This window comes from Mesocricetus auratus, unplaced genomic scaffold (assembly GCF_017639785.1).
Source record: "Mesocricetus auratus isolate SY011 unplaced genomic scaffold, BCM_Maur_2.0 Super-Scaffold_100676, whole genome shotgun sequence".
NCBI lineage: Eukaryota > Metazoa > Chordata > Mammalia > Rodentia > Cricetidae > Mesocricetus > Mesocricetus auratus.
This window is the reverse complement of record NW_024429266.1, coordinates 303,039-879,754: the sequence shown is the minus strand read 5'-3', so window position 1 is coordinate 879,754 and position 576,716 is coordinate 303,039. Positions and strand designations below refer to the sequence as shown.

General features: G+C 43.7%; 1 protein-coding gene, 4 long non-coding RNA genes and 1 pseudogene across 6 annotated transcripts; 3 read left to right on the top strand and 3 right to left on the bottom strand.

Annotated features, from left to right (window-relative positions):
• Positions 1-151,893: 151,893 nt before the first annotated feature.
• Positions 151,894-229,413, bottom strand: LOC121137121. The gene is made up of 4 exons (XR_005874348.1): positions 229,328-229,413; positions 166,463-166,542; positions 161,015-161,111; positions 151,894-151,985 (listed from the first exon to the last, which is right to left on the bottom strand). It is a non-coding gene; the product is annotated as an uncharacterized LOC121137121 (long non-coding RNA).
• Positions 229,414-301,723: 72,310 nt separating this feature from the next.
• On the top strand, positions 301,724-491,845 carry Plxna2 (plexin A2). Of its 2 annotated transcripts, none has more exons than XM_005082844.4 (32): positions 301,724-301,856; positions 325,993-327,255; positions 331,739-331,921; positions 395,772-395,906; positions 428,176-428,276; positions 431,313-431,436; positions 432,925-433,078; positions 433,601-433,697; positions 435,899-436,013; positions 442,590-442,790; positions 445,064-445,160; positions 448,082-448,272; positions 460,217-460,368; positions 466,500-466,617; positions 468,511-468,647; positions 469,411-469,578; positions 469,803-469,896; positions 473,764-474,003; positions 474,444-474,587; positions 474,885-475,119; positions 476,810-476,952; positions 477,407-477,675; positions 479,538-479,604; positions 479,812-479,958; positions 480,555-480,714; positions 481,063-481,166; positions 484,736-484,835; positions 485,769-485,959; positions 486,987-487,156; positions 489,361-489,573; positions 490,145-490,295; positions 491,337-491,845. In XM_005082844.4, the coding sequence occupies exons 2-32, from the start codon at positions 326,068-326,070 to the stop codon at positions 491,430-491,432; spliced, it is 5,685 nt and encodes a 1,894-aa protein (XP_005082901.1). In that variant the 5' UTR covers positions 301,724-301,856; positions 325,993-326,067; the 3' UTR covers positions 491,433-491,845. The 2 variants fall into 2 exon arrangements, with proteins under 2 accessions (XP_005082901.1, XP_040594947.1); XM_040739013.1 differs by lacking the exon at positions 301,724-301,856 and adding an exon at positions 315,315-315,329.
• LOC121137122 lies at positions 379,871-385,559 on the bottom strand. Its single transcript, XR_005874349.1, has 3 exons — positions 385,294-385,559; positions 382,035-382,095; positions 379,871-380,232 (listed from the first exon to the last, which is right to left on the bottom strand). It is a non-coding gene; the product is annotated as an uncharacterized LOC121137122 (long non-coding RNA).
• Positions 482,765-540,593, bottom strand: LOC121137120. The gene is made up of 3 exons (XR_005874347.1): positions 540,418-540,593; positions 483,301-483,463; positions 482,765-482,962 (listed from the first exon to the last, which is right to left on the bottom strand). It is a non-coding gene; the product is annotated as an uncharacterized LOC121137120 (long non-coding RNA).
• LOC121137392 lies at positions 527,643-527,758 on the top strand (annotated as a pseudogene).
• Positions 540,594-540,596: 3 nt separating the features above from the next.
• On the top strand, positions 540,597-542,206 carry LOC121137119. The gene is made up of 3 exons (XR_005874346.1): positions 540,597-540,707; positions 541,070-541,197; positions 541,338-542,206. It is a non-coding gene; the product is annotated as an uncharacterized LOC121137119 (long non-coding RNA).
• The last annotated feature ends 34,510 nt before the right edge of the window (positions 542,207-576,716 follow it).

The window sequence follows — 576,716 nt, the reverse complement described above, 5'->3', positions numbered from 1 at the left end:
GTTTATAGATAGGTGTTGTCTATATAAAGCCTATTGTCTTCTTTCTCATTTCCCTCCAATGAATATGAAGCAACCCAGTACAACAAACTTTTTAAAAACCACTTCTTGGTCTAGTATAACACTTTAAGAACAGAAGATGCACAAAGTCCTTGCTTGTTGGAAAATAGCTAGCTATGTGAGTTTCTTTAAGTGTCCCAGGGTTGGGTTGGAGGGTAACTGGGTAGTAATTGGTTCTCTCTCAGAAAGGCAAACAGAGCCCAAAACCACACACTTGCCCACCCCAGACTCTACTCTTTGTATAGTTACTGGCTTTGCCTCTGTGAATGGCATTGGCAACTCTAGACTCCCAGAAAGGGAAGTCAAGTTCTTTATGATGCTTACCTGAAACTAATTTTTGCTGAATTCATGTGGGTCACATTTATCATAGGCTCTGAAGTGGGGGACTGTGCTGGTCATCATATTTCTAGGTGAGTTCACCATCAGGCAAAACTACTTAGTGCTTGGATCAGCCAGGCAGCCAGGGTCAGTAACCCACAGTTGGAGCCTCCATACCCCAAACGGGAACCAAACACAAGGAAGGGGGTTTCCAAGTAAATCATGGTTTTATTTTAAAGGAATTATATTCTGTATGTAAAGCAACAACTCCCCACAGCAGAAGGTTATCCCTACCTGCCACAGTCTAGAAAGAAAAAGTGGGTTCAAGGTCAGACAACTAGAGGTGAGAGGTGGAACACTGATTAGGATGTAGGGTTATCCCTCCCAAGCAATGAAAGAAGATACTGACTCTGGGCTGAATTACATTCTCTGCGCCTCCCTTAGTCTGCCTTCATTCATTCTCCACGGTAAAGAGACTCTGATTCGGTTCAAAATAAGATGTAGCCAGATTTGTTGTAACCTCAGAACTAGAGAGAAAACACAAAATATATTGAAAGCTAAGTCATGCTATAGGATTTCCTAGAAAAAGAAAAATGGCCCTTCTTTTGCAGACTTAAAGGATATCTGTAAAATGAAATGAGACTAGCCTTAATATGTAATTAATATTTATCAAGTTTTTAAAACAACAGACATCTCTGAGGTGAAAGGCTGATTATTGGTTCAAATTTCCTTGCATAAAACTCGACCTTTCCCTGCTGGGAACCTTTCCAGCTCTCTGAACAAAAGATGGTGCAATGCAATCCTCATGCCTATGAGGTGAAGAAATTGGTTTTGATAGAAAGAAACCCAAACTATGCCTTTCCCTTCCCTCCTTAATAGAATGAGCAAATGCATTGATCTATTCGTCCTGCTCTGTTTCTGTATCATACAAATTTGCTAAAGCTTGGCAGGAGGCGAAATGTCTGGGCTCCCAATTGGGTCACCAAATTGCCCCATTAACCACATTGCAGCCTTTGTCTCTCCAGTTGTTGGTGGCCTCCGCTCTCTAAGTGAAAACTAATATCTTTCCTTCACATGGGGCTCCTTAATGACACTGGGAAACAGACTGGTGACTTCTCATATTAGAGCAATTTGTTCAAAGCCCGAAGGAACTCCAGCAACTTCATCAAGCTGTTCTTCCTTTCCTGGCCTAACAGCGTGGGCAAGGAGATCAGGTCTAGCTGTTCACATTAACCATGTATTTAACCTACCTTGAAACACTGGCGATTAAAGAATAACAAGGAAATCACATTCCTGAGGGCCCAATGGGAGAGAAAGCCTTGGTGAAAACATGAAAAATAAGAGTAGGGTTTGTTCTTAATTTTGCCAGATTATCCCCCAAATAAAACAGAAGAGCATTCAGCCACACAGCAAAGGTTCTTGGGTAGAGAGAGATGCTCCATTTGGAGCTCATCCAAGAAGAACCCCCTTATGGTGGGCAATGTTTCCACCCCCAGAGGTGTGTAGGTGACGTTTTTCTCCCTGCCAGCATCTGCCAGGTGGCTGACGGCTCTGACTAAGGTGAACGGTCTCCCAAAAGGACAGACCGACACTTTCAGATGAGACATTTCTCTGCTTAGTCTACCTGTTGTTTCACTGGGGACTCTTACTCTAGGTACTAGCAAAGCCTCTCTTCACCATCAGTTTCTGTTGTATGCTCCCTCCATGCCCTCTCTCTTCTCATCAGGACACTCTTACACAGTCAGGGTGTAGCCTCAAACAAAAATGAGCTCTGGAACTCCTGTGATAAAGAAGACACAAACACTAACACTTCCCTCCCACCCACCCCACCATGAGTGCCCTACCTCATAGGGACTAGAAGGAACACTAAATGCATAGACTAGCCCATCCCCCAAAGTGAATTCATAGCATCAATCTGTGATGGTTGTGGTTTGGTCTCCATTGTTTACCCAACCCAAGTTCTCCTGGATGCTCAGACACAAATTAAGTGAACCAAATTTGTTTTTCAAAAAAAAAGGTTTTTTTTTACAGGACAGATTTCAACACTTACAGAAAGGCATCATGACAGGCCAACTGGCAAAGGGAACTCTGTGGATTTTTCTCAGCCAAAAATGTCCCTATCACATTCTGCTTGATTTGGGGATATAGGTTGTTTTTCATTGAGAATCAAGTTTGTTTTCACAACTAGATACACCTAAAAATCTTCCTCTCTCTTCTCCCTTCCAATAATTCAATCCCAGCTAACACCGGAGAATAAAAGATTACATGGCACGTGCCTCCCTGGTGCTACCCCTGAGAAAAAGAGGCATAAGTGGAGCCACCTTTAATTGACAACCTGCTTATCACTCACCTGCTAAGCTTTCCAGCAAGGGCTGGAATGACAATAGACATCTTTACCCATCCTTTTTGAGTTTTCTCTCCACTAACCCTCCCTCTCCACCTTGCCTTCTATAAGCTAACACCCTCCTCAAAAAAATACGTGGTGGCATTTTCTTTCTGTATGAAATCAATACCATGACTCACACACAAAAGCTAAGCAAAACCCGCCATGCAATTGTGTAATTTTTGTGAGAGCCAGGCTCCTAAGCGCCCGACAGCAAGCTGCATTATCTTCTCGTTAAGTGTTATATATCCTTTCTTTCCTCTTCCTTCCCATGTACTTCCTAATATTGATATGCTTCTGCTAGCTGAAGAGCACATTAGCATTTTCAGCAGTGTAGCAAGCACATCAAAGTGCCTATGCCCTGTCTCTGCACGTCTCTTCATCTCGTCTCAGCACCTCAACTCTGTCCGCCCAGGTTTCCACTGGACCAGGAGGAGAGGGAAGAAAAAGGTGATGCTTAAGAATTTGAGTTTTGAACCTATGCCAAAAATCACGTGATGGCTGGGTTTAACCTTTTACAATTCAGTCTATTAATCAATTAACCAATAGCACTCAGCAGGTATCACAGTCTTCCTGTCTTCTAAGAAGGACTTTGACAGCTATGAGACTAAAAGTATTTTTTAAGGAAACTGTACTGGTAACAGATAGAGTAAAAGTGATTTGTGGACTGTGGCGTAACTGGATGTAATGTGTTTTTTTGTTTGTTTTTTGTTTTTTGTCTTGTGGGACAGAAGGGCTGCAGCTAAAAATGAGGAATGCATCTGCAATGGTTAATTTTCATTGTCGACTTGATGAAATTCAGAATCACCATGGAAACAAATCCACAGGTATGTCTGTGAGGGATTATGGATTTTAGGTTAACTGATGTGAGAAAACTCCTCCTAAATGTGGGTGTCACCGTCCCATAGGCTGGAATCCTGGGTCCGATGAGTAGGAGGGAGAGGACTGATAGAATGTGAATAGCCAGCCACATGCTCTTGTCATGCTTTCCCTGCTGTGGTGGCGTGTACTTCCTGGAACCGTGAACCCTTCCCTTTTGTCTGTTAGGATAAATGGCTTCTGTTAGGTATTTTGTGGTAGCAGTATGACAAATAATGATACAATGTAATAGGGCCCAACAAAGTAAGATTATCAGTTCACAGAGGAGGAGGGATAGATATGGGCCTGGAAGCTGGGTAAAATTTACATGGGATTAGGCAAGGAAAATAATTCTCAGTTTCAGGAGGCCCCATTTATTAATTGTCGATCTCGGTGATGTGCTACTGGTGTTACGTTCAGGAAGCATTCTCCTGTACCAATTCATTCAAGGGTACCTCCCACTTTCTCTTCTAGGAGGTTCAGTGTGGCTGGATTTATGTTGAGGTCTTTGATCCATTTGGACTTAAGTTTTGTGCATGCCGATAGATATGGATCTATCTACAGTCTTCCAAACACCAGCATCTAGTTATGCCAGAACCATTTGTTGAAGATGCTTTCTTTTTTCCATTGTATAATTTTAGCTTCTTCATTAAAAATCAGGCGTTCATAGGTGTGTGAGTCCATATCAGGGTTTTCAATTCGATTCCATTGGTCTACCTGTCTATTTTTGTGCTGATACCAAGCTGTTTTCAGGACTATTGCTCTATAATAGAGCTTGAAGTCAGGGATGGTGATATCTCCAGAAGTTCCTTTATTGTACAGGGTTGTTTTGGCTATCCTGGGTCTTTTGTTTTTCCATATAAAGTTGAGAATTGTTTTTTCAAGGTCTGTGTAGAATTGTGCTGGGATTTTGATGGGGATTTCATTGAATCTGTAGATTGCTTTTGGCACGATTGCCATTTTTACTATGTTGATCCTACCTGTTCAAGAACATGGGAGATCTTTCCATTTTCTGGTATCTTCTTTAATTTCTTTCTTTAAAGATTCAAAGTTCTTGCTATACAGGTCTTTCACTTGTTTGGTTAGCATTACCCCAAGGTATTTTATGTTGTTTGTGACAATTGCAAATGGTGATGTTTCTCTGATTTCTTGCTTAGTCCATTTATCTTCTGTATGTAGTAGGGCTACTGACATGGGAGAGTTGGAAGATCAAGTCAAAGGAAGAATAAAGGAGAACAAGAAAAGAGATGCCATTATAGATTTAAAGAGAAATGTCCAGAGATCTACAAGGTTGACCCCCAACTAACAATCTAAGCAATAGTTGAGATGCTACCTTAAACTCCTTTCCCCAATAACGAGATTGATGACTACCTTATATGCTATCCTAGAGCCTTCATCCAGTAGCTGATGGAAGCTGAGACAGACACCCACAACTAAACACTGAGCTGAATTCCTGGAATCCAATTACAGAGAAGGAGGAGTGATGAGTAAAGGGGTCAAGACCAGACTGGAGAAACCTACAGAAACAGCTGAACTGAACAAGTGGGAGCTCATGACCCCAGAGTGATAGCTGGGAAACCAGCATAGGAGTGTTCCAGAACCCCATGAATGAGGATGTCAGTTTGGAGGTCTGGTTAACCTATGGAACTTCTGGTAGTGGATCAGTATTTATCCCTAGTACACAAATGGACTTTGGGAGCCCACATAGAGGGATACTCTCTCAGCCTAGATATACAGGGAGGGTCTAGTCCCTTCTCAAATAATATGACAGACTTTGAAGATCCCCCATGGAAGACCTCACCCTCCCTGTGGAGCAGAAAGGGGATGGAATAGGGGGTCAGTGGGGAACAGGGGAGGAGGGGAGGGAGAGGTAACTAGGGTTGATATGTTAAACAAGCTTGTTTCTAATTTAAATTAAAAATTAAATTAAATTAAAAAATAATTCTTTGCAGGAAGAAGGTTTGTTCATTAATAATGATTGCTGTAATTAGATACTTGGTTTCTAATGGTCTTGGCTCTTTCTTGTATGCACAGCCTTCATGTAACTCCCTGAGACTTCATACTTCCAATCTGAGTAAGCCAGGGACAGCTAGGGAAAGTAACACCAGGGAGTAACAGAAGGAAAAACTGAGGCTAGATCTTCTCCAAATTGAAACACTCCTTCACAGAGGGAGTCAGGAAGCTTAAAAGACTTAGGAAGTTCATGAAACTTCTGATACCCATGATGCCCTCCTCAAGGTTCTAGAACTTTGTAAACTGTGCTAGACTTTTCCTGCAGGTTATAGAGCTTCAGAAATGCAGTTTTCATGAGTCATCACCCATGCCCAGGTGGATCTTTTTGGTGATGCAACTGCCATTCAGTTATTATCCACCTTCACTCCTGTAAGTGGTCCCAATAAATCTGTTGTTCACCAAGCTGGCAGTGTGTGGAATCATTTCTTTGGTCTGTCTTTGAAGTCCTACCAATGTTGAATAGATATTTGTTCATGGCTCTCAGAGGAAAGTCATGATGTAACAAGGTAAGAGAAGATGGTGTTTTTTGGATGGTAACACTGTATAATATAAACTCAACAAGTACACACTCAAAGGAATACATGCTTAAGAGTACTTGGACTGGCCACATGCATTCAGCCTTCTAGACCCATTTTCTTTGTGAACTATGAGGTGACTTTTAGGGGGTTCGGAAAGGCTACTTAGATAAATAAACATGATTTTAAAACAAATTTAATGCTTGAAAGATCTATCAATTGTTTTTTTCACACTGTACTTAAACAGTTTCTATTACTTAGCCTATTTATATAGTTTCCAATTTTTCTCCCCTATAAACACTACTGTGATAAATATCCTTGACTATTAATCTGTAATAACATTCTATTAATTTTAAGACATAATTCTAGAAACAGAATTAAAGAGTAACAAAGTTTTAACACTTTAAGACTTTGTATAAACAGTTCTAAATTACTTTCCAGAAATACTACATCCATTCTTATTCACAGAAGTAGTAAAAAAAAAAGAAGTCAGTCTCACTAAAACCACTCAAATATTCAATGTTATATGCACTTTCATTTATATTCTACATTTTAAATTATTTAATGTTTTAAAATACTATACTATTATTTCCAGGTATCAGACATGTATACAGCCTGACAATAACTTATTAAAAATGTAAAGCATGAAGAAGCATGTCAAAACACATTGTACAAGCTATAGAGCATGTTAGAACACAGACCATGAATGAAGCTATGCATGAAGATTTCTGAGACCTTGAGAGAAAACTCCAAGTAAATAAGACAAGACTCTTGCGACCTTTGCTCCTCTATAACATGGGTTGTTCTTGGAATGTGCTTTCCAGCCCCTCCCAGGAGTAGCAGATAGGAGTGAGTTTACCTCGGCTGTTGTTATACCTATACTTTTATGGAAAAATATGTTTGTGCCATGTGTAGCTTGACCTTGCAATTTTAAACTTTACTCAGGTGACTTTTCTTAACCTTTAGAGTATAAATTGTCTGAGGCGTTGAGTAAAATTGCCTATTGCATGAGAATTTAGTCCTTGTTGTTAGGCCCTGTTCTCCCAGGTTCACTCCGCCAACTAGAGCAGGTAAACAGAAGAGAATCTAAAGGGCTAAATAACTTGGAAGCTTCTGCCCCAAGTACACAAGGAAGGCCCAGGTCTCCATTCTTACTTCTTCCAGAAATAAACTCAACATTGAGATTTTGTGAGCCATTCCTTTTATAAATTTACTTACACGACTGAATAATTTTATGTATGATCAAGCCAATCTACAATTTCAGTAGGTTGATGATTTTCAAATTTATAAATGTGTTATCAAACTATGTTTTTATGGCAACTTGGAGTTTTTTAATATTCATTTCACTGCTATGTAATATGTTATCATATGAATGCAATTAGGCTTACCCACTCTCTCTCTGAAGGGTATGTGAGTTATTTCTAAACTAGTGTTCACAGGGAAGGCTCTGTTTGTCTCCTGATATCCTTGAGTGAGAGTGACTTACTGTGTTTAGTGCTGGAGAGACACAAGCTTTCCAGTGGCTTGCAGGGAACTGTCAGGGTCCAAGGACAGGTTTACAAGGCATTAATTTCTCTACATGCACTTCCCAATGTGAGTCCTTCTAGCCTCTCAGGCATCTTTATTCCTACACCTCTAGCACTATGAATCTAGAATGTTAAAAACCAAGGACAGCCATCAAAGGGACGCTTCAAACCTTATGGTGCTGGTGAGGAAGCAAATGGCCTTAATGGGTGGAGAACAGATCATTTTGCAAGTCAGATACTCAACAGTCATTGGTGAGTAACACAACCAAACTTTCAGTGGTCAGATTATTAAAAATAATTTCTGACAATGAAACCATCAATAGTAAATCACTAGGTGAGATTTGGCATATAACTGAGAAAGCATTTAAAGAATTAAGGGCCCTTGCTAAAGTAAGCTACTTTTGTCCTCTATATACTAAGACAAATAAGGTCTTTTAGCACATACATTTACAAAAACAATAAATGGAAATTAAATGATGCTATCTTCTGTCTACTTCTAGCCTTAGGTAATATTTAGCCATAGGTATTTAAACAAATTGAGAATAACTAGTCACTTCAGCAAGGTATATATTTCTCAATAAAACTTCAGTTTTCCAAGTTAGTAATTAGCTAACAAAATATATAATTTTCTCACACTGTTTTGGTCAGTTACATATGATTAACAGATATAATGAGATATAATGGTAACTCAATCTAGAAGAATTTTATAACTAGCTTATTAGGAGTCAAATATGAGCAACCATGACCCTGGAACATGGATTTAAAGTAAGCTGAGTGACACATTCCCCAAGGAAGAAATTGTTCATCTTTAAAACCAAAAGGTCATACAGAAAGTCTTTGAAGAATTGGATTTATGCACATAATTTTTCTCTAAAGATGTATGATAGAGCAACCAATTAAAGATTTGAAACTTCTACTGTTGAAATTACCTATGAAGTTAAAACTGTAGGTTTGAAGAGTAAAAGGGTAACTAAAACCTTAAATTGTTAAAGAAGAGCTTGAGTGTGGGTTTGCTTTGTTTTTTTTTTTTCAAATCAATCCACTGGTAAGGATATTCAGATATTCATTACTTATAGTAGAATCTCCAATGAAAAGTTTATACGACAATTTTAAATTGTGTGAATAGTGAAAAGATCTTTGGAGTTGGGGTACACATGGGTGAAAAATACTTGTCAACCACTCTTCCTGGAGAACACACACATAGGAAGGACTTTGTATTAAAAGGTGTGCCTGCGATTCTTATTTCCAGATAATATTTGTCTGGCAACTGTCAACCCTAGCAGAACCACAAACCCCAATTGTTGTGTATCCCCTCAAATACTTGGGATTGCTGGAGTTTCCAATTGTTGCCAAGCTAGTGGGTGTTAAATGGCTTTTCATTGTAGGTTTAATTTGCATTTTCCTGAATTAATGAGGTTGGGCATATTTTCATGTGTTTATTGGCATTCAGCATTACCACTGTTTATTTTTAAGCTTTACTAATTTGATTTACAGAAAGTGATGCTTAGTTTACATTTCTTTGATAACTAACAGGGTTAATACCTTTCATATGCTTATTAGCCTTTTTTTTTAATGTGACTTGTCCATTCATGTGCTGCCTACTTCCTATTGGGATATTAGGACTTTCTTATGAATTCAGATGAGCTCTGGAAAGGCCTATCCCCCCACTTGTCACATTTATTGTATGTCCATCTCCTATGAACTGTGCTTGGCTATGTGATACCACAGTTCTTTTAATATAGGTCTGAATGGGATTTTCAGGCTTTTCCTTTAGATTTTCTCATCAAAATTTACAAGTCAGATGTCACTAGGGTTCTGCTCTGCTGTTTTGTTTTGTTTAGTTGGGGTGATGTTCTGTCAAACCTAGGTATCCCAGTAATGCCCATTCTTAGGAACCCAGATTTTTTCTTCTTTCTTTTTTTTTCTGGGAACACCACTAATCAATTACACACTGTGGAAACTGAACAATTTGGCTGAAAACAACAGCAGAATAACTTATAACTGAATTTGGAAGAGAGAGTAATCCTTACAGCTAGTTATTGGGTTTTCTTTCTTTCCTTTTCTTTTTGATCCAAATTTGGTATACATACTTAATGCAGTAAGTCAACCGAGACCCCAAAACTCTTTACCACAGGTGTGAATAGTTTGAATTTTAAGACTTTCTGTGTACTGACTGGCTTGACATCCTTTTTCTTATTCCAGACTTTGGGTAATTTTACTTTGTTCCTATTTTGAGATTCCAAATGTTTTTAAAGTCTATCTTTCTCGAGGAAATTATTGGGTATATTAATGAATTTACTTTTTATTTATGGCCTATTTGTCTTTTTTTTCCTCCTGGGTTTATTTCTCTATTATTGAATCAATGACGTTAAGTGTTCTTTGCCTTTGATTTTCTATTTAAGGTAACTTTTGATATCTTCATCACTTTAGTCAGGGAGAAACAAAAATAGCCAATTAGTTACTGTCCATGTCATCCTCCTGGGATTATGTCCCCAAGAAGCAATGCTCATTTTTCTCCTCCAGATATGTCCTTGAATGGTTCTTCACTGGGCAGTGCAGTAAGTCTCCACTTCTTTCTTCAACACAAGGCCCAGTGCTCTGGCCGTAACAGACATTTCTAGTCAACTCTTACTATTTGCTGTGTGTTCAGAGGAAAACTGGAGACTATCTTTCCCAGATTATTTGACTCCCAAATACTTGCCATGTCTCATAGCTATGAGAAATACTGACAAAATGATGACAAGGTCTGTGACAAAAGCAAATAAGGAAGGGTTTATTTGCCTCACATTAAGAATGTATAGCCAAATGTGACTGGGAAGTCGAGGCAATAGGAACTTGAGGCATCTGGTCACACTGCATCCTCATTCAGAAAGCAGAGAAAGGCAAATGCTCATAGTTATCTAACTTTCTCTTTTTTATGCAGTCTGAGACCCAAACCCATAATGGCACATCACCCATATTTAGGGTTGAACTCTTCAACTCTTAACTCAGTCTGGAAACCCTTGCATAGACACATCCAGAAGTTTGTCTCCTCATTGAGTCTAGATTCTGTCAGGTTAACAATTGTTTCTGCATCACAATATTGTATAATACACTGAAACAAGGGGTAAGTCTATGTCAACCTAGGTATCTCACCTAGAATTTTTCATGAGTTTTGTGATTAATTCACTAAGTGTCGGCTACTATCAATATCAGGTATCAGGAGCCCTTGTCCTACCAGCGACCTCTGAGGATTCAAGTTTAGTGGAGACAGAGACACATCTGGTTCAAGTCATCCTAGGGTATTATGCTGACCTCATAATGTCTGAGATGGATCACGGTAGAAAGCAATGTAATGTCCAAAAGTCCTCACAGTAACACACTGTCACAAAGATTTTATAGCTCCCAGTGCTACAGTATTTTCTCAAGTCTTCCTGTAGTTCCACTCCCTCTCTGATCATCACCATGACAACACACATTTCATTAATAATGGAAAGATGGGGGTAGACCCCTCCCAGGACTCACCTCCTGCTTTGCCATTCCACCAAGTAATTCTGACTCCAGACACTATGCTTTGAGTCTTCCAAGTCATCCTAATTTTGCATATCAGAGTGTAGGCTGATTAGACACTGTAGATGGTGAAAATGCATGATTGAGACGGAATTTCCTAACGCAACAAGCTGGCCCAACCCATTTAAGAAATGAAAGCCACTATAAAAATGCTAAAACCACTCAGATGTGAAGATTTATGTCTGGATCCTATCTCTGACACAGAGGAAATGGGAAAGTCAGACAGAAAAGTTTTTAGATTGTTTTCACATATCTTTAAATATTGGTAGTCAGGAACAAGGTGAACAATACATGTGGTCACAGCAACTTCACTAAATTTACATCCTGGGGGCCTTAGGACTCTAGTGTGGGGTAGGCCAATTTTAAAAATAAAATTGTAATGTGATTTTAAAAATTTATTGGATTAATTTATCTGACTACAGAACCACAGCTCCAGAGCCTATCAGTTGTGAAACCTTGGGTGAAATATATGTTCTCTAAATCACTATTTCCTTCAATAAAGTAGAGAACTACATTTATACTGAAAACAGAAAGTAATGCATGAAATATGTTCTCAAGAAAAAGTTGCAAGAGCAAGACTAAATATTCGTCATTAATGTGATCACCAGCTCCAGAGATGGGCTTTGTGAATCACAAATGGATGGAGAGTCCTCAGGTCACATATATACTGCCACCACCACTCCTGCCATGGTGCTGGGTCAGAAACATCAGACCCACTACTGTGAGAGAAATCAGAAGTGTAACAGACCAAAATTAACCAAAGGTCAGGAATATATTGAGTTAAAGTCACCAACCACAATTTAAAAAAAAATGAATTTCAACATTTGTCCTAGAAGAATGGACAGACAGATCACAGCAGGGATGTGTGTGTGTGTGTGTGTGCGTGTGTACGTGTGTGTGTGTGTGTGTACGTGTGTGTGTGTGTGTATGTGTGTGTGTGTACGTGTGTGTGCATGCACCTTCTCTGGGAGGATTTCCTCCTAGGACCTCACACTAGATTCATAGCCATCCCACTTTCTCCTTCATGAGATCCTGGGACCATAACATGAATAGAGTCCATACAGCAATAGGCTACATCTTCCTGTTAGCTTCCGGAACCCTGATCTTTTCCACTTGGTGCATGTCCATGGAGCTGGCTTAAAGTTTGTTTTTGTTTTTTCTTTCATTTCATATTACCCAGTATGGACTTTACACACGGAATATTCTCTTCTGCTAAGATGTTTCTTTTGCCTTTCTTTTCTATTCTGGTCCCACTACCGCCACCATCCCTCAGACCTGTCAGCCACACCTGATTTAATTCGGCACATTTCACACAGAAGCCCCATCTCCAGAGCAGCAGAACTTCAGGAAAACCTTCAGAAGGCAGAATTTCTATCCTCGCACCCCTATCCCAAGTGGCTGTAGAATTTCTCACTTCCACATTCCCACACTCCTTGTTTTTTCTCAAGCTACCTAACTCTGTACCAAGCTCTGCGGACTCCCCTGATATGAAAACTCCCCCTTATTCTGCTCACTCAAGCTTTTGATTGCTTTTCAAATGTTATCTTAAGGGGGCAGCTTTCTATATACCTCTACTGGAGCAGAACTTACTGGTGCCTAGCCTGGACATGTATGGGATAAACCATGAGCCTCAAACCCTTTCATAGTGCCCAAGAATTAGTAGCTGGGTTTGGTCTTGATCTTTACCTGGTGCCAACTGAGGGACACAACTTCACAGCACAATAATTCTCTCTTGGTTATATGTTAGTTTATAAATGTTGTGACTTCATTTCAGTCTCTCTGTCTCTCTCAAACTAGATGGCAATTCCCTGAGGCAGTAACTCTGGTTCCTATTTGTAACTCCCATGATCACATATGCATAACAACACACAGAGCCAGCATTTGTAGAGCATGGGCTGCCCAAGTCCACCGCTCACATGGCCCCAGGAAAACTGACCTTTCTATCAGAAAAATAAATTAGAAATGACCTCCATACTCAACTTTATAAATACATTATGGAATATCCTTATTGCATATAAGGATATTGAGGTTGTGAACATTTTTGAATGATTGTCAAATGATATGAGAAAAAAATCTTACTAAAAAAACTAGATTTATATAAAATTTGACACAAATATAATTTAAACATACAGTGGGAATAGAAACAAGAATGCAGGAAGGTGGCAATTGGGGAGAAACTACAGGGGAAATGAAGGAACAGAGGAAAGCGGGAGGGGGGAGAGAAAGGGACAAAGGACAAAGGAAGCAAGGCAAGAAAGGAAGAAAGGAGGAAAGGAAGCAGGAATGTAAGGAGAAAGAGAGAGAGGTAGGCTCCTGGATCTAACATAAGATTGCAGGAACATAATAAACATGTTGGTCTCTGAGAAGCTCCTTGTTATTTTGTTTGTTCTCTTTCTTTTTAAAGATTTCCCATCTTCAGATTTTCTAAAATAATCTCGCATTGCTCATGAGCAGCAAGCACAACCCGTATTAAGACTAGATGCTCAGTGGGTACAGCGCTTACTGTGTGTAATGACTTGAGTTTGATCCTCAGCAACCAGGTACAAAGCAGAGCACAGCTGAGCATGCTGTGCTGCAACCCCAAGATCTGGAGCTTGCTGGCATCCTAGCCTAATCAGCAAACCTATTATGCAGTGAGAGACCCTGCCACAAGACTGTAAAGCATATCACAATAGAGAAAGACACCTGGCATCATCCCCTGGCTGCCACATGCTTGCACATGGGTATTCCCGAACCCCACCCCTGAGCACAAAGTCATACACCACGCACACAGTGTGATATTGCTTGCTAAAAGACATATTTTCAAAGACTGTTTCTTAAATTAGCATCTTAGAACAAACAGTAGATAAGTTGTAGGGTTGAGAAACCATTGACTGAAAACAAACATCCTTGCCATTCAGGAAATCTCTAGCAGATAGAGAAATGGTTAGTGGTAATACCTTACCACCTATTGGTAGTGGATATTGTCCCACCCATGACCTTGGGTTATATGGTTCAATAGAGATGGAGCTTCTTGTCTGCCACCGTTACCCCTTTGAAGGAAAGAGGGGGGCAGTCATGCTCTCTCTTGTGTGGTTGTCAGAGATAGAATCGCTGATTCTATTCATCCCCCCCCCCCCCCCCCCCGGGAAGAAGGAAGACTATGGCGGCTGTCTACCTTGTTGTGTATCCATGAGTGCTTTCTAATAAATTCTTGATACCCACTTGAACGGGCTTTCGTGGATTCTTCTACAAACACCATCATCTCTACCCCAATGCCACTGGCAACTCTATCCCAGGCACTATCAACTGTACCTCTCTTCTAATTCCATTTATGTGGCTGTGAAAGATTTCCTGACCATAAGCGGCTTTATAAGAGAATGGGTTTGTTTGGCTTACACTCCCAGTTTGCACTCCATCATTGAGGGAGCTTGAAGACTGGCCTGTTATCTGGTCCACGTAGTGTCACCTCCAACTAAGGAACTCAATTCACAGCCATTGTGGCAGGAACCATGGAGATGCTGCTATCTGACTGACTAACAGGCTACTAATCAGCTAGCTTTCTTACAAAGCCCAGGACCACCACCTACCTACCTCTATGAGGAATCCTCCAGCTCACAACAACCTGGGCCTTCCTGTGTCAATTAACAAGACAGCCCTCCACAGATATACCCACAGGTCAATCTGCTCTAGGCAGTTTCTCAACTGAGGGTCTCTTCTTAGATGACTCAAGACTGTGTCAAGTTGACAGTCCAAGCTAGCCAGGACAATCCCCAATGCTATCACCACAAACTCCCTTTCTGTCTCTGCCTCCACCCTCCCCACTGCCTGTCACCTCCACAGCAGCAACCTAAGAGCATAGATAAGGCCTTGGGGCAGTGGTTCTCAACCTGTGGGTCAAAACCCCTTTGGGGTCAAATGGCCCTTTTACAGGGGTCATTTTAGATATTATATTACAATTCATAACAGTCACAAAATTACAGCTATTAAATAGCAACAAAATTAATTTATGGTTGGGGTGTTACCACAAGATGAGGACCTGTATTAAAGGATTACAACATTATGAAGATTGAGAACCACTACCTGAGGGTAAACTGGATGAGGGATGAGAATACAGGAAATTATTATATACTCCCCAGAATGTTAAAAATAAGCAGAGCTTTTGAAGCATGTCCATACCATTAGCTCATAGTCACAGGGGGTGGGAAATACATAGTAGGATGGAGAGGAACCCTCTATGCTTTCCAAGCTCAAGAGAGAACCTTGACCTTGGTGTGAATTTTGCCCTAGATGTTAGGCGTTCATATACAATCTTTAAGAACCATAATATGCCTGCATTCAGCATTATGTCACTCAGTGTTTGCTTTAAATATATGAGTGTTCAGTGTCAGGAAGTGAAACCATGTGGAACCTAGGAGAGGCATAAGGACAGCAGAGGTGAGAGATCAGAGTGAGCATGCTTGTGTTCCTGTGTAAGAACCACAGTTGCAGAATGCCAGTAGTGACATTTGGTTATGCTTAGACCGTTACTTATTTTCAAACACAAATTGAATAATAGTCACTTTTGCCCAGCAGCATGAATGGCTGTAGCGTTGTAAATTACCCTTGCCTCTAAAGGAAAACACATCTGAATGGCTTACCAAGGAGAGGGGCTTCTATCCATGGCTCCTATTACAATCCAAGAAAACTGTGCAGGTAGAATGGGTCTTCCAGAACACAGATAGTCAGAGAAGATTTGGGCAGGGCAGGGGCTAGGGTAGGTGGGAGAGGATGCAGAATAAGTATCTACAAGAGGGCTGCCCAGCAGGGCCAGGAGAGCACAGTCAGCCTTCCACTTGTATAGACAGGAAGGGGGATGCAGAAGTAACAGGTGGTAGATGGTAGGACTACTCATTCATGTTACAAATATTAATTGGGCATTTACTGTGTATTCCCCATATGTTGCTGTAGAAATGTTTAAATAAAACCATGAGCAACACAGGCAAAGTCTTTCCTGGAGGCTGTACTAAAGAAAGAGATATGGAAAATGTACAAATGTTATCGATTATATAAAGTCAGGAATGGCATGGTATCCAAGCTTAGTAAGAAAACAGTGTACCCATGGTTCTGGAGCACACTCTACTTTAAGTAGTGTAGTCCTGGAAAACCTTTTTAAAGATCTACTATTTGGACAGAGGTTTGAATAAAAGTTATGGGGAGGGAAGCCATGCAGTATCAGAGGAAAGAATGTCCTAAGTAGAGACAACAGACTACGCAAGCAGCCTACATCCAATGAGCCTCTGTGTACTTCCAGTTTAGAGTACGGACAGTCATATGTGGTATAACTGAAGTAATAAGAATGAAAGAGTAAAAGACTAGAATCAAGAACATTAATTGGTTAAAAGATCATAAGCAGGGACCACGACTTTGACTCTAACTTGATAGTAATGATGGGAGGGTTTCAATGATGTGATTGTTGTATGCTTGATGTAACTTAGCCTTTTACAAACATAAATTCAGGAAACTCAGTAAAATAGATATGTGTCCCTCTTCTTCTGTCACTCTGCAGGGTCAGTCCTTAGAGGCTTTCAATTGTCTTTCTCAGACAGGGCCCATGGGCACTCCTCTTGTCCTCATCATGTGCTTCTCACTCCTAGTCTCAGAGCTTCTCTGACTCCCACTTTGTTATATGCACATCCTGATTCTTGGTGGGAGTCTCCCTTGACCAATGGGTAGCAGAAGATAATGGATAAAAACTTTCCATTTGTATTCCTTAACGTTCTTTGTGAACCTGGTGGAATGTGAATGAAACTTGCACAAAGACTAGATTCATTCATGTCTTTGCCTTGTGTCCTTCTTCAGTGAATTCATGCTATATTTATTAGGCACATCATCAAGTGGACATGGGCTATGATGATGTGATTGCTTATCCCATTTCCACACAATAGAAAGAAGTCGAATAGTATATATATATATATATATATATATATATATGGTCATATTAGAGTCAGAAATAAACCTAAACTCAGATGTTTCCATCCATCATGATGTTAATCACTCTACTGTACTGCTTCACACTCAGAACTGAGTAGGTAAGAGCATCTTAGGTATGAATGGCCCTTCTACATTCCCAGTGGAACTATAGCAAATTGGCAGGAAGAAATAAGGCACAGTGTACATGCCATCCCGTGTCTGACAGTGATTCAGGGGAGCATCTTCCTGCTGAAGAAAGGACCATTGCCCATCAATAACCAAAGAAGTCTGAAGCAGGCTAGCTCTCCCTCAGTGGTACTGGATACCATTCCTATGTCTACAGACGGACTTTAGAGGCCATGCTGCAGGAAGTAATTGACGAGTACTACTTGCTAAAAATGTAGGGTAACTACTGTCAAATGGCTCTTTAGGAATAGATATAGTTGGATTTATGTTATCCCCTATCTCAGAGTCACCTGGACAGGGCCTGGGCTGTATTCTTGCATCTGTTATCTTCCCACCCATGGTTAGATGTAGCTGCAATGAATGTCCATATCTTAATGGTATTTAGAATGGATAGTTCAGCCAATGCCATGCAGTTAATGAATTCTGGAACCAGGGCTCAAATCAGGTCTGTGTGACACCAAAGGGTTTCATCTTAAGTTAGTTTCCTCTAATGTCTGGGCGAAGACTGTTTCAGGAGGTAATGAAAATCCAGTGGGAATCTTGTGGCAGGCAAGTATATGTCGAACATATACATAGAAGTTTCCAGGGCTAGTACAAGTGTTGCAGATATTCCAGGAGGAGAGTATTAGGACAGAATTTCTATGATGAGAAAGAATATGACATGGAATGAAACCCATGGGGTGAGGAGCAAGGCACTGTATGAATGCCATCCCATCATGGCATTATGAGTAGAAAGGGTGAGCTGGATTGTGACTTTGACTCAAGTAAGGCTCCATGGAAAGAACCTGCAAGGCCAGAAAAGCAATTGCAACAGACCGCTAATTGCAGAGCAAGGGAGACTGAAGACTGATTCTGATTGAAGAATGGCATGCCAATAATAGAAACAGGGAGGGCAGCAGGAGCCAGAGAAAGTGACTGGGTCTACGTAGGTGACAATGATCTTTTATAAAAAGCACATCCCCAAAGGCTAATTAAAATCTGGTTCAGATGAGATCAAATCAGAATCAGCTTTCCATCATTGTAACAAAATAGCTGAGATGATCAATGTATATGGATGAAAGATATATTTTAGCTCGTGGTGTCAGTCCAGGGTCACTTGGCCCTGTCACTTGGGCTGTGGTGAGACAATGTATCATGGCAGTCAGTGCTTGATGGACCAAGTGGGATCACCTCATAGCAGACAGGATACAGGGAAAGAGAGAGAAAAGGCAAGGGAACAGACAATGTATTCTCTCCCAAACTTGTTTCTTGTGCCTCCTGCAAGAGTTCCTTTGCTGCTGTTAGGAACAGCTGAGAAAACAACTTGAAGAGCTGATTATTTTAGCTCATGGTTCCAGAGATTTAAGTCCTTGGTCGTGTTCACTCTAAATGGCACAAAGAATCATAGTGGCCGAAACACACAGCAGAGGCTACACTTTGGGTGGGGAGAGAAGAGGAGGGGCGTGGTATAAGATCCAACTTCCAAGGACATACTGGGTGTCATACTTCTATCTATGCCCCCGCTTAACGTTTCTTATAGGTGTCTTCAGGAAAGGGAGATACATGGAAGGGCTTGGAGGCTGGGGGTGGGGAATGGAATGGAGAAATGATGAAATTATATTATGATCTCAAAAGATAATATATGTGCTAATGTATATATACATACATATCTACACATACACATACACATACACATACATATACATATACAATGTGCCACCAGCCTTCAGTAACAAGCCCTGTGTGGGAACATTGCATGTTCAAACCATAGCAGGACTCCATAAAAGCTCCAGCCTTCCCAGTACTGCCACAGAGCGATGAGAGTCTCAATACAACAGTGAATTCAGCAGGAGGAAGCGGTTCAGCACTGCAGCCCACTCGCAAACGCCCTCTTTTCTCTTGTTCTTTGCTTTTTCTCAGTCCAGAGGTCAATAAGGGCTTTGACTTCACACCGTCATTGGACAGAAGAGATTCACACATAATCTGTCTAGCTGGTGGTAGTAAGAAACTGTGTCTTAGGCTCATTTTTCCTTTGTGCCAAATGATATTCTAGTTGGTTGTGGGCACAATATCCGACTGGGTTTTACTTTTGTAGGGACAAGTCCCAGAATGTAAAACAGATAATCACTCTGCTTGAATTTAAGGCCATTCAAAGCAGAAATGCCAGATACAAAGCACTCACTTTCCGATACCCTTGTCAGCAGCCTTCTATCCACAGATGGTGGCAGGCCTCCCTGCACCCTCAGCCCTCAGTGTCTGCTCTTAATCAGCATTGACTCCCTATCTTCCCACTCCAATTGCTAGCCTCAGGCAGTTGAGACATAGGAACCTTGCAATTAAATTCTCCCCTCCGGCCAAACTGACCCCAAACTGTAGTTATGAAATTGCTCCAGTTTATTGATTGCCTTGTTTTTGTTTCTCTGTTTGCTGTGGTCACACAGGACCCTCTCACGCAGGTTGCTTTGCTGAGCTCCGAAAGGTATTTACCTTGGGGCATCGAAGCCTTGCTGGTCTGAAAGTAACTTAGCCTTTTGTCTTGCCAGATCCACAGGTCACTTTGACCACTCTAGCAGGTCTATTGATGCCTGTGGGTGGGTCAGGCCCCTGCTAACAAGAACAGCCAAGATAGACCTCCATCCCCATTGCCACCACACCCCCACAGATGAAACTGTGCTGAAACAGCTTTTCTTGCTATGCCCCGTAGCTGCAAGACTAGCTTCCACTAGCTCCTCTCACCTCTGTCACACCCCAGTGGGAACCTGTTCCAGGCTGTCTGTAGGTTAGACCCTTGAGTCTTTATGTGAAATTCCACAGTGGACAAAGCAAAGTTCTTTCTTCCAAGAAGCACTCAGGTTAGTGGGGGACAGGTAGGTAAACAGATAACTACAAGGCAGGGGAGCAGTATTAGAAAGACTATGGAACATAAGGAATAAGAAAGGTCTCAGGTGCTGTCAAGGCAGGGAAAGCCTCTAAGATGCAGGGAAGACTTGTCTGGGTCTGATGACCTAGGAACCCAGCATTCAGGCCAAGGAAAGGTAGTTTTAGGAGCCCATGAAAATTAAATTTCTTTCAGAAGAATAGATGAATATCATACAAGTAAATACCAAGCAATGAATTTAGTCTGCATTCCATGAGTCTTTTACAGGCACAGTTGTAAAACCTGCTTTTTTGTTTGTTTGTTTGCTTGAAGAAAGCATCATAAAAGCAATATCACTGAGGCCAATGAAGTTAGAACAGCTTCAGGTCAGATTAGATCTCTGGGCCATGCAAATGTTGAGTAGTCTTCTTCTGTAAAGACCAGCACAATACATGTCTGAAACCCAACAACTCAGCGATTCAAGGGAAGAACTCATCAGAGTCCAGGAGCCGTTGAGTGTTGGGGGAGGGAGTGTGTAGACTGTGAGGGAGTTGTGTCTGCATTGTAGCAAACATGGAATTCATCCCTATGATCCCGTTGCACCCTCATAGTCAAAGATTTCCTTCACATAAAGTATTTCCCTGGTCAAGAGCACCACTGTGTACTGAGTAAACTGGTACACTAGCTCCCATATAGAAGTAGCTGTGTCATAAGCAAGGCAATATCCTTCCAGTTGCTGGTGAGCTGGGAGGTTTGGAGCAGGAGGGCTTCAGCTGCCTCAGCTCCAAAATCTTGGAAAAGCTTGATAGCCCATCCTACTCTCTCCTGTTTACACAGAGCCCAGGGGTCGGTCTTCTCCCTCAGTGACCATTTGCAAGCATAAAATAAAGACAGGATAAAGGAAGAGGGGAAAATTCATTATGCAGGATTATAAGAGCCCTTCCCCCCCCCATGCATGTGTCACTTAAATTCACTGTGAGGGTATTCATTATTTCCCCCATTATTTAGAAATGTGCTTCAAAAGCCCCTCAAGCAGCAGTATGCCATCACATTGTTTAAACATATGATTTGTTAAATCACCACCCTCAGGGCTCTGGAGCTCTGGGGTTATTGCCTAGAAGCAGACACAACTCAGGGGTCACCCTGCTGTGAGACTGCCTCAGCTACTCTACACCCAGCCTTCATGACTAAGAAGGACCTGTTTATGAAAGGCAAGGTCAAAAGGAGGACTAAGTGGTTCCTGAAGCGAACAGGGGGCCTATGAATTTTTTTGTTGGCAGACACTGGTAAGGAGAAAGCTCATTGTTTTCAAGGAGCTAAGAAGACAAAGCCTGGCCTATCCTAGACTTCCACAAGGATCCAGCCCTCCAACCCCCACCCCCTCCACTCCACTCCCAACCTCCCTCCCCACTCTTAGGAGAAGCCCTCTTTATTGGGATAGGTGTTCAGCTGAGCAGTTGAATCCTACACAGAAATGCATTAAGTGCCAGCAATGAACTGTATACCAAAGATGCTTTTAGACACCTGCCCCCTGGGTAAGCTAATGGGTTTATTTACAATTCCTTAAATTGTAGAAAAGGAATGCTTATGGCAAGACACTGATTATAGAAAATCAAACTCCCATGCATTCAATTGATTTGAGAGGAAAATAAGAATAATGGGGAGAAAGGTTTCAAACTTTAAGAAATTCATTTATGTAAATTAAGCAAGATCTTCTACACGAGAGGCCAGTTCTCTTTGTCCTGTGCTTTACACAGCAACCGTTAACCCTTGGCTGTTCCTGCCCTCTCATCTCACCCCTGCAACACACACACACACACCACACCACACCACACCACACACACACGCACACACGCACACACACACATACACACTGCACATCAGTTTACATTCTCTGTGTGGATTGTTTCTAGGAAATCAAAGATGAACCCATAGAAAAATGCATAAAGACCCCACAGTACTAAGTGGTTGGATAGATGCCTCCTTCTTGAGCTTGTGATGTACACTAGGTGGTCCAGAGGTGGTGGATGCTCTGGTTGGAAGGAAGGCTGGACCAGCTCTGAGAGCAGAACCAGCCTTAGATGACTCCCTTCTCAGAACTCCCCTTTCTGCTTTTGCTACAGATCCACTGTGAGCAGGCTGGGGCTCTTGGACATAGCAATTATTTACCTTCATTAATCCCCTAGATGTTATCAGCCGCTAAATCCACCCTCTTCTCCCCTGGTAATCATGACTCAAATTAAGTCCAGCTCATGCAGACCTGAGCTGCAGCAGCCTTTATCTCTTCTTCCTACTACCCTTCATCATCAGTGCTTCCTAAAGTTGATTTTGTTCATTTTCTCTTCATGCCACCATGGACAAAGCACAGGACTGTTGAGGCTGAGCTCTTCCCACTGCAATCATTTCCTTCTTGTGATTCTTCTCCAGCCTGAAGCTGTCTCAGAGGCCCCAGCCATCCATCTCCAGTAAGGAACATCATTGCAGACTAGAAAGAAAAACCCCCAGTAGAGCAAGCTCTGGCCCGGTTTAGTCTAAATTCAGATTTCAAAAAGAAACCAGCCCTGAAGGAAATGTATGAGGAGTTGGGGTCTGCTAACTGCACAGAGAGTCTACTCTAGGTCATGGAGCACAGGTCAGCTCTTTCAAAAACACCTTCTGTGACATCTCCAGGAGAGCCTGGTATTGTAGTCTGAACTTTCTGTGGCCTTCTAGTGGATTTCCTGGGTCAAAGGAAGTCTCTATATCAAAAGTATGTCTACATCTTTACCACAGCATGTGGAAAGTCAAATCCAGCTTTATGCCAATGTTCATCTGAGGTGTTCCAGCTCTATTTTTTAAAATAAAAGTCTAAAGGCCTTTGGACCAATTTAATGCAGATACCAGGTTCAAAGAAAAAACTCTGGGGTCTCCTCAGAAGATAAGTTGTAGCTGGTGTTTTCTTGTATCTCCTATATTAATTGTAAAACTGTTGGCCAATGGCTAGGGCTTCTTACTGACTAGCTCTGTCTTAATTTTTAATCCATTTCTATAAATCTGTGTATTTCCACGTGGTCTTGGCTTACTGGAGAATGCCTGGACCTGTTACTCCTTTGGTGGCTACCTGGCGTCTCCTCGAGGTCTCTCTCTGCCTACCTTTCCCAGAACTCTTCTTGTCTCCTAATCCCACCTATCTTCCTGCCTCTATTAGCTAAACAGTATTTTATTCATCAACCAGTAAGAGGAACATATATGCAGAAGGAATTCCCCCATCAGTAAATGACAAATATAACCATTGTCCTTCCCCAATGTGAGGTCTGCTAGCCATCTGAGGTACCAGGAAAAGTTTCAGGTCTTCACATCAAATGTGGGAAAACCACCCTCTACCTCCTTCTGCTAGGAAAGAAAGTCTTTCACTCCTTTTACAGTCTTACTCTGCTTTCCTGAAAACTCACTGAACTACACCTGAGCTGGACTCCCAGTATCCTGCCAAGTAATCCTTGGCTGGTCATTTCTCTCCTCTAGCCAGTATTTGTGTCCACAGTCAAACAAGGAAGTTAATGCCAGCTCCTCTGCTAGTGTGGATTCCATAGTGCGGTGACCTTGGCTACTAGGATGCTCTTTGAAATGCTTGGCTGTTGGGGAGCTCTGAGACCAGCGAAAGAAAGCATCTCCAGAAGGTCCCTGGATTAGCCCACAATGGTGCTTACACTACACCGATGGATTACTGATTTCTAATTTTAGATCCCATGAGGGACTAGCAGAAGTGCAGTATTTTCTCTGCTAATAAAAGAAGAAAAGATTTGCTCCCCAGCCACTCGTCAATCCTAGCATGTTTTATATAAATGCCCTAGAAAGAACATACTTTCTCTTCTTGCCAAGACTGGCTGTGCTCCTGGCTGGGGCCGGGGAACAGAGGAAGAATTACGAGTGTGGCTGTGAGCTCTGGCATGCATGGAGCCAGAGCTGCTCTGTGCATCAGTAACGTGTAATGACAGCCTCCCATCTGTTCTCTAGAACTCTCAGGCACAGCCTTCATCAGAATAGAAATCTGGAAGGAGATGAATACAGAGGGATCGTCAGAAGCCGTAGGTGAACTTCCAAGTACCTGCAAAAGGGATCCAGTGCAGGCTGTTGGTGGGAGGCAGCTGGCTGCTGAGCCCAGAGGAATAGCATCAGGGGCCTAGGAAATAAAGGGAGGGCTGCTGATGAAAGGGTCTCTTTCATAGTATATGGTCTGCAGGTCTCAAGCATGGCATGCTAAGGAATGTCAGCTCCAAAAGAAGAGTGTTTCCTAAGCCCCATCACCACCAATGAGATGCTGGGTTTTCCCAGTATTCATTGCAGTAGAGAATGTTACCAAAGTTGAAGGGGAAAGTCTGACCAGAGGGCACAAAGTCCCATATTCCTGCAGATGTGCAATCCTTACCAAGAGCTAGGCAAAGGGAAGCCATGAGATCTGAGCAGCATACTCCCTGAACTGATTGTGTCTGAAGATTAAAGAAATGGAGGAAGTCTGGGTTTCTTTAAGGTTCAGAGCTTGGCATGTGTATAAGCTCCCAGGAGTCCCAGAGAAACAACAGCGAGGGCCAGAGCATGCGTGCAATGTTGCCACTTGCATTCTGGGCACTGCCTTGCAAAGCTCCCAGGTTCCAGCATCATTCACTGCCTGTTCCATGCAAGCAAACCCAGAGTTGCTGGTGTTTGCCTCAGGCAACTGATTAGCCAGCAAGAAAACTTATTAGCTCTCCCCATCCCCTAGTGAAACCTCTCCTGCAGGGGACAGAAGGGGGATATTTCCACGGATTTGATAAATGCTATTGAGAATCTGAGATCACAGGCTTGGAGTAAAAGAGGTGTGGCAGCAGCCCATTACTGAAGTTGCCAAGTTTGACACATGATCTGTTTCGAGAAGCTGAGGGAGGGGCAGCCACAGCCAAGGAATCCTTCCTAGCTACAAGTTTCAGAGTGCTGCTGCTACTCCTCAAGTTAATTCATGGGTCTCCCCGGCTTTTCCCTCCACCTCAGAAACGTGGTCCAGCCAGCCCTTCCTTACCACATTCTTTCCCCAAAATTTTGCCCACTGGAGTTGACTGCTGAGCTAAGAAGTAAACGTAAAATATTTACCTAACACTTGAAGCCATTGCCAAACATCCGTCTAAAGGAGTCTCCACAGAAGTAAACATGTGGAGGAGGTCTCGTGTCACTCAGGATTTCATTTGTAACTTTGGAGTACACTCTGCATCACATGTACTCTCTAGGGATGAGTAAGATAGAGAGCAAGGGGCTCCTGATTTTTCATGGGGGAGGCCAGGCATGTGTTCATGAGGCTCTTGAAGAATAAACCTAATGTGAGCTCAATCAGGGAATTGGCAGTGAGAGACAAATTGCAAAGTGTTGCTATAGAAATAGATGCTTAGGGGCCTGACCTTGTCCAGAGGGCTGGGGAAGAGAGTGTCTTTGGCAATCTTGCAGGATACCAGGACCTTGCCTTTAGGCTTTAGCAAAAAAGGGGTGGGGTTGGCAAAGGAAATAAGCAACATAAATGCTGGTGGCTCTAATCATTCCCCTGCCTCTTACCCTCTGGGATTCCACTGCAGTCATGGGGCAGCAGAGGAGACCTCTGAGGAGCACCCCATTGATCTATGGAAGAAAAGGCTCAAGACCAAAAGGGTAGAATCCTAGGAGACCTAGTAAATGTGGTCTCATCACCTGGCCTCAGGGCATCATCTGCCAGCTCATTAGAAATGCCTGGCCCAGACCCATGGCATCAGAACAGGCATTTAAAAGAGCCCCAATATTTGCACACGTGTTCAGTCTGAACATGGAGCAGGTCTACAGACTGTCTCCCCCACTCCCAGGGAGTTCTTGTCTCATCTGAGAGTGGACGGCTGTTTTCAGTCGGATCTAAATTGGCATTCTAAGAAGTCAGCAGCACACATACCCTGCAGGGCCTCCAGGTGTCCTCCTCCTCGTGGCTGCCATCTCACTGGCACTAAAGGTGTGGAGTTCAACTCTGAAAGGTTAGTCTGGGCCTCAACTGCCATTCAGCACAACCTCTCTCTTCTATACTGGACTGGCCAGAAGGTCAGAGCAGACCCTTGGAAAGGAGAAACAGACCTAGGTTTAAATGTATGATTCTCTGTCTTCCCTTCCTGCTGTGTGACATGGGCAAGTCACCACTTCTCTGAACCCTGATTTTCCCACCATGATAATACTCCTGCTGTGTGACTGATGTAATGCCCAAAGCATAGTGTGTGAAATAAGACAGGTCTGGGTTATTGGCAGCAACACTGGAGCCCCGACAGTCCCTAGTGAGAGCCAACAAGTTTCTTTGCCCTTCTGTGCCTCAGCATCGATCTACAAAAATGGAAACAGTATTGGTAACTTTTGCACTGGAGAGGCTCGAGCTAATATTTGAAGAGTATATAGCATAAATTTCTAGCATTTTGTGAGCATGACATTGTTTGGCGTACAAATAAAAACAAAGCACCCAGCAAAGCAACGAGTCAAAAGCAAATAACCAGTAAATGTTTGTAGCTTTTAGACTTGAAAGTCGGTAAGATAAAAGCAAATTGAAGAAGAGAGGAGGAGGCAGAGCAGGGAGCCAGAGTACAGAGACTCATGCCTGCCTGGCCCTCTCCCTTGGTAGCTGAAGTACAAGGAGGAAGAGCTGAGTTGGAAAAGCTGAGCTGCAGTCTTCCAAGTGGGCACATGAGTAGTGAGATAGGGAGGTGAGGTCCTAGGAGGTGTGGGGGGGGGCAGGACAAGACACACAACCTTGCCTGCACTTTAGAATCCATGAACCACCCACCCATTGTGCCCCTGACTTGACTTGCTGACATCTGTGAGACAGCACCAGTTTTGACAGAATCACAATACAGTTCCTGGAGTATGCGACTCCTCACACCAGAGGAGAAGGAACCACGATTCCTGGGCTGTCACATGGCACAATTGCTGTCTAGAGGCAGAGGCCGAGAGGTAATTGTGCCTTGGTCCTTGACTTCCTCCTGCCTCATCTCTGGAAAGTCAGGTATGTAGGCTTAAGGGATCCTGCAGCCTCTATTGATAGCGTCTCTCTGTGCCTTAAGCATCACCCTGTCCTCCAGGTGGTCTACCTCGCTTCCCCCACCAGACATGCGTCAGCAGCAGCTTTCACTGTATTAAGACGTCAGAGGCTTCCATTCCCCACCAGTTCAACTTGAAGCCAGAGTCCAGAGCTTCTGGAAGTACTTGGGTGGGGGTGGGGGAGCAGCTGCTTCCTGTACAGAACTAGCGTTCGGGGTCTAGGCTACTGATGTAGTACATCTTATCTTGCTTTGTTCTCTCTTGTCACACCAGTTCTAATGGGTGGCTCAAAGGGGGTCAAGTAATTTGATTTAAACATTGTCATCGCCTAATCAGCTACTGGTTGGAAACAACTGATCTGAGTTTACAATTTAAGATTTGGGCTGTGAGACACAGAATACTATTGCCAAGTTTGGGTAATAGATACTGCAAAAAAGTAGAAGTGGTGTGTGTGTGTGTGTGTGTGTCTGTGTGTGTGTGTGTGTGTGTGTGTATAGTGTGGGGGCTGCAAGGGAGATGGCTAATTGGTAAAATGCTTGTCACATAAGCATGAGGACCACAGTTTGATCCCAAAACCCCACCAAAAAATACTTGGCGTGGTAACCCATGCTTATAATTCCATCTCTGGGGACAGATAGAAGGGACGCTAGAGCTTTCTGGTGTTGGCCAGCCAATCTAGGCTGGTTGGCAAGCTCTAGGCCAATGAGAGACCCAGTCTCAGGGGACATAGAAGTCCAAAGGAATGACACCTAAGGTTAAACCTGCTTTATAGACAGGATGACCTTGAACTTCCTGCATCTACTCTAGGTGCTAGGATTACAGGCCTGTGGTACTATGCATGGTTTATGCAGTGCTGGGATGGAACTCAGAGCTCACACATAGCAGGCTCACTAAAATACTCATACACATTAAAAAGCAAACAACAACAGTGAAACATCTTGAGGAAGGAGAAAATCAACACACGAGCTTCAGAAATTCTATATTAAGTGAAAGGGTAACGTGACTTTTTAAAGAGTCTCAGAGTCCTAACATGTTGATGGAAATTATATACACTTCTCCTTTCCCTCCATCGCTGGTCACCCCTTCGTGACCGAAGTCAAACGTTGGCCAATTACAAAGCGTCTCTTGCACACTGCGGGCCTCTCTGTGGTCTGCTTCTCTCTAATCCCATCTTACTTGAGATCTTACTCAAGTGTTAGGTGATAAGATGGCATCATTGCTCATTGCTTCACTGACTGTGGCCTTGTAGTCCCAAATGAGCCATGAAATTCTATTACAATAAGAAGCCTGTGGCATGCCTCTGATCCTTCACGGGATTCTTACACCAAATAGGACACACAGTTGGCCCTTGATGTTTGTGGGGAATAGGTTCTGGGATCTGGAATAACAATAAAAAAAACCTGTAGGTACTCAAGTCCCTGGTATGAAATAGCACAATTGTTTGCCTGCAGCTTCCACACAGCCTCCCACACACTTAAATCGTCTCTACTTTACCATTAATTCCTAATACCACATAAATGCCATGAAATAGTTGTCACACTGTATTGTTCAGGAAATAATGACAAGAAAAGCACCTATAAACGTGCACTGAAAATGCGGCTGCTTTTGTTCAACACTGCCAAGCTATGTTTTGTGGGATCCTTGGATATGGAACCCCACAGATACAAGGCAAATGAAAACTTGCTTGTGAGACACAAATTGGGGCATCCCTTTCGTGTGCCTAGCTGTCAGTTCCAAGAATGCAAGGTAGATGGTCCTAGTTCTCATTTTGGGATTGCCTCTGCCTTGGGTTAGAGAATCCTGTCTCAGCTAGTATCTTCAGGCACATCTGGCTTGGGATCCTTTTGGAATTTGTGCATGTATGTGTGTGCTAGCTCATGTATAGTGTGTGTGTATATGCATGCGCACACATGTCCATGCCCAAGGAGATCAGAAATCAACCTCAGGTGTCATCTCTTTGTCATCTATTTTATTTTTTGAGATAGGGTATATCACTGGTCTGGAACTCCCTGATTCAGCAAGGTCAGCCAGTGATCCCCAGGAGTCTTCCTGTGTCTGTGTCCCTAGGACTGGGATCTCAAATGTTGATCAAACTTAACATTTTGTGTGTTCCCAGGGGATGGAATTCATGCTTCTTGCAAGACAAGGGTTTAGTGACTGACCTTCCATGTTTGGGAAGGCTGCAATGACTCTACTGTTTTATAAAAGGAAGCCTTACATGGACATGAGTCTAGTAGCATCCAACCTTGTTTCTTACCCTCACCTCCGATGACAGGGGAAGGGACACACTGGGCTGCCAACTCCTCAGTGCAAATATCTGCAGCTTCTGGGATGGCTGGCCACTTGTACTTGTTTTATATTCTCAAGCTTCAACTATTTTGGAGGTCTCACTGTGTCTGTAACTTCCTGTCAATTTTCCTGTCTCAAAAAATAAAAAACTGAATAAAACTCAGAGTGGCTGTCTCCATTTCCTATGTGAGACTAGAGAATACAAACCTTAAATCCCAGCAGTCAGGAGGCAGAGGCAGGCCTGGTCTATAAGGGGAGTTCCAGAATGGGCCAGGGCTACACAGAGAAACCCTGTCTCAGCAAAACAAAACAAGCAAACAAAAACAACCACATGTCAGATACACATTTTCGGATTTTATTTTTTGTCAGCAATATCCCCCCTCCCCCCCATAACTGCTAGAGAAACCCCACTCATCTCTTGGCATGTAGCGTCAGACCTCATGCTGACCTGCCTCCAGCTGTGAACCTCTCCCTGGTTTGGGCTGCCTTAGGCACATCCAGAACCCAGAGACAAGCAAGGACACGTGTCCTGTTGCTAGGTGTGTATCCTCTTTCCCAGTCTCTGTTTTTTTCCCATCCACCCCCAGTGGCCCACGGTGTGTTGGAAGTCAAGCAGGGTAATGGGTAGCTGTCTCTTGGGAAGGAGCAGCTCCGCCAAGAAAGGGGTGAGCAGCTCTGGGGCAGATTCCTAACCATGTGGCAAGCTGGCCTCTAGGAAGCTGTCCTCAGACGAGGCTTCAGTGGTGGTTTCAGAGATGCTAGATTCTGAGCAGGCCAGGAGAAAAAGCAAAGGTCTGTCACTGAGTCCGGTGCCAGTGTCTGCTCTGCACCTGCCCAGCTGGTGGGTCTTGGCCGCAAACAAAGCCAAGGAGGCCTCTCATCATCAAGCTGTGTGTAAGCTGACAGGATGGCTTGCTATGACAGGCAGAGACCCTGGCACCCAGGGAGGAACCTTACAAGAATATCGGGCATTTACAGGGTGGCTCTCGCAGCAGCTGTGAGCTCGCGCAGTGGTTCACAGGGACTTTTCTAAAAGCCTTTGTATGGGCTTTTTTATTAAACAGAGGCTGGCTGGACGTGTAATAGCTCTGACCCTACCATCCCTGGAAGGATTTTGCTGCAGGCGACTCAAGCTGCCCAAATCCACAGAGCATGAGTTACACATTCCACAAAATTATTCCATAAATCCTGAAATGGGCTTTGAGGAAGAAGAAAAAAAAAGCGAGAAAAACAAAGCAAATCAAGATGAATAAATATTAATGAATCTCCTCTGTGGCGAGAGGAATGTGAGGCAGAGCTAATGACTGTCAACAGATACCATCGCCTTGAATATTTCATGGAGCTGTGGTGGTAGACCTCAGGGCCAGGGTCACTCACCTCTGTGAGCAGGGGCAGCACCTGAAAATATGCTAGGCGGTGGGGGAGGAGCATTCTTTGACCAGGAGGCCCGGTTTGCTAGCAAACCAGTGAGCCGGCATGTTGTGTGTAGTGACAGCACTGCATTTCCTGAGCAATGTCACGTGGCATCTGTGTCATCTCCACCAAGCAACGATTAGGACATGCACTCCCACCGACAACCCCCCCTCCCGAACTGAAGACAAAGAAAATAATAATAGAAAGAAGGGAGGGTCAAAGGAGTAGGAAAGGGACAAGAGAGGGTAATGGGGTGAATATGATCAAACTGTATACATGTATGAGCATGTCATGCTGAAAACTGTTACCGTGTGTAATTAGCACGTGGTAATGAAAAGTTTCCAAAACGAAAGTAAGCGAGGTACCCACAGTGTATGAGGTAAGTTGAAGAGCTGGGATTCAAACCCTCAACTCTTGATTCAAAGCCTGACACTACCTCCTTTCCTTCCTCCCATGTTATTTTCTGAGGGTCAGGACACATTTATTTTCAGGGCTGGCATGTAGACCCTCCATTGTCTTGGCACAGGGCTCCCTGCCTCACACATAGTAGGTGTTCAATAAGCCAATAAATAAGTTGTTGATTCAGACTGAGTTTCCTGCTAGAAAGAGAAAATAACTTGGGCCTCTCTTGGGTAGGTGGGAATCCATGAGGTGAATCATCCCCCCCCCCCCCCCGGAACAGAAAGCCGCACAGTCCAACCTCCTGGGAAGACACAGAAGCTGCAGCGGTAGCAATAGCAGAGCCCTCCCCATTATCACTGCCGTCATCACCAGGATGCCCAGAGCTAGAGTGTCTGATACAGAATGAAAGGCCTGTGGGCGGTAAGTGGCTCTTCAGTGACAGCCCCCACTTCTTTTTTGAGGGGAGTCCCCCAGGGGCTGCCAATCACATACCCTTCCCTCCAACCACAAAATTCACTTAAAACATTTTCTTTAGATTAACAAATGGAAGAACAGGCACAGACTTTCGTCAGCCCTCTGCCGTGTCCCCACCCAGACAGCTAAAATGTTCTACCTGTCAGTCAACGAAAATACCAGGCTTAAGCTTTGTAGGCAACCCCACAGAATAGTCACCGTTAATGGCACTGGCAGGACTGATTTCTGAGCTGTTTGAGACAAAGGAAAGGCTGGGACTGGGGTAGCAGGAGGGAGGTGTGAGGTGCATGGTGGTGAAGGTACTCCTCTGATTAGCCTCCCTCCCTCCCTCCCTCCCTTCCTCCCTCCCTCCCTCCCTCCCTCCTCCCCCCCTCTCTCTTTCTCCTGTGTGTATCCACGTATGTATCTATCTCTGTGTGTGTCTACATGTATCTATATGTGTGTGTCTGTGTATGTATATATCTGTGTCTCTGTGTGTGTCTGTTTGCGTATGTATGCGTGTGTGTATCTGTGACTCCCACTTCCTGAACACTTTCCCCCAAATCAAAACTCATCACTAAAATGCATTAATGCATTCCTCTTCCACATTATTGACTTACTCTGGTCTAATCTCAACCCATAATACCCACATCTCTTCTTGAGCAATATTAATTAGTTATACATCTTGTGAGTACATGTTTGTATACAAAGATACATGTGTGTGCATAAACACCGAGGCCAGAGGTCATCCTTGGCTGTTGTTCTCAGGCACTATCTGCTTTGGGGTTTGTGTGTGTGTGTGTGTGTGTGTGTGTGTGTGTGTGTGTGTGTGTGTGTGTGTGTGTGTTAAGACAGGGCTTCACTGGTCTGCCTGAGCTTGATGAAGAGGCTGGTTGGCCAGGCAGTCCCAGGGATACTACTGTCTCCCTATCACCAGTGCTCGTCAGACACTACCATCGGCTTTTTAAACATGTGTTCTGGACATTGAACTCAGGCTTACCAGGCAAGTGTTTTATCCACAGCTATCACCCAGCCCTGGTTGCATGTTTATTGAGGCATACTGGTTTCATTTGCTCGCTAAGTGAATTATTGTTAAACATAGTCATTAAAGTATCTTACTATATAGGTGATAAAACTAAGGGTCACCACTGCTCACTGGCTTTTCCTTATTGGTCTCAACCCATGTGTCCCATTGCAAAGTGAACCTTTTGGCTTTATTCTCTCCTTGAACCTGCTGTGGTTCTCATTCTGACCCTTCTTGATGACAAACATTGGCCCTGTTCTCTCGAGGAAATGAAACACTATCAGCTCTCTGGCTTCTGAATGCTGCTGGTTGAACTTGAACGTGACAGATGAGGATACTCTGTACCCCCAGATTTCTCCCTCTGCTTCTGTAGGTAACCATAAAGGGGATTGTCATAAACAGCTTGGTAGAAGATTCCTCAAGACCAAAGTGGTTGTCTACCAAACCATGTTGGGTGGCACTGTCAACTCATTTGGTGGTATTTCATGACTTCTAATGTGACTATACTTTAGGAATTCCCAATGTCCTAGGAAAGGGTAGCAGGTTTCCCAGCCTCCTGATGTGGGAGCCCTACAGAGCATTGATTATGCATATGGCTCACAAAGTCTTTCTCTTTAAGGACAATAAAATCTGGGGTTTCTAAGCCTTGATCATAAACCCTCATTTGACTTTACACTCTCTAGAGGCCTGGACCCCCATTCTCTCCAGAACATCAACTTTAATTTAAAGGCCTGTCAAAGCCTTTCGGAGCTTAAATCTTTCCCTTCCAACTGGTCAGGGATATTGGCATATTAATCTATTTCGTAATTATGTGAACAAGCTCTGGCCATGTGTTATTGAAAATTAAACTATCAAAATGTGTCCAATCAAATCATTCAATTTCTCAATCCCTTCATGTATTTAGATGCAACACCAAGATTAATTGTGAAGCAATGGGCCAGGTTCACCAGATGTTTTGCTGACCCCAGTCAAGGCACACCTGTCTCCCAGCCTCTGTTCCTGGTCTGGGTCAGGGTCACCTTATTTTAAACACCCTCCTTGGTCTCCTGTTCTTTGCAAGACTGTATAACACCACTGTTAGCTGATGATATGTTTGAATAGAATGACTAGAGAAGGAGAAACACTCACTGACTTTGAGACAAGATGGAGACTATTGCTTTGGGGACAATAGATATTGTAGGGATATTGAGCCCTAGTACCATACAGAAAAATATAAACTATGGGGATTGGAAGCCACAGGTCTGGATTCCATCCCAGAGTCACTGGCCTTCCTTGTCATGGCACAATTTTGTGGTCAGTTGTCCTGTCCCACCCCTGCTATGCAGTATCACCACCAACTGTATAAATGCTAGCCAACCAGAATGCCCAGGGCTTACAAAAAGAGCAAAACCTTACCAATAACACAACATGGGTCTTTTCCTGGCTCCCTTCCATTGACTGGATATGTAACCAGAGAAAACCAGATTTACCATCTCTGAGCTTTCTCAGTTATCCAATTAGGAGCCAAAATATCAACCTTTTAAGGTTGTGAGAATTGGGGCAGATATGTCAAGAAAGCCTGATTCTGTGTGCCATGAAGAACATTAAACTTCTTGATTTAGACTGACCTGCCCTGTGTGTCCTGCTAATTATGAACTGAACACCTTTGAGGAAGTAATGGGGCCTTTCTAAGTCTTGGTTTCCTTGGCTATAATGTTAAATGTGTAATAGAATCTGTCTCACAGGTAATATTCATGAGCCATATAATTCACGGAACTATGTGGTAGTTTTCATGGAAAACAACAAGCATTAAATGAATATTCTGGAATATTTTTTAACCTGGAATGTAACAAAACAATTGGTCAAATATCTATTTCACTCTCAACTTTATTTTCTTGACCCATTCTATGTGCCTATATAGTCCCCAGAAGTAAAAGACTATTAAAAGTCAGTATCAGTTGGGAACAGAACTGAGAATACAGCTCAACAGTAGAGTATCTCAGTAACATACATTAGGTCCTGAGTTGAAGCTCAGGTATTGCCAAACCAACCAACCAATAAAACAAAAAAGTTCATGTGATATAATCCCTAGTGTAATCAGATATCTATCCCTTTTGTAATATGACAAGAGAAAGGAAAACATATTGCAACAATAAATGTAGGTGATTCCTTAGAGTGCAGGTACTGATATGTGAAAGGTGGTTTTTATCAAACACCTTAGGATGACTGTCTTAGAATAGAATTGTATTCCTCAGGACAGAAGTCTTCATAGTCTTTGAGAGTGATGGAGCCTCTCTTACCTCTGGTGGACTTAACCCAAGGGTCTACAATGCTGGACAGTCAATGATCTTCAAAGTTGCCCAGCATTCTTTGCCAGTCATTTGCCATAGTTAGGTGTGCTAGCCCTCAACCTTGTGGGTCTACTAGATGCTAGCCTTGGAAGGGTAGGGAAATGATTAAATAAACCATGTTCCCTTTGTTCTCACTTAGGTGACAGTGATATGCTAGAATCCCACCATGGGCACCTGTCTTTACTGTCTATGCGGAGGTGGTTACATATGGCACCTAGTGTTGATTGCATGAATTTCCACATATAAGGACAAAAGCTTAAAAGGTACTTTTAGAAACAAAATAACAAAAACAAGCACGGCTTCTTGGTAGCATCATTTTCTCAGATGGGTTCTGTTTTGCTAGAGACAACCAGAGAGTTCCACAGCCAGTGTTGGCGATAAACTTATGCCAACCATCTTGGAAAGACAACAGTTAAAACAGCCATGGATCTTAGCAGATAAAACACACGTGGCCACAAAAATATAAAGATTTACAGTAAAGTCCGATTCAGATTTTAGAAGTAAAGCCTCTAAAAGTTTTATAGTGTGTTTAAAAATATACATAGGCTTGGGAGAGTAAAAGAAACAGGATAATGGCTGGGTGGTGGTGGCACACCTGCCTTTAATCCCAACACTCCAGAGACAGAGGCAGGCAGATTTCCACAGACAAACCCTGTCTCAGAGAAAAAATAAATAAAGAAAAGTAAGAGAGATAGAGTAATAAAAAAGCAATCTAAAGATGGAAAATACATAGAGAGTCTGGATACTGTATGCTATTGTGTTGTCATTTGGTTGTTCAATTGCTAAAAATGGAATGACAACTGCTAAAATATACTTGATTATAAACGCTGCTAAATTAATCCATTGTTGCAGGATCCCGCCTGGGTCCCTTAGCGGCTTGCAGCCCCCCACAAACACACAAGACACTGTATTAATTATGAAGCTGTTGGCCCTTTGCTTAGTTTCTTACTGGCTAGCTCTGACTTAAGTATTTAATCCGTAATTGTTAATCTAAGTATTTCTCTTACTGGAGAAAAAGGTATGGACCTCTTACTCCTCTGGTGGCCTACATTGTATCTGTCTTTGTCTCTCTTTCCCAGAATCCTCCTCAACTCCTAGTCCCACCTATCTTTCTTTCATATTGGCCAACAGTGCTTTATTCAAACGAATAAGACACACATATTTACAGAATGCCATCTCCCAATAAATACACCTTATATATTTTAAAAATTAGTTGACTTCTAAATTTAAATATAAGGACAGGTTACTTGGGAAAAGAGTTTTTACTTGTATTTCCACAGAAAATAAAAAAAGCTGTGGATTCCTTCCATGCTTCTATGGTTTGATGAAGCAAGACTCCCTGAAGCAATGACCCAAGTGTTCCAACATATAAAACAGCTGAGATGATAAAGACTTACAGACTACAAAAACAAGGACTTGACCAGGTTTCTGTGTGAAAGGGGTAAACTGAACTCAAGGGCTTCACTTCTAATAATTTAGAAATAAAGGGACAAGAACTTCACTCAGCCCCCTGCTTTAGCAGCCATGACAGGCTATAGGAAAGACACATAGGTCTCTGACACAAGGAAACTCCAGATCCTCTGGCCTGCCAGAGTCTAGGGCCAAAACTGAACACAAAAAAACTACCCTGGCCTCCTAAAAACTTGGTTCCTGGGAACTGTTTAGCCACCAAAGACCTCCAGGGGCAGACAAAAACCTCCCCTGTAGTCTGCAGGATATAGTTCTGAAAGCTAATGGTATCTATGTACAACAGAGCACCTGCAAGTGACAAGACAATGCCATAGAAACTACAGAATGTTCCTTCTCAGCACTGACCAATGAAAATAACTGGTACACAGGTATTTCATGCCAAAATACGACTTTGAGAAATTCTACTAATTGTTTCCAAATATCAATCAATCAGAAACCAACCCTTACCTACTGATATAATCCTGTAACTTTTGTCTATAAAACCTGACAGTAGACAGGGAACTTCACTCCCTCTGGGGGTTCCTTCGACAACTAGCCAGACAGTGTCCCTGTCATGGGTGGATGAACAATCATTAAGCCTTGCTTTTGTAGTTTAGTGGGTCTGTCTTCCTGGTGGTCTCCGGGGACTTTGCAACTTAGGCACAACACTGTGTTTTGCCATGATCCCCATGGTATGGACAGCGCCCCCAACCAGAAAGAAGCAGTTTGAAATGAACAATGCCCAAATTCCAAAATATTAGTAATAAAATTTTGTTTTCATTTAAATGGGGTTGCTTATAAATGGTAATAATCACAGTTAATCTCTTTCTAAAGGGAAAAAGGGAATATGATATATAAATGAATACTTTGTATTGGTATGTATTTTCATTTATTGATACAAATTTAAGATCAATTTTGTGATATATATGTATATATTTCTGCTCTTGTTTAGATATTGTGTTTATACAGCTCTTTTAAAATGTAATGTATAATTAAATATAGATTATAGATGGTTACCTATAACAGTCAAAACTTATAATCAGGTTAGTTAGGTTAGTTAGGTTTTCTAGATATACAGAGATATATTTGAGATGGATAGACAGTCTTCAAACCTTTCAAAGACCTTCAGAAAATTACATTTAAATGGTTTAGGGTTTTTCATGGCAGACACAACTACTCCTGGCACACCAATTACATCTGAGAGGAAGATGGGCATTGAAAAAACTCTTTATGGAGTTTGCTTTCAATATGGCAAGATTAGCCATTTGGGCAAGAAACTGCTCTTGCCAGGTCTTTTTGATAAACTGGACATACAAGACCAAGCAGCAGCTTTCCTGGTTATAGCATTATCTAGATCACTGTCTATGAGGCAGTTAGGGTGATCGCCTTTTAAGAATAGGTGGTGGACTTTCAGAAGCTATCTCTACCCACAATTTAATATTGTAATTAAAAGGAAGAATATGTAAAAAGTCAATAGTGTTTTTTTCCTTAAGTGGTGGGGAGCTCCTGGGAGCTAGCCAGAATGTGCCAAGACAGGCCCTCTTGTCATTCTCAAAGCATTGTTCCTATCTGGACAGCTTGGCTATCTCAGGCCCAGGTGCAAGCTCTCTTATTCACTTTTCTAAGTGTTCGCAACACTGGCATTTTAACTCTATAATTCTGTTTAACACTGGAGTCTATCTGTTTTCACTGTAACAATGGAAACTAAGAATTGAGAGTCAAAAGAATAGTAAGAGTATTTTAAGAGCGTAGCCTACCAGGGTGAAGGAACAGAGACCGGAGCAAAGGGAAGGGTGGTGAAGAACTAAAAGAGACAAGCTTTCCTAACAGGACTTTCTTTCCCTAAAAATCCCTTAAAGCATTAGTGAAGTTCTGTTGTTTAGCTGTTGACTCTTAACCTGAGACACTTCCTACCGGTGCTAGGGGAGGGATTCAAGAGACCCAGGATGCTAACGGAATGTGCACGAATCACTAGAAGTACAGGACCCTTCCTGAAGTTGTAAACACGGGAACAATAGCTAGGATGAGGAGACTGTGCAGTGGAGCTGACCAACAGTTAGGCGGAAAGTACGAGGAATTCACCTTTTGTGAGTCAACACCCATACTTGGGCTGCTTAGTAAAAATCTACCTCTGAGTCATGCATGATAGTTTAAGCACCAATGAGCTCACTGGTCACTAAGCTAGATGTAAGTAGACTTGTTTCTTAGGACTATCATTGGTGCCCTATCAGGGAAATGGATGTTGGTTCATGTCACCTCAGGCAAAGTCACACAGTAAGTCCCAATGAACATTTGGTATGAGTTTGTCTTTCATATAACTACTGTTGTTAAAAATGTAGAGAAGGGAGCAGATTCATAGATAAAGGTGATAAAGGGTAGGAGAGCAAAAAAAAATGTAAATTCCCAATCAATGGGTCTAAACTTTTTATATGATGTTGTTATTAAGATAGTCAGAGGCTTGATGCAACAAGCGTTGACTTCAGCTTCTTTGTAAAGTGCAGAAAATCACGATGGTGGCTATACTCTTACAGCAGAACAAAACGACCCATCAAAGAGTCAAACATGCACAAAGAGAACTAAAACTCAAATCCAGAAAGAGACAGACCACTGCAAATAAGGGGAGTGAGGTTGGCAGCACACACATGTGTAAGGAGAAACAGCCCAAATCTCAGTGACACTTTAAAAGGTCAACACTCAGGTTTGACTTATGATCCAGACTCGATGGAAGCACTAGAAAGGACAGAGATGCTGAATTGACTTACTCTTTTGCCTCTGGCCTTCATCAGGTACGCATGCAGAATACTGTATGAAATGTCAGAGTTGCTGTGAGAATCTTCCTGCAGTGTAGACCTTTGGAATCAATTGAAACCTGAAGAACAGGAGGCTTGAAAGAAGCCCTCCAGGTACTCAGACCACCAAACCCTGATATAGTCCCTTCAAGCAGCAGAGTCCTGATCCATCCCAGCAACAGACTGGGTTGGCTCAATCTCCCTACCAGAAGCCTGATTGAAAAGAGAAACATAATGCTCAACTTTGTGAGTCAACTTGACTGGACCACCCACACATCTGGCCAAACTTTATTATGGGTATGTATTTGATGGTGTTTCTAGATGAGGTGAGAAAAGTATTTTAATCAGGAGGCTAAGTAAGGCAGATTGTCCTCTCTAACCTGAAGTCCCTTATCCAGTTGATTAAAGACCTGAACAGACTCACATCACTGACTAAAGGGAACTGCTCCTTTTGAGCCTTTGGAGTAAGACAAAAAATATCTGCTGCCTCTTTACTCCTTTACTGAGATCAGAACCCAGATTCTGTGAATTTCCAAGTGGACCGAAGACTAGAAGCTATCTAAAAGTCCTCTAGGCCTTCAGTTCAACATTGGGACTACTGAGGCATCCAGGTGTCTATCAGCATAAGCCAATCAAATAAATCCCCTTTTAATATGTATTCTATTGGTTCTGTTCCTGTAGCAAACCCTGACAAACACAGTGGCATAATATTATTTTAAGCAACCACTCATTAAAAAGTAATTTAAAAACAGTCATACCTGAAAAATTAGGAGTGGCAGTACAATGGAAATGCAATAGATAGTCAATTCAAAATAAGGCAGAGAAAAGAGAATAAAGATAACAAATGCCAGAATGGCAAACAGAAAGTGACCAGCAAGACTATGCATTTAAATATACCGTGTCAATATTTATACAGAATATGAAAGGTCTTGTATCTTGCCTAGAAGGTAGATTGTTCTGTTGGGTAGAGAGAAAGGCCCTGCTACATGCTACTTGCCAAGAGCTCATATCCAATTCAAAGATAAAGACAAAAGCAAAGGGAAGAAGCAGGTACACAAAGAAACCAGCCAAAAGAAGCCCGAGAGTACAGGGGTGATGAGCGTTTGATAAATGCTGACTGTGGAGCAGGCATGAGGACGGGCTTCACAAGGAGGAAAACTGCTTACAGTTGCTGAGGAAGAAAGCAACCTGGTGGGTGGACCCCAGACATCTCAGCGAGCACACCTGTAAACTTGCGGTCAGCCCTACTCTCCAGCAAAGCCCTTGTGTCTTATTACACCACCTGGGTAGCAGCTGTGTTTCTTGCTCACCACTATCCTGTTGTGTTGCTGCTTAACAAAGCTAAATCTGTGTACAAGTCTGTCGTCTTACATGTGAAACATAGGCATGTGTTAGTTATTTTGTCTTTTCATAGTCAGAATTCTCATGACCCAAAGACAAATTTGCAAAGTAAAAAAAAAGAATGTGTGGTTAGACTATTCATAAATTTTGGTTCTACAGTTCTTGAACTATGGGACCTTGAACAAATTACCCAGTCTCCCCTGCAAGCCCACATGCTCCCCTATGAACGGATGAGAAATCACTACCCACAGGACTATGGAGAGTATTAAACGAGCTCATTTGTAGAAAGTGTGGTATGTAGCATTGGGCATGTGCTCAGGACAGCCCATGTTGCTCCAATCTCCCACAAGATAGTGAGCATTTCTTGGACATATATTGACAGTGTATATGGGGTAGGGGAGACTGCAGATATCCATTATGAGGCTGCAGTGTGGTCTGAGTGGCTAGCTGAGCAGCAAGTCCACCCTCTCAAGCTGGAGCATAACTGGGAAACACATCCTTATGTGTTTCAAAAGCTCAACCTGGTAGGTGAACAGGAGTGACAACAAATGTTAGAAGCAATCACTAGGAATGTCACAAAGGGATCAGCAATGGACTTCCAGGGCCCTTCGACAGAGCCAGGGAGAGTTGGCATTAACAGAAAGCCCAAGTCAGACATGTGAACTCAAGTGAACCCAAAATAACATGGGGACATCTGACCTTTTGGCATGACTTTGTCATCCACAAAGTTAGCACTAGACAGCAACTCAATCATGCTGCCAAAAAAAAATCACAAGACCTTTCATGATTCCTTAAATGACTTTATATTTGTGCTTGGGCATAGTCCACCCAGGATTCACTTACTGGACACATATGGAATCAGCTACGTGCCAGGTAATCACAAAATCCGTGACACCGACACTCTTTCCTGTGTCTTGGGAACACATTTTTATTTAAAGCAGCAGATACGCAGCAAGTCTCTCACAGGTGGCCAGCTAAGGTCCTTGCTCCTGATCACAGGACACATAATGGGAAATTCTTACATGGGCTGGAGAGAAGGCCCAGCCTCCATCCCTCACCTTCAAAACATGGAGCACACCTGAAGGATGACCGAGTGTTGGCTGTGTTTTTCGGCAGGTCATCTGCTTGACTCATTAGGGGAACTAGCTGCCTCCTTAGCCAATATGCCTGGTTCAGTGGCTGATACTCTTGATTGAGCAGGGAAAGCATCATTCCTATTTAAAGATGGAGTCCTGCCACCCAGCCCCACAGTAGTGAGAGATGCAACTCCTCGGAGAAACTTCTAGTTTATTAAAAATGATCTTCCTTTCCCATTACCACCCACCAGTGTATCCTGTGAGAGAGCACACACACACACAGGTGTATGATATGAACTGTGCTGACACAGGCACAAATTGGGATTGGGCTATTTCAGTAAATCACTGTCATCTAGAGTGGCTCTGAGTTCTGTCAAAAAATAGCAAAAAAGGGGGGTTCTTGATTTGTTGTAGACAGAAAGGGGCTGTTTTTAGCTAAAATTCCTGAGATGGAAGCTTTGTTTTCAAAACAAACTTCTTTTTAAGGACACTGAGTGTTAGGACCAAAATACCAGGTCACTTGTTCCCCATGGTCTCCTCCTTCCATGTAGAGGAGTAGCAGGAGCTGAGATCCCCAGAGGTGGAGCCTCATTTCCTTGGTAATATTTATGTCAGAACCTGGTACAAAATCCCAGGAAGCATGCAGGCTCAGTCTCATGAAATGGGCACAGACCTGAAATGAAGATGCTTCCAGTTCTGAAGAGGAACACTGGAAGCCATCAGATCACCTGGAGGGTTGGTGAGGTCACAGATTTATGGCCAGATAGGGTCCCTCTAATTTTTCAACAATTGTCTTCTTTGGGAGTATATGACCTGATTCACATATTCAAATTTCAGTGATGTAAATATTTCCACATCAGCCAGTCTTGAGCCACCAGTGTGATTTCAGTGATCACGGAATCCAGGAAATTTGGGCACTGTCTGTTCTTAAGAGCTAACACCTGTCCATTCTAGCCCCACCACCCAGGTTTCACCCCAAATTCCCAAGCAGATGAGGCTTGAGAATCATCACCTCCAAGTTCCCAGACAACATAGATGTCACTCACCTAATACTATAAATGATGGAGTGTGGCTAAAAAATCCCTTCCCTTGGGGACATAAACAATGTCTACCTCTTCCTGTGGTCCCAACTACAAAGATACACTGACATCAGACTTCACAGTAGGGAACCAATGAGCTCATTAGGCTTACTTACAGGGCAATGGGTGAAGGGTTACAGGAAGGGGCATAGATGACTTTAAAGCAGCCATACTGAAAGATCTGTGCCAAGCAGAGTTAATGACTCCCTCATGGCTATGTTGATGAGGTCTCCTCTTTGCAACTGTCCATACCTAAATACTCTAGTCCCTACCAAGGCCCCCAAGGCCATGTGTAATTGGGGCAGAAGTGGTGGGGAGGAGCAGCTGAACACTCAGGTGAGGAACCCATGACTCTCCCTAAGCTCGTCTTCCAAGAGAGAATGTCAAGAGTCATCAAGACTAGCTATGATGAACTTTGGGGAGTAGGCGCCAGCTGGATTCCTGAAGATGATGGCAGTTTGGCTCAGAAGATAATCCGTACATCTCGGTTTATTATGAATGCTATGGGACTTTCCTCTGGCCACGAATGCCACAGCACCTTCATTGTCATTTCAAAGGACCATCCTTCTTTTCCCTTTATTATCTGAAGTGGCCCAAAGGAACCCACTGGAAAAACTGACCATGAAAAACACTGAGTTACAACACTGGTAAAAATAAACATTAATTTTACACAAGTGTCATATGTTCCTACCTTTTCTCTGCACCTCCTTCAGTTATAAGCAGTACCAGTAAAAACTCACTGAACTGGAATGAGTGTAGTACATTGGCTAGGGTCCCCAGAACACACATCTTATTTCTACCACTCACTCTTTTAAGCAAACCACCTATTCTTGACTGTATTAGCCTGTTCATTTGTGTAACAGATGTTTCAATCAATCCCTATTATGGTCCAATCCCTGGTATTTAGAGTATAGTGATGAAAGAATCAGGCGCTAGATTTCACTCATGGAACTTACAATATAGTATAGAAGGCAAGTATTAAATAATAAGTGCTTCAAGTAAAATCCCCAGGATGTGCACGGTAAAGTACAATGTAAGGAGGCAGGAGAGAACTCCTTAGGGAAGACAAGAATAAACTGAGACCTACAGGATGGGTAAGAGATTTCTTAAGGGGTGACTGGGGAAGTAGGATGGTGGGTATGGTAATTTGAATAAGAAATGTTCCTATAGGCTCAAGTAATGTGAACACTCATCCATCTAGTGGCACTGTTTTGGGGAGGTTGTGGAACCTCCAGGAGGTGGAGCCTTGCTGGAAGAAGTTTGGGGGGGAGGGTCTATGAGAAATGATAGCCTTACCCTATTCCAGTTAGCCTTCTCTGCTTCTTGCACGTAGATGGAACCATTTTCAGTCAGTTTCCAGCTCTGGTTGCCTGCTGCCATGCCTCCTCTACCATTGTGGACTCTCCTCTTCTGGAACCATAAGCCAAGACAAACTCTTCCTTTTATGAGTTGTTTCTAGTTATGGTATTTTATCACTGTAACAGAAAGTGAGTGCATGTCAGGTAAGAGATCTGCTGAGGGGTGAGTGAGGAGGGAAAGAATGCATAAACAGGTGAAAGAGTCCCTGGGAGGCGATGGGGAATAGAAAGATGCATGATGGGTAAGAGTTTCTCTGAGAGGTGACTAGAGAGGGAAGAGGTCACGGCAGGGAACAAGTGTTCTAGGGAAGAGAAACTGTAGGGACAGCGAGAAGAGAGGGGCTGCATGAGATGAACCCAACAGGAAAGGTGAGTTTGGACTTTCCCTGTGAGCAGGGGAGACTATGGGAGAATCAGAAAATCTTCCTTCAATCGCATCAGCCTGAGGAGATGCTGCCTGGGAAGGTTAGCACAGCCTAGGTGGCTTCTGAATCACAAACACATCTCCCCACACAGCTTTCTTGTTCATGGGTCAGCCAGACCATTCCACAGTGATCTCTGATTGATTTCCTCTTGAAGTTCTTTCCCTGCAGGTGCTCAGGTTTTGACAAAGCCATGGGATACCAGAGAATGCTGACCTTTATCAAAGAAGGCCAGGGTCCAGTCCACGTGCCATAACTAACCAGATATATATACAGGTGTCCACATTTACCTTATGATGGGAAATGTCCTTCTGTATATATGTTTCTCTTATTGGTTGATGAATAAAACACTGCTTGGCCAATAGAGGCAGGAAGATAAACAGGGCTAGGGGATGAGAATTCTAGGAAAGGTAGGCAGAAAGGCGCCATGTAGAGATGGAGAAGATAGGTGTTCTCTGGTAAGAAAAGGCCATATAGAAATACAAAGATTAGTAGTTATGGGTTAATGATTAAGAGAGAGATAGCCAGTTAGAAGCCCTAGCCATCAGCCAACAGTTTAATAATTAATATAAGCCTCTGTGTGCTTATTTGGGGCTGAAAGGATGGTGGAACCTGGCAGGACAAGAAATTCCAGAAGCAACTTTAGGTAATTGTGTGTTACTATAACGAACAGTTATGTATGGCTAGGCACCTTGTAAAGAAAGGAGGCTTGTTCAGCTCACAGTTCTGAGGATCCAATGGCATATTTCCAGCATCAGTGTGTAACTTCTCACAGGGATCAGGTGGCAGTGAACCTCAGAGTGGAAAAGTGGACACAGGAAGGGAGTACACATTAAAAAAATCATTCTCCAGAGATGGAATGGAGGTTCGGGACTCATTTTATAACAAATCTTTTTTAAAGTGTCCAATCCAGTCTACACGAGTGAGCATTGACTACCGGGAGAGAAAAGTAGAAACCACTCTTAAAGCCCCAAACATCGCTCAACACTGTTACCTAAAGGCCAAACCTCAACACCAAATAAAAGTCATGGTGGAGATAAATTGATCTTCAAAACATAGCAGGGTTCACCCTCTTGGGACATTTCTTGTCTAAAATATTCAGAAATCCTCCACATTTTATGAAGTGGCTGGGAAGGAGATGCATACATTAACTGCAGTTAGGAATTTTAGAACTCTGCAAATGCATGCAATGATGTCATTAACAAAGGTTGGTTTGGTGGGCCAGGCTTCACCTAATACGACCTTCCTGCTCAGAAGACTTATCCAGCCACAAAGCTACCTGGGGCCTGACCTTGCAATTTTAGACAAGGAGTGTAGCCACCTAGGGCTGAGGCCAGCCTCTGAAAAACCAGGAGTCACACATGTCTTGATGTTCCTCACAGAACTTAATTTTTGATCAAAATGCTCTATAAGCCACAATACCTTCCCTCATAAGGGCAAGTTGAATTGATACTTCTCAAGCACAAGGATTAGTTAATACTTTTTCAAAACAGAGCCACTTACAATATAAATGATCCAGCTACTTATCAAACCCATAAATGTGTGGGTCCCACTCCTGACCCACTAAATCAGAACCTTACCAGTACTTAAGTCCCCCAACTTTGCCGGGTACATGGAATCCCATGCTTTGACCTTAATCTCAGAGAGATGAAGACACGGGTTCTACCAAGCAGATTTAGGTTCCACATCTGGACCTCTGGTCACAGATACTACTTATCTCTACCTTTGGTAGGAGCTGTGAGGGTTAAATGTGTTAAAGCGTGTACAGTGTTTAAAACAGCACTTGGCACTTGGGAAGTGTTTGATAAATGGCCCCATTTGTATGTCACCCTGGTCTCTTAGTGGCCCTGTGTGTGGGCAGATGGGGAACTAATGTCTAGAAAAGCAAAGTGAGTTACCAGAGGTCACACAGCTAATTAGCAGCTGAGCAAGACTCAGGCCAACGCATCCAACTCCCTATCCAGCTGTGTCCACCACACTAGGCTGCTACCTTCATGCTCTGCTCCTTCTTAAACACTCCTCTCCTCTGCACAGGGCTCTGGGTAGCCAAGTGGAGCTCTGCATGCCTCCCTTTCATTAGCAATTTATCTCCACATTCCTTTGTATCTTGCAAACAGATAACCAGCCTGAGCCCGGCTGACCTCCAGAATCCCTTCAGACATAATTGAGTTTGCATTATCTGACAGGTAGCCCATCTTCTAACATTTAGGTAAATTGTAGAGCTGCTGCCCTTGACCTGTATAACCTGCCCCAGGGCACTGAACCCTTTGTTTTTCTTGCTGCAAACTCCTCCCTGTGTCCCCTCCTAGCCACCTCTCCTTTTCTTATAGCCCCACCACTTGTGCTCACTCTTGTGGATACTGTCTTGTTGCCAAGCAAGGGGGGAAAAAATGAAAAGCCCAAACCACTCCCATTGCAGAGCCCAGCCCTGCCTTTTTGAGACAGGGAGATTTAATTTAGATAGAGATGGTTTTTATAGATACAGATGTCCCAGCCTACCCTTGAGGAACCAACAAACAAGGCAAGAGCCTCTTAGAGCCAGAGGCTGGAGAAGAATAGTAGTAGCTTCCCTCCTCCCAGGCCGGACTCCTGCTCCTGCCCTTCTCCCTCTCCTATGCAGATTTTCAGTTCTTTGTGTGTTTGACATCTTAGCCCTCCTGGAACACTTCATCCATGCCCTCTGCCCACTTGGGCTAGTGTGTGACTTTGTGAATCTGAGTTTCGTTAGTGATTTGTTTTCTCTTATTCCTGCCTCTCCGCGTATACCTGCCTTTCCCTGTTCCTCACTCTTGCAACCCAGACACAGTAGGATTGGATATCATTTCGAGGACTTAGAATGTGTGCTTATAACGTGAGAAGGCCAACCTAGATCATTTAAAACAACTCTTCTGTGTCTGAAACACCGTGGTCCTCTGGCTAGCTCATACTTCCCTTGCAGGCACAAGGCCAGTGACACTATCAGTGAAGGTGTTTTGCAGCTTCTGTGCAACTTGATGGCAGAGGTTCACAGACTCTTTCCATTCCTCACATCATTAATGTTTTAATAGTTTTTTAAAAATAGTCCCATGAGCCAAATGAGAATACCTAACAGTTCTACTTATTAAGTAGGTAGGTGCAAAGGACTTAATGAGTATTTATGCATATTTTGAAAATACATATAAATTGTAAGGGAAATACTATTTCAATTTTCTTCTTGAATAATAATTACTAGCTAATAGCACTGCAAGTTTTCTCAAATGGGAATCAGACCACATACTCCACCCCCCTATCCCACCCCCCTGTTTCTTGCTATGCCTTGACTTTTATTTGGAGAAGTTTCTAGAGAGTCTGGATTGAGAAACTGGAAGAACTGTGCACATTTTCTTTTATTTCAGGCTCAGGCTGGAGACAAGCTAGAAAATAACTTATACTTAGGCAACGCAGACCTGTTTGACACGGTTTGCTAAATATGTATACACAGATACATTCAGGCCCAAAGGCCAAAGGAGACATTGATTAACCAGGGGGGCTATATGGATCTGCATTCCCTGTGTAATTTTTCAGCTTTATGTTGAATGTATTTGAATAAATAGTCAGGATCCAACAATTAGGTATTAGAAAATATTTTTAAATAGCTGATGAGCTTGGTAAATTATTGTTTAGAGACATAAATCCTATGGATACCTCAGCCCTACAAGTGAAGATGTCTGAGCTCCAATGAGGCTCAGCATGTAAGAACAAAGCAAAGATTTTGTTCTGCATCTTTCTGACTCAAAGGACTAAAGTTTTCCCACTCACATGGCCTCTTGTAAAGTGTGAGTCTTTCCTCCAAGGATGTCAAATGTGTTACTCTGCAGGAATACCCAAGTATAGTATTGCCCCTCAGAGCCCATGAAAAAACAGTGATGGGCTGTCCTTCTGTAGCCAAGCCTACCTTTGTGTCTAGCTCCAAGGACAGGACATTTTGTCTTTGGCCGACCTCTGAAGACCCCAGCTTCCAAAAAGCTGCACCCTTCTCAGGGGCTAGAAATATGTTTGCTTTGTGTGGTTCATTTCATCATCAACAATACAAACACCTCTCTTCCTGCTTTCCCCTTCCTCTGCAACTAAAGGGAAGGATATGCAGAGTCCTTTAAACAGAAGAGTTAAAAGCTATAAAGGAAGTGGCATTTGTCTCACATGGAGAATGGGTAAGTAAGAGGCAATACCTTTAAGTTATAGAAAAATCCATCAGACTAAATATCCCATGGGCATTTATAGTTCCCTCTGGCCAAATGGGTCTTGAAAACCCAATTCTACCTATAAAGCAAATATCAGGAGGCACTGTGACTCTCTCTCCAAGACCAGAATTAATGGAGGAGTTGAGGTCTCAAGGCTTGGAATTAGTGGGCAGCTCCTGTTCTTTATCCTTTATTGATATGTTAAGACTATGGCTGTGAGATAAACAAAAGCATTGCCTCGGACTTCGAAGGTATGTAGGCTCAGCTATCACCAAGACAGTCCCCAACTACTCTTAACTGGCAACAGCAGCCTCTTCTGTACAGAGAGTGCTTTGCTTGGCATCATGCCCAGGCACAGTCATTGTGTTCCTCCTCCTCCTTGGTTCAAACAAAATCTTCCAACTTATGCAAAACAGGTTTTGTTTTTTCTTATTGCTATCAAAGCCTGCCATGACCCAATGTTCCTTAGATCTCCTCCACTTTGTAAAACTTTTACACACATCTTTTAATCACCCTGCCTAGTGAAAATTTTGTTTGTAGGAAGACCCTGCTGTCGTTTAGGAATTTGACGACCCAGAGCAGCTGACCTCCTGTCCCCTTTTCTTCATTTCCTCTGTACCAATTATGAATTAGCCAATTAGCTCATATTATGAGGTTGACCTCCCACCAATCGGATGTGATACAGTCAGCATCTATGTTAGACTTGAATAAAAAAAAATGTGAACTTCCTTCTGGCCCCAGTGTGCTTCCTAGGGCACCCTTTTTACAAAAAGAAATTCCTGAGACTTTCATTTTGGTTGTTTATGTCTTTGTGTGATATCAAGATTATTCTTTTCAATACACATGTTTATTACTGAACCAACCACATGGAATGCAAAGGCTGGAGATAAAAGGAAAGTTGTTTCCCCAGAGAAACACATCCAGTTGTGCTGAGAACAGTGACCTTGACTATGTCCTCTCAGATATAACCCTTCTTAGACCCACCTAGGTCCTTCCCTGATGCCTCTGCTCTTGGATCAGACTGTACCACACACCCTCACATAAACCCACAGGGAAGCAGGGCCTTTTGACTAAGAATCATTTAACCCCTGAAAGTCCTGTGAGAAAATATGGAAGAAATACAAAAAGTACATTCCACAAGGGAAGTGCAAAGGAAAGGGACTTCATCCTTCTCCTTGTTTTCATGGAGAAATATTTTTTCTTTTGCTCTACAGGTCTGTAGTTTCACTGAGGCACAGGGTCATATCCATCTGCTTCTATAGTGATGACACAGAAACCTTACAAGAAAGAATTTTGATAATTCCTTTGCAGTCCATTCCTACCCTCATCTAGGCCTATAAATCTGCTGTAGCTTCATAAACTATTATTTATGGCTTACGTGAACTAATATTTTTATAATTAGAATTGGAAAGTATTTATGCTGGATTCTTTCTCTTAGCACAATACACTTGAAATTCATCAATTCTGCTACCCATATTACTGATCTGTTCCTCTTCACTGCTAAACAGTACTCTTTTATATGCATGTGCCAGTTATGTCTACTCTTCTGTCAAAACATAGTCTGTGGCTTCAAGTTTGGGGTGTCAGTGAGTATAGATGCAATGAACATTTGCACACAAGTTTTTCTGCTACGATAGACTTCCATTTTTCTTAGGTAAGTATCCAAGAATGGAGTTGCCGGGTCATGTAGGACATACATGCTTAATGTTATCAGAATTATAAAGCTGCTTTTAAAAATAGCTTTACCAGAAATGTGTGCCAGCACCAGGTGCCAGCTAGGTGCCCTGCCTCCTGCATACACTGTTAGGTACTCTGGTTTGCTTCCTTTTTTGTAAACTCAAATTGTTACAATAGTTTTCTGGTGAGATCTTAGTTGTGGTTTTGAACTGGCATTTATCCTAATGTCTTTAAAAATATTTATCCATTGTTTATTGAGTAGTTTGTCTTGTTATTTTGAGTTCCAAGGGCTTTATCCATTCTGGATAAAATCCTTTGTGTTTTACAAATATTTTCTCTGCTTTGCGGCTTGTCTTTTCATCCTGTTGACAGTGTCTCTTGAACAGTGTTCAATTTTTTTTTGAATTCTAGTTTGTCAATGTTTTCTTTCATAGGTCATGCTTTTGATGTTGTATCTAAGGAATCTTTGCTTAGCCCAAGGTTACAAAGATTTTTCTTCTGTTTTCTCTAAAAGTTTCTTAGTTTGAAATTTTAGTCTCTTGTTAGCTCCATGCTTGCTTTTTTTTTCCATTGGTGATCTTTGGAGAACTGAGGCAGAAGTAAGTGAAAGTCAGCTTGGCACCCTTGAGTCAGTCTTGTGATGGTAAAGTCAGAACCTCATGAGGGGTCTCATGCAGGAGAATCCATGTTGGGCTCTGATATCAAATGTCCAGAGTTTGAATCTGTTTCCCATACCCTGTGTGGTAACAGGAGGAGATTACCTAGATTCCCTCGGCTCCAACAAAATGAACTGACAGCAAAGTGAAGACTGATGCCAGTACCTTAGTCTGCACTTCAAAGCAGAGTTCAAACATGGCTCTTAACTAGGGAGCCATAGTAGATTATACTCCATACTAGGACAGCAGCAGGATCATGTGACTAGCCTGTATTGTCTTGAACAGGGTGGTTGAGCCTCCAGCATAGTCTCTCCCTAAGTTCACAGACCGTAAGACCCTCCAGGTATTGCTCTCTGGTACTACTTTCTGCTTTGGCAGTCACTGTTTTTACCGCTTTCCTATCCCCAATCTCTACATTGTTCTGATTTTGGTTTTCAAAAAGCTTCTGTCAGCTTTTTAATGGACCCTTTCCTCCAACAAAACCACAAAGACCCTCATACCCCAGGCCAAAAAAAAAAAAAAAAAAAAAAAAAGGCTTAAAAGCCACAGCTGCATATGATCAAAGATTTGTCCTACATTCCCTCAGCTTCAAAATGGACCTCCCTAACATCTAGGTGTGGAGCAATGGGACATGGAGTTTGAGAACATACTGTTTGGGGACTCAGAAAATTTCAGTTCTGGCACTTTTGTTTCTCCCTTGGGAAAAACACTTACTTTTGATTTCCCATCTCAGAATATAAAACATATTAAAATCTATACTTGGCAGTGTGAGTACCAGGATGAAATAATCACTGTATGTGAAATAGCCGGTACTTTGTGGAAACTTTCATAATTACAAGGACAGAGTTGGCTCAGCCTTCCAACACACTCCTCTCCAGGATCCACAGAGCTCTCCTTCAGATGAGCTGCCTTCCATCTAATCAAGATGCCCCCTGCTGCTATCCCGGCTCAACTCTGATGATCCTATCCAGTCAATGGCCCTCAGACTATCAGACGTGAGTCGAGAACATCCTAATGGCTTTTGAATTCTTTGAAAAGTACATGTGTATGGATAGTGCATTGCACTTGTGAGGAACTTGTCTCAGATCAATTACTGTAAATGCCCTAAACAGCCTCAATTGATTGCTATGTGTGATCTGAACTTCTGATTAATAGAGGCTTTGTTTGAAAGGGGCTGCTTTTCTGGAAGAGAAGGGGGAAATCGGTACCTATTCTTGCCAATATCCTGAATTATGAGGCTGCACAACTGTCTCCATTAGCAAGTGTCTGTGTTCACTGATTAGATGCCCTCTGGGCAAGTCTGACCTGGGTAGATAGGACTTCTGTGTGTGGGATGTGTGGGAAGAATCATCTGGAATGATCTTATTTCAGCATAAATTTTCACCATATTGCCTGTGCTAAACATGCTGTTTTACCATTCTGGGGGAAGGGAAAAAAGGGCAGGCTGTCTTGGGTCTTGTGTGGCTCTGACTCCTCACAGCCCTTTGGGGTTTAGTCTTGAAATCCCTTGACTTTGAGGTTGCAACATCAATCTTCTTCCTTCTGCTACCTCCATTCCTGGAGGACACGTGTAAAGATATAATTCCTGTGTGCACATGAGTTTTCTTTGGCCTTGAAGTCTTAAAATGCTAATGTGAAGCTGGGTGAGACTTCTACAGGCCAGAATCTGGCCTGAAATCACATGTGGATAACAGAGAGGAGTGTTGGACATTGTGTAGAGGAGGGGGGAAACTCCCCTCGAAGCACAGTAAAGCAAATGAATCAAAATCAAACTCCCACTTTAAAACATTTCACTCTCTGGCAGGCTATTCATTTTTCTCTGGTGTACATCTTGCTTTAGATCAGACAGAAGCAGTGATCTGATCAACTTTTTGATTGAACAAGAAAGAAAACAAAACACAGTCAATTCACATCATGCTTGTGGTTTTGTGCTGAGATTTCCCTCCTTGAATCTCATGCCTGTTTATTATGATTTCAAAGATGCTTTCCTTGTCTCCCTCATTTCTTCTCTTTTCCCACAACTCTTCTCCCTGCCCATCTGATACTTTCTGTTGGGGAGTTATTCGAAACTCAGAAAAATTCAGTGGTCTGGAGAGCTGAGTCTTCATGCTGAGCAGTCTTGGAAGAGCCTGTCTAGAGTCACCTCCTCTCTCAAGCCATGTTGCACCTGAACCAGGCTGGGTGAAGTCAGTCTTAGTTTGGGAACAACACAATGTGTTCACTCTACCCAGGGTTAGTGTAAGAGTGCACACTGTCTACCTGACAGCTGGCCTTTGTCTATTTATTAAGCCCCTTCATTATGCCAAGTCCAGACTGAGCCATATACTTCGACTTGGTATAGTAGATCTCCATTCCAAAAAGTGTTATATGATTTAAGTAATAGTTCCATCTACTCTCCTTTTTTTTTTTATTTTGGAATAGGGTCTTGCATGTAGCCCAAGTTGATCTGAAATTCTCATCCCTTCTTAGCCTCCCAAGTTCACCATTGAGTCTAGCTTTTACTCTCCTCATTTTAACTATAGAGTGTTCACAGTACCTTCCCATTGTTGCTTAAACTGAGTACTGCTTTAATTCTGACATTCTTTTCATTAATATAATTTATTCTTTCAGAAAATACCAATAAAATAAAACAAGAAGGTAGTCACACTGACATGCCAAGTAGAAATCTGAACTTTTCTTTGGAATTTATTTAGATTTGTGTTAAACATGCCTGCTGTAATTTATTACAGTCTCATTTTTATCTCAGATGACCTGGTATAGTATTTTTTTTAATCTCAAAGCAGTGTGAGATGACAGCAGGAATACAGCATTCCTGGACCTTGCTAAGCCCTCTGCTACCTAAACATGAAGAGGAGGCATGTACGTTGGAGGAAATCTTTCCTTCTCTTCCATAATGTTACTTTTGAGAACAAAGCTGCTAACAAATTAAGTTATAGACAAGCAAATTGGATGACTTCTGTTCAGGAGGTCTCCATGACCATCCTGGTAATTTATCTCTTCACAAAATCTGTCCCCTGAGGCTATTTCATGGGTTTGTAACCAGACCACATTTTCACAATGTGGCTCTCTGGAGAAGGAAGAGGAGCAACCCAGGTGTGCTGACCTCTTACCTGACTCTATGCATCTGCCTTTATGTGGGATCTAACCCAAATGCCTATGAGTGCCATGGAAGCTTGAGTTCAAGGACTTTATAACCACCAGCTCTGACCTTTGATCCACTACTAGGTCAGTGGCACCCAGCTGAGTGATAACATGTGAACCACAGTATCTGTTCACGGATCCATTCAACAAATGGGAAGCTCCACTCTATTAGGTGTTAAGGATATAATGGGGGCGGGGATCAATAAACGTCCCTGTTTTATTAGATAAATAGATATGAGAAGCACCACGATGAAAGATAATGACAGAAGGTCCATAATGACAACAGCAGATGAAGCCAGTCACCTCTAGGCCTGCCAGTCAGCTCTTCCCCCTCCTCCCTCCATTGACCGTTCTGGCATTCTTCATTGCCTTAATCAGCTTCCTCTCAACCCTGGGACTCAATCTCTGGAGGACCTGATGAACTCATTGGTGTCTACATTCCTGGGTCAATGTCTGTGGTGCTCCTCTCCTAGCGGGCTCATCCCCATGGTCCTCCATGACTTCTCGCTCTGATCCAACCTTTAAGCATCCCTGCATTGTTCTCTCCCAAGAAGAATTTCCCTTCAAGGTTGCCTGTGTTCCACACGCCAGTCTTAGGAAACCCAGGGTCACCTTTGGTGTCTGCGTGACACTTACTCAAGCATCTGTTTCCAAGACATGAATGGAAAGGAAACTTATCTCCAAATGCCTTAAATCAAGCTATGGTCATTTCCAGTGTATGTTCATATGAGCAGTCCTTATATTAAGCCTTCATCTGCATGAACACAGCTGGCTGTGAGTACAGGCCCACAATGTTCTGTGGCCCCTAGACTGACATTTATTTGCAGAACAATACTGCCGTGGAGACAGGCTGCTCTGTTTATTCAACCATATGCCTAATGTGCTCTGAATCCCTTTTAGTTCTTCTCTCCGTGATATCTTACTGCCGCCAGGGTCCTGGGGTTAATTATATACCTTCCTACATTTAAAATAATTTCCCTTCTTAATCCACTTAAAACGTGTGTCCCTCGGAATAGAATGCTGGTCTCCCTCATCTGCAGATGTCATTTAACCAGACGCCTAAGTGGATTTTCAGATGGACTGATTACAGTCCAGCTCTCTGCAGAGCTGCCCCTCCCGCCATGTCAACAGCTGCTGTTCTCCATGGCCTGCTGGCCTGCTGGCCCTGTGGCGCTTGCTCATTTTGTCTGTAGGGCTGTCCTTCTTAGACAAGCTGTCTACCTGACTCCTGCTCGCCACAGACTCTGAAGCCACCAGCCTTGGGGGTTTTGCAGTGGACAACTATGTCCAACCAGTTAGGAAATCCACTGTTCGACTTCATGGTGCCCTACAGAAGCTTCAAATTTGCCTAGACTTGTCTTCTAACAAACAAAAAACAACAAAACAAGGGCTGGAATGTAGCTCAGTGGTACAGCTCTAGACTCAATATACAGAATTTCAAAACCAAATTAAAAAAAAAAAACACCATTACATTTTACAGGAAAGTTAAATTGGACAATGCCCCATTACACAATCTGTCCTGAACACACACTGATTCAGTTACCTACCTTCATTTCAAAAGCAAGCTTACCGTGGTCTGAATGTTTGTTCTGCCTTCTGTGCTGACCACATCCCCACGGCACTGCCTATTCCGTGTTTAAACAGTGGCTTTGAAATAAACAAGGCTAGCACAGTGGTGGAGAAAGCAAAGAAAGAGAATTTGAGTTTTTTCACTTTTGTTATCCGATGTGACCACTTGAGTATTTATTTGTGTTTAATATTTAAAACAGTGAAATGGAGTGTAAACTGTGAAGTCTAGCTTTATTAGAAGTGCAAATTTTAGTTCTTACATGAAATCTCTTGCTGAATTTGAAAGACATCCTTGCCAGTCAAAATGCATTCATTGTACTTGCTAGCCATGTATGTAGTTGCAGCATGCCTGTGTGCTCACGTGTGCACCAGTGCACGCGAATGCTGGTGTGTGTTCACACGAATGCGCATACACACGTAGACAAGAAATCAGCCTCCTGTTTGGAAGCTCTCCATCCTGTTCTTTGAGGCAGGGTCTTTCACTGAGAAAGTTTACCAACAATTTGCCCAGGGAGGTCACCAGTAAACCACGGAGGTCTGCATTTCTCTGCACTCCCAGCACTAGAATAATTATGTGCCCTGATATTTGCCTTTCTGTGGGTTCTGGGACAGAATTAGATCCTCATGTTTGTGCAGATGGCATTTTACCAACCGAGCTGTCTTCCCATCTAATTGTTAATTTTCAAACTAAACCGTGAATTAAGAAAAAGTAGGGTTCTATCAAAATCCATTTGTTACTTTAATAGTCATATAAATTAAATGTTTGGACATTATACCATCATCAGAGGGTCAAAGTTGAAGCTATTATTTAAGTAGACATAAGATCTGAGTAAATAGCTGTGCTGTCCCACAGTTCTAAAAGGACTATGGTTCATAAGTATTCTGAGTTTTGTAAGAAACTTTGAAGTGGGCAATCAACAGTAAATGACACTGGCCCAGGGAAGCTCAAGATAACTTAAAACACATACTATAGTGTGCCCTCAATAGCATATACAGCTTTCCTCATGTTTGTCACTGAACATTGTTTTGTTGTAGAGGAGGAAATGCTAAACTGTCATTACCCCAGGTGTCAGGTATCCTAGATGCTCCCTGAATTGCAGTTGTGTTAATTAGCATTGCCCTGTTCACTGAGACATGGAGAGACTTTTCCTGAAAATTTCTTCTTTGACTATGCACTAATTAACAAGGCTGTTCTGTGCTAGGTTTTATGACAGATTTGTGCAAGTTCTCTCATAGTCTTTACAATAATCATTGCATCATCACACAAGTTCTTATATCATGTGTTAGTATTTTGTGAGATTCAGTACAGACATGCATTTTTAGTATTTTTTGCCCATGATTTTAAACTTTTACTTAGTTTGACAAAAAAAAATCAGAGGCTAGCATGACTTTTGACATCTACACTTGATATTTTTGGGAAAATAACTTCTTTGATTTTATGCTTGTTTCTATTAGTTTTTCGATTTATTTCTTTAAAAGATTTGTTTATTTTACATACCTATCACAGTTTCCTATCCCTCCCCTCCTCCTGCACCCTGTCCCCACCTTCCCCCAGGTTAACTGCTCATCCATTCCTCAGTAATAGTAATAGTAAGGCCTCCCATGGAGTGTCAACTAAGTATGGCATATCAAGTTGAGGCAGAGCCACTCCCCTACCCCATCTAGGCTGAGAAAGGGATCTCTCCATAGGGAATGGCACTAAAAAGTCAGTTCATTAACTAGGAATAAATCCTGGTCCCACTGCCGGTTGCTTCACATGCTGCCCAAGTCATGCAACTGTCACCCACATTCACCCACATTCAGAGGCCCTAGTTCGGTTCTATGCAGGTTCCCCAGCTATCAGTCCTGAGTCAGTGAACTACCCCTAGCTTGGGTCAGCTGTCTCTGTGGGTTTCCCCATCATGATCTTGGCCCCTTTGCTCATATAATTCCTCCTCCCTCTCTTCGACTAGACTCCAGGAGCTTAGCTGTGAATCTCTGCAACTGCTTCCATCAGTTACTGGATGAAGGTTCTATGATGGCAGTTACGGTGGTCATATCAGTCTAATTACAGGGGAGGGCCAGTTCAGGCACCCTCTCCACGATTGCTAGGAGTCTAAGCTGGGGTCATCCTTGTGGATTCCTGGGAGTTTCCCTAGCACCAGATTGCTCCCTAACATAATAATGGCTCCTTCTATGAAGATTTCTCTTTCCTTCCTCTATAACATTTTTTAAAAATTAAATCCCATTTTTAAAATTAAACAAGTATGACACCAATAGACATGCCAAAGTAGATGGGGGGAAAGTTCATGAAGTCTCAGTCCTACACAAAGAACTACAGGCAACTGAAGAATGTTGAGAGTGGGAGAAGTAAAGCTCTTCACCAAGGAAGAGCTCACCAAGAGGGAAATTGTTCGCCCTGAAGATATACATACAAGCAACATTGTACCGACAGAGTAAATTTACAGGTTATATTTAGGAATGTATACATATATGCACATAAATACATATGTGTGTGTGTGTATGTGAAAACAATGAAAAAAGGGAATCATGAATTTGAAGGAGAGCATGGAAGGGTGTGTGTGTGTGTGTGTGTGTGTGTGTGTGTGTGTGTGTGTGTGTAATGACAATTAATGAAAAGGGGAATCATGAATTTGAAGGAGAGCATGGAAGGGTATGTGGAAATGTTTGGAGGAAGGAAAGGAGAGAGAGAGGAATTATGTAATTATGTTTCAACCTCAAAAATTAAAAAAGGAATTTTTGAAATTAGTATTATTACATAAGGATTTCTGCTTCTAATCAAGAAAGGATAACAATGGTTAGGTTTATCTTCTTCCGTAGAAGATGAACAAAAGTATTTAACAATGCCCAAACCAGTAAACAACCAGTAATAAAGAACAGCAGCCTCAGAGAGACTGGAAACAGTCAGGTGGCAGCTGGTTGAGCTCTCTGCTCAGGATTTTCTGGGATATGAGCAGAGGTAGAGCTTTGAAGTCTGGTAGAACTACAAGTCAACAGAGAACAAGGTGCCTGGTACCTATAGTGCAAGGGACAGACCACTGATACAGAAGGAACTACACAGAGAACTCTGGAACTCTGGGAACTCCCGTGTCTGTCAAACATTGTTAAAATTTCTCCCAAGAAAAGAAGAGAAGGAAGAAAGGAATGAGGCAAAGAAAAGGAATCAAAATTAAGGGAAAACGAATGGTTCAAGCTTTTATGACTTTATGGGTAAATTCCATTAAACACTTAAAAGAAGAAATAAGACAAAACTTTTGCAGGAAAGTGAAGAAATGGAAATATTCTCCACTTGAATTCCATGAAGGCAAGCATACATGTAAAAATTCTAAAAATTTCATTAGATATAACCAATAAAAAATAAGGATGTTAATACATCATGACCCCATATATGTTGTTCCAGTAATGTAAGATTGAATTAACAATTGAAAATCAGTGTAATTTGTGATGTATCAGGACACTTAAAAATTTTAAATAATCTAACCACTAGACAGAAAAAAAATCTGACAAAATCCACACACTGTTCAAAAAGTAATTCTCATCAAAGTAGAAAGAAAAGATATTTTTCTCAACACAAGAAAAGTCACCTACAGAAACTGAATATACCACATGTACTACAAAAAGATTAGAGACAAAAAGCAAGGATTTGAGTTCTCACTGAAAAAAATATAAAACTATACTGAACATTACAATTAAGGTTCCTGTCAGCAGATGAGAAAAAATGTACACAAACATATACATACATGCATGCATTTGCACACATGAACACACACACTTGCACACATATAAAATATACATGTGCACTCACACAAAACAAACACATATGTACACAAAACATATACACACAAATATACACATGCACATACACAAACCATAAACACACACACACACACACACAGGAGAGTCAGATGCCATGGACAAGACAAAGCACAATTTTAAAGACATGTTCCCAAGGACGTAGGTCTTCCAGATAAGCCCTACCTACCTCCATCACCTCCCAATAGCCTTGGGGACATGTGTCAAGTTGACAGTTAAAACTTACTACAACAATTTATAGGACCAGTAATGAGTGTGTCTTTTGCAAATAAATGCTTTATGCAGTTCTCCGGTAGATAAGTGGCATTTCTTATACAATCTGGCTATCAGTGCTATTTAAACTTTTTTACCCCCTGCTATCTAGCAACTTTGCACATTGTCCTCCTCTTTAGGTGGAATTTTTAAATTCTTGGTAGTGTTTCTTTTTATGTTATAAGGTTTGTTTGTAAAATTTGAGTCTTTAATAACTGGATCATAAAGAGGATTGTATTCAATTTAATGGATTTGCATACTAGCAAACTTTTAATCAACCTATTGTTAATTACTGTGTGTTTTTGGTAGTGGTCCAATCAGATTTTCCTTCATTCATGAGCCAGATCTGCCAATAGTTACTCAGAGCCTCCATGATGGCCTGCCAACCATTTACATCCCTGGCTCTCAGAAGCTCTCTGTTCTGCCATCTGACTTTTTTTTTTTTTTTTTTGCAGTGTGCCATACTGTTTGCACTTATGTAGCTTTGCATGGTTCTTATATCTCCTCTCTACTGGCATTACAAGCTAGCTCATCTATTTGCGAAATAAATCCATATGAAATCCAAATAAGTTAGCCTAGTTCCTTTTTGGCGGTGATTTTTATTAGACTTGAGACAGATGTGTGAATAAACAGAATCAGTATTTCTATAATATTTTTGCAACATCTCCCTCAAAAATGCAGAAAATCTCTTTCAGATATCCTTTATGTCCTGCAACATACTTTTATCATCCCCACAAAGGCCTTTGTTCTCATTGCCCATTGATAACTTATTATTATTTTCGTGAACGGTGTCTTCTTTAGATACTTTATACAAATTTTAAGAGTTCTGACCACCCTTATCACAACATGTCACCTATCATTTGTGTGACTTTTCTGTATCGGCAATTGCCTCACATCTGAATAATGACAATGGAACCCTCTCTTCCCAGTTCCTTACACCGTTTCTTTCCTCTTTACACCACACAACCAGGACTGCTGGAACAGAAATTGTTTGAGAATCCTAGATCTTGAAGGAAGCACAGAGCAGATTCTTCTCAACCCATGTTGGGTTAAGGAAGTCCCCTCAGTTTGGCACAGTTTTTTTTTTCACGCATGTGCAATATTCTGCCAGTAACTGATTAGCATTTTGGAACTATACTTTTATTGTATCTCAGTTGCTTCTGCGGCTGACACAGTACCACCGTCCTGCTGCTCTTCAAGAGTCCGTAACTGATCTGATTTTTCTTTTATGCTGGTTTTAAAAGTTTTTCACTGGGATTCTAAAATTCACCCAGAAAGTGTCTGGATGTGGAGCCGTTGTATTATCTCCTATGAATGCAGTCTTCTTTGTTATCTACAGGCTTTCATGTTTTTGTTTTCTGGTCTGGATATTTCTCTTTGATTATTATAGCACTATTAGTTTTTCTCCTGAAATTTTTCTTCCACTACTTTGAATTGTCTAGATAAGCCCTCTGTTTCATATTCATTCTTTTTATCTCTTTAACAACCAGAGAGTTACTATGCCAACTTCCTTAGCTGTAACTTCAAGCCAGTTACCTAATATTACTATAATGTAAAAATATTGATCTCTAAAATCGACATTTGTACCTTCCACTGCAGTCTTACTGGTGCTTCCTTTTCAATGTCTGTTCATGGACACAGGGAGCTGTGGGAAGCTGGCTCATCTGTGAACACACAGGGGACCTGCTACATCCAGAAAAGGTTTAAGGAGAAATCAAAAATCAATCAAAGGAACACCACAGTGGAAGAGAGCTTTATGTTAAAAGAATGTTAAGTTTCCCCTAATTTTTGACAAGTAGAACACAAATAACTCCATTAAAATGTACTAGAGAGACAATTCAGCTTTAGGAATTTATAGACTTGCTTCTAAGTCTATCACAAAACATTGGCTTGAAAAAATTTTACTGTTTTTTTTTTTTCGTTTTCTCTAGTTTAAAGCAGCCAGTGTTCAGCAGACCTCATGCTACAGATGATTTATACTTTTCATCTGGATGCATTTGATAAACAGTTCAAGTAGTCCAGGACATAGGAATGGTATGAAGTCCTCGCTGTAAGTTCCCTCCAGGATGTTTCACACAGTATGGCAAAATACATGTCTGGAAACAAGGACTATGTAAAAACCTGGAAGCAATCATATTCATATTCTTCCTTCAAAATGATAGGGTGATGAAAACCACTCTTCACTGATAAAATAGTCATATACATTTTGTTTTATCTAAACTTGGAAAATCTTATTTTGGGGGAAAATGGGGAAGAAGTTCTTTAGAAAACCTGATTAAAGACTTCATTTCAAAGCTAAAGTCAACATAAACACTATTCACAAGGAGTTAGACCCAGCCTACTACTCATTCAATGAAACAATTACAATGCCTACTTACCAAAAATTCAAAACTAAGTAAGAATGAGCAGAAAATATAGTTCTAAACTGGGAGACTTTGGACAGAGGTGAACACATGGTTTTTTTTGATGGGGGGGTTGTCCTTCTGAATATATGTTTCTTTTATTGGTTGATGAATAAAACACTGCTTGGCCGATAGAGGCAGGAAGATAGTTAGGACTAGGAGATGAGGAGAATTCTGGGAAAGGTAGGCAGAGAGAGGCACTGCAAGGAGACACCTTGTAGAGACTGGGAATATAGGATGCACCAGGCATTCTCTGGTAATATTTAAGACAGAGCTGGCCAATTAGAAGCCCTAGCCATCGACCATCAGTTTTTATAATCAATATAAGTCTTTGTGCGCTTATTTGGGGGCTGAAGTGGCAGCAGGACCCGGCAGGACAAGAAACTCTGGCTATAGCTCTCCTGTCTCCCTTGACACCAAAAGAGGTGTCATTAGTGAGATGATGGAGAACAGTGATGTGACAAACAATCTTGATGGGCTGGCAAATCATCTACCCTGATACCAGACTCTCAGATGGTGTCACAGCCAATGGGTTATGCCAAGGAAGGGCACTTGGGGAAACCTCAGTGAACTTTTTATTGGCAAAGTAGCTCTGTGTGATTGAGACAAGGTAGAAGGCGAAGTTCCCACTGAAAAGGGAGTAGTCTGAGTCAGGGACACTTCCTGAGTTGGAGAACACATCCCTATTTGTATGCCTACAACAGCTGTAGTAACTCTAAAAACAGCGTCCTCAATGCTGTAGACCTGGTATGGAGTTTCTAACAAGTGCTCTTTTCTCCAGCTCCTTTCGTTTCTCCTTACCTGTCTTCACTCCTGTCTGGTTGTGGTGCACCTACAGCACCCAACCTTGCCTATCTTGCAGCACATGCCTATGGAAAGGCCGTTTGCTCAGTTCTGTGTATCCCTCACTAAAGACTGAACTTCTGGAGTACAGAGACCTCTACCTTCCATCCTGTGTTCCCAGCACTTACCCCAGGGTCCAGCAGGAATAATATGGAATGAATGGAAGACACAAAGAATAGTTGGGTATATAGCTCTCCCGCTCACTTTTGCACATTCTCTCTCTCTTTTCTCTCCCCCTCTCTCTATCTCATGCATGTGCTTATCGATTCCCTCAGCAACCCCTGAGGCTGGCTGCCAGGCTGCGCCTCCCTGTGTTGTTGAATGTAATCCTAGGAGATGTGGCCTCCTGCTTCCATCTTCTGTCCTCAGCTGTCAACAGTCTCAGCTCATCGTCACTCAGGCTGTCATATTTAATATCGGCCGTGTGGATCTAGACCTTTGTTGAGGCTCCAGCCCCACCTTGGGCATCTGTCTCTGTCCTCCAGCCTCTCCTCCCTGGTTGTTATGCAGCATTTTCTCTCTGTTAAGAGGAGGGCAGCTGCAATTGCTTTCTTGCTGTGTTTACTATATGTCTTTGCCCCAAACCCATTTGTCATTTTTATTGTATTTCTCTCTGAGTTTATCTTTGGGTGAGGCCTTGTCCTTAGCATTTGATTTCAGAAAGAAGAACAGCATGCTTGGCGAAACCAAGAATTTATGTGACTGGTTTGAACCCAGAACCTTCTCGCACCCTTCAAGCACTGCAGGAACTTAGACTTCAGAGGGGCTTTCAAAGCATCACTCCCTCTGAAGCTCAGACAGTTGTGTAAAATAAACATCATGACCTTTAATTACAATTCTTGAAGAGTCCTGGAAATCTGGTTTACAGGTGAACGCTTCCTATCTACTAGAGTGGTCTTGAACAGGTCATTTTTTACCCAAAAATCTCTTTCTTTCCATTCCTTAAACAGTAACAAACGACACCTCTTACCACCTCACCTATAGGATTGGAAAGATTGTGAGACAATGCAACCCTAACCATCTCAGATGGCTATAAGGTCTACACAAGACAGTATAACAATGCAGTATTATAAAATAAAGAATGGTCAGGACCAATTTCAAAGGACTGTTACTGTTCTATTATAAAATAGTAGAATGAAGAGAGAGAGGGAGGGAGAGGGAGGGAAGGAAAGAATAAGTTTAAATGTCATCACTCACAGATATGGTTGAGGCGTTACTTACAAGAGCATGAACAATTTGCAGTAAAGAAAATGTGTCTCCCCCAGTAGAGGAGCAATTCTTCAGAACTCATACCTCCTACCTGTCATCCCTCCCCATCATGTAACCTGTATTTGACAGACTCCCAAATACCTTATCATGTCAAGAGATAGGGAGGAAACATTTACACACACACACACACACCTCACACATCACATGAATGCCAAGTTGTATACACAACACACAATGTCATGTGTATATTCCACAAACCACATTCATACCACATTAATACACAACACACAAAACACAATACACATAACACATGACACACACCACATGCAGGCATACACCATACATACAACCCACATACACAGCACACATACATGTCACACACAGTGTACCCAAATATATACTACATTCTTAAATTCCTATAAAACACACACAGATGCAACACAACACACAAACTCACACAACATACATCCCTATATCACATACATACATATATATCACATACAGTCACACATCACATACATCACACACATTATACTTGTGCATTACATATACTCACACATGTCATACAACACACAGATCCTGTACATACATGCTATACACATAATACACACCTCCCTCAACACACCCCACAATACTCACATACAACATATACTTATATGTCATTTAAACATACATATCACACATATATACATACATTCACATTACATACACTCACATATATATACACAGAAATACACTAAAACATCACATACCACATACACTAGCATATCACATACACATATACACACACTCACTTATCACACATATATACACACACATGTCACATACACTTACATATATACATGGAATAAGTGGTTCATTTCAACCAGAGAGAAGAAAGCACACACACTTCTGGGTACTTGTGTCATACCCTGTCTCTTGGTGGCCAGCCTTAGGATCTGTTGGAGAGATTGCAAATCACACTTACTTGCTGTCTTTTGTTTTCCGTCAGGGTTTCTACTGTCTAAGATTGGGAACTTCCTAACTCAATGAATGGTTTGACTTTCTTGGCAGCATGGTCACTCACCAACAGACATTTTTCCTGGGAAAACATGCTAGTCTCCACCCAGGATCACTTTTTAACCCTACATTAGTAACTTTGTCACTGGGACTGAATGGCTTCTAAAAACACTTGTGTCCAAAGTTGCCACATGAAGGGCCTTCACTAAGAAAGCAAGCTGTAGACCTAAATAGGAGAGTGACCCCATGAGCGTGTCACCAAGGCTAGGCACCATTCTTCACAGTCTAGATGCTTCAAAAGTAACAGGCTACAAACATCTTAGCTTCAATCCAATTGCTTTTACCAGGATAGCGATGAAACCAGCTCTGTTGATGAAAGCTTCCGAGTTTCCCTCCCTAATTGCATCAGCTTGACCCTCTCTTCTGATTAAACGCTTATAATTTTTCTCCCAGCATGTAATTTTTTAATTATAATATGTTTGAAGAACATCAAAATTATTTGGCTGTTTTCAGGGTGGCTGTTGACAGCTGAGTCAATTCCTTTCTTCTCTGATGTGCCAGGCACCCAGTGGGTCCCTGAGAAATAATAATTCATGACAGTGACAGAGATGCCCCCATGTGTGGGTGCTGGGCTCATAGGAGCAGCAGTAGGAAGAAGTCCCCAGATTCATTGGAGCTGTATTCCTGCCCCCATGCACTCTGAATGGTGTGAAAGAGAAGAGAACAATGCTGAATTATAAAGCCCATGGTCTTATTTACCACAGCAAAGAGTCTGCTCAGAGGCCTCCAATTAGTTGAATTAGTTTTCCCAGGGGCTGGGACTGGATACAGCAATCTTGTAAGAGTGGATTCTGGTTAGAGAATATTTACTAGTCAAGGTTATAATCTCAAAACAAAACGTTTACACACACACACACACACCACAATGTGTCTTTCCCTAATGTCCGCACACCTGTGGGTGATGCTCACATGAAGTAACACTGGTCACAGAACCCAATCCTGTGCTCCTTAGAAGGAAAGTGCTTGGGGAATCTTAGTAATAGCATCAAGGGACATCGAGCATCTTTAGCTTCCTAGCAGGATGGACCCCTCTGAATCTATCCTTTTGGGAAGTTGATAGCCAGGTTAGACAACCTCTGGGAGATCTGAAGGAGCCATCTGTCTGCCCCTCCGAAGTCATGGCCCTTGCCTCATTTCCTGCTTGTCTGGTCTGTGTGTTTTTATTTGTGTATTTTTGTTTTTCCTGGAGTCAGCTGCCTGACCCTCAGACCTGAAAAGGATACTGAATTGCCAATTCAATTTACCTAAAACTGGTGGAGCCTGAAAGCCTGGCCCACACTGACATACAGCTAATCTAATACAAATTGATTTTGGTTTTAAATCCAAGCAAGTCAAGAAATTGCTGTGGGTCTCTCCCTCCTGCCCCCAGCACAAAGGACATTGCTCTGCTACTGAAAAAAGCATGTGACCTGAGCCTGTTGGACCCTCATCTCTGCAGCATCTGTATGATCCTCCACACACATAGGGCTTCTGCCTCTGCTCTACTCCTCCATTCCATCTATATGCTGGCCTTAACAGAGATTAGAAGTTCCAGGCCAGGTGCAGTAGCTTCTGAGTCAGTCTCTCCTGATGCTCTCTCCTAGACCCTGAGCTCAGGCCACTCTGATTCTAACCTCTAATGTCACATTCCCACTGCTCCTCTGGTTTAGTCCAAATGACCTATAACTGGCTCCAGTCCTCCAGACTAGTCATTTGTAGGGTTTCAGTCATTCCCAAATTCAGTGACCAGTTCCATGAATTCTTGTGTAACGTTCAGAGCCCTTTAACCCAGGACCTTCTCTGGAGCTAGCTATCTCCCTCTAAATATTAATGCCTGAATTTTCTAGACACATTGACTTTAGGCTTCCTCATTAGTACAAAGTACATTTCAAATTACACAGACGCCAATCTCTTGCCCAGACAAACTCTAGATATCTATCTATAAAGAATTTTCCAAAGCATTTCTTTTTCATGGACCTGTCCAGAAAACAAATTTAAGATGAATATTTTAATGTGATTGCATGGACAGGACTCATATGTGACCATTTGGAAGATATGTTTCCAAGGAAGATTCTATGTCATGTGCTGTGACAAATAAGCCATATTTAGCTCTTCTGAAATTATGCCTAAACATAGCAAGATAGCAATGTCTACTTAGTTAGAATCATTAAATGGGACAATGCTATACCTACCATTTATCACATATAACTGTAGCCTCAGGCTTTCTTAGAATTCTGAATCTGCAGAATGAGACACATACCTCTATTCCCAGTTCTCAGGAGACTGAAGCAAGAGAATCTCAAGTTGTAGGCCAGTCTGAGCTATATAGAAAGACCCTCTCAAAACTAACAAAAACAGGAAATGAAAGAAAGGGGAGAAGTAAGTACAGGAAGAAGGAAAATAAATCTCTGAATCCATAGTATCCGATGAAATGGGCCAGAGCCTTGGAGAACCTACTAACTTGAGTGAAGAGTCCATTGTGGAACTGTACATCGAGCTACAGGTTTCAACGAGCACCACACTCAAGTATACAGATTTCTACCTGGAAATCATTGCAACATATGTCAATATCATTCTGTATATGGAGAGCTAAATAAGTAGATTGGTAGACAGAAAGTCAGCAAGGGGATAATCAATCATAAGGTCTTGGATCTGAGTTGGTGTCAGTATTTCAATTCTCATTTGTGGTTGACTATAAGCTAATCATTGAGTCTGGGAGAGAGCATTTTTAGTAAGTCCTTTAGGTGATTCTGATATGGATGGCTTGATAGATACTGTTGGGAAAACTCAAATGCAGAAACATATAAAAGTAAGAGCGAACACAGGACTAGAGAAACTATGCCACTCAGAAATTAATCAGAGAAGAATCAGGCCCAAGGATTCAGTCTCTATTATTATAAGGCCTTGGAAAACGGGAATAAAAGTCCCTTTATCCTTTGACCACCAAGGTATTTAACCCTCTTTGAGGGTGGTCATTGTGGCTTAAAAATTAGCCAAATTTATAGATTTTTCTAAACTCTAGAAAAATAATGATTAGTTTGCCCTAAAATCAGATGCCTTTGGCCTCTTGCTCTCATCCACTCATTGAAGCAGGCATTTTTGCATTCTTTTATTCATCAATTACATCATGACTGCTTCTTCTGTTGCTTCACCTATGATCTCACTCCTCAATCCAATAACCACACTTAAAAATCCTCTAAAAACATGATACATATAAAGTCTGATTTATCTTATTTCTTTTCATCTCCAAATTAACTTTTTCTCCTAAACTCATAATCTCCAAAGATCAAGAAAGAATATGAAATCATTTCCTATATATGCATGCCCCAGACTAGATTACTCAGAACTTTAGGTAAGAAAACATTTGTTTTTCTCAATAACTGAGGGAGAGACAAGAGCCTCCTAGTCATCTTACTTATCTTGGAACAAGGCTTAGATTCTAACCCTTCTAAGATGACATGTTGTTAGTACCTGGAGGCAGAGAGATACACCCTGCAATTCTCATACCAGCTCAGGATCCTTTCATTTGTTTTTTTCAGGAACTCAGTTTTCCTGATATGGTTTGGAAATGGGAAGCAGAAATTGACATAAAAGGGCCCAAACTATCTAATGTATAATTTGACCCAAGAAACCTAAGGAATATCCTCACTCAAAATAATCAGTCATCATAGTCACTCAATGGCATCATCATCCAATACCATCACTCAGTCTATCATTCAACTACATTACTCTACATCATTACTGAGTGGTGGCACTATACTGTCTCACTCAGTGTCTGCCATGGTGCCATTCATTATTGCCATTTTCAATCATCACGCAACATCATCAGTCAGTAGAACCATTCAACAATGTCACTCAAAGGTGTTACTAAACATGAACATTTGATAGCAGCGCTCAAAGGCATCACTTAACATTATTTCACTCAAGAGTATCACTCAACAGCATCACTCAGTGGTCTAACCCAGCATCTTCACTAAATGTTACCACTCAGTCACTCAGTGCAGCCTTTGACAGTGTCACTCAATGATATAACTCAACAGGACAGAATAATGGCATCACCCAACATCCTCACCTGACATCATTATTCAATGATAAGACTCAGTGGCAACATTCAATGACATCATTCACCGGGGCCCCTACAAGCATCATAGCATCACCCAATATCATCACTAAATTTATTTGGTCAGTAGCATTACTATATGAAACCACTAAACACTGTCATTCAATGCAATCACTCAATCATACCACTTCAGGACCATACTATACCATCACCCAACATCATCATTCAATGGCTTTGCTTATGGCCCAATGATACCACCAAGCAAGAACACACACAGTAAAATCATGCAGCATCACCACTTGACATCATTAAATGATGTCATGTAATGGCATCACTCAGTGCTACTCAATGACATTAATCAATTTCATCACTGAAACATCATTTTTACAAATGGCTTGATGCAGTTTCTCAAAGTTTTCCATTAGCAGTTTGCTCCCTGTAAACCTTATTTAAAACACAATGAAATACCATTGTCAAAGAAGATAAGTATAGTAATTATTTCATAACAAGTTCCCCAGACTCCCAGTGACTTCCCCAAACATTTTCCTAAAGCCCACTAGGTGCTGATAACTTGCCAATGCATCTAACCCACAGGCATCACTCGGCTTAGGGAAGATTTTTTTTGTTTTTTTGTTTTGTTTTTAGTGCTGGGGATGAACCCAGAGCCTTGTACATATTAGGTCAAGAGCTCTGCCACCAAGCTATACCACAGCCCAATCATGAACTTTAAAGATAGGAATGTCTCTCTCCCTTAGCTAAGGAGCCTCCATGAAAAAACAATTACAGAAAATATTCTGTACTCTTAGAATGCTAAAAAAATTGTCAGGATAGATAAAACTAGAAATAGCCTAAATGTCCACCTTATTCAATTACAGCGCTTCTGCACAGAGAGATGACAAGGAAACTGCTAAGGAGGAGAGATACATCTGAATGTTTCTATATGCAAACTCATTCAAATGCATCATTAAAAGAAAAAGTCAGGGAAAAAGAGCGTATATCTATGGAATGGCTCTAAGTGTGTTTACAATGCACAGGTATGTGCTTTCTTATGCACAAACTAGATTAGGGAAGTTATACAAATCTTGGCTGGGAAATTTGGATTTGGAGAATTGGGGTGCATATATATGAAATGCATCGTATCTTATTTTTGTAGCATTTTAGTTTTTTTTCTTGACATAGGTATGTGTTGACTTATAAAATGAAAACTAGGTTGAAATGTATGAACATTGTTCAGGTATCATCAGCTATTAGTAACATATTAAGAGATGTTAGTTATTACTTCTTTATGGCAGCCATTCAGAAGAGAGAAAGCAATGTGCAGGTAAACTTGGGTATGAACCAGTAAGAGAAGGAAAGAACTGATATATGGGCTGTTGCCTGGCAGCAAGGTAGAAAGAGGTGGAGAGTGTCTGACCTATTTGAGACATTGACATTTGGCAGGGACATACCACTTGGTAGGGAGAAAGTAAATCGGAAAAGCTGAGAGAGAAGCCTCCATTTAGAATTTTACTTGGCCCTTTTATGCATGTGTTCTGAAGGGCTCCCAGCAGGGAAACTAGGCTCAGAGGGCAAACAAACAAGCAGGAGCCAGGGAATAAAGGAGAATGGTGCTCTTTGAGGGACTGGAAAGCTGTTATTTGGGTTGGAGGATAATTTGGGGAAATCAACCACATTGTTGCTCAACTCTGCACTTCCTGAGTCTGGGCAGGAGGCATGGTACTTAAGAGTCTAAAGGTGCTGGAGTCAGGAATCTTGACTTTGGATTCTTAGTCAATGTATAACGTAACCACTATACAAATGGAGAATCAGATTAGAGTTTCTCCAAGGTCTCTTCAAAGTTCAAGCCCTGGCATCAGTATTTCCAAAAGCTCCCCCTACTTTCTTCTTCTAAAATACACCCTCGGAATAAGCTCTCTGCATCACCATCCCATGTCCCATCTCATTTCTGGCTTCTGTAGGCAGACACCTAATTGCTGAGGGAGAGCCCAGGATCTTGTGTGTGTGCCCTTCATGGGAGATGAGTCCTCAACTCATGCGCCAGCACCCTTCAGAGCTCAAGCACAAACCACCCTGCTCACTGGGAACACAATATTCCCCTAGGGAACACCCTAGCCAGTTAATATGCAAGGCCAATGTTTTCTTAGCTTTCACTTGGGAATAATCTCACCAGGCAGCCTCTTGACTTACTAATCACCCTCATCTTCTGTTTTATCCTACAGGTGAATTCCTGTACTCCCCTTTTCTGGTCTGCATGGAAAGGTGGGTGCTGGCTGGAGCTAACCTCAGAATGATGAGGGAACTAAGGTCAGATGTGGTGACATCTTAGATCATATCCAGGACAAAGCTGCAGCTTACAGGGCTCTCTCCTGGGTCATCTTTCTTAAACCAGGATTTGGAGAGTGTCAAGGAGCTCCTTAGCTTAAACAGGACTTTCCAACAAGCAGAGGCAGTGCACAGGAGAGAAGGGTGGAGCTCCTGGCTTGTTCCTCTGCTTTGCTTACTCACGAAAATAAGTCTCTTCTCACAGGCAGGTCAGCTTATTCCTTATCAATCCATTCACAGGTCTCCAAAGTTCTGAAGGGACTGATGGTTACCCTTGACTTCTCCTTTACCTTCTATCCAATCAGTCTCAGATCCTCTTTAAAAAACTTCTTATAGTTTCCTCAACTTTGTCCATTTCTCTCCTCTCTTTCTATCTCCCAGTCCTTATAGTCTCTTTCAGAAAGACTAACACAGTTTTCAAAGGCCTCCTTCCTCTATCTGTCTGTCTTTTAACGATCCATTCTAGGCGTTGTTTCCCCGCTATCCAAATAGACAAATACAATCAGGAAACTCATACAAAAGCATTCACATCTGCACACACATATATCCAAGTGGCCTTTTGCAAACTGATTCTATGTTTGCCCCACCACATCTACTTCAATAAGAGCCTCTACTGGGAATCAATAAGTACCTCCCATGTACAAACTTGGCATTTTGCACATGAAAAATGCCAAACGTTGGGTGCAAAAAATGTCTTGCTGCTCCCCTTTGCCTCTCCCATGAAGCCCATTGCTTCTGTCATGGGTATTCCTGCTGCAGAGCTCTCTCTTTAGGCATGGCTAGTCGCTCCTCACTCAGTCCTCATGTGATGTTGTAAGGCATAGTATGTTCAGTGCTCTGCTGGAGCTCTTCAAAATGCATGGAGAGCATTTCACTCACTCCTTTGTTGTACCTTCAGCAGGATCCGGTTTTCAGCAAGCGAATGGGATCTGGGCACTCTGGCTGAAAGAGCAGGTAGGGTCTTTCCTAGGGGCTCAGGTTTATCCAGTAGAAGGCTGACTTCTTTTCTTCCTATCCACCATGGGCATGACAGGTCTGAGTAGGGAACGCAAGGCCATGGCTACTGAAAGCAGCAGCAACACTGATGAAACTGTCACTCTGAAAGTACCAAGTGTTACCGCGGAAAGGCACACTGTTTGTAACTATAAGGTCTTCTCTCCGCTCCTAGGTTAGAAATGAGGGTAAACCAGGCCCTACTGGACAGGATATAAAGAATCTGTCATTGCAGTGTGTTGGAAATCCAGCCATTTCCCTGGCCCAAGCATGCTGCCTCACAACCCATTCACTGGAGTCTCCTTCGGTTCCAATTGTTTCCCACCATCCCTTTCTAGTGCGTCTATCCCACCCAGTGTTCAGGTAGACAAACCTTCCTGGTGACAGTCATGTTGACAGTTCCTAGCCTCCTCGAAGATCACTGAGACATGATTAAAGAGTTCTCTAACCCCCTCTTCTTTTTCTATTCAGAATCTCATTCCAGATTTCCCCTTGGAGAATCCTAGCAATGTGCACTTGGGAAAGGTTCTTCTACTCAGAGCTTCAGTTTCCTCGTCTGCACAGTGGGAATAATGTTATGAATCAGAAAGGTGAATTAATTAATAGTCACAAATGACTATCTAGAATGTAATGCAAGCAGTTGCTAGATACCAATAACCACCTGGACATCCACAGCTCTGACCAGGGGCAAGGGTGCCGCAAATCCCTGTGAACTGTGACAGTGAAATGTGTCTCTATCCCTACACTGTTTCTCTCATTTAGTTGCTGTCTCAGCATTTCATTTATAGCCGATTACTCTGCTCCAGAATATATTTCTCAGCTGGCCTCCTCTCATTTTCCTATGGACTTCCTGGAAGAGGTATCAGAGAAGCATGGAGTTCCAGATCTCTGTCTCTTCTGTGTACAACCCACACACAGTTGGCAGGCATTCTGCAATAGGCATGATGGTGAAGCTTACCTGAGAGGGTTCTCTCTCTCTCTCTCTCTCTCTCTCTCTCTCTCTCAACTGAAATAGACAACTTCTCCCAACTATCACCAAGGAAGTCGAGTCTCCCAAAGTAAAGGTGGAAGAGAAAAATAGATTCAAGGGGGCCGAAGAGCTGAGCCTAGTCAGGAAGGTGATGGGGCTTCTGGAAGGAACTCCCACAGCACATCTAAGAATTTCTGCATTAGAGACAGGGTCCCAACACAGAAAGCATTAGGGAAAAGAAAATCTCCAGAAATCTAGGGAGCCTTTGACTGCAATCTCGAAACTGTGGGCCTGTGCTGATGCCCCAGCCTTCCCACTGGAATCCCCTCTGCTGACCCTCTGAGGACCGTGTTTTCTCTGAGGAGTCCCTTTTCTTCCATCTTGGTGAGACATGCTTCCCCAAGCAGGGAAGGGCAACTCTGCAGAAGATCTCTGGTGGGTCAGGATGGTCAGTCTCTCACGGGGGGGGGGGGGGGAGACTGGGGCTTTATAAGCCTAGAGAGCATGGCAGGTGCTGTCACAGTTAGTTTTATTGTCAGCTTACCACAATCTAGACTCACCTGGGAAGACAGTCTCAAAGAAAGAATATCTAGATCAGTTTGGCCTGTTGACATGCCTGTAAGGGATTTTCATTAGTTGATACGAGAAGACTCAGTCTAAGAGTGGACATCACCATTCTCCTAGTTTGTATCAGAGTAGAGAAAGCCATCTGTGCACTTAGCATACATGCATTCAGTTATCTCTGCTCTGGACTGTGGATGTGATGTGACCTCCTTGCTATGATGGACTGTAACTTGGAGTTGTGGATGGGGGGGGCAGAAAAGAAAAGAAAATTCTTCTCTTCTAAATTGCTTTTGTCGGGATATTTTACCTCAGCAACAGAAATGAAACTAGGGCAGGAGGTTCCTATATAATGTAAGACATAAGAACATTTATTTTAGGTTAAGGAACATTTATTATAGGTTAAGGGAAAATCTCCCTGATCTCTTCAAGGAACCTTCTTGGAAATTCTGTTCTCTTTCATAACCTCCCTATACCCCATGACCAGCCCTTCTAACTATCCCAGCATTCATACTCACCTGTTCCCACCTCAGGGTACCGGCCAGGGTCTCTGTTTTCCCTGGGACACTATGCCCTACAAGGTCCTGCCCTTCATCAAAGCAAATGTTGTAACTTTCTTGCATGTGAAACCTCTACAAAGTTCTTCAAGCCTCTGCCCCAAGAATGGTGATTTCAGGTTGCTACCAGGGAGCTCCAAGGCTGAGGAAAGAGCTAAGAGATGGGAAAGCATCATCTGTCATTCCCCACAGTAGCAAGACCTGAAACAAGTGTCTGAGAAGAGAGGCTGTCAGAGAAGGCCCTAAAGGAATCAGCATTTCTATAGGACCCTTAGTGCAGAACGCAGCAGGGAAAAGAGGAAATGAAGGCCAGGCATGGGAGACAGTCTGAGCACAGCAGATGACTGTGGAAACAGATAGAAAATTACAAGTTGCTTTACGAAGTAGCTGGGCTGTAAGGCAGAGTTCCTGCTTAAAAGTGAGCCACTGGGTTGATGCCTATCAGTTGGTTCCTATGACTCTTGGTTTTTCTCCACCCCTCTTATTAGAAACTAGAAACTATATATCATTTTTTGGTCATGGTACTGCTATTTTTGTTAGTGGTTTTTTTGTTTTGTTTTGTTTTCACTGCTGACTACTGAACCCAGGGCATTGTGCTTGTGAGGTAAGTACACTGACGCTGAGCTAAATATCCAACCCTACTTCTCCATGGATTATGTAGAACACAAACCCGTTCTTCAGACCATTTCCCATGTGTTCCTAAAGTTCTTTCTCATTATAAAACATTTGGGTTGTAAGAGTCAATGGACCAGGATGTCTGACACTACTAGATAGTGTGTGTTATCCATGACAGGGAGCTGCACCCATGAAATCTCCACAGTGTGGCTGCCTAAACAAGACCACACAATGACAGTATGCCAATGCAGATGGTGGGAATGTCACAAGAGCTCACCCCTAGATTAAGAAATGTAGGCAACTACTGGCTGTTTAGAGAGGGGAGAATAAGTCTTCTCCAGGAATGAACCCCTAATAAGTTATCCAATTCTGAGTCAGCCCTAAATACATATCGGCAACAATTTGTATATATATATCGAAGAGAGAGTCATGTAGTTGAAAGGAATGGGGTATGGGGGAGAGTATGGAGTGGTAAGGATTTAATATAGTATCCGTGCATGAAATTCTAAAAATAATAGTAATACATTTTAATAAGTTATATTGAAGAAATTTTGTAAAATAAGGATATTAAGTAAAATTGAAAAGTTAGATATAAAGCTACTACATGGAAGTAACCTCAATTTGTCTTCAGTCTTTCCACAGTTATCCACACCTGTGTGAGTGTTTTTCTTAGAACACTAAAGCAAAACTATCCACTTAGCAGGGAAGTAAGCATATCCACCCAGATTGCTGGAGCTTTCTTGAAACTATGATTGTTCATGTGGCATGTTACTAATACCCGTATGTCCTATGGGGTCTACAGAGGGTGCAAGAGCTGTGAATTTAGTTCAGTGACAGGGTTCTTTCCTTACCGACACAAGACTCAAGGTTCAGTTCTAATCACCAAAACATATTTTTCTAAATTTTCTTTTGAAGATAAGAGGTATCTTCATTATAAGCAGTGTTGATGTCTATGCAACAGTCTAACGTGTACATATTTCATTTCCATTTAATGCTGTGCTTAGATAGTAATGCCTGTTAACAGATTAAACTACTTTTCCTTCTGGATTTTCTGAGTCCTAGGAGTTCTGATGTGGATTTTTAAGCTTCAAAATGGGGCCATAGCAGGTGGCAGCTTCTAAATGTACTTTTTTATTTTTTGGTAAAATGAGCCTCTCAAGAGACTCATTTTCTACAAAATTTTGGGAAATGGTAGTTTAACCTCTCTCTCAGTGCATGGCATTTAGAATCTTTCCAGTTTCTCGCTGTTATAAATACCACTTTGATAAAGATCTTTGTAAATAAACTCAAACCACAGTTCTCATTTTTTTGAGGGTAGATTCTAGGAAGTGAGCTGTGTAGAGCCAGAGAGTGTGGCTTTTTAAAGGGGTACTACTGGAAATCTGGTAAGTGAACCAAAGGATGGGAGTAGAGAGGTTAGGAGAAGGGTGGATATTATCGGAGTTCATCATATACATGTATGGGAATACCATGATGCAATTCCTCGCTTTATACAAATCATTAACATATACTAATTAAAATTATAGGGATTTTAAAAAGTAAAACATAGTGTTGCTCCTCCCCCTGCCTTACAGTCCCTTCAGATGCATGTCTATGCTCTTCATTTCTTGCATGGTCCTCCTGTGTAGTCTGTTCCCTTTATTTGGAAAGCCCTTGGCGAATTTTCATGATAGTGAAAACAATGATTATGAACTATCAGGTGCAAAGTAGCTTCCAATCAGAAATCAGTGGTCTCATTCAGTGACACTTGAACTATTAAAAAAAAAGGCCTGAACTGCAAATAAGTTTTCACTAGGCAGAGAAAGCTCTTAGTGGTTCCACTTCCCCTGCTGGTATCATCTGTTAGACAGCAACTCTGGTGATTCTTAAACCCATAGGATGGTAGCAACCACCAACTGAGAAGAGGTGGACTTACAATACAAGTGCGACATATGTACACACTACCGTGAATGGGGCTGCTAATATCATTGCCACCAATCAGCATATGTTCGGAGCCCAAGCAGGGCAATTTCTTCGAGAAATTTGAAGTGTATGCCACGTAGGATCTGGGCTGATGTGAGCCAAGCTTGCACAGAAGGGGTGTTCAGAAACCACAACTGGGAAACTGGCTACAGTGGAAGAAAGGAGGTCACTGGGAAGGAGGGGACGTCACCAAGACAACCAGGGACTGCATCAAGGACAAATATCCAAATCCTGTTTGGCACTAGAAACTAGGATTATCTTCATAAACTCCTCACCCACTAGATGAAATTAACCCCTTCCTGGTTTCTGTTGAGGAAGTCATCATCATCTTCCCTGCATCTAAAGTGTGTAGTCTTCAGCCTGCAGCTAACCTATCAGCAGCTCTGGTCACTGCCAACGAACAGCAGACCCTCCAAGTTGGCCTTCCCTGAAAAGATGCTGCAGACAGCAACTCTTAACCACGGTGTCACTTTTATCCTCACTTATCTTTCAAAGCATCCTTTCTGATATATAGAGATCATCCCTAACATTTCCAACTTATCTTTCAAAGAGAGACCATTCCTGACTTCTTCTGAATTCTCCAACCCACAGCCACAAGCTCAATGATTTGGCTATATCAAAAATACCCCAGTATTTACAGGTGATATGAACACAGAACATGGCAGATGCCAGGATGGGCCCCAATCCCCTTCAGGTCTTTCTTTCCTCCCACCTTCCCCATTATTCTGGAAGCCGCTTTGAGTTAACAAGTGCTAAAGACCCTCAGATCTATTTAAAGGGAAGGCCAATTTTCTGTGATTAAATGCAAGGTAGTATTCAATTAGTGGAGGATAAACACAACATATCAGCCCACTATGATAATTTTTAAATCAAAAGTTAGAGCACACATAGGCTGTTGTGATCATCATTTACTAATTTAATGGTGACGAAGCTCTTTAAAATTTCGCTATTCTCTCTGAGTGTGTATGAAGGACGCCCCTAATGTTAATTAGAGTTGCTTCATTAACAACTTAACCAAAAGACCACACTTTATGAACTTCTTTGGTTGCCTATGAGGGTTGATCGAAGCAAATTACTGCCAGTAGCTTTCCCATCAGTTAATGAAGGGTATGATGTATAAATCATTAGTAAGGTCCATATGGTGACAGTCAGTGAAAGAAAGGAGGGCTTACAGTGATGTAGGGGAGCAGGGCAGATGGCTATGAATAATGTGTGTAGGCACATGGACCCTCATACATGTGCCTCTTGTGGCCATAAACATGCTCTACCATACAAAGTTGGGGAGTTCTGTTTGGCAGACAGCTGTTGCTCACACCCCTGGGCTCTGCCTGACACACTCCAGCTGAGTGTGCTGAGTTGGCAGGCAGTCTGCTTGGGAACTGATGAAGAATTCAAAGTCCTGAACTCTAGTGGACAGATGGCTCTCAGGCCCTGCCTGATTTTTACCCCCTTGATAGCTGGCTCCTTGAAAGATGTGTGCCCAGTGCTACAGGGCTCTGAGCTGATTGATGCCTGGGGTGTAGATCTCAAAAGCATGTTCGCTGAAGTCACCAGGGTTTTTAAAGACAACTGTGCTCATTTCTTGCTCTCACTCCCAGACATTTAACCAGTGTGACTCTAGATATGAGCACTGGGACTTTGTGAAGCATCCTCCATCCAATTGATTGTGACCGGCAGCAAAGTGTGAGGGCCTCTGGTATTAGAAGGATGAAAGGTGGTGAGCCCTGTGTGTTTGGCCTGGGCATGGCCTCTTTCCAGCAGGATTCCAGTCACTGAGTGACAGGGTAGCCAAGCAAGGCCTTCACCATCAGCAGTCATGACTCTGAGTTCCATTGCCGCTTTACGTCATTACTATTTCTGCTCTGTGAAATATAGGTGATATACTTTCTCTGATGTTGTAAGAGAATTAAATAAAATAAATGGGTAAACAGTTGAACCTTGTGCTGGCTACTTTTACGTCAACTTGACACAAGCTAGAGTTATCTGAAAGGAGGGAACCTCAGCTGAGAAAAATGCCTCCATGAGATAAGGCTGTAGGACTTTTTCTTAATTAGTGATTGATGGGGGAGGATCCAACCCATTTTGGGTGGTGTCATACTTGATCTGGTAGTCCTGGGCTCTACAAGAAAGCAGAATGAAGAAACCACGGGGAACAAGCCAGTAAGAAGCACCTTACAGGTTCCTGCCCTGTTTGAGTTCCCGTCCTGACTTCCTTCCATGATGGACTACAATGTCAAAGTGTAAGCCAAATAAACCCCGTCCTTTCCAGCTTGTTTTTGGTCATAGTGTTTCATCACATAAACAGGACAGTGATAAAGACAAGCCTGGAATGCAGTAAGTAGAATGGTTTAATGCAACAATCTAAGAATAACCAATGAAACCAGAGAGATGGAAACGGCCAGGCAGACACACAGAGAGGGGAGAAGCATGACTGACTTTGTCTCTCTGAAGTACTTTATGGAAGTGGCTAAAGGAACTATATTTTGTGCTAGTGCCAATCCTGTACTGGATGGAATAAAAATACTCTAAAGAGACACCCTTTGACTATGTACACGATGGACCCCAGAAATCAGAATTTCCTCCAGGAGATCTATATTGAGGGAAGGAAAAGGTTGAAACCTGGTGCCAGCCAGAGAGAGAACTTGTCTCCCAGAATGAGATGTCATGTGGTCTGACAATTTGTCAGACAAAATTAAAGGAAAGATTCAAGCTAGGCAATGATGGACATGACTACACCTTGACCAAAAGAGTTTAGTTACGGATATTTCTTGCCTTCTATTTAATCTTAAACCCCATCTCATGGCCGTGAAGATGGATTTCATTGGACTTCTTTGTCCCTCTTTGCAATATGACCACATTGAATAAATCTCCTGTTTCTATTTTTCATTTGTATTTTGTCTTTTCAATTAGTTTACTGGGGGCAAATGGCATAGCCTGGCTTATTAGGCCTCCATGGCCCAAGCACCAACTCTAACAACCACAGCAACATGCCTTCTGTAAACCCATTATGCTTCTGGTAACCATAGTGTTTTTCTCTGGTCTGCTATCAGCAAGGCTGCTCTATACCCTTTGCAAGCTCATCCTGGGCTTCTGGCTACTAGAGATACCACATTCATAGGGATGTTCCAGACAGTTTTGCAGTGGCAGTGGCTGCTCATGAAAAATTCCACCAATAAATGGCAAATACTTCTCATGCTGAGAGGACACCCGCCTAGTTCCCAGGTGGTCCACATGATCTGAAGAAAGAAAATCTGGCCAGTAAAGACCTGCTTACAAGATTCGGGTCTGACTTCAAAGCTGGCTCAGAACAGGAACATCTCTGAATTGTTCATTCAAATACCAGTCTCTGTTGAATGAGGTCTATACAAACGTGTAAGGCGGGCAAAGCTCCCTCACCAGGTGTAAGGCATGGTGTGAGATGATGAGCGTAATAGCGCAGACCCTGGCATTGGGTAGACAGTAAGAACTCGTGGAACAGTTTGCTGAAAACAGTTTGCTGTTTGCACTCATGGCAGAGGAAAGCAATCCGTCCTATAGGGTTCTTGGCAGTAGGGCTTCTAAGAATACACAGAGAATCCACCAGGTACTCTGCCCCATTTCAAAGCAAACAGCAAGTCTAGTGAACCTTAGCGCTGTCCCCTTCCCTCCCCAGAGCACATTTCACACACCTGTGGTCACTGTGTTCCAGCCATCCTTGGAATTGAAGCCTATCCGGCCAACAGAGCCTCATGGCACCAGTATGGTGTCATTCCACAATACGGGCCAGCACCTCCAGCAGAGTCACTCCTCCTCGCTTGGATCCTCTTTACCCCAACACCACCCCTCTAACTAAGAGAACACTGGACTTTGCTACGTTCCATTATCTAAACAGCTATGTGATGTCTCCTGAAACAGGAAGAGCTTCGAACAAAAAGGTCAGAGCTGATTCAAAGCTGGGCTTTGTAGCAGCAACTGCTTTTAGAGACTCAATTCTCCTAACTATAAGCCCCTGATGATATATATATATATATATATAAATGTACAAATGACTTTCTGACTTTGATTATACTACTTCTGAGAAATATCCATATGAGCTGTTGAGGAAGACTAAAGATATTGTGATAAAGAGACCTCTTTGAAAATGTGCTTTAAGAAAAAAAAATTATGTCGTGAGATATGAATGTAGCCAAATCCCTGATAAAAGTCATGTCATCCTTTTTGCCATGGAAGCTGCTGAGGCATGAAAGGGACCATAGGTCTGGAGATCTCTGTGCCTTTCAAGTCTGGCTTATTAACATGCATTAGAGCCTTTTGGAAGATGGTTCTGGTCAAAGGTTATCAACAGAAACTTAATTTAATGAGCCCAGAAGAGGGAATGAGGAGCCCTGGGAAGCTGGCACGGGCGGGTATCTGGGACAAGGATGTCTCATTCTCTGAAGAGGAGAAATAAAGATAAACTTACTAAAGCAGAAGGCACTACATTGTTGTTTTAATGCTCAGAGCAACACTCTACTGGTGTGGGGGCCCCTCTAACTCTCATTGTAGAGACTAAAACATCACCCTACCCATATTAGAACCTGTATAATAAAGGCCTTTGAGCCAGAGGAGAACCAGCACCCTTGCTGAGATGCAGCAGCTAAGCTGGACTAGCAGTAGCAGCAGATCTGGGCCAGAACTTTCATCATGGTTATGTAGATGCAAATTATTCCACAAAGCCAAGACAATTGTTCAAAGAAAGACTATAAATGCTGCCCAGTCTTGAGAGTAATCTGTTTCCAGCTAGAATGGTCAGACTGTTAGGATTAAGTAAAAAGGAGTCATAGACAGACAAGCAAAAGTGAGCACGCAACAGTGAGATCAGAGACAGACAGGGTCACTAGTGAAACAGAGCCTCAGCTCTGGTGCAGGCTGCTTCACTCTGAGGACAACGTGTTACCAGAACTGCCACACAAGGGTCTCCTGCATTTATTGGTGGATGGAATTTTCAGGATTTTACTAGTATTTATTATTGTTGTTTTTACTTATATGTGTTCAACAACAACATGTATAACATGTATAGGATAGGCATGGCCACAGCCTCTCAATTTTTTTTTAGGTGCTAATTCTGGAAGTCAGAGGGAAAGTTCCAGCTGAAAGACTGACTAGGTTATACTGACATTTATTCTTGGAAGAAGCCCTCCTCTGACTGGAGTTACAGTGGCTGTGAATTGTACCACAGAACTCCGGGGGCACCATTCAGAGCGAAGGTTTGTTAAACCTCTCAAGTTACAGAGTATGGACCTGTTCATCCACACCCAACAGCCTGATTGTAATCCGCACCCAGCCCTATATCTCAACAAGCTCTCTACAGTCAGAAAGCAAACCCATCCTATTCCCAGTTCACTGGTCCATAGAGCAGCACACAGCTTCATGAATTTGGAGGTAGACTTTCATCACATTAAACTGTAGCTCTGTGAAAATGGAATTAATACATGGAAAGCACTTAAAATCCATTTATTTATTTATTTAGTGTTCCTTGTTGGCTACAACTGAACACAAAGTTTCATTAGCAAGGATCTAGTGGGTGTGACTCAGTCCAAGAACACTGAAATATACAAATTTGAATTTTAAAAAGTAGTTGTATTTGCTTGTGGCAGTTATATTAGTTACTTTTCTTGTTGCTATGACAAAATACCTAAAGAGAAGAAATTTAAGGGAGGAAGGATTTATATGGGCTCACAGTGGAGGGGACACATTCCGTTGTGGCAGGGAAGGCCTGTGAGCAGAAACAATAGGCTGTTGGTCGTCATACTGCAGCCACAGGAAGTAGAAAGGGAACAGGAAGTCAGGCCTGGCTATAAAACCTCAAGGCCCACCCCCGCTGACCCGCTTTAGCAAGGCTCTATTTCCTAAAAGTTCCACAAGTTCTCCAAACAGCACCACCAGCTGGGGAAGCCAAGTGTTCAAACACATGAGCCTGTGAGAGACATTTGACATTCGACCAACAGCAGCAGGTTCAGAAAAACAGGACTGTGAATAAAACCTGTGGATGACTGAGGGGCTTCGGGGGCAGCCTGTGAGCCTGACACTAGAAACTGGCAGTTAAAACTGCCTTTGCATCTTGAGTCCAGAAGTGATCATTTTCCTGGGAAGTTCAAAGGGAACGGTAACATGTGCTGCTGTGAGGGTCCTCAAGAAAGAGAAATATGGTGATCTGTTAGTGAACACGACAAACAGCATTACAGCAGCTCAGAAAATATGCAGCCAGTAATCCCCATAAATATTTAATAATAAGCCAGAAATACAAAGACAGAGGGAGATAAATATTTTTAACACCATATTAAAAATGTATCATAAACATTTGTTGACTAAAACGATGTTTCAAGGTAGAAAATCTCCCAAAGACATAATTCTGTTTCTGAGGACAAACTGTGCCATTTTGAGGGGGAATGAGATAGAAGGCTGGCTCTCTCTGCTGACCCTCTGGGCCAGTCCTGACAGAGATGGCAGAGAATGACAGCCATTTGGTTGCTGAGATACTAATGTGGACCCTAGTATGACTGAGAAACAAAGGGGTTGTCCTAAAGCGGGTCCACTCTACACGCCTTTCCAGAACACAAGAAAAATAAAATCTGGAAGACACTTATCTCCTTGGTTAAGAGTGAGTCAGCCTCCCTCACCCGCCCCACCAAAAAGGAAAAAGAAATTGAGTGTTCCAAGTAAGAATGGCCACATCTGACTGGTTCAGTCTTTACATGGGGAAAAAAAATGAACTGCCACAAGGAAACATTAGAGAGAGCCATGTGCAAGCCTAATAAACATCTTCATGAAAAGTTAACACAGCAGCCTCATTTGTCTGCAGGCAGCCCTGCCAGGGTGCTTCCAACTTCCTTCCAAATCAGAGACAATTTGCAGACTTCAAAATAAAGGAAACAAGAAAAAGGGGGGAATGTCTGGTCAATGATTTATTCATGGAGGCAAGGAAACTCTTCCCCTCTAAAATGATATTTTTTCCTGGGTTCTAACCCTTCAATCTTCCCCCAGCCTGGGAATCTATGTTTCTCTCCTCCATGTATTTTTCAGTGGTTTCCATTATTGCATGACACAGGCTCACCTCAATCTGCCCTGTGCAATCTCAGTGGGGTTGCCTTGGCTCAGAGCATTTTCCTGCTCCCAAACTCAGAATTGATGCTCTGTCTCTCTTGAAAAGGTGATCAGTTGTTCCCCAACAGCAAAGCCTTCCCCCAACCCAGGAAGGGGTCATGAGCAGCAAAGCCAGAGAGAGCACTGGCATTTGCAACTGGCTATGTCCAGTTTGTAAGCAAAACAAGTTTTAAAATTCTGAAGCTAGCCAGGTTTGTAGGGCAAGAAGAGGCTGAAGAGTAGCCTGTTTTTAGACAGTGACAAAAAAATCTTTATCCATGGCCTTGAAAGATTCCAAGCTGCTACAGGCTTTAAAATTATTTCTCACAAGCTAATGCAGGATTAGAAAATGGGGAAATACAAGAGATTTGGTGTTGGGGTCCTTGGGAAGAGGTAGACTCCAATGGTTGAGAGCTCTGTTGCAGCCCTGTGTTGATACTTTCACAGGCCTCTCTGAAAGCGTGTGTTGGAGGAGTTGGCAAGTAGAGCCATGAAACAATTCCACCCACACTGGAGCTGAGCATGGGCTTGACTAAGAGATTCAGTCATTTCCTTGTTTCTCTGGTGACATGTCTAAAGAACAATTCCTTCAGGTAAACACAGAGTGCTTCTCATTCCTTTGCTGCACACCATCGTTCACCACATACAGAACCTTCTGGAAGGATTTTTTTTCTGAATCCTAAACATACATGCATGCATGGCTACTTACCAGAGTACTGTAATTGTGTTGCAGAGGTTTCTCCTGTAAGGTGGTTTTGGGCTCTTGGCTCTGAGTCCTGAACATCCGAGCATAGTACCCAACTCTAGCATGTAAGCGAGAAGTAGCAGTTAATTCTGCTTGTTTGGGGAGTCGCATTCTGGAGCTGTCATCCTGCCTGCCACACCAAGGTAGCTGAAGTACTTCTTGACATTGGATATCATTTTTTCCCTCTCATCTGGACCTCCAGAACTTACGGAACTTGAAGACCATTGTTTCTTATAGCAACTACTGAGATTTCCTAGAAAATCACCCCAAGAATTTTCTTGAAGAAAGGTTGCTTTTCCATTCTTTGGCTTTTCTTGGATCATGTGAGAGAAAGAGGAATGTAACCCCAATGGAGTAGGAGAAGGGACAAAACAGAACCTTACCATTAGTGCTTCCAATTGAATAGGTATCTGCTTAGGAAAAGAGAGTGTGGCCGGGCGGTGGTGGCGCATGCCTTTAATCCCAGCACCCGGGAGGCAGAGGCAGGCGGATCTCTGTGAGTTTGAGGCCGGGCTGGACCGATAGCCTCCAAAACAATACAGAGAAACCATGTCTCGTAAGAGAGAGAGAGAGAGAGAGAGAGAGAGAGAGAGAGAGAGAGAGAGAGAGAGAGAGAGAGAGGGAGGGAATGGTCTACAATAATAATTATGAACAATAAAGTGATAAACAGCTGCCTTGCTCATCACTAGGCACTACTCAGCACATAAAGAGATTAACCCCACAAGTTAGGGCTTCCCTCACATAACACAGCAGGCATATACAGGTGGCTAGCCTATACAGTAAATCTGTTTTCCCTTCATGTGATACAGCCCAAGCAAAACTCATATTTTTTCCTTTCTTGAAAAAATATTTTCTAAGTCAAGAAGTCGGGGAATGAATAAAAGTGCCCAACACAGACTCCACTAGTAACATCTCAATTCTCTCTAAACATATCCCTCCCTGAGATGCCAGATGCAGCAAGCAACTCTGAGATATACCCACAGAGACCAAGATATTAATCACATTCATGGAGTAAGTAGAGGCCAGAATGCTTAAGGCCAATGCATTCAAACAGGCTTTCCCCCATTATGGGGAGGGAAAGCCAGTTCCAGTGCAATGTGACATCATCAATCTAAGTAGGCAAGTGGAATAGATTTCCTGATTACCAGAGTAAGCGATGCATCAACCAGGAGGAAGCCTGGACATTGCTAATCATTTAAATTTAAGAAGAAGACTGAGCTCAGTGACATTATCAGACCCACATTAGAGAGTGACTTCTCCCTGCTATTGGAAATGTATTGGTGTCCCCCACAGGATTTATTACACTGGGAGCTCCAGGATGGGCTGAGGCAGCAGCTCTCTGCAACACCAGCTCCCATTTGTCATCCACAACCCTTTTCTGACTGGCCTCAGGGGGTAGGTGCCTCTGATCTCTTTCTCTGCTGGGCATTTCAATGGTCAAGCCCATGGCCCAACTGTCATTATCATCAATCCCTAAACGGTTCTGTCCTTCTGATTTTTGTTTTGGAAAAAATACCACAGCTTCTATCACAGTTGCCATCTGAACCCAAAGATGATTTTTTGCACACGAGATACATGCATGACAGTTTTTCCAGTTTTAAGAACCAAACTAAGGACCTTGCACATGCTAGGCAAGCACATGATCGCCAAGCTCAAGCTGCACCTCTAATCTCAGATGACTGCCTCACATCCAACTTCAGACAGACGGAACCTGATAAATAAATAAATAATTTAAAAATCCTTCAGTGTTTCTGGGTCATCCACAACTAATAATGAATGATTCAAAGGACTCCCTCTGAAGAAAGTTGAATCTTGGATTTGAGAACTGCCCACCCACTAGCAAAGTCTCTGAACAAGAAATTGCAAACTTAAGACGAATGTAATGGTGTGTTCAAAGACCAAGACTTCTTGGTGTGTCACCAACAGTAGTGCTCCTCATATTCAGAGTCTGCCAACTTGTAGGCTCAGAATGAGTGGGTCCTGCGTACCACCTAGGATCCAGCATATCCTGGATTTCCTGGGAGCACAGAAGAAATGGTCGTTCTACAGATCCGTGAGCCACATCCAGTAGCAAATTCATAAGGCTTCCTCTCAACCTTGATATCACATGGGAAGATTTAAAACAAAAACATAAAAACTCTGAATGCCAACCCACCCCTCTGCAATCAAATTAGCAGCTCTGGGGGGTGGGGCCTAGACATCAATATTTTTAAACCAGCTGATTTCATTGTGATTTGTGTGGTTAAGAAGCTCTGCCCCTTGTGGCCAAAGCCAGAAATAATTTAGTATGCTGGCTAAGTGTAGAAATGACCTGTAATCCACATACTAGGCCCTCAGTATGGGTCTGAGCAGTTCAGAGATTACTGGACCTTCAGCCCCTTGCCACTAACCAAATATGGAAGGTCCTCCAGCTGTCTTCCCTTCCTCCCTCCCTCCCCTCCCTCCCTCTCTTTCTTTCTCTTTCAGTTGGATACTGGGTCTTGTATATGTTAGATACGTTTTTCTCTCACTGAGCTTCATCCCAAGCTCAGATGAAGATATTTTAATTGATACTGTCACTCCGTTTATGCAGAACAGGGATTAGATAGCATAGCAAATCCCTTCTAATTACATAAAAATGAAAACAACATAGCTACTGAAATTGAATAAAAAACTATACTGCCTTCCTTAAATTCCCTTTGTCTCCATTTCTTCAATCAATCTTAGTGGAAAAGGCAGGAGGTGGAAGGACATGAATAGAGCGATGCAATTTTGTCTACTCTTTCCTGGAAAGAGTGACCTTAGCAAAGTCCCCCAACTTCTGCTGAGCCATGGCCCACTGATACACATCAGGATAAGAGCATCTATGTTGGGAGCTTGCCCTGAGCACCAAAAGGCAGATGGTTTTGCACCCAACCCACAGATCTGCTGAACAGATGTCACCAGCAGCTTCTATAGATGTTGCTGCTGTTAGGAAAAAATAAACAGCCACTCAGGGGTGGGAGTTTCTCAGTCACAGCCACTATGTGTTCATCGAGGTACAGGTGAGGCTAGGTATTCTCATCCTTGTAAAGCTCTCACCTGTGAAGACAGCCCTGCATTGTCTTAAGAAATAGGACAGAGGGAGAGACACAAATCACGGTGCTCCTTTCAAGGCTGTGGGAAATGGGGTTGGGAGGAGGAAAAGGGAGGTTGCAATCTAAGTGATTTTTAATTATTTTCTGATTCACTACATCATTGGAGAGACAAGAAAAGCACTTAAGACTTAGGATACAGTGATCTAATGCCATTGATTTTCACATATATTTTATGAGTGGTGAAATATGATGAAGCTGAGAAAACCTTTTCAAATATGATAACAGAATATCAGAGTCCCAAAAGGCATCAAGCTGTAGACTTTGGATATACCAAAGTAAAGGCTTAGGACACCTTTTTTTCAGATTTTTAAATTTAAATTAGAAACAAACTTGTTTTACATGTCAATCCCAGTTCCCTCTTGCTCCCCTGCCCCCCATTAGCCCCCTATCCCATCACCTGTCTGCTTCCCAGAGAGGGTGAGGCCTTCCCTGGGGGATCTTTAAAGTCTGTTACATCATTTGGAACAGGGCCTAGGCTTCCCTGAGTGTCTAGGCTGAGACAGTATCCCTCTATGTGGAATGGGCTCCCAAAGTCCATTCGTATACTAGGAATAAATACTGATCCACTGCCAGAGGCCCCATAGATTGCCCAGGCCTCCTAATTGATACCCACTACCAGGGGTGTCTGGGTAGGTCCTATGCTGGTTTCTCAGCTATCAATCTGGGGTCTATAAACTCCCCCTTGTTCAGGTCAGCTGTTTCTGTGGGTTTCATCAGCTTGGTCTTGACCCCTTTACTCATCACTCCTCCCTCTCTGCAACTGGATTCTAGAAGTTCAGTTCAGTGTTTAACTGTGGGTGTCTGCTTCTGCTTCCATCAGCTACTGGATGAAGGCTCTAGGATGGCATATAAGGTAGTCATCAATCTCATTATCAGGGAAGGGCATTTAAGGTAGCTTCTTCACTATTGGTTATATTGTTAGTTGGTGTCCTCCTTGTAAATCTCTGGACATTTTCCTAGTGCCAGATTTCTCTTTAAACCTACAATGGCTCCCTTTATTATGGTGTCTCTTTTCTTGCTCTCCTCTATTGTTCCCCTGACTCACCCTTCTTGTTCCTTCAGGTCCTCCTCTCCTTTTCTCTTCTCCCCTTCTCTTTCTCCTAAGTCCCTCTCCCTTCCCCCCATGCTCCCAATGTGCTCAGGAGATCTTGTCCCTTTCCCCTTCTCCAGGGGACCTTGTATGTCTCTCTTAGGGTCCTCCTTGTTTCCTAGATTCTCTGGTGGTGTGGATTGTAGGCTGGTAATCCTTTACTCTGTATCTAAAGTCCATATATGAGTGAGTACATACCATGTTTATCTTTTTGTGACTGGGTTACCTCCCTCAGGATGGTTTCTTCTAGGTCCATCCATTTGCCTGTGAATTTCAAGATTCCATTGTTTTGGTTTTTTTTTTCTGCTAAGTGGTACTCTATTGTGTAAATGTACCACATTTTCTCCATTCATTCTTCTGTTGAGTGGCATCTAGGACACCTTAAGGGTGGTTGGATCTTAATTTTTTCTAGCTGACAATGTTGTAAGTTCAGTACCCCTCTAACGTCCTCATCTTCAACTGTAAACTTAGGAGTGATTTAACTTGTATATACTAAAATGTAAACTTGTAGATGCTATTTTTCATCATACCTTCGATATTTAGAAGAGCACATAAACAGTGTGCACTCCATTTGTTCGGAATGGAGTCCATGTCCCTGGCATTACAACAGATCCTCCGAGGTAAAGGATCATTCTGCTCCCACTGGATTTGTAGCAACTTGAAGACCTATGAACGAAAACATTTTTTAACAAAACCACGCACACACATTCAACAGCAGGGGATGATGCAAATACCAGACAGCACCTGCAAACACTGAGGCTGGGCAGAGCTGACAGAAGAGAATGAGGATTAGCTGGAGCTGCTTAGGATGTGACTTCAGGTGACCAGGGACTGTGCATAGTGCTCCAGGGCACAGTGTGCTGCCTTAAGCTACTATGAAGTCTTTGAACACTCCAGGTGTTTTTTTTTTCACATCAAGAAGCTTTTTACTTTTTTCAGTGCCTGAAGTTACCAACTTCCAATCAATTTACCTGAAGTATGAATTGTGCAATGTGGAAAACTGTATAGAGCTCACTGTGACAGAAGCTGTGCTGTTTCCCATATTTAGTATTAAAATAAGCAAGGTGCTGCTGGGAAGATGGTGGAAAACAAGGCCAAAAAGCTCCTGAGAGGGAGGACAGGTTAAATGTCCAGGCTACCTGACTGTGGCAGGGGGCTCCCTGTCTAGGGTTGGTGTTGGCATAAAATCGAAGCAAGCACAAAGAAGGGAAGTTGAGGACAGGGCATTATTTCTTCATAACAAAGTTGATGCCATTTTCCTTGCTAGACATTGCTGTTTTCCTTACTCATTTAGAAGCAATGGCCTAGGAAGAATCTTTAAAACAGTAATGTCAGCACCACTGTCATTTACTTAAACATCTCTTATTCTCAGTATCATTTTTATCTCTTACATTCTAACAACTCTAGGGGAGATGTGCCCTGCCTTTATTTTACAGATAGGTTGGCTTGCCCAGGATCAGTTAGTAGAGAGTGAAGCCAGGATTGGATGTCATATTTTTCTAGAGCTACTTTACTTACCTTGATTTTGTCTTATTAAAATAAAAAATTTTAGACCTGTTTGGAAATGAAATGGGCTCCAGATGGGGTTTGGAAACTACTTTCTCTTGTTCACAAAGTGAGGACACTTGACAGTGGTCTGGGAATCCTGTGACCCACAAGATGAGGGACAATAAGTGAGCTAGAATTCAGATGGAAAAACTCCAGTTTCAGTGAGCAATGACCTAGGCTTGAAGCTCAGGAATTATAGGACAAACAGAAAGAAGTCAATCACATAATAAAATGGATCCTCAAGGCCCAGATAAGGACTGAGCCCCTCAAATGGCACACAAGGAATTCAGTTAATGATATCTCTGAGAAGTAGAAAAGCAAGACTCCTTTCATATGAGTGGGCAATTCACTAAAAGTCTTTGCTTTTGAACAGGTAGAATATGTATAGTACTTACAGCCAATAAAGTTCAGAAAAAGTCACTGAAGGTTTTTGCAAATATGAGTAATTACAGAAAACACCATTTTAGGAAAATGAGCCCTGGTAAAAAGTAAGATAAAGTCAGAGCAAGAGACACTGGAATTAAGGCCTTGAAACACAGCAGACTTTTCCTAATGTAATAATCTTTTATGATGTCATAAGAACACAAGAAATGAAGTAGGCATAGTTGCACTTTAATCTCAGCATTCAGGAGGCACAAATGGATCTCTGTGAGTTTGAGACGATTTTGGTCTATGTAGCAAATTCCAAGTCAGCCAGGGATACCTAGTGAAACCCTTTCTCAAAAGCAAAACCAAAAGAATTCAAGTTCATCCTTAGCAACATAATGACTTCAAATTTGAGGCTAGCTGGATTAACAATGCCTTTGTCAAAGAAAGAAAAAAGGGATAAAAGAAAGAGAAAGAAGAGAAAGAAGAAGAGAAGGAAGGAGGGAAGGAAGGAAGATATTTTGGGCTGGAGATATGGCTCATCAGTTAAGAGCTAAGAGCCTTGGATACTCTTCCAGAGGACTTCAATTTGATTCCCAGCACATATGTGGTAGTTCACAACTAGCTGTAACTCAGTCTCAGACAATCTGATGTCTTCTGGCCTCCACAAGCACCAGACATTCATGTGGTACATAGATATATAGGAAGGCAAAACACCCATACACATAAAATAAGAATAAATTTTTAAAACACACACACGCACACATACACACACACACACACACACACACACACACACACATGGAAACAACGAATCACGTTTGAAGTGATTGCCAAAAACCTTTGGTGTGGGGTTAAGAGCAAAATAAAAGAAGGCTTAGTAAGTGTATAACCTAAGTTACATAGAGCAGCCCCGCTATTACCATTTTAAAAAGCAGACAAACATAAAGGCAAGTCAGCAGTAATGCCAACCATTTACTAAATACCACTACATGTCCATCACATACCTACAGTACCTATCTGAATTAACATTTGCAGAACTCTGGGCTTCAAGCTTTCTGGTTCTATTATAACCAAGCACCCAAGGCTTAGTTTAAACTATGGCCTAAATTCCAGAGTTATTTTGTGATGTGACAGAATTAAAATTCAGTTTCAGACAGAATGGGGGAGAATATCACAAGATAAGGGTGGAGGGATATAATTTAAAAAATGGGGTAACAGTCTAAACAGAATTTTCAAAAGAGTAAACTCGAATGGCTGAAAAACACTTAAGGAAATGTCCAACATCCTTAGCCATCAGGGAAACGCAAATCAAAACCATTTTGAGATTCCATTTTATACCTGTCAGAATGGCTAAGATCAATAAAACAAGAGACAGCTCATGCTGATGAGGGTGTGGAACAAGGGGAACACTTACCCATTGCTGGTGGGAATGCAAACTTGTATTGCCACTATGGAAACCAATCTATGGTTGTTCATCACGAAGGTGGGAATCAATCTGTCCCAAAATCCAGCTCTTGGGAATATTCCCCAAAGACTCTTCATCCTACCACAGAGACATTTGCTCAATCATGTCCATTGCTGCTCTATTCATAATAGCCAGAAACTGAAAACAAATTTGGATTTTAAAAATTTATATATTTACACAATGGGGAATTTTTTAACTCAGCTGTTTAAAAAAAATTGAATCATGAAATTTGCAGGTAAATGGATGGAGACTAGGAAAAATCATCTGGAGTGAGGTATCTCATACACAGATAGACAAATATGGTATGCATTCACTTTTATGTAGATATTAGCCATTAAGTCAATGATAACTGTCTTAGGGTTTCTATTGCTGTGATGAAATACCATGACCAAAAGCAAACTGTAGAGGAAAGGGTTCATTAGACTTACTACTCCATATCACTGTCCATCATAAAGGAAGTCAGGACAGGAACTCAACCAGGGTAGGAACCCAGAGGTAAGAGTTGATGCAGAAGCCATGGGGGGTGCTACTTACTACCTTGCTCCCTATAGCTTGCTCAGTCTGCTTTCTTGTGGAACTCAGACCACCAGCCCAGGAATGTCACCATACACACTGGGCTGGGACCTCCCCAGGCAGTTGCTAATTAATAAAATCCCTCATAGCTGGATCTTATGAAGGTATATTTGTCAATTGATGCTCCCTCCTTTCAGATAACACTGGCTTTTTTGTCAAGCTGTCATAAGACTAGCCAGAATAATAACCATGCTACAATCTATAGAGCCAAAGACGTTAGGTATAGAGTAAGGTCCTATTGGATTTATAGATAGAACTCATTAGGAACAGAAAGTAGAATAACTAGTTATGGATGAGGGGGGGAGGATAAAATGGGAGGATCAAGTGGAGAGGGGACAAGGGAGGGAATACTAGCAGAAACAGCTAAAATTAAGGGCTGTTTAAGGGTTAGTATGTAAACCTAATAAAGTAGAAGCTTCCTAAATATACATACACATATGAATGCAATCTAAATGAAATCGCTAATGGAGGAGACAGAGTGCCACGCCACTAAATAAAGCTTCCAGTACACTATGGGGGGGGGGGGGGAGTGGAGTCATCTAATTGAGTTGTTGGCCAGACAGGTCCCATGGATCCCCAAGACTTACAGGTTGCTCTCCACAAACTGATAGCAAGGCCCCATTGCTAAAACAAACAACACCTACAGAACTCATTGAGCCAAAGGGGATGAAACACAACAGAAAAAGAAAGTCCAGTAAATCAACATGATCCAAGCTCGTAGGAATGCACAGAGACTGAAGAGGCTAGCATAGGACCCGCTCAGGTGTGCACAAGGTCCTTTGCATACACATCATAGCTTCCAGTTTAGTGTTTTATGGGATTCCTGAATGTGTAAACGGGTGGGCCTCTGCGGGAAATTACGCAGTTGGCCTAATCTGGTTGCCTTGAGAGGCATGCATCATATATATATTTAAAGGTTTGAGCCTAAGGCACCTGGGAGCTTTGTATGCCTTTTGGTTCCCAAGAAACTGAGGCATTCCGTCAGGCAGTGAAGCAACCAGACCACTAAACATCTCGTGTTCCTAAGAAGCCAGCAAAGCATGGAGAACTTGGCTGAGCAAGTAGCATTAGACATGAATCTTGCATACCCTGCCTAGCTTGCAAATGTTATTTTATATTGGCTACCGCCATTTTTTTATGTTTTGATAAAAAGCCTGATTGCTTAAAACGAACTTGTCTCAGCCTCGGTGTTGCTGAGACGCCTCCAGTGTAGCCTGATTCGTTCATTCCCACTGACCGTATCAGAAGACCCTCGCTGGGAAAGTAAGCACTGGTGCTTACAGGTCTCTGATTCTCGTGCCTTCTCTTGGCCTCTTTTCCTTCCACTTATTTGTCCCGTCAAACTTTCTCGACACGTTAGTTTTATTATTTAAAAAAGGAGTGTAAGGATAACTTGAGAATAGGGTGGAGCTATAACCAACTAAAACTATTATCTCCATAGTCCTTGAGCCTGAAGGCCAGCTCTGTGTTACCCAGACTTTCTCCCACAAAGAGCCAGGACATGGTGGAGCTGCAAATCTGGAGATGCAAGTTAGGAAGCTTTTTCATGAACCTAAAACAATAAAAGTTTACTTTTTCAAGAAAGGACACATTTGTTTAAAAAAAAAAGATACAGAGGGATGTGCAATAAGATTTTGCGAATTTCCACCAATCAAAGAATATATTGTCTGCTGTGTCACACACATACATACACATGCACACAAACACACACTTGTATGCACACACATGCATGAACATGCACACACACATGCACATACACACACATACACAATACACATTGACAAGGAAAAGCAGCTAGTGGGCCCCATGTATGCTGCTAGTTGAAGTATAAATGGAGCATCTACTGCAGAAATAAGTTGGGTAACTCTTGTATGCCTGTCACCCCGGCATTCAGGAAGCTCTTGCAGGATTGCCATGAGCTCAGGATCAGCATTGAGTTACATAGTGAATCTCAGGCCACCCTTGGCTACAGAGTGAGACCTTGTCTCAAAATAAACTAAGGAACAAAGAACAACAAACAAGAGAGATGTCACCTTTAATATGTGGCACAACCAGCCATGATCCTAATAAAGCAGCACAAAGAAGGGAATCACATAATTGAGATTAAGAAGACTTAAATAAGAAGACTAAATTTAAGAACAGAGTTGCATGCTAAGCAAGATGTCCAGCCTTGACGTTAGGTGTCTCATGAGGTATGCAGTCTTGTTTTCCAAAAGTATTATGTGAAGGATGGCCTCAGAGCCAGGGTAAAAGAAAAACAAGGAAAGATGTCATCCTCCACAGCCTCCTCTTTACCTTGTGAACCCAAAACACACAGCAGGGTGTTTCCTGTGGGGTGCTGTATCCAGACTAGAGATTCTCAAACCTTCTCAGCTTGAGCCAAAGGATAACATGAAGCAGGGCTATGCAAACACTCAAGTGGGGCTGAGGCAGGGGGTGGTGCTTAGTAGAGACAATTCTCACAAACATTTTTTATCATAGACATGTAACAAGTCCTGGCAGCTTCAATCTTTCATTGTAGCGATTTCTATTGATTGGGTAAGAATCGCACACATTCTGTCCCAAACTCAGAGCATCAACACAAACTCTTCCCCAGCACCATTTCCCTGGGGGATGAAAGGATGGATTTTTTTATTGTTTCAGCTTCTAGGATACTCACATCTCAATCCAGCCAATTTTCTTTGGAGAGAACTCTCTCCAGTCCACTTAATTGTATTTGCTAACCAAAACATTGAGAGAGATTTGCCATCTTTACAATCAGAAGAGAAGACTCTCCAGCCACCTCTCCCAGTTGTCTAGGCTTGTTTCTAACATTGGCAATGAATGAGAGCCAGGTTTCAAAGAGAGGAATGAAGTAAAGACAGTGACTTCCAGATGGGCTATAAACACACACATACATACACACACACACACACACACACACACACACACACACACACACACTGCCGCCACTGCCCCCACCACCACACCCCAAGACATGAAGAAATAGAAGAACAAGTTATTCCATCCTTTTCTAACATTGTTGGGGCAAAGATTAATCTGAAGCTTCCATTTGGATCAGAACACAGGAACCCCTTACATTGGCCACAAAAATTACTGTCTGATCTCTCAGCTATATTTCTCTGAATTTTCTGTTTCTCATTATTTACTCTACATCCCTAGGGCATTCTATAGCTATGGTGGGTAATACAATGGTTGCAGTCTCAAGCTTCTGTACTGCCTCTATGGAGAGGAGTGTTGGAAAGGTGAACAATACTAAACCATAGAGTTACAAATGTGAAGTGGCTAACAGCAGTGCTTACATAGGAAAACAAGAGTGTGCATGGGCCCCACAAATACACAGTTGTAATGAGCATTCTTCCTGCCAGTCTGGTCCCAGAGCCACATCAACCCCAAATAACACACAGAGATTCTATTAGTTACAATGCTGTCGGCCAATGTTCAGGGCTTCTCATTGGCTAGTTCTGTCTTAATTATTAACTCATAACTATTAATATATATATTTCTGTAAGGTCTTATCTTACTGAGGACGCCAGCCTCATGTGTCCTCTCCTCCTGGGATCACATGGTGACTCTCAACTCTTGACTACATTTCCCAGACTCCTCCCTGACTCCTAGTCCCACCTATCTTACTTCTCTATTGGCCAACAGTGCTTTATTTATCAACCAATAAGACAAATATATACACAGAAGGACTTCCCCCATCACACAGCCATAAATTCAGCACCTGATTTTCCTTTTCTTCTTTCTCAATGACTTCAAACTTCTCAGGGGCAGGTCACCTTGGAGCTTACACTCTGTGCGGTTGTGTCAGGCCAGTGTCTAAGGAGAAGAGGAACATTATCCCAAAGCACCAGTGGCTTGTTCCAAATTATTTTGTAGTCACAAAAATAAGACTCTCAGTCACACTGAAGAATAACATCTCAATCAAGTGGCCCTACAACAAACAGAAGTCTGTATTCAGCATCAGGTGTTGGATTTTTTGAAGTACGCCGCTGACAAGACTGCAACCCTTCCTTCCATGGAAACAGCAAAATCGATGATGAGTCATTTTGGCTCATAAGAGGTGTTTGTGGGAAGTTGGCCACATGTGAAAACATACTAAGAATTGCTGTCTTCAGGTGTCTGGACAGCTGTCATATGGAAAGAATTGAACTTTCTACATGAAGGCTAAGCATTTAGCAAATGAAATAGGAAGAAATAATTCATATGGCTTGTAATGAAGGCATTCTCTCATTTAGAACTAGGAGAAATGAGCTTGTGAGATAAGCCTGTGAGACACTCTACCATCAAGACTATGACACAGGTTATGACTTGACACTAATCACCAATTCAGAAATTCTTGCATAAATAAAATTCTTTGGGGCTCTAGGATATCTTCCCTCTCAGTGTTTCTATTGCTTTTTAAAAAATCAAAACAAAATAAACCACAGCCATAGGGAAGTTACCTCGCCCACCAACGAGACCAGGAAATCAGAGGAGGCTGGGAGTCCAGGGAAGCAGCTGTTCCTCCGGCAGCATCAGGTAAACAGGCCGGCTTCCCAGCCTGCGTTCCAGTGCCTGCAGATCACCTGGGAACTGCACAGAGCTCCCAATCCCGGCGGGAGCCAAGCACCCCAGACTCCAGATCTTCTCTCCCACCAACGAGACCAGGAAACCAGAGGAGGCAGGGAGACCAGGGGAGTAGCTGTTCCGGATCAGGTACAACAGGACCCAGCATAGGGTCCAGGGGACCAGGTAGGAGGCTAAGCGCCCCAGATTCCTGTTCTTCTTCTCCACCCACGGGACCAGCATTTGGACAAGGAATAGAAGAACTACCAGATTATTGGACTTGCTAGCACCCACCAAAAGGGAACTCTGGTCCCCAGACCAGTAAGGGGCTCTTTCTGCACCCACTAGAAGAAGAGATGGGAAAGAGACAATACAAAAACACAGTCAGCAACAGAAAAACAAATATGACACTGCCAGATTCTAGAGACTCCACACATAACTCCACCACCAACAACCATCGCAAATCGAAGGATGAGCAATCAATGGTCATTAATATCCCTCAATATTAATGGCCTTAACTCACCCATAAAAAGACACAGACTAGCAGAATGGATTCGAAGACAGAACCCTTCCTTCTGCTGCATACAAGAAACACACCTCGCCCTCAAAGACAGACATTACCTAAGAGTTAAAGGTTGGGAAAAATTTTTCAATCAAATGGACCCAAGAAACAAGCAGGGGTAGCAATCCTAATATCTAACAAACTAGACTTTACAATAAAATCAATCAAAAGAGATGAAGGAGGTCATTACATACTCATCACATGTGAAACCCACCAAGATGAAGTGTCTATCCTGAACATCTATGCCCCAAATACAAAGGCATCCACATTCGTTAAAGAAACATTATTAGAACTTAAATCTCATCTAAAGCCCCACATAGTTATAGTGGGAGATTTCAACACACCACTCTCACCACTAGACAGGAATACCAGACAGAAACTCAACAAAGAAGCAAAGGGTCTAATAGAAGTAATGACCCAACTGGGATTAACAGATATCTATAGAACATTTCATCCACATAAAAAGAATATACCTTCTTCTCACCACCACATGGAACCTTCTCAAAAATCGACCACATACTTGGCAACATATCAAACCTCAGCAGCTACAAAAAAATTGGAATAACTCCATGCATCTTATCAGACCACCATGCTTTAAAATTAGAATTCAACAACAACACAAATTGCAGAAAACCTACAAACTCATGGAAATTGAATAATGCTCAACTGCACCATCCCTGGGTCAAAGAGGAAATAAAAAAAGAAATTAAAGACTTCCTCGAATTCAATGAGAATGAAGACACAACATACCCAAACCTATGGGACACTTTGAAAGCAGTGCTACGGGGGAAGTTCATAGCACTAAGTGCTCACATGAAAAAACAGGAGAACAGTTATACCAGAGAATTAACATCATAGCAGAAAGCTCTAGAACACAAAAAAGCAAACTCCCCCAGGAGGAGTAGACGCCAGGAAATAATCAAATTGAGGGCTGAAATCAATAAAGTAGAAACCAGGAAAACAATACAAAGAATCAATGCAACGAAGAGTTGGTTCTTTGAGAAAATCAACAAGATAGACAAACCTTTGTCCAAACTTACCAAACAGCAGAGAGTGAACACGCAAATTAACAAAATCAGAAATGAAAAGGGGGACATAACAACAGACTCTGAGGAAATCCAGAGAATCATTAGGTCATACTTTGAAAACCTGTACTCCACAAAATTCGAAAATTTAAAGGAAATGGATGACTTCCTGGACAGCTATCATTTGCCAAAACTAAATCAAGAACAGATAAGCAACTTAAATAGACCTATAACCCCTATGGAAATAGAAGCTGTCATCAAAAGTCTCCCAACCAAAAAAAGTCCAGGTCCAGATGGCCTCAGTGCAGAATTCTACCACAAATTCAAAGAACAGCTTATACCAATTCTTCTCAAAGTGTTCCACACAATAGTAGCAGAAGGGTCTTTGCCAAACTCTTTCTATGAGGCTTCAATAACCTTGATCCCCAAGCCACACAAAGATACAAGTAAGAAAGAGAACTTCAGACCAATATCCCTCGTGAACATTGATGCAAAAATACTCAATAAAATACTGGCAAATCGGATCCAAGAACACATCAAAACAATCATTCACCACGATCAGGTAGGTTTCATCCCAGGGATGCAGGGATGGTTCAACATACGAAAATCCATCAACGTAATCCACCATATAAACAAGCTGAAAAACAAAAATCACATGATCATCTCACTAGATGCTGAAAAAGCCTTTGACAAAATCCAACACCCCTTCATGATAAAGGTCTTGGAGAGATCTGGGATAACAGGGACATACTTAAACATAATTAAAGCTATATACAGTAAACTAACAGCCAACATCAAACTAAATGGACAGAAACTCAACGCAATTCCTCTAAAATCAGGAACAAAACAAGGCTGTCCACTCTCTCCATACCTTTTCAACATGGTACTTGAAGTTCTAGCTATTGCCATATGACAACAAAGGGGGATCAAGGGGATACAAATTGGGAAGGAAGAGGTCAAACTTTCACTGTTTGCAGACGATATGATAGTTTACATCAATGACCCAAAGAACTCTACCAGGGAACTCTTACAGCTGATTAACACCTTCAGCAAAGTGGCAGGCTACAAGATCAACTCAAGAAAATCAGTAGCCCTACTATGTACAGATGATAAAAGGGCTGAAAGAGAAATCAGAGAAACATCACCCTTTACAGTTGCCACAAACAACATAAAATACCTTGGGGTAACGCTAACCAAACAAGTGAAAGACCTGTATCATAAGAACTTTGAATCTTTAAAGAAAGAAATTAAAGAAGCCCTCAGGAAATGGAAAGATCTCCCATGCTCTTGGATAGGTAGGATCAATGTAGTAAAAATGGCAATCCTGCCAAAAGCAATCTACAGATTCAATGCAATCCCCATTAAAATCCCAGCACAATTCTTCACAGACCTTGAAAGAACAATAATCAATTTTGTATGGAAAAACAAAAGACCCAGGATAGCGAAAACAACCCTGTTCAACAAGGCAACGTCCGGAGGCATCACCATCCCTGACCTCAAGCTCTATTACAGAGCTATAGTCCTGAAAACAGCTTGGTATTGGCACAAAAATAGACAGGTAGACCAATGGAATCGAATTGAAAACCCGGGTATTAACCCACACACGTACGAACATCTGATCTTTGACAAAGAAGCTAAAAATATACAATGGAATAAAGAAAGCATCTTCAACAAATGGTGCTGGCATAATTGGAGACTGGCATGTAGAAGAATGCGGATCGATCCATGTTTATCGCCATGCACAAAACTTAAGTCCAAATGGATCAAAGACCTCAACATAAATCTAGCCACACTGAACCTCTTAGAAGAGAAAGTGGGTGGTACCCTTGAACGAATTGGTATAGGAGACAGCTTCCTGAACATAACACCAGTAGCACAGACAGTGAGATCAACAATTAATAAATGGGACCTACTGAAACTGAGAAGCTTCTGTAAGGCAAAGGACACAGTCAGCAAGACAAAAAGGCAGCCCACAGAATGGGAAAAAATATTCACTAATCTCACATCTGACAGAGGGTTGATCTCCAAAATTTACAAAGAACTCAAGAAGCAAGTCTCCAAAACACCAAAGGACCCTATTAAAAAGTGGGCTGCAGAACTAAATAGAGAGTTTTCAATAGAGGAGTCTAAAATGGCTGAGAGGCACTTGAGAAAGTGCTCAACATCCTTAGCCATCCGGGAAATGCAAATCAAAACAACTCTGAGATACCATCTCACTCCTGTCAGAATGGCTAAAATCAAAAACACCAATGACAATTTATGCTGGAGAGGATGTGGTGAAAGGGGGACACTCCTCCATTGCTGGTGGGAGTGCCAACTGGTTCAGCCACTTTGGAAATCAGTATGGAGATTCCTCAGAAAAATGGGAATAAGCTTACCACAAGACCCAACAACTCCACTCTTAGGCATATATCCAAAAGATGCCCATTCATACAACAAAGATGTCTGTTCCACTATGTTCATAGCAGCTTTATTTGTAATAGCCAGAACTTGGAAGCAACCTAGATGTCCCTCACCCGAAGAGTGGATAGAGAAAATGTGGTACATCTACACAATGGAGTACTATTCAGCAGAAAAAAATAATGGAATCATGGGATTCGCAGGCAAATGGATGACACTAGAAGAAACCATCCTGAGTGAGGTAACCCAGTCACAAAAAAGAGAAACATGGCATGTACTCTCTCATATATGGATTTTAGACATAGATCTGGGGAGTGCCAGCCTACAATCCTATGGCCAGAGAGTCTAGGAAACAGAAACTTCATTTAGTGGCTGATCGAAGAAGAGGCAGACTCCCCTTGGTTAAGTACTGAGCTGAACTCAAGAAAGCCAGTAACAGAGAGGGAGGACTGATGATCAAAGGGATTAAGACTGGGCTGGTTTAACCCTAGAAACAGCTGACCAGACAAAGGTTAACTCTTGAATCCCAGGCATCAGTCTGGGAATCCAGCATGGGACTGATCAAGACCCCCTGAATCTGGGTGTCAGTGAGGAGGCCTAGGGAATCTATTGAGCCTTGGGCAGCAGATCAGTACCCATCCCGAGTATACACACGGACTTTGGACTCCCATAGAACAATGTGAGGTGCACTCTCACCCTGAACTCTTGGGGAAGGGTCTAGGCCCTGCCCTATATGAAATGACAGACTATGGACACCCCCATGGAGGGCCTCACCCTCCCTGGGGGAATGAGGGGATAACGGGGGGAGGGGGTTGGGGGGAGGGGGCTGGGGGAGGGCACGGGAGGAGGGGAGGGAATGGGAGAGGGACCTGGAACTGACTTGTGAAGCAACCTCGTTTCTTATCTAAATTTAAACTGTAAAATAAAATATATAAAAAAATCAAAACAAAATAAACCACAGCCATAGGGAAGTTACTTCCCAATGTCCCAAGATAGATCTTCAAAATATGGTTAGACACCAAAGACCTCACAGAGACTAAGTTGGTTTGCAATGTGTTCATAAAACCATCATAATAAGAATTAAGACTTGTGCTTTCAGCCGGCCTCCATCTCTCTCAGTGAATACAAAGTATGACTTGATATATTACCCTAAAGAACTGACGAGTCTGAGTTGAGGTGACAAGCTAGTATAAAAATGAGAGCCAAAGCCAGACACTCGGTGTCCTCTTATGGCTGCTGAGCTCTTAGCAGTGCTTTTGTAACAAAATCCCTGGTGCACAGACAGCGCTTACTATGTGACACACATTGTGCTTCATATCCATCCTCTCATTAGCTCCTCACAAACCACTAGGAGATGTGACTATTATGTGTTCATTTACTAGGTTAGAAAACTACAATGCCAAAGTCATAACCAGCTTGCCAAAAGTGACAGACAGAAGTGTCAAAGCTGAGTACCATTCCTTGGTGTCAGGATTTCAAAAACCACACCATCAACAGTTGGATTGTGTGGTCTACATCCATCTTACCTAAGGGTTTTATAGAACACTTTGATAAAATAACCAAATTAAAGATTTTGGAAAACCACAAAAGATGATATAGATCCTAGCTATGGAGAGCTCCCCCTGCCTGGCTAAGATTCCTCCTATCTATGTGAGAAGTTTGGCTATAGGTAGCTCTCTCACCAGTGAGTTGGGGAAATGAGCTCAGCAAGTTGCAGAGTTGAAAATCAGCAGTTCTAAACATTAGACTAAAATGTGGCCCAGATTTAACCCTATATCATTAGGAAGAGGAGCTCTCTGAAGGAGGAGCCAGCAGAACCCACATCTGACCCTTAACTGGAGGAGAGAAAGACAAAACCGAAATAATGGGTACCACAGATAACTGTTTATTCTTTCCCAGCACAAGCAAATAAACTGCATTGGAGCCTCCAAACTTCATAGAGGGTAATATTCCTTTAATGGAATGCTTTTAGAGAAGAGTCATAAAAATAAATTGAAAAGTGCTTTCTGCTGGCTACAGCTGGCGTAAACAGCATCTGAGCAAACAGGATAACACAAGGCTGAACACCACATCGCCATTTTTATTACTCACCCTCGACAGGCCTTATAATAGTATAAATTCACTTAAAAAACGGACTCTTCCCCCATTGGCATCCTCCTCCCAACACCGCGCACCCACAGCCGTCCCTGTTAATTCCAAGCAGCATAATTACAGGTCTTTTTATGATTTAGGTTTGAGACCAATTAGCTGATACTGCAAGTCCTTCAAATGCCAGCTTCCCTCTCAGCAGACACTACTGTTCTGCTGGGATTTGTCTGTGTGCTTGGAAAAGGCAAATGTTTTGTGAGGAGCTGAGAAATCGGGTTTGTTTGTGGATGGGTTTCCCTCCTCCCCTCTCCTCTCCCGTTCTCATCTGCCTGTGTGTGGGTGCACCTGGTCTCTAAAATTGTCATGGTGTAAAAACACACACTGAATATTCATGCAGGGTCCCCCATGTGGAGGCTGATAACAGGTAGTAGCTTCCTGGTGCTGGTGGTAGCTTCTTCCCTGCAGGTGAATCTGGGACTGCCAGCTGCTACCATTTTGGAACGTGCTCAAAGGTAAGAAGTGCGACAAAAAACAAAAAAAAAAAAGGAAGCACCCAACAGCCCCATCTCCTCTACTTAGTCCACCTTGAAATCTCACACCCCATACTCAGCATCTAGCAAGATGAAATGGTCTGTGGAACCAGATGTCCACCAATGATCTACAGTCAGCTAACAAGAAGGAATCACAGCCTTTCCCCAACACACTAGGAGCTTCGGGGTGAACAAAATAGATTCCACCTGTGGTACACTTTCAACAGCACCTAGGGCTAGAGCTTGAGTGACCACACTAGGGAACATCTACTCAGTGACCACAATTCCTAAATCCTCACACAGCCCTGCGGGGAATTTATCACTGTGATTATTTCCCAGCTGAACCTCACATGATTAAGTCTCTTAACAAAAGTCAAAAGGATCACCAGACTAGTAAATGACAAACTGGAAACACGACTGATTGCACCAGACACCAAGACCACAGCTCCACACTCTACCCTTTCCTGCAATCCAGCAGATGGGGCTAAACTGGACTTCAGCTTGTACAGAAGGCTGCAAAAGGGAAGCATCAGAACATTTGGGAAAGAAAAACTAGACTAATTTGTGCAGAGTAGAAGGATTAAAGTCACCATAAAATACAAAAATATTGGTTTAGAAAAGGATATACAGAGCTAACCCCAGATATATTACTAAATCAACAGTTCAGCAGTACATTGGGTTATTATGCCACCATTTAAATAACTGCAAGGACTGGGCCAAAAAAAAATGTAGACAACACCCGAGCTACAATGTTAAATAAAAATAAAATAAGAATAACCTCAGCAAATATAAATGGCCCTCTAATTGCAACTCTGAGAAAATCAGTACCAACAGTGTTCTCACATAAAACTTCTGGTTAAAGTTGTTTAAAATGAAAAACAAGTCCATCCCCTGGGCAAAAGCCTGATGGCATTTACACAGTACCAGACAGATGGTTTTCTCTCCTCTTCCAACAGGTTCTTATGGAGGGAAACCCAATGCTCCTCTGGTCCTTCCATACCACTCTCCTCAAGTCCCCACCTCCCGGTCACCCCTATTTCTGCAAGGTTATGCTCAAGTCCACCCCCCTGTGCCTGTAATGCCACTCTCCTTAAGCTCCCCTCCCTATTCTTATAGGGGCAACTTCAGACCACAGATGGTTTCTATTTCTCCAAGTAAGAGGGATGCTGATATAACGTATTTTATGCTTTAGAATTCTGAGACAAGGTGTGATCTCATTCTCCCTGCCTTCCTACACCCTTCGTACCTGCTTGCAATACTTCTGATTTTGCTAAGGGAGCTAAAAGCGTACGAGTGTGATGGCTAATCATGGCTGTCACCTTAACAAGATCTAGAGTCATCTATAGAACAAACTGCTGGATACTGCTGAGAGGGAAGATCTAGATTAAGCTATCAGGGATAAACAGATCCACTGCAGATGTGGGTGTCACCACTCCACGGGATGGATGGGGTCTCAGATTGAATAAAAAGAAGAAAGCACAGTGAACACCAACCAGCATTTATCTCTCCAGTTCCTTACTGTGGATGCAATGTGACCAGCTGTCTCATGATCCTGGTGCCACGCCTTCCCTACCAAGATGAACTGGACCCTAAAACTACCACCGAGAACAAGCCCTTCCTTTCTCAAGGATTTTCATGGTATTTTGTCAGAGCAAAAAAAAAAAGTAACTAATACAGGAGGCAGGGACTGAAGAAAAAGCCAGGGTTACAATTACCAAGCCTATACTTTGTTTTCACCAGAATTCGTGATGATTCCTCTTCATCTCCCAATAACATGCATTATCCAATAGCTTGTAGAATTTTCAAGAACTGGAGTGTACACCTCTTCTTACCTGTTTAACAGAGTCACAGATGCTGACTTTCAGATGGAGCTCTTGCTGTGTCCATCTCCCTCCCTATCCTGGCTAGCATGACCCTGTGTGAGGTCTTCCCAACCACATCCCCCCTTCTGGAACTTGAATCAATTATCCTAATGACAACAGGTCTTGGCTGGTCCTTTCTAGGCATCTGCTTCAAGTGTGTAAACCAGCGTCATCACACCTGGTTATTGCTCCCCAAAGCAGAGTCTTAACTGAAATAGGGTCCAACATGGGATGTGATTAGATCATCACAGCTTGAAAGCAAATGAACAAAAGAAGACAAGTCTGGGGCCATGAAGGTGTTCAGCTGTTAAAAATATCAACCATGCAAGCAGCAAGCATAAGGACTGGAGTTCTGATCCTTACACCCAATGCAAAATGCTGTGTGGGTGTGGCAGCCCACCTGCAATCCCAGTGCTCGGGAGGCAGAAAAGAGGTTCTCAGGGTTCAGCAGAGGGACTCTTTCTTGGTGACTAAGCTGGAAAGTGGTCAAGGAAGACTCCTGACATCAGCCTTGGGCTCTCACATACATACACACACATGTACACAGGCACATACACATGCATACACAAACACAAAAACAGTGAAACAATAAAGAAGACAGGTCATCTAAACAGAAACAGGAACACTAGAACAAAGTTCTAAGTCAAGCTCCTTAGAAGGTCCCACAGCTGTGTGGCAGCAAAGTAGAACATCATTCTTGGTACAGAAACCTGAGCTGCAATGTGTTATCATCCCCCCAAAAAGAGATTGGAAGCCTACACAAGTCCAGTCAGGGTTACTTGGCATATTATTTTCCAAAGGTCCCTTCCAAAGTTTTATCTATGACCTCCCTCTGACTTTATCCTATCAGGAAGAGGGCACCTTGAGCCCAGTTTTGATCTTCACTGGGAAGATCCCACCATTCCTCTGTCTGGTTTTGCTTCTGACTTTTCTGCCTCACTCCACCCTTGCCATTCCTCATGCTTGAGGGCCACAAGAGACTGGGTGAGCCTCTGCAGATGACCACAGGTGAGCATCTGACCAGATGCCCACAGGGGTCAGCCTTTGCCATGCTGTTCCCATACTGCCTGGAAATTTGTAGTTCCATTGTCTGGCCTGTCCATGTCATTTTGCAGAGGCTTCTGTTAGAGAACCTATTAGTGTGTTTTAATTGCTTGTCTGCATGTCTCTCTAGGAGGAAGTTCACCTCTGTATCCCTGTGCCAGGCACACTGATGGGCACACTCTATATCACAGGCACCCAGAGTTTGCTTCCTGAATGAACAACTCAACCAATACATCAAATATTCCATTTTAACTCATTCTCTTCAATCTGCTTTAGGATTTTGCAAGCTGAGAGAAACAAGTTCTAAAACAGTGTGACACCTATGTGTGTGAAGAGCCAACCAAGGTGCTCAGTCAGGAAAAGTAACTAGCATGGCCAGATGCTGGCTAACAGGGTGGCACTTTGTTCACAGGGCTATTTGTCTAGGTGAGGGCTCTGCCTCCCTCTAAGCTGGGAGCACAGGAAAATACATTTTCCAAGACTTGCTCTGTAGTGCAGAGAGGAGCTGTAGGATTCAAAACACACCTGGGAAATTCAGACAAGATCTCAATAATAAAAGCTGTAATCAAGGAAGAAACCCTTACTTAAGCAAATAATTTGCCTTGGGAGTAAAAGGCTGAACATGATGTTCTTTACACGCAAGGACTTTAGCTGGCATTTCATCTTCCGTCTGAACAGACATTGCTGAACAAATCTCAAAAATAAAATATTTACACTATACCCAGCTTCGCTAGAGATGGCCCTCCAATCAGAGAGGTTGGCAGTGGGGTGCGAATAAACCATGCGAGAATAAATCTGCTGGGAGGAAGAGTTGAGAGAGGGAGGTAAAGGAAAGAGAAGGAGGGAAATAAGGAGGAAGGAAGGGAAGGAGGGAGGAAGGGAGGTTAAAAATCAAAGTACTATTCAGGGCATAACCAATCTGACCAGAATCTACACCCAGTGAAGGTAACAGCAATGGTAATGAATTCTATCTTATCTCTGCAGTTATGGGTATGCCTTGCCATCATTGGATCCCATTATGTGAGATGTGGTCTCTAACTAGGAAGAAGGAGTAAGTTGTGGGGAATTATACGTTTGCACTTGATAAACAATAGCCAGACAACTGCATACCACTAGGATATATATAGTCTCAGGTTTGGAATCAGATGGATTTCAAATAATCATGGAAAGACAGCTGAAGCTGGAGTGGCCCAGCAGGTAAGTCAGATGGTGTGGATAAAGCCTCACCAGATGCAGAAGGTCTGAACAGTGCAGGCAGGTAGCAGCACTAAAACAGGCAGGCAGGGCAACCAGTGAGTCGTCTAGACGGAAGAATATGGGCAGCTTCCCAAAAGATAGAGAAAGCAACGCTGAAAAATAATAAAGTGGAATGAGGCAGTGTGTGGAGACTCTAACAAGCACATCTGTTAGACTCCTCCCCAGAGGCAAGCAGAAGTCCAGGCTCCTGAATGTAACCCAACGTGTGCATTCATGGTGTAAGACACCACATAAAGACATCATCAGCAATGTCAGAGAGCTGGGTCTAGGAACCATCACAGTTACCTAGAACACCCCCCTTCCATGACTCTACTTACCTGCTGCTCCTCTATCTTCTTATCATCAGTGCTATGATGTCGCCCTTGGGTGCCTTCTCTGGGGGCAAATCTTCCCTGAGAGACCCCAACCAGTTGGCTGGCTGTAGACATCACAGGACCTCAGTACATGAGGATACCCACATTTGTACCCTCTCTGCTCACCAGAGTGTGCCCTTCTTATCTCCACTTAAATGGCTTAAAGGGGTTAAAGATAGAACACATCAGGACCAGAGTTCTTTTGCTATTATTGAGCCATCAAAACATTTCCCGAATTCACCCGAGGAAACACCTTATCTACCCATTTTTAAGCCAAAGATGTTGTCAACATCTTCCCTTCCTCCTTTTTTTCACCCATCCGTCTTTCCCTGCTCTTTCTCCTGTGCAAGCCATATCCCATCTGTTGACAAGCCATGCCATTTATTTCCCAGAGACAAACAGACGTCACCTTTCCATTTTCATGGCCACTATCCTAACTTCAATCATTATTGGGGTTGACCTGCCTAAACTTCTAACTATTCCTTCTATTCTTGCTCCCTAAAGTCACTCCCCACATTGCTGTCAATATAATCCTTTTTGAATAGCAGAAGCTTAGTAAATACTTTTTAGTACATGAGAGAAAGAGTAGGTGAGCACAGCTTTCCTGGTGTGGTTATTGTAAGTGAACTCAGCATCATTCCACAAAAAAAATCTCCTGTATACTCTGTATATTCACTATACTTGCCATAGTCCTCAAAATCACCCTCTACGAGGACCCAAATTTAATTCCCTGAACCCTCGTCACAAACCTGAGTGCAGTGGTGAAGGGAGCAGGGTGTTGTGTTTAGATAACATAGCACTGGTATGGATTTTTGGCATGAACCAAGATGGCAACAGCTGGACATCCAGGGGGTGATGGGGCACCACAAAATTGCTGACACCAGGTGTCGAGGAACCCCAAAACAAACAGTAATATAATCTGTTAATGGAACTATTTCTGGAGGAATGCCCTTTTTATACAATTCTGTATAAATATGGCCCTGACGTGAAAGGCAAGCCCTTTACCCCTCGCCTTCACCAGCGTGTGTGTGTGTGTGTGTGTGTGTGTATGTCTGTCTATAGATCTGTGTGCATATCTCTTGAAACCTGCGTTCTGGTAGGCACCTGTGCTTATGCCCACCTGTGGGCAGCCCGTGTGGGCTGGAATGTGCCTGCTAGAGTCTGCCTGCTTAACCACCTGTGTGCTGCTGAATGACGCAGCTTATCTGCTACTTCTCCAATTCTTTTCCACCTTCCAGCCTCCTGCCATCCTTTTCAGTTCCTGGCACTGGAGCTTGGACCTCACAAGTGAGCATGAGCTTGCAATTCCAACGCTGGGAAGTAGAAGCAGAAAGAACACTGGGGACCGAATCCAGCTGAACTGACAAGCTCAAAACTCAGTGAGAGCCTGTCTCAAGACTTAAAGAGGTAGAGAGGAACTAAGTAAAATGCCCATTCTCCACCCTCGACATTGACCTCTGATCTCTACACACATATGCACAAGTATGTACAGACATGCAAAACGCCTCCTTTTCATGCCCTCTCCACCTCTCCATCCTTACTCACAGGAGATTATTTTTGGATCATCATGCAAGTGATATTAGCAACCTGAATCTTGAGAAACACATGGATGTCTGACCACCCTGCGTGTTACCTTTAGGACAAACAATGTAGCTCAGCTATATATAGCTGGGGACTTAGCTGACTTGTAGTTTCACAGAAAGCAGAGGCAGCTCTAGACATGGGAGCTGTTACTACCAACTCCCAACTAGAGCGTGAGGATCAGGGGTCACATTCAAAGTTGCATTAAAGCCATTAAGCGGGGACACGATGGGTAGATGAGGTGGCCTCGTTTGCTGGCTTGGGATGAGCGCTGGCATGGGGTTCTGAAGTGCCCCTAAGGACTCCAGATTCTGAATAATGTAATGGCGAGCTCTTCGCTGTACTATCACATCCATTATGCTATTACTCAGCCCATAATGCCAGCACTTTAGGTATTAAGGTCTGTGCTTTGCAGGGGAAGAAACTGAGGCTCAATGGGAACAGGGCCACGTAGTTTGCTGACAAATCCAGAATGTGTTTTAACATGAGCAGACAGTGACCCCACGTCACACCTCTCTCCTGAATGGGATCCCAGGAAGGTTGCTTGTTAAGATGAGAAGCCCAGGGGAGCTCTGTCTCCCTATCAGTAAAGCACCCTGGCTGGGTTACTCCATCCTTCACCCCTCAGCATGCTCACTCTCCACTGCAGCATTTCCAGGGAGGACTGAGAGCTTGCCTTCTGTCCTGGCTCCTCACCTCACCAGAACTGCCTCTGTAGGTGTGTGGAGTGGGTGTCCTTGCTGCAGGGACAGCCTCACTTTCACACTCCCAACCCTCCAAGCCTCTGGGGAGTGACTGCTGATTAAATGCAGCTCTCCCCACCCACAATCCAATCTGAGGCCTGAGGTGTTGTCAGGAGGCCTGCCGTCATCTGCGGAGCTCTCTGCCTTGTGTTACTGTGCAGACAGGAGAAAATGACAGTGTTCATCATTTCCTCTAAACGATTCTGTGCTGATTCAGCCAGTTTCAACTCCGGAGCAAAGCAACAGAAAAAAAAAAAAAAGGAAAAATCATCAGAATAGAAGAGCGAACACTTATCAACTGTATGGAGGTATTGTTACAGGTGGGCCCTTTCAGAAAAGTCCTTGTCATGTATTCCAAGGACACACAGCTTTGCTGGAGAGCAGCCTGCTAGGTTTTGCTTGCTATCTGTGCTACTTATTTTGACTTGGTGTACAGGGGACTTTCTTGGAAAGAGCCCAGTGTTCCTGACAACCGCATGACAAACCAACCAGTAATATGCCAATGCTAACTCAAAATGTAGCCACAGGCTTGGGCAAGCCACTTCCTAGCTCTGAGTCTCAGTTCTTCTCTTCAAGAACAAAGACAACCAAACCCTATGCATGTGGATATGAACATTTTACATGCTACTCAGCACCACAGAAAGGCATCACACAGTTGGACGCAGGCAAGTTTCTCCAAAAAGCAGTAATTATTTGACCTGAAGGAAATGAGAGTTCATGGGCAAGTTGGCCAAACTCAAGGCTTTTAAAAAATATTCTTAATACATTTTATTTACTTATTCTGGGGTGTGTGAGCCCACACATGCCATAGAGTACATGTAGAAGTCGGAGGACAATTTGCAGGGGGAGTCCCCCTTTTTACCACGTGTATCCTAGAGATTGAACTCAGGATCTTAGGTTTGACAGCAAACATCCTTTCCTATTAAGCTGTCTTGCTGGCCCCATACTAACAGCTTTTGTGAATAAAGCACTCCTAGGAGAAAGTTCTACTAGGAGGAAGGCCTACATTAGCAACGTTTTGCCAGCAGAGAAAAGCTCATTGTTTGTGTCTCTGTGCCCTGATACTTCTGAAAACTTCCTGCATTGCCCCCAATAGCTCATTAAATTCTCCTCTTACCTGCTCTCAAAGCTCCAGGCTTTTTATTAACAAAATCCTGCCTGTAGGAAAACCTCCACTTTTTAATTCCTCCTGGAATACTATAGACCACATCATGATGTGTACATTCCTGCTCTGCCTTCCTTACCTGAACTGTTAATTGAATTTTTCTAATTAAAATGTATTAGTGAGTGCATGTAAGGTCTTTCCTGAGACCCAGAACTTGTTTTGTCCAGATAGCAAAGCTACAAACCAATTCCCATGTGAGACTCACCCTTGCTCACCCCAGTGTTTCCATACAACTACTCTTCTGCACAGAGACATTTTCCTTCCCTTCCAGCACTTCATCCCCTCTGTCTCCCAGGTACATCATAGGTCTATTTGAAAACCTCTCTAGGATGTCTGTCTTTACTCCAGCGGACAATTAAGCCGCACTTATACTTCATCTAATAAACTTATGTGAACTACGGTCTCTTAAAATAAGACAAAAATTAAGTAGCCCATGAGAGGGGCTTTGTGGGTCCCATCTAAGGATTTGTCACCTACCTAGGACAAGGGACCTTTTGGTGTACATGCACTGAATAAGAATGGCAGTATACATTTATCTGTTTGCATGTATGTGTATGTGTGTTTATGTATATGTGTGTATATGTATGCATTGTGTGTACATGTGTAAATATGTAGATGTATTTGTATGTACATATATATTCCCCTCCCCTCATATATATGCACATATAAATACATCTACACACACGAGGAAGGGGCACACCTGCCATAGTGTATATCCTTTTATTCTTTTTGCCTCATTGGCAAGTCTTCAAATCTACCAATACAACTGTCACTCATGTACGTTCTCTATCCTTCCAAGAAAGCAATAAATGACCGAGAGAGGGAGCTATTGGTGTTGAACTTGTCCTTAGTAGCTGGTATATAGTAGGGGCTTACTACAAAAATGCTCAATAAATCATGATGAAAGGAAATATATTTTTGTGACAACTTAGAAGCTAGAAATGACCATTGAGGAATGTTTACATATGTGTGCTGCACAAACTTGGCATCCCCTACACAGATCCCTGGAGTCAGTAACTTCCTCATAATCAGGAATGAACACAAGAAGTCCCATTTATACCAAACTACTCCTTTCGCCTTTCAACTGCTCTTGCTATTAGCCTGACCTCATTCAAAGTGGCTCAACATTCAAGCTGTCCCCTTCTGACTCAGTACAGTTCACAGACGATGTGCAGCAACCCTGCATCGTGAGGAACACCAGCGAATACTTCTGGGCTTATTTGCTTCCTATTTCCATCCCTCTGCCTGGTATCTAGTTCCTTCTTTCTGCCCAGTACTTGTTGGTGGAGACTTCAATAGGGCCAGGCTACCTCACTTCCAGATTTATCTCTGACTCCAAATGTCTGACTTGGGCCTCCTCAGTCTACTCCAGGTCTAGTTCCTGAACTTCTTGTGGAGTGCGGCACTATTTCCTCTTCTCCGCCTGGTCAATCTTTGGCTTTTATGATGTAGACCTGGGTTCAATTTTTCCTCTAAGGCCTCTCACCCTCTGGCCATGCCTCTCTCCTTTCACTTCTAAAACTGCCTCTCTCTGTGTTAAGTGGCCTCAAGTTTTGCTCTTCCTAGGGCCAGTGCAGCCGATTCCTGTCCTGTAGAAAGCAGATTGAGATAACCAGAATCCGGCTCTACAAATCACCAGCCTCCAGTCCTGAGTCTACCACACCCACTGAACTTCCTCAGTAACAAGACAGTAGAGACAGTAGGCAGGCTCTGGAGTTTTATATACATGTACCCAACAACAAGCAGGGTATCCACCACCATCAGATAATTATTTTTTATCACAGTGGAGTACATTACATTTGGCAAGGCAGAATGGTTAGAATGTATACAGTCTGCTCTATAATTTAAAAAAATGAAAAAAAAATCCCAGGACTTCTTCCTTTCTGTGCCATTAAGACAAACATCCTTTTCCTCGGTTACACACGCAAGCTGATGGGGAACGCTTCTTCTTCCCTCCAGAAATCATTTCTGAAAAGCAGACATTTAACATTTCCAATCTGTCTCTGAAGCCAAGATTAAATTACATTCTGTTTTGAAAGAATCAAAAACACACTTGTTAATATAATAAACGCCTTCCATTAGTTTGAGAATTTGTCTTTGTTAGGTACATAATTCAAGAATTATCTACTATGGTTTAAAAAATAATGAAAGAAAAAAACTTGAGCCATCTGGGTCTGTGCTAATATCTGCAAGGGATAAATCTTCGATTTCCTTCATTCTTCATTACTGGCGCGATACATGGAGAGAGATCGCTCCAAAATCATACTTTGTTTTCTGCTATCTGACTATTGTTCATCAGAATTTATGGAGCAACAAAAAGGCATTTTCTTGATTTTCATACTTCAGCTAACAGTCCAGTGGTGACAACCCATTTAAAACTCAGCAAGTTGGATGCTTAAGCTGTGGAGTTTGATAATGTATCCATCATTTTTACAAATAGGTTCTCTTTCCTCCCTCAACTCTCTGTGAAGTATTTTATAGATGGAAAGGACAGGAAAGAATGCTTATTTGCCATTTATCTGTCAGGCCATTGGCTTAGCAGCGCGTCCTATCTGACAGTGGGGAGAGGGAGTGGCACACCGTCATCAGACACTCTGACGATGTGGAGCAAGGAGAGAGCAGACAAAGGGCATTCTGCACACAGACCCTGCCTGCTGCTTTGGCCTTTGCTAATGGATCTCTCTGAGGAGTAGGGGTGTGGTGGGAGGTACAGAGGTGAGGCAGGTAGCAGGTCCTGTTCTAACAACAGCTTCCTGCTCCTCTGGGAGGGAATGCATGTGGAAAAGAATCTTCATGAAACAGAGACTCCCTGACCTAAAAGTCTTACGTCCAGGAATCTCCTAGGACTAATAAGGGAAACCTAATAAGTGTGCCAGTGTTTCATTCCTTATGACTCATCCCTTCCTTAGGACTGTCTGCTGTACTTATCAGTCATACTTTATCCAAGGCAGAAAAGAATCTGGTGGCTTTTAGGACCATTCCACTTTGAGTCAGCCAACAAGCTGATCATCATGACTTTAGTAGAGGGCTTTAGAGACACTTGTGGAAACTTCTGGATTGCAAATATTTCGTCATAAGAGCCAAGCTACCTGAACCGTGTGAGTTAATGATGAGATCTCTTTGAAGTCAAGGTGGAATAAAGCCATAGAGCAACAGGGTCTTACGTCCACGTCTGTGTAGATTGCCATTACTATAGTAAACACAAAGAATAACCAACTCATAAGGAGAAAAGATCTCTGTGTCCACAGTACTGGAGGTACATCCCATCACTAGGAACCCAGGGTTTTCATGTCTCAACTGGGGTGTGATATGCCTATGCTGGAAGCATGTGGTAGGACAAAACTGATTCCTTCCTACCTAAGGGTAAAAGACCCAAAGATGAGAGAAAAGACCAGAGTTCTACGACAATCCTTGCGAACTGACCTAAACCCCACCTCTAGCCACACCTCTTAAAGATCCTACTCTCTCACACAGTGGCAAGCTCTGGACCAAACTTCTAATAGGCAGGGTTTCAGATTGCTCTTAAGACCCCTACCATGTCAGCGTTCTCTAGTGCTCCTTGGAGACACGGTGAGAAGGGAAAGGGCCAGCTTTTGTTGGGACATCATTTCTATTCAATGTACAGGAATGTTTTGTAGACGTGTTTCTTTAAAGGGCCCAACTCTACAAGATTCAGCAGCAGTGGTGAGACATGAAAAGAATCTAGGACCACTTGAGCTAATTTTCTGCTCCATGGGAAGCGACCAGTGTAGAGCTGCCAAAAACATAAGCATTTGAGACATGACTGGCTCCTCGGGGCTCTGTTTCTGAGAGTCCATGTCTTCCTTTGGGATCACCCACAATTTCAAAATGCCTGAGTTTTGTTTCTTTCTCTGTCATTTGTGGCTGAGTGACTAACTCCCTTTCCTGACATGAGCACCACAAAAGCAGCTACCAGACACATGTGGCTGGGCTCCTTGGCAGCTGGATCCCCCGTCCACCAATTTGTGCTTCCTGCTCTCAAAACCTGGTAGGTTAATGCTATAAAGTTAATTCCCACTCATTCTAGGATTACCCTTGGGGCACGCAGCAGAATATTGAAACACAGACTTCTTTCTAAATATATATATATATATATAATAAAATAATATCTTAAATGATAGATTAGATCTTGAAATACAAGAACAGATTATATTATCGCTTGCCTAGGAAACTTCCCCGCTCTGGAATGGCCTGACTCTGTTTCTGATTAAAGAAGGGGAAAAATTTTGCTGTTGTGAGCATTTGGCTTCTGATTTTCTATAATTCTTATTTGTAAGCACTTTTGCATTGGTACCTCCTTATAATTTACTAAGAGCTTTGCTCTTAAATAGCACTTAGAAGGAAAGGTGCAAAGAAATTATATATGGTAATTAGGCCAGCAAATTTACCTCCAAGACCTGAGCCTGCATAGGTCACTCTGCACTTTAGGTTTTGTGTCCCTGTCCCGGCAACAAGTTGCCTGTGAGTTAGCTGCTCTTGGCCATGTCAGCAGAAGCCTGAAGTGCCTGTCTGCTGCTAAGCTGTAACTTAGGGCTCTGAAAGATCTCAGACTACATTACCAGGGCTCATTCATGAGCAAGAACAGAGATAGCACAGCCCAGACAGAACAAGGAGCCTAGATTCCCACAAGTCACGTGGTCTTATTTTCTGGTGGCGCCAACTAGCATAACCCACAATAAAATAATGTTACCAGATTTCACCCGCCTCTGCCTTAGAGATCAGGCCAATACCCTTGCCTATGGCCTTCATCTTGGCCCCCGCCTTGTCTAAACAATTCCCAAGCATCTGTGGGGAACAACCATATAATTTATCTCCAAACCACACTATTCCGACAGTGAAGGAGGAAAGAACAGAAACCGTCCTGGGCATATCAGGGGTGAAGACACCCAGGGTCATGAGTCTCTCATCCCCAGAGTAGAAAGAGACAAAGATATAAACTGATTTCAAAGCATGGACTAAGTCCTTACTTTGAGTAAACATCTCCACAGTGTTTCTCCCTAACAGCCAGCGGTCAGAGCCTTCTGACTGCACAGAGAGAGGGGATATTTGATATTTGTGTATTTTGTCCTCCAAAGCAGTTGGTATGAATAGGCATCAAAGTGTGTGGGCTCCAAATCCAGACTGCCTGGGTTTATAGCTTCACTCCCTACTTTCCAGCTGGGTGAACAACATTCTAGCTGTGTTTGTCTGTCTGCCAGCCTATTGTATGTGTCTGTACTTCTGTGTGCGTCTGCATCTGTGTGTCTGTCTGTGTTTCTCTGTGTCTCTCTGTGTCTGTTTCTGTGTATATCTGTCTGTGTGCCTTGATCTGTGCATCTGTCTACATCTGGATGTGTGTGTGTGTGTGTGTGTGTGTGTGTGTGTCTGTTTGTCTGCCTCTGTGTGTCTGTATGCATGCCTTAGTCACTGAGTAAGTAGAGAAGAATGACTCCATCAATGTAATTCATCCACTCAGAAGCAAGAGTCAAGAAGAAAGGTGGCCTCCTAGCAAAGATTATCATTTATACATCCCCTACAATTTTACTTTGCATAGTTTTAATTACTAACAGTCAATTTCAGTTCAAGTATCTTAAACAGAAAAATAAAGAATAAAGTTTTAATTTGCACACTGTTGTTAGGGTCAAGTGAACAGAACCACTGAGACACAGTGTCCGCTGACTAATAACCAAGATGCCAACTATGTGGCTAAGGATGATTGTTGCACACGGTGTGACTATTCTGGATAAAGGGTATGTTCCTGACTTGGCTGAAAGACATCAGGATCATACTGCTTAGAATGGCTCCTTGGGGATGGATAAAGAGGGTCAATAGTAGCCTAATGCTGTCACTGTGCCTGCATGATTCTTCTTTTTATCACCAGATGGCATGTCCCCCAACCCATCACAAGGAGGGGAAATGCTATTAACATCATATTTGGGAGAAACGCTATGTGTGAATAATTTATACTAGCCCCACGACCATCATCATCATGACTATATATATTTTACAGATGTGCTAATAGAAGTTTTAAGGTAGTGTTTCACCTAGTGTGCATAGCCAGCAAGAACTGCAAGCCCTCTCAGTGGAGACTGTCATTTCCAGTATCCAGAGCCTCTTACCTGAAGTATAGATATGTTCTCTCCCTGTTCAGCTCTCGCTTAGTCGAAACCTTGACCGGAAGCTTTTCCCATTGAAGTGTTTTTTTCCTCCTGGGACTTTGTTGACATGGCTGTGTGTCCTAGAATAATTTACTCACTCTCTCCTTGCTTCAGCTTCTTCAATGGAATTAACATACAGTGACCTCATTGGAGTTTTGTAAGTACTCAATACACTTATGTATGCAAACTCCTGGTTATGTTGCTCAGCATACAGAAAGTATACTCAGTAACTGGCAGCTGACAGTATCATGCTTAAAACAGGCATGTTTTAGAGAAATCCTGGATGTATCGCTGTGCCAAGATCAATGTTGGAATGCTGGGATTCTTCTTTTGAACAAGAATGAGTTAGATATGGCAAAATGATTTTCTTTTTCTACTCAGTAAGGAACTTCCTCAAGGATGCAGCTCAAAAGCAGCTGCCACCCCATCCACTTACACAGCAGGGAGCAGATTTCCATGTCTAGCAGCACTGGCAACTCAGATCTGCAATCTCTCCCTCACCCACTGCCTCCTTCCCACAAGCTCATGGTGCCTGCAAATATGCTAATTACTTCACAACCTGACTGCTCTGAGCCTACTCTGAAAGAGTCAATGAGAACCAGCCTCCAAGTCTGCAGGGCACACACCTGAAGAAAGTTAGTTCCTCATGTGTAAAATGAGGAGGTTGGCCTTGCTTGATGACCTCTAATGTGCTCACCAGAGCTAACATTCTATGGGTCTGCGATTTGGAGGCGCCCCCGGATTACCAGGGCGCCAGAGGGTGAGCTATGTGCATTTCTCATGCATAATGGGCTGGAGAGAAGCAATTGGTGGGAATTAAGGTCTCAAGTCTCCAGCACTGTCGTTTGTCCTTGCTACTTATCTGGAGGCCGAAGGTCTTGCTTCACTGGAGTCTTAAATATTGATCTCAGCCCTAAACCTCCCTCAGGCTGCCTGAAGAGGCAAAGAATCACTTTTCTGAGGAGAATACAAGGTGGAAAGAGGACAGAGGATAGTGGACTATTTCAATAAAAACAAAGAGCTTTCAGAGGCCAACGGCCTTGTTCTAAGTTCCTCTGCCACTGTCTGCTAGGTTCTATGGCCGCTGGGTTGAAAACTAAAAGCTCTTTACTTGCAAAGCTCCACTGTGTGTGGAGTTTCCACCAACCAGCTTTCAGGAGGCACCAAGTGACTTCAACACTTCAGTATATGGGACCATGGGCTAAAATTACCATGGAAACAGGGAATGAGTGTTATCCTGTCCAGCCTAGGGAGTATAGATCTGAGGTAGATGGAAGCAGAGAGATATATCTGGGTTCTCTACAAGACAAATTACCCATTTCCTAGATATCCCATTATGCACAAAGCTCACCCAAAGAGAGTGGTTTCTCCTAGCCCCATGAAACCTAATGAGAATCCTCTTGCTGGTTAGTTTTCACTGCCTGTCATGCAAGTTTCACAATGTCATGTTCAACAGACACCTTCCAGAGGATCCCTTTGCCAGCTGCTGAAGGGTTAGCTGACTCCATCCAACCCAGTTGACTCTACGATTCACATCCATGACCTTGCTCTGAGAATACAGTATCAAGATTTGTGTGAGATTTTAGGGAAATTGAGCCCTGGTACATGTGACAAGATCCTCAAAAAGTAGTATCAAAGATGACTAAGCATGGAAGTCACAATGAGCCACCTGTTCTAACCTCAACTCTATCACAACAGCTGTGATGTGTGGGACACATTTTCGACTTGTCAGGCCTTCCATTAAGTATATTTTACCTTGGAACAATGTGGAAAGGATATTGTGAGTTTACACCCACATGAGCATGTACACACAACACACACACACACACACACACACACACACTAGTTTTTCTTCTTCCTCAACAAGTACAGACTTGTGTCCGGCCTGCAAGAAAGACAGCCATTCAAAGTATTCCTTCAGCACCTAAGAGATTTATCCTTTTAGCAACTCAAGTTCAATTTCAGTCATTGTTGCCACAAAGGGAAATGGCTAACAGATAAGTGAAAATTGATCAAATCCTCTCTTGTTTTAAAAGGAAGGAAGAAGAAAATAACCGTGAATGCTGGAGAGGGAGTGGTAAGGACACAGCAAGAAGGGAGCAGTGCAGAGATGCAGGAAAACCTCCACGACATCACAGGTTAGCTTTTCCTGTGACTGACTCACCATCAGTCACCAGGAATAAGGTTCACTTCTGCTCCTGCTCCCTTGCCTGCAGAATAATGCATAGTTCCCTGACTCCTGGGGCTACTGGGAGCTCAGAAAGAAAATGGGGTGTGATGATGTGGGTTTTCTATGACTGGGTGGCCACTTTTCCAGATAGAAAGTCCTTCTGGTGATACCTAGACATTATGAAGTCTCAGAACACTTCGAAATTGTGCTAATGTGTACCAGGAGCTAATCTTTAACAGTGAGAACAGAGAGGACTTCTGCTATCTAGTTAGGGTAGGCTTCCCCTCAATGGAAAACAGTGTTTCCTCCACCACGATAAAGTTTGGTTCCTTTAGCTCTTGGCAGCTCCAAAGTTTTGGGGGGTATACTGAAGGTATAGTTTACAACTGAGGAAGAGATACTTTCCCAGAAAAAGATTTTGGGGCCCAGGTGCCCCCTCTGCTGTTTTTTCCCATTCTCTGCTCTTTGTATCTTCTCCCTATGGAGAGAGGAGCACCTGGATATACAAGGAACTTGAACATTATAACACAGAATGTGGTAGCCAGCATTCTGTGAAACAATACTGCTGATAACCATCTTAAAAGGAGAAAATATTTATTCTGACTCATGGCTTCAGTCTGTGGTCACTTGACCCTTCATTTCTAGCCTGTGATTAGGCAAGAACATGTGGCCCAACAAAACTTCCTATTTGGAGCAGCCAGGAGAGACAGAGACAAAGAACGTCAGGGTCTCTGCAAACACCTTCTGGAGCATTCTCCTGCTGACTTCCAGTCACACTATGCCGGCTGAAGATTCAACCACCCCCAATGATACCATCAGCTGGCAAGCAAGCTCTTTGCATTTGGGAGACATTGCAGAGCCAGACCATTAACAAGGAGTAGATTCAACCATAGAATGCTCATTGGGAGACAAATTAAGAATGCATGAAGAAACAAGACACTTCCTTATGCCTCCAAACTCTTAATTCCCCCACTCTTGGTTGCTTGTGAATTTCCTTCTATATGGAGAACATATACAGCATTTTTTTTCTGAGAAAAATAAATTCACATTGCATTTATTGTCTATCACCTGTATTTACTCCATGATAGATCATCGATGTCTTAGTTTCCATGTATTGCTATAGCAAAGCACTAAAATCTATGTAGCATGAGCAATGGGAATTTATCCACACACAATTTTAGAGGCTCAGAGTCAGAAATCAAGTAGATCGTGTTCTCCCTGAAGCTCTAAGGAAGACACTTCTTGACTCTTCTGGCTTCTAGTTTGTCAACAGCTTTTGGCTACTTTTCCTCTGTCTACCCTCTTGTTAACTGTCTCAGTGTATAAATTTTCATATTTTTAGGGCTACCTGTCAGTGACACTGGGTTAGGTTCTACCATCACTGATACACCTTGCCTGACTGTTCTGGTTTGCAAGACTTTGTGTAATTATTTCTATAAAAAAAAAAGCACACAGTAGTTACTTAACTTTGCCATGACCAAACTAACTGATTAATTTTTTGCTCATGATTTGTTCCTCTTTTGATGACTCCATATGCTTGGGCAGAACATCATGGCAGTGGGAATGTGTGGCAAAGAAGCTTCCTCACCTTAGTGTAGACAAGGGGTAGACAGGAATTTAGAGATGAGAGGGGAGAAGAAACAGGATGATACTACCCAATTCCAGCTAGGGTCCCACCTCCTGAAGTAGTCAGACACACACAAATAGCACCACCAGATGAAGACCCAGTGTATCAATGATAATCTGATAATCTGTGGTACAATTCATACTCAAACCACAATGGACATACTCTGAGGTTCTTGGGGTGGAACTTCAATGTACTTTTCGTGGCAACATAAGTCGATCATTGTCAATATTAAACCAAATGCACCCTGCTGAATATACTTCCGTTTCTCAGCAGCTACATAATATCCCCCACAGCTTTGTTATGCTCTCACTTGACCACCTATCAAATGTGTATGCATTTAGTCTTCTTCAATTTTTCTACCGCACCAACAAGTACTATAATAAGAATTCTTAGAGGCTGAAGAAAAGACTCAGTCAATAAGTTAATGCACAGGCATGAGGATCCCAGCACCCATTATAAAAATTGAGGTGTGATGGTACTCACCTGGAATCCCAGCATCCAACAGGTGGAGATAGGAAGTCTAGTCAACTAGTGAGCTCTAGGTTCAGTGAGAGACCCTATTTCTAGATTCAAAATGGAGAATGATAGCGGAAGACACCCTATGCAATCCCTGCCCTACACATACACACAAGTAAATACAGTATGTATAATGTACACAGAAATTCATAATCCTGTTGTCCATATAGTCACTTAAATATTTTCTGCAACAATTTTAAGGATGGTGCTGTTCAGAATTATAGTGCCTCTTAAAAAATGTGTGTATTGGAACCTAGTATACAACTCAATCCTAGGAAGTAGCAGCTTTAGGAGAGTGGCAAGTCAAGAGGGCAAAGCCCTGATCTCAGTCTTCTTACAAAACAGCCCAAGGGACACCCTAGTCCCTTCTGCCCCTTTCACCAAATGAGGATTCAGTCTATCCCTCCTGCCTGAAGCAGAGCACTAGCCATCCCCAGACTTCACATCTGGGTTACTTTCATCTTGAACTTCACCTCCAGACTTTGAGCAATGGATTTTTGTTGTTTATAAATTGCCCAATCTAAGGACTTTTGTTGCAGCAGCCCAAACTGACTAGGAAATATTTGTTCTAAGAAGTAGGGAATATGGGTCAAAGGTTATGTAGATCCTAAATTTTGATAGATGTTTTAAAATTGCATAAAATCACATCCATTTTTACACTCACCAGTGGTATGCAAAACTGCTACTTTTTCTGCTTTTCTTCATTAAAACTGGGTGCCTGTTAATATTTTATATTTATGCTAATTTCATGAGAAAAAAAGGAAATTTTACTGTTTCAGAGGCATGTCTCTGATCTCTAATAAAATTGAACATAATCTGTTTAATTTTTTTCTACTTTGGTCACTGAATTACCCAACAATAGTCAAAGAGCACCCACAATGCACCAGTCAGAACACTGTTGCTTAAATGGGAATTATTTTCTTACTGGGTTTGAATGTGTCTCTGTTTGCTTTTCTCTTGTTGTGATAAACACCATAACCAAAAGCAACTCGAAAAGGAAAATCACTGGGCTTACATATCCTGATCACAGTTCATCATTGAGAGCAGCAGGGGCAGGAGATGAACCAGGAGTAAAGGCAGGAACCATGAAGGAAAACCACTTGCTGGCTCATTCAGAGGTTCATGCTTAGCTAAATTTCCTGTACAGGCCAGGCCCTCCTGCCTAGTGATGGTTTGCCCACAGTATACTGGGCCCTCTCATATAAATTGGCAACAAGAAAATGCCCCATAGATATGCCCAGAGGCCAACCTGATCAAGTCAAAGCTCCTTCAGATAATTCTGGACTGTGTTAAATTGACAGCTGAGGTTAACTAAGATTGTTATTTTTATAGGGACTCTTCAATCCTGGAGACTAGTCCACTCACTATAATATTCTTAAATTCTTTTCTTAAGATGTTGCTTTTTATTTTGTGGTGATTTTTTTTGCTCTATGAAAACTGTTAAACTTTAATTATTTCTGTCATTTTTTATTTATTTGAAATCTCTACTTAGAAGGCTTTTCATAAGCCAAGATTATAAAAAAATTCTGATATTTTATTCTGGTATTTTACAGCCTTGCATTTAAAAATTGTGATTAAATCTTTAATTCATGTAGAATTTCTATGTGCTTGATGTAAATTTCTTCTTTCCAAAATGGTGTGCTAATATTTAAATGTCCCTTATTAATTATTCTCTCCTTTCTCCTTCTAATTAGCAATAGATACATTCCCTAACATTTTATTCCAAGTTTTCTTTTAGTCTATATTCTCTAACAGCAGAGTCCAAGACAGAAGCATTTGTAGATTTGAACCATAATCTCTCTTTCTTTCTCTCCAAGAAGCAGAGGTTCCAAAGTGGAGCATGAGACTGGCAGGAGGGAAAGTCAAGACGTGTGTGCTACCATCCATCTATGCAGTGGGCAGCTATTGCCTTGTTCCCTGAATCTTCTGAGAATTTTTCTAAGCACTCTAGGAATGTCACAAATGCACTGAGAAGCATTTATCCCTGACTCCAATTCTCTGTTAACCAAAGAACAGCCCACAGACATCCCTCTCCTGAGGCTCCAGACTAGACATTTTAGTGTATGGAATACTTGCCTGTGCTACTGAAAATAAAAAAAAAGGATGCCGTGTCCCTCTGCAGCAAATGAGAGGTGGCAACCAAAGGTACCCGAAAGTCCCATGTCAACTTTTGAGTGCTTCAGGGTGGTTGCCACGGGAAGCTTCTGAACATGACAATCACAGCCCTTTCATGTATTGGTAGAAACAGTCTGTATCTGCACTGTCCGCTATTTGATGACCATAATGTAGGATCCATCTATCACCCAGGGTCCACCATCCAGGGACTACCATTCAGTGTCTACTATCAAGAGTCAACAGTCCAGGTTCATCATTGATTAACACTATTTCATATATCATGTATCTGTACATATTTTTATAATGCATGTTTTTGTGGGTCTTTTAAGATTAAACCTTACCATGGCTTACATTTCTTTAATCATGGTGTGTGTGTGTGTGTGTGTGTGTGTGTGTGTGAGTATGTGTGTGTGTGTGTGTGTGTGTGTGTGTGTGTGTGTGTTTGAGACAGACAGGGAAAGAGAGAGAGGAGGAGGGGTGTCCCTCCTATAACCTGGAACTCACTTAGTACTGGGATTACAGGTATGTGTCACACCACTATGCCCAGTTTTTTTTAAACGTGGGTGCTGCGTGCTGGGAATCCAAACTCAATCCTTCAAGTTCACTTGCAGCAAGCACTTTACCAGCTGAGCCATCTCTTTGGTCTCACTTTTACATCTTCTGTAATGTAAAACTTGAAGGAGGATGAGGCCCATATTACAATGTAAACAGGTAGTTCATAACTTAATTTTTTAAAGATTTTTTATTTATTATGTACACATTGTTTTGCCTGCATGTATGCCCTCATGACAGAAAAGGACACCAGATTTCATTATAGATAGCTGTGAGCCACCATGTGGTTGCTGGGAATTGAACTCAGGACCTCTGGAAAAACAGCCAGTGCTCTTAACCTCTGAGCCATCTCTCCAGCCCCTCATAACTTAATCTTTAAAGGGCAGATTGTCACATCCTCTAAACCACAACCTTGTCAACACTATAATTTCACCTGTGGGCTGATTACTCATAGTTTAATGTTTGCACAAGCATATCCATGGATAAAGATATTAACTGAAAGGATTTTAACCTTCTGTGGTGATGTCTTGCTTGTACAAATAAAGTCTGCTGGGGTGGGGGCGGTCAGAGAATGGAGTGTGCCGCTAGCTAACCATAGAGGTCTGGAGGTCTGTACAGACAGGCAGGACATAAGGTAGCTGGGAAGAAACAGGAGAAACAAAAAAGCACTCTCTTGTCCGCTGAGAAGCTAAGGAGGTAAGGTGTGCTATACCTTGTTCCTTCTCTCTGATTTCTCAGCAGTTCCCTCTATATCTTATCTTACTCTGGTTTTTTATTATCTAGATCAGTTAAGAACTCCATTTACCTTTTTTTTTTTCTTTTTTTTTTTGGTTTTTAGAGACAGGATTTCTCTGTGTAGCTTTAGAGCCTGTCTTGGAACTAGCTCTTGTAGACCAGGCTGATCTGGAAAACACAGAGATCCACCTGCCTCTGCCTTTCAAGTTCTGGGAATAAAGATGTGTGCCACCCCCGCCCAAATGAGTTTAACCTTCTTAAAGTCATTAATTCACTTTACTACATTATCATCCATAAAAGCTGCCTGACAGAATGGTTCAAATAGTTACATGTCAGAGCCTCTGTTTCCCTCCTCTCTGGCCTTCACATGAGATTATCATTCAATGTAATTTCAACCAAGTGTATCAGCTTTTGTAAACGCCACACTTGTCTTTGTCACTGTAATTCTATTTGCTCCCTTTGTGGTTGCCATGAGTTCTTGTCTTGGCCAAGGCACCTTGAGGGTTGTTGGTCTTGCTTGGCAACACTAATGGCTGGCGATTCAGAAGAGGACAAAATCCAGGGTATTGTTCACTTGAGAGACAGGCTAGCAGTGGCCCATGAGGAGGGGAATGGGAAGACAGTAGCTTCCAGGAGTGCCAACATTCAGGGAGGGATGGCAGCTTTAACTACCTTCCTCTCCAGCTAGCCCCTTCCTGGACTTACACCTCTTGCAGAAGCTCATTTGAATCTTCTAGTCTCTTGCTGGTGATAACACAAAGAAAACCCTGGAGCAGATTTCACACACCAGCAGGAGAGACTCAGGCTAAGCTTGCTATTAGCAAAGCATCACATTTGCTCCTAAATCAATGCAAACAATGGGGTGCTTTATATCTTTCCACATGAGCTTTAATAAGGCAGCCCAGCCATAATGAATTCTGAGACTGAATTAATGTAAAAGAGTAATAGTGATTAGGTAATTACCAAGTAGAGAGAATGTTTAACCTTCCCAGTAACAAGACTCTAAGACCACCTGACATCATGTGTGAGTTCTGGAAATAATTAATAATTAAAATTATCCAGTCTCTACTGTTAATCAGAAGCTAAGAATCCCAGAGTTGTGTCAGTCAAGCCGAGTTCTTCCCCCACTGACGTCTGGCAATGTGCTGCTGGGCTCTTTGGGCTTTGAAGGTGTCAGCCTCTTTGATTTTTATTTCAGGCTGGCTAGACTTAAGCTGTTACAAGTCTCTCAGAATATTTCAACAAGCAGAGACACATCACCCTCTAAAATTATCCACCCGGAGTGAAATGCCAGGAACTGACCTTTGGCCCCTTCCTTTTTTAATTGCAACTCAAGCCATTTTAAAGCCACGGCTGTGACAGCCCCATGCTCCATTCCCTTCGCCCACCCTCCTCTCTCTATGATTCTTTGGGGCTGTTTTTTATTCAGGTTATGTGTATGCATGTGTACTGGTATGTGCATGTGTGTTTTTCTGTGCTATGACTGTGTGCATACATGTATGAATAGTGCATTGAGTCCTGATAAAAAGCCCACAGTTCTTACTCCAACACATAGTTTTAACTCTACAATGAAGGCAGCCACACTTAGAACGTCCTTGCATGCATGGGTGCTCCCACACATAGACCTATACACACCAATAACAGAGCAGAAACATCCAGTTTGCTAAATGGTAAGGTGTATGCTTCTAGAACAGAAAACTGGAATGAACTTTGAAGGTCCTTTTCTCCAAAAACCCTCAAAGAAGCAGAGATACTAAGGAAAAGAGAGAAGGGACTCCTCCAAGTTTATACAACAAATTACAATGGGAAATCAAGTAACAACTCCAGATGGGCAAAGACTCCTCCCTGAGTGCAAGAGGTTAATACAAGGGAACTCAGAAAAGAGTGCAGAAAACTTAGTTGGAAAAAGGCTGCTTCCATGGATGGCCTGTCCTCCATGTTGATGCCAGTCTAATTTGATCTTGCCTGGACCACTTCCAAAGCAGATCCATAATGCTTCCCCTTGGAGCCAGGGTTGGTAGAGGGCCCTCAGTGAGCTCGTAGAGCATTCTCTGCTGATTCTAACACTAATCATTTATTGCACTTTCACACTGGCTAGCCCATGCTGCATGGTCTTTGCTCCTATTTTCCTCCCTAGAAGATAAGATAGGAAGGATGCATATCACTTATTTTGGTGCCCCCAGTCCTAGCCCAGTGTGTCGTTAAGTGATGAAAAGTCCTCATGGATCCTAGAAGCCAAAAGGTGAGTTGGCAGCAGCTCAAATGAGGTAACTTGTCAACAATCTGGGGAAGGCAGACAGGGACTAGAAGTAACTATGGTGGAAAAGTGTTAGGAAAGACAAAAACAGTAACCTCAAGCCAGCATGAGCCTTCATGAAGCAGAACCGTTTATCAGGATGCCGTCTTCTACTAAGGGCCAAAGAGGACAACAAAGCAACTCAAGAAAAGAAGAGGAAAGCTCAGGCTATGCATCGTTTAGCTGTCAACTTGACATAAACCTAGAGTCACCTGGAAAGAGGAAAAGTCAGTGTCAAAATCATTAAGTTACTGGGATTTCATGATCTAGGGTGTTCGCTCCAAATGTGTTTGTTTACTTGTTTTTGTTGTTGTTGAAAAGCAGCAGGATCATTTTTTTCCTAATGAAATGTCATGTGCAGCTTAATGTATGGTGTATGAAGAAGAACAGCTCTAGACAGATGAGGAGGGTCAGATCCCTGCTTTTCTCTATCCTGGTTTCCCCCTCAGTAGTCCCTACCTCGAGATGCTTAAGACCCAGAGAAGAAAGTTTGTTTGGGAATCACTGATCTGTTCCTCCAAGCTCTTTGTTATACACATAAAGAAACTGAGACTCAACGTGAGAAAGCCTGGGTAAAGTCTCATTAAAGGCAGTAGAGGGACCTTAAGTCTCTTGACTCCCAGTCCTGGCCACTGACACCAAATGTCATCCTGAGCTCTGACCACAGGAAGCCCACTCCCAGCTTCCCGTGTAGGCTGCCTCTTAGTCTTAAAGGTTATGAAGTGAATTAAGGAAAAGCAATGGGCCATTTAACCCTGCCCGAGCCAATAAGATATCCTCAAGTAAACAAACCTCCATCTGCAGTGTTTTCCCACCCCAGAGCTGTCTGTGGTAGAGGCAAAGACTCACATAACTGTGCATTCCTTCTTTTGCGCCTGACATTCCTGATCCAGCCCACATCCCTACATCTGCACCTGTCACTCCTGTCAAGTGTGCTTAGCTGCAGTGCAGCTTCTCTGCCCTGTCCTGGAGTGTCTCCCCCTTTAACATCAGCCAATAAGGTATTAATACAGTAGCTGCCTCCAAGTGCACCTTAATGAGGGCCGTGGCCATCCATTTAGTGGAATTTGATAGTGACAACACATTGACATTGGTAAGGTTAATGATCCAATGCTTTATTTCATTGAACAAGTTGAACAACACTTAGCACATTGATCCACAGTGTCCTACAATCCATCTCTGCTATTGCTTTAATGGTGCCATGGCATTGGTGCCCTTTAAGTAATTGGCACAGTAGAAATATGGACTTGGCCTTGTCAAGTTAGATTAGCACTATTTTGAATTGAGAACAATTTTTGTCATTTCTGTGTTCTTTCTTTCCTTTCATTTGGTATCTTTCTGATTTAATAAAGAGACCAGGGCTCACAGAGGGCAGGAAGGAGACTCTGGCTACATAGTGAAGAGAAAGAACTGGACCCGAGATGGTACACCCTCATTGTCTTTCTAAAGCAACTGCCTTACAGGGTCTCAGGCAAGCTTCCAAGCCCCTCATGTCTCAGTGTCTTCATATGACAAAGAGAGAATTTATGAGACCTGTCTGCCCCACCTGCTTCATGAATGGTGGGTCTTGGCCATAAGAAGTGATTCTCTGTGAGAGAGGAAAGAGAAAAGAATGCATTAGAATCTCACCAAAGTCCTCACCAGAGCTCATAGAGACCCTAGAACACTGCCCTAGAAGCCAGCTCAAGAATGATAGATGGGACAGCTAGACACAGAGTCTAAGGTCTAAGCAAGCTCCTGGGTTTTCCAGGAGGGGACAATGAGGTCCTGATCAGCCATGCCTAACACCCTGGTAGAGAATAAAGGTGGTACATGATCAGCCATCAATACTCGGGAATAAACCCTCATTGAGACACAGTTGCCCAGTAGCACTAAGATCAAGACATGTCTTTCAACATAAAGGCAGTCTTCAATAGGTAGACACTTTGAAATAGTGTCTGTAAAATGGGGAAATTATCTGTTGTATAGGGCCTACACAGTGCCGGAGGTTGCCTTTCATAACAGTACCTCACGATGGTTTGGCGTGAACAAATCCCGTAGTGACCAACTGGACTCTGGAACACTTTAAATTCACAAATTCACCAGATGAATAAGGTCTTGTCTTGACCATGACTGCCTGAGAATTTGAGAAGTAAGATAGGAGAAGGGAAAGCTATAAGCCAGAGTGGAGTGCTCCACAGCACACCATAGAAAGGTGACACAGTGCTGAATCTAGCTTTTCCACAACTTGCTGGCTGGTGAGTAACCATACAGGTCACCAAACAGCTCATGTTTTTTTTCCCTGCTGAAGATGAAGTGGAGCCACTTCCAGGGCCACTGTTATAAGTGGTTTGAATAGCATACATGGGTGATTCAGAACCAGGGATTCTGAGCAGTAACCTTCTGTTTAAAAGGGATGAAATGAGGCAGAAGAAAGACACACAGTATGTCTAATGTCATTTATTGAGCAGACCTTCTAGGTATCAGACACAAAGCTTGGAGTGGAGCAAACAAAGATTGAACATATGGTACTGTGCCCCCCAAGCTGCCTGGTATCTACCAGAAGAGACAGATTGTGTATTTTGATGTCAACTCTGAAATATTTAGTGCCAAAGAAAGAAAAAAATGTTAAGCAAACTCCTGGATGAAAATGGCAGAGGCCTGCTTCTCCATCATCTCTCCCAGCCTCCTGCAACATGCTCTAATCTGTGTGCTCCTGGGAAGGTGAGTCTGACACTAGAGGAAATTATGAGGAATCTGCACTTGGCTGCAGAACTGAACCATATTCTACAGTAAATTTTGCCAATTACGTTTATATTTGTATTTCCATGTGTCTGACAGCTGTGTCTTATTTCTCAATTGATTCTGCATTCAATAAGGGAAGAAAAGGATGTTATTTATTGTTTTCCACAAAACTAAACATGATACAGGTTACTGTTCAGCAGAAACACGTGCAAAGAATGAAAACAGCTGGCAGTGTGCAAAGGTGTGTTCTATTTGAGGTGTGTGAGTGTGTGTGTGTGTGTACACGTGTGCATGCACGCACTTGCACAAGCATGCACTCCAGTCCAGAAATGATTTACAGATGTGGAGGTGAGACTGTTACAGGAAGGATGATTCAGGAAACAGTAAAAAGAATACTGTACATACAAACTTGAAGGGCATCTGTGAAGACATTTCAGAAAGGGTAAACACTGGGTCACCTATCAATAGGAAAAGATCTTTTACCAAGATCATACCAAAGAACTCACTTCTCCCAATATAGTATTTCCCAGATGTCTCCCTGCCTCAACTGACTTAGCTCTAGACACTGAGTTGACTCTAGGCAAATAGGCCAGACACAGCACTCACTCTCCTGCTTGACCTGGGTCTCAACACATTCATAAATCTCAAAGTGGGGTTTCCCCAAGAGTGAAAACAACACAACTTCATAATCTCCAAGTTCCTTCCAGCGCTTACATGCTTCTTCCCAAGAAAGGCTCCTGCGGCTTTCTGGCTTTCAGCTGGGCACCCTGCTCTTATCATCACTATTTCAGATCCTGTGTTCTAACATGGGGAGCCCCTTCCCATGCAGTATCACCCTCACTGACCCCATCATTTCCTTATAACCCATGCAGAAGAGGAAGAGAAGGTCCATTTTGTAAGGTCATTGTTTAAATCAGTACATTTACTGAGGTCTTTCTGCTTCTCTTAAGAACATCACTGCTCAGTAGTCAACACCCCCATAACAAGACCAATAGCAATATAGTTGTCCACATTGAATGTGGGCAAGTGTGAATTTGTTGACTCATCTGAGTGGGTCTCTCAAGCCACCAATACTGACTTTCAGGCTGTGTTGGGGACCTTGAGTCTTTAGGGCAAAGTGCAAGTACCAGTCTCAGTAAGTTCCCATTTCTCAGCCTAAAGCCATTTCTCAGGTGACCCCCTGCGGTCAAACTATGCACCAAAGATAACCCATAGCCCAATGCTTCCTCCCTTAAACAACACCCTGCATTCCTCTATCCCAACCCCCTGCCTCATTCCCCTACTTAAGCTGGTACAAATTTTTCAATAAACTGAGCTTCGATCAGCCAGATTATCTTGCTCCCATTCTCTGTGTCTCTTGTCCCTCATTTGTCTTCCCCCTAGGATAACCCGGATGACTCTGTCCTGTGGGTCAGGACAAGGCTGGATGATTTTTCATTGAGGGAGCTGTATCTTGTAGGATGTTTGAGGCATCTTTGGTCCTTTTACGCTAGACTCAGGTCCTGTGTTTTTGTGCATTGTCTGATTACCCCAGGGGTCATATCACAGAGCAGCTGACTTAGGTATCAATTCCTTTCATTTAGGGTGAGCAAGTTGATTTTAAACCTATGTACGCATCCTCAGAAAAGGGGCTAAGACATTAAGTTCTCTCAGACACCATTCATTAATTTTGCTCATTTAGCTAGTGTGGTCTTTCTGCATGTCTGCTGTGTTGCCTTGCTATTTAAGGCCTCGTCTCGCCACCTCTTACTCCAGCCTCTGTAGCCCTGACAGTGTGTGCTTCCTGCTGTGTTCCCTCAGCTGTTTCTAAGAGCTCTTCTCCAGGGTTCAGCAACCCGGGGCTGATTTCTTCCCTCCTGCCCCCACATCTGCTACTTTTTGTGGCAAACCATAAACTATGCAGTGATGAAAACCTCCATCCTGAAGGCCAGGTTCTGAATTCTACTTTCAATTCTGCTGCTTTTCTCCTGTGTGATATTAGACACATTTATGCCTGTTTGTGTATCTATAAAGTGGAAATGCTGGTGGCATTTACATGCCGGCGACTCGGTTGTGATAAGAATAACAGAGGAGTTGATCTGAATTATAGGAAGCATTGTTCAAGAGAGAACTTTGTGGCACCATGGTCAAGGCAGATTAAACAAAAGATTCATAATGGAGGAGAGAATTAATACAAAATACCTATCTAGTATCAAGCTGTCGGGTGAAGGAACAATACCTCCTAGAGGAGGACCCAGACGGGGTAAGGAGGATATGTCCCTGTGCTCTTCTGGGGCAGTAATCTATGTCTTCCTCGAGCATAAAACCTCCAGTAGGGTCCTGGGCAAGGCAACTCAGCAAGACTTGGCCTTGATCAGTTTCCCAAGGACAACTGTAACAGTCCAGCTCAGTTCTTTCCATGCATCAGGTATTTACTATGCTCTAGCCACTGTACAACATGGGTCAGAGGATGACCTCCAAACAATGAGTCTAGAAAGGATGGGAAGCCTAAATCCACACTCCTACATGCGTGCATTTGTGCACATGCATGCACACTCACACACACACATACACACAGAGAGAGTTGAAGTAGTCCTAGCTATACCAGCCCTGCCTTCCAGTGGGCTACCTCCACATTGTACAAAGGAAAAAGAAAACAGCAACCCTAAGAAATGTACTAGTTCAAGATATCTCCAAGTCATTTGAGAATCATGCTCCAAGATTCTATTTTTTAGGTGTAATGATAGTGATAGTTATGTGTGCCAATGATGAGCAGTGAGTGTCAGACACTCCCCACTGCACAGCCACTCTCATTCATTACAAGCAAAAGTTCAGAGGCAAACATCAACAGCATCGATGGATAGGGACGCTTCCTCCCACCCAGTCTTTTCTATACCCTACACGTTTGGATGTTCAAAGGAAGAAGACACCAAAATTGGACAAGAGCCCAGGGGATACTCAGTGAAGGCCCAACCACCAATGGAAATAATGCCATCATATTAAACAATGAGTAAAGTCAGGCAACATGGTCAAGGCCAGAGATGCTCCCTGCCCATTGCTAGGTTATAAAAACCATGAGAAGAGGCCAACAGGTAAACGTGGGATAAAATGATCTGCAGGAGGTTGAAGAAGATACCAGTTTACAAGACACCCAAGGGTTCACCCTTTTCCACCCAGGATGTAACTTTAGAAGACTGATCTCCCCATGATTTTTGGAGTAAGAAGAGAAAGGTTGCATGACTGTCCTGCGTTCTCAAGAAAAATCTTATGAATTATTCATGTATCTCGTGCTGTAAAGAGACATTTTCTTTGGCAAAGAATAAAACATCCCAACAAGAGCATCATAGTATCCCAGTGACTGTGTTCCCTTAGTTCTGACAAAAAAAAATCCCAGTGTCTGGAGAGCTCCACTTTCATAGGAAATTGGCCAATACAAATCATTTTGATACCTGGAAGTAGCAGATTTGAGGTCAAGCCCTCCTTTTCCAGCCAGCACACATTTCATTTCTACTGAGGAAAAACAGGAAAGCAAGGTAATCTTGACTGAGTCCTGGCTGCAGCCTCTGGGAACCTGCCGGTTCTCTATGGTTTAAATCTGAAAGTCAGTCTCTGGTCACTGAGGGTGTGGTGTTTTGGGTTTTTATCTTTTACCACAATCTGACTTGCATTTGGTTTGTGTGTCCAAGGAAACACATTTGACAGCTAAAGATTGTTTTCCTTAGCTAATGTTTTGCCTCCTGTATTTGTTTGTTTTTTCAAGACAGGATTTCTCCATGTAGTCCTGGCTGTCCTGGAACTTGCTGTGTAAACCAGGCTAGCCTTGAACTCTACCCTCCATCTACTTCTCCCAAAAGGTAAGGGCTCCCATGGTAAGTCAACGAAGTCTGGCACATTCTGTTCCGACTTAATGTGCCAGCCTAGTGTTCCTTTTTCTAAATAAGGCTTTGAGTGAGCAAAGGTTTTCACAACCTGAAGCAGCAAATGTAGTCATGGCCTTGATAAAGCTGTAATCCTCAGACTCTGAGAGCTTCTACTAGCTGCCTGCATTGAGTTTCCTTCTTGATGTAGGTTTAGTAACTTTGCAGGCCTATTCTGCCAGGTCTGGTACTGAGGGGCGTCCTCTAGTAGCAGCATTTGGGTTGTAGGGTGACTACAGGACCATAGCCACATGCTTTATGAGGGTTCCTTTTGCATCCACACACGGCCCCATCAAAGTGGCTCCCTGGCATCTGATACAGTTGCTTAGGACACAAAAGCCACCTGAGAACTTCAGGAAGGGCTTAGCCATAACATAAAACCTCCTGATGGGAGACTTTATGTCTGCCTTTGCCCTCCTTCTTCTGTGTACAGTTCAAGTATTTGCAGCTCTGAGTGACTGTTTTGTGCCACACAGATGTAAATTGTCACTGTAAGCTCAGGTGTAGATCTTTGGGAAGAGCAGCAGCTTAGCTTAGCAGACAGTGCCAGCCCTGTTGGAGGTCTGCTGGCTTCGGAACCCTTCTGATCCTCTAGGTCCCCCTAACAAGCAGCAGACATCTAGCAAGGAGACTTCTGCCACTAAATGGATCTGGGGACATCAAAGGAAAAGACCCTGGGGTATCGGGATGGACCCACAAAACTCAAATGGGGGAAATCAGGAGGCACTTGTCTATATAAATCCCCATGTCAGTCCCTTGAAGTCCCTCATCTGAACCCCATTTCACCACTGGGTATAGCCATTGACATCTTATGTACTAGGAAGTCCTTATAGGCTCAGGATCTTTCCCATGCCCCTTGACTTCTTTTTCTCTTTGCAGACTTAATGTGTGCTGTGCCTCGATACACTCCGTATGTAAAAATATTGGTAGAGCTGTTTTGAGTTCCGTGCACACTTTAATCTGTGTTAGTGACCATAAGAAAATGTACAACAAAATCAATAGTGGAGAAATAATCCTGCAAGCCAAGATCCCAAGGGGGTCTCATGTGAAGAAAGATACATTCTGAAAATAGGAGCATAGCTAGGTGGTAGAAAAGTTGCCTGGTATGCACTAAGCCGTGAGGCATTCCTACCACTTGGGGGAAAAAAGGAGAGGAAAAAAATAAAGGAAAAGAGGATAGATAGACAGCTGACATGCCATGCTTGCACACACTGACAGGTCACTGTTGACTACTTTCCCTGACAAATTATCTTGGGGAGAAAAATGCCACCCAAGAGCCATTCACACAGTGTCTCAGAGGCCTCTCCAGCCAGGTGGGAATCTTCTGTCTCTGATTTCATTGTCTGGATCCAGGGAGCAATTAGAGAAAACAAGCTGTTACTACAAGTCAGGAACTTTAAATGGATTATCTTTGTTTTTACAGTTTTACTGAGGTATAATTGACATGCAGTAAACCACACATATTTAAAGTATGCAATTTGATAAGGCCTGACATATGTATACATCCATAACATTATCGCCACAATCAAGATAGCAAACATATCTACTTCCCCCAAATTATTCCTTGTACCCACCACATGCATGCCATTCCCGCTCCCTAGGCCACCAATGATCTGTTTTCTGTTGCTCTGAGTTTGTTTGCATTTCCTAACATTTTTCAGAGACGTGGACTCTGGCCATATGGACTTCATATCATCGTATAACCAGGCATCAAACCCTGGCAGTGTTTACCTGTCTACTTATTGATGGACATTTGGATGCTTGCCAGTTTTGAACAATCACAAATAAAATTGCTGAGTGTTTTGTACTAGTCTTCCTATGGACATGTTTTCATTTCTGCTGGATGGAATAGCTAGGTCAGATGGTGGAGGTATGCTCAAGAAACTCCAATAAAGTGAGTGATGGCTGTGCTGCAACCATCAGCACCATCAGCTTAGGGGCTTCAGTAACCGTATGCCCTCCATTTGCTTAGAGGAGATGGGTATCACCTGCCCTCCAGCAGCTGAGGAGCACTTAGTATCCATATACATTCCAGAAGCTCTGGGGAGCCCGATCCCTACAACCTCACCATGTCCAGCAACTAGCTGACCATTCTCATCTCAGCAATTCCCACAGCACCTTTGTAGCTTCATTCTATCCTTTTCTATGACACAAAGATTAACCGTTTTCACTCAGGCTGCCTTTTTTCTTTTCGTTATTCAGTTAGATTTGGCTACCTTGTCTCTGTCTGGTGTGACCAAGTGCTCAGCTTTGCATAGCCAGCTCAGAGGCATCTCCTGCACCAAGGCCTCCTGACTCCGTTATGTAGATTTATTCATTCACTAATCGAGGCCTTTCCATGTGTTTGTTGCCATCTGTGTGTCTTCTCTGGTGTCACTCCAAATCTTTTGCCCATTTTTAATTAGGTTATTTTTCTTTCATTATGGGATTTAAAAAAATCAACTCCATAGTGAATTAATTTACATACATTTCAATGAGTTTTGGCAAATTTGTTCACCTTAATAAATACCAGCGCAACTGATACATAGATTTCAGTCTCTCCACCTTCCTTCCTCCTTGTGACAACTGATTCTTCCGCTTGTGTATGTGTATGCGTGTGTGAATTTGTGCATATGAGTGAATATATTGTGCGTGTGTGTGTGAGGATACATGTGTGTGTATGTGTCATTTTGTATGTGTCTGTGCATTTGTGATTGTGTGTATATTTAATAAGACTTTATTTGGATTTAATTCACATATAACACAATGCCCCATTTGGGATATATGAGTGGTATTTAATATAGTCACAGATTTTGTACCCATCACAACAACTAAGTTTAGGAAATTTCTTTTTTTATGTACTTACTATTCTTATTTTATGTACATCAGTGTTTTGCCTACAGGTATGTCTGTAGGAGGCCACCAGATCCCTCCTACAGGAGGAGCAGGAGTTACTGACAGGTGTGAGCTGCCATGTGGGTACTGGGAAATGAACCCAGGTCTTCTGGAAGGACAGCCGGTGCTCTTAACCACTGAGCCACCTCTCCAGTCCCCAAGCTTAGGAAATTTCATTGCTTCATATATCACTTCTTCCTTACTATCTCACATGTTACAACTTACCGTTCTTGACCTACCAAGTACTGGACAATCACTAATATACTTTTTATCCCTGGAGATTTGCTTATTCTGTACAATTCACATAAGTGCAGCTATAAAATAACCGGTATTTTGAAAATGGCTTCTTTCCTGTGGCCAGAGTTTTCAGTGATTGTTTGTATCATATTGATCGGTAGTACTTTATTTTTCAGTGCCAATTACCTTCTATAGTATTGCCATAGACCCAAAGCTTCATTACATGCCCATGGATCATTTAAGGAACAGTTGCATAGTTCCCACTTTAGGGCATTTAGAGAAAGATACTGTGAATATCTATTTAGAAGTTTCTGTGCAAATATATTCTTTCATTTCACTTAGATGTAGACCAAAGAGTGAAACTTTGTGAAGTTGATAGGCAGTTTTCTAAAGACTTGAATCATTTCATAATTCACACTCTGGAAAGGACTCTGAATTGTCTGGTTTTGTTTGTCTTTTGTGTTTACTCTCTCACTGTAGACACATAGTGACATGATCTAAGAACTCCTTGTAGTTTTGTTCTGTTTTGAAACAGAGACAAAAGGTTTTAACAGATTCAAGCACTAAGAGAGAGAGGGAGAGAAGAAGGGACGGGAGAGGAAGTGACAGAAAGGGGGTAGAGTATTTGGAAAAATGATAGCACAAACTTTCCCTAGTAGAATTCTCAAGAGTTTCTCTGAAGTTTTGATTTGCATTTTCCTGATGGCCAGTGGTATGGAACATCTTTATTTCATATGTTTCTTGGTCATTTTAACATATTCTTAGAAAACAGTCGTTTGTCCATTTTTAAATTGGAATTGTACATGTACTTTATATTAAGTACATTTACTTTATCAAACATGACTTGTGAAAATTTTATACTATTTTAAGAGTTATCTTTTAACTTTATTTGAAATACAGAAGTTTCCAAGATGTTGAGGCCTTATTGAGTTACATGCACATTCCAGATACAAGTCCTTTCTGAGATATAAATATATGTTTCACAAATATCTTCTCTGAATTTGATTTGTCTTTTCCTTCTCTTAACAATATCTTTTGGAGAAAACAGTTTTTAGTTTCATGAAGCCCAACTTAACTATTTTTATAGAAAGATTATACTTTCAGTGCTTCATCTCTGCAATTTAAAAATTATTTTTATTTTTAATTATGTGTATGTGTACTTGAATAGGTATGTGCACATGAGTGAAAGTACTTGCAGAGTCCAAAACAAGGCATCAGATCCCCTAGAGTTACAGGCATTTCTGAGCATCTCTCAGTGTTGCCAGTCAAACTTGGGTCCTCTGCAAGAGCAATACCCACCCTTAACTACGGCACTGTATAGCCAGTCTTGGTAACTTTTGCCTAATCTGAGATGACAAATGCTTTATTCTATAGTTTCTTCTAGAATTTTGTACACTTTGACCTATGATTAATTTGAGTTGACTTTTCATAACTGTCCAGAGCAGAGGTTGAATATTGTATGCTTCTTTTGCTAAACGAAAGTTACTGAACAAAAGGTGATTTTTCTTCCTTCATTGAGTAGCCACTTTTTCTTAAAACCAGGTGGTGTCTGTCCTGACTTTGTTATAAAATCTGCTTAGGTTGTTTTAGATCCTTTACATTATGTGGGGATTTTAGAATCAGTTTGCCAATGTTCAGAAAAGTATCCTAGGATTTTGATTATAGAGCACTTTAGAAATAGTTGGCAGCATTACCAATGTGAGTCTTCTAATCCATGTTGAAATGTTTTTCTGTGTTTCTGAGTCTTCTTTAATGTCTCTCAACAATATTTTTGGTTTTCAGAACAGACATTTTTAGATTCTTTTGTCAGATTTGTTCATGTTCCATATTTTTATAAATGATAGTTACTTAACTTTAATTTTTCCTTAGTCATTGCTAACATATCAAATACAATTATTTAGCATGTTGATCTTATTTTACATAAGCTTGCTACACAAACTTATCAGTCTATGGATTTTCTTTTTTATTTGATTTGATTTTACTTCTTTGTTATCAGTGGTTCTCAACAAGGAGTAGATTTTTGCCCTCAAGGGCAGATTAGTAGTATTGCCTGGAGACATTTTTTATTGTCACCTCTTGTAGGGGCAGTACTACTTTTAGCTAGTGGACAAAGGACCATAGATGCTGTTGAACACCTATTACATGCAGAGCAGTCGCCAGATCAAGGCGTTGGGGAGTGGAGTGTCCTGCAGAGATGGAAAAGTTGCTCTACTCAGATAATCACATCTAGGAGAAACAGCTCCACTCTCTGCTCCTCAAGCTGGTGGCTTTGGTTTGGTTCAATTCAACCTTATTTTTTTTTCCCTATGTAGTCACAATCTGTGATGTTGAACAAAAGAGGCAAGAATTGCTTTTCTGTTAGATTCTGATGGGAGAGCATTCGGTCCTTACTGCTAAGTAGGAAGCTGTCAGGGTTTTGGCAGAGGCTCTTTATCAGACGGAAGATCACTCCTGGGTTTCCAGCTTGTTGAGTTTTCTCAGGAATGAATGTTAGTTTTGTCTCATGCTTTTTCTATCCTCATTTGCTGGATTATGAACTTTGTCTTCTGAACCTTGGTAACCCATTGATTGATGTTTAGATATTTTAATATTTTTGATTCATAAATTCTTTTTGTTCAAGGTATGTTCTAACATATTGTCCAGTTGTACTTAACAAAAAGTTTGTGTTAATTTTACAAATGTATTCATATCCAATATTAATCTATTGTTTCCCTTACCTCTTGTATTGGCATCTAATTTTGATAGGAGTCTAAACTCTCCTCAAAGAGTGAGTTGGAATTATCTCTTCCTCAACTGAGCCACTATATACTGAACTTGTGTCTCTTCTTTAGGCATTTAAGAGGTTAACTAGTGAGCCTCTCTGCATCAAAAGTACAGAAACTAGTGATATGGCGAAGAATAAACTATCGTTTGCTGGGTATGGGACTACATGGGTTATTTATTCCAATTGTTTTGTTTTGTTTGTAGCACTGAGGATTGGACCTGGCTTCACCCATGCTATTCAAGTGCCCTGCTGCTGAGCTGTACCGAGTCTGAGGTTATTTAGTTATACATTTTGTTATGAGCACCTTTTAAGGAATTCACTGTCATGAGAATAAGCCCATGATGTTGTTCACTGTATTCTTTTACTTTTCTCTCATTGTCTACATATCTGAAGCAAGTGGTCTCTTATACAGATGCCGGAGGTTGTGTCTTCTTGCCTCCTCCTCATCATGGCTCATAGACATAAAACAAACCCACAGACCCTCTGGTTAGGCTGCTGTTACTTTGTTGGTGTTTGCTTTGAAAGCTATTGTTTGCTTTCTTTTTGTTTTTGGTTTATTTGCCTTTTTTTTTTTTTTTTTTGTTCTCTGCTTCATCCTGCCTTTCATTTTCTCTAGTTGTTTGTTTATTTGACATGGGGGCCTTTCAATATGCAGACGAGGATGGGCCTTAAACTCCTAATTTTCCTGGCCTAGCCTCACAAGTGCTGGGAACAAGCAGGCACCAGCCACCACACACAGCTCTACTCTCTTAACAAGAGCATAAAATTGTGGATTGACAGAAGGATTGAGGGAGAAAGGGGGGGCAGAGGACATCAGGAGAACAAGGCCGTCTTAAACAACTGAGCAAAGCTCAGTTGGACTCTGACTAACTGAGGCAGTAATCACAGGACTTACACATACATACTGCTTTCAGTTCAGCACTTTTATGGAATCCTGAATGTGTGAATGAATGTGTCTCTGATTCTTGGGCCTTCTCTTACTTTTCTGTTGACTTGGCTTATCCAACTTCAATGTAATGATTATTGTTTTGTTTATTATATTTTATTTTGTTATGTTTTGTTATCTTATAGAAGCCTGTTCTTTTCTAATGAGAAACACAGGGGAGCGAATTCAGATGGGAGAGGAGATGAGGAAGAACTGGGAGAAGCAGAGGGAGGAGAAACTGTATTCAGATTATATTGTATGAGAAAAGAATCTATGTTCAATAATAGGGATTAAAAATTTAAAAAAATGTTGATTGAAGACTACTCCATCTTTATTATAGGTTTCAGTTACAACATCCCCATACTACTGTGGCAGCATCTTATAAATTCTAGTGTGTCTATATTTATTCTATTCAAAATATCTTTGAGGTGTGACTGGACCCAATGCACTATTTAGAAATACAGTTCTTAGTTTATAAATATTTGGTGTTTTCTATATATCTTTATATTATTGATTTTGGTTCAATCCATCATGATGAAAGAAAGAAGTGTTTTCTAGGATACTAATCTTTTTAAAGTAGCTGAGCCTTGTTCTATGACCTAGAACATGGCTCTCTTAGCGTCTTCAATAGTAAGCTCCCCATCCATAAGGCTTCTGTTTGAGGACTGTCTTTAATCTCAGAGAGAAACCTAGTGATACATTGTGGACACCTGGAAAGAGTCTATATCTTCCTGGTATTCTATGGCTGCTATCAAGCCAAGGTGGTCAATAGCACTGTTGAAGCCTATTAGATGCTTGAGGATGTTTTGCTTAGAATCTACAGCTTTCAATTGTCATCATGCTTAGAAAACCAACTAACTCAATGGCTCCAAAAACTTTTTCTGCACCCCCCATCTTTTCTTCAGGATTTCCAACCATGCCTAGATCTAAACATTTCTAGGTGTTTCCCAAACCTTCCATCTGGGTATAAACGAAAACTGTCGGTGTGCATCAGTGTTTCCCCATCTTTCCTTCTGATGAGTCTATTCACCTATTAATCCTGTGCATTTCCCATATCAGATATTCTTTCAATGGTTTTTAAATCAAGACATTGTTATTTTCTAATATAGCTTATGGAGTTGTAATTTGAACCTAATATAAAGGTAAGACTCTATTCTCAAAACCCGTGTGCTACTAATAAAGGGATGATGGTTGAAAGAGACAGTGAGGTCAAGAAGGAGAATCAGGTGCCAAATCCTTAGGCAAAAGTCACAGGAAGAACAACCCATTCCTGTGCTTACAGTCTGCTGGAAACCTAGGAAGATTCAGGCTAGTAAGGATGGATATACCTGAACAGATAGATGTAAAGGACTGAGGCGTTTTCAGGACTTCCTTACCCCAGACAACCTGTCTTGGTTACATTGAAAACTTCATCTCAGAGACTCGTATTAGTTAAAGAGGTTGAGGAAAATGGAGTCAATAATGGAAAAGAAGACAATCCAAATATAAAAAAAAACTTATTCCATGAAGATGTGGTGAGTTTACACCCATAGAACTGCTCACAAAATTGTGAGCTGCTGTGGATTCTCCCTCCAGCAGACCAGGGCCCTTTACCCCAACTTTTCTGTACCTGTGTGTCCAGTTTTTCTTCATTCCCTCTCTTGCTGCCAAAGTTAGGTGGATCCTTGGAGGTGTGTTAGCTGAGAAGACCAAGTCATCACCATCGGATGGCTATTAAGCATGGAGGTGTCTGTGGAGGGAGACTCTTCTGATGAAAGCTTCATCCACGGATACAAGAAAGGACTAGCAGGTCAGTTCCCAGGGCTCCCCTCTTTCAGGAGTTATGTATAAGAAGTTAGCTAGCCCTATGGATAATCAGGAAGGGGAACCCATGGGATATGTGTTCTGTACCCCAAGAATGAGAGCCCTGGATGTGAAGAAACAGGCTTGGGAGTGTCTGACTGAGGTTGGTTGCACTTCTCAGAGTCATTTCACAGCCGGGTCACTGCAATCCTTGAGGTTTTGGCTCAAATGTCTTTCTCTGAGAGGCCTCCCCCACATCACATATTCTAAAAGACTACCCACCTCATTTATCCAGTGTTGTCTAACCTGATGGTGAAGAGCATGGACTCCAAAGCCAACTGTCCTCATTTGAGTTGATCAGCTCACAAACTTACTCTGTGAATTCAGGCCATATTTTTGTTTGTTTGCACACCCTGCCAATTATATGGCCAGAATGACAGCTTTCTCAAGGGCTGTGAAGATTAACTAGCCGATAGAATTTGTACAGAGTCATGTGTGGTCAGTTTCCAACAATGTCATAAGGATCAACCTGATATATATGCACCACCTCAAAAGAAGGCATAAAAGGGAACAGTGTGATCATTCTGCTTATTGACTTGTTTATTGTCTGTGTCCCTGTTAGAATGTTATACCCTACAAGGGCCTGCCAATTGGTCCATCACTCTCTAGAACATCTGGTATTCCTCTGGAATGACTATGACCTAAAAAATATAAAATGAGTGGGGCAGGTGTCCCCACCCTTACAACGAAGGACGGGCACAGCAATCTCACACCACTTTTCCCAGCTGCAGCCTCATTCTACAGTGATGTATTTCTATAGGGAGTAAGGTAAAATGGGTCTTCTGGTTCTGAATTAAACCTTTGCAGATCTTTTTCTCTCTTGCTCACTGCCTTTCCCAGTCTGGAGATGACTTGAAAGAGCAGATTTGTGTGTTGCCTTTGACCTTTAGCCCAGTCATGGGCAACTGAGCTAAAGACAACAATCTCTGCTTTTCCAAAGGAAGTGGGATTGAAAAAATGAACAAATAAATACGCCCTTATGTCTGTGTTTGTTTGATGGTGCAGATTTGTGTTTCACTCCATAATGATAGGCCTGAACTGGGTTTTGGAGCTTCATTTCTCTCTGTGGGGTTGGCCTAGGAGCCAGACTGATGAAACTTGCCCAAGGCAGGAGGGCTTCTTGTCAAAATGTGGCTCTGCATCTGGGTTTTTTTTTCTTCTTCTGACTTAAAAAGTTATCTTAGTCCAGGGTTCTGAGGGGGAGAGTTCAATCAGTAAAGTATTTTCTAAAAAACCATAAGGACCTGAGTCCTTATGGCAAAAAGTCTGATGTGGTTGCATGCAATGTAGTTAGTCCCTGCACTGAGGGGGCAGATAGGTCGATCATTTGTGGGCCAGCCAGCCTAGCCTACCTTATGAAACTTGGGTACCAATGAGAGACCTTGTCTCAAAAAACAATTGAGCATCTCCTTAAGGAAAAAAACAATATTCAAGGTTTTCTTCTGGCCTCAATACATGGTTATGCACACACACACACACACACACACACACACCATGCAGTTTCCTCCGTCATCAGGTAATTAGGCATATTAATAAAGTGATTTCCTTTACTACTTCAAGTCCTGCCACAAAACTGTCAAGAACTGAGCTCCAGGCCTCCATCACAGCACTGAATTTGTCCTGCATCCAGGGGCTGTGGAGCAGGGGATTGGCAGCAGGAGTGGGAGGTGGGGGGGTGACAATGGACTTTCCTGGGTTTTAAGACTTGAGGTTAAAGCACAGAAAGTCATTCTTTTTGGTCTACTAGAATCTTCTTGGAGGTCAGCTATGCCCTTGGCCAGTTTCTTCATGCAGTTTTGTGCTGTTTTGTCCAAGAATCTGTGTCAAGTCCTGTTGGCCCCAGAAGCCTCAGCTAATTCTACCCACAGAACCAGTTAAAGAAGACAGACTGTACATCTATCTATTAGACCTTGGAAGGGATCTTTTGAAATTACTACTCTAGTCTCTCCAGAGGGGCATGCATCTCTGCACTGCCCCTCTTTGCAGCTTATTTTTTCTTATTAGGTTGTTAGTTCTCTGAATTATACTTTGGGGGTCCTTAAGTCTGTCCTATTTTGATGGTCACTTGGATAACTGGACATTGCAAGAGGTTAGGATGAACCTTCTGCCACTCCTTCCTCATCAGTACTGGGCCTTTCCACCCAGCTATTTGCTTTTTTCTCCAAGCAGTTTCACACTTTGCTGGAATCTCAACTGTCTCTCCGGAATTTTTTCCTCTACCTTATACACTTGTTGAATTCTAACACGCTTTATAAGCAGGGACCCTAAATGTCACCTCCCTAACTCCTCTGAGTGCATTGTCCCTCCCCATTTCAACAATGTAATATTACTGGTAATTCCTTAGACTGTTTCTGCTGGACTGAACAGTCCTCCATATTATAGATCCTGCTTGTTTTATCCATGTCTCTTTTGTTCCAAGTTTGGTACCTACATATAACAGCTAGTTTCTGCAAATTGTCTATGGTAAATGGATGGATGGATAAATGATGGATAAGTAGGTGGATTATGGATGAATGGATGGGTGATAAATGGATATGTTGTTTGATCTAAAATCTGCAGATTGTAGATGTTTCTATCTATGTAAAATCTTAGTGTGTAGGGAGAGATTTTACATATCCGTAGCACTAACCACTCCTGTGTGGGTGTGTAGAACGTACAGGGGTAAATAGAGCTAGGGGGAGGAGACTATTTATCTTTGGGTTTTGGTTTCAACCTGGAGAGTAGCATGTGGACCTTTGGTTCTCGGTTTTCTTGGCTTTTCAAGTAAGTGATTTCTTTTTCAATAAAATATCATAGGACATCCATATTTTGTATAGTTTTTATTTCGGCATCATTAGTGCTTTTGGGATTCTTAATAATTCTTCCCTCACCTCAAATATTGTTTAAAAATACCCCCACAGACATTCTTAGGTTGTTTGTTTTCTTACTTTATTACACCTAATACCCATTTTACTGGCAGAATACAGAGCAGAAATGAATATAGAGAGTGCCCCTCAAATTCTGTCACCCTTCTGTTTATGACAGTCTTCTACCAGAATTCTCTGCATGCCCTGCCCTCCAACCTTCAACACAGTAATCTTGGGCAGCTTCTATTTACTGTGGATTGCCTACTCCTGACAGGTGTCCAGTGCAGGGAACTTTGCCTTTCAGAGAGATGAAAAGATTTCCATAGGGTAAGAAGCCTGCTGCTGGCCTTCAGAAGGAACAGACAGCCTTCCGCCCTACACTGAAGCAGGCCAATACTGTTCTAACCTCCCCAGCAGAATTCCTGTTAGTTCTTGTTGGCCTTTAAGTCAGCAATGACCATGGAAGGCTCCCATGTTCTGCCTTGTTGCTCTGTTTTGTACTTTCCCCCGTCTTATAGCAGTGTACAACACTGGCCTTGCTCCAGCCTTCATTAATAGGAAGACTGGCTGCTCTTCTCACATTCTGACACACAGCCCTTCTCCAGGCTCACTCTTCATTCCAGATTGACTGAGACAGCCTCCAAATACACATGTTGTCCCAACGTAATTATTAACAGCCTCCCTTTCATTCTCATAGTGTCCTGGAATAGATGATAAGTTATATGGTCATCCACCCATCTCCGGGTTTCCTAGTTCTGTCTCCAAGCTGACAGCTCACTCGCTTGTCACACCTACCTTATAATGTGCTGAGATAGGACAATTCCCACCCTGACCTACTTCTGTCTGTTCCACAGTGTTCGGGTTGCTGGCCAGAGTCAGTAAATGTGTTAGAATGAAATTCCAGGCCCCCCTCATTTGTGTCCCACAGACAATTCTATCTCTATATACACACATAAAAATAGGCACAGATACACACACACATATACAATGAAAACATTAACATTCTTGTTTTTAATGCTTTTAAAAGAGTCCTCCCTGCTGTAGAAAGGGAGAGAAGAGGTATTCTGGCAGCTTTGTAATGATATGTGTCAAACAGTGACACAGAAAAGAATTATAAAGGACCAAAAAGGATGAGACCAGACAGTGATCGGAGCCCTTTACTCCAATGGAATGCAGACTATTTTTCTTTCAAGCCCCACACCATCAAGGGAGGGACTTTTATTTTCGTACAGACATTGGTACAAACAATGCACACAAGGCATTCCCAGCAGAGGTTCATTACCCAGCCAGCCACCAAAGCCTTCTCTCCCTAGTCAGACCCTGTGAGCTGCTCACCTCGTGGCAAAAGAGAACATTTGCCTGTGAGCCGTGTTTCATCAACGTGGCTTTCCATTCTGCCTCCTCTGAAACCTGCAGAAGCCTAGATGTGTTTGATCTCTTACACACTTTATACTGGAAATAGCTATTTAAAACGGCTTCATTATGCCTCCAGATGGGCCCCAAATGGCACCCCAGGGTCACTAGCTAAAGTAGGATGGGTATCCATTCCAACTCTCTAAACAATTCTGGAAATCTGACTCTTTCAAAAAGACATCCCAAGTCTCAAGTGAGGTCAAGTGCTGTTTTTCCTCTTAATATTCACATCTAACCAACATGTCTAAGTATTCAAATCAGTACAGATAAAATATGGATATAATTCTGTCCCCAATCTTCCAGGCAGGAAAAGAACCTGTGCCTAGCTCTGGGATCTTCCCTAACGGTCATGTCTTTTTCCCAGAATGCATAAAAGTCTGATGGCTGTGTGCTAAAGTATAAATGCTCACTCCTTAGGTAGCCAGGCTTGGACCCAAGGTAAGTACAGCTTGTGTCTAAGCAGCTCAGTAGGCTTACTCTAGCACACTGCTCAATACTGGCATTTCTCCATGAACCCAACATGAAAACCTTAGAAGCAAGGGCATATTTCTGCATACATACAGGCCTCTAGACCCAACCATGAAACCTGAAGTGAACCAAGAAGGAAGAGATTAATATTTCAGAAACAATGGCATCAGGTAGAGCAAGAATAAGTGATGCAAAATATGTCCATTCCAACAGGACAGTGAATGACCTGGGTGTTGATGCTAAATGTAGTCTTACAACTTTTATTCCACTGTTGGTCCTCATAACTTCTCACTCTTATTCTGATCAAATTTTCACGGTATTACCATCTAAAACCAATCCAGTAACAGAAAAGTTCTGTGATACCATGAGCAGGGCACTAGCCCCAGCAATCACATGTCTCAGATGATGATGGGTATGGTATGTAGGTGATTTATCACCAAGATTGGTCTGTTTTCCTGTTCCTCCAATGAAAGGTTGATGTAATGCCTTTGACATAGAAAATGTTTGACTCTTACCATTTGTAGACACACTATATCTGCCAAGTGTCCTTATAGAATAAATAATACATTGATTTCTTAAACCTGAATGTGCATTACCACATCATTGGGGCCTACTCCCTAAGCCAACCAACAGAAGACAGAAAAAATTGGTAAAAACATCTATGGCTCACCCACAGCCAATTCTCTCCTTCTAGGAGCAAAGAAGGCTATACCCCTCTGAGTCTGTGCAGTAATAAAGACCACATGACTAGTTATGGCCAGTAGGTGGTGAATGCAAAGAATTTTCCCTTTGGAGTCAAAGAACCACATTCTAGTGGGAGATCTCTCTGCATACTCTTTTTCAGACCTGTGAGATATGTGCTAGCTAGTGTAGCCATACAGATGCATTCTGCCCTCCTGTGTTGCCAGGGGGCCATGTGCCCCGAGCTCTCACCAGCTTCCCTGAGACAAACACCTTCTGTTTGGGGAGTTTCAGGGTCGTTCACTTCTACAATACACACTAGCTTATTTTGACTCAGACTTCAATTCACCCTTTTACCCCACTTTGAAACTCTCTGAGGCCATTGCCAGTTGTTTCTTTAGAGAACTCACATCTCTGTGTAAAGTAAAAAGAGAAAGAGAAGATCAGTTGGATTTTTTTTTTACTTTGGGTATGTTGAATTGAGCAGCATTGTAGAATGACATTGAAGTCACCATCCTAATGTGAGTTGATGATTCCAATAACAACAGGAAACTCATTTTTCATACTAACATGACCAGAAAAAAATATAAGAGGAAGTGAACAACTATGTTCTTGTTTTGGTTTTGTTTTTTTGTTTGTTTGTTTCTTTCTTTCTTTTATTTCAATATGTTCATCTTGGGTCCCTGTCATCCAGTGTCATGTACATTTTGGCCTCTTGCTCGGTAGAGACCTGAGTGTCCCTAATTCATCAGTCTTTTGCTTCTCTGCACTTCCATTATGATGTGGAATTCTAATGCCAGGGCCCCCATCAGCACCTCTACTCAGTGGCTCGAAGTGGGTTGAATTGTAGCCGGCGGCAGGGGGTGATAAATGTAGCGTGAGCTGCCTTTCCCCCAGAAAACTGCAAATTGCCTGAGAAGTACAACCCACAAAAGGTTCCTGTGGAGTGAATTTATCTTGTATTGTCGAGCGGAGAGGGGAAGAGGAGAGACCAGGCATTCTATTTTTGCAAAGTCACATTCGATCTTGTTCAATGTGCAGTCCACACATCTTTGAACGGGGACTCCAATGGAGAAGAAGACTAGCCCAGGAATGCATGACAGATAAATGGAATTTCTTTCCTCTGTTTGAGTTTACAACCATGTGAGCATTTCAAGTTCAGGTCGCTCACTACTGAATAATGATAATGTGTACTGTTGGATACATGCTATGCATATTATATCACCTAGTAATTCAGGATAGAAAAGACTGTGCCTCAGACTGGAAGACAAAACTTACAATCAAAGGGAAAGAGCCACTTTCCATGACATCACTTCCCTCAGAAGGAAAGAGCTATGCTCCTATCCATGGCCCAGGTTTTCCTGGAGTCTCACTTCTAAGTTAGTTTGACCAATGTGGTTACCCCTTTTAAATAAAATTGGCATGGGTCAAACAGCTGCAAATTTTGGAATCTTTCCAAGTGGTGAGATAAAAACAACCTAGGCATATGACTACTTTCAGTGCAATAAGCTATAGAATGAGGAACTTGAGACAAATCATTCAGATATAACTTTCCCTGTCTTCTGAGATAAATGATAACATCAATTTCTTTCGAGACAGAAAGAGACAACACAGGGCCCCTAATGTGACTCCAGCCACAGGTCCAAAGAGACTCCACAAGACTCGTGTGCCTTCTCTATGTTTTCAGATAGGTCTTGAGCATTTTTTTTCAGTTTTACTTACTATATAGGAAATATCCTCTGACCCAACAGACAAGTCTCAACCCTCTTCTGTGTTTTTGAGGCTCACCTACTCCATAACAGCTTCTCTAAAACCTCCAGTTCACAGAGTTGTCCTTTCCTGTAAACACAGAGTGCCTAGAATCCAAAACACCCTCTCTTCTCATGGCAGACAGTTGTTACCCCTTGGCATCTCTCACACACCTGGTGCCTATGCTTTCTCAGCTATGTCAGCAGTTACAATAGTTAATAGCATAGGCTCAGGGATCCTGCTCAATCGCAACCTCTTCAATTGGCAAGTTGGCGCTCCTCTCCACATTTCAATTTCTTCATTGTGAAAAGGAAACAATTACCGTGAGACATACTCCATGGGTCACTGGGAAGGTGAAGTGAGATGATGCATATAAGGAGTCTAATACAGTGTTCTAATGTGCGTGTTACCCAATGAGTGTTGGCGGCTGTGCCTGTCGTTCTTGGGAATAATTTATGGACACACCTGCTGCTGCTTTGTTGCTTCCCTCTCCAGTCCTTTCAACTAGAGCTTTCAGGGATGCATCAGTCACTCTTCTCCAGGATTTGTTGTGGAAAATAAAGGCAGACTTTTTTTTTGTTACCATAGTTTAGGAATTTGTTAGAAGAATGCCTCTGGGAACACTTTTTTTAATTTTTATTTATTTTTTGTACCTGGAGATCACTTAAGACGGAAGTCAAGCACTTGACTGCAGAAATTCTCAGATCTTCCTTATCAGGACAGGACTCCTTAGTCTAGTTGTTGTGCTGCTGAATTAGAAAAGCCACACAGGTTATAAGGTCTACATGGTGGTGTGAATGAGAATACTCCTTATAGGCTCACAGTTTTGAATGTTTGATTACCATGGAGTGGCACTATTTGCAGGCTGAGAAAAATGTGGCCTTGTTGGAGGCATTGTGTCACTGGGGGGGGTGGGGGCTTTGAGGTTTCCAAGGCTCATGCCAAGGCCTAGATTCTTTCAGCCGTCAGACCAGGATGTAACTGTCAGGCATTTCCCCAGCACCATTTCTGCCTGTGTGCCACCATGCTTCCCACCATGATGATAATGGACTAATCCTCTGAAACTGTAAGTAATCCCTCAATTAAATGCTTTCTTTTATAAGAGTTGCCATGGCCATGGTGTCTTGTCACAGCAAACGAACAGAGAACAAGATCGTCAACTACCATGAGCATTAAATATGGATTAAGAACTGAGAGGTCTCTTTAGACACCAAGCTGCTTGAGGTCCAAGTCTTTAGGGAATCCTGAGGCAGGACCTACCAGACCTGTTTCCTCTCTCACTACGGCATAGGGAAGAAAGGGGAAAACATACCCTCCACAGTGTTTAATACCTATGTATGTTTGCACACATGTGCCCTAACCAGTAGATAGTGTAGATAGCGGTATCTTTTCATGGCTGTTAAAGTGTGGGAGGAAAATTCTTTTCATGATGCTAGAAACCAGGAAAATTCCAGACCTTTAGCTCGTAGTCAGAAGCTGCTTTGTGAAGATCTCTGAAGCCTGGAACAGTGTCGTGCCGCCCATACAAATGAGGACAGGACCTCTGTGTCCACTCCTGTACCCAACAGCAGACCTGCTTTGAGTGCCATTGGTCTAGCGGGGTTCACTTCATTCTACACATAGCAGATCTTTTCTCCTCCACCCTTTCAAACTACAGCTCCCAATCCCCAGCCAAGCCAACACCATCCCATCATCTGCGCCACCATCATCCAACCTGTGGTTTCTAGGAACCTTGACTCTTGCACTAGGTAGCCATTCTTGGTTTAATTATTTTCAATCTTCTTTTATTTCTGTTTTTGCAGTACTAGGAATAAAACCCAGGTCTTCATGCATGTTGGGCAAGTGCTCACCCCTACACACACACACACACACACACACACACACACACACACACCTTTTCAGGTAGTCACTGCTAATTTAAAAATTTCAAAAGCAGTAAACATTAACTGTAAAAACTATAATGAATGGGAAAGAATGCTAAACAATAGGAATACCCAGCCTTGGAAATTCACAAACCATAGACTATAACCTATTTGTAGCTTTCAAAAGCAGTATTTCAACTGGCTTTGTAATGAGCAGAGTTAAAAACTAAAATATAATAGTCCAATTGAGTTAAGAATTGAGACTATTTAATTATTGTAATGGTGTTTGAATTCACTGATCTCAAGCTCCATAAAGTGCTTTACTAAATTAAATTCATCTGCTTTTTTCAGCCATGAATTATGCCTTCTCTGTCCATTACAAAGTCCCGTTTATCAGTTTGTAGGTGGGCTAGTCCATTTATAATGACCTTTCCCTGGTTTGTTTGTTTTTTAATGTGCCTCTCACTCACGCCTTTTGTATAGTTTTCTAGTCATTAGGACTGAATTAAAACATTATAGCTCCAATTTCTACACTTTATCTTTTGGAAATAACAGATGGCAGGGGTGGTAAACTTGTCCCCAAAGCACAGACTAAGAGAAACTGAGATACACCACACAAGAAACAAATGCACACCCATGGCTATGATAAACACTGGCCATGAAAGAGTAGAACATATTATTCCCTAAATAGAACAGGTAAATCACAAGAAGAAAAACAAATAGTTGGACAGTATCTTCACTATAATTTAAAAGTTCAAATTAAGACAAAATGCTTCCTTTTATCTATGATAACCATAAGCATTTGAAAATACATTATAGCACTGTGAGGACCTACTAAATGTATGTTAACAAAATACACTTTAACTCATTTAATCCTCACAAGACTTAGTGAGAAGAATCTAGGCTTTGCCACTTGCAGGTAAGATAACTGGGGGAAGAAGTTTTAAGTATCTTAGGGCACTTTGCAGAGTTACAATTCAATCCCATGTACTCATGAGGATGTGGTGAGGAGCCCCATATCTATGGATAACAAAAGGGAAGAAAGTCTGGTATAGGCAGTACAGTGCATACCAGGACACATTGAGTAGAGTCAGATGTGCTTCACCCTACCACCTAGCAATCAAAATTCTGGGTGTGTATCCTGGGGAATGACAGACACACTTGCAAGCAGACACACAGGTATTCTCTGTGCTCCGCTTATTGTGTTTGCTAGTTGAAAAGTAGGTACTAGTCAGCAACCATGCATGGGTAGCATGTATTTCAAATTATAGTATTAGGTAAGCAAAAGTGCAAAGCAATAAGATATAGCCCAAAACTATTCTATAACTTTTTAGATCATACCAACAACACTTAGTTCCAAAGGTTATTCCTGTGGATTAGGACATGAAATCAGCCTATGTTAGTCTGGTCATTACATAGGCAGTGACTTTCAAGAAAATTCTATCTTCTAATCTCAAGAAGTGTATCCTGATTCATGTTGCCTTAATGACAGGTGCAGTTAAGATAACTAACAATTTGATTGGGTGGTGGTGGCATAAGCCTTTAATCCCAGCACTTGGGAGGCAGAGGCAGGTGTATCTCTGTGAGTTCTAGACCAGCCTGGTCTACAGAGCTAGTTCCAGGACAGCCTCCAAAGCCACCGAGAAACCCTGCCTCGAAAAAACAAAAACAAAGAAACAGAGAAACAAACAAAAAAACCTAACAATTTAACCTCATAATAGGGAAAACTAACCTATATTATTGCAGTGAATTCATGACCCTTAGTCACTGTACTAATGCTGTGAAGAGATACCATGACCAAGGCAACACTTATAATAAAAGAAAATATTTACTTGGGGGCTTGCTTACAGTTTCAGAGGTTCAGTCCATTATCATCATGGTGGGAGCATGGCGGCATGCAAGCAGGCATGGCACTGGAGAGGTAGTTCAAAGTTGGGCATCCAAATCCACTAGCAGCAGGAAAAGAGAAGTCACTGGTCCTGGACTGGGCCTTTGAAACCTCAAAGCCCACCCCTAGTGACACATTTCCTCCAACAAAGACACACCTACTCCAACACAGCCACACCTGCTAATCCTTCTCAACTAGTGCTACTTCCTGATAACTAAGCAACACAATATATATGAGCCTCTTGGGGGCTGTTATTTAAACTACCGTGTCCTTGAAAGCAGAGAGGAAACAAAGGACAGGTTGGAGAGTTCTGATTGGACATTTTAAGCACACAATGGAGCCAGAATGCCACTGTTGGCTTTGAAGTTGGATTGGGAACTTCAAACCAAGAAATTCCATTTGTCTTCCAGGCCCTCCAGGAAGAGCCAATGCCAAGTCACACCTTAACTTCAAGTTACAGGGGGTGGGGAGATCTCTTTAGGCAGCATAGACAAGCCTGCTGGACTTCTGACCTGCAGAAGTCTATGAGATGATTTGGAGTGTTCAAAGCTACTTCGTTTTTTAATGAGTTGTTAAAGTAACCACAGAAAAACCAAATAAAATCACCAAAAATACACATGAAATGCAGGGAGCAAAGGGAATGAAAGCAAAGATCAGAACAGGGCTGTGAAAAGTAACAGAATTTACCAAGACATGCTTCTTGCAAGGACTTAGTTAATTTTGCAACATGAACTGAAGACTCGGATTAACCCAGCTCATGAATGTGAGGTTAGCTATGTTCAGAAAAGGATAGTTTGTTAACTGTAAGTCCAGAAACGTAGCTTGGCAGTCTGATCTAGGTGTGGCATAATTTTGTGTGGAATAATAGAGATTGGTCCACTTCCGGACAGGTCTGACATTCTGGGCAGTAAGATCAACACCTTGTATTACCTGGAAGTTGTCATCCCAAAGTGATGGGCTTTCCCAGTGGGGCTTTCCCACACTGACCTGTGTTAGCTTCCCTCTGTGGGTTCAACCTCAGCACTGCACCATTTCACAGCAACCTAGACTTTCATTCCATGCAGATTTCATTCCACCTAACTAGCATTATCCCCAGCCACAGGCAGTTTCAGAAGGCTGTCGCTCAGCTTTATAAATAAGTAGCATATTTCCGCTCACAAAATGCATGTGGAGGGGAGCTTGAGCAGTGCGGGAGTCGAGTCCCTTCCTATCAAAGATGTAAAATGCAATCTGTCAGAAGTCCCAGGCCCGAGCCAGATCTCAGTGTTTTGCCAATGAGAAAACAACCTGAAGCATCCCTGAGCAATGTTCCTGCAGAGGTTTGCATCTGCACAGTGTGTGTGTGTGTGTGTGTGTGTGTGTGTGTGTGTGTGTGTGTGTGTGTGTGTGTGTGTGCACTCACCAGTGTGGCGGGACTGAAGCCCCAGTGAAGGATAAAAATCTGTTGGGGTTTTCAGCATCTCCACCATGTCACTTTCAAGGTAGTTTTCATCTGGTACTTCCAGGAAACCCTACAATCTAGAAGCCCACTATTGATATGCCTGATCCCAGACAATGACAGCCATTGAAACATCCGTCTGATCACATCGGTGACAGTAATTATCTAGGAATTGGACACCAAGTCATTACCAATGAATGAGTTATTACTGGAAACGGTGTCCAATAATGAAGTTAATGGGAGATAATATGACAGTCATTAGATGGACATGGCTCTCTTCATTGTTGAAGAAAGAGGAACAGCTATCAAAGGCTGGCAACAGGCAGGAAGGATTAATCTATGTCAGCATTGTTTACGACCTCCCTGGATTCTATTCTTGAGGCTGAGCTGTGATTGGAGGGATTACACTTCCTGTTGGAAGTTGGTATCAGCATCAAAAAAAAATAAAATAAAATAAAGCCTTGGAATTTTAAACTGTCCTGTGATTCCCTGGCACTGCAGCCTTAGTGCTGGGCCCTGTAAGTGCACAGCTCTCTGTTCTGCCTGGAATAAGCTTCTCTTCTCTCACCTACAAACTTCTGTTGTCCTTGTTTGGTTTTGTCAACTTGAGACAAAACGAGACATAGAGAAGAAGAGGGTAAGACAACTGAGAAAATTCTCCTGTAAGACTGACTTAATGTTGCAGGGCCCAGACCATTTTGGGTGGTGTCATCCCTGGGCTGGCGGGCCTGGATGGTGTAAGAAAGCAGGTTGAGCAAGCCGTGGAGAGCAGGCCAGTAAGCAGCATCCACCATAGACTCTGCTTCAGTTCCTGACTCCAGGTTCCTGCCCTGACTTCCTTCAATGATGGACCACAATGTGGAAGGATAAGCCAAAATAAACCCTTTCCTCCCCAAGCTGCTTATGATCAGGGTATCTTCTCACAGCAAAAGAAATTGTAGCTAAAATAAACCCCTCCCATCTCTAACCCAAATGCTACTTCTAATAATTCACTCTAATAATTTTAATCTAAAAATAAAAGTCACTCTTATCATTTAGCCTCTTCTACATAGGACACCCCTGCCTTACCTGATCCTGTCCTGCTACTCCCAAAACATTGCATTTCCTGCTGAGTGAATGTATAGCTGACCTCTGTGCTATCGAGGATATCTCGGAAAGCTCCATCTAGATCCTGGCCACCGTCTGATGGAGGGGACAAGAGAAGACGACGAAGAGTTGGAAGCAGGGTCGGGGAGAAGAACCAGTTTCCAAGTGAGATGCCACAGTGTGTGACTGACCCTGCATGCCTGAATCTGTCTCCTCCTGAAATTCCCCGCACTACACGAGGAGGATCATCCATACCCTGCTCACTTCAAGGACTCAGAGAAGGTAATGGAAGAAAAGCCAATATAGAATAGCACTTAGGGTAAGATGAAAAGAATGCATAAATACATGGGGATTTTATCTCCGTGATGCACCAAATAGAGACCACAACCTTTTGACCACATATGCAAATTCATTCCCTATGATTTCACGCCTCTCTGAGTGGCCTAAAGATATGCACAGGCAGGGCTGAGACTCTATAGAAACTCTGAAGCAGATAGCTAACCAGTGGCATTCTGTGCCCTGAGGAGATTTCTTTCCTTTTAGCTTCACTGACTACGATTGGGAAGAATTGGGGGGTGGGGGCAGACATTAGTCAGTGGTAAACCTTTTGCTAACACAGAGAAAAAGAAAGAAAATGAGCGATGTTCTTCCTGTCAGGGCATCGTTTGTGGTGAGGTGTATCCGACGGTGTTTCCCACAATACCACTAAGCTTCCTTTTCGAGATGACTGACTCTCCCCAGGAACTAAAGCTGTGTTATGACCTTCTCTCAGAAGGAGGCTGAAGTGAGGAGGTTCTGGAGGCTGAGAGCCAAAACTGGGAAGTTGCATATCGCATCTACCATCACCCTCTCTCCCCACAGCATGAACTTCCTAACTGCCAGGCCACATCAAGGATGAAATGATCATGTTGGAAATTGCTTAGAACTGAGGATACCTGTATTGGTGAATTTGAAAGTGGAGGCTGATGGGTGCTTATTGGCTGGGTTGCTGTATGGTCAGGCTGCTGGACAGGAAGACAGTAAGTGGAATAGTCCTCAGATAGTTACAATGAGAAAGCAGCCCCTGTAGTTATGAAGGCACAAAATCCCAGTATTTGTAGTCAATAACCTAGACACCCAAGTGTACCCATGTGGAGTCAAGTCCAAATTCAAACATTTGAGAGCCAGGAGAACCAATTATTTAAGTTTTAGGACAAAACCCAGCAGGCTAGATACCAAAGAAAGTCCAAGTTTTGCATCAAAGTTTCAAGGCTAGAGACGATTACTGCCCTGGCTCGAGCAGCCAGGATGAAGTGAACTGTGGTCTTATACAGCCTTCAGTTATATTTAGACTTCAACTGACAGGACAACCCCTCCCCCTACTTCTGCTTGTTCCACCAGCTCAAGTGTGAAATAGTTTCAAAAACATCTGTCAAGTGTCTGGGGAGCAGTTCAATTGGTATATAAATTAACCAGGACTGATGAATTTCCCCTTCACTTGGTCCCTCCACAGGGTCAGTATCAGACTCCACACTAGGAATCCCAGAGCCCCTGGAGGCACAGGTCTCCCAGCCATGATGTCCACGGCCCTTCTTCTAGAACATTGCACAGGTACCTTAGAGTGGTCTAGGTGTTCTAGACAAGAGTCAAGAGTCACTAGAGAGAAGATCCTCAATCAGAGAATTACTTAGATCAAATTGCTCTGTAGACATATCTGTAGAGGACCCAACCTACTTTGGGAGGCACCATTCCCTGGGCAGGTTGTCCTGAACTATGAAAAATGTTAGATGAGGATGAGTCTGTCTATAAGCTTATAAGCAGCATCTTCCATGATCCTGCCACACTTCCATAGCTGTGAAGTGAGTTTCTTGGTTGAAGTAATGCTTTTGGGATTGCAATTAGGCCACGTTGACTTCAAGGCCTTTACTTGAGCTCCTTGATTTGTCTCCTATCAATGGTGGACAATGACCTGGAGTTGGAGACCAAATAAAATGCCTTTTTCTCCAAAGTTACTTTTTTTGTCATAGCAAGAGAAATGAAAACCTGAATACCCAATGATGCCAACTGCCTCAGCAATCTGCAACTACTATGATATGGCCGTGCAGGAGCTTCTGTGACCCACAAGCTCCTTGAAAATAGTGGTCATGCCTCCAAAGCCACAGAGAAACCCTGTCTCGAGAAACCAAAAAAAGAAAAGAAAAAAAAGAAAAGAAAAGAAAATAGTGGTCACATCCCTTACTCCCTTTCCTCTTTTCATTGTCCCTCTTTTCTTAATGCCTTTCATAGTATCAAGGACCTGGCACACGGTAGTTTCTGTCTTTAAAGATCTTATCGATTCCTCCCAATGTGTAACACCTATGGGTGAGTGGTTCCTCGTACTTCTCTACTTTTGCCCAAGTTGTGCTCTGGAGTTCTCTCCTCACATTTCCATACTTGATTCTTCAGTGTTTGTACAATCCAGCTTTAATGTCCCTTGGTGACCACATGGTGTCTACTGTTTGTTACTTAGCAAATGGGTCTTGTCTCCATAGACAGCACTAAGTATTAATTAAGTCCCATAATAGGATGCCACTGCTGTTGGTAAGGCTGAGTATTGATGGTGCCCTGAAACAGGGCCTCACTTTTTGGCCCAGCATTAGTATCAGGCATGTCCCAAGCAAGAATTATTCTCTCAGCTGGGATATTTGACTTTGAAAACTGTATTACTTCTTGTTCAGTTAGTTTGTTTTATCTTGAGTTCTAAGAATGCAAATACTCACAGGGCTTAGCGACTACTCCTGAATACCAACTTTGACCAATGAATGGTAGTATAGATAAAGCAAGACCAGAGGAGTAGGACTTTAGGAAGGCACACTCTTCCTGAGCCCAGTGCAAACCTTTTAAATGAAGCAATCACTCTGGTCCTTACCCTGTTCAACTCCAATCTAGCTCTAGTTGGAATCAACACACACTTCTTATAAAATCAGCTAATTCAAGGACAAAATGACCCTGCAGCCTCAGCTCTCATAGGACTAAAACAGCTTCATTTGGCGTGTGGACAAGGCTCGGTGTTGGCAAGATACTCCTGTACTTGGTGATCACGTATCGGTGTTATTCCTCTAGAGTACTTCAAGGATGAGCCTCAGAGTTACTGCAGTGAGCTGTAAATTCTTAGAATAATGCCAATGCCCAGAGGTATTTTAATTCTCAACTATGAAAAACTGTCATTTACAAGAAGCCACATATGACTTTAGAAGCAGATACAGACATGGTTCTGTGCAGGAATTCCACCCTCTTGGTTGACTGGGGTGCCTGTGACCTCACTTTGACTGTGCAGCCTGCTCAGACCATTGAGTAAGGGATTGAAGTCAGCCTGAGACTGTCTATTTGTAATGACTAGAACATTAATTAGAAGTAATTTGGAAAACATTTTACTGACTATGCATGCATTGAGTGTAACCAATTAAACCAATGAGGCCAAATACTTAGGCAGCCAGGCAGCTGTTCACAGAGGTCTAAGTAAAAAGGGAGCTAAGTCCTGCCTACCCAAGACTCGGCAGTTCTGCATTATCAAGGAGTGTCATCTTGTAGAGGCTTCCTGGGGCTGTGCTGGAGGTAAGCGGAATGAAGCATGGAATAGGTTCTAAGAAAGAAAGAGAACACTCATTATTTTTGTAAAATTATACACATTTCTAGAAGTACCAAAGCTATTATTGGCAATTATCTGACATCAATATACAGGAGCTGACGGTGATTAACAGGGGTTAATAATCTCCTAGGCTAAATCACCACATACTTAAGCATATACTTAAGAAGAAGACAAGACTGTTAGAGGAATCAGGGCAATTGTCAACGCACCCAGGCTAACCCAAATGGAATATTTTATCTAGTTGGCTCTTATACCAGCATCATTGCTGTACAGCAACCTTCCAAAGGTCATTGCTGATCTCCACAAATCTCTAGATATCTAAGTTCTATGCTGAATAAACTGCCATTTCTTTTATCTTATGGCTGATGGTAGTATAAATAATTAGTGTCATATTTCACATCTTTAAGGTTCAAACCTAAGCTACTCCCTTATCTTGTATGGTTTTAAATTGTTTGTTCTTTGTTGCTTTTCCAGTGTGAGAAAGCACTTCGTTTAAAGAGGCTCAGTTAGAAAATATTTCAGGCTTTATATAGGCATGATCTCTACATAAGTTCCTGGGTTCTGTTACTGTAACACACAGACAGCCCGAGGTAACTGTAGATAGACAACTGCAACTGTGTTCCAATCAAGATGTATTTGCAAAGACAGATGAGGGAAGGTCAGTCTTTCAGACAATGGTTTTCCAGCCCCAGTCCTATAAAAGAAAGAGGATCCCACTAACAAAGAAACTGCCCCTGCGCTATGTGTTTCCACATGAGGTAACATTCCCTGACACTTTCACTGTTCATGCAGAAGGGAATGGCCCACTTGCACTCTACACTAACAGTGACACAGACCCAGAGAAGTTCCATCACACCACGGTGAGACCAGATCAGTTGTCTGCTAAGGGCTCCCAGTGGCTTCCATAACATGTGAAACATTAACTTCTTCTGCGCTAGGAATCACTCACATCACACTGTTTGGTCTTGTCTCCTCTCCTTCCTCCAAGAAGCCAATAGTCTCCTGCTCTGTACCCTTATCCTCTGTAACCCTCTTCCTAGAATAGTTCTTCTCCCAAAATGTATGCAGCATAACCTCTCCTTCCTTCAGTTTCTATTGAAAAGCTCTCATGGTAAGGACTTCTGGGTTGTAAAACCTGATACTTTGCCTGATGTCCCAGGCCTTCCTTAACTTCAAATATTTCCTTACAGCTCACCAAGATTTAGCATTTTATATGTACATACGTCATATACATGCATATATTTACTTACTTTCTCCTTCCAATTAGACCTCAGAATTCTTAAGGGCAGTAATTCAGTCTGTTTTGTTTGATGTAGTATGCCCACTGCCTGGAACAGTGTCTAGACTATAATCAATACAAACCTGCTAGATGTGTGCATGTGGGGTATAGTCCTAAGAGTGTTCTCATTAAACTGAAATGCTACGTAATGACTGTGGCTACTCTTCTATCTGTATGTGCACTTTCCAGAACTTAGCTTTATTCTCTACCCTAAGCATCTCCTTGCATAGGAGAGATTAAAGATTATTATAGATTGAATGTAAAAAAAAAACAAGGTAATGTTTCTCCACTGAAAGTGTGTGTGTGTGTGTGTGTGTGCACGTGCACCTGTGTATGTGTGTTCAACAGCTGCCAGGCCAACTTTCTGCCTCATAAGAGCACTCTTCAAATCTCTCTATTTTCTTTGAGGTCAACACCTGGCCTTGGCCACAGGTATCTTCTATAGTGCAATGACCTGTTCTACGAGGCAGAATGAGGGGGAAGGACCAGTCCTCAGTGGATCCTGTTTATGGTGGAAAGGAATGTAATGAGACACAAAATTCAACAGAGTCCTTCTTCCCCTCTCTGGCCTTAGAGTTGGGAATAGGAGGCTAGTGAACAATAACAGGAGAGGTTTCTGTCCTTTTGTTTGGGGAAATATGAGATGAATCTTGCTAACATGTAGCCTGTCTCCTACTAGCCTGGGTTTGGATCAGGGCCTGTGGTGTGATAAAGGGTAGCCTAACATTTAGGATGAATGACTTGTATGTGTTCCTAGATAGCTATAAGTGCTAAATTGAGAATTATTAGGTCATGCAAAGAAGCCAGATGAACCTACAATAGGGCCTGGAAGTGAACTTTCTGACCAGCAGACAGACCCAGACACAGTATGAGGCTCAACAGCAAGGTGGCAGTAAAGTCAGGACATGACTGCAATGCTGACAGAGCCACAAGCTATGAGCCTGGTTCTCACCAGCCTTCTAGAGAAGCTTCAGAAACACACTAAGCCAAGAAGACAAGGGGGTTAGCCACCAGATGTTGCAGGAAGAACCTGCAAGAGGACTGTAGTTAAATTCCTCTAGCAGATCCTGGCTAGATCCCAGCAATGCTCTTCCATTTCTCAAGCACGTTGGAAAAACTATATTCACTGATGTATTAATTAGGATTTCTGTTGCTTAATGAAACACCATGACCCAAAGCAACTTTGAGGGAGGAAAGGGCTTATTTCATATTCCACAAATATTCCAGTATTGAAGGAAGTCAAGGCAGGGAACTCAAGGAGGGCAGGAACCTAGAGGCAGGAACTGAAGCAGAAGCCATGGGAGAGTGTTGCTTGCTGGACTGAACTGAATAGCTTTATTAGCATGCTTTCTTATACACCCTAGACCACTATCTAGGGGTATTGCTGCCCACTATGAACAGGGCCCTCCTATATCAATCACCAATCAAGAAAATGCAACCCAAGCTTGCCCACCAGCCAATCTAGTTGGAGTAATTTTCTCAGTTGAGGTTTCCTATTTCAAAATAATTTGAGCTTGTGTCAAGTTGACATAAAAACTATCCAATACAACTAGGTCAGGGCCAAATGACCAAATCCTTGTAAGTGGAATATGAGCAAAATTACGATATTGCTGTCTACCCCTTTAGGATGGATCCAAAGACCCAGAAGTCATACACACCAGAGAACTTCATCAGGATCAGTCAGCTTATACATCAAACCCATGCATAATTCTGGCATATTCTTTCCTTTTTCACAGTAAGTACCCAGATTGTCTACTGAAGTGGGGTGTGTTTGGAAGGGATAAAAAGGTAGAGAAACAGAATCAATCATTAAAAAGCTGCTTACAGAAAAGCCATCTTTCCCACATTGCACAGTGAGATGAAGAAGGAATCGCTTTTCCTTAGGTCAAGCTCCTGGATTCCGTGCGGGAGGAATGCTTGTTATAGAAGATAACATGATGTGCCCCAACTTAATGCCACCAGAATGCCAAACCATACACCCCACTCCCATATTCCTATATGCCAAAAATGAGACTCACCTTTTTCTAGAAAGAGACTGAACATGACCTGAAGGTATTATTTAACTTTTCAACCGTTAAATTGGACCACAGATATATATATATATATATATATATATATAACCAGATATTAAGTTCATTTATTCCACTCACTAAGTGTAAGTTCAGGAGAAAGATCAAATTAATTATAGACAAAAATAAAATCTCATATTTTATTCTTTTGCATATCTATGCTAGGTTAGAATTAAATTTGCAATCCAATTATGCAATTTAGGAGAAAGGTTTGGACAAGACTTCTAAGACTGTAATTCTTGCCTCTAATATATAAGTAAGGTTGGGCTTTGAAAGCACAGAAATAGGGAAATGTATGCAGGGACTGTACACACATACTTTGAAATCAATTTTGTTTTACCATTTGTTCAGGTTCCTTGGAATCTGTAGCTTGAGAGGCATTTGTGAGATTGAGCCATGTTTTATTCATTTTCAACATGGATGACACCTCCTGTTGTTCACCCAGGTGTTATATAATATTCAAACCAACTCACCCAGAGCTGGCACAACATACACGTATAGTGACTTGCAGCTAAAAAAGATGGAGACTACTTCAGAGATCTGCAACTGGTCACAATGAAGAGAATAAGTGACTGTGGAATGCCCAGTCCCACTAACACATCTGAAACCTACACATAAGGGTCAGGAGTGACTGCAGAAAGAAGATGGAAAGAATGCAGAAGTCACAGGCCCAGGACATCTTCTGTTAGATAGTGTCCCCTAGTCAGTGCAGAGAAAATGCATACCCTCGAACTCTCAACAACGTGGAGGTCTGAACAAGACCAGCATAATGACTGTTGTTGACCTGCAAACATAGCCAGGGGGTATTGGACAAGGCTTTGCTCCTTGATGGCGTGCTACCACTGGCCAATAGATGCTGACAGGAGGAAAACAGTTTCCACCAGTGATGAGCTCCCACATAGCTTGTCCAATCCTAAGTACTCAGTCCTAAACACACGTACACACGTACGTATAAGCAAAGCTAAATTGATTCAGTAGGTTGTATAAATAAACAAATAAATAGATAAATATTCATTATATATTTGATAAGGATTAAAGAACTGGTCACAAATTTGGGGAGAGGAAGAATATAGATGCAGGAACAATAAAATAAAAATAAACCTACCATTAAGTGTACTAAATTTTAAAATACTAAAAACAGACAAAAGGTGGAGTAAGAAGATTACAGGATGGACTCTGAACAGACTTTTGTACTCTGGGCTCTGTCTCCTAAGGAGTGCCACATATTGAGATAGTTAAAGGGAAATTTCTTTACCCTCTAGTCTGTTCTAGTTTGAGTCAGTCTCTCTCCTTTCCCCGCCCCTATACTATGAAACTGTTTTATCCACATGCATACGTGCTGTTAAAATCTACAAAAATTACAAGATTCTAACTCAGAACATTTGGCATCTTCTTGCCTCCTTCCAAGTGGCCATCAAAGAAACACTGGTGTATGTCCCTGAGGCCCATCTCCAGTTTTAAAAGGATTTCTTTTCCTGAGTGGAGTCCGACCTAACTCTATTTCTTAAGGATACTGGTATCATGAAAGACTGAAAGCAGACAATGGGTGACCACTGAGAAGAGAAACCATCTGCTCTTTCCAGCTTGTCTTGAGCTGCTCACCTATGAGGTATAATATCGTATTCCCTGCAGATCAAGAACCATTCATTTCTGAAAGAGCAGGCTTTTTTGAAATTTCTGTGAACTTCTTCCAGGAACCACTGGACACTGGGCTAATTCTCCATGTAGTTCTTCATTTTCTGGATCCAGCCCTTAGTTATTTCTTCCTTCCAGTGTCTCCATAGATGTATTCAAACCATTGCCATACTGCCACAGGCTCTGCCCCTTAGTTCAACTCCTGTAAGTCCCTACCCTTGGAGTTAGACCTGACTTGACAGCTCCCATACCACTTTCACAGATTTCATTGCAAATGACCACACATTAGTAATATAGGCATGTCCCTCTACAGTACTGTGCCACTGTAGCCCAAGCTTTGACCCCAGTGCACAGAGACTCACCAGAATTACTGACATCAACATGTGGTCTCAGTTACTCACTTGTCTCTGTTCAAGACAAGATCCCCAGGATGGGTTACCACCTTGAGAAAAGAACAGAAATAGACATTCTGTAAGTATCATCCTTATCATTGGTGAGAAAGAGTTGCTGACATTTTTAAGCATGCTGTACCCTTTTAATATCAAGAAAAAATTTCCCTCTCCCCAATCATCCCTTAACATTTTCTGATTAAGAAATGTATGACAAGAAATGACCATGAATTCAGTTATGCCATCACATGACCTTACTAAGCTTAGTATTGTATGAATGCTTGTGTGTATAGATATGTCTTAGCATAAATATGTATGTCTGCATGCACTATGTATGTATATGAATGCATATGTTTGCATGTGTGTTAGCATTCATTTGTATGCATAATTACATATGCATATTTAAAAATAAGGTGTATAGATAATAGCAAGTCATACTAACAGATTCTCTACCTCTAACACAAGAAACCAGAAGAGTGCCAAGAACATCCACTTAATTTCCATCTGTTTTGTAGTCATCACCTGATACTTTCTTCCTTACTATACGCTATGCAAACTTTCTCCTCACCAATCAGTTTAACCTTTTCCTTCTTCCTCAAAACACTCATGAAATTCAAAGAAGTGGCAGAAATACAAAGACTACATTTATTACACTTTAATCTGCAAAGCAGGAGCTGACATATAGTAGCATTCATATTCTCATGATTAGTTAGAAGGAACTAATGACAGAAGGAGTGACTGTGGGATACCATTGTGTCATGAGAACAAGCTTGGAACCACTGGTTACATGGCTGTATAATGCTAAAATCTCATTCGGTGTGTTATGACCTTTGCCAGGTACTTTTTATATTCTACCAAAGAAAAAAATTAAGATTGAAACTTTAGCTTGAGTCAGTGTTTCCAGTCCCAGTGCTTCCTGTACCCAACCCCATGCACCTGTTTCACTAGAGTAATTCTGGAGTAAAGGAGAGCAAACTGTGGGCATTAGTAAATTATATGAGGTTTTTGTCAGTACTCTTATGATTAATATAGAATATTCTATGAGATCAACTGTGAAGGTTCAGCCATTGACTAAAACAACATCAAACTAGACCCAAGTTCTAGCTGGGCTACTCAGTAAGGAGAATTTGTTCTGCTTGTTTATGTCAATAGTGTGAATTACGCATTCACAGTGTTTAAGATCTCATATCCAGGAATCTGGCTATCTAAATTCCCATTCTGATACCCCTCTGATGAACTGGCTACTTATATGTTAAATGGGAGGATAAGTGTGTCAGAACTAATGCATGTAAGAACTTAGTACATTGGCTCACACATAGTAGGATATAGAATAGAGGATAAAAAGATGGATGGATGGATGGATGGATGGATGGATGGATGGATGGATGGGTGGGTGGGTGGGTGGATGAATGGATATCACCTGCACTTTGTGTTGCATATATTCCCATCTTCCAATTTAAAACAAAACAAAAACAAGTAAAAATACCTAGTGAATATGGACAGCTACTTGCAATATTTACAGCACTTATAATATTTGGCAGGTCTTATTGGCCCATCTGTCTATTTTCTACCATCTATAAACTCACTGTTCCCACTGATGGAGTCATCATGTGTGTTCATGCCAAGCTTTAATGGTATTCACTACTGATTGTATTCATGGCTGTATGAGAAGTATGTGGTACAGTAAGAATGAAAAAACAGTTGATAGAATTCTAAAGCCTGATTTGGTCTCACAATAGCAGATGATTTTCTATAATTTTAACCAAAAAGCAGTGACATTTGTGGAGAGACGGAAGAGAAAAACCTCATGGGAAAAACACTGCTCTTTGCCATTTAAAAATACCAAAATGAGCACATTACCTAAGCATTTACATTGGGTTTGAACTATTCTCTGAAAATGGATAATGTGTGAAATGAATTACAAATGTGGACATTACAGAATATTCTACTTGAGTCAGTTTTGACTGAGCATGAATGAGTTACCTCAAGTAACTGACAGTCTAGAGGAGAGAAAAGCCTGACACCCAATTCATGGTGGATCTGATGGATATGTATGGAAGGGTTATCCTGGATGAATGCTGAGCTAAGTTATGGACGGAGAGGTGTAGAGGGGGGTTATATGGCTTTCTTCACAAGCTTTCCCACCAAAATTTCTAAAGTTATGGCAGGAATTCAAGAAGAAAGGAGAATAGAAGACTTTTCTCTATACTTGAGTCCCAGACCCTGGTTCACAGGCAAGGTAAGTGACTTGTTGACTTTCCACAAATTAGCTCTTCCAAATCTGAAAATCTCTACAATTAGTGGCTACAGTGCCTCACTAATATCTCCCTGAATACTTCCAAGACACAGAGGAGTTTAATCTTCATCCATGTAGAAGTTACCAGCTACCATCTATAGAAACTAAAGGAAGCACTTTAGCTCCTTGATGATGCTGTACTACCAAGCATTAATAACTAATATTATAAAACAATGGAAATGCATTCTTGCACAGTTCTGAAGGCTAAAATATGAAATAAAGGTGTCTCTAGGGTCAAGATCCTCCTAAATGTCAACAAAATTACTTTGCTTCTTCAAGTTTCCTGGGGCCTGTAGGTATCTCTTGGCTTATAAAGGCATCACTCATCTCTGCTTTCTAGATTGCTATAGTCTTCCCTCTATCTCTCTATGCACTCTTTTCTTCCTGTAAGGGCACAAATTACTGAATTTAGAGACTACCCAAAATTTAGTATGATTTTATTTTGAGATTTCTAATTAATATGCATGCAAAGACCCTATTTTCAAATTAGGTCACATGAATATTTGGGCAACACTATTGAACTCAATTCAGCAGTCATGAGCAAACATGCAAGGACTAAATGCCAGAATCAGAAATGCCAGCTCAGCTTACACCTCTACCTCATATGCCAGGCATAGCCAGTAGAAAACAAAGATGCCCACTATAGACCCTTCACCCACATCTTATTTCTGCTTGCTTCGGTACTCTCTATGGATTAAGTAGAGCATTACAAAGGTCACACTTTTGAAGGGAGAATAAAAATGTATCTTGAATGCATGCTCCATTGATCAAGAGTCTGAGGAGACAGCCCATGCTTCCCACTTCCCAGAGGGCTGGCCTCAGCTGTGGTAAAACACTCGGTGGAAACGGCAGAGCTACAGAACCATGACCTCCCATTAGATGCGCTGGTAGAAAACATGACACACAGAGATAAGGAGCAGGGAGACCGCAGGGGAACAAGCCTCTGGGGCAGCAGCTCAGCCTCACCTCTGCTTAAATGACACAGACCACAGGTCCAAGGGAATGCATCTGTCCTACTGGGGACCAAACAACTGCAGGTGGCCTGGCAGCTCAAGAACTGTCTCTAGAGGGAGGACAGGCTCAGAAAGCTCTGACTCTCCCAAGGCAACCACAGAGTTTCTCAGTTGTTTGAAACAGGACACCTGAACCGAGGCTATGGTTTGACACTGGGGAGAGTGTGAAGAATTGTGCACTGGTGTTAACTTTTCCAGAGGAAACACAGATAAGGCACCAATGACTTTCAAAGTATGACTCCACCAAAGTCTAGCCTAGAAAAACAATGAAGTTATTGGGGTTACTTACAGAGCACAAATAAGGGGTTACTTACAGGTACATCAGTGACCCCTAAGCAGCTACATTGCTGCAAAGACACACTCCAAAATGATGGCCTCTGGTACCCCAGAGAAGGGAAAGGGGACAGGATCTCCTGAGCAGATTGGGAGCATGAGAGGGGTGGAGAGGGAGCTGTGAGAAAGAGATGGGGAGAAGAGGAGGGGAGAGTAGAAAATGGGGGAGCAGGAAAATTGAGTCGGGGAAGAATTGAGAACAGGATGAGAGACACCATGGAGGAGAGATTTGGCACTACGGAGATTTCCAGAGATCTACAAGAATGACACCAACTGGCAATCTAAGCAATAGTGGAGAGGCTACCTTAAATGCCATTCCCATATAATGAGATTGATGACTACATTATATGCCATCCTAGAGCCTTCATCCAGTGGCTGATGGAAGCAGAGGCAGACACTCACAGCTAAACACTGAACTGGAACCCAGTTGCAGAGAGGGAGGAGATATGAACAAAAGGGTCAAGACTGGGCTGGTGACACCCACAGAAACAGCTGACCTGAACAAGGGGGAGCTCATGGACCCCAGACTGATGCCTGGGAGGCCAGCATGGGACTGATTCAGACCCCATGAACATGGATGTCAATGAGAAGGCCTTAGCAATCTATGGGACCTCTGGTAATAGATCAGTATTTATCCCTGGCATATGAATGGACTTTGGAGGCCCATTCCATGTGGAGGGATGCTCTCTCAGCCTGGACACATGGGGAAGGCTCCCAGCTCAACTGACAACCAGGGAGCCTGCATGGAACTGGCCACCTAGGCATTCTGCTTATATTTCACAGTTGTGTAGCTTGGGCCTCTTGTGGGACTCCTAATAGTGGAATCAGGGGCTATCTCTGACTCTTCTACTGGCTTTGGGACTCTACTCGTTTATACTTGGCCACCTTGTATAGCCTTAATACATTCAGGGGAAGGTGTTTAGTTTTACTGCAACTTGATAGACATGGGAGACTTGCCCTTTCCTGAACAGAAAAGGAGGAGGAGTGGACTGGAGGGAGTAGAAATATAGAAGGTGGCAGAGGGGAGGGACTGAGAGTGGAGGAGGGAGGGGAAACTGAAGCTTGGATGATAGATAGATAGATAGATAGATAGATAGATAGATAGATAGATAGATCCAAATTCTCTATACAACTTCAAAACCTTTTCTTAAAAAGTTCAAAGTCTCTCAAAAAATTAAGTACTTTCTTACTTCAAAAATCTGAACAAAGTAAAAATCAAGATCCCACTGTGCAAATAACTCAATGCTCAATGTTTGAGATTCGTTTATGGGCTTCTGGACTTCTCCAAAGCCTGGGGTCACTCCTCTGGTTCCATGCCCTGCAGCACACACAGCTTGTCTTCTAGGCTCCTGCTGGCTCCACTTCACTGTCACTGCTGTTCTAGGTGGTCATCCCATGGTGCTGGCATCTCCAAAATGCTGGAGTTCCTCGCTGCATCTAGACTGCACTTCACCAACAGAGTCTCCTAGGCTTCCTTCATGGTGAGAAGCCTCAACTTCTCTGCATGACCCCTTCAATCCTGTGCCTTCAACTGCCACCAAGTCTGCACCTTCTCCAGTGGCCTCTCCTGACCTGTCACAATGACAAACCTCAACTGCTCTCCATGACATCTTCATGCCTTCAAAACCAGTACCACCTGGGTGATGTTTACTCTAACAAGCCCTGCTGCCAGCATGAGGTACAACCCTTGGCTGCCTCTGAAACACAGCTTCTGTGTGCTGACTCTCAGGAAACACTTCCCAGAAGATTTCACCTCAGTGATGCTGGTCTCTTCTTAATCTCCACTAACTTCTCAGCCCCAGCTGACCAGGATCAAGGGTCCCAGCAACGCAAAGGTTTTGCTTTAGTAGTTCTGATATCGTGTTAATCACAGCTGATTCTTCAGTCCTAGCTAACCAGAACCACAGAATCTTAATTTAAAATACTCAATGGCCCTTATAGCATTTTTAAACTTCCTTCAGAAACTTCACAAGCTAGGCCTCCATCTTCTGCATGGCCCTCAACATTCTTACCTTCCAAGCTCCTGCATAGAACAGCTCACCAGCATTGAACACCCAATGGCTTTGGCTTTTCTTACATAAAGTTCCAAAGTCCTTTCACAGTCCTCCACCAAACAACATAATCAGGTCTGTAATAGCATTGTCCCACAATCCTGGTACCAACTTGTCTTAGGTTAACATTGCTGCGTTGAAACACCATGACCAAAAGTAGGTTGGGTAGGAAAGGATTTATTTGGCTTACACTTCCACATCATAGTTCATCACTGAAAGAAGACAGAGCAGAAACTCAAACAGGGCAAGAACCTAGAGGCAAGAGCTGATGTAGAGGCCAAGGAGGAGTGCTGGCTACTGGCTTGCTCAACACACCTGGCTTTCTCAACCTGTTTTCTTATAGAACCCAGGACTACCAGCCCAGGGAGGGCATCATGTACAGTGAACTGTGCCCTCCCCCATTAATCATTAATTTGAAAAAAAATGTTTTACACCTGGATCTAATGGAGGCATTTTCACAACTGAGGTTCCTTCCTTTCAGATAGTTCTAGCTTGTGTCAAGTTGGCATAAGCTAGCCAGCACAAGGCCAAGTTCAGATTCAGACCATATCTGATTAAAATGTCTCGGTACTCACAATCCCCAAAGCGATGGATTGCCTTTTTCTATGTGCATTGTAATTTTATTTTCAGAGATTTCAATCTGTGATATTCCAGACATGATGATAGAGGTTAGATACCAGATTAATTCATTATTGTTTTAAATTAAATTATCAGACACTCAAAGATATCAGACCCCTTCCCCTGCTTTATCAGTCCACATACATGACTGAGGCCAAGCTGCAGAAGATGCCTATCCCCTAACCTCCACAGTACCTGCTGTTCTATGGAAAAGAATTTTCCATGGAGCAGACATGTACATTGTGAGTCTCAACAGCCAGCATTTTATTCAGTCTTTGCAGGCTGGTGCAAGGGAGGCTGGGATGGCCAATCTGCTCTAGAACTAGAGTAGTGTGTCTACCTGGTGGGGATTATTAGCACATTGCCTGATTCCATGTATTTCATCAATGTTCTAATGTAACAGCTTCCTGACCAGGTAACTTCAGTCAGAAAAAATACCAATCACAACAAAGACAAAGTCATTTATCACACCACACACACACACACATACACATACACACACACACACACACACACACACACACCACACTTTGTTTGTATGTGAGCTGAGTATCTCGCTCACTCTTTCATTCTCCTACCACCCTACCAGTCATCCATTCCAGTAGCTAGGAGCATTGCTTCCTTAGGATGCTGTTCTCCACATTTATTTCTTACAGCTCTTCATTTAATGGTACCAGTTGCAACATTGACAGGTAGAGTAGGGGGGTTTGAACCAATTATTTTACTTCTCTGTACTTCAGTTTATTGATCTATTGCAAGGCAGTAAGGCACACCTCAAAGGCTCATTAGACAAATTAAATAATTAAAGCAGTCAAAAGCACTGTACCATCCTGAGTGTTCTACAAGCAGAAAGTAAATTCTTTTAAAAATCCATTTTAAAATTATACCTTCCTTTTTGATTGAGTAAGTAACTGCATAATTAATTCTTTAACTCCTGATACATCCAACTGACTATAACAATGTGAACATGTGGGGTAATCTGTCTCTTTCTGCATTGTGTTCTAAGTGTCTAGCAGGAACTGAGACATAAGGAACATTTGTGGAGAAAAATAGATTTATTTGAACAAGAATGCCAAGGAGTCTGGAATATGGTGCCCTAAAAGGACCAAACTAAGAAATAAGTGAAGTTGGAAGAGTGCTTGATAACTTTGGAGAATGCTGTAGCATGAAAAGCAGCAAGTTCTACTACTATACATGTTTGTCAGAGAATTTATTCAAAACAATAAAGAAATACATTTTTTGCAATAATTATATTATGGTAGAAATAAAGCAGTTGAAAGACACACACACATCTCTCTGGAAAGACAGCAAATGGAGTCTCTTAAGTCTGTCAAGCCATGTGTAACTTCCTTGCATGTACCCTTCATTGCCAAGGTTTGATGGATAAATTAAGATGCTCTTATGAAGTTTGAGGTACACAACAAGCATTCAATAAATGGTACCTGCCCTTACTACAACAGCCATTATTCATACAGAGTAGATTCATTTCAGTGTGATTATGCACAAACCAGACAATTACTGAGAGGCACCACTGTGGTTTTTTTTTTTTTTTTGTCTGAAAGCATCTTATGCTGAAGCTTTGTAAGGCATGAAGTTGCCTTGTGCAGTAGTGATCCCTACACACATACACACACACACACACACACACACACACACACACCTGTTAACTGCATAGTTCCTTTACTGTACCATCTTGGATAACTCACACTAATGCTGTTATACAGCTGATACCAGGGGCAAAACTGCACCCTGGTTACAGGACTCCAGATGCCTTCTGGAACTGTTACCAAGAGAAAAGTCCTATCACTCATCCTGGAGAAAACAACAGGAAGGATGGCCCTGAGAGTCTACAAAATGTGAACACCTCAGGTTATCTAAGACAATGCTATCAGCAGAGTGTTATAAAACCTGGTCCTTTAGGGCATCCGTATCCATCACTATCTTTCCAGATCCCTCAGTATTTTTGGTCAAACAAACTCAATTTTCTCTGCAAATACTCTTCAATAGCTTAGCTCCTGCAGAACACAATGCAGAAAGAGAGAGAGCCCCACATGTTCAGACTCTTGCATTCAGTTGGAGACATCAGGATTTAAATCATTAATTATTCGATTATGATAGTGTTAAATGCTACTATTGGAAGATAAAACAAAAAATACTGACTCCATTACTCACCAGTTTGTGTGACCTTGGCCTAGTTAATTTATTTGAGTTTTAGTCCCTTTATCTGTAGAATGGGGTTAATATTCACCACACAAGATTATTGGAAGAGGAAATGAAATAATGCATGCATCACACCGTGTTGAGAGCCTGGTGTGCAATGGAGGTTAATAGAGGGCGGGCATGTCATTTTCATCCATTTGCAAACCTCTCATGCTGATGAGGACTGAGACATAAGAGTTAGGAAAACAGGCAAGGGGACATTGAAATTTGCAAGAACTTTAGGAATAAACAGCAAACCTTGGCCTTCAGAGCAGAAAGAATGGGAGCATCAGGAATCCACACGGGAAATGATTCAGGATATTTCAGATACATTTTTAATTCTCCAGGCTTCCTGAACTGCTTTTCTTCTTAACATTTAAGAAAGTTTTTGCAGTGATCCCGTTTTGCCTCAACAAAGACAGGGGCCCCAACGGAGGAAACTGGGTCTACCCTGAGCCAAAGAAGAAATAAAAAGTCAGCTACCTGTGTCGGCCTGTGTCCTCCAACAACCCCAAAACAAGAGTTCTCAACAATGGGGCAGCACTTGGGATCCCACTAGGGCTAATGTCAGTGTTAGTTTTAAACTGATTTGACTGGACTCTCTGCACCTTTCCCACTCCCTTCTGAAAGCATACTTCAGAGTCATGGTTTATAAGAGACTTGAGTCTGTTAAATTTTTGTTATCTCATCCCTCATCATTGGGAGAATAAATGGAAGAGAAAGAGGAGTCCAGCCAGTTGTCTACAGAAGGTAGGATGGGTACTACTCAGTCATTGTCCTCTCTCTGCTTCGTTATGGGTGTCAATCCTCCAAATGCAACTGCATCTCCATGAACACCAATCTTGGGTCCACTGGTGGCATGTTACACAGTCCTTCCCAGGGGTTACGTCAGCAGTGGCCCTCTTGCCGGGACTGTCCCTCGATTGTTGGAGGACAACCCAGTCAGAACCTCAGGCAACACATCCAGCTACCCCTGCCTGCTCCCTGGGTTCAGTTTCATATTAGTTAGAAGAATGGAGAAGGATATTTTCAGCAGATCAAAGGAATAAGGTAGGAATGAAAGAATGTCTGCAGAAGGGCAAAAGCAGGTGAGGTGATACCCAGACAACCTACTTCCTGAGACATGTTGGGGTTTGGGGAAAGTACAGCCTGCAGTCATCTCTGGGAGGGGCAAAGCCTACAAGCAGAAATTGTGTATTCTAGAAGTTGGAACAGTGCTACCAGTTTGAGCTCTACGGAAAGTCCCCAAAGGTTTGGTTGCCAGTCTGTGGCTCTATCCAGAGTGTAAAACACTGACGAAGTGGGGGAGAAATTAGGTCACTGGAAGTGTGCACTTGAAGAGATTTTGGGGACCTTCCCTCTCCCCTTTTACACTACTTCATAGCCATAAGGTCAATAGCTTTGTTCCCTCTACACATCCCCCATGGTCTGTCCCCTCACTGCAGCCCTAAGGGGAACACAACCGTGTGAAGTGTCTGAAGCCACGAGCCAGCCATGGTAAGGTTTTCTTAGTTTTTTTTCCCATAGGATCAATAAACTGGACAACACAGACAGCCTCTCTGTCATCAACATTTACCATCAAATGGATGTCCTTAGATGTTAGAGGAATGGTGGTATATTCCATTAGTAACAAGACTGAATTACCTGAAAAATCTGTCATAGTAGAGGGGGTTGAGATAAGATGGAAGTAAAAAGAAGAAACCTCCAGCATAAAGACAAGACCTACGAAGACACAGAATGGAGTCATTGTGGGCTCACTAGCAAGAGCAGGCAATGTTCTTAAACTCTGAGAGCATGAAAACCAGATCACTCAGCCCCTCCTGGCATTAATTCAAAATGGAATTAGCAAGTTTGACATGGTGGTGCACACCTTTAATCCTAGCACTCAGGAGTCAGAGGCAGGTGGATCTTTTTGAGTTTGAGGCCAGCCTGGCCTAAACAGTGAGTTCCAGAACAGCCAAAGTTACATGTTAAGACCCTATCTAAAAAAATAGAATTATTAATGCTTTTTGGGCCATATTGTTTTGGAGAGGAAATACTAAATGTTTTTATGGAGCAACACTCACAGTTGAGAAGTTTCTAGAATGAAGTCAACATTTAATCACATTCTAAAAGTGAATAAAAACTGGACGAACTACCTAAAATACTATGGCATAGCCTTTGGGAGACAACAAGAACAAAAAATATGTCCTGGTTTCCTGGGGACTCACAGTCCAGTGCTCAGGTACTCTCTGAGCATGTCTATGCATCCTTTGTGTATACCATCTTTTTAAAGCCTCTCTCCATAGTGCACACTTAAATCTATGCTAAAATTGTTTATTAATTTCAAAAATAAAGAAGTATTGCCAATTTAAGTCAGAACACGGTGAACATTTTGAAAACGGTAGTTTGTAAGAGGGCACGGTGAGACTTTTTGAAGTAGCTCAGTGGTAGAGCATATATTTAGCATGAAGAGGTCCTGGGTGCAATGTCAGGGCACACATGTTCACAAGTACACAATATATATATATATAATACTCACAGAATCCTAAATATTGAAGTCAACATTTTACATATAGAGCACATCTACACTATCTGACAACACACTGACGCTAACAGTGGTATTCATTCTTACATCTAACAGCTAAGAAGACTGAAGCAGAGAAGGTAAATGAAGAAGGTACATGATTTCCCAAGTGTGAGCAGCAGAACCCTCAGACTACACGGCCTGACTGAAGAGTTCAGGCCATGGGATATTTATCTCATCTCGGCTAGGGAACACTGCAGTAGATAGAGTTTTAATTTATTGAAGATAAAGAAATAAGCCATATTTCTGAGTGTCTGTGGGGAAGTGCTGGGTGAGTTAATGCAGAGATCACAGGTAGTGAGATGTTTTTACTTAGCAGTCAGCTTTCCTGCAATATAATTTGTACATAGCAAAATGCAGCCACTTTAGGTACATACCTTAGTCAGCTGTGAGAGATTATATTATCCTTGGCTAACTGTTATCCAAAAAAGAAAACAAAGAAGAAAGAAAAGATGGAGGATAATTTCATCAGCCCAAAAAGTATCCTCATGATCTTCTGAAAGATAAACTTCTTGCTTTCCTCAGAACCAGGTAAACATTAATTTGTTTGCTCCAAAAAGACATTAATTCTGGCCATTCTAGAATTCCATGCCAATGGACTCTTTGCTGGTTAGTTTAGGTCAACTTGACACAAAATGATGTTACCCGAGATGAGTGAATCTCAACGGAAGAGTTCCCTCAAATTGACTGGCCTGAGGGCAAACCTTTGAGGCATTTTCTTGGTTAAATAATTGAAGGAGAGGGGCTTTTGCCATGGAGGGCCTACCCCATGGATGGTGCCACCTTGGGCAGGTGGTTCTAGATTGCATATGTAAGGTAGAAGCTAGTAAGCAGTGTTCCCCCACGGCCTCTACTTCAGTTCCTGAGCCCAGGTTCTTGTCTTGAGTGCCTGCCCTGCTTACCCTCAGTGATGAAGTGTGGCTTTGGGAGTGACTATTAAAGTTCTGTTGGGTACAAGCAAGCTCTTTACAAATATATACAGTGTGAATACCCTTTGTGTCTGTGGCTTATAGGCAAATGATATTGGACACTGAGCTTTCCCCTAAGAAAAGCATCTAAGACGGCATCTCTGAAGGGGGGTAGAATCTTGGCAAATGGAAATCAGAGAGCAAGGTAGAAAGGCAGGCTGGAGCCAGAGAAAGGGGGTTTATACACTCTGAAATTTGGAATTTATTCCGTTGACCAATGGAAGCTCTAAAGAGGTCCTCATATATAACGAATAGAACCAAAACCCTGCTTTAGGGAAACACTTTAAAAGCAAAGCTGCAGAAAACTAAATTTCCTTAGTTACTTTCTGGTGGCTGTAATGGAATGCCAGAATTAACAACTTACAGGAAAGAATGTCATAGGGCTCAGTTCATGTTGCCTAGCCTTGTGTTCTTGGGCAGAACACGGTGACAAGGGGCAAGTGGGGTGAAGTTTCCTCACCTCGTGGTAGACAGGAAGCAGAAAGCAAGGGGAATGTTAAATAGATATGATCTTTAAGACAGTCGTAGTAATCTAATTCCTCCAGGTATACCCACTTTCCAAAGATTCTAGCCCCTTCCAAAATAGCAGTAACAGACATTAAAAATATAAGCCTCTGAGAAACATCTCAAATCCAAATCATACCGGAAGTCCTATGACAGGGTATTAAAACTTATAATTTACACAATGTAATCAGTAGCTCTTGAAAATGCCTGGCCATCAGTCATGAAGGAGCAGAATTCGATGGTGGGGACCCCAAGGGTCTAAAGAGAATAACTGGAAGACAGATAATATTGCTGAAGAGCTGAGGAAGGCAGGAGTAGGAGCACTTACAAGAAAGGTGGGAAAGAGGTTTCTTGTGCTGATAAGGCCTTGGCCTCTCTGGGCTACCATAAAGAGCTGCTCTACTCAGACTACACAATGTGTGTGAGACAGTGCTAGCACAGCGACCAGAGGCCAGGCCATTAGGCGTGAGTCCAGCAGGAAGGTGAGCTTACGTGAAAAGCCAAGCAAGGTGTCTGTTTCCCCAGAGAAAATGAGCTCAGAGATACAAACTCGGGGGCTATCTGTCATCTTCAAGGGAAGAAGCAGTCAACAGACACTGCCTGAGGAAGCCAGGCATCATTCTGACAAGCAATGAAAGAGGATGTTTTCAGTAAAAGCTGTGGGAATAGGAGCAAACACAGGTTAGGGAAACTGAAAAGAAAGTGGCTTCAAGTCAGAAGAAAAGCAAGACTGCTGTAAATGTCTAAGGAAGTCCCAGACTGGGTGCTCTGTGATTCAGAGAAGTTGGCTATGGAAACCACTGAGAAAGCATGCTTTGTGGTCAAATATACACTGTATCCAGCATATCCTATTTAAAGATAAGTTTGTCATTTTTTTAAACTTTTCCTTCTGATGTTCTATGTATTTCATAGCATTGTCAGTTTAAAGTAAAGCTGAAATCAACTTGTAAAATTATTTACATGAGGAAAAGCATAGAATTCCCCAGGACAGGTGAACACGGGGAATAGTTTTCAAATGTTTTTAATTTAACTAAATTAGTAACCTTCCCTTAACCAAAAGTAAACTAAACATTACTTATAAGTCCAACTTCTGAATAAAATAGAAGAAAAGCTGATCTGATCATAGCTGGAATCATGAGAGCAACAACCTCGCTGCACTGTCAGTACACCACAACTGATAACAGTTGTTGGATACAGATAGACGAGGAAAGAGGATGAACGGTGAAGCTCAGTAACAGAGTGCTTGTCTAGCATGGACTTGACTCTCAGTTCAATCCCCAACACGACTAAAAACAAAACATACTAACAGATGAAGATAGATAGACAAATAGACCTTCAGATACCTTCTTCTAACACCTTGAAGAATATACTCTGTCCATAAGAGCATAGGCAGTTTGGGTGCATTCCTGGAGCTTGAATTAATGCCTAGCGCTTGGTAGCACTAAGAAAACATAGGTGAATCTAATGGATTTGAGCCTCTAAATAGTGTTGGAAAAAATTGGAACACAATTGACACACATTAACTAGTTCATGAAGCAGAGCTATTTAAAGTCATGTGAATCATGGCTTGTGACATCAGTCTAGGAACTGAATGTTGTTATCCAGTTGTTCACACAAAGAGGTGATTTTGAGACCCTCGCCCAAGACATGTGAATCTCTAGTCATACAAACCCAATCCAGAAGAGTTTAGTACTACACATAAATTTACTTTTTTTGTCCCAACATATTGGCCCACTCTCCTCATTGAATTCAGGGTTAATAGCCTAGCATCAGATGGTTGCTCTAGCAATGCAAATAAGCTGTCTTGTCCCAGTGGAGAATCCCTTTATGTCACATGACGCAGTACGAAGCTGAGAAGAGGTGGGAAATGGCAGAGCAGCAGCCACGCCTCAGTTGTTTTTGCTGCTGGTGTTGGAACTTGGAACAGAGGACCACAGGGCTAACTCGGTTCAACACTCACAAGCATCCCATGATGCCACATACAGGGCAGTGAGAAGTGACAGGAGTTCTGAGGTTAGGTCAACACTTACAAATTTTCAACAGAATGTCTATAGGTTCCTCACCATTGTACCAAGTACCCATTATAACATGAAAGATCATTTGCCAATATTAAACGTGCTATGAATTGGAAACTTTGGATGGTATCTATTACTTGGTTCTGCTAATCGCAGCAGTGGACTTGGCTGCCCTTGGCACAGCTTGGATGTGGATGTCTGACTTGTTGCTAAGTAGGTGTGATCATCTGCTAGGGCTGCCACAAGCACATTTTGAGCAACTTTAGCAACAAAATTTCATTTTCTTTAAGTCATAAACAAAGCTTATTTCTTCTAAGGTTTCTCTCCTTGAGAAGGTGTGTGGCTGCGTTCCCCTTTTGTAAAGAGAGATCTTAGATACCTGTGCCGCTGATAGAAGGAGGTGTTCAGACTTGGGCACCTCTTTCACCCCTTGTCATAGCTACCTCTTTAAAGACCTTGTTCTTTTTGTTTGGTTTTTGCTTACGCTGAGTCAGGAAGACTCCCTTAAGTGAGCTGTGTGAGTCTCTGCTTGTCTCTAGCAAAACAGAGCCCACCTGAGAAAATGCTGCTACTAAAAGCCGTGCTTCTCTCTGTTCTTTTGTTTGTAAAATCCCTTTTAAGCTTTTGCCATTCTACATGGAAATTCATATCCTACTTCTGACAACCATATGTAGAGTGTTGTCTTCCCGCCAGCCTGGTTCCAGAGCCTTATTAGTCCCAAATGAACACACGGGGACTATATTAATTATTAAGCTGCTGGCCATTTGCTTGTTTCTTACTGGCCAGCTCTGACTTAAGTATTTAACCCATAATTGTCAATCTAAATATTTCTCTTACCGGAGAAAGGGGTCCAGACCTCTTACTCCTCTGGAGGCTACATCGTGACTGACTCTGCCTCTCTTTCCCAGAATCCTCCTCAACTCCTAGTCCCACCCATCTTGCTTCCCTATTGGCCAACAGTGCTTTATTGACATATACACAGGACTTCCCCATCAATATTCCAATCCAAGTTCCCCCTCCCTCCTCTCCTCTTATCACCCCTAACTCTCCCCACACCTCCTATCTGCTCCTCAGAAAGGGTAAAGCCTCCCCTAGGAAGTCTACTAAGTCTGTCCCGTCATCTCCTTAAGGCAGGATCAAGACACCTCCCCACCCCCACACACCCCTGTGACTAGACTGAGTAAGGTATCTCTCCACATAGAATAGGCTTCATTAAGTCAGTTTCTGCATTAGAGTTAGACCTTGTACATACTGCCAATGGTTTCATATATTGCACCAGGCACACCATTGTCACCTACATTAAGGAAGTCTAGTTCAGTCCTATGTAGGTTCCCAGTTTGTCAAACCTGAGTCAATGACCTCTCACTAGCTTGGGTCAGCTGATTCTGTGGGTTTCCCATCATGGTCTTAACTCCTCTGTTCATATTATCATTCCTCTCTCACTTTGATTGTACTCCAGGAGCTTGGCCCTATGGTTAGTTGTGGATTTCTGCATCTGCTTCCATCTGTTTCTTGAAGAGGGCTCTAGCTTCTCTGGGGTTGTGGATTGTAGGCTGGGTATTTTTTGCTTTATGTCTGGTGTCAACTTATGAGTGATTACATACTATATTTGTCTTTCTGGGTCTGGGTTACTTCACTCATGATGAATTTTTCTAGTTCTGTCCATTGTTTCTTACTGCTGAGTAGTACTCCATTGTGTAAATGTACCACATTTTCTTTATCCATTCTTCAGTTGTGGGGGTATCTAAGTTGTTTCCAAGTTCTGGCTATTATGAATAATGTTGCTATGAACATAGTTAAACAAATGTTCTTGTGGTATGAATGTGCCGCCTTTGGCTATTTGACCAAAAGTAAAGACCTTGTTCTTAATTACAGTGGCATTCTGAGGTTTCATGAGTAAAGACTTCAGCATGAGCTTAGACAGGACACAACAGAGCAGCCAAATGCACCTGATGATTTCAGAACTATTGGTTAATGGATCAGGTGTGTTCCACACAGTCTGACACCCTCCAGCTTATAATGGCATTTCACCTTGCTAGTGAACTTTCAGTAGTGGCCACACCCTTTGGGGCACAGTTTCTGATGTGGGTATGACCCCTTAAAAGAGAGGAGAGTCAAGAATGCTCTCTCTTAGGTTGTGGAGAGCAATGGAAGGGCAGACACTGCATCTTCTGGAGCAGGAAGGCCACAGCGTTTATTTATTCTTATATGTGTAAGTTGTTCCCCAATAAAACACCTATTTATCTTTTATCTTTGGTCTGGTGAACTCATTTAAACCCTGCCTTCGCCGGGCAGTGGTGGCGCATGCCTTTAATCCCAGCACTCGGGAGGCAGAGACAAGCGGATCTCTGTGAGTTCGAGGCCAGGCTGGTCCGACAGCCTCCAAAACAATACAGAGAAACCCTGTCTCATAAAAACAAACAAACAAACAAAAAAACAAAACAAAAAAAACAGCAACAACAAAAAACCCGCCTTCACCATCTGGCTACAGGGTTTGCTCACCTGACACTAGTCATAGGGACACCTATGGGGAGGAGGCATACAGGATCTTTCTAGGCTTGAGCTCAAAACTAGTGCATAAATTATGGCATATTCTATTGGCCACAGCAACTTATAACCTGCCTAGACTCAAGGGGTACATAATTGTGGTCATTGTTGCAACCACCTTCAGCAATTCACCTTTCTCCATATTCTTTTACACCCAAGATCCAGCATTTACCACTAAGCTAACGGTGAAAGCCTGCATGATTCAGTGAAATTTGTTTTTCAACCCCAACAATGCAGTTTTGATGCTTCTCCTCTCTCTAGCCTTCTTGGCATTCCTTGATGCCTCTTTCTACAACAGAAAGGGTTATGAGGAAAGCATTTATCCTGAGAGAAAATGATTAGGTGGCAGGTGCCGCCTCTTCTGAAGATAACTTTATTCTGATAGATGCATATGTCTGAAACTAACTGATGGAGCACTATGTCAGCATTTCTGGCAGTTCCGGAGAGTAGATGAAACTTCAGAAGGACAGTGAAAATTGCTTCTCTACATGGGGCAAGAGAAATCTTTTGTTTGTTTGCTTTTTAGTTGCTTCTGACAAGTCAAGTGCATAGCCCCACTTCCAGTAGCCACTCAATAAACACTTACCGAGTGTTCTACAGTCTATGTGAGATTGGAGTTTGAAGTTCTTTTCTGTGTAAGTGATCATGGAAGGATATTATAATGAACTAGGAATGAGAGAGCTAAGCCCCAGGCCATTCTTAGCTCCCACCTGATGGTTTGACCTTACACAAGCTATTCTTAGCTTATCTGAATCTCAGCTGTTTTCTCATTTGCAAAATGAGAGATTTGGTGAGACAATCTCTAGGACTGCTAGGAATTCTGACAAATCTTCAGCAGAAGAGAGTGATGGTTCGCCTCCTCCCTCTCTAGTAGATCAGACCATTGCTGCATTGTTCAACACACACAAGCCAGGATGCTAGTGTATGTGCAAGTTAAGGTCTGTATCTGTTCAAGCTCCATGCATCTATCTGTGCCTGTGAGCTTGTGCAAATCCATGCATCTATGCAAGCCTATGTGTGTGTGCAAGTCAATGTGCACAAAACCCTATGCATGTGTGTGGGCTTATGTGCTTATGTGCACCCATGTGCCTGCATAAGCCTGTGGACATGTGCATGTGCATACATTTGACCGTTCCCTAGTCTATGCTTACAAGTCCTCTGCACGTATGTGAAAACTCATATGCATGTGCAAGCCAGTGTGCATGAAAGTTTAGCGGATGTGTACACAAACCTGTGGGCAAACACAAGTCCATAGAAACATGTGTGATCCTGTGTGTGCAAATACAAGCCCATAAACCTGTGCATGAAAGCCATGCATGAAAACCATGTGCATCTTATACAAGCCCCTTTGAATGTGTTTGCAAGCCTGAATGCATAGTCAGGTCTATGTGTGTTTGTGTATGTGTAAGCTCTGTCATATGTGTGAAATCTTGTGTACATGTGCATATGTAAGCTTTGTGTGTATATCTGCAAACCTGTGTGTGTGCTCAAGTCTTGTGTGTGAGAGCCCATTTACACATAAAAGCTCATGTATATGTGTGTAAGCCAATGTACATGATTGTGCAAGATTGTATATGTGTGTGCAAACTCATATATATGATCTGTGTGTGTGTGTGTGTGCACAGACCTAGGTGCACTTGTGAATGCAGCCCCATACCCAGATGGCATTTCATCTGGTTTTCTGCACTGTGATCATTCCTACAATGACCAGCACAAATGGGTCACAATCTGTCCTAGATTTTCTAGATTCTTATAAGCAACTCTGTGGAGATAATAAGACTGTTAAGTTTAAGAGAAATTGTTGATAGATTTCTATTCACCAAATATTTTCTTCCACTCAGAATAGCTCAGTAATGAGGCTCTAAAAGGTCGTAGTCTTTCAGTCTCTGACATTCAGCCCAGTTCCTCCAAGAAGCAACCATGCAGAGTGTGTATTTCTCTGTGTATACATTGAAATGTAGCCCATTGTATACATTTTCTTTATCCACACAGTGCATCTATCTGCCCTGGATATACATAGCCAGCCTCTGCCTTTAAACATTAATCTATATATACAATGTGGGTGGCTTATATTTGAACCTGGCTGGGACAAGGACATGCACCTATACATTTCATGAACCTGTCTTAACAATCTGCCATAACATAAAATGAGGAAAAATAAACAAAGACTGGACTCTCTTGCAAACTCAACACCAAAAGTCACTGAGTGACCAACTGCAGTTAAGTTCAGGAGGCACAGCTCTGAGCTTTGTGTGTTGGAGAGAATGTGACTCAATACTTCACCTTCTCCTGGATTCTGTCAAGCCCTATCACCTACGTGGGCATGGTTTGCCTCAAACAGAATTCACTATTCATTTGTTTTCCAAACACACTATGCATTTTTTGAAAGGTTACTCATAAGAGATAAAATGTATGGAGGTTGATTTAAAGCTTAGCAAGTTACCTACCTTTAAAATCAGGTCTCTGAAGAGGACGGGGGAGGGGGGGAAGGCAGACGACACAGAAACTCAGTTCAAAGGTGAATTACTTACTCGAGCAAACTTAAGCTTTACTTAAGTTTCTGCTCAACATTAACTGAGAGTGATACACAAACATGCACACACACACACACACACACACACACACACACACACACTTATATGCAGAGAAGTTGTCCCCCTTCAGAAATAAAGCTGTTTCTCCGGTTACCTTGGGGCTCCAAAATTCAGTATCTCTAATCTACAGGAGTACATTGACTGGCGCTCACAGAGATATCATGTGGCATAGAATTCCAGCGGGTTTTCCTAAGGCCTGGAACATTCTTCCACAGCAAGGTCATTGCTCTGAGTATTATTAGCACAGCAATAAAGAACATATGCACAAAAAGGTTCAGTGTGAGACCAAAGGTGAACCAAAGATTATCCTAACGTTCCCAGTTTACCTAGCACTGAGAGTGTAGAGTGGGAGTGTGGGGGGGGGGGAGAGAAGAGGAGAGAAGAGGAAGGAAGAGTAGGAGAAAAGGGAGGAGAAACAGGAGCAGGACAGAAAAGATTATGTCTTCCTGCTCTAGGAGGTAAAGAATGAGTCTGCAGGCACTCAAGTCTGATAGGAGACAGTGCATGATTAACTGCTTTCATGGAGTAGCTGATAACAGACCACACAGGGACCTTAGGAATTTCAAGAAGGTAAATTACTTTAGGATAGTGAGGGATGTTGTAAAATCAGAATTTTAAGACAGTCCCCTTAGGGTGCATTCCCTGTGGAATACCTTCTCCTTAAGAGTGGGTGGACCTGACCTCATCCAATGAGCTCTTTCCCCAGAGGGCCTTATAAATCTGAAAGAGAAGAGACAGATTATAAGCCCCCATACATGTTCTCTTCCTGGCCTTGATAATACAACCTGCTCTGCTGCAGAGGGGACCATGTGGCAGGATGTTATGGGCAGCTGCTCCTAGAAGAGGGAGACTCCCATCTGTTAATCTGCAAAAAAGTAAAGACCTCCATCTTGCAACTGCCAAGAACCAGATGATACTAACAAATGAATGAACCTGAGGACTATGAGTAGAGAAAGGGACACATCTAGACTACCATGCCCATGCTTTTGTAAGACCCTGAACCAAAACCACACCTGAACTATGAAGAGACTTCTGATTCCCTACCTTTGAAGACATAGAGATAATATAATGGTGCTGTTTAAGTCACTGTTTGTAGTAAATTATTGCTAAGCAAAGGAAAACTATTTTTTAGAATGCTAAAAGCTTCTCAAAGCTGAAGTATTTAGAGTTTAGACCAGAAGAAGTTAAAAGCAGGAAGAAAATCACAAGAGACAGGTGAAATCCATACTGAGGAGTAGGAAGAGGGTGTGTGTTATAAGCAAAGTCCCTGAGGTCATGAGACATGATGTATGATACATTTAATACAGCACTGTGAAAGGGATCCATTATTTCTCAATGAGGGCATACAAAATTCTGACTTCATGAGCAGGCAATGGCTATACATTCTTTAGATATGAAAACCTTGAGGCCAAGGGTTCTCATCAGCTGTGCACAGGCAGGTGAGTTACCAGGACAGAGTCAGCTTCTGAAAATGAAAACCTGAAATATATGAAATGCTGTTTGTCCCTGTAACAAAGGGGGATGAAATACAGATGCACCGACTAACATCTGAGACCCTACATTACTTCCCATCACTCAACCTGCTACACTCTAGCCAAGCTTCATGCCCACTTCAACCCCCCCACAACAACACACATGCCATACCAGCCTTGATTGGTGAGATGACCCTTTTCTGGAAATTGTTTCCATACTTTCTGCCTCCCTCGTCCAGCTTCTCACCCCAAGCTGCCTCACTCAGGGATCTAACATTCTTCCTTTGATTCCCTGGCCCAAAGAAAAACTGTCCATGCTTAACCGCCAGTTACAAACTTACTTGAGTGGCCCTATAGTTGAGCAAATGTAGATCTATTAGCAGTAAATATTAGTATTGACAGAAATTGAATTGCTAAACCCTCATCAGAGAAATAGCTGGTCAATGGTGATATATGGAATAAAAAGCACGGGAGTGTTCAGTCTTAAATTGGATGTCTGTGTCATATTCCTACCCTCAGGACTCATGGATCTATGTGCAAGTAGGAGGGGAGCTTGTAAGAGCCAGAGGCTGAAAGGACACAGTGTTTTCTAAACACAACAGGACAGATGCATGTATGAACTCACAAGGAGTATGCCACCATGCACAAGACCTGTACAAGCGCAAACTAAACAAAATGCCAGCATGGAAGAAGGGAGCTGGGCATGAAAACCATCCCGTAGCTGAGGAGCCATTGACATTTGGTTGGAACTGGGGGAGGGAAAGCTTAGTTTTCTTTATTGATTCGCAAGTTTTTATAATCAAGTTAATGAAAAAATAATGGTGACACCTGATATATCAACCACTCCAGGGTAGGCCTCATGTCCAAGAGTATTGATAGGAGAAAGGGAGCTGGGAGAGAGAGAGAGAGAGAGAGAGAGAGAGAGAGTTTAAGTGGGTGGGGTACCTAGGAGGAGTTGGGGGTAGACAATGGATATGATCAAAATGCATTGTATGACATTCTCAATGAATTAATAAAAATGTTGTTATGAAATATAAAAACAAAATAAACAATAAAATAGAATATATTGAAAGCAATGTTAAGGCAGAAAATTAGTACTCACTCATATTTCCTCGGTGACACCTAAAAACTAAACATTTTCAGGAACTTCATCTTGTTGTATTTTTACCACACCCTCTACGTATTTCCCCATTAGATGTTGAATCTCTCAAAGACCAGGAATGATACAATGGCCCTTTAATCTTTATGCCACCCTGGGCCTTTCACAGGGTCAGAGTCTCTTGAAACATATTTAATACACAAGTTAAAAGAATTGAATACAAAAGCCAGGCTTGTGGAATCACAGAGCAGAAACTTTGCTGCCCAACATCATGATAAAATGATGCTAAAGGCTTTGTAGAAGTACAAAACAGCCTGTGACTGGAGTTGGAAGAGCCGGGTCCCATTCAGTGTCCCTTTCCTCTTCCCCCTGTTCCCAAAACAATTTTAGATTATGTGCATTTACTTCATCTAGTCCAGAAACCATAAAAGTCAAAGGATGATGTGTTTTCTGACTAGAGGAAGTACAGTCTGAGCTGATGAAAGGAAGGGGTAACCCAGTGAACCCAGTGCATAGCCATCTAGATGTCTGGGTAGGATCTCTAACCCTTGAGTACGCAAACAGACAAGGGAGTAAGGCCAGGGAGCTTTCAGGTGAATTGCTGGAAGCTAGTCTTAGAATTCTGTGCTGAATCCTAAGCACTGCCTTAGTAAAGACACAGCCTAAAAGCTATAACACACTCTCAGTCACCTGGGCTAGAGAACGCTTCTGACTCAAGTGTGGCACCCACGGATCGGCAAGCAGCACAGCCATGTTTATGGCTCTCTCCTTGTCTTTGTGTCTTGTCCTGGTGCTTAACAAGATCTGAACAGCGAATCTCACCAGTTAAAACTGGGTTAGGCTCTGCTAATCCAAAGACTCGGTCAGAAAATCAGAGACAGATTTCCTCTCAATTTAATATTATAGATTCTATCAAGATTCAAAATTCTTTTGTTTTGCAGTCGGTAGAATATATACAATTCCCTCTTTCTCCTAGCCTGTGATTTCTACACTCCTCACTCCCCCTGCTCTCCCCCACTATGCTCCCCCATACTCCCCAATCCCCACACCACCCCCAGCTTCTCACTTTCTGCCACGCTCACACCCACCATGGAAAACACAGATAGGTTCAACACTTCTAACTGTGGCCTGAACCCTGGAAGAGAAAAAGCATCATCTTGCAAACTGCAGAGTCAGCACAGTACTCAAAAGGAAAAAATTAAGGCCAATTAAAGGTATAACCCTTAGGGATGGTTAACAAACCCCTACTTTTTTTTCCCATAAAGGGAAGGAAAAATCATTCCTACAGCTTTTTTAATCCAAGGGGTGGAGGAAGATAGCCTATTTTATGTTGTGTTAATGTTAATTCTTGCTTTTACTCAGGTCAATTCAAAGATGTTTATTTCCAGCAGAACCAAGGACCAGAAGAAAGTCAAAGATAAGAAAGAAAAAGTTGTTGCCTTTCAGGAACTGACTATGTATCTGCTGACTGTAACAAATAAATAAACAAATCCGGCTGAGGTGCAGTTCAGAGGTAGAGTGCATGCCCCTAATGCACAAGGCCTTGTTTCAAACCTCATGAGTGCAAATAAATAAACAAGTGAGTGAGTAAACAAGGAAAACACAGCAGAATTGTGATAAGTGGTTCGAGAGAGAGATGCAGGCAAAGCCATGTGTGAAGAGAGATTATGGAGTTCATAGAAATGAGCTTTCGAAGCTTCCCGGCTTCCTCTCTCTGGTACAGGGGACAACCGCAAGCTATTTTGACTTATATTTCTGAAAAATAAGAAATGAAAAAGCACTCTTTCCTACTATAAAACTATGCATTCCTAAGAAATATCACATTATCAAGAATAGCATTGCAAAAGCAATTATTCTAATGGGGAATAAAAGGCTTAGTTCTAGAGATTTTTAGATATGCAATAGCGTAATTTTTCCTACAGGAATTTTAGCAGTGAAATTGTTTCCACTGTACCTAAGTGATTTTTCTTATTTTGGGTAATACATTGGTTCATCAAAACTGGCAAACCTAAATATCCCTAGAAAAATCTGAGGAGACCAAAATCAGTTAGTGATCATCAAATCAAACCTGGCTCCATTTAAATTTGGGGGTTAGATTGTCCTACTTATTATTTATTCTGATTCCAAATCCTTCCATGTGAGAGGCTCCTAGACCAGCAAAAGTTAAGCTTGGAAGGAACCACGTAGCCTGGTGTGATACTGAATTGCTTCTCATCCCAACGTTTTGAGGTTGAGACTGGAAGATTCAGAGTTTGAAGCCAGGCTGTGCTGTATAGCAAGCACAAAGTCAGCCTAAACTACAGAGTGAGAACTTAATTAAAAAAAAAAAAGACTGGACTATGTGTCTATATATGCTGCTCCACTACGTCTCTCCCCTCTGTCACTTCTGCCTCATGTATCCTAGCCCAGGGAGGCACCTTTCTCCTGGGCCCTGGAATAAAGATGACTTCAAAACAGAGACCCAGACAACTTGAGATGTGGACATGCCATACAGTGGCCAGAATGTGTTGCTCTTTGAAGTTCACATGTTGCAGTCCTAACCCTGAGGTGATGATATATGAATGTGTTGCTCTTTGAAGTTCACATGTTGCAATCCTAAGCCTGAAGCTTTTCCGAGGGGGTCACGTCACAAGCTTTCATGAGCGAGATCAGTCCCCTTTCAAAAAGGACCCCAGATAACTGCCTTGCCTCCTCTTCCACACATGGACATAGATATCCTCCACGAACCAGGAAGTAGGCCCTCACCCAACACCAAATCTATTGGAACCTCAATATTAAGTTTCCAAGCCTCCCAAACTGTGGGAAATAAATGTTTGCTGTTTACTTCCCTGCGTATGGCATCCTGTATAACAGCTCACACAGACTAAGATACATAGCACAGGGAGGGAGATAAGCTTTGTTGTTGCAAGCTAGTAACACTTGAGACTATTTGTTACTGTGATATCACTCTTCTGTTTTTCTTCTTATTGATCACAAATACAAAAGTAAAGAAGCATGAACTGTGCAAACAACAGAGCCACCTCCTGCAAGCACAGTAGTTTTCTCCAGTTGTGATCATCAAGGGCAGGTGAATCTATAAGATGCTACTGTTTATTTTAAAGTCTTTGCACTAGGCATTTTTATACGTTATCTCACCTCATCCACAATGGGAATAAGGGAGATATCAATCTAAATGGTACAGATAAAAGGCTGAGAATCAACAGAATTTACCAACTAAAACTTATTAAGTGTGTAAAGCAGGAATTTTGCTGTGTTGCATTCCAAAATCCAGCCTTTGTGTCACTCTTTCACAGTACTGATTAAGAAATAAATCAGTTAACCACAGAGGCGATCTTAAATTACAGCTCTGAGGACAATATGAGGTCATGTTCACATGATCGGAGTTAAGTTACTTAGCCTCCCTAAGCTTGGGTTTCTGTGTGTGAACTGGAGATGAGTATCTTCAGCCCATTAGAGGACACACAAGTGGTACCAGACTATTGCCTGGCATGCATCATCACTTATTTAATGGTCAGTTTCAACATAATCAGAGTGCATTCTGATACAACCTCAGCATATAGGGTGGGAGAAAGACTCACTATTTTAGGATGCTAGAAAAAGATTGCTTCCTTGGTCTTTAGGAGACCCAGGCACCACAGGAACCTAAGTCGGCAGAGGTGTAGCCAGTTCTAGAACAGGAAAAGATTAAAAGCCATGGGTACAAAGAGCCACAGTACTACACATGAATGATTGCAACAGCAGGGTCTGGCTCTCACTGTAGCCAGGAAAGCACAAATGGTCAGAGGCAGCGGCAGGCAGGCCCCCAAACAGATGGATCCATCAAATGTAGGGGCAGGTTGGGTCCCAATGGCCGGAGCAAAGGGGTTTAGAGATATTGGGCCTGGCCTGATATGAAGGCAGAGAGAGATAGCTGCAAACAAGAGTGAGCCCAAGACACCATGGCCCCTGACTAGCAATGAGCTGATGGAAACAGCTGATGGGCTTGACAGAGGTGAGGATGACGAAAAGCACTTAAGCAACAGTTTCTAGTCCCTATTGTGGCTGAAAGCCTCCTGTCACAGTACAAAGCAATCAGTCAGTCACCCTGTCACCAGCCCCTCCTCTGCCCACCTCCCTGTTCCCACCTTTGCACACCTTGGACCATCCATCCCTTTGTCTCTCCAGCCCAGACCCAGCCAACAGAAACACACCAGCTGGAACCAAGCCTTTAATGGCTGTCTCTCAAACCAGAGGCTCCTAGGGCTCTCCAAGCTAATAGAGAGGCCTGGCTGCAGGAGCAGGAGTTATCAAGACAGTCTGGCTGCAGAGGGACCTTCCCGGCTCCACAGCTTGTCATGAATTTTACATTAAGAAGTTACCTGTGTGCTGATCATTCCAGTTCAACGGCACTGGCCTCTCCCCAGATCACAGAGTGGGTCCACTGCTTTTTGAAGACTGGAGTGTGACTTTGAATTAACAAATGAATTGAAATGGTTTTGAAATCTCCCACAAAAGAAACAGCACTGGGCTTGGAGTTTCCTGAGTCCCTGCCCTCCTTTTCCTCACCCATTATCTCATTCACCATGGATGTTTCTGAACTCTGTCCATCTTTCTCCCAAATCATGCCTTTCTAGAGCACGGATGGCAAGTAAAACAATATGACACCACACGGTAGCTGCTAGCTGTAGACGGACTTTCTGTCCAACCTGGTCCCGCCACCCCAGAAACTCCACCTACAGCTGGCCCTTTTTGACTGCTAGCCTGTCTGCCTTCCGCTACAGATCGCCACCTCTTTCACACACAGAAAGGGCCTCTGTTATCCGTATGGCACGTGGCTATTAAATAGTCCATCGATCAAGTTTATGAGATATGCAACCTCCAGATATATAGAGTGGGGGATAAAGCACGTAAGTGCTGTTTGCTCCAGGTTGAGTGTTTGGGATCAAATGTAAGAGAAGAGCTGTAAAACGTCTAGAAAGACCCAAGGCAAACGAATTGCAAACAGAGGAACAGCACATCGCGGGCTTTCTTGCTGTTTCAGTGGGCATTTATGTTCCCCGTCTTACATGCCAGGCAGCCTGCCAGTACAGATGGGACTCTTCCTGGAAGGGCATAGATTCCCACCGCACTCATTGCCTCCCTCAGACCCATACTTAACCTCTGGCTGGTGGTCCAAACCAGCGAGTTCCAGCCCCATAACTGGCCCCACCTTGCTGCTGGGTACAGAAAAGCCCCACACTGCTGCCCATGGGGAGATCACCAGTCGCATCCTGAAAGGCAGTTTGAGTAGGGCAGAGGTCCCTGGTGAGAGGAACAAAAGGTGTCAAGCAAGCGATGCGTAAGGTGTATGTCTCCCCCTGAAAACAAGACACAAGGTGAAATAAGCAGAAGACGACGGTGGACATGCAATTTTCCCTGGTCCTCAGGTGTAGAAGTTGTTTTGTGTATGCGTCTAATATGATCTGTGGTCCTTTGCATTTTGCCCAGTTGTGGATATCTGTTGCATCTGCTGGACAAAGACACCTCTTTGACAGTAGGTGAGAACTACACTGATCTGCGAGGACGAGGATAAATATTTCGAACGCATTGAGGAACTACACTGGTTTAGGGAAGTGACAGTAGCAGGTTTTCCTCTACGGCCCATGATGTTACCATCCAGGGGCAGTTGGGAAGAAGGGTTAGAAAGATTCTAAGTGCCAGAGGACCAAGACATCTGCTGTGATGTAAGTAGTGTCTTCTATAGGTGACAGTGATTTGCATCCATGAAACCGTAAGAAAATGTCATCCAAACAAGATCTACACCGTGACAACATCATGTGATGTGATGTAACAGTGTGGAGGACAGAAATCTCACGAGGCCCCGCCCCTAGATAAAGAGCTCCAGGAAAACTATGGCTGTTGAGAGAGGGAGAATCAGTCTTCTTTAGGGAGGATCCTCCTAATAGGTTATCCAATCCCAAACTTTCAGCCCTAAACACATGCACATATGAGCAACAGTAAACTGACTGAGAAGGTGTGTGTGTGTGTGTGTGTGTGTGTGTGTGTGTGTGTGTGTGTGTGTGTAACAATAATAAATAAGAAGAGGTCAATAATTTGAGAGGAAATGGAGGATACAGGAGGAGATGGGGGAAAGGGAATGAAAATAATGTAAATACAGTACTCATGCATGACATTCCTAAAAATAAAAAATTTAAATTAAAAAATAAGTAAAAATGTATTTTTATAAAAAGATAACAATACGCACAAAAGGGATGTGTCAGTTCAGAGTGAGAGGGGCTTCATTAACTGTGAGTCAGAAAAGGCATCAGGAAAGGGATGGCATTTCAGATTGGGAAAAGTGGCAGGCATGACAGTGGGGAAGCTTCCTCAGAGAATCAGAACAGTCAAGAGTCATCGGGAAAGGCTGATCCTCTAGCTCTCCATCATACTCACAGGGAAGCCAAGATACAGATTTGGAGACATGACCAAGAGTGCTAGGCTTGCACCAGCAGCACTAGAGCGTGGAGCTCCGCAGGGTGCATGCTCTCTAGAGAATATCTTTAAATTTGACTGTCTTTGTGGCAGAGCTGAGAGGTAGGGCTTTCAACAAATGATTAGGATCAGGAAGGCTCTGTCCCAGGAGTGGTTTAAGTGTAACAGACAATAGTCCATCTCCGTCTTCCTCTCTTTCCAGTGAGTTCCCTTGCCCTGTGATATCTTCTGCTTTCTCACAGTCCTGAAAGAAGACATACAAGGTGCATCCTCTGGATATTTGAGTTCCGAGCTTCTAAAACTACTGTCAGAATAACTTAGCCAGTATGTGGAACTGTGTTAAAGCATAATCAGTGAGCACACTAAGACCCAAGCTTGCAGCCCATACGTTAACCAGGAAATCGCCTGACTGTGGTCTCCTATGGGTAGAAGACTGAGGAACAAATGAAGAGGACAAGCAAGAAAAATGAGAATGGTCAAGATATATGGAGAAAATCTATATTCGAAGCGAAAACCTTTTGCACACAGAAGGGAGAAGACCGTGATTTTAAAACATACCACAAAACCCTAAAGGCAAAATAATGAGAACCCATGGCAAGGAGGCAGCTGCAGAAACAAGAAAAACCCAGACACTTCTGAAAAGGCAGACTGAAAGACTGATAAAGCAGTAGCTGATGTGGACAAGATTCCAAGATTTTAAGAAATCTATATTTTTCAGAGCATGCTACCAACTTCTCCAACAGGGCTATGGATTCCTAGTAAGTATCCTAGCAGCAGTGTGTTGGGAGTGAGTTCACTCACTGTAGTGTTCCTATATCATAGCAGCAGTATTGATAACTGACCCCAGACAAGTTGGGTTTTGGAGCTGAACAATGCATAACACCTCTCCCAAGGGCAGCCATTGCTGAACCACACAATGACATCTACTTCCAGAAGCTCTGGGATGTGCAAAACTCTATAAACTCCAGCTCCAATCAGAAGCCACTCGCTTTGTTGAAATCTAATGGTGTTCAAATACAGGATGTGCCCAAACATGACAGAGGCACTGTTTTCTCTCCTTCAGCCCACCGTATGTTAAAGGCATCTATTAAAATGTGTCTGCAATGGAAGGCACCCAACACACTGTCATTAATTTAAGGAAATAAAATTGCACCATATGAAGGGTTATCATAAGGAAGATGGTGACCAGCTGTTCACCATCTCCTATGGGTTAGAATAAGAGAAAGTGGGAGGGAGTTCAATTTGAAATTGAATCCGAGTGGGAACTTGACAGAAGGAAGGAAGTATTATCTCCAAGACAGAGAAACAGTGGAGCTATCTAAGTGCCTCAGAGCCTGTAGGGTAGGGAGGGAAGGACTTCTGTCAGCCCACTGTACCACGAGGCTGCACTGCTTCTCTGCTCTGGGTTACTGAGTGGCCTGAAAGTCTCTTTCCTCTCACCCCTTTCTAGGCAAATGTTGCCTTAAAAGAATCACTAAAGTATAAACAGTGAAGGCATTTCCTTTTCCATACAGACTGGAGCCTTCCAGTAAATTAGTGAAGCAGGAGACGGGGTTACCAGAGGTCCCTACTCTGAAGCAGCCCACAGACTCCTGTAGCATCCAGTCTAGCTCTGCCTGGTCACCCATGGCTCACACGGTCTTAACAAAAGTTAGGTTCATCTGAAATTCTGTCTGCTTGAAAACTAACCCAATTCCTAGTGATAAGAAATCTAGTTTATACCAGTGACTCCCAGATTCTGCTCTCTCTCAGAAACATCTCTGTTTCACTCATTCTTGAGCATCCAGAGCCACCGTCTCCATTACAATGTGTTCTTAACAAATAATTTATATGGGCCATTTGCTGCCTAGTATGAATTTAAATCACTTCTTATCTCCCTTCCAGTTGCATTCTTACAGGAGCTGCAAATCCCACAGGGAAACCAAGAACCTGCTTTTTTTGTCAAGAAATTCTAAACCATCAGCAAAGTCTGAGGGATATAGTTTCTGGTCCAGAAATATGTAGACCCGAAACTACCACAAATAGGAGGTAACTGGGTCTATGCTCCAGGTTAGATCAAATGCCCTGCAAGACCATGTGTCAAAGGCTTGGTCTTCTGCCCGTAATTCTATTAAAAGATGCCAGAATCATTAAGAGGTGAAACTAGCTGGGCGGTGGTGGCGCATGCCTCTAATCCCAGCACTCGGGACGCAGAGGCAGGAGTATCTCTGTGAGTTTGAGGCCAGCATGGTCTACAGATCGAGTTCCAGGACAGCCTCCAAAACAATACAAAGAAACCCTGTCTTGAAAAAAACAAAAACAAAAACAAAAAAAAAAAAGAGGTGAAACTAACTATTTAGAAGGAGGGAGTTAAATCATTGCAGATGTGCCCTAGGGGTAGGAGCTCTGGTTCTCTTCTCTCTTTCCTATCCACTGTGTGGTGAGTGAGTAAGTGAGTAATTGTATGTGTGTCTTTGTGTGTGTGTGTGTGTGTGTGTGTGTGTGTGTGTGTGATAGAGAGAGAGAGAGAGAGAGAGAGAGAGAGAGAGAGATCTTCCTTACCCCCTCCCTCCAGTCCCCGTGGAGTGAGCTACTCTACTTCCCCAGGCTCCCTCACTGTTTCTCTGCTAAACTAATCTCTCTCACAAGAGGCAGGCCCCAATTAAGAAGGCCAAGAGACTATGGATTGAAATCTCTGAAACCATGAGCCAAAATAGACCTTTCTTCTCTAGAAGTTGTATATCTCAGATACCTGGATACAGTGGGGGGAAACAGACTAGAACACTCTACACTTCTTTTGGAGCTCTTTGATTATATCAATCCTCCATTTCAATGAAGATATCACTAAAAAAGAAAGAAAACCAGAACTCTCCCCCCCACACACACACACAATGAGAAAAAAAATGAATTGGCCTGCCACACTAACACAGCAGAAAATGTCTTGGGAATTAAGTACTACTGATTATGCAAATGTTAGTCATAATCCTAGAAGGATATAAGGAAAATATGCAGATATACAAACTGTTAGTGGATGGGGGGGATAATATGCTAGGGTTTTTCAGAGGAAGGAGAGGAGATTAGAGCTGGTTGCATTAGGAAAGAATACTCGGGGAGAGGGGAATGGTATTTGGCAAATACTGGGATGGTTAGTGATGCAAGCTATTTAAAATTTAACGGAACTTGACTAGTTATGGAAGAGAAAAAAGCATCAAGGCAGGCAGTATGCATAAGACACGGGGTAAAGAAAAGAAAATTGGCCCAGGAGGAAGGGAGGGAAGGAGGGAGGAAGGGAGGGAGGGAGGGAGGGAGAGAGGGAGAGAAAGAGAGAGAGAGAGAGAGAGAGAGAGAGAGAGAGAGAGAGAGAGAGAGAGAGAGAGAGAGAGAGAATTAAGGTGTGTATGCACAGAACAAGCAGGATGGAAAAGCTTGTCAAAGCCATACCTTAGTTGGTCCTGGCCAGGACTGTATGTATCACTCATTTAAAAAAGGTAACATGAAGTTTTTAAGAAGAAAGCCATTCGTGACTCACAGAAGAGAGATTCACACTGGCTCTGTTTTATCTTCACAAGGTGTTCTTGCTCTCATTTTCACCTCCCTGGAGCATCACCTGCATGACTGGATCCCACACAACCGTAGGTGACCACACTGACACCGCTCTGCCCCACCCTTTCCTTTTCTTAACAATCACATGTTCCCTTTGGATCTGGAACAGAAGCAATTCCAATAGAAAAGACAGACGGAGAGATTCTTTGAATAATAATCCTTGGCATATAGATTGACTTTTTTTTAAATTGGGGGATGTTTGAACTGAAAAACTGGCATGGTCCCCATGTTGAGGATGCTGGTAACAAATGAAAGAAACTAGAGTGCAGTGAGGGGAAAAAGGGGGGCATGGATAAATTAGTTCCTTAGCTAGGCACAAACCTAAGGGATTGTTTTACTGATACCTCCAAGCAGGAGACCAAGTGCCCTCTGTCCTTCCTAGTGACTTGGCAACAAGCATGAACCCAAACTCTGGACCGGCATGAACACTGAATGTCGTCAGAGTGACAGGGAAAATTTGGTTCCCCTCCAAATCAAAGCAGCATTTCTTTTATCTTTAAGTATTGTAAAGCTGGTTGGCAATAATTTACTCTCCCGCTGACAATCCATGTCCAAATTTCAGCCTCACTGGAAATGGTTGTGATCTATGCTCTTACAGAGTAAAGAAAGAAAAATGAAAGAAAGCAAACATGGGCCACCCCCACCGAACTCCAGCTCTTTTAATGGACAAGTTGACAGAGTCTTTAACCAGCCTCTCTCCAGGGCCATGCCATAATTGCAGGCTGGGAAGGAGAGTTGTGTTTCATGTGATTAGAGAGTGTTTGTGCTTCTGTCCATTAGGAACAAAGAGGAGGAAGCGTTTTCAAGAACTGGATGCCAAACATCATTCACCAGGGAATTCTCCTCAATTACTTGCAAAATAATCTCCAAGATGGTCATTTCATCATTAAAATATTCTTGGTCAGAGCTGATTTTTTAGAGGTGGCACTTTGGAAATTACGTGGTTGGTTTAACATCATCTTCTCCTAAAATGGTATCCGCCACCCACCCACCCCCAGCTCCAACCGTGTTCCACATCATCAACTCAGGCGCTCACTTTTTTTGCTTGCACAGATACTGATGAAGAAACACCATGTGTTTTTTTTCCTAGTGGATCCTTTACCTCTTACATCAGATTAATCCTTCCACTAAGAGGTGAGGGGGGAAATGAAACAGAAATGCCCTGGGGGAGGGAGGAGAGATAGATGAGAGTCAGTGGAGCTGCTCAGTGTCAGCAGACTTTCAAAGGGACTGCAGCAAGGGGTGAGTTCTCTGTGCTGAAAGCAGTGTCTCTTACTTGACGTTGGTGGTACACTCAGTAAATCCAAAGACTGTGGGGAACTGGAGAAATGGACCTCCATCGTACACTCAGAATCTCAGAGCACCTGAGCTAGGAGCCATCCAGTAAACCGTCCTCACCACTGTTGACCCCTTCAAGGATTATGTCTTTACTGACCCCCATACCCCAAGGCCCCATCCAACATTCCATCTCCTCTTCGACAGCTAATCCAAAATCTACACCTGGAATATGCAACTGGGACCTCACTTCCCCAGCTGTCTTCGTGTCACTACCCTGGCCCCTCCCCTCTCCTAAGTCTGTCTTTTTTGTGGGACCACCAGAGTCCCGATTCTCATTAGTAGTGTTTCCTTTGAGAAGAAAGCTTGGGGTTGCAGGACTCTGTGAGACCAATAACAGGTGACCTTAGAAAATGAGTCTAGGGTACATCTTGGGATTCAAGTAGTGGGAGAACCAGCGAGATGCTTTTCTAAATCACAATGATAAACGCCATGACAAAGATAAGTTATAAAGGGAAAGGTTTTTGGCTTATGGTTCCAGAGGATTAGATTCCATAATGGCAGAGCAAAGACTTGGAGGCAGGAGCAGGGAGCTGAAAGTTCACATCTCAAACTGCAAACACAAAGCCAGGAAAGCAAACTAGAAATGGCTCAGCAATACTTAAGTCTCTAAACCTGCCTCCACTGACACACCTCCTCCAACAAGGCCACACCTCCTAAGCCTCCCAAACCAGTGCTACCAAATGGGAACCAAGTGTTTAGTTGCCCAAGACTACAGGGAATGCCTCATTCAAACTACCATAATGGGCATGCTACCCCTTAGATGTCAGCTGGCAGGTGTCTTCTCTCCACATATACGCATAGACATGGACTTTTCATTACAGAGGAGTTGAAGCAAGTATATGAAACCAAAAAGGAAATGGGGTCCTAAGGTCCAAAGAAGGGGCTGCTTTCCCTACATCCAAGAAATCATCAAAGGGAAACAGATGAGGAGATGGGCCTTGCATGGGGGAGGTATGCTCATGCGCACATGTTGGTATGTTGGATAGACGCTCTAATGAAAGGTGCTCATGAATCAAATTAATACAGCCTTTTCTGTGTCTCGGAATTGGTATATAAATAAAAAGCTTCTGTGAAATTTATGTTCTCTCTAAGCATGGAAATTAGATTATCAGCCCCATAGATGTTCCAGACAGGTCAGATAGGAAAGATATGAAACAGTCCTTATTTTATAGCTATTAGGAAAATATAGATTTTTCTTTTATGGTATATTTATACATCCCCCCTCTCAGTTCTCACAAAATCCATGTACACACACACACACACACACACACACACACACACACACACACACACACACACATATTCCTTCTACCCCACAACTTCTTTTGTTTTGCTTTCTCAGTGCTTTTTATTTTAAATCTTTTACTTATTTTAAATACCAACCACAGTTCCCCTTCCCTCCCCTCCTCCATCTTGCCCCATCCCTTTCCCCATCTCCCATCCACTCCCCAGAAAGGGTAAGGCCTCTCCTGGGGAGTCAACAAAGCCTGGCACATTAAGTTGAAGCAGGACCAAATCCCTCCCCACTGTATCAAGGCTGAGCAATGCATCCCACCAAAGAGAATGGGTTCTAAAAAGCCAGCCCATGCACCAGGGATAGATCCAGGTCCCACTGCCAGGGGACCCACAAACAGACCAAGCCACACAACTGCCACCCACATACAGAGGGCCTAGCTTGATTCCATACAGGCTCCTCAGCTGTCAGTCCAATGTCTGTGAGGTTTCACGACCTCAGGTCAGCTGTCTCTGTGCCTACCCAGCTTTTCTTTGCTCTTTTCCAATTATCCTACAGAAACCATAGTGTTTATTTCCTACTTTTATTTTTTTGTTGTTGTTTTTTTAAATCTGTATCATCTCCCCATTTAACATTGCCTGATATCCCTGACAAAACCACACATCTCCCCTCTGGATTATTACTGCATGCCATTCAGGTCTTGGCTCCTTGATACATGATGGAAGTAGAGATTCTGGGGCAGAGGAACCTAATGCATAATGCTGGGGAGCAAGAGTCTAGGCCAGAGTGACCCACTAAAACCTGTGTTTCTCAAGGAGGTGCGATGTTGTAGAATATTACTTAAAGACGTGCTACATTTGTTTATGCTGTCGAATAACTGTTTAATGATTCAAAGATGTATAGCACTCTTTTATGTTGTACTTGTTTAACTGTGTTACTCTGCCTGTCTAAAACACCTTGATTTGATCTAATAAAGAGGTGAATAATAAATATCTAGACAGGAGAAAGGATAGGCAGGGTTGGCAGGCAGAGAGAATAAATAGGAGGATAAGTGTGGGAAGAGAAGTTTGAGGAGCTAGAAAAGTAGAAGGAGAAGAAGATGCCGGGCGCCAGCTACACAGCCACGAGACACAGAATAAGAAGGAAAGAAAAGATATCCAGAAATAGTGAAAGGTAAAAGCCCAAAAGGTATAAAGAATAATTTAAGAAAAGCTGGCTAGAAATAAGCCAAGCTAAGGCCAGGCACTTATAAGAAAGTCTCCATGTATTTATTTGGGAGCTGGGTGGTGAACCCTCAAAGAGCAAAGAGTAAAATAAAACAATCAACTACAGTGGGGGAGGCAGTAAGGCACACAGTCAGTGTCAATAGGAGCTTGTGTGTTTGTTGGATATTGGATCAGACCAGAGAAGTTACAGTTATTTCCTACTGAGACTAAATTCATGGAAGGTTGAGGAATTAAGAGAATGCACTCTGCTATTTCTTTGCCAATGGCTAAGGACCCGTAGGAAGGCCAAGTGCTCCCCATTATCCAGTATCCAGTATCCAGTACACTGTCCCAGCCGTCTGCTTAAATAGGGATACTTACCATCACTGCTAATACAAAACCAAAGATAAGGATTCCAGGCAGGTCTTAGAGTCATAGACCTTTAAGCAGTACCTTTTACAGACTGTGTATACTATTGAGAACAAGCCCACAAACTAATCTCTTAGTATCTGTGGTAGTTTGAAAGAAAATGGTCCCCACATGGAGTAGCACTATTAGGAGGTGTGGCTTTGTTGGAGTAGATGTTGCCTTGTTGAAGGAAGTATGTCACTGTGGGGGTGGGCATTGAGGTCTCCTGTTCTCAAGCTATGCCCAGTGACACAGTTTACTTCCTGTTGCCTGCTGGATCAAAAAATGTAGAACTCTCAGCTCCTGCTCTAGGACCAGATCTGCCTATATGCCACCATGTCTTGCCATAATGATAATGGATTAAACTTCTGAAGCTGTTAGCCATCCTAACTAAATCTTTTCCTTTATGAGTTGCCATGGTCATGTTGTCTCTTCATAGCAATAGGAACCCTCACTAAGACAGAAGTTGGTAGCTGAGACTGGGGTATTGCTGCAATAGGCCTGACCTGCATTTTTGTTTGAAGGGATTTGGACTTTGGTATTTTGGGTTAGGAAAGAAGTGGAATACCTTAAGCGCTGCTTAGTGGGTTGTACTGGTAGGAATATGGAAGATTTGAACTGTGGTGGCCCCTGGCTCAAGAAGTTTCAAAGAGGAAGAATTTTAGTATGTTGCCCAGAGATCCTTGTTCTGATTTTTTTTGAGAGGGGGGTTGAGACAGGGTTTCTCTGTGACTTTGGAGGCTGCCCTAAAACTCACTCTGTAGACCAGGATAGCCTCAAACTCACAGAGACCTGCCTGCCTGTGCCTCCCGAATGTTGGGATTAAAGATGTGTGCCACCACCACCGCCCAACTACTTGTGATATTTTGATGAAGAATGTGGCTGCTTTTTGCCCTTGTCCAAAGGGCTAAAGTAAAGAGCTTTGGATTAATTCCATTGGCAAAGGAAATCTCAAAACAGCCTAGTATAGACTCTGTCATGTGGTTACTAGTGATAGCTCCAGTGCAGATATACAATGAAAAGGAGCAAACGGAACAAGGAAAAATACAAAATGTACAATTGGAGAGAAAAGGGAGCTCCAGGAAGCAGAATGCATTTAAGTCCTGTGTTCAAGGAGATAAAAAAATTCAAATTAAGGGGTGGTGCCTTTGGGGCAAGATCCCACCCAGCTAAGTTTCCAACTTGTGAAAAGGAATTAAAGAAAAGCTTAGACATGGGTGTGGTGGTGCACACCTCTAAGCTAACACTCCAGAGGCAGAGGCCAGCAGATTTCTGAGTTTGAGGTCAGCCAGGTCTACAGATCCAGTAACAGCACAGTGAAGTTTAAGCCGTGAAGGAAACAATCAATAAAAGCTGGGGAGACGCAATTGAACAAGAAGGCCATGTTTCAGCCCCTGCAAACATAGGAGTTGGTAGCTTTGATGGCATGGTTCTGGCTCTAGAGTCAAGGATAGAAGAGGTTATAGAATCTCCCTCCTCGACTAAGGAAAGCTCCTGAGACCTGGCATGTGTCAAGGATGTCCCTGAATGGAGGTCTATAGAGGCTATTTCATGAAGCTATGAAGGGTAAGTCTGGATTGCCTTGGAGACCCCAAGATACTGGAGATGCCAGAGCCATGGGAAACCTGTCAAGGAAAACTGCTAACGGGGAGTGAACCAGCCCAAGGAAAAAAAAGTGTGTTACAGTCAACAAATCTGAAAGGAGCTGGAGATCTGAAGAGCACTTTGACATCAGACATGGAAATGCAGAGTTTTGTGTTTGCCCACCTGGTTTTCACAGTCTTGCTTTGTCCAGTATTCTTACTATGCTCCCTTCCCCATATTTTGTAACAGAAATGTCTATCCTGTGCCATTATATGTTGGAAGTACATGATCTGCTTTTTGATTTTGATTTTATAGGGATTAAAGTTAAGAGACTACATGAATCTCAGAAGAGACTTTGATCTTTAGACTCTTAAGTAAGTTTGAGACTGTTACAGACTATGGGGACTTTTGAAATTGGACTGAAAGCATTTTGGTATTATGATATTGCTACAAACCTATGGGGACCAGGGAGTGAAATGTGGTAGTTTGAAAGAAAATGGCCCCCATGGGGGTGGATGTTAGGAGCCATGGCTTTGTTGGTGTAGGCATGGCCTTGCTGGAGGAATTGTGTCACTGTGGGGGTGGGCTTTGAGGTCTCCTGTACTCAAGCTGTACCAAGTAGCATAGTTCACTTCCTGTTGTCTATGGGATCAAGTCAGCATGTGGGATTGAATTTCCATGTAGAATGACAAGAGCTAAAAAGGAATTTTAGAAACAAAAGAACAGAAAGAAGCACAGCTTCTTGATAGCAGCATTTTTCTCAGGTGGGCTCTGTTGTGCTAGAGACAAGCAGTGATTCACACGGCTCACTTAAGGGAGTCTTCCTGACTCAGCATAAGCCAAAAATAAAACAAAACAAAACAAAAACCAGCAAGGTTTTTATAAGAGGCTCTGCTAACAATTGAAAGGTGTGTACATACAGCTAGAAGTGGCAGTGACCATATCTCCGGCACCATGCTGCTGGATGTCAGCATAGACTGAGTTATGACCTGGAGTAAAACTTATGCCCACCATGTTGGAAAGCCAGCAGCTGTCTCTGCTTCAATTTTAGCAATGTTCTTTAGCCTATATAAGACACGTGGCCAGAAAAACAAAGTTTTACAGTAAAGTCAAATTCTGATGAAAAAAAAAATGTGAGTAGACTTGGGAGAGTAAAATAAACAAGATATTGGAAAAAATAAAAATAAAGTAGCTGGGTATGGTGACACACACCTTTCATCCCAACACTGGTAAGGAAAACATAAACAAAGAGAGTAGCTGGGTGTAGTGGCACATGCCTTTAATCCCAGCACTCCTGAGGCAGAGGCAGGTAGATTTCCAAAGAGAAACCCTGTCTCAGAGAAAAAATAAATAAAAGTAAAAGAAATAGAGTAATATAAGCCACATAAAGATGAAAAATACACAGAAAGTCTGGATACTGTATACTATTGTGTTTTTCAGTTGTTCAGTGGCTAAGGAAGAACAACTGCTGAAATATACTTGATTATAAATGCTGCTGAATTAATCCAACTTATATATTTCAAAAATATTTGACCTCTAACTTTAAATATAAGGACCAGTTACTTGGGAAAAGAGTTTTTGCTTATGCTTCCATAGAAAATGGAAAGCTCTGAACTCCTTCCAGGCTTCTGTGGTTTGATGAACAAAGACCCCTGGAAGCAGTGACCCAAGTGATTCAACATCTAAAAGAGCCAACATGATACAGCCTTAAAGACCCCGAAAATAAGGACTTATATAGGTTTCTGAGTTTGGTCATGATCCCCATGGTGTGAACAGCACCCCCATCCAAAACAAAGCAGTTTGGAATGAGCGACGTCCAAATTCCCATATTGCTTATAAATATTTGTTTTCATTTAAATGAGGTTGCTTATAATTGGTTAATGATCACAGCCAATCTCTTTTTAATGGTAAAAAGGGATTATGGTATGGAAATGAATACTTTGTATTGGTATGATTTTTGATTTATTGATACAAATTCAAGGCCAATTTTGTGATATGTATATTTCCCCTCTTGATTAAGTATTGTGCTTATACTGATCTTTTAAAATGTAATGCATAATTAAGTACAGATTATAGATAGTTACTTATAATAGTCAGAACTTATAGTTAGGTAAGTTAGGTTTTCAAGATATACAGAGGTATATTTAAGATAGATGGTAGTCTTCAAACCTTTCAAAGACCTTCAGAAAATGGCATTTAAAATGGTTTAAGGTATTTCTTGACAATGAGAAATATCTGCTCCTGGCACATCAATTATGTCTGAGAGGAAGATAAGCATCGAAAAAACTCATTATGGAGTTTGCTTTCAACAGGGCAAGATTAGCCATTTGGGCAAGAAACTGCTCTTGCCTAGACTGCTTGACTGTTGCTGTATAAACTGGACATGCAAGAACCACAGGAAAGTGACTGCTGAACTCAAACAGTTTTTCAGGGTTCCTGATTCATGGAAGAGTCTACGAGACTTTCTACAAGACACAGAAAAATGAATGACAAACTGCCAATGCAGATTGACAGTTTGAAATTTTCTGCTTTGCTGAGAAGTCTTCTGGACACATTGTGGCCCTATGGGCTGAAGATGGATGCCCCAACGTTACAGAGGAATTTCGGGTAACTGTCCAGGTAGTGAGAGATGTCTCTGTCAATTCAGTGTTTATATATTATCTTTCTGTGGTCTTTGATGGAGTTGAAGACAGATAGTTATAATCATAGTTTTCCTTAGTTATGATAAAAGATAAGCTACATATAGGACTTTGAACTCACAAGGATGGGATACATGATATTTTCTTTAAATCTAGCTGAATGTTGATGGACAAAATATTGTAACTGTGTTCTTGCTTGATAGCTGTTCTGTTACATATAATTTGACTATGTTAAAGTTAAAACCTTTCTTTTTATTTAGACAGAAAAGAGGAGATGATGGGAGATGCCATTCTGTAAATCTGTCTCTTATTGCCTGTTGAATAAAGCGCTGTTGGCCAATAGGGAAGCAAGATAGGTGGGACTAGGAGTCGAGGAGGATTCTGGGAGAGAGAAGCACGGAGATTCATGACGTAGCCGGCCAGAGGAGTAAGATGTCTGGACCCCTTTCTCCGGTAAGAAAAATACTTAGATGGGTTAAATACCTAAGTCAAAGATAGCCAGTAAAACAAGCAAATGGCCAACAGCTTCATAATTAATACAGTGTCCTGTGTGTTCATTTGGGACTGATGCAGCTCTGGAACCAGGCTGGCAGGAACGCTTCACTCTACAAAAAACTCTCAGTTTCTTCTCAGATCCCATGTCTGCCTACATTCCACCATGTCCTGCCATGATGGTAATGAACTGGTCCTCTGAAACTATAGGCCACCCTCAATTAAAATGTTTTCATTTATGAGTTGCCATGGTCATAATGTCTCTTCGCAGCAATAGAAGCCTTAACTAAGACACACTATCCTCAAGCTTCTGTCTTGATTACAAAATAATGAGTTTCAGTTACTCTGAACTGTTCTTGTTCTTCCTTCCATATAAGTTACTGGTGTGTTTCAAAGTGAATGGCTGATCTTATGGTGATTGCCAACCTGTTGTCATAGTCTCATTTCTGCTGCTTTGATAAAATACCCTGGCAAAAGCATCTTAGGGGAGAAAGGATTTGTCCGTTTTACCATTCCAGGTACAGTCCATCATCACGATGAAGTCAGGCAGCTAGTAACTGCAGGCAGCTAGTCACATGGCATCCAAGAGCAGAAGATAGGAAATGAATGCCTAGATGCTTACTTGCTTGCCTGCCTGTGCTCGGCTCCATGTCTCTGTTATCCCACAGTTCAGGAACCCTGCCTAGGGAATGATGCCACCCATGGTGGACTGGGTCTTCCCACATCAATCAATGTAAATAAGACAACACTTCACATGCATGCCCACAGACCAATCCAATGAACAGTCCCTCAGTGAAGCTTTCTTCCTAATTGCTTCTTGGTTGTGTTAATTTGGCAATTAAAGTTAATCTTCATAACTAGATTTTTTTAAAACTGGGAAGCCCTGGGTGATTGGAACTGTTTACTCACAGATTGATGGATCCCAGTTACACCTCCAAAGGAGGACTGGGTGTCAGGTGATCTCACAGTAGGGGACCCAGCAGTCCATGCCTCTATGTTCTAATTATCAGAGATTAACAGGCAAGACAGTAGTTTTAGGCATGTCTGACCATAAAAACAAACCACACACTCTAAACTCCAATATTATCAATAAGAACTGACACTTTTACCTGTGTTTTATTCTTCAGTTGGCTTCTCCACTGATTCCAAACTCAGTGGGAACTTATGGAGTGTGAGCAATCACAAGCCAAAACACCAACAATTAAGGCATTGATTGAGGAGTCAAACATAGTAGTCAGAGCAGGGGAGTAAACGCTACCCAGGGGTATTCGATGCTCATGTGCCACGGGTACAGCTCTGTACTCTCACAGCCACCTAGCCTTTGACCACTGAGAGATACTTTAGCATTTGTGGTTGTGAGAAAATTGTTACTTTTTTTTTAATGTGCCTGACTGCTCATGAGGCTCATGCTTGCGCTTTTGGAGAAACATGCTGTGCTTGAGAAAGAGGCCTGGATGACTCTCCAGCATTTAACCACCAGGGAAAAGTTACACTTACAGAAAGGATAGCCACATTGCAGGGCTGAGAAGCTGTGCTAGGAGATAGATGACATGCTCAATAATATTTTACTTCCTTTTAGGAGTAGAAATAAATATTGTGATTTCATTTCTTCACTTTTCATTTGTTGTCATAATTTTTCAGTTTTGTCTGCTCTTATTATATATTGATCAAATGAACCATTTAAATCTATTGATATGCAGCCAGGGGAGAAACAAGCAGGTATTACCTAGTTATTGATAGTGATCATATAAAGTGGCATTTTTTTACATCAACACTGGATGCAATGGCAGATGAGGACATCATACTCTCAGCTAATGAGAAAAGGCTGGGAAAATGTATGCCTGTGTGCGATAATATGAATAGAAGAGCTTCCCTTACCAGTGCCCACCTTATGATCCATTCTGAATATTACACAGTATTATAATATGCCTCTTTCATGATTGTTTATTACCCCTTTGTCATGGACAAGACATTGAGGAATAGAATTGCATAAATAACTTCCATAAAGACAGCATGAAACTGGGATGGGGAAGCAAGATACAAACTCTTTCAGGTCTGTACACTTCTCTGTGAAGCTTTGGACATAGACGATTGTTTTGTCAGGAAATTTGGAAACTTACACATATGAGAAGAAGACAGTGGTAGTAGAATACATAGGACAATCTGGGACTTTACTGCTGATTCTCCTGGATATAGCAGGTTGAATCATGGATCACAGAAGCCATGGAAGTAGAGATCCATGAGCACCCTTCTTATAGTATCTAAAAGCTGCTCTGTCTGACTCTCTACACAGGATTTAAATTGAGATCCACAGAGACCTTTGCCAGTGCTGAGAATGGGCGCTGGATCTTGGGGTTTGTAGGCTGAGATCCATGGTAGCCTTTTGAGACCATATGGAGAATGCATAAACAGAAAAGAGAACAAAGCAGATGTCTCAAGAAGCTCTGTGGTACAACATGGAGTATCTGAAAGACGCATTTTCTCAAGCTTTCCTGGGTATCCCTCATGAACATTGATGCAAAAATACTCAATAAAATACTGGAAAATCGAATCCTAGAACATATCAGAAAAATCTTCAAGTAGGCTTCATCCCAGAGATGCAGGGATGGTTCAACCTACGAAAATCCATCAGTGTAATCCACCATATAAACAAGCTGAGAAACAAAAATCACATGATCATCTTACTAGATGCTGAAAAAGCCTTTGACAAAATCCAATATCCCTTCATGATATAGGTCTTGGAGAGAGCAGGGATAACAGGAACATACCCACACACAATAAAAGCTATATACAGCAAAACAACAGCCAACATCAAACTAAGTGGAGAGAAACTCAACGCTATTCATCTAAAATCAGGAACAAGACAAGGCTGTCCACTCTCTCCATACCTCTTCAGTATTGCACTTGATGTTCTAGCTAGATCAATAAGACAACAAAAGGAGATCAAGGGGATACAAATTGGAAAAGAAGAAGTCAAACTTTCACTATTTGCAGATGATATGATAGTTTACATAAGTAAAAACTCTACCAGGGAACTTTCTCTCCTTTTTCATTTTAATCCAGCTAACAGCCCTACAACTGCCTTTCTTCCTTCATTATCCAAGGAGCACCACATACCCTTGGAACATAGTAAACACTCAATAAACATTTTCACCACAAAGGATAAACATTTAAACCAATGACTATGCCAGGCTGTATTGATAACATTATGGCATACACATGCATTAAAATATTGCATTGTGCTCTGTAAATATATACAATTGTTTTTGTTGGCAATAAAATAGGACAATATTTGACTCTGTTTTCTTCTACTTCCAGTGTTGATCGATCTTAGTATCATCAGCATGACTTGATCTATTTCCTATGAGTTCTGAATTGTTTCAAAAGGTTTCCCCATGTCCTACTCAACTGTATTGTTCAGAGTATTCAAGAAGAATGTAACCTTTAACAGACATACACACATAAAAAGGATTCATTGAGTTGGTTTACACTATAAAGTTGGAGCAGTCCAGCTATGGCTGTTTGATACTAGAGAAGCTGAGAACATAGTAGATGTTCAGCACACAAGGCTCGGTACCTCAGCAGTTACAGTTTGGTACTGAAGACCAGAAAGAGAGCTGCTGGTATTCAGTTCACATTGAAATCCCAACAAAGCCAGTTCTTGTATCAACAAAGGAATCAGCAGTGGCAATAACAGTGTAGATGAGCTGATCAGTAAGAGTAAAGGTCAAACAAGCAAAAAAATAATAAAATAAAAAAGGAAGAAGAAAAGATTTCCTCCTTCCATGTCCTTTTGTGTGGACACTACCAGAACATGCCTCCCACATTTAGGGTGGGTCTTCCCACACCAGTTAAGGAAGTCAGGACAGTCTCCCACAGACAAGCCCACGGGCTACAGGTTGACCCAATGTTGACAATCTTTCACCAAGACTCTTTCCAGCCAATTCTATGTGTGTCCAGTTGACAACTAAAGCCAGCCATCAAATCCCTTGATGGAGACTTCAAATTAAATTATGAACATGAGTGCATGAGCCCTGCTCTTCCACAGGATGCTGAAGACATCATTGACTTCAGGCAGCTAAGGTTGCCTTCTGGTCTCCACATACTGTGTACACAAATATCCATGCACACACACACACACACACACACACACACACACATGCACCTGCACACACACACAAACAAGCTGACTCAAGTTACCATTATGGTATGTGGGTCTGGTAATTAGCCTCTGGCTTTGTTGCTCCCATTCAGAGTTCCTCCTCATGCCCCCACTCCTGGATCAGGAAGGTACTCACAATCTATTTGAGGAAGAGGGTTGCAGGGTCCACTGTCTCTGTGACTCCACTGGGTGCCCAGAAAAGCATGGAAAAATAAAATCACATTCTTCAAGTAAGTGAGAAAAGCTCAGTGGACAAAGGATGGCAGGAGTTTGTAGGCACCCAGACCCTGAATACGAATCTTTCTGAGCTGTGAGCAGAAGGTGCCTCCTATCAGTCATATGGGGCTCCAGATCGGTGTAGAGGGCATCTCGCTTGCTCTAAATGTTAAATGAAGTGATTAAAGACAAAGAGGACATTTTAATTGCCAGGCCTGGCCAGCTCTGAAGGGGCTCAAGTTTCAAGTGAATGTGAAGACTTAATTATGCTTAAGGGGAGAGAGTCACCTGGCATCGTAGGCTGAGTATAGGGAAGCCCAGAGTGAAATAAAGGATGCCAAAAATGTAAGACAAAGGAGGAGAGAGGTGCCACATGCCAGAGAATAAGGCAGCAGAAACATGGAGAGACTCTAAAGTCCTGAAGGGTAGATGAGTCTGCCAGACAGGGGATACTTGGGCAAATTGGTCCCATACATATCTTACAATTTTTCTCTTTCCTTTAGCACAGATATGATTTTTTTCTATTTAGCTTTAAAAGTCTGGGTCACTTTTCTCCTTTATATCTCCTGAGGTAAGATTTCCACTTGTCTCCATTGTCCTTGCCCAAGGACAGATACCACATCACTGCTGCAGCCAGTCTGGCCCTGTGGGAAATTCCACATAGGACTTAACAGAGGCAGCCCAGGAGGGAAGATGAAAAACAACTGGTGTTGGGGGAGGGGCATGAATCATTTTTTTTATTCATTAGAAATAGTCCCTCACCAAAACTACAGTTTACACAGAATTAAAATCTTGTTCTGTGTTTTCTTCCTTCCTGATCTATTCTAATGTAAATTGGAACCTCACACCTGTGAGATATGTGTCTAGAGAACTTCACAGCCTCATGGATTGTTGCTGTATAAAACTCTCGACATCCATAGGATGTGTTTCCCAGCACATACAGAGAGTCGGCAAGACTTCTCCCAGGCCAGTGTATTTACTAGCATCCACTACCCTGCGAAATATTGAACTTAGATAAGCTAATTGGTTAGCTCCAAAATTGAAAGCAGGACCTAAGTATCAGGACTCCTAGTCCCTATATTTTCCCCCAACAAGTAACCTCACATAACAACATTGGGGTTTTGCCTAATTTCTAAAAATCTATGCATGGTCAAAGTGATCCTAGATGGATTTTTAAAATCACATTCCACTCTTTCTCTACTTTGTGGTTGACATTTATAGGTCATTGTTAGCTCTTCAATAGAGGTGTTTAGAAGTATGGAAATGTTATCAATTTACTTATTTTCATATTTCTTTATTTCTATGGGGCCAAGGCCAGCTGAAATCACTAGATGGTACTGAGATAACTCAACAGTTATAGTTACAGTTATAAGTTTCCATCTCTTTCATTTGCCCAGTGCATTGGTGTCTCTCACAGCGATTGGGGCTCCCTTCTTTCTCTTACACATACTTGCTGTCAGCAGATTAATTTGTAAACACCACCCAAACACAGGCCACAAGACATCTAGGAGAGCTATACTTTCATCTTGACATATATGGAAACCAAGGCAGAAGTCGCTGGATAAGGGGCTTTAAGAACCACTGCCTGATGGGCAGATGATGGGGGAAGTCTGTCTGTGCATATGTTGTCTTATTGGTTGATAAATAAGGCACTGTTAGCCAATAGGGAAGCAAGATAGGTGGGACTAGGAGTCGAGGAGGATTATGGGAAATATAGTCAAGAGAGTCGTTATGTGATCCCTGGAGGAGAGGGCACAAGCCTGGCATTCTCAGTAAGATAAGACCTTATAAAAATATATATTAGTAATTATGGGTTAATAATTAAGTCAGAGCTAGCTATTTAGAAACCATAGTAAACGGCCAACAACCTCATAATTAATATAGCGTCCTGCGTGTTCATTTGGGACTGACAGGGCTCTGGGACCAGGCTGGCGGGAAAGAGTGCATGGTACAGGCAGCCTATCTGTGCTTTCCAATCTCACTTCAACGTGAGAAGAAGAATGGCTGTTCTCTTTCTCTCTCTACTCGACTCTGCGACCTCTTCAGTAGCAACAACATTTGTTTAGGAAGAAAAGGAGAGCTGGCTCCAACGTCCGGTGCTGCCTTCCCTTTGAATAGGCCTGACAGGAACAGCACCAGCCTGTGTGTGCCCACAGCCTCCCCTGTGTAGTACAAGCCATTTATCAACACATGCCTTCGGGGGCAGCTGAGTGGAGGGCTGCAAAGAGGGGTAAATGACACAAGCTTCCAAACACACAGCGGTTTTCCTCCTTTTTTTTTTTTTTTTTTTTTTTACCTTTTTGGTTGTAAGTCCGGAATGTAAAGTGCAGGCCTCGTGTAATCAGAGGGTAATGCTTTCCATTTCAAAGCTCTTTTAATCTGAGGACGCATTCCACAGATATCTCTTCTCCGGGCATCCCCTCTCCCATCCTGTTAATAATACACTAATGCTGACGTAAACAGAATGAACCGGAGGGAAACCGGAGAGAATTGGAGTGGCACTTGCAAACTCTCTCACAGACCTGCATTCTGAGCCACTGCTGCAGCTGCTGCCAGCCACAAAGTTCTCTTTGCCAGATGCATACCGTGGTCCTGCTGCCTTGGTAAAGTATAATATATGGTACAGAGCCCTTAGCAACCTAGTCCTGCAATGCTCCCATCGCAAACAGTTTAGGGAGAAATAACACAGCCGGCAGATGCTTACCCTAGGAGCCGAGAAGGCTGGATTCACCTCCACTCAGACCTCATTAGAACATGTGAATTCTAGGGGAAAACACACGCTCTGTCCCAGACCCTTGCTTAGGGCTGAGGTTAAAAGGTGAGTGGAGCACTCTCCCTCATGCACCCCAGGCCCAAAGCAGGTACTGATCATCTATGTCCTTGAGTGCGGTGCTCAAGCAGTATGAGTCTTGTATCTCCTTTCTGAAGAAGAGAAGTGATAGCTGGCTTCTCTCCCCCCATTGCCGACTGAGGTAGTAAACCTGAGCATTTAAGCGTTTCTTCACAGATCATTAACTATGATGGGGAATGGAGGGGTCATACAAGAAATGGAATTTTTGAGCTAGAAGGAACCAAAGAAATCAACCATTCTAACCTTTTTATATAAGAACAGAGTCACAGAGCAAAAAAAAAATGTTAGGAGCTTCTGTCAAAAGTCCATAGGGAATGAAAGCAAAACATCTATGAAAGACTGTAGTCAGTAGATTAGGGAGACTGACCCATTCATGCCAGTGCTAGGGAGGCGATGCTCAGGGACAGCAGTGAGGAAGCCTGGGTTCCCAGCCTGGTCCGTGAGTAAACAGCATCTCCTAACCCCAGTTGTGCTCATCACCCCTAAAACACGACAATATGGATCACAAAAGAGCACAGCGGCGGGCACTGTGGTTCAGAGTCCTGCCAATCTGCATTTGAGTTTTCTGCCACAGTGTTTACTGTGTGCTTTGGAGGAAGCCATCTGGGAATGACCCTGAGCCTCAGTTTCCACTTCTGTAAATTGGGCAAAACTCTGCCTTAACAAGGCCGTTAGGACTAAGTATGACAAAGCGCAAGAAGAATTCTGAATAGTTTTACATTTAATTAATGTCCTCCCTGCCTGGATAGCCCTTCCGGATTTAAAATTCTATGACTGTGAAATGTCTCCTTAAAATTGGGTCTTACATAGTGGGTTGGCTTTACTGCCATTATACTCTATAGGGTAGGGAGGAGCCAGACACTTCTAAAATAGAAGATAGAATGCAGATCTGGAAATGTGACTCAAGGTCACAGCCAGTTATCAGCATTAAACAAGTATCTGCTTCTAGCCTGGGGACATTGCTCAAAGCAGCCATCTGTACCCAGAGAGAGAGAGAGAGAGAGAGAGAGAGAGAGAGAGAGAGAGAGAGAGAGAGAGAGAGAGAGAGAGAGAGAGAGAGAGAGGCCCTTGTTTCCCACCAGCAGCCCGGTGCTAATTCAAGTGGTTTAAAAAGAACGTTAGAAAGGAGAGGGAGAACTAGAATTTCAGAGTGATGATGTTACCATAGGTGCTGCCCTTCATCTCAGTAGTCCTGTAAGATTGCAAGAATGTCCCAGGTGATAAAATGGAGGAGCCCAGGAATAAAGAGATCTACTCACCAACAATTTCCAAAGAAGGTGGGCACCTTGCGTCTTGCAACTCTGGGTCCTTACCAGGGTGCACACGTGCAAGGGAATCCTGATCATCAGCAGAGATAGCTGCACCATCCAGCAGGACTCAAGGCCCTGAAAGGCACCCTTCTTTCTACTCCACAGTCCTATTGATTGTCTTTGGGGTAAAGACCAAAACTGTGTTTCCCAGCCTCAACACTGCTCACGCTTTCCTGCTATACGCTACCTCAAAGCCAAAGAGGAAGGCCAGAAGCTTCTGGGGACAATTGCCCCCATCTCTGGCCATCCCTTGGTAAACAGGCTTGAGATTTCACAGGCTTCAAAGAGTTCCAGGACTGGGGAACATGTGGCATGCTTTAAGGCTAAAGCCCGCAGCTGGTGATAAATGGAAAAAAGACTTTTCAAATGGAATGAATGTAAATGAGAAAAGAAGCCCCTGGTTAGGGAAGTTATTCTAGCAAGTGGCTATATAAATGTCTTTATATTGTTATTTCCAATATTAGTTTGTTGTTCCTCCATGAAAGCTGATTTATTTGAAATGTTAGATTAGAAACACCCTAATCTTTTGGTAATAATTCATATACTGGAAGATTACAGTTTTGGAAGGCAGCCCAGTGCTGTCTGGAATCCTATTTATGGATTAAAGGATTTGAACAGTATTGCAAGCAAGATCTCTAAAGAGTAGGATAATGTAAACCTAGTTCCGTATAAAATGCTTTACCCTACTGTAGTAACCCCATTAGGATCAGATTGTTGGAGGACACAGGGTGTGAGAATTCTTGCTACACTAAATCAGGATATCACTGCCCCCAGAAGAGCAAGGATTTTCCAGTGCAATTGCCCTTTGTTTTGACAGGCTGTGCTCAACTCTGTAAAGTTATCCTTTCTCTAAGATATGCCAACCTCACATGACAGGAACTGACTATTCAAAAAGCTATATCCAGGTGAGGGAGGAAACCATCACCTGTCACAGGGAGGCATTAATGAAGCCAATGTAGTTCATCCACTGAGTTCAAGTGATGGATGTGTCCCTGTGCTTGTGTCCTTGGAAACCTGAAGGTCAATGTTGATCCCCTCCCCTACCAAAAGTGCCTTTTTAAGGAGGAGACCAAGACTTGAAGCTATGAGAAATGAAGACTAAATAGATATGTCCAGGCAGGAAAATCTCCTGTTGACTACCATGAAGCAAAGCACCTAAAAGCCCAAGAGCCCTGGTACACCTTCCCCTTGTGCTCCAAGGTGCCTAGAGTTCTGACACAAAGTACAAAAACCCTGCAAACTAGACTCAGGGCACCTGACTCCACTCATTATTGACTGTACTTTAGGCTAGTCATCTGACTTCCTTTAACCATGATGTGTGTCTACACAGATGAGGTAGAGTCTCCTCTGAAAGTCTGTTGTGAGACTTGAGCGAGGTCATTTGCAACATGTTGGGATTGGCACAGGGAAGACAGTATACCACAAATTGTCATAGTATAGGGAAAAGGTAACACTCCCCAAGCTAACTGTTGCGCTTCACGTTTCTGTCAAGTCCTACAAAGCTCTCAACCAAAAGTGCCATTAGCGGGAGCTCCACATGGCAAAGACAGAGGGAGGAAATGAGGGAGGGAGGGATGGGAGAGAAAGACAGGCCAAAGTCAGGCTCTCCTTCAGCGCCACCACCAGCTATTAACAGAGTCCCAAGTACATCGTGAACATCATCTGCCACATAAATAATGGATAATAATTCTAATTATACCACTACCTAAAACTTGACTCAGGAAATCTTTTATCCCCTTCAACTTATTTTAGTCACCTCAACCACATCCTATTTTATTTTATGATTTTCAGCCTCTGCTCTTGGTTCTTCCTTTAGCCATAGTACATCACAGGAGGAGAATGAGAGTTGTTATCAGTCCAAGTGTGAATAAGGGAGCTATCCCAGGGAAGCTGACACCAAATGGAAAGCATACAGGAGTTTGTACTCCAATCGTTTGTGTGTGTGTGTGTTTGTGTGAGTGTGTGTGTGTGTGTGTAGCATGTACATGAATGCACTTCTTGTGTGTATACTTCTTGTGTTGAAGACACTAAGAAAAAGAGGTACTTATTTTAAAAGGCAGACTCTGGATTCTATGCAAAGGTTATTGAATTAAAATGTACCCTGGAAATCTGCACTTCTAACAAACTGCTCCAAGAAGGAAGAACCCTTGTTTACACTAAATTTTGAACAGTTCTTTTAGGGTGCCTGGAGAGAAACAAGAGTCTATGGATGTCGATGTCACCCAGCTTCCAGCCCAAACATGACAACAAAAAATATTTGAATTGTGTTTTAGTGTTTACAAAGTGCTTCACAAGTGTTATATCCTACTAAAGAGTGTACATACAAGCAAAATAACAATACAAAACACCTCATTCTCCCAGCACTGTGGGAATGTGTTCCATTCTACTTCAACAGACTTTGCTAAAAGCACTTGGGTTCTACCCTTTGAAAATTAAATCAATTAATTATATTTTATATTTTTTAAGTGAATTAGTCATCATTGCCTCGAGAAACCAAAGATCACAAAAGAACTTCAACACTAAGTTTACTTGGGATCTCCATTAATAGCATCTCCTCATTGGTAAAGCCCTAAAGTCAGAGTTAAGCTACATGTGCCTGGTGGAGTTCAGTGGTGTGAGTCAATGTTCTTCTGACTTTTTATGACTCCAACCATGAGGCAATTTTGCCTTCAGTTTGTGGTTTTCCTGATTCCTCTTAGAGTTGACTATCAAAGCAATTCTTGAAAATAAGACCTAAGGCACCTTCCCTCACCCTTTCTAATTAACTTCTTCTAAGGTAGAGGGAGGTTGAGAAAGCACTGTAATTGCAAGAACAGTGAGAGGAAATTAACTCTGAGGTTGCCTGAACAGAGGATCTTCGGGGTATCATTTATGAGGTTGAGTGTGAGTTTTTCTGTAGGCCGATTATTATTCTTTACTCTCTTCTCATTGAAGCTGTCCTCAGGAAGCTGTGCTTGTGGCTGACACTTGGCCAAATAAGGCATATAGCTGTATCACTCTGAGTTGACTATCTGTTTACCAAGGCAGTCATGACTCAAGACGGGGTCGCTTGTACATTTGCTCCCACTGCAAAGTGAGAGAAATCACAAGGAAACAGGGCAAGTCAGAAAAGGAAGATCCAAGATCACTGGGTGAATATGCAAAACTTCCTGTTACAACTTTTAGATAAACGATACACGGATTGCTTTAAGAACCAAGGGAGATGGTTTCAGGGATGGTATTCCAGGAAGGCGGGAATGCATTCATCTTCCAGCTCACAAAGCTGGCAGCACAGGTCTCTCTCCATCACTCTTACCCCAATCTTGTGTGTACCAGAAAGCTCCCATTTACCATAGGGGCAGCAGGAAGCACACTCTGCGCTGGAGTGGCCATGCACCATATTCTTCTGTTCCCCAGAGGAAGCAGAAGTGGAGCTCAAAAGAGGGAGGAGAAAGGGTACTATTCGACCTTCCTAAGGAGCATCTACCGGTGAAGAAGCCACCTCTCAGCTCCATGGGAAAATAGGGAGAGGCTGATAGTGAACCTCACCTCTCGTACGGCAAAGGTGGGTAAGAGGTGATCAAGCCCTTCACTCTGTAACAAAATTGACAGAGCAGTTACCACTTGAGCTGGATGCCTTAGATTGTTCTGGAAACTACATTTCCCTCCCTGCAGGACGGCTAGCCCAATCTCAAGTACCCAGGAAATATTTTATGGGCAATGCTGATGATTCTAAACTCAGAAGGGACTCAGGAACTGAGAGCAAGAAGACTGAATAATGGAACCTTGCCTGACCCTGGCAGTTGAGTGCGGCAAGCCTTTCTGCTGACCCTCATCTCCTAGCTTCATGACCTGCCTACTTCTCAGGAATGAGGCAACGGAGAATATGGCCATTTTGATATGTATATATGTACATTTATAGATGACATTAAGTATTATATATATGGAAAATAAATATAATTGTATATTAAATTGGTGACTCAATGGTCAGTGTTAGTTAAGCCAGAGAGATAATAGCAGTAATAGTTGCCACAAAAAAAAAGCCTCCTGTTAAACCTAGTGAAGTATTAGCAGTAAAAAGAAAAATTCTCACCTGGTGGTGGTGGCACACGCCTTTAATCCCAGCACTCTGGAGGCAGAGGCAGGCAGATCTCTATGAGTTCGAGACCAGCCTGGTCTACAGGAGCTACTTCCAGGACAGCCTCCAAAGCTGTAAAGAAACCCTGTCTCGAAAAACCAAAAAAAAAGAAAGAAAGAAAAATTCTCTGAAATTAGAAGAGAGGCAAAAAAAGGGGGGGGGGAGAAGAATAGGAAGAGGAGGAGAAGGAAGGGGAAGAGGAAATGGAAGGAAACTAACAGGAATAAGAATAGAAATAGTGAAAGGAAAGAGAAGGAGGAAAGGAAGTCGGGGAGGACAGGAAGAACCCTTTAACATATATCAAGCATTTATTTGTATCCAGCATGTGTTAAGTACCTACTCCATTGATCAAGTACCAAAGTTTAAAAAGTTTACTAAGTCACAGTCTCTGTCTCACTTAAAGGCTATAGCAAATGGAAAATCAAACAGAATCATAAACACGTGGAAATTCTACTACCCTGGAAGTAAGCCCCAAAACTAATGTACATCCCCAAAACAAGCATTTAGCTATGGTGTTATCCTTGTAAGTCATCATATGTATATCAGGATAAAGAAACTCTCCCTGATGAATCCCCAAGGATGCACAGAAGCTAGCCAAGTAGGAAGGGGTTATTTTAGATAGGGTTCCAAGAGGAAGGAGATTATGTGAAGACCTCCCCAGTGAGAGACATATTGTTGCCTGGTAGGGACACATGCTGATCAGTGAAGGATACATGCTTCCTGGTTTGGGGTTGGGACAGGAGGATGAGAAATGGTAAAATCCGAAGTTATATATTATCCTAAAATCCATGAGAAGAATTTCAACTAGGGAACTGAAAGGATCAGATTTTTACTTGAAAACAGCTCTGTGCCTAAATGCTGGAGGTCGGAGTAAGAATGTGTAAGACTGGAGGTAGAAGTGGGGGCAGAAATGAAGGGGGAGAGAACATTCTGAAAGCTCTCCCTGAGTATCAAGATGAGAGAGATGGGTATCAGCAATGCTTAGTCTACTTTGTTATGTCAGGGGATCAAGTAGTTGAAGAGAGAGGACATAGCTTGAGTTCCTTGGTCAGATTGAAGAGAAGCCACCCCACTTACTTAATCTCTTGTGAGGGTTTTCCCTCTTAGTTGATTGTTGATCATCCCCTGTACCCTGTTAACATAATTCCCCAGAAGTCACCAAAAGAATGGATTGGGGGAGGCAAAGACAGAACTTCAACTGCATCTCAAATAAAGAACTGTAAAATAACCCTAACAGAATCTAGCTGTGTACACCCATAGAACCATAGCAGAGTTGGGGTGGAGCACAAGGCATGGAGAAAGACTGTTGGGCTCTATCTTGAAGAGCTCACTAACAATTCAGACTCATGTTATGGGTCAATATAAAACAATATGAAAATTTTCCCAAACCATGGCCTATAAACAGTGGTGTTTTACTCTCTTAAACAGTGAGCTAGAATGATGGGCAGTCCTCAGCATTGCAGCCTTTCCAAGACATCTTGAAACTGGCCCATTGTTGAGAAAATAGCACCCTCAAACAGCATGCTGGGAACTAAAGTCCCCGCAGGAGATGCCCAAGACCAGCCAAGAAGAAGATGGAATGGCCTTTTCTCCCACCAAACTCACTATGAGACAAAAAGAGAAAGAACATTAGTTTGATTGCTAGAAAACAGGGAAGAAATTCAAAGACATCTGATCATGGTACCCCGTGCTCAATTTATAAGCCCTATTTTTTAACATAGAAAAAAATGACATTGAAGAATAAGATGTAAGACAGCCAGTCAGGTCTAACAAAATGAGTAGTTTCAACATCCCTTTTTCCCACTTTCCAAATCTTAAACTTTCTATTTCATAAACAGGTCTACACCGAATTGGATGAGGTCCTGTGCCTTGTGAATAATTCACAGAGCCAGCTAACATCCCTTCACCAGGCTGCTAGCTCAAGGTTTCAGTGGACAGTACATATTGAGGCGCAGAGTCCTAACAATACCTGAAGAGTTGCAATCAGTTAGCCTTCCTGTGATCTCCCCTCTGCTGTAACCCTGTCTGTGGGGACATTACTTTGAAATCCTAGATGACCAGGCTAGGTCAGTAGACATGCAGACAAGAACAGTGGCTGTATGACTTCCAAGTACATCTTACACTCAGAGATAAGCCTTTCATTCTGAAAGCACATGGAGTAGACACCACACATTCAACTCTGCAGGGCCTAGGTTTGGTATTTTTCCTTTGTCTTGTACTTAATACGTTGCCAAAGCAGAGAAGCCCTTGGGATGCAGGGTAGAAGAAGGGATGGGCATGCTCAGTCAGACATGCTGCTCTGAGCTCATGGCAGAAGGGTCTGAGTCCCTTTATTTCCCATCAGGCTCTCTGACACTACATCTAACATTCCTACCCCAGGTTGTAATCACTGCAATGACAAGACTGCATCTCAACATGTTGGTATGAAAACACAACTAGCCTTAGTTTTCATCACCATTAGCCTCCCGGGAGAGTGAGGAACAGGACAGAGAAAGCTTTTGTTCTTGGTGTCCAGGTGATAACTAGTGGCACAAGATGGAAAAGAGTCGTCTGGACAAAGGAGAACTCTGTCTTCCTGTCTTCTCAATTATCATTCGCTCATGGCTGAAGATTTCAGGTGCTCTGCTGGAGTTTGGGTGCCAGAGAAACTTCTAGAGAAATTCACATTCATGCCTCACTTTCAAGCCCAGTGGACCCTGATCACCTTCTAACAAGGTGAAATGCGAATTGATGTTTTTTATGCCAGTCTGTCAATGTAAAGACATCTCTATTTTTCACAAGGACTATACAGAAATTCTGTTAGAGTTGCACTGATCGTAAGTTTGCTGCCTGGCACTTTAATTTTATTTTCTCTGCTCTTATATCTACCAACCCCCAACCAGTAAAAAAGAAAAAGCTTTCTGTCTAGTCATTAATGATGTATACAGTTACTTAAAAATGAGAGGGTTCATTTTGCAAAGAGAAGTTGTCTCTCTTCTCACTCATTCTCGCTCTCGCTCTTTCTCACTACAAATACTTGTCTCCAAGTGTGTACATTATTTAAAATTTTTACTGTACTGGGACCCTTAGTGCCCTTCACAAAGATCTAAGATCTTAATATAATGCCATATTGTCTTTTAGTGAACTAGAAATTGGTCTAAATCATGAGTAGAGGCATCTCAGAAGGAAAACATTCTACATTTTACAAGTTACCAGAAACAATTATACACAAGAAGACTCTGCAGTGTTTCTGTTAGAACTGAACAGTCAAAGTGAATGTCGTGTCTGAACAGAGGGAACGGGGCAGATGACCCTGAGTGCCCTCCATCTGAGCTCATACCCCCAGAATCCCACAGCCTGGTCCTTCCCTTTGGCATCTCTGACAAAGCAAGAAAGCAGAACATCTTGTTCATCCTGTCCCCATTCCGTGCTGAAAAATCTAATGAGATAAAAGCCTAGGTCTGCATAGGAAGTAAATCAGGAGTGTCTGTCTCCACAAATTCTGAGCAGAGCCCATCTTGCTAAATAAAATGTGACATTCATAACAAACAAAGCAAAAAGCAGATAAAGGACAAGAGCCCTCAGATTTAATGCTGGAAAACCTTTGACGATAAATAAGTAATATTATAATAAAAGATATTATAATGCGTTGTCATTTGTAGAGAGAAATGTAATGTAGTCGGGGGAAGAAGATAGATGTCTCAAGTTGTTTCTCTGACAGTGGAAGTAATAGCTATTGAATGTTATGTTTAGCATATCATAAAATCAGAGTTAGCAGGCAAGACAGCCCTCCAACCGTCCTGCAGTCCGCAGTCAGCCTTCTGACATCAGCAAGCAAGAAGCCTGGAGAGCAGCCTGCCTGTATGAATGGCCTCCGTGCACATAAATTGAAAGAGACAGTGCTCCCTCTCAGCCTTCAGCCTGCAGTGAAGATAAACTTGAGGCTGACTGGACTATGTCTTTCTCCAGCCTCCTCTGTACTTCCCATTCCCAAGTGGCTCCTGTCTATTGTAGAACCTCAGCCAGAAAGCTTAAACTTGAGATGGATTGCAAAATATTCTGAGGGTGTAGGGGTTGGATCCCATCATACATTGGATAGTCATGGGCCAATCTGGGTTTCCTACAAACGTGCTGGAAAGCCGCCTTCTGTAAGTGGCTCTGTCACAAGGCCAGGAATTCATCCACTGAGGAATGGGAGGGAAGTATAGCACCAATGCCACAGAACTCAGACTTGCACATTCACTAACTTCAGCTGAGCAATGATACACACAGGAAAGCCAGGAGGCAGAGATACTTCAGCCAAGCACTCGCACAGGAGGGGGTCTTCACTTGTGCCAAATTCATGCAAAAAGAGCACTGTTTGTTTTATTTTTCAGGTTATTATTTGCCAGGAAAGCTCACTAATAAAGTATCCTGGGCAAAATGTCATTTTTAGAACTAAAAAAAAATTAAATGAGTAACTAAAGGAAGTTCACACGCATCCAAATGGATTTCTTTACTCCACAACAGTCTGTGGGTGGATGTGGGAGACGGAGAGGATTGGCCTCACAGAAACTATGACAGGACAGTATTCCAAGCTCAGTGACTTCTTGGCTTCACAGCAAGAACAGAGTCCTGGGACACTTTGGTGAAACTGGCTCAGAATAAAAGAGCTGAGAGGGAAAGAAATCCAGTTTACTTTCAGAAAGGACATATCCTCGTGGGAATTGTTCTTCATGTCTGTCTTATCCTTAATTCGAAAAACTCACCAGAGGCTTCTTCTCTCCTAGCATCAGTGCTCCCAGAGATGTGAACAAGAGTGTTTCAGATACGAAGGATATTGGGACCCATGAGGAAGAGCACCAGACAGAGTGGCCAGTAGAGGCCGATGGACTGCGCCATTCATTTCTTTGGTTCTAGTTCATTGGCTTGGTGAAGAAAAATCTTCCATGGAAGCTCTGGGCTAAGACTTCTGGGAGCAATATACACAGACTGTTTCCCTCCATTAGTGAATTAAAAACAAGGATAGACCTAGACAGTGAAGTTTTGGTTAGCTGAAAGATTAGCCAACCCAGCTCTGGAGCCCACAGTCAACATTCATTTCATTTAAAGTGCACACAGAGGAGTGGCAGCTTAGAGAAGTGGGTAGAAGGATGGGCTCTGAAGTCTTTACCTTGACCCATTTCTTTGACTACTTGCTAGTTCTGCGACCAACAATTTGTCTCAAGTTGTCATAAGCACTGGGTTTCAAGACATAAAAGACTGGAAATGTTGCTACTCCTTAGCACAAATGAAGAAGTTCATGGATTATGAAGCAATTAACACAGCATTGAATAAAAGTTCAGTAATTGCAGACGGAAAGAGAAGATGAAGATGTTCCAGGTCCCAAGTTCTACACTAGAAGGCCCAGATGGTTCATGTATTAATCAGGAACCTGGAATCTAGACCAGAGGATTAGCAATCACACACCTGAGATACCTGTTTGTATTCAGGCACTGAAAATGAAATAACTTCCTTGGTTGGGATTGTTCCTTGAAAGAGTTTTAAGAGTAGAAGATTGTTTCTTCCAAATATGCACAAGTAAGGTTACAGCATTTAATGAGACTCCCTTTGATGGAGAAGTAGCAACTACAATTTGCAGTCATCCTAACTCCATCTATGGCTAAGTGAGTTATCTGTGCAGAGGTCATTGATTGAAATTTTTATTGAGCATCTTCTCTGAGCCAGCCATGGGACCACATGACTTGGATTGTAACCAATAAAAAGGAATGTGAGTAAATAAAGAGCTGCATTCTCTTGTCTGGCTCATAGAAACCTCCCCAAAGAGACCATTTTCTCTTTACAGATCCACACTGAGATTGCTTCAGAGAACCTGAGAAAGTAGCTACCGAGTTAAAACCTTAAGTTCTGCCAGGCGGTGGTGGCGCACACCTTTAATCCCAGCACTTGGGAGGCAGAGGCAGGTGGATCTCTGTGAGTTCGAAGCCAGCCTGTTCTACAGAGCAAGTTTGAGGACAACCTCCAAAACAATACAGAGAAACCCTGCCTCAAAAAACCAAAAAAAAAAAAAAAAAAAAAAAAAGACCTTAAATTCTGAACCCACACTGGACTGTGATTGTGCCATTACTTGCGACTCAGAGGTTTGTCTGTTTTTATTTCCCATATCAGACAAAGCAGTGAACATGGCAGATATTCCTGGGATTCTGGAGCTGTAAACTTTTACAAAAGCAATTCAGTAAGAAACTATGATGCCATGTGATATGTGATAGCCACTGGAACATCACTGAGACACGAAAGTGGGAGCAGATAGCAGAGCATCCCAGGATAATGTAAGCATTGGGTAATTCCTCTTGGCAAACGTGCATTTATGGTGAGGTCTGAAAGAGGATGTGCTGTCAGCTTGAACTGCCTTAACTGCCACAAGCCGAGTGGCCGAAATAGCATCAATTTATTTTTTCAGTATTAGAAGCTGAAAGGCTAAGGCCAAGGCATTTGCAGAGTTGGTTTCATCCAAGACAGAAGACTGACTTCTTTCAATACTCCCCTCTACACATGTCTGTCACCTGAAGCTCCTTACTCCTAAGGACGCCTGCCATCTTACATTGGATCCTACCCATATCACTACCTTACTTTACTTGGCATTTTCACTGCCCTAAACACAAATATAGTCACATTTTGAGTTAGTGGTTACTAAGACCTTCGTGATTTGGGGGAACACCTAAACAAATGGCTAGGAAACAGTAAATTAAAGAGTTACCTTGGCTGTCTGGTGACTGTCCAGTGATGGCAGCTGACCCAAGGAAGTTATAAAGATGAGAAAGAACCTCATACTTCCAATGGGATTATGTCTATTCCACTTAGGACTCCAATCACAGCCCCATGACACTGTTTTAACTGCAGGTTTGGAACTTAGGATAACAGAAATAAGATGGGAGAATGGTGGGAAGTAGCAGAATGCCATCGTTGTCTAGAGACAGAAAGAAATTGACTGCAGTTTTATAGACCTGGAGTCTGCATGGGGCCTGCCATGCTTATGGAGAAATCACAGAGGGGCTTTTAGAGTAAGCTTGGCCTCAGAAACATCACAAGAATGATAGCTACCTGGCCACATGCACGTGCAGAGACTGAGGATCAATGGGTCAAAGATCAATCTGAATAAATGTTCTATTAATACAGACAACATATCACAACAATTAATCTTCAAGATGATGACAGACTCCAGTTACAGTGAGGTGCTGAAGGTGATTGACGTAATGGGACCATCCTCAGCTGCCAGATTGCTGAGTTAGTGGTTTTCACATTCATTTTCCTGCTTGGATTGATCGAACTGGGGAAGCTCTGGAGCTAGGTGCTGAAAACTTACAGCTCGGAAGACCAAGAGAGTCTTCTCTGGAAGTAGGCATATAAGAGCAGAGCCAAGACTGATAATCTGGTCCACTAAAAAGAAACACAGTAGACTTCCCAAGAGACCAAACATTTGTAATATGGACACAGAGGAAGAATTTGGAAAGTCCTGCTCAGAAACAAGAATATCACCACCCATTGGAATGAAAAGAATTGCACTAGAAGAGAAGTGCATATAATGTATTCTTTTGTTGATGCTGACATTGTTGTTGGTTCTTTCTGAACACCATGGCCTTGTTCACCCAAACCATGTGACTTGGGACCTTCTACTCCTGGAATATCTAGTGGACTCCTGGTTATCTTCAAAGCTTATTTCATCATCCCCTTTAAAATATCCCTAGGATATTAGTGGAGCCTGGGATGGAGATGAGGGATTTTGGGGTTTTAATAAATTCCACTATAAAAATAAACCCTGAATCTTCCCATCCTTCTTTGGTTCATCTGCTGTCTTTGTCCATATCACCTGTTTAATTCACTGGTAACTCTTTTAGGGTCTCTTTCCAGCCTCATTCTCTGTAGCCTAATATTATAGAGACAAATGTGGTCCTCCTACATGTAATCAGTACATTTTGCTGCGATTACACTGTTTGTGTATACCCGGGTATAAAATGGCTTCTGCTAACCCTTAAAATTTCCTTTGTCGAAAAATAGACCTGAGTGCCTGTTCCACCCCACAGAGCCTTTCTGTCCTCCTTCATTCTAGCCCTTGTGCCCAAAGCCCCAAAGCCCAGGCCTTCCAAGAACCATGCCCTTATCATGTAGATCTCAGCTCTCCAAGAGGAAAACCACCAAACATAGCTCCCAGCCACTACCAGCTCTGTTTATCCTTTTCACAGTGCTCATGGACAAACTGAAATTACCCATGTGCTTCGGATATACTTCAGCTGGTAGAGTGTCTGCACAGCAGGCCGGGGCCTGGATTCAAACTCCAGTGTTGCATAAAGTTATACATGGTGCTTTCTGTCTACCATATCAGTACTACAGAAGGCCAAAGAAGGGAGAATCACAAGTTCAAAAACATACTCTGCTAAATAACAAGTCTGAGACCAGCCTTGGCTACAGGAAACCCTGTCTCAAAAAACAAAAGCAAACAAAACCGTTATCCATTGCTACCTTCCACACTAGACAGTAGACAGTACACTCCATACAAAAATATTTTCCTCGGATAAGAGGAACGCTCAATGGGTAGAGGTGCCTGCCATTCAGTCTAAAAACATGAATTTGATCTGGGGACCCACATGGTGGAAGGAGAGAGATTTGGATTCCAAAGGTTGTTCTCTGACTTCCTGTGACAGGCATACACACACACACACACACACACACACACACACACACACACACACACACACACACACGAAGTAAATAAAAAAATATTTGTGTCTTGCCAGCCTGTAGAAGAATTCCAGGCATACAGTAAATATCTAAGCATTTCTTGACTGAATGGTACAACCTGTGGTTGACTGCTCTAACTTTCCATAGCATCCTGTCCCTGCCTCTATAGAGACACTCGGAGTCACAGTCAAAACCTTCCTCTCATCCCTGACAGTGAGCTCCTGGAGGGAAAGGATGCTTGCTAGAGACAATGTGTGTAAAAACTGAGGAAGAAACACCACCTGTGGAATCAGTACTTCTCAGCCCGTCATGGAGTAGCTCAAATCACCCAGGGGACCTTGTTAAGATGCAGCTTCTGATTGGTGGCCTGAAGTGGGACCCTAGACTTGGAATCTCTAATAAGCATTGTGATGACATTAGTGCTGCCAGTTCTTTTCCCCGGTTTGAACAGAAAGACTGTTGAGGAGGATGTTCTACAAACTTGTTTTCCATTTCCTTTGTGTTTGCTACAAAACCCTGTAGCTTCTTTTTGGCTGGTGTGAACTATATATTAAATTAGCACATATTAAACACATGAAAAAAATTAATGAATGAACCCAACACCCTCAGAGTTACGGGAAAAGAAACTGAGTCATAATGGTTAGGTAACCTGATTGTCAACTACCCAAGTCTGCTCTAGAATCCTGTGTCTAACCCTTTCAAGCCACGAGTGTTTTAATCTTAGTCGCTGATTAGGATTGGATCTTAAATACTCAAGGAATCAGATGCCTATCCTGGCATGGTGATGCAGGCATTTAGTAATCTCAGCACCTGAGGGGCTAAAACAGTAGAATTGTCGTTAAGTACAAGGTCAGCCTGGGCTACATAGACAGCCTCTGTCTCAAAAACAAAACTGAATGAACAAACAAACAAAATGTAAGATGCTATGTGCAGGGTTATTCTCAACCCTATTACTAGGGCCAAAGAAAATAGAGAGGCAGCCCCGGGAGCAAGGCATACTTGTGACTCTTGTGCCTTTTCAACTTTGCAGCTGGCCTGGGCCTGCATGCTCTTCTTACCCTAGAGGACCCCAAGTTTCAGAAAGACACTTCTTTTGGCAGAATCAGTCGTGTTTACAGATGTATGTATCAATGGCTGAGAATAGGCAGATGTGCTCTTACTGAAGCCCGTGGGGGAAAAGAAAGATAGTTTTATGGGTTGAAGGGAGGACCCCTCCCCCAACAACCTGGTACCATGAGGTGAGTAGCAGAAGACCCGAAGAGGTCTTCCTGTATTTTCCCCAAGGCTTGGAAACTAGGGCTGTACCACAGCTCCAGCCTCCACTAATAAGCACAAGGTGGCTCCGTGTGGCAGATGGCCCTTTGCTCACAGCCATCTGACAGCAAACAAACGTGCCTGGGATTCTTCATGCAGAAGCACACACCGAGATTAGTCTGTGAACTCCCCACTCTGAGCAGCAGGCAAGCTCAGCCAGCCTAGCACAAAGCACAGCCAGGGGGACAGATGATCACAGCTGCTTGTGCTACCAGCATTTTAGGGGTGAACATGGAACCCCCAAAGAGGCAGATACACAAAAACCTTGACTCAACATGAAGACTTCCAGATCCCTCACTTCCATCAGTGTTTCCATCAGCGCTGGCAGTGGCGGTCAGTGACAATGACCCTTCCAATTCACCATTTAGAATGGTGCAAGTATGGCTTATGGTGCCATTCAGGAACTGGTCTGTCCTAGTCTGTCAAGAACTGTGCTGTCCCTGCTGCCAGATGACCCTGTAAGCACTGAGAAAATATAGACATCTCAAAGGGATGGCATGACGGAGAGGTCTGACAGCTACTTCCCCCTTATGCTATGAGCAGAATAAGAGCCAGTTTCCCACAGTATACTTTAGGTAGACAGACAGCCTTGACTACAGTGACAGTAAGACCTTAGACTGCACCCTTCTTCCCCAGGATCTGACTAATACCTGGTTCCTGGCAGTTAGGTCCTAAAGCAACAGCCACAGCAGCAACTGAGGACATTGAGAAAGAAAATCTCCAAAGCTAGATACCCCTCTGGCTCAGATGACAGCTGTAACATGGCCAAGGACCAGGAGGTAGAGGTGACTATGCCAGCTCCCTGAGATCCAGTCACTGAAGCCCTTCCCTCCCTCCATTTGGACTATGAGACCATGCTAGCTAGTCAGAACTTGTATTTCTACTTTGTCCAAGGGACACAGAGAAGATTAAATTCCTTTTTAACTTTAGACACACAAATAGCAGACATCAGAGGTGTTTGTATCACTGAGAGCCCTTCTGAGTTTTAAGACCAGAAAGGAGCCCTCCTGGTGCTTTTATTTTTTAATTAATTAGTTTTTGAGGCTGGGTTTCCCTGTGTAGCTCTGGCTGTCCTGGAACTCACTCTGTAGAGCTGGCTGGCCTCGAACTCACAGAAATCCTCCTGCCTCTGCTTCCCTGAGTGCTAGGATTAAAGGTGTGTGCCACTGCTGCCCAGCTCTCCTGATGCTATCAGACACTGGTCCAGTCTTCTTGTGTGATCCTGAACACTGCTCTTCTGCCCTGAGCGCTCCACTCACACTCTGAGCTGGAAGAGGGTTCCCTACTTTCCCTTGAGCAACTCCTCTCTAAAATTCTGCTGGACTTAACCCCTCCTCTGCCTGGTTGCACATCACTACTCCTCCTTAAAGAACTATGAGTGGCAGATAGAAGCATAGTGTTCAAGACATTTTCACAGGTGAACGCATAAGTCCCTGTTGGTAGGAGGCCTGATAGCCACTCCTTCATGAACTAAAAACAGACACCCTCCCTAACAGGCTGTGTGGTACAGTGAATCAAATCTCAGCACTGCCATTCAATTTGTGCAATTGAGAATGAATGTTGACTGTGACTTTACTTTGGGTTTTTTAGATGGGAATGGTGGGTAATAAACTCACTTTCTGGTATGACACTTGGCACAGACACTAGCAATTCACCCAAGTCCCTTTTCCTTCAACAGAACTCTCCCCCCCCCCCAATGTTTCAGGAACCAGCATGGCCTTGGTGCCCCCACCCCTGACTCCTCACATACATCCTAGCCTTTGTTTCACAGACTTGAAGCCAGTGTGCTCAGGAGCTTGTAAAGTCTGTCTCTTCTAATATCAGAAAACTTTGGAAATTTTAAGGCTTCGCAGTTGAAATTGTGCAATGTTGCCATTGCTGGAAGCTTTGGACAAAGACATCAGGAGCTGGAGACACACTTCCCTCTGCCAGGGGACTTGCCAGGGGGAATCTATCTCCTACTCAGGTTTTAGCCACTATAGGCTATCCTCATGGCTACAAATAAAATCTGAAGACATAACTGATGTTTAATTAATATTCTTCAATTACTACAAAATAATATTTTGCTTTTAATTAAGGATTCATTCTGGAAAAAAAAACTAAGAATAGTTACGTCACAGTAAACTCCTAAGAATAGTTATGTCACAGTTTCTGATCCCAAGGAGGCTTTGACTTGATGTTCTCTGGAGATGTGAACCCAACATAACAATTTTATTAGCTCTTATTAGAGCTTTGATTCATGTACTTCAAAGGAGTGGCAGCTCGCCTTTTCATTTGAAGTTCAGAAATCTTTTCTGGCATCTGGGCTGTCTGGAGGGTTACTTGGTTTCTGTAAGTCTTAGAGGTGAGATGCTGAAGGAAACAGATTGTGCTTAAAGACATTAATTTTCCTTCTTCCTATCTGCTCCTGCAAGGGGATGAGTGGAGGGAGGGATAGTGGCTGCCATAATCACACCCTAATAACGGTCAAAACCTAGAGAGTCAGTTTGTGCAAACCCAGTCTCACTGACCTGGAAGCGTGTTGTACACAACGTATCTGTTTATGTGTCTTGCATGTCTGCCTGCCTATCTATCATTATCTATCCATATCTACCATCTAGCTATCATTTATCTATCCTCTGTCTTCACTCATTCCTTTATAAACTATCATTTTCCTCTACTGTTCATCTGTTATCTATCCTCTATACCTCCGTCATTCATCTACCACCTATCATTTACTTATAATCCATATATTTATCCTTTATCAACTATCTTCCATCACTATGATTCATATATCCATCATGTATCTTCTATATATGTAATATATTTATCATCTATCATCCATTCATCTATTAGTTCTCCTCTATCATAGATTAATATCTAGATTCACCTATCACCTATATCTCCTCTATTATTCATCTACCCATCACCTTTCTGAATTTGAAGCAGCCACAAAGATCCTTTGATCCACTGCCATTTTACCCAGAATCCTCTCAGCAGCAGCTCCAATCCTCCAGTGTCTGTGCAATTTCTACTGTCAGAAATATCAATGATCAGAGACGCCTAATGCAGGAGTTAGCATGTTCATGTCCAGATACACTTAAGTGTTTTTAAATCTTTTTATGTAATTCAACATATATTTCTGTCACATCACTTGTCACCCCACCATCTCTGTACTATGGAACAACAGAACCATCTAAATCATCTTCTTCACAAGAATTTTAAATATCAGATGCTAATTGTCGTTGCCCTGCATATAGACTGTCTTGAATGCATTTTTCCAACAGCATTTTGTTGGAGGGATGTCCAGGTACACTTCACAATGGTATCCATCTTTCTGTTTGCTAGTATTGCTCCAGAGCAAGGCACCCAGAACTACTGACTACAGCATTCTTAAAAGACTTCTACCTGGTATAAAAGAGGGCAATTTGCTCTCTATATAGATGATATATATATATATGTAATATATGTATGTCTGTAATAATAGATTATATATGATTGATTTTAGAGATCATAGATGATAGTTTTATATATATGTATGATTGATAGACAAATGATTATTTCTTGATTATAGAGATAGGTAGTATGTAAGTAGCTATGCAGATAGTTTATATATACATAGATATGACTGAAAGGTAAATGATTGATGATTAATTATAGAGATAGATGACAGTAAGTAGATAATGAGATTAACAAATGATAAATATAGGTACATATACATGATGAATTGATATAGATGATTGATCAGCATATGGATTGATATATGATTTAGAGATGACATAGTAATGAATGGCAGATAGATGAAAAATATATAGGACTGCATGTGATATGTAAAATGTTTTTGTCTATCATAGTGGCCTGGGAGAGTCTATGGTCAGTCAAAATGCAGTCATCTCTTACAGGGTCTACACTCAGACCAGTTCTCTCATATCTTCTATTTGTGAAGCCAAGCTGTCTTTCAAACCTAAAGCCAAGGTGTAACCTTAATCCTTCTCATATTCATCTTTTTAATATCAGCCCACCTTCCTGAACATCAGATCTTTTGAAACTTGTTCACATTGCTTGTCATTTAATTGACCTCTGTCCTGTGTGTCATCAGAGATCTCATCAGCAAATGGCTGATGTTCCATTCCAGTCATTGAGAAACACATGAGACATGGCATGGAAAGAGCTCCAGAAGTCATTAGATGTGTCTGTCCCACTAACATCATCTTCAAGATAAGACCCCCCTAAGCTTCATCATCCTAGCCTGTGTAAAACACACATACACACCCTGTACTTCCAGTCCTCAGTCAGCCATTAAACTCACTACATCACTGTGTCTATACTATCCTCCTGTAGTCTGCCAGTCTATAAAGAAGCCAAGAAAGAAGCTGAAGGGATAGCTTGACCAGCTTTTAGGCACTCATCCTTATGTGAACACTATCAGCTTAATAACATTATTTTCTGAGAATAAGCATGGAGAGCAACATCTACGGTTTTATCATTTTCCATTTTTTCTCTTTTGTGAAACAGGGACAGCACTTGCAGATTAGTCTAGTTCATGCATTTATAGGATAATGTCAATCAAGACTGCACAAAACTATAACATATACTAACTTGAGACGTAACTAGAAAATCTTCATTTTTTCTTTTTTTAATTTAAATTAGAAACAAGCTTGTTTTACATGCCAGCCAATCCTACTTCCCTCTCCCTCCCCTCCTCCCCTGCCTCCCCACTGACCCCCTATCCTACCCCCTTTCTGCTCCACAGGGAGGGTGAGTCCTTCCATGGGGGAGCTTCAAAGTCTGTCATATCATTTGGAGCAGGGCCTAGGTCCTCCCCCATGTGTCGAGGCTTATAGAATATCCCTCTATGTGGAATGGGCTCCCATTCGTATACTAGGAATAAATACTGGTCCACTGCCAGAGTCCCCATAGATTGCCCAGGCCTCCTAACTGACACCCATGTTGGGGAGGGGAGGTGTTGGATCAGTCCTATACTGGTTTCCCAGCTATCAGTCTGGGGTCCATGAGTCCCCTTTTGTTCAGGTCAGCCGTTTCTGTGGGTTTCTCCAGCCTGATCTTCACCCTTTTGCTCATCACTCCTCCCTCTCTGCAGCTGGATTCCAGAAGTTCAGCTCAGTGTTTAGCTGTGGGTGTCTGCTTCTGCTTCCATCAGCTACTGGATGAAGGCTCTAGGATGATAATAAAGAAAACTACAGACCAATATCCCTGCTGAACATTGATGCAAAAATACTCAATAAAATACTGAAATCTTCATTTATTAAATATATTTACTCGTATCATGGTGGCCCACACATACACAGCTAGTACTCTGGAGGCAGAGGCAGCATGGCAAGTTTAATATTTGACTATCTAATGAGAGAGACCTTGTCTAAAAATAAATCAAGGGCCAAGAAGGTAACTCAGCAGTCAAACATTTGCTCAACATGTACATGGCCCTGAGTTTGATCTCCAACACTGAAAACCAGGCAACAAACAAATAAGCAAATGTTCATTGGGCAGACAGAAAAGCAGAGCCCTAAGAATAGTATTCTCTGAAATACTCCAAGAATTTATTAACTCAACCTGACTAAGCCATAAAAAAAACCCATAAACCTGATAAAGGTAAAACCCTGACTCTGACCCCATCTGTTTTCTTGTGTGTAAAGCAATGGAAGAAAACACTGGCTCAATAAGTGGCTGGATTTATCTTCCAAACTTTTTTGAGGATTCAAACAGCTATGACGTCTTCATTATTGACCTTCTGGATATCAGCAAGTGTGACTCTGACATACACAGAGAGAGAGAGAGAGAGAGAGAGAGAGAGAGAGAGAGAGAGAGAGAGAGAGAGAGAGAGAGAGAGAGAGAGAGGGAGAGGGGGGGAGCATTTTTCTGCTAATATGAGCTTGCTGAGACCAAAGTCCTCTGCATTACATTGCCTGTTACAATGAATGGGGTGCAGGAGCAGCTCATTACAATGTCATGTGTTGTGATGTTTCTTAAAGCTTCTTTTATTTAATCATCTGTTTCTACAGAACAGCTTCAATGGGAGGATCACATTTGCTAAATGTTAGAAATGTCATATCACTTCACACACAAGTGAGGTTTCAGGAGTTTGTGTCTATCAACACGTATGTGCTTTTTAGGACATTAATCCTGTATTAGCAAAACTGCACTGTGATATTCTATCACAAGTCCAGTTTATACTCCCTGAGTCATTCCATGGTGTATCTATTCACTTAAACAGAAATGCAGCAAGATAAATAATAGGAAGCCAGGAAGACATTCGCAAGAATAGCAAACCTTCCTTCATCTTCTGATCTAATGAAAGTGAAAAAAAATACAGAACTCCCAACCTGGAAGGTAAATCATACCTGGGCTTTGGAGCTTGTCACAGCAGTGTAATCTGTCACCAGCTCACACTCAACCCACTGTTGACCAATCCTTCAAAGTGCACACAGCTGTTTCAGGACCCTCTTATCATATAGATACTATGAGAGCCCTTGAGACCTCTTCTCTAAGCTTGTTAGGCCCTGGCTCTGACCAAGACAGACATCATTGCTCTTACCTTCTAAAGTCCTAATTGAGGGCTAGGTTCTTCTGGTAGATTCTTTATGTCTTCATTCATACTAAGGTCTTATGAGCACATATCCATTCTGCTATCTCACAAACATGTACATGCATACACACATGCAAAAGACTACTGCCAGGGATTCAGAACAGTTGAGAAACAGGAAGAATGCCCATCTTCCCCCTAAAAGGAAAACTGGGAATTCTATCCTGCCTTCACTGTCCTACCTCTAGGTTTACAAGGAAAGTTCATGATTCAGAATCACCTATGGGACATGTTCAACCTGTCTACATCCAACCAATATCCACTTACAGGCAGAGCCTAATTCCTAGGCGCTTGCATGGGCAAGCCTATGAGAAAATGTGCAGAGGACTTAACAGGTTCTAAGTTGTGACACCTGTGACAAACATGCAAGACATAGCTAATAAGGTAAACTCTTTGGGTTCATTGCATCAAGTACCTTCAAGTACATCTCTTTCCCTCACCTCTGGCATGAAGCAGATCTGCTTATAACATCATCATGGAGAACAAACTAGTTCGTACTTACATAGAATCAAAAACAACCCTTGGTTTACTGTTAGTATTCCAGAAGTGTGGACTCTTTCAAGAGAACGCACTCATCCTTTTTAGGATCAAGGTTGGCACATGATTGCTGTTGTTGCAACAGCCAGACTGACCATGTTTCACTGCCTTATCTTTGTTTTTCTTTCTGCCCATCTCAGGTGCTTTGTTATCTTTGTCTTAATTCTCTAGAGGCAAAATTCCCTTTCCAAATACACAAATGATAACATTTGCCAGTTTTACATCAAGTTCTGTTTTCCAGGTAATTAAAGTGTTTCAATTTGCCAAGGCAACAACAAGATACTGTAGCATATGATATTATATAGGGTTTTTTAACTTTTATTTTATTATTTGTGTGTGTTTCTTTGTGTGTGTGTGTTTGTGTGTATGTGTTTGTGTGTGTATGTGTGTGTGTATGTGCCTGTGCTTGCACACGTGTATACATGCCTACAGAAGCCTAAAGAAGGTATCAGATTTACTGGAGGTGGAGTTACAAGAGGTTGTGAGCAGCCCCACATGGGTTCTGAAAACTAAACTTTAGTCCTCTGCCCGAGCAGGAAATGCTCTTAACCTCTGAGACATCTCTTTTAATAGAAGGCAAAAATATCCCCAGTTGGAATCATAACAACCATCAAAAATGGAAGCTGGTATGGTTTGTCTTGAACATGTGACCAGCAGAAAGAATCTCTACCTCCACTCTCCAAGCTTTATGTCCCACATCAAAGCTGCCAGATTAAGTTTAGTTAAAGTTCAAAAAGGCTTTTATCCTGTTGACAGGCCCTTGGTAAAAGTGAGGCTGACCTCAGGGAAGCCTCACCTTAGGCAGAAGCCCGCCCTGTGGATCAAGTCCACGTTGGATACAGAGAGACTATTGACAGAGTGGAGCTTTTCACAAGTCCCCAGAGATGATTCCTAGGTCACAGTACTGATGATTCACCTAAAAGAGAGTCAAGAGAAGACTGGAATCGATACAGTGAACCTTTGACCCAAGAGCACATATAGTAAATTGTAGCGCAAATTCTAATTGGTTTTAATAACAAAAACTCAGGGTCAGATATAGGGGTTAATGCTGAAAGATCAGAGGAGCAGAGCAGCCAGCCACTAGTTCTTGCCTCTACTGAATCCTCAGACCAAGGAGGAGATCCTGTCCCTGTGAATCCTCAGACTGAATGTTCTGAGCTCCTGTCTCCTCCCACTTTACATTCCTCTCTCCACCCAGCCATATCACTCCTGTCTCCACCTCCCGAGTACTGGGATTGAAGGTGTGTGACTCCCAAGTCCTGGGATTGAAGGTTTGAGCCACCACTGCTTGGCTCTGTTTCTCTTTTAGACCGGATCAATCATGTGTACCCTAAGCTGGCCTTGAACTCACAGAGATCCATCTGCCTCTTCCTCCCGAATGCTGGGATTAAAGGCATGTGCCACCACTGCCTGGCCTCTAGGGCTAAATAGTGGCTTAGCCTTGCACTCTGATCTTTAGACAAACTTTATTTATTAGATCACAAAAAAAAAAACCCACATCACCACAGTAAACTCTACCCCCAGTTCAATATAAGCCAAAAGACCCGCCTGTGTCCTTGAACTTGACCCAGTAACTGAAACGGGTGCCCTCTGTAGATAAACCAGCTGAAGAAGGGAGAAGTAGAGAGTGACTGTTGCGAGAGGTTCTTTGTCCCAGCTGGTCCCGCTGCCCTTCAACCCCAAATGAACACGTGGACGCTATATTAGTTATAAATCTGTTGGCCGGTGACTAGGGTGTCTTTTTGTCTAGCTCCGTCTTAATTATTAACCCATTAGTCTATGTATTTCCATGTGGTCTTGGCGCACCAGAGAATGCCTGGCACACTCTCTCTTCCTGGGCTCACAGGGCGGCTCCATTTACTGACATTTCCCAGAATTCTCTTCATCTCCTGGCCCTGCCTATACTTCCTGCCTGGCCAATCAGCCAATCAATGTTTTATTTATTAACCAATAAGATAGACATAATATACAGAAGGACATCTCCCATCAAGTGACTGCTAGATGAAGTTTGTGGCCACAAAATTACCCAGTGCTCTAATGTCACTTACCGTGAGTGCTAACCTAAGTTCCTCATGATAAGGCACTAACCATGTGAAATGCTGAAGAGAGGCAAAGATAGACACGGCTTCCACAGTTTGTTAGAGCCTGCATTCTGGTGGGTCATAGTGGTTGAATGTAAGCCAATTTGCCCCCACCTCTTCCTTAGTTTCATTCAGCCTGGGGCAGTTCTTCTCACTGCCTCTTCCTACACACCCTTGACCATCCTCCTGCTCCTGCCAACACAGAAAGAACGCTAAGAGCCCAGAGTTGAAACCCAAGAATGCCTCAGCAACCTGACCAAGCTTTATTAGTGCTACCATATGTCCTTACCTCTTGTTTTTCTTCCTGTTTTGCTCTCTGGGTTGCGATTAAGTCTGTTGTTGGGAATTTAAATGTTTCTGTCTCATTTTACCTTTTGTGTCCAAGTTCTTAGTCATGTGGCTGGACTGGATCATTAATATACCCAGCTCTTTTGTCAACACATCTTGATTTTGACTGACCTCTTCCCAGCCATCAGCACCTGACTTACCATTCTGCCACTATGCAACCCTAACTACTCTCCACCCCTGCCCTGCCTCCCACATGCACAATATTCCAGAATGAGTAAAGATACGTTTTGTAATAGAGTTTTAAAAGAGACAAAAAATAATAATTCTATTTGTGAGAGTCCAGACTTAGTCTGTAGTCTTTGTCTCAGCATAGGGTGCATATGACTCACAGGGACATTGAGCTATATAGTGGACCATACCAGTAATATTTGGCTCTCAGTTCTCTGGTGAGAGACCTGAACAGTGTCCCGAGACTCTGCTGCAGCCATGGTGATTCATCCCCAGCTTCCTCGGCTTCATTACCCAGACTATCAGAATCTCCATTTTGCCATTGACAATAAAGAAAGAAGTGATGCTGGGAAGCAAGTGAAATCTGATTGGGGACACAAATCAAAGCTGTCTCAAGGCTCCGTTTGTACTAGACCCACTGTCTTCCTTTACATCTGAGCCCTGCTGTCTCCGTAGGCAGAATCTCACTGAGGAGGCAGAAAGTCGTTTCTAGAGCCACCAAATTCACATTACTTAAGCATGATTGAGCTGTTTAAAATTTCAGTGTTGTCCAAACAAATAGAAATAATAATAATAATAACAATAGGAAGTTGTATAGAGTGGAATGTGCTGACGGCACTAATGCTTCTGCAATAATTCATGGGCAGTGGGTGATGCTCTGGAAGCCAGCCCAGCCAGCTAATGCAGACTGGTACTCAAGGCCAACGACAAGACACATGAAATCAACTCATAATGAACGGGAGGGGTGGGCTCCAAAGCAGGAAAGAAGAAAGGAGGGAGGGAGAGATGGGTAGAGAATGTGTGTTGAACAGTAATGCCCAGGAAAGCTTAAATAAAAAGAACAAGAAGAATACTACCATTCACAGTTCCGACCTGAGCCATCATGGTCTGAAAATACTGATCACATAATGAAGGAGGTAGAGTCCACCTATTCATTGTGTCTTCCACTCAGAGCCAGATCTCTTCCCCCAAATAAACCAGTTGCCTATGTCCAGTTGTCTTGACTGGTAACACCATAGAAGCAGTTTGCCCTGTCATTGATGTACAAAGAATAGAATGGTTGGCTACCTTCTGCTGTCCTCATTGGAGGATGTTCCATGATTAAATTAATTGTCCCTCTGGACACCCTACTATCTACCACTGAGGGTGCTTTGGACCTCCATTTCTAGGGTCAGGAAGGAAAAGAGAAAAATCTTCTGGATTATATTCAAAAAAGATGCAATCACATAAGAAAATATTCAGCCCTTCAACTATACAAAGCACAACAAAGCAATATGGAAATAAGTTACTAAATTTCCTGAATGCAGTGTGTACTGTTTCTATCTTCCACATCTAGAGACTTAAGGGCAAGAATCCAAGAGAGAATTTACAAAGGGCCCCTGGCAGCTGCCAAGCACAAAACTAGCTGTTTTATATATGTTTTCTCAATTTTCACAACTTGTGAAAGTCAATTATACTGCTTTCAGCAGGTTTCAGTTAAATCTGCTTTCCACAATTCAGTAGCCATCAACCACATATGTCTACTCAGTATCTGAATAGGATTAGGTCAAATTTAAAAACATTTTAAGTATATAAAAATGTTCTGCTCTTGGACAGAATAAAAAAGGATTGTAAAATTGTTTATTGACAATTTCATATTGACTATATACTGATTTTTTTTGGAAATAAGGGTTACATAAGGATCAGTAAGATGGTTCAATGGGTGAAAGCACCTGCTGCCCAGGCTAACGAACAGAATTTGATACCCACCAAGAACACATATCATAGAAGGAGAGGATTGCTTCCCATGAATTGTTTTCTAACTGCCACATGTAAGCTGTAGCATATGTGAATGAAAGCTCAGACACACATAATAAATGATAGATAGATAGATAGATAGATACATACATACATACATACATAGATTTATTGATAGACAGTTAGATCATAATTAAAGTTGATTTCACTCATTTTTCTTATTTGTTTTTAAAATGGACTAGGTTCAAGTGTAAAATAACTTAGGGTAATTTAATCTCAGGGTCTCATCACCTGGGATGCCTATGGGCAAAGAGACTCACAAACCAGCACCAAAACAAATGAGATATTTCTACTTGCTTATTTGGCTGTGCTGGGCCTTAAGGTTCTCATCCATAAAATGGGCTTCATTATAAAAAATTGTAAGATTGCTATGAAGATTAAATAAAATGGTGTGTGTAAACTCATGGCTAGTGGCTGTTTGACTCTGCTATTAAATGCTTGCATGCCTCTTGCCAGGAAACTATCAAACTATCAAAAACAAGTTGCTGGCTGCCCTATATATGTTTTAACTCTGTGAGTCCAAGATTCCCTGGAAAAGAGAACATCTTAAGCCTGAGCAAGCAAGTCCACCTGGTTCTTGCTCTTCACTCTGATTCTTCACTTTGCCAACTGCTACAGACAACCGTCTGCATCCAAGCCTGGGTAGGAAGCCCCGTCAACTCTTGGTCCACTGAGTCCACTGCCTGAAGCCAAGGGGGGTTGGGATTTCAGGGGAGCAGCCTGCCTCCTCCCTTTCTTTAACACTAGCTGGCTGAGCCTTCTGAAACCAGGAAAAATAAACCCAACAGAGGTCAATTTCTCTTGCCATTCTCCTTTATTATTCTTAGAAATAAATCTAAAGTCTTTAACCCTACCTTGTGACTGGATATGATCAGGTCTAGTTGCTTCGCCAGCATTTTGTTTTTTTGCCCTGGTTCCTCCTACACTATCCCCAGGCAAGCTGTTCTTTTCTAGTCTCCAACGTACCGAGGTCTTCCCTGCCTCAACGACTGTGTGTTGCATTTTCCTTTGCCCAAACTTACCCTGGGTGGCTCCTCACTCATCACATCTGTTCCTATGTAGGTCAACAGAATGATTTTCCACGACGTTCCTTCTCATACCTCTCTGGTCGTTCTTTCATGCCCCTGTGGACCTCACTAAAGTTTACTCTTTCTTATGATGCATTTTGTCTCTCCAGCAACCCTAGCACCACACATGTGTGAACAAGAACAAGAAGCAACACATAGGAACTCATCAACATTCAGGGTATTGCAGACGGCGTCAACTCCTAGAACCCCTGAAAGTCACAATTCAGCGCTGTGTGTGTCATTAGCGGTATGTGTGCTGCTTCAGTTTGAAGGGACCAGGGTACCCACTGTCCCTATTTTGCTAATGAACACACTGAGGCCCATATTAGCTACCTGGACAGTACTGAGACCACTCGGCAGCTGACCACAGACTGGAAATTTGAAACCCCAGTATTCACGGACTTCAGCCCTGCCTTTCTCAAGCTTGGCCTTCAGTTTTGCCAGTGAAGAGTTTTCTGACCTTGCCTGTACCCCACTTCTCCTATAATCTTTTTAAACAGGCTTCTTGTGAAGCAAAACCTAAATGGCAATTTCCAGAAACAATCCCAAATTCAGGCACATGCTATCTGCTCCTCAACACTCCAATACTATGAAACTTTGCCAGGATATGATTTGATTTGGTATGAAACTCTGATATTTTTCTTTATTGTTCTCACATCTAACATGTCTTCCATTTCCACCACCACCCCCAAGGGCATTGTGACTCTTGAATTTGAATGGGGACTGTAGGAAGACAAAACTGTGGTTTTCCCGTTCTTTTTACTCAGCAGCCATTGTTCTCCGGGTTCTGTGTGGAGCATCTTATCCAACTTCCCCAGAATCCCACCACTAATATTCCCATAACATGCAAGGTAATCACACAGAGGCAAGAAGAGGGAAAATGCTAAACACAGCTACTACTTGTTGGACCAAACCTCCATCACTATTTTCTGTGATCCCAAAGCCATCCTGTATTCTGTACATTTCTTTTTTCTCTAACCGCAAACAATTCTGGCTCCTCTAGTCAGCGTCCTTCAGTGCATCCTTCCATTTTGAGCTCGCTGCCTTCATGTTCTCATGGCAAACTTCTCCCTCTCTTCCTACCTCTCAGCCTTCCACCTACATAATTGTGTTTCTTCCTTTCCTTCCCTAAGCAATAGTTCACCCTACCTAGGTTGGTGTTTTGCATGTGTGTTTCTTCTGTTTACATTTGCCCGGCAGCTGCTTTGCATATCTCCTTTCCACAGCCTCATTTCTGGAATGCTAACCAAGACAAAGTCTCACACAGGGGCAGAGGCATTTTATATAGGAGCTGGTCTTGTTCAGATGTAAATGTGTTGTCCTGTATCATCACATTAGCAGCAAGCAGGACCTGAAGGGAATGCAACCTGAGGGAGAGCCGCTTTGATAGGATAAGTGGAAGCCATGTAGGTCCCAGGCAGGGCTTGTGACAAGCAGCTAATGGGTGGATGGAAAGCATATTCACTGGATGACGGTGAATGGAGAAAAGACGCTCCAGGGACCTTAGACACCATGGAATGACAGGAGGAAGCCCAGTAAAGGAGCACGCATATTTGTGAAAATGAATAATGAACTTTAAATCTTCATTCATTCTGGTCCTAACAATACTGTCACAATTGATTTATCTTAAACGTAAAAGGCAAAGAGACCAGGAGGAGGGATATGTAATTCTATGAGGGCCTTATAGGAAATGTCACTGATCAGAGAGGACTCTTGTCACTCTGAATCTAGCAGAGCTATCTATATACATGGAGAGTATTGTGGAATGTCATGGAGCCACTCAAAACAGACACAATGGCCTGGGTTTGCACATGGTTTAGTCGATTTAGTCCTAGTATGGGCATTGACTAGCAAGCACAAAAGGGCTCTACTCCTGTTATACATGAGTCCTGAGATATGTCACTCATGGAACTCATCCTCTAAGAAAATGCTAGGCATGAAGATGTCTCTCCTGGGAATTACCAGCTTCCCCTTGTCCTGGGAAAGGCTTGTGTCCTTTAAATTGTAAGCAATACACTAGAATTTACTTGTAAATATCTTGGTTTGCATTTAGGTAAATTTCTGGTTTTGAATGACAAATATGAAAGAGGGTTTTAGAGGCAAAAGTTTGAGAGGACCAATGGCTTATATGTGTCCTGGTGGCCCAGGCTTGCATACCTGACCCATGCTGGTACAGCCCGTGACTACATCCATTTCACAGACCATTCCCAAAGAAGAAACTCTGTATTGAACCATTGTTGTAACAGTACTGAAGGCCCCGTCAAGTGGATGCTGCTACAGCTGCCTAGGTTTCTCCACCTGTAGCCACAGTTGTCACTACTAATATACACGGCCGGATACTGCCTACCCACACCCACAGTTTTATAACAGTCTTTGACTACTACTAAGCAGGAGCCTCCCTAATCCTGAGGTACCTTTTCTACCATCTCCAGAGGTACAAAAACAGAGCTGGTCTCAAGGTTAATCCTATTTATGCTCCTAATTTGATTTCCAGTGCCTCCCATGGGCTCTGCCTGCCACTACCTCCTGAGAAGGATGTCATATTCTTGCAGTGGCTTTTCCCCTGTCCCCTCCTTCTTCCCTTGTTTTTCTTCCTATGGAGTTTTCCCACACAAAAAAAAATGTTTTGAACAAGAGCTCCTATCTCAGGCTCTGCCTGAAAAACAACTTTAAAAATTGTTCTCCTTCCCTGGACTGGGCAAAGCTGTTCTGACTTTCAGCTTGGGCAACAACATCCGGGGCTTCTCTATCCCCTCTCAGGCCACCAACATCCTATCAGCAAAATGATATCCTCTATCCTAGCTAAGGATGCTGCTTTGGTACCCAGAAGAGACTTGCTTTTTATTCCACTGGCTTCATTCACTTTGGGTGTGACCTTCTTCCGTTTGCTTTCAGAATTGAGGAGGGAGACTTTACCTGATTAAACTCTTGTAACTCCCCACACAACTGGACCTTGGGGCACAGGTTGGGCCCAGCCTTCATCATGTGTGTGCCTATCGTGAAGCTGTGCTGATGTCCCTTTGAAAGGGTCTTCCCTGCACAGTTGCAATGATGGTGGTGAGCTGCTCCTTTCCATTGCTGCCTTCTATCAACCAGGTAATAAAATAGATTTGGAGAGAAATTCTGGAAAACGGGGAACCTGGCCACCATTTGACAAATTGCCACCAAGTTTCCAGAGCCTCAGGAAGTAATTTATTTTCCAACCCCCTCAAATTCAGGAAAAAAAAAGAGTCAGGATGCCACATTTTTGATAAGCATTAAAAAACAAGTTCTTCCCCCCCAAGCTGTCTGCTAATCACCATTCCTATCCATCTTACACGCCTCCCCCACCAGGAGGCCTCCCATGAAGTTTATAGGTCCAAAAAATCCCCAGGCAAGTCTGAGTGTGAGAGGGGAAGGGCTGAGCACAGCCTCCATTCAGAGTCTTCATCTAATTTCTTCGATCAAAATTTCCAATGAAATAAAGACCCGTTTCTCTGTTGGGAATGAGTATCAGGAAGAGAGGAAGCACCACTATGTCCTCGGTGGTAAATCCCTTCAGTCATTGTTGGATTTCCTGGGACAAGGGACACCTGGAAGCATGTGGGCTATCACCAACATGCAGTGTGCTGAAGCAGGAACCACGGTTTCCCAGCGCCCTACCAAACAACACAGCACAAAGCCACCCTGCATGTCACTACCATCCAACTGGGAAAAATAAGTGCCTGTATCTGGAACACAAGTAAGGGACATGGAGTCCCCTATCTCCATTCATATATCACAACACATAATCCAGCAGCACAGATGACCTGGGAGAGGCCGGAACAACTTTGCAACCTTGAAAGCCCAGGAGACAAAGACCTCTACACAGTGGATCTTTCTGTGCATTTCATGGAGGTCTCAACTCCAGAATCAGATCAGAAGTCACCACGCTTGTAGCCTTTCCAACAAGGAAATAAGACAGAGGGGTAACTTCATAAAAGGAAGGGTTTCTACCCTGGAAGCTGTGATTAACAAACTCAGAGACCCTACCTGCCTGCCTTCCTTCCTTCCTTTTGCTCTTTCTCTCATTTTGAGGACTGTGGTCCTTATCTGTAAGAGTAGTGATGTCAAGAAGAGAGTCTCTACTCAAGGGAGACTCACATACCCATTCTCTGCCCATTTCTTGCTTCCATGGAAGGCTGATCTACCCCTTGAAATTATCTTTTAGGGAAACAGGTACCATAAACAAGTCTCCTCAGAGCCATCAAATTGCATACACAAAGTGTCTGGCCCCATGAACCATGTTGTGAATCTGTCTGCTAGGAGCCTCAAGTATAGAATTGATGAGTATGATCAGCGCACTATTCAAATAAACATTACAGAAACAACAAGAGGTCATGGCAACAGACAGAGAGAGCATGCATCACATTCCTGCTTTGTTTTCTAATTGTATCTACTTCTATTTCACACTACATGAAAAAATGTGGTTGGTAATCTACTTGCTATATTTAATGATTTTTCTCTTTGAACATTCTCCTTGATCTTCATTAAGAGAAACATCAGTGTCCTTAGAAATACAAACTGGTCCAATCCATTTCTACCAGACCAAGTCAGCCAGAAGGCAAAAGCACCTACAGTCCAGGAGGAATGGGGCTCCTCCCTCTCCTGAAAATACGGAATACGGAATGGGACTATATGAACAAATCAGCCTTTCATAGTGGCTCACTAGCCGATGACAGTTTATAGATAAACAAAATCCTGGGAACCTTATGACTTCCGGTATTTATTTGTTTAGGAAGACTCCCTAAATGGTTCCCTGTGTTCATCCTTGTGTTTTATGATTGATATGTTTAATAATAATAATAATAATAATAATAATAATAATAATAAAACAACACCACATTTGATCTTATCCTGAAAATGTTGGATAAATATCTCAAGATCATTTGTGAAGAGATAGAGGTTACCTAACTATTACATTAAAAAATAAAATTTATCTCTGTGTCTGCTAAACTGCCATTGGTCATTCAGGAGATGCCTGGTAGTAGTCTCTGCTCTTGGGGACACTGGCTCATTCACTCCTCGCAGGAACAGGACCCTTCTGCTGAGGAGGAAGCTGAGGCATCTGAACAGATCTGTAGCACAGTTGCCCGAGCCAGAATGAGGATCAATTTTGGTAGAATTCTCTGGAGCCAGGCCTCATCCTCGAAATACCATGCTCCACATTACACTCATGTTTATCTAGACCCTAGCAGGGGTAAGCTCAGTAGGTCAATGGAGTCTTAACACTGTGGTCTTTTTGTTCCCTGAGACTCCAAACCTTTTCACATACTTGGTACATGTTGTAGGAGTGATGTGCACCCCACTCCAGGTTAGGGTGTTTCCAATAAAACCCATCCATCTATCCCTGTCTCAGCTGCCTGGGTAAGTGAACAGAAACTCAACAAGGTACAGTAGGGCCTAGAAACTGCTGTGTGAGAGGAGACTACTACTATATTTGGTAGACGTTGTTTTCTAGTTACTGTGCTTTAAACAGCAACAGCATGTCCTATTGAGTAAGGCCAGAAATCTGCTTGTTAGATGCTAGTGTGAAAGTTCATATTCTCATGAAAAATTTTACCGAAGCTCGGAGAGGGGAAGTGGTCTGCACAAGATCCCACGGGCATAGTGACAGAGGTAGAACTGGAACTGGAAGTCTAGGCTCTAGTTAAGCATCATTTTATCTTTTCCACACCAAAATCCTGTTCCTCCTCCCACTTCTCCATCCCTTTCTCTCCTGCCAGTTTCCATCACTCTGCTGTACAAGCAGTGAAGCTCTTATTCTATTTGCAAAGTAAATAGAGCTGAGGTACAGATTACTCTCAAGCATCGAAGCTTTTATCCAATATAAACAGAATCAGGGTAACTTGTTCCTTTTACTCCCCTTGCACACAGGCTCAGTGCCAGCTCCAGCATAATTAGCAAAGGGCAAATAGAACTCTGGCATCCTGGCCAATTGGGGGCCTCTGTGTTCCTCCAGCACAAGCAAAGTTGGACTTTTGTTATGCTTTCATTTTTCTTTCTGCCTATCCTCTCACCACTTTCCCTACAGCTGTTGGGAAGGCTGGTCTGTTTTGCATGATACAGTGACTGGAGTTCCCTCATAACCTCCAAGAGCTAACTGATTAGCAGTGAGATGAGAATTAAACATGTTAATATAAAGATATGAAATATAGCGTGCCTATCCACTGGCTCTCAGAGACCCCAGACTAACCCCAAAAATGCATACATGTACACATAGACACGGACATGTGAATGCAGATGCTCACACACATTTGAGAACACAACACACACTTGCACCTCTTATATGTTCATATCTATGGAAAATAGTACACATACTTGGAAAGTTATATTCGATACAAGAACTTCCATTATTCAGAAGACTTTTTTTTTGCTTTTTGATTGTTTGATTGTTTGTTTTTTGCTTTTGTTTTGTTTTGGTTTTTTGCTGTGAATGAACACATCCCTGGGAATTATGTTAGGGGCTCTAGAAAACTCTTTGCTAGTTCACTTTCTGAAAGTGGTTTGATTATTGTTTTAGAATTTTGGAAAATCAAATCAGAAGGCAATATCCAGAATGACAGTTTTGGATTTGGGGAGCAGGATGGAATAGTAAAAGGGTTCAAGATTCTGCATCAGAAAATGGTATTGATTCTCTTCTTTGACATTCACCTTGAATTTAAGTATGTGAAGAATCTCCCAAGGCCTCCGTTTGCTCATCTGTAAAGTGGGAATGTCAACAATCTTTTTGGAAGATTCCTATGAAAATCAAAAGCTGTATATGCAATAGGCTCTCATGGGTACAAATTCTCAAAGTTAACTTAAAAATTATTTTCTATAAAGAAGTGGAATGATTAATAAATTAAACCTGAAGGCAACTCCTATAAAGGAGCAGAAGGTGTTAAATGGCATACTCATGTGTTTGATCTCACTCATATCTTCATTCATTCAATGAATCTCCTTTGAGTATCCATAAGCTAAACTCCTTTACAATCAAGAAATGTCAGTCGATGCATAGTATAATCCTGTTTCTCTTTCAGTTTACAGTAGGCCACGAATAGACACCTACTGTTTGCTTAGCACTCATCTAATTACTTTGTAGTTAGATCATATAAGCAAATGGCAACACAAAGCAGCTTCAAGAGCTGATAGGATTATTCAGACATGGTGGGATATATCTGTAATCCCAGCGCTTGGGAGATAGAGACAGGAGGATAGGAAGCTCAGCCCTCATTACATAGTGAGCTGGAAACAAACCTGGGCTACATGGAGGTTCTATTACCGAATAAAACTTTCCAAGTATGTGCACTATTTTTCATGGACATGAACATAGAAGATGTGCAAGTGTAGAACCTGCCTCAAAGGAAGACGAAGAGGCTGAGGAGGAGGAAGAAGAGCAGAAGTCTGGTGAGGGAGGATAAAACTCTCCCAAGTGTCTAAGATGCTTTAAAAAGTAAGTTAAGTTACACTACTGATATGTGCTGTGATGACTGAATAAGAATGGCTCCCATCGGCTCATATATTTTAATGCTTAGGATGGCACTAGTCTGATAAGGAGGCGTGGCCTTGTTGGAAGAAGTGTGTCACTAGTGGGTAGGTGTGACCTGTAGATCCCCCCCACCCCACCAGCCGCCTGGGCCCTGCCAAGCTGTCTGAATCCCCAAATAACACACAAGACATTATATTGATTATAAGCTGTTGGCCATTTGCTATTGTTTCTCATTGTCTAGCTTGACTTAATTATGGACCCATAATCATCAATATATATTTTTGTAAGTACTTATCTTTTTGAGAACGCCAGACTTGCATTCTCTTCTCCTGGGAATCACTTGGCGACGGCTCAATTCACTACATTTCCCAGAATCCTCCTGGACTCCTAGTCCCACCTATCTTGCTTCCCTACTGGCCAACAGTGCTTTAGTGACATATACACAGGACTTTCCCATCAGGTAGGTTTTAAGATTTCAAGAGCTCAAGCCAGTCCCAGTGGCTTTCTCTTCCTGTTGCCTGCAGACTTAGATGTAGAACCCTCAGCTACTAGTTCTCCAGCACCATGCTTTGCCTGCATGCTGCTCAGTTCCCCGCCAGTATGTCCATGGACTAAACCTCTGAAACTGTAAGCAAGCCCCAACCAAATGCTTTCCTTTATGAGACTTGCCATGGTCACGGTGTCTCTCCACAGCAATAGAACACTGACTGATGCATATGTCAAAAGAAAGTATGCATAGAAAGAGGTTGAGCCTGATTAGAGAGGCAGAATGGAAGACGCAGGGGAAGGTATCAGGAAGGCAGTGAAGGTGAGGCTAAGCCGGAAGTGTTCAGGCAAGAGGCAATTGCCTGCTTTTCCATGTGTATTCCCACAATCATTGAAGAGCAGGTTCACTTCAAATGGAGGAACTATCTTTGGCTTACAATTGCTTGATACCCAGTGTGGTTTTGTGTCAGATATTTTGATATCAAAAACAGAGACTTCCCATAGCCTGGAGCTTGTGTAGCACACCTATCTGACCCCAGTTATGTTAGTGTCCTCATCTATAAAATGAAGGGCTTAAGATAAATGATTAACTAGCAGGATCCACCTCTGCTCCAAGACTACAACCTCTGCCTTATGGAGTGGGGAGCATCACAGTGACCTGAAGGAGTTAATTCGTCTTGCAGAATACTCATAAGTGATATACAGAATATAGGGAGAATCTCTCCCCACCCCCTCCCCAGGAAGACAAAGCCTCCCATCATTTGCCTTTAATCTGTTTTCTTAATTTTCTTCCTAGGGAAAGTCACAGCTCCAATCAGCCCTCTAATCAATGGCTCCACTACTGCTACACAAATGAGCCAGATTTATTAAAGGAGTCCTCTCTCAGATGGAAATGGGCTCCCTGCTGGGGCTGCAAATACAGGCAAAGATTGACTGCTCCCAGAATAGGTAAAGATGGAAGGGAAATGAAAGCATGCAAGTGACAAGGGAGAGGGCACCCAAGGACTCTCAACAGCCTCCCCACCTGCCTGATGACCATATATTCATGTCCATGAATAAATATATGGTCATCAGGCAGCCTGGACACCAGCCCCATTTAGTGTGACCCTGGCCATGGTGATCAGTAGTGTGTTGCCAGCAAACATTCTCTGTCACCTCACTACACACCCTAGGAAAAGAAGGTCACCCATAACCAGGCTAGTAGAGACTCTTACAAGTGGAACGCCTCTCAGAGCGAAGTGTTCATAGACTGTCTGAGCTGGCGAGAGTCCTTAAAGATGAAATACAGCTAAGAAGGAGGGCACAGACCTTGAAAGGACCCTGGTATTTCTGACTGATAGCCAGAAGCACAGGAAAATTAATATTTCAAAGCTGTAAGGGACTTTTCATACTTCGTAAAATTAAATATTTACATATTCATAGTTGGGGGCTGGGAGCCCCTTGATTGTGGAGTGGACACTGCATGAAACATTCAGAAATAGCCAGTAGCGACACTCAAGACAAGGACAATACCATCTATTCTACAGAACTGTCACTACCCTTCATTGTAGATATATTTGTGGTTTTGGAAATTATGGCTACGTTTCCTGGGGAGGTGGTGGGGAAAGTGATCTCTCATTTGTGAAAACTCAGAGAATTCTGAATGGCCTGAAATTCAGTATGAAATAAATAAAGGCACTTATGTACTGAGCAGGTGTGTCTCTATAAAATGATGGTAGCTGAGAGAGAGGGGGTTAGGAAGACAGAAGACCAGAAGAATGGAGCTGAGACAAGAGTGAGCATGTGATAGAAGTCTCATTCTAGAGATTACAGGTGCCCAGCTACCTAGAATCCTGTTTAAGTTTTCTACTCTCAAATATAATTTGTTACCTTTACAACCTTAGCTTTGATTAATAATGTTAGCCAGAGAAAATATTCGTATGCAAAACAAACAAATTGTGTAGTGATAAGAAGTTATATGGTGTTACACATCCAACCGTGTGTGCGTAATGGGGTGGAGATGATGTCTGACACATAGAATGGTTTTCTATACTATAAAAACATGCCTAGCAACACATGCCATGCACACATGCACGAACACACACATGCATACACACACACATGCACACACACACACACACACCCAAGAAACAAGCATTACCAGAGCTACCGCCACATGCACACACATATAGTAATCTTGCCAAAGATACTGTATCATGTAGATGCACATATATCCACACACCCATGTACTGACTTAGAAAAGAGGACCTGAAGAAATATATTCTTTTGTATACCTGTGCAGGATAGGGGCTTGGGGGTCATAAAAGAAAGACTAAGAGGCTTCTAAAGGCTAGAGAACGTGGGCACCCCTTGTTTCTGTAAGGGACCAAGTCCTGAGGGAAGGCAGCTTTAAGAGAGTTTAATGCACCTAATCACCAAGGATGTTTGGAGACAGCAGACAAAAGCAGCCAAGTCAAGATATGGAGGGCATACTGGGGAGTGGAACCACCCCATGAAGCCTGAATCCAGACATGGCCTGGTGTGAGTGCTGAGCTATCCTTGGTACCCTCCCATCTTGCTTCTCTTCTGGACTTGCCTGCATTGGCTCTCTTACTCTGTATTTCTCTGAGCTCTAAAGCCATGAGTCTCACAGTGTCTACACTCTACCTTGTTTCATTTAGCCCCAGCTTTTTCAGGGTAGGAGATGTCAGGCAGTGTGACAAATTTCATGCTTCATAGTGGGTCTCAACCTGTGGTTCACAACCCATATGGAATATCAGATATGTCCATCGTGATTTGTAACAGTGTCAAAATGACATTTATGCAGTAGCAATGAGATGATGTTATCGTTGGGGGTCACCACAACATATAAGAGGGTCCCAGCATAAGGAAGGTTGAGAACCACTGCTTTAGCAGAATGTGTGGTATGATTAGGGGTAGGCATCTTGTGCTTGTTGATTAAACTCTGGAAAACCACAGAACTTTTCTCATAGAAAAAGTCTTAAATGATAGAAAAACTTAAAGGTTGGAGAAGTAAATTCCGTACTCTGATCTAAAAAAGGGAGAAGGAAATGGGCCAGAGATGCTTGTTGTTCTTTCCTGTGTGAGGTACACGTTTGGTGAGAGAATTAGCAACTGCACTGATCTACTACAAGTTCTTACACCACGGTGCTTTCTCTTTCCCTAGAATAATACCCTCTCCCTCACCCCATACACCCTTATTAAAGCCCCACAGTAGAGCGGCTCTGAGGCAGAAGTTTGCCGGGACTATTGAAGGGCTTAGGAATGGTGAGTGGTGTCTCCTGCCATCACATCTGATGTGAGGAGTGGGGAACGGGGGTTCCGCGTGCATCTGCAGCCTTGAGTCTTGCGTCTTGGATGGGGATGGGCGGGCCCTGGTCTAACAGTGGGTGACAGTCACAACTGGAAAGCATGTCTCGGCTGGGAGGAACAGGCTGTTTGTCAGCTGTTCACCCTCTCCAGCATCTCCTTCACCAAATCTGCTAGCTTTCCCCTTCATGTTTGTACATCATTAAAACTTTACTTATCCTGTAAAGCTCTACCCTGGGATCCTACGTTAACTGCGGGAGCAGGGAAACTATTTTCAGAAGGCTTCTATTTTAGTCCTCAACTTTCTCCTTGTCAAACACTTTGGGGGGGGGAGGCAGAAGAGTGTCACTTGGAAGGTCTCCTTCATAAGCCAGCAGATGTGAGGGCAGGCTGCAGAGGAGTGTGTGTTCCACCTATGGGACCCATTGCAAAGCCTTTTTCCTCAGCATTGCACAGCCATTTAACCTGCTCAAATGTAAAGCAGATTTGGGGCTTCTTTTTTGCTAAGCCAGGGCAGAACTTTATGGCCCTGCCAGAGAAGAAATGTGTCTGCCATCACCCTTTTATCCCAGCCAGTCTAAACAGAGCTAAGGACAGATTCCTCCCTGGTTTCTACCTGTCGATGTTCACTCGCCAAAGCACTTGTTCTCAGGGTGAACAAATCTTGTCTGGGAATCAATTAAATATACATAATGCAGTGACTAGAGAGATCTCAAAAAGCTGAGCAGAGGAGTATTAGGCAAGCGGGAGCACTTCCAGATGAATTATTAGTCAAGATTTCCCACGTGTAAACACCACACACACACACACACACACACACACACACACACACACACACACACACGGGGGCTTCTTGTTACTCTCCACAGGGACATGCTGCATCTCTGTGGTCTTCACAGGCATAACAATAATGAGCTCTTTGCTCTCAACCATAGTTTTCTGTGGATGAAAAACATAGAGTTTGTGTGTCTGGTTTCTGCCAAGAAAACCCAAGTCAGCAGATTTCAGAAGAAAGCTAAAACACTAGACAGTGTTACAGAAATGATATGTGTCACAGGAAAAAAACATTAATCGATTAGAAACTAAAAAAAATCTTTTCACTTAAAGAACAAATTTTGTGCCAGTTTCTAAATAGGTCATGAATATAGACATTGTCACCTGTGCTGTCACCTGACTTTGTCAGCCCAAATAGAAACATTTGATTTCTGTTATAAGTTGGGGGAACTGAGGCAGTGTGAAAGGAATGAGAAGGCCACCAGTGAGGAAGTGAGGGGCATTTCACCTACTCATGGAGCGCTTTGACATCAGTCACCTCATGAAGAATCTATGGGTGTGCCAAACGAGGTGTGGTTCTTCCTAGAGCATTGACTCACCTCAATAGCTGCCTCCCACCTACCCCTGAGAAGTTGCCTTACACGTGTCACTAGAAGCTGACAAAAGTGCTATTTTCCATGACTGACTATGGAACAGATAACCAAAAACAGGCGAGTTCAACCTCCACTTACTATCAGATAGTTCCTGACGATTGGAAACCTAGCAGGACTTCCTCAATCTTCTTGCGGTGTCCTGAGGCTTTGATCAAGCTGTCTCCAGAGGGGGATTTCCCCTGGACTACAAGAGCTTCTGGCTTGGTTAGTTTTCTGTTGTGATGATATGACACCATGACCAAGGCTTCTTAAAGACAAAAGAGTTTATTGGGGCTAACAGTTCTAGAGGGTGAGAGTCCATGACAATCATGACAGGGAGCATGGTAGCAGTCAGGCGGGCAGGCAGGTGCTAGAGCAACACCTGAGCGCTTAAATCATTATCAATAAGCAGAAGGCAGAGAAAGCTAACTGGGAATGGCATGGACTTTTGAAACCTCAAAGCCTACCCCCCAGTGACACATCTCCTCTAACAAGGCCACATCTCCCAAAAATTCCCAAATAGTTCAACCACCTGGGGACCAAGTATTTAAACAGCCCATGGGGGTCATTCCTATTCTAAACATCACAACATGCTTGCCTAATCACATAATATTAGCAGAATTCAGTGTTTACACCATCTGTTGGCTATCATCCCTAAAGGTCATCCTTATCTCCCTGCTGTGTGGACTCTGCCAACTCCAGATTTACTTCCACAAGACCACAAGGAGGAGCCACCTAGAGTCTGATATCAAGACAGAGTCCGCAACAGCTTATCATATTCACACTCTGGGTTATGTGATTAAAGGGGGACATCCTATCACTTTGGTATGCACTGTTGGTTAAAAGCAAATTGCAGATCCTGTCCAAACTCACAAAGGAAAATCAACAGAGAGAGTGGATGCCAGAAGAGAGAGGACACAGGCCCACTCTGCACTCTCTTGGCCACATTTGGGAATTTGGTGATAAGATTTTAAAGGGGGGAGTAAATTTTTATATGATTATTTGATATTATCTGTCTTGGAGAAAACATGAAAATCCAGTAGAGTACAGAGCCCATTCCAGACAAGTGTTTAACAAGCTGTCAAGAAAACACAAGGATGTTGGCTAATTAGCTGATATCTAAAAGACTTACAGACTCAAGTGTTAAACTAATACCCTTAACCCCTTGACTTTTAGGATAATAAAATAAATAAAAGTCCTGCAAGTGTCTACAATTTTCTCCACTATCCTAAAGTCTGGACATGAGGATAAAGCTCATGCTGTCTCAAAGCAGTCTTAGCTGAGTCACGGTCATCTTCAGCTGTCTGACTAAGCATAGGTCATTGGGTGGCATCCCAGTCACGTGAGCCAGGCCCTTTGAGTATAGAATAAATCAACCTGACTTGTATCAAGAAAACAGGGACTCTCATTCAGAAGTTGCAAGACAGAGCTAGACTTAGGAAACCTTAAAATGCATACAAGCCACTTAAGGCTATCAGAAGTTCTAAAGTGGGGTCTGACATACCACATGTCTATCCAGTGCCTGGGTGATACCATTTTTGTTGGTCCTTGAGGCATAGTAAAATAGCAAGAGTAAAGGTCAAGAAAGAACGAAAGGAACAAAGAGCAAAAAAGTGCCTGCCACCTAAAGAAACTGTGACAAAAAGAAATTATGAGATCTAAACTAATAATGTATAAAATGAAAATCTCTGGAAACTTTCTAAAGCCATGTAGGGATTACTTCATGTGTCTGTAATATTTGGGAGGGAGGTAGTGTTTAGACTCAGGGTTTGGCTTCAAGGACAGTGTATGATCACCAGAGTGAAATTATAAAGTTAGAGAATGCATCACTAGAGAAAACAGGATGCGTAGAGGAGGAACTAAGGGTCTAGGAGGGGATCTGGTAAGACCAGAACTTAGCCAGACCCTCCATTTAGCAGGACCAAATGGAATATACAGTATACAGCACAGACCTTTGTGTGTGCTGGGTAGGCAAGTAATCTCTCCAACTGAGTTACCCTCCAACCCTGAAGGCTGGGAAGTGCTTTCATATCCACTCTTTGAATGTGGAAGTTGAGGTATTATAAGATAAAATGTCATGGAGGGATGCTCTCCCGGCCTGGACACATGGGGGAGGGCCTAGACCCTGACCCAGATGATATGACAGACTTTGGACATCCCCCATGGAGGGCCTCACCCACCCTGGAGAGGGTGAGAGGATATGGGGTGGGGGGTGGGGCGTTGGAGGGGCAGGGGACGAGGGGAGGGCGAAGGACCTGGGATTGACATGTGAAGCAAGCTTGTTTCTAATTTAATTTAAAAGAAAAAGAAGATACAGTGTCTGTGTTACAGAGAAGCTCATGTCTTATCAAACATACCTGCAGTCAACAGAGCAACTTTCAGTGACTCTTCGGTATGCCACAGCAGTAACTTAAATGCTGCGAATTCAGTCTGAGTCAGATATCTTACCCCACTCAGTCCTCACAGAATTATCTGGCATTGTAGATATTACACCCATTGTACAGATGGGCAAACTCAGTTTCATCTAGGCAAAGTCATTTTTCCAAGATGCCACATACAAGACTTAAATCTACACAGACTGACTCCAAACGGCATTTTTGGAGTCAGGCTGCTTCATATCTAAAATATTGGGTTATCCCCATGAATTCCTTGAATCTCCTGGGGTTTTGGCGTGTGTGTGTGTGTGTGTGTGTGTGTGTGTGTGTGTGTGTGAGAGAGAGAGAGAGAGAGAGAGAGAGAGAGAGAGAGAGAGGGAGAGAGAGAGAGAGAGTGAGTGAACAAGCAGACCATAGGAAATAGTTGAAGAAAAGGCTATAAGGGAGGAACACATTGGAAAGGATGCCATCCACATGCCCTCTGTGATCAGTGGCTGTGAAGAGCACAATCTCACTCTCCTACCTGTTGGAACAAGGCAGGCTATGCCCAGACTAGGAGTTCCCTTATCCTGGAGTCTCCAGTGCATGAGGAATAACTGACTCTTTATGGGCACAGGGATTTGTCTCAGTACAGATCCAGACACCTTCCTGATCAAGATGAACAGGAAAGAATTTAAATTGAGGTCTTGAACTGAGAGGAGAGCGCATTCATCATGCTCATTGCTAGAGTCAGAAACAAATTCATTTTTCCTGCAAGGGATGTTATCAAGCAGGAAATCAAGTTCACAGGTGAGGGAGATGGTAAGGTCCCAAGAGGAAAGGCAGAGGTGTCTGATAGATATAGAATACATGGAACTAGAATACATGAATCCCTAGGCTGTACAGAACTCCTAACAAAAGTCTCCATAAACTATTTGCTTCTTGTTAGCTTTCTAACACATGACCTACATTTAACAGATACTGCAAGATTTCCAAATTTTCACTCACTCAGAGTCAAAGTGACTTATTCATTCATTCAGCAGGTATTTAGTAAATGCCTTGAAACTCTAGGACTAGAAATTTTACAGGAAAACAAACAAAATTGACCCTACTCTTATCAAGCTTATTTCTAAGCACAGAAAGTAATCAGAGTCAGAAAATACATCTATGTGAATAATTGCACAAGGCGTTGGTAGATGGTGATGTGGGCTGAGGCCACAGAAAGATGACCTGATGCAGAGTGGCAAAGCTGGCATTGAGACACGAAGGTGAAGGGAAATATCTCAGAGGAGGGGATTCTTACCTGAGACCTGAAACGGGAAAATGAATTCATGTAATGAGCAAAGGAAGACAATGCAAGAACAGAAGAGGCAAAGTCCAGAGCCTCTGAGACAGGGGCAAGGCTAACAGGAGGCTAAGAAGGCTAGGGTGCATACAGGATCTGACGACACGACATACGGAAGTCACAGCAGAGCTGTTGCACACAGGACTTGGTGGCCACAGCAGAAGGAAGTCTTCGTTGTGGGACTGAGTGTCTGGTCTTTAGCAGAGGACTGGCTTGGCCCACTTGATAAAGATCTCTCTGCTAATTCAGTGGAGAATGAAGTATGAGTGACCTAGAACAGTGAGGTCAGCGGAAAACAGCGGCAGACATCCACAAGTGCAAAGAAGGGGTGATAGGAACCGTTCTGGAAGTGGACCTTGGTGACTGGCAACTATGTAGCTGTGGGGATAGACACAAGGGCACCCTTGTGCCCTAGTGTTGTAAGATTTCTGTACTTCAGGCTGTCCTTTTTAAGTTTCTCCCGGATTTATCTAGTAGGGACGCCCCAGTAAGTGAAGCACAGCAGCCAGTCTTTTTTTTTTTTTTACTCTTTTCTCATGCTGTCAGTCATGACCAAAGGAAAAGACCAGGAGACAGGAGAGAGATAAGGCTGTGGGTGGTGACCCACCACCTGAACATGCACCATCCAGGCACAATCAGCTTTGGAGATGGCTTTGTTGAGAGATAAGGACCAAGGGGACGTTAATGTATCCCTGTAGAGCATTGGGAAATGATTTTGCTTGCCATGTTAGATTGACCTCATCCCATGGAGAAGGAATGATCAGCTTATCATAATAAACAAGTGAGAGGAGGTATGCATGTATATGTATGTGTATGCACTCGTGGGTGTGTCATTGCGATGTACATATTTGTGCATGCATGTTTTAGTGTGCTGTGTATTGAATGTATATGTATGCAAATGTGTGCAAGCCAGTATTTTTCACATGTGTATATACGTGCATATGTGAGTGAAAATCTGTTAGTGTTTTGCATTGTGGGCTTATATGCATATGTACTGTGAATGTGCATTTGTGTGTGTGTGTTTCAACATAACGTTGTATATAGATGCATATATTTACAACTTTTTGTTGTGCCTGTATATGCACAATATGTAGTAAGTGTGTGTGTGTGTGTGTGTACATGTATGAATCTGTTTGTTTCCCATATGCACACATATTTTAGGTGTATGTTCATGGTTCAATGCAAAACATAGCTCTTGTTATTAAATAATAGTTTATGCTGAGCCAAATATGAGTGAACAAGCTCCAGAAACACAGTCTTAGGTAGTTCTGTTGGCATCTTCTAATGTGGAAATAATGGCATGAATGTTCAGTCACAGAACAAAGGAAAATTCATAAATAAAGGGACCAGTGAGGACATAGGCAGAGGATTAGAGCAAAGCAAGGAAATTTTTGCTGTCTGCTTCAGATATTACTCGATGATTGAAGGTAGTAGTCTGCTAAATTAATACATTCCAAAGGTTCTATCCTACAATTGGAAAGATATTGGGTCAGATATAAAAGGTAGACGCTATTACCTAAAGATAACACAAAACATTTCTAGCTCTGGATGTGCAACATTCAACTCTCCACAACCATCACATTTTAACCAATAATCAACCTTGGAGAATATTCAACATAGATAAACATAGAACAACATAGACTTCTAGGGGGAATTAAATTTGCACAAGTATGGGCATGCCTGTGTCTGCATGTTGTATGTGGTGCATAAGTATGTCTGTGTGTTGTATATGGATGTATGAGCATGCCTATCAATTTATTGATTGTGTGTGCATGACCCTAAATTAACAGCAAGAAAAACATTATAAATCCTGGTTATGTGAACTTGTGTCTAACTTACAGTATGAACAGGAATTGGGAGTGTAAAACACTGACCAAAGTCCTATTTCATAAGCCAGGTTTACTGCTCTTGCAATACTTTAAGCCCCTCCCCAAGTGGGGCTGCTGCTCCACAGAGGCTAGGGTCAAGGCTAGAGTATGATCCAGAAGGAATCCATGGAATGCTGTCTGCTTATGTGCCCCATTCGAGACCAACTAATCACAGACAGCAAGGATGTCTTTACAAACTTTTCTTTGAAATAAAAAATAAATATAAAGCTAAGCTTACACCATGTTCCTTAGGGAATCAGGAGTTGCGAAGTATTGTATTAGATGGAGAAAAGGAATAATGAGGACAGACCAGAATGGGGTGTTTGACTATGCTAAAATGGGGGGGCAGCAAAGAGTGATACCCTCTGACCCTTCAGATGGGAATGCCCAAAACAAGTTACAACCCTTTGGCCCCTCTTTGCTTTTGTGAAGAAAAGGAGAAAATATCATAAAATCATAACTGCTAAGGCACAGGCTATGGACCTAGCAATCAAGGGGGCCCTCCAACCTTTGGGTTCTGGAGTTGAGCAAGAGACAGAAACACACCAAGATTGAGAATACACCATTGAAGTTCAGGTCTGAGCTAGTTCTTAGCTGAGTGGCCCTGAACAACTCCTTGTCTTTTCTCAAAGACTATTCCTAGTTTAAACATTGCAGATGAAATGGTACTGAGAATGAATGGGATAATATAAAGCTTAGAACAGTCCCCAGGACATGACAACCAGTCCATCGATATTAAATATGTTTTCTTCTAAAAACCAGTCTTCTGTACCAAGAGCCTTTGTAATTTTGACTCCAAAGAATTCAACTTAGAGTCCCTCAGGCTACTGAGATTGAGTAGAGTTGGCCTTCCCCCTACTTCTGTGGAAACTTGATCTAAACTGTCCCAGAGATGGGCGAGTTTATGCCACATAATATAATTTGGAGAAGCACCCTGAGGTGTCTGGTTTCCATGGTTACCATCCCAGCTGGGAGTCTTAGACATGACCAAAAGGTCCCTTTCACTAGGATGACTGGGGATCCTGTGGCCAACAACAAAGCATTTGGGCAAAATGTCATAGCAATGGGCTATTTTAAAAACCGGAAGCTGCCTGAAGAGCATTCCAGGGACTCAGAAAGCAGAATGATCTCTTCCCAGACTTGTTTTCCTTAGTCAGGCCAAAGATTCATTAATTAACCATAGAGGAAGAGAGGAGGAGTTTCACAGTGCACCTGGGACCACCATTCACGGATCCAGTACAGAGGCTGTCAGGCAAGGCAGGCAGGCAGAGAGCTGAGCCACGATGATCTCTGACTGGCTCCGGATATGTGGCAACCAGAAACCAGCTAACAAGCTCAGGCCTCCAGTCCAGGAGTAAGAACCACCTCCATCACCCCAGGAGAGAGTAGCTGCAATGTGAAGGCCTTTCCTGATTTAACCCAGATCTGAGGTCCTGAGAAGTACGTTGTCCAAGGTTGCAGTCATACTAAGACTGGAAACAAAACTCCACTGTGTGATTCCTGGCTGCTTATACAGACTTTCTCATCTGACACTGTAAACAGGGGGAAGAAAAGTATGGCTTCCCTACCAGGGTGTGTGGTTAATCCCTTGCTGGACTCAGAGTGGGGACAGTGTTTTGGAAAGAAAAGGGAAACCAGCTGTAACTGGTCTCCTGCCTAGTTCCCTCCCCTAAGATTTGATACTGTTGGCAGAGTGATTTTCCTAAAACTTAGATCTGTTCATATCACTCCCTGTTAAATCCTTAAATGACTCCCTACTGACTTCAGGATAAAATCCAAAAAGCCCTGTAATAAGGCCATTCATTAGCAGGCTCCTGACTCCCTCGCCAGCTTCAACTCTGCTCATCGCTATCCCAGTGCACATATGTTGCCCTATGTCCATAAGAGGATGCTTACCTTCCCCAGTAACCAAACATTCCTTTCTCTCCTTTCAGGATTCTAAACAAATAAGACACTATTCATCTATCCCTTTCAAATTCCAAACCACCCCCCCCCCTTTACTCACAGATTACCTCCTCTAGGAAACCTTCCCTGACCTTCAGGATGAATGAAGTTCTCTACCTGGGCTTTGCAACATCCCCTAGGCAGCCCTCCTTCCAAAGCTTCACAGCCTTGTAAAGCCATCTGTGAAGATTAATTTTTGTAAACTTGGCATCGAGTCACCTGGGAAGAAGAGACTTGGGTTGAGGAATTGCCTCCATCTGATAGAACTGTGGGGGCATTTTCTCCTTCAATGATTGATGTGAAAGGGTTCAGCCCACTGTGGGCACGGCTACACCTGGGCAAGTGTGCCAGAGTTGTATAAGAAAATGGGATAAGTGAGTCCTGCAGAATGAGCTAGTAAGCAACATTCCCCCATGATCTCCTTCAGCTCCTGCCTTCAAGTTCCTACTTTGAGCTACTGTTGAGACTTCCTCTGATGATGGACTGTGTTCCCCTGGCCGCTTTTGATTGTGGTATTTATCATATCCACAGAGAAAACAAACTAAGACACCAACCATTTCCCAGGCTGCCCAATAGCATTCGTAGGATAGAGGATGGCAATGTAATGCCCATGTTCCCAGCCCTAGAATATATGCACGCTGGAACATTGTTGAAGCTTAAGAGTTAACTAACACTTCTACCTAAACAGGTACCACATAACATGAGCAAATGTGTGTGTGTGTGTGTGTGTGTGTACATCACTACTCGAATCTGTGTTTTGTTAAAACATAAAAAGAACAGGGGAGAAGTGACAACTCTTAATTACTATGAAGGTAATTACCACCTACTTTATCAGAAAAAAAGAAATGGCATCAATAACCCAAATAAGTAAATGGTCCAGAAGCCATTTCTAGCCGGTATGGTATGGGAGTGTGTGAGGAAGAATGATGTGAACCTTTACCTGTGGGGCTCACTTTTATAATTTTTTATTTTTCGACCTGTGTTCTGTTGGCATCATTCGCACAGCTGGTCACTGAAGAGCTAACAGGAGAGAATGGCAGTAATTGGAGAAACTGAGTCTTCTCTGTGGTAGACAACCTTATTTCACCTAGTATCAACCAATCTTACGAGAAGAACCTGATCTGACTTCTGGTTGCTCTGGAGTAGTGATGGCAAGTGGTTCTTGCTATTTAGTAATTAAGAAACTAAGACCCATAGACATGGACCTCAGTTTGAGCTCACGAGCACTTGGGGATGATGAAGGCACTAAGGTACAAACACAGCCTCTTCCCTCTAAAATCAGCTCCTTATTTCACACCAACTGAGCACCTGATCGAAGTGGGAAACAAGGCCAGAGATTTCCAAACCAAAGCATGAAGAGCAGCTGTTGCCAACTGACAGAATTTATTCTTCCTGGATCGAATCATAAGTCTCCTCTTAACCAGGTTCAAGTGTCCCAGAAGGTGTACACCTGGGGAGTTGGGGGGGGGGAACGATTTACCTTCCATTGATCCAGAAACCAAATAGCTCCACTGACCTGAGAGTTGCATTTTGAATGTAATGGTGCCTTTGGAGACTAGAAAGGATAAATAAATAAATAAATAAATAAATAAATAAATAAATAAATAGCAAAAGGCAGTCTTCCAGAGAAATGTGACAGCCATCCTAGAAATGGCGACAAATGGGAGCCTGTTCCTGGGGTTCTAAGGTACAACTGTAACTGTGGAGGAATAATAAATGACTGTTCACTTAGGAGAGTAAGTTAAACTTGGAGTTTTTCCAGATTTGGTCAGCTTCCATTCATGATGGGTTCAAGCTGATGGTTTTACTGTAGAGAACAACTTGAGAACAACCCCCTAGATGAGTCATTGCTGAGTCATTTATTAATAATAATGTTGGCTTCCTATCATGGTTTGACAGAAAGAATGTCCCTAAACATTTGAGATACCCATTAGCGTTAGCTGCTTCGTGCTCTACCCTGGATCCCCAAACCATGGTAAAGACCAACTGCCTATCCTCATCACAAAGACAGACATAAGATGATACAATGGTAAGCAAGGCAGAGTGGTGCTCAAAGACCTACAGTCCAGGAGGAAATGCATATTCAGAAACAGCCAGAAAATCAGAGTGCCATAGACAGGGACAGAAACAGACAGCAGTTCTGAAGAAAAAAAAAAAAAAAAAAAAAAAAACGAAGTGGGAGAACATGATTGATACCCTCCATGGCAGAGCAAGCTACTCGGGAAAGGAGCCGGAAGAGCAGAGGTTTGAAGATGAGTGTAGCAATCACTTGTATCTATTCCATCGTAAACAAGTTTCTACAACTCTTTGTCTTGAGCTCTTAACCAAAGAAGCAGAGTGGCAATCTCCTGTGTGGCAGAGAATTAACACTTTCATTTGTAGAGCTGAGATTAGATGGCCAGAGGTCCAAGCAGCAAATACATCACCCTGAAAGGCACCCTTTTCTTTCTGTATTCCTTTTCTTTCTGTACATGAAGAAGACAAATCTCCTCACAAACATTCTTTGTTCACATGGATTCATTTCATACCTGTGGGGAAGAAAGATGAACTGATACCCTCCAGCAGTTGCATTCTGCCTCTTACCATCTTCCATATTATTCAGCAATAATAGCAACTATTTTACTGTCTCAGAGCCCACAGGGTCAAGATGGCATCTCTATCTCTTACGGCCATCTTAACCAGCAGAAAGAAAAAATTCTCTGTAGTGGTGGTGAAGTGTGTGGAACCCAAGTTAAATTTATTCCAGAATAGTGGGAAGAAAAAAAAAAAGATGTGTGTTGGAGGAGGGTCTAAGTGTCCCCTCCTCCCATGCAATTTTAGCATCCCATGCCTATTGCACCTCCTTATATCCAAGTCAAACAAAGCAAGCCATTTCATCCTAGCTTGTCCTTTCCCTCTGCTCTATATTAAGCTAACTACAGATGGCATTCATGGATTGATGCTCCAAAACTCCCTGGTGCCCACTCCCTTCCATCAAGCTGGTTCCTAAATCTGTGGATGTAGCAGACTTCAGAAGAGGAAGTGGTACGATGGCACAGCATGAGCCTTGGCACACTCCAGTCTAGGCTGTGCCAGGGCCGTGATGCCCGAGTCTCACCGGCTCTGAGGCAGCACTAGGAATGGCATCTGGCTGCCCCATTGCCCACATGAGGGGAACCTGGTGCTGAAAGCCAAGTTTCTCTCTCTCTAGCATGCTCTGGGTAGGAGGTAAAGAATTCCACAGTAATGTGGGAAGAAAAGGAGGACTGATGGTGCCAGGGAGGTGTGCAGGAGTCTGGAAGAGGCAGCCTTGAGCACTTCCTCCTTTCTAGCTTGTTTTCTTGCCTATGAGTCAAGAAGAAAAAAGGTTGGTCCGGAAGGCAGAGTAAGAACAATTACTTTGGACCTCTCTTCCCTTCAAGTTTTTGTATTTGTTGTCAATACTTTTTTTAAGTCTTTTTTTGTTTTTAAATATAAATTAGAAACAAGGTTGCTTCACATGTCAATCCCAGTCTCCCTCTCCCTCCCCTCCTATACCCTCTCACCAAACCCCTATCCCCCCTCCCCCAATCCCCACTCCTTTCCCCAGTGAGGGTGAGACCCTCCATGGTGGGTGTCCATAGTCTGTCATTTCATCCAGGGCAGGGCCTAGGCCCTCCCCCCAAAAGTCCATGCTGAGAGAACATTTCTCACTGTGGTATGGGCATCCAAAGTCCATTTGTATGTCAGGGATAAATATTGATCTACTACCCAAGGCCCCATAGATTGCCTAGGCCTCCTCACTGACGCTCATATTCAGGGGGTCTGGATCAGTCCCATGCTGGATTCCCAGCCATCAGTCTGGAGTTCAAGAGCTCCCCCTTGTTCAGGTCAGCAGTTTCTGTGGGTTAAACAAGTCCAGTCTAGACCCCTATGCTCACCTGTCCTCCCTCTATGACACTGGGTTCCTTGAGTTCAGCTCAGTGTTTAGCTGTGGGTGTCTGTCTCTGCTTCCATCAGTCATTGGTTGAAGGTTCTGTTTCCCAGACTCTCTGGCAGTGGGATTGTAGGCTGGCACTCCTCTGATCCATGTCTAAAATCCATATATGAGTGAGTACATACCATGTTTCTCGTTTCTGGGTTACCTTACTCAGGATGGTTTCTTCTAGTGCTGTCCATTTGCCTGCAAATTTCAAGATTCCATTGTTTTTTTTCCGCTGAGTAGTACTCCATTGTGTAAATGTACCATGTTGTCAATACTTTTTAATACTCTTTCCTCTGTGATCCTAGATTCCACCGCAGGTATTTATCCTATTCTAAAGCACTAGATAAAATACTTAATGATCTTTCTCTTTTCTCCTTTAGCAGAAGTAAAAACTAATACTACAAGTTCCCATTCCCTCCTTTTTAAGAGAAAGCAGAAATGTTGAAGATGTTATCAAGATCACCCAACTCTTAAATGACAGAGTCAAGATTCAAACTCAAGTCTAGGGTATTTCCAAGCTTGTACCCCTGAAGGACCTCATAAACTGCAACTGGTTATCATGACAAAGCAGAAAAGTATTACTTGGGAGTCCCTACCTCAGAGGTATTTACATTTTAATAGCCTGTCTCTTAACAAGGCTTCAATGAGCAAAGAAATGAATTGCTTGTAATGCTATTTGGAGCACTGTGATAGGTCACAGAGGAAATTCATGGGGTCAAGGATGTCTCAAACAACAGTGTCTATCTCAGCCCCATAGAATGAAGAAAAGCTGGTATGAAGGAATGCTGGAGGCCCTGCTTTGCATTTATTTTGATAGAAACTTTGTTTATTAAGGGTTGTAACCAAGAGAAAAGAAATTTTGTTTGGACATAAGAAAGCCTTCCCAGTGAGGGAAATTTAGAAGACTATTACCAAATATTCACAAACACACTCATACACACTTACACACATGCATACACTCATAAACAAACACACAGAGAGAGAGAGAGAGAGAGAGAGAGAGACGAGAGAGAGAGAGAGAGAGAGAGAGAGAGAGAGAGAGAGAGAGAGAGAGAGAGAGAGAGAGAGAGAGAGAGAGAGAGAGCTGGAGCAATAAACAAGGTGACTTTCCAGGGAAACCCTTAGCTTAATCTGGAACACTTGACCTTGACATGGTGTACCTCATTTTATTTTCCAGGACTTCCTAAAGACCCACTAGTAGTCGCCATTTTTATGTATTTGAAACAACATTAGATAACTAAAACTAGAATATTCCAACATATATTTCTGTGGAAATGAAAAATGTGTTCCCAGATTTGAGTTGTCCAAATAATAAAATGAAGGGATTTAGTGGCTCCCTTCCTCCAGGCCTTCTGACTTCTGTGGAAGACAATCTTCGATTGAAGCCTGAATGAATTCTGTCCTCTTTCACCATCCCTTACTGGAAATCATTACTTCACAACTACCAAACACAAGTTCTGGAGCGAAGGCCCTTAGTCACCTTCTCTCCCATCGTGCTAACTGAAGAGGATACATCCCCATAAGAAGAGAGGACACTTTGTATTAACTTGCTCCATTGCTGACCTTGACGGATACTAGGATGCCAGTACCCTGCTCAGATGTTCCCTCCCTCCTGACCCTTCCCTTCTAAAAGATTCCAAATTAGAGGGAAGGCAAGAGGAAAAGCCTTACTAGAAAGAGTTTCCTATATCCAAACAAAGTTTCTCTAACAAGTGCAGCTTCTGTTGGTATAAGAGCAAAGCAGTAGCACAGCCAGGCAACATTCCACAATCCACCCAGGGTCTTCTGCCTGCTCCAGATGTGGAAAGAAGGTAAGCAGAGCCTCTTATCTCATTCCTGAAGCAAAACACAGGTGAATAAAGCCTCGGTGTTCCAGTCCCTAGACAGAATGCAAGTGAGGTAGACCAATGTAGGCCTTGCTCTCCTAGGATTGCATTTCTAAGTTTCCTTCAGCATTCTGGCACAGCCAAGAAGTCTTTTGTATCCCAGCTCCATAAATCAACAAAGGTATGTTCTCTGACAAAAGCTTTTAAGTTGACAACCCATGGCCCGTGGCATGCTTTGGTTCTGGAAGTATTTGCACTCAAGGATACTCAAATCAGACAGCACTTAGCTTGGACAAAAGCCCATTGCAGTGGTCTATAAACCCTGTAACATTTTTTTCCTTCTACCCTTTGAGCCCATTTTTTACAAATATCTGAACCTTTGCTTTCCCTTATTCCACTCAGCTTAAAATTCTCTATCAACTCATCCATCCTAGGAAAAGCTTTGTCCTGGCTTTTCTTTTTCACTAGAATAAAATATTCCCTTAGCCAATTAGATGCATTAACAGGTAGGACAGTTGCAGTGCAATCCTGACACCCTGAGTTTGCCCTGGAACATAACTCCATAGAGTCCTTTGAGCTCCACACAAGGACTATGACATGTACACACACACACACACACACACACACACACACACACACACACACACACTAATAGTAATACCAATAATAATAATAATAACTAAGTTAATTTTTAAAAATACTTCCTCAGAAATCTCCTTGGTTCTCTACCTCACTATATCAATCTTCTTTCAAACACTACCTTTCAGGAGTCTTACCTTTTCCTTAAGCATCCTGGGAAAGCTGCAATCCACCTTCCTGCCCTTTTCCAAACGGCTTTCCCCAATACTTCTTTTTCTTTTCCACAGCACTTGTCATTCTACAGCATGTTGTCTACTTCTTGGTGGTGTTTGCCATTTGCTTTTTATCTTCACACCCTGGGAGATGTGAAGTCAATGAAAGCAGAGATCTTTGAGTTTTTCATCATTAATCCATCTCAGAGGTCTTGGGAAATGCCAGAGAACAGGCACTTGAGAAATGTTGGCTGTAAGAACACCAAGAGAAAGGGACCCACACGATGCAAGTGCTCCCTAGAACTGTGTTTCCACCCAGACACACAGAGAGCTGGTCCTGCGCCTCCCGCATTCCTCCCAGTCTTGGTCCTGGTTTTTGGTTCATTGTCCTCTGTCCAGTTCACACTCTGTAATGATACTGGGACCCAGAGCTCCTGGCTTCTCACTGAAGTCTACAATTCCTCGGTTTGCTTCTTGTGTACAACTCAGTCTTCCCTTCCCAATCTGTTCTCCTGAGTCTGTATGTCCCCTCGGTCTGCCTGAATGCTAGACTCTTCTGCCTTACCACAGCCTTGTGGGGGACACTGTTTGACTCACCCAGGCCCTTCTAGGATAAATATGGGCCCTTGAAAGAGGTAAAACTCCTGAATGTATCCAAAGGCATTTAAATCAATTGCAGCAAGCTCTCCATTCTATCAGGAAACAAGTTTAATAAAGACCACGATGCATAATTACACCTCCTTTTGTTCTGAATGTCAGAAGTAACCTTGAATTTCCTCGTCATCATGACAAGAGCTAAACAATGTAAAAACCAGAAGCCACAATGATGATAAACCCTCCCCACACTACACATGTGTTTTACAGAAAAACTCTCCTGGTCTAAATCTTTCTGACAGGAAAAAACAAAAATCAAATGATCCTTTACTTTTCAACAGCTACTCAATCTCAAAAGCTGAACAGTCATTCTTTTAAACTGTCAGAGCCATACTACCACGTTTATAACATGGGATGTTTCAGAGCAAAATGAATTGTGGAACACTGTCAGCTCATTATACCTGTGAAACTTCAACATCAATGAGCCCCTGTGTGCTTCCCACCATTCTCCATCATGTAGGACCTGCCTGTCTTCAACATTCTAGCCCGTTCTCAACCATTTCATCCCACAGTACATGAATAACGCTAGACATGTGTATCAATTGCACGCCCGAACGTGAGTTCATATTTGTAACCTAACTTTACCCCATAGCTACACAAAGAGGGGATGTTACTATCCACGTTTTGAGTAGAGACTGAACATATAAGGGAGTGTAGAAGACTATATAGCTGGTACATGATGAGCCAATAGCTGCTTGTTTCTGCTTCTTGACTTGTCACTCAGTGCCCAGTGTTCTTCGCCTCCAGATAATACTTCTGTGGATGAGACACTTTTTTGCTGTCATTGCCCTAAGTCTGTTCCATCTAAGGACATGCATTGAAGTTATTTGAGGTGAAGATGCTGACAGACATTCTCTGCACAGCCTCCTCTTGCTCTTGACTAATACTTTGACCATTGCTTGCTATACTGTGTCACAGTCACTTGAGTATGTACCCTCTCTCCTATGAGTGCTTCAGGGTCAGAGCTGAACCTTTTTCGGTTTGGTTGCCCCAGAGTTTATCACAGTACTTGATGTGGAAGCTTGCAATAGAGACACTTGTTTAATGAATGGCAGTGGTGACCGTATGAAGGAGGGGGTTTCTCAGAGTTCATATCCTGACACGTTTGTCCCATTATAGTCACATGGATCCCTGTAGGCACGGCAATGACAATTCAAAGGGCACTCCTGGCTTAATGATCTGAAGTCTTGGAAACCCCAAAGCACTGATGTTTGTGTGTCTTAAAGGAAACTCAATGCTGAGAAAATAAAATGATCACTCTGAGAGGGAGAGGACAGGCAGAGAAGAGAAGAGCTATAAAGAAAGTAGGGGAGAAACCAGAGCATCAGAGAATCTTCAGCTATACCACTTATTGTGGCATTTCTGAGATGTTTGTGTCCTAAGGGAACTGGATTCTAAGTCTTAAAGGGAAAATGCCGGCAGAGCATCCAGTTGGCCATGCTACTTGATAGGCAATGGTCTCCCTACATACAACAGCCCAAGCTACCTGAACAGTAGCCCAGTAATGGTTAGTTTGACTCATAAATCCACGCTAGAAATCTCACATCTATCTGGACACACACACACACACACACACACACACACACACACACACACACACCAAAGCCAGTCTCAGCTGTCTACCACACTGATGTGACTTGCAAACTTTCTCGGCTGCCTATGAAAACATTTCGCATTCAAGTAGTGCTCCATGTCCTGTGTGTTGAGAAGTAGTCTGGGGACACAGACATGTCTTACATATATATACCTCCTGCCTGCACGGAGCTGGTAAACTCAACAAACCTGCCCAGCTTCTAGGGGCCATAACAATATCTATAGCAGAGACTCTGAGTGTCTTAGTTACTGTTCTGTTGCTGTGAAGAGACACTGTAGCCAAGGTAACTTATGGAAGAAAGCACTTAACTGGAGACTTTGCTTACAGTTTCAGGAGATTAGTCTGCGATCATCATGGCGGGAGGCATGGAAGCAGGCAAGCAGGCTGGCATGGCACTCGAGTAGTAGCTGAGTGCTAATACCCTGATTTGAAGGCAACAAGCAGAGAGAAAGCAAGCCTGAGCATAGTGTGGGCTTTTGAACCCTTGAAGCACACCCCCAGTAACACACCTCCTCCAACAATGCCACACCTCCTAATCTTTCCCAAACAGCTCCACCAACTGGGAAACAAACATTTAAATGTATTAGCCTGTGGGATACGTGCTCATTCAAACCACTACATTATGAAATTAAGGAAAGAAAAGAAAGGCCTACCTAGTATCAGACCACCCTGTGGCAGGTAGGTATTAACATGGGCCTGGAAGCATCAGAACAACTTTGGACTGACTCCCTAGGTCACTGTGGAGGGCCCTAGGGCTGTCATGATCCTGACAACTGCAAGTCAACAAGGGAGCAGAAGAAAACAGAGACTGGGTCCAGGCTGTATCTGGGTTGGAACTGCAAAGGATGGCAACCCCCATAGCAAAGCATGGGCTGAGATGACTTCATCGGCAGTCGTGTTTACCCATGACACTGAACGACGCTTATTCACTGGATGCCCTGGAAAGTAGCTCGATGAAATCATCCACACCACCTTCTCCTCCTTAGCAGTTCAAGTTGTAGTCTTAATTATTTGCCTTTACACTTGATCTCCAGTGCCAGTTCTTCCCTGTTCCCAGTCTTAGTACCATTCCTATACATAAGAACTTCAATACAACGTGACTTTTAGAAAGAGGAGATGAGCCAAGAGACAACATCCCAGGGGAACAGTGGTAGTCAGGATTTGGATGGGAAACACTACTCACTGTTCAAGCAGAGAGAAACTGGTAAAAGACAGTGGGAAGCCGCAGTGTCAAGGGATTTGAGGGCACGGCATGTTGAGCTGTGACCACAGACAATCCTATAGTGTGGTCCACCTGTGTCTTCATCTTCATGTTATCACTGTAGATTAGATGCTGTTCATTCTATTACTGAAAGGTTGGGATGTCTGAAATGTGGTGTATATACAGAGACTTCTGAGGGCCTTCTATGCCAAGCTCAAACTAGACACTGAGCACCGCTGTGTGAGACTTGGGTAAACATTGGTGCGCTGCCCCTGCACTCAGCCTAAACAGCAACAAGCCTGTGTGCACAGGACCATCTCTTGTTTAATAGCACCACAGCTTCTCAATTGTTCAACCCCAGCAGACATGATCTACTGCTCTGTGCATACTCCCCATCTTCCTAGGAGCTTCCTGGGGATGGATATCTTCCATAAACTGCAATTTTATGACCAATATGACCAGTATATGATATGGTCAAATTATGATGACTATTTCCACCAAGCCAAGTACACTCACTTCTTAAGCCCATACAAAAATGTTGGTTAGCTAGTTGGGGCCCATCAATGACCCATCTTTGGCACTTTAGGGGCTTTGAGTGAAAGAAAGTTAAAATCAATTATAGGAATCAACAGTGGTGCCTCCAACTTCACTCTCAGAGGAAGAAGGAAGTATGCCTTGTATATCCTAGTTATTTACAATCAAACCATGCCCACTTCTGTGTTACTAGGTTCCAGTGACCGTGTGATAGAAACCAGAAAGCCACTAGAAGTAAGGCTTCGTTTGTCTAGATCCTGGGTGCTGGGAGTGAAGACTGTTTCAATGACAAAATAATCTGATAATTACAGGGAACATATTTGCAAACTTACAAAAATTGAATATATGACTTGACAAGTAATTTGGGAGACATAAGAAAAAGCATTTACACAGACACCAATCCCAAATCATCTTTGGCATGTGGAACCTCACAACAGAGCCCCTTCTAAAGAGAAATGCAGAACATACACTTGGGATAAACCAATTAACACAGATCACTAATTACAACCATTGCTTAACAATAGGGCCATGTAAGAAGGATGTCTCAGCATCCTCATCTGAGCCCTTGGGTGACCTCACTGCTAAGCTACTGACTCTCAGGTTTCCAAGGAACAGGCTCAGAGGCTGATGACTTTAAGGAAAGAAGTGTGCACTGTCTTTCCAGGGAGCTGACCCTTCAAACAATTCAGATCATAATAAAGCATCAGTTTATATGCTGCCTAATAATTGTTTTGTTCTCATCATAAAATATACATTGAGTGACCAAACATGCTTTCCATCACGTCCTCCCAACATACATGTGCTCACATTTCCATTATAGCACCTCTGTATGTCACTTTGTCAATGTCTCTTCTATCATGTCCACCCCCCGACCCGTGTGTGTGTGTGTGTGTGTGTGTGTGTGTGTGTGTGTGTGTGTGTCCTCTGATGACTTCTGTCTGTGTCTCTGTCTTTCACACACTTCTGACACAATTTCTGTCTCTCTCTCTCTCTCTCTCTTACACACACACACACAGATACATACACACACAGTTCTGTCACAGTCTCTCTCTCTGTCAATCTGTGTTTCTGTTTGTGTCTTTCTCTGTCCCTCTCCCATACACATACACAATTCCTCACAATCTCTGTGTGTGTGTCTCTCTCTGCTTCTGTGTGTCTCCCTGCCTCTGTCTGTCTCTTTGTCTGTGTGTTTCCCTCTCTCTTTTCCTCCTTCTCCCTGTCTCTGTTCTCCCCCACACACTCTCCTAACACACACTCCTGAGCACGTGACATGGATGTAGAAATTCCATTTGGTGGCAGCTCCTGGGAGGGTTGAAAATGGAGCCAAATTTGCATAGGATGCCAGACAAGCCCTCCGGCCCCTGAAACTTCACACCTGTCTCCTGCCAGTACCCAAAATGCCATCTGTTTCTCTGGGAAAGCCAGACACAAGGCCCTTTTCAAATGGCTTTGGTAGACGATGAGAAATCCTGGCATGGGGAGCCTTAATTGCTCAAAAAGAACTCCATGGTATGTAACACACAGTTTTTCTGAAGAAAAAGCCCTGGCAGGGTCTTTTACAAACTTCTGGGTAATGACTGGGACCTGCAAAAGAGATACCATTTAAGGACTCAGCCTAGTCCCAAAGTATCCCCACTACCTCTCCAAGAGAGCAGTTCTATGTAACAGCAAGATCCACAAAGAGGTGGGGTGGGGGTGAGGTGACAGAGCTCTATTTCTCCATTCTTCCACTCTGAATTTGATGTGCTGTCCTGAAGATTTTTCTACCACTTCACATAAACAGTTTTATTCATTAGTACTGCTTTAAAAGGCAATCTAGTTCTGGCTCCATAGAGTACAAAAAAAAAAAAAAAGGAAAACCTGTCCAGGGTCCACTCAGCAAGGCCTGAGCATAACCTCATAAAGGCAGGAGATACATGGGCTTCTGAGACAGGCCTGAGTGAACAGAAGGATGACAGTAGAGTCCTCCAGGGTGACCTCGATGATGTTTGGGCCTGTATGGTAGCTCACTATACAAACACAATGCCAAACAAAACTGTCTCCACTGCTGCATGCCCCTGGTGGTCAAATCATCTTCATCGAGACCTGCTGAAAGCTAAGGATGTCTTGAGTCCTCATCAAGCCCATTATAGGTGTGTGGGTGACATTGAGGGCTCTGAGGGCAGCATTCACCATATTAGTGTCTCCCCACTGCCCAGGAGGCTGGGTCTCCAGTGAAGAGCACAGTCTGTGGAGTCCAGAACTGATCTCACCTGAGCACTGTGGTCACCCCAGCTCACGTAGCTGAGCCTGGTTCAAGACAGAGAGAGTGAATAACAAGGCAGCAATCCCTGACTCCCTGCCCAGACCCGGTCTCCCTGTGCCAATGACTGTGTCTGTGATGGCAGTCTGGGGTGGGAGAAGGATCTTTAGAAACTAATAAAATAAATGGCTAAATAACTGGAAACTCTTGTCTAAAGAATGCAAAGATAAGATAAATCATTCTGAGTCCTGGAAAAATTATCTCCACCGCCCTGTCCTGGATTCTCTGTTCATCCAGAAAACACTTTAATTTATCTTGTGAAATTTTTCATCTGCTTGAGGAACATTAAGTATCTCTTATTTTCGTAATGCTCCCCTTTTCTACAAAGGTGGGTTGGCTCCCAGCTCATTGGAATAAAAGCTCCATTAGCTCAGTACATGTAAGGCTTGTGGAGTTGGCTTGAGTTCAGGGCCAGCAGAAGGATGAAGAAACCTGACACTCATTCTTCATGTAATTACAGTTGGTAAAATAAACTGCATGCATTTCATTAGAGAATGGATCTATCAGGCCTAGGACAGGTTGGGAATCCCCCTCACAGCACCAATCTTTTGTCTCAAATTAACCCCCAGCTGATAAGTTTCCTGTGGAGTCACTAGGGGAACATTCCTCTGTCCCACCCCCCAGGCCTTTGTGTTTGCGGGTCTCTGGGCCCAGCTGGCTCACACTAGGAACATTGCTCTTCTTACACAGGGCACATGTGTTCCAAGTGCCCCCACCCCAGTCCCTGTGTGAGACACCTCATCCTTCCCAAACACAAATGCAGGCACCCACCCTCAGCCTACGGGCCATGTTTTCTGTGCTGGGGGATGGGCTACATGATGTAGCTACATTTCTGACCAGCAATGTGACAAGCAGTAACATAGATTAGATGGCTGACTAGAACTCATTAGAATAATCTGTATTCAGAAAAAAAATTCTCTTTTGGAACAAGGTAGACAACTCCTTAATTTAAATAATGGCTCTTAGCTGTATTAGTCCCTTCTTCTAATATCTTAGCCAATCAACATCTGTAAAACTTCTGTCTCTCTTTGATCTCTTGATTTTTTTATCTCCTGTGTCAATGACGGTAGTGTTTGGGTGTGATGGGTGTGTTTCCTTGGCCATTTGCCCCTATGGGAGGGTTTCCAGAGATGTTTACCCAGTCTTGAAGCTTCAGTGGTGACAGAGATTGGGTAGAGATAGTTTGGAGGCTGAGAAGGGTCTGTTCATGCCTGTACTGTCTTTTCTCTATGAACTCAGCCATTTGGCATTTGTGACGCCCTTTCCTTCAAGCTTGTTGGAGAGTCTCTGAGCAGCTCCTCTCCTTCTTGCACACCCTCCTCCCTCCCTCTCCTCACCCCTTCTATTCTCTGTGCTGGGTCCCCTTCTGGCTTCTCCAATTTCAATGAGTTTATTGGCATGACAAATGCTGCCAAAGCCAATAGCACTGAGTCTCAGTGTCTGGGGATAGATTTCACAGTGGGAAGGGGTGGCTGGGGCCTCAGACCACATTCCCACTGTGGGCTTCTATCTCTGTCTGAAGGGGTGGCAGACTGCCAGGAACCTTGCTCACTTGGATTTCCAGCCTCAGCTGACTCACCAGCCCTGCCTCCAGACAGAGAGAGCATTCTGTGGATGGCAGAGGTCAGTTCTGAAGCCTGAGGTCTAGGAGAGGAGAGAGTTTAGGCTTCTGAGTATCTGTTTACCAACAAATCTACACTATCCTGTACCAAGTGCACTGCTACAATCCCAGTTCCTGGGGCTGCAAATTCACAAGCCAGGCCATCATCATTCATGGTGACGAAAAAGGGTGGCTCTCATTCCAGATGTTCACACCAGATTTGGAAGTGTCCTTAAGAGGTCTCTTAAACAAGTAAGAGTCATACATTTTTACATAACACACTCACAGACTCAGATTGCAAACACACAGAGAGACAGACACACACATATGCTCACAGAGACATACTACATGCACATACAGGCATGCATATATACATGCATATAGATTCACACACACACACACATCATATCTGCATGGCAGACTTCTCCCCTACAGGGTACGTTAGCTGATGGAAATTTCTATTTGCAATGAAAATCATCTTGGGAAAACATCACAGCAAGAGACTGGTTTTTTCCCCCCAGCTGCCCCAAGATTGATCTGGTCCACAGGGTGCCCCAGATCATTGCATTCGTAATTTCATTCTGCTTATGATCTATTTCTTATACGATCAATATGATAAATGCGCTAGAGAGCAAAGTGGGTTACAGCCGATGCTGGTGAAGTGAGGCAGAGAGGAAGCACGGGACTGCTGTGCTATATGTGTCTCATGAAGCAGAAAAGCAATTCGGCCAGACCAGAGGCTGCCGACAAGGTGGTAGATCCTGGGTGACAGATGCAAAGTATGTGACTCCATTTCCCTCAACAAGGGGTTATGGCCCTTCTCTGTGTCTCCATCCCAGCTTTCTCCAGGAGCCCAGACTTAGCATGTACAAAGGGATTGGATGAAGCCTGCCTCTAACAGCCACCATTTCTAAAGCAAAAATATAAGAAGACCAAGTACCACAACATCAGAGAACCGCAGGAGGACAAGGCAGGCCACACTGAGCCATGTGCACCCGTCACCTTCCCCAGCCAGCAGCAACCAGGCTCCCTGTCCTTGCTGTTATTTTGTGCCAGGGTCCACTGTTCCCCACGTGCACTCATGTGTCCTAGTGTCCTTGAGCCAGCCGTTGAATTCCCCACATCAAGGTTTTATCATCTGTAAAAGGGATCAGTTATATTGCAGTGGTAGCAGCTGTTGCTTCTGGGAAGTGTTTTCACAGAGAAGGAATAATGTAAACAGCTAAAAGCACTCAGTGTGCTGGAGTTGGTGGAGACTGTGAAGACTCCGGAAGGATAAGGCAAAGTCCCTGCCTTCAGAACGATTGCAGATGGACTGGTAAGGTGATCAGAGGCTGCAAAAGGAGCTGTACAACAACTCAGGAGAGCTGCTCCCAGGGCTAGCAGGTATTGCAAACAGAGCTCTCCCAACCCCATGCTACATGAATTGAATAAATCCCCCCACCCTAAGGACTCTGATTCTCCAAAGTTCACAAGGAGATTGGGTGATTCTGTGACACTGTGAGCCATTGTGCCAATGTGGATTGCAGCAGACTGATCTGAGCTTAAGGGGACAAATCAAACCTGGCTTTCAGGCTGGGAGAACATGTTGTGGCAGAATAGGAAGGCAGGGTATTGAATATGTGAAAATTGACCTCACCAAGTGCCCCAGATCAGAGAGTGTGAGTCCCAATCAAGCATGTTCAAACAGGTTCAATGGCTGAGAAAGGAGACTGGGAAAGAGGAAGATGAAGAGGTCTGAAGGATGCTTGAATGTGGAACCCTCATCCAGGATAAAAGAAGGTAGAGAGAAAGGAGTGGATGTTGACAGTGGGCTGGGTGGGCTCCTCACATGAATTAGATTTGAGGGCCCTGGGCTGCTACTCCCTCAGCCTCCATTTACATTCAGAACACTGTAGTAGCCTTCTGGAAACTTCTGGACAAGAGTTTTGTCTCTCCAAGTCTATTGTTATTAGCATCCACTTTAGAAATTAACTTTGAAATTTCTCAACTGGGGCAATGCCTTCTCTCTCCCAGACACTTCCCCCACTGCTGCAGAAAGCAAGGTGGAAAGTGGGAACTGAGGACTGGCCGTCACAGAAGGAATTGTGTCTGGAGATACCCTGGCTCCCAAATGTCCCTGGATTGTGGAAAAGGAGCAGATGGAGAGATCCTTCCATTTTCTCAGCTAGATAGCATTGTGTGTGAGATATCTCTAGAAGTCAATCCCCAGAAGAACACAGTAGTCCCCATCTCAGTCATCCGCAGCCCATGAAGAAGCAATCAGCACAACTCATCAGGATAATAACCACTGGCAAAGAGACCAAGAAAGTGCTCTAGGCATGGATCAGGTTTGCAAACAGTATGTCTTAGATGCTAATAAGATGGTTGTTCTCTCATTTAATTAGCGTTTCCACTCTCTAGAAAAAGGAGTCTCAGGGCATTCAAGCATTGCCTCCTTTCCCTCTGGTTGAGATGACTTAGAATTATTAAGGGTCACATGAGTAATTAAAAAAAGCCATGAGTGTAGTTCAAGTATGGTTAATCTAAGACTTTCTTAAGGAGATGGGAGTCCAGGTAGGAAGAGAGCAAGGTGTAGTTGTGGAGAAAGTTGAAGCTGTTAGGGTATTAAAATAAATAATCACTTTAAAAGTAAGAACTGCTTAATTTAGTCAAAGATTTCTCATTTCAACTTTACCCAAATCTCTGAGAATGTGTGACGTTCAGAGGGAATGTCAAGTAATATCAAAGAACAACACCTAAATATATTGATCTTCATGAAATGCATGGTTCAAACAGAGGGTACCAGCTGCCTTATAGTGAAGAGGATCACCAAAAAAGGAAAACACCCTCATGAAAAGAGGAATGTGTTCTCTCCATCCCGTTAGAGTTCCTCTACCCCCTACATTTCCTCCCCATTCCCCCTACATTTCCTTCCCATCTCCTACATTTCCTCCCCATCCCTCTACATTTCCTTCCATCTCCTACATTTCCTCCCCATCTCCTACATTTCCTCCCCATCTCCTACATTTCCTCCCCATCCCTCTACATTTCCTTGCCATCTCCTACATTTCCTCCCCATCTCCTACATTTCCTCTCCATCTCTCTACACTTCCTTCCCATCTCCTACATTTCCTCCCCATCCCTCTATATTTCCTCTCCATCTTTCTACATTTCTTCCCCATCCCTCTACACTTCCTTCCCATCCTCCTATAGTTGCACCCCATCCTCTCTACAGTTCTTTATCATCTTCCTCCTTCCTGGTCATTTTGAACTGGCTTCTTAAATTTCTGAGTTCTCAGCTTTGAGGACATTTCTCACTTGCTCTGTGTCATCAGGTGAGCTGTTCTTCTTTTGTGGGTCATGAATTCAAACCAGATGGGAAGCAAGAAACTGTTTCCAAGGCATTTATGGAAGTCCTGGGTAGAATCTTGGCTGGCACCACTTGCTTGTGATGTGTGTTTTGCATGTGTGGTGTGTGTATTTGATGGTGCCATTTGCCTGTGATTTGTGTGTATATAGTGCAGATGTGTATGTGTATGTCTCTCTCTGCTGCTAACATTTGCCTGGGATTTGTGCTTGCCTGTGCATGGGTGTGTTCGGTGATGAGAAGTCAATTTCTTTTTTGTTCCTGAGGAGCTAACCACTTTTTTTTTTTTGACACAAGGTCAGGGTGGCTATCCAGCAAGCCCCAGGGATTTTATTATCTCTGCCTCCCTGGTGCTGGGATTACAAGTGCATGCAACTATGCTTGTGGGTTCTGGATATTGAACTCAAGACCTCATGCTTGCACAGAACTTTACCAACCTAGCTATCCCCCAGCCCTTATCAATTCTTCCAACATCTTAGTCACTGCCCCCCTTTAGCATAGTCTCACTGTCTCCAAAATAAGCCAAATACCCCAAATCCATGAGAATTTTCCAATGGGAAAAACTCCAAAATCACCAAAGACTTAAATTACCATCTCATAATTGGAAAAGTCCACCAAATAGCAGAGAAATAAATCCCTCATCTTCCTGGGCTTGCCAATTGAAACACCGTCTGCCTCTAATGCAAAACTGTCACAAGACTATTATTCCCAGTGAGCTCAACCCCATAATTAGAAGCAGCCTTGCCTTGCCTTTGGTCTTGGGCGTTTTCATCATTGGGCTACTAGAGCCAAGACATTCGTTTTGCCAAGGAAAACTTTCCTTTGAAGCTTCCATCTTATCCAAACAGAGAATTGGAGTTGACTCTTGGCAGTTCCAAAGATGGTTCTGAGTTATGTTAAAACAATACTTACGTATCAGCTAACCCTGAGCCTGTCCCCAGTTTGAATAAAGTAACTACATACATGAATCTGTTTTCTTATGCTTAACTGGTTGTGGTGGCTTGAAGAGGAATGGCCCCCCATAGGCTCAAATATTTAAATATGTGATTATTAGGGAGTGGCGCTACTTGACAGGGATTAGGTGTGGTCTTGTTGGAGTAAGTGTGGCCTTGCTGGAGGAAATGTGTCACTGGAGGTGGACTTTGGAGTTTTAAAAGCTCAAGCTATGCCTCATGTCTCTCTCTTCCTGCTGCCTGGGGATTCAGATGTAGAGCTCCCAGCTACTCTCCAGCACCGTGTCTGCCAGCATGTCACCATTCTTCCTGCCATGACGACAATGGACTAAGTCTCTGAAACTGTAAGCCAGCCCCAATTAAATGCTTTCTAAGTGTTGCTGAGGTTGGTCATGGTGTCTCTTCACAGCAACAGGACCCTGTTCAAGGCAATGTACCTGTTAGGGCTGCAAAACCAACTATGATACCCCCACAGAGCCACCTTCCCTGCTTCTTAGAATGTGTTCCCAAATCCTCCTCAGAAATGTGTGCACAACAAAAGAACAGGAAGATAGCAGAATAAAGGGAAAGGCTGCCTGCAGAGAATTCTATTGTCATTCTGCAAGGGATTCATGTTTAAAAAAATTGGTGAAATTGCAGTTTGGGAACCATTTGGTGCAGCTTTGAGGCTCTAGGCTGTTAAAAAGGCAAGGTATCTTTGTGCACTATCTACATCCTGGTGGGTGGAATGGGTCATCATGAAAAGAGCCATGATGAGAACATTCTGGAACTAGTCCTGACAATAATCTGACTTGAAAAAATGGGAGTGTTTCCTGTCTGTGGGCAGGGCAAGAGCTGGTAAGAGGGAAGAGGCTTTTCCTGGAGGGAGAGAGTCCAGGTGCCATGACTCACTTACCTCTCCACAGATCTTACATTCAGCTCCTTGGCTACCCTGCCTTCCATTGCTGATTTCTCTCCTTGTTGCTCTCGCAGCTCCTTAAGGGAAGCATTGCTATCTAAACTTTTCAGGACCCCCCCCCACTTTAGTGGGAAAAACAACCAAGTGAACTACAGACTCTTCAATAGACATTTTTTTTGGATTTTCATTTCTTTTCTTTTAATATAATTTTTATTTAAATTAGAAACAAGCTTGCTTCACATGTCAATCCCAGCTCCCTCTCCCTCCCCTCCTTCCTAGCCCCTCCATCAGCTCCCCAGCCCCCCTCAATCCCCACACTGTTCCCCAGGGAGGGTAAAGCCCTCCATGGGGGATCTGCAGAGTCTATCATTTCATCCAGGGCAGGGCCTAGGCCCTCCCCCATGTGTCTAGGCTGAGAGAGGTTCCCTCCATATGGAATGGGCTCCCAAAGTTCATTTGTACACCATGGTAAATATTGGTCTACTACCCAAGGCTCCAGAGATTGCTGAGGCCTCCTCACTGACACCACATTCAGGGGGTCTGGATCAGTCCCATGCTGGCCTCTTAGCCATCAGTCTGGGGACCAAGAACTCCCCCTTGTCAGGTCAGCTGTCTCTGTGGGTTTCACCTGCCTGGTCTTGACCCCTCTGCTCATCACTCCTCCCTCTCTGTCACTGTAAGCCTGTCTCGTGAAGGAATGCCTATATGAACAGCCTACCACCAATGACAAGGCAGTTGCTACTCACAGCATGGCTGGAGATGTTGACTGCACAGGGCCAGGTGACCCAAGAGGTAACTAACACCCAGCACAAAAACATTGAAGCCAGCTTAGAGAAAAGAGGTGAAGTCAAGATAGTCAAGTAGACTTCCCAGATTCAAGTCCTGATTCACCAGTTTCCTCTTAGATGACCTTAAATGACTTGACCTTTCTGTCTGTGCTTCAGTTTCTCTCCTCTGTAAAACAGTAATAATGAAAATACCTAACTCATTTAGTACCGGCAAAACTAAAATGAGATGTTGTGAATAAAATTGGTAGCATGTGTTTGAAATTTCTACTTCACCTCAGATCCTCTTACAAAATTATTTACTGTAAATAATTTTATTATATATGCAAAAGCATAGATAATTAGTATAATAAGCACATGTGTACCTAAATGGTATAACAAATGCTTTAGTTGATACAAAGATTAATGCATGGTATTGCTTTTTGTTTTGTTTTGTTTTTAGTTCTTTGTTTGCTTGTTTTTATTCCGAAAGGAGCCTCACTCTGTAGTCCTGACTGGCTTCAAACTTGCCGCAGTCTTCCTGACTCCCATACACCAACATGTACAATCTGGTCATCCTTACTTTATCCATGGTCTCACTCTACTCACCTCTCCCTGTTTCTGTCTCTGTCTCTGTCTCTGTCTCTCTCTCTCTATGTGTGTGTGTGTGTGTGTGTGTGTGTGTGTGTGTGTGTGTGGTTTCGAATGTGCACATATGAATCCAGAAGTCATCAGTCCCCTGGAATTGGAGTTACAGGTGGTGTGAGCTGTCCAGTGTGGGTACTGGAAAATAAATTCCAATCCTCTGTAAGAGCAGTGGATGCTCTTAGCCCCTCACTTAATTGGTGAGGGATGTCCTTCTGTATATATTTCTCTTATTGGATGATGAATAAAACACTGTTTGACCTATAGAGGCAGGAAGATAGGCAGGGCTAGTATATGAGGAGAATTCTGGGAAAGGTAGACAGAAGGGGCTCATGTAGAGACTGAGAGGATAGGATGTGCCAGGCGTTCTCTGGTAAGATAAGGTCATGTAGAAATACACAGATTAGTAGTTATGGGTTAATAATTAAGACAGAGATAGCCAATAAGAAGCCCTAGCCATCATCCAACAGTTATAATTATGTCTGTGTGTTTATTTGGGACTGAGAAGGGCAGCAGATCCTGACGGGACAAGAGAAACTAGCAATACCTAATTATTTCAAGGAAATTATTAATTTTTTAACATTTCACTGTGCATTTAAAATAAGTCTTTAAAATTATTATAAGATGACCTGTTTTCATTAAAATATAAAAGTATTAGTATTAAATAGCAGTCATTGTTCTCTTTTCCTCCTTCCTCAAAAAACAAATGAAAAATGTCTACATTTTCCTTGAGTCTGTTTGAATGTGTAGGCATCTTCAATTTTACTTATCTACCCCTAGCAAGGTTTTCATTATGAAATTGAGTCATTTGTTGACCAGTTTCTGATGGTTTCTATTTAATTTACATGATATAATTTAATATGTTCTTCTGGACCCTGTGATTCTTATAGATTGATTGCCAGATCTCATGTTCAATAACTTGGGGAGACTGCTTCATGTCCATGTATGTCTATGTCAGGACCATAGAGCTTGCTTGTTGTATCAGTTTCTTGTATGCAAGGTGGCAACATCAATGGCCATTGTCAAATAAAACACATGATATCCAATTACATTTGAAATTCAGATCAACAATGAATGATTGCTTAATATAATAAGAATATCCAAAATGTTTCATGGGACATACTTATACTACATAATTATTTATTGTCTATCTGAAATTCATATTTAACTAGGAATCCTCATGTCTTTATTTGCTGAACTTCTTTCTGGTAAAGATTGCAAATGTTGTTTTAATTTGATTATTCCTTCATTCATTGCCTATAGCACATTAATAGAAGAAACTCCCTCACTTATTTGCTGTAATAAAGATGATTTAAAGGACATAGAGTTCAAGCTTGGTTTTACTGATCAGTTTTTAGAATAGTGGGATAGTTCCTTCAATTACCTATAGAAACAACATCAGGAACTCATCACATGAATATATTTGTTGTGAATGTTAGTTATCCTTTTACATCCTACAATTATCCCATCTCTGATCAGTGGGCATCTGGCTCCTGAGTCCCTTGTTCATGATTCTTCATCCTGTTTGATCTTTTATTTCCTGATGTGACAATTCCCAATCTCACCTTAAATGTTTCCTTCTCTGCATAAAATAAAAAATTTCTTCAGGAAACACTATGTTAGGAGTTTCACATCACTGTTACCAAAACATCTAATAGGACAGCATAGGGAGATATGATTTGCTTAGCTCAGTGTTAGATAATTGAGTCCTTTGTCACTGGGCCACATATACTTATGAGTAACAATCTAACAGGACTACATGAAAGGGAAGCTTCATTGTAATGGAGGAGGCAGAGAAAAGCGACATCAGGAAGGGTCTAGAGTGAGGCCACTCCTAGGGACCAACTTCCTCCAAATAGAACCCACCTCCTACCTCTCACTGCCTCCCAATAATGCTATCATGTCATGAATCCATTTAATCCATTGATTAGGTCAGAGGTCTCACATCCTAACTGCCTCTGTAAGTACCCTCTCTGACATTCCCAGAGATGCACCTTCTTAATGGCCAGTCAAAATTAACCACCATACTCCTAGATCCTGCTTTTGAAAATTAGTATGTCACTTGTGTGGTTTATAATTCGTTGCTTTATCTTTCCTATAAAGTGACTTAAAACAAATACAGATACAGTTTTATTCCACTGATTTGTCAAGGTTCAGAGTACTTCCCAAACTGACTCTAGACAGAAACATATCCTGCCTAATAGTACACATGGCCACCCTGATTGATTCCAGTTAGCTTCATTCTGTCTGCTTGCTTCTCCTTTGTGAATGTTAGTACCTGAGTATCACATGATTACAAATCCCTCTGATACCCAGAAGACAGAAAAGAAACATTCATAAAAGCTTCTTTAAATTCACAGCATGGAACCCACTGGGTTGTTCCCTGCCTTGGGGCATCTCACTCCAATCTTTCTTTAGAGTGATTTCTTTGCTTGCTTTGCTAAATAAACTTCTGTTTAAACTGTCCATGTATCTTGATCAAATTCTTTCTTTAACAAAACATGAATTTGGAAACCCCAAAATGCTTCAGTTCATATTTGCCTCCTTGTTTACAAAAATTGCTCATATTTCCTAAAAAAAACAAGACCATATAACCCCTATACACGTAAAACATATTCCATACAGCCACAGCCTCAATGAAAATTAGTTGAATTGGATGCATAGATCTGTCTCTTGGCTCTGGACAAGAATCATTATCTACATGGTTCTTTTCAACTTTTGTAAAGCACAATTTTCCAAGTTCTACTCATGAGTCATGAACTCTACAGAAGTGATCACCAAGACCTATAAGCATGGGTGGTGGTGGTACCTGCCTTTAATCCCAGCACTCAGGAGGCAGAGGCAGGCGGATCTCTGTGAGTTCAAGACCAGCCTGGTCTACAAGAGCTAGTGCCAGGACAGTCTCCATAGCCACAGAGAAACCCTGTCTCGAAAAACAAATAAAAGACCTATAAGCATGCTTCTATGATGCAGGAATGTGTGAGCCACTAACTAAAAACCACAGCCACTCCAGATTAGCACAGCTTCCCTGAGAACCTGCATACATTAAGCACAAATTAGCACACTAGAGTTTTTCCCTAAGAGTTTCCCCTTATTTGCTTGAGTTGGTACAAATCTGCTGGTAAAACCAGAGGGAAACTTTACCTACTCATTTTATCTCTCCTGGTGGTGTTCTTCGGACAAAACATAAGAACAGTGGAGAGTGGGATTTCCCCCTTAGGAGAAAACTGGTTACATCTTAGGGTTAATTACTCTTTTAATGTTGCAGTTATCTCCATGAAGGAGGAAGCCAGCTTGGTTATCTTCTAGCCCAGTGGTTCTCACCTGTGGATCACAACCATAAAAAAAAAAAAACAAACAACAACAACAACAACAAACCCACTGATCTTGTTACGATTCATGACAGAAACAAAATTACAGTTTTGAAGTAGCAATGAAAATAATTTTATGGTTGAGGGTCACAGCACTGAGAACATTGGGAACCAATGCTCTAGCCCAGAGCTCTGCCTGCCATTAACAAAGCCACTACTTCCTTTTACTAATCCTAGAACTGCCCTGGGGTAACAATAGCATGGGTCCATCTTGCCCATCCAAGAGCTCTCAACCTCAGGTAGGATACTTTGTGGGCCAAAGGCAGTTCACAACAGTGCTCAGCCTGACATTAACTTATGCCCATGTCCATGCTGTGCACAAGCAGAACAGCCTTAGCTGCTCTTGAACTCCAGGATAGCGCCCTGGACATGGTATAAATAAAGCCAAGCTGGAGTCCTTGACATCTAGTCTCAAACAAATGGCCTAATAACACCTACAAAACTCTGAAATATAAAAATTGATCTCATTGCACTTGCTGAATTTAAGGACAATGGCTATTCTGTTTTTCAGATATTTTTTCTTGGAAGTCACACCCAGCATGAACTGAGCAAGGTGGGAACTAAGAAAGGATTATCTCCTCTTCCCAAGTAACTTTAAATGAGCTCTTTTGCTTGATTCTTCTTGATTTTCTAACAGTAAAAAGAGGCAATAGGTGGGTAGAAAGGCTGGGGGTAAGGTTCCCCTGAGGTAGCAGAACAATTGGCTTCCTCTGTGTCTGCCTTGTCACTCTTATCCCCAGGGCCAATGGGCCAGAGATAGTTTAATTGGTGTCCTGGTGGACAGGAATGGCAATGGACTCTACAGAAATAAGGCTTAGGGTTGGGTCATTGTGCTGCTCCACACGTTTCTAAACATTCCTTGGGCATTTCCTCACAGTGTAAGCCAGAGACAAAGAATGGAAAAGATCCCCTTGGCACAGCTAGAGGTGGGTCATCATAGTAACTGCATACATAAAATAAGCCCAGAAGATCTCCTACAATTTCAAGCAGCACACACATAAACACACAGGAAGAGAGAAAGACAAGACACACACACACACACACACACACACACACACACACACACAAAGAAAGACAGAGAGAGAGAGAGAGAGAGAGAGAGAGAGAGAGAGAGAGAGCCTGCATCAATGTTCTGTTCCCTATAGCATGACTGGCTTTTTTCCTGTGAAGCAGAACAAAAAATCTGTTGAGGTACAAGGATTTGAGCATGAATATGAGAGGCTTAAGAAGGGCCTGGAAGGCTATTACTTCAGAGTCCTATACTAATGCTAATCATAAACCTGGGCCAGGCAAAGTGACACAAGCCTTTAATTCCAGCACTCAAGAGGCAGAGGCAGGCTGATCTCTATGAGTTTCAAGGCCAGCCTGGTCTACATAGTGAATTCCAGGACAGCCAGAGCTACATAATGAGATCCTGTCTCAAAACAAAACAAAACAAAACAAACAAACACAGTGGAGTGAGCCCCCAAATCAGGGATCAATCATCTATGTCAGACAGTTTTATGTCAACTTGACACAAACTAAAATCATTTGAGAGGAAGGAACCTCAATTGAGCAAATGTCTCTGTAAGACCAGTCTGTGGGCAAGCCTGTAGGGTATTTTCTTAACTGGTCGATTGATGGGGGAGGGACCAGTTCATTGTGGGTGGTACCATTCCTGGGTTTGTGGTTGTAAGTTCTGTAAGAGAGCAGGCTGAGCAAGCCATGGGAAACAACCCAGTAAGTAACACACCTCCATTTGGCCTCTGCATAAGCCCCTGCTTCCAGGTTCCTGGCCTGCTTGAGTTCTTGTCCTGACTTCCTCCAACGATGAACAGCAAGGTGGATGCATATGCCAAATAAACCCTTCCCCAAGTTGCTTTTCGGCCATGGTGTTTCACCATAGCAATGGTAACCCTAACTAAGATGCCATCATAGGGCCCTTGCTTCAAATACCACAGTGAAGGCAGCAGTCCTTTTAGTAAATGACAACCAGGACCATGGCAACCTACTATAACACATGACCGTGCTGATTGTTAGTATTGGCTGTCAAGCCCATTCAAAGAAGCGAGCATGCAAAGCAATGTATCATGCTTTTGAATCAGAGCCCTCATCAGTCCACAGAGAATGGAGGATGGGGCTGTATAAGGATGAGGGGTAGGAGCCCATCCTGAAAGAGACACAGGAGCAAAGGAACCCAAGATATTGATGATGTCCTAAAGGCGCTATCTTGCCTTAGCCTCTAGTTGAGCAAACACCTAGCTAAGCAGGTCTAGATGAAGGGTTCCAGAATCCTCATTAGACAAGAACAGAGACCCTAGCATTTACCATCCCAGGCTCCCAGCACCAGAGATAAACCTTCTGATGCTGGGCTCCACAGAGAAACTAAGTGGGCTGGAAAGTTGTTTCAAGGATTGATCGCCAACTTTCATTGCAGAAGAGAAACATAAGGACCAGTTCCTGTCTTTAAGTGACTTGTAGTCCCGTGAAGATGCTGAGAGAAAGGAAGTGCCAAGGTTTAAGGACATTGACTCCTGGAAAGTGGAGTCAGGGAAGACTGTAGCTCAACGGAGCGGAATTGTGCTTGACTTGAACTTAAAACATCTTGGTCCTGGTCTCCTCGATGCTACTTACTCGGCACCATAGGCAAACTACTTAACCTTCCCAAGAAACCTTACTTCTCTTGCCTCTTTTTAAAAGTAGCAGATATCATGATACAACCTTTATTATGTGACTTCTCTCTGCACTACTAGACTTACAAGGTAAAGGATCCAGATGTAAATTCTTTTATTATTGTTGTCACTATTTTGAGATAGTAGTTTCACTATGTAGCCTTAGCTGTCCTGAAATAAGCCATATAATAAACTAGGCTGGCCTAAATTTGCGTGCAATCCTTTGCCTCTCCAGTGCTGGGATTACAGTCTTGCACTACCCTGTTCGTCCAGCTGCAAACTGGATGATCGTAAAGCCCAGGTTGAAAAGGTAAATCCTTAGACAGTAGGCTTGAGAAGGTCCCACAGTGCTTCCGGCACTGGACAGCTGTGGGTAGAAGGAGACACCTTCCAGACTGTAAGAGTAACTAGAGCAGCAGCCAGGAGACAGAAGACCTTAGGTTTTTTCAGAGACAGGGGGTCAGGGGAGGGGTTAAGAGAAACGCAACAGGTAGGTACTGAGAGTAGACCAGAATTATGAAAAGCAATAGCAGATGGCATTCATTTCTCTGATATTATGGTTACACGGTGTTATTTTTATTCAAGGGAAGAATAAAAAAAAGAATGCTTGCTGCTCACCCAAACATCAGGGCATCCTGTCCCTCTGCGACCGCGCTTCATGAAAATGCTTTCCTGAAAAAGAAGAGAAAGAATGATTAAGGAGGGAAAATAACCAGAGCCACACTCATTTCAGCTCCTCTGAAAACACAGCAGGAGGAAGTGGCTGTGTTTGCCAAACTCCAGAAAAAGACACAATTGACAGGAGGCATTGGGGAAGGGAGGAAGAGGCAGCAGAGGGCATGAGGAGGGGGAGGGGTCCCTCTTGTTTTATTCTCCCCACGAGATACAGTAAATAATGAAGAGGTGTGGTTCACGGAGGGGAAATTACCCGACAGAGTCCCTTCAGGGAGGAAAATGGAACTAAACCATTATTGTTGTTCTCTTATTCACCTTCCCCCTCCCCCAGTTTACATGGGAGCTCCCTGGAGTTGATGCTCCCCTCTACTATTAAAAGTCCTAATTGATGGAAGATCATCATTTCAAAATAATAGCCTGAAGCTCTGACATTGTAGTGATTAACACGAAGTAATAACTATTAGCCTCATTGACAACTTCAGGGGAGAAGGCAGGCCACTACCAGGGCTGCCCAGCTTTACTGGAGCCAACAAAAATCAATCAATCAGTCAATCAATCAATCAATCAATCAATCAATCAATAATCTCAGTTGGATCACTAGGTGGCGTGATGTTAGGGAGATCACTGAGGTTTCCTGTATCTTCTCTGGTCCAGGGTGTCCATCATCCTCTCAAGGGCCAGGGCTGGGCCTAGGTCATCCCAGGACTTCATGCCACAAGGCTGAAACAGGAATTTCAAAGAGAGGGGAGGGCTGCTCGGAAGGGGTGTGGGATGAGGAGAGAAAGTGTATGTTACTGGATGGCCCTTCAAACACAGAGCAGTGCTGTCAGCAGAATGGATCGAAGGAGCTGCTGCCTCCTATGACTCAGGAAGATTCATAGCCGTGGTGCCTGGTGCAGGAGTGTTTATCAAAGGCAGGAGGCGAGAGAAATCACACGACTAGAGAGGATTCCAAAACAAGACCCTGTTTTTCAGCTCTGCCCTTACTTAGAGATCAAAGGAAGACCTTCTGAGTGCTTGGAATACTTTCTCTGTTCCCCACGAAGAGGCTAAGGTCATGGCCAAGTAGGAGCATGGAGTCACAGTCCTAGATTTTGGGACAGTGTCAGGAGGAAAGAGACTTGTGCAAGGTCACACAGGCAGTGGCAGAGTCAAGAACCACACCCTAGCCTCCTGGTTCTCAGTCTATGGCGGCTGAACTACCCCACCTACCCACCCCCAAGCCTGCTGCCCAGTTCACTCTTTGCCTTGCAACTTGTGTTGATTTCTGAGTCAATAAAACAGAGCTACTACAACAAGGGGAGCAAAAGGAGGAAAGCCACACGGGGAAGGATGGAAACAGAACTGCCTTTCCTGATCTTTCTTTCCACCTCTCTAGCACTCAGAATCTCCTGCAAGGGACCATCTCACAGAAGGACTAGCGCTGAGCTGGGTATTTGGCTTAAGTCTGAACTTTTCTAGGTGCCCACAAAACGGAGAATGTGGCAACAAGGTAACATATCAATTAACTATTTTATACTGTCGGTGGCAATGTGCTTGATTCTCTTTTGCCAAGAACTTGGGCCACTTCTGATTTTTTTTTTCAGTCCCCAGTAATTCACACCCTGTCCTAAATTTACAACCTGAAGCCAGACTCTGTGCTTTGCAGCTGGGTGTCAGGGTACTGATTTATTTAAGCAGGGTATTTATTTATTTTCTCATGGGGTAAGAGACTTTACTCTCTGCCAGCCTTCTCGGGGCCAGCACCCTCCACACACCGCCGGGCCCTGCTCAGCCCCCACCTGTCTGGCGGGAGAGCTGTCAGACTCCTCCACAGCTGTAGCTCTGCACTGCCTCACAGCAGACTGGAAACAGGTTCCTGGAGCAGAGTGGAGCCATTCCAACAGGCCCTGCTGTCACTCTCCTCACACTCAGGGCTCTGGTCCCAGGGAGGGCCTAGCACTGGGTGAGGGGCTTCAGATGTCAGCCAGGAAGGAGGAGCTGGGAGCTAAGAGAGGGGGAGTTGAATGGTCTGTCCCAGAAGAGCTTGCAGTTCGGAAGCAGAGGAAATTCTTCTATCATTACTGTCTTTCTTTCTCCCCTAATTAGGAGGAGTGAGAGCTCAGTTCTTCTGGGGTTTGTAGGGCAAGGATGTAATCAAGGTGAAGTCAGGCTTAGCATTTTGCTCACTGGGCTCCCTGGGGATTCCCACAAAGACAAGCTAGCACGCTCACTCTAAGTGGTGAGGGTGCCACACATTGCACCCCAATTTTCTCATTGTTTTGAAAGGCTATGAATATGGTCTTGTGGGGTACAAAGGTGACATAAACTACTGGAGATCTGCATGTGTTTGCAACTTCCCTGCCAGGGACAAACAACTCTCCTTGTTAAACACTCACACCCTGTAAGATCTGGGTGTATTGACCTCATTAATGTATGATTGTTTATAATAATCACCATAACAATTATGTTCTCCATTATGAGAAAGACGACAGTCCTCACCCCCAGTAGGAAGGCAGCTCTGATGCTTTGTTGAACCCAGGATGAATCTGCTAGAGCCCTCCTGTGGCAGGGCTCTGGATTTCTGCTAGCTGAGGGTTAAGAGGGCAGGAGAGACAGGACTTTCCACTTCCTGAACCTGGAATAGCTCCTTCATCTGCATCGCCGTTTCTTATCTAACTGTGGGCAGCAAGTGGATCTCAGACGCCTGGTCCCACATATAACCACCCCATGCTGCTTACTAACTATGGTGTATCGTTTAATTTTTTTCTTTTTTGAGACAAGGTGTCCTATAGCCCAGGCTGGCCTCAGACTCACTATGTAAATGAGGATAACCATGATTTTCTGGTCTTCCTGTCTCCACTCCTCAAGTGCTAGTATTATAGGTGTACACCACTATGCTGGCTTATACAGTACTGGGTATTGGAAGCAGGGCTTCATGTGTGTTAAGCAGGCACTCTGAGCAAATAAACTACACCTTTTGACTGGCTGCTGTCTGTTCTGCATTTGTATGGTAGGGAGGAAACACTCAGCCCTGGGATTAGAGTATAAGCAATAGAACGGTACTGGGTGGACTATGCAGTACCCCGTCGTACTGTGACAATGACAACTGAGAGGATGATATCCTTTTAAATGAAGAGGCCTGGACAAAATGACCACTTCTTGTAGGATCTAAGTTTCCTGTCTCAGATAAATCTGCTTCATTGGCTTTGTCCTATCTAGTTTTCCCCTGCCCCAGAGGTTCCGGTGGCCTAACCCCCCCAGAGCCACGATCCCAGTTCCCACTGACTGCTGAGAACTGCTGCCGTTGCATTTGGGCTAGGCACCCAAGGACAGTGATCCCATAGTATCCCAGCTGGTGAGGGAGCTGAGCAGGGACGGACCCCAAAGGTGCAACTAACTCAGTAAGTGCCAGTCATGAGGGTCAGGCCTCCTATGCAATCAAAGCATGTTTGCCTAGGGGCAGGGTCTGTACTGACTGACCACAAGGGCTGTGCCAGCAGAAACACATTTCCTGATTCCATAAGGGAAGATGACTAGTGGGAATCTCTTTGCTCGGTTATGTTTCACCAGGAAGAATACTAGAGAAAGAGGAAACTAAGGTGTCAGGGGTCCAATAAGGAAGACAGTGCAGGCAAGCATATGCCAAGGGACATTTTGGTGAGTCAAGCTATTTTCCACAGAAAACCAAGCAAGGCAATGAAGTACATTGGAGCAGATGGGACTAAGTTGACCTCTAGAATTTCAGATTTTAAGACACCACAATGCGGTTCATGTAACACTTCCCAGTGTGAGAAGGCCATTCACAGTCAGCATCTTGGTTGTTTCTCCTGAATTCTTGCAAGACACACAGGGAAGGTGTATTTCTTAAAAATGAGGAAATGAAACAGGTACCAAGAAAGCTATCCTGGGGGGATATCTAACTGAACGAATAGAGTTTGTTTAAGGGAAAATCTTTTCAGGAAACAAAAAACAGAGCACAAGGTCCTTCTCAGTCTCTGCCAGACACACAGCAGCCAGAGTCCTAAGTCTTAGGCTCTCACCTTCTATGGTCAAAGACCAGGAGGCCGTCCATCCTCCACTCTGCAGCCTTTGACCTGGCAGGTAGTCCCAGGGTCCTGCTGGGAGGTTCTTGCTCAGGTGTATGCAGAATGCTCTGCTTTCAGAGTTGCACTTAGATGAATGGGGAAAGGGAGGGAAGGAGGTTGGGAAAGAGGATGAAATAGACAGGGACATTAGCTCTGCTTGTGGAAGGTTTGGGGAAAAAAGGAGAGAGAAAGCCCGCTGTGTTTGATTTGGAGCTTCAACAAGCTTGCTACTGTTTCAAGTGCATAGGAAAGTGAGCTTTGTAAGGGGAGGAGGGGGGAGGGGCAGGGGGCAGGGTGAACTCTTTATGAATGGTGCTGAGAATCCAGAGCAGGTGCCCAGCTCCTGTGTTGCCCCTGGCCCTGGGCCCCATTGCCCAGGCAGAGGCCTTCCACTTGAGTGGCCCAGCGGCCTCTCACTTCCATTCATGGGACTTGGCCTCTCAGATGGAGGCCTTTGTCGCTAATAGTGTGTGTGGGGGGGGGGGAGGTGGAGGCTGCTACTTCTGCTATGGTGCCTGACAGTGTCTGCAGGGTGGAAATAGAGGAGAGCTTCTGCCATGAAAGGCCCACCACAGGGGTACCATATAATATACTGCTGGCTTGGAATCTGAGCAAGAGAAAGATGACACCCATCTCAGGGCAGAGATAGGGCAAAAGGGGAAGTGCCATGTCAGGTTCTGTCCAGGGAGACAGAAGCAAGACTGAAGATGACTCATGTGCTGCCCAAAGATGTCCATCAATACCATCAGGCAAGAGCCCACTCGCCTTCTTCAATGTCCACACATACTTCCTAATCCCGGTCCCCATCCCACTCCAGAACCCTTGATGTGTGCGCACACACGCTCCAGGCAGCGATCCCATGCTAAACATTGACACTCACCACCCCCATCTTGCAAAGGAGCAGACTTAATGTAGGAAGCCTGCCAAAGTGTGGCATGCTTCCAGTACCAAAAATACCTCCTGTGAGCTAAGGGGCTACCAACCTGGCGTCTATTTGTGGGGGGTGAAGCTGCTATGACAGAGAGAACTCCCTTGGGGATGGGCTAGCTGCCCATTTTGGGACCCACTCTCTCCCAGCACACAGGCTTGTTTGCTAGTGCCTTTCACAGAAATGCTGGACCTGTTCTCTCTGACTTCTCTCATCATCTTGTCTGTGCCAGTCATGTAGTTTAGGGAAAGAGGGCTGGGAAGAGGAACAGCAGTGTGTGGCCGCACATGACTATGACAGGACAATGCTTCAGGGCCCCTGTGTGGAGCAGCTGGCTAAGAACCCCTTGGGGCTTGCAGCAATTTCCAAGGATGAGAATATATTTTATTTGATGGATATTTATTAATATTTACCTGTCACTTGCCCTAAAACTGCATGGGGCCATATCTGTCCCTGTTGATAGGAGTAAGGGAACTGGCCAGTCCCCACAAGGTCTATGATTTGACATCGCCTGGGCAGGATGACAGGGAGATACTGGAAAGCCAGATAGATACAAGAAAAGGAATCCTCAGAAAAGCAGCACAGCGTGGGGGTGTGGGGTCTGTGGCTTATTGATGAACTGGAAGATGGAATGCTACTAACCCTCTCACTGTGGCAGTCCATGTGCTCAGAGCACTTTATGTCGAGTGAATTCAGGCACAGAAAGGCTCATGCAAAGGCCTCATAGAAGTAGAAACTCCTAAGGTGGCTGCCAGGACCTAGGAGGGTGAGGGAGGAGTTGGCTAGCCAAGGTATAGATACAGCTGGATGGGAGAGCAAGCTCCAGAGTCTATAGAATGGTATGGTTACTACTGTTCATGATAATTTACTATGTGTTGCAAAATAAATAATAACTGTTTGAGGTGACAATATGCTAATTACTCCAATCGGTTTATGACATGTTACTTATAGTGAAATGTCACATTGCACCACATAAATATGTGCAGTTGTTATGCATCAACTAAAATTGTAAAGGTTCTGATCTACAATTTTAGTTATGTACAATATACAGTTGTAAGGAAGGAAGAAATGTAATAAAGTTGCTTCTCCCCCCCCCCCTCAGTTTTTCAAGACAGGGTTTCTCTGTGTTAACAGTCCTGGCTATCCTTGAACTCATTTTGTAGACCAGACTGGCCTCGAACTCACAGAGATCTGCCTGCTTCTGCCTCCAGAGTGCTGGAATTAAAGGTATGTGCCACCACTGCTGGGCAATAAAGTTGCTTTTAATAAATACTTTGTGGCCAAAAGGATGATGGTTAAGATCATCATGAGGTGAGTTCAGCACTTTAAAGACTTGAGGCTGAGGACATTACTATCCCCTGTAAAAATCAGGAACCTTACCTTAATTATATTTTATTGAAAATTTTTATCATACAAAATATATCCTGATCATGGTTTCCCCTTCCCCAATTCCTATTAGATCCTTCCCAACACTCCACCCACCCAACTTCATACTCCCCTCTCTTTAAAAAACAAAAAAAGACAAACAAAACCCAGAATTAAAAAAATACACACATGCAAATACATACTACAACAAAAAAAGACATCAAAGCATAAAATAAAAGCCGTGATAAACAAGCAAAAGACCAGTAGGACAAAAACTAAAATAAAATAAACAAGCAAAAGACCAGTAAGACAAAAAAAAAAAAAAAGAGTTCCTTTTTGTGTTGGCCATCTCTGCTAGACATGGGACAAGACTTGTGGTTAATACACTGGGAGATTCCATTGGAGAAACCTAATGTTTCCTTTGCAAGTGGATGTCAACTGGAGGTAACTTCTTAAGGTTAGGGATGGGAGTGCATATCCACTTTCTTCTCTCCACGCTGGGACCCCATCTGGCTTGAACCTGTGCATGCTGCCACAGTCTCAGTGAGTTATTAGGTGCTCAGATCCTGTCGCGTCTGGAAGACACTGTTTCTTTGGTGTCATCCATCCCCTCTGGCTTTTACAATCTACCTTCTCTTCTGTACCCTGAGGCCTGAGGAGAGGGGTTCGGTGAAAACATCTCATTTAGGACTATGTTCCAAGATTTCTCACTCTCTGCACACTGTCTAGTTGTAGGTCTCAGTGTTTAGTTCCCATCTACTGCAAAAGGAAGCTTCTTTACTGATGGGTGAAGGAGCCACTCATCTAGGGTATAACAGAGCGTCATTAGGAGTAATTTATCTTAAGTTTTTATACCTTATTTAACTTTACTTTATGTGCATTGGTGTGAGGGTATCAGATCATCTGGAGTTACAGACAGCTGGGAGTTGAACCTGGGTCATCTGGGAAAGCAGCCAGTGCTCTTAACTGCTGAGCATCTTTCTATCCCAGGAGTAACTTTATTACAGTGTCCTAGACCCACAGCCTATCTTCTCTCAGTTTCTTGGCCACCAGAGCAGTGTCAGGCATGGGCTCTATTGATTATCTTAATTCTTAAAGTGTAACTATATGCTTAACTAATGTTGTTTAACAGTTTGATCCAATATAAAAAGCATTCCCTCCTGCAGGAAGCTCCTTATGCAGGAAGGTAAATAAATCAAAATAGCTTCAGGAAGTCCCTGAAAGTGACCATAGTCACTGGGTCCCTCCTGCCAGAGTAAAGCAATAAAAGCTGAGAGCCCGCCTCAGATGGAGGAAAGGAGAAATACAAAGAAGATTCTCGGCCAGAAGAAAAGCTGCAAAGAAAGCTCTGAGGCCAAACCAACTTCCTGGAAGAAGCAAAGACCAGCAGAGTTGCCTGGAAGAGGTTTAGATAGGCCAGAGTCACTTGGAAAGGACACTCTCTAACCTGTTGGGCTGCAGTGTGCTCCAGGCTTCCCAGTTTTGGTGAGCTGTCACCAGTGTTGGAGTAGACCTTGGTGATGCTGCTGTCTTTGAGTCATTTTTGCTCCTGTAAGTAACCCCTCTCCATATTCGTGTAAGAAACCCCAATAAAACTCATTGGTTCACCAAGTCACATTTTGGTGGTTTCATACTTTGGTCTGTCATGGGACCCCTATCTGGGTGAGCAGACATGTGTTTTTCTTTTTCTTTTTCTTTTTTTTTTTTTTTTTGCATCTCCCCAGGAAAAGTATTATCACACAACAACTAATAAGACCCACATCAACAAACTTCCCATTTTAAGGATACTATCAATTCTTCAAAAACCATCACATCTGGTTTCAACCTGACAGCTCCATCTCAGAGATGGGAAACAGGCCTAGGGAGGGCAAGGGTGCTTCATCCAAGCACCTCCTTGATCTGGGTTCTGGCTCGATTTCAGGTGCTGCTCAGTGGCATTGTGGGAGTAGGGTGGCATCATGTCACCCAGCCTGCAGTGTGATCTGTCTGTAGGTGTTCCTTCACCCACCCTCTCCCTTTCTGCCTCTTTATTCATGACAGGCAGAGCAAGTGTGGGGATCGGAGAACAGGATGGGCGTGGGTGTGGAGGGGTCACTTTCATTTAATGTGACCTCATTCTTCATTTAAGTGTTTATTTCTGGATGGGGGGAACACACGTGAGGATTTGTATCAAAAATTATTTAAATTGTATTGTAATCATCTCAAGATGAGATTAAATCGAGGCACCGAGAAGAGATAAGAGATGTGACACCCCCACACCCTGAACATACAGTTACATATCGCTTGGTTTAGAATTAAAGGGCCCTGATATTCAACCAAGAGCCTTATCGGTCAGTTACCTCAGTCCTATGAAGGATTGTCAGACTGATGCTCTCCTTACTAAACACATGCCAAGAGTGTTCTCCATTCTGTGAGCATCTTCTTTTAATCCTCATTTACGAATTGTGCCTTAAAGTTAGTGTACTTAGAAATAAGAGGATAACACAATCGTTTGGGTAGGGAGAAAAAGACCCACTTACACACAGACTCAAACAGTATTTACAGGAAGAATTAATGTGAGACTCACCTAGAGTATTAACTAAAACAAATGTTACATGAATTGAAAGGACCAGATAGGTGAGCATCGTGGAATTCAGATTCTCTGTGGCTCCAATGGACAAAGTCAGTAACAGCTAGTGATACTTACTGGATACAAGTTTAAGCCAATTAGTTAATTGAGAGCTTTTAAATGAACTAATCAGATTTTCTTAAAGAATAACTAATTGAGCCAGGCATTGTATGGTGGCACATACCTTTGATCCCAATACTTGAGAGGCAAAGGCAAGAAGATCTCTATGAGTTCGAGGCCACCTTAGTCTACATAGTGAGTTCCAGAATAGCCAGAGATACACAGTGAAACTCTATCTCAAAAATACCAAAAAAAAAAAGCTAAATGAGGCCTGCATTCCATAATCCAGTGTCTCTGAGATGGTTGGTGAGAGTTATTTTCCTGTCTGTTTCTTTTTTTAAGGCCCTGCTACTGAGATTTTCAGCCAACAAAACAGTTGGTTTCAGAAAGATCCCACGTCTCCATTTTTTTGCCTTTATACCACGAAAGGGTGTGGCCACAAGAGGGCAGTAGGGGACGTTTGTCAGATACTCGGACGTGTTGAGAAAACTCTGTGCCCAATCTCCAGCAGGGACCTGGAAGACCATGAGATCTTGCTGGGGTCTAGCTTGCACAGGTCCTCACAGAAAAGTAGTGACCACCTCTGCACATACACAGACTACCAGACAAGGCAAGACCGTGAGGGCGCCGAAGCACCCCAGGACTGAAAAATCCTTTCTTCTGGGGTTATTAAAGTTGTCTTAACCTCTTTGCCATCACCCTCTGCCTCCAGTACGAGGTGGGCTCCTGGGTATGGATAACGCAAACGATCCAGTTCCCCTGGTCTGCACAGGACCTATCCGACTCAGGCCCTGCCCTGCATTCGGGGTTCCCAATGGAGCAGGAAACCGGAGACGCAAAGCCAGGCTCCTCTTCGCATTGTAGAAATAATAATTATCAACAACTTCAAACCTCTTTTGACAGCTCGCTGGCTTTCTGGAATTTGTAAGGAGGAAAAATTTGCTCCTCCGGAATCCGAGACCCCATCTTAACCCCATCAGCAAGGCAGGTCCCTCCGAACTCAACCCCAGCTCACAGGTGAAGAGGGAGATGGGTAGGCTGTGCTCGGTGACAGGTGATGCCACGCGAGGGGATGGGTTGCCCTCGTCACTCTGAACCCCTCCCGAGGTCGAGCCAACCCACTCACCAGGCCCCGACCTGTGTCCCCAGACCCTGGTAGCACCTTTCTGGCCTCTTGGCTACTGACGGTGTCCGCGGAGCGAGGCGAACGCCCACTGCACGGTAGCCCAGCCGGGTTCTTAGGTGGACAGGCTGGGGGATTCGGTCTGCGCGGGCGGGGCGCGTGGGCGGGGAGGGGGTTAACACGGCCTCTATGATAATGAGCTGCGCGGTAATATAGGAGGCCGGCTGAGGGCGCCGCCACCGGAGCCGAGCCTAGCCGCGCCGCGCGCAGCACTGTCCGCGCAGAGCTGAGCGGGGGCGGCGGGCGCAGCTGCCGGGATCCTTCAGCCGAGGACTAGCGATCAGATCCTGTGGACTCCTGAGCCGCGGAGCAGCGGGGAGCGTACGGGCCCGGTCGCAGACAGAGCTGGCAGCCGTTCCCGGAGGAAATGGGGCCGAGAGGGCCGGGAGCAGAAGGGAAGGAAGCGCGGGATCGCTGATGTCAGAGCAGCCCGGAAAGTCGCGCCGGGGAAACCTGAAGACAGCCGGCTTTGCGCCTCCCCGGAGGGACCCTGCCGGACCTCACGCCCCTTCGCGTCCGGGTCCCTGCACGCAGGCGACCGGGGCGAAGACGCGCGGACCTGATCGAGGGCCACCCCAGGAATACAGGCAGGCGGCCGGCGCGGGCCGTGGATTTTAATGATCTTGGGTTCCATGTGGACCTGGCTGTCCGTCTGACTCGGGTCAGGCAGGGACTGGGCGCGCGCTGCCTTGGGCAGCGGCCAGCCGAGTCGGACGAAGCAGAGACGCAAGGACAGACAGACACCGCCGAGCTGGGTAAGCGAAGCCCTCCGCCCTCTCCCTGAGCGCGCGCCCGCGACGGCTTCTCCGGCGCAGCCTCTCCAGGTCCCCTTGGGGTCCCGGCCCCGGCCCCGGCTCGGCTGTAGCGGCGAGTCTCCGCGCGTGATCCGCCACTTTCGTAGCTGCGGTCTCTTGCTCGGGCTTCCGGGCCATCCACTCCGGAGGCTCCGGTGGTTCCGGCGCTCCATGGCGCGCTTGCAACGCGCACCTGCTGGCTGTCTGCAGCTCTGGGGAGCGGAGCACACGGGCGACGGGGTTGTCCCAGGGTTGGAACCCAGAGAGGGCCTCGGTAGAATTAGCAAGATAGCTTGGAGCGACTGTGGCTGGAGGCCGGTTGGGGGCGTTCACCTGGCGCTGTAGTCCCGGGTGGACGATGGCCTTTCCAGTGGTTCAGTGGACAGGGAATCGAGGAGAAGGCATCATTTGCGCGGGTTCCGGGAAGCCCTGGGAGCGGTTTGGAAGCACTGTGGTTAAATGTTCCTGCCCCCATCCCCCATGGCATAGTGCCCAGCTGGGGCCCGGCCCCCTTGGTTTGAAGTGGGAGTTTGTCCAGAGTCCAAGAGGCTCCTTAAAGCTCATTTCCCCCCGTGAATTTTTTGCCCTCACCCCACGAAGTGATAGGGTCTTAGAAAATTCCAGCTTCTTTCACTCGCAGGTAGTCTTCATAAATGTTCACCTTTATCTAAACGGTCAAGGGACCTCAAAAATGTCCACCTGTTTAACATGACCCTTGCCCTGGGAGGAGCTACCTCTTCCAACAGCTCAGGTAGAGACAAGAGGGAGAGGAAGCTGGGAGAAACTTGGGATACCAGGTCAATCACCACAGTCTGGAAAGGAGAGCTCATAGTTGTTGAGGGCAAGAATGTTCGGTTGTGTAGAGAACCAAGACTAGACAACATAGCTCCCTAGCCACCCACATGCACAACAGATAAAGGTGGGTGGGTTTGGGGATTGGGGCTACCAGATATCTCTGGAGATCAGACATCCTGAGACACATCTATCCTTGCAGTGGATATGCAAGGTCTATACAGTTGGTCTATACAGTTGGCTAAATGGGCTAGACCACGGGCAGGACTGGGCTGGTCACTTTCAACAGAGCTGGAATCACGTTCAGCTCTCTGAGATTCCATACAATAGCAGGCCTGTCATGTCGAGCCTCTTTCCAAATCTTGAAACTTCACTCTTCTCTCTGGGCCAGCTCTGAATGCTGGGGTCTTCGGTGAGCGCCGGTATCCCCAGAAGAGATTAGCCCTGGCTGGAGGAATTCAGCTGTTTCCTAATTGAAATGCACAACTTTTTGTGCAGTCACCCCAGAAAGCTCCCAGAGTTGCTAGCAGCCCTCTATCCTCTGACCTCCAGGCAGGAAGATAGAAGAATTCATTAACTTCTCTTCTCCTCACAGAACATAGTTGGAAGTAATTACCTGTGATCTCTGCTGGGGGGCCTAGAGGTGGAAAATTGAGAGAGGGCAGGGAACCAAGGAAACTCAGTGGAATCTGTCCCATACCCCAGGAGGTTGTTTTCCTGTCTATCTTCTACCTGTCATCAGCTCCCTTAGTGCTAGGCCCCCACCCACTGTCCCACAACTTGCCTCTGCTGCTAGTATTACCTAAAGAACCTGTCTCCTCTTTCTCACCGTTAATCCTCTCCAGAAACCTGTTGATAAAGGGGGGCTATGAAAACTGATTGCCCTCTTCGTTCCCTTACTGTCCTTGGAAAACTGCTTTAGGATAGGGGCAAATAGTCTTGAAAAGCAGCAAAAATGGCATGGCTTTTGACCCACGCACAGGGGAGAGAGACTCTGCTAAAGAGCTGCAAGCCCTGAAGTGATGAGGTCTTAGGTGTTTTCCTCTACCGAGGTACTACAGCCTGGCAAGGAAGTCTCGGCAGCACCCTTTTCGCTAGCAGGGCATAGGGACAGGGGGGACGACCCTCACAGCCTGGATCCAAGCAGGGTTGAAGAGATGCTGACCTTTTTGCCTAAGTCTGAAGGAAGAGCAGACAGTCATAACATCTGACTATTGCTCAAGGCCATGCCATCCCAAGACTGCTGGTCCCTACCAGAGCAGCTCTGAACTCCGTCTCCCCGGCTGGCTCCCGACTGCCAGTGAAGGATTGCCCTCTAACATTCTTGACCAAGACAAGTTGCAGATGTGGTAGATGCTTAAGCCCAGCATCTGTTTTGCAGGAGTTCTGTGCCCAGACTAAGGTTAAGAAGCCCCAAAGAACAGTCTCTGCTAGGCCCCTCTCCCAGGCCTATTACAAATACTCCTGATTATTCAGCTAATCTTTATTTCATGGGCATGTTACAAGGAGACACGGGAGCAGGAGGGGAAGCCAGTGACATGCTTAGATACACAGGACAGCAGCTGGCAGGAGCTTCAAGCTTGCCTGCGCGGGCAATCCCGAAATATCTGTGGTGCTGGAGTCACCACTGCTTGAGAGCTTTATGGTTTCTGTTCCACCTTGCCTTCTATGACAGCCTCTGAAAGATACAGGATTTGGTGTGGGGGGGAGGCAATTCCTGTTTCCAGGCCTCTCTCCCCAGCTGTCTTCCTGCATTGCTACACACAGCTGTCTCTGCACACAGAGAGACTAGGGTACAATATACTTCTGTCCATCATGGCAAATGGAGAGGCCAGGAGCACAGAGCCAACCCCCCCCCCCCAATCCCCACGCAGATCATAAAGAGACGGGAGCATTGTGTTACAGTCTGTTAGCTAGAATAATCCAGGACTGCCCACAGGGAAGCAAGAGAAGCAGGCTCTGAGGTGGTAGATGGAGTTTTCACAGCTCATATGTACAGCACCCCAACACCACCCCTTCCCCCGCATTGCTGCCCCTCCCCCAGGGCTGTCTGTTATCAATTCCTTCTATGTGAGTGTTCTGTTTCTTCCCGTCACATATGCTCAGTTCAAACAATGATGAATGGAACTGATTCCCTTATGGGAAACAGTTTTTTTTTTCCACGTAGTTACAAAGATTTCATGCCTGATTAGAGTAAATGAGGGGTGGGTGTGCCATCCCCTGCCCTTTTTTTTTTTTTGTCATTTCTAAAGGTGAACCCCCATGGAGACAAAAAGAAAGGCAGTTCCTCCCGGGGTCAAACAGCTGGTCCCAAGACTCCTGTGGGGGATGGCTGATCTGAAGGGGCCATTCTCTCCCCTCTACTCAGCCCCTAGACTCTTTTGGGCTCTACTCCCTGGCATCGGGGCACATGGAACGCACCTCTATGCAACTGCACACTGCACACTGCTCAGTCTTGAGTTGGAGAGCAGGAATAGAAGGTGAGAGTATTCTTTGTTGGAGACCAAGGTCCCTATGGAGTTCGAGTATAAGGTGAGAGAAGGGAGGGTGATAAGAATAGAGCTCACAACTGAGCTATTCCAGAAAGTTCCCTGCTGTAGCAGTTGGTTAACCATTAACCTGATTTGGTCTGGCCTCATCCCTCATCTGGATGGCAGGATATCTCTGGGAAACCCTGAGAAACCCAGCAGGTGTTCTCCAGAGGTCTTCTCTTCTCCCAGCAGAATGGTTGTTGGTGCTACCACTCTCCTCTGTCTTCCTACAGCCGCTGGCATAATAATACCAGATCCCCTCAGTCATCCTTTCCTTCTTCAAGCACCCCCCTTTAACTGTCCCTTTGCTCGGGCTTTGAAAGCTGTTCACATGGCAGGGTGCTGTCAGAGACAGAAGGAGCAGGCAAGGGCCGGGAAAACTGATAAGGAGGACTGGACTCACACAGGACTCCAGCCAATTCGGATACAGACAGCTTTGGAAGTACAAATCAACCCATTAGGTCAGAGTTTGCTTGGAAATGGGGTCGCAGGGTATAGAGGAGGAAATTTGGATACAGCCTCTCCTTCCTACCGAAAGCCTGGTTCACGATAGATTTTTGAATGCCTCCGACCTGTGGTCCTGTTTGGGATGTCTGAGGTTAGGCCACCTGACAGGAGGTCTTTCCAAAGCACTTGGCTCATCAGAGCTGCCTTGCTGAAGTCCAGGGAAAAGCAGCAGGGGGTTGGAACATGCAGCTCAAGACATAAGCATGAACGTTACATTCACGTGCGGTGACAGTAGAAGTCAGGGTGTAGACAGGGTCTCAGATTAAACAGAGACAGGAGACTGAGGGAAGATAAAGAAAGAGATTGTGGTGGTAGAGTCAACAGCCCCAGCTGAGAGCCAGCAGCTGAGCCTCCGGTGTAGACTCCTTTGCTCAGCTCAGAGCATGAGGCTCTGGGCTCCAGGAAGGCGAAGTAGCATGTTACCTCCACTAGAGGGAACTCTTGAAAACCACACTTGTCCTGAAACACTGACTTTCATGCCTTTTGGGGGGGGGGGGCTATATTAGAAACTCCCAGGCATCACTACCCTGAGACCACAACTGGAATGGCAGAGGGCAGAACTGGAACTTTTCACCTGTGTTTGGCACAGAGGCACAGAGGCGTGGGTTCAGGATAGAGGAAAAGCCAAGGGGGTGAGGATGGGCCTCATTAAGCAGTGTTTATCAGGCTTGCTGGGGAAGCTAGCCTCATAGGAGAGGTGTGTATAGGTGTAACTATGAGAGACTAGCCCTACAGGACTTGTCTGGGTGCAGGGGGCTGACAGAGGCTTGACCCATACAGTTCATGTCTGGGTGGCCAGGGGAAGGAGGTGTATGCTCAGATCAGCAGGCAATCCAGTCCTGACTGCATCACCAAGAGATTCTTTTCTTTATTTCTCTATTTCTTTTTTTATCAGCAAGTAAAGTTTTGGCCCATCCCCAAGTCCCTGTCACAGGCCTTCTCTTCTTCTCACTCCCTAATGTGGATTTCCAGCCAGTCTCAGCAGTGACAATACTGCTTTGGATGAGACTCTTTCAAAAAGACCTTTCAGGAACTAAACGCATGTCAACGTTGTATCGCTGACTTTATCTTTGTCTTCATACTCTCCCTGGGAGTCTGTCTCTGAATTCTAATTCCCCCTTTCATTTTGGCAGAGGACAATATTGGGAGAGAAAGCGCATAGAGCGCAGAGGCTTCTCTCATCCAGAGATAATAACTGTCCAACGGGGGACGGAGAAACATTGAAGTTTGGGGATGGGCAGGGAGCCAGAGGTCAGTGTCTCTCCAGATCTAATGCCATCCCCTGATATTTAATCTCAGCTTCCCTCTGGCTCAGACTTACCTAGGGTCAAGGGGAGGGAGGGGTGGGAGGACAGAGGAAAGAAAGAAGCAAAATAAGATAAATGTGTTGTATTATGAACGTTTAATCCTGCTTTTCCTTGCCTGAAATTACTTTCAGGATGAGAGGAAAGGCAGTAAGTACAACTTGTCTTTCAGAACAGAGGCGGGGAGGGGCCCTGGGGCACAGACTGAATATATGGTAAATAACTGCCCCCCATGACTCCCAACATGCGAGTACCCATGCATGCACACACACGCGCGCGCACACACACACACACACACACACACACACACACACACACACACACACAGAGTCCTACATCCCTCAGAGGCTCTATGAGCTTGGAGCCTTCTGCCAGACCTGCTTCTGCCCTTCTCCACCCTCCGCAAGGACTCAGACTTAGAGATTTTCTGTTTTGTGTTTAGACAGCCTACCTTTCAGCTTTTGCTTCTCCTTTGGGTGTTAAGAGAACATTACTTGACTCATTGAGCTACTGTTCCTGTCCCTTATGGTGAACCACACAGACAGTGAAAGCAGGAATTGGAATCCATTCGGGTTTAAGTAGATAGAGATCGATCACTTGTGTACTGCCAAGAATGTGGTAACTCACAGCCCAAGGATAGAAGAGCAAAAGCTTCTGTACCTTCAGTGTACCACAACCACAGCATCTGGAGCTGTGGGAGGGAACTGCACAAGCCACAAACCCCCAGGCACCAGTCAGACAGCAGAGTGGGGTTAGCCAGCACTAGGGGTTCTGAGGACGGGAAGGAAGGGTGTCACACTCAGAGCTTGTACCCTGTGTCATTCACTACATGATAGAAAAGTCCAGGGTGCTGTTAAGATGAGCCATCTGACGACTACCTCTTAGTGTCATTGCTACCCTTTACCCGTTTCCCATGGGTTTTAGGCTAGCAGCACCTGCAGTGTTTCCTATTAATCGGTTCCTACGGTACTATTTCCCAGAGCAAAGTTTCCCTGCAGCATTCCTTCCCAATGCCCCAGAGCTGGAGATGTGGACACTCATGTGGTTCACCAGGTAATGTCACCCTTCAGCCCTATTTCAATCTGAGTGTCTAGAATCCTATCTAAAAGGAAGGCCCAGGAAGACCAGCCAAGGGAGATATTAGAAGGATGCAGATGTCAGCTCTCTTGAAGACTCTCATCCTATCAGGAGAAGTAGATCTCTTCCAGAACCTTAGGTAAGAGGACCTTGTACTTGGGTGTCCCAGACCAGGAACACCAGGCCTGGGCTCCAAGAGACATGCGAAGCCCCTGGAGCATCTCTGTGGGTATAAGGATGGGTGTCTTAAAGAGGGGCCTGCTAATTGTGCAGAACCTCTGAGTTCAGGCCTTGGACTGTAGCTGGCACCTTGGCTTCTTAGTGTCAACCCAGTACAGCTACTCTTCTGTGGAGTGAGGACTTGTGTGAGACTCGCTCAGAGTGAAGAAGAGCATTCCAGGAACGTCTCAGGCTGCTCAGAGAGACAACAGGACAACTTTTCTGTAAGCATACCAGGAACTGGACCTCTCTAAGCTGGAGACAGGGTAGGAAATAAGTAGGTTTGGGAAGGGTAGACGGAGAGCCTGCTGGCCTGTGGAGACAGAGGACCAGCCTGCTGGCAAAGTAGCAAGGGGATGTTACAGAGCTTTGAAGTTGTTTCCTGCTTCTGAAAGTGAAAGGCCTCCCCTGAGCTGGGTAAATATTACACTGGCCTCTGACCTCCCACCTTCCCTGACTATCCCCCATCTCTACTTCTCCCTCCTCACTTTTTGTCCCAAGGAATAAAAGTACCTGACGGAGAAGAGCCTAGTCTCTGAACTCCTTGGAAGACCAGTTCTCAATAGAACCCAGATCCCTTCCCCATCTGTAGATCCATCCTGAGTCAGCAGGGCCCCAAGCAGAGTCCCTGCTTCGAGTCTAAGTGCTGGTGTTTCTGAGTGGGTCCATAGACCTAGGATAGGAGGGCAACCCTCAGCCTCAACCTACCTGGAACTCCCTAACTTGTCCCTTCACTGTGAGTGACAGAAACCTACATCACCAGGGCTTTTGTAAGGCAACACCTCCAGTTTTATCCAGAAGAATGAAGGTTCTTATCTTAGTGACCCAGGTTTCCAACTCAAGCTCTTATAGAATAATATAAACCACATGTGTAGCTGGAAAGTCACCAGGAAGATTCGCAGAGAGGGTGTGAAGCCTACTAAGAGCCAGACAGATGGTGGAGAGGAGTGTGGTGTCACACACAGCTCCTGCCACTTCAGAACAAAGGAAGAACAAAGGACTTCCCTTCACACTCCTTGCACCCTTCCTGAGGGTTTCTCACCTGTTGACCTCCTCCATAACTCCATTTGTTCCCTGGTAGCAGGAGGGAAATGAGAGTGTGCCTGACACCCCTCCCTCCTACCTAGCACTGTCTCCCTGTGTTTGTGATAGGTTTGTGTGTGTGTGTGTGTGTGTGTGTGTGTGTGTGTGATGTTCAAGAGCTTTCACTTGCCTGTGTTTCCAGAGAAAGGCAGAGGAAGATGGTGTTAAGGGAGTTAGAAAAAAAAATGATGACTGATGTCAACTGGAAAAAAAGTTATTTTAAAATCTGGAACAGAGTAATACCAGAGACGTTCTCAATTCATTCACCACCACCCCCATTTTCTCTGTATTTATTTGGAATTTTCTGAAAAAGCAAGATCTTATTTAACAAAAATGTGTGTGTGCCCAGAGTATGAAGACCCAGAGGACTCGGTGGGCTCTGGAAAGAGGAAAACCCTTGGGAGCCTTGTCAGTGAGGCCACATTGTTTATGGTTGGCATTCAGATATGAGAGTTAAGATTTGGATTCTGACTTTGCTGTGCGAGGTTTTTGATACCCTCAACTCTTAGGAGTAGAGAAGGACAGTGTCTTTGTGCTAGTCAATTGGCACTGTTCTGAGTCAACCTCCAGAAGAGGAAGGGTAGTTGACTGGCTACAGTTAGGAGGTGACACCCCACACTGAAACAGTGCGCACAGGACAAGCACACTAGGAAAAGCATTGGCAGGTCCAGGAGGGCCGGAGACTTGGGTCTAATCCTTGGCCTTTGCCCATCACTTGCAATGCCATGCAGTACACCTGGGGGACAGCATTACCTGCCTTCTCTTAGACCCCGTACACTGTCCCGTGGCCCAGCTGGGCTAGGGCCTCATTCCTTGTTGGAGTACAGAACATGGGAAAGTGGCACTGGGAAGACATCCCTGCGTGTTTGACACGACTACACAGAGGCCACTTCAGAAGATGGGGACGGGCGTAGCATGACGCCTCGGTTCTCTTTACTAAATATTTTTTAATGGATTAAAATAGACAAATGCGATGTGTAGAAACACTTGGGAAGTGTTTCTGGGTATTTGAAAATAGCTTTAACCTAGGTTCAAATAACAGCTGTGAAGCTTAAGACCAAACTGAAAAGTAGATTGCCCTGTATCACACAGCAAGTCATTATTTACGGCACTCCAGTTGTCCCTGACCACTAGACCTGCCTACTTGATCGCTTCTTTCTCCAGCCTCTTGCTCCCATCCTGCACCCAGAGGCATCCTCGTCACTTCATCACTCTCTCTATTCCTGGGTTTGGTTAGACACGCAGCTCACGATGAGGCAGTATCCTTGGGAGAACTCGCCACGCCTCTTTTCTGCCCATCTGCTGGCCTTTAGCACATATCCACAGCTCCCACTGGCACTGAGCAGTGTGGGGAGAAAGACTCCCCCTCTTCTCAATAGCTCCAACCAGCTTTCCTCCATCCATCTCCAGTCTTGCTATTTGCACAGTCAATGGCTCTGGCAAGGCCAGGCGGCCTTTCCCTCCTGAGAGGCACTGTGGGCACTGTTTGTGTTTCGGTCTCTATAGACTCAGCATTCACAACTTGAAGAGGCTGAGACAATGACCCCAGCAGCTGCCTGCAGACTGCTGGCTGGGAGGCACAGGCCAAGAGCTCTGACTTTCAGGGATCAGACTGCAGAGGAGCAAGAGGCAGGGAGTGTCAGGCCACCAAGGTTTTGCCCTCTGCACCTGTGGGTTTCCCCAGGCAGCTGTGCCTGGCCCTTAGGGATGGAGATGGATGGGGGATAAAATCCAAACGACTGGTTCAGACCTCTGACTTCTGCTACTTACCCCCAACATTATTGTCAGTTGTTCCCCTAGCTATGATGTAAAACCTTGAGGGTAGGGGATTAAGGGAAGTGGAGGTCCCGGCTGATAGTTTGTGCACTAGAAGGGCCAAAACATTGATCTGGAAAGAAATGAAAGCTTCATCAGGGATCTATCCAGATAGGATAAATTTACTTTATTTGCAAGGAGTTTGAGCATGGTGCTGCCTAATTCAGTTTGACTGAACAAATGTTTATAGAATATGTGCCATAGAATAGGTTGAACATGATGAGGTAAGTCACCACTCTGGTTCTTGAAGAGCTCACAGTGTGGTAGGAGAGAGCATGAGCACACATACAATCTTTATAGATACTGCGAGAAGATAGAAGAGAGACACGAATCAGAGCCATCCAACCTAGGAAGAAGCCATCCGTAGAGTACATTATATGATCATTTGGAGAAACCAGGCTACAGTTAAAAGATGACCAGGTCTCCAGTAATGAGTTTTATTTTTAATGGACTAAACAGGTATCATGTGTAGAATATTTGGGAAATGTTCCCGAGCATTTGAAAGGTGAGACAGAAAGGCAAACTAGCTGATTGCTGAGTTGTTCTATCCATTTCTGGCCCTGCAAGCAGGAGTCTCTTGCTTTGATGCTCAGTAAATTAACTGGAGGAAAGACTGTGGAGAAAAACAGGGAAGTTTCAGGTCCAAACAACTGACCCCACAGCTACTGACCATAATTCTCAAGTAAGTAGAGTTGGTTCTCACAACTTTGCCACCATAGCTGGCCTCAGAGCAGGATGCTAGGAAGGCTGGGCTGGGGTTAACCCTGGTTTCCCCTGGAGTCAGAGTTCTACTAATTGTGTTAAAATTAGCACTCTCTCTACATGCAGGGGTAGAGCTGCTGAACTGAGGTTTGGTCAATTCTCAGCTAGCACAGGCTCTTAACTTCTAGTCATTGTCATAAACAAGACTGAAGCAGCTGCTCACTCTAGTCTATTATCAGCTTGGTTGGAGACAGAGAAATTTAAATGACAGTAAGATGCTTAGCAAGAAAAAAAAAGAAAAAAGAAAAAAAAGAAGGAAAGTCAGTGTTCAGTGTTAAAAATAAAGAAAACAAGACAGCTTGTTTCATTGAAATAGAAGAGTTATTAAACAGCCTTGAATTAACCAGTGACCTGCCATGTCTGGGGACTGAAGAGCAGGAGGTGGGGCTGAGAGCTAGCAGAGGTGAAGCGGAGAGAGAGACCCCCCCAGGACAGTAGGCAAGAGCTGGTATAGTTTAGCCTGGCTGCAGAGACTTGGTCTTCAGAAAGGAGCTGGCTGCAGGTTTCCTGCCCACAGGGAAGGCCAGGCTGAGGAAGGGAATTTGACACACCAGTCTCAGAGTGCACACATTAGAGCATCTGGACTCTTTGCGTCCAGCAACACACACTCTTGCAGCTCCTGGGGTTGTCTGTAGGCCTCAGCAACCCCAGCCCTCCTTCTCATCAGATAGAACTGGGCAGGAGCCAAGCGGCATTTGATGGCTGCTCAGAAGCTCTCAGAGGTTTCCAAGAGTTCACCTCACTGGCAGCTTGTAAACCTAATCCTCATTCCCAAAGGATGGTAGCAGGGTATCCCCAACTGTGGACACAACGTTGCCTACCCGGAACTGTAAGGTAACCTCCAGAGGAGATAGTCTCTTCTTATATGTGCCAGTTGCTGGCACTCACTTGGAAGTCCAGGTATCAGGTAAACAGGATGGTACATGTAACTCTGAAAGCCCAGGGTCCAAGTCTTCCTCGCCCATCTAGAACCTTAACCAAAATGGTTATCCTGGACTATCCCCAAGTCTTACTACCTGTGAAGTAGTGATGCTAAGGACATTGGCCCTCACATGGCATGAGAGTGGGGTGGTGTGTCTCCAGGAACAGCAATCGCTTTGCAATGTAGGGTCACTTGGAGATATGGAACAACACATAAGAAGACGGGTCTTCTGAAAGGATTTTCTTACATCTGGGAGAGGGCTGGCTTGCGCTCACGCATGGAGGGCGGGCAGCGGCATCCAAGCACATGTATTGCCTGGGGATAACACACTGGATCTTGAGCCTGTCACTGCAGGGAGGGGGGGTTCTTTGCTCTTTGACCCTGGCACATTCTTTCTCTTCACCCTTGGCTCTCCATCCTTCCAGCTACCTCCTGACTGTTTACTCTTTTCCAGGCTTCTCTCACACCCCATTCATCATCCAGGGCCTGACTCTCCTAGTCCTCACTGGGGAGTTCTTTTTATCCCTTGCAACCCCGAGTCCTCCCATGGCCCTAGAGTTTGATATGTCTGTCTAGAAATGATAAGGCCTCAAAGGCATCCAGAGTAGGCCTGTTCCCTCACTAAGAACTGATGCCGCTGCAGGTAGTGAAGGGTCCTCCAAGCTGGGTACCTGTGTATTTTGGCACAGATGGCATCCTAAAACAGACTTCTGCCAGGAATCCCACCCACCCACCCCCTTTTTCGTCTAATCGTTTTTTACCTAGCTTCCTGTTACCTCCTCTGCTGGGAGTGTGAATGTGAACTTGTCTGTTACCTAAGACAGGCTGCATGACAGCATCTGTTCCGCAAGAGCCAGAGTCTCAAAGGAAGAAATAATGGGGGCTGAAGGTGGGAGGCAGCAGTCTGTTTAATCAGCTTCCTTGAGAAAGGGTTGACTCCTATCCTAAGGCTGGATCTTGGTTAAGGGGGAAAAAAAAAACACTGGGGAAGAGAGGCTAGGGAGATAGGATGAGAGAGAAATTTCTTTTGTGTAATGAGCAAACCCTGTGTGGAAGAGATCAGGGAATGTGAGCTTCTGCCTGGTGGGCTGTCTTCTCAGCACCTCCTTCCTCTGCCTCTTTTCCATGTTGACTCATTCAAATGCCATGATGATGTGAGAGGGTGCCCCGGCGTGGTACAAGCAGAAGACTGTTGGCGGGGCAGAAAGGGTGGGGCCTGCGACACTGATTCAGCCCAAGAGGGTCTCCAAATCAAGCTGCTAGGTGATAACCTCTCACCCAGTCTGGAACATGGCATCTTGATCTTTGAGAAGCCACCCGCTGACCTTTGAGCAGTCACTGATGCTGATGGGATGGTGACAGTGTTTTTTCAAAAATAGAAACAATAATGACTCAGAGCAGTAAAGTTTACAAAACACTTCATATCCTTGTCTCCTTGATTATCACCACAACCCCTCTTAGGTATCTTTTTTACAGAGAGGAAAGTAAAATTCTCTTCCTGCAAAGGTTCAATAACATGTGCGAGGTAACTGAGCTAGAGAAAGTAAGATTTAAGCACGTCTGTCCCAAAGATCATGTATTTTCTCTGCAGAAAGTACCACAGTGAGTTGCTGTAACTTCCTCACAGACGCATTTTGTTCTGAACCTTCCTAGAGGACCTTCCCTTAACTATTCTGTTCTTGATCACTTTGTGTGATCAGCTTGCCATATGAATTTTTTAATCAATATATGCTTCTTGAATTGTTCTATGGTCTATAACACTAGAGTTTTTTGTTGTTGTTGTTGCTGTTGTATTTTGGGTATTTTTTGTTGTTGTTGGGCTCCTTTTTTTTTTTTGGCTGTTTGTTTTGTTTTGTTTTTTCTTTTCTTTTTCTTTTTTTTTTTTTTGAGACAGGGTTTCTCTATGTAGCTTTGGAGGCTGTCCTATAACACACTCTATAGCCCAGGCTGGCCTCGTACTCACAGAGATCCTCCTGTCTCCACCTCCCTAGTGCTGGGATTAAAGGCATGCACCACCACTGTCTGGCTAGAGTTGTTTGTTTGCTTGTTTTTGTTTTATTTTTGCCAAGACTTTCTGCACAAATTGGTATGGTCCCTTTTTTCTCCTTTTCTCCCTTTTCTCCACTTAACCAGTGATTCTCATCCATATGTTCAAGGTGATCAACAGCTAGATTCCTTTCTAAACTGTTCACCTACTTCTCCATGATCTCCAAGTGATCAGTTATGACAAACCTTTGAACCAAGCATGACAGATAGATCAAACTATTTCTCTAGGAAGACTATCAGGGGTAATGTCAGCTGGGAAAAACTGAACAAGTGTTCATTTCCTTCTCTGCGCTGTTCAGGATCACACTGAGTGCATCTCTGAGTGAAAGACACCGTGGTTGTCCCTGTTGCACAGCACAATCCAGCCAAGTACCAGGTATGGGTTCTGCCCTCAAAGAATGTCTATCCTAGTGGGAAGAAAGGATGTTGTCACATACAGAGGAGTCGGTTCTGCACTTTGGTGGGTATAAGTGGGTGCTGAAACCAGAATTTCCCACTGCCTTCAGATGAGTGGAAGGGCCGTGAAAGGTGGATAGTGTTTGGAGAAATGACTCGAAATGTGGAGAGAGGTTTTAGAAGAGAGCTCCATATAGGGGAAACTAAGCCAATGGTGATAGGGATGCTGTTGGGAGTGAAATCACTCTCAGAGAGGTAGGCAGTAAAGACTGGAGGAAAAAAAAAAGAGTAGCCAGCAGGAGGGGTAGGAACCTGGGTATCCAGGAGTTGGAGCCGTTCTGGGCAGCAATGGGAAACTGTGCCAGGTGTTTCCAAAGTGAGCCCCTCACTTTTCCCATATGCCTGGCAGCATGGCCAAGGGCTCTGGGAGACAGGATCCCTTGTAGGATGTGTGAGCCTGGGGCTTAGCTGCAGGTGGCTTTCAATAGTGTCTGCCACAGAGGAAGGGCTGAGTGGTAACGATGTGACTGTTAGACAAATACCATCCTGGGGAAGGCAGTGCTGGATTTCTAGGTGTTGAGGCTACTCTTTTGGACTTTGGGGGAGCCCTAGCTTCTGGATGTGGACACCCTGAACCAGCAGTGATGACAGCCACTGTCCCTAACACAAAGACAGGGGCATTATGGATGGAACGAGCTCCTTTTCCCTGGAACTCATCAGGCCTGAAGCCACCGAGGGCAGAAAGAATGGTCTATGAGAAGAAGCAGAGAGTGCCTCAGCTGGACCTCTCTGGCAGGAAGCGGGGTGGGTGGCAAAGTAGCAACATTATCCTCTTAGAAGAAAGTGCTGGGGCAAACTTTGAGGTCATATCCATGGGTCTTCTAGTCAGCAGAGAATGGGGTGGAGTATGGAGTGATAGCCAGGTGTGCTCTCTGGCGTTTTCTTTCCTGACCTTTTGTTTCTCTCTCCTCCTGCTGGTGTGGACTGAAATTATGTCATTCAAAAGCGAAAACATTATGTTTAATGGCAGCATAATATACTATTATGTAGAATAACTACAATTTGTTTCATCGCTCAAGTGGGAGATTTTTAACCCTGTTTTCCTGCCCCATTTCATTCTTGCAAGAGATGCAGGCTTTTCCTATACAATAAGGAGTGGCAGTAAGAAAACTCTCTCACTAACCACCAAAGCATATGGGGTTGCTCTGAATGGTGACTGCCTGTTTCCAAGTCTTTCACCAGACAGTACTCCAGACTCTTCTCATAGCTGAGGTTAGCCCCACTCCAGTTCTGCCTGCTTACTATAATAAATGACCACTTAGGGTAAGCTTAAAGGGGACTGTGTAGTCTCAGATAAAATACTTTACAAAGTTTTACTTAATGTTCTAGTGAGTTTTCCCAGACTTGTGATAAGGGGTTTGGCTGAAAAGTACATTTTAGAGATTTAGTCTACTTGGAATACTGGTGGAAATGCATCGTCCATGTGAAGCTCTGTCTCCCAGCTGAGGATACTACCCAAGGTGCTCAAGCCTGCTCAACTTGACTTCTTCATCCGCTAGTTGTGGACAATCCATGAACCTAAGATGACAAGATTTCCAGTAGTTCAGGAAACATAGCTGGTGACTAATAAAAAAATAACAGCAGTGGCCAACCATTCTTCACTGATCTTATTTCTGTGATTATCCTATTCATGGTCCTTGGATTGGATGTCTACTAACATACATTTGATCTAGCAAGAGCATCATCCCAGGCTTATACTTTATTCCCTTTGGAAAGACCCTGGGAATTTCTCTCTTCCTGTGTTTTAACCTCCTAAATGCTTACCCAGCACCAACTCACTGCTAAGACAGCTTCTACAGGGGCCTACTTAGGATCGAAGGAGAAGTAGACCACCTTTTCTGGTTCCCCTTACTCCAGAGGATGCATGTACCCCCAGGATTGGCTCCCATAGCCTCAAAACCTGCTAATGTATTCTGCTTATTCCATCCAAGCAAGAGATAGCCATAGCAAGACAGGCTTCTCCGTGTCCTTTCCCCAAAGGGGGTTGAAGAGGGCAGAGTCCCATGAAGGGGGGAGGAGGTTGGGTGGCAGGGAAGGCAGCTGCTTGAAATTGATTGCTCTTGTGGTTTAGTTAATACCATGTAGCTCTCTCAGCTCTGCCCTGGTGGCGACCTTTAGATAATAAAGGGAATTCTGGGAGATTTCTGACAGGCTCATGACATATGGAGCAGGTCTGCAAGGTCAGGCAGTGTATCTCCCTGCTCTTGGCCTCAGGGTAATGAATCTTGTTTTGGCTTTGCAAAGCTAGCCCAGCCAGAACCCTAGAAAGAAACAGAACCCCAACACCAGTCCCTCAAATGAGAGTGCACATCTTGGGACTCTTCATAAGTCAGAGACAAGTCCAAACTTTTATACTCTGTGTGAGGAAAGGACAAACAGTGGATGTTTTGCTAAGGCCCCAGGAGAGCTGGTGTGGTTTCCAGGACTCAGCCAGAACCCTCAGAGAGACCTGGGAAAGAAAACATTGGAAAACCCTCCCTGGTGTGAAGACCAGTGGTCCTAGGACAGGATCCATGGTGAGAAGGAATCGGAGTGGAAATGAACAGCAGTCATCCCTGGAAGTCACTGTGTCCTATGATGTTCTGAGAGCTAGCACTGTCTAGGTGGGAGTGAAGGATGGGAACAGGAGAGGCCCAAAGAGGAAAACCTACTCCAGCAAATCCTGGGGCTCATCCCAAACTCTACTGCAGAACAGTGGGTCTTTTGAACACTGCTTAGGGCAGATAGGAAGCAGGGCATAGCTTGCTGCCCTCAGATCTCCAGAATGCCTGTTCAGCGTTGTGTATCTCTGCATTTCCTGTCCCAATGCTCTCTCTGTCTCTCTCTCTGTCTCTGTGTCTCTGTGTCTGCCTCTGTCTCTGTGTCTCTGTCTCTGCCTCTGTCTCTCTCTCTGTCTCTGTCTCTGTGTCTCTGCCTCTGTCTCTGTCTCTCTCTGTCTTTCTCTCTGTCTCTGTGTCTCTGCCTCTGTCTCTGTCTCTGTGTCTCTGTCTCTGTCTCTCTCTCCTCCACACCTACACACACCTTAAAAAATAAAGAGAATTCCTAAGCCAAGAAGTTCAAATCCATGACTCTTCCCTGCTGTTGGTTTACTCTATCTGTTGTAGCAAAGATTTCCAGGAATCAATAATGGCATGTTTTGAGAAAGACACCATACAGCAGAGCTCACATACAGAGGTTTTTTTTTTTTTTTTTTTTGGTTTGGGGAAAGGAAATGGGGGGAGGGGTGGGGAAAGACTAGCCTCCGGAGACAGGAGCAGCAGAAGAGAGAGACAGAAAGACAGACACAGACAGATATGGTGACAGAGAGACAGACAGAGAAGCGGGGGTGGGGGTGGGGGTTGGGGGGGCGGGGCCCTTTAAAAGGGAACGGTGAATGTGCACAGGTGGTACTCTTAGTGGCTGCAGCTGGGGGCGTGTCCTGTCAGAAACCCAATGACAGGGACATATAGATGCCTGAATATTAACAATCCCTCCCCCTTTTATAATTTATTTATTTTTATTTTATGTGCATTGGTGTTTTGCCTACATGTAGGTCTGTGTAAGGGTGTTGGATCCCCTAGAACTGGAGTTGCAGACAATTGTGAGATGCCATGTGGGTGCTGGTAATTGAACCCTGGTCCTCTGGAAGATCAGACAGTGCTATTAACTGCTGAGCCATCTATCCAGCCCCTACATTCCCCCTTTTAATGGACATACTGGTTGTATTGATTGGAGCCCATCCTCATATCCTTCTGTTAACCTAGAGAGTGAAGTAGAGACCCTTTATTCAAATACATTTAGAAGTTTTTGAAACACTCGGCAGTTTTCTGAGGTTAGGACCTCAACATGGGAATATTATCTGAAAGGACGAAATTGGGCCTTAACCCATTATCCCATCCTTCTGGCTTGAACTGAGTCCCTATGAGGATGTCCGGTTATTCAGCCTCTCTCCAGTGTCAGGGAAGCACGGCTTGATGGAATCTGGAGGACTTTGAAAGACCAGAGCATAGGACACCATGCTGGACAGGCAGCCCAGTGTTGCTCCCTGCCTCACCTCTGGCTTTTTGACTATGGAGATCTAGTTTAACTCCATCTCCATATTTGAAAGTAAAGCTGAGGGTTCATCTTCTTTTAGAGAAAGGGAAAAGCTGAGTAGTGACCACTACCCCACATTGTCTAGAAATATGTAAGAGAGGGGCTACAGTACCACATAGACTACCTTCTTGGGAATATAAAGAAATCAGAGCCCCGATTACCTCCTCTCCTCTCCTCCCATCTCCTTCCCCTCCCCTCCCCTCCCCTCTCCTTTTTTCTCCTCTCCTCCTTGCTCTGGGCCAGGGTTAGCCACTTAGCTTCGAATAACACTGGAGTCTCTGAGGAAAATGACATTCCAGTAATGAACCACATGCAGCCGGTACAGCAGTGACATCTAAATTGTTCCTTTGGTCCTGTTATTTTCTATAGGAAAATTCTCCCTCTTCCCTCCTCCCTCCCCCTCTGCCTTTAAATCTTGTGCATAAAATACGCTAATAACAATCTTGGTGTCTCTGTGTGAGTGACAGCTGAAATAAGAAAAAGACTAATCGTACCTCCTGCAGTCCTGTCACTAGGAGATTCATTGAGCCTTCTCCCCACCCCATCACATTCCCTCCACCTCCCCCATTCTCCCTTTCTCCATGGTCTCTTCTCAATAAGAATCATGGCCATTTGAATAATAATATTATAGGCTCCATCAGGGTGACAGTAGGGGAAAAAATTGGCTCAAACCCATGATTATTCCTTCAATCTAATAATTATTTAAATACCAGATAACTTCTTCCAGTCTAATTGCGGCCTTTCAGCCATCAGTGTCCCCAGGGCCTTTGCAGTCACTCTCTTTCTCACCTTGTGCTGCATGCCTGGACTAGCTCCGAGGTTGGTGCTGGAATGTGAGCTCCGCCCACTCTGAGGGAGGTCATCAATCCTTCCTTCTGTCCTCTCATTGCACCAACCTCACTGAGCCAAGGGAAGACTGGGTAGGGATGCATATCAAGATCTCTGGTTCAGACATTTCTTCCTCCTGGTTTTAATTCATTGAAACCTCAAGTGGATGAGGCCTGCTGACATCACAGGACATACCCAGATGCTGCCTCTCCGTATCCCTTGCCAGCTCTCTATGCTACTCTACTTCGAAAGCCTCCACAACCTCTTCTGCCATCTACCCTACCTGTGGGCTGTCTCCCTTAATATCCTGCCTCAGCCAGGAGTAGCGGCACACTTCTTTGATCCCAGAGGCAGGTAGATCTCTGCAAGTTCAAGGCCAGCCTGGTCTGGTCTATGTAGTGAGTTCTAGAACGTCCAGGGTTCTATAGAAAAACCCCGTCTCACAGCAAAACAAAACAAAAACAATTTTCAGCCCCTTCTGCTACAGCTCTAACTCTGTTGGAAGAAGGAATTTTCTGTGCTGATAGTAAATATGACCCGGCTATGGATTTATCTATAACCTAAAGAGGTGAGACATCAGTGCTCCCAAGACAGAAACTAGATGCCATTCCTGTGTGTGACTTTTGCCAGGGCCCGACTATGCTAGAGGAGGTCAGAGGAGGCTATTGTCCAGGACTGGACAGGGGTCATCCTAACCCTGTGTTTAGGACTGTCTCCCCCTACATCCCAGGCTTCTCCGGATCTGTTCCCAGCACCAGCTCTTGATTCAAGTCTAGCACTACATTCCCTTCTGCCATGTGCTAGGTCCAACACTGGGAGATCTCCTAGGCAGCACAGCCTCCAGGTAGAATATAACCAGCTCCCAGAACCCACTTCCTATATCAGGGGAAGAAATATTAACTTTGTGTTACAAGGTAGTCTGTCCCTGTCTGATTTTGCTTCATTATGGACAAGTAAATTACATTCTGGAGTGTTTGACTTTTCTGTTTGTTTGTTTGTTTCATTTGAAAACAGAGATAAGAGTAAACTTAAAATGTCCTTTAATGCCCACCTTGAAGCAAAGCTCTCAAAGTCCATCTGACTAGAAAAGAGCCCTAGAAAGGAAACAGAATAGCCTCTGCCCATGGAAGAAGGAGGATGAAGAAGTCCCTGGGCTGCCAGATGTGTCCTGTCTCCTCTTTCCCCTCTGGGTCCTGCTGTGTACACCATCCAGTGGAGAATTGGTCAACATAGGCATCACTACTGCTGTAGTGACAGAAAACACTACAATGGACCTGGAGGTGATAACGATGACAGTGAGGCAGAGGGGGTGGACTCTATCAGCACCGCAGTGGTAACAGTGGTGGGCAGGGTGAAGATAGTGGAACTCTTGTCAGCACCGAGATGGGGCTGGAGGTTACGGTGATGAAAATGATGGAGAAGTTGGGATGGTGGATTCTACCTGGGATGGTGGAGCTTTATCAACACTGTGAGGGCGCTAGAGATGACATGACAATACCAGCAATGGTGGTAGGGTATGGGAGGCTGAGTTCTTTTGTTACCATATGGTGCTGGAGGCAGCAGTGAAGACAGTGACAGCATCGGTGGAAACCACGGGGGCAGTTAAGCTTTATCAACATTGAAATGGTGCTGGAGGTAACGAGAGAGCTAACAGTGACGGTGATAGAAAAGGTGTGTGGATAGTGGACCTCTGTCACTACTGTAATGGTACTGGAGGTGACGGTGAGGATGACAGTAATGGAGAAAGTGGGAGCAGCTAAGTCCTATCAGTACCACAGTGATGGAGAGGGTGGAGACGGTGGTCCCACCCGAGGGTACTGTGGCACTATCTCGAAGTTCTACGCAGTTTTGACTCCTGCTGCCACCCACCTCCTCTGAGGTAAGGGGGGGTTAGATACAGCGTGGAGGGGGGCATGTGCACCTAGAACTCATGGGAAAGGCAGCAGTGGTGGGAGGAGGGAATCCTGCATTGAGCCCAGCTGGAAATGCCTCACTTTCACTTCCTTCCTGGATTGCCACTGACGTCTATGCCAGCTGGTCAGGAATGTATCAGATGCCTTAGGTGGCTGTCACCAGCACCTGCTGCCTGGATCCTAATCAGGAAGATGGTGTCATCAGACCTGCAAATAAAATATTTAGTGCCACTCGATTTCCCCAGAAGCAAGTGTGAATTATACTTGGTATCAAAATCCCCATGGAGAAGATGTTGGAAAGGCTCTGTGGGTGACCCAGAAGTCTAGGACACTATGTCCCTGATTGAGAACTGGGGAAGGGAGAAGAAAAATGGTAGAAGAGAGTAGTCCCAGAATGTGACAACTGACTTCATGAAGTAGACACGGAGAGAAATAGAGGCATTTTGTTAAAAAGAAAACTCTTGTTTGGCACTGGCAGAAAATCGGGGTTCAGAGAAGGTACTGACTGTATAGTGTCACAGGCTCCAGCCAAACAGGATGGAATATCTGTTCTGAGACTGACTATATGGTAGAGGAAAACAAGGAGCTGGAAATAAAGGTTATGGCCTCCTGAGCACACGACATGGTTGATGCTGTGCTGAGGGCTTGTAGCTGTGATGTCAACCCTGCATGGCAGGTTCCAGGACTAAGCCCATTTCAGGTAGATGAAGAGGTGGCATCCCCAAGTGGCCTTGTGCCCTGACCAGGTGCATAAGGCCGAAGCTCTACTTAAAGCCACCCCAGCATTTCACCACACCACACTGCTACTTTCCACAGGCACAAAGGTGGCTGTCCTCCTTACCCTGACCTCATGGGGGGGGGAGGATGAGGGGGTTGGACCTGGTGGACCTGACCTTTGACCACTGAACAATATCGTGGTCCCATCCATCTTGACATATCTCGTGGCCCTCAAGACATCAAACCTTTCTTTCCATCCCTTACCACTGGAGACAGTGTCTCCTCTGGACCCGTGTCCAGTAGATGAATTTCCTGACTAGTCACCAGGATCATGCAGTTAGAGGGGTACAAAGAAAACAGGCCTGCTTCAGAGAGATGCTGGAAAAGCCTGTCTGATGGGCTACACAGGCAGTACAGAGGAAACTCGGTGGCTGTTTAACCCAGACTCTAGGAACTGAAGGAGATGGGTCCCGAGGTGTCATTTCATCTAGGAGGAGGAACCTCGCAGACTGGCTAGATATGACAGCTCAGGAAGCAGACTCAGGAAAATGCTAGACCACTATACTCACTATACAATTTGTGAGTGACAGACATTGCACCAGTATTCCCGAATTCTCCGCACTTCTTTCTGCTCTGTGACCGCAGGCTTTCTAATCACTAGCCCAGTTTTTCCCACTCAGAATCCAGCTTTCAGCAGCCTCCCTGATGTCTTCAGAGAGACTGTGTTGAGACTTGTGCTGTAATATGGCAGAGAAAATGAGCCTGGGTCTGTTTTTTTTCCCTGTCACTAACCTTCCAATTGAGCTCTGCTACATGGCCAGGGGCATCAAAGCTCCCCTCATCGTGTCCATCCATGGGAAAGAAAAACATAAGCGAGAAGAGAAGTCAGGAATTCCGGTGCCATTTCCCATCAGAGGCCTTTGTGATAACGTAACAGGTACCAATGGTGCGGCTAAGAACTTTCCCCTGCAGCATCACACTGACTTTCATGACCGCCAGAGAGCTAGGGACTGTCATTATCTCATTCCAACAACTATGGAGATGGGACTCGATCAGTCTAATGTTCCAGATTTGTTTCAAAAGCCGCTTACTACAGAACTGTGTCATGGAGGAGGGAAGCGAGATGGCTGGCTGTGTCTTCAAATGCTGGTCTCTGGTCTCTGGGCTACTCCTTGTGAGCATGAGTCAGGCATGGGTGTGGGTGTGGGAAGTGGGAAGATAGGAGCATGCCATGCATGAATTCAGTGCCACTGTGCTTCAGAGAGCACTTCTGTCCTGCGGGTCCCTACACCTGGCATGGTGACAGGCAGCCTCGTCTTCAACGCTTGTCTTGAATGGACTGTCTGCTCTCATGCTGCATCCTCCCGTCTGAAGCCCCTTGTGGTGTAGGGGAGCCCACCTGTGTGGCCCCATCTTCTAGAGAAGAGCATGCAGTGTGGCCTTCTGCGATTCCCCCACTTAGCTGCAGAGTTTGAGGATTCTGTTATTTCCTTTCTGCAGTTCCTCTTGAGGAATTCACGTCCTGCTACCGGCCTCAGGACGTAGCTAAAAATAACCTGCTTTTCAAACTGAAATCTGAGTGAGTTGGGAGCCTTTGCTTGTGAGGCCGGAAGGGCTGTGTTAGAGTAGCTAAGGTCAGCCCCAGCCTCGTGCTTCCCTTCCTCTTTCCAAGGAAGCCTGGGACCTCAAGAATCACCTCCAGAACACCCATCAGAGTCCCCCTGGAGAAACACAGTCAGGTTGGACCGCCCTGGCACCGTGGTGGCTGCAGATCTATGCTACCGAGTGGGGGGGGGACGAGAAATGGGACGGGGACTCGCTAGATATGCAAGGAAAAGCTGGGTAGGGGTGGTGTCAGACTAGATATAACCCAGTCCAGCTAGACTGGGCAGTTGAGGGGACAGGCAGTCAGGCCTTTGCTAAGCTAACTGGGAGCAAATTCTCTTCCTAGCTGGAGTGTTTCCATTCCCGTCCTCAGCGCACCCAGAGTTCCGTCAGCACTTGTCAACAAGGTTGTCCAGGTGCTCTGTTCTGCTTGAGAAAGGCTCTCTTAGCTAGATGGCTGCTGCCTCTTCTGGTGTGGCTTTCAAGAAACCACTGTTCATCCTAAAAGTCAGGGGGAGCAGACTGTCCAGGGATGGCTGGGTTTCCTGACCTCTGTCGCTTTGCCTGAGATCTCCCCTTGCTGGTCTTAGTTGGTGTTCTCAGGGGTCCTTTATGCTTATTGGACAGCTTCTTGGAATGCAGACAGGATCAAAGCCTTGAAGAGTGGAGGCAGAACTTGAAACACTGTGATCAAGGCCCAGGGCTAAACTCACAGATGATTGAACAGCCAGAATTCCCCAGCAGTGAGCAGATAAAACTGACCCTCCAACTGTTCTTCCTCTCCTGCTGCCCATGTATTCCTGAGCAGAACTCCTGCCTTGGGTGATGTCACTAGGCTCCACCATCTACAGAGAAATAGGCTCATCTGCCATGTCAGGGTGCTTTTCAGGCTCTGGGGTGGCAGGTTTAGAAATCCAGTCTTTTTTTGAATAGTATACTTTCCATAAATCCCCTTCCCTCAGGGACAGTGAGGGGCACCGCTTCTTCCCTGTGGATATCAGAGAATGAAAAAGGATAGGATCCTGGGCATGTGAGGTAAAGGGAGTCTGAGATAAGGAGAAATGTTATTGACATATCATACTGGAGTAGGGGCTCCTGAAGTGAGTATGGGGGCAGGGAGGGGAAAGACCTTTTGGTCTTGATGCTGGTATTGACTAGCTGAGTGAAACCCAGTCTTTTAATCTCTCTGAGAGACAAAACCAATGCTTGTACAAAGTAAATAAAACATACAAATGAAAGCATGTTATACAGCATAATGGCTAAAGACCAATGATAATGGGATTCCCTTAGCATCTCTCAGAGGGGAAAATATGTTAAAAATAGAAAGCCTTAAATGTAGCAAAAGAGATTCATAGGGCCAGCTGGATTTGGGAATCCCAGTCAAGCAATACATACGGTTCATGTAGAACTTACTTTTAGTCTGACCCCTTGCCTTGTGTTTTTCAGAACCATGTGAGAGGTGATCCAGAGAAGCGAAGTAGCACACAGAAGAGCTGTCCCCCAAGCCTTGCCCCTCTCGGGATGGAGCAGCGGAGGTCCCAGCTTTGGGCCATGCAGGCTGACAACTTGTCGGTGTTGCTGCTCTCGGTGGCCTGGCTGCTGCTTGCTCGTGGGACTACAGGTATGCCTCAGTTCAGCACCTTCCACTCTGAGAACCGTGACTGGACTTTCAACCATTTGACTGTACACAGAAGAACAGGGGCCGTGTATGTGGGGGCCATCAACCGTGTCTACAAGTTGACAGGCAACCTCACAATCCAAGTGGCTCACAAGACAGGGCCAGAAGAGGACAACAAGGCCTGCTACCCACCCCTTATTGTACAGCCCTGCAGTGAGGTGCTCACACTCACCAACAATGTCAACAAACTACTGATCATCGACTACTCTGAGAATCGCCTGCTTGCCTGTGGCAGCCTCTACCAGGGTGTTTGCAAGCTCCTGCGGCTGGACGACCTCTTCATCCTGGTGGAACCGTCCCACAAGAAGGAGCACTACTTGTCCAGTGTCAATAAGACGGGCACCATGTATGGTGTGATTGTGCGCTCTGAGGGGGAAGATGGCAAGCTTTTTATCGGCACTGCTGTGGACGGCAAGCAGGATTACTTCCCTACCTTGTCCAGCCGTAAGCTACCCCGAGATCCTGAGTCTTCAGCCATGCTGGACTATGAGCTTCACAGTGACTTTGTCTCTTCCCTCATCAAGATTCCCTCTGACACCCTAGCCCTGGTCTCCCACTTTGACATCTTCTACATCTATGGCTTTGCCAGCGGGGGTTTTGTCTACTTTCTCACTGTCCAGCCAGAGACCCCTGAGGGCGTGGCCATAAACTCAGCAGGAGACCTCTTCTATACCTCAAGAATCGTGCGTCTCTGCAAGGATGACCCCAAGTTCCACTCCTATGTGTCCCTGCCCTTTGGCTGCACACGTGCTGGGGTAGAATACCGCCTCCTGCAGGCAGCTTACCTCGCAAAGCCTGGGGAAGCTCTAGCTCAGGCCTTCAACATCAGCAGCGATGAAGATGTGCTATTTGCCATCTTCTCCAAGGGGCAGAAGCAGTACCACCACCCACCCGATGACTCAGCCCTCTGTGCCTTCCCCATCCGGGCCATCAACTTGCAGATCAAGGAGCGGTTGCAGTCCTGCTACCATGGAGAGGGCAACTTGGAGCTCAACTGGCTTCTGGGAAAGGATGTGCAGTGCACCAAGGCGGTAAGGAGCCTCCATGTGCTTTGCTCCCGATTCCCGTGTACCCTCAGCTTCCGGGCCAGTAAGGGCCTGGGAGAAGAATGGGTTTTAGGCAACCAGGTAACAACTACCAATTGCAGAGTCTTGCCTACGTTGGAGTCTTGAGATGAGTTTACCGACTCATTAAATCAATACTAATGCATGCCTTTGTGTGCTTACCAGGTACCAGGCACTGCTTTTGGTGCCTGCTAAGCCGCATGACTAAGCTACATGCTCTCAGAGAGCTTACCTACTGGTGAGGCAAGACAAGCAAACACACAAAACAGTCTAGTCCGATATGGTGGTGCACACTTGTAATTTCAACACTTGGAAGAGTTGGAGGTAGGAGGATTAGGTGTTCAAAGTCATCCTTGGCTACATAGTGAGTTCAATGTTATCCTGGCTACATGAGACTCTCAGGCAAATAAAATGATAATGCCTGCCAAATGGTAAATTTTCTATAGAGGAAAGAAAATAGAGTAATACTAGTGAATTTGGAGCAGTGGCTAAGGGAGAGAAAAGGGCATTCCAAAGAGAGGTAGAGAACTTGGGGCATGCCGAAGCATAATACGAACTTCAAGGAATCATAGCTTGGTTCAAGCATATGAGAGAGGGTACCACATGACACTTGTTAAGAATTCACGCTTTAAATCTAATCAATTAGATTAAAAATCAGTTCTTCCACCTACATCCTGTGTGTCCTTAAGAAAGGTATGTGTGTCATATGAGTTATAAGTTCTCATCTTTAAAACAAAAATAATATTATCCTCTTTTTTATTATGAGTATCGTGTTATATGAGGATCGATAATTCATGAAAATAAAATGTTTGGTACACAGTAATCACTCGGTAAATGAGCAACTAGTATTACTGCTGCTAATCATAATAATGAAGGAATAGTTATTTGCCACTTAACTTAGTTTCATAAAATGAGAAATAGATCATCTCCAGTTTGTTTTTGTAGCACTAAAGCTTTATGAACAAAGACCCTCTTCAAGCAAGAGAGGAAATGTAAGGGTTAACTCCTTGCAGTATCCACCCTGGTTCCCATGGCCTTGTCAAGAGGAAACTGCTGATTCCTGCTTGCCTTTCAGCCAATGTTAAAAGGAAGAGGACACTGTGCTCTGCTCCAGTGGTGCCACAGAGAGACAAGTCCTGACTAGAACCCTGGTGATGGCTAGAAGGACAAGTGCCCCAACCTTCCTAGTGCTGAGACCCTTTAATACAGTCCCCCAACCATAAACTTATTTTGTTGCTACTACATAAATGTAATTTTGCTACTGTTATGAATCATAACATAAATATCTGATATGCAACCCCAGGGTCTTGACATAGGTTGAAAACTACTGCCATATAGGCAAAAAACTCCTCTTCCTGTCACCCCCTGGGGCAATAACATTTAAAGCACTAAAAGAGTTGAGTGTGTAAAATGGTGGTCTCCTTGGGTTTCTATAGTCCAAAGGATGTCAGAATTAGGGACTAGAGAGAGATGCTTTTAGTGACCTTTAAAATTTTTTAAAGGTCAAAGAGAAGCCATGGCCCTGAGCTTGACTTTGACATAGTCTGTGTACCAACATATAACTCTCAAATCAAAGATGTGAACATTACTCCCACACAAAAAAAAGTATATCAGTTACACAAGATGGGCAGTTTTGAGCAGTTTATTACCTTACCCGATCTTCACATGTAGAGCACTAATTATCATACCCTTTTGCAGATAGAAAGGCAAAGGCTTAGAGAATGTAAATAAACTACTTAGCTCCATATATCTGTGAACCAGAAAGTAGGGTCTAAATTCAGGGAAGTCCACAGGCTCCTGAAGCAAACTCTGTGGGACCACTGCCTCTGAGAAAAGTCATACTTCAGTCACTTGCTTTCCATGCAAATGGAAAGGGACATCAGGAATTGGGAGTAACCTGACAAGATACTGAGGGAAGAAATTCCTATCCATCCCCAGGGCTTAGGCTCAGAACAGATAAATTCTGTTGCGGTTCTGGGGACTCCAGCATCAGGAAGAATCTAGAGAAATCCACAGTTGCCAGTAATGACTTTTCACTTCTGTCACCATACCCCAGAATGGCTTAGATCACAGCTCTACCCCTACCAGCCCCTGGACAGAGTGGCAGAAAAAAAATGACACCATGAAAGTAAACTATAAAGAATTTTGACAATGACCGACTCTACTCTTTTATTTTATAGATGAAAAAACTCTGGCTCAGAGAGAGCACGTAGCAATAAGGCCTGCTACAGTAAGGACAGTGCTAAGATCTAGATTGCCTAACTGTTATTGAGTAGCCACTGCTTACAGAGAAAGGATGAGAAAGAGAGGCAGCAAGGGCAGAGAGCAGTGGCTAGTAACTACCTGCTTGGCACTGCCCAGTTACATGCTGGAAAGAGTAAGGAATTGACTCCACACAACAGAGGAAGAAGGAGGGCCGTGGTCTACAGTATTTAGCGATACCTGTTGTATAAATGCTGTCAGGCAGCCTGGCTTCAAGCAGAAGTGACGTCATTGGATGCAGATGTACATGGACATCTCTCATGAGCTAGGGCTATCATACTTCTTCTTCCCTTCCAAACTGTAATGCAGACTCTGCCATCCAGAGTTCAAGGCCACTCTTACTCTAAAACTTGGTGTTCTTTCTTATGGAGTGTTCATGTACATTTTAGCACCATCATTCCTGCCAGTGGTAGGCATGGCAGCTGTCCACAAGTACCAAAATCCCAGAGGCATGTCCTAGTTCCCCTCAGAACTCAAGAGGGAACACAAGCTCAAAAATAAAAATAAAAAAAGTGCTCTAACTTATTAACCAATTATTCTGAGAAAATGAAGCATCAGTTGGCCCTCCCTGGTGAGGGTGAAAAAGCAAGGTTAAGGGAGGTGTCTGTGGGGCTGACTCCTATGTCTTTTGTTTTCTGAGAAGCCTTTTCCAGACCAGGTAGGGACAGCTCCCCCAGAACTCAAGGTTTTTTTGGGTTTTGTTTGTTTGTCCAGAATCTGCAGCCTTTACTGCAAGATATCATGCTGGGCAGTTAGCTGGGGTGTCTTGGAGCACCCATCGAAACACAGCCTCATGCTGTACTATGCAACCCCTATCCTCAAGATCCATGCAGTTCAACCCTCCCTTCTTTACCCTCTCTACCCAGAGAGACATCTGGCTGGACGTGCTATGGTCTTTTGGAACTTGAAAGGCCACCCCTGGTGACACACCTCCTCCGGTAATGCCACACATCCTAATTCTTCCTGAACAGTCCACCAACTAGGAACCAAACATTTATATGAGCCTATGGGGGCGTTCCCAGTCAACTCTATCCATCCAGTTCTCTGTATACCATCCAGAAGATGATGCTGTGGCCCCCAGCGGACCTAGCCAGAACACAGGGTGGGAATGAGTCTTATTCTTGGTACCGAAAGTTTTCTCGCTTGTTGAAGGGAGCCTTTTTTCAAAGTGACACAGTTCCTCCTGACCCACCACTAATCCCTTCAAAAGGCTGATAAAGATGAAATCTCCTTGAACACCTATAATGTGCAAGAGATAGTGGCACACGTTGATAAATGTCCTTTACATACATTGTTTAATTTAATCCTCTATAATTCTTTCCAAAGGTGTGTGTGTTGGGGGGTGGTATATATTTCCAAATGAAGAATCTAATGTAGATTGCAGCCTGGTGGTACAGGCCTGTAATCTCAGTTACTGGGGAGGCTAAATCAGGAAGGTTACAAGTTCAAGCCCTGCCTGAGCAATTTAGTGAAACCTTATCTCCAAATAAAAAGTAAAACAAGGACCGAGGAAGTAGTTTAGTGATAGAGCACTTGCCTAGCATGGAAGAGCCCCCAGATCTACCACCCTCCCAGAACTCCAAAAATAAATAAATAAATAAAGAGATCCCAAAGCAAAAGACAGTATCCAATATCATCATGACACTTTCAATGAGTCCCCAGGATGGCAGGTAATAGTGGTAGTTTAGTGGCTTAAAATTCCTCGTGCCTCAAGGAAAAACTCTACAGCCCAAGAAACACTAGCTTGCTCAAAGAACAAACAGGAAACCTCTAGGCCTGTGGAATCTTACAATGTTGCCTCTAGGCTGAATATCCTTTGAGGGAACCCTGTTTAAAACAGACAGAGCTTCACAGACGGACGTGGTCTAAGGGGACATGAAAAGAAACAGAAGGTGAGTTCAGTCAGCTTTACAACCCAAGCCTGGCTTTCCTGGTAGAAAGGTAAAAGACATGTGATTCTGGGAGAGTTGAGATGTCTAGTCACTCATAATCTGGTCCCATGGGAGCCGAGATGTCATTGTAGGTAAAGTGGCAATGAGATTTGTCTCTAACATGTTAGACCTGGTCCCAGTCCCGATCCTCTCTGAGTCCTGGGATGCTCAGACTGACAGCAATGGGTTGGGTAGTTTGAAATGACCCTTTCATTCATTCACCGTGATTCACTCCCGTTCTTTTTTTGTCCTTCCAGCCAGTCCCCATTGATGATAACTTCTGTGGCCTGGACATCAATCAACCTCTGGGAGGCTCCACTCCCGTGGAGGGACTGACCCTGTACACCACCAGCAGGGACCGCCTGACCTCTGTGGCCTCCTATGTGTACAACGGCTACAGTGTGGTTTTTGTGGGGACTAAGAGTGGCAAGCTGAAGAAGGTAAGAATTGGTGGCCTGACTGTTCTGACACATTGCCTTCTCAGTTGAGAGACTCTTCTAGAAGGTAGTGGTCAGTAGAGATTTAACTATTGGCAAATTCTTATTTTCTTAAGGGAAGGGAATGGAATGGGCAGGTAGATAGGAATCAGTTTTGTGGTTTGGCTTTAAATTGTTTCTTACATCTATTAGTCAGTGAGTACCTAAGAAGTACAAATGTATTTCAATGTTGTCAAATATTGAGGTATTGGGAAAGTACTGTGAGAAAAACTCCTCTTAATTCCCAAATCAAGTAGAACTTATTTTTTGTTGTTGTTGTTCACATTTTGAATCATATGCATTGCAACCCCTACATGGGACCCAGCTGTTGGCTGTAAACTGAAAGAAGTTGGCTAAGACAGGTTTTGGGTCCTATGATCTGTGGTGGTAGAAGTTGGCCTCAAGGTACATGACTGGTGCCTAGGTACAAGGCTGGTTACCCATCTTCCCAGCAGTTGTAGACTGCCCTCCCCACTGTCGTACCCAAATCTCAGCAGCCAGGAGGAAGGAGATGCCTTCCAGGCCTACTTGGGTACCCCTACAAGCTGTAGGGAACAGGCTCTCTGGGACTGGCAACAAGGGGGCCCTCTTGTGAGGGAGGCTGAAGCCAATAGCTTGTACCTGCTTGTCGAGTGTTTAGGGTGTGGATAGGAAGCACAGTCTGGTTCATTATGTAGGATTATAGCAGCTACATTCTTTCCTGCCCCAGCTAATCCCCTTTTCCCAAGGTTACTCTCCTGCCACCCCTCACTAGTTCTAGTACCTGGGGATCAAGGCCCAGACAAGATTTTGCTGCACCTCATCCTTTGATGTTGATATTAACAGGCTCCTTCTCCTAATCCATTTAGAGCCCTGGGAGGTTGTTGTTGAGGAGTGTGGAAGAAAGAGAGCTGGAAGGGAGTCTGAGGAAGACTTTCCATGTTCTTCTTGTTTTGAATTGTTGTAGAGGGGGTGTCGAGTGTTATGAGAAGATAGAGAAGTTCCCAGCCTTCTCTGGACTTTGTAATTCCAAACCCCTTTGACCATTTCTTGACTCTTGGGAAATGTTGCTGCTTGTTTCTGTCTTGCACCATCACTGTGCCCCACAGCTATGGGCCTGACTTGGCTTCAGTGTGTGCAAGAGAGGATGATTGTGGTCCTATCATCTGCTTGCCTAAAGCTGGGGAGGGCAGGAGAGCTATTCTGTAAGAGAGGTGTTATTCCCTGAGGTTGAGAAGTGGTATATTCTGCCAGTCACATCTCAGCTTGGATGCCTGAGGCTGTCTACCTCCTTGCTTAGCAAGGCTCACCTCATCTAGTTGGACATATGCACCTAGGACTTGGGCAAGGGGGAGAGTTGGAATACCACCTAAGTAACCCTCAGTAGGATATGTTCCATTCTTAGACATCTGCCCATGAGGCTTCTATTACTAATCTGCCTGCCAAAGGAAGTACCTTTCTCTAAAATTATACAGAGGTTAGGTAAGGTGCAGCAAGAGCAGCATCTGGGCTGGTGCCCAGCACTATATCCATCTTTCTCACATCTCCAGTTGTTGGTCCAGACTCTGTCTCCTTTTTTGAAAGTTCTATTAAAGGATGGTCTATTCATACTAATTCTCTTTAATACCATCACTGAAGTTTTACTCATATGGTAAGCCTAACAAAGTAGAACCATCCTTGCAAAATAGGGCCGTCTTCTGAAAAGCCTTGAGATCATCTAAGCCCACTATCCTCATTATTCCACAGGAAGACTGAAGCTTAGAGAAATAGAATGACTGATCCAGACAAAGAGATATAAGGCTAGTTGTTTCTTGCCTTGACCCCAAAATTTGGCACTCCTTTTTACTTTGAGAAGCAGTGGTAGAACTGGGGAGGTAGAGACTGAGAGTGATTTTCAGGTCCAGACTTGCTACAAAATTCAATTAAGGGATAGTGTCTCTACTTACTCTAGCCTTAGACCTAAATTAAGAAATCAGTATTACTAGATAAGAAGAATGGGCCAACTAGACTTCAAGGGACAATCTGCATCTGCTGACCCCTTAGTCTTCATGTGTCTTACTCAATACACATCTAGAATTGCTTGCATCTCCCAACCTCTCTCTCTCTCTCTCTCTCTCTCTCTCTCTCTCTCTCTCTCTCTCTCTCTCTCACACACACACACACACACACACACACACATGCACACAGACACATACATACACATGTGGCCCCATGTTCTCTGGGCCTTGTAGGAGCCCCAGCAGACTAGTCACTGTGGAGATAGCAGGTTCAAGGGCAAGGCTGTAGACATAGCTGCCTACTTCATGTCCCAACCTGCAACTTGTCTGTCTTCTTACCTTGAGGATGCTGTTCCTTTGACTGCTTCTATGAACTCATGATACTCTCATTTTATTTTCCCTCCGAGAAGCTCACCCTTTCCTTCCACCCACACTTCCTTAAGGTACTTTATATCCATACCTGGCTCCTAGTGGTCTCCCACTTACCCAGCCACTCATCCCCACCCTCTCCAGAGAGAAATCCCATGAAGAATTTATGGAATGTCCCCAGGAAATTCTAGCATGGTCCAAGCCCCACAGCTCTTTCAACACAGGAAGGAAAATAAAGAAAAAAATAGCTAAGAGTCAGGCAAGGGAAGGGAATCTGGGTGCGTCAGAGCTACTCACTTCTTCCCTGCCTGGCCAGGCGTCTCTCAGACGGTCCAGCTCTCATCTACAGAGGCTGGTAGGAACAGGATGTCCCTGAGTGGGGAAGTGAACTCACTAAAAGTGGCATAACCACAATGTGATCTTAGGTGCTCAGACACACAGGGAACCCAAAGTCCATGCCCTTGCCTCCTTGAAAGAACAGGGAGGATGGGACTGAGATCTCAAAGCCAAGATGCAGCACATGTAAGACGAAGAGCTGTGCTTTACAGGATGTGGAAAGACAGGCAAAACTTCACCACAGGGTACAACAGCTCAAGCAATGGATGTGGGATCAGTCTGCAAGGTCTCATAAAGGAGGAAGAATACCATGTTGTACTTTTAAAAGGTGAATTAGAGCCTCGTATGGCTCTGAGCCCAAAGAGGAATGCAAGCAGAGGACTCAGGATTAGAGCCCAGCCAATTGTGTGGTAGTACATACTTCGGCAAAATCAATTAGTCATCACCGTAGACGCAGAAGAACAGCTTCCAGATCTTGAGCAGCATTGACTCCATTTTATGAGGGAGATAATATCATAACAGAGTGTTAAGAAACCAAGTCTGAGACAAACAAGGGCAGCAAGGATGTGGGAATCATGCTATGTTAAGCAGAGTTCTACAATGCTGAAACCCCAAGGAAAAAAAGAGCAAATAAAGTAGATAAAGATAGTTCTCCAGATAATGCAATGTACCGAGCACCTTTCATGTTCTAGGTGCTATGTTAAGTATGTTGCATCTGCTAGCTCATTGAACTCTGATGCAGCCATTCTGAGGTGAGTGCTGTTGTCAACTTCATATTGCAGATGGGACATAAAGGCAAAGTAAGGTAAAGAAATTTGTCCAGTTCAGGGCTGAGCCCAGACTTGAGTCTCACTTGTTTGCATGCTTAGCCATCAACCTGTAGAAGATGAGTTAGGCTTAGTCATTGTGGCCCCAGAGGGTAATATAGTAGGAGTTGCTGCTGCAGAACCAGCTTTTCCTATAAAGTATGGAAGCACTTGTTTTAACCAAGCTGTTTTACTTTAGGGATTAAACACCTGGTCAGTAGATGCATTCAGTAAAGGGTGCTGTAGAAGGACTAACTCTAACCCTAATTTTAGCCCTATGTCCAACTATAGAATCTCTCCCATGATGCCATTGCTATGGGAGATTCTGACTCCTTCAATGGTAGCTTAAATAAGAATGACCTCTATAGGCTTATACACTTGACTGCTTGGTCCCTAGTTTGTAGACTGTTTAGGAAGGACTAGGAGGTATATGACCTTTTTGGCGGTGTATCACTATGGGGGAGGTGGGCTTTGAGATTTTGGAAACTCATGTCAGGCCCAGCTGGTCTCTGCTCCCCCCCACACACAACCCCTCTCTGCCTCCATCTTGTGGATAAGATGTAGGCTGTCAGCTCCTCTCCCATCATCCTGCCTGCCTGCTTTGGGCCATGATTCCTAACATGGTCCTGGACTAACCCTCTAAAACTGTAAGTGAGTCACCAACGAAATGCTTTCTTTTATAAACTGCCTTGATCGTGGTGTCTCCTCACAGCTATAGAACAGTAACTAAGAAGATGTGAAAATGAAAGACAGACCACAGCAGAGAATGGGAATAAAGACGAGAAGGTCAGAGAACCCTAGATATGGACTTTGCAGTTCAAGCAGGGTTGAAGCCTTCCCTAAGCAAGGCTGAAAGTTTCTCAGGGTCAGAAAGAGGTGTTGGGTATGGGTAGGGCAAGGCCAAGGTGGTGAGAGTATCTGGGGCAAGACACAGGGATGGGATGGATGGATCACGGTGTCCTAGAGCCTGAACACTGTCCCCTATGATGACATCCTCCTGGCTGAGCATACTGTAGGAATCCAGAGGAAAGATATAATGCCCAAGCAGGTAAAGGCAGAAACCAGAAACTCATTTCAGACATCTTTATGATTCCAGGTAAGAATGGAGTATGCAGTTCAAGGACAAGTTAATGGGGCACAGAACCAAGAGTCATGCTGAATCAGGGAAGGCAGGAGTGTGTTGGGGATGGACTAGCTCAAGTTTCATGGTGATGCTGCTCTGGTTCCTTCTTGCCATTCCCAGTGACCGGAATTCTGCCCATCTGCCCACTCTACTATTTCACACACTACCACATGCCCTTGCAGAAGCTAAGGTGGCACTCTGCTTCAGCCTCCCGTCTTTGGAACCGAGGATGCAGCCGAGAGTAAAATCTGCTGTTTCTCTGCCCCTAGCCTCTTAGAAAACTTGCCTATTGCCTAATACATGTGACACATGCTCTACCCAGTCACTTCAGCCATTGAGGGTAATGCATGCCACATATCCCACTGCCAGATAAAATACCTCCCATTAGGGACTCTGTAAGCTCACCTCAAATGTACTGGGTTGTACTCTGCCAAACCCTATTTCCATAGAATTGGATGTCAAGAGTGACTCTTATGGATGGGGCTGTTGCAGAGGAGAGTACTCATGATGCGTGGGCAGATCCACTGGCTGGCAGTGGATGAGGACTCATGGAAACAGAACTCCTGCTGGATTACAGGGAGAGGATGCTTTCTGGACAGTATTTGGAAGAGGGAGTAGTGGTGCTCTGAGCCATTAGCTGGTAAGGCAGGAGGGGACAGCACTTCCAGTGTTGCCTCAAGACCCTGGAATAGCACACACAGCCATCTGCCTCACCTGGATCAGACGGAAATGTGACAGTAGGCAGGTGCAGAGGCCCAGGCCACCACTGATCCTCTACCAGTCCTTTACTTTTTAATTCTTGGGACAGTTTTGCAAATTCACCAAGACTGGTCAAGCTCTAGGGAAGACCCTGACCATTTTAAAGTCAGTTTTTTGATAATCAGCTAACAGCAGCTACTAAAATTCCCAAGATTTTTAAGGTAAACTATTTCTGCCTTTTCCAAGGAATATACCAAGTTATGGTTTCTAGTCTCCAGCCAACCAGAGGCCCTGACATCCCTACCCTATCTTCTTATAATCTCACAATCAATTCTTTAAGCAATGCCAGGAAAAAAAATGTGAACTTCTTACATTAGCATCTTAGGCCTTGAAGAGCTGATCAGGATTCCTTCCTAGGGCCCAGGGTTAGTACACAACACAGAGGTTTGATAAAAGTAATGTGTCCGAATTTATACACCCTTCTTTCCATATGACCATACTGATATTCACACAGACTTCCTCCCTAACACCCGAGTTCCTAACCTATTACCTGGCTCCCCTTGTGGTCTGGGGGTCACTGTGGCAGCTGGAAGGCCTAGCTGCATGAAAAGCTGGGAAACATGACTTTCTTCCTTGCCAATCCCACCGAACAAGAACAATAGCCACTGGTTCCTCAAAGTGGAAATGATTCACTTCTCTCTCTGCATGAATCCTTGATCCTGTAAACAACCAGAAATAGGAACTGGGGAGGCAGTTCCAGAAGCCCTAGTGGTTATTCTGTGACTAGAGACATCTGACCTGTCTCCTGGCTTCCCCAGGCATCCCAGTAATGCTGTGATCTGGAGGGGTGGTGGGCCAATGGATGTTCTCTGACCTCCCCAGAGCCTGCATTACAGAGTCAGAGGTGGGGTACTGGCTTGGGAGTTCACTACCGTATCACTGTAATGAGACTGGCTTCTTGCCCAGACCTACCACCAAACTCACTGTTTGTTTTGTTGTTTTATGCACCCCTTGGGTCCAGAGGACTGGTCTTTCCAAAGCTGGGAAAAGAGGCATTTGTTTGGCACAAGGAATAAGTCATACTTACAGATATCTTCCATATATATATATATATATATATATATATCCTGCTCAGCCATGACAGACATAGACAGAGGGTTTTAGCTCTATCCAGAGTCCCAGCAGGCCCCAGGGAAAGGGCTTCCAGTCTCCCAGAACCCTTTTGAAAATGGAAAGCTCAGGGCTTATTTATTTTTTGCATCTTTTGCACAGCTTGTACAGTTCAATCCTAGTGATTCCTGTTTGAGACATAAAGCAGGGTGTTCTGCAGGTTGTTCACAATCCAAGAATGAGTCCTTACAACTTGGGACTTATTACAGCATGGTTAAAAACCAGGGAACTGTGCCTTGGGGCAGGAGACTGTAGATTCTGATTCAAGCTCATAGCATTCAGGTGATCCAAACAGCTTCTGTAGAATTTGCTACAGGCCAATGTGCTAATGTATAGAAGTCAAATCCTCATGAAAGTGTCCACCGCATACACACATGTCCTTTAGGCAGTGTCACTGGAGGTGGGCTTTGAGGTTTCAAAAGTCCATGCCAGGCCCAGTCTCTGTCTCTCTTTCTCCCCTCTCTCCCTCTCTCTCTATCTCCTCTCTCTACCTTGTGCTTATGTTTAAGATGTGAGGTTACTGCTCCAGCACCTTGCCTGCCTGCCTGTTTCCATGTTCCCTGCCATGATGGTCATGAACTCTAACCCTCTGGAACTGTAAGCCCCAATAAATTCTTTTATATGTTGCTTTGGTCATGGTGACCCATCATAGCAATAGATGTGTCAGAAGCTAGGTAATACAGTAGTGACCAAAACTGTCAAAAGTAAGTACTCATCCTCATGGAGATTCCATCTTACTTTGGGAAGACAGACAGAAGCCAGAGGTGAGCATGATCCCTAGCTTGTGTGGATGGTTAAGTGTTAATGGAAACATTAAGTCAAGGATATGATTCACATGAAGCAGGGAGGGCAGAACTTGGCACAGTCAAAATGTGGTGTCTTTTTCTTTTGTTTTGTAGATTAAGGTAGCAACAAACACTTTGGATATTTGTAGTAAGGATTAAAATGATAATATATGAAAATTACTTAATAGTGATTGTTACAGAAGAGTCGTCTGTGATTGTGGGCATTTCTGAGACTTCTGTCAAATCCTGCTTCTTCCCTGGTTCCCTGGGGGTAGTGACACTGTCAGATCAGGCTTCCTTTTAGTGACATGTTTGCAAGGTCAGATAGAGGAAGACAATCCTGTCCCCTACCCCGAGTCCTGAGTCATGGGAAAAAATATTTGGAAGGCTGGCCCAGCTGAGCCCATCTAATCTAATCCTACTGGACTTTGGCATCCAGCTGCATTAGTCACCAGTGAGAGCAAACAATATGTGCTGGCCCTCCCTAGGGCGGAGCTGCAGGAAGTGAGGTTCTATGCCTGCTGCTTTGCAGAATTAACCAAACCAGCAGTGTTCTCTCTTGATGCATGCACCCAAGACAACCACAATATTGTGGTTCCACACAGCTCTGCCCCGTAGGGAGCAGTTTCTTCAACTGGACCACCATTGTCCGTCTTGCCGGATTGCTGTGGGCGTCCGAAGTGAAGGATGTAGAATACCTGATACAGAGCCTTGTGTGGAGCTTAAAGGAGCTTAGTGAATGGCAGCTGTTGCCATTGGCATCCTCACTGCTAGTGTCGCTTTAGTCACCCCTATACTGTTACTGTTTTTCTTTCGGAGGTCTGAGTTCTCTTTGCTTCCGTCATCATTTTTAGATGCCCAAGAAGAGTTGGGACTGTTCTGTGCTCTCTTGCATGTGGTAATACTCTGTATACTTCTGGTCATATGGCTAATCAACGGAAGATGTGGAAATTGGAGAATTACAAACATTCCAGGGTTGAGATGAGCACCACACATATTTAAGTAATTTGCATAATCCAAGACGGTCAAATGAAACACTCCCAGCTCCTGGAATAGCTAGCTTTCTTTTTCCTTCCTATTAGCATTCCTTCTTGTCCAGTGAGGTGCAAGACAGAGAGGATGAACCTGGGGTTATGAGCCTCCTAGTGAACCTGGGGTTATGAGCCTCCTAGTCTATCCCAATCCTGTCTCAGTCTTCAGGAAGTCATTTAGGCTTCCAGTTGTAAAAGAAATTGAAGAACTGATGCCAACATGTCCTAAGCAGTCACTACTCCCCTACTCTTCTGGATTCTATTCCAAAGCTAGTGCTACCAGCTGAGTATTGACATTGTCTCTAGAAGGAGACATACTATCAATGGGCTTTGTAGCAAGTCAGATTGTTCCCTGCTTGAGTGTTCTGGGGTTTGTGAGCAGGCAACAAAGACAAGGGTAGAGACTACAGAGTTGGGACCTGTGGAGGGGCCAGGGCCCTCAAGGAGAAGGCTGACACTATCAAGCAACATCAGGAGCATTCATGTAACTAAATGGATTTTACAGCTAGAGGAGATTCTAAAACCAGGTCTAGGGATCCTGGACAGCGATATAGATATATGATATATATATATATATGTATATATATATCATATATATCATTCAGTTTTCTGGAGAAGCTATCCAGGCCTTGAAAGTTTGGGTAGTCTACTCAAACTCACACAAGCTTTTAGTAACAAAGAAATTCTGGAGTCTGGGTTCCTGCATCTCCTCTTTGGACCCTTTCTGAGTGAAACAATCTTTTCCTTTGCATTTAACATTAGATTGATGGCTGATTCTCCATAGAAGGCAAACATTTTTTGGAACAGAACACAACTTTTGTCTTGAGGATTATTCTCTCAAAGCAGGATCCACCTAGCCTTTGCCAGACCTGACCATGTAGCCTGCCCTAGGACAAACTGCTGTTCTGACCCTTCCTTCCACGTAGTTGGAATTCTTACCAAAGCCTGTCCAGCAGGAGGGCTACTCAACCATCAAATGTTTGTCCTAGAGCTGAGAGGCTCTGACAAGTCTGCAGTGGGACTCTCCATCCATACGCGATAGGCCAGCAATTCTATCTGTCTACTGTAAACTAGGCACTTCCTGTATACTAAGCCCTGAGCTGAGTGTCTTTTCAAGGATACTTCAGCAACTCTTATCAGGTAAGAATTAGTATGTCCATTTTACATAAGAACAAACTGAGTGAGGCCCAACAAAGTTAATGGCGGAGTTTCTTTGCTACAAAGAAGAGAGCTTGGATTTGTATCCAGATCTCCATCAATCCAGATGTGGACTTTTAACCACTGGATTTTACAATTTATTGACCTTCTCTAAGAACCTATTATTCCAGCTGCAGTCTCGTTGTGTGACAAGAACTTTCCCTTTTCCTGGGGAGACACTACATGCATTTCTCACCCCAGACAGGGATCCCATGACAGAGCAAAGTAGAGATACCACCAAAGTCTGACTTGGTGAACCAATGAGTTTTTAGGGATTTTTATAGAGTTGTAAGAAGTGGCAGGGGAGGGGGTGGTAGACTACCATTTTGCACTCTGTAATGCAAAAGTGCCCAGGAAACCAGGAACATGGCAGCTGTCAGCTCAGCACACGCTATCTTGTTTCACTCTCTTCAGGCCTCCTCCTTGGACTCACAGTGGGTGGGGCGGCAGCCTTTTGTGCCACACACAATCTCTAGCTGACTCCCCTTTCTCCAAGCATCACTATTTGCTCAGCACTTTCTGAAGGGGACACAAAAGAGAGCTGCTGCCAAAGCCAAAGGCTGCTGGGTAGAGCAAGGGATCTGGCCTGTTACCCATGCATCCCTCAGAGCCCTGGGATTCTTCCTCAAAAACATTGTTTAAGATCCTTTATGTGCCACTCATACCCATTCAGTGATGGCTGGGCAAAGGTCTCAGTGTGGCTGAAGAGGACACTGAGAAATGGAGTCATTTTGATTTAGCAAATTGGAAGAGACATTAATGCAATAGTTAACAGCAGACCACTGCTGAGGGGATGGACCCAAATGTTCAATCTCTGTTTATGGGGCTTACACAATTCCATCAATATTGATGCCTGATGCCTTTGGTCCTGACACTAATCATTGCTATGAATTAAATTTGCAGCCCTGTAATTAGGATTGCTATTAATAGGGTCCTAAGCTAAGTACCACCATGTCGTGTATCTTTCTCATGGTTGAAAATGGCATCCTTGGAACTCTACTAATAGGGCACACCTGGGATTTGCCAGGAGTGATGTGAAAATTATACATTCTATATTTGTATTAATGCTTTACTGAAATGCCAGTGAGCAAAGGTGAACCTGGAGGGTGAGCCGTGTGACACAGTGTTCAGGCAGCAGCCAGGTGTCTTCTCTTGGGTACTCAGGACATTCCAGAGTTAACTGGGATGCTCATGCTCAAACTCCAGCTCCCAGGAAGGTCTTCACCTCAGTCTAACCTGACATCACCCAGAGACTAAATACTACTGTGGCCATTTCTTTCTCAGACTAGAACATGGCTGAGAGAAGAGGAATGTTTCATCAGAGATCTGCTTTTTCTGGAAAATCATTAGCTATACTTTACTGACAGACCACTCTGGGATAATTTCCAAGTGGATAACTGGGACAGACTCCTCCACTCACAGCTGATTCCACCAACCCCATCCAGGGAGCTCTACGGACACAGGACACAGAGATCTTAACAATCTCATATGTCAAAAATCCCATTTGGCACGATGGTGGGTTTGAGGAGGATGCTTGAGGCCCTGTTCCAGGTACTTTCTGTAGCACGTTGAGTCGCTGGAGAGACTGGGCTTCCACTGAGAATGGCACAGTTCTATCCTAGAGACACTGCATGCCTCACTCACCCTCTGTCTAAGTAATCACACAGTTACCACGCCCAGGGATTATCTAACTTTTTCTGATAGCATCTGTGTGATGACCCTGCATCACTTACAATATTTATGTGCCCTAGTGACATGTGGGCTGCATTAGCCCTGCTCTTTTGACCTTCAAACTGAAAATATTTTTTTCTTCACAACCATCATTTATTGATTTTTTTTCCTCTAGTATTTTTCTTTCAGTCGCTGTGAGAAGTCCATGGTTTGAGTTCAAGTTCTTATTCTCTTTGCTGAGGATGTGGCCTTGCCTAAGTTAGTTAACCTCTGAGAAACACAGAGTTGGGGGTCCACCTCCTTGGAGTGTCAGATCTTCACAGGCTATCTGTGAAGTTAAGTGAACACCGAAGCTGCTTAACACAGGTCCCGCCCCCCCCCCCTTCTCTTTCCTCTGCTTTCTGCCCCTTCAGGAATGACGGAACCAGAAGGGGCAATTTCACAGATGAAAACTGCACACTGAAACCCTCAGCTCCTTTCGCCCACGCACTTAAATGCTGAACTGAACAGGGGGCTTCCTGTGCCAGCGCTATAGTTTCTGCTGCTTTTCTTCTCCGTGGGACCAGAGTGTTAGGTGAACTGAAGCCAACCCCAAGTTCAAAAACATCCTTTTTTTGATGAAAGTTGGCATCCTTGAAACTTTGGAATGAGATTTCTGTTGGGTTATTGTTGAAATTTGTATTGTCATATTCCCTACTAAACATAGACCACTAATCAGTCCCTTTACTATTGAAAGTTGGCCTGGTGGTAGACAAGTCTTCAAGCACTTGAGAACATGAGTAGAAGTATGTGAGCATCAGCAAAAAAAAAAAAAAATTGGACACTGGCTCCAGTGTCCCCTAGCCTGCAGGATTTTAAGCATTTCCACTATCTGCCACTCACACACCACATCTCTACCATTCTGTGTAAATACACACTTAAAAGCAAGTGTGTGTTACGACAGCAAAGAGTGAGTAGCTAACATTAACATAGAACTTGGTCACACTCCTCAATATAAAAATCTCAGGACAGTGTATATAGTGGAAGCCTTAACACCTGCATTTTTATCATTTACCACACAAGTGTTTTTTTCCCCTTTATACATGATGTTGGGCAGAGGTAGGATTTCTGTCCAGTGTTTGTAGGAAGAGCTGTTGGTTTTGGTCCCTTTAATGCTGGAAGTTGTCCTGGTACAGGACAAGTCCACAGTTCCTATCACATGTTCCATCCCATGTTCCACACAGTTGTACTCACTCTGCTTTTCTATCTTGCCGCTTGCAAGGTCTTGCGTAGCACAGCCAGAATCCCCAAATATAACTTATCCTAAATGACTGTATTAGATACCCTAAGATACCCCCTGCCTTTCTACCAATTTTTTTCCAGTAATCTAATTGTGGCTACTGCAGAAGTCGTAAACTGTGGGCAGCTTCAGTCTTAGGTGGATGGGTGGCATCCCCAGAGGAATGACCACAGACAGAGAAATAGAGGGAAAACTCGCCCAGCCGCCCACAGCCATCAAATCATAGAAATAAAAAGGCTGTCTCCTTGGTGCCTCCCTGATATTTATGTCTGAGCTCAGCAGACACCCCTGGGTTGCAGCCAGTCTGTTTCAGCATTAGTCCATTACACTTTTTATGATGCATGTTACCCACCTCCCCTACCTCACCCGGAACATTTTATGACTGTCCTTTTCATTTCTAGAAAGAGCTTCACAGAATGGCAGATGCCTACATTTCCCGCCCCCACCCCTGCTCTTTGGGGAGCTATTCATGGCAGCCTGTCCCAGGCCATAAACAGCGGGAGATAAACCACAGCCACTGGCAGCCAGGGCCAAGTACCAGCAGGTTCAGAATGTGGTGAGGGAGGAGTCTGGCGATGTTGTGGGCCAGACAAACCTGGGGTCCGTGCCTTTCACAAGAGCATCAGGGCTGCTGTAACAGTGTCGAATGATATCACCCTCCAGGTCTCTGCAAAAGCTCGAGGGGACTCCTTCCACTCTGCCTCAACTGGTGTCCCGAAGCCTCCTATCTTATAACTGTAAACAGAACTAGTGCAGCTTAGGGTTAGGAAATGAGAGCTTCCTTTGGGATTATCTACTCATTTAAGTGGCTATACAGACATGTCCTCTGCACAAGCACGCTTGCTCTTGCTTCTACACGCTGGAGCAACTTCTTTCGAGTTTCTCTGCCCTTTCCCACCCACACTGACTCCTTCCTCCTCCCATCTTCTTCCATTACTCCTCTGGGTACTCCTCTCTTCCCCACGGCCAAGGCCAAATCTTATCAGTCCATCACTGTCTCTTCTGGATCTCGGAAACTTCACCTTGGAGTCTGGTGCTGAGGCAGCGATGCTTATTTATCTCAGCTCTTGAGTTGAACCCATAAGTAAGTCACTTGTGACACTGTGAGACATAGCACCCAGGGCCAGTTTTGTTCTGTAAACGACACCCCTGGCAGAAGAAAGTCAACTTCTGAATGAATAATGAGAGATTTTTAGATTCTCTCAAAATATATAGGTAGAAAATGAAAAATGAGTGGGAGAGAGAAAGTGTGGGTGTAAGAGACCAGACAAGAACCCTGGATAATTAGTGTTTAGGATGGTTCCCCCCCCCATTGTCCAATCTTGATGACAGGGCTTCAGAGGAAATGGAGTGGAGTGGATAGTGTTCTTTCTCTTCTCCTTATTTGGTTTTAGACTCCACATCAAATGAAATATGTGGAGGACAGTGATGTGCATTTAAAATGTGTGTACACATCAGACTGCTGAAGATAGTAGCTATTATACTTTGTGTATGTTTTTGTAGTAAGCTGCTAAATTATTTATTGGGCACTGAGCTTTAATCTCATAAACCTGCCTGCAGGCCCCCAGTGCTGGCAGCCTGAGCACCGCATAAAACCCTGAGTCGGCTGCTGCCTGGGCCACTCTGGCTAGCAATCGTTCTCACTGGGCCTTCCCTCAGATAAGCTTATTAGCAGTCTACAGACCCTAGGATGGCCCTTCTAGTCTGCCATCACTGCAGCTTGGAAATCGATTTGCATGTTGTAGCAGGACCAGGGTCCAAACATCCACGTGCAATCTCAAACCATGTCAAAAGGCATTCAGTTCTTCCTAGGTTGAGGGAAGGGAGCTCCAGAAGTTAAAGCAAATGACTCCAAGAACAAAGCTATGCCACTCGGTCCTTTAAAAATCTTTTTTAAACTTCATTTATTTTATGTGCATTGATGTTTTGCCTAAATGTATGTCTGTGTGGGGGTGTTGGGTCCCTGCGAACTGGAGTTACAGACACTTGTGAGTTGCCATGTGGATGCTGGAAATTGAACCCAGGTCCTCTGGAAGAACAGCCAATGCTTTTAACCACTGAGCCATTTCTCCAGCCCCATGTTCTTTTAAGTTAATTTGTATTTAAACTAAAAACCAATCTTATTTTACATACCAAACCCAGCTCCCTTTCCCTCCTGTCCTCCCATTCCCCCCACCATCCCTCTATCCCAACCCCATCCACTCCTCAGGGAGGGTGAGGCCTCCCATGTGGGATCATCAAAGTCTGACACATCATTTGGGGCAGGACCTACCACCCTGCCATGTATCTACGCTGAGGGAGTATCCCTCCATAGGGAATGGGCTCCCAAAGTCCATTCATGCACTAGGGATACAGACTGGTTCCACTGCCAGAGGCCCCATAAACTGCCTAAGCCTCCCAACTGACACCCACATTCAGGGGGCCTGGTTCCATCTTATGCAGGTTCCCCAGATGTCAAACTGGGGTCCATGAGCTCCCAATTGCTCAGGCCAGCAGTTTCTGTGAGTTTCTCCAGCCTGGTCTTGACCCCTTTGCTCATCACTCTTCTCTTTCTACAACTGGATTCCAGTAGTTCAGCTCAGTGCTTAGCTGTGAATCTATACTTCTGCTTCTATCAGCTACTGGATGGAGGCCCTATGATGGCATTTAAGGTAGCCATTGATCTCATTATAGGGGAAGGGTTAAAGTAGCCTCTCCACTATTGCTTAGATTCTTAGTTGGGGTCACCCTTGTGGATTCCTGGAGATTTCCCAAGTGCCAGATTTCTCATTCAGCCCATAACAGCTCCCTCTATTAAAATATCTCTTTCCTTGCTCTCCTTCTCTGTTCTTCCCTAATCCCTATGCTCCCCCTTCTCCCCTCCTCTTTCTCCTCCCTCCCTCCCCTTGTGCTCCCAATTTACTCAGGAGATCCTGACCTTTTCCCCTTCTATGGGGTTCATGTATGTCTCTCTTAGGGTCCTCCTTGTTTCCTAGCTTCCAATAAAGGAACTTCTGGGGCTCCACTATCCCTGACTTCAAGCTCTACTATAGAGCTATAGTAATGAAAACAGCTTGGTATTGGCACAAAAATAGACAGGTAGAACAATGGAATCGAATCCACATATCTCCGAACACCTGATCTTTGACAAAGAAGCTAAAATTATAAAATGGAAAAAAGAAACCGTCTTCAACAAATGGTACTGGCATAACTGGATGCTGACATGTAGAAGATTGCAGATAGATCCATATCTATTGCCATGCACAAAACTTAAGTCCAAATGGATCAAAAGCCTCAACATAAATTCAGTTACATAGAACCTCTTAGAAAAGAAAGTGGGAAGTACCCTTGAACGCATTGACACAGGAGACCACTTCCTGAACATAATACCAGTAGCACAGACACTGAGAGCAACAATAAATGGGACCTCCTGAAACTGAGAAGCTTCTGCAAGGCAGAGGACACAGTCAACAAGACAAAACGGCAACCTACAGAATGGGAAAAGATCTTCACCAACCCCACATCTGACAGAGGGCTGATCTCCAAAATATACAAAGAACTCAAGAAGCTAGTCACCAAAACACCAAATAATCCAATTAAAAAATTGTGTAATTATCTAGGTAGAGAATTCTCAATAGAGGAATCTCAAATGGCCAAAAGACACTTAAGAGATTGCTCAACATCCTTAGCCATCAGGGAAATGCAAATCAAAACAACTTTGAGATAATATCTTACACCCTTCAGAATGGTTAAAATCTTTTTTTTTTTAATTTTAAGACTTGCCGCTTTAAAAAAAAACCAAAAAACAAAAAAACCAATGACTTTTCTTTCTTTCCCTGGCTCCCAGGCCAGAGGGCACTGAAGTGAGCATGAGTCTCCTAGTCATGGAGTAAGGGCTAAGATAATGACAATGCCCTTACTCTTGTTTTGCGTGTCCAAATCATGCAGAGATTTTCCAAGTCTTTGTTTTGAACTCAGCTTGGAATCTTGATAACCATAAAGCTGTGACCTTATGGAAGAAAAAGTTGGTCCAGAGTGGTCAAGAGGTGTGACTGGTGTTGGCAGGTACCAGAACTCCCTTCACTGTGGTCCTCACCTAGACGTGTGAGCCCACGAGCATGGGACCAGTGTGGAAACTGAGACGCAGATATTCTCTCACATCTAGGCCCCCTCTGGGCAGTGCAAAACTATGATCAACACCACAGCTCTTGAAGCAGAAATTTGACAGAAATGACAGTTGTGCTTTTTCTGAGCTTCCATTCTTTCTATGGGGAAGAGGGAAGGCCAGGACTGTCCGGGTTTCATCACTAACTCTACCGAGTAGCTGGAACCTTCAGAAAGGCCCAAGCAGAGCACAGAACAGTAGCTAACTCACACTACTTTTAAATTGTATTCCAGAATTCATGTGGCAATGATATAACCAAAAGAAAAAAATGGCTTGCAAATATTTGTACATAAGATGCTTAGGGTAAAGAGCTTGTCAATTTAATCTGAATCAAAGCTATCCGTGACCCCAAAATCTTAAAACACTTAGTCAGTAGTTTTTGTACACTGTTTCTTTGAAGTGGGTAAGTGACCACTCTGTGTTGCTTGGTTCTGTGTCAACCTGACACAAGCTTGAGTCATCTGGGTAGAGGGAGCCTTAATTAAGAAAATGTCCTCACCGACTGGCCTGTGGGCAAGCCTGTGGTGCATTTTCTTGATAGATAATTGATGTGGAAAGACCCAAGTCACTCTGGGTGGTACTACTCCTGGCTTGTGTTCCTGTGTGCTTTAAGACAGCAAAATGAACAGGCCATAGGGAACAATCCAGTAAGAAGCACTCTCCATGGCCTCTGTATCAATTCCTGCCTGCAGGTTCCTATCTTGAGTTATCACCCGGAATTCCCTAGATGATGGGTTGTAACCCCTTCCTCCCCAGAGTTTATTTTGGTTAGGGTGTTTTATTACAACAATAGAAAGCTAACTAAGAAACATTCTCACCCCAATTCCCTTCTTTAGTCAAAGCATCTTGTTCCCATCTATTTTAAATATCAAGAATAAGAATATAATTTTTAAATGTTTTTAATAATTGTGATAATTTCACACAATGTATTTTGATCATGTTTACCCTCCTTCTCCTCAGTTCCTTCTAGATCTACTCCCACCTCCCTACCAATCCAATTTGGTGTTCTCTCTCTCTCTCTCTCTCTCTCTCTCTCTCTCTCTCTCTCTCTCTCTCTCTCTCTCTCTCTCTCTCTCCTCTCCCTCTCTCTTTCCTACACCCATAGAGTCCAGTTTGTGTTGGCCAAGTACACTTGAGTGAGAGGGCTGTCCTGGAGTATGGCAATATGCCAGGGTTCATACCATTGAAGAAAATTACTCTTCCCTCTCTACAGCAATCAATTGTCAATAGCTCCTTAGCTAAGGGCGGGACGCTGTTCCCACACTCTGAGATTTTATCTAGGTTGAGCCTATGCATATCTTGTGTGTGCTGTCACAATCACTGTGAACTTATATGTGCAAGCTTCCCTGCTGTGTCAGAAAAACACTGTTTTTTTTTTAAGTTTTTTAGTCATCCACCACTTCTGACTCTTACATATTGACCAGTTGTGGGTCTCTATATTAATTGCCATCTACTCCTAGAAGCTTCATTGTTGAAGGTTGAGAGATGCACTGCTTAATGTGTATAGCAATGAGTCACCACGAGTTGTTTTAATGCTATGTCTATTTAGCAGAGCAATAGTAGTGGGTTCTCCCCTAGGGCCTGTGGCCTATATAGCCACAGCTTCTTTGCTTCATTGGCAATAACAGGTATGAGTTTCAACCAATCAGAAAGTGGTTGGTTACTCCCATAACATTTATGTCTCTATTGCACCAATGAGCATATCTCACCAGGAAGGTCATTGCTGCAACTTTCAAGGTTCATGATTAGATGGTTTTGTTAATAATAAAATAATTAAAATTTTATAAAAGGTTCAAATGACAGATGATGAGAAGTTGGGCCTGCTTGATCATCACATGCTGTGTACCCCAGGGAACAAGAGCACTTTACTATAAACCATGTCCACACACATATAGTGTGCTTGCATGTATATACATGTGCATGTGCTTTTACACATAAGCACATGCATGTGGATTTTCATATACATCTATACACACAAACACTCCCCATCTCCAAACTGGTGTCATTTCAGTAGAAAAAGGCAAACCTACAAGAAGTCAGATACAGGGCCCAGGATCCAGGGCCCAGAAAAGAGCTGTAGACCAAGTTGAGTGCTGAGGACTGTACCTTCCAGAGATAGAGGCTGGGTCAAGATTTTGGCTATAAAGCCAAATCACAGGCTTTGTAAGCAGAAAGGGAGACCAATAAGTTGTCCAAATCTGTGTCCAAGAAACCAGATCAGGCCAGAAAGTTACACCAGCTAGGTTGACTTGAGTCATCCATGTGGCACATGGAGGGCACCCTCAAATCTGTGGTGACTGTGGGCTGTTAAGATATGGATTGAAATTCTGGACCTGATAAGATAGATGGAATCCTCGAGAAAGTGCCTATGAGTGTCTACTACTTAGTAGTATGTTCTTTGACATGTTCATTTACTTGTGCAAAAAAAAATCAACCATGAGTCTGTTTTCAATAGCACTTGTTCACATCTATCAACCCAGTAGTTCACCAAGCACTAGTTTTGTAGACATTTTCAAGATCTGCAGTGTTGTATATTATGTCCTACACAGAAGATAGCACTGACCTACAGTGGATAGAGGCCAAGGTACTGTTCATCTTCCTATGATGCATACAACACCCACAGTAAAGAATAATCTGGTCCACAATATCCATAGAACTAAAATTAGAAGCCCTATTCAAAGGAACAAGCATCTTCTGTGTGTCAGCTGTGTGCTAAGCATGGTTCCAATCACTGCTCATAAATCTTCCTACCCACAGGATAGGTACTGAGATGATTTAATTTTCCAGAGAAGAAAGCTAAGACTCCAGATGAAACTGATTTCCTATTCATTCATGGAAGATACATTTACTGGACAACTGAGTATATCCTAGGTTTGAAAAGATAGTCAATCATGTGCTTACTCTATCTACTTATCCCGTAGTCATCTGGGCATCTAGATCTCCACACCCGGTCAGAAAAGAATCAGGTAGTAAGTGAGAGGGGAGTGCCTATCTGGGAAGGTGCACATAGCTCACACATGCTACTGTCTGTGGAAAAGATACTCCTTTCCCACCTTTTTCCCTCTCGTTCCCCATCTCTCCATACATGGACGCAGTGAACAGAATCCTTGAGGTTTGGGTTTGGCCTCAGGTTGACTTTGTTATCTGCGATGGTTTTTAGCTGGAGATTTTACCCTCCCACCAAATGTTCATCACACATACATGTGTGCACATGCACACACACAGAGAGAGAGAGAGAGAGAGAGAGAGAGAGAGAGAGAGAGAGAGAGAGAGAGAGAGAGAGAGAGAGAGAGAGAGAGAGAGAGAGAGAGAGAGAGAGAGAGAGAGAGAGAGAGAGGCAAAGCAAGATTTCATACCTGGCTGGGAATCAGGTAGAGATATGCTTGATAAAAGTTTGTTCCCAGCCAGCCTCAGACTTTCCCCTGTGCTGATGCTGATTCTGGGCCTACTGAAGTTGGCATGGCCCATTTCTGAAGATCCTGACTGGTAGGAGGCAGGGCAGAGGCAGAATGTGCTAGGGAAAAAGGGTTGGTGCTAGAGTCAGGCATTCTTGGTGTATTTCCCATCGTTATTACCTGCTAAGCAGACAATATTGAACAAATCAGGTGACCTTACTGAGTTTGGGCTTCTTGTACGTCAGAATGATTATACCTACCTTTCAGACTTGCTTCACAAAAAAAATCTAACAGGGCCAAGTACATTCTCTTGTAAAGTGATGCTGAGCAGAGAGAGCTCCAGAAATTAGAGCTGTTTACAGCTGAGTAAACAGCTTATTCACTAAAGTCTTTGCCGTGCAAACTTGAAGATTTGACTTTGATCTTCAGAACCCATGTGAAAAAAGTCAGGTGTGGTGGGATACTTTAATCCCAATCGTGGAGAGGAAGAAACCAAAAGATTCCTGGGGCCCATTGGCCAACCTAGCCAAACCAGGAAGTGCCAAACCAATGACATTCCCTGTCTCAAAGAACAAGGTGAAGAGCATCTTAGGGAACGACACTCAAAATTGTTTCCTGTTCTCCACATGTATGTGCATATCTACACACATATGTACCCAAAGCACACAAGAACACACACATGTGCAGGCATATGGTGGGGATGGAGGGAGAGAGACAGATGATAGATATAGAGCATGTCGACATGCTGATCATTTTGCCTCAGGTTGGCTCTTTTTCACAGGGCTAGAGGTGTGAGCAGGGGCCAGTGCACTGTTCTGACAGGTTTGGTAAATATGGCCAGTAAATTTCTCTCCCTGCTTTGGGCCTTCTGTAAGGACATTGTATATAAGCCAGCCAAGACACCTGGATCAACCCGAAAGCCACACAATATGTCTCACATTTGTGGTGAGTCAGTGACTGGGACCACAGCTAACCCCACCTCCCCAAGGATGACCATGTGCCTGTGAGTCATCACAGCCCAAATGACATGGAAGACCTGAGTTACTGTGTTGATTGACCTCATTATAGGCTCCTCCTGAGATCAGTTGGGATCACAAGGCTGATACAGGTCTTGTAGACATCTCCTAACAGCTATCCCTACCACTCTCCTTTTTCCTTTTCTGCACAAACTTCGTGAAGATTTTTCTAGGAAGAGAAAGAAGCTAATCATTGAGAGCCTGCATGCAGGAGATCTTTTGTCATTCAACTTCTCCCAGAACTCTTCACCCATCACCCCAATACAGGAGGGCATGCTGTGTTCTACCCTCAGAAAGGAGCTCCCATCTCCCTACTACCTTATCTTTGGTAACCCCTGGGACCTCACTCAGAATTAGGTACCAACTTCACATATTTACAGCGAGCATGCAAATTTATAGTTCTCCTTCTATTCAGTCTTCATATCACCTGCACTGAGCATCTCATGTCCAGGTTGACAGTGGAACAGAAAGTCCAGTGGATCATTTGGTAAGTTAGCAGTGCAGCCTAGAACTGAGCCCCAAAGTTCAGCAGGCCCACACCGTCAGTCAGTCCTTCTGCTGTTCTTCCCAACAGCCCTCTGGCACATTATTCAGACAGTACCCTCTTAGTACATATTGTGTGTAGACTTGAAAGCCCCTAGCAATGCGGGAAGAAAGCATAGTCCAGCAGGCATGTTCCTCTAACACTGACAATCTGCTTGAAGGCATGAAACTTTCTTGCCTTATTCCCATTTACTTAGAGCCAGGGCATTGGTGCACCTTCCAAGGAACATTCCGGTGCTGGGGCAGTGACACCACGTACAGCAGGAAGAAGCCTGGGGAATCAGATGCCAAAGACTCCAACCAGACAGTGGTTGATCTTGGAGAAGTCACTCGATTATCTTATCTCTGAAATGGGAGATGCTGATGATTCTTCATTCTGTGCAGTGCCCTGGGGTGGAGTTGATGAGATTAGGTGTAGAAGGACTTGGCCCTTATACCACTGGATTAAAGGAAGGAATTAATGGTCTTGCCTTCTCTTTCCTCAGCTCTTTGATTGGCAGCCTGGCACACACACGACACTGAAGGGAGTAAGGGTTCAGTATTCTTGCTCTCTTTCTTCCCTAGTTTTCTGAATAGCACCCTTATATACTCAGTTGAGTATTTTTTTTCTAACCGCTGTTGTATTGTGTCCCAGTGTCCTGTGGTCAAGGCAGTTTCAATTATATGCTTTGATTGCTGCTCAGCATCCTCTGTCCTTCACCCCAACAATGACGTGGCATGTATGTGACAATGGGAAAAGACACCAACCCTGACTCAAAAGAAGGTAAAAAAGAAAGGATATTGGCTAACCAGAGCCTTAAAGAGAGGATCAGTCATCAACAGGCTATGTCCAAAGAGCGTATGACCTGATAGTGACCTACAAATGGAGAACAGATATGCCAAGAGCTTTCCTCATATCTTGGTTATTGTCTGAGTAAGAAGGAGAGCAGAGAACCTTGCTCACATTTTTTCCATAGCTCTGACTGCTGTGAACTCTCTTAGGAAGACTTGGCTGTGAGATCTCCAGGCTTGCCTTGATGAGGTCAGTTTGAGAGCAGGAGCAGAGCAGGACAGATATTCTGATGTCATGTGACCATAGCACTTCCTTTGACAGGCATTTATGCCCTGTCACTCTTATCTCTAAAACTGGGAGTCTAGTTTCTTACTATCTCTCTCAGACTAAAGAGTGGAATTTAACCTCTCTGAGCTAGGTAACAAAACCCATCTTTGTCTTCTTGGTTGGTGGACACCCCTTCCAGTCTTGTCTAGATGTTGAATAATTGCAGGACTGATAACTCCTGAGTTCTGCTGCAATCCCTCTCCAGAGTCTCTAGGTCCTTTCATTTAAAGAAAGCATGGAGATGCCAAGCTAAGGAATATTGGGACTTACCCCAAAACAGCAAACTTCTTGTAATCCCAATTGAATTAAAAACAAACAAACACTGAAAACTGTCTTGTTCTGCTCCTACACTCTCACAGCACAGTTCCTTGGCTGCATTCCCTTCTTTAGCTACTTCTCTGCAGGTGTAGGGCCACCTCCTCCACATCCTGCTCCTTCCTTCGACCCCACCCCCCACACACACCACCACCACCACCACCCACCACCACCACCCCCCTCCAAGACACCCTCCTGGAAGACATTTTGAGCACTGTCATTAAACAACTGGTGTGGCACCTGCTGCCTTCTCCGTAGCAAGGATAACAGCCCAAGCCCAAGTTTACAGGAGAAGATATGAAATGAGGAAGGTCACAGAGGTGGAATAGGCTTTGGTTTTTATTGTTTTCTGATTGTTTTTCCCCCATTACAGTTACTGTGACTCTTTCTGGGAAAAAATATATATGCATGCATTTCTGCCCTCTGTTTATGAATTTTCTTCTCTGAACTCCTACTTTGAAAACTAAGTAAAGAAAACCTTTTCAGGATTAAATATTGTGTCAACATGTGGCTAGGATCCTAATACCTCCTAGAAAAGTCACAGGATCCGTGTCCACCCACCCAAGACTTTAGCAGTACAGAAGGTAAAGAAAAAGAAATTGGAAGAGCCAGCCCAGCTTTTACTCCCTCCCTTCCTGGGCCTCATTCCAACAAGTTCTGATGCAGGGCAATGAAGACAGTGAGAATCTGCACTGAAAGAAAATAGATAACTCCCTCTGAAAGCCATTGCCAAGGTCACTTTCCCAACCCTGAGCTGTATTTCTAGTACCTCCCCTATCAGGAGACCTACCGAATCCTTGCTTGTGATCCTCATGGTGATTAAACTTGATAGCTGCTTTCTGTATATGCTCCGTATACGCTCTTGTGTCCATCCACCCACATGAGACATGGCACCCACTGTAAAGCCACAAGGGATCCCACCCTCGCCATCATCAGTACCTCAGCATGAGGTTCCATTGCCCTGTTCATTTCCTCTTGGTGTCAGCTGGAGCTCAGACACATACAAGGCCTGTTATTTTTTTAGGCTGATTGGTCAAAAGCAATAGATTTTTTAAAATCTCTCAGAGAGAGACCAACAGGAATAGAGTAGCAGCTTTAAGAAACCAAGTTGTGTTTGCCAAGGACTGGGGGGCTGGAGGGGTTGAGCTCCTGATGGCAATGCTGCAAAGGTCAACTCTAGCTATGTTTGCGGGACCCATCAAACCAAGGGCTCCACTGGTTTTCTAGTGTGTCATGGAAAAGGTTCCTGGGGAATTCTTGCCAAGCCTTTAGAAAAGATATAAATATATAGCTAAAGATTTGTATATTTATAGAGAGATCTATGGATATGTTTATCCCAGGCATGCCAGTTAGCTGTGTAGTGAGAAGGAGCCTCTGGAATAGGAACCTGACCTGGGATCTCCCCGCAGCGTCTCTGACCCCTGGGAAAAAGGAATGGGAGCACCAGGAGAGGTGGCCATGCCCTTGACCTAAACCTAGGGACCCCTCCTGGAGGAAACCTCCTACTGAGATCCACGCTTTGTGCCAGCAGTTTTCCTTTAACTATTCAGTTGTGTTCTTGGAACCTAAGGGAATTGTCTAGAATTTGGGGTCCCTGGGTAGCCCCATCTTCAGAGAAGGATGTAAGAGCAAGCATTCTATTTTTGAAAATGTGGGGGTGACTGACATAAGGAAAGGCATGGAGTCAAATTCATTTTTGTTCCTCCTCCACCCATGGGAAAAGGGCTCAATTGCACTCTTGGCCTTGGAGGAACACAGGCCCTGATTTTAGAGACTCTGGAGCCTGTTTTGCTGGGACCATCTGTTGGTCTCTTGAAGCCTGTAGGAACAGCTGAGGCTTATTAAGAAACTGGATGAAATATTCTTTCCAGAAATCTCCCTGGAACACCATGGGGCATGTGTGCACACTTGTGTAAGTACTCTTCCTGCTTACTCTCCACCAAGGGACTTCTGGGGTGGGTAAGCAGTCCCTGCCTGTAGGTAGCTTAGCTGGGTGTGCCCTGTACGGTCTTCCGCATCTCTCATTCCATCTCCATCATGTCAACAATTTTCAAAACCAAGTGAAGCATTACTGCTTCATCCCAGCCTGGGTCCCCCAGCCCATTCCTGCTTACACTGCTTCAGTGGAGGCCAGGGGCAAAATGAGTAAGCTAGCTAATGACACCACACCCACCTTATCTAGGGCTGGGCTTGGTATACTTTTCTTTGACTTTTTCTAAGCAGGGGTGTAGATGGGAGGCAGAATGTTATTGCAAAACCTGTTTGTCTATAGCGTCTTGCTGGTTTCTCCTCTGCTGTGCACAGCTCAGCTCCTCCCAGGTGGGTTGAAAAGTTTAATCTTGGAAAGAGACTTGTGGGCTAAAGAAAGCCTGCAGGCTGGTAGGAAGGAGGTTCTTATACCCTCTTCCCACCTCCTAGCTCAGTCCACCCACAGCCAGCTCAGGGTTACTGGTGCTTCGTTCCTCAGGAGCATGCTGGGAATATCTAGGGGGAAATGAAAACTAGAAACTGAACTTCAGTAAGAACTTTCTTTTTAAAATTATTTTTGAAGTTTTCATACAAGTGTATATTGTGCGTTGGGCACATTTCCCCATTCTTCTGTTCTCCCTTTTCTTCCCCTTCCCCTCCAGATAGTTTCCTTTTTGTTCCATAGACAGTTTCACTGTTACTTTCATGCCATATATACATGCATGGTGATATGTGACTATATAAAATCTAGGAATCGCAAGTGAAGAAAACATCTGCTACTTGTTTTTCTGAAACTGGCTTATTCACTTGCTACAATTATCCCCAGTTGCATCCATTTTCCTACAGATGAAATAACTTTGTTGTTGTTGTTTAAGGCTCATAAAATTCCATGTGTATATGCCACATTTTTCTTATGCATCTCTCTTTTGCTAAACACCTAGGCTGCTTCGTAACTTAGTTGTTGTGAATAGTGCTACAGTATTTGTGATGTGTTGACTTAGTGTCCTTTGAGTAAATACTCAGGAGTAGGATAAGCTGGCTTGTACAGAAGATTTACTTTTAGTTTTTTGTTTTGAGAAGCCTCCATATTAATTTCCACAGTACCTATACTAATTTACATTATGACCAGCAGTGCATAAGAATTTTCTTTTGTACATATCCTTGCCAGCATTTCTTGCTTTTTGTTTTCTTAATGATTGAAATTCTGACTAGGGTGAAATGGGATCTCAATGTAGTTTGATTTGCATTCCTCTGACTGTGAGTAATATTTCACAGTTCTTTTGTAAACTATGTGTTCATTTCATTAACCTATTTGCTAATTGTGTTTGTTTGATTTCTTCCTGTGTAGTTAGTTTTTAAGTTCTTTGTATACTATAAATATGTGTCCTTTATTAGATGTATAGCCAGTAGAGATGTTCTCCTATTCTGTAAACTGTGTTTTCTCTTAATTGTTCAGTAAGAACTTTCCAGAAAGGCACTGTCCTAGGTAACTTTCTATAACAAAGAAAAAAGTACTGAACTTTGTTTCAAATAAGTGGCTACTGGGAGACTGGAATGTGCCCATGCACCTGAGGCTCTAAATTCCTGGTTTCTTTATTTCAGTTATCTTAAAGGTAAAGTACTCTCTCTGTGTGGCTAGTGGTTAGTTCACTGCTACCATACCAGAGTGTAACGCAGAAGCAACCTAGAAATTAGGACTTCACTCTAGCCTGAAGCAGTACTCTCCACCCCTCAGCTGCCCAGGCAGAAAGGAGACTTTTGTCAACTGTCACAGAACAGTTTCCCTCTTTGCCCCAAGGAAGCCAATTTCCCAGTCCCAAGCATCACACCGGCCCTTTCTGTGATCTGTTTCACAGGCAGAAGACTCTAAGGGGCACAGTGCTCAAGAGGGAGGCCCCTGTTCTCCCACAGGATGCCCCACACCATTCCTGCACCTGGCCTCTGCTCCAGGTCCACAGCATGGGACCAGGCGGGAGCTTAGTGGAGTGGGGCTGCAGCTGCCTGCATCTGCTTGCCTCTTACCCCTGCGCCTCCTCTCTTCTGTTCACATGGACTCTCAGCTGCTGCTGATCAGCAGAGTCTAAGGGGCTCTGGCTCCTTCTCCCTCCCCCATTCTCTACGGAGGAAGGTCAAAGAGGAAAGTAGACAAAAAATAAAATAAAATAAAAAGAGCAGAAGACAGAGTGAGGGTGAAATGAGATGTTGGTGACATTCAAGAAAGTGGCTCCACGGGGCTCTGTGCCCTTCCTCGGATTCAAGTTGAACCCTGTCTGCCCCCCCCCCCCGTGCACGTAAAAACACATGTGCTTCCTCCCAAACTGAGGCAGGTCCATCTGTGACCTCTGTTCTTCTGACCTCGCCCTTAGTGTGAGGAGGGAGGAGCCCTAGCAAAGCTCTCCCTGGCTCTTCCAGACTGAATGGCACAGGCCTTCCCCTGAGACTGGGTCCCTCTGGGCAAATGCCGCAAAGAAAACAACTATTTCAGGCCAGGAGGTTGGCAGCTGACAGGGCTCCCACATGTGGAAAAAGCCTGGTGGGAAAGAAGCTGTTGTTTATTCTGATTTCAGCCCCCACCCCCACCCCCACCTCACTCCTGCCCGTTATTTGTTCCCCAAGACAGGGACATGACCACCCTTTGAATGTACATTCATTGGCCAGGCCTGCCACTTGAGCCCCTCTGACTGAGCTGCTCATCTTAGGAATGGCATGGAATCCACGTGTTAGATGCAAACACTCCCTGCTCAGCTCCTTTGCTTCCCTTTTCAGCAGAAGAGAGCAGGGAGCCCCTGTTTAGCTACTAACTTGTAAAATAATAGCACCCATGCCTCAGTTTCCCTATGTGCATAGTGATGAGATTGACAGCAAGGCCTTTCCAGAGCTAAATGTCATGGTGTCCTTTGTTGGGATCTCTACTGGCATGGAGAAGATATAAATTTATAGGATCTGGAGAGCTGCTGTACAACCTCTGCAGGGTTTTGGTGGGTTTGAGCTCAAGAAGAGATATAGCCATTTCTCTCCCTGGTGGTTTATATTGCTGTTTCCCAGATTCGAAGCACTGGGACTGAGGTGAGCTGAGCTAAATTAATCTATACAGTTAATGTGGGGAGAAAGGAGAGGCAAAGAATAAACTAGCTTTAGTTTCTATAGCAGCTACAACAGAGAGGAAATGAGATAATAGAAAGAACTTCCTAAATTGGAGATCTCCCAGGAACATAGCATTTCCTTTCATTTTTTATTTAATGTTTTGAGAATTTTATACATGGATACTATATTTATATTATTTTCACAATTCCCTCTGCACTTCAACTCCCAAGATTTTCCTGTTTCCTCCCAATTTAGTGACCTCTTTTTATTATTGTACACACACACACACACACACACAGTCCATTCTGTGTTGCTTATATGTGTATGATTTCAGGGCTGGTCACTTGGGATTGGATAACCTATGAGGAATTCCTTTAGTTGAAGAACTACAGCCAATCAGCAGCATTTCCTTTCTAGCAAGACTCCAAAACGGAAAGAAAAAAAAACTTTAAAATGTTCATTTGCACTCTGAAATTTAGTTTTTCAGGACATGCTACCCTGGCAGAGGTCTTAGGCTCATGGGGACCCTGGTCTGCAAACATGGAAGAGGTGGGCTCTAAAAGGAGTGCCTCCAGGAGAGAAGGAGAACTCCTGTCCCATCCCTCTCTGACTTCTGACCTTTGCAACTTTCCTGCTGGTGATCCTTAAATTACCGAGCTGTCTGCCCCTCAGGAGGTGGGGAGTGCACAGGGCTGACAGGAGCTGCAGCAGAGAAAGTATGAGTTAGAGGTCAAGGGTTGTTTCACAGTATATTTTGGCAGAGGAGCTGGGGGTGGGGCGAGGCTAGGGAGCTGCCCTGGTCTGGGCTTTTATCCTCCTGAGCTTCTTTAACACTTCAAGGGAGTCACTCTCCTGAGCTGTGATTGGGAGCATGTGTCCTAGGGAATATGTACCTGAGGAAGGATGGGTAGACAATGCCACCTTTCCTTGTCTGCTTTCTGTCTCTCTCTCCTCAACACCAGGAAGGGACCCATGGACAGCCTGTCATCAGGGTGTGTTGTTGGGCCAGAGTTACTGGAGTGAGGAATTTGGCACACAGGGTAGATGGTAGGCCTGGGAGTTCAGTGGCAGGTGCTGCTCCGTGATCTCTGGTGGCCCTCAATACTTCCACCTTTTTCTCCTAAAGGGAAGGGTTTAAAGAATCAGGTTTAGAAGCTGGTATCTCCTATGTGCTAGGTAGGCATGTTCACACAGCTGAGAGTTTGGAGCTCCAGAGGGACCACCCCCATCACTCTTCGCAGGTCACAGAGGGAGGCACCATAACCCAAAATGACCCACACAAAAGCCACTTGCTCTTTTTACCTATGGCCTCCTGCTCCCCTTATACCCACACCTGGGTGCCTGTATTAACTCCTCATGCTTACTATGGCATGGGATCTAGGCACCAACCCACCACAGTCTGTCTTAACTACGGCAGAGTCTCCAAAGACTCAGGTATATTGATAGGAACCTCTCTCTACCCTTACCCTACCACCTGCAAATTGTGTGGCTTTGGAAGCACATCTAAGCAGTGACTCAGTTTCCACCTCTGTAAGACAGGAGTGATAATCACACCTTCCTGTGTTTGAGATTCACTGCAGACATGACTACAAAGTATGTTGCAGGGCTCCCGACACTCAGAAGGGCTATAAACATCATCTCTCTGATGTTTTTGCTCGGACTTCTTCTCTGTTGGTGGTTGTTTAATATGTGAGCAGAGACATGGCCACTGCTGGGTGGGTTCTAGATAAGCTGAGCGATGGTCACTGTGAGGCGCTCCCCCTCTGACCTCCCTGCACTCAGGGGAAGCCCACACCTGCCTCTGCCCAGCCCCTCTCTTCTTGATGCAGAGGCGTTTCCTCTGCTGACAGCCTGAAGACAGGTCATTTTTCTTTTCCTCCCATATAATGGCCTTTACTCCCCATTCCAGCCCCTTTCCAACCTTAATGACTTTAACATATACACAGTTTTTTTTCTTTTTTTTTTTTAAGTGCAAGCCCCAGTGAGCTGCTCTAAAGCTCTGTTGTCCAGAAGAAACAACTTCAGCACATGTTCACAAGTTACTGCCTGTGATGATAGGGGGCCTTGTGTTAATTTCCTCCTGTTTGAAGCCCTACAGTGGGGGTTGAGCTAAGGCAGCCAGAGGGAAGAGACCTAGAGACCAGTTCCCTTTGCTCCTTCTGGAAGCTGCAACATTTGGGGAAGTGTTTCATGTAGGACAATTTTGAAAGATAAGAGCAATGTCCCTGCACCAGGGTGGACAGCTGGGGACTAGGGTGGAAGGTACTACCAGATCTCCTTCTCTGGACATCAGGGCTCTCTATTCTGGTTATCTCTATTCTACTCCTCTGGGTAGAGGAGGGAAAGAGAGCATCAAGGGAAAGTGTAACCCAAGTCACTTAAGGATGGCTGAATCCTCATGCTCCATCAGTGGAGGTTAACTGGGCTCCAGGGCCTTCACCTGTCTGCAGTGAAAATCTCTCTCCGCTGCCAGGGCTGTCTTCCGCTCTCCAGGACAGACTTACAGACTGACTGTGGGGATGGTCAGGTAGAGGACAAGCAAGTTGCTGCCTCTCTAGCATCACCTGGCCCAGGGATGAGTGACTACAGGGTGGAGCTGTCTGGAAGGGGGAGGACTGAGACCTGGGAGCCCAAGCTGCACACCGGGCATAGAAATGGGGCTGGCTAGAATCCAGGGTTTTTCTAACTCAGAAGCAAGCACCCCAAAGCTAGAGCCTTCTCCCATGACCCAAGACAGAAAAGTGCCTGTCTGACCCTGCCTGATTGGTGCTATTATCATCATTATTGGTAATATCACAGTCATCATCCTGTAATTTACCAGTTTCAATGGCGAGGAGACTTGGGTCTCCCCTGGGCTTTCATGTTAATAGAAAATGAACTGCGGAACCACCCCCACCTCTCGCTCCCCACTAGTACCCTCAGCACTGCTGTCCCTTCTACGTCACCAGAGACTCCCTCGCCCAGGCCTGGCCCTCCATCACCATGTGTGGATACTGGATGGCAGGGATCAATGCTGGGGAAAGGGGGAGGAACCTTTGTGATAGGGAGCATGTGTCCCTCTAATAGAAGGCAGAAAAAGGTCTTCAATCCATGCCCTAAGCCAGTGGTTCCCTAGTGTGGGCGTGTCTCCTGCGGGGCTCATGATGCTGATGCTGGGCTTTACCCCGGAGTTTCTCCTTGATCAGGTCTGGGATGGGGGCTGGGGGTTTTATCTCCCGACGCTAATCTTACAAGATTCCAGATAATGTTAACAATGATGCTGTTGGCCAGCTCTCTGGACACTGCCCTCCCTACATCATCCTAAATTGGCTATATTTAAAGAGTGTCACAGGAACTCTTCTAATCTCCTGCCCTCATAGATACAGAGTTACTTTATGCCCTATCAATACACTCAAAATTGAATTTCTATCAAGAGGGTCAAGGGCCCAGGTGCAATGTGAGGTGGCGGAGGGTGTTTCTAGCACTATACATATGGATCCCTATAGAGAAGGTGGAGGCACACAGCACCCTGAAGGTTTATTCCCTCAATTGACATTCTAGGCCTTCTCCAGGAGGTGGGGGCCAGCTAGCCTGACTCACCACATGCGCCTTTGTGGGTACACTGGACCCCAGCCAAACTCTTCTCCCACAGTCAGGCCTACTCTCATGATTCTCCACCTGTTCCTCTCTCTAGCTGAGCTTCAAGCATAGCCGAGTGGCACTGTCCCCATGCCCACTGTCCCCACACCTAACAGACACCCATATGCACAATGTGTGTACCTTGAAGCCAGGCTTTCCAAGGCTCTTTGCAATGACTTCCCTTTCCCTCTGCTCCAGAAAGCTTAGGGATTGTTTTTGTAAAAAACGGTGTCTAGAGTCTGTCTTCTCTCTGTCTTCCCCTTTCAAGAAAATAAAGAATACAGGTACCAGCATACAGATCCACACTGTAGTGTAGAGGCAGTCATATGCATCCATGTTATACCCCAGAAGTAGGAGCATGTTTTACCTGGGATGTGTTCAGGCATCAGGAGAAATCCATGACTATTTTTCAATAACAGACTAGAAATCTCAAGGCACATTCTACACATAGATAACAAGAAATGAGCACCATCTAGCCCAGTGGTCCTGAAACTTGAGAGACTGTCAGAATCTCTTTAAAGTTTAACGGCCCTCACACCAGGGTTTATAATGTAGTATACTGGCCTGAGGTAGGAACTGAGAACTGACATTTCTAGCAAATTCCTAGATTAAGGCCACTGCTTCTGGCCTAGAGACCCTATTCTGTAGGCCATTGACTAACTCCTAGCTGGTTCTAAAGTGTCACTTGTCAGAACTGCACTGCCCTTCCCTGGACCACACAGTACTTTTTCTGAGTTCTTGAGTTCACTTAGGGAAAATGTGACTAGCTGGCAGCTTCCACGTTACCTTCATTCAGAGGATGGTGATTATGGTAGTGAACACTCTTGTGATGCTTACTCATGGCCACTTCCCTAGAGCTCAGCATATACTCTTTCCTTATCCTCATAATAACCCTGGGGCTGTTACCCAATTTCCCAAACGAGACAAAAAGAACAGGGTGACGTTAAGGTAGTATAGCTGGCAGGAGGTGGGGCAAGCCTGCAACCCAGGCAGTCTTGTTCTAGAATCTGCATTTCCATCTGCTCCTCACCCAGTGAACAGAGAGGCCCTGTTTCAGATTCTGCATAAGTTAGCTAGGGAAAACAGAAAGGTGAGTGACTCATAGCCTCACCATGTACTAACAACAGGAACCCCATAGGATAGCATCAAGACAGATACCTTTACCAGTGCTGAGGCTAGAGGCAAAAAGAAATGAATAGCAGAGTATGAAAGTCAGAGACACATCAAAGAAAATCAGGCATTTGAGCATGAGTTGTAAACCCAAGGTGTTTAGAGCTGGAGAATAGACTGAAGTCCACTTTCTGGCAGCAACCAATCTGTGCAAAGGCACTGTGTGTGAATTCAAACCCAGCAGGTGCAATAAACCATGAATTGTTTGGAGCCAGGGCAGACTAGACCTGGGGGACAGAAGAGCTGCTGGCTGCAAAGGCTGGTTGGGCGCCTTGCTGTTAGCAATCTTGAAAGGAATGCTAGAAAGTCTGTCTTTTGGTAACCAAGGTGAGCTGCTGAGTTCTTCAAATAAGTAGGGGCATACTTGTAACACGAGTTCACCACACATACTCGAGATGTACAATCATGAAAGATAACTCCGGGGTTTAGCCTTTAATTCAACATGGGCTGCAGTCTGGATATGCCAAGCTTCTCAACTCTTTACTCACATTTTCCTAGTGAAGTCTAGGTACTCTCTCTAGCATGTTCTAGTTGCCCAGAGAGTCCCTTCATAGTCTTGCCCATCTGGGGACGTTATTTTTCTCAAAGCCTTCCTGCACCCATCAACACTCTGGCAATGACACTCCATCCTCTTTGGAGCCTATGTCCCTGACCCCATCACAGCTGTAGGCATGCTGTAATACAGTCTCAGGGCAAGGTCCTTGCTTCAGACGGTAAGGAAGATTTTGGTATGTGCAGACTGGAGAAATATAGAAGTCATAGACAACCATCTATGGATCGTCCCAGAGTTAGTCTCAGGCACTAGGATCCTTCAGCATCTTAGTCATCCAGCCCTGTCCTCTAATTAAGCTTGCTTTAGAAGCTAATGCTGGAGGTATCCACCTCTTACTTCCGTCTCCTCATCTGTGAAATGGCAGACTCCTTCCTCCCTCGTACATTTAGCAGTCACTATGACCTTAGAGCAAACTGAAGCCATTGTGAACTTAAAAGTGCCAACAGGAGTGGGGAAAGGGTCTGCACAGTTGCTTCAGACAGGGACAAAGCTACAATGACTAGTAAGTTAACCTGGGTCCACCCTGTAACCCCACCTGAGCCTCTAGGTATCTTTCAACTGTAAGGCTCCAGTCTCTGGTTGCCAGGTTTTATTACACATTCTCAGGAAGGCTACCTTTGTTAACTCTCCATAAAGGCTGAGCTCTGCTCCCCAGGGCCTTGTGCCCCAGTGAATCTACAAACAGCTTTCTCAGGCTTCCAGTCCGTTTGCCAGGAGAATGCTGCTTACTCTTGAAGACACTGTTGCTCCAGGTCTCCATTTCAGGGATCTAGGCCAAGGGCAGAACCAAGGAGACAAGAGACTTCCCTTGTTGTCTAGGTTGTTCAGGGGCCTTCCTTACCCTAATGGGATCTTTCTGAGGTCACATTATACTCCTTCCTTCAAGTCAGTAGCTTCTATCCCTTCCTAGGGGTTATAGAGACTCTGTGTCCATAAGATTTACCAGTGCCTGGAGCAATGCAGCAGAGGAGAGAGGTGCCTCCTCAGGATGGAGTGACCATGCTCTGCTGTGCACGAGGCCCTGTCTCATTGTGAGGAGCTCAGCTGGGATTAGTGGGCCAGACTTGAGCATGGTAAGAACACATTGTGTTTTTCTCCGCCAGCACTTCTCTGTCCACCCCCCTCAGCCTTCTCCCGATGCGGCGCTACGTTAGTCTCCATGTCCTCTTCAGGAAAGGGTCTCCGGGTGTTCTGGCTCCTGTCTCACAACTTCACCTCCCAGGTTCTGCCGAGTCAGCCATCTCCTCCGTAGAGAGATGGTGGACAGCCATGGAGATCTGTTTCTAAACTGTGCAGGATTTCCCACAAAACTGTTAGTGTGCAGAATACTAACCACAGCTGGCTCCCAGCTGTCCCAGCTTTCCCAAAAACAGCAACAGGCCCAGCCAGGCCAGAAAATTTCCAGCACCAGATAGGTTTCAGATCAGCAGGAGCTAAAACCAATCCCCCTTGCATCTCAAAGACACTGAGGAAGACCATGAGACACCACCTTTTTTTTTTTTTCCTGGAAAAGAGAAAGCTGAAAGGTTACCAAGGAGTGGGGTATTCTGCTGGTTATAGACCTGGGAGAAACTCAAAGCAAAGGAATGGGGAGATGGCTCAGTTGTCAGTAAAACACATATCTTGCAGGCAGGAGAACCTAAGTTTGATTGCCAACATGCATGGATAAAAGACCCAGGCATAGTGGTTTGTGATAGCAATCCCAGCTCCGGGGAAGTGGAGACAGGCGAATCCCTGGGGTTTACCGACTGGCCATTCAGCTTAATGCCTGCTAACCCCTGGAATCTTGGCATCTTCCTAGCAAGGACATGGAGATTCCTCTGACTTGTCACTGATGGCTTTTGCCACCTGTCTTTTCCACCCTTCCTTTCCAGTCTCCAGTCTTTCATCTCCTCCATGTTCTCTTCACATCTTGCTGATGACCATCTAGGGAGCTGGACAGTGACTCCCAACCCCTCTTTAATACCTCGTCTCATCCCATGCCTACCCACTGAGGCTCCTTATGACTCTATTTTCTCTGTTCCCCTCCCCTCTCCCCCTGGCAACTCTGCAAGGAGCACTCCAGAGAGTTATCCCTCTCCCCAACACCCCATGCAAACAGTTGCTAGGCCTTCTCAAGCCTCCACCTCCTCCTTTCCCACATTTCAGGCTCCTTGCTAAAAGTAGGTAGTACAAATTGGTTGGCACAGCCCTCGCAGTACTAGATAAGCCGTGGACACATTTGCAAAAATAAAACCAGTTATATGATGACTTTAAGACTGGCATCTGATTCAGGGACTATTCCCAGGAGACGCTTGAACCGAGGGACATGGCATATGCACTCCACTAACTTCTTTTCAAAAAGCTAAACCTTTGGTTCTCTATTTCTTTCTCTGACCTATGTGTTTCAATGTTTTATATGTGTATATGCATGTATGTACAACTGCTCACAGTGCACACGTACGGTGTCTAAATGTATGCACAAAATGTATTCACATGCATGACTACACACGCATGCACAGTGTCTTCATATATGCATTTAGTATCTGAACGTGGTCACACCGTGTCACCATGTGCACACACAATGTATTCACACATATATGCACACACCATGTATGCTCATATATCGCCAGTGTTTGCACATGCAAAAAGTGTCTGCATATATTTAGTGTCTGCACACAGTATCTGCATGGATGCTTACAGTCTCACAGTGTCTCCATGCACACCCTCACATCCTGCATTGTGGAATATTTGTGCTCAGGCAATATTTTCCAAGAATGAGAGTTGAGCAGGCTGCAGTAGCAGATGTTGCCTGAGTTCTAACTGGCTGCCCTCTTGCAGGTCAGGCCCGTAATGAGAGGATTAACGTTAGTTCCTCTCATCTCCTTCCCAATATGGCTGGCTAATGCTGGTTCAGCTGGTAACATTTTTATTGGCAAGCTCTACACTTACCCTTGAGATGGGCTCAGCACACACACTTAGCCCCAGCCCTTGATATGCCTGAATAGTGGGAGGCAAGGGGTTGCCCCTGCATCTTCAGCAGATGATAATCTGTTCTTTTGTCCCACTGCAGAGAGACACTAGGCTGGACCATAGGAGAGTCCCACTGTGCCACATATCTGTTGTGTAATATTGAGGGATACACTGGGATTCTTTGAGCCCCCTTCCTTGTCTTGGCTCTTGGTGAATATAACATGGGGCTCACGGGGCTTGTTTCAAGATAATTAAATAAGATAATTGAGATAATAAATTCACATGTGGTAAGCATTTAGCAAATCCTAGGTAAGTCTAAAATCTAACCAGGGCTTACAGCACAGGAAAGTAGAACCATAGGCTTTTCAGGAGATCTTCAGAAACCTCACCAAGTCCATGTCCCTGGTGTCATAGAAATAAGGCAGCAATGCTAGGAGACACAACTCATGCTCCCTGTACCAGCTCATAATTGAGTACTTTAGGTAAGTCTGTTCAGAAGATTCCATTAGCACCAATAATCTGAGTTCAGCTTGGGGAGCTTGGCTCTGGGTTCTCCCTTAGCTATTTGTGGTACCACTTCTCGCATGAGCCAGTAAGGCAACTATGCCCAGAGAGGGCAGGACTGGCTCAGAGCCCGCTATTTATTGTTAAACTGCTCACCAGATGTGGTGGTTTGAATGAAAATCACCCTCATAGATTCATAGGGAGTGGCATTATTAGAAGCATGACCTTGTTGGAGGAACTATGTCACAAGGTGGGGAGTTGGGAGGGTGATTTGAGGTCTCATAAGCTCAAGCCAGAGCCCAGTGTCACTTTCGATTCCTGTTGCCTTACGATCTAGATGCAGACCTCTCAGCTACTTTTCCAGCACCGTGTCTGCCTGGGTTGCCACTGTGTTTCCCACCATGACCATAATGGAGTAAGCCTCTCAGCTGTAAGCCAGCCACAATGAAATGTTTTCCTTTATGAGAGTTGCTATGGTCATGGTGTCTCTTCACAGCATTAGAAACCCTAAAGCACCAGACTTTGTCCACAGCACTAGGCTAGTCGGTCTCCCTTGAGGTACTAGAGGACTGTTTTTCAGTTAGTCAGCTTGAATAATTTATCCCCTAAACCTCTATAAAGTTCCACTGGATACAAACAGTAACTCTGTGTAATCTCCCAAAGGACCCCACCCCACCCCAGGGTAAGACCAGAGGCCCAAATCCCATTCCCACATTTGTGAAAGAGAAGGGACAGCAAGATTTGTGTTGGCCAAAGGTGTGTTGTACTCAGGCCCACAGACATCTAGGATTTGTTAGAGAAGGTGGAAGCAAACGGAACCGTCAGCAACCAGTGAACTCAGAAGACAGACTCCACGCGGTGAGATAAGTGTCAGGACATACGCTTAGCTCAGCTGCCTGAGCTGAGCTCAGACCTTTATGAGCCCCAGTCATAGCTTGACAGGGCTGGGGGCATGTCCAATAGGTAGGGCAGGGGAAATAGGGAGAGATAACAATGATTGGAAGGACTTTGGAGTTTTGTTTTGTTTTTTGAAGGCAGTGTCAAAGTAGAGAGGTAAAAATAGAGAAAGAGCAGAACACACTGTCTCACAAAGCCCAGCACAGTTATCCCTGGCTGTTTGCAATAGGATTCCACCAGCCTTTCTAAGTGCCCATCCCTCAGCCACACACAGTGACAGAGTCAAAAGACCCAGAACTCTACTAGTCTTAGGGCTGTCATATACTGTGTGTATCATTACCTCAGGCCCAGGACACAATGCCAATGGCCAGTATTTACAAGTCACCATTTACATTTTGGGCAACATGCTGCCCATTTCATACACATTTGCTTACTTAACCCTCATCTGTAGGATTCTAAAAGCTGTTACCATTTTAAAGAGAACAATCTAGAATATAATTTAGGTAAGTTCTTACAACTTGTAGTTCCTATATTTTCACGGTTCTAAAATGAGAAGGTAACTCATATTTTAAGGATTATATTTATTTTAAGAACATGACAGGATATGCAGAAAATACATAGAGTCACAGCTTTCCAGAGTATGCATTCGGTAAAAGCTAGGTCTCAGTAAAATTGCCTTACCACCATCACCTCTGATAGAAAGAGCACTACCTAGCATGTTCACATGTCACTGGTCTGTAAGTTCCATCAGTGGCAGTGATGTCACAATACATGGCACCATCTTCTTGGTTCTTTTATTTTCATTTAATCCATGTGTCCTTGGTCCGTCTTACAACCATCTTCAGATGGAAGTCCTGATTACAATCTATCCTGAGAAGATGGTCCACATTGTCACATATTCTGAGATGGTCCATATTATAGCCCATCTTGAGATAAGAGACCATGCTGCAGCCTGATATGGTGCCACCCATGACAGTGCCCAGGAGCTATGCTTCCCCAGGCACACTGGTGTCTCAGAGCTCCAACACTCACATCTCCATCGGGCGTCAGCTTACTGACATCATGCCATGTTAGGTGTTTTTTCCCTGTCTCCTCCTGGTTAGATCGTGGGACTCTTGAGAGCAAGGATTATTTTTTATACTAGGATATTTATCACTCAAATAGGGCTTTAGGAACTGGGTGGTAAGTCAGCCAGTAATGGTTTGTTGCTTATTAAAAACAGCATATTAACAAGGTACAAGGTGGCTTTGTCAGCACTGGGGACAATCCTACAGGCTAAAGTGACCTTGGGATGTCAGAGTCACACTGTGAGGTCATTGGGATTTGAGTATAATGCCACATTTGTCCCTGTTTCGGGTACTTGGCCAAACCAGCCCCTTCACCCCATGGCTGGTCCCACCACCTATGCCTGGCCACTGCCACTGTGCAGTCTCACTGGGCCCCTTTTCTCCTGCTCTGTGGGTGACTGTGCCTCTCCTCCTGACTACTGCGAGCATCCACACATGCCTGCTTTGCCTTAGCCTGTCAGTCACCCGTCCCAGGCTGTAGTCTCCCAGGGCCCCTCCCACTCAACCTCCAGTCACAAATGACTGCTTCAAGGCAGGTTGGGCTTTGTTTAATGTTCATTTGACTTTGAGCAAAGAGGAAGATAAATGACACTCTGTCTCTTTAAGGTAAAAAAGAGGCATTTTTAAAAAGACCCTTTTTTTTGAGAGGAAAAAAAAAATAAAGAACCTCTGAGTTATTAGAGGAAAGAAAACCATTTGACTTAAGCAGCCTCTGGCAGTCTGGAAATGCCAGGAACAATATACCTGTCAGCATCTATCAAGTTTGGAAAACAAAGCCATCTGCATTTGAGGAAATGAGGGACTGTGAGTGAAAGGAGTCAGGACTATCTGATGAGAAGTCACACGAGCCCCCACATAGCTGAAAAAGTTTGCACAGGTCCTAGTTTCTATGATTAGTGGCTAGCGCAATTCGGATATTGGGGAGGGAGTGGTCAGCCTGGAACTCAGGGTTTTTCCCAAGGGTCAAAACATTGAATTCATTCAACCTGAATCCCTCTGTGCACTGGCTCCAATGCTCTTCTCTCCCTCCCTCTCCCCCCTTCCCCTCTCCCCACTCCCCTTTCCCTCCCTCTGACACCCAAGGCCATAAAAGGAAAGTGACTTGCTTCAGGCCACTGCAGCACTGTAGGAGGCTCCAGGTTCCTCCTCCTCTGCTCACCCAGGTCCCTTTGCTCTCATGTGCACTTGCAAGGGGGTGCTGCTTTGTCTGTCTCCTTTCTCTCCCTTCCGAATCCCATCCCAGCCTTTCTGCCCCTGTGAGCTCCAGCCTGAACCTTGCCTTCCATGCCCCAACCTATGTTCTGGGACAGTGACCCTGGCCTATCCCCAAGCACATCCAGGTGCACCCGAAATATGTTTTTACATCCAACACTAATCCAGTGTAGAAAATATTTCTGCCATATCCAGCCCACTGTGAAGTTCAATAAACATAATGGGTTTAACTTTCTACCTAGAAAGGTGGATGGTCCAGATTCCTGACCCTATGTAACCCATCTGGAGTCTAAATTCTTCCAGGCTCTGTAGTCATGCCATTAATCTGTACATGTTAATCAGTGTTTGAGTATGTGTTGTGTGTCTGGGTCTGCAGTGTGTGGCATGTCTTTCAAATCTGACCCTTTTCCTAAGGTCAGACTGGGAGTTCATGCAAGGAGGGGCCATCTGTCCCACCACCCAGTTGTTCTAAGACCAATGACTCCATCCAGGAACCTAACAGGCCTGAGGAAGGACAACTCTGACCTCTCTAGGGAGTTCTCTCTACAGAGTGCAAGCTAGCAAGCTAACCTAGCAAACCACTGAAGAGAAAGGCAGCTTTTAAATGATCATGAGGTGGGGTTTGAAGTCCATGGTCCTGGGGGAGCCTGGCCTGCCTCCCAAAAGTCTTTCCTCTGGTATCTGCTGAGAATCCAAAGTCCTACTTTCATGGCCATGTGTTGAAATTGGACTAACTGGGGTGCCCTTATCTGTCCACACAGGGCCAGTTAAGATCTGTTCAAACACATTAACCCCTCCATAATATGGCCTGGAATTCTTTAAGACCACATTGCTTGTCTTCTTTCTGTCTTTATCCCTTCCCCCCTTTTAATACATCAAAAACCCTGGATCTTGATCTCCTAAATGCAAGAGGAAAAAAATAATGAAACAAACAAGACAAACCACCTGAATCTGATGCTTGAGCTTTTATCCCAGGACAGTCATGTGCCCTGGTGTGCTTCTTAGTTTTTGTCAATCTGACACAAACTAGAACCAGCTGAGATGAAGAAATTGCAATCAAGAAATTGGTCCCTCTTGACTGGTCTATGGGCATTTTCTTATTTACTAATTGAAGGAAGAAGGCATAGCCCACCGTGGGTGGAGCCACCCCTAGGCAGGTAGTCCTGGGTTGTGTAAGAAAGGTAGCTGAGCAAGCCAGGAAAAGCAAGTCACTAAACAGCATTACTCCATGATCTCTGCTTCAGTTGCTGCCTTGAGCTCTTGCACTGGCTTCCCTCAGTGATGGATTGTAACTTTTAAGTTAAAATTATCCCTTTCCTCCCCAAGTTGATTTTGGTCAACATTTTATCACAGCAACAGAAAGCAAACTAAAACACCAGGCAAGGCATTTACCTTTCTGAGCTGATGTACACTTTTGCAAAACAGGACCCACGTGCTCAGCACAAGAGTATATGATAGTGTTAAATAAGAGAAACAGCACATTCTGTTATTCAGTATTTACTGGGCATTTATTGTGTACTGGCCATTCTCCTAACAAGCTCAGGATAATCAGAGAACAAAACAGAAGACAGATTCATTACAGTGATCTCTCTTACTTTAGAACAGTCTACTTCCTAATCAAAGGCCAAGAATAAGGGTGTATACTCCACTCTCCTGGGCAGAGTCCCTGGCCCCATATGCAGAGGAGGAAGAGGGACAGATGTACAAACACTCAGAAGTACCATTTCCCCACAGTTAATGTGCTTAGTCCTTATATCCCCTAGGTATTGTTGCCTTTAATTTCCTTACAAATTATGATGGTTTGCATGAGAATGATCCCCATAGGTTCATATGTATGAATACTTGGCCCCCACTGGGTGGAACTACTTGGGAAGGATTAGGAGTATTGTGGCTTTGAGGTTTCAGAATACTTACATTGTTTCCAGTATGCCCTGTCTGCCTCATGCTTGGGGTTATAAAATGTGAGCTCTCAGAATTTCTTGCCACCATGCTTTTGTTCTGCCACAATGGACTTTAACCATCTGAAACCATAAGCCCAATTAGATACCTTCTTTTTAAAAGGTGCCCTGGTCATGGTAGTTTATCACAGCAATAGAAAAGTTAGACACAAGTCAGTGAAAGCTCTAGGTTGAGAGGATGTGACCAAGTCTTCCCAGCCAGTGAGCAACAACATTGGTGCTTGCACTGAAGTCTTCTGACACAGAACACCTGCATTGGTAACCTGTCCCAATGGCATTAACCTGGGCTCACAGAAGCCAGGACACAATCTTGTGAAGGGTCAGGCCAGGTGCTTGCTTTTGCATCTGCTGAGTCCACGGAGGGAGGCTGAACAAGAGGAGCTTCAGTAGGAAATTGGTATTTTGGCCTGCTAAATAGCAAACATTTGTATGAAACAGAAACAAACTCATCATGCTGCACATGCAGCTTCATCCCTGGAGACACGGGAGGTGGATCCATGGTACCCTGACCTGTGTGCTCTCCCAGAAGCAGCAGCAGCAGCAGCAGCAGGTGGGGAAGAGGGGTGGCACCATGAGGAAAGGGAGGGCTGGGGCGTGGACCCCTCCCCTTTTGGAGATTCATGCCTTGTCTCCTCCTACCTAGATAGGCCTCCCATCAACAAGGTCATGCCAGTTCTCATTAGCACAAGTAAACAAGCATCCCAGCACTGGTCAGGGGACACATGTGTTGCTACTTAATTATATAGTGTACACTGAGTCTATTACAGCTCCTCCAGGGAATGGCAGCTACAGACAATGAGGTGTGATGGAGTCCATTCAAAACTACTTAGGTAATTAATGTATTAGCGCTTACTTTGCTAGGCGTGGGTGTGGAGAAAGGGCACAGTTCCCTCACTCTCCTCTCCCTGCTTGCTCTCCTCTCCCTCTGAGCTCTTTTCATTCAGAAGCTCTGCCAAACTCTCAATAGTTGGGACAGTCTGCATTAGTAATACTGGGACAAGATGTAGTGAGAGAAGGAGGTTAAAATCAGCATCCAGAGATGCGAAGCTTGGAAGTTATATGTGAATTTCCTTTGTTTAACTGATGCTCCCCGGTGACCTAGAAACACATGGAGTCGGCGCACACATTCCACCATAGCCCCAAGCTCCCTCTCTATTTTGGGAACTCTCTCTCACTCAGTGCCCCAGGTGCAGACTCTGGTGCTATGCAGAATTGAAGGAGCACCATAGAGAATCCTATTCTGCTGAGGACTTGGAGTGTGGGGAGCAGTGTGTGTGACTAGGACTCATGAGGGAAGGAACTAAAACCAGAGGTCAGCATCCACAGGGTTAAAAGGGAAAAAGATGCAAAGTCCACGCCTGCCGCATCCCCCGCCTTCCTCCAACTCCATCCACAGCCATGTACCTTTGGTTAATTCTTAATTCTCTGCATGAGCTCTTATTTTTGTATTTTCAGCAAACCTCCTTATATGACTTCACATGGGTTGGTTTTCCTCTCTTTAACCCCAGACCCTTGTCAAAAAGGTATCTAGAAGGCTTCATGTGCCTTTGTCACTGAGCTTCATAGGCCTCTGTGCCATGTGCTCTCAACAGAAGGTGCTGTAGCAGAGGCCATCCTAATCAATTCTGCCTCCACCGAACTTGTTCAGGAGACACGCAGGCATATTTGAAGTAGTGAGTGAAATTGACCTTTCCAGACCCTAAGAAGTTCCAGCAGGTCCATAGTCATGCCTTCCCATCTTTTGGAGGCCTGCCACGCTCAGTAAGTCCTCCCAGCTAATGCCCCCTTTTCTAGGTAGCCACGTGGATCATAAGCCCTTAGAGAAATGAATGGGAAGAAAAATCCCAGAGTCTAATTACTGGCCTCCTGTGTCTCTGTTTCAAAAATCTCACTATTTCTTGTTGGCTCCTTTCCATGCTCTATGTTCAACATGAAAAATGCATGTCCTTACCTTCTTTCTTGTGTGCTGGGGGTGTGTGGAGGTGGGAAGGGGGTTCCTTTTTAGAGTTTCTTTTTGGATCACCATAGAAGAGGCTGAGTACAAAAAAGCACTCTCAGCTGTGACAAGAAGTCAGTCTGTGGGGACCTTTTTCAGCAATAGGGAGAATAGTTGGCCCCATGGGTTTGTCATTAGGACTCGAAGAACGTTTGCTTTTTCCATTTGACAAATGGGACCCAGGCGACCTGGTCCACATGTGAGAGTATGAAGTCCCATCTCAAAGCCTCACGTTCCTCTGGTCTCAGTCCTGAGCCAAGGACATGAAAGCTGTGAACTTCCCCTCCTCTCTCTGGTCCTTAACATGGTAATGGAGACAAATGATCCTATAGCCAGCTTAGAGCAGGACCAGCCCTAGGCCAGCCCTAGGAAAAAGAAGGGCAGCTGGGTATCCATGGGATATGAAGACAAATGAAGTTGAAAGAGACCTTACCCTGGGATAGTAGGAGAACCCATAGGGCTCTCCCTGATATAAGGGTTAAAGAACAAGGTTGAGAGACATAGAAAATGACCTGTAACAGGAAGTTCTGGGATTCCCTTGGAAGACCCCACTGCCTCTTCTATGGGCAGTCACAAACTCTCAAAGCCTTGCTCCCCTAAATGCAGACCTGGGTAGTAATTATCGATGCATGGTCATGCTGCAAGGCTGCAGTAAGGTCTTATGGGTAAGACTGTCCTCCCCCTCCCCTGTCCCACCACACACACACACACACACACACACTTCAATGCAAATATTTTCTGAAGGGAATATATAAATGTCTCCTCCCATTAGGCCCCACTGCCTTTCCTGAGTAAGGGGTATGAGATAGAAAATAAACCAGCTCCCCATTGTGGCATATCACCACACTAATGACCAAACAACAAGCTGTGGAGGGGAGGCCACATGACCCAGTTTATGACTGTCTGGTAGGAATTAATCTCTTGCCCCCAGTCCTTTGCCAATCACTGGGTAAATTCAAATTATAGGTGAAAGAGAAGCTGAGGATCCAGTGCCTTCAATCCCCCCCTCTCTGACAGCCCTATAACACAGCCCCTACCCAAGCCTCTGCTAACAGAGTATTTTTAACCTGCCATCTCCTTCCGCTTTGCTGATCTGCAGACAAGGGTCCCTATGAGATAACAGAACCCATTAGTGCCGCTAGAGTCAGGTGGTGACTGCTAAGTGCGTCCTCAGTAGCTCCCTCCTGGTGGAGTCACTGCATGTGATGCCCAGAGATCAGGGACCAGGCAGGTAGGCTGCCTGAACATGTGTAGTCTGTGTACTTCACCCTGAAAGGCCTTTCATGCTCCTTCTGGGGCTAAAACACAATGCTTGCCCTTGTGTTTTAAAGAACCAAATCATCCCGTTTCTTAGAGTATTAGATATTCCCAATTTTTCTTATCCTACATGATCCTCTGGGATTTGGGAAGAATATTTCTTACATGATGTCAGGAACCAGCTGTCAAAAGAAGACACTCTGGGATGCCACTGGTGGCGGCTCCCCCATAGAGGAGGAAACACAGCTCTCTCTTCCCTTTTGGATTGGGGTGGGGACAAGGAACACCTCCCAATCCTGAAAGAAGTCTGGGGGCAAGGACAGGACTGCTTTTCTTCTTCTCCTCTGAGGGTGGATGCTGTTAACAATCGAGCAGGGTAGAGTACGGGGAGCAAGGAAGAAATGTGGTAGATCTGCGGGGAAGGGAAGTCAGAGAGCTCTCTCCCCCTGGAGCCTTCAAGACTGACTGTCCTATTCCCCGGTACTCTCTAATACACATATAATCAGCCTCCTCCTGATAAGGCCAATTTCCATACTAAACTGTTCGTTATTGCCACCCAGCAGCAATGTATAGAAGTGTCAGAACCCATAAGCTTGAGAAGAGTGGACAGGTGAACATATGAATGCATCTGTCTTCCTGTATTCTGTGGGGAGGTGCAAGCCCCCTGGGAGGTGGTTGATAAGAAGTCAGGACACCAAGAGCCAAGGGTGACAGAAGGACACAGCAGAGGCTGAGTGCAGCTGTTCGTCTAAGTGGCGTTTATTGGGCATAGATGTAAAAATGTGCTAGACACTGGGTGACACTGGGTGAAAAGCTCACAGGATATGGGGGTGGAGGATTCCATTGCAGTGGAGGCCAGCATTGGAAAGAGTCACAAAGTCCCTCTAGCAGAGTGAGAGCTGAAGGCTTCCTGGGGAGGTGACATCTCAGCTGGCACAGCTCTGTGACTCTAATGTGCGTAGCTTAAAACCTCCACCTCAGGCCTCTTGGGCTTTCTGCCCACACCTCTCATCAGAAGCCTTAGACTTCACTCCTGTGACTCACCCTCATTGCCCACAGTCAGATCATCACCAGATCCTGTCCGCCTTCTGCTAGCCACCCCACCCCACTCCACCTCCTACTACCTCTCCTACCTCTCGGCCTACCTCAAGTTGAGCTTTTCCTGATCTGGTCCTGACCTTGTATTGGCTCCTACAAGTTAGCTTCCATGGTTTAAAAACCATTGTGAGGCTCCTGCGGCTTTCAGGGTGCAGCTGCACTCCTGAGCAAGGTCCTAGGATCTGCTGGAAACCCCACCACTAGCCTTTTCCATACTACCTCCGCCATGTTCAGTACCTTTCTGGCTTTGATGGTCTCCCTTTTCTTTGTTGGGTTTTCTTCTCCATCCACAAGTCTGCCTTCCCAAGCCCTGGATCATGCAAGTCTCCTGACCTCTGCCTAAGAAAGCCCCTATCCTACCAGCCTTAACTCAGATCCCACCTCTCTCAGTGAACCTTTACAGATTGGCCCACTTAGAACAGTTACTGTTGCTGACAGAATCCTACATTTCTTCTAGTTAGTTACAATGCTGAGAAGAGCTATCCTTGTATATCAGAGTCTTATATGTTCTTTCTTTCTTTTTCTTTTTCCTAAAATGTGTAGTGTTGAGTGTCATAGACTTTGGAGGAATACCAGAGGTTCTACTAAATATTGCTCTGTCCACGTACTTGGAGTATGACTTTGAACAAGTAAATTAACTTTTCTGTGATTGTCTTCTCTCTCTACATCTCAACAGCAGTAGCTACCTACCTCACAGGGATGCTAGGGGTTTTAATGTTTTCCTCCAGGTAAGTATGTGGGGTGGTGCTTACTTGCTGTTAATTATTCCTTGTTACACTCTGCCTTCCCTGCTGGGTCATAGTTTCCTTCAGGCCAGGAAGTCAGCAAGAAACCATCTTTGTATCTCCCAAGACATCCTTCCAAGAAAGAAGATAAGATGGGGAAGTTTCTAAGAGTTCATGAGGAGTCAGTGTTTATTTTATAGATGATAAACTTGAGGCCAAGAAGAAGCTGAACAATGTACTCAAGTCACAAAGGTAGAAACCAAGCCATCAGGAATATAGCACGAGGAGCTCCCCACCCATCTTTGCTGCTCAACACAAAGCCTATTTTCATCACCTCTTTGCAGAGCAAATGATCAGTGTCATGTCTCCAGCCTTCCTTAGAGTGTCTCCTGGTCACTTCCCAGTCAGTCCCACTGTGTACCCTCTGCATTGGTTAGGCTCAGCTGTCCTGAGCCCTTTGGCATTTCCTAAAGGCACAAGTTTCCCTACCTGCCCATCAGAGTGCTGTGCAGTCTTAAATGGGCTTGACCTGGAACACAGAGTTCAGAGCAAGTAGATGAGAGAACAAGCCTTGGTGCACTCCAGTGTGCCCACCACTCAGCCTGCCAGGCACCCAGGCTGCAGTCAGGCGCCTGCTTTCACTGCAGACTTGATGCAATCTGGAAAGCGCATTAAACATTGCACAGGGTAGTTGACGTGTAATTAATAAAGTACAGATTTTGGCTGGAAGCCTCAACTTAAAATAGCACCATGAGTGTAGGAAGAGGAAGGGCAGGGGAGGTAAGTCAGAAGATGGCAAGGCCAGTGTCTCCGAGAATATTGGACCCAGTTCTTGCTGAAGCACACCAAAATTAAGGTAGGAGGGAAAAACAATCTTTTGCCTTTCTAAAATTAATGGGGTGAAACTGAGGCTTATGGAGACTGAATAAATAAATGCATATCCAACCATGCATCACTGGACAGGGCTGGGGACCCAGCCCTGGGAGAGTGTTTGACGCTTGCCCACACCCTCCACACCCGTAGGTAGTCAGAGAGCACTTTCATATATCATTGAGCTGTTCTCTCATGAAGTTGTACATTCCAGGACTGTTTTTAATTTGAGAGATGTTTTAATGGCATTTTAAAGCAGACTGTTCCCTCACGGATTCTCCAGAGAGGCTGGAAGGAGCTTTGTATCTTCTTTGAAGAAAAGGAAGAAGAAGAAGAAAGCTTCCCTTCTGCAACAGTGTTCAGAGAGCCCTTTGCTGCAGCTAGCCAGCCTGCTGGTGAGAGAAAGGTGAAGAAGTAGAGAGAAAGGGAGAAAGGTCTCTATGGTTAGTTCAAATGCCTGGCCTCAGGGGCTTTTGCCATTGAAGCAGGAGCCCTGTTGCTCTTTGCCATAGATCCCAAACTGAAATTCTGAAATAAAATGCAAATTTCAGCCCGGCTAATCAATCCTAGCAGGGTACCTCAAGCCTGCCAGAGCATACCCGAGAGCCTAGGGGCACTAGTTCTCAGTAAAGGAAAGTATGATGCAAGGATCTAGAAGTTCCTAATTCAAATGCAGAGCAGGACTTTGACGACATAAGGGGAAACTGAGAAATATTATACATATCATGATACTTTGTAGTGACCCGTCACACAATTTGGAATCATTAATCAGTCTCTCTACAAGGCAAAAATAAATGTGATTTTATCTAAACAGTAGTGAGTGGATTGGGACATGCCAAAACCTATCACATCTCAAGGCCTACTAGGTCTTCTTTGAGAGTCAATGTATCACTCATGTGAACAGGCCTACAGCACCAGCCAATATGGCATGATCCACGTTTTCTTTGCTGCTATCCCTGCAGAGCATGCACTGTCCCCAAGACACAGCAGGTCTTCATTGTGTCTGAGGCAAGGTACAACAGACCAAGCCCAGGTCTACTTTAAACCACCTAAGCCGCGGTATAGCTATCCACACTGTGAATGAAAAGGACACCTTGGGGCATGGAGTTGTTGGGTACTAGGAGTCACCTGTTCCTTGTTCTACCACTTCCTGTATCTGTCCTATCTTCTGTCCCATGCCTGGCTTACTACCAACTAGATGGATCAGACAATCAAAGGCACATGAGGAGTTTCTGCCACTACCTGCTGGCTTTCCAAATGTCCCCAACTTGAACCCACAGCCTTATACTGTTATTTCATTCCAGGGAGTTATGAGTCAGAGCACCAGAGAGGAGGCCCAGCTACCAGCCAAATTCTTAGCCTCATCCCTTTCTGCTTCTGGGAGGTTTGTGTTACTGAAGAAGAGAAGGGACAGAAGAAATGCATGTGCTGTCCCAAGTAGGAGAAGGGTGGAAGCAGCCAGAGACCAGGGAGTGGTGGGTTGGGTTTCACTGGCATTCCACTGCAGGCCTTTGCTGGGCAGCCGAATCAGAGCTGGGGGGGGGCGGGGATGCAGAGACCAGAAGAGTCTCACAGTCTGTGGGCAAACTTGATAGCCCATCTGGAATCCATCCATGATCAGGTTCCCTCCCCCATACCCTGATCTATTGGTGGAGTTGCAGTGGAGGAACAGGGCCAGGAACCTCAGCCATCAAGCTGGATAAATCCTCCAGGTGCCAACTCTCAGCCCTGACTGCTGCCTCCTTGCTTTGAGAGCACAGGCCCACATGCACTGCCCCCTGCCCTCCTTGCTTTGAGAGCACAGGTCCCCATGCACTGCCCCTGCTTCAGTACCTGCCCCTTCCTTTGTGACATGATCTGAAGGCTTTGAATAGGGCAGGGGGAAGAGGAATGGCAACAGACTCCAAGCCATGCCTAGTTATTTAGGGTCATTGAATGTCAGCTCCATGACAGCCAATAGCCTGGATAGCTAGCCAGTATATTAGCAGCAGGCTTTCAGAGCCCATAGAAGTCAATTAGCCCTTAGGTGCTGGCAGTCTGAATTTCTTCCATTGCCTGTCACCCCAACATCTGAAATCCCAAACTCTTGAGACAGAGGGAGCTAAGAATTAGAGGACAAGATATTACATGAAGGTCAGGGAGGACCATTTGTTCCAAGCCTGGCAACTGGTTATGCCATGACTTGTTTTCTGACCTTCCAGGACTGTTTTCCATTGTGAGAAGTTGTCTTTCCTCTCAGGATGAACACAGGGACCCTGGAAGGAAAATTAGATGAGAGAAAAAAATGCCATGACCAAAACACACCTCAGCGAGGGCAGCTAGAACACCAGGCCTGTTACAGGGGACCAGAGCAGCTTTACCTGGGAGAATCATGTTAGCTCCAGGTATCATAACTAAAGCTTCTAAGCAGAGATGTCCCTACTTTGTTTTGAATCTCCCCATGTCTTGGGATGTAAGGAACCATGATCATTTTACTGTTAACTGACATAGTTTGTTAACTTTTGAGTACCCACTTCCAGCAGAGAACAGGGAGGAATTGCTCTTGGGGAACATCGTAGAGTGGCTAGGAAACTAGAAACTGAGCTCAAGGTCTGTCATTTTGGGGAGAATTCTAAAAGCCAAGCCAAGCTACCCTCTTATTGGAAAACCCCATGAGGTGAGAGGCACCTCAGACCACCTAGAGGAAGCCAGGCCCTTTTGCCCATCCCAAATCTCTTTAACAACAAACTCGTTGGGAACAGTGTTTTCAGAGAGTACTGCTTCCTGAATAGTGTTTGTCTAATCTGTCTGCCCCAAATCCCTCTCCAAACACTAAGTTTCCTGCCCGGCACAGGCAATCAGAAAGCTAATTATCTGAGATTAGGAAGGGGAGTTATCCCTTTTAATTACAGGGAATAATTAGCCCACCTGATGTCAGAAAAGCCAATGGAATTAGAAGGAAAGTCTAGGTTGAAGAAGTCAGTGTGGGTGGTGGGGATGCCCTGAGCTCTGAGGCTGCTTCCTCTTGGCCATGGCTGATGCTGATGCTCCAGACAGATGTGGGTACAGCAATCAAAGGATGTGAGTATGGGGTGGAGGTGGGGAACAGAAGAGGCAGAGAGATAGTGACAGACAGACAGACAGACAGACAGACAGACAGACAGACAGAGAACTACACAGAAAAACAAAAGCAGAGCAAACAGAGCCTCCAGAGCTGAGAGGGGAAGGATTGGGGACGGAGGAGAGAAAGAAACAAGTAAGAAACGAAGGAGGTGACCAGTGAAACAGGACTGGTTTGTAGACACTGTTACACCCATAGATTTTCAGCCTAGCACTCTGGTCACTTTCCCTTCTGGAGTGAAGTCAACAAGGGCAGCAGAAGCTGCACCCGGCTTACCTCCTTCCTCTCTGTTTCTCCCCCACGTGCTCTCCTCTGATGCCTTGTACACTGATCTAGTTTTTACAGCACAAGATGCAGGGGATGGGGACCTGGCTGTGCCAAAAAAAAAAAAAAAACCAAGGTGATAGCTCAGCCCTCAATGATCTACGCTGGGTGTCCTCTGTGGCTCAAAGATAGGGTTTTCTGCCCTGTAGCCTTAGTCCTCTCTATGAGGAGACTCTCTTGGCTCATAAATTCATTTATTCAGTGATTCATTCATTTATTCATTATTCTTTTACTTTACAAATGCATCTAGAACTTTTACTGTTAAAACCTTTATTACGCAATAAAGGCTGTTCATAGTCATTCTTGAGACTTTTGTCAGTGTGTGGAGAATTCTCTCCTACCTCTTTCAGCCACCTGCTGACATTTAAATCATCCCAGGTCCTCACTCAGTGGGTGAGTGCTGGCTACAAGGGGTCCAAGTACACATGTCCAGTACAGAGACCCAGACTTAGCCAAAGCAACACCATAGGTGATACAGCACAAAAGGAAGATGTTATTATTTGCACATTTTCAAGACCCCCTTTTTAAAAAGGAATTAAGGTAATTTATAAGAAAATGTTAGACAACGTAACAATAACTTGGAATTAAAACATCCATGCCCCTTCCTCCACAAATAGAGAGAGGAGAATACACTATAAGCTTAAAAGAGGCTCAGGACTAAGGTTAGATTTGATCTGAGATTCCCAGCAGCCAAAAAGCTCTTCTCTTTGATGGAAGGACTCATTCCCATTTTTGCAGAAAAGACTGTTCCCAGACTTTACACTCTATGTATAACTTATGATCACGTGAGTCCTTGTACAGAATCCAGGTCAACAGTTTAGCATCAAAGTCAGAGTCTTCTTCTTTTAAAATGTCAATTTTTAATATTAACCCCTCATCAAATGCCAAGGCTATGAAACTGTGTGCGACAACTAACATTCAAGGAGGTACTCTTGTGGAGTACAAACAATGAAAGCATATGAGATCATAAAGAAAATGAACTTGCTTGTTAAGATTTTGTAGTTCAGGGTTGGAAAGACAGTTCAATGTTTAGAGCACTGGCTGCTCTTCCAGGGGACCCAGGTTAAATTCCCAGTACCTGCATAGTAGCTCATAATTGTTAGTAGCTCCAGTTCTAGGATCCAACAGACAAAACACCAATGTACTTAAAAAATAAAATTACAAATTAATAAAAAATTAATAAAAATTTAAAAATAAAAGGAAAAAGATCTTGTAGTCCAAGTTTGTGGCTTTCCCAAGCTCTAAGTTGATCAAAGATAGAATGCAATTTTTAAAGCACCCTGTTGAGCTTGGCACGCTGCTGAAAGTTGAATAAAATGAACTATATGCATTCAACTTCTACCTCTGGAAATTTATAATTTATGTTGGCATTTAGACTAAGACTCAGATGGCAGCAGAATAAGGCTCAAATGAAAGAGTAAGATGTTAACATCACACAAAAGACAAAGGTGAGCGTTTGTTAGGGAGACTAATAAACTGCCTCAAATTCAGGTGCTTGCTAGGACTGGCTGGTTGTGACTTGTGGCCATTTGCCTCCCCTGTCGGGGCCCCAGGTTTTTCATGTGTGACATGGGTTTGGTGGTAAAGTGAGGGATAGTAGAAGGAGCCTGGTGCCCAACCCATAACAGCTCAGCACTAACAGAGGAGCCATGAGAAAAGCAAGGAGGTGTAGAGCTCACTGAGAAGCTGGGGACCCCCCTTCCTTTTCTGAGCCATCTCCTTCCTCATGGTTAGGACTTACCAGGGCCATTTCTGGAGATGCTTTATCATAGATGGGTTCTTGGGAGCCAGAACTCACCCCCCGACACACAAACACCTGACACTGAATCTGTTTAAATTATAACTTGATAGGTATCTGTGACCTCCTGTTGATCTATTTGTTTCCTTACCCTTAGAAAAAGGCCCAGGTCCTCCTCGGTGGTGCTGAATAGTCAGTCACAGTTTAGGTCTCTCCTGCCTGGACAGCCCCTTCCATGCTTGTCCCTAGGAAGTTCTGATATCAGACAAAATAAGGAGTGTTTATTCTCACCTCTCTTAGAAGAATCTCTGTCTGGAGCAGTTATGTGTCAGCACCCTGAAGGACAAAGTGACTGAGATGAAAATCCATGTGACACCCACTTCTCTCAGTATGCCCTGAGCCAGAGTGGCCACGTACAGAACCAGGAATCAGCACACACTGGTGCACTGAACACACCCCGGCCTCCCTCTCCTGCTTCTCTGCAGCTTCTCTGGTAACTTCCCAGATCACTGCCAAACTGTCAAAGGCACCAAGAGGCAAAGTGCTGTTCAGTTAATGATCGCAGCCCCAGGAGAGGTACAGAGCTCTTTTAAGAGAAGCAAGTGCAGGGGGAGTGGAGGCATGGGAGGGGCGGAGGGGGATGCTGTAGTGCTTGGCACAAAAGCCAGCTCTTTCTAAGGTACAGATTGCAAGTGGGCAGGTCTGCTCGGCTGCTTTCGTTGTGGGTGAAGGACTAGAGCCACCTCTTCACTTACTCCTTTTCAGGAAGTGAAAAGAGTCGGTCGGAATGCTGCCATCCTTTGGTGGGTCCAGTTGCCTCAATGTTCTGGTCCCCAGCACAGACCCTGTAGAGGCCCTAGCAGTTCATTCCTTCTCCTCGGGAACTTGGGTCCACCACTGCCAGTCTCAGCAGATGGACCCAGGCCTTCCTCTAATAAGCAGTACAGGAGCTGGTGGGGCACACAGCAGTACCAAGCCTGGAAAGGCCAGAGATGCATACAGCCTAGTATGTTCTCTAGGTTCTTGACCTGAGAAAAGACAGCTGCCTGCACTCATACAGGTAACTTCACCAGGAGACAGGACGGCAGCTGTGTGCTAGAAGGCTGTTGGTGCAAGAGGTGGTGGCCTTTGGGCTAGATCACCAAGGAAGATTGGCATTCTGAAGGTAGAACAAATGGTAAAACAAAGATACAAGGACAAAAAAGCTGGGGATGCAATTGGAAAGGGGTAGAAGACCATGTTAGCTAGACTCCAGTGACCAACCGGGAAGACTTTCCTATCAATAGGGACATTAAGGGGTGGTGGCGGTGGTGGTGGTGGTGGTGGTGGTGCTGGTGGGGTGTGTGTGTGTGTGTCTATGTGTGTGTGATTTCTTTCAATATCCCAAAAAATGATGTACACTCACCATTTTTTAAAAATTATGAGACTGAGATAAGCAAGAGGAAGAAAATTACAAACATCTGAAATTTAAGGACTTTTGCATACAGAAAAGGCAGGATCAAATGCGTGTTTTAAGAAGATTAATCTGGCAGTGTTGGGTAGAATAGATTAGAGAATGAATATGCTGGAGGCAAGGAGACTTCTCAGGTTATTGCAGCTGCAGAGATAAGAGGCAGTAAAAACCCAGACCCAGTAGTTAGCAAAGAGAAGAGACATACAGCGTGTGAATATACTCTCCATTTCTCTTGGTCACAGCACGTTTTCTGCACCATGGTATACACACTCCATGTATATTGTCTTAAGAATTCTCTTAAAACATCAGGTAATCACTCTGCACCCAGACACAGGTCCTGGGCCAGGTCAAGGTGCTCGAAGCCCCAGACTTCCACCCTGCAGCTCAAAAGCCACCCTCTGTTAAAGAGAGCAGATTACTATTCCAGATTATTCAAGGCAGGGCAATCACAGACTATGGAGAAGAATGAGTTAATTTTAGAGGGTAATAACCCTCTTTAAGTTCCCTACCCTTTGCTCTTTTTCAAAACTGCAGATAGCCTTCTTGCCGCCGTGCAGGGGTCAGCGAATCCTTCCCTGAAACAGTTTTCCAGAGGTCCTGGCACTGTACTGTGTAGATATAGTTTCTAGTCCAAGTGAAGGCAGCTCCCTAAGCCCCACAGATGAGCAGAGTGGAAGCGAGTTCCAGAACCAGGCCCAACCAACTTTCGGTTCTGCTCTGGCACTTCCCAGCTGCCCTCAGCTTTACACATTAACATTTCTTTCCTGTAAAATGGGAGAGGCCCTACCTCATGGGGTCTTGGAGATTATTTGTGTTCACACACACCCAACCTTTTACACTGTGAATGAAATAGAATAAGATACAAATAAATGGTTTTAAATTAATGAATAAGGAGAAAAGGCTATTCCAAAGCATACGAATGTGAAAATGCTGGCTTCTTTGTCCTACCTCCTTTGGGGAAAGGAAGCCAGTCTTCGTCGACATGCCTACTTCTAACCCTGCTATCCACCCATCCCAGCACCTGTTGAGGAAGGCTTCCCTGCCCTCCACATGGCCCCAGAGTTACTCCTTGATCAAACTGCTTGAGCATCCCCAGGAAAAGAACCTGTGTGTGGTACTGCGAATGGAGATTCTTGCATGAGCTTTGGGTAAACAAAGACTCCTTGGTCTTGGCAGAAGTTCCTCATTACTCTTTATTAATTCCCCCTCCCTCCCTCCTCACCCCTCCCAATTCTGTGCACTGTGTGAATTATAGCTTTGCCTCTGCATAATGTGATTTCATCTGTGGCTGCCTAATGCTTCAGCTGACTCTTGCTGTGTTTATCTTAATGTTTCCCAGAACACTCTTACTGCTTCCTTTGCCTGACAGTTTCTCTTGTTTCTGGCTCCTCAGACCTGCCCAAACCTAGGGTTCTAGTCTGTTGTATAAGGTACAAGACTGGAACCTTAGAGTAGCCCCTCAGTTGGACTTAGATTTCTTTCTGGTCTTTGTAGTTCAAACCCGTTTAAGAAGCTAGAACCAAGGATACAGATTATTTTTGCTTCCAGGTCTTAACGTCACTCTCCCAATGAGTAGTCAAGGGCAAGGCCCCAGGATGGGAACCTCAGTGTTTCTAGGAAGCAGGATCTGAGTTAAACCACAGAATGGTGAGAACAGAGCCCACATCTCACCCTAGAAGTGGCAAGTATCAGTGACTTCTTGGGCATCCTCCCTTGGCATAGAAGGAGCAGAGAAGACCCCATTTAGACCAAAACCCTGCTCTCTAGGGTTCCACTCACCCCCAGCCACTTTCTCCAATCTAAACTGCATATTTACCTCACTCATCATACTGCCCAGTAAATGTTTATTGTCTTCTGCCTTACATGCCAGGCTGTTAATACTGGCATGTATTACTCAGAGTGTTCCAAGATGCCAGAATCTGAAGAATTCTCCTCTGCATCCTAGGGAGAAGCCCATCATAGCGTGACCCCCAGCCCCCAAATCCAGATGCCTCTAACCCTATGAATACCTCTGCTATACCTCCTGTTCTCCATTGAGTATCTCCGAAAATTTATAACAGAAATAGGAATAATTATATCAGAAAACGACAGTCTCCACCCTAAAAAGCCTTGATTGATCAACAACTCTATAGGAACCAGTGCTGGGAACATGCTTATAGTACAGCAGGCATCTTAGCTCAGCATATCATAGTTGCTTCCTTTTTAATAGAAAAAAAGGGATTCTTGCCCCCATCTCCCATTTATCCTTTCCCTTGGCTCAGTGTAACCCCACAGGCTGCTGAATCCCCCACCAATTATCAGAAAATTTGGGGCCAGTCACCTAACTATCCTTCAGGGCACCTTGGTCCACTGAGCTGTAACTTCACACACTTTGTTACTTTTCTAGAGCTCTGAGGACAGAACTGAGACCTTCAAGGTGCTCTGAGTGCTGTGGTCACCCCGTCCCTCTGTGTGTGTGTGTGTGTGTGCGTGTGCGCACACACACACACACACACACACACACACACACGCATATAACTGTATGTGTAGGAGGGAGGGAAGAAGATCTCAGAGACTGAATTACCAAAGACTTCAATCTATAAATAATTTGGGTCATGGAGTCCTACAAAAATAAACTTCAGCTTGAATTCTCTCTCACAACGCTAAATGCACAGCTGCAGATGTGCGCTCATTAACTCACCATAGTTCAGTGAGAACAGCACCAGACACCCCACCCACCTCTGTAAAGATCAGAATGTGCATGTGTGGCACACATAAGCACACAAACACCACCTGTCAGGTACACACAAAACATATATGATACACCAAACACACATACCACACATTACACACAACATGACACATGGATATACAACACTAGACACATGGAGAGGCATATATACCACATATAAAGTATGCATATGACATACCACACATACACACACAGACACCATTATATACACATTATAATATGCACGTGTCACACACCAAACACATATACACCACACGCATATATACATCAGAAAGAGACACACAACACAAAGATAGGAAGACACATAAAATACAGGTAGACCACACCAATTATACCATACTACACACATATAAATATATGACACATATCACACAGAGATACATATGTGCACCATGCTACATATCAACTGTCTATATGCCACCTGTGCATACTCACATCCAGTTACAGATATACCACACTACACACACACACATGTATCATACAAGCCTATAGTTCTGAGCCAGAGCCACCCAGTAATACCATTAGGACAGAAGATGCTGTGAGTCTACTCAAGTTACTATGGAGTCTCATCTCTTTGCATCTGAACTCCCTTCCTCTCCTAAGTGCTAAGGTCCTAGAAACCAGATTTTCAAAAGATCTATGGTTAACCCCAGCGATGCTACCTTCAGGTTTGTAGCACACTGCATATTTCCCACAAATGCAGTTTCCACCCTAAATCTTTGCTTAGGCTTCATCTCCTCCAGGAAGCCTCTCCTCAGAGCCTCCCTCAAGGCAGATGGGCCACCCCTTCCCAAATACGGCCATCTTTGTAGAAACCACCCCTCTTGAAGCTAACTATTGAGTTTGTGAAGATGACTTGGGTTTTCCTGTTCCCATCCTGAACTCTCGGAAGAAATGCATTATCATTTATCAGTTTCCTCTGCTCCCTACTGCAGTCTGGCTCATAGTAGGCATGTAATAAATAAATAGGGGGGATAGTACTGGAAGTCTTAGCTAATAACTCTTTTCATTACCGCAATATTTTTTTTGTGCTGAGAGAGAATAGCCACTCTCATCTGGCAGCTACAGAAACTATTATGTGAACAAATAAAATGACTTGCTGTAAGCCACACACCAGTTGATGCAAAAGTTGGGATTAGACTCTGCCGTCACCAGAATCTGAGGTCCCAGCAATGTCTGTCAAGCCTGTTTTCTTCCCTAGATGCCCAAGATGCTCTCCAATCCTACTGCTGACCAATAGCTCTCTAAAGCCATCATGACCATTGTTTTTGCTACTAACAGACTGGTAAACCTCACGGACAGGCTCTGTAATAGGGTTAACTAGAAAAGAAACTGATACATAGGAGTTGAGGAGCCATAGGTAAGCCAGTCGGCTGTGTGTGTTGATCTGAATGGGATGTTCAGGGAAAGGGGTTGTCATTCATTTCTGTCCAGACACAGCTGTGATTTAAAGGAAAGAAATTATAGTGTTAAAGTCTTTTCTTCCCTGCCCCTTGCCCTCCAAGAACAGACACTGAATTTCCCCTGGGTCCTACCCGAGTCACTCTTGCCCCAAAGCCAGCTCTGTTAAACTGAATTTTAGTTCCCAAGTAAATCCCTGCAATTATATTCTGAGTTATTTTGTCCCTTAGAAAATAGGTAACAGCCCTATAGTGACTGGAGGAGGCATGAAAGATGAGAAGGTAGGGGGCACTCGGACTCCAGGTCTTCTATCTACTCTGCTCAGCTAGGCTTGTCCTCTTGACCCTCTCATGTGAGAAGCCCACCCTGGCCTAGGGTGGGGCTCCATCTCCACAAATTCCCTTACCTGTGTGAACATGAGGTCACACAACTTTCCTAGACTCAGATTTATCATCTATAAAATGGGAATTAATCTAGGATTGACAACAGAGGAACCTGTGAGGATAAATTACTTTTATTATGTTTTAAACAGTAACTGGCACATTTTAAGAGCTACACAAGTGGGAGCTATTAATAAATCAGGTCAATAACAACCAATCTGAAATATGCCAAGTATGTTGTCCTGCCTTCAGGCAGGGTTACACCTAAATATGAAGCAAATACTGAAAAGGATAGCCTAGTCTCTTGGGGCTATTAGGTATCTCTATAGCAGGGATTCTTACCAAAGCACCCCTCAGTGTTCTTGCATGAATTTAGGCACATTTTGTCTCTTGCTGTAGTAAACTGAGTCTTAAATTGTATGATTTCTGTACCTTGAGCAAGCAACACATCATGGTAATGTTTCCACGGCCACTAAGGTCAAGCTCTCCCAGGAGAGATGTTGTACTGCTAGAAAACATGCTCTGGTAGCCTGGCATACCTTTCCATATTTCTTCCCTTTTCTTTCCCATCTCAGCTTTTCCACTGATGAGATGTCAAGAACTTCTTATAGGGTCTACTCTGATTGGATTAGATAAGTAGTGTATCCTTTTTGCCATTCAAACCTGGCCCTGGGAATACAATACTAAAGAAAGATGACACCTTGTGGGAAACCACAGAATAGACCAAATTGCTTGGCTTTCAATATCCCACTTTGGTGGCTGGAGAGATGGCTCAAGCAGCTAAGAGCACTGACTGCTCTTGCAGAGGATAGAGGATCTTTTCTAAGTATCCACATGGCAGGTCATATACCACCTATAACTCCAATTCCTGGGGATCTAACATCCTCTTCTAGCCTTTTTGAGCACTGCAAGAATGGGATACACAGACATACATGCAAGCAAAAAAATTCATATACATAAAACATAAATAAATATTAAAATCCCACTTTGGTCCTGGTATACCCCAGCAGTTTCCTGCCATTAGCCATCTTTTGCCTGGTAGTGATGGAGGGCAACTCTGTAGGTGAGAGTTCCCCTGCTTGCTGCTGAGAAGCCTCTGTATTAAATGTATGCATCCCTCAACGGTCAAGGCCCAGAGCTTTGAACCTCTTGGGGGTAGTTAAGATTGTGATTCTCTGGGTCAGATACTGAGTGGGCAGATTGCTTATTCTTGTTGCTTACAGAAATTTTTCACTAAGTCTCAGAGAGGTGACTCCCCTAAAAATATACCATGCCTTATCATAAACCAGAAGGGAATTAATTACCCAAGTCCCAGACCCACACTCTTCCCACTTAGTGTGTGACATCTTCATGGAGAAAGGTATCTGCTGCTGGCTAACCTCCTGCCTCCAACAGACCTGCCCCCCTTTCCCTCCTTCTAGTCTCTGGCCTTCTAGTCCATCACCATTTTCTCTGGCTTTCTTTGAGTTTCTTAGAGGGTTACCTAAGCTTGTGACCAATAACGGAGGAAAGGCGTATTTAAGGAAGTGCTGATTTCTTGATCAATACCTTTCCTTCTAGGATTTGGACAGAATCAAATACAGCTCAGTTCAGGTGATTCCTCACAATCTTCTGTTCTAGTTTGGCTTTTGCTTTTGTACTTGAGAGTTATGTAGACTTGATTCTGGCTGGTATCTCTGGTTCATTAAATGATTGCGGTAGCAGACAGGAAAATTTTCAAAGCATCTCACCAGGTCTCCGGTACAGTGGAAATGTCGGGGACTAGCCATCATGGAACATAACTGCACGTGTGATGCAGCATGCTCTTGATGCAGCCCCAGGTTTGCATGGTGCTACCTGGTCCCAGGGACCACAGAGGCAGGACCTGACCTGTTACATTGATTCTTCCTTCTTCTGACACTGTGTTCAGACATTGCTCTCGGACCCTTAGACAATCCCAGATGAGTGGGCAAGATTGCTGCTCAAGCTGATAAAGGCATACAAGCTTCCTAGGGCAGGATATTCCAGGCCTAGTCTAAGGGAAGGGACTGCTTCTGCAGCTCCTGAGTGGAACCAGCGCCTTGGGGAGACAGCTCTCTTTGAGAGAAGAATTTGTATGAAGGTAGAGAAGTTTCCCATTGGATATGGCACTGTGCTGACTCACACAAGAGCCAAAGTCAGAGTACCCTATGTCATGGAGGCAAAATTGGGCCATGTCAACAGGAAGTCATATAACCATCATGTCTTTCCTCAAGCCCAACAACTTGTATAACTTAAAGCTGATATATATATATATATTTTTTTGGGGGGTGAGGGCTTTTGTAAACTTAAGCCTGCTGATCCAAATGATAAATCTAATTTGAATAGTAAAGAGGATCCTGTAAATTGTTGGGGGTGATACTATGTGGAGACTAGTGATTAGTTTTTCATTCTGCTACATATCCAGGTTAGAAAGTGTATATTTCAATCCTGTAACATCATGGCTGATTCAGAGCTTTCCTCGGTCATATGAAAATAAATGCTTATCCTCACCCCACCTCTGGAAGGAAATGCTTTGGTAAGAGTTGACAAATCAACTGTCTTTAATGAAGAGTGACTACTAAAGAGATACAAAGAGGGTGATGGTGGAGTCAGCCCACAGGGGAGAGACCATGGATAGCAATGGCTAAAAGAGTACTCTTAGTTCCAGTGAGCTAACCCCAGCAATTTCAAGTCAGAGCTCACAGGTCACCTGCCAAAGCAGTGGGAGCACAGTATCCCAGGCTAGGCCCTAACTCAGTTCCTGTCCTTGAGAACCAGGTATAGGGCCTCAGGCCATTGGGCACCTGGCCTCAATAGTCACTTACTTCCAGCTCATCCCAACAGTTACATGCCATAAACAATCTTAGGCCCCTTCATTGTGCCGCTCTCAGGAAGTGCAGAGGTGGGGATGGTAGGTCGCACCCCACTCCTTCAACTCTGCAGTAAATTCTGCTCTTGACCCTCCCTACCCAGCCAGGCAGAGCAGAATTCTCCTCTGCTCACTGTCTTTCCATGTTACTGCAGTTATCGGGCCCAAGGTAGGCAGCCTTTGAGATAACTACATCATGGTGAGCCACCCTTAGAAACTCTCAGAGGCAGAAAGAAGAGACAGTTAAACAAGAAGAGAATGGAAAGGGTGTAGAGGACACGGCTATTCTACCTGTCTTAAAGAGAAAATATCTTTTGATCTCACTAAAAAACCCAGAGTTATCTATCCTTTCAAAGGGTGTTTCTCAAGAATTCCCCTGTGTCTGTCACCATCTGTGTTCCAGTCTCATGCAAGTCCTCAGAGGGATACAGGGAAAGGAGAAAACACATATCCACCTTCACAATGTTAATGACTCTACACATATTGGAAGCAATTAAAGAACAATCCAAATAGTAAGTCAATACATGTTAGCTAATACATATACAGTGAGCAAATCAATTGATTATAATCTTAGGATACATGTCTAATAGGGGGGGAAAAGGCACCAGCATATGTAATTAGTTATCATAGGACAGGGGCCTTCCCAGGGGAGGCAAGCCTTTAGTCAGAAGGTATGTAGGTAGAATGAGACCGGGAAGCTGGAGTAGGGCTAGCCAGTGAATGCCAAGCTGCAGATACAGGATGGGACTGTGGGTGGAGCCCATTCACACTAAGGGTTCCTTGCCAACACTCTTTATGTGAAATCTTTCCCTGAACACTTGTAGGGCTAAGCCAGGTCTTTCTCCACCTTCTGTACAAGCAGCCTCAGCGTCACTGGGAATCTCCTACCAAAATGGAGGCTGTGGTCTGGCTCAGTCAGACACACCCCATCCCCTCCAAACAATTCTGAGTGTGGCCAAATTAAGAGCATTAGGTTACCTTGCTACTTCTCAACCTTGGCTGTGCCTTTGCCTAGGGAGCTTCTAACCCAGGTGATACTGCCTGGACCATATACACTCAAAGATTCTGATTCATGGGTCCAGTTCTGAAATTCACATTTTCTTTAAACTCACCAGATAAGCTCAATTATGTAGCCTGGACAGAGACTTAGGTAAATGATATTCGGGTCCTTTTTGTTTACTGCCCTGGGGGTGAGGCAAAAGAAAAAAAAGCATACTTCATCTCCCTACAACCTATGTAACTTACAAATACAGACAACTGGCATCTAGGGGCAGAAAGATTTCTGAGTTCTGAAATTTTCAGTCTCCCAGTGATGACAACAAGGTTTCTGATGGTCTGCATAATCCTTCTCCCCCATGTCAACCTAACACAAGGGTACTCTATACAGACATTGACTCTCCAATCTATGGTAAGTACGCATACACACACTCACTTGCATACAAATTCTGTAAATGTATGTAAATGCACACAAGAACAACTGCATAAGGACAGTCGGAATCTTTAATGTGCATTCAAACACAAATCAACCACCATTAGGAATTCCAGACCAAAAGTGGGCATGGTGATGCATCGCAATACATGCCTGTAATCCAAAAAGTGGAAAAGTTGAAGGTGGAGGATCAGAGCACAGACTGGGTTACACAGTGTAACCCTGGTTCCAAATAAGTGAGAGATAGGAGGAAAGGGATCTGGGGTGGGGGCAGAAAGGAAGAGAGGAGGAAATAGGGTAGAAGGGGAGAGAGAGCAGGAGCTCTCAGGCCCTGCATACTGAGTGATTGTGAATGGATTAAGAGTTTAACATAAGTAGCACTTCTTTCCAAAGCAATGACCTGGAGGGGCAGCAACTGTCTTTTGAAAGCTGTCCCTCCAAGTAGAAGCAGATGGTCCCTGGGAAGGCTGAGTATCAATACTAAGGGCAATTTGTTTTTCTTGCAGATTCGAGCGGATGGTCCCCCCCATGGTGGGGTCCAGTATGAGATGATCTCTGTTTTCAAAGATGGGAGCCCCATCCTCCGGGACATGGCCTTCTCTATCAATCAGTTCTACCTGTATGTCATGTCTGAGAGACAGGTAAGTGCTGACACACATCTCCCCTTTCCAAACTCTAAGAAACCTCTGATAACCTACCTATCACCTTTGGTCAGAGGTTGTCCTGTCCCACAAGAGAGACGCTGAGCTTGCTGTGCTGGGGTTCTGAGAAAGGCAGATCCCTGTGGCATCTGTAGAGAGATAGAAGGAAGCTGCAGGGTCAGCCTCTTCCCGGAGGCCTCTCTCTAGGACACAGCCCCTGTCTGGGTGAGTGATGAAAAGCCCTGCAAGAAAAAGCTAGACTGAGCACCACAGCATGGTGTGATTAGGAGTTAGATTTACTGCTCCTGGGCCCACAGAGTTGGCTGCTCATGGGAGCCAAAGAGGTGTAAATAATCTAGGCCTTCAGGCTGGGCTGGCTCCTAGGAGACAGGACTGAGATGGAGTCCTAGAAGGACATCAAATCTTGTCCTGAGTCTGAGATTGGATGCAGGATGGAGCTGGTCAGTTCTGGAAAGCTGAAACTACCTGCTAAGGTTGAAAACTCCACAAGAGAAACCTCGATCCTTTGCTAAGTAGCAACTGAGCAAGTTCTATCTTCCTAGACCCAGGGAAGGAATTATTCTTCAGTTTATGTTTTCTCTACATGTGTGTGAACAGAGGGGTTTACCAGACCCTCAGAGGAAGGAAACTAGGTGGTGTGCTTAGCAATGGCTGGCTATTCTATCCAGTTGATCAGGAGATCACCATGGATCTGAGGCAGCCATGGTTGTCTCAGAACTGAGGAAGCTGGCTGACAGGGAAGACAGCTGAGGTGGGAGATTCACCCCTTCATTAGGTATCTCCTGTGTCTTTCTTGAATGTTCCTGAAAGACACCAATGTCCTTGGTCAGCTTCACTCTTCCCAGAGTTCTGTGTGCTCCTTTCAACAATCAAGAATCTGGAGCAAGTGATGACAGATAAGGGGATGAGCGGGAATGAAGAAAAGGGGATCGGTGCATGGTGGCATTAAGGAAAGCAGTGATGCAGCTCTAACTTGAAAATTACTTCTTGAGAACAGATGACACAAATCATATGCTAATTGCATGCAAATTACATCCAGATCCTCTTAAGCCCACCTGCCTTTTCTACCTTTATTCATGTGGCCCCTGCAATTGAGGCAAAAACAGATCCAATTGAGAATTTACTAGAATTGAGGGAAATTTGCCAACCCAGAGTGGTAAGGTAGTCCTAGAAAAAAAAACATTGGCCTATTAGCACAAGAAAATAGCCAGTGGTTCTTGGAAAAGTGTTACTAGACAGATAATTATTGGGAACAAAGTACTGGGAAAATATCAGAACAAATGAGGCTTGGTTGTTACCCTTAAATTGGTTACAATCTAATGAGGGACAAGTGTTCCCAGAGATCTGTATCACCGGATAGATTTCTATGGGCGCTCTGCATTTTCCTCCTAGTCTTTGTTTTTTAAGGCAGAAACTTCTTTGTATTTGTTAGAGGAGATGCATGCGTATATGCATGTGTTATGTGTGTAGAGGCTAGAGACCAACCTCAGGTGTCAATCTTCAGGCACCATCCACTTAAAACAATGCCTTTCACTAGCCTAAAACTCAACAAATAAGTAGGCTGACTGGCTGGTAAGCCCCAGGGTTTAGCTTGTCTAGGATCCCCTCTACTAGGTGTGCTTTTCTTTTGTTTACATGGGTTCTGGAGGTCCATTGGGCCGTGTTCATATGGCAAGCACTTACTGATTGAGCCATTCCCCCATCAAGTTATTTTTAAATGAGAAAGTAGATGCTTACCTTTCTAATCCAAGCACTACATTTTAAAAACAGTCACAAGTCATCAAATCCTCCTACCCAACAAATAACACCTTGTAGCCATTTGGCCAACACCAAGATGCTTCTGTAGAACTACCTACAGACAGCGGGATGGAGGACAGAGAGTTGGCAACAAGGGAGCCAGGTGAAAAGGTGGCCACACAGGATGGAGAGACCATGCTTTGGTAATATTTTCAGATATTCCATATGCCTAAGGACCAAGCAGATCACTCTGGGCAAGAACCTTCACTTGGATTCTCTGAGCCTATTGACATACAAATAGCATAAATAGCAATGACCAATGACAGCATATGGTGACTGGGAAGCTGCCAGGGCAAAAAAAAAAATGGTAGCATGTCTTTTTCTCAAATAAGATGCTTTTTGAAAATGTGATAAAATGTAGGCAGAAGAGGATGTAGTTCAGTGGACACAGAGCTTGTCTGGCATGCCCAAGTCCCGGGTCACATTCCTAGCACTGCCCAGGTGGCTGAGAGGTTGGGTCAGAAATAAGGTTGTTGAGTAGTCTTCACAGTACATAATGATCTCTGTGTCTATATCTGAAAGCATCAGCCCTAGCCACATTAAATCCTCAAATATCTCATTTATAAATGTTCCTTCCTTCCTCCAGTCTTTTGTGTCAGATGTCCTGTTCTTGCTACAGTGAGAACCAGACAGACTGAGTAGCAGGCAGTCATGGGGAGCTGAAATTGGAAGCCTTTGCGTTTAATGCCATGGGGCTGAATCTGGTCAAGTGAGATATTAGGAGTTCCCCCTACCAACTGGAGTGGCCCAATCCAGTGGCTGAGTCTAAGAGGGATTTGCAGTGGAGCTTGGAAGCCTGTCACCTGGGAAGCTGTAAATCACTCAGAAGTAGCAGTGAGGTGACTTCAGCAGGGGTAATCCAGGGCTGAGGGCCAAGAGCAGCTCATGAGGCCCATCTGTCTGAGGCCATGGAGCAGAGCATTGACACTCAGCCTGGCCTCCTGAAGGACACAGTGTATTGTGTGCTAGGAGGACAATCCGTAAGAAAAAAGTCAGGCAGCCTGACTTCTCTCCCAGTGTTTGCCATTACTTTTCAAGTTATCCCACAACCTTAGCTTACCCCTTTGTTAACTAAAGGTTGTGAATCAACTAATGAGATATCCTGAACCCCAAGTCCTTGGGTGCCATCTCACAATTTTATAGCTGAGTTGCCTTGGACAAATCACTTAATCTCAGTGTATCTCACACAGTAAAGTGTGAGATCAGTGGAGATTAAAAAAAAAAAAAGGAAGAATCTCCCTATTCAGCATCAAAGGCCACACGCCTACCATGAGGACTCCATATGGTCATTCCAGCCCTCACTCCCCATAATCCCATTACTGGGTATGTAGAGGTGTGTGGTTATTAGGATGAAGAAAATGGTGTGAGCTGAGAGTCCCAGGTTCTGGACTAGTCCTGTCTCTACCAAGTTTCCTAGGGGCCTGATCTCTTAACTCCTCAGGAACTTTGAAAGGAAATCTTCCAAGACAGAGTTCTTAGCAAAACTTAGCAAGGTCTTGGGCTTGTGACTTTTAAAAATGAGATTGGAAATAAATGTATTTTTATTATTGCTGAGTCAGCAGAATGAAATGTCTTCTTTGATACCTTTGATCAGTGTTTTCCCTATACTTTTCAATATTATTCTTTTCCTATGTCTTGGGCAGTTCTTGTGCTGTCAAGTCCTTAGGAATGAATAATCTTGGGGTTTTGGTAATTTTTCTGTGGTGTTTTTTACTCAGTTTATATTATATTTATAGCATGAATGAAAAATACCTTTTTGTCAATTATGTGGTGAAGTTTGGCTTGTTGTTTCTCTTTTCATTTAACTATGTATGATTTCTATGATTGTTTTGGGAGAACAGAAATGATATTTGGATACAGTGGTTCTCACAACCTGTAAGTTGTGACCCCTTTGGTGTTGAATGACCCTTTCACAGGGGTCACCTAAGACCATCAGAAAACACAGATATTTATATTATGATTCATAACAGTAGCAAAATTACAGTTATGAAGTAGCAATGAAAAAAACCGTTATGGTTGGGGGTCATCACAGCATGAGGAACTGTAAGAAAGGATCACTGCATTAGGACTGTTGAGAACCACTGCTCTAATAGATGAAGTAACCCTAGTTAGGTTATTAGATATGAAATGTCTCTTTTGCTGCTTAAAGTGTTTATTGAAGCATACATTAATAATTTTCTAAATTATTTTTTCAAATAACTTCATTATAATTTGAATTTATTTTCTCAGTTTTGGAACACATCTGACACATAAATCAATTTTCATGTTCTTCTACAAATAATGTACTTTATAGCAGCATAGGTATGCTTGACAGTAGAACAAGATCTTTCTGAAGGAGATGGGTGCAGCCAAGTGTTTATGAGTATCCCCCTAAACATGATTACTACTGAGTAGAAATTTGATAATCAGTAATGGGTCAAGAAAGTATATCTGTTTCCTGCTACTATAACAAAATATCTAAGACTAGGAAACTTATAAAGTGAAGGTGTCTGTGGGCCCAAGTCAAAGTAGCATGGCCCAATTCCTAGTAGGGGCCACATATCTGTGTCACAGCATCATAGGTGTCTTTGATGACATGAACGTGCTTGAGAAGGGGAGATCACTTGATAAGACCAGAAGTCAGAGAGAAGGGGAAGGAACTAGGCTTGCTCTTTAACCAGTACAAGGCAGTACCTTCAATGATCTAATTAGATACCACTATCTGTCCCTTAAAGGCTCCACAATACTTTTCAGCTTGTGGGTTTTGTGGGACACACTCAAGCCATATCCAAACTTCAGAGGACATGATGGGAAGGATCATTTCTATAATTTCACTTTATAATACACTATGGACAGTGTAATCTTATGTCTCCCCTCTATCCTCCCACTTTTTCCCAAAGATGTGGTACCTGTTATATCCCTGGTACCATGTGAGAGTAGAACCAGTTTTCCAATTCTGCCTGTACAAAGCTAGAATCATCCAATCTAGCACTCAGATATCAGATATTTCTCCTCTCTCTCTCCTCTCTCTCTCTCTCTCTCTCTCTCTCTCTCTCTCTCTCTCCCCCTCTCTCTCTCTGTCAATTAACTAAATGTAATTAAGAAATAGTACTAGTAAGAAGTGTTGAGTCATTAGTGCCACTTCCTAACAAGTCAATGTTGATGTACTCTTAATGGATCTACGGCTTGGCCGGTCCCAGGGGGAAACTTGGAAACAGAATTCCAGTCCTGCTGTTAATTGCCCAGGTGCCCCATCAAGAGAAGGCCAGCTCTTCCCTAGAAAGCTACCCCAACTGCAGCAGTAAGTTAGCAGATGTCATGAACATGAATACAACTTGCTCCCAGACCCTCAGTGTCTAATGGAAGTCAGTCAGAGAGTCTGGGAACGTTAGGCTAGGAGCCAAGTAAAACAGCAAGTAAGAAGATGAAAAGAAGAGGCATAGCCTGCTTCCAACCCAGCTTGTCAGGCTGGCCACTCCCAGAAAGGGAATACCACTCTGTCCTCAGGGTAGATGGGAAAAGAGTGTAGGAATGGAAGCAATTATTCTATTTTATACTTTAATTAGATTGAATTAGCAGAGGGAATAGAGGCATAAAATGATCCAGCGAAGGGTGAAATGGAAAAGGAGAGTCACCGTGTAGAATGGCTCCATGCAGGCTGGGGAGAGCCTTGGGAAGAACAGAGGGCTGGAGATGGGTGACATGTTTGGAGAGGGCGGGAGAAGGGGCTGGGATTCTATTCTCCCATTTGGAGGCCTAGAGAGGACAAATGCCATGGAGTTTAAGATCTGGTGTGTGTGAATGGTACCACCATTGCACACCCACTTATGTAACTTCAGAAAATTATGTAAATTTCTCCTAAATCTCGGTTGTCCTACCTACCTGTGTAGGTGGTCTAATAAAACAGTGTTCTGAGGATAGCAGACATAAAGTGCCTACTGTGTATCTAATATGCAGTCTTGGCTTTCACCATCAATGGTATTTTCAATAAAACTTCTTGGTACTTCAGAAAGGACCAGAGGTGATTGCTACAAACTATGATCAGGAAGCCCTGCTCCCTAGAATGGCTTGCAAACTGTCATCCCTGATGCAACCTGTCATCCTGGTGGACCATCAGAAGACTCTGGCCTGGCCAAACTGGGCTTCATTCTCAAAGGCTGGTATTTATTTTTTAAAGACAGCAATGTGCCAAGTAGACTAAACAGTCCCTCTCTCAGAACACAGAGAAGCAGCCCATATGTGAGGCCAAGAGGTCAGAATATAAGCATCTATGTGGGGAGGGGGGATGGAGGGTTCCATGTAGGTTATCCCCATGCCATAGGCTACATGTCTGGACATCTGGTTTTGAAGGGACCTCTCTAAATATGTAATCAGGCTACAGGCTCAACGACAAAGATAGGATAAACCTCTTCTGCCTGTGAACACCCAGGCCAAGTGCCCTTATGCATACCAGTGGTTATTGGCACACTGTTCTGTTTGCTGTATTACAAACCACTTTATGGACATAACACAGACATCTTTTCACAGCCTTGGGGGAATGACATTAAACAGCTCAGGTAACTAGAATAATGGTAAGAGGTCTGGAGAGATGGCTCAGCAAAAAAGCATGTACTGCTCTTGCATGGGACCTGAATTCAATTCCCAGCATTCCTGACAGTCAGCTCTCTTCAGCTCCAGGGAATCTGATGTCGTCTCTGGCCTCCATGGGCACTGTACTCACATGCACACATCTCTTACTACCACCACACACACATGCATGAAATTTAAAAATAAACAAGGGGCTAAGACTGACTGAACTTTTGACTGGACTGGCATCGATCCATGTGCTTTGGGGGTATCCTTGTACACTCCCACCACAGTTTCTGACACAGTCTCTAACATGTTTAACATGTTAGCTGTTGACTCTGAGAATGAGAAACCCCCACAAATAGGACAGAAATTGAATTAGCTTTGGAGGTCTCCTCATCCCTTTTACTTGCCTCTTCACTCTAGTGACCATCACCCCCAGAGATCTATGCTTGTCCATAGATAAAATTTAAGAAACAAGGATAGGGAGTAATCAACTTGCATGATTCCCTGTCTGCTAGGGCCATGGACCACAGAACACCAGAGCTGACCAAGACCTGGGAGATGGCCTATTCTGATCCCAGAGGAGAAATTCTCTATGCACACTTTAAGTATTGCAAGCATCCATCACTTATATCCAGAGTCAGCACAAGTGTGTGAGAACACACCAATGGTTTTCCATCAGGCTGCTTATTGGCTGAGGTTGTGTGAGTCCACAAAATGGGCCACACCAATGTTTTTAGCCCTGCAAGTGCCTCTGGGAAATGGAATATGTTAGGAGGAGGTCATAGTGCAGGAACATTCCTGGTCAAAGCATGGACCTTCCTGTGACATTGTCCCAGCTCTCAGGCATAGCTCTCCCCTGGGACACAGAGAGGTATTCCTCACTCTGCACAATTGCAGGATAGGATATTAATATGTTCACCACCTATCTTAAGTTTACAAGTGGTAGGACAATGAGAGCTTCAGCCTGGGGTTATCAGACACATAAACTACAAAACACCCCTTTCCAATGGGGCCAGAGAACTAACTCTCCTGTCTCTCCATCTCTGCACCCCCCCCACCTCCCTCCCCAACCCCACCATCCCTGTGTGGGTTTGGTAAGGACCAGGAGATTCAGTCTCCTGCCTGATGAGACGGTAATACCCAGCCAGCTTCACCAGAGAACTAATTTTGCTTTCACTGGTTTGGAGGAGTCCCTTTGAATAATTACTAAGCTGGTTCTAGAATCAAAAATAGAACCATTTTCAAAAGAACTATATTCATGCCTGGGATAGTAAGTCTGCTACCTGCAGCCAAAGCAACTGAATTTCCAAGCCCCTAAGGACTTGTAGGGGAAACAAAAAAAAAAAAAAGTTAAGAACTACACTTCTAGATTCCTTGTCCCTTGCATTCTGACAACTCAGATTGTTAATTTTGGTTGTGGTTACTTGTTTAGTCCAAGGGAGAAGACTTCCCCAGTGTAGACAGAGCATGCTGAAGTGTGGTTTTACAAGGCAAATGGTGTCTGTCATAGGCACCCCCTTTTCTGGCCTGACAGTCTTGGCCCAGCTACAAGGGGACAAGAAGATAGGGTTGGGGGGCAGAGAGTTGAGCCTGAGGGACTTAATGAATTATGGAGTTTGAGGACTAGGAAAGTGAAGATAAGAGAGTTTCTGCTGCACTTTTGGGTTAGAATGTGTCACTTTCAATCCATGCCTTTGGTGCACACATGTTTCTGTTTAAGGATATGGAACCCCATGTGACCCGGGAGCTGAGTCTCACTCAGATCTGTGTCTTTCCCAAAAGAAAGGGCAGAATCCTGCCTCCAGGAGCATAGTACAGGGAGCCAACTGTGGCCTCCTCCCCCCAGGTTTTGATTTCCCTCATCACCAGCATCAAGGAGCCCAGAAGCTGACCCTGATCATTGTTCGCCATTAATATTCTCTTGGAGCATTTTTAAAAAATAAATGTTTTCACCTGAGGGAAAAGAACTGCTAACCTACCCTATTAATCAGACATTTGGATTGCTGTATTTTAGAGAGAGAATTCCAGCCTCTTATTTTAAACTTCTTTGGTTTGGAAAGAAGTGATTAAACACAATGCTCAGGCTGGACAGACTGGTGCCAAAAACCCTTGTTGCTCTAAACGGGCAGGGGCCTGGGGACTGCCCTCTAAGCTTTGGCAGGGGATTTGATTTCTCTTTCTAGTAACTGCTGATGGCTGATACCCTGACTGCCTATAGTGATTGCTCCAAGGACAGGAGGATGGGAAATTATTGGATCTTAATTCCAGATGCCCAGAAAAACGACTTGCTTGCCCTGGCTATAATCTGAATCATCAGGAAAACCAGAGCTAATTCTGGTTAACCTGTTCAGCACAGTATCTCTCTCCCAATTTGACCGTGGCTTCATTCAGCCTATGCAAAAGGAAGCACTGGTTGTGTGTACAAAGTTTTAATTTAAAAAATTTAAAACAACCTAGGCCCTAGAGAATCACTGAAGATGTTCCCAAGAGTCAAATTAAACTGGGAGAGATTTGCATACATTAGCATATACAGCTTCTTTCATTCAGTAGACCATTAAGTGTCTACCATGTATAATGCATAGCTTTGTCCACTGGTAAGTCATTTGCATATGCAGATTTGGACAAGGCTGTCTTTCTAAGGAATGGTCCAGCAAATATCTTATAAATAGGTCTGCCCTGGAGATAGTCTTCTTATCTTTGTGTAGAGATTAAAAAAACAGGATTCCTACCCTAGGGAGGGCCATCAAATTCTGCCAGTAAGGAGTGGAATGTAGGTTACAGAGAGAATATAGGCAGGATGCTCAGTGAATGAGACAACTTTAAGCCTTCAGGAAGTGCTCTCACTAGTTCCTTCAGTCTTAGAGTCTGTAGATGAGATCTCTGTCTTAACACGGAGATCCAAGGCTAGTTATCCTTAGAGATTATCTAGAGAGTAGCAGCCCTTTGTTTCACAGAAAATGGGGCCTAGATTTCAGAATAGACTTTGAAAACAAAGAATACACCTTTAAGGAGGCTGGCAGTCACCTAGCCTAGCAGTTATCATCGAGAACCTGGTTAAGTCCAACTCTACCACTAATTGGGCTGAGGCCATGAGCAAGCTGCTTCGCCTCTCTGCTTCTGTAACCTCACCCATAAATGGGCTTCCTTGTGGGCTCTGCTTGAGTGTTCAATGGATTACTTCAATGAATTAATGCCTTAAAAGCACTCAGAGAAGCACCTGGCATGGCATGCCTGCTTAATACATGTTAGCATTGTGATTATGTTTTTATGATTATGTCCCATGCCTATCACTAGGCCAAGTCCTGCAGAGCAAGACTCAACTTATAACCACACCTATAGAATAAACTCTACCGGCTGCCTGGCCTCTCAGCTCTGATTTAAGATGTGTTGAAATCTAACATTTATGCCAATGGTTTTCTTCTTTTAGTTTACAAACATGACCTCAGCTAATGAGTATTATTTTCTCAGACTTTTCTATAGATAAGAAAACTGAAATTAAGTCTGGCTTGCTAATTTGCCCAGAGCAGCAAAGCTGGCAAACAGCAGTATTGGGCCTCTGCATCAGGCCTCTCTAGTGGAAGCTCCTTTCCAGTGCTGAAGACAGTGCCCCCTGCTGTGCCTGCTCCATCCTGCAATTCCTCCATCAAGGGTTCAGGCTCAGGAAACACAGGCCCCTCCTAACCTGCCACTCCTAAGGAGGTAGTAGTCTGTTTAAAAAAACCAATTAAAGAATGCCAACACTGTTTCCGAGTCCAGACTCATTCAGGGGATAGCAGAAGAAATGCCACTTTACAGAAAGAAAAAAAAAAAGCATCCTGCCCCAGGAGGTTGGTGCCACTGGCCTGTGTACTATATAGCAGGCTAGTGTCTTTCCAAGAATACCCTCTCCTCCTTATGGCAAACCGGAAGACAATTAATCACCCATGTCAGACCAATAAGGAATGTAAGGCCCCTGAAGGTTTAATGACCTAAACACTTTATTTGTAAGGCTCTTAAGGGTGGAGCTATGAGTGAGGTGCAAGTCTGGGCAACAGTAAAGTCTTTTGCCTTCCTACCCTTGCCACCCCCCACCAATGCCATTCAGAGACCCCAAGGTGATCTCATGACTCCCTTGTGCATTCTTCCATCCTGTCCTCATCCTGGCTTACTCAACAAAGGAAACCGTTGCAAGGAAGGCAGGTGCAGAATGAAAGAAACAGTACAGCTGAGCCTTACTCAGTTTCTAAGGTACCATCCAGGAGTGAACCAGGTATGCCAGGATTCTCTCAACTGCTGGTCCTAGCTAGAGTCCTAAGGCTCAGGAAGGCCTAACCAAGACAAATGATGGGGAAGGGATGGAATGACACCCCATAACTCAGCCGTCCCCTGCTCAGCCCTTCCTTCCTGACATGACCCTCCTGCTCAGTATTGTTTTAGTAATGGAATGTATTTGATTTAGACCATAACATTTAATGCTACTTTGGATTTCCAATTAGGCTTCAGTTAGATACTGACAGTCTGATTTGTTTTGATCAACACAAAAGAGAGCAACATGAGAGGAGCTGTCAGAAACAAACTTATTTCTATCTGCCATTGGCTGGGACAGTGATGTGAAGATAGATTCAGAGGTGTTGAGAGAAGTAAACCCATCAGCCAAAGAGAGAGAAAGGAGAAGCCTTGGGAAGAAGTAAAGCCTGCAGTCCTGGGCCTCCTCCAGAGTGTGAAAGCTGTACATAAGAGACCAGGGACAGGGACAGCACAGTCTGCCCCACAGGCTTCTCACTCAAAGCAATGTAAGCTGAGAGACACTTCTGGAACTTTGATCCAGGTCCCATGAACAATGCCCTTAGGAGGCAGAAAGCTGGTCTCTTGTGAATTCTTCGAGTAAGACCTCAGCCCTCACCCAGAAGTGATTACCTGTGCAAGTTCACATAAAAAACAGTAGCTTGTTTTCACTGCCTGTGAGTCTAGCATACTGCTTATACACAATGGTTCTCTCCAGGGCTGTCCAAGAGAGAATTTTTAGGGTTGGTAAAGGAACTCAAAGGAAGGTAGGTAGAGGAGTGGCAGAAGACGAGGCATCTGCCTTGTGAATCATCTGGAAGACTTAGTCAAGGCTAATTGCAGCCTTAGTTTCCCCACCGTGAAATGAATTCTTTCAAAGACACAGTGTGTGGAAGCTGGTGGGTACTAGTGTGAGGGCGGTGACTATCCCTGCGTGGATGAGGAGCAGGATCTGTCCTGAGGAGGCTTTTTTCTATGCTCCTGCAGGGGAGTACGCCGTGTGGGTTTGCATTTCTCTGCCAAAGCTTGGCTTTCACTATTTCAGTCCCAAACTTGACTGTAGTTTTCTAGCCAGCCCTTTGTTCCTTTTCTGGGCCCATTTTAGGAACCTGGGGTCTCTACTGGGTGCGCTGTGGTTCAATTCCCTGAGCATTTGCCACTCTGCATCAGGTGACCTTTCTTGCCCACACCGGCCAGTTGTTCCCACTTCCCACTCCTCTCTGAAGAGACAGTTTGGGGTTTGACATTGCCACCAGATGGAAGAACACCAAGTTGTCGTCAGCTGGTGGCAGCTTGGGGAATGGCCCAGGTTCAGCTTCCGTCCTTCAGGCAGTGTTTAAAGATGTAAAGGCCAGGGTCGGTAAATGCAGTGGAAGGAAGACTGAAAGGGAGCCTTGGGCAGCAGCCACTCAGATGCTTACAGTGCTAAACTAGCCCTCCCACATCACACATACACACAAAGAGGGATAAGTGAGCAGTGCTTATGGTGGAGTGTGTACAGGGCTGGAACACAGTAGGATGCTCTTGGCTTTGAATCAGAGAAAGCTTCCTGGAGGAGGGGATACTCCAGTTGACCCATAAAAGGAGAGAATTCACCCAAGGGGTTGAGGAAAAAAATCTTTGAAGAATGCAAAATCAGAGTATTTGAATGGAATTTCCCAGACTTGAGATTTTTAATACTGAGGAAAGCTTTGGAAGCATCAATCCTTAAGAAACTGCCATGGCTCATAGGTGGACAGCCTTCCAATCAGCTCTATTCACTACCATTTCCAAGATGAAAGGGGTCCAACCTAGAAAGATGGGGCTTCAGGCTGCCCGGCTGCAGCAACATAGACTATGGGTGCAACAATCATGTAACCAGTGCAAAGATTATCACTAGGGTTGTTCCCTGATGTAAGCCCTCCATTGCCTCTACCTTCACTCTTCTGGATAGATCTTGGATCTCAATGGCATCATCAAGACAAAGATACCAGTATTGGTCCACTGCCTTTCTAGACAGTCTTACTGGGTGATATTTGCCCCTTACTGTATATTAAGAGTGGCATCTAGCCATGCTAGTTTGTGGGATGAAGATGAAGATGTTTCCCCTTTGCCTTTAGTCCCTTCTTTCAGTGATGTTGATGGTTAGTGAGACCTTGTCTAGCCAAAATGTTTCTGTTTTCCCCAGGAGATCACAATGTTCAGTAACTATTAGGTGTTTGTTATAGGCTGGAAGCCAAAGGGACAGAGAAAGAAAGCTGTTATGCAAGAAGGCTTCCTAGGGTGGCAGGAAGGTCCTTGTAGGCAGGTTATCCTGTATCCAGATCTGGGCTCTGCAATTCTGCTCTTCTCCAAGGCCTGGCTTAGCTTCTATGTTTCAGTTTCCTCTTTTGTAAAATGGGGGCAATGATAATGGTCACCATTTTTATTGATGAAGAAATTAAATGGCTAATCCATATAGAGTTTTCGAGACAACAGGACCTAAGCCTATAGAAAGGATGCAACCCAGGTCTGCCTGTTTCCCTGGTTCACTCCTGAGCTTCCTCTCCTCTATCACTGAACCCTCAACAAGTAACAGTTTGCTCATTTTTTATCCTGAAGTCATCGGCCCGCTGCACCTATTTCCAGCCTATGTCTTAGGAGACAAGACTAAGGAAGGAAAACAGATAACCACAGAAGCTCATTTGCCAGTTGTCAGAGCCTGCCATCCGCAGAGCTCGCCTACTCCATCTCCTGGGGGTGCCAAGAAAAATCAGCCTGACCTTTGATTTACTGCTCAATATGAGTCTCTTGCCTCTGGGTCTCTCTGCCAGAGCCCAGCCCACCCTCAATTTCCCATCCCTCAGCAGCCTGGTGCTCTCTTCCTGAATCCTGTTCCTTACCAGGCTGCATGCAGAGTGGGTGAGTTGTTCTGTGTCCTTTGAGTATCACTGCTATCATGACCAGACTCCTAAAGCCCATGGACACAGAACAGGCACACCAGAGCCGCTGGTCCTGACCCACAGCCCATTTCACCCAGGATGCAAAGTGAGGCAAAGGCTAGCGAGCCATGTGCTCCAGCCTTGTTGTTCCTCCCTGCCTGCATCCTGGAATTCCTCTATTAAGATTCACAAGATACCCCTTCCCTTTCATTCATGTGCCTTCTGCACCTACTCTCACATCAGTTCTCCACCTAGTAGACCTGCTGTGGCCAACCACTATTCCTGCTTTTCTGTCTCTTTCCTTCTTGAGCCAGCCTGACTTCTCTGAGCCACTTGGAGTAATGTGTGCAGCCAAGGAGCAGACAGTAAGAGGGTGTCAAGGACATGAAGTAACAAATGTACTGACAAGAAAACATGACATAGAGGCCCTCAGGAGACCAGGAATGGGCCAAGTAGGACTTGCTGCAGGTGTGTGTGTGTGTGTGTGTGTGTGTGTGTGTGTGTGTGTGTGTGTGTGTGTTCCCAAATCAGCTTCAAGAACATTTTCCAAGGAACCGGTTACTCTTCAGGCCATGTACCTTGGTCTTCCCTTGAACCCTGTTACTTTCATCTTCCCATCTGTGAAAGAGGTTTAAAACCTTTGTGCAAGTTGGCTTTGGGATTTTCAAGCTTTCTTTTTGGACCTGGCTGTCAGCATCAGCTTTCTTCAGGGAGTGATTTAACCTTCATTTATTCATTAACGCCACCCCCCAACTTCATTAGGGAAGATTTATAAAGGTGCTGAAATTAGAAAGGTCACCTGTCCCAGAGATTCATTCCTGGGATTAGGAGATGAGGAGGACAGCAGCAGAAGTCATCATCCTTGTGTTAGGTATATGTGAGACCTGGCTCTGCCACCCCCAGGTTGCCTAGTGTAATAAGTCCAAGGGTCCCTCGAGGAAATTGCTGATAGAAGTAACTGAGAACTGGTCCACTGAGGACTAACATGGTGATACAGTGTGGTGGCATCTTGCCTTGCAAGTGAACTTGTGGTGGTGGTATGGTTTCAGGTGCAGATGTGACCCCTTATAAGGTAAAGGAGAGGCTGGCTCAAGCTCTCTTGGGTTGAGGAGAGCATCAAAAGGGCAGAGACTGCATCTTCTGGAGCAGGAAAACCGTAGCAGTTATTTACTTTTATCTGTGTAAGTACTTCCCTAATAAATACTTAATTATCATTTATCTTGGGTCTGGTGGCTGCACTTAAACCCCACCTTCAGTATAGAGTACCCTGGGTCCTGCCTAGAATACAGAAAATGGGAGAAATGGCAGCTCTGATAAAATGTCTCCCACTGTTATGGACAAGCCCTGGCAGAATCCCTTTCTTCAAGGAACTATATGCAGAAGTTTTTCTAATATCATCAAAGGACCCAAAACCCACACATCCCTTATCTAATTCCATGTCTAGAACCACAGGAGGCGCCTAAGATCACAAGAGATCCAGGAAAAGTCAACCCCAACACCTGGTGAAGTGAAAGTTGCCCCCCAAGACCTACAAGATTATGTATGGTATCAAGCTGAGCTACCTCCTACTTTCTGCTGTAGCCAGGGCTCCACCTCATGTCACCCATAAGTCACCCATCCTCGCGTGCCTTGCCTCAAGTCCGTGTCCTATGCTGTTACGGCTGACCATCTTAGCTCATGGAGTTCTCTCTACCAACCTTCCTAGAGGAGGAATAGCAAAGAGAAGTCTAAGGAAAATACAGAAGCTTTCATCTGTGAAAAGGCAATTTAGCTCCCCCTGTCTTCTGCCTGGGTATCAGACAGAACTCAAGACCATTCCAGTCTACCCCCCCCAGGATAACCTCAGTCTTCTGGCATTCTCTCTAATCTTGATAGACTTCTATTCTTCCCCTTTTAGGCTCTAAGCAATGAGGGGACCAAATAGACAGGGACCCCAACCTCTTACATTGTCAGCTATATAACAAGACTCAATCAGGGTTTGAGAAAACAATTTCAGTAGGAAGGCAGGTGGACAAACCTAGTCTATGTGCCAAACTAAGAATATTGAGTTTTAATATGATCACAGAGGATTACAAAAATTAAATTTTATTTTATCCAATATTGTACAATTTGGGGCTTCTGGGATTCGGCATGCAAATTTATGCTCCCAATGCAAATTGGAGCATGTCTAGATTAATGGGGAAACCTTAAGCACCCCCACTTTCTCCAGAATCCTATTTCCCTTATGGGATTACCTACTTGTTTGCCAAGGATGCACCCAGAACTAAATTTCCAGAGGAGGAAGAACTCTGGAGCAACAGAAATCTGACTGGTGCTCTTCTAGAAAGGGTGAATAAGGGAGCCCCTGGGTATCGGTGACAGCCTTCTGATCAGGCAGCCTATAGATTGGACAGAGGCTTCTATTAGTCAGTGGAAGGAGGCCTCTGCTGCTGCTCCTGTGGTCCAGAGCTGGGGTAGGTGGTAAGAATATTTCCCTGGGATGCCAGCATAATGACACTGTGGATGTAATGAGATGCCTGGGGCATTGTTAATCATGCCTGACCTTTTCAGAGCAGCGGTATTGTTTTATTTCATGAAATAAGACCCTACCCAAAAGGCCATTTGATATAGTTATTTTTATATTTTGAAAGGAATTTGCTTCTAAAAATTAATTTGGTTGTGAAACTCTCATGGAATCTATTAAGATGACTGTAGGTACTAGCCATTGGACACCCCAGATAAGCGTGTGGCATTCATCAAACTGTGTGCTTGCAGGCCATTCCATGATTTCTTCCCAGTTCTCCACTGTCATCCTTCCATGGCCACAGCCTCCAAGCCACTGGGGCTAGTTGACACTATCTTGGACTAGCTACCAGCAACTCCACTCCCTATAATTTAAGATAAATCAATACTGAAAGTTATAGGAAAGAAAGATGGCCTCACACATACAGGAGGCATATTTTCAACCATATTTATCTGGGTTTGTCTAAGGAATATATACATATATGCCCCAGAGGGTATCCTATCAGTTCTGGTGATACTCTGTGTTCAGAGCCATATATCCAACTAGAGACCTCTCTCCCAAAATGCCATCATGGCATGTGTATATACACATATACATACATACATACATACATACATATATACATACATACACACACATACACACACATGACAGAGGAATCTCTGGTTCTACTTTTCATATTTTTCAGCTTCTTTTTACCTATTGCCCTAGACTAACATCTAGTGACCATAGGTTAGTGCTGGTAGACCTCAAAGTGAAAAATAAGGCTGTACACAGCCTGTAAATGTTTCCTATCTCACATGTCTCTTAACTGAATGAAATAGATATCCTGCCTTTCCTGTAATACTCAGGAGAGCTGCTAAGGGACAAGTTCATGCAACTTCCATTATAGAACAAGTGTGATGGGCATTCCTGGTCCTTTCCAACCAGTTGCTAAGGTGTCCTCCATACCACCTTGGTCCAGAGCTGTTGCTTTCTGCATCTTGCATCCTGAAGCTACAGCTTTAGCTCATAAAATTACTTTAAGCATAAGCAATGACAGATAACCATTAGAGGAGAATCAGCCTTTACACTGTAAAAATTGAGCCTGGGAATTGTCACTTTTAAGAGCTAAGAGAGAGACATATGGACAGAATACCAAGAGAATTTTATTTGTCTCTCAACATTAAACCTAAATCATAAACCACACCAGGCAGTCTCACATTACAGCCCATTTTGCTCTTTCTTTGTGAAAAGTGTGTAAAGGCTATAAACAGCCCACATACAAAACTCAATTATTTCACAGTGCTTTGGTTTCCCCTGTGGGGAAAAAGAAGGAGAGAGAGAGAGAGAGACAGAGACAGAGAGAGACAGAGAGACAGACAGAGACAGAGACAGAGACAGAGACAGAGAGACCAGCCGTAGGATCCCTAAACTGGCCAGTTAATGACCAACTTTGATTCAGTACAGCGGCTTCTAGGGTGAACAGCTGGACAGCTTGCATAATGAAACTCACTTATATGTGGGTCCTAAGCTCTTTTCCTGCACTTTCTTGGCTTTGAGTTGAGTAAGAAGTTACTAATATTTACTAGAATCTTAATGAAATATAGATAACATTATGCTAAGTGAAAGAAGCCATTCACATGTTGGATGGTTCCACAAATAGGAAGTACATAGAACAGATAGACAGAAAATCAACCAATGGGTTTCCTGAAGTGGAGAAGCCAGAGACGTAGGAAGTGAAAATAACTGGTCATGAACATGAGCTATCCTTTGGGAAAGCTGTGAATAAAGTATTCTAAAATTAACTGTGGCATTGTTTATTTTATTCACAATACCATCAATGTACTAAACACTTTTGAGTCATATACTCCTAAATGAGTGAATTTTGGGACGTGAGAGTTTTATACCAATAAAAATTCTTGTAAACATCGAGAAAGCTGTGCCCTAACTACCCGGCAACATGATGGCCTCTCCTTCCCCTGGCAATGTACCTAAAGAGTCACCTTTATCAAGTGCCCAGTTACTTTGGCATGCTCAGTAAGCTAAATCACATTGTCTCAGGCCTCCACTAGTAGCCAGGAGAATACTTAGTGAAAGATACAAAGAATACTATCTACCCTAAGCCTCTGCAGATGAAGTCTAAATCCTCTGTCCTGCCTTAAAAAGTGTTGTTTCCTTTCTGATTAGTACTATCCCACTGCCACCACCTGTCTGACTAGTACTCACAACTGATCACTGTCATCCTACACTAACCACTGCCACTCTTGTCTGGTTACTGCCATTCTACTCCAACGACTGCCACTACCACTCCATTCAGTTATCACCCCACTCTGACCACTGCCACACCCTCTCAGATCTCCAGTTATTACAGGTGCTCTCTCCAACTCCTAATTTTCACCTTGTAGCATCTGCCTTTTAAGTAGTCCAGTCATTTTTGACATCTCTTGTGTCCTTCTGATTAATTAGTATGACCCACGAGAAGAAAGAGCATATTTCTGCTTCCTTTGCTTTCAGTCACTCCTCAACATCTTCAGAGAATATGCCCCAGGAGGTATCCTATCAGTTCTGGTGATACTCTGTGTTCAGAGCCATATATCCAACTAGAGACCTCTCTCCCAAAATGCCATCATGGCACGAGGGTATCTCCACCAAGCTCTCTCCAACTCTAGACTTCATTGTAGGGAAATGTCTCTAAAATTTAAGGAAGTTCTAGAGAAAGGGAACCAGGTGACAAAGAGTGTTGAACAATAGAAATAAGACATCACCAGTCGTCTTCTAGATTAACCTCTCATATTAGCTTGGTGAGCAATGGATTTACTGCACTCTTCTTTGGAGTTGTCTTGGGTCTGGGAGATGTAGTGTGTGGGAAGGAAGCACCAGACCTACAGCCTCGTATTTAGTCCTAACACTGGCTCTTGCTCCCCTTAAAGGAGTGTGTGCAATTTGACCCAGCAAGGAATGGAGTCTCTCTCTACCTTTACAGATGTCAGTCATCACCACCACCTTTTAGCCTTCCAAGCTCCTTCTTCTGTTCCAAAATTGAGCTCCCAGAAGTCGCTACGTAGCAGTACTGATGCTCCAGTCTCTCATGCCCAAGAACGATAATGCATCACCCGTGGTGTGTGGCCAGACCGAAGCTGATTACACTCCGGTGGTTAAAAGTCCAGGTCTAATTAGAGTTCCAGGGAATCAAGCCATTGTATTATTAATGATTCTCTGGCAATGTTCTGATTAAAACAGTAATTTTAATAAGCACAGCTCAATGTTAAGTGTTCACTGAGCTCCTAATTACATCAGTTATGACTCTAAAATTATTTAAAATTCTGTTTTTTTTTTCAACGAGACCCAGCATGCACCAAATAAAATACTCAGGTGATTTGATGATTATTTTCCATAATTAATTTTCTAAGTACTTCTTTTTAAAAGAGGGGACTCTTTTGTCTTCCTTCCATCTCTCCTAAGCTTCCTCCTTGTCATCCCAAGAGACTTGTAAACACAGATTACAGTTCAAGTAGCCATTGACAAAAGTCAGGAAAGCAGTGAGGCACGCAAAGATTTTTGCATAGTCCCCACCACCAAGAGATACTGCAAAACTCTAACCTGTGGACATGTGGACCTGACCTGGCTGAGTGAACACAGGCGATACCCAGAAGGCTCCTGTCCTCCGTCAGTTCATCTCAGCCTTGCTTTCATTTTGCTGGGAGCAGGCTAACCCTATTGAAGGCCAGCAGTCACAGTTCCCAGAAGACAGAGGCAAAAGAGCCAAGAGGCCATTCAGGAGTAATTCTGAAAATCTCTTGAGTCACTTTAGAGGATAAAGACTGTGCAAGCCATTTGCTCCTTGGAAGACCCTGTGGTCTGAGAAGGACTGGGTTTCAAACCCAGCTCAGAGTTGACACCCAGAACTTTCTTCATTATAAAGTCATTTTATTACAGAGTTAGCAGTACCAAGAAGTAACAGCTGTGCCCACCTGATCCGTGCTGCAAGTCTGGTACTAAGCAGCGTTATGCCCTGCTACAACTCATTCCTTGTGGCTCTCGTGGCCATCTGAGTTAGGAATGGCAATCATTAGCAATATTATCCTGCCACTAAGAATGCTGTGAGATGCATCTGGATGTAACTTTGTTTTACATCTTGGAAGAGTCTTACAGATCTCTAAAAGGGCTGAACAGCAAGAAGCTCACCCTGAGGTAATAAGATACCCTTAACCCTAGGTCTGATCTTAAACAGTGTCTGTTCAGTGTTAAGATGGCAGTTCCTGACCAAAATTCAGCTGGATTGATGGGAACTTAGGTTTGTCCCTATTCACACCACCTCAGGCCTTGGCCTGATGCATGTTCCCTGCCTACCCGCCACAGCTGTTTCTCACATCTTACTCCTACTTCTGAGTTGCTGTTCCTGAACCTTCCAGAGAAGGGGTCCAGAAGAGATGGGGGGGGACGGTATCTACACCACTGAGACAGTCACAAAGAGCTCTGTGATCTCCAGCTGACAAGTGTCTCTGATTCTTTTATGGCTGGGAACTTGGTGATCTAAGGGATACCCACAGCATCTTACAGATGCTTCAGTTCCCACCAGATAGGATGCTTTTCCTGCAGACAACACTTCTCTCTGTCCTGATTTTCTAAAGGTTCCCCAATTTTCAGAGACTCTTCTTGGACAAGTTATTAAAGGACCAGGTCAGCCTCTCCTCCTGTGGTGGCCTGTGTGGAGCCTTCCATATGGGTGGGGAGAACAGTGACTTTATAAACTCCTGATGTCACTTGGGCCCCTGCCTACTTGACTCCTGCCTGCTCTGTCCCAACAGCCAGCATATGCCACTTGAACCTTCCAAGTAGTCCTACTGAAGTTCCTAGGCATGGACTCCAAGGGCTTCCTCTGACAGCTCATACAATGTCCTCCTTTTCATTCCACCTACCCTTGTATGTTATTAATCTCTGCTAGAGGACCCTGGACAAGGGATGGAGTTATAAAACTGGATCCAAAGCAACTGCAAAATTCTGCCACCATGTAACTTACCTTGATGAATGTTTTAATTTTAACATTCAATAATATTTACAGATGAGGAAACAGAAACTCAGAGAGGGTCAGTGACTCAATCACCACAGTTGAGGCTGAGGCTGAGCCAGACTCTCCTAAAGGTGACAGTTGTGTCTCTTCTATGACAACATGGGCTTCTGCTGTTGAAAACATTGTCACCTCATGGATCCTATGAAAATTCCAGGGGATTTCAGCCAGAGATGGTGGTTCTTAGCAGAGAGTATGCTTGAGGGGCTAAACATAAAACCTGGATTGATGGGCACATATGACTCACTTCTCAGCAGGTATTCATACACAGTATCCCAGCATATAAAGACCTAAGGTGAACCATAGGAAATGCCTCAGAGGAAGACAAAGGAAGCAGAGACCCAGGCACACAGATACTCCTGGACTTGTGATGGGCTCATCCTAAATTAAAGATGTATCAAATCAAGACTGTATGTCATCCTATGCATAATGGTTCATACCTATAATCCCAGCTCTTGGAAGACTGAGGCAGGAAGATTATGCACAGGTTCAAGACAAGTTTGGGCTATGTAGAGAAATCCTGTTCTCTCATCTAAACAAAGAAAGAAAGGAAGGAAAGGAAAGAGAGGGATGAATGGAAGGAAGGGAGAGAAAGAAAGATGGAAAGGGGGAGAGAAGGAAGCAAAAAAGAAGGAGAAAAAGGAGGAGATGGAAGAGAAGAGGAGGCAGAAGAAAAGGAGAACAAGCAGAAGGGAGAAGATGAGAAGGAAGATGATCCTAAGTACGTCTACCTTAAATGTTCTCAGGGCACCCACATGAGCCTGCACTTGATCAAAATCCATCTCACACCGAACCATCTTATAATGAAATGTTGGATAGCTCATGGACATACAGATGGGTGTTTTGTAGATAGATTAGATGATTTTTAAAGAATATGCACACACACACACACACACACACACACACACACACTAGTAACATATACCACTGTAAAATACCAGTTGAAAACACACTCAATCACATCTAACTGGGAATTCATTTTGCTGCCCTCTCCAGCACTGTGCAAAGTTTTCTGTATATCACCAGTGTACCTAAGATCAAAATTGGAAAGTTGAGCATGGTGTGTGTTGAGAGCCCCTGCTTCTGTATGATTGTGAAACTACAAGTCAGGAGCAGTCCCTATACAAAGATGAACATGGAAGATGGGTATAGAGTACATTAGAGTTCTAGGAAGTGGGCTGGAGAAAACTCTGCTTCCATTTGTATCATCCTGTAGTAGACATTCTCACCCTGGGTCCCTGACTAGCCTCCTCTTGGAGACCTTCCCCTGGCATGTCGGCCCCCCTAACTCCATCTTCCTACACCAAAGGCTGTGGGCAGTTTCTCCTTCAAAGGGGATTTGGGGACAAACTTAGCTTTATAGCCTACCTTTCTCTCAAACATTCCTAGTGACTAGAAGTCCATGAATAAAGAGGGCAAAGCCCAGGGCCTGTTAAAGTGGAAACCAACATAGATAAAGCTGACTTGGACCCAGTTCTAGACAATAATCCAGTATGGAATGCAAGGATGGGAATGGCCAGGTAAAGGGGTGTCGCTACCTCATTACTCTATCATTCCCCTTCCCACTATACCTTTCCCTTCCTTGGTCATGAGTTGATGCTGACCCTGTAGGGAACTAGGACATTGCTAATCCCTGCCATCTGGCTCCCTGGTAGATCTGTTTGAATTATTTCTTGGTCCCTTTTTCCTCAATCCTCTTCATCCACTGCTTCCTATCCCACCTGCTTTCCCTAACTGAATAAATCCACTGTTGTCATGGAGACAACACAGCACCAGCATTACTGATTCTCTGTAGATCCCTCCAGAATTCTAAACTAGAAAGGGCCTCCCTATTGTTTCCAGCCCAGGAGTCCTGCTGGAAAAAAAAAAAAACAGTGTGGTATTGAAAGACACAGAGGTGTCTGCTTTGCCCTTTGCCTTTCTACTCTCTCTGATTTACCTTCACACACAGGAGGTTTAGCTTACTTTTCATTTGCATTTGGATCCTATACATAGGTTCAATGATGGGACTATATATATATATAAGGGATCGGTGGTTGGTTGGAGGGACTGCACCTTTTTCCAGGCATGATATTACCCCCCTCCCTTTACCCCTTAGGGTAGATAAGCAGTCCTAGCCCAGAGAGGCCAGGTAGAATACTCAAAGACACTGACAATACTACAAAGCCAGGGATTCCTGATTCATTTCCATGTACATGCTGCCCCCTTCAAGAGGACTGCCGTTGGAGAATGAGTTGGGCGATTGAGCACCAACTGTGTGCAAGGCCATTTGTGGAGAGACGTCACGTATTTCTCAGAGTAGAACTGATGCTGTTACTATCTCCATTGTGTGGAAGGAAACTAAGGCTCAAGGAGGTATAAGCTTAGTACCCTGTAGGTAATGACAGAAGGATCTGAACTTGAAATGAGGACAGTCTTCTAACTACTTCTTAATCAGCATACGTGGTGTCCCATGGCTTTAGAGGGAGTTCCTGGAAAGGTCCATGCCTGCCTGGCTGCAATACCAGATAAGGGCTCAAGGGGCTTCTATTCACTAGAAGGTTGAATTGCACTGTTTGTGACCAGAGGCTTTGGTACCCTTGTTCTTTCCATCTTGACTTCTGCAGGGCCTCTGCTGGAATGTATGAAAGAGGGGGAAATGTTTCTGAGAATCGCAACCAACTTTGTACTTCTCTCAGAGTGATAGATAGCTTTAATTACTCAGAATTACTCAGCCACTCTACCCTTCTCACCCAAGTCATTAAAAATAGATTTTCTCTTTGAACTGCACTGTACTCTCAGATCTAGAGATAAGTCAGGAGGCTTAGGACATGGCCTCGGGTCAGCTCTGGGTCAGGAGGCTGTGTATTTCTGTAGCTGTGGCCAGAGGCTTGAGAAGCAGTTCTGGGTTGCTGGAGTTTGTATCTCCTTTTTCTTAGTGGCAATGCTCATAAGACATTCATAACTTAGAGGATGGCCAGGGCCTTGGTGGCATTTGCTTTATGACGTTTTAAGGCTAACTGGACATGATTATTAATTTTAAAGAAAAAGATCTAGTCATGAGGATAAACCATAATGACTTCTTTACATTAGTGGATGTTGATTGGTAGGAAAGATGGCTGCTGGGAGTATGGATTCTGCTGGGGAATTCTCAAGGTCATATGATCTGGTAGTATTACCCCACTTTGATATGGTCATCACAAATGCCTAGAGCCACACATCTAATCACAGGCCAGAAATAAGCAAAAGCATTCTTCTAAGAGATAGCTCTTCCACAGCAGACTCACATAGGTGGGACATGCTCGTGGTTCTGGTTCCAATCAGCTTAGAAAATGCCTCAGCAGCAAACTTTCTTCCTTCCTGATTTGTCTCCCTCTTTAGCTTATTATCTTATTTTGTGCTCTCTGACTTCAGATTCACCAACTAAAACATTAGTTAAGAAGCAGGAAAGTGAGCCGGGCAATGGTGGTGTACACTTTAATCCCAGCACTTGGGAGGCAGAGGCAGGGGAATCTCTGTAAGTTCCAGGACAGCTACGGCTGTTACACAGAGAAATTCTGTCTGGGGGGTGGGTGTCAGGAAAGCAAAGGAACAGAGAGGCATGCAGGAAAGATGTGCTGAAAGTCAGACCTAGAGCTAGCTTTTGTCCTCTGTGTTTATGTGGGAGGCAGACAGAGCTGGACTAAGTTTCTGCCGCCTACAAGATACATATGACCCTGACAGGCTACCTGATCTGAGACTCTATTTTCTAGTGGGAAAACAGGACTAAAAGCATGTTTCTACAAGGTGAGTATAGGGGTTAAATGAGATCACAGGCATGTGCCTGGCAGGTAGTAGCTTCCAGGTTAGTAGAAGCTATTGGTATATTGTTCTGTGTTGACTCCTAAGCTCAGAGCAAGGTGGTATCATCCAGCAACCTGTGAGCCACCACTGGGAGTCCCCGGTACCCCTCTTCCCTGTAGTAAGGACCAGATCCAAGGAAGAGACATATCTGTCTGGGACCTCCACACCTTTACCCTATCCCTGGGTAGCTTTGGATTTCCAATACTCAATCAGTTTTGTCCCTGTGCATGAAAAGAGTCATGTGGGTATTTTTGGATGGAGACATGATGGGCCAAGAGGGCTGTAGTACAATGTAGGTCAAGAACTGGGACTTAAGAGTGACTATCTTATGCATACCAGAGAGAATCAACGGCTACAGGCTGGGCTGGGCCTTCGTGACCACTAGCGGTCTTCTTCTCCCTGTGAGGACCTTGGCCACTGTCAGGTGTAAAAGCAGGACAGATCCTGAGCTGCTAGGTAGAATCCGCACTGGCCTTTCCATAGTGCTTGCAGCAAGCTGTAACAGTGCCAACAAGACTTCAGGCAAGCCTGGAAAGAAAAAAATAAAACAAGGAACCATCACTTGTCTATCAGCTAGCACCATGGGTGCGTGCAGCAGGTTGCTTCCGACTTCCTGGTCCATCCTCTCTTTCCTGGAATTGACCTTTCCTACCCCATGGCAGGAGCCCATGCACCTTGTCCCAGAGGAATAAAAGTCCACTCAGTGTGAGACCCAGTGAAGCCAGCCTGACTTTGGAGACTTACTTTTCTATTGGAACTGGTGTGGACTGTAATATAAAATAAAATCCAGTGGCCTGCTCTCTTGGGAACTGTGCAAATCAAATGAGATCATTCTGTGAATTTAACCCCCTTTGTGGTATTGTTGTGGCTGTGCTGTGGGCCTTTATCTACACAGCACCCAGGAAGTCATTCTCTAACATGTCATCGCCCTGCATGTCAATGACTGCCAGATAGCTTCTCAAAATCAGGGTTGGGATGGGGAGAAGGGGAGAGAATGGATTCAGCTGAAATCCTACAAACTTGGAGTAAAACAATCTTTAGGGAGGGTCTACTACAAAAGGCACAAAGGAAGAAATGAGACCAGGGAGTCAGCTCCATCAGTTTCAGCTGCTGTGTGCCTTGCCATGGCCCTGGGGATCAGGGGGTTGTTTGACTAGGCCAACTGCATGTTCCAACCAAGCTGTCTATGACACCGCCCATGCTGTCACCTGGCTCTCAGCCATGGAGAAGAAGGCCTGTGTTCCTTTCATTGTGTCAGGAGCAGGGCACACATGTGGGGACAGGTGTCCCATCTGGCAGGAAGCAAGCAAATTCCAGGGAAGCAGAGGATTACATGCCCAGTGTCTGGGGAACAGCTTTCTCTTATTCTTTCCCTCCTACTCTGTCTCTCACTTACATGGTCCCAAAGGAATCCTGCAAGACTCTGAACCACTGTACTCCAGCTGCTACCCCTGCAGCAAGTGGTGAGCTACTGCTGTGGCCTCTGAGTCACTGCTATACCTTGATTTTTACCTCCATTATAGCATCTACTCCGCTGCAATGAGTCTCGGTTCCCACTGAACTGTGGGTTCAGGCAGGGTAGAGAATGCACCCATTTTGTCAAAATTAGTATAACCCAAAGGCTCACTGAACACCTCAGAGACCCTGGAATTCAGGCATGTTCTATATCATAGAGGTTTTCTACTTTCAAGTCAGGTGTCTGGAAAGTCCCTCTAGGTATCAGAACCATTTTGCTCTTTTCAGGTCTTCGTACAGGGTAGTAGATGAACACTAGGGCTCTGTCATTTGGGGGTCTTGCTCTACTACTTCCTGGAATTCTTGCATCTGGAGATTTATGCATGTCTCTGTGGAAAGGAACTGTCCAGAGCCTCTGTCCTGTGTTAGGGTAACAGTTCTATCATGGTCACAGAGTCATCCTGCCTCAGGAATGGCCTTACAGAACTTCAGCAACAAGGAAGATTCCAATAACTTCCCCCAGAGACTCCCCCCCCAGTCAATCACAATCTTAGGCTGTCCCTAATGGGTGCCCAATGGGCTGAGTAGAGTGAGTTGGGGAAATGATCCCATATACACACCCTACCGAGTCATTCCTACAAGGGTCCAGTCCTGCTAAATAACATCCTGGAAGATACTAAGGATTCAGGGCCCCTGGACCACAGAAGCCAAGAATATAGTATGAGTCATCTTTAATTAGGTGTATTTCTTAAGTAAATGACTTAATAGGACAGTTACATTCATTAGATGTGTAATTATAAGACATAAGCTTAAACGGGAAAGAATGTGGAGTGTGAGGGTGGGCCCCAGTCACAGGCAGTTCTTGGGTGCCATGGAGGCAGTGGGCAGGCAGGGGCAGGATGTGATGCCTTTCTTTGTGAGCTCTCCCAGGAATCTCAGACACTGGAGGGCCTTTGGCCTACTTAAAATGAAACAATAAGCAAACATGTGTTAGAGAATCAAGAAGTGTCCCACTAAACTCTGGTTCAGCCCTGGAACAGCCCTGCCCTCTAGGAGAAAATGCCCATTCTCTCTACCTGGTCCTAACAAGTGCAAGACTGCCACCTGGAGCTCCACACAGGGCTTCCCCAAACTCCCCAGGTTTGAACTTCGTTATTTGAAGATTCCAGGGACTAGGACTTAAAAGAACCTAGTTTCTCAAGCTAGGTATGGTGACAGGCACAGGCAGAAGGAAGGAGGTTTCAGAGCCTGCCTAAGCTACATAGCAAGACCTTCTCTGAAAAATCTAACGGGGGAAACCCATTTTTCCCTGGGCTTGGAGAAGTCCCTAGAGTTCTGTTGTCTGCATCCAGGCTCTTAAAACATTACTTCCTGCCATAGTCCAAGTGTGGTCTGATTGGGAGGGGAGGTTCCTGACCCCAAAGACCTGCCATTGAAAGATGTCCTAAGAAGCTTAACTCACTTGTGCCAGAGGCTTCGATACTTCAGCACACTAGCAAACCAACTGGAGAGGTGACAGTTCTGACTGAATGGACCCACACTTTGTTTTCTAACCTTATGGTGATAACATGGTTGAGGCTCAAGGACCATGCCTTGAGAACCGCAGCTCCATGGTAGCCTCACAGCCACCTATTTCTGAGAGATACTCTTTTGGCTTGTGGATAACAGGCTAAAGAGCTCAGATAATCTAGCTCTTCTGTCTTTCCCCCAAGGGAACCCAAGCCAACCTTTCTAACTTACACCCTTGCCACCTTGTCCTCATTAAGGCGCCTAAGGGACTCTGCTCTCCTGGGCTGTGAGTCTATCCTTCTGAAATATGTTAAAGATATTCAATCCTTTAAGGTCCAGATCATTACAAAGTCACACAAAAACCTCCTGGCAGCGCAGGCAGACAGAAACCAAATGTTGGCTACAGACAGAAGTTGCAGGCTCGGTTGCAACTTCCCTAGTAAGGAGATCTCATTTAACCTAATATATGCAGAACGTTAATTTCTGAAGATGTCGATATCAAATTCCTAGCAAGATATTTGCTTCATTTTCTTTACTGACTCTTCAGGATTTGTATACATTGGGTATAGCAGACCTCAGTTTGGACTAGTAACTCTGAAATATTCAATAGTCACACAGGGCTAATGGGGATCTTATTAGACAGTGAGGACACCAAGGTCTTCCTTTTCTCAGAATCCCCCTGTGTTATTTTTTTTTGTATGTTACCCCTAGAGCACAGCACTTTGGTCTTAGGACAGCTCATGTACAGCTTAAAGTGGTAGCTGTGTTTTAGTGCTATTTGTTTGTTTTTATGCTACTGAAATGTGCACTACTCACCTATATGGGGCGTCAGATCGATAAGTGCTTGCTAATAGAACTAAGTGAAACTAAAATTATGTGAGTGTAGGAACAGGGAAGGCCCAGGATCACTTCTTGCTTTAAGGGTCTCCTCGTAGTCACTGTGACAGCTGTTCCTCTGATTTGCGCCTAGCCAGTAGATCATAGGGAAGTTCTCAAGCCCACCCTCTTTCTAAGTTTCCTGTTTCACTTTACTCTGCCTTAAAAAGAAAAGATCTCACCAGGAGGGCCCAGGAAATAGGAAAAATAGTTGTGCTGTTGGTTTCATGTTTGGAGAAGAACAGGGTTTCACTATCTCCATGGCACTTGGCATGAAAGTGGGCTTTGTTGCCGGAGACACTGCTTTCATTCAGGGCCCCCTTTCCCAGCTGCTGAGAGCCGGGCTGTGTTTTGACAGACGGGCCGAATGCAATGCAGACAGTTGTTTTAATTTCCAGCCAGATGCAGACATCACTCACAAGAAGCCCAAAACCCAAGAAAGAGAATGGACACTGAACTTCTGCTCTTAGACCTGGCAGAGTAGACTGGAGGGGGCCAACAGAAGCCTGCTGGGCACTGGGGTCCCAAATATCCTGAGAGATTAAGGATCATCAGGCCTGGGCTTGGAACCCATTTCTCCTGGAGGCACAAGTTGGAAATGTGGTTCTCGTAGGTATTGCTGACTGTGGGCAGGTTTCAAGAACTATTTTTTGTAGTGATAGCTGGATGTTGTCTCTCAACTTCAAATATACACTTCTCAGGCTGGATAGCTCAGCAGGCAAAGCATTCACTGTACAAGCATGAGCATCTGAGATCAGATCCCTATAATCCCTGGGCTTGGTAACATGGTTTAGAATCCCATTGCTCCTATAGCAAGATGAGAGGTGGTACCAGGAGACTCTCCGGAAGCTCACAGGCCAGCTAGCTTGTTATGTATCTCAGTACACAACAAAAGATCCTGCTGCAAACAAAAAGGCAGGCAGGCAAAGACTGACACCTGAAATTGTCTTCTGACCATATGCACACCATGGCACATGCATGCCTGCATTTACACACACACAGAGAGAGAGAGAGAGAGAGAGAGAGAGAGAGAGAGAGAGAGAGAGAGAGAGAGAGAGAGAGAGAGAGAGAGAGAATTGTTTTTGCTTTGCTTTGGCTTATTTTTCAAGAGAGGGTTTCTCTGTTTAGCCCTGGCTGTCCTGGCCTCAAATGTACATGTTACCAAGCGCAGGAATTATAGGGACCTGATCTCAGATACTCATGCTTGTACAGTGAATGCTTTGCCTACTGAGATATCCAGCCTGAGAAGTATACACCAGGCTGGCCTCAAACTCACAAAGATCATCCAACTGCCTCTGCCTGATTAAAACATTTTTTTAAAAATATAGTCTCAAAGAGGTGGTGAGTAAAGTAGGAGAGATAAAATTCTTGGATATCCAAATTGAAAGAGACCACAGTCTCTCCTCTCAGGGAGGTTACTTTCATAGCCTCCCAGAGGAATATCACCCTTCCTGTTAGCCATCCCCATGTTGGGTCTATTTTGGAAAAAAGTGGGTATTGAAAAGCAGACAGTTCTGATTTCCTTATGTCGAGCCTTCTCATTCTGACACTGTGAGTCTGTTTTGGTAGTCCATGATATCATTAGCCTCTTTACCTGTTACATCACCTTATTAGGACAAACAGGGCTGATTTAGAATCAATGCAAACCCTCGGATATATTGTGCTTGAGGTTTTTAAACCAATGATTCCCCAACCTACATTTAAAGTGTTTGCTTTTTAAGCCAGGTTTCCAGATTTTGTGCTTACCTTCCTTCCCTACACCTGATTTCCTTATTGAATAGGGGTTTGATTTTGAGGCTGTACGTGTCACTCGGCTGAATTGTTACGGTGTACTAAGGGTGAATGAATGAGAAAAGGAAGGCATACTGTCTCTCCCTGACTACAAGTTCGAGTTAGAATGAACTTTTTGTGACTGCTTTTGCCCATGACAGTCCTTCAGCTTGAAAAGTCTTTTGGGTCTCTCCATCTGATGACTCCTCTCTTCATCACCCTCTTCTTCCTTTTCCTCTTCTTTCTCCCCTTCCTCTCCCTCCTACTATTCCTTTTATTTTTATAAGACTGAGTCTTACTTTGTAGCACAGGCTGGCCTGGAATTCACTACGTGGTCCAGGCTGGGTAACTTATGGATTATACTACCACCTCAGCTCCCACTCATCACTCAAGTGCTAGAATTCCAGACATGTCAGCATACCCAGCTGGATACATTCCTATCCTTGAAGACCTTCCCTTAACCTCTGTCCCCATCTTCCTGACAGGTTAGCCTGGGTGCCTCTTCTCCTGAGCTCCCAAGGAATTTAATGCTGACACCAATCAATCCTGGGTTCCAATGCTGAGCAACATACAGAGCAAATAGCTGGGGACTGCCAATTCCAGGGGACTGTTGGGCTCTGCTCTGGTTGAATCTGTGCCATTTGCTGTGTGTTCTCTGTTGCTAAACATCAAGGCCACCACAGATCTGACATTCAATAAGCTTTCACTGAGTTTACCATGTTAGGATCCATTGTGACCCTCTGGGAAGGATTTTGTAAACATGTTCCCCTCATATCTATGTCTCCTGCCAGTAGCAGAACATTCTGTCATTGGACTGAGTGTCATGTTTTCACCTAGGCTCACACTTCTAGTAGGTGATAGTCCTCTATGGCCCAGCAAACAGAGCTTGTATTTCCAACCCAGCATGCATTTTTGCAGCTCAGAAGCCTCTTATCCAGTCAACAACGAACACCTAAGATATGCCAAATAGAAAGCTTCAGGACTCTAGCCCTTTTGCCCAGCCTTTTTATTGTCACATGTGCTGGGCAGGTGCAGGAGAGTGGTGTCCACATACACCCAGATCAGGCTCTTCCAAGCCCCTCCAGAAAACCAGGAGGGGTTTCAAAAGCTGTGCTTTATGGAGTGAAGATGGGGGCAGCGGGGACTTGATCTGCAAATTCCCACTAGCCAGGCATAGCAGAATCAAACAGGCAGCGCTTCTCTGTGGAGGTTCCCATTCTGCCAGACTTTCAAAGAATGGGAGATTTACTAGAGAAACTCAATGCAGACTTCAGAGAATGAGATAATTGGATCCAGGTGGTACACTTGGTTGGCTATAAAGTGAGTGCCAGTGCCATGCTATGAATATTATTTGGTGGGAAAAGTTTCTCCCCCACCCCACCCCGTGTGTGCTATGCAGGAAGGATGTCTCAGCCCAAGCCCAGCTGAAAGCTCCTCAGAGGTGAGTTTGTACCACTCAATAGCCTTTCAGCAGAGTCAACCATTTTTAACACTTGCCAGGAACTTGCCGGGCTCTCAAAAGGACAGTGGTGCAAAGAAGGAACAGGCTAGAGGATCTCCTTTCTGCCGCTGTTAAAATCAGAGAGTCCTGAGCTACCGTTCAGACACTTTCTGTTTAAGGTTAACCTCTTCAGACTCAGCCCACAATGAGATGGGAACAACCTAGGGGACATGGATAAAGGAGAGTTTTGAAACACGCTTTCAAGTTGTCACAACCTGACCTTCCCATGCCCTCTTTCCTCTCTCTGCCAGGTCACCAGGGTCCCTGTTGAATCGTGTGAACAGTACACAACTTGTGGAGAGTGTCTAAGCTCAGGGGATCCTCACTGTGGCTGGTGTGCCCTGCACAACATGTAAGTTTGTGGTGTTCCAGAGGTGGTCCTGGCATGCAGAAGACTGGGGGTTTCCTGGTATGATGGACTGACTGGGCAGTAGAGGAATTTCCCTCTTTTGAACAGTAGAGATTATAAATGAGACACGATGTGGGAGGTAGGAAGAGGCCACACAGTTTGCTTCCTGAATTCAGTCCTCTGCTCATCTTCTCAGCTTCTTTGCAACCACATGATTATGTCCTCGTGTCATTGTGAGAAATCGCAACCGTAGAATCCCTAAAGTTTCCAAAAGCCTTTTGCAGTGGGCGTACAAGAAAACAGGATAAGATGGTAGAGCACCAGAACTTGGAATTTGCACTCCGGCTTGCTGCTGTGTGACCCTAGGTGGGTCCCCTGACAACAGGGAACCTGTGTCTATTTCACAGGTGAATAGGGAAGCCCTAAATGAAATAATAAGTGCTTTGGAAATAAAGAAGAGGCAGCACAAATCAAAATAATTATTAAGGACTCTGGTACCCTTTGGGAGGACCCTTCTGGCCTCATTATTTCATGATTCCAAGAAATCTGCATTGCATCCAACTGGCCTCAGATCCCTATTCAGATATATCCCCACCATTGAACAGCAGCTCAATAGAAATGCAAAATCACACTTAAACTTCCTAATTCGAAGAGCCCAGAGGAAGAGAAAAGGGTGAAAGCCCTAAGGCAGGGGCCTGGCTAGGGATTCTGTTGCCCAATAGTGTTGGAAACTCCATGGCGCCACGCCAGCTACCAAAGCGTCTCTATGAAATGTGCTGGGTTTGGGGTGGAGGCGGAGGCAGAGGGCCAGAGTTCAGGGTCCTGCACAATAGCTCTTGGCTTCCAGCCTCTGCAGCAGGTGTTGGGAGGGCTCTGGAGGGAGGGAAAGAGGGAGGGAGGCTTCACAGATGCAAAATCTGGACTGGATTTGAGCACGCTGACAAAGGATTGAGTCCCTGCTTGGGTTTTGGAGGCAGGAGACTTCTCAAAAAGTTTTATGAACATGATCCCAACAAAACCTGGACAGTAAGTTTCTATGTAAGTCTGACAGGTGGTCAAGGTGCCAGAGCTAGCCACTCTAGTCGAAGAATGTAAAAGCCAGTTAATTTGTGTGCCTTCAGTGAGACTGACCCAACAATTGGCAGGCATTTTCTCTGAGGAATTTTGACAGTTCACTCATAGCTCTGTGGGAAGGTCCCAGGCTTTAAGCCCTCTACCTCCTGCCCCATCCCTCCCTGCCTGGCTCTCCAGGCTTCAGTGCCTGTTGTACTTTGTATATACAGAAAGAACACAGTAGAATTATAGATTGGGGTTATTATTTATTCACATCAAGAGCACTGCTTTCACTACTTGTATCAGCACCTATGGATGGATCAATAATGACCCCCATCTCTCAGTTACCCTAGAACACTTCATCCTCCTTCTGGTCCAGGGCATCTGTGTCTTCCAGGATGTCTGAGCCTGGTTAAGACAGTCCCGATTTCCTCTGCCCACTGAATTCCTCACTTGTCTTCAGAGAATCGTCCCCACATACCTGGGTTCACACCTTCTAGCCATTCTACCTACCAAGGGACAGGAGCTGCACCTTGCGTATTCAGGTTTCTCATTACCTGGCATTCTCACCTTCAGCAGACCATCTTGACTTTCCTCCACCTACCTTCCAGACTGCCGAGATAACAGGGCAGTAAGGACCCAAAAATGTCAGCCCCAAGCCTGAAAGCCAGCCTCTTCTAAAGAAGTAGAGAGAGGGCTGATGCATAGGCCTGATGACTGAGAGCCTCTAGGTCCCAGGGGAGTGGAGACCCTCCTGTCTCTTCTATATGACTTGCCCCTGCAAGTGTGTTATTGTCTCCCAGACTATTTTATCTCTGTTAGGGCTGTTGCCATAAATAGTATGATTTAAAAAAAAAGAAAGAAAAGATAAAAAGAGCCATTTCAGTGAGTCAATGAGATAAGGGCTCTACTCAAGAGCTCACTTTAAAGCTATCGTAAGGATTCACTTAAAACTCCATGATTCTTTCCTTTGACAGCACTCATGTTTGGATCCATTATGTACTTTGGAAAGGAAGAAGGGGGAAACTTGAGGAGTCAGGGTAGGAATTACTGCTTGACTGTGGATTACAGTAGTGCTATGTCCTGTTTGGCCATTTGGTTTGGAGCTGCACCAGCCCTGAGCCTGGTCCATAAAAACACAGCAGGTGGTAGCCTCAAGCTTCTAAGTTACTGCCCTGCCACCATAGAATGAGGAACCTGGAGCCAGAGATGAAGACATCAGGAGAAATGGTCACATGGGCTTCCTGTCAGGGGCAGCCCTAGACACACACATGCTTTTTCTGTTTCTGACCTAAAGGCATTATTTCATGACACAAACATTTATTTGAAATATACCTTGTGACAGAATATTTTGTTGAATAAAACATGGTATCTCCCTTTAAAAAGCCATTAATCCAGCCAAAGATCACATGCAACCTGTCTCACAGCTAAGACCCTCTCCTGCTTGCTAACACCTTGGGGTGTGTGATGATGTTATTAATCATTGTTATTAATATCAATATCTCAAGGGCTAGCACAGGGATATGTCTACCAAATGCCAAGCTATATTCTGAGTATTAACTCACGTTAGCCTTAGAGTAGCCTTACAAAGTAGGGCATTATCATCATCCTTGCTATTTTAAGTCTTAGGAAACAGAGTAGAGAAAGATTAAGTAACTTGTCCAGTGGGATCCAGCTAGCAGGTAACAGGCCTGGTATTAGAGCCTAACGTGCTAGCTGCAGAGTTCATGTTCACAGCCCTACTTCTCAAGTACCCCAGAGTTCTTACTTGAGGATCCCATAGCATGGTGTTCTTCATACCTGACCAGCATCTAGGTTAGAAATTAATACCTCTTCCTTGATACATCTTCAGCTTTATGTGGTAGTGGACACCTGAGAATACAGTGAAAGTCATCACAAGGCAATAGGCTACAGTGCTAGAGCAGCAAATCTCTCTTACCCAGGGACAGTGGAGCCATGACCTCTTATGAATCTGTGTTCATATAGGTGCTCCCGAAGGGACAAATGCCAACGGGCCTGGGAAGCAAATCGATTTGCTGCCAGTATCAGCCAGTGCATGAGTCTTGAGGTTCACCCCAGCAGCATCTCCGTGTCAGATCACAGCCGGCTGGTGAGTATGCAGCAGGCAGGATGGGACATAGAGCACTCTTCTTTAACAGCTACACATAGTAATCAGAATTTCAGTACTCAAAAAAAAAAAATAACTACAAAAACCCTATGGTAGTGAAAGGTACAGTCACCACACACTGCAAATTTATTTTGCAAATCTGAATTTTGCATTTAGCAATAACAACAAAAATCTATGAGGTGACACAGTACCTAACAGCACATTCTTATGACACAGTATGAGTTCAGTTTGTTAATTATTCAAGAAAGCCTTAGCTTGCCGTTGTGTTTGGTGGGCAGGAGAGAGATTAAAGAAAGACTGAGACTTGTTCAAAGTGGATGCTAAAAGAGAATATTATAAGAAAAATAGCCCTCAGCCACCTGCCAAGGTACAACCCCAAAATATTCCATGTCCTTAGGCCCTGACTGCATTTTCATTGTGAAGGATTTTATGAGCATTTATGAATGTTAGTTAGTTAATGAACTTTCAATGGTTTTAGTTCATTCATACCCACCAGGAGGTTTGGACTCCAGTGATGCTAATGAAATAATCAGGGAGATTGTGCCCATTTGTGGGAGCTGAGGACAAACTCATTGAAAAGTGGCATGAATTCAGAACATTTTCCAAATTCTGAAAGTCTAGTTTTTTACCACTAAAACGAGGCTATCCAAACTTAGCCTGGCTGGAGACTGCTGTTCTAGATGGAGTCCTTAGGTAGTATACATTATTTAGACATCAGTGAACTCTCTTTGATCTCCTGTGTGTCTCAAGAGCCCCCTGCCCCACATGAGAGCACTGCAGGAAAGTAGAAAGCCCAGAGGGAATAGAGGAGCAGAAGCTTCCAAATGATGGGTGAGTGGTAGCTGTGAAAGGCTGTCTTCTACCAGCCTGGCTCCTGGCCAGTCTGCATCCTGGTGAAGCATAGGTCTGTGATAAATTCCCAAGCTTAGGACTCACTTGCAGATTCCTATGTGCTTTGCAATTAATTCCCATATCAGATAGAACAGTGTCTGAGATGAATATTAGGACAAATCTGTCTCGTGGGAATCAAGAGTCACTAGACTCAGACACAGGTTCCAGCTCCAAGGATCCTCCCAGCTGTTCCCTGTGACCCAACCAGTAGCAAGAGAGCCCTGGGGTCTGCCACCCCAGATTTAGCCCTGTGCTCCTTTCACATCCTCACCTGTGACCACACCCAAATAGGAGTGGTCAGTGCTACAGGTATGGGCGTGGGGGATATCTCACTATACAAATACCCTTACTTCCTTGAACACCAAGTGCTTTCTGATGCTAGACAAGATTGGCACATTAACAATAGCGATCTTTATGAAGATCATTGACCCCACACACCACACAACCCTTTGTTATTCTAAAGGCTCAGCATCAAACATGGAAGAACACTAGACCAATGCCTTTCTCTTATAGAGCAATAGGTCCTGGCAGGAACCTTACCTGGGGCCTCGTTCTCCTGAGCTCTTGCTTTTCCCACAGCTCAGCCTGGTTGTGAATGATGCCCCCAACCTCTCTGAGGGCATCGCCTGTGCCTTTGGGAACTTGACTGAGGTGGAGGGACAGGTGTCTGGGAGCCAAGTCATCTGCATCTCACCTGGGCCCAAGGATGTCCCTGTTATCCCTCTGGATCAAGGTAAGGATTGTCTGCCAAAAGAGCCATGGATGCCATGGTGAGCATAGGAGTCACAATTACAGACATGAAGCTACCTGACCAGTCTTAGCATACCAGAGGCCGATATTGGCTTGCATAACTTGTTTGAGTTTGAAAGCACTGTGCTATGCCCTAAGTGAGATTCAAGGAGGAAAAGGCTCATTCTTCCTGGGCTGAGAATGCATAACGTGCACTGTGCCCACTTCCTGTCCCTTCTAGGAACAGGTGAAACTCAGGCAATAGATTGCATTGAGCGCTCTCCACCAAACTTGGCTTGAAGGCTTCTGGGCTAAAATTCTGAAATTCTTTCAATAATTGGATTTGACTAACCAACCAAGGGACTCATGGAATCTGTTACGAGGGATGGACTGGTAGGGATCCTCGGGACCAATGCAGGTTCGGGCAGGCTTCCTCTACCATCTATACCCATGGGTAGCTCTGTGACATGGTCTTCCCCTCAGTGTGTTCACTGGACCCCAGGTTTCACTCTGTCCTCTCTTGCAGACTGGTTTGGCCTAGAGCTGCAGCTGAGATCCAAGGAGACAGGAAAGATCTTTGTCAGCACCGAGTTCAAGTTCTATAACTGCAGTGCCCACCAACTGTAAGCATGCCTCAGAAGGAGCCTTGCCTGGGTCTGGATATAAGTATAAGGTTCCACTTACTCCCTCTAGAGCAAGGGCAAGACTTGTGCAGTAGTCACACCGAAGTCTCTCTAGGGGGACTGGTACATGTTCACTTGAATGGCAGTCAGTCACCACAGTCCCTTGTCTCATTCCTTTGGCCCCCACCCCAGTACATTCCACCCCCAGTTCTAAAGCAGAAAAGGGTCCTGACCTAGGAGCTGTAAGAAGAGGTCTTCACTTCAGCCAGTTGGCAGTGGCTTTGTAGGCAGGGACTGACAGTGAGTGTGGAGGAGTTCGATATGCCCGAAAAGGAAGACAGACGTAAGGATGGCAGCCTCTCTCAGCACCCAGTGAGAGGGTCTGGGCTAGAAGAGGCATTAACTTCAGTGTGCAACATACCCCCCCTCACTATATATTATGAGTAAGGCAGAACAAGAGGTGGAAATGGCTAGAGGCAACAAAGGCAGGGCAAGAAGACTACAGCAGAACTAGGTAAAAATGACCACTATCCACTATATTCCAAACCCAGATTACCCTGCTTGGGAATTGCAGACTTCTTGGAGGGAGGACCTGTCAGCCTTCACAATCTAAGACAGTGGTGACAGAATCTATTGTTTGTGAGAGTACCTGTATCACCATGGCAATCCAGCGTGATGTCACCACATTCAGTGATGGATTTCTATGGCAAGGAAGATATTGTCACAGGCAGCAAATTTTAGCAGAAAAAAAGGTCTCCTTGACAGCCAAGATACTGTTTTATTGCTCAACGCTGTTTTACCCTGCTGTACTCCTGGAATTCTATTAAAAGTCACAGTATCAGGTTCAGTTCCCTCTTTTTAATACAGTAAGCTGAGACTTATATGTGCTACAACGACAGTGACAAAATTAGCCAGTGGAAGAGCCAGGTTAGCAACCAAAAGGCACCATTTCCTTCACCCTCATTGATATTCACTATTTACTTTTTGAGTTGTATGATAATATTATCAAGAATCTATCAGTGATGGAGTACATGAAATGGCATGGACTCAAACTCAGAAACAAAGTGATTTTAGTCATGACTGGCCTTGGAGTGTGCATGACTAGTAAAGAATCCTTTCTTGGGTGTGTATGAACCAAGCCATCTGACAAACCTCACACTAGTCCTGAGACCCCTGGATGGAAGCCCCTACCACCTAGACTTAATAAAAACCCCCACTAGGTGGCGCCAGATTGCAGACCTATTTCTACTCTGACCAGCTTGGTACAGTTCTGAAAGGCAGAGCTAAGCTGCTACATACAGAAGACGAGGAGGAAGGCCAGGACTCTCAGTACGTTTCCATTGCAGTGGTCTGCACACTCACAGGGCCTCCAGGGGATTCCAAAGAGGAGGAGGTGCTCTCTCTGGGAGGAACATTCATCCCACCAGCAGAGGTTATTACTCCATGTGAGGACCACAAGTGACATGGGGCAAAGTTACAATGCTGTACCTTTCACAAGCTCAATAACATAGCTACTGTGAACCAAATCACTTAATACTCAAATGTTATTCAAGGGGTTGAAATAATAGGTGGTTTCACTTCTTCAAAATATTTGTCACATTTAGCAGTATTCTTTCCAAAAACCATTTCCTATACATTATCTCACTTGACACCAAACAGCCCCGTGGACTACACAGGAATGCTTTTTACAGACAGATGAAGAAACTTTAATGCACAAAGTGAGTGACTTACTCAGAGTGACATCAATGTTGGCAGCTGAAGCAAGACTATAATCAGATCTGCCTAATTTCTGCCTCTGTGCTCTTACAGCTACTCTGACTGATAAGCAATGGTGTTCTGGCATTAACTATCAGCAATCGGATTTTTTTTAATGTAATACATAGTATTTACCAATTTCTGTAATTTAAATGCTTCCGCCGTCATCAGTTTCAGTCCATCAGACTGAAGTTCTAGCTTGCGAAATTCCTGAAAATATAAACCAGCACACTACTGTTTGCAGGTTAAATCATTCTCACTGCAGTCCCAGTTTATTCCTGATTGTCTTGCCCCATGACCATCTCAGACGCAGAATCCACAATTCTCAGTCCTAGAATATGCTCCACTAGTTTACCCTTCCAAAAGTGAAATGAAGATTTAAGGATAACAGCCTTCTTTCATGACAGGCCTGCATGGCTGGCCCTCTTACTGTCTCCTCCTTGCAGGTGCCTGTCCTGTGTCAACAGCGCCTTCCGCTGCCATTGGTGCAAGTACCGAAACCTCTGTACACATGACCCCACCACCTGTTCCTTCCAGGAAGGCAGGATCAATGTTTCAGAGGTAAGAAGACTCTCTGTGGCATGACAACAATCCCAGAAAATCATCCCCTTTGCATTGCAGATGGTCTGTCCCATGACTTAATCATCTTTTGTCCTGGCCTATCCTGATCCTCTTATCAGTGATTCTTCATATTATAAACAAATGTTATTATAAGGCTCAAGAAAGTAGCAACCAGTGGCCACTCAACAGAGGCTATATCTGCTAGGCTGTTAAGACTGCATTCAAGACTATAAAGGTGACTGCTAGTTGAAACTAAAAGCTCAGAGGAAGCATACCCAACAAACAGACTCCATGCTCTGAGAGAGTGTAATGAATGCTGTCTATTCTTTGAGTCTAGCCCTTTGCTTGGCTGTAGACTTACTGTGCTTCAATAGAACATTCACTCTCAACCATCTTTCCATGCCAACTTTTCTTCCAACTCTAAAATTCAATGATTCTTTGACTCTGATGTATTACTGGGTGGGTGGCCTTGGAGACAGAGAGAAATCCAGCTAGTAAAAAACACCAAGCATTGCCAAATGTCCTATTCTATTATCTAGTTGAAGCTCCTTCCCTAATGTCTGACCTGCCTTTGTCATCGACACAGTGAATATCGTGTTGTTCTTCTTTATTGTGAATATCCCACTTAGCAATTATTCACTAAGGTTGGTTCTAACACATTTCCTCCAGTATGCATCAGCTCCATGAAGTCTGCTTCTTTAATTTCCCATTCTTTTGTCTAGTGTTTTTCATGCCAATTAGGACTAGACAATTAAGGACCTTGTATACTCACACAGAAAGAGAGAGAGAGGAGAGAGAGGAGACAGAGAGAGAGATATCCCCCTTTTCAGTATTTAAAAAAACTTACAGATATTAATGAGTGACCACAGATTTTCATATACTGCTGGAACATTTCTAGATATATCACCCTCCTGCATTGAGCTATAAGCTGCTTGAAAAAGCAAGGGCCATATCTTATCTTTAAGTCATAATCCTTTACCGGTGAGCATTTTTGGAGTGCACACACAGGGGAAAATGGTGAACAGTGAGTGTCCAAGTGATGTTGACTGGACCAATCTAAAACAGATTCTTTTCTAGTCGTCAGGCATGCTGGAGTGCTACACTGACCTTAATGGACACTGGGAATTAATTCCAGGTCTGAGATTCTGTAGGAGTTTAAAACTAGTCTTCTTGGGGATGGGAGCCTAAGTGTTGAAGGTGTGGGGTAGAGGTTAACATGGCCTGGGTGACAAGGAAAGAACGGCCATGGGAAGCAAGTCACTGCAGAAGCAGTAGAAGGGAAGCACCCTCTGTCTCAGAAATGTGCCTTCACTGTGGCTGCTGAAGTCCTGAAGGGATTCACAGACTGAAAGAGAAAACTGGGAACTCAGGGAGGGACTGGTGCAGATCAGGACAAAGAGCAATGCTGTGCCTGTGGAGGCCACCCCAGCAGGCAGATAGAAATCCAGAGCCAAGCCTGGGGGTGACCTGCATCTGGAGCAAGGGCAAGCAGTTTGTCACAGGGAGTGAGGCAAATAAACTATAGTGGAGAAACCTGAGGGCTGAGCCCCTGAGGGCTAATTGGAAGCAGGCCCAGGCCCTCTTTCACCACAAGGAATCACTGAAGCATCGCTGCTCTTGGGCAGCAAGTGAGAGAATTGAAAGTCCCAGAGAACTGGCTAGAAAGAAGGCACTGCCTCCTCCCTGTTACTCAGGATTCAATGATCACCTAAAGATTTGGGAGCAAACCCAGGGGCTTCCCTCATATGTTCAGTCTAATTTCCACGCTTTGGTGTCTGTACCTTGGGTTGGAAAGCAGCGTCTTTCTTGTCCCCTTTATCTCCCCACCTCTGCATGTGCTCTCATCCTCATGCCTACTGGCTATTGGCATAGCACCAGGACTGAATGGAGGCTGTGAGGGAAGCTCAGAATCCATCCTGCTGGCTTTACTCAGCAAAGGGCAGTTTCCCAGCACAGTAGCTAGGGCCACTTTCTCAAAGACATAAAATACAACGGAATCTTTTTATAGCACATCCCTTCCTGGTCAATGGCTTCCAAGCTTAGCTTTTTTTTTTTTTTTTTTTGGTTCAAAACTCTACTTTAAGGGACCCTATTCCCCAAAGTTTGAAGGATAAGAAAAGTGCATGTGTTCAGCTAGGGTAAAGTTGTTTTAGGGGGCTGTAAATCCCTTATATATCTTTTTTCTAAATTCCATCAACTCCCTCCTCCAACTTCAAATAAAAGTTTCATGCCTGTATATTGATAGGAGCGATGTATCACTGATTAGCACTGCCAATTAGCACCACCGATTAGCAGCACTGCAACGGTCATGCCTCATGTGTTCATGGTTTTGCACCTGTGGCACAATTCTCAGTGTGCCTTCCCAGGACTGTGCCATCAGCATCACCTGCAAGTTTGCTAGAAATTCAAATTCTTGCATGCTACCCCAGATGAAGCTGAAGACTGAGAACCATTGACAGATGGCATTTCAGTTGATTCTCTAAGCTGAATGCAGTTTCCCATAACTCTTATTTGACATCTGTAGTAACCAGAATGCCAGCAATTTAGGGCTATTGCCCAAGGCTATGGATAATTCAGCACCCAGAAAGAACTGACTAGTTTGCACTCCACGGAAGGAAATTCTTCCTATGGAAGGGCCAGAAGGGCCATTTTCAGAGGTTCTTCTACCCACATCCTTCCAGAAGCTTCCTGGCCAAATTCATGCTTGGGCCTAGCAAGGAAGAACTGATAAGCTGAGCCACAGCACATGCACTTCTGAAACAGGAATAGAGCAGCTCACATCTAGTGGGTGTGCATCACCTTGTTTGAGAATAAATTTTGTTTAGTCTTGACTATTAAGCTGATTCTGTGGCAGATAAGACTGGGACTCAGTATTCCTCAGACGGCTGGTCTAACAAATGCAGATGTCAGAACTCAGTCCAACACTGCTTTGAATAGGCTTGAACCTCCCGATTGTGCCACATATGTGCATATACAAAAAATACACAGTAATCATATTAACAGTTGTTAACTCAGCCTGTTACCACACAATCACTGCATACCCTCTTTCAGGTAATCTAGTTGTCAGGTATTGCTAACACCATTGTACATGAAGAAGCAGAACTTCACCCTGACCATTTCTCAAGCCCTTTGAAGGTGATTAGCATTTTGTACATGGAGATGCTCACTGTACTTTGAATGTGCTCAGCTTCATCTTCTCTACACCCTCCCCCACTTAGATCTCACAACTTTCTGACAGACTACCTAAACCTCTACCCCTGCAACACAATGTTAGCAGGTAGTGTGCACAGAAATATGTACAGCTGTCATCCTAGAAAGCTCATCACCCTTCACAGCTGAAACTGGCCCAGGCCTAGTGAGATGTAGATACATAAATATCTTTACACCCATCCCAAGGGAAAGATAGAACCAAATAAATCCGATTAGCTTCCCAGGATGGTGGCTGCCCTCACTCTTTGAAGTCCAGTGGGTGAAGATAATGCATTTCCCACATGGAAGAAGTCATTTTGAGGACTAACAGGTCCCCAAAACAAAACCAAGGGAATCCCAACTGGACAGCAAGGCTATGATGCTGCCTCTTACCCATCCCTGAGGTGTTCACCTTCATTTAAACTGAAACACTTGTTTTCTGTCCTGCCAAATAAACAAAGCCCAATACATCTTTTTGCTACCAGGCCAATCTTGAGCACGTTTAGGCATTAGGGGAAGAGCCTATTCATCATCTTTAAAACTAATTTTAAGAGGCCTAAAAGAGCATGGGGAAGTTTTCTAAAATTCTATTCTTTGAAAAATGTAACTTATAAATAACTCCCGCCAACCTCTAAGCTGGTACACATTGAATATATTCAGTTATCCCTCCACTGAATATATTCAGTTATCCCTCCACAGTCATAGAGGACAGTGACTGGTTCCAGAACCCTTTACAGATGCCAAGTCCTTTCTACTAAGCCATGTGATATTTTCATAAAACCATACACATTCTGTCCTGTCCCTTAAGTGATCTTTAGATTACTCAGAATATATCACTCTGTGCCAATGCTGTATGAATAACTGCTTTCTTTATTTGGGAAATAATCACAATGGGTACCTTGTATATATCTAGGATATTCAGGTACAACTTTTGTTTTTCAAATTTCTTTGGTCCTTGGCTGATGGAATCCATGGATACTGAGGGACAATTATGGGAGAATTTTTGTTATCAAAGGCTTAAAGGATTCTACAGTCTTATTTGTTGACTGAGGTATCATACTTCCAAAAGTATATCTTTAAGAATCTAGGCATCCTGAAATTGAAAATGTTCTCTGAACTCATTAGAGAAACAAAAACTTGTTCTTTACAACACTTGGTTCCAAATCTGAAGTAATCTATATTTCTGTCTCTGCCTACTCTCTCTGTCTCTCTGCCTCTGTCTCTGTCTCTCTCTCAACATTATACATCAGACTTACTTCTATCATAAATTCCAACCTGTTAGATTCTGGCTAGATTTTTAGTTGCTGACTGGATGGTCTTCTTTTCAGTGGGATACCTGGGTTTCCTGTCTATAAATCTGTGAAAGACTCTGTCAAAAGTGCCTGCAGGGAATGAAAGTAAAAGAGCAGCAAAGAGCAAGTTTATGAGTTGGCAGCTTGAGCAACTGGCCTTGAACTGGGACTCATCTGTTATGGTATCCCTTCTGATCCAGTCCCTCTCAGAAGTGCTGCCTGCTGGAGTCCTCCTAAGCAATGACCGGCAGGCAGGAGTGGGCCAGCTTACCCTGGAAGTCTTTCTAGTACTCCCAGACAGGTCTCAATAGGAAACTCCCCAGGCTCCTGCTGTGTGAATGGTCATACCCCTCCTTAGATAAGGCTGTGCCTTTAGGTAATGGCCTAAAATGGAGTTCCAGAAACCATGGTCATCTGTAGTCCTAGCTTGGGAATCAAATTGCTTCTCAAGTCTCCCTTATTTCTTACCAGCCTCCAAAGTTGGGATTAAAAAGAAACTACAAAATCATTTTGTCTATTGTTTTATTTTCTTTGCATTCACCCTACTGCCCTACTGCAAACAATAGCTAAGTATCCACAACACATCTGACACAAGATGAAGACTTGGAATGTGAGGTGGAAAGGTTCAGGCTCAGCCCTTGAGAATATCACAGCCCAGCAAGAAAAACAAGTCCACAGGAATTGTGGTTCCACAGATTCAGTGCAAATGTGATGTAATACCTAGAGTTCTACCTGAAGCCAGTGCAGGAAAAGGTCAGGTCAGCCTTCCTGTGCCAAGCTGGAAGGCTGGGCATTTGATCACCAGCTATCTAATTAAGTTAAGGTAGAGCAGAGGGCAGGAAGAGGATAGCAGTGGTGTGCAGAAGTTAGTCTATGATAGGAAGTAAAGCATGTGCAAAGGCCCAGGTTTTGGGTCAGTATGAGATATGGCACCACAGAGCTATGTGTTAGGTATGTTCAGACCTTGATGTACAAAAACGAACATGTTTACAGGCAAGTAGATACCACAGTATTATTGGTTTGGAGCTGGAATCTCGAAAAAAAGGGGGGGCTGTGTATGTCCACACAAAGAAGCTGACCAGCTCTATAGATCTTCAATAGAGATTATAGTTGCTCAACAGCCTGTGTTACATAAGGCTTCTAACAGGGGCAGTTTCTGCCATCTGGAATCCTCTTGGAGACCATCCATACCTTGCAGAAAGTCCAGCGGTTTTGGTATTCAGGCAGCCAATACCAGCAGTACCCTCTGCAGGTCTTGTAGCCGCATGAGCCCCAACATGTTCCCAAAGTCCCTCTAGGAACTAATGTGCAGAGGACAGGGAAGGTGGAGCCATCTTCAAGAACTCCCTAGCTGACCTTGGATGTTAGACATGTTTCCATGTGAAGAGTTTCCACATTCCCCCCTGTAGGGGGCAGAGAATGCAACAAGACTCAGGTCTCCTGTAGGGAGGAAGAAGCCAACAATCTGTGGTATTGGACCTCTGTCTCCAGACACAAGGAGGAAAACTGATCTCTCCTCCTCACGGGCCCTCCCTACTACTTTGTTTTCCAAAGCTGCATAGCATTCACACATGGTAATGAAACGAGATAAAGAGCCAGAGCAAGAGCATATCTGGGGAGCTGGGGTAGGGTAGTTGATCCCCCTCCTGGAAAGCCTGGCTCAGCTGGAACTGGGAAGCTGAGGCAGTAGATAAGGGCTGCCTCGGGCTTTAGACAATGCAAAGGGCCAAGGGGCTGGGGAACCAGATAAAACCAGAGGTGGGGGGCCTGAGCTGGGGACATGAACCCATGGAGGCTCTTTCATTTAGTCTCCAGAGATAAAACACATAGTTTGTCATACTGGTGTTTGAAAGTTAATTCCTAAGTTGTAATACACACCCCCAAGATTAGGATGGCTTGTGGAATGGTGTTGACGAATCAAAGCCCAGCAGGAAGAAAAGATTTCATCCGCTACTGACTCAACGTCTCCTAAATAAGGTGCAGCTCTTCTCATGGGCGACCCACCTGGAAACAGGGAGGTCCCAACTGGCTTTGGGTTCAGGCCCGGTCCAGGCTCAACCCTGAGAACTAATGGAGCTCTCTGTTGCTCACTTAGGACTGTCCCCAGCTTGTGCCCACGGAGGAGATTCTGATCCCAGTTGGAGAAGTAAAACCAATCACCCTCAAGGCCCGGAACCTTCCCCAGCCCCAGTCCGGCCAGAGGGGCTATGAGTGCGTGCTCAACATCCAGGGGGCTATCCACCGAGTCCCTGCCCTGCGCTTCAACAGTTCCAGTGTGCAGTGCCAAAACAGCTCGGTAAGCAGCTCACACGTATGCCAAGACCTTAGATCACAGAGGATCACAGACAGCACCCACATTACAGGGACAGAGAAACCCATAAGCACCCTGAGCCAATGAGCCATGTTCTCGGAGGAAAGAGCGTTAATGGCAGAAACTGAAATGTGGAGGTTCCTTCTGAAGATAAAGAATACATTTTTGCCATTGGTTAAACTTCTGCCACAAGGATTGAACCCCACCCAGTACCCTGTCCCCATGCAATATGTGAGGACACTGGCAGGCATCACTAGGATGAGGATGGACACATGCAGCATTTCAGGAGCCTCAAGGGTTAAACCTGCCCAGAATGGTGGACAGAAAGCACGAGGTGTTTAATTATAATTCCAGCCCAGAGAAGATCTTTTTATCTGCCAACTCCCTGTCTCCGACTGTGGGGGGTCAGCTCAGAGATGAGGGACGTGACAAAGGTGTTGAGGGAAGCTAATTCGCCCAGGAGAGATAAAGAGAATCTGGGCCTCTTATCAGAGAGCTGTCAGATTCTGGGGTCACAAGCGTTTGATAGAATTTGTAATCGGTGCCAAGTGTGCAGGGAGCCAGACTGGGGAAGAGAGCACAACAAAGGAAGAAGGCAATGGAGGGCTGGGCAGGAGAGCAGTGGTGACATGCCCTCCAGAGCTAAGTGACCATGGCCGGAAATGGGCAGCCATAAAGAGGGCCTGCCCAGGAGACTTAACAGGGTGCAATGGGGACTGGGCCACCTGGGGGGTTGGGAAGGTCCTCTGTGAGGTCAGAAGAACAGAAGACTCAGCCTCTCTAGGGATTATTTTTTCTGGTGTGCTGAGACATACCCAGGAAGACGTGAGTACTAATCCAAGTGAAACCTATCTACAGAGGGAAAGGAGGAGGCTGGGGAGACAGCACAAGTCATCAGAGTGCCTGCCACCACCCAAGCTTAAGGACCTGAATTTGGATTCCCCCATACCCACATAAAAATGCTGGTCACAAGGACTCACAACTATAATCCCAGTGCTGGCACTGGAATGGTGGAGGATCACTGGAGCCCATTGGGCAGACAGCCTAGCCAAATCTATGAACTCCAGCACAATCTCAGAAAACGGAAGCATGATTAAGGAAGACACCTGGCCTCCATGTGCATAGTGCCCAGACACACACTTCTGCACACAAACACATCAAAAACTCACCACATACACCCAAGAGACCAACCAGTCATGCCACAACTGTTGCCACATGCCCTGTCACAGGCTCTGGGTGTGTGAGAACATTAACTTTGAATCCCCAAAAGCGGACTCTGGAGAGGATAAATGCACCCATGAAATAGTGCATTATAGTCCCTGGAAAGTGCTGGACTAAAGACGGAAAATGGCAATATCAGGAATCCAAGGCTGGGGGGTGGGGGGACCAGAAGGGGCATAAGAAAGGGCACAGGGAGATGAATGAGAACTGTAATAAATGAACAAGAGTAAGCCATAATGATTAATAAAAACCCAGAGATTGATATTGGGGTTCAAGATTTAAGTTGAAGATCAGAAAAGCAAAGCAGCTGGCCACTAGCTCTTACCCCTAACCCAGGCTGAAAAGGCTGTCTCCTCAGTGTGGCTGGAGACTAAATCGCCACATGAGACCCTTTGCTTTTTCCTTTTATACCTCCCTAGTGCTGGGATTACGCGTGCGATCCCAAGCGCTGAGATCATCTTTGCGTGAACTGGTTCTCTTTAGGACTGGATCAATTTCGTGTAGCTCAGTGTGGCCTTGAACTAGCAAGAGATCCATCTGCCTGTCTCCCGAGGCCTGGGATTAAAGGTGTGTGCCACCACCGCATGGTTCTATGGCTAGCTAGTATGACTGCTGGTATTAAAGGTGTGTATCACCATTGCCTGGCTCTATAGCTTGTGGCAAGCTTTGCTTTCTGTACCCTCAGGCAAGCTTTAATAAATCATAAATAATATATCACCACAGGTGGCAGTTGTAGGGAGAAAGCAACATTCCTTTTGAGATACAGTGCCAACCAGTACACAGAGAGGGCCTTCAGCAAGTATGTTGAAAGCTAATGGATTCAGCAGGAGAAAGGGCTAAACATGAGCTTCTTCAGATTTCAGAAAGTAATGAAGGTTAAGTCAGAGGCTTAGGCTAGCTCCTGGTGGCCTTACTGACTACAAGTCAGGGGCAACGTGCCATAGGGTCCTTTTGGGCAGCATGAGGAGTTGCTTTGCATTCTGGCTTCCTATGACAGAGAGTCTTGAGAGATATGTGCTCCTGTCCTCTCCCTGCAGTACCAGTATGATGGGATGGACATCAGCAACCTAGCAGTAGACTTTGCTGTGGTGTGGAATGGCAACTTCATCATTGACAACCCTCAGGATCTGAAAGGTAAGCAGCTGCTTCCGGGTGCAAGTTTGATCTTTTCATGACCTTGGGAAAGGCTGGGGTTGGGGAGATCAGAGAAGGCTGCTACTGTGCCTTGAATAGCACACTCTGTCTGCCAGCAGAGCTCTTCAGAGGCTCCTAAAGCAACATTTGAAGCCATCAAAGGAGTCCTGTTGGGAGCCCTGTTTTATTACAGCCAGAGCATCCGCCAGGCGGCTGCCCGTTCCTCTGCACTGTTCTCTGGCTCCTGGTAGCTTTGAAGTATCTATGGAACCTGACCTAGGAGAACAGCAGGCAAAGCGTCCTGCCAACTTCCCTAGAAATGGAGACATTGCTTTCATGCAGGCTCTCCTTCCCCTGTTCTCATTCCTGGTCACTGTCATAGCACAAAGAAGGCTTGTAAGTCTGTGCTCTAATCCTGAGACTGGTGGGGGGATCCCTATGCTAATTCAGGCTCAGATCTGGAGCAAGGAAGCTCAGTGAGGGGGACTGGGTTAGGGCAAGAGGGAAACTCTGAAACGCCTGCCCTGTAAGCTCTCAGTGCACTCATCCAGAAAGCAGGTCCTGGCAGGCCCACCCTCAGGGCAGCCCTTCAGATTGGCCCACCTCCTGAATGTGTGTCATAAGGCATTCATTAGGCTATTCGCTTGAATTGTTTTATATTACTTATCTCCGTAACTCTAAATGTGTGCTATTATTATTCCTATCCTATAGATGGTGAAGCTGAGTCATATAGTGAGTGCTGAGACAGTCTGATTTCAGAGAAGGCATGAAAGTTAGTACACACCAAGATAAGGACCTGTTGCCACTGCTGCTGGGCTCAGAATGAGATCTGAAGCCCTTCCCCAATCTGGAGCCAAATATACTAATATGCTTCAAGTAAATGGAATTGTCATAGCCTCTGATTCAGCCAGTGGGCACCAGGGGGGCAGTTAAGGGAAGGGCAGGATCTGTAGGAGTTTCTACATCTATGGAATACAGCTTCTTGTCCTGGCTACACCATTAAAGTCCACACAGCCTACACTTCATGACAGACTTCCATACAGGTAATTGTGTTTGCTTGCTCCTAGACTAGGTCTTTTTCACCACCAGAAGAGATACCTTATCTTCCTCGCCTAGTTAGATCAGCTAGATCCCAGAGGTTGTGCCCAGGACCTTGGGGGGAAATGTGCAGTTCCAGACTGGTACATCAGACTCTCCTGACATCTACAAGGCTCTGTGGGTACACAAACCTCCTCATGCCTTCACATGTGTGACTACTAGATCCTTAGTGTCAGAGAAAGCTGCATTTAAGTACTCAGGTTCCCAAACTCAGCAAACCAAATTCCACTGCTAGTGCTTCTACTTGAACCACACAAGTTTAGACTACATTCTAGTGTCTTCACTCAGGCCCTAGAAGAAGGGAAGCTGACTGCTTAAGGTCCTGCAGAGGATTTGCGGAGCTCATGGCTAAAAACTGCATGATCCAGACTTAAAAGTTGTCTTACAAGTACTTGCTCAATTTCAGATTCCCTTTGTCTGTCCTGTACCTTTAAGACCACAGGCACAGGTACTTGGGACTTAGGGTGCTGAATGGTCTATGAAACTGGGACAGGGAAGCTGGATGGGACAGAGTGCTGTGTCAGGGAGTGCTGTGGAAGAGTGAAAAATGTCTCTACCCTGGGGCATGCACCATGACCTCCAGACAGGTCATGAAAGCTTGGGACAACTTGGCTGGAAAAGATGAAAAGTGGCTTTCTCAGTCATGGTTCAGTATTCACCATGGGATTCTTTCTAGGGACCCTCAGAATACCCACATCCGATGGCATAGTATTTACACCTAACTACAAATATCTAAATCATCTCTAGATGACTTACAATGTATAATTGAATATAGATGTGGGGAAGAGAGTTGTACATGCTAGTTATTAAGTAATGATAACAAAATGTCAGTCTATACATGTACAGATGTATCTACTTTTAGAAGCTGAATCCATGAGCTGATTATATGCATCTGGAGAATTTGCTTGGAACTCTGGATTCCCAGTACTAACAAGAAAGGACCAAACTCTGGGCTCATGCTTGATAGCTAGTTCCTCTAGGGCCTCCAAGTCAGTTAGAGAAAAATCAAAGCAAAAGGTTTGCAGATTGGTCATGTGACCTATCAAGAACTAGTTTGTCCTCTCTGGGTATACATTCTTCATCTACGCATGCTGTGAACAGGGTTGTGTCATGCTTTCCTTGCTAGCATGCCTCCTGCCTTAGCCACCTGGACTTGCTTTAAGCACAGCTGACTCTGTTCACACACACACATACACACACACACACACACAATTTCCAGAGTGCCAACTGTGATTCCTCTCTTAGAGGACCCACCCTCAGCAGCACAGCAAGCTTCACATCAGGATTCAGGCTTGAGACTGGCACCCATAATAAGCTCTAGGGGTCAGTATGTCTCTTTGAGCATTCATTTTTACCCGAGATGCCGTCATTTGCAAGAGATGGCAACTTAAGAGCATTGTTAGAGTCCAAATAGAAGATAATAGGTGTGTATACAGCATCTTGTATATCACCGGCATTGCTAAGCACTCACTGTGCAACATCTCATCTAAACCTGCCCCAAACCAACTATTATCTCCAGGTTAGAGATAGGCAAATAAGATTCAGGAAAAGTAAAACACTTTGTCACATTGCTAGGAAGTAGAGAAACCACAATTAAAGCAGGGATATAATTCAGTCTAGATGCAGAAACCTTTAGCCCATTATTTTCTCCTATACCTCTAGATGACTGCCTAGTCAGCTTATTCACTCTCCGTGTTTTACCTGTGCAGTGTGGTGACCCCTGATGCTGTCTATGGTTAGGGCAGATCTGTTACACCTACAAAGGGGTGTGTGTGTGGTGAACCTCTGCAGTCCTGTCCATGACAGCCCTCCTCTCTTTGCAGTACACCTCTACAAGTGTGCAGCCCAGAGGGAAAGCTGTGGCCTCTGCCTCAAGGCTGACCACAAGTTCGAGTGTGGCTGGTGCAGTGACGAGCGCAGATGCACCCTCCACCAACACTGCCCCAGCACTTCTAGTCCCTGGCTCGATTGGTCCAGCCACAATGTCAAATGCTCCAACCCTCAAATCACAGAGGTAAGTTTCCAGCTTTCAAAAGAGAGGGGGACAGCCAGGGACATAGGAAAGAAATGTGCTTGTGGATGAATTCCTGAAGATGGTATATTTGGTGGAGAGATATGGAAGGCCGTGTGTGTGTGTGTGTGTGTGTGTGTGTGTGTGTGTATGGTCTAGGAATGAGCATAAGTGAGAGGAGTATGGGCCATGCCACAGTGCAGTGCATGAGGGCATGATGTGTATACACGCTCTGCACACTCAAACACATGAGGGAGGCATAGCCAGGTAGGAGCCAGACATCAATGCCATGGTAAAGGAATGTATCAGAAAGCAGCTTTGGCTTTTCTCAGCAGAGATACTATTTGGGGAACTACAATTATTTCAGAGGTACAAAATTGGAAACTGAAGAAATAGACAGGCCATATTTTAGCTACATACTATTTCTCAGGATTTTTTCTTGGTCCAGTTTGCTTTGTGCATTTCTCATGGAAGTAAATAAAGTAATTAATTATATTGGAAAAGTGATATTTCCAAAATAGCAAATTGCAAAGGAAGACGAATTGGTGATATGGAGAGAAATAACAAGTGCGTGGGTGTGAGTGGTCTGGAGAGGCACAGCTGTATTTAACTCTGGTTACTGTCAACTGTTCCCCAGTCAATAATGGTTACCTTTCCTTTGAATCTAAATTGTGCATTCTCTATTAGAAACAAATGCCTTCGCAGGTTCCATGGTGGTCTGCAGAGCTTATGGTTTCAGAGAGAAACTATTCCTGAGTTCATCTTTCCTGGGCTGATGCACTGTCCCTGTCTTTGCATCATTTCCCCCAGGGCCATGTTCCTTTTCCCTTTGTCATGCAATGTTGGGAAACTTCTTGAATTCCTTTCAGATGCAATCAGAGTGCCTCAGTTCAGTTTAAGGAAAAACGAAAACCTCAATATTACAGGATGTTTAGCCTTCAGATGAACTGTTTGAACAGGGAACCGATATTTATTTAACGTGCTTGGATTTGATATGTTTATAATTCTTACAGTAGCTGTATGAAGTTAAGTTTTTTAGGCTCCATTTCACGGAAGAGAAGAACGAGTCTCAAATTCACACAGCAGATAAGAGGCAACACCATCATTTGAGCTCAGATTTCATTACAAAGTTACTTTCGAATTCTTCATGATTTACCAAAGGAATATGCAGTTAGTGCTGCTTCACCTTAATGTGCATTCCATTGCCAGCACAGGCCACATAGATGTGACCCCTCCACTCCCCCCCGTGAGGGGACACTGTGTCAAGTGCTCCAACCCCCAAATCCAGAGAAGCTGAACACAAGACCATGGAAAGGACTTGTGCAGTGTGCCGCTGTTTTGTACGTGAGTCTCTGTGGAGAAGAATGCAGTTGATAAGGAATGACAGAACGGCTGCATCGTGGTGTTATTCTGTGACAGAATAAGCTTACACAGGTGTAGGCCCTGACCCCAAACAGGGAGTGGCTTTAGTACTAGCTTACATTCAGATGTGGCCAGTGACCATGTCTGCTGATTTTTGATTGATTGATTGATTGAAGAAAATGTAAAGAGGGCTGACATACTGGCATGCTTCAGCCTCTGCCCTCCTACAGAAAGCATCTTGAAGTCTTTGGAGATCTGTGCTTTATCTGTTCTAGTGGTTTCTGGCAACTTCCAGCCTGAAAACTTTATTGTCCCATGTTTTGCAAAATGTCTTTCTGCTGTCAATACCTGTGGTGTCTGGAGCTTAAATTAGGAGAGATTCTGTTGCCAGCAAGCACTTCCTATCTCCACAGGCTCTGGGACTGCAAAGCCCTAAGGTTAGCTGCCTCTACCGCCTACCCTGTTCACAGAGTGAGGACTGACAGGCTGCTGGGTTCACAGAGGACACCCAAATTACAGGAGGCTAATTAACCTCCTGAGGTAATTAGGCTATAATTGATTTTTCCAATGAATGTATCAGTAAAAGAAGGTGTTCCAAGACCCCTAATGGTAATTTCATGTTGAGAATGTTGAGATATAAAAGGGCATCTTTGTGAGTGACAAACCTGTGCTATGCTCCAAACCCACTCAGGGACATCACTCTAGATAGGATATATGGCAGCAAGTACCCAGTCCTGGAATGACTAGACTGTTATCTCTTACCACCACCAGACCTTCCTTCACCTGTAAGTTGTTTTCTGTTTCTTCTAACTAGTCACTTACAAAATAATTTCATATTTATAAAAAGATACAAAATACTACAAACAACACTCACATCCTCTTTACCTAGGTTTTCCAAAGTTATCATCTTACAGAAGCATACTGTTATTGTCAGTTAATGTTGATCCAGTAATGTCATCTGGCATACATTCCTTATTAACATTTTCCAAATTGTCACAATGACATCCTTTCAGCGGTCCAAAATCCAATCTAAGGTCTAATCTGAGAGCCAGTGTGATGTTCTATTATGACATTGTCTTGTTCCTTTAGTCTTTTAATCTACAGTCCTAATAATGCCCTTCAGGAACCGTCATGATATTAAAGAGTCTAGGTCTATAACACGAAAACTAAAAAGAGCCAGAGGTATTAGGTATTAGGGTTCCAGCTTCAAGTTGAAGATAAAAGCAAAGCAGCCAAGTCAGTAGATCTTACCTCTACCCAGCTGAAATGGCAATCTTGTGTCTTAATTCCTGTCTCCTCCTCCTTTTATTCCTTTCTCTACCAAGCCATATCACTCCTGTCTCCACCTCCCAAGTGCTGAGATTAAAAGTATGTGAATATAAGTGCTGAGATCACCTTTGTGTGAGCTGTTTCTTTTAGAACTGAATCAACTTCATGTAATAATCCTGAGTCCTGGGATTAAAGGTGTGTACCACCACCACCTAGCTCTATGACTGCTAGGTTTAAAGGTATGTATCACCACTGCCTGACCTCTATAGCTTGTGGCTGACTTTGCTTTCTGAATCCTCAGGCAAGCTTTAATAAATCATAAATAATATATCACCACATAGGCTGATTATGTTGTCAGTGTCCCTCAATTAGGATAAACCTAATGTTTCCTCGTGGTTTAATTCAGGCTGGATACTTTGGCAAGAGCCATTAAGAGAAAAAGAGAACAGAAACCAACCTGAGGAGGATCTGAAGGGAAGAAGAATCCACAGTTCTTGCTGATGGTGAACAGGCAAACATTTAATAGAAGAGGAAGCTGTATTTTCACACTACAATCTCAACTAATAAATATAGAAAGAATTGTGGAAAAAGAAAGTCACAGTTTTAATGTGCATAGCTGTGACTCTTTCAGGCAAGGATGGTCCTTAGATGAAAAGAAAAGGTGAAGGTTGATGAAAATAGGATATTTACACAATCATTAATTGCAGTGGGAATTAATTAACAGTAGCTTCTCAATGAAGAAAACTAGCCAGTCGTCCCCCCCCAGCTTAACCAAAAAGTCAGTGTTCATATCACCAAAACAACCCTGAAGACCTCCTAAAACAGTACAATCTCTTTTCTGTGGCATTATTTTTTGCAAGAATAAATAACTTGTTCAAGGTAATCTTTAAGAGGAATCAACTTATTTTCTTCAACTTTATTGGATAATCCCTTTGTGCTGGCATGGCTCTTTTTTGAAATCTCATAATTATGGGTCTTCTATGTATTAATAATCTTTACACATGTCCTCCATTATCTTCAGAAAATATGTTGTCCACAGTACCACCACTCAGGGTAGCCTGCCCAAGCCACTAACTATATGACCCTTCTAGAACTGAGAGGAAGAAAGGATCTGTGATGGCCTATGTTCAACTGTGGAAACAAAGTGTGGCTTCAAGTGGTGCTCTTCTGCCTGTGAGCAGAGAAATAAATGAGATGACCTCAAAGATGCTCCACCGTAAAGAAGGAAGTGGACTCATGAGCAGTTACATGAATAGCTATGTCCTTCCCTAACCCTCCTTATCCTGCTGTCTCCATAGCAACCAGGGCTACCCCTAAAGATCCATCTGTTATAGATTCTCCATGCAGGACAGCCTATTGAACGTCCCAGTTTGCACATACAGGTTAGGACCACCTCACTGTCTGCTCCTTCTCACCAACTCATGACATAATAATGATCCTGTTTCCATGGAAGGACCTGCAAGGTTGCTTTTGTTTCCAGCTATCACCCAGGATTCTGTGCACATGCTATCTCTTAACCATTGGAATAGATGTACTGAGGACGGGAAAGCCTACCTACCCAACCATGCCTATATAATGCCCAGCCTGGACCTCAGAGCCTACTAGGACCTCAATGACGAAACTATTAGGAGTCTCCCAACTAGAAACATGTTTTAAGAAGCTGTGAACTGTGAGGATTCAGCAGAAAGAGAAAAGAGACAGAATATGTTCTCTGGAAAAGAAACTTGAAGATTTAAAAGGGCTCTGAAACAAATGCAGTGAAAGTCCCCACCCTGGTCTCTGCTTTTATTTCCATAGGGTAGCCTAAGAAAGGATCGCAGACAAGGTGTACATAACAGAAATATATTTTCTTAGATGTCTGGATGCTACAAGTCCAAAATCAAGGTGTGGATAGGCCTGAGTTCCAGGGAGGGCTGTGAGGGAAAATCTGCAGCAGGCCTCTCTTCTGGATATTGGTGCTGTAATTATGACACCCTGGCTTGTGATTTGCCATGCAACCTCTTCCTCATGTTCATATGATGACATTCTCCCTGTGTATCTGTGGTGGTGCTAGGAATTATAACTTGGACATATAAAGGGGAGGATCTGGCCCATCAAAATGAGAATTCTAATAAAGAAGGTCACAGCTCACTGAGAAATAAATTCTCTCATTAAAGAATATTTAGTTGGTTCCCACTGCATGCCAGAAATTATTCTTGAGTTGGAGGTTGCTACAGGATTGACTGAGACCTGTAAAGACACAGCTTCTCCCAGCACAGCCACAACCTTGAACATTGGCTACTTGGATGATATTGGGAAGTGCCTTCTCCATGGGCTATTTTGCTTCCTCTTCTAACCCACACCTTGGCAACTGTCTCCTCTCTAAAAAACAGGACTGACTACAGCAGAATAGTGTATCCAGAGCTAAGGAAGACACCACCTCAGACAAGCAGGAGACAGAATTCTAATTTGGATCTTGATAATAATAATAGCTTTCATTGAGCATGCTTCTGTTCTTTAAGCCATTTATTCTCATTCTCCAAACAAGGTGGTTGTAATTATTGTAAGAGCTGAGAGAATGTGCTTGGGAAAATCAATAATTTACCCAAAGCCACACATCTGGTTAGCAGCAATACAGAGGCTGAAAACTAGGACTCTGTTGTTATTGCCGCAGAGGGTATACTGTACCCATCTGATGTCAGGCCCTCTTGGAAGACACCAACAGATGTCAGACTTATTGAGTACTTCAGCACTCTTTGAAATAATTTACCTATACTTAATTATCCTCCCACACACAATCAGGTTCAGCCTCCTTTCTATGAGTGTGGGAAACGGTTTGGAAATTTGGGGTATATGTGAGCTGAAGGCAACCATATTTTTTTTCTTTCAGGCACAGTATTTTATTTAATATGCCTACTCCAAGTGTTATGTAACAGGGAGTTGTTTTTGGTCTTTGTCACCAGTGCCATAGTGGCAGCAGTGGCTCTTCGGCCCCCTGGGTGGAGGTCTGACCTCTGAGGCATCTCTGTCTAGTGGGAAAACCCAAAGGACACAACCCAGATGGTGTGCACCTGCAGGCTAGGACAGAGATCAGGCTAAGCAAGGCCAGAAGTCTTGAGAAACAGAGGGAATCACAGAGGTGACACCTCAGGCGGTGACTGGAAACCTACCACACTTGGAATCTGAAAGAATATGCCTATGTGTTTCTAAAACCACATGCCCTGTGATGCAATTCCCAGCAAGGATGTACTGACAACAGGCAATCTCTTCATTGACCACTGTCTGAGAGAGTATAGACAGGGTTTATTGTTACTGGACTGAGTCCTAAAGTGTTTCTCTTAGATCCTGCAAACCACAGGCTACCTCCCCCCCCCCAACTAGATACCAATCATCTTAAGACAAAGTGACAGAATAACATAAAGCTCTATTAAAATGCAAATATAGAGTAAATATGGTGGCACTTCCTGTGATACTAGTGCTCAGGAGGCTGAGGCAGGAGTATATCTCCAACAAGTTCAAAGCCAGCCTGAGTTACATCAATGAGAGCCTGACCAAAAGAAAACACACACACGAGCGCGCGCGCACACACACACACACACACAAACTCAGAATTCTTTAGGAAAGAGAGAACCCTGTAACAAAAGTTGTCTAAATGGGGAAAGAAACCTCAAGTAGAAAAACAACACAAGGCACAGGAAAGATGCCCAAGGTTTACCTTCTGCTTGATACTGCCCACAGTGACTTTCATTAATGGTGTGTGTGGCAAGCAGAAAAATAGGCCCTCCTGACTACACATTGATTACTTAGGCACCTGCTCAAACCCCAGCCTTATATGGGGTCACTGTGTCCCAGGGGATGACAGAAACACTAGAATACAGAGCAAACAATGCACACCCCTGAGCAAAAGGTTCCAAAACTGTCTTCAGAGGAGGTACAGACATTACAGGGGCAAAGGTGTGATTTCTGTCTTCAGTCTCTGAAATATGTCTGATGAGACAGTACCTGCTCAGCTCAGTTCTTCATCCCATGAAGAACCAAATTAGAAATTGGATTAAATTAAGAGGATTATCGGAAGGAGCTCTGAGTGGCTGCAGTAGGAATACACTAGAGCACTCCCAAGCAACACTTTGGCACCCTCTTCTTCCAGGCATAGTTAAAGAACACAATTTGTTCTAGAAATTGATACAGACCAGCATTTCTCTATACCGGGAATTGGGGATATTTGTTGACTGTTGGTCTGAGCCGGGCTAAATATTAAGTTGCTAAGAAAAACACAGTCATCTCTGTCTCAAGACAGTTAATGAGCCATTGGTGAACCAGACAGTGAAAATCCTGTCTGGCCACAGTCTTTGAGGTGGTCCTCAAAGCCCTGTCCTCAGTACCACCACTTCCTAGCCAAGGCTGACCTGCAAGAAACTTCTTAGACATTCTCCCGCAAGTTCTCCTCCCAGATCAACAGAAAATTCATACCATCTCTTAGCTATCCAACAGGGTCCCTATATACCCTGTTCTCACCTGCAAGTTCCCTTTGTACAGAGCAGGAAACTATACATTGTTATGGCCTGCTCTCTGAATTAACATGCTGGAGCTTTCCAAATATTGGCTAACTTAATCCTGGCACCCTCCCTTTGAGGCCATCAGGATTATCAGCTTTCAGATGAGGATGTTCAAGGTCACATAGCTCAGGAATGTCAGACCTGCTTTCCAAAACTCAGGTCTACCAGACACCAGAGGCTACCTCATCTCTTCTTGCTACAGATACTGCCTGGGTACCAAAAGGTCTCACTTCTTTGCCCCAGAGCAGTCAAAAGTACACAGAACATCTGAAACTGGAAGCCAATATAGGCAAATATGCCTAACATCCCAGCCATGTCTGAGTTTATGCTGTGTCAGTGGAGGTTTTGGTATTATTCTACTATTATTCTTATCTTCCCCTGAAGCCCCACTGCTCTTTTTAGATCAGGAAGTCCTGCCCTGGGCTTTTTTCAGGCAATAACTGGACACTTGATTCTATGGACCCATATGTAAACCTGGCAACCAATAGCATCAAGGCTTTATGAAGTGATGTTCTGAGCATCCTGAAATTTCATGCTACCTCTAAGAAAAACTCTAAGGACAGAGTCTCATTGGGGAGGACACTGGGAACTCACCAGATGCCTAATTTGAAATGTTGTCATGGAGGGGTATTATTCTTTCTTTCTCTGAACACCAAATCTTCCATCCAAGCTTTCTTCCTGCACCCTGCACAGTTGGTTCTGGGGAGGAGTGAGGATGTGCATATATATATGACACATGGAGGGAATCTGATAGACAGGCTTCTATAGGATGCTTTCCTCTTTTGCTTTAAGCACAGACTGCCAATCTGACCCTCTCTGACTTTTGAGCTTAGGCAAAGCTAAACGCATTGAAAGGCATAGAGAGTTTTTAAAGAGAGAGAGAGAAAGAGAGAGAGAGAGAGAGTATGTGTGTGTGTGTGTGTGTGTGTGTGTGTGTGTGTGTGTGTGTGTGTATGTGTATGTGCGCGCGCACGCGAGGGCGCATATGCATTCGTGCAGGAACCTGCACAGGCCGTAGGAGGATTCAGTCCCCTGAGCTAGAGTTAAGTTACAGGAGGTTGTATGCCACCCACTGTGGGTAATGGGAATCAAACTTTGGCCTCTGCAAGAGCAACAAATGCTGAGATCAGCTGAGCCATCTGTCTAGCCCTGGCAAGGTTTTTAAAGGGCATCTAGTATAGGAACCACTCCTCTCTGGTAGGACACAGAGGGAATATTATAGAATAGAAGATACAGCTAAAGGAATGAAGGAAACCAGAACCTAGGGGAACTTTGCCTCGGTAATGATCACAATCACTGAGCCAAGTGGCTAGAACCCACAGTAGCTGTGAGACTTATATGGAGGAGCATGGAGACCCTTTGGGTCAGAGTAAGTGAAATGACGAAGCCTGGTTAGCATCTATTCACCCATGGGAGTGAGAGCTAAAAGGACCTAGACCTTATTAATTATACATGACAGATGAAGGAAAAGTAACTAGTGAAGACACTTGCAAAATTTCTGGCCAGGAGCACAGTGATCCCATTTACCTTGAAAGAAACTCTGGAAGGATAATTAGGCCTTGGTAGAAGGAAGAAAAATTAAGAGTTCATTTTTAGGAGTCATGAAACTTGGGGCATCTGGCGGACCTGAAGGTAGAAGCAGAGCTGTCCTGTAGCAATTGGATATGTGGCTATGAAGCTCAGGAGCAACGTGTGAACTGACAGCAAAGATTTGGAAGTCATCAGTAATGGGGGCCTTGGGAACCCTCCTGAAAATCAGATAACTCATCTATACTTTGGAAATTCAGACATTTCCAGATAAGTTTTGTTTTAATCAAAACTGTAATCTATGCATTTCTTTAAGCCCAAAGCTGGGTACTGCTTTGCTATTCTTTACTCTGAACTACTGGGCAACCTCTTCCAAGTGATGACAATATAAGAGGTAGTCTATAAAAAAGGACTCTCCTGAGGACTCAGCTTTCCCAGCACTTTCCGAACCTGAGGATCTAGGAAGGTTCCAGTTTGCACACCAGCAGCTGATAGCTGGGCTCGCATACATCTTTGACATATGCCTTCATGCCAGGACTATAACACTTGCTCATAATTTACTCAAGTCTTCTCTGAGCTGATTTACACTTCTGAGCAGCTCTTTGCTAACAGACTGACCCCACAGCCCAGTGCCTGTAACCTGTGTCTAACTGACCCTCCATGTTGGAAGCAACTGCTGTCGTGACTGAACAACAGGAGAGCTGCACTGTGAAACCTTCCGGAGGCAGAGTGTACATGTGCTACCTGCAAGACCAGAATATTTTTAGATTTCCAGAAAGATTTCATTTTACAGTTTTTTTTCCTGAAAGGTTGTAATTAGCTGCAGTGAGCAAAAGAATTTTTAAAAAATAAATGTGGGAGGAAAGGAACCAAGAAAAGGAACCAACCAGCACAATGCTGTCCAACCCATTGAGTAGGTGAATTCCTGCTGTGCTGGGGTTGGGGACGAGGTAGGTGGAACACCGGGAAACCCAGTCCAAATGCATCCAACAGAACCAGGAGCTAAAAGCACAATCTTGCCTACTGATGCTCTTCTGCAAAGGGAGAAGCAGCTCCTTCCCCCCACTTCTCATGACAAAGGTCTAGCTCCCGAAGCAGGATCCCTGGCCTCTGAAAACATGTGCCAGGGCCAAGCAGACTATCCAGAGCAGTCTTCTTGGACATTTTAGTTTCTGAGGACAAAAGAGCCGCAGTCTTCCTACTCCTTCCTCCTTCCATCTCCCCCAACACATGGGTGTGCCCGTGAGTTTCCTTGGTGATTTTCTCCCTCAATCTAGTCCATATGTTTAGTTTTATTTTTAAGGAGGATTATTTTATTCCAAGAAAAGGTAATCAGAGTCACAGACAAGGTAACCCGAGGGAAACTAGTCCCCAGAATAGTGTTTTCAGGTCCTCGAAGGCAAGATTCAGGAAGCAGCATTGAAGGCCCATAGAAATGGAAGGGGAGTCGGCAGACTCAATAATCCTAGCTTGGCAACTACCACACTAAGATGAAGTCTGATCGGCATACCACCAGTAATGAGGTAGGGAGAGCTAATCCCACACACACTCCATCTCTTCCTTGCTGGCTAGGCCATGGAGGTCCATGCCTGAGAGGATGGCAGGACTCAGAGTATCTCTGTCACCAGAGGAGGAGTGCCCTTTCCACCTAGACTCACCCATACTGACTGCTGCTCCAGTCCTAACAGGAGTCAATTATGCTAGATGGTTCTATTTCAGCTTGATATAAGCTAAAGTAATCTGAGAAGAGGAAGCCTCAATTGAGAAAATGTTCCCATAAGATCAGGTTGTAGGCAAGCCTACAAGGCATTTTCTTAACTAGTGATTGATTAAGGAGGCCCCAGCACATTATGGCTAGTGGTCCTAGGTTCTTTTTTTTTTTTTTTAAAGCAGGCTAAGCAAACCATGAGGAACAAGCCAGTAAGCAGCACCCCTCCTTAGCCTCTGCATCAGCACCTGTCTCCAAGTTGCTGCCCTGTTTGAGTTCCTACCCTCACTGCTTTGATGACTCGGAATTGTGATCAAAATAAACCCTTTCCTCCCCAGCTTGCTTTCGGTCATGGTGTTTCATCACAGCAGTAGAAATCCCAAATAAGACAACCAGAATGTACAGTCTTAAGGAGGAACCTGTTCAGTGTCCAAGAACACAAAGGTCTCTGCCCAGAGGCACCATCCTGGGATCATAGTGGACTCTTGGTCTCAAGTCTTGCCTTTTTTATAATGCCTTGGAAACAGCTACCTTTTTAGTGCTGTGTACAAATTGCCTGAGAATTTTGGATCCATCCCTAACATCTCTAGCTCTTGTTCTTCTCTCTATAAAACGAAATCTTAGAATAAAACGCCCCGAGACACTCCCACATCTACCCCTACATTGGCAATTATGAATTCCTCTGTTCCTTGGAACTGAGTTCACTCAGTATCAAGATTAGCTAATTACTTCATACTTTAGTTAACTTCAGATTCCAAAGCATGAACGTGTTCGGTTGATTTACTAGATTCCAGGGCAGTTTGTACTTTGACATTCTGTAAAATCTAAAGTAACTTCTTGGCTCTAATATGTGTTGTGAGAAACAGTGGTAAGCACGACTCTGTTATACTCTCCTCAGCCACATCCAATCATCACCTGCTCAGAGTGCCCACTGCTTTCCCTGCATCTGTCTGACCCCAGACTAGAATTATTTATGGGTCTATGGGTCTTTGTTATCACTTCCTTCCTGACTTTAAGTTCCTTGAGGGCAAATCTGCAGTGTATTCGCCATTGTATCCTACAGGGTCCAGCGCAGAAGTAGCGGTAGCAACACTGTCATAGGTGCAAAGCCTCCTAGAACACACAGAGCTTCACGAACTAACTCTGTTTGGGTTTTCCATGCTCACCAAAGCTTGGTAGACCTGATGATATTCTCTTCACAGAAAACGACCTGGAGTCCACAGAGATTAAGTAACTTGATCACAGTCAGCTGGTGAATCAGAGATGTACATAAATCTGTGATGTTCTTATGAGAGTTCAGAATTCTTTCTAATAAGTTTTTTTTTAATGGATGGACGAATGGGTGCATGGATGGGTGAATGATCCAAGGAAGTAGTGTAATATAGAAGATAACAGTATTCTGTACACGCTGAAAAGAATAGAAGACACTCATATTCTAGGAGTTTCATCATAGTTCCTAAGCACCAAGCTCTTGGGGAGGGAAAGGAACCTTGTTCTATTCTTGTGAATAACTCCATCAGTGGCTAACCCCACCTCCCTCCTACAGATTTTGACAGTGTCAGGACCACCTGAAGGAGGGACTCGTGTGACCATCCATGGAGTGAACCTGGGCTTGGACTTCTCTGAGATCGCTCACCATGTGCAGGTGGCTGGAGTGCCCTGCACACCCCTTCCAGGGGAATACATCATCGCTGAGCAGTGAGTCCACCCTGCTGGCCTTTGTCTGTGTGAGCTTCAGGGTGGAGAGTCTCTGGGCTTCCTTCTCAGGGGCTTTCCCAAGCATCTTTCATGGCGCTTCATCCTGTGGGAAACCCCCAAGAGGCCTTACCAGGGTCGTTCTGCCCTCAGAGGGCCTTGTTACAGTTACTTCCCTGTTCCTAGTCTCCTTAGGCATCAGGGTACCAGGTGCCCATGATGCCCCTTATTTAGTCTTTGCCTGCCTGCTGGCATGAATGTTGAAAGCCTCTCTGGGACCTCTTGGCCCCTCCTACTGGCCCCCATTGTAATGCATCCTACTGGGTAGGCCGTGGGTAACAATTTGTTTCATGCATGGGGCTCTGACAGCAGCTTAATCTGAACAGGGCCTCCACTGGAGCAGATTCATTTATTTCACTAAGGGAAATGTCAGCTGGAAATTAGAAAATAGGCATGTAGTGGCGGGCAGGCAGGCAGGCGAGCTCAGGAGTGACATATGTTTCAATGTGGGGTGTTCTCTAGACAGTGGTAACTACAGTCTGTGAGTTGGTGGGCAGGAAGTAGGCCAGAAGCTGGGGATGAAAGAGAAAGAGGAACAGCAGGAGGGAGTCACCAGATCATTCTTCATGGTTTGTCATGTGACACTGGGTCAAGATCTCCTTCGCCCACTAAGTATGCAACTCTGTGTGTGTTGGAAGCTGATGAGAGCTTGACTTGAACTCAGACTTTTCTCTCTTGCCCTGTTCCTTTGCAGCCACAGGCTTCTCCCAGAGCCAGTCCTCAATGGCAGTCATTAAAATGGCATCACATATTATTTTAGCAATTTTTAGTTTATAGAACACTTTCCCATTCACTATCTCTTTTTAAGATTATTCTAACCTCTGGCAAATAAATATTGTAAAAGCTGGCAAGAGCAAAAGTTGGGGAAACATGAAATGATTTTTCTCCAGTCATTTGAGAAGTAAACACCATGACAGAATCCAACCCTAAATCTCCTAACTCCTAGTTCAGGCCTGTTTCACTGACACAGCAGCCATGGGCCACGACGCCTCCTGGGCAAGAGAGGTCTGGATGCTCCATGACTCATCCACAACCCATGACTCTGAACCTTAAACAGCCTTGAGTCTAGCATAACTCAGAGAAGAGACAGTGGCAGAAGGTAAATTCCCAGACTCTTGGGGCTGTGTCAGAGCCACTGACCACAGGTGAGGAGGCAATAAAGCTGGTCCTGATACCTCCATTCTCCAGGTCCTGTTTTCATTGACAGCCTTACCTCATAAGGAATGAGCTTTGAGGGGGTGGTGGCTAGGTCTACAGAAAGGGAATCATGAAAGCACAAGTGTTTCTGTAGAACCACATTAGAAGGTAAACACTTTGGGAGCCAGGACCACCTACAGGAAGCCTCATGGTCACAGGATCTGGAGTTCAGTGCCCTGTCAAGGTGCACCAGTCACTTGGACACGCAGACCCCAAATCCACCTATATCTCAAGAACCTGCCATGGTCCCACTTGGGGTTCTTGTGGGAAGACTCGGACTTTAGGGCAAGGAGTGTGAACTGCGTGCGAGGCAGTTGGACCCAAAACTTGCCTGATGCGTGAATTAAACTCTTTTAACACTAGCTCCTCTGCTAACCAGCCCTGAGACATCAGCGAGCCATTTAGTCTTTGACCTTCATCTAATGGACTGCAAGAAATTTTAGTTCTGTTTATGAAGTCAAGTATACTTCTTTACCCAGAGCTGTGGGGAAAAGAGTATACAGATGAACTGAAAGTGTGGTTGTTAAAAAGACTTTGGGGAGGCAGTCATTCCAGGCACGTTGAGGACAATGGTGGCCCTTGGAAGTTGCCCCTTTCCTTGCTTCAGGCACAGGATAGGCATGAAGCAGTGAACAACACCCAACCACCCCAAGCCTCATTGGTTGCAGCCTGGTTTCCAGCTGTGCCAGGCTCATTACAACTCCTAAGGTTTCAGAGTGCCTTAACATTATTAGGCCTCCCTCCTGGGCAGTGAGCAGCAGGTGCGATCGTTACAGATGTCTGCAAGAGATGAATTTGGCTAACTGGGCTCAGTACAGAATCCTGGGCAGAAGCAGGATTAGCGGGCACGGTAATGAGTCACCATATGCTTGTGTCTGCCATCTATCATTCCACAATTAGGTTAATATTGGTTTAAAGGCCCTGATTAGTCCTGCAGTCAACACCCCACATGTCTGTGGAGGGCAAGATGATTTAGCCACAGGACATTTTCTGGGCAGAGGAATACAGGTCCAAATTTCAATTCCCCATCTCCCGAGGGGATGCTTGCTCTCTCTCATCTGCTCTATCTGTGAACTCAAACACAGCTGGATGGGTGCTGGATCTCTGTTCTCCCCATTCAGGAAGTGAGCCACCAGTTATGCATGTCTGTGGGAGATGGTGTGGTATGGGGATAATAGGAAAACTGAGCTGGTGCCAGGAACCTAGGGGGCAAACTACAGTTCAACTGATGATGAACCAAATAGCACTGGGCAAGTTACTTTGTCCCCTGATCCTCAGTTGGTCCATCTGTAAACTAGGAACACCTGATGTGTAAAAGTCTCCCCAAATGGTCCTCAGGAGGGTAGAGCAATCTGACCCATAGAATCTACAAACCCCCACCAACTAAAAAGCTTACCGGTGGCATTAATGTGACTCCAGAAGCCCTCTGTCAATTGATAGTCAAGTCTTCAAATGGAAACTGGACAGTTGTTTGGTCCAACTCACTTTATAAGGGTAAAATTTTATCATTGCTAGTCATCGCCTCCTAATAATACATAGGGAGCCTGGGAGCCACCAGGAACACTGAAGACATGTAAATTGGGTAGCCTCCCAGAAATTAAACCAGAAAATACAAATGAGACTGGGGGGAGAAAGTGATATATAGCCTGCTGCTTGTGGTGGTTTGCAGCCAAGAAGAAGAGATATCAACTAACTCTCAGAGCCTTAGGAAATGAGTGGGGTTGTCTCCTATATTTGCCAAAATCTTCTGTCACTACCACAATGCCTGTGCTGCCCCTCCCTTAAAGTATTCCGAGCGTTCTACTAAATCCAACATCTGAGACAAGTGTAATGACACATGCCTATAGTTCCAGCTCCTCAGGAGGCTGAAGCAGGAGTGCTGCTTAAACCCAGAAATTTGACCCCACTCTGGAAAATGCAGTGTGACTTTACCATAGATAGATAGATAGATAGATAGATAGATAGATAGATAGATAGATAGATAGATAGATAGATAATAAACAAATAAGCCAATGTCCACGAAATGGAGTGATCAAAGGTACAAACTTGAGGTTGGGGCTCATCTATCCTTCAGTCGGGGCTCATCTCTGAGTCTTGGTTGTCTGTAAGTCTGAAATAATAAGACCCTTTCTGGAGCGGAGGATTGACGTGGCATGACATCCCATCTTGTGGGCTGCCTGTGCTGTCAGCAGCTGTAGCTCTTGTCGTTAAGTTATATGTGCTACTGTGGCAAATTTCTTATTCTTCCACAGAGCCCTCTCACTTGCAGCACCCCCACTTCTTCCATAACTCATCTCCCTGAGCTAAGACAGGTGTCCTATGAACACTCAGGCCCTCTCCATCCTGACTTGTGGGGCTCACAAGTGAAAGGGGAGCAGAGGGAGACAGTTCCATCCCCACCCACAGTGCTGCTTGATTTCCAGAAAACTCCAGTCTAACCTCTCAGACGTGGCCGTCCAGGCCCTTGTTCATAGCCTGCTGCTGACACCAGCCCTCTCCCTTATTCACACTCCAGGTGAGACAGAGCTCAACTGCTAAATGAGGACACCATGCCTCAGGCCCATTCAAGCATGGCGTTCAGACACTTGGGTTGGTCCCATCTCCTTCTAGCACTCTTTTCCCAGATGCTCCATATATAAAGCTTAGCTTTTGCAACATGAACCCCAAGCAAGAAAGTGTTCAGAACCTAGAAAGACATTCCTAAACCCAACCCATTCCTAAGCCCTCCATGGATAGTTGAACAGGCCAGACTAGACCTTCTCCTATCTGAAAACAGACCCAAGAACAAGAGTCTTGCCTGTAACCTTCATATGTCCTCCAATTTCCTTTTCCCACAACTTCAAGCCTACAATAATTTCTTCCTCCCCTACCTGTGATAGATCTCTCCCACAGAGTGTACACAGGCCATGAATGAGAGAAGAGTCAGCCCTTAATTAGAAGAAATGGAGAGGCTAGTCTGCTTCCCAGTCCCCACACTCACTGCCCTCAAGAATTAGCTGACTCTTCAGAGTTCTTTTAGGGGTCAAAAGGTGGGCTGTAGAAAGTCAGGGACCCCAAAGCAAAAGCAAGGTCCAGCGCCAAAAAACAATATTTGAGTGGTTACTCCAAGAAAGTAGTAGCATGAAAATAGCAAACACAGCACCTTAGATTAAGCTTCTCAGATGCTTCCTAGTGAGGTTTAAGGACGGCATGCCAAACACTAATTGATCATTACTGCCATGCTTATGTGTGTTCATAATGAGTTTATTATTCACAAAGTAGAGGGAGAGCTTCTTCCATGAAGTGCTTTCTTGCTGCATCTTATATGCTAAATGTAATAATACAGTTATTGTATGTTAAGTAAATGTTTACCAGGAGTCAAAATGCTTATTGAGGATTAACTGCTATGAAAGAGGTGTGTGTGTGTGTATGTGTGTGTGTGTCTGTGTCTGTGTCTGTGTGTCTGTGTGTCTGTGTGGTGTGTGTGGTGTGTGTGGTGTATATGTGTCTGTGGGTGTGGTGTGTGTGTTTGTGTTGTGTGGTGTGTGTGTATGTGTGGTGTGTGTTTGTGTGTGTGTGGTGTATGTGTGTGATATGTGTCCTGTGGGTGTGTGGTATGTATGTGGTGTGTGTTTGTGTGTGTGTGGTGTATGTGTGTGGTATGTGTCCTGTGGGTGTGTGGTATGTATGTGGTGTGTGTGTGTGTGATGTGTGTCTATGTGTGTGATATCTGTTTTATGCAAGTTTTATTACATTGAAATGAAATCTGTTTAGTTACCCTGTTTCTTAGAGAAACTATTCAGATAAGCACTGCTCTGTTAACACACAGGTCTTCCTACTGTGCCAGGATAATACATGAGATTAGTGGGGAAGGGTTTGCTTTCCTGACTTCCCACTAAGCAAGCTTAGCATGGACATTGCTCTTGCAACCTGAAATGGTGTCAGGAGACAAAAAGAGGCTTTCCTTTCTCCTTTCCTGGCCCCCTATTTGCTGAGATCAGTAGGACCCTCTCCTACCAAACCCAGGCCCAGTATTCCAGGGCAAGCACCCCACAAAGTCTGATTTCCCCAATCCTATCCATCACCTACAACCCACCTTTTCTGTAAGGCATTGTGACTTAAGGGACCTGTGTTTAAATGTCCTTCTGTGTCTCGGGAGCCAGGGAAATCACCAGGGGGTATTGATCTGGCCTGCAGACAAAGTACAGAGCATCTTCCTCCAGCCGGCCTGCCAGTGTGAAATGTGACTTCTAACCAAGGCCATGTCACCCACTGAGTATGCTCAGCCTTGATTAAGTGTCACTTGGCACCTAATGAACTCAGCCACCACCACCTTTTTGTCCACTTCCATGGGCCTGCACTTCTGCCATTGTACTGGAAGATGCTGTTTCCATGCCCACACTATCTCACCAGATTATCTAGCCCCTTTGAAGGTTCACTGCAGGAAAGAGACTACAGCTGAATCAGACAGTGTGACAAGTAATCACTCACCTGTGCTCTTAGGGAGAGCTGTTATGTTGGCTTGCTGCATAGCAGAAAATGCCAACTAAGTACTGCCCCTCAATCACTGTTGGACAGCTACTTATTCCACCAATCCTAGAAACAACCCATGGTGAGACACTGCACTAGGTGCTCACAGGAATGGTAGCAGAATTAGGCCACATGGTATATCAGTTTTAGACATAAGGGCATCTAACCTCTCATTGTGTAGATGAGGCAAAGCCCAGGTAGTCAGCACTATGCCCATGGTCACATGGATACTAAACTGAAACATGGGCCAGCACTACAGCATGGCAATGATCACTGCTTTGACAAGGGTCACTCACTGACAGCTGAGCAAATGAGCAGAGATGGCAGCCTTGTCAAGCCTCTCACTGGAAGGTTTTCTGTCTTCTCAGGATCGTCTGTGAGATGGGCCATGCCCCCATGGGGACCACATCTGGGCCTGTACGCCTGTGCATTGGGGAATGCAACGAAGAGTTCATGACAAATTCCCACCAGCAATATACTTTTGTGGTAAGTACTGGGCCCAGGGCTGGACACATAGCCAGCAAGGACACATATTTGTTCCAGACTTCTAGGAAAATATCACATGCCCCTCCCAGCCAAGCAGATCATGGCCACCAGTAAAGAGAATTTCTGGCCTCCCTGCTTAGAAGCCTGTCTTTCTGGGGTTAAAAATAGTCACATGACTTAAAACACATGAAAAACCAGAGACTTAGTTCTAAATAAGGCAGAAACAACTTAAGCCTTTCTTAATGGATTGCAGATGGAAGACTGGACTCCATTTTGTTCCTGCACTGTGACATTGTGGTCTAATTCCAGCCTAATGAGGACACACTAATTAAGTAATTTATATTTATCCATATGCTTTGGTTTTTGATGAGACATTTTAAGGGAAGAATTAAAAGTCACTGTAATCTGGCAGAGATATACCTCTATGTACAAGACCAGGAGCGGGAACAATACAAGCTGACAGTTGTGTGTGTGTCAGTATGGTTACACATACATGTATGCACACTCCTAAAGACATTTCATCATGCTCAGACAACAAGCAGTTTTGGTACCAAGACCTTCTGTGAGGCTGGCACTAAAACCATGCCAAATCAGTAAATTGCTTCTGAGGCCCAATAGTCTACCTAGGCTCAATTCATCCTGAATCAATACATTGCATTGGGGCTATTATGTTCTTTTTCAAAAAAGCATACCTACCTCTCCACATTGAGTACTTCATTAAAAAGTGCTAACAACAGTGGATGGGGTCAAATCAGCCTTGCTAAGAGTCTTGAAAAATCATTAAGTCACAAAACTCTTTTCTCCCAAAAGCATTTCACTACTTTATCCAGAGCTCCCAGGCCTATGTTCTCACTTTGGCATTGTGTCCTTTTTCTTGGTACTTTTCTCTCTCAGATTGGCCTGCCTGCAGCCACTATACCTCATTTCCTCTCTAGGGGACATGGGAAGCAAATGGAACCGATAAGATAGGGAGAGAGTTGCAAATATCAGAGCTGGGAAGGGCCCTAGACCCTTCATATACTCCTCAATGGACAAGGGAACAAACTGAAATTCATAATAATCCCATGGTCCACCTCAGGGCCACAGACAGCAAGGAGCTGATACAGGTTAGAACCCACTCACTAAGTTAAATGTGCTTCCCAAGCTATGTGGGGTTGTCACATGTCTTTGATCCCAGCACTCAGGAGGTGAAGACAGGAGGGTCTCAGTCAAACTCAAGGCCAACCTGGGATGTCCTGAGACTATCTAACAAGACAACAAAAATTAAAACCACTTTCCATACTACTGCCCACTGGGCAGAAACAATCCTTTCTGATTTAGGTCAACTCTTTGGTGTGTCACAAACAGGAGATTTCTTTTAAGCCTTAGCTTAATGGACAATTTAGTGAGTGGGCTGACATGTGATATTCTTATCCACCAGCAAGGGTCAGAATTACCGTGTTTAACATTTACTGATTGCACCAGGAGTCCTCAGTGCTTAGGGCAGGACAAGAGGACATATATGGACCATTCATAGAGGCTACAGTCTATCAGCTGCCCAACTTAAGCAAGAACATTTACTCAGCCCTATTGATTTTGTGCCAAAAAAATCAGGACAGGCTCTATATTAAGTAGCATTTTCAAATTGTTTTCAATTTTCAAACTAATTGATAGATTAGTCAGTGTCATGTCAGCTTCCCTTTCAGTGTTATGAGTACAAGACTCCCCAGGGAGTTAATTAATCCCAATGTATGACTGCCCTTCACCTTCCCTGGACAGAGCCTCCAGACAGAGCAGCGATGTTTGGAACTACAAAGAGCAGGAAAAGCACCTTAGCTCCCAGCGTGATTATCGCTCTTACTGTTAGGTCTAGCTGTGGACCTAAGCTATGAATGTTTCCCTTTCTTCTCAAAGAACCCTTCTGTGCTGTCACTCAGCCCCATCCGGGGACCAGAGTCGGGAGGTACCATGGTGACCATCACAGGCCATTACCTTGGTTCTGGGAGCAGCGTGGCAGTATATTTGGGCAATCAGACCTGCGAGTTCTATGGGTAAGGTAAACATGAAGAATGACATGTTATTGTTGCCTTGGCATGCCTATTACCTCCTTGTCATTGGTCCTTTCCTTGTCCCAAACATACCAGCCATTGTTAGACATGTATGCCACTTATCAGTTTATGTCACATAGATCAAATGAGTTGGTGACATCTAAAGGGAATTGGAGGGAAGGGTTATCAGAACAGATGAGGAAAGATTCCACTCTCTTGACAAGCTGAGTTTCACTGTAGGGACTTGAGACTTGTGGAGGTCACATGGTCTCAGCAAGTTAAGCACAAATTTGTCCTCAAGGTGATCTCCTGAGCATTAAAACAAACAAATCTAGTATTGTCAGCCATACCCATGAACCCTGAGGATGCAGACTCCAGGAGAATGGAACCCATGGGTGATGTCCCAGTTTGCCCATTGTTGCCCACCTGACAGTTTTTGACTGTAAACTATGCAAGAACAAGCCCTATGTATTTATCACAACAGAAGACAGGTATTATGTGAATATGTATTGACAATCTGATTAGAGTCAGATTCTAGAAAAATTCAGAAAAAGGAGTTCTCCAAAATCCTGTAGAACCCACCCTTCCTAACCCTGCTAAGGTAAAAGGAAGGTGCTGATGGACACTGGAGAAGAGTATGTCTGTAGCACAGAAAATAAGAAAACAGCCAAATGTGTCATGGACCACACATGGGATAAGGAGCATGCCTTTCAAGATAGTTCATGCCCATCTCTTCTGTCTTAACCCTTTTCTGTTTCTCCATCAGGAGGTCAATGAATGAGATTGTATGTGTTTCACCCCCATCATCCAATGGTCTGGGACCAGTCCCTGTCTCCGTGAATGTCGACAGAGCCCGGATAGATAGCAGTCTGCAGTTTGAGTACATAGATGACCCTCGGGTTCAACGCATTGAGCCAGAGTGGAGCATTACTAGGTGAGTAAGATTGGTGAAATACATCTGGAGGGATAAGAGGTTTGCAGGACACATCATCTGGAAGACAGTGCGGTTGGTTGAGTACATCTATCTGGAGAGAAGTGAGATTAACAGGATTCACCTAGAGGGAGATAAGGGTGGCTCATATTGGGTGTCCCAATGGTTGAAGGTCACTGTACCAAGTTTAAGGGGTTTTACCTAATCTAGCTTCTGCTTGTTCCCAGTGGCCACACACCCTTAACTATCACAGGCTTCAACTTGGATGTCATTCAGGAGCCCAGGATCCGAGTCAAGTTTAATGGCAAAGAATCTGTCAATGTGAGTAAACTTTGGTCTTCCCTTCCCTGGCCTCAGCAATCATGACTCTCTGCCCACATCTTACAAGGCCAGGAGTTAGGGATAAGGCATATGGATACCTGATCACTAGACAGGGAACTTGACCGAAGATCTGACTCTGTTGTCATGGTTCCAAACAACTGAGCCTCCCAGAAACTAATGTGATAGCAGTATAATTTCTGAAGATGATATAGCAAGGTTATAAAAATGCTGGCTGCTGAGTTTGATAGAACACAAAAGGGTAATGCTCGCTTTGGTGAAGATGTTTAATTAAAGGCTAAAGGAAAAACAGTGTAGGAGATGGACCAAAGTTCTTCCTCCACATTTAGGAATTTCCACATTGGAAGCAAGACTCTGTCATTTATGAGCTATATGGCTCTGATCAAGTCCTCTAACTTCTGAGACCCTGTGCTCCCCACAGGTGAACAGCTGACAGGCTTGCTTTGCAGTTTAAGACCAGACCAACCATGGGCTTAATGTTTGTTCTTAATGTCAGCTACTGCAAACAGAGAATTCTGACCTGCTGGCAAGCTGATCACAGCTTCTTCACTCCTCAGCATAGCTGACCATCACATTCTTTTTAGCTATGGATTTTTTTAAAGTTCTCTTTTTCTGATGAGAGCAGAATGTCTGATAAGTTATTGAAAAGTTTTCAGTCTGTTCCTGCAGCACAGTCTTACTCTTTTCGGCAATCCTTTTCTGAACATCATTGTACTCATAATTATAGTACAGAAAGTTGCTGTGATGAACATTATTATCACTGTGAATCACTACCATTACTCTGTGACCTTTGAGATACTGGTGAAGCTGAGATGGACATGCAAAATGTTAAATGGTGTCTCTCCTCTTATCCCTGACATGTGTCCAGCCTGCTGAATCTTGCTTGGAAAACAGAGGTGCCCAAAATAGCACAATGCTAGGCTAGACCAAGATCAACAGGCCCCACACCCTCCTTGCACAGCAGAGATACTAAGGCCATATGGGTAGATGACTTGTCCCCAGTCACAAGGTGATTTCAGGCAGGTTCATGCTACATTTCAGTTACCCAGAGTTTTCATAACTTGACCATCTGAGATGTTCATGGGCCTGACTTCCTACCATACTAGAGATGTTCAGCACTTTTGACTAGGTAAACACAAGCTCCCTACATCGAGTATAGAATTTGAATCATGGGAAGAACTGGACCCTGCCTACCTGCTGACAGCTCAGTCTTCTCTGAGCTCCCAGTCACTGCTGTTCTGTCAAGTTTCTGGGGCCTGGGGTGCTAGGAATGGGAACCTTGAACTTACACCCTGGATAAATAAACCATCTCTTCTCAAAAAGTTAAACACAGGTTTTAAAACACAGATGTTACTATCATTCCAACGTGACTAACCAGAGTGCAACTCACAAATCAATTCTTCAGAAAAGGGAGCCCCATGGAAGGCAGAAACCTGTGAAAACTGGCTCCTTCAGGCAGAGGCAGAAGAAAAAGCTGGCTCCACAGGGCCAAAGGATTGATTTGTGTGTGTTTCAGTTGCTGCTAAGGCATGAGGGGCTGTTTCTGGCTGCCTGGTACAGAAACCCCTTGGCATGTTTAGGGCATGGGGTTAGTGTGACATGAGGTGGTTTGGGCTAGGGCTGGCTCTGTCATTGGCTTCTACATGAAAGGGATGCTGACTGGTAGCAAGGCATTTGATGTCTCAAGGAACTGGCCAAGCTAGGGAGGGAGGGGTCTCTCTCCAGCTAGCAGGATCAATATGACAATGCACAAGTGTAAATAAAATGAGGTGTAAATACAGTAGAGAGAGAATGCCCTGATATTGGCGTGATGCCCAAAAGCTACAGCTTTTACCCTCAAACAGAAAATGCAGGGCAAGAGCTTCCTTCTTACCCCACATGCTGCAAAAGCCACAGGCCAGGTGAGGTCCCTTCTCCCCTCCCTTTGGACTCATCTATATCTTAAGGACTATCCCCTCACTGCCACCATCGCTACAGAGTTTCCATGGTGATCTGCCTGGAAGTATCCAGGCCAGCAGGCCTGGATTGAAGGCATGGGGGCAGGAGGCAGTGTCCCCACAGTGCTGCGCTATGCATCTGTTTACGTGATAGAGAAAGGAAACACTCTGCCCTTTTGGTTCACTTTGACCCCAGCTGAGCCTCACCCAGTCTAGGGTTATCCTTTTCCTTGTGTTCCACGCTCCCAGTAGATGATGAGGAAGGCTGACACAGAACCCTCAAAATGCACAGGGATTTTGACAAACAAGAGTGTGATGCAAAAGGGCAGGCAACACACAGAGGCCTCTTGTTTAGAACTGAATTTCTTATTCACATAGGAGCCTCATTTGTGTCTGGGGAAACTGGGATGGTAAGGAGGAAGATGCCACAGCAATGGAGAATCACCCTGAGCTGAAGGTCTTCCCTGCAGAACTAGGAATTCAGTTCTAACTCAGCTGTACTCACTTAACAGCACCTGTTGCCTTTCCTGTGCCTCAGTATCCCCAGCTGCACTATGGCATGGACATTAGGTTGGAAAGGGGCTGCTGAAGTGTACAATGAAAAGGACAAGAATAGAAACGGGCCCCTGGCAGAGCAGAAGGGCCCCCGGGGAAGCTGTTTTGTGAGGGGCAGTTAAGGTTTAGACTTGAACTTCTGACATCACATCTACTTTTCTGTGCTAGTCAACTGTTTCACACAGGGACCTGTTTCTGGCCATAAAGCCTGACCGTGTATATGTTGACCACACACACACACACACACACACACACACACACACACACACACACACACACCTGCGAGGCATGATGTACTAGAGTTGTTTTTTTTTAAGGTGTCCTAGGCTGTTCCTGTGACAGCCCAGCTCCCATGGTGAAACTGAGATAACTGTGATACAGAGTAAAAGTTGGAGGGCAAGATGGAATCTGCTTTGTTTCCTAAGCTTCTTCCACGGGTCTGTTAGTGGCTTCTTTGGTTTGGCTGCTGTCTTAGCCTCAGAACCAACCACTGCCGGAGAGAGTAACTGACAGTACTGGGCATCGGCCAGGCCAGTAGAATTCGATAGCAGACCAGAGAGGTCTATCAAGAGACAAGGGATCACGTGAACTCAGTGTCACCTCTAGGTTCTACCCCAGTGCAGATGGAGGAGTGCATGGCTAGAGAAAAGGAAGAAACGACTGAGAGGCAGGATCCTGTTTACCTATCACTTTGATCTGAAACATTAGCCCAACACTATGCAAGAAGCAAAATGCTCATCTTACCATTTCCTACTCCACACCACACACTACACCACACACACACACACACACACACACACACACACACTCACTCACTCACTCACTCCCTCACTGCAACTGTCCTTTTCTTCAAACATTCTTACATCCTCAACCCCAGATCTTTTCATTGCTATCCTCTCCACCTGAAACTGCCCGTCTCTGGCCGAAGTAAGCCTCCCATTCTTCAGATGAAAGCATTCCCTACTTCTGAGGGAAATCCTTCACGAATGTTGCTTCAGGCCACGCCGTGCAAACTCACAGACTTCCAGAGCATCTGGTCCTTCCCATTCGTGCATTTCACAGTCTTCTGCCCTGTGCTGCCTCAGGCTCTCTGTGGACTAGCTTATAATGCTTGTTTAATTAATCCAGAGCTGCCCCTGGAGACTACTTCATTCTGTGCACCAGACTCTTGGCCCAGTGTCTGCCAGAAAACAGGTGCTCACGGCAGTGTTAATGAATAAATGAGTGGGGTTAAAGGCATCACCACCACAGTGGTCTGGAAGGACTCACATGTAGTGAAGGAAGTCAAGCAAGCAGAGGGTAAGAGGAGATGATAGACTCACCTTCACCCACCAGAACTCTGCTTTCTGCCTCCTAGGTGTGTACGGTGGTAAACACAACCACCCTCACCTGTCTGGCACCTTCTCTGACCAGTGACTACCGTCCAGGCCTGGACACTGTGGAACGGCCGGATGAGTTTGGATTTCTCTTTAACAATGTCCAATCCTTACTCATCTATAATGACACCAAGTTCATTTACTACCCCAACCCGACTTTTGAACTGCTCAGCCCCACTGGGATCTTGGATCAGAAGCCAGGTTCACCCATCATCCTGAAGGTAGGAAACACCAATGGAGAGGAGGGGCCTGGATAGTGGGGAGAGAGTGCTGTAGGCCCTTCCCTCTTTAGGAGGCCAAATCTCCAGGTGGTAGCATCCAGTTTTGTTGCACCGCACCTGCCTTTAAATCCCATGTGTCCTCCTCCCATCTTTATTCGTCCAGAGTTTTGTTTCTCCTCTTCCTTTCCTCCTTCCCCAAACATCCCCCCATTGCATTTTTCACTTTCCTTTGATTTTGTTCTGTTTGTTTGTTTGTTTTGTTTTGTCTTTTGGTCTCCTTGAATCTGTGGCTGGTGGAAGTCTCCTTTAAAACCCTGACCCGGAGGCATTTATTGGTTTTTGCATTGCTGCCCCACCCTGTCTCCTGTATATCTCTTTAAGTAGGCAATTAATTTCTGCTTGCATATGCCAATTCTCATTAAGACACCTGTTCTCTACAGGGCAAAAATCTCTGCCCTCCTGCCGCTGGAGGGGCCAAACTCAACTACACAGTAATGATTGGAGAGACACCTTGTGCAGTCACTGTATCTGAGACACAGCTGCTCTGTGAACCTCCCAACCTCACCGGGCAACACAAGGTCATGGTGAGTGAACCGGCTTCTATCTCCTTCCTCTGCCCAGCCTTAACATATAAGCATAAAGAAAGATTCCATTTCATCTCTTTACCTGACTCATGCCCTCATATTTCCTCATCTCCATGTCCTACACCAAAATAGATAGCAGTTGGGAACACATAAATAGGAAGGCAGATTCCAAAGTAGAAATTGCATAGTATCCAAATATGAACTGCACTGTTACATTGTAACACTGTAGAACATGACAGCATGCCAGGGCTCTACACCTGTGTGCACTGTATGTGTGTCTGTGTGTGCAATGCACAGGTTCACGTGGGCGGAATGGTGTTCTCACCTGGCTCGGTGAGTGTCATCTCCGACAGCTTGCTGACCCTGCCAGCCATCATCAGCATCGCAGCTGGGGGAAGCCTCCTCCTTATCATCGTCATCATTGTCCTCATCGCTTATAAGCGCAAGTCTAGGGAAAATGACCTCACACTCAAGCGGCTCCAAATGCAGATGGACAACCTGGAGTCCAGGGTGGCACTGGAGTGCAAGGAAGGTGAGTGCAGGCGCATCCTCACTTCCTAGAACCTTCCTTCTTTGCTAATCTCTATACCCTCCTGTCTTTCTATCCTTTTCCCCACAAGCCTTTACCCTCTGTTCTTTCCCAGTAGCTTCCCCTGTCCCTGGGGTTAGAGCAGACCTAGGGGGAGACTCGTGAGTGAGGAAACAGGTCCATTGGCATTGTTCACTGCCCCTGTTCTACCCACAATTTGGCTAGCGCCTCCCCCTCACTACTGTTCCATTACAGTCAAGTTTGCCAGCCTTACTGTCTCAGAGAAGATTCTTTAATTGCCAGTGTCTATCCCTTTGCTAATATTCACAGAGGTACCTTTGCACTATATGGAAGCCACAGCATGGAAAGTAGGAGAGCCCCGCCTCTGTCCTGGCCCATCATCTCCTAGGATTTGTTTTCTATCACTCTTGTAGGCTAAATGCTCCAAAGGCCATGCTTGCTGGCAGCCTGGGGTATGGATGTGTGTAGGAGTGGAGATTGTGTTTTCTCTCATCTCCCACGCAGACATATCCACAGGGTGACAAGTATACCTGGCATTCTCTCGGGCTGAGGACCTGGCAGGCTGTCTGGGTAAACATCTCAATTAGGAATCAAAACATTTTTTTCTTTTGTTGCAAGTGGCTTTTCACAAGCAAGCAACAATGATTATGCTGGACAATGATTATACTGGAAGCGATGGATCATAACCCTCCCACCTTCCTCACAGCATAGCAAAAAGCCTGAAGAATTGCCCCTGACCTGGGAAGCCAGGGAGATGCTTGGGAGCGCTTCACTCCCTAGACTCACCTGTGGGCTGAGCGTCTGACAGCCAAGGCTCTTCAGGGTTTGCACTTCTCAGTTCATCTTCTTGCTGGGGAAAAGGGATCAGTTTGCTTATTCTGACCTTTACTGAGCTCCAGCAGTTCTCCTCTTGCCTCTGACACCTACAAATGCTCTCTCCTCGGCATTTTAGCCACCTCTACAAAGTTAGAAGTCAAAAAAAGTTACAGATAAGCATAGAAGATGTGAAAACTGCCAGTCGCCTCATCACAGTACATCACCCAGACTCCATGTACTATAACAAGTCCCGGAGGTCATCGCCTAGTAAAAGCAAAAAGGGAGGCCTGGGAAATAGCTCAGTCACATGCATGAGTGAGCTGACAATGATGTCCGTATCCCACATAAAAAATCTGCCAGGCGTGTGGCATGTGCTTATAACTCTAGCTCAGAAAGCAGAAACGGGAGGGTCTCCGGCTAATGAAAGCCTTGTCTCCAAGGAGGTAGGGGGTGTCTCTGAAGATGTCACATATCTGTTCACCTGCATACATACGCACACATTTTTAACAGTTATTTTGTCTCAGCTTGGAAACTTTCTTGTAAGATTTGTCAGTCCTGTTGCTAGTAGGCCTGTGCTGAGGCTTTGTACAGTGGTTAAAGTGTGTAGCCAAGTAAAGACGGAGATCCAGAGTCCTCAGGTCCCCTTAAAGCATACTCCGCAACTCCCAAGATCTCTTCCAGGTTCACCATGCCTTTGGGAGAGCCTTAAAATCCTATAGTAAACAACCTAGAGCAATAGCCTAGGACTCCTTTCTTCTCACACCCCTCTAACCCACTGCCTCTGTGCTCCAGTTTCCCTCCTCCTCTCCCCTGGCCTGAGCACCTTCTGAGTTTCCATCTTCACTCACTCTCACAGCTTTTGCGGAGCTGCAGACAGACATCAATGAGCTAACCAGTGACCTGGACCGATCAGGAATCCCTTACCTGGACTATCGCACCTATGCCATGCGAGTTCTGTTTCCAGGCATCGAGGACCACCCTGTTCTGCGGGAGCTGGAGGTACTGCCTGCCTTCTAGTGATGCAGGCAAGGGGTTCCCAGGAAATCCGACGGGCCGGAGTAGGGTTATGAGGGAAAAGGGATAGTAGTTTTTAACAGTATCACAGAGGTAAGGATGACCAGAAAGGGTCTCATTGTTTGCCATTTTCTGATTAATGGCCAAATCAATTAAAATTTTGCCTAATTCTAGCATGGATTTAAGAAGGCTTTAAAAATGATTCTGAGCTTGTTTGTACATTTGTTGGTTTATTTACTCAAGAGAATGAATCGAGGCAGAGGAAACTGAAGTGAAATTAATAAGCAGGGGAAGTCAGAGTTGGGGGATAATATGACTGCAGAAGAGGGTCTATAAGCAGGCATCATCACTATCAAGTCTTAAGGGCCTGGGTGGACATCCAGAATCTGTACCCTGAAGGTCCTGCCTATAACTGCCTTTCCCCTGCTGCATGCCCCAGGTACAGGGAAATGGACAGCAGCATGTGGAGAAAGCCCTGAAACTCTTCGCCCAGCTAATCAACAACAAGGTGTTCCTGCTGACCTTCATCCGCACACTGGAACTGCAGCGCAGCTTCTCCATGCGTGATCGCGGCAATGTGGCCTCTCTCATCATGACAGGCCTTCAGGGCCGCCTGGAGTATGCCACAGATGTCCTCAAGCAGCTACTGTCTGACCTCATCGACAAGAACCTGGAGAACAAGAACCACCCCAAGCTTCTTCTCCGCAGGTCTGACCCGCAGCAGGGGAAAGGCAGTTATAGGCAGGACATCTTGTCAGATAAGCCCTGGATATCCTCACCCCCAGAAATGGCTTTCATGTGGGGCTGCTCCTGTCTTCATACCAGCCCAGTATGGAATGTGATCTTCCACTGATCCCGGGAAATCAGGTGGCTTCCAACCCAAGTGCATAGCCCTGTCTGGGACCCAGCATGAACCCTAGTCCTCCTGCTTGTCTCTGTCACCTCATACCAGGGGAGCTGCCTTCTTGTGGTTTGGTTTCCTCATAAACAAGATGAGAGTGATAGCTGTCTGTTAGTCTATGTCCCTCCCACTGCTTCTAGAGCTGTGTGCCCCAGCATGGTAGCCACTATTAACGAAAATGAAATGTATGCTTCAATTTCTCCATCTCACTGGTCACATTCCCAAGTGTCCAGACACTCTGTGTTTGGTGGCCACCATATAGGACAGCACAGGCAAACCGGTGCCCATCATCATACTCCGATCTGATAGACATGCTGGGCTAGAGATTAGGTGCAGATTTGGGTCCCAGCTTCCAGGCTTGGCATTGCTAGCATATACCAACTGCCTTAGTTGCTATGTTTCTAGCAGGGCACAGATTTTCGAGACCCTCTGTCTCCTGCAAGGTCCCTCAGTTGAGATCCTAGGGAGCCAAGCACAAATCTAGGGCTCTGGGCAGCAGGGGTTGAATCTGTCACCTGCACTCAGGCTTTTCCTGTACCTTTGCTAACAGGTCTTAGGTTTTCAGGCCCCACATGGTGTGGCTTTGTTTTATAAGCATTGAGCCCCCATCCTGCCAGTCTGAGCATTGGAAGCTTTCATTAAGAGCTGTTGTATTGAAATTAGAGCTAATCTCAAACACAATGCTGGGAGAGGGTGCTGGGAGGACCCAGGGAGAAAGCTGCAATTTCTCATGCCATTGTCACTCTCTACCGGCCCTGACTGCTGAGCAGTCCTGGCAAATGCCTGGGGTTTACTTCAGCTGGAGGGTATAATTTGCACTGCGTGTGGGGATTTAAAATACCCCTTGGCATCCCCATCACAGTGCTTTGCTTTGTTTCTTCCAAAGGTCCCAGACCTGCAGCCTGGGGTGGGGGAGGGGAAGGAGGTGGTGCTTATAGAAACAGATCCCCCCCTGTTGGCTAAACTCTTAAGCTTTGCTCTCTACCTGCAGGCCTAGAGAGCATAGGAACCACAGTACTAACCATTCATATCTACACAGTGTTTTACTGTGAAGCCAGATGTTATCATTTGCATTTTAAATGTGTTAACCCATTCAAGGCTAGCAATTGAAAGTGTGAATATTATGACTGTGTACATGTAATAGTGGGGGGTAACAACCCAGAGATGCCAAATGATTTGCCCAAGGTTATACAGCCAGTAAATAATATAGTCCAGATTCGAACATGTGGCCACCTGTGAATATTTGGAGAGGCCGGTACCAGGCATGTACCCAGAGTACTTGAATATGCAGAAACCACAGTGGAACAGACTCTTCATCTTCATCGCCGTGAGACCAGACGGAGTAGGGAACTAGTCCTTACAGCCTGTGGGATAAACCTTTGCAACCCACATCAGGTGTCACCACAGAGCCACAAGGATGAAATGTTCTGACATTCTAGAGTCTCTGAAAATCGAATCATGGGCAATGATTCCCCACCACCAGGCAACTTCCCACTAAGTATGGGAAAGAGCTCATTCCTGGCCAGTCCCACTTCCAATTATTGCTGGAGTTTGGTTGGGTTGCCAGGGTCCAGTCTTAGCCCTGTGCCCTCTTACACACAGGACAAGCCTAGATTACTGCTAGACCCCTGTGTAATGAGCGGTCCCCCACCCCCTCTGCCTTCTCCAGGACTGAGTCTGTGGCTGAGAAGATGCTGACCAACTGGTTTGCTTTCCTTCTACACAAGTTCCTGAAGGTAAGAGGGAGGAAGTGAGCAGAGCCAAAGGCAGCCACACACCCTGGTCTTAGAAACAACATGGGGACCTGTCCCTCAGGAACAGGGATTCCTTGGTGTAGCTGCTTTTAAGCAAAACAGGCCGGGGATTCTCTCCCCTGACTGCAAAGGCAGTCAGTTGGGAAGGTTTAGGCAGGGTGTAAACTCCCTACCCTGATATGCCCACAGGAGTGCGCCGGGGAGCCCCTTTTCATGCTGTACTGTGCAATCAAGCAGCAGATGGAGAAAGGCCCCATCGATGCTATCACTGGTGAGGCCCGCTACTCCCTGAGTGAGGACAAACTCATCCGGCAGCAGATCGAGTACAAGACCCTGGTGAGAAAGACAAAAGCCAGTTCCAGCCCCGGTACCACCTGTGACTGTCCCTGCTCTACCTTCTAGCCCGCTGGGTCATCTACCAAAAAGAGACTTAGAGACCAATCTGGGGCAATCCAGAGTGCATATCAACTATTTGAATAGCAAGGCAGACCTTTCCCTCATCGTAACTGGTGAGCCAAAACATCTGCGTGTGCCTCAGTTTACCCTAGATGATATTGAGGGAGAAGAAGTTCACTTGCCATTAGGGACTGCATAATTGGCAAGGAAAGAAAGCAGATGTGCTGGCTTCTAGTGGAAAAGCTTTGAGGGCATGTGAGGACAGCCCTTGATGCCCATGGATGTATCTTGCATCCTAACAAGTGCCTCACGCCAAGATTACCTTCCCTCAACCAGTCTAGGAAGTAGATTCCCGTTTTCTTGAGAAAGGATTAACATCTAGGCTTCAGCTCCACAGTAGATGGCAGGGATGAGAGGAAGGAACCACATCTCAGGGCGGGCAGACAGCCTCATTCTTCTCATAAGGAGAGCAACCTCAGCTTCTTCCCATACTCTTCCTAAGCAAGCCCAACTCATCCTTGATCCCCTACTTGCAGATTCTGAACTGCGTCAACCCTGACAACGAGAACAGCCCAGAGATCCCAGTGAAGGTGTTAAACTGTGACACCATCACTCAAGTCAAGGAGAAGATCCTCGATGCTGTGTATAAGAACGTTCCCTACTCCCAGCGACCGAGGGCTGTGGACATGGACCTGGGTAGGAAGCCTGTTATTGGATTAGGAGGACAAGAGAGGAACATGGCTTCCCAGAGAACTATCAGACTATGAGATGACTAGGGGAAAGGGATATGAAGCTCTGCCTTGCACACAGCCCCCACTAGTCCTGCAGTTGAAAGTCATGGGAAGTACTTTTCTCCTAAGCTTTGCCCACTCAGGTGTGAGTCTCTTACACATCAGCCCTGTCCTGTCCCCCTTTTAGATGTCTCAAAGCTCTACCACTGACAGCAGCCAATAGAGACAAGGTTACTATAGAGGACACACAGGCAGGGTGACCCTGACTGCCCCTGCCTTTCTCACTCCTACCTATACCATCCTTTCTACCCAGAGTGGCGCCAAGGCCGGATTGCCAGAGTGGTGTTGCAGGACGAAGACATTACTACCAAGATAGAGGGTGACTGGAAGCGGCTTAACACACTGATGCATTACCAGGTGAGGGCAGGCCCTCCCTGCGGCCTTCATCCCCAAGAATGCCCTCTTTTCTCTCTGTTAGAAGGCCCCCAAAGCCAACAAGGTACTTTACTCTCTCCATTTTCTACTTCTGTGCGCCTGGAACAGTGATGCTCAGCTTTGACTGCCCATTAGATTAACTGGGGGAGCTTACAGAACGTGGACTCTCAGAACAGATCTAACTGCCTTGGCATTTCTCTCCTGTGTATCTCTACAGCTATAGAAGGGGCAATCTATTGCAAATGTCTGGCTTCTTACTAATGCTGTTGGCTCTCTGACTTGTAGCAGGATAGGGCACAGACTTGTCTTCAGCCCTGAGATCCACAGTATCTGGAAACATTATTTAAGTGTTCTTTCTTTTTACCTGTAAGGGGTACCGCAGCAGGTGTGTAGATTAGATTCAGCATAGAAAATGACAAGGAATGTGTTAATACCGGCAGACATGGAATGAACAATCATACATACTCCAGCAAAAGTAGGGAAGCACCTACTTCACCCTGCTTTCATCCCATGGGAGCCACTCACAGCTTGGGGGTCTTTGTAATATAAAGCATAGGTAGACAGATTGTCATTCAGGAAAAGTACTAAAATGGGAGCCAGAAATGAGACACATTGAGGAAAATTAAGCCGACCAGAGGAAGTACCTCAGGCTATAAGACCCATGGGACTGTTTGATTAATAATATCCTCCTATGTGCCTGGCTTACCAAGAGAGGCCTACAGAGGGGCTGACCATCTAGGCTGAGCCACCATTGACCAGCCACTGGGAGGCCCTGAAGCTGGTCAAATGCCTCAAAGCACAAAAGAATCTGGGGGCACAGGGGACACCCCAAAGTACTCCTCCTTGGACATCTTCCATGCTGCACCCAGATCTCAGCCCCAAGTGAGGGAAGATGTGTAGATAAGAACTGAGGCTTTGAAGGTGTATTCTTCCCCAACACCCACTCCAGTGGTGGGATTCTATAATTTCCCCCAACCTAAAGCTCTTCATCTGTTCACTGGAGCTAACACCTATGACAAGGAGAGGCATGAAGGTAGCCAAGAGAATAAGAAACAAGTGTACAAACTCAGGATTTGCACTTATATAAAAGCAGGAGCAATCAAATCACTCCATGTTAATTCCACACATGTAAACACACATCCACAACCACCTTTGCATGGAAAGTACATTCAGAACAACTGTGATGAACCAATTAGAGGTGACTGAGAAAGTGCAAAAGAGACCAAATCTGTGCCATCAAATCTTCTGTTCCTGAAGGACAGGCTTAGGGCCTTTGCTTCCATCCATCTCTGATACCCTAAGGATTGTCCCTGGGTTACCCGTCTTGTGACTTCCAGTAAGAACAGAATGCCCCTTTCTTACTGTGCTTCTTTTACAAAACGCTTCCAATTCCCTCGTGTCATTTATTGTTCATATATTCATTCATTCCTCAAATATTTACTGAGTGCAAGGCCCTTCCCACACTCTAGTTCTGAGTGGCAAGGACAGCAGGGAGTCCTCCTTCCTTTGAGAGAGGATGAAGATGGTGTTATTAATCAAAATGGCAACATGAATACCAACACATGCTGAGTACTCACTGGGCAACAGGTACTTCACTCAGCCTTTATGTGTCTTAATTTCTTTAATAATCATCACAACGGTTATTACCAGACATGACTATTATCCCCAGTGATAAATGAGACAACCAAGGCCCAGAGAGGCAAAGTCATTTCACTGGTGAGTGGTGGCAGGGCTGAGATCAGATCCAGCCAGGTATTTTGAGCTTGGATTTATACCACCTATTGGATGAAAGAGAGAAACAAAATGAGACAAAACAAAACAAAACATGGGTGGGGTGGGGAGACAGAGACAGAGTGAGGGGGAAGAGGGCAGACAAAGAGTAAGAGAGAAAGAGAGACAGACACACAGAGTGAGATGGAGAGACAGAAGGAGAAAGGTACCTTTACTGACTTGGAATTAGTCACCTTGTGAATTCCCCTATTGATGACAACAAGCAGTAAGTAATGTCATCTGTCCTGGCCGGGAGTATAAACTCCCACCCTTGCCAGGCTTTCAGAGTAGCATTTCTGGATGTGGGTGGCAAGAATTCTTGAGAGCCAGGGGTAATGTCACTTACCTCTCCTCAACCATAGATTAGGTACTGATGGTACAGACAGCTGGAAAATTCAGAGCTGTGGCACCTCCTGGGAAGAATGGTGGCTGCACAGGGCTCAGAACCCAAGAGCTTGGCATGCTCTGCCCTCTGGCTACCTTTCCCTGGAGTCAAAGGTCTTTGGAGCCTGTGCAGAAGAAAATCATCTTAATTAACAAAGAGAGGGGTAAGAAACTGCCTGGGTTTCTGTAGATTTATAGGGAGGGTAAAATTAAACACCACCAGTAAAGCTGGCTATCAGGGAATCTCGTTAGCACTAATGTTCATTTATAGTTTGACTTCTCAACATTTAATTCTTTTTTGGTGAGAGAGAAGAACTGACAATTTAAGACCCAGAAAGATGGTTTTATGGCTGGTGAAGCTATAAATCAAACTTACAAAGTTCATAAAAATTGTTAAAATAAAAAATGGTTTAATAGGAATGTTTTATGGCCCATAACATTATTATAGCTGTTTTATTCCCTCTGCGTTAGGGGTTTAATTGGATCACCATGATTCTGGGGATTCTCCGTTTTTATTAAATGGAGGGCAATCTTAAATCAAGATGGCCCCAAATGTCTTCTCTATGGCTCCTCATTCATTAGCCTCCCTCAACTGCCGGGTGCTAGACCTGGCATCTTCTCGGAGGACAGGGCAATGTGCCATCTTTCTCCCAGTTTCCCAAGGGCAGATGTCCTTTTGGTGAGACTATTCAAGGTGGCCAACATATAATACAACACAGGCCAGGAGGAAATTGGAGCCAAAGGAAAGATGGGGCTCAGAGCAATGTGACTTATAATCAAATCCCAAATTTGGGAATATAACGAGTATAATGTGTGCTCAGGAGATGTACAGGTATGGAGAAAAATATCGACTCCTCAGGATATTAATGCTTGAAGCAGTGACTTAGCCCACCCCTGCTTCTGTTCTTTCATCTGTAAAATGGAAATAGTCATCCATAACAGCAGACTGTGGGAGTCTAAGTCTAACCCTTCTGTCCAATAGAAATAGAACACTAGCTACACGTGCCATTCTAAGTTTTTCATTACCTCCACTAAAAAAGCAAAAAACAGACTGTTGAAATAATGTTAACAATATACTTCATTTAACTCAGCTTAAAAGAATTAGCCCAAATGTATAATCAATATAAGACTTATTAATGATCTCATTTATATTCGTTCATTCATACTAACTTTCTGAAATCCTGTGTGTGTGTGTGTATGCATGTGTGTGTGTGTGTGTGTGTCTCAATTCAGATGCCTAGTTGAGATTGACTACATGTCATGTGATCCAGGGACATAAAAGGTATTAATGGTTGTTGTAATATTTCTGAACTTCTACTAACCCCACACTCCATAGAAGTACTTAATTTCTCAAGACACCTAAATTCTTCCATGTTCTCCTTTTATGCTCTTCTTAGGTGTCAGACAGGTCAGTGGTGGCTCTGGTACCCAAGCAGACCTCCTCCTACAACATCCCTGCCTCTGCCAGCATCTCCCGGACATCCATTAGCAGATATGGTAAGGAACCAAAGTGCAATTGGGAAACTCAAGAGCTAGGCTTCTGTGATGCTCAGGGACCACCTGTTCCTGTCCTTATCAGGAAGACCATGTTGCTGCCATTCTTTCACACAAAGATACTGGTTCATTTGTCTCCCTCTGAAGGAGCCTCAAGGGCCATGTGTCTTCCTTGAGAAGAGGTAGCAGATAGTACCACAAACCCTTTCTTTTCTATCTATGCCCAGTAAGGAGCTGGAGTAGCCTACTATAGGCATGTACTCTGATTGTAAGTTCACCTATCTCACTTTATAGCTGTGGTCTTGGTTGAATTAGTAGTTGTAGCTCTTTTCTCAAAAGTGTCTTAGTTTGGTACACAAAATTGATCATTCTTTCATTTCTATGATTCATTCTCTCTTACTTTGTCTGTTTTGGCTCCATGTACTCAAAAGCAATAGACTTCCCACCTGAAAGAAGCTATAGAACTAAAGACAGTAGTTCCAAAAAGGGTTCATAAAATATAGTCCAGGACCCCAAAAGAAGTGCTCATTAAATACAAAGAAGATCATTACAACTTGAATCTATATATCTAGACTTTCTAGTGCGTGTGTGTGCGCCTGTGTGTGTGTGTGTGTGTGTGTGTGTGTGTGTGTGTGTGTGTGTGTATAGTTTACTTGATTATTGTTCATTGCTAGAAGCAGAAGAGGGGGGATTCCCAAATTCTCATGGGTGTCTGAACTCTTAAAATTCATAAATCTTCTTTCTAGAAATAGATTGTAGGCTCCTTTGTCCAACTAAGGATCCCTAAAACTATTCATGAAATATGTAGTACCAAGAGTCCCTTCAAAATGAAGCATGTTTATTCTGAGAGGATGCAGCAGTTGGGTAGGATTCCTGAAGGATGCTTCAAGCAGGGGCTTGACCCTCCTCACTCTGGCCTCCTCTACCTTCTTCCAGACTCTTCCTTCAGGTACACAGGCAGCCCAGACAGCCTCCGGTCCCGGGTCCCCATGATCACCCCAGACCTGGAGAGTGGTGTTAAGGTGTGGCATCTGGTGAAGAACCATGACCATGGTGACCAGAAGGAGGGTGACCGGGGCAGCAAAATGGTATCTGAGATCTACTTGACCCGACTCCTAGCCACTAAGGTAACTCCTGCACTACCCAGGCCAAGTTATTCCCTACACTTTGGCACAAACACCCATGCTACAGGTGCCTCCTGCCCACTCTTTTGCTGACCTCCTCTATCTCTGTCTTTTATACCTGTTTTCTAGTCCAGGGAGAGAGAAAACAGAAGGGCCCAGATGGACCAGCAATCTAAGGAAAGACTACCCCTCCCAACCCATTGCATCTCAAGTTGAGAAGAGATAAATGCAGCATACTTATACTTTAGCTTTCCCAGGAGAGAACAAGCCAAGCCTTCAAGGATGCTTTACCTTAGAGATCAGGCTGGATTCTAAATGCTATCCCCAGTGATCCCATGGCAATGCTACAGGGACTCTAACACAGTTGCTTAAAGCTCTCAGCCTATCTCCCAGAATGGTCCACAACAACTCTATCAGACTCATGTCTCCATTTCTGCTTTGTTAAATATGCCCAGTGTATCAATAAGAGATAACCAAAAGAGATCAGAGAAAGTCGGCAGTTATACTAGTCCCCAAAGTGTGTCTGGACCCAGGTGCAGGCTTGTCACTGCCTCTGGAATCCATGAAGCCTGTGTATCAGGGCTGTGCCTGGGTTCTCTTGAGGCTAGACCTAAAGCCCATGCTCCTGACAGGATCACCTTTAAGTTGTCCACCCTTCCTGTCAGACCTTCCCCCACCCTCCAAGGTTTCACCAGGGTCAGACTCCCTGAGCCCTTTCACTCATTCTAGGGAATCCTATTTCAGAGCATTTCCTACCCTCCCATCAAATGCCCTGAGCCCATATCTTCAGGGCATGCTGCCACAGATGAGAAGAGAGATTCCTCCTGTGGATTCCCAGACTTGTCAGCCCCTCCCAACTCCACAACATCCCATCTAGTACCTACCTCACTCTGGCCCTTCCGTCTGCACACTTCTGCATTTCAGACAGACTTCCAAGGTGGGATGGATCCAAGACACCATCTGGCATGCCTTCTGCTGCCCTCTAGCACCCACCCACCCACCATCTCACTGCCCCCCCTTACTCCCACAGGGTACCCTGCAGAAATTTGTGGACGACTTGTTTGAGACCTTGTTCAGCACTGTGCACCGGGGTAGCGCTCTCCCCTTAGCCATCAAGTACATGTTTGACTTCCTGGATGAACAGGCAGACAGACACAGTATCCACGACACAGATGTGCGGCACACCTGGAAAAGCAACTGGTAACCCCAGGGGAGCTCAGTGGGGGTGCCACCTGGGGAGGCCCAGCACTCTGGGTGTTGGGAACCAGCAGAGACTAGAGATGGGCGGTAGCTGGGTCACAGCTGGGGCTGGGTGATCTGAGGGTCCTGGAACACAGCGCACATAACACACACACACACACACACACACACACACACACACACACACACACACACACATTACAGAGTCAACATCATCTCCAACACTGCCAAGATTTTACCCGAGCAACATAGTTTTCAGGAAGCAACAGAAAGAACGTATGATTCTTGTTCAAGACACTTCCACATTCAGAGTAATTGTGGAAGAAGCAACCCCTGATAGCCCCTGGCATGGATCCCCACCCCACCCAAACTAGCTTATAGACCAGATAGGGTTTATCCAAGAACCAGAGTCAAAAGGCTTCCTCTAGGACTGAGCACAAAGCAGGAAGGCATTTGGATTGGGCAGAAAGCCCACACAGCTGTCTAGAGTCAGCAATCCCCAGAAAACAGAGCCGACGCAGATGGGCTCAGGCTGTTATTTGGAAATCAAAAGTCCTAGCAACCAGCAAAATACTTTGAAAGAGCCAATGGGGCCTTGAAATAGACCTTCATTCTCATGGTGTTGTGGCCACTGGGCCGCTCTCATCTCAACTTTTGACCACAGTGGAGTGACATGGATAGGTTCAGTGGCAATAGGAGAATACGCAGTAAGCTATACCAAGGCAGGTCCATGCCATCTCCTCAGCTTTGTAGGATGCCCAGCCCAGTACTGGGAATGGCAGTTTGGGGACAATCAGAAGGAAGTTCAAGGTTACTCCATTCTCTGTGCCTTCTGGCTAGACTCAAGCAACAGTAATGCACCCTCCTCCCACAGTGTGATAGTGTGATAAGTCTGAGTCATGTGGCTCACACTTCACATAGCAAAGGTCCAGGGAAAAGAGCTTGAATGTGTTCAGCCGGAGGTAGACAGGAGAGAAGAGCTGTGCCAATGTTTGCTGAGGCAGCTCCTCCCAGGTTTCAAGAAAGGATTGTAGGTTGAGGACAAGCAAAAATTACAGAGACTTCAGCCGGGCGGTGGTGGTACACGCCTTTAATCCCAGCACTCTGGAGGTAGAGGCAGGCAGATCTCTGTGAGTTCGAGGACAGCCTGGTCTATAGAGTGAGTGCCAGGATAGTCTCCAAAGCTACACAGAGAAATCCTGTCTCAAAAAAACCAAAAACAAAAAAAAAACAAAAAAAAAAACAGAGGCTTGGGAGGGGACCAACACTGACATTCCAAACACCTAGCGTTAGAAAGACACTTGGAGATGGTGAAGTCAGCAGAATGTAAAGAAAAGAATAGAGAGACCTAAGGACAGTAGATAGGCTAGACGGGCAAGCCCATGACCGAGTTTTCCACAGAGGCATCAGAAGAGTAAAGGCTGGACGGTAGCTAGAGAAGACAGACTTTGGAAAGATGCAAAATTGTGGCGACAGAAGCTGTCCTGGTTTTGAAGGAGTGCCGTGTGCTTACTGGGTTATGGCCTCTGGAGAAGCCAAGGCTAATTCCCCATTGCCTTTAAATTCCAGAGTCCTAGAAGCAGTTTCCTAACTGCTGTTAGGTTCCTTCTTGGAAAAACTCAGAGCCACCATGAGTCATTTTTTCCTGGAATGCCAAAATGATCTCTTTCTCTTCCCTCTGCCATGCCCAGACACAAAAAGCCCTGGAGGGGACCCTTAAGAGAAATCCCCCTATGAGGAACCTGTCCTGTGACCCGGACCTAGGTAGTGGCTTAGTGGCCCACTGTATCCAGAGGGCACGTCATGCTTCCACTGAGGCAGCACTTGGGACTTCTTGCCCACTTTCATACAATGGCCTTAAGCCCTGAGAAAATTGTGTTGTCCTCTGTGGTTGACTTTTCCTGGAGCACTGAAGACTTGGAAAAAAACTGTCAAGAAGAAGCAGAGCCCAGACACAACCTACCCGTCAGCTATTAGGGAGCAGAGCCAATAGTCTGGTATGACAAGATCAAAGTCTCTCTGCTTTCTCCTACAACCAGGAACAGCATAAGCTGAGCAACCAGCCCCTGCTGGGCCAGTTTCTGAGTTCATTCCCTTCTCTTTTAGAATGGAACATCTGCTTTACCATTCAGCAGTAAGGGAAGACTATTAGTAAGGAGCAATGCCAAAGTACATTCTTCAGGGTATTCTGCCTTTTCCTACAGCCTCCCTCTGCGTTTCTGGGTGAATGTCATCAAGAACCCTCAGTTTGTATTTGACATCCACAAGGGCAGCATCACGGATGCCTGCCTCTCCGTGGTAGCCCAGACCTTCATGGACTCATGCTCCACATCAGAGCACCGACTGGGCAAGGACTCACCTTCCAATAAGTTGCTCTACGCCAAGGACATCCCCAGTTACAAGAACTGGGTAGAAAGGTCAGTAGTCCCCCAGACACACACTGTGGGCATTCAAGACACCACTGGAGACCAGGACTGTCCATGACCACTGGAGACCAGGACCTCATACCCCCTATGTTGTGGGAAGGAAGGGGCCTTTGTGTCCTGAGAAGTTTGATAATTATCATCCTAATTAACATTTCCTGAGCATCCAGGAGTTACTGTGATAAGGATTTTGTTGTTTCACCGAAATGTCCTAATGGACAACTGTAAAATAGCTGCTATGATGATCCCTGTTTTGCTAATGAGGGAAGGGAGGCACAGAGAAGCCATGTGACTTATCCAAGGTCACCAGCTAGCAGGTAGAAGAGATGTGAACACAAGGAGTCTTGCCAGAGTCTGCTCTCTTAACTACTCAGGGCACAGTAGCTCTTAGCTGGCTGGAGTGACTGTACCTTAGACTCAAACTTCAGCTTGAGGCAGAGGTCACACTAGGGATGAAATGGAAAGCAGGAGCTGTGGGGACCCCTGGTTCTCCTGACCTGGGCCAGGGTTGGTTTTGGTATATGCTTGCTAAACCCCCATCACGGGCCTGTCCTGTCCATGGCAGATACTATGCAGATATTGCCAAGCTCCCAGCCATTAGTGACCAAGATATGAATGCCTACCTCGCGGAGCAGTCCCGCCTACATGCCACAGAGTTCAATATGCTGAGCGCCCTCAACGAGATCTACTCCTATGTCAGCAAGTACAGTGAGGAGGTAAGACGGGGTCTCAAGGTCAGAGACCAATTCACAACTTGTTTGGGGCCTGGAAGAAAAACAGTAGGGGTCACTTAGGAACATCACAATCCATAGTCATAGTCATTGAGCCCCAAAACATCAGCTTCTCCTGCTTCATCAAATTCTTCCCTGTACATTATATTTTCTCACTCAACTATTGTACAACTAATTTTATTCTTTCTTAAATAATGAATAGAGTTATCCATTTATACTCAGGAAGATCCTGCCAGTCATTTTGCAGATAGACTGGTGAACTTTGACATGAACAGAAGTTAACCAGGAAGGTGACAGGCCATGCATTAGAACTGAACCTAAAGAAAAAAAGTAGCAAAATAATAGTAGCCCACACTTAGGTAGCTCTTACATATGCTTTAAGCACATGAGAGCTCTATGTACATGCATGTATTCCTGCATGTGTCTGTAGATGTGTGCTCTGCATGATGATTTTATGGCATGCTATCCACACGGCAGTGGTCCCACCAGAGTACATGGAGCTGAAAATTTTCCTGTGTGACCTCAGAGCCATCCAAACCTCATAGCACCCATGAGTCTATGGCCGTGCTGCATAAATGAGTTTGCCAAGCTTCTGGCTGTGCAGCTTACAAAGATAGGTACAGTGTGTGCTGTTAGCAGTAAGTAACTGTGTAACTAGTGCATAAACCGTGTTTAACTATGCTACACTTTTATTGCTGTTTTTATAGCACACTCCTACTTATAAAAGCAGATCCTTACATTGCATATGTGTTCTCTTACATTTGATTCAGTCTCCTGTGTGTGAGTACTCTGGGCTGTTTTGCTGTTGACAAAATCATGTAAGGACTCTTTTCTCAGAAAGTGTCCTCATGGTTAAATAAAGCATGACTATGCATAGACCTATTCATTTAATCATGCCATCTATTTGACATTACATTCCTAAAGGCAGAATGGAAAGGTAGAGGGATAGGGGCAGGGTTGCTGACTCCAGAAAGTTGTGCCTTTGAAACAGAGTCCTGAGTCACCTGCCTTTGTTTTGCCCCTCAGCTCATCGGGGCACTGGAGCAGGATGAGCAGGCCCGGCGGCAACGACTGGCCTACAAGGTGGAGCATCTCATCAGTGCCATGTCCATCGAGAGCTGAAAGGAGGACCTACTGTTCCTGGAAGAGGGACCCATAGAAGCTATCACACTGGTATCTCAAAAGGAAGAACAGGACGTGAGAAGGGTATCAGGCCCCAGAACTGGCTGCCCGCTGAAACCTCCAGAGGGGAGAGGGAAAGGCTCCTCTCTCAATGCCAGCCATGTTTCGTCACAGCCAGTCCCTGCCAGGAGGACCGTGAATGCCACCCATCAATCACAGTGTGAGCTCAGGACACCACGGGCAAAGGAGAAGGTGGTGGCCCTTCAAGCTGAGAGGCTTGAACCTGATGGTTCTGCCTCTGTGACTGCTGCTTTGCATGAAAACTCATTTGATGTATATTGGGAAATAATGAGAACTTTATTTAATTTTTTTAAGAAAAAGGGAAAAACAGAAATAAAACAAAACATAAAGCCTCCCTGTCCAACCCGTCCAACTTTTGTTTAATCTGATTTCTGTCCCCTTCTCAGTAACATCTCTCCTTCCTTCTGTAGCATCTCTTTCTCAACGTCAGAAAATGCCTGAGAGATGCTAAGAAAAGAAAAAAAAAACAGTATGGAAATGCTCTCCTCTCCCTTGAGCTGAAAGGCAAAGGAGGAGAGGGAGGAAGGAGCACAAGTTAGTACTAATCGCTTGGCAAACAGGCCAAGAAGGCCAGGATCCCACCACAGCCAGAGCATCTGGGAACTGCAGGCCTTTGTGGGAATCCTGAAAGCTGATTGGCTCCACCTGGCTAATGGGCAACTGCTTTCCATGCTGCCCCCTTGTGTATCCTCATCTCCTAAGAGGAGGAATGTACCCACTGAGGACACATAACCCATGGGAACATCTTTCATTTGTTTCATTCAATTCCAAACCTTAACAAATGAGGAGTATGTCTCTGGTACTTTCCCTTTTTGGTTTCCCTAGAGTTGATCTCAGAATTGGGAGAGGCGGTCCTATCCCAGACCAGCCACCTTCTCCCTGAGGACTCTGAGCAGAGACCCATGTCAGCCTCTGTCATAAGCTGGGCACATGGGCTGTACAGACCAGGCCTTCTCGGTCTGAGTTGAATGGGGAACATGGACGGGTGTTTGACTCAACCATCTACGAGTTTTTGGCAATTAAAAAGAAAACAGACTCAATAATACTGTTTACAGTAAGCAATACTTGAAGAGTATAGGTTTAAGAAGCAGCAGTATTTATTATTATACTTTCTTTTCTCTTGTGCCTGGAGAGGGGAGGCCAGCCTTCACTCATATCCAGATGCTCCTGACCATCTGGGCACAGTGCATTCGCCTCAGTAGAAATGACTGTGGTTTCCCATCATCTCTGTCATCTCTGTCTTTCATGGACCCATGGATGTGAAAGTGGATTGCTTCCTGAGAGGGTACCTGTCAGTCCCTCCTTCTCCTGATACTGAATGCCATAGATGGGCCAGATTTCCTGAGTATATCTTCCAAGCAGAGGTCAAGGCTCCATTCTTGGGTCCAGAGGCAAGCTTTATGGTAGCAGGACAAGAAATTCAACTGGTAAGCCCTCAGGGAATTAAATCCTCTCACCTTGGCATGGTCCTAAGCAGCCAACTCCAAAAGCTTTGCAAGTAGCACCTGTGTCAAGGTAGGAGGACACGAGGAAGGCAAAGGATTGGCACAGGGGAAGGTCGAAGAGATCTCCCATTCTTGCCTTGTGCTTTTCAAGAGGTCAAGAATACCAGGCTTTAGGGCCAGCTACTGTGAGAGAGCCTGGACCTGGGTTCTTTCCATCACAATTAACCCAGGCCTTGGACTTAACACACCTCCATTTAATTCCAGTTTCTGAGACGCTGACCTGATGTGACTCCCAGCACAGGGCAGGGAAGGAAACCAAGGAGGTGGCTTCCAGTCCATGTATGTCTTCAGATGACTCTCACACACAGCAGATGCTGTCTGGGACATTCAGCTTGTTTCTTGCTTGAATGCAGCTGACAATGGAGAGAGAAAAGCATTCAGCAAAATACTCAGGAAACTTGCTGATTTGATGATGATTCACAACCAGCCATGCCAAGGCCACTTTTCTTCTGATAATATACTCATGTTCAAGTTTTTCAGGGTCATATTAATAGCCTGGAAAAAATACTAGTGACTGGCCTTCCACACAAAGCCAAAGTGTTTGCTTTTCACAGCATCCAAAGCTTATCATCCTAGAGCCTGTAATTTATGAATGTGAAAGGAGTGGTGTAGTCAAAACAAGAAAAACATGAACAGAAGACTGCACTACCCAGGACAAACTCCAGTCCACCTTGTTTTCCATTCTGGTTCTGTTAAAGGCTGATGTCCAGAGTGCCATTTCATCAAGAAGTAAAATTCAAAATGTTTGACATCTCTTCCAAGCCTTCCCCAGTGCGCCTACCTGGTATCTCCCAGCAGCCAGTTATGGTACCCACTCACTGCCTCTGGCACACTTCACTGAAGATGTTTGGAGAGAATGATGGGGAGAGAGCACATCCAAGAGTGGAGATGAAGAGGTCAGGGCCAACCGCGAAAGGTGGTCTAGCCACTTTTAAAGACTCCATGAGTTGAACAACTTGGGCTGACAAAAGAAGTGGCCAAGGGCCATGGTTAAGGAAGAATTAAGAAGGAAAATTCAGCTGGAGACAGGCCAGGCCAAGAGGGTGAGTGCTTACAGAGGCTTGTTTACATTCTAACTTTCTGCCTATCCTTCTACTAGCTCCTTGTTTTGGTTCATGAGTAATTGAGAGAGTTTACTCCCCAGGGAATGGAGAGGAGAGGAAGTTGATTGGTCACTCTTCTTGTTACTATCCCACTTGAGGATATTTTGGCCTTTTGTTTAAAAAGGAAAAGAGCATTAAAGCTGCAACTCTTCCCCACAAGAAGCCATGGATCACCGGGGGAGGCATGAAGTCTCTCTCTCAAGCCTACCCAGCTTTACTTTATTTCATTGATCTACACAAGAGCCAGTTCTCTAGGAAAGGAACTAGGCAGAATTCTAGAGGACTACATAGAGATGTCCTTCAGCTGGATCTGGTACCACCTCCTGCCTTCTGTGTAGATCAGACACTTCTGTGTCTGATGTTCTACCTCTTTCTCTGGTTTGAAGATGAAAACCACTCCTGATCCCCAATCTCTTTATAGAGTGCAGCCACTTCAAGTCATGGGCACACCGTGCTGTCACAGAAGGAGGAACTGTGTCCTGCGTTCATTCATTTGGAGATGGTTCATAAGTACTAATCATCTGCCAGGTTCTTCGAGGTTCTGGAGAAGAGGGTGACTAAGACCAAGAAGGTCCTTCTCCCAACAAATGCATTTTCCCCAAGCTGCTATTTCTGCCACCAACACAGCAGGATTGTTTTTCCCACTGTCCCCAGAAGACAGCCCCAGGTGCTTAGGAAGTGAGGTGCCCTGAAGGAAGAAGGCTGACCCACACAGACACCTTACCTCATCCTGGAAGCAGGCCACCAGCAGTGCTCTCGTTTCTACTGCCACCAGCTCTTTAGTCTGCACAGCTTTGTTGCTTAGATTCTTTTCCTTCTCTCAGTTCCATCAAAATGAGGGTTAAAAAGGAGCAGTTAAAGGCCCCAGCCCTGCTGGTCGTGAGATAGAAGAGGTGACTGTGCAAGTGGTCGGGCACAAACGTACAAGGCTGGAAACTCCTGGCCACCCAGTTCCAGAAACTGCACGACTACCGCATCCGTAATCTGCCTGGTAGTGAGCCTGCAGCTACTCTAAGAAGAGTTCCAACCACATGGTGTCTTGGCTCAGAGTCCTGCAACCTGGACACAGACAGGGAAGAGTTGCTACACAGCGGGCTACGAGGGTGAAGAGATGCAAAGTGGCTTCGGGGACCCAGGACATGGGGAAGGTCTTATGATGGGAGGGGACCTGGGAGCAGATGACCACCTCCTCCTGATGCCTTGTCTCCAGATTGTTCTTGGAGAAGACTGAGCCCGTCGTATTCATAACTCCACGTCTCTTTTTCTTTTATCTTTTCTGCTCATTCCCTAGAGTGAAGATTTAGCATCTGAGGCCCGGTGATGCTTATAATGAAGGGTGAAGTTTCTGTTGGCACTTTCTGACTAGTCCAGGGAATGTCCTGAGAGATGATCAAAGCCAGTGCCTGTCAGGCAGGTCTCAACACAATAAGCAAGCTAGACATTCTCCTGCCTTGCACAGGCTCACAACTCACTCTCCTCCCCCATACCATCTCCCCAGACTGAGCTGCCTCCTCCCTGCCTCTGTGCTGCCTGCACCATAGGCCCCCAATGAAGGAAGCGAGAAGCTTCTTCTAGAACTCAGTCCATGCCATCACTTTGACATACTTGATCTCCATTTTGGCATCCAGGCATAAGGAAGTGTGGTCCCCACCAAACAGGACCAAGGTTCCTGAATGTATGGGAGAGAAAGAGATGAGCTCTTTATACAGGCACATGAGGGCCCTGAGCCCAGCTGCCTCTCCTCATCCCCTCCTACTCAAGCCCCTCCCCATGACACACTGGAATCTGTATTATATCTATTTTTAAGGAAGTACAATGCTGGTTGTCTGGTTTTGTTGTTTTTACAGGTGTTAAGAAATAATAATAAAATGAAGTATTTAAAATGTTCCGATAAAGCGGGGTTTTGTTATCTAATATATTATCATGTACCTATTGTAAATATGAAACTCCTATTTTGCAAGCCAAGGACACAATTTGTACTGTTGTTATATATAAATAAAGATTACTGGATATAAAAAAAATCTCCTTAATTCTTCAAATAAATATAGTTCTTTGGCCACAAAGGTACCGAACAACCTTGGGAGTGTATAAGAAGCAGATATTCAGAAAGAGAAACTGAGTTGTTTTGATAAGAAAACTCTGTGGAGTCAAAGCTTATTCTATTGGTTTTCACCATACACTTGCACGCAGGCTGCTCCAGTAATACCAGTGGGTGAACACTGCCCCCTAGCCCCAGAACCTCAGAATACAGCTTGCTCTGGGGAGGCTGGGCCGCCATGGACTTCAGGGGTTGAGGCTCTTTTCCAGAGTGAGTTCTGAAAACAGATCCCCTAGGACCAGCCCTTCCTAAAAGAACACTCACTCCTGGATTAAGTGCTAGGGTAAAATGAGAACAAAAGAAGCATGGCCCTTGCCCCCACTGCTCTTGGGGTGATCCTGAAAGACTTTTAGGACTTTCAGCTAGGCATCGAGAAAGGTAGTGACTTCGTTTTTGCTTTGGTGAGTGTTGTAAGACCCAGCCCAGGGGAGGAATATGGAGACGGCCCTTGACTGGGGGTGTGGAATAGAGGAGACAGAGCACAGAAGCAGGAGGACTTCCAGTTCTGTAATGAGGTTAAGGGGAAGAAATCTTTGGACTCCCTCTAAACTCAGGGTAATAAGCCCCTCCCTTTTACTCTTATTTTCCTGTTTTTATCCTGCATTCTAAGGTGTTTGACGTTTTACCCCTCTTACTGGTGAGACACATTAAATGAGAACAACTCAAGGAATCTGACCCAACCAAGTGCACACAGAAGTTTCTAGTCCTTCTTTTTAGATAACAGGACCGGGAGGATTTTCTGGTGAGCAGGGTATCATCCCTGGCTTCTACCTTCAGTATAGTAGGGACAGCCATACACACAAAGGAAGCTGGTATTCATGAAACAGGAGTTTGGGAACAAGAGCATGTTAGTATATAGATACTCTTACATAATTATATGTGCATATAGGCAGTGTGTGTCACAGTTGTAGAGAAATTATACAAAGAAAGAAAAGGAGACAGGATATGATCATGTGGCCCAATCTGGTCCAGTACAAATGACTTTTCTGCCTCGAATTCCTGAGTACTTGTGTTACAGGTCCAAATAAATAATTTTTTTGAGATTTTCAACTCAGTACTAAGCAACCCCTAGTATTTTAGTATATGTATATCCTCTGTACATTCATCTCTCACTCCCCTCTTCATCTCTTCCAAAGTGGGAGGAGAGTACAGTGCCAGGGCCTGGATGAAAATAATGCACTGTATTCAATACCACAGCTTGTCTGAGGAGCATATCCCCATCTTGCTAACATTAAATCATCTTCTGCCTCTCTCTCGGATGCAAACCCAGAGCGAGGTTTCTCTGCTCCATTGTGGCTATGAAGATGCGGCTGTTTTTCCACAGCGGCAACAGTGTGGCCCTGGTGAGCTTCACTTCTGTTGCTGCCTGATCACAGTCAGGCTCTGCGTCTCAATGACCAGAACTCACTTCCAGCTGTGGTGTTAGTTTTCTCAGAGTGATTTTAATATGTCCAAAACTGGTGGCAGTTTGTCCAGTTGCCCTTAAAAGAGCTACCTGATGCCGGGCGGTGGTGGCGCACGCCTTTAATCCCAGCACTCGGGAGGCAGAGGCAGGCGGATCTCTGTGAGTTCGAGGCTGGGCTGGACCCATAGCCTCCAAAACAATACAGAGAAACCCTGTCTCGAAAAACCAAAAAAAAACAAAAAACAAAAAACAAAAAGAGCTACCTGAGGATAGTTTCTCATTCAAGGCTGCCAGGTATAAGACAGGTCCTATAAAAAAAAGACTTTCTACTGACAAGTTTTAGTCATTCATTTCCAGCACCAAAGAGGTGTTTACAATGAAGATTATGGAAAGCTCGCCACAGAAGCAGCAACACTACCCGATTTACACTACTTAGTATTTAACAGCGCTTCACAGTGTTGACTCCAACTTCAGTGTCCCAAGGCAACACAGATCCTCCTCATCTGTCTCAAAACATGAAAAAAAAAAAGCCAAGTAAACAAACAAGCAAACAAACAGCTAAGGTCAGAACTGAGATGCCTCAATCCCTAGCCCAGGCTCTGTCTTCTTCAAATGAAGATTCTAAGAACAACTATCCATACTCTTCTATTTCCCACGTCCCCAAAACCCAAATCTTCTCTTAAATCAAATTGTCTTCCATGACATTTACAACTTCATGAGTTCTGTAGAAGATAGATAAGAACATAGACAACTGCAGTATCAAAAACTCTGTGGAGAAAATTCACTAGAAGAGAATGGCAATTTCTAGGCTGGATTCTTTTCCTGAAGCCAATTTCCTTCAAGTGTCCGGTTTAGTGACTACCTAAATTATATCTGCAATTTTCTGAGTACTTCACTTACTTATCAAGCTTGTAAATCTGTGCACCGACAATTATAGATAAGTAGGGGAGCACCTCTCCGAGCTATTATAATACACAATGGATTTTAAATGTAATAAAAAGTTTGCCTAAAATTCTTCCATTCTTTAATAGATTTGGCCATTTTTTAAAACTGTATTATTAAAAAATAGTGGAACCTGTGAGATGGCTCAGCAGAAAAAAAAAAAGCACCTGCCACACAAGTCTCTATCTTCTGGCCTCCATGTTTGTATCTTGGCACACACATCATACACATATACACTGGAAGCAACAGAAATAAATAATAATAAAGTAATTTAAAAGAAAATAGTCTATCTCCCCTCCATGACCAGACCTTTCGCTTTTGGTCTGCTCATGCCCACTCAATGCAACTCTCAATATGACTTTCAATTAAGCTATGGGTTGCTACACTTTTTGGATGCCATGTATAGTCCATTAAAAATCTGAATGGGAAGAATTGTGTTAATAAAGCTCTCTGAATACATAATGACTTCAAGTGTAGAAAAGAAAAGTTCAGTCTAACCAATTCACAGCGATTACATGAGCAGTAATGTGACAGTGTGCATGCAATTTGTTGATTAAAATAACAGTAAATTTAGATTATGATCAGTAGTATTCAATAAATGAGTATTTTTAAATTTTTGGCTTTTTCTGTTATCTTAGACACTACCTTGAACAGAAGTAACCAATCCCACAGGATTCTTTATTACACAATGTGTTTTTCCTCTCCCTTATTCCAACCAGGCCTTTACTTCTGTTTCCCACCCTTACCACCCATGCAAGTGCTCTCCCAACATGCACTCAGCTGTGGAACTCAGCAGCATGGAAACCGGTCCAGTAGTCACAAAGAGGAAGAGACGGAAGGCAGCATTTCCACCCCAAGCAAAGGTTATTGACTTCACTTGTCTGGGTGGTGAAATGGCCTGGGCTGTTGTTCAGATTAACAGCCTCAGATATTTAAACCTGACTTCACCAGATTCTACACCAGGGAGAACTGGAGTGGTCAGAACCCTCAAAGCTCAAGGAGCAGGAACATTCACTTGAAGCGATAAAGCCACAGTCAGATGAGTTCTTGGAGGAGGGGCATGCCCACAGTTCTAACCACATGTAGCATAGATGTTTGGAATTCAAATAGTAGGGTTGAGAAATGGACTCTGCCATGTGGGAGCTAGGTAGTATTTTGTACATTTCCTACTCCCTCAAAGGAGATCCTCTATTATTAAATGCAGTCCGTATGGACTCAAGTAGCAGCAGTGGGAATTGGAGGTGATGGACATGATACTCTATGGCAGGCCTGGCACCAAGCAAGCACTTAAGAAAACAGAGGTCTTTACTTCCTGATTGTTACCCTACATCACTCTTGAAATACCTGGTCTCTCAGTCTTCCCTGGGGGGATCTGAGCATAGTGTTCTCTCATGGAAATGTATCTGGCTGAGCTGAGCTAGGAAAGGGCAGAGTCAGCCTAAGAATGTTCTAGAAACCTGGCATTAAACTGCTTGTCAGTTCCCCAGGTCACTAAAAAGCACCTGACTGTAATTGAGGAGTACTGTCACAGGCTTACAACCTCAGCACTCTGAAGATGAAGTTAGAAGGCAGCATGGGCTACATATTTAGAACCCTCCCCCCCAACACACAGATACAAAAGAGCTTCTTGAAGTCAGAAGATCACAGAGATAGTTGCACACCAGTGCATTAATGTTTATTATAACACTACTTACAATAGCTAGTTACAGAACCAACCTAGGAGTCCAAACTCGGCAGGATAGATTTAAAAAGTATAAAGAAAATATGATCTGTATATAAGAGACTTTTTCAGCCATAACTAACAAAATTATATTATTTGCCAGAAAATGGATAGAACTGGAGACTATCGTATTTAGTGAATTTAACTACTCTAAGAAAGACAACTATTACATATCTTCTCTTTCATTGTTCCAAGGATTTATCTAGTTATATAGAATTATTCCTACACACATCACATGAAAGTCGAAAAGATACTGTAGAGGGAAATAAAAGCAACAGATAGAAAGAAAAAATGGACAGAAAAAGAAAGGTCAAAAATGTATGAGGAATATGCTTAAAGTACAACATATACCCATATGAGAAAACTAAATAAATAAAAGTAAGCTACTTAAAGATAACAATAAAGCTTTAGGTCACAGTTCTGACTATATTCAGGAACTGAGTCCTGTTTGGAGAGGAAGCAGGAAGTAACTCTGGGGGTCTTCTAGATGGGGTGGGCATAGGACCAGGCAATATCAAGTAGTGTGGGTGAGACAAGATTATAACACAATGGTGGGACAAACTAGATTAAAATAGATTCTGACGCATATATGAACAGCTGTATGTTCTGACACATATATGAACACCTGTATGTTCTGAATGCCATGGACAAAGATCAACATTACTTCTAGAGCTATTGTGTTCCACTGGTCTATGCATGTGTTTTCATGCTGATATATTTGACTTTTTTTTTTTTTAGAGGGAAGAAACTGGGGAAAAGAGACAGTTTGAAAAAGAATCAGCTTCCATTCTCATCTCATGGTGTACACTAAAATTTCATTTTAACTCAGAGTTGATCTACAAAAATAACAACACCTAAAGAAACCACCCAAAACTGTAATCTGCCATCTCAGAATTGCAAGCCTGGAATTAAACTAAGATGCAGTTTCAGGATGTAAGACACATACTGAAACCAGTCCCTTACCAGACCCCCATGTGGAGTTGTCCACCCCCAGCAGTGGGGATCTAGGTAAGATAATTCTAAAACTCATTTGGAAAACATGTCATCAGGAGTAGCCTTTTTCCCCTTAAAAACAAAGTAATTGTAAGAGGTATTTCCTCTGAGACATAAAAACACTACGTTTCATATATAATCATGTCTGTTGTATTTTAAAATTACATGGAAATATAAAGGTACAATAATAAAAGTATATTTGTAGCTGAAAACCAAATGAGTGCAATAAAATACCTCAGAATAGTCTACTGTGTTAAAAAATTATCATGTGATAAAGGAGGCATCCAAGACAACGTTCTTTAATAAACAATGCTAGGGTGAATCAGCAGCTATTCCAGAGGGAAATCAGATTAAATCCTCAGTTAGTAATGTAAAGCAAAATAGACTTCAGATGAATTAAAGAATTAAAAGTTAAAAAGATGAAACCATACATGATTAGACTACAATATAAATTTGCACATCTATCTTAGCATGGAGATGATATTTCTAAGTTGCAAAGCAATTGGAAAAATCACAAAGAAAAAGTGATATGTTTGGCTGCATAAAAATCTGGAACCATCTCCATAAAAGAACATTCTAGAAAGTAAAAATAAACAGTAAAATCAACTTGAGAAAATGTTTGCAACAAAAACATCAAAAAGTTAGTAGTCTTGAAATAAGGAATAGCATTCATAAATATAAAAAACCTACTTACCTCCTCAAATATGCAAAGAACAAGAACAGGCTATTGAAATAAATACAAATGATGGTTTACTACAAAAAAATGTTGAAATGTTTTAGTGCAACCAATGTATGTGGGGAGAACACAATGATGAAATGTAACTTTGCCCTTTCAAATAATAAACACTGGAAATATCAGCACAGAGTAATGATTAGGGAGAAATGGGGCTCTCACACAACTCTATCTTCATAATCGTTTTCACTGTTTCTGATGTGCAACATGGCAGTAAGTCCCAAGAATCTTTAAAATGCTCATTTTCTTTGTTGAAATCATACCACTTCAGTTCCAAGCAAGTGAAAATTGGGATAAGCAGAGTTGTCCATCTTTTCTGCTTCTAAGTAGTAAGCAAAAACAAATTAAATATCTGCCAACACAGAAAGTTAAGTAAATTATAGCATATCCACAGATGGGATATTACATTCTCTTTTAAAATTATGTCCCCAAGGGATTGGTAATAGTTTGTAAGGCTGATTACAGTATGTTAATCTGGTGTGAATAAGGCAGTGGGTGTATTTTGCTTCTTTATTTCTAACCTATAGCTTTTATCAATAATGAACAATATTTTTAATTTCCTTTTTTGTGATGCAGGGTAGGAAATGAACTTCATACATGCTACACTGTATGTCATCAACTCCATCTCCCTCCAGCATGTCATTTTTTAAGGCAAACTTAGCTTCTGAGCTCTGCCTCTTACAGCCACTCTTCAAGGATGGCAGGGTGTCATCTCCTGCACCCATATCTCAGCAACCTTCTTCTCCCAGGTCCTAAACTCAGCCATTCATCCTGGTGATCTCTCTCTCTCCTCTAATCCTACATAACTGTAAGTGTGCATAGCCTCTCACAGCAGCAGCTTTGAAGGAAACCACAGTCCCACAGGTCTAACACCACAAAGAAAGCAACAATACCTAGACTTTAGCATGGTCGGAACTACCGAAGTCCTATCTAAGTTCTGCCCAAGTACAAATTCTGGCTGATGACCACAGACAAGTCTCCCCACTGAACTGTCAAGGAACTTCAGGAGAAACCTGTTCTGTCTTGCTTACCCGTGTGTATCTATAGCCTGACTTAGAGAGAATAAAGCAAACACTGGAAAAATGAACAAACGCACAAACTGTCTGTGAGAAGTCACCACTGTGATGTGGAGATGAATGTGAACAGCCTGTCTGGCTGTCCATCTGTGTTTTCACAGCATTCTTACTGACCAGAGAAAGCCTAATGCTGCCACTCCCAAAAGGTTGGACAGCTGTGCGCCGTAGGCACAAACAGTTTAACCTTGTTTCTTTGAGTTTTCTCAGGTGGTCTGAAACACAAGCATCTCTTTTTCCCCCTGTGTCCTCTGAATTAATTCCACTACTGGTAAAAGGCAGTAAATTAATAACTAGCCCCCCCCCACTATTAATTGGCTCGATATCTCCCTGCTGCTGTATCACTTTGGGATTTTTCTGGGTGAAATATAAATAAACCAATTCTATTAATAAGCTATTTGGACAAGGGAAGAACATATACTTCCGAGATCCCAAGGGGCCTGGAAATGGTTTAGTGGCCCATGGAGCAATAGACTTGATTACAGAAATGAAGTGTCTGCCTCCGTGCCTTCCTCCTAGAGAGTCCACACTCCCAGCAGATTCCTTTTGGGCCCGGGGGAAGGGGGCGGCAAAGCTTTGTTAAGTTTAAAAATTATAATTTAGATGAATTTGTGCATTCATTGGCCTGAGTGTGTCTCTGGAAAATAATAGTTAGTGAAGTAGAACCTGCTGCATTTCAGGGACTTTATTGTTCCCTTATAATTAAGTCCTGCACAGAAATCCAATTACAAATGTTCTCAATCGCCCTCTAGCTAAGTGCTAACAGAAGAGGGAGGAAGGCTTCTAGACTTAAATAACTCTGGATAAAAATTAATACTATGACTGTGTTGGCTAATTAAAAGTGCTGCCTCTATTAGTGAGCTTTTATATTAATAAATGACATTATTATTATCATATCCAACAACTAAGGCTCCTATCAGGTCTGCTCTGTCAGCCCCACTCTTAAAAGCACAAGTTCACTGGCTCTAGTACAGGCTTTGCGGGAGAACAGTGGAGGCAACAGAGTCCTTGCCTATTGTTCACTGAGGGAGGCACTTTAGTATGGCCTCAGGCACTCCTCACACCAGCTCTACTGGAGCACATTACAATCCCTGCTTTGCAGCATAGCAAACTGAGACTTACACAGTCAAGATTTTCTCCTATAAAGAAGCAGAGCTAGGCTGAAACCTAGGTCTTCATGGCCTCAAATTTGGACAGACATTTGTTCCTTTGCAGGGCTGATTTTCCTTGATGGGTGAGTTGTTAGGCAGGTGGGGTCTTTAGTAGGTGTGATATACCTAGCAAGCTGAAGGTAGAAAGTTCCCTTGGGCAGACTTTCAACATCCTGTTCTGGCCCAATACTAAACTATCCCGGAGCTTAGATACTACACAGTCTCAAGGCCTATTATACTACAGCTGTCCCCTGCTCTCAGGGAAGCGAGCAAGAGATTATGATGGTAGAGGAGGTACAAGGGGATGCAAAAAACATCAGGGAAAACACAGCCAGACCTGGGAGTGGGGAAATTTGATCAGGGCACATGATATTTATGCTGTTCGGGAGCACATCAAGGTGACCCATGCCAAGTGGTGAGATGGAGGAAGGATCCAGGGAGAGGAAATTATGTATGAGACCAGTTGAAATACCCCGTAATGCTGGAAAGGGAAGCAGGGTCAGATCAATCCAGGAAGAGAGCCCTGAGGGTCATGCTTACAAACTGAGCAGTTCACTGGCAATAAGGGTTTCTAGTGGTAAGTTCTATGAACAGTAGTCCTAGCAGAGGTGGAGGATGTACTAGGTGGCCGCATGTCACCTTGGTAACCAAGGCCAGTGAGGAGTCATGCAGAAAAAACAAAAGGAGTGACCATGGGGCCTGAAGAAGAGCCCCCAACCACCAGGGTTAACAAGACATGGAATTGGCTGAGTGTAGTGACTTTCCATGAGTCTGATGCAAGGGGAAAGGGGGAATAGTGTCTGACCCTGGTACTCTGTCTGGATCCAAGAGGGATCCCAGAAAATGGGAAAGTGGGGATGGGGGTGTGGGACAACTTTGGGCAGAAAACACCAACCTCGATGTTAAACGTGGGGAGTCCTCAGTTTCTAAGGGACCTTCATGGCCAGGTGTTCACTGAACTTCTAGCTGCATGGTCCAGACCCCCAGGGAGCTCACAGTCTGGAGAAATCTTTTGTAAAGTATCAGGCCACAGATGATGAATGAAGCATGGGCATACATGAAGTCACCCAGAGAGAGTGGGTGGAAAGAATGGTCACGTAGGCAGGCCTCCAGTGAGTTTTGACAATCTTAGTCTTTCCTTACAGCCCACCTTGAATGCACATTTCCTGTATTCAACAGGCTCGACTCTTGTTACCAGTCAGCTCATCCAGTAGTATATTTTCCCAGTGATAGAATGTGAAGAATGCCATGTGCGATTTCCTACCTAGATTAGACATTCCCCAACTCACACAGAAAAACTGAATTTAATTTGAGTCATCAGTAGCTGATGAATTAAATTCTGGTTCAACTGCCTAACCTTAGGTTGGCCTCTGATTTACTTTGAGGACTGAGCTATTAAATGACCAAGACAACAGAGAAAATGAAGCCAAATGTTCTCTCAGTTCCAGGGTTATTTACCCTAAGTCACCAGAGCCTAGTAATGGAACTCAGAACCACAAATAATGATACTAATGAATGACACACTGACTGGACGTAAAAAAATGAAACCTCTTAAGTGAGACAGGGTAGGAAAAAGACAAGGAAAGAAAAATATCTGAAAACAACAGCTTGTTTTCACAAAGTAATGAGCCAACAATTTGCCATCCATCAGCGAACAAATGCAGGAAAGTCCTGATTGATAGGGGAACTGTGAGAACAGGGTGAAGGGTAACCGTGCCATGAATTTTCTCATGATAAGGTTATTTCAGCTTTCATTGAAAGTCTCGCCAGAGTGTCTAGTTAAGTTTTCCTGTACAAGTAACTCAGCTCATTTTCGGCTACTGCTCATAAGTCAGACAGGGGGGGGGGTGGTTCAGGAGATAGTTTCTTGGTTAGCACCCCAATATTGTGTCTGGAGAAACACCAAGGTCAATGGCAGTGATAAAAGTCTAACTGGATGTCTAATATGCTAACTTAGGGCTGTGGGGACTGGAACAGCCACTGATCCAAGCAGGTGTGATATCTACACATATCTCCAGTGGGTTTGGAGCCTAAACTCTGTGGATAGCTTTGTGTCTAGAGTTCCTTTGGTGTTGCTGGAGAGGCAAAAAATCCAAGGGACATCTTTATTCCCCAAGTGAGGCCACAATATTCAACAGACCCAGGCCTGCTATATGCAGGCTTTCTAGAAACCCTTCCTCATGCTACCTGATCAAAATCTCTCATGAGGTTGAGTCAAACTGAAGACCATGCTGGGACTCTTTATAGAGGTTAGATGGGCCATGAGTCAGAGGAAGGATCTGATTCCTAATTCGCATTATGCAAAGTCTTCAGTGCTTCGGACTTGGGGAATCAGAGAAAGAAAGACAATCCCTAGGACTCACTGAGCCTGCCTAGCCTAATCTGTGAACTCCTGACTATTGAGGGACCTTACAAGTTTGTTGAGTTTCTAATCAAATTTCTCAGGGAACTCTGACTTTTGTCCCGTATATCCTTGTCACATCATTTCAGTTCCTCTATGATTATTTTCTATTCTGCAAATTAACCCTCAAGCAAAAGGTACTAATGTTGTCCTGTCTATATTTTCTCACACAGCACCGTCTTGAGCGATACATCACATTAAGAAAATAAAATTTGTTTCTCATGGTTGCTTGGGGAGGCTTCCACTTTCGTAAAAGAATTCTAAGAATCACTGAGTCTAGTGAAAGCACTGAGCATGACGTATGGTCTCAGTGGACACACGTCAAGTCAGGGCTCACTCTGGGCTGCTCTGCTGACTGAAGAGGAGCTGACTCAGGAGTCTCATAACATACTGGATTTAGGGGGAGGGACAAAATCCTGGGAAAGTCCATGGAAGGGTTGTACACTGAGCCCTTGGCATCATTTTTTTCTCTCTCTAGAATTATGCCCTGAAGAAATGACTATTGAGGACATATGCTAGGAATTCAGCTGCCTATATGGTTAAGAACGACAAGGGGCCAGGGCTAGTCTACGGAGTCTTTGGTTTCATTGCTTTGGGCCTATGATAAGGCATCATTTTATGGTGAAAGAAAATGGTAAAACAAAACTACTTATTGCATGGCCAGGAAGTAAATGGCATAAAATGAAAAGCCGGGGTCCCACAGTATCATCACAGGACATGCACTGCCCCCAGTGACTCAGGCCTCATGTCTCAGAGGAACCTCCACCTCCCAGAAGTGCCTCACTGGGAGCCAAGCCTTTAACAAACAGGACTTTGAGGGGCATTCATCTACCCCAGAGCAATAGTGTTGGTGTCCTTTCAGAGTTCATTCTAGATGGGGAAACAATTGGAACCAGTGCAGTTAAAAATCACAAGGGAGAGGTCAGGTCATGAGGGTGTCACTGAATGGAGAAATGATACTGAGGCCACCCCTGTATGTTCTTTGTCTTGTGGGCCCATCTATAGGAGCTCACTCTGAAGAGAATGCCCCCTTAAACTGTCCTCACACAGAATCTGACCCTGGCTTTGGGCTTCAGCCCAAGATATAGTGGTTGACTTCTGCCCTGACTCTCAAATCTATCTTTCAGGATATAATTTTATTTTTTGTTTGTTTTTTGGTTTTTCTTTCATTTTTTTCAAACCACTCCTTGCCTTTTCCTTTAATCTCTCAGATTCTTTGGAAGGATAAAAAGTCAATGGTTTCCATTTGCCATAGGCTTGGAGAAGAGCAGCATGTTCCAGTCTTGCCACCAGTAAGAGGAAGGAAGTATAGCTAACAGATCTATTTTTCTAAAAGCAACCAGAGGCCAGTGTCTGATCCCACTCTTTTGATCTTGGCATGGGGCTATGAACACAGTCCTGAGAAGACAGTAGCTACTTAATCCATAGCTCCAAGGTGGACATTGGCCTTTTATGTCCTTAAACACGCAGAGGTCTCAAGTGGTAGCATTCCCCCAGGTTCCACAGAAGCTACCTATCTGCTTGATCCACAATCTAGAAGAGCCTTGTGGTGATTTGAATGAGAATAGCCCCCATAGGTTCACACATTTGAATACTTGTTTCACAATTGGTATAACTGTTTGGAAAGTAATAGGAGGTGTGGACTTGTTGAAGGAAGTATGTCACTGGGCGTGGACTTTGAGGTTTCAGAAGACTGCCCCCACTCCCAGTGTGCCTCTCTCCCTACCTCTTGGCTTTGGATTGAGATGTGTTCCCTCAGCTTTCTTTGCTTGGATATCATAAACATCATGGATTCTAACCATCTGAAACTACAAGCCAAATTAGACATTCTCTTTTATAAGTTGTTTTGGTCATACTATTTTATTACAGCAATATAAAAGTAACTAAGAAAAGCCTGCTTGTCTAATTACCGCCATTGTTATGAGTAACAGTTTCTTGTGATGTCCCATTCTCTTACTATTATTCGCTTCTTCAATGCAAAACAAAGAATTAGAGCGTACCAATATATGTCACAGAGTATGGATACATTGATGTCTTAGTTAGTAGGGCTTTATTACTGTGAAGAGACACCATGACCATGGCAACTCTTATAAAGGAAAACATTTAATTGGGGTGGCTTACAGATCAGAGGTTTAGTCTTTTATTATCATGTCAGGACATGTCAGGGTGCAGACAGACATGGTGATAGAGAAGGAGCTGAGAGTTCTACATATTGATCTGCAGACAGCAGAAGGAAAAACTGTGTACTTGGTGTAGCTTGAGTATATATGAAACCTCAAAGCCCATCCCCACAGTGACACACTTCCTCCAAAAAGGCCATACCTACTCTGACAAGGCCACACCTCCTAATAGTACCACTCCCTATAGACCAAACTTTCAAACACATGAGTCTATGGGGACCATTCCTGTTCAAACCACCACCATTGACATAGATATTAACAACTCCTTGGGGGAATTAATTGTTCCCACTGCTAAGTTGAAGAGAGGTTCCCTGAGGAGAGCTTGATAAGGACTGAGGAAAGCCATGTTAAGGAAGGCTCCCCCAGAAGTTCAGGAGCCTCTATGAAAGCTGTGAGATGAATCCCAGTGTATAAGTCTCTCAATATATTTGGCTCCAGAGACAAGTCTTAGACATGCCCCTCTGTGTGAAAACGACAAGCCTTACATAAGAGCACCTGCCTAGCCCCAACCCTAGCAGGCCTGTGGTTGACACAGACTCTCTCCCAGTAGGTCCAGAGCTTTCACTTTTCTGACATCTGCCAACACATTCCTACCAGAGCTTCAGCATGCATGTTGAACCATATTTTTAATTTTCAGGATGGTTTGGCAAATTGCAGATGCTTTCTCCCCGGAGCTCTGAGGCCAGGCATAGCCTCTTTTTGCATGAGGCTGTAATGTTCTTTTTTTTTTTTCCACTTTCCCTGCTCAGTGAGCATCAAACCCCAACCCCAGCCTCTCCATCAAACGAGCCTCCACACCGCTTTGTGGCCATGCCATCCCTATTCCTCTGCCTTCCTAAATCCTCATTCTTACACTCAGTAACAACAGTTCCTTGAGCCACAAAGGACAAAAGAGAAAATGTGGAGGGAGCAGTTGAGTGGCCAAAGCCTGAGGCTTCTTTGCATCTGCTCCTGCGATCACAGATCTGAGCAGACAGAACCCTTCATCAGAGCCAGTGGCCCTAGTACCAGTCCAGCCCCCTGGAGCAGTGACAGCCATGTAATGTGTTTGCCCAATTCTGCAGCTGGGCTAATTACTATGGTTCCCAAGCTTGGGGTCCACCCCCCAAAACCAAACAAATTAGGACAAAAACCATAGGATTCTTCAATCTGTTCATCCCAGCCAGTAATTTCTGAAGGACTCCCATAATTGATAACAGCATAATAAAAACTCACCACCTGTCCCTTATCCTAAGGACTTGGAAGCCTAGCCAAAAATTCAACCCATCGTTCAATGACACAAATGTGGATCACAGTGACTGTTTGTTTCTAAGTGCCAGCACCACTCCAGAAACAGCCTAGACCTGTCACTCCACTACATACATGGTCCAGCCTGGAAGAAAGGCCGTAGCTTAGCTGCATGGGCAGGCTCAAAGGTAGGATTCCACGAGGCCAGAAATGCCTACCAGGATGGGCCAGCCCATGAAAGCTGGGCCAGTACTGGGGACTGTGCAGCCAGCTAGAAGAAAGACAGGCATGGAGAATGGCAGAAGTTCGTTTCATAAGCCCTTAGGAAGCACTTAGGAGGAAGATACAAATGGATCATAAAGTCAAGGACATATTCAGAAATTTGGGGAAGCATGAGGCAATTATTGGCATAGTCTGACAACCTCAGGATGTCAGTAGCACCCTGGCTGTAGGTGCCATGGTAAAAATTAAATTAACTGTCCAAAGTAAACTGATAAGCATATATGAAAACACCATATAGAAACTTATTAAGCTGTATGTTTACTAAAAAAAATCTTTTTAACAAAAGAAATATCTAGTGGTGTGTATGTGTGAAGTCAGGTGCTGGTGAAGACCTGGCCCCTAGGAAACAGAAAGTATAGGTGTGACAACATATCGTAACAGCAAGGGCGTAGACCAAACCCAGATGCTGGCCTGGGCTCTTGCGCCCTGATGAGAGTCAGACTTAGTGCAGAATAGAGATGGCAAATGAAGCCTGGCCAAGAACAGAAAGCCAGGCTGGCCCTGGATGATTTGACTCCAGTCCCGTCCTCTGGTGAGTTTGATTCGAGGGACAGTCAGTCCTTTAGGAGGCTTTGGCTACAGAGCAGCAGACACCCTCTGCTAAAGCTATGGTAGGGGCAGAGAAATAACCCCAGGCAATGAAGCTGTAGGTGGGGCAAGTAGCAGTCAAGTCCAGGTCAAGGGAAAAGTACACTTCAGACACAAAACGATGGCTCCGCACAGCCAGAAAGCAACTTTTTAGGAAAGTAGCAAGAGAGTCCATTCCATCAGTGCTTCCTTCCAGACCTCGCCACGGACTCTTCACCACTTGGTGACTCACCAGATATTCAGGTGGTCAGACTTTGCTGTAGACCTCACACTGAAACCTTGGAAGAGGCACTCAGCATTTTTATTAGCAATCCTGGTTGATGCCAAGGCCCAGAAATAAATAATCCTCAAGGAAGCTTGCTAAACTCAAGAAGTACATCCCCTCCCCCAAACTCTGCTTGCTGAGAATCACTGCAGGGCTTATTATTCCCCAGAGAGATGGGACCCCTCCCTAGCATACATGAGGCAGAGTACTGTGTTTGTGACTGGTTCCTGGTGGCACTAATGTTGCTGATCTAAACCCTACACTTAAAAAAAAAACTAAAACCCTGATTTAGGTAAAAAGATCTATGCTCAGGCTAAAAGGGAGATAGTTTGAATCAAAAGCTCTGGGCCCAGGGCCAAGAACCATAAGAAGGAATGACTCCAATTAGGCAGATATAGTAAGCGATTCAGGTTGGTAGAATGATACCACAGGCTGGGTGGAATCAACAAAACAAATTAGTTTTTCATGATTCTGGAGGCTGGAAGCTTAAACTCAAGGTACGGCAGCAGACTTAGAGTCTGTGAAGCCTACCTTCACCTTCAGTGCAATCTCACATGGAGGGTGGGTAGGGAAGCTCTCTCTGCCTCTTTTAGAAGGACAGGCCTGCCATTCATCAGGGTTCCATCCTAAAGACCTAATACCAGTGAAAGATCCCCACCTCCTAATTCCACCACATTGAGGCTTAGGATTTAAAAATATAAATGTTGATTTATACAGCATTTAGTGTATAGCAATGGTGTTCAGAACTTAAGGCTTATATTCGTCTAAAATTCATGTATTGGCAGCCAGGACCTGTAAAGAAGTAGCAAAAGCTAAGTGCAGTCAGAAGTACTGTGCCTTACCCCACCCAACATGGCCAGTACCCTGGCAAGAAGAGAAGAGGCTGTGCCTGGATATGGAACCCTGCAATCCCAGCCACTCGGAAGGCAGAGGGGGGGGGGATCAGAAGTTCAAGGGGAGAACTGCCCACGCTATAGAGTGAGTTCAAGACTAGCCTGGGTAACTTAGTGAGATCCTGTCTTAAAATGAATAAAAGGAAGGCCGAAAAGGCAGCTCAGTAGTAGAATATTGGTATAACATGAATAAGAACCTATGTTCAGTCTGCAGTCCTGGAAGGGAAAAAAAAACTTTCTGATTGAGGTTTATCAGCTAAGAACCAAAAGCTCACCAGGATTCTAGCCTTATAGTTTCAGCTTCTGGAACTGAGGGAAATAAAAACCTGTTCAGCCACTCAGTATGTAGTATTTTATTGTAATAGCACAAAACAATGAGACAGGCAGAGCATGGTTCAGACAAACTGATTCCATAGTGGGATGATAACAGTGACAGTGACGCACGTGCGTGTGTGCGTGCCTGTGTGCGTGTGTCTGTGTGTGTGTGTGTGTGTGTGTGTGTGTGTCTGTGTGTGTGTATAGGGGAGGCCTTCTGCATTTTCCCCAGCTGGCAGCTCGGATGAGACGCTACCCGCCCCCCCACCCCTCCACACCCATCTTCACTTGAGATGGTTCTTTGCTTTCCTCCCCTTGGTGGCTTTAAAGAAGTTGTCTCACAAGCTCCTCTCTCCACTCCCCAACCCATCCTGCCCAGCTCCCACTCTAGGCCATATGCTCGACTCAAGGCTGCTGCCCCAGCTCTCAGCAGTTCTTGCTTTCTCTGTCTTAGTCTCTACCCTCAGCACGGATCTGGATCTATCATCATCACAGGCCACCGTGGGAAGGAGCAGAGTCATTGGGCGGATGAGGACTAGCTCAGCTGGGAGTCCCTGCAGAGACAGCAGCCATGGATCATGGAGACTAGAAGACTTATTGGCGAATAAACTGAGGCACACAGGGTGGGTAGGCAGGCAGAGTGTAAGCAGCTTCCTGGCCCAGCTCAGGAAAACAATTGCTCTGCTAGAACTTCATTGCACAATAGCTTCCAATGCTGGCACCACTTACAGGAAATGGAAACTCACTTTCTTCCTCATAACAAGTTGCCACGTCAAGTAAGCAGCAGCGCACCATTTGTGTACGGGAGGTGCCCTTCACGTGTCAGACCAGAGCCCTGTCAGCAGCTGCACCCTTGGTCCTGGTTTGTGCATTTAACAGCAATTTGTTTAGCAACCACGGTGTCTGAGGCATTCTCCCACAGGGTACAGACAGTACACAAAGCAGACAAAACCTATGTTGCCAGGCTCTTCCACTCCAGTGGAAGGAGGCGAATGGTCAATAACTCTATCATACGATGCATTGGGGAAAGTGCTGTGCGGAGAGGGAGGGAGACAGGAAACGAAGCACAAGAGCTGCCTCCACCTTAAATCGAACACTCTTTTCTGCTCGTGTCCTCTGAGGTTGTATGGGTTTTAGAAGTTTGCAATATTTAAGCTCCTGGGATGGCTATTATTAGCTGTCAACTTGATTGCATCTGGAATTAAGTACAACCCAAAAATGGAGGGGCACACCTGTGAGGGAATTTTTTTTGCTTAATTTGAAGAGGGAAGATATACTTCAAACCCAGATCTTTGAGGTAGGAAGGCAATGCCTTTAATCCAGACCTTTCGAGCTGGGAAAGCCCACCTTACATCTGGGCCATGTCTTCTGCTGGGAGCTGCCTGGCATTTTCATCATTCTGATTTCTGTCAGGATTAAGAAGTGTCACATTCCCAAGGCTATTAGCACAGGGCGTTAAGTCTCAAACAATGCTTTACTAATGGTGCTGGTAGAGTACACCCACAGATGGCATCAGAACGCGTGGTGATGGAATTCTAAAAGTGAGCAGCAGAGGGCGCCATCCACAGATGACAGCGTGTGTCAACTAACATTACACAAACAACAGACTGCAATTTCTGCGGGTTTTCTTGCATTTTCTCTTTGTCAAATTTGATATTTCCCCCCTTGGTTGTCTCCTTTATTTCAGAAACTCTGGACTTTCTTTGTTGATATCTCTCTTGCTCAGAGCAGTCCAGGTCCTAGCACTGAAGGGGAACAGTGAGTTGTGAGGTGATGCTGTAACCCTTGGCCTCTGAGGTTGGGGGTAGGGAATATGGAGAGGTGTCAGCTGAGCACAGATAAGGTTTTCCCAGTTTGTTCTGGTCTCAGGATTCCTGTGTCTTATCTCCTCTCCCACTGCTTCATCGCATTGCCAAAATTACCTTGATAATATATCTTTTAATTTAAGAATTCATTTTCACTTCGGGGAAAAAAGAACAGTGCAGCAAGATAAGAAACTTCATCTGTCTTGAAGAAAAAGGGTTGGGGATGTGGGTGCTATGAATCCTGTAAGGTCTTAAATTTAGGTGCCACTTCTGAATGCTTTCTTCATATTTATGAAATGATTATTCTGCAGAGGTGCATTTCATGTTGTTAAAATAATGATTGTGCATGCTTAATACATCAATTTAAGTTATTATCTCCCATGCTATAAAATCTGGGATAATTTCATAAATAATTATTTAGCTTTTACAAATGGCGCTGTAATGTGAAGCGTTGCCCTAATCCTTTATCTTTCGCAAACACAGAAATAACAATTAAATTTATGGAATGAAATAGGTTAGGTTCTAGAATATGTCACCTGCTTACAGAATGCAAATAAGGATGCAGGGGATAAACAGAAAGAAAAGGTCTTAAACAGAAAGGAAAGGCCTTGCGTAGAAAAATTCTCTACCCTTGCATTGATAGTCCTGGGGTCATTAGTGACTTTTTCTATAGAGCTGGGGGTTGAAGAAGGACTATTCTGTTTCTTGATAATTTATTTTGTTAAGTGGAGGCCTGGCCACATGATCTGGATCTGAAACATATCTTTTCATGCATCCTTGATCCCAGAACACGTGCCTTGAGGTAGGAAAGATGGGCAAGCAAACAATAGATTCCTAGAAATGAGACTCAGTCTTCAATCCTTCCCATGTCATACAGAGCCACTGGGAATCATGTAACTGGGAAAAAGCTCATCTTTCATTTTCAGCCTTACTGTCTGTCAGTAGTGCAGACCTGGGAATGAGGGCAGCTCCTCAGGTCAGAGAGTTTATGATCTGGGTGGGGAGACTGAATGCTTACACTTAAGCAACTTGGTTGGGTGTATAGTACATCACAGAACCACAGTTTCTTCAGCTAAATTCAAATTAGGTTGATACAAAGTTAACCCAGGAAGGCTTTTTGAAAGAGGTAAGCTGAAGTTGGGTTAGATAAATGTGATCTAATAAATCAGAGACAGCCTGAAAATATTGAGACAATAAATATAAATCCATGGCACACATACATGTACAAGTGCACATGTGCCAGTATATGTGTGTGTGCGTGCACACACACACACACACACACACACTTACTTACTTACTCACTTACTTCACCTAGGTAATAAATGACTAAGAACAGAGATCCTAACCAACTAGAGCATCTGTGTTATCCAAATCTGCCTATGCAGAAAGGGGGAACTCCCAGTTCAGATAACTGCTCAAAGCTGGGATGTGAACAGAGAAAACAGGAGACATAGTCTTCAACAGATCCAAAACTGGGATGTTAGCTTCCTGTCTCAACCCGTGGCTGCTACTGACATACACAGAACTAAAGCAAACCCAGCTGATGACTTGGGAGGAGGGAAGGCAGAGAAGACTGACTAAGAAAAGGCCACCATCAGTGCACCAGGAAATTGGGCTGTGCTGGCATGCAGCCCTGTAGCCTAAGTTGCGATTGCTCCTGCATAGGCTTAGAAATGGGCTCTCAATGCAACTGAAAAAAAGAACAGCTCTCACCAAAGAGAAATGACATCTCTGCTCTGGCCATTCATCTGTTGCAAGTAGGGCCAAGTAACACAACAAAATGAGTCCTCGTAGCTATCCAATTTCCTGATCCTGTCCCTACAGAAAATACCCTTTAATTTATCACAGTCCTTCTCCTCCCATATCTATGTTTCACCTCTCACAGTGTTCTCTGCCTGCCACTATCAGGTTTTCCACACTCAGTTCCAGACCCACTCAGCCAGCAGGAGTGGGTGGATGGCCATAGAAAATGATTAACCTCTCTGTTTCTCACAGTGCCTCTAGTTCTAGATATCCAAGATGCTCTCTGCTTCCCTCCTATACCCTGTCTCTGTTGTTACAGTGAAATAAACCTGCCAATACCCAACCCATCAAAATGGCGTTTCAGGATAGTCTCAGTCATCTTTCTGAGAATAATTATTAGTTATGTCAAAGCTCAACCACAGCCTCACAAGCTCTTTACTAGTAACTAGAAACACTAGATTTCCATTTCCTTGAGTGAGGCCTGGACCTGGTGACTTGGTTCTAACAAACAGAATGTTGAAGAAAATAGTACCTTTCAGTGGAGAATTCAGTGGTGGTAGTATCTGTGGTTTTTCCAGAGAATGAAGTCTTTTGTAGAGCTGGGGAGATGGCTTACTGGGTAAGAGTACTTTTTTGTGAAAGCAAAGAAGACCAGAGTTCAAATTCCCAGCACCCATGTAAAAACTAGGTAGGGCTGTAAGTGCCTGTGTCCTTAGCATTGGGGAACAGAAACAGGCAGGTTTGATAATCATCCAGACAGCCTAGGTTCAGATCTAGTGAGAGGCTTGTCTCAAAAAATAAGGTGAAGAGCCTTGAGTGGCTACTACATATGTGTCCATAAGCATACATCTGCATACATGTGTGTATTCCTCCTCCATACACACAAGCCTTTTGTAGTGTACAGATAAAAAGATATGTATAGGCAAAGATTCTAGGCTCTTCTGAAATTGGGCTACTGTACCCTCAGGAATTTTGAAGGGCTCACTGCCCCATGCAGTCATAGTCACCAAGCAGGCCTCCTGATGTGGCAGGGTAAGGAGAGCTCTTCTTTTAAAATCTATCACCTCACTCAAGTCCTGAGAGGATATCTGCCCCTAAGTCATGAAGACCAAGTCATTAGAGACAGGCCTTAGGGAAGCATTTGAGTTCCAAACTGTGCCATTCTGGAAGATACTAAGCTTACATTTTGTTTTCTAAATTTAAAAAAGTGCACTGTCTTATTCCTCCTCTTTGGAAACCAACAAAAACAACAAGAAAAACCTCCCCATGTTGTGGGATATTTTGATCATATTGTGACACTCCAGATTGTCAATAAAGCTTACCTTAAGTCTGGGGGCAGAGCCAGAGACAACCTGACCAGAATTAGACATAGAGAAGCCAGCAATTTGGATAGAGAAGATGCACAGGAAGGAAAGGGTGGGGACTAGAGCTTGAGCTTCACTTTGGAAGAGATGTGTCTCTACCCAAAAAGCAAGGTCAGCTAGCTGCTACTCAACCTCTCTGAGCTAGCAGGTTCTCACCCCAGCCTTTGACTTCCGAGTCTTATTGATAATTAGAATGATAGAGACCTAATTTTAACCTATATATTGTGGTCATGAGCCATGGCTTCAGGACCATAAGCCCTTCCAGGCCACAGCCTGAGTGGCCAGAGGGACACTGACACGGGGCCACAAACAATTCATGTACAATCACTAAGCCTACAGGAAAACATCATCCCCATTCTAGAATCTCCATTCAATACCGTGGAGTTATTGCTTTTGTATTAAATACAACCCCTCCCCCACCATGGACTTGGCTCAGATCTATCATTAGTTACTCTGTCTTCCTGGGTCTCAACGAGAAGCCAGGCCTAGTTCACCTCAGCGATTCTCCTGCCATCTACAGTCCCTCTGCTGCATCCATGGTCATGCTGATCACATTACTCATTTGGATCCTTGGAACTAGAGAGGTCCTTGCAGGATCAGCCCCCAGTTGGGAAAAGTTCACTGTGTGCTTCCACCTTCAAAGGCTGCCCAATCCATCCCTCAGCTATGGCAGAGTAGCAGCACCACCTGGTGCCTACCCTGGGGAACTGATGAGCCACCAAGTCTTCCAAGTCCCTCCACCCCTGTCAGAGTTGACAACCGCTGCCATCCTCTGAGGCTCAATCAAGTTCACTCTCAGCCATTCCACACAGATGAGATGCTTGGTTCTCTCCCTCTAACTTTCGCCCAAGCACACCACCACTCCTTTACTCATTCTTGTTAAATATTTGAGCCAGTAACCTTCACTGGGATCAGATAGCATTGTGGGACAGGAGGCAAAACCCGGAGCTATAAGAACAGAGTCCATGCCACTGACTTCCAGAATCCTTGAAAATGTTTAGAAGGTCTGTTAAGATTTTCTATTGGTCTCTTTTTGTTCAGCATTTTCTATTTTTCTCAAACTCTAACACTCAAAATAATTTTTTACCTATTTTTATCTAATAATATGATATTCCTTATTTAATTACTAGCCTTGCAAGAGTGTTGTTTTCTATTTTTCATGGCTAGTGCATAGTACTTAATCTACACTGTGGTTAAATAGGTTTCTGGCAGGTGGCCCAGGAGCCTTGCCAGCACTGATATCTTTGCTGTTATGGGAAAAAGATCCAGACAACTAACTCAGATGAATTTTGGTAATTCAAGCTCCTTATAAGTCAGGAAATGTCTGTGTTGGTTCAGGGATGTAAGTCTTTCTTGTTTTCCAAGTGAACTTTTCTCAATATGCAACAAATATGTACTAAGGACTTAGACACCCTGCCCCTGTGCTAGGCACAACTTAGGCGGCTAGTCACAGGGCAGCTTTCATCCTTACTTTCTAGTACAGGAGACAGGAAGTAAAGAGGCAAGTCCACATTAGGACCTGCAAGATACAGCAGAGTCTGTGTTGGTCATAATTTATCAGGAAAACAGAACCAATAGGATACATATACAGAGAGATGACAGACATTAATTTTAAGAAGTTGGTCTATTTAATTGTGGGAAACAGTGAATTTTTTGGCCAGGCCAGTAGGCAGGATATTGAGGCAGAGTTCCTGCAATTTCAAGTTTCGAAACAGAATTCCTTCTTCAGGAATCCATGATCTTTGCTATTAAAGCCTACAACTGCTTGGGTTGGACCCACCCATGATGGTCATCTGTTTCACTCAAAGTCTACTAGTGATCAAGACCAATCAAATCTGAATAACATCCTCCTAATAGCATTTTAGGCTGGCATTTGAATGAATAATCTTACACCATAAACTGGTCCAACTGACACATAAAATTAATCACACAGCAAAAACCTCGTGAACTTCTGAGCCCAAAGATGAGGACTCTTCATCCCGTGATAATGGGGTATAATGTACAATTTGGGACATGGATATGACCTACTGTTCACTGGTAGTGGGAAGAATGATCCATCCTCCTACATCCCTTGGGTGGTGGGTCCTATGCCCCCTTGCCATTCTCAAAGAATGCTGCACTACACATATTCAATGAACATGGTTCTACTTCCCCAGAGCTGTAGAAGGGCTCCCAGCTTCCTATCTGCTGGACTACTAATCTCAGTTTCAATCTCCTTGGCATGAGTGTTGGCTCTAGGCCAGCCCCAACCTTGGACAGCATAGAAGGGGCAGTGAACATGTCAGGCTGTGTACATTCTCTGCTGCTGCTGAGTCACCAGGATCCTCCTTGGCAACCCAGACACATACAGTCAGGAGCGAGAACCTCTAGTTGACCCCAAGAACCTGTCCCAAACAGTCCAGAGCTGCCAGCAGGCCTCTTGGGCCTTCCAGTCCCCAGCCCTGCCTGCTTGGCTGACAGCATTTGGAGCTTTTGCATGAGCAGTCCATCAGTTTTCACACCACTGTCACTATAAGACTAGAGGAACGAAAACAAAAGATGTGACAAATTTGTCCTTTTCTCTTTCATAATTAACCAAAATATCACAGCATGTAGCAAAGCACAGCTCCTAATTAACAGACAGGCGAGAGGTGATTAAGGAAAAATGCCATAGCCCCTTCTCAATAGTCCTCTCATCCCTGAATCCCCCTCCCACCTAGCAGCACCCCCATGTTTCTCCCATCCCAGTAATTATATTTGCAAAAGAGAATGATATTCTGGTCAAATGACAGACAGAAAAAGCCCAGTCCCCAGTGAGGCAATTAATATTTCACACCTGCCAAAGCTAAGTGGCAATGGAGTGGGAGGGGGGATTACATTGTCACCAGGCCAGGATTTGCAAACGCCAAGTGGGGACAATCTTTATGCTGGGCTTCAAGGATGGGCAAGCCAGGCTAACACAGCAAACAGGCTGTCAGAGTGTCCGTGGAATGAGGGTCAAAGAAATCACTGGACCAAAGACAAAATCTGTGCTGTTGGTTTTCTTTTGTTGTGTAGCTCATGATGCATATGAGGGTGGCATACAGAATCATCAGAGGTGGAGAAGAGTCAAGTGAGGAGTGAGCAAACATTACTAGTTCCAGCCCCCACTCCCACAGAAGCACAGGTCCCGCCTGCCACCCACACAGAGCCCCATGCCTCCTCCTGCTCCCCCAGGAGCACAGGTGTACACACAAACACACACACACACACACACTTTTCTTTGTGTACAGACACTCTGTGCACTAATATAGCCATTTCGAAGCCACACAATCACCTAACAGTTTCCATCCTATTAATAACTCACAGTGGGGACTGACCTTCAACAAGAATTGCAGAGAAGACAAGCTGTGCTCAAACCAGAGCAAGCAGTGATGACTAGAGGCTGGAAAGGAAGGGGAGAGGAGTGAGGTAGAAGGAGGTTGGATAATAGCACCAAAATAGAAGCTCTAATGCACTACAGCACAGTAGGATGACTGTAATTTACAATAATTTATTATATATTTTATAAAGAATTATGAGACACGACTGAAGGCTCTCAACAGTAAAAAAAATCACACATGTTTAAGGAAATGGAAATGCTAATTAGGTTCATTTGATTATAATACATTGTATGCATATATCAGATTGCTACACTGTACCTATAAATATGACAATTATTATGTCAATTTAAAATTATAAAAAAGGACAGTCCATCCAATGGCCCTGGGGATTTGTCTTTTAACACTTCTACACTAAACAATCTACTTCATTTTCAGGCCCTACTCCCCACTAGGACTATGCCCCCAAACTTAAGCTCTACAGGCAATGGCTCCATGCTAGCACTCTGACACCCTCACTTCTGACATCTGAACCCCTAGGATGTGGAAAAGGCCAAACCACTGGGAAGAATAAGGAGTAGAGACAGCACTCCTGAGAGCCCTGTCTTCACAGCCCTGCACCCGGTTAACTCTTTCTAACTGAAGGCTTCTCTGTGTGACTCCTATATACCTGGACTTCCCTGGATCAATTTTAGAGATTCACAAGGTAAAAAATATTTTAATCATCGGTTGATATCATTTTGCTTCATGGACATTTGCACTAGGGTTTCAAAGGTGATGGCTAAAATTGTCAGCACCCCACAAATTACATGGTAAGTTGTCATCTCTTCTCCCTTCTTCCTCCTTCAATCTTTCCCTTCCTCCTCCTCCTTTTTGCTATATGTTCACAGTTTTTAAGGCCCTTTTTACTTATGAATGCCTTTTATGCACCAGTGGAAATAATGAATTTTATTAAATCTCAGCCTTCAAGTACACATCTCTTTAATATGCTGTGTGACTAGCCAGGGAGTAAACAACCCACATTTCTACTGCAAACAGTAAGCTAATCCTCATCTCAGGGAACCACTAGCCTTGAGCTGCAGGAGGCACTCTTTCTTAGAATGTCATTCCTTTTTGAAGACCCGATTGATGAGCCTTAGTCTTTCAGATTTGTGCCTTTGGTAGAAATTATCTCAAAAATAAACAAACTTAATCTGTTGCTTTAGGGGAAACAATTGACAAACTTGTGGCCCATGCTACCATTTTCTAAAATCATATTTTTGGAAAATATGTGTTCCCCACCATCAACCTGAGAGCTTCTCAATACTGAAATTGTTCTTGATGAGGTTGGTGGTAACTGTAACCAATCTTCTTTGCATTTGGTTTTTTGTTCGTTGTTGTTTTAACTGTCTCACATATACAATGGCTCAACATGTGGAAAACCTAGTAACTCATCTAAATCACGTTTTTCAAATCTCGATACATGATTCACAAGACATTATCAAAGAACCATGGCAGTGGAAAAAGTATGAGTAGATTTTCAGGTAAAATATTCAGCGGCGTACAGAAGGCTCAAACGCCACATTGTAGCTTTCATGGAAATGAAGTGCAGTATAAATGTGAACTGCTGAGCCATGCATGCCTGTAATCCCAGTACTCAGGACGCAGAGGTAGGATTACCAAGGACAGCCTGGACAACAAAATGAATGACTCCTTACTCCAGCTCACCTTTCCCCACCACTGTCCCTTCTCTTAGGTCTGGCATCCTAGTGTTTCCTGTGTGTCTCAGTCCCAGGATCAAGTTTCTATTCCCAAATACTAGTCAGGAACCTCCTAGAACCCTTCCAGAGATTTCTCTCACAGTGGCAGAAAAGACTCTGCCTTGCTGTTTATCTAGTTCTCACTCACCCTTGAGCTTACATTCTATCTCTAGCTCTGTCTCTGCCACTGTTTTAAAAATTAGTTCATTTTACGTGTAGATATTTTGCTTGCATATGTGCCCCAGAAGCCAGAAGAGGACACCCTGAGACTAGAGTTATAGATGATTGTGGATTGCCTTGTGTGTGCTAGAAATTGAACCCTGGTCCTTTAGAAGAAATCAGTGTTCTTAACTGCTGAGCCACACACACACACACACACACACACACACACACACACACACACACCACCATCACCACTACCACCACCAACAACAACAACAACTGTTCCTACAAAGATGTTGGTCTTCCTTTAGTATCATTTGGTCCTTAGAAAAGTAACTTTTCTGGTCTTATTCACATGTATGAACATTTAAAATCATCCTCACTGGACTACTATGAGATATGAATAGGACAATGGTGTGAACAAGATGCTCACATCTGCAGATCTGCTCTTCCCACCTTGTTCTGCACCCTGCAGGTTTCCAGTTGGGTTTAGCTGCTGGGAAACATTAGACAGAGATCCCAGAGTGCAGGAGGAGAAAGAGGCTGGAAGACTTGTCATCCTCCCACGTGCATACACAGACACAAGTATACATACATGGTTTGACTACACCTCCCAGGGAAGGAGAATACATTGACTAATTTTTTCCTTATGTCACTATGAGCAGTACTTCACATATCCAGGAATGCCTTACTACTGTCCTTGGTTGAGTTTCTTTAATAGCCACATATTTGTAAGTTTTTCCTCACTTATAAGTTGTAAGGGGAAAAAAGTTGTAAAGTACTGAATTATGTATTTTCAACCTAAAAGGAAGGAAGGAAAAGAAGGAAGGAAGGAAGGAAGGAAGGATGGAAGGAAGGAAGGAAGGAAGGATGGAAGGAAGGAAGGAAGAAAAGGAATGCCTTTTCTTTATAATGAAATGTCCTCTAGGACCATTGGAACCCCAGCTCCTGGCCTACCTTTTCAGGGATGTATGAGAACACAGAGATTTTATCCCACTCAACACAGTTTATTCTCAGCACCACTCAAGTTCCAGACATTATAACTAGAAACATTTGGAAAGAAGCCAGAGGAATAATTCCTGCCTAGAAAAGGAACACAGCTTGCTCATGTGTATGCCTTCACTCCTGCTACCTCCCTTCTCAAAAGCTCTTCTCTTTCTGTAGGCTAAATGCACTAATGTGACTGTGTTAAGCAACTTTTCCACATCCCTATGTCATAAATAATGTCTTTTACCCCCAAACACTTCTTTTAAAGCACTTGCCTCTTTTTAATTAGTAATATTCAGTATATGGTTCAACATATTTATCTAGTGCTTATTTTATGCTGAGCTCAAGGCCTGACACCAAGCGGTACAAAGAAAAAATATGATTCAGTTGTCACCCTAAGGGAGCTCACACTCCAGCCATGTAGACAGAAATATAAATATTTCTGATGCTAGAGAATGGTGGCCTTAATGGGAGTTATACAGAACTTTATGGATTTGGGTAAAAAATAAACACTATAGAAACAGCTAGATAGGTGTAGGGGAAATAAATATGTTGGGGACTGGCAAGATGGCTCATCAGATTAAGGCACGTGTCACCAAGTCTAACAAACTTCAGTTAGGCACAGTCTCCAAGATCTGCATTGGAGAAGAGGGACCTGCAAGCTGCCCTTCAACTTCCACAAGAATGCTGTGGCATGCACCTCTTTAAGCTCCAAATAAATAAACAAAATGTAATTTACAAACAAATGTAATTTTATTTGCATTGGTGTTTTGCCTGCATGTATGTCTATGTGAGAGTGTCAGATCTTGGAGTTACAGACAGTTGTTAGCTGTCATGTGGGTGCTGGGAATTGAACCTGGGTCCTCTGGAAATTCAGTCAGTGCCACTAACCACTGAACCATCTCTCTAGCCCACAAGTGTAATTTTAAAAAGAAGAAGAAATATGTGTGTGATTTAAATGAAGCCCAAGAAAAGAAAAGTGAAGAATGTTGGAAAGATAGCATTATACTCTAAGGTGTAGACTGGGGAGAGTGGGCACCCAGTCTAATGAAAGAAATGCAGCACACAGGCAGGCACATCCCACATGGCATCCATCACAGAGCAGCCACTGTACCAGTGAGGTTATGTCCTTGATACGTGTTCCACCTGATCATGACTGCAGAGGTGACAAGGACCTTGGAGTGACCAAGTCTCAACCTCAGATTCTAATCACAGGGCTGGATACTAGCCCAGGTCAGTCCCATGTGGAAGGGTATGGACCCAAGACATCCTTCTCCTGGTAGCCCCACGAGGTCCTGAACCTCTCCCTGCACAACTCAGATAACCAGGGGCCTGAGGAGTAGAGAAGCATCACAAAGGCTGAGCATCTACCTAGAAAGAATGAATCACCATTAGCTGGCAAGGTGCTAAATGATCACTTCAACTGGCTGCCTCTTAAAAATTAATCCTGGAGAAACAATGGGGAAAAAAGTCATGGATCTGAGGATCTAAAGATAAAACTATGAGAAATTGCAGGGAGATAAAAGGCACCAGAAACAGAATATATTATATTAGTGAGGGATTTAGAATGACCTAGTAATACCTGCTTTTTTGGCAGGGCTCACTGGCATATTCCAGACATTGATAATATGTTTGGGCCATGACCAAAGTCATGGACAGTTTCAGAAGTCTCACCAAGGTGTATGTGGCTGTTGGGAGTAGAAGGCTGAGAAGTGACCAGGCAGGCACAAAATAATGTTAGAATGGTATGGGGTTACCTTCATCATTTTGCATGCGCACACACAAATGTACACGCATGCACCCACAGACACACATGCATACAAATACATGTACATACATGCACATGCATGTACACACTAATGCACACATGTGCACACATATATGCACAATTTGAGATGAGCAAGCAGCATCATAGCTTAAACCTATAGAATTCAAACACTACTGAAGAATTAGTAAATCTTTACTAATATTCTACCCTTTTTATTATATTTATTTATGTGGGGCTGGGGTATGTCATGGTGCTCCTATGGAGGTAAGAGAACAACTTACAGGAGTTGGTTCTCTCCTTCCACTATGTGGACACCACAGATCAAATCGTCAGATTTGACAGCAAGTGACTTTACCTGCTGAGCCATCACACTGATATTCTTATCTTTAATGGGACCAAGTGTGGCCTTCTAGCCCCCCCCCCCCCAGTGTACCAGCTCCGTCATTCAGTATTCTTGCAGTCCCCATTAACTCACAAAGCTGATGGATCTACCATAAAGGTCCACTGTCAAGTCCACTTCTTTCAAATGAAGATTTCAGGCAGAGTAGCTGCTAAGAAGTAGTCTTCACCCTGGAGTGGGCAGCGGATTTTTAGAGACGCTAGAGGGGCTATATGAAGCCAGGTGACTGCAAAATGCTCTATTTTGGAGCTCATTTCTTTCCTCTTATTTAAACTCACTGGGAAGTACCCAGCTAGGATTTCAGACCCTACTCACTCCACACAAAATACCTGATACTTTTGAGGGAAGTTTGCAGGCCAAAATAATTTGACTCAAAAGAATAAAACTACCTTAAAAGAAAGAGGACAAACTGAGCAGTTGCTTTTTGTGAAACAGGGTAATTGGGAAAAACAGACTGAGCTTTAAATAAAACCAAAAGAACTTCCTTGGAAGAGACTAGAAAGTAAAGAGATGAAAGACAGAAAAGATGTCATGTAGTGTAAGTAAGCACTACCACTAACTTCCAAAGAATAAAGTCTAATAATATACAGTGAAAAAATAAAAGACAGGAAATATTGAATAAGAACAAAAGACAAAAGATCTCACATTGAAAGGTCTTAATGAATGGCAAGAAGAATTAAAATAAACAAACAAAACTGGTTTAGTAAGATTAAAAAGTATGAGAATTACAGAAAACAATTCTAAAAATTTTCAGCAGGGAAAAAAAAGCATTGTTTAAAGGGATAAACTCATAATTTACCAAACTTCTGAGCAGTGTATTAGATATAGGAAATCATGGGCAAATACCTTCAAAGCATTGAAGGATGTTGAACCCAGAATTTCATATCCAGCCAAACTATTATTTACATCCAGGAATGCCATGGGAAATGGCTATTGAATGCCACAAAGATGTTTTAAGGCATATAAGGTCACAAAAGGTTTGACACACAAAATCTCATTTAGCGAACTCTTAGAAGTATGTCAATAAAACAGGAAAGTGCCTCAAGAGAAATAAGATGAAAAATGACTGTATCAGTAAAATTTATTGTTGTCTAAAAAAGAAAGGATCAAACAAAAGTTAAGAAAAAAGTTAAATCATATTTATAACCCCAAACAACAAACTTTAGACATACCAAGGTAAAGAAACCTGAGTGTCTTAAATTAGATATGATAGCCCTATACTAAAAACAGAAAAATAAAACTTCAATATAAGAAAATTTGAACTTTATAGTGAAAACCAAAAAAGGCAAAAGTAATACAGAAGTAAATTAAAATATAAAGCAATTTAACAGAAATAGTTACTCTCTGCATATAATTACAATATACATAAAGGGATTTGTCTAGATGTAAGGGTGATCTGGCTGTGACATCTGCCACCCCATTTCTCCAAGGTTAACTTAGCTGGTCTGGGTGACTAGGCAACATCTCCTTCCTTCCTCACCACTCCACATGTCCCTCCCTCTAAAGATGTGCATGCTGTAGAAGAGGATGACCTGCCCCAAATAAAGGAAGACCTGTCTTCAAGACAAGGGTGTAGTAGTAACTGCACCCCCTCCAAACATGCTCTCACAGGATTTATCTGACTATGTAAAAAGCAGAAACTCTCTCTCAAACTACAAATGAGCAGAAAAAAAGGGAGAAAGAAAAATAGGCCTGAGCAAACAGGAAGTTTATTATATAAAAAAGGAATTACCTCAAATCACTGGAGAAAATGTAGATATTTTCTTTCAATAAGGATGTAGATAATCCGGAAAAGGATAAACTTGAAAACAAACCTTACATTCCACCTCTGAGTAAACTGCAAATAGGTCAGAAATTTTGATGTGTAATGCGTAAATGAAATCATAGCAGTACTGGAGAATCTTCTCACCACTTGATTGGGAAAGCCTTCTCATTAGGACTCAAAACCAATCGCTTCTCGGCCTTTTGGCTAAGATCAAGTGTAGGACTCACAATCAAAAATCAATAGTAGATCTTGATTAATATAACTAAACCTAAAATTTTAGTATTTATGGCTAAAATCACTATAACCAAAGTAAAAAATAAAAGGCACTATGCATACCATAGTAATAATTCAATGCATACCATAATATAAATGGCTAAGACCCCTACTGTGTAAACAATTGGTAAAAAGTAGGAACAACAACAAAAGGAAAGATGGCAAATGGTCTTTAAGTATATAAAAAGAGAAATAGAATAAAAGAAATGCCAGAAAATCTAGAACAACACATTCTACAACTGAAATAATGGGCAAAATTCCAAAATCTTTGAAGTGCTTTCTGTGGCAAGGAATTTAAAAAAATGATAAAATTATCTATTATAGTACCACTTATGACAAATATTAAAGCTACCATTATAGGTTTTTAATTGATCATCTTTCTTACAATAATGTAACATATTATGACTTTTACTCAAAAATATATTCTGGAAATCTGACCATTTTACAGAAATATCCTCACCTATACAGATAAACAGTGGTTTATTCTGCCAATCTTCTATGCTTATATGAATTGCAGATTGTTTCTAATATTATATCACAAGTAACACCATAGAAGGTAACTTTATAAATATTTGTTTCATGTTCATGGATCTTCAAAGTATATTAATTATTGAGTGAAAGGTTAAATACAGGCATAATTGGGTTACATATGATTCTTATCCTAATTTCATCTCGTTGCTGTGATAAGTCTCTTAACAAAGCAATTTAGACAAGGAAAGGGTTTATTTTTAGCTTACAGGTTAAAGTTCATTCTCAAGGGAAGGCAGGGCAGGAACTCAAAGCAGAAAACATAGATAAATCCTGCTTGCTGGCTCTTTCTCTTGCTCCTGCTTAGCTAGCTTTCTTACTCAGTCTAGGACCACTAGCCCAGAAATGGTAACAACCACAGTGGGTAAGGGCCTTTCTACATCAATTAACAATCAAGAAATTGCCCATTGCCCACAGGCCAGTCTGATGGAGCCACTCTTTAATCAGGGTTAGCCTTTCAGATGACTCCAGGCTGTGTCATATAGACAACTAACTGTAACCAGGACAGTGTTAAACTATGTTTGGTATTTTACTTTTTGTAAAGTATTTATAGGGGTCAAAAAGATCAAAACTAAGTGGAAAGCATAGGTAGAAAAGTTTCTTTCCTTCTCCTTACTATTTATCCTTATTTTAACTCATTCTGTGCAGGGAAACAATTTCAGCGTCTACTGATTTATCCTCATTACTCTGTTTTTGTTCTGCTTTCCCTTTTTGAGACAGGGTTTCCCACTGGCCTGAGACTTGTCAAATGGACTAAGTTGGCTGGCCAGAAAACCCAAAGGATTGACTTGTTTCTGCCTCTCCACCTCTGGGGTTACAAATATGCACTGCCTTGCTTAGACTGTTTATGTGGGTTCTGTTCTGGTGATCAAGGTCAGGTCTTTGCAGTTTTGTCAGCTGAGCTGGTACCCAACCCAAGGTCTTCTTTTCTCCCCACTATCCCAATCCCTGCTAAACACAGCTTTAGGAGGACAGTGTTTAATAAATTATTCTTGGCTGTATGTGACACTACCTTTCTACTTCGTGATTTCTACTTGTCTCCTTCATCTCAGTTACTCTACGGACCCTTTCCAGCCTTCTTTCGGGAGATTTAAATATTTTTGTATTCTGTTTAAATCAACACTGTCATTTTAGCCAGCTCTCTCTGCTCTAGAGATTACAATCCATGTATACTCTAACATTCCAGTTAAGTATAGAAGTTTTATAACCATCTGTTTCTTTACGAGTCCTCTTGGCTGACCTGCTTGTTATAACTGTATTTATATTGCAACCTCACACACTGAATACTCTGCCAGACAATGATATCAATTTTTCTTTGAATGGTCAAATGTAGCTCAAGTGTTCAAACATGGGAGACTGCACAATGCATTTTTAACAATTAAACCACAGCAACAGGAACTCAAAGGATGGAGTATAGGAGATGCAGTCTGGGTACAGGGTTGTGCATGAGGTTCATAGGAAGTAACCCACATACAGCCAGGTTCTTCATTCACTAGTGCTTTTTCATGTTGTGTCACACTTTTTAATTTTTTTTTCATTTTGACTAGATGGCTTTGTGTTGTCTCAGTCTTAATGATGTCTTCAGGAGGGGTATATAGATAGTCTCACACTGCCTTGTCTGTTCAAGATCACAAATAGCACTTTCCATCTCCCCTCTATCTTCTAAGAACGATGAATAGAACTTTGTAAATTGAAGCAAATAATAAAATAAAAAGGCAGCAAACAGCTCTTGGTCTTTAGACAACACAGAGAAAGCTGATCATGTTTTACAGCTCTAAGAAGATGATAAGATGGACTAAACAGCTTTCTCTAGTGAAAAACCCTGATTCAGACAGAAACAAGTTAATTGGTTAAACTAGTCTGAAACTCAGATGAGAATGTATTAAAATTCTTCATTTTAACACAAACTTATACCTAATAAGACTAGCCCTTCAAACCATAGATGTACATCCAACATTAATTGCCACATTTAAGGACTGAAATTAAGTGCTTTGTTGGTTTCTCTAGATAATTTACATATCATTACTTTATAATTCATGTTTTAATAATTTGTATTAGAATCAGTCGATGAATTGGGATGATACTGCGTTTAAGCTTGAAGGACCCTGGGGTCAGAGTTGTTAATCCTTTTCCTCCTTTAAAATTATAATTGTCAATTTAAATATATGTAGAACTTAATAATTTATTTAATAAAGGAAAACACAAAACCAAAATGAGTATCACTGTGATTGTATTAAACCCACAATTAATGCTTAATTTATTATATAGAGGATGAAACAGAAAAAAAGCAAAAAAGTAGAGAAAAATTGGTCAGAGTAAAGGGGAAAGCAAAATATACCAAAAAGACATGAAAAAGTGTTGTTTAACGTAACTCAGCATCTTCCACGGGTTATTTTGTTTTGTTTTTTTAGTTACAGAAGCCAAAGAGCAGCCCAAGTATCTCAGGTCTTTTATGGACAAGGTGGGGAAGCTCCATTTCAACTATGCTCAAACTCCAGGAAGGGACAATAATTGTACAAACAGCCGAAGACCCAGGTACAGACTGGAACCTTTGTGACACATTTAAGGGGTCCCAGTGGTGAGAAATACCCTAGGGAGTTCAGTTCAGCCTACAATTTCCCATTTTCAGCCACATCTTGAGATCTCCGGGGAAGATCCTGAGCAGCCCAGAGTGACTGAGCTGAGCTGCACACTGCAAGGAACAGCCTACCAGAGACTACACTCTGCTGTTCATGTGGCACCCAGAGAGATAATCGCACCAGGAATGTGCCCCACTTGCCTGGAGGCCCGCATTCCTACTCTGCCTTGGAGGTAAGGGGACCACAGATGTTAAGGAGACAGGTCCCAAGGCCAGAGGCAAAAATGACAAGCCCTTCCATTCCACCTTTATCTGATTGCTCATCTCAGCCTGGAGGGAAATCTGCCAACACTTGCCCTGAGCCTCTCTTCTACTCTGGGTAAATTTGCCCACCTACCATATTCCCTCCTCTATGTCCAGTCTTCTCAAGCCGGGTGACCAGCCAGAACTTTCCCTCCGCATCAGGGTGGGGTGGGGCAGAGGGGAGTGGGGGCAGTGTTTATTGTGTGTCCCAATCAGCTTCATGTCTCTTTGGGAGGTCCTTAGTTCTGAACCAAACTTTTCTCAGAAACCCCCACTCCACCCCATTGCCTCTGAAGAAAAGACTTGGCCTAGTAAAGCATTTCTTGACAGCTCTGACAGGCCTCCGGGAGACATAATACTTCACAGCTGCCTCTAGCATAGAAGGAGAAGAAATATGTAAAACTTTTTAAATGTTGCAAAGCAATAGCAGAAAGCAGTGAGGGAATTAAATCAGAATCTTATTGAGATAATTCCTTCTGGAACCCTCTCAAAATTTAGTGAGTAGACACAAAGGCCCACTTACAGAGTTACTTCAGAGATGTGTTTACAGACTTCCCCAAATCTCAGAGATCCCGCAAAGTAAAAGAAAGCAGGAAGTGCCAGTCTCAGCCACAGGCCTGGATTCCTGAATGTGGGGCTTGATCCCCGCGCCCCCCCCCCTGCCAGCTCATGGGCAGAGTGGGCCGCTATCCGAGGGTGCAGGAACCCAGTTTCAGTATCTGGTAAGCACACAGCCAGACAGATGGGCAGGTTCCCTGACTTCCCGACCCCCCACGAAGGTCTGGACAAACAGATGGGCCCTTCCTCTGGGCTCTATAGATTAATGTGTCCTTCTTATCAATTAAGAAGACAAGGGAATGCAATTTTCTTTCCACGTTTATAGTGTTCAGGATTAATCTGCCTGTAAATGGATACCCTGTCAGCTTTCTGAGACACTGAAGTATTATGGGGTGGAGTAGGAGGAGCAGAAGAGGTTTACCAGTGCAGGTAAAGCCATCTGCTTTATTAGGTTGTTTTATAAACCTGACGTTCAATTTGTTCTGGAGGACTTGGTGATGGATTATTCTGTAAATTCTCAAATAATTACAATAACCAAAGAAAGGAAAAAGGAGAAGAGGGAATTGGGCACACTGGTGAGGAATTATACCCTAGACAGGATAGTCCTCAGCCAGAAGGAGGCCAGGCTTAGAGGCAGGATGGACAGAAAGGTCCAAATGGTCATTTATTTTTTGAGTCTCCTATTATGGTCCTGATTCTCAGATCTTCAGACTTTTCTACTTTTGGCAACATATGTGAAGTTCAAGTACATGGGGCAAGTTATGATTTCAGGCTTAAAATGTGTGTATCATACACTTTCTTTTGGCACTTGGATCCAAATCTTACTGCTGTCCTTATTAGCTATGTGAGGTATAATAAAGCACTTTTAACAATGACTGGCATATAGCAAGTGATTCCTGTATTACTGGCCACTTGTGGGATTATTTTATAGACCTGAGTCCATGCACACTTGGTAGAATTCTCTGACTGGATCTGCAACTCATAAAGTAGAATTATAATCCCAGGCAGCAGGTCCTTACCAACATGGGGCACAGGCCTGTCCTTTGTGGTGGTTTGAAAGAAAACAACCCCCACAGGAAGTGGCACTATTACCAGGTGTGGCCTTGTTGGAGTAGGTGTGTCCTGAATGGAGGAAATGTGTCACTGTGTGTGGAGGGGGGTGGTTGAGGTCTGTAGGATAAAAAGAGCCACAGAAAGAACACCATGCCCCTGACTTAACCTGAGACCTGAACCAAGGAAAAACACCCTTACCCTGACTTGACCCCAAGACCAGGGCCAAGGACTTGAAATCCCTCCATTCCCTGAGCACAAATCCAACCAATCCCTGAACTTGCCTCAGAGTCTGAGCACACATGTTCAGGTCTTGAAATACCACCATCCCCACCATGGAAATCTCCACCTCCCACCCTCACCCACAAGAAACCCCATACAAGCCCTGCATTCTGTTCAGTTTGCTGATGCTTCTCACCCTAGCAGAGGCAGCCACTCTCCTGGATTTTTCCCTCCTGATAAATTTCTTGAGTGAAGTTTGTTGTGCAGTGTGACACTTTTGGCAGGTACAGAGTCCAGTTGTAAGCTGTGACAACTGTCTCTGGGGACACTCTCTGCTAGATGAGCAGAGATGTACAGTTGTGGACCTGAGCCGGCCTGTAACACTGTCACTGGGGAAACCTGGAAACCCATCCCCACCTGCGCAAAGTTGCACTGGGAAAACCTTTCCAGAGCAGAGCTTTAACACCTGGCCAGGGCTGTGATACTTACAGTGATGTTGAGATATTTCTTGGCTCCTGACTGCCAGGATGTCTTTCCATCTGACCTACAACACTTGCAAGGTCTTCTGTGCTCAAGCTACGCTAATTGTGGCGGCACACAGCAGCTTCTGCTGCCTTTGGATCAAGAGGTAGAATTCTCAGCTCCCTCACCAGCACCATATCTGCCTGCACACTGCCACAGTTACTGCTAAGATGATAATTGACTAAACCTCTGAAACTGTAGTCCAGCCTCAGTCAAATGTTTTCCTTTATAAGAGTAGCCTTGGTCATGGTGTCTCTTCACAGCAATAGAAACCGTAACTAAGACAGTCTAGTGGTGTGAGTAGCATTTTTGTCCTAGACTTGTTAGGGTAAGCTGTGATTGGCACTCCATCCCCATCCTCACACCTCATCTCACAAATTCTGGGTGTTTATCAAGGAAGGGTGAGGACAGCAGTACTCTCCCACATTTCAATATACACTGGATCATACAGTAATAATCCAGCTTTCAGATGCTCTTCTTTTATTTAAGCCTAATCTTTTCCATTTTCTGCTTCACAATTTAGATGAGATATGAATAGAAAAATATTTATTTGGGCTGTTGATTCTAGGTGAGATCAAATGTTCTATCTGCTTTCTTTCTGGCAGAGTCCTGAGTTGGTATATGGTATTTTACATGGCAAGACACAGAGAAGGCTCCAGAGACCTGGCCAGACAGACTTTCATAGCAGACCTACTCTTGAGATACCTATTGTCTTAGTTAGGGTTACAACTGCTATGATGGACTACCATAACCAAAAAGCAAGCTAGGAAGGAAAGGGTTTATGTGGCTTACATTTCCATGCTGTAGTCCATCATTGAAGGAGAACAAAACAGGAACTCAAATAGGATAGGAAACTGGAGACAGAGCTGATGCAGAGGTCATGGAGGGGTACTACTTACTGGCTTGCTCCCTAATAGTTTGTCCAGTCTGAATTCTTATGGACCCTAGGACCACCAACCCAGGGTTGGCACTACCCACAATGGGCTGAGTCCACCTCCATCAATCACTAACTAATAAGATGCCTTATAGACTTGCCTGCACCCAGATCTTACGGAGGCATTTTCTTAATGGAGGTTCCCTCCTCTCAAATGACTTTAGCTTGTGTCAAGTTGACATAAAACTATCCAGCACACCCATTAACCCACTAATTTATTAGTCAGGTGGATGTGTTAATATACTCATGAGGGCAGAGTCCTAATATTTAATTTCTTAAAGTTCCATCTGGCCCTACCTCTTAATATTTTACAAGAGGATTAGGTTTCAGCATGAGATTCAAAGAAGACAAACCATATTCACACCATATCACCACATTATCTATATTTTTTCAGGCAGCATCTATGTCAAAAGACAGTATGCAACTGTGGGCTTTAAATTAAACCGTGTGTCACCACAGCCTGGGTAAGTTATAAGTTGTTGAGGCTGCAAGTGTGCACCATCATGCCTGGCTCCCCTTCTCAAGAATTATCCTCATGTGTACTGGAGTGTGTGTTTGTAAAGTTTCTCCAGCCCCCTTTCAAGATTTTTCAAGTCTCTGACATTTGAGGGTGTAGGAGTGCTTGTTTCTACATGGGTGTGTGCTTGGGGAAGAGACAAGAATGAAGGAGGATGGACTGACTGCCAAAACCATAAATATGACAGAATGGTGGAGGGGGAGAAACCTAAGTCAGCAGGCCTTCTGAAGACTGTGGCCTCTTAGCCTCCATTCAGCCAGCTTTATGTTATCATATATTAAGACCTCACCTTCTACTAAGACTGAAGGAACCCACAGGTATGGCTGCTGAGAGGCAGACAGTGAAGAGCTAAATGTGGTGTTGAATATCCGTTCTGTCCATTTAACTGGTTGCATGCTTACAGTTTAAGTCCACGACTATCATGGCGAGGAGCATGGGAGCAGCAGAGGACAGAGTGCAGAAGCAATAGCTGAGAGGTTACTTGTTGAGACGACAACCAGGAGATAGAGAGAAAGAGAGAGCACTAAATGGCAGCGATGTGGGCTTTTGAAACTTCCAAGACCACCCCCCAGTGACACATCTCCTTTGACAAGGCCAAACCTCCGAATCCTTCCCCAAAAGTTCCACCAACAACTAAGTATTCAAAAATACAATACGAGCCTATTGGAGACATTTTCATTCAAGCTACCACAGTGACACTCATTTGTACTCACATACCATGGCTGGCCCACAGCAACATTTTCCCACGCACTGGTTTGGTCGAGGAAGAAAGATAATAGTAGTAGCCACTCAGCATCAGAAACAAGGTTAAGATATCTGAATATTTTAAATTTTAGTTTGATTTTGTTGTAGTGCTAACAACAGAACATAAGGTCTTGAGCATGCTGGGAAAAAACTCTACCACCATGCTATACCACATACTTATTTAACATTTTCATTTAATATACTACTGAGGCTCTGGTCCTTCTAAGCAATAAAAATAAATTAAAAGCATACATGTCATAAAAGAAGGATTACAATAACATCAAAACATGCAAAATACTTATGAATAAATTTAACAAGAAAGGCTTCAAGTTGAAAATTTATAAAACCACCCTGATAAATATAAAGAATTATCTACATAGTGACACATTCAGGTACAAAATACTCAATATAGTTAAGATTTACAGACTGATCTTCAAGTTCAATATAAAACTAGTTAAAATCCCAATAAACATTCTTTAGGTGATTGACAAACTTATTCTAAGGTTTGTATTGAAATGGAAGCATTGTGGAGTAGCCACAACAATGAGAAGAACAAAGTTGGAGACAGGGCTGTGACAGGTTCCCCTCAGATAAATGATGTTTTCATTCAATGATTCTTAAATAAAACTCAGTGCAAACTATTACAGAACAATATCAAGCGTTAAGTAAAATTAGTTCAAAGTTCCTGTCATCTAAGTTCAAGAGTTGGTAAACAGATACTATAATTAAAACAGTTTGCAGCAAGCACCAAGTCAGACTTGTGAAACACAGAAGTGAGCCAAGAAGTAGAACTGTAATGAAATGTTATCAATTTTTGAAAAAAAATTTTTGACACAAGATCTTTCTATTATGTGGCCTTGGCTGGCCTGGACCTCACTATGTAGGCCAAACTGACCTCAGATTCCCAGAGATCTGCCTGTCTCTGCTGGAATTAAAGGTGTATGCCACCAAGCCTAGCCCTCAATTTATTTTTGATAGGGTACAAATGACTGTTTTTTTCCAGAAAGTTAATAATGCAATTGGCTATCCCTACAGGAATATATATATATATATATATATATATATACATATATATATATATATATAAAACGTTAACTGAGTTCTTATGTCAGACTGTACCACAGACTGATTCAAAATGCTTCATCTATCTACACATAAAATCTAAAACTGTAAAAAAATATGAGAAATATTAGTGACCTCAGAATAGGCCTTTTTTTTCTGGGGTTGGGGAATGGGGCAGCAGGCAGTTAAAGAAAACAACCACAAAAAAAAAACTAGCAATCAACAGACTTCACCAAAGGTTTAAAACTTCTAGTCTTTGAAAGGCATTACGTTAAAAAAGAAAAGAAGAAATTCAGGCTGATGTGGTGATGAATGCCTTTCATTTCTGCAGTAAGGAGGGAGAGGCAGATTGTTCTCTGTGAGTTTGAAGCCAGCCCAGTCTTTACGATGAGTTCAAGACCAGCAAGAGTTATATAGTAAGGCACTGTCTAAGTAAATAAATGAGATAAAAGAAAAGGCAAGCCCCAGACCAGGAGAAGACATTTGCAAATCATATAGGTGACACAGAATTCATACTCCCAAATACAGAAAGAACTACCACAATTCACATAAAGAACAAAAATCTCATTTGAAAAATCAGCAACACACTTAACTCACCAAAGGTTTCTAAATGCTTCTACTAAGCTGGAGAGATTGCTCAAGGGTTAAGACTCACAACCATTTGCAACTGCAGTTCCAGAGAATCTGTTACCAATTTCTGATCTCTGTGGCACCAAGCATGTACTTGGTGCACATAAAATATGCAAGCAAAACACTCATACACATACCACCAGAGGCAATGATTTAAAATCTTTAATTTTTTTATTATTTTATGAGTATGATTGGTTTGCCCTTGTGTGTTTGTATGTATGGGCACTATGTTTATGGTTGGTGTCTATGGATACCAGAAAAGGGTATCTGGTACCCCGGTGCTAAGCTGCCTTGTGAACACTGGAACTCGAACCTGGATCCTATACAAGAATAACAAGCGCTCATAACCAGTGAGACAACCACCAGCCCCAGACTTCAGTATCTTAAAAACTGTTTTCAGATTTAAAAATCCTAATAATAATGTATTTGCCCTTAGAATGATTCTGAAGTTGCTGCTGGTTTGTCTACTGGCAAGTATAATCAGAAAGAATAAATAAGTTGTCTGGTCTGGCATCTCCAAAATTCCTGGGAAATGGGCATTTTCATACTGAGACCCAGAATAGAAATGGCCATCGTTCTACTTGTCAGTCAGTAATCAGACAAGGGCCTGAAAGCAACTGATCTAGTCTTCTTCTTCCCAGAGAAACGGGTTTGCTGACAAGGACAGAAGGCTTGAACCAGTATTTCTCCCTTTCTTTACAAATGTGAAAAGTAAGGCCTAGAAAGCTCTTGGGGTGCCTTATAAGTCACAGATCTTAAGTCTCTCACCACCTAGTTCAGCATTCTTTTCCCCATCAAATCTGGCTTTGTTCACTATAAGGAAGACAGAGGAATGAGTCCTCCAGTTCCAGGGAAAGACCACAAGAGAGTACCACCTGGAAGCATCTGGTAGGGCAGAGAAATCCATGTTTGTCTACTACCCAGATTTCCCGCCCAGAGAGCTCCATGGCTTCACTGCTCCAGTGCCTTTTGGGGGCCTATTTAACTGAGAGACACAGTGTTTGCCCGTGTGCTTTGATCCTGCAGGCAGGCACTGACAGCTTTCGTTCTGTTCAAAGGAGACTAGATGCTGAGTTGTCTCTCCTTATTGCAGGCCATGGCTGGGCTGCCCACTACCTCTCCAAGGCCATTGGATAAAGTCCGTCAATAAGACAGTGGCAGCAGCTGGATTTGAGGTGTCTTTTGGTGAGGGATTTGCATCATTTCAGGATTAGTTTTTCATAAGCCTCCTCTTTGAAAGATATTTCAAGAGGAAACAATGAACATAAAAAATGACAGAAGTACATGTAAAGATGCTAAGAAGCATGTTTTCTCTGTCCAGCTGAGTGAGCTAGGTCCTCCCTAATTACTGTTATAAACTGCTTCATAGAAGGCACACATTGTGATAAATGCATTTTATCACCAAGCAAATATTACAGAACGTACTCACATAAATGTAGATGGTGTGGGTCATCATTTAATGCTGCCTTCTATAGAAACCAATGAACACATAGTATATGAAATTGCTGCTGGTAAAACTGGTGTACTATTTAGCTGCAAACTTTTTAAAAAGAATGCACTCTAGAATAATAACTAAAAGTACCATAAATACATATATCAGTAAAATAATCATTTATTATATCCAGTATTGTGCACTGAACTTGGTTACGTGCGCTATACTTTTGTATAACGCCGTTAGATAGACCTGTTTATCCCATTTTGGCAAATGTGAGAGTGATGCAGTGCACTATGACATTTAAATGGCTATGATGTCCTTGAATGAATATGGTGTCCATCATAATCTTAGAGGACCACCATTGTGGTTCATTGGTAACTGAAGATTCACTATGCAAAATATGACTGCATATCCGTTGCCTTACACCTAGCACATAGTGAGACAGCCACTGATGTTATGTGAGTGAACATATGCAACCAGGAAACACCTTCCAAGTTTCAGAGCCTCCAGAACTCAGTAAAAGCAAAAGAATTGAGTCGATATCAGGAAACATGGCCTCCAATTCCAGCAGTATCACAAGCTTGCTGAGTGATCGGGCCAGTTCCTTCTGTCTGGATCTCAATGTATCCCTTTGTACAAGAGCATTATGCCAGCTCACCAATGAGGGCACCTCCTCAGATATTTCTTGAGGAACATGAGCTATTATGTCATCACACTGAGGGCACGCCATGAGCCTCACACACCCACGGTGCCTGTGATATAGTTAAATGGCAAAATTCCAGGCATCTGTGGCCACTACAAGTATTGGAGAGAAAGGGGTATCTCTGAATGGAATGTGTGATTTTGCAAAGGTGATGAGACCACTTTCAGTTTTGTTACTTTTGAAGTTGCTCTCCATTTGTCCCAAATTTACACAAAGATGTCCTCCTGGAGGACTGGATGACAGCCATCAAGGGGGATATAGTCTGAACCACAGTAAGCATGAAAATGGGAAGACCCTAAAGAGACCATTTCTCAGCAGACAGCCCTCAAAAATCCAGATGGAAAAACAGAATAGTCGTTATACACCTGAAAAGGGACAGAGGTGAGTGATAATATTAATGACTAATCTTCAAATCCCAGGCTGGAGGAAACACGTTCCAAAGTGAACACCCTATTCAGGCAGAATAGGGTGGGACCCAAGGAGATCAGGCAAGGACAGCTCAGAGTCTGGAGAAAGTAGCCCTCGGCGGCACCAGCTAAGGAAGAAAAATGAACTCGACTTGTAATTATCATTTTGTGGGTTTACATAAGTTCCTAGCTTGGCCTTACATATGGTTGGAGAGAACTTTCTGCTAAACATGAGCAGTGGACACCCTTCCACTTCAACCAATTTTGCAGGAGTCTGGCCTCTTCGGACAGTGTCTCTCCTCATGTTATTTATGCCATTAGTGAGAGTGAGCAAAGGTGACAGGCACTCTTTACACTGCCCAGGAGGAACGCACAGGCCAGCTCGAGTCTTCATCAGGACGTTTTGTTCCTAGTATTGGGCCCAGTGCCTTCTAAAGGTCAGGGTTCGCCCAGGCTGGGATGGGCTATGGATAGTTCCCGTTACTGCTCTCACCTGACTCCCAAACAATGCTGGCAGAACAGGCGGTTGCCCGGCACTTCAGTCTAGTTTTCTTGTAATCCTCTCCTCCTGGCCTTTGTGGATCTGGAAAATCACAGCGTTTGGCTGGACGCCACGGCTCTGAGCGTCCACCAGAGAGTGCGCGCGAGCTGCAGTACCCACCAGGCTGAGCGCTCCAGTTTGCGCTTGCGCACAACCGCGCCCCCGCCTCCCAACGCTGGCGGTGCTGCCAGCAACTGCTCTCCAGAGTGAAGTGATGCTGAGATCTCTGGAGGGAACAGTGGGTAGGTTGAGGGCTTCCAAGCCAAGAGTCGTTCATCTATGGCCCAGAGGCTCGATAAGAAGCCAAGAGCTGAAACTAAGGCGTCAGGATTGGGACTACACCCTAAGGCCTGCTCTAAACCAATTTGGCCTTCAAAGTGGGTTCTTAACTTTCAGTCCCAGACCAGGCCCTCAGCACGTCCGTCCCTGCCCCATTACCAGTCCTCAACCTCCATCTTGGCCCTCAGACCACCCCACCCTGGCCCTTGGACCTCGACCCCATTTCAACTCTCAGCACTCCTTCCCTGAGGCCCTCGTCCCTTTACAGACCCACCCTTGGTCTTCTGTTCTGCATGAGCAAGTCGCTTCAATGTTTTGCTCACAGGATCCCACCAACCCGGAGACTGCAAATATTACAGCTCATGATCATAGCAAGGAAAGAGCCTCAGGGATCCAAGGTCAACCACTCAGGAGAAGGCAGGGAAGTGTAACTCAAGACTCCCATTCACCCCGGTAGGACCCCAAGTGACTGCCTTGGCTCTTATAGAAAGTCCACAGTTAAACATGTCTCACAGTCTGTTGGCAACATCAGCCCCTATGACAGGCACTTGGACGATGCTTTTGCTAAAAATTCTTACCTCTCTCTCCAACAGGACCCAGAAGGTAGCTGAAAGCTGTATGAAAAGCCTGGCATTTCTGTTTTCATTTCACGTTGTCCCCATCTCCTGCTGGATCTAGCTTAGGCGTGCTAATCAAGGAGTCTGTCTACCTAATTTGTCTCATCTCCCCTTGAGAATAAAGGCATAAAGGAAATTATTGTTCAAAACTACAGTTACTTTGGATTAAAAAATAAGTCCTTTTAGAATAGAAAATTCCATCCCCTAGAAGAGGATGGTTGGAGCAGAAGTAATCATCTTGCAGAACTGGCATTGTTTCCCTCAAGTGATGACAGCCCTAGCAATTTCTTCAGATCACCTTTCAGAACCAGAACTCAGAAGACGAATCAAGTGTGTGTGTGTGGGGGGGGGGGTGAGCAGTAATTCCAGCCCTTGAGAGGCGAGGCAGTAGACTACAGATCAACCAGGTTACAGCTTGGTGGCTGTTTAGTGATGAGTAGCTACTCACTCCTGCCCTAATGCCTCTTCTAGTTAAACCTAAGGCTCCTGTCAGTATCCTGAAGATGGATGTAGGGGTCATCGCCCCCTTTATCTGTTCTTCCTAATGCTTTAGATAAATTTCCTTTTCTCTTCATTACCAGTACTCTAATTGATGTATTAAAGTACACTGGGCTTAGCCTTTTGGCACTACTGGAGCCAGCGCCTTACTCTTAAAATTCCAGTTATTATTCCCTGCTTATTTTAAAACACACACACACACACACACACACACACACACACACACACACTTTAGCTCTTTTCCATCTCCTGGATCCCAGCCTACCCAACCTCTACAATGGGCTAACTCTCTCTCTCTCTCTCTCTCTCTCTCTCTCTCTCTCTCTCTCTCTCTCTCTCTCTTTCTGAAACAGGGTTTCTCTATGTTGTTTTAGAGCCTTTCCTGGAACCTGCTCTTTTGACCAGGATGGTCTCGAGCTCACAGAGATTCGCCTGACTCTGCCTCCAGAGTGCTAGGATTAAAGGCATGCACCACCAACGCCCGGCTGGGCTAACTCTCTTATTACTGCCTGAAACACCATTTCTTCTGGAAAACTCTCCAAGCTTTCTCTGGACCTCTCCTGGAAGCTCTTCCAACACTGCATTCCTGGGGAGCTCATCATTTATTTCTGTTTCTCTGGCCCTCTTCTTCTCACAAAACAACTAGTTGATTTGTCCTCGGCATCTAAGGAGTGCATGGCAAGAAACCCTTAAATTTCTAAGTGTATCAGATCCACCTTGAGGTGGCAGTTATGGCTTTCCAGCCCTTTCACTCTTGTAGCTAAAATAAACTGATTCATAGCATAGACGAGACTGTTCTTTGTGGCAGGGATGGGAAACCAAGTCTCAGAATGGAAGCCTGTTCTTTTCCATTTCTTGGCAGAACATTATTGTTTATTGCTTCTGCAGCCTGAAGAATAATTTCCAACATATTCTTACTTCTGTAGTCCAGAGAGTACTTTCTAACCTATGTTATTCTCCATATTCCACTCATGAAAGGAACTTTAAAACAGACGTTTCCAAGCAGACCCTAGGGCCTGACAGAGGTTGAGAGGCTCCAAATGCCACTTCAGCCAGAGCAGCCTCATCTGAATTTTTTATCTTGGTATTAATTTTGGAAAAGAAGCCAAGGACTCTGCTTTCTAAAATGTTTTTTTGGTGGAGGAGGGTGTGGGTGTGGGCCCTGTGTATATGGAAACTCTCTGTACTTTCTGCTCAATTTTGTTGTGAACCTGAAACGTCTCTACAAAATGCAGAGATTTAATGATTTTTTAAAAAGTGTTTTGAAGTCTCTGGAGCCAGAGGACTGTAGATTAGAGCCGCTAAAAAGCTGTGAACAATTGTTAGCCACTGATCGTTTCTAAAGGCCGTAGCCAGTCCTCAGTGAAGCACATACAGGATTATAACTTCCCGACCTTGAGTGTTTCTGCTTCCTGTCATGTGTGACCTAAGTGTGATGCTGCTCATAGCCTCCTCCCTGATAGCAGAATGTCTGTTTTTATTGGTTATATAAAGGTAGTGAAAAGTCTTTATAGAGAAAGTTACATGGTGACTTATTTGAAGAGGGAGAGTTCTTTTTCTTCTTTTTGGTTTTAGTTGTTTCTTCTTTTGGGTTTTAGTTTTTGTTTTAGCTGTTATTGCTTTTGCTGTTATTTTCTCTCTCTCTCTTTCTCTCCTTCCTTCTTTCCTTCCCTCCTTCCTTCTTTTCTCTTTTTCTTCCCAGTCAGATCTCAAACTCACAATCCCCTGTCTCTGCTTACCAACTGCTGGAATTATAAATCTGTGCTACCTCACCCATATATATTTCTTTTGAAATATTTATTTGAATTCCTAGATTTTGCTGATGTTGCAAATGTCCTCTACTCCCCCCCCGCCACACACACACTGTGTACATCCAAAGAAGTCCAAGTCCTAGACCCTGGTGCCTGTGACTGTGTTACCTTATCAAACTGAAGAAACTTTATACCTGAGATGACCCAAGGTCCCACTTCTAGCTGCTCAGCTATTGGCAATTGCTAGCTGCTGAGGAAACCAACTGAGAGTCAGTTTTCTTCAGAGAATCGGCCCTTGGTGCATTGCCCTGTCTTTGTAGAGGGCCCTACACCCATGTATGGGAAGATGTAATCTGTTTCAGTGGGTTGTAAAAAGACAATTAAAAATGAGTATATGAAGCTAAAAGAGCCTGGGATATTGGAGATGAGGATGGGGGTAGTCATAATCAAATACATCATATATATATATATAAAAATCTCAAGGAATATAAATAAAAATTTTAAAAGATTATTGAGATGGGAATATTACTCTCAAGTAGATACATGGGCTTGATGTTGAAATGGTCCCTGAAGGTGTCATACAGGGAAGTGAGCCCTGAAAACAGAATTAAAACCCCCGTGCAGATTGACTTCGTCAACCTGGATCAAACTTCGAGGAGTCTAATAGCTGGTGGTTTATTCACAATGTATTTAAGCCCAGTATAATTTGGAAAAAGATTTCCTGGTGTGATTCCCTTTGCACAAAGAAACATAATTACATTTAAACTTACTCAGGGTACATGTCATTTCCTCCAAGGAGATAGGTTCTAGAGATAGCCTACCTGTACTAGCTTAAGAGCCTAGGGGTCTGGCCTAGTCTCTGTCATAGCATAGAGGTCATTTGGGCTTTTAGCCACCTCTGGTCCTGGTTGTGGGAGATTGGGGAAGACTCTGACTATCTGGGTCATTTAGATTACTAGCCATTTATGGTCTTAGTTGTAAGAGCTTGCTATGGACTGCCCCAACAGATAACACAGATCACCAGTCAGTTAATCACTTCCAATTCTTAGCTTTCTGGATGGGAGAACAGGTTTTTCATCTTTACCATTGGCAAGGCAATCCTGGTTTTTCTGGATATCTATGGGTGCAAGGAACTTCATGATATGTTCCCAACCTGATGTAATTAAAAGGCCCTGTCTTAGGGTTTCTATTGCTATGATGAAACACCATGACCAAAAAGAAACTTGGGGAGGAAGGGGCTTATTAGGCTTACACTACAGCATTGCTGTTCATCACTGAAGGAAGTCAGGACAGGAAATTAAACAAGGCAGGATCCTGGAGTAAAGGAGCTGACTCAAAGGCCACGGAGGGGTGCCGCTTACTGGTTTGCTTCCCCTGATCCACTCAGCCCACCTTGTTGTAGAAACCAAAACCACCTGCTCAGGGAAGGCCCCACTCACCAAGGGCTGGATCCTCCCTCAGTGATCACTCAATGAGAAAATGCCTTACAGCTGGATCTCATGGAGGCATCTCCTCACCTGAGGATCCTTCCTTTTTGATGACGCTAGCCCGTGTCAAGTTGACACACAAGCAGCCAGTACAGGCCCCTTAAAAGGAGGACATGGCTTTAGAGTAGAGACGGGAACTTGCCAACAAAAGCAGAGAGCACAGCAGTTCTCTGTGAACAAGGCACCAACACCAGCTTTAAAGAAGGATCCACAAGCCAAAGAAGGGGAGACTTTCTTTACCTGACTAATTTTGTTCAACAGAATGTGCTCCATTTCCATCCATGTTGCTGTAACATTTACAGGTTGTAATTCTTTCAAGACTGAATAATATTTCACTGTGTATTTCTGCCTCACTTTCTTTATCTATTCATCTGTTTACAATCTAGGTTGTCTCTACATCTTGGCCATTGTTAATAATGCTGTAATAAACATGTTGTGCCTGTATGATTCACAAATTTAATCTCTTTTGGATAATTACCCAGTAATAGGGTGACTGTATCCAATGGTAGCTCTATTTCTAATTTTTAAAAGAAAATTCCATGTGTTCTCCATGATAGATATACTTATTTACACCCCCATTAGTGGTAGCCAAGCTTGTTTCATTTGCCAATCTGAAAGTTTCCAAAATGTCATTCATCTTTATATTCCTATTTCTTCCAGATCCTTGTATAAATAACACCATCATCTATATTTCCATGTCACTTTACACTTCCCAAAACATGTATTTGTCCATCATCCACTTTGAATAGTACCACTTGTGCGCCAGACAAGACTGGTGGTAATATCAACAGATTTGGTTTTACAAGACCAGCACTTAGATTTCACTGACACCCTTCTCTCCCCAGGATCCCACATTTTGTCTATGAAGTGAACAGAAACACGGAAGAAAAATCAAAGCACCCCTGGCCTCCTATTAATGGTCATAAGATTGGGATATAGGATCTTAGAGTCATCCATGGACCTCTTTGGTCCATTCTTCTCTTCTCATTCTGAAACATGAGAAAAATGGTTGCCTACCTGGTGGGGGCCAGGAAACCCCACAACAGTGATCTGGATCTTCTCAAAGATTTGTTTGATGTGCTATGGAACTGACAGGAGAGAAGTGAACCCTCCATTTCAGTGGCAGAGGGCGAGTGAGACAGCCTTCTCAGCAGTCTAATCCCTTTCCTCTTGCACTCTGATCTCTACAGGGATGGCCATGCTATCCACCCAGCCTGGCCAGAAGACAGGGTAGAAAAGAATGACACCATCTGTGTTTCACCTTTTAAACTGCATAGTACCGGTGTTCTCCCTGAGAGACAGTACCATGCCTTCAGGCAGAGACATATTCAAGTCATGTGTCCCTACTTAACAGTGGTATAAGCTTGGCAAGTCAGATTCCTTGGGTACAATCCTACTTTTCCATCTGCAGAATGTGGGCAATAACACCAAGCCTGCAAAATCGTTGTGCAGATAAAAATAATATATGTGAAGTACATGGAAAATAATTAAGAGTTCGAATGGTAGCTATACTTAGTTATATTCGAGAAAACAGAGAGGGGGAGTGGATTTCTTAAGGCTGGACAGCTGGTACACGGCGGGCAGGCGGAACTAAGATTAAAGATTCATCCAAAGGCCTTTCTGCTCTCTGGAGAACCAAGTCCCCTGCCAAGAGAGGGACTGTAGGCAAGCCCCCTCCACCACTTAAACAGAAAGGAGATCTCGGCGCTGCCCTTTTGCCTGCCTCCTACCCGCCTGTACCAGGGACAAGTGTAACCTTAGGGTGCAGAGTCCACGTGAAACTGTAGGGACACAAAGGAAGTTTGGGGCCTCCTTCTGGTCCTCCCCTGTGGTGACTTCTGCATGGACCCAGATGGCAATGTTGTGGTAGGGAGCTCCACCTTTGTGGATGAGCTTTCTGCATGATTCTTGCAGTGTGGGCACTGCAAACTAGAGCCAGAACTTAGGGAACCCATAGTGCAGAGCTGGGCACAAACTCAGAGTTGTAGCCCTTCACATAGGGAAGAGATCTCCGCACTTCTCTGGCCCACAACCCACAGAGTTCACACAGGGCCAAGGCAGCCAGTGCCTGGCCAAGGCGGACACTGACTATGAACAATGTTTGAAGATGCCTAGTAACCCTAGTGTCTTCTGAAGAAGCGCTGGGGGATGGCCAGGGCATCCCAGGGCACTGCCCAGCGGCCTGCTACACCCTCCTGTGCAGGGAGACACCAGCTTCCTTCACCATTTGTCATCTCTAGGTTCCTCAGTCCTCACAGGGATCTGGAGTTGACTGTGGAGGAACCAGGAAATCAGGAAACAGACAGTAGTGTTCTGTGTGCTTGGTAGGAGTGTACTTTATAATGTTTGCACCTGCTTTCAGAGCAGGTGTACTCACAGGAAGCACAGGATAGACTGTGCTGATCCCTCTTCAGCAAGGTACCTTTACATAGCTCTGTCCACTCCACCCCAACCACCTCCACTGTGACTAGGGCTCTGGGTCTGTGGAGGTTTGCCCTTACGGGTGCTTTCAACCAGTCTCCTTATCTTCAAGGCCTCCTGTGTAGCCTTGGGGACCAGTAACTAGACTACTTATCTGTGGGTGGAATAAGCAGAGACAGAAAAGGCATGGAGTTCCGTGGCAGTTCACCTAGTTAGGCTTTGAGACCCAAAACTTTCTCATTTCTCTTTTTCCGGCAATTTTGCGACCTCCAAGGAGCCTATGGGGAACTTTTCACATTCAAACCTCAATAATGCTTTATCATTAAAATTGTCTTAGTTACTCTCTTGTCAGATGCCCCCTTTTATGTATGCTGTTCTCTCTTTCTATCTACTGGTTGGTTCTTTCTACAAGTTCCAGTTCAGATTTCCAAGAAAAAGAACTCCTTAGTCAGTTGGCTCCTAGTAGTATTTTTCATACCAGCCCACCTCATACTTTCTGCTTGTTCTAGGGACTAATTGTCTTTGAATCGGGAGGTTCAAAGGGAGTACATGGCCATCCCTACTCAGCCTCAGAAGCCACTGTCTGGGAAGGCTCTGTTAGAGGAAACAATGCTGCTGGTAGATACAAAAGACAGACCTGACAGCAGGCCCTCCATCGGGGAGCAATGAAATAACCATGCTAAACCAAGCTCTCTGTGATGTAAATACATAACACACTGAAGAGTGAAATGCCTAGCATAGCCTCAAAAAATATCCCTAACTTAGGTCCACCCACCCATGCACCCACACAGGAAGCAAACTGGTGTTGTCCAAAATATGCATACTACAGATGATTTTTCCACATGTGTGTCATGTGAAATTCTTTAAGAATTGTTTTAGTCATTATGCAACCTTTTGCATTGTGTCAGGATGTGTAAGCAGAGCCTCAGAGCTGGAACTAGAGGCAAAATACCATCAATGGCTGCAGCATAATGTTTTCTAAAATAAAGTTCTAAGAAAGCATATGGGAAAGTTAGGCATAGTGGCTCAAATCCTGCACTTGGGAGGTCAAGGAAGGAGGACTGATGAGAGTGCTGTGAAAGACAGATTTAGAATTCTTGAATCTAAAGTCAGGAATGAACTATTAAACAGTTGAGAGCCTCAGTTATTCCAATATGGACACTTGCAATGGTGCTCAAAGAGAAAGCCATAAATTAGTGTTGGAGAGATATTAGGGAGGCCTCACAATAATGATACCCAGCCCACAGTGCGACCTAAGATAGTGGGGTGTAATGGAACCTGTGTGCCTCTGGATAGCATTTTCTGTGAAACAGAGTGCACAGATGTTTCGTCTTTATGTCATTCATATGATACATAACCCCCAGAACTCAGTATCAGTTCTATTTTTAGCATTATGTTATTTAAAGGCATTGTTGGCCTTAAGATACAGAGATTAGGGGCTGGGGAGGTATCTGGCTCAGTCAGTAAAATGCTGACTCCACAAAAAATGAGGACATGAGTTCGATCCCCAGCACTCATGTTAAAGCCCAGGTACAATGGCACCCCTACAATCCCAGTGCTGAGACAGGCAGATCACTGAGGTTTACAGGCCTGACGCTGCCTTAAATATTAAGGTAGAGCAAAATTAAGAAAGAGACCCAATATTGGTGTCTGGCCTCCACAAGCACCTGCACAACATATGTATACACACACACACACACACACACCTAAGCAAAACACAAAAGAATAGGAAGATTATTTACATGACCCTAGCCTAATCATTCTCTGTTTAAAAGCAAAGTATTCCTTCTGGTCACAGAAAGGGAGCTCAAGGGTTTGAAACATGAGGACTTGAGGTCCCATCCTCAGAGATGGAGGAGCACATACCAAGATAATGGGGTGGCTTAAAGACCTGATTGCAGCCTTCAGCTGACAGCCAGAAAGCACAAGAATGGCAGAATGAAGACTTGAACCCAGGCAAAATGACTAAAAAGACCCATACATGAATTTATTTCTTTGATATGAATGTTGCTTATACAGTGTTTGAAAGATGGAGTTATAGGTGGTTTTGTAGGGAAAATAATCTCAGCCCTTACAGATTAGATTACTTTTTCCTGGTGTTCATTCTTTTCTTTAGTTCTTCTACGATCCGTTATTAGAGCTACACTCCTAGACAAAGCACCTTTGTGTATGTGTTTGCATGTGTATATATCTGTGTGGGTGAATGTTCATATGTGTTGGAAGCTAGAGGTCAACTTTGGGGTCATTCCACAAGAGTCATCCACCTTGTTTTCTGAGGCAGAGATTTTCCACTGGGACCTAGGGCTTCGTGATTTTGAGCCTCAGAGATCCTCTTGTCCTCACATTCTGACAGGTGTGAGACGGTGTCTCAGAGTTATTTTCATTTACATTTCCCTGATGGCTAAGGATGTTGAGCAATTTCTTAAGTACCTTTCAACCATTTTAGATTCCTCTATTGAGAATTCTCTGTTTAGTTCTATACCCCACTTTTTAATTGGATTCTAAGAGAGACATTCATGGTCCTCCGGAGAAGGGGAAAGGGACAAACTCTCCTAAGCAAATTGGGAGCACGGGGAGAGGGGAAAGAGAAGGGGAGAAGGGGAGGGGGAGGATACATGAGGGATCAGGAAGATTGAGTTGGGGGAAGAATAGAGAAGGAGAGCAAGAAAAGAGATACCTTAATAGAGGGAGCCATTATAGGTTTAAAATGAAATCTGGTACTAGGGAAATGTCCAGGAATCCACAAGGATGACCCCAACTAACAACCTAAGCAATAGTGGAGAGGCTACCTTAATGCCCTTCCCCTATAATGAGATTGATGACTACCTTAAATGCCATCATAGAGCCTTCATCCTGTAGCTTATGGAAGTAGAAGCAGACACCCACAACTAAACACTGGAATCCAGTTGTAGAAAGGGAGGAGTGATGAGCAAAGGGGTCCAGATCATGTTGGGGAAACCTACAGAATCAGCTGACCTTGAGCAAGTGGGAACTCATGGACTCCAGTCTGACAGCTAGAGAACCAGCATAGGACCAAACCAGGCCCCCTGAACTTGGGGCCTTGGACAGTCTATGGGGCCTCTATCAGTGGAACCAGTATTTCTCCCTAGTGCACGAATGGACTTTAGGAGTCCATTCCCTACACAGGGATACTCTCTTAGCCTAGATACATGGGGGAGGGCATAGGCTCTGCCCCAAATGATGTGACAAACTCTGGTGATCCCCCATGGGAGGCCTCAACCTCCCTAGGGAGTTGATGGGGGTGGGATGGGGGTTGGTAGGGGAGTATGGGAGGATGGGAGGGAGAGGGAGCTGGGATTAGTATGTAAACTAAGATTTTTTAATTTAAAAAAATAACAACAACAAAATATCATCCTCTAAAGTGAACAATGAAGTGTAAGACAGTTCTCAAAAGAAGACATTCAAATGACCAATAATTACACGATGAGACGTTGAGCATCTTTAGCCACCAGGGAAACATAAATGCAAACCACACTGAAATTTCTACTCACCTGTCATGATGGCTATCTCCTAGGGGAAAAAATACTGGTGAGAGTGTGGAGAAAAAGAAGAAATGTTAGCTTCTGTAGGTAGGATCATAAATTAGTCACAATAGTCAAAATACAGGGTCAGCCTAGATCCCCATCAATAGGTGACTAAATGAAACATAGCATTTATACACAATAGAATATCATTCAACCATGAAGAGCACAGCATTTATGTCATTTGCAGGAAAATGGATAGAGCTAGAAATCACCATCTAAATTACCTTGACTCAGAAAGCAAAGTAGTACAGGTTCTTGTCTCGTCTGTAGATTCCTTGGAGGTAGAAGTGATGTGAAAGGAGAGACTCTTCTTTAGAAAAGACCAGGAGAGGAGGCAGGTGAGAGCTAAATGGTGGTGCGTACATGAAGATGATCAAATATGGTATATGCACGTATGAAATGTCACAGTGAAATAATTAATATGCACCAATACCAAAAATATTTGGTCACCACAAGGATTTATCTTCAGTTAAGTCTTATCAGCGCATGGATGTGTTCATTCTTCATAGCATTCAGATTATAAGGGAGTAAAAATCAATCCATCAGCAGGGCAGTAGTGGCACGCCTTTAATCCCAGCACTCGGGAGGCAGAAGCAGGTATCTCTGTGTTTGAGGCCAGCCTGGTCTACAGAGCAAGTGCCAGGATAGCCTCCAAAGCTACACAGAGAAACCCTGTCTTAAAAAACCAAGAAAAAAAATCACATTGTATGCTTGTAAAATTAATTTTAAAACTCATGTTTGAAACTAAATACTGCAAGAACCGATTATTTTGCATGTGTGTACATTTAAGTATGTATAGACTAAGGTCTATTAAAATCACTTCACTAGAAAAATAAAAAAGAAAATAGGTTTCCTCCACCATGTAAAATCATCAAGGATACCTGGCCAAGTTGGCATCATTTGACTCAATGGAACACAGCCTCTGCCCCATTAGCAACTCAGATAACAGTCCTATAAGAACAGTTCCACTTTCCAGGTGGCTAGTGGGGCAAAGAGAAAATAAAACTTTTAAAATTGTTTTGTTTGGTCTGGTTTTGTTACAGGATCTTACTGTGTATTCCAGGCTGGCCTCCCACTCTCTGAGCTCTTGGCTTAGCCTCCCAGTGGCTGGAGTTACAGATGTGAGCCACCACACCCAACTTCATCTAGCTACACGGAATCATTCTTTACTTTTTTGTATCACTTGTTTTGACATCCAACAGATTTCCTTTTTAAAATATTGACAGGCAATGACAATACAGAAGGTATATCTTTAGAAGGTATATCTAAATAATCACATGCATTTTCCAACTAGTTTTACTCAGTAGCTTGGAACACAGTTTACAGGTTTTGGGGGGACCAACATTTTCCTCCGCAAAGAGAAGATTTGATATTCAGAGCTATTAGGATCTGATTTCCCTGTGCCTCAGTTTTCTAGCCTGCAGAATGGAAATAACAATGATATTGCCTTTGTAGACTTCTATGCACAACCTGCTCATTATTCTTTGTTCTGCTGCCTCTCCTGTCCTGTGGCTCACATTGCACTAGAAGTTGAAAATGGTCTGAAAATCCAGGTCTCAAAATTCAAATGACATGTTTATTTTTACCCATCATATATTAGAAGTATGTAACTCTCATTTAGACAAACAGTTCAGAAAATGCTGCATCGTTTAGAGAATTTTCTTATTATTTATAGATATTTAACATGTGCCTGGTGATTGTTCCAGCATCTGTTATTTGAGAGAGCTGAAACACATAAATTACCAGTCTGCATTCTCCAGGCTCCAGTCATGTGACTTCAGGCTTTGGAGGAAGTGTGATGCTGTGTCTCCTCAGCCTTGTGGAAAGCATTTAGCAAGCAGGTTAGTATGGGAGGGCAGCCGCTCTTGCTTCAGAGTAATATGACAGCTGTGTATCTCGATGACTCTTCTGTGTCTAATAAAGCCAAAATGAGATATTTTCCATGTTGTGGTTCAATTTCCTTTTTAGAACTCATGCAATCAGTTCCTGTTTGAACTGTCGGCAGAGGAGTTTTATCCTTCTGATTGTCAGGAAAGGAAACCTATGCAATCCAACATCTTAAGCTTTTGTCTGGGCTCCCAAAAAATGTGTAGTCAGTTTATCACCATGTGTCTGCTCCTTTCCATTAAGTCTTCATTGCCTCCTCTTACTGCGTGTTCCCATGTAGGCTGCAGAACTTCACAGTTAATTATCTTGTCTCTCGCTGTGTTTTATGTGAGCCCTTTTGGAGCAAGAAGAAGGACAACCTTCAAACTGTAAATGAAAAAATGTTTTCATTTAATTCAACAACACCAGTAAATAGCTCAAGTACTATGTCAGTCTTACAAACAAATGTGAGTAGATTGCAGTGTAGTTGATTAAGATTTATGTTCAAAATAGTTGCATGAAAGTAAAAAACTAGACATGTTTTGTGTAGACACATATGGCATATGCATGAAAGAGGGAAGATAACTAACCCCAACGCTTGAAGGGTGATTTGAATACCAGTGTTCTTTGACCAACTTTATGTCCTGAGCAAGATATTTGTCTTCTTGTTGCCTCAGATTCATCATCTCAAAATGATAGACAAAAACCATCAAAACTAACCCTGCTTTAAAGATTCATGGCATTCCTAGGGATAGTAAGCTCCCAGTAAACACTGGCTTTTCCTCTTTTAACTCCCCCTTTCTCACTTATTATAGAAAGATTCTTAGCATGATTAGTAGTCACATACTAGAGTTGAACAGTAGACACATAAACTGTAATGTAAGAATGAAACCAAATTGTGAAAGGGAAAAACCCCTTGATTTTTCTTGTGATATATTCTTTAGAATTTATTAAAGTCACTGATGATCAGAGAAGCAAAGCAGCCAAGCCAGTAGATCTTACCTCTACCCAGCTGAAATGGCAATCCTGTCTCCACAAATCCTCAGAGGCAAAAAGCCTCTAAATTCCTGTCTCCTTCTCCTCCTCTTCCCCCTCTTCCTCCTCCTCTCCCTCCTCTTCTTCCTCCTCCTCTCCCTCCTCTTCTTCCTCCTCCCCCTCCTCCTCCTCCTCCCCCTCTGCCTCCTCCTCCTCCCCATTATATTCCTTTCTCCGTCCATATCCTCCTGTCTACACCTCCCTAGTGTTGGGATTAAAGGCACGTGATTCCAGGTCCTGAGCTCACCTTCATGTCAGCTGTTGAGACTGAATCAATTTCCTGTAGTCAGTGTGGCCTTGAACTAACAGAGATCTGTCTACTTCTTAATCTTGAGTCCTGGGTTTAATGCTGTGTACCATCACTGCCTGGCTTCTAATGCTAGCTAGTATGGCTAGTTTTGCTACTTTGATCTCCAGTGGCTTTAATAAGTCATAAATAATACATCACCACATTTACTTTCTATAGAGATTTCTTTATCACATTATGGTTATCTAGAGCATATGACAATCTTGTGGTGATTTTGTTATGTTTTGAGACAAAGTGTCACTATGTAGCCCAAGCTGGCCTTGAACTTGTGGTCTTCCTGCCTGTCTCTTGAGAACCTCTATACCCAGCTACATTGTTGTGGAATAATTTCTTTTGAGAAGATGTGTTGCTCTCATTGGTTTAACAAAGAGCTCAATGATCAGTGGCTAGGTACAGAAAGTTTAGGTTGCACTTGAGGACAGGGAGAGAGCTCTGGGATGAAGAAGGATAGTGTCACCAGCAGACTGGGAGGAAGCAAGATGAGCACATTGTAAAGAGGAAAGGTACCAAGCCACATGGTAGGATATATATATGAGTTAATTTTAGATGTAAGTGCTAGTTAGTTACAAACATAAGCTATTGTTTGTATTTATAAGTAATGCTAAGTCTCTGTGTGATTATTTAGGAGCTGGCTGGTGGAACAGACAATTCTGCCTACAGTACATGGTAACCTTTAACAGTTGCCTCTGGCCAGGGGAAAGCAGCTGTGATTGTGGAAGTGGCTCAAGGCTTGGTAAACCATGGAGTCAGAGAAATGAGGACATACAACTCTTGTCCATGACTAAAAAACACAAAGAACTGCCTAAAGAAATCTCTCTGTCTTTCAAATTAACCACCACTTTAGATTTCCTCTTCAGTGTATTGAGTGAGGCCCTCCATGGCCAGCATTTCCTGCACATATGGTTCCAGGGAAGGTGGCAATAGCAATCTGAAAAGATGACTCCAGTGTGTGAGCACTCTCCACCCAAACAGCCAAGGAATGCAATTACAGACCTGGAAAGGGACAGGCTTAGAAACCTTGGCCAGCTTGGAAGTCTAGCCTCACCCTTGGCCCTCCCCCATCTTCAGCAGCAGCAGCTCAAGACAATAACAACACCCTCTTTTGGCTCAGAGTCATTGGCAATAAGATGTCATAGAGAAAAATCAAGCAGGCACGTGGTTTATCAGGTTCCAGATACTGAGCTTAACTAATGACTCATGTGGAACTCTTATTTACTATACTATTCAATACACAAAAATATGGAGTGTATGGAAGCCAAATTTGTGAAATTTTAGTTTTAAGTTTAAATTTCATTTAATAGGTTAACCATATTTTTTCTTAAAATCTATCTGTTCATGTGTGTTTAAAAATATTCATTTAAAATTAGATGGAGAGAGTCCCCGAAGGTCTCAACCTTATACAAAGAACTATAGGCAACTGAAGAAAGCTGGGAATGGGAGAGGTGACCTTCCCCAGGGAAGATACACCAACTGGTTATAGAATGCCATGAAAACATACAAGCAGGTAGCATTGTATGGACTGAACAGGTTATAATTAGGGATACATATATGTATATATCCCTAAATATATATGCATATATATTCCTAAATATAACTCTAAACATATATATATATATTCATGCATCAACAATGAATTAAAAAAGAGAGAGGCCATGAATTTAAAGGATATCAGGGAAAGGGAAGGGAGAAATGGTAGAATTAAATTAAATTAAATCAAAAATGTTTTTAGAAAGGAAAAATATTTATTTAGGGAACTTAAAACTTTTTAATCCAGACTTTTGGATGGAACTGGGAAATGATCAGGTCTAACTGATGCACCATCAGAGACTGCATGCTCCAATATGGAGTCAGCAGCCACACCCTGCTTTGAAGTACTTGAAATGAGGCTAGGACTGTTGTGGTGCCATGCTCTTACTTACTAACTTTAAAAACTGAAGCAACAGCTGAGCATGACGGTGTGCACTGCAATTCCAGCACTCGGGATGATGATGAGGAAAATGATAAGGTGAAGACTAGTATGAGACTCAAAACACTTGTCTCAGTAACAACAACAATAAAATGAATAAATACTGAAGCAGTGTAAATATTTTCCCAATGATCTTGATCCTTTTGGCAGGACATGTGTCTTGCTTAACACTTGTCACATATGGTGGTTTGTTGTGCGTGTGTGTGCGTGTGTGCGTATGTGTGTGTGTGTGTGTGTGTGTGTAACACATGTTATTTTTAGTGTTACATGTACATAACTGAATTGGTGCATGTCTATATACTGATTGACTTAAGCTATTTAACTATTTCTTTACTGTATAACATTATATTGTTTTTTAACATGCCAGTCTGATATTAGACGCTACCGTGACATCTATACAAATAATGATAGCTGGTAATCATAAGAATGAAAAAAGCATTATTTTAATTACAACATAATTATTGTTTAGCTTAAAAAGTACATGACTGATGCAGAATTATATAGCTACAGCTTATAATGCTATGATAACTTGGTTGTTAAAGTGCATGCCTTATGTTTACAGGCAAGAAGATCTGAATTTAATCGAATTTAATCTCCCAAACCCATGTAAGCAATAAAGAAAAAGACAAGCAGAATAGGATGGCAAACACTTGCAATTTCCATTCTGGGGTAGTAGAGACAGACAGGTGTGTGGGATCCCTGATTAGCTCCTACTGTACCTAGAGAGAATCAGGGCAATAAAAGACCCTGGCTCACTAAACAGAATGCATGATATCTGTGGAAAAAAAAACAGCCAAATTTGTACTCTTTTCTGTATACACACATTCCATTTGCATAGAAATTGGAAAAAAGGGAAGAAAAAGAAAAATGGAAAAAGAATCAAAGATATGCTGCAAATTCCACAATGAAAGGCTGGTGTAATTTACTGGAAGTAGAATAAAATGAGACAGCTAATCGTGTGTATTTTATTCAACAATAATAAAATGTATTTTATTAAGAGGTATTTTTAGCAAAGGCACAGTAAATTTGATAAAGTTCTCTCAGCATTCAAAGAAGAAATGGTGGATTTTTTAAAATTAAAATTGGGTATCTAAGGGAAAATGTAAAAGCTTAATTTTTAAAGATATTTTTATAGGCATGTTTTGCGTGATTTATATGTACCATGCTCATGTCTAGTGCCCAAGGAAGTTAGAAAAAGGCATCAGATCTCCTGGAACTGAAGTTACAGATGGCTGTTCACCACCAAGTGGATTTGGGGAACCAAGCCTGGGTCCACCACAAGATCAACAAGTGCTCCTAAACACTGAGCCCCAGTAACCTTTTTTATTTTAAAAAATGTAAGAGTTTTAACAAGAACCAAATCTCTTCGGCCAGATGTTAAAGTGCTTCGCTTCACACATGTACATATAAAATACATACACATTTTTTTAAATATGGAAAGATGCATGCTAAAGGAAATAAAACAGTAGACAGCAGGGGTTGGAGATTTAGCTGGGTGGTGAAACTTGCATAGCAAGCACACAAGGCCCTGGGTTTTGTCCTCAGCTCTGGGGGGTGGGGGAGGGGATATGGTAGACAGCCCCTGAGTAATAACCTCTGAGGTCCTCTAGCTTCTCTGTGCATGTCTACATGAGTGCCGGCACACACACACACACACACACACACACACACACACACACACACTCGTACACGCATGCTAAAGAAAAAAAGAATGTAAGAGATGCACAATAACAAAGATCCATTGATTCGAATTCCGAAAAACCCCAACCTTATTTCCCTCCCCTACCCCATGGGTTCTCTGTTTTGTTTTGTATTTTTGTCAGAAGACATAAAATACATTGTCCAATAAGTACTTTAGATATGTTTCAATCCACAGAATGTTTAATTTAAAAAAAGACATTATTCACTATCAAATTCATGCCATGGTTATTTTAAATATCCTACATCTGTCAAAGAAGAATTTTGGAGAGATACTAAAAATTAATTTCTAACCCAGCTAAGTTCAGTCAAAATTCAGATTTATTGGAATTTTCAAAGGCAGACGAGTGTTTCCTTTACTTCTTTGTTTCACTCTATGATACATTTAAAAAATATTTATGCTGTTTGTTGAAGCAGACTCCATGCAGTGTGCCCTGGATACTGTTGTTAAATCATTCATTGTATACATGCAAAAGCAATGAGTCATTTGAGGGTAATGGAACTGTTGAAAGAAGTAGGAGACAATGAATTTAATAGCTTCGTGACTTCTTGCCAAGGTTCTTCTATTGAGTCATGAGAGAGCTTTACCAAGATTTACTGCCTGTTTATTCGAATACAGGATTTTCTTATAAAGGAAAGATTGTTGAATATTTCAAAATAAGATAAAAGATCAAAAAAGGCAGTATGATTTACGTTTTCATTTATAATACCATACTATGTCTAAATGGGCCAAATTTAAAATTCTAAGGATTTGAAAGATTACCTCTGACTTAGCTAATTAAATTTGAGATTTTTAATTGAGATACTTTTCATAATATAATCAATAAGATCACTTTTGCCATTTTATGAGTCAAATGCACCACACTTTAATTGTAATTGATATTATGTAAATTGCATAAAAATAACTAGAAAAATGTAAAGAGATTGCCAACTGAGAAAGAATTGCTTTCCTATCAGTCAATCAAACTACAAGTTCAATGTTAACTTCACATAAAAGTTAATTTTTAACTTGGACAGACATAGTTTTGAAATTAGTAGTTTTTTTTCTTTCTCAAGTTAATTACTAGTAAAATGGCAGACCCAGTTGTGGCGACACACTTGCTATCCTGCCTTTCAGGAGGTTGAGGGAGGAGGATTAGGAGTCCAAGGCAATACTCAGCTTAGCTACATAACAAGGTTGAGGTCAGCATGGTCTACATGAGATCCAGTCTTTTAAAAAATCGTTTTTGATATCCTGGCATTATGCTGATCCCCGCCCTCTGGGAACTGGCATTCAGGCAGATATTTAGACAGCTCAAAGGGCCCTGTGGTGGCTATGTCTTGCGTTATGTGGCCGCCTAAGGACTCTGTACGTATGTACAAGCTTTCCCTTTTAAGAGTGTGTCTCCCATCTGTTTGCCCCTTACTCTCCCTTCTTCCTCCTTCTTTCCTCTTCCCCTTCCCCTTCCATCTCTTTTCCCAGACTGTCCAACACCTACCCCTCCTCCTTACTCCCTTTCCCCAATAAACTCCAAGTGGGTCTTTGTTAAATTTTGTGGTTCCTGTTTCATTGCCCACAGCTGCAACAATCATGATGGGTGAAAAGAGACAAACCAAGTCTAGGCAAAATTATTAAAGAATAATTTCAGCTAACAGAGAGTTTGTATGTTTGGGATGTTTTTCACTGTAAATTCATAAAATCATATGCTGTGACTCAACTATTTCCCATTTGGAATTGAATATCTGGGCTGTAGAGATGGTTCAGGGTTAAGAATGCTAGTAGCACACACCTTTTAATCCCAGCACTCAGGAGGCAGAGGCAGGCAGATCTCTGTGAGTTCAGGGCCTGATCTACAAAGTGAATTCTAGGACAGCCAGGACCACACAAAGAAGCCCACTCTCAAAACAATTAATCCAAGCACTTGGGAGGCTGAGACAGGCAGATCTCTGAGTTTAAGGCCAGCCTGGTCTATGGAGTGAGTTCTAGGACAGCCAGGGCTACACAGAGAAACCCTGTCTCAAAAAATGACAACAATAAAACAAAACAAAACCCAAAACAAAAGCTGGGTGGTGGTGGTGCACTCCTTTAATCCTAGCACTCGGGAAGCAGAGGCAGGCGGATCTCTGTGAGTTCAAGAATAGTCTGGTCTACAAGAGCTAGTTCCAGGATAGCCTCCAAAGCCACAGAGAAACCCCGTCTCAAACAAACAAACAAAAAACCAAAACAAGTAAAAACAAAACAAAAAATGTGAAGCGGTGGTAGTAATTGCCTTTAATCTCAGCTTTCAAGAGACAGAGGCAGGTAAATCTCTGTGAGTTTGAGGCCACCCTGATCTAGAGAGCTAACTCCAGGACAGCCAAGGCTACACAAAGAGATCCTGTCTTGAAAAATCAAAAAACAAAACCAAAATCAACAAAAAAAAAGAATGTTTATTGCACAATCATGAGGCCCCAAGTTCAGATCCCAGCACCGACATAGCAATCCTGGCATCCTGAAAACACCTGTAAACTAGCTAAGAGGCATCAGACACTCTCTGGCCTTTGTTTATTCACAGACATGTATATAGGAACACACACTTTTTTAAAAAAAGAATATATCATTCATATCTGGTGTATAAGTATACAAAGTTTACATAGCATAAAGAAGAAAATTCAAAATAATTAAATATTTTTATATTCATCACACTTTAAAAGGAATATTTTGAGCGCATTGTGTTTTATATAAAGCATATATAGCTAAAATTAATTTGCCTGGTTCCTTTTGCTTTTTTAATGTAACTAATGAAAAATTTTAAGAGAAACATTTCCTCAGTTGGGTAGCCACTATTAAGTTGTGCATGTTCCTGTAAACAACCTTTTACTTATGCTATAAGCAACCCTAATGAAACACAATGGAAAAATTAAATTAAGTTAAATTAAATTTAAAAAGCATAAAAATAGAAGAGGTATTGTTGTTTTGGTGCAACTGCGGGCGATGAAACATGAACCACAAAACTCAACAAAACGCACATGGAGTTTACTGGGGAAAGGGAGCAAAGGGAGGGGTAGGTGTTAGCCAACTAGGAACAGAGATGGAAGGGGGCTATCTTGCGCATGCGTACAGAGTCCGTATGCAGCCACATGAGGCATGAAGTAACCACAGGGCCCTCTGAGCTGTCTAAGTATCTGCCTAAATGCAGATGTGCCACACCCTTCCAGTTGTCAGGGGCTGGGTCAGCATAATGCCAGTATACCAACAAGAGGGAGGTCAGCAGGAGTTAAGGATGGGACAAGAGGAAGTAACGAGGTGAATATGGTCAAAATATGCTATATTCATGTATGAACATGTTATAATGAAACCAATTACGCATAATTAACATACACTAATAAAGGCAGAAGACAAAAAAAAATTCAGCCACCCCTATGAATTTAAATGAAATTCTATCAGGGTCTAGAAGAGCGGAAGCCATCGACGGTTGCTGACTAGAGAGTCCCCACTAGACACACAACTAGAGATCTCTCTTTCCTCATGGGTATTCGGGCTTTGTTATTTGTTGTTGCCATTGTCTTTCTGGTCCTTCCTCTTTTAATTGTGAAAGAAAATGAGAGGAAGGCCAATTCTGAAAGCTTAAAGCCAGATTTCCTCTAGATGTCTAGCTGGCCCACTAAAATACTGTCAGAGTCTGTTCAGAGAAGCCAGATGTGACACTGAATGGCCTTCCCTAAGTGTAAGAAGACACCTGCAGGCTTTTGTCATTACCACTGGCTCTGACGAAAGGGAAGAAACCGATTTTCTGGGACAATGAAAAGCTAAGACTTGAGGCACCTAGGTAGAAAGCAAAAGACTGTTTTTATAAAAGAAAAACGTGAGGTTAGATGAGGAAGTGATTAAGGATGAAGGTTCAAGTTTCATATCTTTCAAGAAAAAAATACTTAATTTTCCTTCCTGTGCTTGAATTTCTTCAGGCAGTGATAAGTGTGTCAGAGTGACTGCAGTAAAATCACCTGCACAGTGGGGGCTTCCTCCTGACCCCCAGATTAGGCACAAACCACACCCAAACACCTTTTTTCACTTAGAGACCCTTTATTATTCAGGGAAGAAAAGGTAAAGGGGCCGCTTTCTGGCTCAGGCGGAAATGGCAAATGACCTTGCAGGTGTCATTTGTAAGAGGAGAAGAAGGAGGCCTGTATTAGAATGGATTAATATTCGGTGATGTATTTTGATTGGGTGTGTTAATTAGGTGAACCAAAGGGGGCTTTTGATTGCTGGACTTTAATACTTGGGTAGTTGAACCTTGGTTGTCAGCCTCAAGAGGAGGTAGTGGCCAAATAAGAGAATAGACCTTAGGGACCAGCTTCAGGAATGTAATATGGTTTTCATTAGCAAGGCAGAGGGAATTGGGGAGAGGGGTAAGGCCTGCCAGAGCCACATGCTCTGTGAAATAGTGTCCTATCAGTGCCTAACAATTTATCCTTGTATTTTAATAGTATGCTTATATTATATTTAGCATTTTTATATTTATATAAATCATATTTCTATATAATTGTATATATTACATGGGGGTTACCAGCATAAGTAATCAGACTGTCACTTTGTCTGCTGGCTGCAGTCTGGGAAAGGTTACTTTAGTTTGGAGTACAATGGAGAGTGAACCCATTTATGCAGCAGCAGGATGTAGCACCCAGATGTGGAAACTGGGAGGGAACAAACCTTCATGCAGCAAACTCACCGAAATCCTCCATTACAAGCAGCTCTGGTACCATGGAGGCAGCCAGTATCATTTATTAGACAGAATTGTAAAATGATCTCATTTCCACAGAGGGATTTTTTTGTCTGATCAGCAGAGTGTAAGCCATAAGAAATCAAATAAAAATAATCATTTGTTTTCTTTGAATTTTGTTTCTATGTCTTTTCTTAACAACAAACAGAAAAACTAAAAAAAAAAAACCCTTTCACTTCTTTTTTAGAAGTCAGTGGTTCTATAGCCCCACAGAGAGTCCTTGCTAATAAAGTCTTACATGCCAGTTTTTTCCTGTAATGGCCCGCACACATTTCCTTGTATGCATTACCCTCACTGAAATTCTGCTGTAAGACGTTTTCCTGCTGGGGCCAGTGAAATTTAGGATGTGAGCGCAAGTCAGGGCAAGAAGTGAGAGATCTGAAGTTGATGCTCAATCATTCCAACAGCAACATGGATTCTTCCTTGCTTGCATTATCCATCCTATTGCTTAAATCTAGCACCTTCACAATGCTTAGCAAAGACATCTTCTCAGAAAGTGAAAAGCTTGTGCAACAAAAATGCACGAACTACAGAAGTCCGGCAAAGCTCCTAAAAGCACTACAAATGAATGTGAAGGCATGAAATGTGAAAATCTGGAAGCAGGAGCTGAAGCAGAGACTATGGAGGAATGCTGCTTACAAGTTTGTCCACTCAGACTGGTTTTTTGTTTTGTTTTGTTTGTTTGTTTGTTTTGGTTTTTCCAGACAAGGTTTCTCTGTGGCTTTGGAGGCTGTTCTGGAACTAGCTCTTGTAGTCCAGGCTGGTCTCGAACTCACAGAAATCCGCCTGCTTCTGTCTCCCGAGTGCTGGGATTAAAGGCATCAGACTGCTTTTTATATATGCCCAGGAGGGAGTGACATTGCCAGCAGGGGGTGGGCTCTCTGATATCAATGATTAATCATGAAAATGCCCCCAAAGACTTGCCCTTAGGATAATCTGATGGAAGCATCTTCTTAATTTTCTCTTCCCAAATGACTGTGCTTTGTGTCAAGTTGACAAAAAAAACAACCAACTAACTGACCCAATGTTTAGTTCTGAAGAGACACTTGTGCTCTTAACCTATCAGACTATTGAAACAATGGATTGCAAAGAAATGGGAATTTTCCCAGGAATCTCATGCCTGAAGAAGGAAAATTGTCAGCCAGAAGGGGAACTTGACTCCTGGAGAGAAATTTCATACAGTTCTAACAAGTTGTCAGTCCACCTCACAAGATGGTACAGAAACCCAGATAATGGTGGGCAGGATCACATTTTGATGAGGATTGCTTGGATATGGCCCTTTATTTTATTATGTGATTATAAAATTTACTATATGTATATAAAACATCTATCCATCTATATCTCAAATTTTATTTTAAAATAGTAGTAGTTACATGGGCCTTGGTTCACGATAGACATATAAATGAGTGGAGATAACCAGAAACAAATTAGAACAACACCGAAAAGTTTTCTAAGATCGAACTTGAATTTAAGATAAGAAAAATCATACATTATGATATACACCTGTAACAGAAACACTTGGAAGTAGAACAAGGAGGATCAAGAGATTAAAATCCAACCTTGGCTATACAGTAAGTTAAAAAACTAATATGTGCTACATAAAATATTGTTTCAAATAATCAAAACAATATAAATAGAATGGTAAACGAAAGGTAGGCTTAATGGTTCAGGGTTAGTTAACTTCATGCAGAATGACTATGCTGAGCCCCATCTTTTAATGATACCAACAACCATTCCAGTGTTATCGAAAGCTCAATGTGAGAAAGCAACACTTAAGGTTTTGTTATGAAATTATAGCAAGATGATTTTACCACTGTGACATAGGGAAGAACTTCTCACATAATGTACAAAGCACAGATAATAAAGTAAAAGATTGGTAAATTCAACTTCTTTACAATTAAAACCTTTCATATTATAAAACAAATAATCTTAAAAGGGACAAATGACAACTTGGGAGAAAACCTTATCATATATTACTGATAAATAATGTGAAAATAAAATATTTCAAAATCTAAAATCTATACATGTAGAGTGTATTTTATATCTCAAATAAAGTAATTAAATTACATAGGTTTAAAATAATATTCAAAGAAGGAATTAGTTGAATTAGTGCATAGCAAAATAGAAATGAAGAAAATTCTAAAATGAACCTCAAATATTCAAAGAAGTAAAACAGAGAAAAAGACAAGTAAATAGATATGGAACTAAGAAAATTAAGAGGACATATTGAGGAACCCTAATACGATTCAACCAGAGGCTTGAAAGGAAAGAATTGGGACACGGAAATTTTTTGAAGAGATAACAAATGAGTCTTTTCCAGACCTGATGAGGAGTAAATGGTACATTCATAACATTAGTGCTTTGGAATTTAAAACTAGTGAAAATAACAGTGAAAAAGAAGATAAATTTCACCATATATAACAAAATATCATGTACCACTAGAGATGAATGAATAAGAGGTATATGCCAACAAATAAATACCATGAAACACTGGCAAATGAAATCAAGCCACAGAGCATACATTTATACTATTTATTTAAAATATACACCCTTGTAAACACACATTATGTAAAGAAATTTTCAGAATCTCCATTTGCTGTGCTTCACACCTATAATCCAAACACTCAGGAGGCTGAGTCAAGAGAATTGACAGAAGTTTGAGGTCATGCCAGGCATGGATTGTGCCTGTGAACCTAGAACTGGGAAGGCAGAGACAGGAGAACCCCCAAGGCTTAATGGACAGCCTTTACCAAATTGGTGAGCTACAGCTTTAGCGAGAGACCCCACCTTAAAAAGTAAGGTAGAAATCTTTTGAGGAAGAAAGCCAACATTGACCTCCGGCCTGCACATACACACACAAACATGAGTACTCACCTGCACACACCAACATGAATACGTACACACACAATAAAAATAAATGAAATTTTAAAATGAAAGAAAGAGGAGAGGAAGAAGGAACACTTTGAAAAGGTTGTGGGGAGGGCTTGAGACAAATAAACTCCAAACTCAGGGTGACTATCTTTGGAAGTAGCAGGACGCGGATGGTCATGACCAGAAATGAGGGAAAAGAAATCTCCACCGTATTGGTAATGCTGTAATTTTTTTTAACTGCTGGATCTTTGTTGTGTTTAGTTATTTCTTTTTATTTTTGAGAGTATAATGTAATTACAACATTTTCTTCTTCCCTTTCCTCCCTCCAAGCCCTTTCATCTACTCCCTGGTGTTCTTTTGTATGTTGCGTTTCTTATCCTTAGTATAGGTTTCATAAATTTCTCTTTCTGCCCCTTCTTATAAATACCTGAAATACCTCAAAATGCATCTTTTTTTTTTTTTTTTTTTTTTTGGTTTTTACGAGACAGGGTTTCTCTGTATTGTTTTCGAGGCTGTCGGTCCAGCCTGGCCTCGAACTCACAGAGATCCGCCTGCCTCTGCCTCCCGAGTGCTGGGATTAAAGGCGTGCGCCACCACCGCCCGGCTTCAAAATGCATCTTTAAACAACAAAGGTTACCTTAGATATATAAATGGTGGGGGGAAACCTGAAGCGATTTTTAGATAAAAAGTTCTTGAGGATTTTTAGGGGGGCATTTTGTTTGTTTGTTTGTTTTTCAAGCCAAGGTTTCTCTTTGTAACCTTGGCTGACCTGGAACTCACTCTCTAGACCAGGCTGGTCTTGAACTCACAGAGATCCCCCTTGCCTCAGCCTCAGCCTCCAGAGGCCTGGTATTAAAGGTGTGGGCCACCACCACCCGGTGCTAAAATGTTATTCTGTTTCTGGAGACCAGTGATGTGGATCTCTGACAGGTGTCTTCTTTCTGCTCCTGCCTTCTTCATGGCTTATAAATATGCTAAAGACTCTGTTCTTCTTAACGGAGAAATAAGGTACTTCTGTTCCTTATGTACCTCCTGTCAATTCCTTGCCCAACTCCTCGCCCAACCTGAGCATCACTGCAAACTTCAACAACAGGCTTCTGGTCCACTTTTCTAGGGGAGCTTATCTAAAGCATCAGCAATGCACTGAAAGCTAATTCAAAGTAATTTATCAGATCATAGACACTTGTTATACTTGGAGTTACTGATTTGATTGTTCGCTCCTTGAAAGCTGCTTTATCCCTTGGTTTTGATAACTCTTCTTGTTCCCTTTTCCTCTCTGTACCCCTATCACATTCTCTGAGTTGTCACCTTTGTATAAGTCATTGAAATACACATGCGTGTGTTTTTAAATTCTATTCCATCTCATTATTTAGTTTATCTGTGCTTGTTCCAGAATTCACTATCTTAGTTAATTGCTGTACCTTTAGAATAGATATTGATACTAATGTTTTAGCTTTTGAACTTAGACACAAATTTTGGAAAATTTAGTTTTAAAAGCTTTTTCCATAAGTATGTGCCCAAAAGATTTTGGACAGTTTTGAATTCTGAAGTATGACAATATCTAACCTAGTTATTTGTGACTCATTTTGAGATTTAACTTAGGTGCAGCTCTTTCAAGATCCTTCATGTGTGTCCACTACAGATTGCTCTAGTTCCATTCCTACATGGACTCATACATCCCAATGCACATTTTCACTCAAGAAATCATTATAAAAATAATTATAGCAGCTATTATATCTGATAATGACTTATTTACTATATCTCACAGCCCTTATGCAGTATCATATCACTTTATACAACAATAAAAAACCAAGCTGTAGAAAAACAAACCCAGTTGCTTGAGAAAACACAGCTAATCAATTTTAAAGTTGCAATGGTAAAGGTGTGATTGCAAATCTTGATTGTCAACTTGATCAGATATGAGAAATATGTCTGTGCTTGTTGGTAAGGGCATTTCCAGCGAGCTTCAGCTGAAGAGAGAAGACACATTCTGAATGTGAGCATCATCATGCCATAGACTGTAGTTCAGGACTTAATACAAAGGAGAAAGAAAGCTGATTGCCAGCATTTATCTGTCTCTGCTTCCCAACTGTAAATGTGACCAGTTCTCACTCCTGATGCCAAGATTTCTTTGCCATGATGGACTGTACCCTCAAACTATGAGTACAAATAAACCTTCCCTTCTTTATGTTGCTTTTGTCATAAATTTTGTCACAGCAACAGAGAAGAATCAATGTGCCAGGTCTGCTTTTTTTACTATTCACTTCTCCTCTTCTAACAATATCCTACTTAACTTCAGCATCAAAATTTAGTTACAGGCAAACATTGTATCAGATCTGATGCTTACCTTTAAAAACCTAATGAATAAAAACCCTAATGAACAACTAACTCTATAGAAAGTAAATAAAGTTTCAATATAAACCTTAATTTTAAAATATCATGTCTATATTTCCCCAGCCAAAAAGTTGCTTCTGTTTGAATTAATAATTGCTGAGTAATAAAAAAACAAGAAGCACTATATTCATTCATGAAGTGTATGGTTCAGAACCAATCAGGACATATGGTTTCCGCTGTCCATTGTCTGAGATGATGTGAATCTCTGGGAGGTAGAACCATGTGTGCAAGACCTTTCACTTAAACGCCTGATGTCAGGATTTCAATGACTGAAAGATGAGCTACTCTGTGAACTATGCATGTGGCATCTAGATGAGGCCCTTTCTGTGTGGCATGCATGTGGCAACTGGTTTCCAAGAGAGGGACCAAGTCAGAAGAGCAGAGCATCCTGAAAAAAAAGCAAATTAACAGATAGAAGCATTTCCAGTGGTCTATGACACTGCTGTTCGAAGTGTGATCTTCAGGCGGGAAGCATCAGCACTGCTTTCAGAAGGCTTTACAAATGCAGTACTACATCTATGCAATCAAAATCTACACTTCCACATGGTGTCAGATGAGTTGCCCGTGTATTACATTTTCCAGGTCCTGCTTTATGAAGTAGATGCTACTAAGATCAATTTTTTTTTTATTTTAAATTAGAAACAAGCTTGTTTTCCATGTCAATCCAAGTTCCCTCTCCTTCCCCTTCTCCCCTACCCCCCATCCCATCCCGTTTCTGTGCCCCAGGGAGGTGAGGCCTTCCATGGAGGATCTTCAAAGTCTGTCATATCATTTGGAGCAGGGCCTAGATTAGGAAATCCCAAAGAGTGAGAAAACTAGTTGGACAATAATTAGTTAGTGAGTGAAAAGAACTAGAATTTGAACTCAGGGGAATGGATTCTCTAACCTTTTTTTGGCCAGGTCCTCTCAGAAAACCTCACAGCCTTGGGGATATGCTGCTGGTTATACAGGCAACTAACTGTCTTGTGTTTAAAGTGAGGTTCTAAAGGCCTTCAGTTCTCTAGAAGAGAGGTTCTGGGACAGTGTTCTCTAGAAAGCATCTTTTCTCCCTCTTGTCACAAAATCACTTAGTCCTGTGGCTTCCTGCTAGACTGCATTCCTGGAGTGGCAGGACGGTGGCCTTGCCTGTTTGTATAGCTCCGGAAGCTGACTTAACACAGCAGCTGCTCCTTCCTTGCTTCTTGACCTGACGATTCAAATGAGTTCTGCAGATTGTGGGGTGGGTAACTGAGGGGTGCTAAGACTGTCTCTCATGAAAGGAGTGTAAGGGTTTCTACGTCAGAAGATGAAGGACAGACAGAGGTAGCAGCTATGATCCTGTGGGCTCAGCTTATCTCTCCATCCAGACTCTCCTTCCCAGCAAGCAATGGAACTTCCTGAGAAACAGTCTCCTTTCTTTCCCACCCCTGCTGCAGCTTTAAGTCCTCTGGATCTATAATTAACTCTCTTCCATTTGATTGATGCGAAAGGAGTGTGACCCCTGGGAGTGAAAGAGAGCTTGGCAATAATTTCCAGGTTTCTCTGGTGCCTCAGTTTCTGGGACTCTTTTAAATCTGTTCCCTCTTCTGTCACCTTTTTAAGACATCCACACAGATGGGAACGTGGATGCCCAGCAGTCAGCAGTAGCTAGAACAACTGGACAGTTCTCATTTATGTCTGCTATCCTGGCATGTTTATTAACGAAATTCTCTTTTACTGAGTTTTTAAAGGTTCATTGGGGTGATAAATTACAGTCTAGGTTAGACATTGGTCCTGAGGTCACCTTAGGAGCCAGAATAGATCAATCCCTCAACTAAGGATCAGGGTCTACTGATCATTTAGCTGTTTCTCCAAGGGTAGCGCTTAATCTGCTGCTTAAGCTGGAAACGTAGGTCCCTTGAAGGGCCTGTTTTCTGTTCTAGTTAATATCCTTCCATCACTGGGTCTCAGGTTCAAGGCCTGTAGATTCCCACCCTTCAGAAAATGGCCTTAATTCTAGCATGCCTGCACACTATAACACTATTATTGGTGGGTGGCAACATCAGAAATTAGAAGTGAACTCCCTGGCAGTCCTTTGATCCCCAGCGGGGGAGAGAATGGCCGGAAAGGACAGCCCTGCCTGGGGCTAGACAGTTAGCATGCTTTCCTCTGGGCTCCAGAGGGTTGCAGACCAGCAGGAAAGAGTGCAGCTATTCTTAGACAAGGTGTGGGAGCCTGGCAGGAGCTGCAGGCACTGCCCCAAGGGTCAGAGACCGGAATCGGCCACCCACTCTGGCTGCTTCCCCTCTCCCTTGGCTGCCCGTCACACAAGGAAATGGCCACCCCACTCTCCCAACCAGAAGTAGTTTGTGGCTGGGGATGGTGCCACCCCCCTAGTTCCCTCTCTAGACATCTTATGCATCAGGAGTGGGTGCACTAAGAGCTAGGAGGGGCCTGAAATAAACTGTGTTTCTCCAGAGAACCCTGTGTCATCATGGGGATACCAGCTCCAAGTCCCAAGGAGAGGCCCTGAATTGTCCAAGGTATTTAGGTACTGTGGATGTCCAGAGTTGCACTCAGAACTCTGCCAGGTAGTCATTAGGCTGATGTTTCTAAATGCCCGTCAGGTCAGGGGCCACATGTAGCCACATTTTCATAGACCCTCTGTAAAATGAGGAAAATTGGCATGATATTTCATGCTTCTTTGGAATGGGCTTTCTTCTAAATTTACTTCTTCTTGAGTTCTTTTTTTTAAAAAAAGACATTGCTTTTATGAGATGGATACAATTATATACCACAGTCCTTGATATTAAAGCCATGGAGTGGAGAACACTCTGAAGCATATGAAAACAGTTCATTCACTTTCTCAGCTGGTTTTCAGAGCATTTGCTTTTGGTCTACACTGTAAAGAGGTACCAAGTATACCTGATGTCTTCTCCATGTTTCTTATAGTCAAATAGAGAAGACAGACAATTAAAAATGTGGCCATGTAACTGTGAAACTGAAAAGGATCATGCATGAGCCTCTAGAAAAAAAATCGGTGGGGACCTTTTTTTCCATTGGAAGTCAGAGGAGGACAGAGGCTGACAATGTGCCAGTGTGCTGAGAATAAGCAGGAAAGAGCAATTGGGTAAGGGGAAAGCTTGGTTGGAGACTTGAGGCGGGAAAAGAACTTAGTAAGTTTTAGGAACTAGAAGAGGCTAGCATAGTGAAGATAGGAATAGTCAAGGGAAAGAGACAGTGGGAATCTAGCCCTTATGATAAAGGGTATGGACTTCATCTTAAAGGAAAAGGAAGTCGGTGGAGAGTTTTCGGCAAGAAAAATGCAATGGCTAATTTTGACTTGAATCACACCGCTCTGATAAGTCAATCAGAGCCAATGATGTTTCAGCAATGAAAAGACGGGGGAAAGCGTGGCCCAGGATGACCCTCCCCCCGATTCTGGAAAGCAATGCTTCTTTCATGTTTCAGGGATACACGTGTGTGTCAGTTCATACATTCAGGCTGTTTTATAGAGGCAATCAGAACTTTTAGGGTCTTCTTGTCCTTTGCTGTCAGGTCTACTGATGGTCAGTTTTCAAATCCATACATTTATCCTCAGAGAATCCTCCCTGGCTTGGCCCTGTTATTCTATCAACCCTGCCAACTCTCCCTAAATTGCATACTCCATCTCTGGAGAAAACACATCTGGGAAGCAGCTGCTTGGCGACTGTCACAGAATCATGTCCCCCTGATACACTTGAAGTTGGGGTGGAAAGGAGGCATACAGACTAAGGAAAAACATAGATTTGTCCTGGTATAAGATAAGGGTGGAGTATTGGGGCACCACTTCTTTGTTTTGGAGATAGGCCTCTGGGATAGCTGTTAAATTTACAACTGGTCACTGTGTCTTCCTATAATTCCTAGAAGGCCAGATGTGTCCCACAGCTGTACACCATCTGCCACCCTCTACCGCTGGGGAAGCTGCACTTGGAGCTTAGAGACAGAAGGGAGGAGAGTGAGCTTGTCTTTGGCTCTGGAAATCTTACTGTGGGAGCCAGCAGTCAAGACTTCCCACAAAGTGGGCACACAGCCTGGCATGCTGTATAACCACTCCCTCCAAAGTACCCTGGAGTTTCTAAACTGCTTCCCTACCAAAGTTCCAGATGCTAGCTTCCAAACTTTATCTCTCTATTTGTTCTACTCCCTGATCTTTTTCTTTCCTCCCTACTCCAAATGTACCCTGAGTTCCCAACCTGGATCATGGTGAGTCTAACTGCAAGCCGTCAAGCTGACATCTAATCCTCCCTGAGAAAGAAAGCACACTCTTGTCCAGCAGATGATGTTATCGACCCCACCCTGGGCTCCAGGCTTGCCTCAACCCAGACATATGGATCTTTTTAGAGACTTAAGCAATTTGGCATCCCTATTTCACACCCTGCAAGCCCTGCTGCTTTGACACTGTATGCTGGGAATGCACCCAGAGAGGGAGGGGATGAATCTGTGCAGGCTCTTTTATTCTTTTTTCCTTGTCATTTCTCCTGGCAACTTCCTGCTCAGTCTGGAAAACAAAAAGTTTTCTTCCCCTGGCTCAGACCTTGCCTGAAAACAGGAAAGAAAAGAAAAAAAACCCACAAATAAGAGAAAATTGGGAAAAGAGAAAACATAGAACGGCCCTGTGAATATTCTGGTCAGTTTTCCAAGACAAAAGACAAAAACTGGGAACCCCTCAGTCACCAACACATTCTGTTCCTCCTCCTCTGCTTCTTCACCGCCCCTCGATGTGAGATGTGAACAAACATAGATTCTAGTCTACGTATCTCCTGGTTTGTACAGTATATAACCTGAGCACCATCTGTTACAAAACAACCTCCCGAAATGAGCCTGGCTCTGTGTTCTCAGAAAGACACTTCTTCTGTGGAGACATAAATATGTCTCCAAATACCCACCCCAATCTAGACACAGGAAGCTGACATGTCTTGGGATAAGGGGAATTCTTTCACTACCTCTAGAAGAAAGAATGCCTTCTCTGCTCAGAGCACAGCAGCTGCACTGTTAAGGGAGGGGTCCTTACACTAAGCTGCTATTCTTCCAACATGAATCCCCTGGTGGCTTCAGGCTGAGCAATCTGCAAAGCTTGAACCCAAGGGTGGGGACACTTTGGATACAGATGTTACACTGGGCGCATCCAGAATTTCACAGGAATTTACTTATCTCTGAGCCATCCTTATATTCAGTCTCTAAAGTAACCGATTGCAGGCTATAAACCCAACCCAGAGGGGAAGGAAGGAAGGCTTTGTTTCACCCTTTCTTCCAAATCTAGAGGTGGAGTAAGCACTGTGTTTTAATTTGATAGAGAAGTTCTCTGTGTGAAGTCAGAAGAACAGTTGGACAGATGTTTCCTTTGTAGCTAAGTTTAAAACAGCCAGCTTAAGGCTTGGACATCCGTAATATACTTGTCATGAAAGCTCCTCCTTTGAATTTGCAGACACAGGTTGATTGGTTCCTGCCCTTTGCAGCCTTTGGGGTGGGAACTGAATACAATATAGGGTGTAATCCTTGAGAGGATTCCAGTTCTCTCCAGTAAGGTAAATTGTTGCCTTAATCTACCTTGTGGGTATATAAAAAAGAATAGTTTCTGTATTCTTGAATGAATTCTTCACCTTGAAGTTTACTGAATTGGTTTTCCCCTGACCACAGGTACCAAAAATCTTTTTGGAGCCCCTGGCTTTAATGGGAGCACACATGCTCTCTGCCTTACAGAACTCACGTTAAGTTAGACTTGCACCATCACAAAGATTTTCCAGAAGTTTAGAAGAGATTTAGAGAAAGGATCAGGAGCAATGTTGGTACCCCAACATGCTGCATTCACACAAAGTAGAAGGTCTTGGAAGGCTGCTTCCCAGAACTGAGGGGCATCACCCAACGTTGCCTTCATTAAGAACATTTGGACAAATTTTGTTTATCCTTCAAAAGACTGTTCCCACAATGACCTGGACTAGACACATCCAAAGCAAACTAGTACAGTAGTTCAGCTACCATACTCTGTTCCTTTGCAAAAGGAAAATTCTTTCGTTTATTACAATTGTTTACAAAATAGTGTGTGCTTATTGTGCAAAGCATATTTATTGCATGCATGTAATAAATGTTTGAAGGAATGAGGAAGAACATGAAAACTACCGATAGCTCCAACATCGAGAATGTGGTTGTTTGAGTGAGCATAGACTCTTGTGTTTGAATGCTTGGTCCCTACTTGATTGGAACTGTTTGGAAATGATTAGGAGTTATGGCCTTGTGGGATAGGCTTTAATGTCTCAAAAGACTCATGCCATTCGTAGTGTGCTCTGTCTCCTTGCTTGTGGATCCAGATGTGAACTCTCTGCTGTTCCTGCTGCCATGCTTTTGTATAGCCCTCATAGACTGCAACTATGTGAAACTGAAAGCCCAATTAAGGGCTTTCTTTTATAAGTTACTTTGGTCATGGTGTTTCATCACAGCAATAGAAAAGTAACTAGGACACAGAATAATCATATGCATATGTATCATGTATGACTCATTATCACCGTCTACAGTGACTTTTTAAATCTTCTTTTCAACAAACAGCTTACTATGATATACTTTCATTGCACTCTCATGAGCTCCTAGAAGATGTAGCAAACACAGAAACACTGCAGATAATGTGTGTGATTCCAGCTCAGAGGCCATTTCTTCTCTTACTCATAAATTGGTTGCTTTAGAAGTTAAACTGATAGGATGGTCCTGGGCCCATGGTTGAATAAAATATGAGAAATGTGAGGCCTTGCTTTCATGGTCTCTTTTCTGGACATTGATACAGTTCTGCCTTTAATGATATCCCTTCCAATAAATAGCCTCTACCATACAAGTGCAAGAGGTGGTGTTTTCACATCATAGGGGACTCTCCAGCTCCAGATATGTGTGTGTATATATATATATATACATATATTTACATGTAAGGTATTTATATATGATATATTTGTGATATTTATATATGAGATATATAGATATATATTTACATAAAAATATATAAGAATCTGAACATCTTTCTGAGTCAGATATCTGAAAAACTAAGATACAAATGACTCAAAAACAAGTAACTATATTATTAAAATATTAACTATTACTAATGAAAAACAATAAATTGTGTTTTCATACATTAACAACAAGAAAAAAATTAAACAGAAGATTATGTTTGCAATAGTCTTGCAACACTCATGAACATTGCTAAATTAGATCAGGAAGACCTCTGCAAAGTTTACTAGACACCAGAGAATGGAGCAGAGGCAATGCCTGGTATCCCAACATGCTACATTCACACACAGTGAGACACAAATTGATGGTGAATAACTCTGATGAAACATAAACTAGAACCACTGCAGAGGAAAATCATTAACTTTAGCAAAGTTCATTGTCCACTGGACAGACAAACTCAGTTCTCTCTGAATTAATAATTTTGGTCATAATTCAAAGGAGAAGGGCTGAGTGTGGTGGTTTATGTTTGTAATCCTGGTACTGGGATGGCAGAGGCAGTGGGATCTCAAATTTGAAGGTTGCTTGGGTAACATAATAAAACTTTGCCTCAAAAACAAACAACAACAAAGAAAAAAAAAGAGGGGGAAAGAAAGGGGAGGGGGAAGAAAAAAATGTAAGAGAATAATTTGAGAAAAGATCTGATAATCTTTTATCAGATTATTATTATGCACTGAAGAAAAATGATCCAAGAATAGGTAGGGCAAGTCTGAAGAAAATAAAGGAGACGGGGTGTGGGTTAGCTGAAAATAATGGGACTTAATGAGAACTGAATTAAATATGTTTATGACACAGGCGGTGTAAGACACATGTGTTACATAGGGCAGATGAGCCAAACCCATGAATGTGGCAGGTGGCTGACAGGTCAGGTGGGATCAGAAGAGAGCAGACTACATAGCAAATGAAGCTTGGAACAGGGTAATCTGTATGAATAATATTTGGATTTCTGTCAGTTATTTCTGCTGCACCTCTAAACCCAATTTTCACCCTTCCATCCTCCTCTTGGTAGTGCACCTGTTCTGTCAACGTAGAACATTCAGCTCTGTTACAGAGGACAAGAAAAGCAAACAGAATGTATGGAACACATCAGAGACATTAACTATAGACCACAGTAATTTGAAAGACACTAACGCAGTCCAGATCATGTGCTAAAAATAATAAAAGTAACCTGAATGAATGACATGTGCAATTAAGAATAAATAAAATATATTAAAAATGATGAAACCAAGTAGAGTGTGCCTCACAGGTAGTAAGAAATAAGAAAGCAAATCATAACCAATGTATTGATCATGTCATCTCTGGGCCAACAGCATGCTATTCCTAAATTGCTTACTTATTAATGACATTATTCTGTCCCTGAAATTCCGACAAAAGAGATGACGGCCTAGAAGACTGATGAGCTATGTAAGTGAGCCTCAGGCCAGGTGCATTCTGCATTATTCTACCACCTCACTTCTTGTCCTTATGGTTACAGCCTCCTTGTTGGAAACACAAGATCCAGATGGTACATGTGTTTGCACCTTACCCCAAGTAGATTAACCTTCCCCAACTCTTGCCTCTTGGTTCTGGCATTTTATGCCCTAATTAATCTTGTGACTGCCTCATAATAATGTGGTCTGAGTGTTCTTGGTCTGTGTCCTTTAGAAGAGACTGCCTGTCATTGAGACAGCAATCATATCAAGATAGTTTCTCATAAGACACTGGGATGGAGAATCAGCAGGCTAGATGTTCCAGACTTCACTGTCAGTAGATGTCTAGTCAGATTATGTCTAAAGGAGGTCCTGGAGGGCAAG

What these genes read in the sequence shown, in the direction of transcription:
- Plxna2 (XM_005082844.4), top strand. Translation starts at nt 326,068, where the DNA reads ATGGAGCAGCGGAGGTCCCAGCTTTGGGCCATGCAGGCTGACAACTTG. An exon ending in TGTCAGATCACAGCCGGCTG is followed by an intron (nt 431,437 to 432,924) that starts GTGAGTATGCAG and finishes CTTTTCCCACAG; the next exon opens with CTCAGCCTGGTTGTGAATGA. An exon ending in TTCTACACAAGTTCCTGAAG is followed by an intron (nt 479,605 to 479,811) that starts GTAAGAGGGAGG and finishes ATATGCCCACAG; the next exon opens with GAGTGCGCCGGGGAGCCCCT.